Source organism: Lissotriton helveticus, chromosome 6 (assembly GCF_964261635.1).
Source record: "Lissotriton helveticus chromosome 6, aLisHel1.1, whole genome shotgun sequence".
Taxonomy (NCBI): Eukaryota; Metazoa; Chordata; class Amphibia; order Caudata; family Salamandridae; genus Lissotriton; species Lissotriton helveticus.
This window is the reverse complement of record NC_136067.1, coordinates 1,943,151,701-1,943,692,321: the sequence shown is the minus strand read 5'-3', so window position 1 is coordinate 1,943,692,321 and position 540,621 is coordinate 1,943,151,701. Positions and strand designations below refer to the sequence as shown.

The following is a 540,621-nucleotide window of genomic DNA, read 5'->3' as shown; positions in this document are numbered from 1 at the left end:
GCATGTATGGAGAACTGTCTAGGGGAGCAACCATGCTCAATTAGACAGGTCTGTGACAAGAAATATTAAGACTCTGAGTAATGAACATTTCTGCTAGCTAATTGTTCATTTATGCCATGAAAATGTGTAAATTCCTACTGCCTTGTTTACATTTGAGTCGGGGCTGCTGCATGGAATCTACAGGAGTGTTGTACACATTCCCTGCTTAGATTATGAAAAGCCAGATTTTCCCTTAGTTGTGACCGTGCCCTTTTGTTTCTGGAGCTTATCAAAAGATTGCTCAGGAAAGGTCAATGCAAATGTGGCATAAAACATTCTTAACTTCCTATGTATTCACACTTGTTTTGCAAGACAATTCTCACTTTTGCCGTCATCTCTAACTTAGACCAGAAATGTTCAGGTCCAAGTGTTGTAGTAATAGAGGTTAATTTAAATAATGTACACACAGTAAAGTGAGAGTGTTATGTTAGAAAGATTTATACTGTGCAAGGCTGCCCCGGCTAGGTCTTCCTAGCGCGAACCTGCTATCACTGTAACACAGCATAAAAACATCCTAAGTCGAAGACAGCCAAGTCTTCAACTGCTTCCTAAAGCTGAAATGATTTGCAACTTTGTTTGACTGAATGGATAGTTTATTTCATAGCGACAGCACTGTCACCCTAAAGGAGAATACCCCCTTTCTAGCTAATTAGAAATCTGGTTATCATACAGTGGCAGCTCCTCTGCCATGGAGGAGGAGCGTTGCCCCCCCGCCAGTACTTTAAAAAATGTAAAAATAAAACGATAATCAAATGGGTTTAAAACCCGTTTAACTTAGCTTGTCCTGGGACTTGGGGCGGGGCCAGGGTGATGATAGGGCGATTCTCTTTGTCCTATGATCCAGACTTTGGTGAATCTCTCTTGCTGAGGGTCAGGTACCACAGGAGTGGAAGAGGGCTCTTCCCTGGACTGACTTACCCAACCTCCGCCCCATATCTATTCTCCCATACCTGAGCAAGATAAGGGAAAAGCATATCAACATCCATCTGTCGAATTTCATCGAGCTAACTGGAGGTTTAGATCATTTCCAGTCCGGATTCAGACCCAACTATAGCACGGAATCGGCGCCCCTCTCTGTGACTGATACCATCAGAATGTCACAGGATAAGGGGAGCTCTATGATTCTGGTGCTGTTGGACCTGTCCGCAGCTTTCGACACGATATCGCATGAAATCTTGCTCAGTCGTCTGCAGGAGGTAGGGGTCAGGGCAATGGCCTTGTCCTGTCTGAAGAGTTTTCTATCTAGTCGCTCGCAGAGTGTCAGTTTGGGTTCCTTCCATTCGGCACCTGTGGAGCTCACCAAGGGGGTGCCACCGTGTCTGAGTCCCACGCTTTTTAGTGTGTATGTGGCACCCCTGGCTGATCTTATGAGATTGTATGGATTTATTCCTGTGTCGTACGCCGACGACACTCAGCTGCTTTTTCCTTTCCAGACTCTGACTGCTGCAGTTAAGCACTCCTTTTCTGAAGGTATGAGGGCTGTGTCTCGATGGATGGCCTCAAATTTTCTGCAATGTAATGTAGGGAAAACCGAGGTTAGGCTGTTTGGGGAGGCCCCACTATTGTGGTCACCGGACTGGGGCCATTAGATCTGGGCCCCGTCCCCAGTCCTAAGCAGGCAGTAAAGAACCTGGGTGTTCGGTTGGACCAAGGGCTGTCTTTAAAGGAGCATGTCAATCAAACAGCTGGGTCCTGTTTCCACATAATTGGACTCCTTAGACGAGTGTTTCCTTTACTGCCAGACGCTTGTCCAGGCTCTAGTGCTTAGCCGCCTAGACTACTGTAATGGGCTATTAATATCAGCAAATGACAACTAGCTAAGTAGACTCCAGGTGGCTCAGAACACCGCTGCAAGGCTAGTTCTTAATGCCCCGCCCAGAACCCCTTCTCGTCCTCTTCTGGAAAAGCTTCTTTGGTTACCGATCCGACAACGGGTTAAATTCAAAACCTGTTGTATTATCCATAAGAGTATTTATGGCTCAGGCCCTCTGTACCTGGCTGAGAAGTTTATCCCCTACAATCCTGTACGCACCCTCCGCTCTAGCAACCAATATCTTCTACAAATTCCTTCTATTAGAAGGGCGAGACTGGGTGGAAGGGCTCTCTCATTTTTGGGTCCTAGTCTTTGGAACAAACTGCCTGCTACCCTCAGGCTCTGCACTAATTATTTAGCCTACAGGAAACTGTTGAAGACTTTCTTGTTTTAAATATAGCGTCTCCTTCTCTTTAAGATCTTGAGAGCATTGCTCCATCTGCCTGTAGGGTGAACTAAGCGCAGAGATAGTCGAGTCTAGTGCTATATAAGCCTATAAATAAATAAATAAATAATTAGGCTGGATGGGAAGTGGTGGGCTTTACCTACACTGCGCATGTGGATTTTGGCCAGCCGTCTCAGGCCGGCCACAAACCACGTGCGCAGTGAAGCTCTCTCCAACCCCAGCTGCATTGCTGGGTTTAGAGAGAGCAAAAACAGACTGCGAGTCTCTCCTGGAGCGTGCATCATCAGAGCTCAGGCCAATCCTGAAGCTGCTGTCATGCATGAGAGCAGCTTCAGGATTGGCTGCAGGCCAGTCTGAGAGCCTGTGCCTGCCTGCAGCAGAGAGGAGCAGAAGAGCATGACACGATGCTGGAGGGCAGCAGGGAAGTGTTATATTTGAATTTGTTTGTCTCAGGTGCCCCACCCCCATCTCCTCCCCGCCTCTTTTTCCCAATACAAGTCGCTCCTGGTATAGTAGTCTGCTGATCTTAATGCCCCACGGTAATAGTGCTGGAGCAGGGAAAACAAGCTAGGTGCACGCAGTTTATTCATGATATGACAAGTTCTTTACATTGCTTACACTTATCCACAGGGATCCAATGCAGAGTGTGAAGTTGCTTAGACACTGAACAGAATCTTGGGAGCTGACATAGAAGTTCGCAGCTGCATTCTGAATGATCCCTAATCTATTTTTCATATACCTGGTGGTACCCAGATACATGATATTGCAGTAATCAAGGCGTAAGATGATTAAACCCTGAATGATCATCCGCTGCACCTGTGGGCTAGACAAGACTCTATGTTTTTTAAGACTTCTTGGAAGGCCAAAACAGCCAGAGGTCAGAGTTTCTACTTGTGGCTCAAAAGATAAGAAGTCATCCATCCACATACCCACATTTTTAACAATTACTTTGGGCTCTGGAGGTGACACCATCAAGTTGGACCACCACTGGCCACCCCATTGTTGTGAATGTTTTCCCAACAGGAGTATTTCAGTTTTTGTAGCATTCAACTTCAGACATTATGGATGCATTTATTTTGTAACGGAAGACATACAATTCTTAAAGTTGGCAGGACCCTCCTTTTTCCCGAAAGGCAGTGATAAAATTAGCTGGGTGTCATCCGCTTATGAAACTAGGGATATCCCAAAATATTTCCCTACGTCCGCTGGTGGTCTCACATAGATGTGAGGCTTAAGGCCAAACCAAGTGGAACAACAAACTCCAACATCTGCTTGCTGGATATAAAAGGTGGAGAGATCCCCTGTAAGGACCGATCCTTTAAAATGGAGGTGATGCAGCCCAATGCCTTACCCTGAATCCCAATCTCATGCAGCCTATCCAGAAGCTCTTCATGAGACAGTGTTGAAGGCCGCACTGAGATCAAATGAAATGAGTGCCGCAGCGCCTCCCGCATCCACCACCTGCTGGAGGTCTTCCATCACTTTAAGAAAGCAATCTCTGTACTGTGGGCTGTTTTGAAGCCATTCTATGAGAGATCCAACACCTGGGGCAGTGCCTGCGTGATAACTTTTGCATGTTTCCAAGCAGTTGGCACCACAGCAGTAGAAATAACAAGATTGGTCAGACTTTAAAAAAGTAAGGAGAGGGGGGGAGTCTCAGCAGCTTTCTTCAAATGGTTTGGCAATTCAAACTCATTAAGACTGCCACTTTGTGGCGATTTGCTTGCTCTAAATGCGAGCACCTGGAGCTGGGGCCATAATTGTCGTTGAAAAGTGGGACTATATGTCTTTAACTTTCTTAATAAATGTAATAAGGTTGCAGATTATTTTATCATCAGAGGCTTCAAAAACATTGATTTTCAGACCTAAGCAAGCTTTGGACAATAGCATAGATCTCTTTAACCCCTTGGACGCTCATGACGAGCTCAGCTCGTCATGAAGTACACCTCTTGTACGCTGATGACGAGCTGAGCTCGTCATGAACCGCGGGATTTTGAAATGTTTAGCGCACAGCGGGAAAATGAGCCGCAGCGATGCGGTTAAAAAGGCTACCACTCCTCTCAGTGTTATGTGCATAGAAGTCAACACATGCTTTATTTAAACATGTTGTGGTATACTTTAATGGAATTCATGAAATTCTTTTTTGCCTCATATGTTTTTCTCCACTTGTGTTCCAGCGTCTTACACCTATTTTTCTGCTCAATTAGTTGTGAGTCAGACCAGGGGGCAGATTACTTTTGTTCTGCTTACAAGTTCTTTCAGGGATCAGAGCATCCAGAGCTGAGACTAGCTAAGACTTCATCTCCTGTACTGCCATAGTGATATTTAAGTCATACGTAGGAGGAGTGCTCTCCTGTAGCAGATTTCAGAAGTTATTAATATCTAGCTTATACCATTGTCTGTTTATGTATGTTTTATCAACTTCCATCCACACACAAATGGTACTACCAAACTTATGGGCACCACATAGTGGTCCAACTGTTGTGGGGCTCATTATGGCCCATACACAAAAGCTTACATTTTTACAAGTTCACATTTAAACTTTACATCTTTTTAGACAATGACTTTTATCATACTTTTGCTCAGACATGATAACTTACTCTGAAATTATTCTGCTTGCATCACACATTTCTTTGTAAGCATTTTATCACAACTGGCAGAATACACATCTTACTATGCTCTCTATAGTATAGCTAGTGATAGGATGAGTTATCATTGTGATATATATTCATATAATCATTGCAACATTATAATGGTTGAATTATTTAACTTCACCATTCTTGTAATACTGGTAATAACGTTTTGTTCCCTCCTACTAATAATTGCAGCTCATGTATTTTACAGAAGGAGTCAATTGTTTCAAAAAATGTTTGAAATGCCAATTTGTGTATTTCTTGTGTCTTCCTTTGGGCATGCCGAAGGTAACCATGTAAGGGTAGATCTGTTTCGGTGATCGTGTTCTAGGGTTGCAGACACCATCTGGTACGCTGTCAGGTTTAGGAGGCCCGATGGCTCACTGTGAGCTAGCCAGGAACTGGGCCAAAATTTTCTGAATGTATGCATGGACTCAATCCCCATATTTTGAAGCAGATGTTGTCCAAACGCACCGTCTTATGAACCATACCAAATGACAATACTACTGGAATTCTCGTGGGCACCTGTAAATTTGGAAAATACAGGATTCAACAGATGGCACGCAACATGTGTTGGATCAGTTACTAGTTGAGTCAGCTAGATCAACTCCAAACCAAGGGTGGGCGGAATTTGCGTAGTCACGATATGCTAAGCTCAGCGAAACTGTAAAAAATCTCTGCGAACGCGTTCAGTTCCGCAAACATGTGGAATTGCTTGTTCTGCCCGTTTGCAATGCTTTTTTCCTGTTCGGGAACTCTATTTGCATGCTCAGGGGGAAATATCTCACAAACACGCATTTCGAAAGTGCGAACACGCAAAAAATTCCACGAAGCCGCGGATCGCTGAATTTTTGGCAATTCCGCGTTCTCTGCGGAACGTGAAATTACCCGAATTCTGCAAATTCCGTGAGTGGAACGGAATTTGCCACCCATGCCTACTCCAAACCCCTGATTAAATTCAGTATTTGGTTGGAGTTGTCCACCTCTAGATAAATAATAAGATCACCAAGTGACCTGTAAATTAGTCCGATTTTTATAGTGAGTAGGGATCTTCGTTCCCTTCATGGTCCTGCCTGCTATAGCACAACAACTCCAATATAGAACGGCACAGCCATGATGGCAGAAAGGTATGTTTACCTCCGCCAATAACCACGGAAGGAGAGAACAAACACCACCAGCACACAAGCAATGAAACTTCATTTTCCTCCCAAGTACCCCCAACAGTTAAAACAAGCAGAATTCATCAAGCGGATGCAAAACATTGAAAAAGTATTCAAAAGAGCGAAGGATTGGACTAACTTTGCATTACAAATATGGAATAGGAAATGTTAGAATAGCAAACTTCACAAGGAAAGTGTTATTTATCGCAAAAAACTGAATGAAATGTAAATGTAAAGTTCCATCTTTTTCTTAACTTTGGGCAAGTTGCGGTTTCCTGCAGTTAGAGTGTGCATACATGTATGCATATATTACCCCCAAATCGGAAACGTTTGAAAATGAGTCATTGATTTATAATTTATGATCACGCATAGGAAATTCCCAAAAGAGCAGGGGCGGTGGGTGACATTTAAAAGTGGTGCCGGCGCAAAGTGATTTGCATACAGCACCGTAGCGAGCGAGCGCAGCGAGCGAGCCCGAACCCCCCAAGAAAATTTTGGGAAAAAAAGAAGAAAAATCGTGCATTTTCAAGCAAATTTGAGAAAGCAGGAAGGTTAATAAAGCAATTGTGAAAGTGCAGTTATTACATTAATAGATGGCATAACATAGGTAGCTGCTTATTCAGTATAACCACAGAGCTTCATACATTTCGTCCTATTACGCTCAGGTGCTGAATTCAGACTTTAAGACTTTCATGAAAATCTCAGCTCTAAGAGTAGAAGAAGTTGCACAGCAGTTGGGAAACAGCCTTCACAAAGCATTGGGAACCACAGCCCCTACAGCTCTCACAGCCCGCACAGCTCTCACAGCCCACACAGCTCTCACAGCCCACACAGCTCTCACAGCCCACACAGCTCTCACAGCCCACACAGCTCTCTCAGCCCACACAGCTCTCTCAGCCCACACAGCTCTCTCAGCCCACACAGCTCTCAGCCCACACAGCTCTCTCAGCCCACACTGCTCTCACAGCCCACACTGCTCTCACAGCCCACACTGCTCTCACAGCCCACACTGCTCTCACAGCCCACACAGCTCTCACAGCCCACACAGCGCTCACAGCCCACACAGCTCTCACAGCCCTCACAGCCCACACAGCTCACAGCCCAAACAGCTCTCACAGCCCACACAGCTCTCTAAGCCCACACAACTCTCACAGCCCACACAGCTCTCACAGCCCACACTGCTCTCACAGCCCACACTGCTCTCACAGCCCACACTGCTCTCACAGCCCACACTGCTCTCACAGCCCACACTGCTCACAGCCCACACTGCTCTCTCAGCCCACACAGCTCTCTCAGCCCACACAGCCCACACAGCCCTCACAGCCCACACAGCCCACACAGCCCTCACAGCCCACACAGCCCTCACAGCTGTCTCGATTTTGAATAGAAGTCATTACAGATTACAGAGAAAATCACAATGGGGTGCGTTTAAGAGGCATCTTTTCTCACATGCCTTTTATGACACCTAACTAAATTAAGGTATTTTAACATCATACATCTGGCATTGCTAACGTCAATTGAACCATGGTGCTGTGACCCCACTTCTGCCTTGTGCTTCCCGAGTTTCTGTGTTAATGCTATTAAACCTTTAAGTAAGGGTAGAGCCAGTGGGGATCTGAATATCTATCTAACAAAGGCCATGCAATATCACAGGCCTATTTGGGCATATCACAGGCAAAGCAGTCTATTCTCTCCAGACTCCTACCGATAAGTATTTATCTCCAGTCTGACAGTACTATTAAAGCACATACTACAGCGCGCCTTGAAACAACACTTCGCTCACTACTCAACAGGGAGAGAGATGACTGACCAGTCCTAACAGGGGATTTTAACCTTAACTTGAAATACAATTTGATGGATCATCCATGTCTTACATGCACTGACAATTTCTGGGGTATTCCCAGCACAATAGTTGCACCTCAAAGGCATGAACCCAGGGGTCTTAGACTTCTCAAGACATTACCTTCATTAAATTTTCCTTCTCTGAATGGAAGGTTCCCTGGCAACAGGCCGCTGAAACAGACACATTTCTTGGCACATTATCGAAATGCGGTGTTTGACTATACTTTTCTCCCAGCAGGGTTCTTTGACATTGTTGATTCATTTGAAATTACACATCTTCTAGAAGAGTGGCTTCCGCAAACAACTTGTGACACTGTTTGTCCTGATCTTACAAAGTTCATGTTAACACTAGGCCCCAACATAGCCTGAAATGTACCTATGCGTAGACCTCTTACCAGTAAAATATGGTACATGCAAAAATTGGAACAGCAGAAAATAGAGCTAAACAGGTTCTTGGGCCACACGAAGAAGTCACTATTGAATGCAAGTACGTCAAATTCAAATGTGCCGCCAGGGGTGCTCAAAGGCATTCTGGCAATTTATAAATAACCTTAATTGCCAGCATTAAAAGGAACCAGGTAACTCAATCTCTGGTATAAACTGGATTGCCCGCATCACTAGGAGATTGGGCTTCCCCACAGATGCTGAATTATCTTGTAGCCATGGTTCACATTATATTCTAAAAACTTCAAGACCAGACAGTTCACCAGGCCCCAATGGCCTCCCCACCGCCCTCTTCAAGTCTAATGTTGATTAATGGGTTCCTACCCTCTCACACTCTATAGCAGTGCATTTGAAACTCAAACAGTCCCTGTATTATGGCGATGATCAATTTTACATCCGATTTATTAAAAGAAAAGAAAAAGGTGATGTTGGACTGGTCCCAAACTATAGACTGTTTAACAAGAGCTTAAAAAAGAGAAAAACATATGAAAGTTTCCACGTCACAGATAAACAAAGCTGCAAGGTATTTCTCCACAACTGTCATTACGTTTTATTAAAGCTTTGCTAGTTGTCTGACGTTGAAGAAGACTGTAAAGATATGTTTTACAGAAAGTAGGTTCATGGGAAACAACTCCCACAAAGTCTCACATTTAGTGGAAAAAGTTGCTTGCAAAAAAGCTTTTGTGGGAAAATTGTTCTGCAAAGAATGCTTGATGCAATGCTTTGTAACGCTGACAAGCTTCAAAGTGTGCACTTTCTGTCGACCTCATAAAAGTGTGGGGAAACATTCAGTTTTACACTGCCATGATTTTAAAGGGGATATGTCCAACATAGTCCCAGGAACGCCAGATCCGTGCCAGATTTTCAGGATAACCGCAGACGATGTAAATGAGTTTGGTTTAGATTCACTGAATGTAAGCTATTTTAAAGCAATATCTGGGAATCTGACATGGACCCAACCCTCCTTGAACTTCGTTTTACATGTGTGACTTTTCCTGTTTTGCATTGAAAATAAGTCTACTCTTTAAAGGTAGTTTTTTTTATTGAGGTATTTCTTTTTGGGAAATCATGCGTCTAACCTTCTAACCTTTGCACCAAACCGAAGTGACTTGCGACACATGTCAAAATAACACCAACGTACTAATTAGCGGCTTTTAAAACATGCGGACGTATTATTATATGCAATGGCCAGCCTAAGGGTATATACATTAGGTATGCGCTGTAGTGTCCCAGAGATCAGCGCTTTCACAGATCCCCAATGGACACACCGCTACTGGATCCAGCTATATGCAAATCAGTCTTGACCCTGAGCCTCATGAGAACAGTCCAGCCAGAACTGCAAAGCCAGGTCTTCCCTGAACTGGTAATAAGCATCCTGATACCGGTTTTGGGCTAACAGACTCCGCACTTGCAAAGATACTACACGTAAATCCCTTTGTGAATAGCAAGCAGTCGTAAACCTAACAAAAAAGTTTTCCTTTGTGAACCAGGCCTAGAGTATTCTGCTTATCAGAACATAGAAATGAAAGCTGTATTATAATGATAACTTCAATTCCCATGCAGAACTTGGAACGGGCAATCATAGATGCAGTATTGGTATTCATTGGGAGTGGTACTATCACATAAAACAGCAGCCTGGGCCCTGGAATAGAGTCATATGTATCCACTAGGAATACAGAAGTGATGCCTAGACTTCTGTGCCCTTTGCACCACATTACAGTACGCTTTGAATGCCAGCCTCTGCGCATGAATTTGCAGGATTCATGCACCATCTCCCTGCCAAGGATCCAAGGTCTGCTTGGAGTATTTAGATGTCCATTAATGCCTCTGCATGCATGCTCGATGTTATATTGAAAATAGATTTATGTCAAGAAATGCTGCCCGAGCAGAGATTAAACTGTAGCCGCCGCTCCCACAAACGCCCGTCCCGTACTAAATAACGTGACCGAGGCGGCCCAGCTTTCCATACAATAAATTGCAACGCAGAACAAGCAGCAGAGAAAGAAAAAAACACACACAAAGAAGCTGAAAGTTAATTAAACTGTACCACAGCTGAGCAAAGAACTGCTTAAAATTTATTTTGTCCTTTAAAGTACCAATAATGCCACCTGTTTTTTTGTTTTTTGTAAACCTTGGGGAAACCGTACTGTAGCAAAGAGGGAATTATGCAAAAATCATGACTGAAGAGCAAGTAATTAATAATTCAAAATCAATTATGTGGTGCAATTCATGCTAAAAAGGCTCGATTGGTGTGTGGCCTAGTCAATTGTCGCACACTTGTGTTAGGTTCTTGAGGAAAATGTATGGAGCTACGGGGCGACTATGTATAGGGATGTGCAACGTTTTTAGTACATAAGGGTTAATTTTTCGTTGTTGGCAATTATTCTCCTTTCAGTAGTTGCAGGTTCCTGCTTCCCCTTCACACATACGTACCCCAAGAAGAGCATAACCTTTTCTTCCACACTTTCGTGTCCTAGGGCGGTATCATGACCGTGTGTGCTGGCAGCGAGCAGGGCTGTGGGCAATATTTTGATTTCGAGTAATGCATATCAGGCCGAGGGCACTCACCGTCTTTCTTCGGCAATCAGGAATCGGCATCTTGGAAACTTTTACCACGACGTCTGCCAGCGGCTCCTGCTGATCCTCTCGCAGCCCCTCCAGGCCAGGGATGACTGCTCGCACAGAGAGGCTGGTGATGCTCACACGACCACTGACTCCACACACCACCACGAGGAGGGCCCAGAACCGGATCCTACGTCACCAGCGCGGCATCCAATAATGGATTGCCCTGCCCTGCTGCACGGTGACCGGCCAATCCTGGCGATGCATGCAGCGCCAGGATTGGCTCGGGGGGGCACACTAGCTGCTCGCCCTGTCGCCAGCGTAAACGCCGGGGCTCCTGCCTGGTTTAACCAGCACCCCCCTGTCACTAATATCATGGGGGAACTATCATTGCGCATGCGCGGGCAAGTTTCAGCCCCACCGCAGCATATGCGCATTAGGTATGCCTGCAAGCCCTGACTCTGACGTAGACCTGGTCTGGACTGTCACTCACAGACCAGCCCTGCCGCCTGGCCCAGCCCCCTGCGCATCCCGTTTCAGTCGGGTGCTGCCCGGGCCGGATAATCGCTGTAAATTAATTTAAAAAGTACACGACTGAGTTCAGTTCTGTTTTGACAATTATTAATATACTTGCAGCCGCGGCGGGTCCATGGGCTGGTGGGGCTACGCCCCTACGCCCCAATGGACGCACCGCTGCTGCAAAAGAGGTGGCACTATGTGATAGTATCTGCTACTTTCAACCTAGAAGGATAGAAAAACATAAAGAAACGAGTCATTATTATCACCCTTAACATGTCTTACCTTATAAATGGATTATGCATTGGGGTTGTTACCCTTGTTAGGTTCATGGCTACCTTCTAGGCTGTAAAAAAGTGAGATGAGGTATTCCTCGGGTGCCTGGGGCTGCTTTTACAGTATAGTTCTGTCAAAATGCCACCTTGACAGAATGTATACTAAAACCGGGTAGTTGCATGAGCCCAGCCTCTAATCATGATATTACAGCAGATTGAGCATAAATATAAATGGTGTTTCTATACGTTCATAAGTAAAGTTAATGCCCCAGTTTCTTGTGCATGAAGATAATTTCCGCAACTGTAATGTGTGAAAAGCAGGTCACCTTTTATAAGAAAATCATGTTAACTGCAGAAATCTGCCGAGCCCACCACATTCAATATGATTCTTTTTACACTACTCCATATTCTCATAGGGCAGATTCAGGAACGGTGCAACGTTTTTCAGCACTCAAGGCAACTAGCATTTTGCCTTTGAGTGCTCCATGTTCTGAAAATAACACTCTTCTGTACATTTCCTATAATGTGCATCCATCACTGCTGCCTTGGGGTGCTGCCACACCTCACCTTATGGGACAGCTGGCCCACTGTAGGGTGACGTATTGAGTTATTGTAGTAAATTACGTGGGTGATAGCGGCATGAAGTCCAGGACCCCTCTCACCAGGCTCTTGCCACACCTCTGCTTATATGTGCAGGCTCGAGGCGGCCCGGCCATGCCGTGATCCAGACATGAATGCTTGGCTGTTCTCTTCCCCTTCCTCCACCTGCAGCCGTATTGCGTGCAGGGAACGGGACGGGTTATGTATATTAGTCATTATTTGAGGCGCCTCGAACACATCCTCGTAGGCGCTACACCTTGGGTCGCACTATGAAAGGATCGAGGTGTTTTGGCAGATATATTTCTTTGCAGACAGAACGTGTGTTATACCACTGCCATGAGCAAAGTGTTTGGCAGACTTCTGGCAGGTATGTGACGTGTCGAGTGGAAAATAGCTCTCAGGTTCAATGTAAAAAGGCAGATTTAACAGCCACGCGCTGATGTTTGAAGTTAGTTTTTTGGCCCCTGGCCACCACCATGTTGTAGTAAAAAAAAAAAAAGGGTTAATATTATTGCAGGTGCCCGGTTTCCACGCTTTCGTCACTAATGTAGTGCTATTTCGAGCTGCCTGAACCGGTGCGATGAGGTAGTGTTTAATGCAGCAATAAATGCATGCCTAATGATGGCAATTAAGGACCAGCAGCCCCACGAGGCTCCATATTACAGGCTCTACTGTCACACCGTACAGTCTACATGCATGCAACTATACATACATGTAGACATACATGTATGCAGTAGATTTTTTGAAGATATGCAAGTATAGTACATACTCATCTGCAACATCGGGTAAAACCCTGACCCATGTCCTGGATCAGGGCTGGAGAGACCAGGTGATATTGGGCAGGTAGAGTCAGAGGGTACAAGGTGGGGGCTGCAGGGCGCGGTACTTGGGCTCTGCTCCTCAGTTTCAGAGTTGCTGCGCTGCACACTTCCTAAAACCCACCTCACCTCTCTGCAATTTAACAGATTTAAAGTGCTCCCACTTGTGCTGCTAAATAGAAGGGAAAAGATAAAATACTGATCCATGACTCCTTTATGTAACCCTTTTGATATACACATTTCAGAAAGTATATACTCTCGTTAATCTCAGTTATATGTTTTCAACACATACTTCCATATCCTTAACTTCCTTACCTCTTTTCTAATGATTTCATTGTGTGATCATTTCCGCGTCTATGGAATTCTCTTTGGCTTCTCTGTTTCTATTTCTCTTAGGCTTCTGTCTGTGGCCACCATTGCCTGCATTGTCCATCCTCTCATACATTTCATGCTGATTATGTAACGTTCCGCCTCAGTCCTCATGCCATAGTATTTCATCTTTCTTCATTGTAGTTCCTTCAAATTTAGTAATTCATTTTCTATACCAAAATTGTCTTTCATGATCTCCACCTGGATGCAAAGTTCCCTAATAACCTATTCACCAACTTTCTCTTGTAAGGATTAATGAGTATACCACATGTTCTTAATGGTGTTTTCATTTATCTAGCTCTGTAGTTGTGACCCATTCTGGAATTGTTTTATGAAATATTTAGACACTGTGAATTTCATGTCTTTATTTCATATTTTTGATAATGTTCATTCATCCTCCGTTTGTACCGTCTTGATGTCTGTCAAATATGCCTCTCTTGTCACATTGGGTATTTCAACATGCAAATCACAAATTTTTAGTAACATCATATGCTGTATTGACATATTTGAATATTATTAGACCTGTCAACCTTAGGGCGGTCTTACCCTCAAACATTTTGCAATTTTTGCTGATCATGTTTTAGTTGGTCTTAGGACTCTGTGCACTTTACCACTACTAACTAGTGCTCAAGTGTGTGGGCTCACTCCCTAAAACACGTTAACATTGTCTTGCACCTAACTAGGACATTTACTTTACCTGTAAGTCCCTAGTAAAGAGGTACGACATGCTCCCAGGGTCTGTAAATTAAATGCTACTAGTGGGCTTGCAGTACTCATTGTGCCAACCACTTACATAGCCTTTTAAACAGATCTCGTGCCTGCCATTGTAGCCTGTGTGTGCATGTTTAAACTGCAATTTCGACCGGCATAATAAACCTTTTGGTGATAGCTGGTCACCAATTGTAAACCAGACTCAGAGTACACAAACTTAAGGCCCGTCAGCTTCCTATGTAAACAAAATCAACAATAATAAGGCCATGAATTGAAAAGGTGTTGATGCCCCTCAGTACTTCAGGTATTTTATTGAATACGTTGATGATGCAAGTGTCAACAGTTCAAACAAAATGTTGCTCCCCATTTGCAAAAACAGAGTCTGACAATGCAAGATTCTTCTTGTTTAAATTGTAATGTCCAAAACCCAATGCATTTTGAGAAAACCCTTCCTCAGGGGTAACTGAAAAGGATAAATGGGAGACAGAAAGGACTAATCAGAACAGTTTTATAGGAAACTGGAAGAAAAGCTGAGACAACACAGTTTTGGCGTGCAGCCCTTAAATGCGGCTGCTGGTTCTCCATGTTGGGATGAGGTCCTTGATGTGCGGCCTCGGTGGCAGGTATGTTTGTGGTGAAATTTTATGCAACGTGCACACCCAGGAAGTGACCAATCACTCAACCACATTACACCATGAAAATGCAATGCGTGGTCATGATGGCTCATGAGTAACCCATTATGAGCAATCACCAGTAAGGAATTAGGTGCAACACCAAAACCATTCAACTACTCAAAACTGGAGAAATGCCACCATGTGTCCAGAAATTAAAGGTAAAACAAATGCCAAAATTCTGAATTTATAACATGCGTGGCGGGAATGACAATAAAGGAATTGTTTTGACGATCTTAATTTGTGTCACTTCTTACCTTTTACATCGATCTGCTCTCACTCACTGCACGTTAACGCGAAGATTCTCCAGCCGATTTAGAAGGCGGAGGGGGTCTCACGCACTACGTGGACAGCCATCTTGGGGGTGGCAGCGCGGTTAGCGCGCTAGTGGCTGCCACGGGGGCAGGATAAAAAGAGGAGGCGAACGGGGGCGCATAACTCTATAATAGCCGTATCTCCTGAGGCGGAAGCCGGGAGCTCTTAGGCAAGCAAATTTTAAAAAGATAATTTTAACATTGTGTTGACGATCTTAATTTGTGTCACGTCTTACCTTTTACATCGATCTGCTCTCACTCACTGCACGTTAACGCGACGATTCTCCAGCCGATTTAGAAGGCGGAGGTGGTCTCACGTGCTACACGGGCAGCCATCTTGGGGGTGACAGCGCGGTTAGCGCACTAGTGGCTGACACGGGGGCAGGATAAAAAGGTATGCATACGCGGACGGCAGCGGACGCACGCCGTGGGCGCGCTGACAGTCCGCCAAAGGCAAGCCCGTCTGTGCCCGTCCGCGCCACAACGCGCCCAGCGGCCAGGGATGCTGCCTCTGTCACGATGGCTCCTCGACTCTGACAGCCCTTAAGTTACTCGGCAGACACGCTGCTGGAAATACAAGCACATGCAACGAAAGGGCTGCCGGGAAACTGTACCCAGAAGTTAGTACACGCTCTGGAGGGACAAGTAAGTTGTAGGGCTTGTCAATTTCAAATGGCAGCTCCAGTTGAGGGTTTTACAAAATGGGAGGAAACACCAGAACTACACACTAGGAAACAGAATTTTCAGAATTTCCTGATATGTAATGTTAGATCCCTTGCGAAACATCTGTATGAGATATGGGATATGCTCGGCACATACGATTCTGACATGTGCTTCTTTACGGAGACATGGCTAAGTCTGGCGAACCAACCTGCAATAACACTGGCCATCCCTGAGAACTACAAGTTCATACATTTGGACAGAGAAATAAAAACATGAGGAGGGATTGCCATCGCTTTTAAAAACCAACCGGTGGTGAACTGGATATCAACAATCAGTAATGACTGTCTGGAAGTAGGGATCTTTAAAGTTACAGTGTCTGCATAGGACTGTTGGTATGGTGCTCTAATCTATCGGCCCCCAGGCCCAAGGTTAAGTTCACTTACCTTTTGACAGAACGTATTGCTTTACATGTGCTGGCGACAAACAAATTTATTCTGTTGGGAGACTTACATTTTCATGGGGAAAATTTGATAGATCCGGAGGTGAATAAACTCCTATCCTCCCTTGAAATGATGGGCCTAACTCAAAGAGCAGAAGGCGCTACACACATAGCTGGTCTCCAACTGGATCTGGTCTTTTCTAATATTGACCAGCTTAAGTGTAATGTGCCGGAACCCCTCCCTTGGGCGGATCATTTTTTGTTTGAGATTAGTGTGCAGCAACAAGATCCATACTTAGCCCACCACCCTGTCTTATCAAGCTTTAAGCAGGGTAGGAAATGGCATAAGCTCACAGTAGAATCCTTTGATGAGGTTTTCTCCCCGGGTCCCATCACACACATCGAAGAGGTGGGCGCTAAATTGGAGGTTTTTAATTCCGCCTTAGAAACAGCACTGGATGCGATTATTCCTACACAGAAACAGAGTGGTACGGCTAGGCGGGCATCTGCCCCTTGGTATACGATGGAATTAAAAAAAGAAAGAGCTAGCTGCAGAGGCCTGGAAAGAAGGTGGCGCCTAAATAAGACAAATGAAAACAAAGTACCTTATAGACAGGCTCTAGCCAAATACCACCTGAACTTAAAAGGGGCTAGGCGGCAGTTTATAACTACTCAGATTGAAAGCGCCAGTAACTCTGCCAAAGCATTGTTTGGGATAGTGCAGGAGTTTGTATCCCCTAAAGTGTGCAGTCAAGCCCCAGTGGTGTTACAGGAATTATGTTACTCACTAGCACACTTTTTTCATAATAAAATCTAAAAAATGTATGAGAATTTTCCCCCACCAGCCCTACACAACGTAGGAGTACCTAATATGTTAGAGAAGCAGGATGGAACTGTAGCAGTTTTACAGTAATTACGACAGAGGAGGTCATGAAAGGCTTGGCTACGGCCAAGTCTGGGTCACCTTTGGATATCTATCCTCCAAGGATAATGACACTCCTGGCAACCAGTTGTGTTCAATCGATCACAGACCTCTTTAATCGGTCAATACTTACTGGTTCTATTCTATCAATATGGAAGGAGGCTTTTGTGCGCCCTATTTTGAAAAAGCCTGCGGCGGACCCCTCTACACTTGGAAATTATAGACCTATTTCCCTTTTACCACTCTTGAGTAAAATCCTGGAAGGGATTATTAATCGAAAACTCAGTACCTACCTTGAAGAAAACCAGCTCCTGGATCCTTCGCAATCAGGATTCAGGCCAGGGTTTAGTACTGAGATCACGATTCTGGCAGTGACAGACTCGCTTGGACTAACTGTCGATGCAGGGGGTTCAGCAATTCTAGTCTTACTCGATCTCTCCGCGGCCTTCGATACCATCTCGCACTCTAGGCTGGCGGAGAGATTCATTGCCTCGGGAATAAATGGGGTGGCACTTAAGTGGCTAAATGACTTCCTGGCAGGGAGATTCCAAACAGTGATTTTGGGTCCTTACACATCCAAAAGAAGGTATCTGTGCAGAGGCGTCCCGCAGGGCTCTTGTCTGAGCCCTACCCTTTTTAACATGTATATGGCCCCATTGGCCAGGATTGCGGGGCAACTGGGCTTTGCAATCGTCTCTTATGCAGACGATACAAAGCTTATCTTTAACATCGTATCGAACCCCACTCTTGATAAAGCTCGTTTTGCCATAGGTATGCTTACCATCGCGGACTGGATGACAGCAAATTGTCTCCAGTTGAACCTGGATAAAACCGAGCTAATGTTGTTGGGAAAAGCAACAGATGACTGGTCAGAGGATTGGTGGCCACAGGAGCTAGGATCCGCACCATCGCCCAAAGGATCAGTAAAAAGTTTGGGGTTAAAGCTTGATCGAGCCCTGAACATGAAAGACCAAGTCTCCACAACGATAAGCTCATGCTACTATGCCCTCCGACTTGTGAGGAAAATATTACCCTACATTCCCGTCCCCTATCGGAGAACTCTAGTACAAGCAATAGTCACCACTCGCTTGGACTACGGTAATGCTTTACTGGCGGAAGTTGGAGAGACTCTGCTGGCCAAACTTCAGGTGGTGCAGAATACTGCAGCAAGAATGATCCCTAACCAACCGGCAGGTTCATCTTCAGCTCCGCTTTTGAAGGAGTTGGATTGGTTGACAGTAAAAAAAGATAATTTTTTAAGTTCTGTTGCCTAACGTACAAGGCAGTTAACGAAACTGGCCCTCTGTATTTACGGAATAAATTACGTAAATACATTCCAAATAGGAACCTCAGATCAAGGGCTCATGACCTGCTTCAGATTCCTCGTATTCGGCTGGTCTGGACGGGAGGCAGAGCCTTCTCGTTCTTGGCAACAAAGTACTGGAAACAACTTCCGCTGGAACTACGGAAAACTACAAGCTACAATGTTTTTAGGAAACAGTTGAAAGCGTATCTGCTTTAACTATTGGTTAGTCTACTTTTTCCCTTTCTTCCTTCAGGTGGCACGACTATCTGGACAGCGCCGCGATGCCCCAGGGTAATGTGAGCTCTCTATAAACTATTAAACTAAACTAAACTAAACTCACGAACATAACCGATGATGAACTTCCAAGCTGTGAGGCTATGAAATACTGTCCAGGCACATCCTGTGGGCAGTACTGAGGCAGCTCGAGGCATCACCACCATTGCGCAAGTCATTCCCACATATGACTTTATATTGCAAGCCAGGATTGCGGGGCAACTGGGCTTTGCAATCGTCTCTTATGCAGACGATACAAAGCTTATCTTTAACATCGGATCGAACCCCACTCTTGATAAAGCTCGTTTTGCCGTAGGTATGCTTGCCATCGTGGACTGGATGACAGCAAATTGTCTCCAGTTGAACCCGGATAAAACCGAGCTAATGTTGTTGGGAAAAGCAACAGATGACTGGTCAGAGGATTGGTGGCCACAGGAGCTAGGATCCGCGTACCATCGCGGACTGGATGACAGCAAATTGTCTCCAGTTGAACCCGGATAAAACCGAGCTAATGTTGTTGGGAAAAGCAACAGATGACTGGTCAGAGGATTGGTGGCCACAGGAGCTAGGATCCGCACCATCGCCCAAAGGATCAGTAAAAGGTTTGGGGTTAAAGCTTGATCGAGCCCTGAACATGAAAGACCAAGTCTCCACAACGATAAGCTCATGCTACTATGCCCTCCGACTTGTGAGGAAAATATTACCCTACATTTCCGTCCCCTATCGGAGAACTCTAGTACAAACAATAGTCACCACTCGCTTGGACTACGGTAATGCTTTACTGACGGAAGTTGGAGAGACTCTGCTGGCCAAACTTCAGGTGGTGCAGAATACTGCAGCAAGAATGATCCTTAACCAACCGGCAGGTTCATCTTCAGCTCCGCTTTTGAAGGAGTTGGATTGGTTGACAGTAAAAAAAGATAATTTTTTAAGTTCTGTTGCCTAACGTACAAGGCAGTTAACGAAACTGGCCCTCTGTATTTACGGAATAAATCATGTAAATACATTCTGTTGTAACTTTACTTGTTGTGGACTTTCCCTCCTTTCACCCCCTCCCCTCTCCCTCCTTGGTACGGTCCGTTCTGCCTCCGGGAGCGCGAGTTAGAATGTTGGTGGTGAGATTAAGCCGCCAAGCTGGGAGCACCTGTTTACTTATGTACTAATAAAATTGTTCCTGGAACCCTTTATGTGTAGTGATTCATTACTACATTTTTTGGCGACGAGGACGTGGAGCTGAGCCAGGGTCAGCGTGGTGCCTTCCCCCTGGAGCAACTTGATGCTTGAGCGGAGAATTGAGTTGAAACTGATGACTTACCCAGTTGATGATTGAAGATCACAGGAACAGCGGACATATCGGTGTAATAAGCTGTACTCATCGAGGTGTTCCCTTGGGGGACGTGAGGTTCTCGCATCCGGAACGCTGAAGGAAGTCGGGTGTGTGGCCTCGGTGAAGGTGAGCTTGTGCCGTGTGGAGGAGAGGAATCTTGTCTTTCCGTTTGAAGTCTGACTGGCGTCGGTGGATCTATGTAATGACTGTCCCTTTGGAGTGCCCTGCTGTGGTGTAAGCAACAGATGTGGTGAAGCAGCAGCAGGTAGAGCCGGTGCAGTCGGGCATAACGTGACCGTGTGAGAGTTGTCCCAGAGCTGTGGTCGGATCCGTTACAACAGAGAGAGAAGACGCCGAGGTGGAGCGCGTGAGGAGGAACGACTGCTGTTGGCGTTTGTGAGGAGGAGCTGAGCTAGACTGTCGGTGCAGTGCCGTATTGGCACATTCTCCCATCAGTCTCCGTTGTGTCGAAGACGGGATCCGTCAGTAACAGTGTACTCTATTTCTACCGTCTTCGTGACAAGTATTTGGGCAGTCTTCAACCAGACTGGTTGCTGATAGGGAGCAGGGGCTGATTTGAGAAGCTGTCAATGTGAACTAAGTAGTGAATAAGCATGGGCGGATTTTGCGGATCCCCGATTCACGGATTTGCGTATTCACGGATCGTGGATCCGCAAAATCCGCGGATTTTGCGGAGCGGTGGATTTGGGGCGGGGCTTCCATGCCAGGACCATCGTGCCAGATTGAACCCTGCCCTTCATATTTATTCAAGAAGACGCCACCGTTTTGTGCCATACCTCTACTCAACTGGAGTACTTTCTGCTGGATAATCAGTAAGTGCTACCTCGTTGGGTAAATGTATAGTGCTTTTACTACACTACAGCTACCTAAAGTGCCAGAGAGTTGTCTACAGCGACCAGGTGTGTGTTACTATGCAATCGCGCCGAAGGGCGCAGGGGTCCCTTGAGTGAGCTATCATAGTGGGTAAATGGCGGGAAGACGGTGCACACCACAAGTGTGTGGGCGGGGCCAAACGGACGGGGCTTCCATGCGAGTGCACATGCCTGTTGTGTGTATAAAAGGTCAGAGACCGATCAGAGCAGCAGATGAAGATACAGAAGCTCCTGGCCACAGGAACAGCACGAGGATTGCGCTCGTGAAAGTCAAGGATGCAAAGGCCTCTGTCCAGCATCACAGCTGATTTTCGATGGTATATTTGGGAAGACGGCACATCTGCCCAGCCTTGACAACGCTCACGATTGTTTTTTGGGCCGATGAATGAGTCACTGAATTTAAGCTTCAACTAGGGCACATGCTTAATTGATATCTGTAAGTGCTTGCGGTTGAGGTTTAATTTTTGTGCCAGGACCGTCGTGCCAGAATGAACCCTGCCCTTCATATTTATTCAAGAAGACGCCACCGTTTTGTGCCTGTTGTAACTATTTTACGATGGCGCCGGCAAGCTGCCAGCGCCATCCTAAAATAGTTACTAAATTAGCTTCAACAGGAAGCTCTAATAGATAAAATAAAGCAGGCGCTCGAGCACCTGCTTTATCTTATCTATTAGAGCTTCCTGTTGAAGCTAATTTAGTAACTATTTTAGGATGGCGCTGGCAGCTTGCCGGCGCCATCGTAAATTAGTTACAACAGGCCAGCAAGGCTTGAACTTTTGCCCCCGGAATCCGCCGCTCGCGGATTTGCGAATTCACGGTAAATTCGCGGATCGCGAATTTACCGAAAATTCGCAAAATCCGCGAGCGTAACGGATTTTGCGCTCATACTTAGCAGTGAACCACCCTGCTGGATAACTTACCACTGAAGAAATTGAAGGGTGACATCGTGATGTGTTTTTTTTTTACACAAGGTGAATATATGAGTTGAGGAAAAAAGGAGCCTCCGTGAAGTCCGTTAAATGTGAAATTTGAGTGAGTTAAATAACAAATTTCTTTGAACTGTAAGCTGACTTAATGTGTCCAGTAATTTGCTGCATAACCTGGGGTGTACTGGTGATTTGAAATATTGGAGAAAAGTAATACCCAAGTGGTAGCAGATTGATATCTACGTGAGTTCAAGAGGTGTGCACTTTAAATTAACTTGAGGAGAAGTTGAGCGAGGCAAAGGATTAAGCGTTCTCTGCTACCGCAGTTATGAAATTAATGTGAATCGGCGCGCAATCTGTTTTCTAAAGTTATTCTCCTCAGAACTCTGTTTTTTTTTTTTTTCGAATAAACCACCCTCTACAGCACATGATTATAGCGGGCGTTATATTGCACTGCCACCTGGTGGGCCATATACCACTTACCCTCATTACAATATTTCGGAAAAGAAGGGATTAAGACTGTAACAATTTAAAGGCAAGCGGTAGTACAAAACGTGATAGTGATTACTAATAAGCATATTTAATTCATGCGTTGAGAGATTTAGCCGCATTGGATAATCGGCGTGACTGTAAGTGGCAATATCGTCGGTAATTGAAGACAACGTTCACTGAACTGGGTTATTTGGAACATTTCGAGTAGGGTGAATTCTCCACAACGTCAAGCTTGAATGGGAATATCTACCTAGTATAAAGCAGCGCAGTAAAAATTTTATGCATTAAAGAGGAAGTGTGACGCATTTTAGCGGCGGAATTCATCGGATGTGTAGGCTGTTTGTATAATTGAAACTCTATTTCCCTCGTTGTTAGCGAAGGAACTGGACTCATCCTTACCAGTAAACCAGCAACTGCCAGCTTCTAGTGTCCGTGTAACATTTCTCATTAACATTTCTAAAGGAAGATTCCTACCTTAGATTAAAGAAGTTTTTTTTTTCTTTTTTTCCCCTTCATTAATCTGACGTAGGCATTTTTGATTATCCTTGAGGCGCATTGCTTGCGCATCACTTTTATCAGTTTTGGCGCGCAAGAGCTTCCAACGTCCTTCACTCGTGGCGCCATCTTTCTGTAGGAGGTGGATATTACATCTTCACGAGAATTCCTGGATACAATAGCGTACGTAACATGGAGTGGGGCCGAATGTATAATTTTCCGCCACCTGAGCCGTTTATGGAAGAGGATGGAAAAAATATTGCAGAATGGGGAGAGTGGAAAGAGTATTTTGAGAATTATATATCAGTTTTTGAGGAAGAGGAAGAACCTCTAATACCTGAGGAAAAGGCTGAAATATTACTTCACAGTTTAGGAACCGGTGGACGGAAAATGTACCATAAAATGAAAAAGGTAATCAATAAAGGATCTGACAGAAATATGTTTGAGAACATCTTGAATGTGTTGGATGAACATTATATGCAAGCCTCGTTTGTTAATTTACAAAGGTGTGAAGTTTTCAAGGAAAAAATGGATAGCAAAGAGGAAGTTTATACTAGTAAAATAAACACTGTGTGTACCATCTTCATAGGCGGAGTAGAAATAGAAATAATCACAGACTCAGGATCACGTTATAGTGTTGTAAGCAAGAGTGTATGGAATAGAAAATTAGCTAAAAAACATGAAAATGAATTAAGAGAGGCCAACATATCCCTAAAAACGTACACTGGGGAGGACATAAACGTAATAGGATACAATGTAATGGATTTAAGTTACAAGGGAAAAAATACTAGGAGTACCATATATATATCAGAAAGTGGACCCTCCATGCTAGGGTGGAAGGATCAAAAGAAATTGAGAATATCACTAAATGGAAAAAGAAAAGAACACAGGAGTGAGCTGGCGCAGAACAAAAGTGTGCATATAACAAAGTGTGAACCGTTAAATGCTAGAACGCCACCATAGAGAAGGTGTGGTAGTCAATGAAGGAGCTGCAAGAAATAAAAAAATGTGAAAAAGAAGCAGCTAAGGACAAATTTAATGAAAAACAAGAAACTGACCAAGGTTTGGTGGACGAATGGAAAATATGCAAGAAATACGAGAGAAAAGGCAGTGAAGGAAAAGTTGAAAAAAATGGAGAATTTGAGAGAATGGGAGAGCGCATAGTTACTAAACCAAAAGATCGTGAAATAAAAAAATGTAAGAGTAACCATTTAAATAGCAAGGTGGTGCGGCATAGAAATGCATTGGCCGAGCTCAGGACCAAAACGAGGGAAGAGTGTGTGGATAATTATGAACAGGAAAGAGAAGAGGGTCTACGTTTTTTTTAGTTGAAGGGTGAAAATAAAGGAAAATATTTTCAAATGTTTTATAGTGATAAGTTGGAGAGTGAGAGTATAGAAGCGCAGGAAATACTAAAAGGTCCCCCATTTAAAGTTCTGTCAGGGAAGAAGGGTCTGCTCGATGATTATAGGAGAAAGCATAAGTGTTGCGGCCTAGAAAACCCTACGGAGTCCTCCTACGGTAGTCACTTGATGGAACAGGAGGACAGACTTATTTCAGATGAGGCTCGTGCTAATGTTCTGGAGCTGTTTGAAATGGAATTTGATAGTGGTTTTGATACTGGTCACGGCCAAGGAAATGAAGGTAGAAGATGGCCAAGACCTGTCACCGAGGATGACATTGAAAGGGAGACTTGTTGTATCAGAGGGAGTTGTCGCGGTGTGGCCTGGCCCAGGAAACTGCCTAAGAAAAAGAACGTTAATGCTATGATCACTCTTCCGGAGGGAGATGAAAATACTAGAAAGAGGAGTGTGGAACACGATGGTGAAATAGACTGCTGGGTATGTTCAGACAAGGTGGAGCCAGTGGTGGAAAGTGAAGTGGCACACAAACCAGTTTTTTACCTATGTCATGATGCAAATCTAAGAGCTTATAGGAAGCGTAATGGTGTGGCGGGAGAAGAGGTGTTCAAGGGATCAGAAGAATCTGCTACACCCACTTGCAAAAGTTGGTCATCCAAGTGGGAGAAAGGTCAGGACATTGCGTGGGACCTTGCGGAACTAATGAACCTCTTATTCTAGAACACTACCAGTGAGTTCGATACTGAAGTTAACTAGAAGGCTTTATAGTTTACTTCTAAAGTTGTCCATGATAAAGTTCCATTCTACTGCCCCAATATTACCTCCTTGGACAGTCACAGCGGTCACTTGGTTGGGGGATTTTCCATTCCCTTTCAGGTTGTCCTATTTTTGAAACTTTAAGGGGGTCTTCTTCATAAGACGCAGTTTATCCACGTTGCGGTATTTTTTCCTGTTTTGTGATAGTCTTCCCCCCCAGCTCCCTTTTCTTTTTCTTCTCTCTTTCTCTCTCTCTCTCTCTCTCTCCCCCTCTCTTTCCCGCTATCACTTTTCCGCTTTCCTTACCCCTCCTCTTCTTTATTCTCCTCTTGTCAGCTTTCCCTCTCCCCTGTTGGGGGCCCTGCTTTTCCCTCCCCTTTGCTCTCCCTAGGGGGTAAGGTGTGTTGTAACTTTACTTGTTGTGGACTTTCCCTCCTTTCACCCCCTCCCCTCTCCCTCCTTGGTACGGTCCGTTCTGCCTCCGGGAGCGCGAGTTAGAAGGTTGGTGGTGAGATTAAGCCGCCAAGCTGGGAGCACCTGTTTACTTATGTACTAATAAAATTGTTCCTGGAACCCTTTATGTGTAGTGATTCATTACTACACATTCCAAATAGGAACCTCAGATCAAGGGCTCATGACCTGCTTCAGATTCCTCGTATTCGGCTGGTCTGGACGGGAGGCAGAGCCTTCTCGTTCTTGGCAACAAAGTACTGGAACCAACTTCCGCTGGAACTACGGAAAACTACAAGCTACAATGTTTTGAGGAAACAGTTGAAAGCGTATCTGTTTTAACTATTGGCTAGTCTACTTTTTACCTTTCTCTATAAACTAATAAACTAAACTAAACTAAACTAAACTCACAAACATAACCGATGATGAACTTCCAAGCTGTGAGGCTATGAAATACTGTCCAGGCACATCCTGTGGGCAGTACTGAGGCAGCTCGAGGCATCACCGCCATTGCGCAAGTCATTCCCACATATGACTTTATATTGCAAGCCCCTTGTTGACAGCATCCCCAACAATAATACAGGACTTTCCATTGCAGCACCGCAGCTTCCTTCGAACCATCCCCGCACAATGCATCCTCAACGCGGGAGCTTGCAATGATCCGCAACCTGGATTTAGGACCCTTTTTTCAGCTGTCTTAACTTGGCCCTTGTATCCAGCCCGTGCTCCATCGTGGTCAGCCTGAACTTGACTTTGTCCCAGTACGGGCCGACCAGATAACCACAGCTGGCACTTTGTGCTTCTAGGCACCTTTTCAGTTAAATCTTTAAAATTGCATATCTCCAGTTCTACTGATTGGATTTTTGTCGTTTTGCTGTGTGTAACGGGGCCACCCTGGCGCACCCCGCCATAGGGCGCGAACTGATCAACTGTGCCCCCCCCTTTTCTTTCCACAGCCCTCGCAATATTCCGAGTGGAACAGCCCAGACACTTACAGCTGTGATGAGGAAGACGCCTGGCCCTTTAACCCGTCCGGAGGTGGAGAAGAGGAGGAGCCCCGCAGGTGGATAAAGACAGAGGACTCCCATCACCAGGTGTGTCTATACACCGGAGGAGAGGTCAGAGCGGAGAGGTGCGGAGAGGCGGGAAGCAGCGAGGAGGAGCGGAGAGAAGAAGGACGGGAGAGCAGAGAAGAGGAGCGGAGGAGAGGAGGAAGCCGAGAAAGCGTGGCCAAGCAGAGCGGCGGTGTCAAGTGGAGCGGCGAGACTCGTATCACGGAAGGAGAACAGCCGGATTGGGAGCGGAGCTGGGAGCAGATCTCCGAGAGCTGCGGGGACCGCGCACTGACAGAGGGAGAAGACGCCGAGAGAGCGGAGAAGGAAAGGGGAACGCCTGGAGGCCAACACCACGCGCCGCCCAGCCGTACGCCTGGAGGGGTACGGCTCACTGAGGTGCGTGATCGCTTCCTGGGGTGGTTCAGCAATAAGGCTAGAGGGTTAACTGGAAGGGGGGGGAGGAATCTGAGGGACGACGCACGGGAGACTTGCACGAGCACACGCCCTTCTCCTTGAAGTATCATAACGGGCTAGGAGCTTTGCACTGGGTGTTTCCCCTCACTACCCTTTCCTGGGGTTGCTAACTGCCGCCCCGTTATACAGATCTGATACGTGCCTCTCTTTTCTTTTCTTTCCCTTCGGCGTCGGCGTGGGTGGCCAGCACGGAGTCTCCAGAGCCCCCTAGACGGAGGAGCCCGATTCTGAGGAAAGAAGAGGGTGCTCGCAGAAAACCACGCAAGGAGAGAAGCAGATCTCCGCGGAGGACAGTAGTACGAAAAACCTGTACAGATGCTCTGTATGACCAATTAAAATCACGAGTCACAAAAACACGTCTCCTGCCCTTTTCTGGTCCCGCGGTTACACTGTCAAATAATGTATTCAACTTTACTCTTTTTATACATTGGTGGGGGAGTTTTCTTGTTTGGTATTTTCACTTTATTACTGTTTGAAGTGCTGCATAAATACTTTCCACACTGCCTCTAAGCTAAGCCTGAATACTTTTGTGCCAAACTGCCAGAGGGGTGAACATAGGTTAAACTGGGAATTGCTTGTGTTTCACCCTGACAAGTATGGTGATCACTGCTTGAGTAGGACTTCACCCCCCAATATTCAACACATCTTTTACTGGTTTTGGGGGATTCTAACTTCATCTTGTAATTACATTATTGCAGTTCAAACACCCTAAACTGGGATGTGATTGTTGTTTTTTGTCAGTGTCTGCTATGGCTACATGACTAAAGTCTTCTGCGTTTAACACATTCCTAGAATGCTTTTTCCTTGTGCATATCGATAACATATATTTTTATATAGGCCTTGCAATGAATGCCATTGCTAATTCACTGAATGGAAACATTTAAAATAACTATTTAGTTTCAAAACTTGGAGTAAATAGTTCCTACTTGTTTATTTTGCACATACATCTATTTCAAAATGGTCAACCATTGCCATAATAGTGTCTAATTATGGTTGTGTCCCAAAAATATAATTATTTTCATATTTAATAGGTATTTTGCTTCCCATTGTTACTTCGATGGTTAATAAATACAATTCTTCTGCAAATCAAAAACAATTTAGAACAAAATAAATTTCAACGTCATTTATTTTGAGAGCTTCAGCATAAGTCAATACAGGAATAATAGCATAGGAGTCAAATGTAAAAACACTGTGCAGTGAACAATTATTAAAATGAAAGTCTCCCTAAGAACATAAAGAAATTCTTTTACCAAGGGAGCGTGCACAGGAATTTGCTTTGTGACTTTTTGCACCGGAGTTTTCCTTGTGACTTTTTGCCCACATCTCGCGGCCCCCGCTTCGCGGGGGCCGCTCATGACAAAAACCGTGAAGGGAGTGCAGTTTCCACCTGGGCACATGGAGTGGCGTTGAACCCTGCACCTTGACTCTGCATATCCTCAGGTCGAGGCGGGACTGCAAGGACCAGCGTTCTGTGCGGCGCTGATCGGCCGCAGCTGGTCCTCTTCCCGCCCCCTCCCTCACCACTGACTATTTTTGCAATTGACCTCCACGCGCACGTGGGACGCGCGCGGGCGAAGCCCGGGCCAAGGGCGGGCCTGTTGTAGCCCGTTCGAGCACGGTCGAGACCGGACCGGGCCATTCCCCTTGGCTCTTCCCTTTTACCGCCTTTTTCCCTATTTTGATCCCGTTTAAAGGATTATGGCTACAAGAGAGACGAGAAGCAAAACCTTACAGGCTGGTGGTCATCCAACAGGTACTCAGGACAATTACTTTGTCAAAGCTGGTTCACTTTTAATCGATGAGATTACTATATTGGAAAGGCGTATATCTCAAGAGATCGAATGGGTTAGAAGATCCTCCATGGGTACAATAGCCCATGCCATATCTCCCATGAATGCACACGACCAAACGGACAATGAAAGACGGACCAACGGGCGATGGGTTCATCTGCTGCATCCATTGCGACCTCGTTGTATAGGGAGAATGAACCCCTAGGCACTGAACACATACGACCATTAACCCCACCCCCCGCCCAATTGCACCTTACTTCTCCCTCCCACGTACCAACTACTCCAATTAATGAAACTCCCAGCGTTAGAGAGAGTCAGCTAAAACGTGGAGTTAGGTAAGGAGCAGTACCTAAAAGGAAGAGAGGGGCCCAAAATCCTGGGGGTCGCAAGGCAAAAGTCCCTAAGCATAACACCCTAGGAGTGGCTAACACCTTGGAACACTGTAAAATTGCACCCTTACCCTCTAATGACACTATGACAGTATCTCTAACCACTCCACCCATGCGAGTCTCCGAGCAGGTAAATTCTAGTCCCATAACCATGGAAGGAGGTGCTATTACCATCGCCAATATTGGCGCCCTCCTGAGTTCACTTCTTAGCCCCTTAGAAGCCCGTTTAACCAGGATCGAAGCTAGGCTGTCAACTATTGAAAAAACATCAGCACTAATTGTTGACGGTCTTAAAACAGATAACAAGGCTGGCAGGGGGGGGGGCATATCCAATAACATGAGGGGGCTAACAACTGTAAGTTCTACCAAGGATGCCATAATAGCCCCAAACACCTCACATCCACAGTCGTCTACCACTCACCCTGTAACCTCCCTCTTGAAGGAAGGTGCAACTACAATTATCCCCCCTGAGTCTAACACTAAATCTAAGCAGGGGGTGGTTGACAAAACAAACAAGATCATGTCTATCGACCTCCCCCCCGAGGCAAGCCCATTTGTAGTTATTCTTGCAGGCATACCGGAATTAAAACCAGACATTAAAGAATCCATCGCCTCACTAAAAAACAAGGCGGTTAATTGGCTCACCCTAAACAGACCCCTTCCCCTAGGAGTAGTGAGTGAGGTACTTATGGTAGGAAGAGTCCCCTGGCTAGGTAACACAAAGAAATCTATTAAAGGGGATTGTGTCCTAATAAATTTCAGGGAACCTAGGACCGTATCTCACATATGTGGGTGGCCATACCGTGACCTGGGAACATCTATCCAATCCTTACCCCTATCCTTCTTTTACCCACCTTGGAGTAACACTCGGGAGGAGGAGGGCTGGGACTCGGTCCCCAGGAGAGGAAGAGGTCTTGGAAGCCGGGAGAGAGGAGTATTCCACCGTCCGATAGCGCAGGAGACCACCTATCCCACACTGTATAATAGGTTTAGCTGTCTGGACATGATTGATTGACTCTATCCATTAAGGAGGGGGCCGATCCATCACCCACATAGTGCAGAACAGGTGGGCAAGATCACGTCTCCTAGTCGTAGCATCGCTCGCACCCCAGGGACAAAGTCTCGTGTAGTGTTACAGCACGACAAGGAAAGTCAAGATCCTATACTTGGGCCACCATTCAGAGATATGCAATTCCCAGCTAGACAGGGGGATTTAATTCGTAATGTAACGTCGCCAGCTAGCACAATCGGCCAGTGGGGCTCCCCATGTTCCCCCTCTAACCTCGAACAACTTGGGCCATTACCTCGAAATATACAATCCCCAGCTAGAATGGGGGTACTAAATCAAACTCCATCAACGCCGGTTAGCCTACTTGGCCAGGGGGCTAATTCAAGTCCCATTTCTAATTCCAAACCAGCTCCAGTAAAGATACTGTCTTGGAATCTGGCCGGTCAGGGAAACAAGCTCGATTCAACAGACTGGAGTACATTCATAGACTCGAAAGATGTATGTATGTATCAAGAAACCTGGGCAAGAGGGGAACACACTCGCCCTGGTTTTGCAGTATTTTCCATCCCAGCTCGATGGGGGGGCAAGGGGCGTCCCTCTGGTGGCCTCGCTACCTGGGTGGCAACCCACCTGGGCTGCAAGGTAACATCTTACCCCACAGCTTCTGAGGACGTGCAATGCATCCTCTTGGAATGGCCCAATTCCATTAAACTTGCAGTAGTAAATGTCTACTCCAGGCCGGTAAACATCACCAGAGAGTCAAGTACCATTGAGGAACTTTCCACTTTCCTCAATGATATCACCAAGGATGTGCCTTTTGTGGTGGGGGGCGATTTGAACTGCCACTTTGAGCCACTCTCAGGATTACTAGATGGACCGATAATGGAGGAGGATGCGCTGTGGCTAGTGCCCCCCACGGCGACCCCTCCCCCCAGAGCCTGGACACCTTTGGCAGTCCGGATCACCGCCCTAACCCTCAAACACGCTATTAGGGCTTGTAATGGGTGTTTGAATTCAGACATCCCCCCCAAATGTACATACAACAAAGTTGGGATGGAGTCGAGATTGGACTATATTCTAGTCCAATTGTCCTCCTGGTCCAAAATTAAGGATTTCAGGGTGATACCAAGGGACGATAGCGACCACAATGCGCTTGAATTAGAATATTCTCTCCCTGGTCTAGCCAATGAACAAAGGGCTGGTGAAGATGTGGGCGCTATAGGGTTGTCCCTGACAAACAACAGGCGTAGAGTGAGGTGGGAAAAAATAGCCGCTAACCCTGAAAAGGTCTCAAAGTTGTATGGTTATGCTATCCCCATACTAGAAAAGGTGAGTGCACTTGTGGTTCAATCTAATGTCCATGAGATGCACAAAAAACTCCGGTCTGCTCACGAGGACCTTATTAAGAATACTGCTGAAGTCCTCTTTGCCCCAGTAAAAACTGGGGGCAGCATGCGCCACTGTTCAAAGTGGTACAATGCCGCCTGCCGAAAGGCTAAAGCAGATCTATTGACTTCCCTAAAGCAGGGTAACAATAGATCCGTAATACAGGCAAGGAGAATGGACTATAAGCGTTTGACCACCCATGCCAAAGCAGAGTGGGACCAGGAGAAATGGGAGAATCTCACTGTTACATTAGCAGGCAGGGACTCCCGAAAATTCTGGTGAATTGTAAACACTGGGTCTGGTGAGCCACCCTCGGCTATCGAACCTAACATCTCAGCCAAGGTCTGGCAAGAACACTTTCAAGCCCTCTACACGGGAGCTGAGGTGGATATAGTTGGGGCCTCAACTAATCTACTCTTAAACAGTGGCCCGCAACTAGAGGGGGACCTCTTTGTAGAGAAAGAGGTTCGGGCTGCTATTTCAGGGCTGGCATCTGGCAAAGCTCCAGGCCTGGATGGGCTCCCGGGTGACCTTTTTAAACAAGAGCCAGACGTATGGGCTCCCTATCTCCTGACGATCTTTAATGCCGTACTAAGGGGCATGGAGGTGCCCTGTACTTGGCTGGGCGCAGAGATTGTCCCTATATATAAGAAGGGTTCACCTCTGCTCCCAGCCAACTACAGGCCCATCAGTCTCATCGATGTGCCACAAGAGCTATTCGGGAGACTGATACCTGATCGCCTCCAAGATTGGATCAAAGAGTTTTCTATTCTGAGCCCTTACCAGGCAGGATTCAGAAAGAAAACCTCAACAACGGATCAGATCTTCCGTCTCAATCTTCTATTCTGGAAGACTGCCACAATCGAAGGCGATAGCTTATATACGGTCTTTGTAGACCTGCGGGCCGCCTTCGATTTGGTGCCAAGACACAAACTGTGGTCCGTGCTAGCGGAGATGGGTATTCCATTCGACATCCTGAACATCTTGATAAGACTCCATCAAGAAAACTTTGTAAGGGTTAGGTGTGGCAGGAATGGGATACTCTCAGCAAGATTCCCCATTGACAGAGGGGTGAGACAGGGCTGTGTGCTTGCACCTACTCTGTTCTGCCTCTTTGTCAACGGGGTGATCGCCCATCTAACTCGGATCAAGGACATCGACGCCCCAAGGCTCGATGGCAGCAGGGTGCCCGCAATTATGTTTGCGGACGACACCCTGCTGTTGTCTAAATCCCCGACGGGGATACAACGAGTTCTGGATGGTTTCGTGGCATTTTGTGGGGAGAGATGGGCTGGAGATCAATGCTTTGAAAACCAAGTACATGATCTTTAGCCCCCCATCCTCAACTCGCCCCAACCCAACTAACGGCACATCGAGACTAGAGAGGGTCCACACATTTGAGTATCTAGGGGTGACCCTCAATCAAAACATGACCTGGGACACTCACCGAACAAAGGCCAATCTTAAATTGGCGCAGCTTATAGCTGGTATCACCAGGATATCAAATAGATCGACTTACAAAACCCTCGGCCCAGTGCTCGAAATATATAAAATGCAGGCGAGGGGGGCAGTCACACATGGCGGAGAATTGTGGGGGCACACACCGGTATTAAATCTGATGATCACAGAAAATAAGTTCATCAGGCAGCTGGCAGCTTTACCTTCCAGGTCCCCGCTCCTCCCCCTTAGACTCGATTTGGGCCTTAGATCAATAGAGGAAGAATTGGGTCTAAAACCATTATCATTCAGGCGACGACTTTGGATTACGCCAGAGCTCTTGACATATAGGATGGAGTTGAAGGAGATTTTAAGCTTGCCAAATGCAAAAAAACTCCATGGTTAAAATATATAAAAACTACATGTCAGAACCTAGGAAGGCCAGAGTTATGGTTAGACCCTGAAAATGCTTGTAGTAAGGTTACACCCAAACATTTATCCAGGGAATATTATGATCTAAAATTAAATACTTCACTAGGGAACGTGCGGTTGGGGTCCTTGACTAGGTCATTTATTCAATTCAAAGACTCCTACCTTTTTGAACAGGTCCTAGATGACATTTGCCCAGCCTTAACTAGGAAATTGTTTTTACAGTGGAGGCATGGCACTCTTCCCCTCAGAGCATTTACAAGTACGTGGTCTCCCTCTCCCTCCGCTGAGCAATATCCGTATGTCCATCCCAGGTAGAAAATGAAATACACGTTGCATTCTTTTGTAAAGCTTACCAAAAACCGAGAAAGTATTGGCTTCTTCCTCTTCTTAAAAACCTAGGTTTTAGGCAATGTATCCCAGCCTACAGAATACTAAAGACGGACTTATCATCCCCCAACTGTGTTTGCGATAGCCAAATTCTTAACTGCTATGTGGCATATGCACACTCGCTACATCCAGAACTCTGATATAGACTTGGTACTGGCCTTATAATCACTTTTTGTACTGACCAGGTCAAATTGGAATGATCCGTAATGGTTTTCACCATTTGCTAGAAATTTGATTTTCCATAGTATGTAGCTGTTGGATTTGCATCCCGCATTAGCACTTTTGAACTTGTATAATAAGATGACAATTGTAATTATCTTTTTCTACTTCTGTTTTAAGAATATGTATCAAATCATGAATGTTTTTAATCTATGATGTATATCTTTTATGATCCAAGTGATCGAAATAAAGATAGAAATGAATGAATTCTTTATAAATGCACAAGATCTGAGCAAAGCATAACCAGAGGATGATAGGATGTAGATATTAAGCCCCAGAAAAGGAAGGTATATAGAGAAAGTAGGAGGGAGAGAAAAAGTTGAATAATAGTATGCGCCGACGGAAAAAGGGAAATTAAAGCTTCTGAGCTTCTTGTGGATAGTGTTCTAAGGGTTTAATTCTTTTCGAAGTACAGGTCCAGTTTGAACCATAACGGATGAGAAGATTTATTGTTAAAGTTAAAGTTTATTGGAAAAAGCCCTTTTTGTATGGTCCCCTAAACACACTTTTTGCTCTAATGTTGGTGGGCATGATTCTGAAAGTTCACTGGAGCCTGCTGTCCAGGCCCCAGTGACAGCACTCTCTCCCTAAAACTGTTATGTGTATATTGGTATCCCCAATTGACAAGGACTTTACCACCTTATAACTCTCTAGTATATGGTGCCAGTGGTACCCAGGGCATGGGTGGTCAAAGGGTCCTCAGGGCTTGCAGCACGGTTTATGTCACCCTGAGTGACCCAAGTAAACTGACAGCAGGCCAACCTTTGCACATCGCAGGAACATCGTAAACTGCTCCAATTCAACTTCGCCCTCACCATGTGTAGCAAAGTCAGTGCACTGCTTTTAATATGCCAGTCAGCCCTGGGGAAGGCCTCCTAAAACCCAGGAGGCAGGCTGCATTATATTAATGTGTGTGTATGTATGTGCAAGGTTATGTGTGCCTATAGTGGCCTTTACCATAAAAGGACACTATAAGTGATAGGCTGTCACTAGGATAACATGGACTGGCACCCGGGCAAACCTGAGGTTGGCAGCTCCATTATGGGAATGCCTAAATGCACCCAGGGACCTACCTTAGATTTTGCCCACCTGGTTGCACCAGATTCTCTGTGCTCTGGCTGGCAGCCCACGTTTGCTGTTACAAAGACAGGATTCTGACCACCTGCCAGGCCGTGTGAACACTCCCAGGAGTCTGGAACAAAACCTTCCTCCCTTCCAGCAAGGCAAGTGAAGTGGAATATCAAGGCGGTTAGCTTGTAAGGCTACATCGCCTCTGATACACAGCAGGGATGACTCCCAAAGGAGCAAAGTGTCCTCTCCCATACCAGCATATTTGCACCCAGGCAGGTGGGAAATTAGGTATGATTGAGGTGTACACCCCCCAAAAGACTAGCCAAAGCTCTAGGGTGATGGTCTGTACAACTAAGGCAGACTACCATTTTGTTTTAAAGTCATAGAAATGGTGACCTACACACCCGGATGTTGTGTTGTAACCTCAGCAGTGGATTAACCACTGGGCCAGGCAGCCTATTGACCACTTACACACATACCCCTAATGCCAGGATTTAAAGGCCATTCCTGATGCCAGAACCTCAGTGTTGAACATCCTGCATAGAGGAGGACGAAGAAGAGACCCATGTCTGTGACAACAGGACTTGTACAAACCAAAAAGGGGTATTCTGCAGCTGTAGCAATGCTCCTGTAACTGCCTGATGGAGACTCGTCCTAGGCTAACTCTCAGTTCCCCCAGACAGAGGAACTCCTTTGAGAACCTGAAGCACCCTCAGACTCTCATGGACCAGTCCCCTGCAAACTGCAGGAAAAACAATGCTTCAGATCCGTAGAGTCTCTGGCCATTGGGACCTCCGAGGTATCACCTAAATCAGATCTAATGCATAGTGGGAGCTGTAGTCCTGCCTTCCACAAAGTTACAGGCAGCTACCATGTTCCCTGGGACCACCAGACGTCAAAACATTTTCCAAAGTTTTCCGCTGCCAAGGCTTGTTGATCGCCAATCCAGCAATCAACCCCTGCACTCAATGCTGCACCCAGAAGCAGCTCCATCCAACCTTCGACTGACATCAGCAACCACCCCGTTGTTGTGTTTTTTCATCTTGTTTTCCGCAGCTCCATGTACACAGTAAAAGCTGATCTCCTGCATGTACAGTTCAGCACCTGGTAGAGACAGGACCACTCTGCACCTGGGCTCCACAGGCCAGATAACATTGAACTGACCGTTGTGGAGTGGTCCTGCAACCTGCATCACCTTTACCCTCTGTGGGTTCCACACAACTCGACCTGCAAGTGACCGATTGCCACTACCACTTTTTCCCATTGACCGCAATGTAAAGGTACTGCAGTATTGAATTGCTGTGATTTATGTTTTCTTCTAAAATCCATAACTGGTTCTATATATCTGATCACGTTCATTTTGGTGCCTAAATTAAGATAAAAAGACACTTTATTTTTTTTAATTGGTGTCTGATTTCTATTGAGTCCTGTCAACTACTTATCGTCCATGTTGGTACTCTGAAATGCTTAACATATGTTACTCTAGTAAAGCCTAACTGCTCTTTGCCACTCTTCAGAGGCTGAGCTAAGGATTTAATATTGTGAATCACAGGACCATCTTTGGGGGTCTTGGAGAAGCATGACCAGTAGCACCAAATAATACTCCACCTTCCTACAAAGGAGCAATTGCGTAGGTTGTTTTGTGCGCTTCTTGTGAAACATACCCCGGCCCACCATATATGATGAGAGATGCTTTGTTATAGTTTTTTCAATTTATTAGGATGGTTTTTAAACCAATAGAGAGTAATATATCTATCAGGACTCATGTTTAGGGAGTCTAAGGGGTCCATTAGGATGGCGGGAGGATCGCCCTCGCCAGGCCGGCGGTAGCCACCACCGGACTGGTGGGGGCAATCTGCCCCCCATCCTAGCAGGAATGACCCCCCGCCATATTATTATGGCTGGAGGTCCGCAGCGGATGGAAAGATTGTCCGCCGCACTTCCTCCCCGGTCGCCTTGCGACCGGGGCAGAAAAGGCTGCAATATTACAATGTGCGCTGGGAAATGCCTTTCCGTGGCGGCATTGCTGCCACGGAAAGGCATGTGGAGTCTACCTGCGGTTGCCCATTGCGGGCCCCCAGGGACTCCAGGGGGGGTGGGGGATGCACATGGGGGGTACCTATGGTACCCCCTGCATTTCAAAGAACAACGTGGCAGGCACCACGCGGTGCCTGTCACGTTGTTCTTTGAAATGCACAACATGTATTTTTAGCTTTGCGGCAGGCGGTGCTTTCAGCACCACCCGCCACAATGTTAAAAATACAGGATGCGCCCGCCACTGTGGCGGGCGCATCCTAATTTCCCCCACGGGACCCCCGCCCCTATTGGCAGGCGGTCCCTTTCTATGATGGGATGGCGAGCGGACAAAGTCCCCCCGTCATCCTAATGGGCCCCTAAGAGTGGGGCATCTGAACAATCCAGGAGTCCTAGGGAAACAATGATTTGATTTTGTGTATATTTGATGCCAAAAATATTATTGACGGTCTCCTTGATTTCTTTCCATAAAAGGACTAACATGTTTTCAATAAAAGAGTAGATAATCAAGCTCACCGGAGGGGAAGCCTCAATGCCAGCCATCCCCGGATTCTGATAAGCCATGTTTAAGCAGTCGTGCAGGAGACCAGAAATATCTCATCATCATCATCAAAGTACTTTATTTCAATTACACACCATACAAGCAGTAGATAAAATACATACAAATTCCATAAAACAGTGCATGTAGGTAACACAAATTAGAAAATACCAAATCTAAGCACACAGTGGCGTTTATGTGCATCATAAAACTGTGAGAAGACACATGAAAAATGCACGTGAGCATTTGTAAATTTTCATATAAAAAATAATGGACCTGGGTACGAGTCAGCAAAAGTTAACAGAGGACCATGTAGGTCATAGCAAACTTAACAGAGCACGCTAGTACTCACAGGTAGACCGTTGCATGGGTTATCAGCTAGCTAGTTTGAGGTCATTACACACAAAATCTGTTCAAAAGCAAAACATGGCAAAAAAGATATTCTGTAAAAATGGAGTGCACCGTAAAACGTCAAATCAGATAGAAGCACATAGCGATTAGATAGAACCTAGCCATAAGTGGTCTATATAAAAACATAAGTGTGCAAATTAAAACAGGTTTGCGTAGGGGCGTTCAACCAAGGCAGAATGTAGTAGCATGTGTATGTGATATACATTTAAGTCCAGTGAAAGTTATTCGAGGCATTGGGGCCATATATAAGACATAGCTTCAGGGTATACAGCTCTGAATGTCAACCTCAATCACTAGGTGCATCAGGCTACTGTGGGCCCGTTCAGCCAAATGCATCAAGCTAAAAAACGGTCGCAAACGGGCAGATTCTCAGAATCTACCCCTTTGCGACCGGTATTTTTTTTTTCATTTGGGATGCATCATCCCAAATCCAAAAATCGCAATTTAAGGAATCTCTAAATTGAGATTCCTTAAATTGCGATTACATTTAAGGAATCCCAAATTGAGATTCCCTAAATGCAATGCATCAAAGTAAAAAAATTAGCGATTTCGCTAATAGGAGTAGCAAATTACCATGAAGTTCAGCTTCATGGTAATTTGCAAAAACTTTGAAAAATGCACTTTTGTGCATTTTTCAAAGTTTCATGTTGCGCACACACATGCCCTAAGGGCATGTGTGTGCGCAACATATGTGCACCGAACAATTTCAGGGGTGCAACAGGGTGTCCTTTGGACACCCTGCACCCTTGAAATTGCATTCTCAATTTGCGATTCGCAAATTAAGAATGTCTTCCAATTCATTCCTATGGGCCTCTAGGCCCATAGGAATGAATTGGGAGGTATTCCTTAATTGGGACTCGCAATTTGCGAATCGCAATTAAGGAATATTAAGAAATTGCAATGTTTTCAGTGATTTCTTCATGCATTGCCTTTTGCTATTCCTTATTAGCGAATCCTTATTTTTCGCTAATAAGGAATCGCAAATGGCATTGTTGATGCATGTGGGCCATAGTGCTCAAGCGAATGGACCAGATCCAATGAAGGAACTTGGCAACTGCACACTCTGTTGCCTCATTTGTTTCATCGTGCAGTAACCTAAGGGCAGTGTAACCTCCCAGCAGCAGCGAAGATGGTGGTGGCAGGGGCAGTGATGCTTGTTGCAGGGGTGAGCTCACGGGCTCAGCTGGCTCCCCGTGGTGCAGGCAAAGACAGGCTCCCTGGGCAGTTTTATGCGCCTCCTGGTGCGTCCCTGGTGTCGGCGTGGCGTCCCTGGCGCAAGGCTTGCTGGGAGGTGTAGTCACCTACCTCCCAGCAGCAGCAAAGATGGTGGTGGCAGGGACAATGATGCTCGTTGCAGGGGTGAGCTCACGGGCTCAGAAGGCTCCCCTGTGGTGCAGGCAAAGACGGGTGTAGAGCAGATTTTAAGGGATGTTTTTTGTTTTTTCTCTTGAGTTCCACATATGCATGAACGCACAAGATATGGTACATTCAGGCTTTTAAAGTGCTGGGGGAAGCCATCTGCTGCACTCACTAGGCTGCGGTCTGAGGTTTTGAAAATGAAAGTGTACATCTCCTGGAGGTCCATACATCTGCTATCTGGGTTGCTACAGAGGAACAATTGGCTGATTCCTGTGGAAAGCAAATTAGGCCTTGGCAAGTGTTTCCTTTTACATTCACAAACACCCTTATTCTTTCTAAATTCTGTTCAGTTTCCTGATTGAAAAGTATTCGAAAAATAAACCATGATTTTAATAAAGTCCAAAAATATTGAATTCCATGTACAGTTTTGAGATACCGTAGATATAAATGTTTGTTTTTCCTGTAGTATTTTGATCTTTTTTTTTCTTTTACTGTTTTTAAACAATATTTGACAGACCAACATTGGCAAAGCTAACAGCTTGGCACTCGCAGTATAAACGCGACACCTATTGGCTTTGTCAATGCTTGTTACAATTCCTGTCCATGTTTTCCAGTTTCTAACCTCGAGATTATATATTGCAAACCGTTCGTCTTTGCTGCATCGTTGTCCGTTATTTGTAATTAGGTATGTGTGTGACTGTCACTTATTACATTCTTTTTTGAGAATTAGTTTTGTGCATCACAAGCAATTGCCGCTTTCTTATGTGCTGTCTTTCGCATCCTCAACACAAGGGATTGGATGCTTTGTATACATGCCCCTTGGCTCACTATTTGTAGGTTTCATACCTTATGACGAAGAGTGACCGGTTCGAAATTCCATATGATTCTGATGATGAAACCAGGCTAAGTAGTCTGCAATTTTGGAGAAAATTTAGGATTATTTTCTATGTACACTTTGAATTTTAAGGTATCATACATCACTCAAATTCATTGTTTTGCTTTTTTTTCTCCTTCGACAAAATGAATCATTAAGTGGAAAGCGTTATTAATTTATTTTTAATATCACAGACTGCCATGCGTTAATGTGTTTTGTAATTGTGTGCGTGACATCTTTATTTATTGTACAAAATGCATCTGAATGACCAGTGGCTGTCGCGTTGCAACCCCTCCTTCAAATAGCGTCTATGTAATAATGGGTTCTGTTCTTTTCCCTTCTATAACTCCTGAAAAATATCAGCTGCATCGTGCTTTAAAATCCCCTCCGAGCTATATTTTCACTTTACAAATGAGCCCCTTTATTATTTCCGTCATTGCCGCGTGCACATGGCTGATAAGTGCAGCAGTGGTGAGTGTACTGCGCTGCCTGCCGCATTGTCTCGGAGATAACGAGTGCACGCGCCGGTGATACATCAGCGCTGGCGAGCCGAGCTGACCTGCTATGTATCTCAGCAGCAACAACAGAGCGCCCGCTTCCCAGAACCTGCTGTCCTAGTTCCCAATCCAATTACAGAAGATAATGTACCTGTGGACGGAGGCCGTGTCCAAAAGCAATGACAAACTGAAGTGTGCTTTTTAGGCTGTTTTTCTGTTATTTTTTTCCCACACGTATGCTCCATTTCATTTTCTTTGCAGGGTTTTAATCCCCAGGCTCAGCAGGTCATGTCCACGGTACAGCTGTGTCAGATCAATGCCATTTGAGACATCCACACCACCCACTGCATGAAGCACTTGATTCATCATCCCAGGAAAGTTGCAGGTTTAACTCCGAGCACTATTTCATGAAAGCAATTCAAGCTACCTCATTCATGCATAGGAGCAAATAACAGCAAATACCACCAGCGCCAATAAGTGCTGGTAATTGCACACAAAGCGCATCCATGTGTAAACCATAGGATAACATGTTCAAATGCTGAGAAAAGGATTTTTTTCTGCATGGTACTACTGATTGTTTGAAGGTTTTCACTGCATCTTTATAATGTACTAGCAGCCCGTCCCGACGTTGTCCGGGTATGAATTGCTGCTTGCCAGTAGTATATTGTTTTGTAGGATTTCGTTTAGATAGCATTTCTTATCTGTGACAGGCCTGTGAAACGCTCCGATTCACCGTGCACTGCTGATGCACTTAAGAGTGCGCGTTCAGTAGTGTGTGAACTCGAGTTTCCCTACTTTATTTTTCCTTGCAATATTATATAGCGCGAACTCGACAACATGGCATGAGCACAATTTACATTACAGAAGAACACATTCATTTGTGGTAGGCACGGGGAGACAAAGTGATTTGCCTGGAATCACAGGATGTTGAGCTGATGCCGAGATTCGAACGTAGCTCCCCAGCTCTAAAGTTCGCAATTCTAGAACTTGTGGCGGGAGGTGTGTCTAAAAGTGTATGTCGGTGCTGGCCATCAATGAGAGGGACCTGTGCATTTTTCAAATCGGTGGTGAAAAATATGAGTATGTTGCTGGGGATGTGGGCCGCCGTGCCACCAATGTACTTACCGGTGGAGGGTAAACACCCATTATTCCGCAACAAAGTACCATGACTCCGCAATGCTATTATAACGCATTGCATTACATTTTATATGCTTTTACCACGCATACATTTACAACGAAATTCGTTGTAAATGCATGAATGGTAAAAGCATGTTTTTTTTTAATGTTTGGATATGGTAAGTATGGGTATAGGAGTATATGTTTTGGGGTATTGAGGTATATGTTTTGGGGTGTTTTGGTATTTTAAGGATTCAGATATAGTTTTGGGTTATGGGGTACAGGGGTAATTTTAGGGTTCAGGGATAGGTATGGGTTTTGGGGTACAGGGGTATTTTTAGGGTTCAGGGCTAGGTTTGGGTTTTGGGGGATAGGGGTATTTTTAGGGTTCAGGGCTAGGTTTGGGTATTGGGGTACAGGGGTATTTAAGGGTTCAGGGCTAGGTTTGTGTTTTGGGGTACAGGGGTATGTTTAGGGTTCAGGGCTAGGTTTGGGTTTTGGGGTGCAGGGGTATTTTAGGGTTCAGGGGTAGGTTTGGGTTTTGGGGTACAGGGGTATTTTTAGGGTTCAGGGCTAGGTTTGGGTTTTGGGGTACAGGGATATTTTGAGGGTTCAGGGGTAGGTTTGGGTTTTGAGGTACAGGGGTATTTATAGGGTTCAGGGCTAGGTTCGGGTTTTGGGGTACAGGGGTATTTTTAGGGTTTAGGGCTAGGTTTGGGGTACAGGGTATATTTATAGGGTTAAGATGGGTTAGTGATTAAGGGTGTTGGGGTATTTTAGGGAGTAAGGGTGGGTAATGATTATGGGGTGCAGGGGTATTTAAAGGGAGCAGGGTGGACACCCGGAGCTGGAATGTACAGAACCTGGGAAGAAAAAACAATGAACTAATGGGCACAGCGCTCGCTTTTTTTTTCCGTAATCACGCGCCCCGCACACGCCCCCAGCACACGCCCACAGCACACGATATGAGACATCGCATGAAGGGCGGAACGTACCACAAGCCCCCAGCGTTTGTCACGCCCCCAGCACACGCCCACAGCACAACACAGATACACCCACAAGGGACTACTTTGCTGGCACGGTTCTTTTACCTTTTAAATGTATATGGTGGGCGTCTGCATAGCCTATGTCCTTCTGCTGCAACTGCCCTTTCCAACGCTGTATTGGGTGTTGTGATTGGTGCTGTGGTTACTGAGATTACCCGCCTCAAAAGTTTGGGCTCTCTCTTTATTATATTAGTATAGATAACCTGGCGGTGACTGCCCATGGAAACATACGCGTTGGTTTGGCCTTAATTTCGACTCTGCAGAAATACGAACACATGCAGATGGTGTTTGCCAAAACTGTCGGTGTCAAAGCTTGGAAATCTCATATGCAAATTGTCTTGGCACCATTGTGGCATGCTGCTGTGTGAGTGTCCCTTTCTATCTCACATTAAATGCTTACATTGACCTAGGTTGTGTTTTGCACTCTCCTCCATCTTGCAATCAATGTCACAATCCATCACGTGGTGACTATTGCTGTTCCTCTTGTTCTGAATAATCACAAAATGTAAACAGAGAGTGTTCTCTGAGGTTTTCTCTCACTGTATCTCACCAAGGACATTTCAACTGTTTATGGCTATTTAGAAACAGTGTATCAACTGAAATGCAGGAACTATCTGTGTGATGCCTGAAAATCCAATGTGTTTTTATTTTGAGAGAATCTTCAAATGTATTCTTAGTAAAATGTTACTTCATGCTCATTCCCTATTGGTGCATATCCTGAGAACTATGTATCCGTGCAGAATGTATGAATGTCTTTGTATAAAGGTCTATAAAAGGCCATGTGGATTTTTGTATTCAGGTGACCCTTATCCCCCCCACCCCCTCCCCCCACACCTTTAGAAGGTGAATCTATGCTGGGTCTCACTTAGAGCTATACTGAGTTCTCTGTACTTTTGAACTATATACGTTGCTATTATGTGCTCATGGCATCACTTATGAAATCGCCTACTAATTCTTTACATAAAGCTTTGAAAAGACAACTCTTGTCTGACATTCTTATAAGAATGTTGCAGCATCCTTTATTGAAGTCAACCTATTTGTAATAGCGATGGATCCAATCGAGGAGCACCAAAGTTCGTCATAGGGACTACACCGGTCCTAGCCGTTGGGGTGCACCCTTGAGCTGAATTTCAGGATATGATTGCGTGCCGACATTACAAACATTTTTACCATGGTCTGACAAAGAAGTTACCACCCGGTAAAAGCTGGTGCTGAATGCACATGTAAACACTAGCAGTGGGCAGTTTGCAAGTAACTCATAATCTGTATTAGAACATTGGAATGTTGGGAGCTCAATTGAAAACAATGGAATGCTCCGGGCTTAGTATAAGCCTGGAGTTCCAACATTCCAATGTTTCTTTGTTCACAGCTCTGACTGAACAAAAGCTTCAGGGAGCCTGAGGGGATTCCAATCCCCTTGCGCCCCCTTAAGGCTTTTTTTATTTGTTAGAACATTCTACCCTCTAGTGGCATAATGTTCTAATAGCCTTACAGCCCTTCGTAGCAGATTGTTATGGATATGCTTTACCAGGTCACAGTGCTGGACATTCTGAGGATTGTGTATTAGTACCTTGAATCCAAAATGCTGTTGCAGCAACAAATAAAGTAATTTATTATTTTTATTAAAAAAACTTGCTGTCACATTCAGGGAAACACAAAGCTTTGCAAATAGCAGTCCTCAACAGCCATTCACAAAAAGCCTAACATTTGTAAATAGAAGATGTTCTATGCAACAGATTCCTACAAAGAACAGACATTTTCAAATAAGCATTAGTAAAGCCAAAAGGTCTGGTCGTGGCACGCTGGTGTGATTTTATTTTACAACAAACGTATACCACAAAATCAAAGGAGGGTGAAAATAAAACATGTACAACATTTCTAACTTATTAGAAATGTAACTATAGCATATCATTTTAAAAGATATGGTTGCTTCCCAGCAGACCGGCGTATTTAGAGCAGCTATGGGAATTTGTTTTATTGATAACCCACAACAGGATACATTTATTCTTGCTGGTGCAAAGAAAATATACTATTGTCTTTGAAGATACATAAGGACGACAAACTTACAACGGGTAAAGAATGTAAAGGACAAAGCATTGCAAAGTATTGGCTCATCAGCCCTGCTACCGAAATTCAATTCTATTTACGCAGATGTGCACTTAAAGCAAACATAATGCTATCACTCTAGGTGCATGCACCCCAATGGCTGAAGGGACTGACCCATTGCCTGGATGCTGTATGATGTGGTAGCCAGAAGCAAATTGTAAATCATAGTTAAACAGTCCAGTGGATGAAGAGGGCTAAATCCCCCTCTTTATGTGTGCAAAAATGCATTATCTTTTGTTAAATATTTCGATATCTTAAGGCTGATGTGAAAGCTCGAGCTGCCTCTAGACTACACCTAAAAAGGGGAGATGGTCAAGGAATAGGATTAAAAGGGGAGCAAAGGGAAAATGTTTGCTAGAGTAGTGAGAATGGAAATAATTCTTGTTCTCCTGAATTAAAGACTGCATGCTTTCTAGATCTTCTGCTGTGACAGTATGTTAAGAGTTACTTTATCTGGGTAAGATACTCTAAGAAGGATTATACAACTCTCCAGAAGGCCAGGGAAGGATGTTAGTTATGTTAAAGTGGTGGGATTTATTCCAGATGCCTGAGATTGATTCTTTGAGTTTGTAGTTTGGCTATAATGTGGCCATTTCTAAATTTTGATAGGTTCAGCTTCCTAAATTTCATAAGCCTCCAAAACATAGAATAGTTTAACAAGGCCTCAAATTTAGCAAATGTTGACCTTTCTATAAGGGGAATAAATAATCCTAAATGTAATACCTGCTTCTCCAGGTTGAGAGTTTACCCCTTTAGTAATGGATTGGTGTGGCCAGGAGTTCTGGAGACAAATGCCAGGTGTCCAGCAGCCTTCAGAGGCACCATGGGGGTGCCAGTCCACTTTCCCAAACTGAATATATAATAATTAAGTATGAACACATTATAAAAGAATAAACCTTCTTGAGAGGTTGGAGGTGCTCCGTCCACTTTAATTGGTTGATTTAGTAGATGCAGCTATCGCTGTATTTTTTCAATGTGGTCAATAGCATGTGGCAATAAAATAGATTATGCAGGGGTCATTAACAGAGAGCTCAAACAGCTAGGCACAGTGGGATATATTTGATATTTAGTGATATAATTAAAAATATGACTTTTGGATTTCAGTGTAAGAAATGTTTAGACCCTATGTAATAAACATTCCTACAGGCAGGATTTTGAAAGGAAGTCAAATGTCTGATGCATAATAAAAATGAATTCTACCACAAAGATTTCCAAAAGCTCTGTGCACAGGCTGAAAGTAGAGAGAAAAATACATAACTCTAGGCACTGCTTTATGGTTTCTCAGCAGTTCTGGAGCTTCCTTTAGAATTATGAAAATATACCCCCTCAATTTCAGGAAATAAGCAGCTCAGTCTAGGATCTCACCGCAAAATCTATAGCGTTAGATACATCTGTAGCAACCTCTTGTAGTCAATGGTATCACAATCTGTGGAGCAGTCAAGATTGCTGAGGAGAGAGGATCCACTCCAATGCACAATTTGGTGAGAGATGCCCAGGACCATTCAATGTAAGGACCTGACCCAAAGCTCGACAGATAAGGTGTAACACTGGTTCTTGGATGACATCGCCCAAGGCCATACCTGTGTCAATTGAGAAAGAATACCTTGTAAACTGAGCAGCCCAAAAATACTGGGTAAACTGAATTTGATTTTGCATTCCAAATATGATTTATCATGGTGGAAAACGGTGGTGTAACGTAAGCGACTGATAACTGTATTAAAGGCCTAAAAAGCATCTTTGAAACAGTTATGTCCAATGTCTGATTAACAAATTGACACTCACCTAAGAATTTACCATGTTTGGAAAGCCCATACAAAAAAGAAAATCCACAATTCCAATCATCTATATACTGATCAACACACAAGAACTTCAATAGATGTTTCAAGAAGGTTTGGAGAACCTTTTTTATTAGTACAGTTACCGCTCTCTAAACAATTGTGATTTAAAATACTCTTTAGTGGGGGTGGAACCATCTAGAAAACCTCTAATTATTCAAAACTAGCACCAAGGATAAATAGTGGACCTTCAGACCTAACTCTTCAGTCCACCTCTGAACCTGTGGAAGACTTAGAAGGAATGTTGGGCTGCTCTGCTGCAAAAAAACTGCCACTCTGCTGCCTGAGTGGGAGCTGCACCTTAAACTGAAGATCACCAGAGTGAATCCAAGGGCTAGCTGACTAGCTCCTGCTCGGAGCCTCAAGAACAGAAGAGGCATCAACCACCCTGGACCTGGACTCTGCCTGCTGTGAGTCCTGCCCCCAAGTGGTGCCACCCTAGTCCTGGATCCTTGGAAGTGGGCCTGACGGTATTGTGCCAACCCAGCTGTGGTCCTAGCAGAAGTGACGCAGCACGTGACATAATGCCATACAGCTCCAACCGCCGATGCTCAATGCATCCCCAATGCAGGATCGTGCAGCTCCTCAGAACCGTAGCTGCGCAATGTATCTTTGATGCAGGAACTCGCATCATAGCCCCGCAGCTCCTCAGTCACACTGCTACACGAAGCATCCTCGGCACAGGACCTCGCATCGCCGGCTCTGGTGACTCTTTGGACTAATGCATCCACTACACGGGCCTGTGTTTGATCTCATGGTCTCAGGTTCATCCAGCTGAGGTCGATAAAATGAATACCATTGAGTTGGGTAACAAACATCTGTTATTCTTGGCAAAGATGCCTAAGGGTGAACGTGCACTTTACAAATACACGTTATTTTATCGCAGTTCCTCAGAACTGCGATATACAGCACATCTTTGATGTGGGACCTTGCATTGCAGCCCAGCAACTCCTCAGACCGCTGCTGCGAAATGCTTCCTCGATGCCAGACCTCACAAAGCAGACCTGCAACTTCTCAGGACCGCCGGTACATGACGCATCATTGGCACGGAATCTCTCAACACTCTGTAACCAGGATTTAAGACACTTTGTTCCGTGGGCCTAACTTTGTCCCTGTTTTCGGCCCACACTCCATTGTGGTCGGTCTGAACTTGTGACTTTGTTCGACTCTGGTCCATCCAGGCAACCACAGTTTCGCTCTGTGCTTTTAAACACGATAATTAACAAAAAAAATGTAATTGCATATCTCCGATTCTACTAGTTGGATGCTTGTCATTTTGGTTTCAAAACATTTATTAAACTCCACTCTATTTTTCAAAATTTGTGTGAGATTTTTCTTGTGTTGTGTTGTTTCTTTGTGTACTGTTCGAAGTGCTGCATGACTAATTTACACATTGCCTCTGAGTTAAACCTGACTTCTTTGTGCCAAGCTACCAGTGGCTTGAGCACAGGTTAATTTGGGGTTTGCTTGTGTTTAACCCTGACAAGAACTGTGGTTGCTGCTTGAGTATGATTTATTCCCCTGGCCAGTAACTAGATGTCCTACAATAACATATAAAAGTAATGAAGGATGGATAAGAATAATAGTAGCAGTTACCTTGGCTCCTGAAGAAGAGGAATACCAGAAGAAAATGAGACAAAAATACCAGCCCACAATCAGCAACAGAGGATAATATGGAGCGTATCCTAAACGTCAAAATTGTGCCTCAAAGAACTCCAAAGCTGTCAGTATAGGGGAAAAACTATTCAACTCACAAGGGAATGCACAAGGGAATAATACACTGAAGGGAGACCCCATAAAACCTTCATATCTAGTACTAGATGTGAATGAAAACTGCTGTACTGTCATAGAACATGGCAGTGATCACTTACAAATGTGACAACTCTGACCTATGACTTTAAAATAATGCCCCCTTCTGATAAAACATGAACAGTATCCAAAAGTAATCTCAGATATGGAGTCATATACGCTTGTCCATTCTCTACTTCCATCTCTTCATCTACCATCATATCCCTTTCAATGGCATAAGCAGTTAAGCACCGGAGATGGTAGAAAAAAGATGCAATAAAGGGATAACTTTGACTCAGGAAAAAAATGGAAAATATCTTTCTGAATATATACTGAATGTAGACAGTGGTTGTATGGTTAAGCGTTATATGGGTTTTGAAAGTCACTGAGGAGTTACCTGACCATAAAGAAGAATGAGGTCAAAGACCAAGCTCCTTTATAAAGTCTTAAAACACCAAGGCGATTTCCAGTAGCTTTTTAAATGTCAGACACAAGGCCTTATAATTCATGGTCACACTATCGCTCTTCACACATCCTTGGTATCTTGTTCTTTTTTATGGACGCAATAGTATGGCTGCAGACATAAAGAATAAAAGCAAAATCTGTAGTGCAAAATTAAACACCCCAAACCACAATTACTAATTGGTTAAAAAAAATATCCAAATCACTTTAATATACGTTATACTAAAAAAAATGCTGTAGCTCAGAATGAGTAGAAATGTAGCACGGGCCTATCTTGCCTGTAATGACCTATAGCATGAATAAAAAAACACACTACCATAGTCATAGACCTGACATCCTTAGAGTTGTCTTCCCCCAAACCTTTTGCCGGATTGCTCCATAATTTGACGATTCCTACTTATTGACTTTAGGACTCTGAGCACTTCACCACTGCTAACCAGTGCTAAAGTTTGTGTGCTCTCTCCCCTATACATGATTTGATTGAGATATACAACATTGGCATATCTAATTTACTTATAAGACCCCATTAAAGTGTACTACATATGCCCAGGGCCTGTATAATAAATACTACTAGTGAGTACGCAGCACTGATTGTGCCACCCACTTAAGTAGCCCTTTAAACATGTCTCATTTCAGAGAATATGTGGGCAGTTTACAGTGCAGTTTCAACTTGGCCGTTAAAACCCCTTGCCAAGCTTTAAACTCCCCTTCTATTTTCTATAAGTCACACCTAGTGGGTGTAATTAAAAGCTAGGACATGTACTTTTAAGTTTTACATGTTCTGGTAGTAAAAACTCCCAAACGTGTTTTTCCCTACTGTGATAGTATAACATTGGAGATTCATTGATACATTGGTAAGCTGTAATTTCTAACAGAGAGAAATTAGATCTCTCATGTTAGTACCTATGTAATGATAATAATACATCCTCTTAAATGGCAACATTGGATTTATGGATGCTATTTTGAAAATGCCACTTTTAAAAATGTAGGCATTATTCTGCTCTTTGCTATTTGGTACTCGCTGCCTGTCTCTGATCACTGACTGGGATTGGTCCCGGCTGGACTTTGTGTACTCCCACTAGACAGCCACACCCAAAGAGAACTTGGGTGTGACTTGATGGATCATTCTGGGGGGACTGGAGAAAGGAGCTGGGCCCATCCTCACACTTACACCAGAGTAGGCAGAGTCCTGTCTGCACATAAAGGTCTGCATGCCCCCCTGTGGTGAGTCTGGAGCCAGAGCAGGAAGGGAGGACCTATGTGCACTTTAAAGGCCCTTCTTTGAAGTCACCCCCACTTCAAAGGCACAATTGGGTATAAGTATTGAATAACTGACACCACCAAGATGGTGGACTTCTGGACCTGAAACCACTCTTCAAGGAAGAAAAACGGATGTGCTAAAGGACTGCTGCTCTGCTGGATTGCTGCTCTGAAGACTGCTGCCTTTCTCTGTTGCCCTACTGCTTGCTGGTCTCTGACTGGATAAAAACTGGACCTTCACTTGAACCCAAAGTGACTCCAAGTGCTAGATGACTAGCCTTCTCATCTGAAGTCTCAGGGACATAACAGACTCCCAATCCTGCTCCTGGGCCATTGGAAGTGGGCCCACAGTGCTTGATTTAGCAAACTGATGTATCTTCTGCTGCAAGAGCAGAATTGACACATCACCACTGTTGCGGGAACAGGACTGGTGCATTGCACTCAGAAACAGCACTTCGCCATCGGAACCACCACATTGCTGCCACTGCAGAGAGGAGCTTGGCTCATCCCCTCGACTGTGTGGAGAAACTCGGCACAGCGGTACCATTGCATCTCGAAACCAGCGCATCACCATCGATGCACGGAGAAAATCGATGCTTCACCTCGACTGCCTGATCAACACCGATTAACCACTTGGCTGCAAGTTGCATCTTTGCTATTGTGAACAGGATTGACGTACTTTTGTTCAGTGGGCATTGCGGGGTCCCTGTATCCAGCCCACGCTCCTTCACGGTTGACATAAACTTTTCAAATTGTCCCGGTCCAGCATGACCAGATTGCTTCTAAGCGCTATTTTCATATTTATTCCTTAAAAATTAATATCTCTGCTTCTATTATTGGATTTTACTTGTTTAGATCAAGTTTTATTTATTTCCCTAGTGTGGAATCTTTTTATGCAGTGTTTTCACTGTCTTACTGTTTGTAGTGTTGCACAAATGCTTTACAAATTGCCTCTTAAGTTAAACCAAATTGCTCTGTGCCAGGCAAAAAGAGGGTGAGCACAGGTTAATTTAGGGTGTGTTTGTGACTTACCCTGACTAGGTTTGTTGTTACTTTTTGGCCAGGGCTTACACCCCAGTCAGCCAGAGACCCAATTTCTAACACTTATATCTCCTTTATGTTGATCACTCTACATGTTAGAAAAATGCATTAGGAGGGAAAGCAACCAATGCTCTTCATTATTGAAACTGCTGCTCTAATTATTCTCTGTGACTTGCCTTTTAGCTTGGCTGCTGGTTCTGGCAGCAGACGTTATTAGATCACAACTCAGCTGTAATAAATTATTAGAACATTTGAATGTTGACAGCTCCATTGAAGACAATGGATATTCAGCAAGCTATAAACCCCAGTATAAGCCAATTGCTGTCAACATTTCAATGTCCTAATCAGCAACCTCTGACTCTCCTGGTACCATGCCTCTCCAGGATGTGTGGATTGTGCAGGGAAATGACCGACGCAGAGGCTATGGATGAGGGCACACAGCTAGCCTTCCCATCCCCTTCCTCCCGTAGCTCAGAACATCACTGGAGCATCGGAAGGAGAAAGGTGGGACTTCTCTGAGCTCATGAATCTCCCTCACCTCTGCAAATTGAGGGAAAACAGTTTGGCTCTGAAAATTGAGGGAAAACAGTTTGGTCAAACCAAGGGATATTAGCGCTGACTTTTGCCTCTTTTCGTAGCTCGTGGTGTAAGTGTTTGATGTTTATTTTTGGGGCTGTGCACGCACAGCAAGGGCTGTGAAATACACTTGCACTTCAGAGGTGTGAGGGGCCATTCATGCCTCCTCGCTCCCTATTATAGGCCCTCACATTCAATTCTGGCCTACAACACTGCAACTTGTTTTTAAATGTCAATATTACCAGCTACGGTTGGCTGTACAGCTATATTACAATTGAGCAATTATGTAATGTCATTACTACAGGTGACTAGCAACATAACATCTCGACTATATTAAGGAAATTGGAGTCCTTTTTACTGGGTTGTAGGTTTTGCATTTATGTATTACACGTATATATACTATATAGGCAAGTATTAAATTACTGTTCTTAACTCTCCATGAAGATGTACATATTGATGAAGTACATATAAGTGGAGTTACTTATAGTAAACTGGTTCATACTAACATCATTCATATTTTGGTAGTCAATATTCTGGCTATGATATTTAGCAATCAGTTTTCTGGCACTATTACCCAGACCATAGAAAAACACATCTTTGAAATCAAATGGAAAACTTCCAAGCATAAGGAGAGACAATTTAGAATGCACAATTCAAGTTCAGATATTTAGTCTTAAAGTCCAGTCTGGACAGCCTAACAACAGATCTGGAAGATCGAAAGCGCAGCTACAACCTGCCATTCTGGAGCCACCATTATGTCTCGAAATGTGTTACCATCTAGGTCAATACAGTCATCAGGAAGACTCTGAGAGGCAGGGGGTCAGGTGATGCAGAGTTTTTGAACTTCAGAAAGATTTGCATAGTTGTTGGCATAAGAAAACACTTGGAAACTTACTTTTGATCCACTCTCCCAACATGCATGTTGAAAAGTATTGCTAAGAGTGAGGAACCTTGCACCACTGTACACTACATCCTTTGGATCGGCATGGTGACATAAGCCTATTCAGCTACCTGCAGCCCTATTTGTATTATAGTTTTCAGCAATCACATGATACAGAGGAATGGTTTTTATAACTTTATTTAAAATATATATCTCCTTGAGATCCCACATTGCTTGGGAGAGAGCTCAAGCACAGAGATAGCTCACAGACAAAGATCATGTTCTTAACATTTTGGCACTTGTTGATGCTGGCATAAAACAGTGAATGACAGTGTGAGTTCATGAGTTAAATAAGCCAAGACACATCAAAGCAGTTATTAAAGTTCCACAAATGTACCTGATCAATATAGACATTAAGGAAGTTGGAGCAATTATTCTCACTACACAGCGGGCATAAACAGTCTATGCCCAACATGTCTTCCGACCACAGCCTGTGATTGTTTAATATGTCTGGCTTCACTTTCAGTGAAGAGTGATAGAGTGTTGAATGGTATGTTTGGCACATCACTCCTTCTAAACTGAGATTCAAAAGGAATGACCCTGCATACATATTTGATGCATTTATATAAGTTGCAGATTTTTCTCTTTGGCTGACAACATGAGCATTTTTTCACAGTGCATTTGAGGACAATTCTAAAATGTTAGAAGTTACCTATGAACAAAGAACCCTGACATAAAGCATTGATGTGTTCAAATGATATGAAAATGCAGCGAACAAAAATAATATCAATCAGGGTTGGTAGTCTCAAGGCGCTGGGGGGGGGGGGCGGCCCTCCCCTATTAGGCAAGAACTTTGTGGGAGGATAGTGCTTGTAATATTTTAAGACATACACATTTGCCATTGGACTACTTTCAAACTTAATGAAAACTTTTGATGACATTTTTGTTTTTGTTGGAGGTTACAATGTTTTCTTCTAGGTGCTGTATATTGTGTCAAGGGATTGTCAAAGATTTAAAATAGCATAGACAAACATATTGAAAATCCTCTTCAGGTGAATATTACACATTGAGAAAGAATACAAAAAGCACACATAAAAAATGGCAGGAGAGGCTCTACAAGCTAAATCAATATTAATGGCTATTTCTGGCTACCACGAATGGACATCACTATAACGATAAGGACCATTGGGGAAAGTTCAATGTACTATTCGTCAGCTTTGTCTGTAGGAGGCTTCGTCAGCTCAAACGTTGTGCGAGATGTCTCCAGGACTTTACCAGACTTGTCTATCTGCTGAATGCTCTGCGTCACTGTAATGGTGACCTGCTTCGTAGACATACGATTCGACTGCCACTTTGTCTGTGAATTGTGAAACAAATGGTCAGTAAGTATGACAAATCAGAAAATCAACACAAAAAACAGACATAAGAATGTTAATAAATATTCGGGCTTTAATGTATTTAAAAATCCATCTTACTGTAGGTCTCTTAAACAATTTGCATCCATTTTAATCAAATATTCTGAGAGCTAAGAATTTTCAAAGGATATCTGACCTAGTTTATTTTCAACCTGTAAAACTCATCTCCATAGGAAATTGACAATTTTAAGTAATCTTCTCCCCAGCATTCGTTGGATGGGCGTGATCCAATTTATTAAACTGCAGTTAATTAGAAGGGTGTGGATTTGATGTGTGGTCTATGTGGGAAGTGTTTTGGTGTTGTCTGTAATGGTCAGAGTGGTACTGTCATTATGTAACATGCAGCTCTTCCTCAGCATGTGATGTAGTGAAAGAAATAGACATACCATTTTTTACAGTTGGAAGAGCTTAGTTGCAAGCTTTAACATATCATGTTCCAGTGCTTCTATAGCTGTGTTTATCCATGCAGTGGGTCCATCCATTAAACATTGTTTCTTCTGAAACATTTGTTGAGGAAGTGCCAGTTATTTATCCACTTCCTGATATTTTGGTTGTTTTGGATGCTTATTGACTGTGCCAGGATGGGCTTTCATAGTTTTGCCCTCATTTAATATTTTTTTAATAGATGCATGCCTTCTTGTACGGCATGTTGGCCAGCAAGTGTGGCAGTTTAGGTTACAGGAGCAATTCTGTGAGTATCTTTGAAGTTTTATTTCCACAAAGGATGGACCAATGCCATAGCTGACCCTGAGGGCAACACAGTATACACTGAACGAGGAGTGTCTGTCCATGGGTAGCAAGTGAAGCGCTCGGTTGCTGTTGTCTTATGGTGTAGATGTAGTAGTTATCTAGCTTCTGCAGTTTAATATTGTAAGTCTTTGGAGTAGGAAGAATGGTGCTTTTAAATAATCAATTTTAGTACAGCAGATTAACAGGAGCATCTGTGGGACACCAAGGTATGAGAAGGCAGAAAGGAATTTGCTTGGACTAGATGGTGAGTATTATGACTTGGTTAATTTGGGAGGTGTAACTGGAAGAGGCCCGAGTTGCCTGCAGTTCTTCCATTCTTTGAATGATTTGAGCTCTAGGAGGTTTCTCAGAATCCATTGGTAAACAGCTTGGAGACAGCAGTTTTGTGCCAAAGGGTCTAATTTCAAGATGATCTATGTGTCATTGATATAGTAAGTAACAGAATGTTACGTTGAAGGACTAGATGAGGTCTGGTAGAGGGTTTAGGGTAGGCCCAGGTGGAATTTAGTCCACAAGCAGAATTGGGAAATTTTGGTGACTCAGCAATTCTCTGGATCATCCTAATCCATCAATCACCACTTGGCAGAATTTTTTCCCCATTTGAGCAACGAGATGACCACAGGAACAACGCAAGGCTTCAGAAAGCTAGGTGGTGAGTGCAAGTGATATTTGGCATCCCATAGTGTGATTCCCGGTTGCTGAAGGACTTCCGGCAAGATTTTATGAATGCAGCAGTCACGAATGGTCACAGTAAGAGAGATGCACGCTGAGTAGATTTTCTACTCAAGTGGCACAAAATCAACTATAAACTAGAGTGGTACTCTTCACACTGAAATTTCAGCATGCAAAGTGCTACCGACGCTAAAACCAGGACTCAATCAGTGCGACGTGCTTTGTCCGCCTGTTGGCAGGACTCAACAGAATATTGTGGAGATTTATGTAACTCTGCGTGATTCCGTGGAGTGAAGTTCCACAAGTTCTGCCAGGCCTAGCTTAGGGAGGCACTGAAAAGTGATGGAGAGATGATTAAGCGTGGAGGTACGGCAGAAATGGTATGGAAAGAAGGTGATGGGAAATGTAAGAGTGAGAAGGTGCTTAATCTTTTAGAAGAGCAGTAGGAGATCCAGCTTTAAATGGTCCCTTGAATACCATCTTACTCTAGTTTCAGTTAGGGTTAGGAGGGTTGGACATTGTTGTGGGGAGCATACCAGAAAGGAAGTACAATAACAATGACACAATTTCAGTAGAGGTTGTCCCTGATGATGGAGATCATGGCGGATTCAGTATTTCTGCTAGGGAGAAAGCCAGATTAATGTTGAAGAGCACATTCATTTTTCCATGCACTTAGAGATGTGAGATGGTCAGGTTTGCTTTAAACCTGATGCATTTTCGGTGGACACAGCATTTCATTGAGAATGTAGCCAGCTGGGTGTGTTGTCTCAAGCACAATTAGGGAGAAGCTGAGATCCTTTAGTCAGGTAGGGTTTTGTGTTGTGAGATCTGGCGAGTCAAGCAGAATAATACAATGGCCTACAATACAGAGATTTTTGCTGTTTACACTGATGGTGGTGGCTGGCTTTAGGACGTTATCTGTAAATGCTCAGCTGTAAACAGGAGTTCTATGTAGGAAAGTGCCTTTTTTTGCATAGTTGCCCCCACTTTTTGCCTAATGTTAATGTATTTTGACTGTGTGTGCCCATTGATCCTGCCAATGAATTACCCAGGGCTATGTTCTTTCCCTAAACTTTACTGTTGCAAAACCCAATTGGCAACTCTCTGGCCACATGTAAGTCCCTTGTAAAAGGTACCATAGGTACCAAGGGCACTGTGACCAGGGAAGGCCTCTAAGGGCTGCAACACTTATTGTGTCACCCTTAGAGACTCTGTACCTTTACACACACACATACTGCTATCGCAGTCTGCATGTTTTGGTGTAGAACAAAGTGAAGAGTCGACATGGCACACATCCCTGTGTGCCATGCCTACAATCCACTGCCCTGGCATAGGTAAGCCACCCCCTAGCTTGGTGCACAATACCAGTAGTGAGGGTACAGGTGCATGAGCCCTGTACCCCTACGGTGTCTAAGCCAATTCCTAAGACATTGTAAGTGCAGTAATGCCATAAAGAGTATTATGGTCTGGGAGTTTGTCATTACTAACTCCACAGCACCATAATGACTTTACTGAAAACTGGGAAGTTTGGTATCAAACTTCTCAGCACATTAAACCCACCCTGATGCCATTGTGGGGTTTAATGAAAAATGCACTCAGAGGGCATCTTAGAGATGCCCCTTGAAAAACGACCTAACTCTAGTGTCCTGGCTGGGTGACTGCTCACCAACTGCCACCACCAGACATGTTTCTGGACCCCTGGGTTGAGAGCCTGCCACTCTCTGGGTCCTGAAACAAAGCACATCCTGGGATGAGGTGCCAAGCCTCCTCCCCCAGGATGGACAGGGTCCACGAAGGAGAAGCTTCAAAGGCTTGCCGTCTTTGTGAGCTACCCCAGCCATTTGCTGCTCCCAGCAACTGGCCGCCACCGGTTATGATCCCCACCCCTTTGGGCGGGAGAATCGTCAGGAAAACCAAGTTAGGAGGAGAGGTGTACCCACCTTTGCCAACCCCACCCCTCAGGTGGGGGAGGCAAGGTGAAGCACAACTCTCAGTCCTCGCCATCTTGCAGATGGGGAGATCCAGCCAATCAGAGTGAGGCTTATGCCCCCTCCCACTGGAGGGTGACATAACAGGGGGTGTGCCCACTACAAGGGAGGGACCCATTGGTCCTGACCTGTGTCTACCTGTAATGCCCCTAAATGTAGTATTTAGCGGCAACCCTGAACCTTGCCTCCTCAGACAAGAAGAATCAAGAAGAAAGGCCAGAGCCAGGAAGAAGAAGGACCGAACATCCATGCGGAGAAAGGAAGCGGAGTACACCAACTAACTTGGCCCAAGCCCTACTGGCCTGTCCCAACCTCAGACACCTCCAACAGAACCTCATTGTGTCCTGCAGCCAGCAGTCCTTGAAAACCTGGAGAGCCTGCCCTGCCTTTGTGACTCACACAAATGTTGTCTCCTGTGAGCACGAGACTTGCTCAAAGGTAACAACTCTGACTCCGGCTGAGTCTGTGAGTCGCCAACAATCAGCTCTGATGGCGACCCAACGCCATCAGGAGGTCTCCCCAGTGAACCTAGCTTGGCTCCCAATGACCCCTGATCCTCAACAAGCTTCCAAAACACACCTGCAGCCAACAACAGGAAGGTCCCCTCAACCACGACCGAAGGCGATCCCCAGACTGACTCCGTAACCAATCCGGTCCAAGAAACCAACCGTGACCGTCTGACCGACTTTGTCCCAGAACGCTTGCGCTCACAGGACGCCGACCACCACATTCCCTATTCACCTGATCAGCCACTGACCGACTTTGAGGGATCCCCGACCAACTCTGCAGCTTCAGCCAAGACCGCACCCTACACCCGGCCACAACTGAGCCGCTGGAGGTTTAGTTCTTTTTGACCATTGGGCCCTAAAGTGCTGACCTTGACTCCAGGACCTTTTTGGTCTCCAAGCTGGTGGCCTGCTTTCCCGCAGTCCCAGAGCCCACGACCGTGCATTGCCCTTTGGTTAATGTGTGGTCCCTGCAATCTGCACCCAGCCACCTCTGTGCCGCTGGTGGTACAACTCGAGGGCCCATCTCACTGAAGCCTACTCACGGACCCGTAACCCTTGTTTTGTTCACTCAAGACTAAAATATGTATCGTGAGTAATACTGCAAAACAATAACTATACAATAAAATGTATGATATATTTTCCTTTCCCTTAGGAAAATGCCCCAGCCTAGTATCTAGAGATACCTGCCTGTGTAAGAAAAGCAATTCTAAAGTAATTCTGACTGACTGAAAATACAAAGTAAATCTATTGTAACAAAGTCATTGCATACCAACTGTATTTAAACTGCATATGCTTGCAAAGCATTTTTGTTATGCTGACCTGTACCTGGCCTGGCTGGTTCTAGAAAATAAATATAACTAAACTTTATTTTTATACAAACCAATTAGTCAGAGTTCAGTCCTTGAGTGTTTGAAATCATTTCTTGCCTCAGTAGTACAATAAATGCTTAGTACTACCATCTGATAAGGCCTTACTGCTCACCCACACTACCACAAATAGAGAGTAAGGCACTATCTACTTTTGCCTCTGCCTACCTTTGGGGTTCCACTGGACTCTGCGCATATACCTTAGTTTGGTATAGTATATACAACGCCAGCTTCCTACAGTCTGTATATCAGCAAGAAACATTATGAAAAAAATGCAGCAGATGAGACATGAGTCACAATTCACTGTGTCTGTAAGGTTGGATGATTTCTGGTGAAGGTTTTTTACATGGTGTAAGAAATTGGGAGTGTTAGTAGTATTAGATGAAGTGCGTAAGTATCCACCTCAAATAATAATCACTATCCTTGACTGTGTGAATCTGTATAATCATTACATTAACCTGAGCTCCACTCCGTGGTAGAAATGGCAAGGATCAGATAGGCTTAACATCGAAGCAATGTGTAGAGTATTTATGGAGTGCCAAAACAGTAACAAAGTTGAAACACAACACAATAAACCCCTCCCCATACAATTTAGAAGACTAGTGTGAATTTTAATAAATAAAATGACACCAAAAAGGCAGAAATCCAATAACCGCAAGTTAAAGCCAACCTCGATGGAGTGCAGGTCAGATCCAGAAACCAGGTTCGATCTGGTTGAAAGTTTTACCTTCAGCTTAGTCTCTGAAATGTAAGTCAGAAACCCTCAGTGGATCAATGCAGTAGGCTGTGACAGAAGAGAGTTCAACGTCATTGGATAGCCACTGGATGAGCTCTCGGTGAAGCCACTGTCTTTTGGCGGGAATCCTTTGAGCTGGAGAAATTAGAATTTTGTACCAAAAGAAGGTCTGTCACAGGTCAGATACTTTTTGTATCTTTAAACCGTGAAACATTCTATCTTCTTACTTAGTCCCAGGTTCCAAGTAAAGTTAGTAGAAACACACTTTGACACCATCTAAGGGTCCAGGACCTTGCGGACAGCACTTGCTGATCAAGACTCGCTCCAGCAGAGGCAAGCAGCAGGATCCAGTTGGAACTGATCTGCTAGGCAGTTGCAGAAAAGGCATTTTGGTACTTGCTGTCTCTCTGTGGCTTGAACCGGAAGTCAGCCTTATGACCCTTGGAGTCCACTTATTTGTCTGGGTACAAGAGGGAGAGTAGGTCCTGTATTCTAGGCTCTTCTCAGATCACAAACAGGAGGTCCAGCCCTCTTCGGCTTTTCCACCGGTCCAGAAGGTGTTCGGAGGAGAGTACTTTGGGTGGCACATTCATGCATAGCATCAACCAGTGACTTTGTGTGACTCCTTACCCCTCCTTAACCAAAAGGGTAAAGGTTCCCAGGGGCAACTCTACCCACTTTTGCAGCACTTCCTTTGTGTTCTACTGCATACAATCCCAAAATAGCCCTCTTTGCCTAAATATAAGATTGTGAAACCCTCTTTTCCATATGCATAGCCTGTGTGGCCAAAGAAATGAGTAACTTCTTCTACGGGGTCACTCTAAACCAGGTCTGGAAGAAGCCCCTCTCCCACTGAGATTGGTGCCTGCCTGACTAGGGCAGCAAAGGTGGAGGCCGGCCCAGGTGTTAGCTATGTCTGCCTGTAACAGGTTGTGCCTCTTTGAAGTTACTCAAGCTCAAAGGCTCTGCCCACAGGGCATGCTTTCAAGTGAAAACAAACCTCCCCACGCAAAAGGCATTTTTTCACTCTTATGGAAGCAAGCTCACACCTCATCAAGTGAGTTATTTAGCAGCCAGGTGACAGTTGGGGTTCATCCAAATGGGCATCCAGAGGCGTTAGGCAGAGAAAAGGTAATTTTCTAAAAGTACTTTTTGTCTGGATTTTTAATACAAATCCAACTTCTCCAATGAATTGGCTTGTAATAAACATTTCAAAAAGTCCAAGAATTAAATTTGTAGCTGCTGTCTGCCTTATGGGCAATAAGGCCTATTTAGGCATGGCATATTAATATTTAAAAGGAATGTTTAGGCTTTTCACAGATTGAATTTGCAGTTTCAAACTACACACCCAAGCCACCCATAGTAAACCTGCAGTAGTGGATGGCACAATAGATCCACTTGTGACTTTTAACTTACAATCCCTGTGTATACCTTTGTATAGTACATTAGCATTAAATAGGTAAGTTAAATATGCCCATCAGAAGTATGCCAATGTCCTCATGTTGAAAGAGGGAGAACAGGCACTTTACCATACATTATCAGGGACTAGCAGCCTGATTCATGAAGCGAAATAGCGCCCGCAATGGCTGCGAAAACGCAATTGCGGGTGCAAAACACGGAATCGGCATTCAAGTACGAAATAGCGAAATCGCAAAAAAATAATAGCGAGCGGAATAGCGATTACGCTGTAAAAGTCGCAGACTCCGGGAAGTCGAGCATTAGCGATAATGAAATAGCGACCAACCACGGAATCTGCGAATTGAATAGCGAAACGCAATATTGTCTCAATCGGCATTCATGAAAGAAATACATTAGCGAAAAATCGCTAAATCGCACATTAGCGCGGCGCAATTTAAGGACAACTCAAAGCAGGTGGTAACCATAAAAGCCATGATTAACCAAAATTTGAAAAACTGTTAGCCAATCACCAACAGGTCCAGGCCTGACCAATCACACATAAGGACATTCAGCAGCAGCAATAGGCGTTCCACAATGCCTGGGATGTACATGGTGGTGAGGCGGCGAAGGCTACAGCGAGCAGCACGGAGGAGACGCATGAGGCAGGCAAGGATTTACCGGCAGCGGGTCACCTTGCTGGGGCAAACCAGAGAACAGATTTATGCCAAATACAGGCTGAATAGGGAAATGATCACCTGGCTGATACAAGAACTCGACCCCATCATGCAGCACCCAACAAGGCGAAACAATTCTGTGCCCACACATGTGCAGGTATTGTGCAGCCTGCACCTCCTGGCATCCGGCAGTTTCCAGGGCATAGTAGCCGCTGCTGGGGGGATTTCCCAGCCCACCATGTCACGCTGCCTCCACACTTTTGTTGACGCCATGCTCACCCAGCTCCACCGGCACATCACATTTCCCACGAGCCAACAGGATTTGGACCTCACAAAACTACAATTTTATAATGTTGCCCATTTTCCCCATGTCCTTGGCTGCATTGACTGTACCCACGTCGCCATCTGCCCACCAGCTGGCACGGAGTATATGTACCGCAACAGGAAGTCGTACCACTCCCTCAACATACAGATGGTCTGCAATGCCAAGACCATCATCACTGACATTGTGGCCCAGTACCCAGGGAGTACCCATGACTCCTTTATCTTCAGGCACAGCGGACTCCACACACGACTGATCAGGGGAGAGTTTGGGGAAGGACACCTACTTGGTAAGTACACTTTGTCGACAATGTCACATTGCTATGAAGTAACTGCGCTGCACAGGCAATCAACATCTGCTCCTCTCATTCAGGTGACAGTGGCTACGCCCTACGGGAATACCTCCTGACCCCTTACCTCAACCCTGCCACACCTCAGCAACGCCGCTACAATGTTGCGCACATCCGGACAAGGAACTGTATTGAAAGGACATTTGGCCTGCTCAAGAGCAGGTTCCGTATACTGCACAAGACAGGTGGGGCCATGTATTACAGTCCTGCAGCGTGCTGCCGCATTGTGGCTGTCTGTGCAATGCTTCATAACATTGCAACCAAGCGCCGGATACCAGTTGACATCTCAGGCAGTGAATCTGAGGGGGACGACCGGCCAGCAGCACATGCGCACCATGCACGCGGGGAGAACCCAGCTGAAGGCCACAGACGTCGCAACCACATCACAGCTAACAATTTCTAGCCCGCCCCCTTCCCCCACCCCACATATCACAATTGCATGCAAACTGTAATGATTACACAAGGCGTATGTGTGCACCAAAATAAATGTATTTGTTTGAATCACAAAAATAATAAATGGGTCTTCGTAACAACTATTTACAAAATGCAGTATTCATGCATACTGCATGAGACGCTCCATGGCAGGCTTAAGTTCAGCCTGCGCCTGTGTCCCTGACACAATGTCATTGGCGCCTCCGGCGCACAATTCCCAGACGCCTGGGAGCCTCTTCCTCTTCCTGGGCAGCCGGAGCTGGGGCAGCCCTTGTGCTGCGCCTAGGTGGGGGGGCCTGCGTGGCAGAGTGGCTGCTGACACTAGAGGCACCCTCACTAGCATCATCACCCCCCACAATTGCCGGAATCACAGGTGCGTGCAGTGCGGTGACGGCGGTTGTCAAATGCTCCAGCACCCGGGTAATATCCTCGCAGCACTGGACGAGTTGGTGCTGCTGGGTTAACGAGCGCCGCGCAAGCAGGGTGGTGGCATTTGCCGAGGCATAATTGGAGCGGCTATAGGTGGACAGCCGGCTCAGCAACTGGTGGTGGCGCCTGCTAGCAACACTTCGGTGCTTCACCAGCGCAGCAGTGTTGTGTTCCATAGCCGTCGCCATGCGGTCAATGGCCGCCGTCATGCGGTCCACCCTCTCGCCCACTCCCGCCACATTGCGGCCGATCTTCTGCAGCTGGAGCTGGATGGCTCCTTGCTGCTGCGACTGGCGCTGGTGTAAACGCAGCATGCGTCACTCCACACTCATGCAGGCGTGGAAATGGCCATTGCCCCTCCTGGTGGTCGGCCGCTGTGTAGCGGATGTGGCTGGCCCAGATGGTGGTGGACGAGCTGCAGGTCTTGCAGCAGCTGGTGTTGCAGGTGCGGCAGGTGTGGTGGGTGGCCTGGCCTTGGCAGCCGGTGGGCCTGAGGCGGATGCAGAAGGCAAGGTGGGTGGCCTGGCCTTGGCAGCCGGTGGGCCTGAGGCGGATGCAGCAGGCAAGGTGGGTGGCCTGGCCTTGGCAGCCGGTGGGCCTGAGGCGGATGCAGAAGGCAAGGTGGGTGGCCTGGCCTTGGCAGCCGGTGGGCCTGAGGCGGATGCAGCAGGCAAGGTGGGTGGCCTGGCCTTGGCAGCCGGTGGGCCTGAGGCGGATGCAGCAGGCAAGGTGGGTGGCCTGGCTGCTGGTGGTGGCGCTGCCGCAGGGGCTGGTGGCTGGGTGGCAGGTAGGGATTCCTCCTCCTGGGCCTCCTCGTCGATCAGCAGCCTCTCACTGTCGCTGCTATCTCCCGCACCTGTGAGGGTAAGTGGATACTCATTAGGTGCATGTGACTGTCAGACGTGCAGATGTTACATGCATGCTGGGTGTCATTCCCTGGGTGGCTGTGTATTTGCGCACTTTGGAACCTTTCGGGCCGCATTGTGGTACTACTACATTGTGGACATACTACGTCTCCCACAATGCTTCAGGGCATTTCCTGATGCACGGCATGACTAAGGGCCAATGAGTGAGCCTATTTGGTCAGGGGCGGTCATAGGGGACAGGGTCGCAGTCGCATGCCACTTACCTTGGGTGTCTTGGGTGGGGCGGGAGGAGTCCAGAGGGGTCACGCCAACACACGCCTCCCTCTCCAACGTGTCCTCTACCCGGTCCTCCAGGGGGGTGTTGGGTGGGACAGTCGGTCCACCACCTCCGGTGCCTGATGCCTCACCAAGGCGCTCCGCCACCCTCTCCTTGGCACGCCCTCGGAGGTCGTACCACCGCTTTTTTAATTCCTCCAGGGACCTGTCCGCAACGCCCACAGAGTTCACGCTTGCGGCAATCCCCACCCAGATCCTCCTCTTCTCCTGCTCTGGGACCCTCCGGGAGTTTGCACCAAACAGCTGGTCGTGGTTGGCCACCACACCCTCTATGAGGTTCTCCAGCTCCTGTTCGGAAAATTTCAATTTGCGCTTTCGGCCAGCGCTGTTGCTGGGTCCGGGCTGCGGGTCGTCTGACATAGCGGTCGCTATTTCGGCGGGGTCGGGATGCGCAAACGGCGGGTTGGTGGCAGCTTTCCGTCGTGGACAGTCGACTGATAGCGTCACTGTGGTGTTTGGGGGTGGGATTTGGCTGCTTCCTGGTTGTGATGTCATCAGGGTGCTCGGAATGCGTCTTCCCGTTTTCCAGATCCCGCGAGAATGCAACTCGCAATCCCGTGCAATCGGGATTGCGAGCGCAATCTCGTGCGATCGGGATTGCGAGTCGCAATCCCGATCGCAGGTAGCCGGAAATAGAGATTATTCTGCGTTTTTTGTGGGTCGCTAACGGCTTTAGCGCCCGCATGCGAGTCGCTATTTTTTCTCCGAAAAGTACATGAATGCCGTTTTGCGTTTCCTCAATAGCGAGTCGCTATTGATCGCTATTAGGGACACGCAAAACGGCCCGTACATGAATCAGGCTGTAGGTGCACAGAGTTGTACAGCCACTGAATCTGGGTTGGCCCCATGCAAAAGATTGACATTGCCAATATATGGGGGAAGACAATGCCCTTTTGAATGATAGGGCTTGCATCCTTCCGGCCTGGTTTAGGTGATTAACTTTTTGTACGTAGCCACATTTGAGAAAAGTATGTGGATAGAGTGCAGTTTAACTTTCCACTTCAAGACAATTTGAATGATATTTTCCTGTATATGAGTCTGGAAACTCTTTTATGCCTAAGCTCCTTGTTATAAACCATAGAACATTGATGTTTACTGCAATGCTGTCTACTCTCCATGGTCCTTTGATTAATCTCCTTTGTACACCCCCAACATGCATGGAAGCACCCAGCGATTTTGAGGACTGCTCCTGAAAATGATTTTCTCACTAACAAGGCTCTTCTAAACCCATAATCTCAGTACCCTAAAGTATCTGCCTATTACTGGGCCATACTAACATTAGTTTTTGGTAAAGGCTTGCCTCAGGACCTAATGATTGCAAAATATAATTTGCAACAGGATAATTTTCTCACTGTTTTTGAATACCAAATCTGGTACTTTGATCTTAGAAAATACAGAATTATCTGCTTTATTGAATTTTGACAGCATTTCACAATGTCTCTGTTGGCTAACCACAAGAAAGCTTTCTGTTGAGATGTGTTTAGACAGAAGGCTTTTTTTAAGTTAGCTGTGAAGTCCGACAGGCACAGAGTCCTATCGGTTTTCCTCCAAAGTTGGTGAAGGTGATTTCCATTCTCCAAACACTCGTCCAGGTATGTTAAAACATGCATTGATTTTTACTGCAGATGAAAGTCTATCAACAATAAACATTTAGTGACAGTATTAGTGCAGAATTCTTGCCTAAGAGCTGTATTAAGGACTGATGATATTTCCCACCATCGTCAAAGCAACGGTATGCTGCTTCTGATATATGTCTATGTTCTGTTTAGGGAAATTTCTGGTACTTATTTTTGTTGTAACCTTATTTTTTAGGGTTTTTTGTTCTCTCCCTGTTTCAAGAGGTGAATAACACCATGCAAAGTCTGTAGTCCATAATTAGGAATTGAATCATCTCAGGTCTAGCATTCATACTATTGCCATCCTTTTGGTAATGTATACTCTCTGTTCCACACACACAATAGCTCCTTTGAGGAAATTCTAAACCCTCTCCCAGCCTGGACATGTTGTCTTTCTTCCTTTGAGTTACTCTTGGTTTGTGAATATGGTATCTTTACAAATACAATGCAATAGCTATACATGCTGTATGTAGGTCCAGATTACCTGAGGTTATATTCTGCCACCTACAGTACAAAATCTTCCAACAACAAGGCTTGGAGGATCAGCAGAAATGAATCCCTGTGCATCGCAGGTAAAAAGCCTCCTAAGTCTTGCATTGGACTTATCCTTTTAGTGGAAAGGACATTCTCTGGGTCATAGCACTGTGCTGAGTTTAGCCATAGTGAGGATGCACATGCTGTTGACTGACCAAGGTGCCCTTGTAAAGAGTACCTGGCATCCATCACACTGATGGCGGCTTTCTGATTTGTATCCCCTTCACTAGTCTTGGGAATATACACCTCTTAACCACAAAAGATAATCCCCACAGTAGGAAAAGTCAAAAATCCACAGCCAAGAGTGAAGTCTTAATACGAACCCTATTGGCATTTGCTGCATGGCTGAACTTTATTTTATTTATTTTTTATTTAGAAGGTTTTATAGAACGCGAACAAGATCCTTGCGGATATCAGAGCGCTTTAAAATTAACAAAGTTGATTATACCAAACGAACAGCAAGACACAATATAGAAAACAAGCACAGGATAAATAAAATAAAACACAAAAGAAAAAGTCATAAGATGCCAAAGCATGGGATCATAGTTTTTCCAAGAACATAAACAGCGAGTCTCTGATGGAAAAAGTTCAGGGACGGGTACAGTGGTCAAGTAAATTTTGCCATGAGAATCGCTTTTACTTCCTTTTTGAAAGATACGAAAGAAGAATTCAATCTGGTTTCAGGGGGAAGAGAATTCCAAATCCTAGGTGCCTTCCCAGAGAAGGTTTGTTTATGGGTTTTTTAATTGAATCTTTGAGATTTCAGTAGAAACTTATTGCATCAATAGGTGCCTTAAAGAATGTACTAGAAAGCACCTGGACTTTTTGCTCTATGACAGTTCTTTTTTTCTTTTGTTGATTATGCACATCTCATAGAAGGTCCTCAGAGTCATCCAGTTGTTGGAGGACATGCACCTAAATCTCTGGTGGTTGTCTTGGAGAATGTCCTGCCTTTTTCTACGCTATAATTATTAATCAAGCAATGCATGAATCTTGGTGCACGTTCCAGCATGACACCTAAAGGTGTTTCTGTATTGCGGGTACCGAGCACGGGCATCGTGAACCCCCTGCTTTAGCAGCTACAGCAGTGGTGGGTTCTTTGTGGGCCTCTTCTGTCTGGACCTCCGCAGACAAAACCTCCTAATAAAACATACAAAGAAATACAGCACAATAGAAGAGCATGCAGGAGCAAGGATGAACAAAAGATGAGTAAATAGAAAAGGTAAAGAAGCAAGGAAGAAGGGATGAATTAGCTGGTGGATAAATGAGTGGGTTACTGAATGAGCAGGTAGACGGATGAGTGAGTGAAAGGATGAGTGAATAAATAGGTAGGTGGACAGATGAAAAGATGGCATAATAATTGGATGGGTGGGTGAGCAGGTGAAAGGATGGCAAAGTAAACGGATGGATGGATGAGTGAGTGAGTGAAGGAACAAGTGGATAAACAGGTAAAAGGCTGACAAAATAAAGGCGGCAGTGGATGGACATGTGAAAGAATGGCAGAGTAAAGGGATGAACGGATGGATGGCAGAGTAAAGGGATGGATGGCAGAGCAAATGGATGGAAGGATAGGTGAATAGACAGGTGAAAGAATGTCAGAGTAAAGGGATGTATGGTTGAGTGGGTGAAAAGATGAGTGAATGGAGAGTAGAGTGGATGGATGAGTGAATAGATGGCAGATTGGATGGATGGGTATATGGCAGAGATTGGCTTGATAATAGATTTCAGGTTGGATGAATGGATTCATGGACTCATGGATGAATGCATAGATGGAAGGAAGAATGGATGGATGAATAGGTGCATGGACAGGTGAAAGAATGGCAGTGTAAAGGTATGGATGAGTGGGTGAAACGATAAGTGAATGGATGGTAGAGTGGATGGGAGTGGCAGCTCGCAAAGGTAACACTGTGCGGCGGGCTGGGCTGGGTGGGGGGGTAGTGGAGTCCAACATACGACAGCAGATATTTATTTATTTAGTTATGTTTACTTTTGCCGTCATATGTCAGACTCCATTACCCACCCAACCCATCCCCGCCCGCCTCGCTTCACCACAGCTTTACCTCTGTGAGCCGCCACTGGTGGATAGATGAGTGTAGAGATTGCAGAGGATGGATCGATGGATGGGTAGGTGGCATTGTGGATGGCTTGATAATGGATTACAGGTTAAATGAATGTATGCATAGGTGGGTGGTAAAGTGGATGGATGGAATGATAAATGGATGATGGATGGAAAAGTGAATTGATGGATGATTGATGGATGGATGGATAGATGCAGGGGCTGGTGAAATAATGGCAGAGTAAAGGGATGGATAGGTGGACAAGTTGATGTACTGTTAATAAAGATGGCAGTGTAAAGGGCTAGATGAGTTGGTGAATGGATAGTATAGTGGATGGATAAGTGAACAGATGGCAGAATGGATGGATGGTTAGATGGCACAGTGGATTGATCATTGATGGCAAGGTGGACAGATGGATGCATGTATGGATCAATGGATGGATTGATGGACAGCAGAGTGTATGGATGGATGGATAGAAAAGTGGTTGCATGGATGAAAGGCACAGTCAATAGATAAACGGATGAATAGATGGCAGATTGGATGGATGGAAATGATGTAGCATGGATGCCAGAGAGGATGGGTGTATGGCAGAATGGACTGCAGAGTGGATTGATGGAATGGGAAAAGATTGATGGATTAAAGCATGAATAGATGACAGAATATAAAGGTGAAGTAATGGATAGCGCGAGTAAATGGAAGTGTGAAAGGATGAATGGATAAATGCTTGGATGGACCAGACGAGGAATTTCTTCTATTGAGGATTGAGCTCACTGGCTTTACTTGCTTGGTGCCATCAGAGCTTTAATTCAAAGTGGGGGGTATTTAATTTTTTTAGCTACTTCCCTGGTACTAAGTCACATGCCTTCCTCCAGAGCATTGGTGTGGAGGGTAGTGCATCTTTTTTCCCATTTTTTCGTCTCTGCCCAGTCTGTTAACACTCTTTAGCTGCTAGAAGTATGGACTTAAGACCTTTGTTACTGAAAAATGTCTGTGCACCTGTTTTATGCATACAGAATATGTTTTTGCACACTATTTTTTATCGAAATCGGAGTGTTTAGCTTCGGACAGACGCGGCGGCTGGACCCTGTTGTGCTGTTTCGAAAAAGGGAGTGCTTGTGCCCTGGTTTTGATGCCATTGAATAAATCAAAATTACCAAATATAGAATAGGTTAAGGTTGCAAAACATTTAATTAAAAGTTGTTCTGGTGTACGTAGGTCTAGTGTGTCAAAGTACGGCTGAGTAGTCTGCATTTAGTGGTATAGTCACAAGAACGTGCGATAACTATCGGCAATGTCAGTCATTGCCAGAAAAGTTAACGCCCCCTAACCCTGTATTTCATCGCCATTTTAGCGTGGCATTATCAAGCCCATGCTACATGGCGATAAAAACATGGACAGACGATAATATTATCGAGATGGCAATAGTAATTCCGGCGTTAGCCGGCAATACCTGGGGATTGGCACAGCAGCGTCAGAAAAGTACCATCTTCACTCCAGGCGATGTTGCCATGAGAACAGGCCCCTCACTATTTCCAATAACATTCTAGGCTTGCGACCTTTCCATGTACCGCCATCTGACTTCATATTCAGTTTGCATCAAGTGTTGGCATCAGAGTGGATCTTTGCAGACATGCGGCAGGGAAAGGGCAGGAGGGCAGGATCTCTGCTCTGGGTCCGGTGGGAATGGACTTCCCCTGAAAGCAGCACAGAGGTCCTTTGAGGAAATGGGTAGGAATGTCGGTCACAAAAAGCAAGCCCGGTTCCGGCTCAGTGATGCCTGCTTGCTCTTTAATGGTAGGAGCGTTATTATTCCCACATTTCCAGCCTGCTCAAGTTTCACCTGAAATGCTATACACAGGGATATTCTCTGATTTCCATGTTATGCAGTGGAGGTCCGTGTTCTAGCTTCGGCCTCAATCAGTGCTGCTATGTGTATGTCCGGGAGGGGAGTGGGGGGTTGGGGGTTGTGCCGGTGGGTGTTGTGGCCATCATGGGTGTCGGAGCTGCATGATCATTGTCTCCATGGCATCCGTGGGTCCTCAGATGTGGCTCTTGGCTGGGCTCCCTTTCATGCTTTGGGTAGTCGTACTGCTTAGCACCAGCAAAAGGCAGGTATAAAATCCCTGGTGCTATCGCGGCTTATCACCTGTTTTTGGTTTGCTTCACAGATCTGGCAGTTCATTGTGAATGTGGTGTTGTGGTTTTTTTTGTGTGTTTTTTCACGGGAACGCCTACTCTGCATCTCATTAGTGTTAGTTGGTGGTGTCCACCATGCAGAGACATTTTGGTACAGTTATCGCGGGAATACTGGCGATGTCTGCAGTTTGCACCGGCTTGTGAATGGGGTGTTAAATCTATCTCCACTTTTGGTGAGTTAATGTGGAGATAAATCAGAGATAAGTCCTTGTGAATATGGCCCCTAGTGTTAATTTCTAAACACAAAGCACCATGCTGATCATAGAGGTTGCACTCACTTTATGGTACAGATCACAACATTTCCTCACAGTGGAATAGAATATTATAGGTTACGCAAAGCAATCAAGGCAGTTCTAGAGACCTTTGTTACTCACTCATCTACCCAAGTTCAAAATAAGGAGGGAGGGGTCCCACTTCCCATAGGACAGGACACCAAAATAAGACACTTCTGTCAAGAACAGGATGCCCCTGGACTCCTTTTAAAGCATACAAGCACCTTTCATTGTCATACATGCACCATCCAAATCATCAACATTCATGCGAAACCAACAAAGTAATATAAAAAAGAGATTTTATACTATTATATTTTATTCTATACTCTCCTCTTCGGATTCAGAATATACAAATAAAAACACATTCATTAAAAATATACATATCATCAACTGTACATCAAATGATCAATGAAGACTAAAACAATTTTAAAATGACACAATCAAAAAGACAGTGACAAATCTTGGAGACAAAAAAACTAATTTCATCAATTTGGCACACCAAGTCTTACAACTAGATACCCAAGGTCAACACTTTTTCATGTTATCCTTTCTTCTTAGTGACCCCTGGGGCTGTTTGGGTGCTTAAAGAATACAAAGCTATGCGTTTCGGTGGCCCAAGATTTGCCACCTTCTTCAGGCTTAACGTGACAAATCAGTGTCTCCTCATGCAATAAACAGGGAGAACTGTAATTCCCTTTGGTATAGTTGTTTCTCGACTCCAAACCACACTAAGCAATCAAGGGAGCTGTGGCATACAAATCCTCCCTTAGTAGTATTTCTTCTAGTTATTTATATTGAGCGAGGGCAAGAATGCGAGATACAAACAACCTTTGCACGTTCCCTTTTTAGGACTACTGTCACCCACCGCCACTGGAGCCGCGGCGACTAGATTCCTATATGGTCAGTTCACCTCCACAAGGGGTCTGCCAAGTCTCTTATGATCAAACCAACTGCCGGGACATAAGAAGTCTCCTAGCCTGCTCCAAACACCCTCGTTTCTGCTCAATGATGGCTCCAGTGGCGGTGGGTGACAGTTGTCCTAATAAGGGAACTACCTGCTCAATATAAATAACCAGAAGAAATACTATAAAAGTGAGGATTTGTATGCCACAGCCCCCTTGATTGCTTGGTGTGGTACAGTTGATGATATATATATATATTTTTTTAATAATTCTTTTTATTAAACAAGGCATCAACAAAAGACACAATACGGAAGAATCCCATTATATATAGCGTTACTTTTACAGTTGGGGGGAAGTGAGAAGCACAAGTACATAGTTGTCAAGAAACTTCAGGGGGATGAGGGAACATCAATAACAGAGTCTCTAGGGGGTACACAAATAACCCCTCTGTACTCGTTCCACTCACCCCAGATTAACGCTCATTTTCGAGGATGTGCCCTTGCCACATACACTGTTTTTTCCCGAAACATACTCCAATCCATATCCGTCTTCCATTCCACCAAGGTGGGTGGCAAGATTGAGCCCCACTTTTGTGCGATATTTCTTGTAGCCACCATACAGCCCAATGTGACCCATTGTGTTTGCGCGGTAGTAAGATCAGTGGGTTCCCCTATATTAAGGAGACATCTACGCGCCTCGGGCAGCAAGGCTACACCCGTGACTTCATGAATGATATTGTGAATTTCCCCCCAATACTGGGCTATTTCTCGGCACTCCCAAATAATATGAGAAAATGTCCCCATAAGACCGCACTTGCGTCTACACAATCCCTCATCCGCCATCCCATCCGAACTAATCGGGGGCCGGTGACATAAACCCTGTGTAAAATCTTCAACCGTACAAGTCGTAATCTTGCAGGAATAGCGACAACCTTCGGGGAAGAGATGGCCGATTGCCAGTCTTCATCATCTAATTCTATTCCATCTCTCATCCACTTATCTCTCAAATCCTTGAGCAAATCAGTTCTATTATTAATACATTTTGTGTAAATCAGTGAAATCGTTCCCTCCGGAAGATGACCGTCTAGGATTCTATCTTCAAGGGGTGATGCCTCCGGCAACTCTACCTCCGGAGGCAGGGCCCTCTGCAGTGAGTGTCGAACTTGCGCGTAACGGAAATATTCTGAGCTGGATAGTTCAAATTCATCCTGCATTTCCGTGAATGTTTTAATCCGCCCCCTGTTCCATACATCCCTGATAGTCGAGATTCCTATCAGTTCCCACTTGTCAAAGCCCTTTGTGTTCCTCAGCTTGCCCAATTTTTCTGAGTCAAACAGAGGGGTAGCCAGTGTCAGCCTGTCCCTCCATCCCAAGGAGTTCGCTGCATCATGCCAGATCTTCACCGCATGCTTGGTTGGCCCTGTTAAATTTAGCTTTCTTGGCTTGGAGTAGAGCACCCTATTGTAACTGCCCCCCGGAATAATCCACCTATCCATTGCATAGCCTGGATCAGCTGCGGGCCCATATGTTGCATGATTAATTGCAGCCAGCTGGGAGGACCAATAATACCGTTTGATATCTGGGAGGGTGATACCTCCATCGTACCACGGGAGGGTCAGCTTGGCCAAAGCAATACGAGGTTTCCCTTCCCATAACAGGCTACGCTGCAATGCCTCTATCTCGCAGAAATAACTGGCAGGCACTGCATCCAGGGTATTCTGAATGGCATAAAGAGAGCGGGGTAGGGCCATCATCTTAAAGAGGGCCGCGCGGCCCACAAAGAGATCGGAAGACTTCGCCAATGAGCGGAATCACTTCTGAGCCTTTGCAAGGGAGGAAGGAGATTTTCACTATATCTAGCTGCCGGATCGAGTGATAAAAAAATACCCAAATATCTAAATCCGGTCGTATTGATCTGAATAGGCCAATTATTGGGGGGAACTGGCATTTCCTCTCTAAGGACATATTACAAACATTTTCCCCAGTTTATGGAGAGGCCGGAGTTTTTACCAAAGGAGGCCAGGACATCGCACACCATCATGAGAGATTTTCGCGGAGAGGTCAGATAAAGCAGGATATCATCTGTATATAAGGATATCCTGTCTTCCCACTCAGGGGACCACCGTATTCCCCGAATCGATGGTTCCAAGCGAATCCAAGCCGCCAAGGGCTCCAGTGCAAGTGAAAATAGAAGGGGGGCGAGGGGGCAACCCTGTCGAATGCCCCGACTCAAACAAAATTAAGCATCGGCGAAATTTGCAAGTTCGAGTTCCGCGAATTCGTGCGAAAGTGTATTCGCGATTCGCATAAACCGCGAATTCGTGTGAATTCGCGTTTGTTTTTTTGCCAATTCGCAAGGGTTTGTGCCAGTTCGCGAGGGTTTTTTACAAGTTCGGGAACGCGAGCTTACTTGTGTGGTTGCAACAGTCGCGACCATGTTGTTTCCACGTGTCCAGCCTGTTTGCGACCCTGTGGTTTATCGCGGCCACCCTCCGGTTCATCAGTGCCACCCTCTGGTTCATCACTGTCACCCTCTGGTTCATCACTGTCACCCTCTGGTTCACCACTGCCACCCTCTGGTTCATCACTGTCACCCTCTGGTTCATCACTGTCACCCTCTGGTTCACCACTGCCACCCTCCGGTTCATATCTGCCACTCTCTGGTTCACCACTGCCACCCTCTGATTCATCACAGCACCCTCTGGTTCATCACAGCACCCGCTGGTTCACCACTGCCACCCTCTGGTTCATCACAGCACCCTCCTGTTCATCACATCACCCTCTGGTTCACCACTGCCACCCTCTGGTTCACCACTGCCACCCTCTGGTTCACCACTGTCACCCTCTGGTTCACCACTGCCACCCTCTGGTTCATCACTGCCACCCTCTGGTTCACCACTGCCACCCCTGCCACCCTCTGGTTCACCACTGCCACCCTCTGGTTCACCACTGCCACCCTCTGGTTCACCACTGCCACCCTCTGGTTCATCACTGCCACCCCTGGTTCATCACTGCCACCCTCTGGTTCATCACAGCACCCTCTGGTTCATCACAGCACCCTCTGGTTCACCACTGCCACCCTCTGGTTCATCACTGTCACCCTCTGGTTCATCACTGTCACCCTCTGTTTCACCACTGCCACCCTCTGGTTCACCACTGCCACACTCTGGTTCACCACTGCCACCCTCTGGTTCACCACTGCCACCCTCTGGTTCATCACTGCCACCCCCTGGTTCATCACTGCCACCCTCTGGTTCATCACAGCACCCTCTGGTTAATCACAGCACACTCTGGTTCACCACTGCCACCCTTTGGTTCATCACTGTCACCCTCTGGTTCGTCACCGTCACCCTCTGGTTCACCACTGCCACCCTCTGGTTCACCACTGCCACCCTCTGGTTCATCACAGCACCCTCTGTTTCATCACAGCACCCTCTGGTTCACCACTGCCACTCTCTGGTTCATCACAGCACCCTCTGGTTCACCACTGCCACCCTCTGATTCACCACTGCCACCCTCTGGTTCACCACTGTCACCCTCTGGTTCACCACTGCCACCCTCTGGTTCATCACTGTTACCCTCTGGTTCATCACTGTCACCCTCTGGTTCACCACTGTCATCCTCTGGTTCATCACTGTCACCCTCTGGTTCACCACTGCCACCCTCTGGTTCACCGCTGCCACCCTCTGGTTCAGCACTGTCACCCTCTGGTTTACCACTGCCACCCTCTGGTTCACCACTGCCACTCTCTGGTTCAGCACTGCCACCCTCTGGTTCATCACAGCACCCTCTGGTTCACCACTGCCACCCTCTGGTTCACCCCTGCCACCCTCTGGTTCATCACTGCCACCCTCTGGTTCAGCACTGCCACCCTCTGGTTCATCACAGCACCCTCTGGTTCACCACTGTAGATTATGGGGGGAAAGCACACCTGCCCAGCCTCAACTGAGATGAATCAATTTGGGGCTGGTTAATGTGTCACTGAATTTGAACTTCAAGTCTGGCACCTGCTTCCTTAGCTGTAAGTGCTTCCTGTTGCAGTTTAATTTTTTTTACAGGGGCATTGTGCCATACTTGTAACTATTCTCTGACCCTGCTTTGAGGATCAGAGCAGGGTCAGAGAATAGTTGCAGGTAGGCAACTGAACTCTGGAGGGGCCCCTCAGGAAGCACTACAGAGAATGGCTACAAATTAGCTTGAAATGTTGCACCTGCTAAGTGCTTTCAGTTTTGCAAAATTCGTTCCGCGCGATTTCGCGGATTTTTCTGCAATTTCGCGAGATTCGCGGATCGCGAAATTGCAGAAAATCCGCAAATTCCGCGAGCGGAACGAATTTTACGCCCATACTTAAACAAAATGGCGCCGATACCCGGCCATTAACCACTACCTGAGCGAGTGGTTCAGTGTATAATAGACGTATCCATCTGATAAAATCAGATCTGAATCCGAATTCCGCTGGCACCGCCCATAAATAGGGCCATTCCACGGTATCAAAGGCCATGGTCGCGTCAAGAGAGGCGACCACAGCTGGTTCATGCAAAGTATGTATTTTTGCTATTACGCCATGCAGTCTGCGTAGATTCAGGGCCGTATTTCTATGGGGAATAAAGCCCGATTGGTCCGGGTGGACGAGTCCACCAATCACTTTTACCAACCTATTTGAGAGAACCTTAGCCAATATTTTAGGTTCAGCATTTAATAAGGAAATAGGCCTATATGAGGCACATTTAGTCTTTGGCTTACCCTCCTTATGAGTTACTACTACCGACGCCACTCTCTGATCCTTGGGTAGAATTCCTTTTTACCGGGCTTCTTCAAACATGTTCTTAAGGTGCCGAGCTAATGTATCCGGTCTGAGCTTATAAAGCTCGATCGGAAGTCCGTTGGGACCCAGCGCCTTACCCGAGTTCAAAGTACGGGTGGCTTGGGCTATTTCATCGACTGTCAAGTCGCTATTCATGAAATCACAATCTTCTTTAGACAAACAGAGGAGTTGTATATCTCGGAGCAACAAATTGGAGTCTTCCTCAGGCATATCTGAGGCCGAGGCATAGAACGTTTGAAAATACCCTGCGAAGGCATCAACATTATTCTGGTGGTCGGTAATCAACTCTCCTTCCTCTGAAACAAGTTCTGGAACGATACGCCCGGCCCCCTCTCTTTTGTCCAACCAAGCAAGAAGCTTCCCTGTCTTATCACTAAGCATGGGCGGATTTTGCGTATTGGCAATCCGCGAACTTGCGTATTTACGGATTCGCAATCCGCGAAGATCCGCGAACTCTAGCGGATTTGCGGATTTTTCCGTTTTTTGTGTTGGCGCGTGTTCGCGCCGATTTTGGGACAAGTTCGCAATTGCGAACTTACTTTTCGGCTTGCAACGGCCGCGACTATGTTGTTTCTACGTCTGGTTTATCATCACAGGTTCACAGCACCCTCTGTTTCACCACTGCCACCCTCTGGGACACCCATGCCACCCTCTAGTACATCCTCACTGGCACCTATTAGGTTTATTTATCACTGTAGATTATGGTGGTTGAAAAAAGCAAGCACAGCTGCCCTTCTTCAACTGCCATCAATTAATTTGTGTTTCATTAATGTGTCAGTAATTTTGAAAGTTCCAGTCTGGCTGGCACCTGCTTCCTTCCTTATCTGTAATTTGCTTTTTGTTGCAGTGAAATTTTTTTTTCACAGGACCTTTATGGTGCTATTCTATGAGCCTGCTGTTTGGGTCATAGCAGGGTCATAGAATAGTTGCAAACTCTGGAGGGGCCCATCAGGAAGCACTACCTTGAATGTTACTAATGTTAAGTTTGAACTTTTGCACCTGCTCATTGCTTTCATTTTAGCTAAAATCGTTTTTTCTGCAATTTCGCGCGTTTTTTGGGGCGCGAATCCGTGCGAGATCGATTTCGGAAGCCGCGAATACGTGCGAATACAAAATTGTTTTTGTTGCGACGTGTATGTTCGCGTGATCTTGCGCGTGTTCGCGAGGCGCTTCTAGCTATTCGTTTGCCAAGTTACCCTATCGGTCGTACACGGGCGCGGCCATCTTGTTGGCGTGACGTAATTCCGTTTCCGCCCGCTATGTGTAATCTCGCAAAGTGTGCTGCTCGCTAGTACAATTTCGCGCGTACTCGCAAGGAAAATCTCGCGCGAACTTACCCACGCGGTCGTGAACGGGCGCGGCCATCTTGTTTCTCATTCATTGCTATGGTTCTGGGCATGCTTTCTCTATCCTCTCTCAATCTCTGCCATCCTTTGCTTGTTTGAAGTTTTTTTGATCTAATTTTACTTATTATCTAACCCTCTATTTTTCTAGCTCTATATTTTTGTGTTTTCTGCAGCTTTTAGTTACTTTTAAACTACTTTTTTAAACTCTTTTCTTTTCTTCTTCACTATTCTATTTCTTCTTTATCATTTAAGTTTATTTCTGCCCAGACCATGGTAAAGGGAGCCGGGAAGCACCCTGAGAAGGGGAAGGGTCCCGCACCCCGTGCCCGGCTCCCGTGCGGGCGTTTAAGGGGGGAGCAAGTGGTCCCGAGGGAGATCTTCAGCGCGGAGGAAGTGGCGGCACTGATCTTCCACGTCCAGCGCCGCCTCCCCAAGACGATCCTGGGAGGCGGCAAGATCGCGACCGGCTATGGCATCCGGGAGCGCCGCCAGCGGTGGGAGAAGGTGTGCCGGGCCATGTACAAGATCTCTGGGGTCCGGCGCACATATAACCAGGCCACCCACCGCTGGACCGATGTCATGGACCGGGAGCGGGACTTGCTGGACGCGCTCGGCGTAGAGGTCCCCGGGCTTGGTGAGTAGTAGTAGTAGTACATTTACTACTCTGTTTTATCCTGCTCTGTTATTTGCAAATCTTTGTTCTTTACCAAGAGCAATAATGCTGCCGATTACATTGAGGTAAATTATATTTCAAAATCTTCTATGCATTTCATTTTCAGGTGCACTGCTCTCCTTCTCAGTAGCCTTGCTTGCTACTATGCTTCTTTGTTTTGTATGTTGTGTTCAGAAGCATTTCATTGGCCTGAGAAATTATGTATGAGTGTACTGTAAAGAAAAGAACTGCGTAATGCTAGACAGTAAGGGTCATATTTTCAATTACCGGCGCATCCCTGCAAAGTAGCAGGGATGCGGCAGTAATTGTGTGCCATGCCACCACCACCCATTGGCCCAAAACGTCACAGAAGCCTTACGCATCTGTGCCGTAAAGGCAGCGCATTGCTGGAGTTGCGTGCCAACGATGGCGCAGCTCCAGCAATGCTCTGGGGTACCCTATCTCCCCAATGCTGCATCAAGCCGTACGTCGGCTTCAAGCGCGCAGGGTTTGAGTCATGCATCATTGTCCTAAAAGTGACTGATTGACATCTTGTAGATTTCCCTCAGCCACTTTTAGGATTCGTTCCTGCGCAGGTACGCCCTCCCTTGCGCCGGAACGCCCCCTGATGGCGCAGGGCTTTACAACGTGATGCATCGCCCATATGCCCATATGTGTTTTTTTTTTTAATATATACGCCGCACCAACACCATGGCGAGTCTTTTGTTCTGCCGCTGCGTCAGAAAAGGCACGCAACAATGGAGGAAAATCAGCCGCAACTTCCGCAAGGGACTTATAAATCAGCCCCAACAGACTGAAGTCCAGTCCTTCCTTTAGACAGTCACATGGCTATCAGAAGAAATAGTGGCGGTGGTGGCGGGTGGATTGATAGTTTGAGTATTCACTGATCTGCAAGCAGGATGGACTTTGTCTGTCACGTGTTGCGCACTGCTGCCTGCAGTGCCAGGCCTAGGCAAACCTCTTTAGTAGTCTGTTTATTGAGTTACATAAGAACTTTCTAAGTCAACGTTCCGCAAATCAGGCAATACGAATAACGTAGTATACCACATGAGATAGATCCCGTGGAATAGTTGTCTATCTATTTGCTATTTTTCCAAAATATGTTGTTATTGTTCTTTTGAAATGTTTGATTTGGTTGAAAAATCTCATCCATGTTTTCTGGTTTTTCTTTCTTTCATGTTGTACATCAGCTCCCCCCAAGGGCAAGAGGACACAGGAGGAGGGTGCTGAGGATGCAGGCCAGGATCGGGCAGGCGAGGGCTCCTTTGCTGGCCCCAGTAAGTTTACATTTTAATAAACAGTACATATTTTTTCCTAGCGTTCCTCATTCGATTTTTTCTAAATCGTCTTTGATCTTCTTGTAGACTGGATATAAATTCTTATCCTGCCTCGAATATGACTCCCTGTGGTATTACTAGACTATTCTTATTAGTCTGTCTGTGTAGCTAACTAAGATTGGACATTTGGCAATTCCATTGGACTCCCATTATATTCAGCAATACCTCTATGCACTGTCTCCTTACTGACTAGATAGTGTGGCAGAGTCATTCAGCTCCCGAAGTCACCGATTATAGATCCCCAATGATCTCTAGATTATCGTACGCAGGACAAGAGAGTAGTACGGAGTCACAGCACAGTCAAGAAGTGTCAGAGGCACTCATGCTTGCAAAAATTCCAAAACCTTTAGCTCATCCACTCTAGTCTAGAGGAACAAAAACCACAGAGTCTATTTAAGTGTAAAAGCTTTATTAAAAGTAAACACATTTATTAAAATCTACTTTGTCATAAAACTATTTAACTGTAAACGGAAAAGTGGTTAGTGCTGACGATTAATTGGACACATTTCTTGTGGTCGAGCCGAACTCTCACCTAGTTTGAACTTGATCCTGGTCGTGTTCTTAGGACTCAGGAGTCAAGCTTCTGTCTGTTAGGAGAAAAAGTGGTGCGTGTTAAAAATCAAAAGCAAGCATTCATCAGTTGTGCATAAAAGTGCAGCAAGACAACAGCCTTCCCTGGAAAATGGGACATTTTTACTATGGAGTAGACAGTCACAAATTATTACATTGTATTCTGTTTTTTTAACATTTCTCCTAGACCAAATATTATATAGTAGTGAGTGGTGAATTCTAACATTCTTAAATGTACTTTGTAGGTGTAACATCTGGTGACGGGGCCAGCGCGGAGGTGGCTGTGTTGGACTTGGACTCGGAGGCCTCTGGGGAGGAGGCGGCGTTAGAAGAGCTGGTGGCCGTTCCTGTGGGGGATCAAACGGTGGTGGCGGAAACAGGTAAGCTATATATTCCTTACTTATTGAGATTGAAGACTGCATAGTGTGCTTTCTGCACGGGTGTATTACAATTACAAATCAACCAGGTAGTAGCCTCCTCGAAATGTACTTCGACTTAGCTGTGAAGTTTTTGGTGAGAAGAATCCCAATAAGTTCTTAGACGAACGTGATGGATGGGATGAACGAAAAGCGAAAGAAGGGTGTAAGTAAGTGGGACGCGAACTTGTATGATGGCTGGCAAAGAAGAACGATATGTGTTTGCTTGGACCCAGAGGTGGCTGGGAAGGAAAGAATATGGTATGGTGCATGGCTGGGTCAATGATGAAGCAAGGATGGGTGGAAGGACAGCAGCCTGGGTGGGTGAAACAGAAACTGTATGTGTGCGTATACTTTGACTGAATGGATGCCTGGAGCATGGTATTCTCTGACTCTTACATAGCACATGTGTATCTAGAGAGAGTAGATGGTCGCCAGGTGAAGTAAGTGTTACCTTGAAGAGCATGTACCACCGCACCCGCACGTCCGTCCCAGTGCAGGGAAGGCAAGGAAAAGAAATTGTAAATGTGTCCAATACTACCATGAATAGTAGCAGTACTTTGTATTGCGTTTGCATTCACAGCATATATCTGGTTATTACGGTGGACACTCCGTACCTCTCTTAATAACTTTAGTTTACTTGTAGTACGTCATTCATGTGTGGGTGTATCACTGTTCACTCAATATTAAGCAAAGCACCTAAAGTCATCTCATCTGTCATTAAATACGTCCCATGTGAAGTGATAGATAATCAAATTAGTTAGCTTCTTCAGTTTCCTTTTCTAGTACTCATTTGCACTGTAGGGTGAAAGGTAAATTAATTAAGCAGTAGCCCTTGTAACAGAGTATTCTCAGTGCCACCCGTAATAGAAAAGTAATAGCTTCACCACCTGCATGTACTGGACCGGTACAGTAACGCAAGTCTGTCTCCATCATCATGGTGTGCAACTTTTTTTCTCGGGTGCAACTTCACTGTGCTGTGTCCATGTCATTCTGCCGGCTTGCATAAGATAATGTACCCATTTCCCTAAACAAGAGAGAAGAAGAAGAATAAGACTGGTGTACTGTCATAGTCGACTGTAATGGAAGTCCATAGTGGTCGTAGAATTAGTTCATTAAACTACCACTACTGTTAGAGCAAGGATGCAGAAGTGGGAGGTTACATAGATACTGTCCTCAATAGTTATGTACTGTGCTTTCAATTTGCTACTTGTACTCTGTGACCCAACTTTCGGCTCAATCACTTTGTGTTATTAATAAGGAGCATTGGTTACAGACTATGTCTTTCTTTCTTCATATAGTTGCTCCTTCCAAATCAACAACAAGGAGGGAGCAGGCTAGATTGGCCCGGCAACGGAGGCTGGAGGCCACAGTCGCCGAGTATCGGCGGCTGGTGGCCCTGGAGGAGGAGGAGGACACGCAGTCGAGCGGGGCAACATCTTCGACTGTGACCACTGCATCCTCCTCCGTGACTAAGCCAGCGGGACCGAGCCGGGCTAAGAAAGCCGACCGCCACCGCCAAGCAACCGAAATACCAGCTGCCCCCCACAGGAGCTGCAAGGAACGCCAACGCCGCCTACGAGTCCGCATGTCCAACCTGGAGCAGGAGGTCCTGAGGTATAAGACCTTGGTTAAGGGCCTCCGCTCCGAGCTTGCCACCCTCCGCAAGGAGTATGATGCCCATGCCGCATCATGCACCAGCACCAGCACCCTCCAGTAGTGGAGTGTCCCTTGCCCTTTTTTTATAGACTTTTGGGGGGTGGGATTTGGGAGTTGGGATCGTTTTGGGACGTTTCAGAGACAATCGTTGGGGTTAGGGTGGGTGAGGGAGATTATTTTGTTAGGGATAAATAAATATATTTTTCAACTTTATCTGACCATACCTGTTTTTTACTGCTTTTCAGTCTGGTGGGTGGGGGGCGGGGGTGTAACAGTAACTTTGTTTTCCTGAACAGTCGTAGGACTTTAGTAGTACAACCGTCAATCTCTTGTCTACTCCGAAATAATACTCCATTATACTACCTCCCACCAAACGCTTATCTTACCTGTAATTTGTGTTAGAAATTAGGGCTAGGCCCAGGGCTGGCTCCAGGTGAAATGGGGATTAACGTTGTCATTCCTGGGCGGGTGACATTTCCTCATTGCGGTGGTACTAGTGGTGTGACACAGTGGCAGTTGCATGCCTATGGAAAAAAAGAAAACGAAACCTTGTTTGTACTCCTTACTGTAGCATTACAACGGTTACGGTACGATCGAGAAAATAGCAGGTGACAGTACACTAGAACAGTGCCATAATGTAGCCTAACAAATGGTAAAGTATTGCAAGTATAACTAGTACTTGCGTTGAATTTATTTGACATTGGCTACTACTACTAGAAGATATAGTACTGAAGCTGAGTAAGTCTAGAAGATATCCTCGTATTCCTTCACCAGCCTGTTGCTGCTATCACCTTATCCTCCCCAGCAAGTGTGTGGAATTATTGATGTCATTTTAGTCAGACATCAAGCAAAACAACACAGCCCGGGGGAAGAGGGTTAGGGTTTGTAAAATGGATGGGAATGGGGGTTTCTTTTTGGGTAGGTTTTGTTGAGAGAAGAAAAAAAAAGCAGAGCATGGACAAACAATAATTGAAGATACAGAGTTTACAGACAATCTTTGGTTACAAACTAAAGGTAAGCACATGCAGTCACACTCATGGAATAAAAGACAACAATGGATACTGTATCTGTATTGCGTATGTTGTTGGAGTTGTCCTGTTGAAATTGGTAAGTAAGTTGCATGCAGCAAACAATTCCTCTTATTGGCGGCACTCCTCCATTCCAGCTGACGCTTCGTCCATCAATGTGGTGGTGACCACTGACAGAAGAGACACCCTGTCCACTGCCTGCCTGGCGGATGTTGACTGAAACCCGGCCTGTAATTATTGAACGGAAAACAGGAAGTGCTATTACAATACCACTGATAAATAAATAAAAGGTATGTACGCTGTGTGGTTCAAAAAGTGACACTTTGATTTCCCTAATAGACAGTACAATATTTTTGAAATTGCGTGCTCTGTCTGAGTCACCTTTTTAAGGATCAATAAGTATGGCCAAAATATTATAGCGGATCTTTCCCCTCAAGGTGGGTGTACTACTGTGTTTTAGAACAAAATTTGACCTTCCCAGCAATGCTCCCACCAAGACCCTTACTAAAGCCAGTCGCAAAAATGTAGAAGAACCCAATCATATCTCCAAAAACGATGCCTAGCAGAAAAATGGTTACAAAACGTACTTTGAAAGTAACAGTAGACCCAAATACAGACCGTGGATTGTATTCAAACCACTTGCCTGCAAGCAAAAGTATCCATAGCCAGCATCGCTCCAACAGTGCTCTACAACAACAGAACCGCGTTGCAATAGAACCCCCCTAAACACATGCAATCCTGCTGCTAGGGCTAACCCTAACGAACCCTAACTTACAAAAAGTGCCAAAACTGGTGTTTCCTTATGGATTTTGTCCAACAAACTTCTAGCCGGTATTAGACCTTCCCAGGAATGCCCCAGGCAAGACCCGCCAACCCACCCGCAAAAAAACACCCGACACAACACCACCAAACAGCGAAAAAGCTAAATCTCATACTTACAATGTCTCTCGGCCTTCGGTCCAAACGCGGCGCTGTGCAGCTAGGTCGTCATCATCATCAATCATCATAACTCCTGTTTTCCACCACGGATTTCCTGAAAAGCAAATGCAATCAAGATTAGACTGTCGCAGCAGTGCTTCGACAGAGACCCCGGCCGCAACCCACCCACGAACAGCAGGAAGCCCCCCAAAACGCTACATTGAGCAAGATGTCTGAAGAAATGGCAAAAAAAAGGCTTTTCCTTAAGGATTTTGTCCAAAACACTTCTATCCGGCATTAGACCTTCCCAGGAATGCCCCAGCCAAGACCCGCCAACCCACCCGCAAAAAAACACGCGACAACACCCCCAAACAGCGAAAAAGCTAAATCTCATACTTACAATATCTCTCGGCCTTCGGTCCAAAGTAACGCGCTGTGCAGCTAGGTCATCATCAATCATCATAACTCCTGTTTTCCACCACGGATTTCCTGAAAAGCAAATGCAATCAAGATTAGACTGTCGCAGCAGTGCTTCGACAGAGACCCCGGCCGCAACCCACCCACGAACAGCAGGAAGCCCCCCAAAACGCTACATTGAGCAAGATGTCTGAAGAAATGGCAAAAAAAAGGCTGTTCCTTATGGATTTTGTCCAAAACACTTGTATCCGGTATTAGACCTTCCCAGGAATGCCCCAGGCAAGACCCGCCAACCCACCCGCAAAAAAACACCCGACACAACACCCCCAAACAGCGGAAAAGCTAAATCTCATACTTACAATGTCTCTCGGCCTTCGGTCCAAACGCGGCGCTGTGCAGCTAGGTCGTCATCATCATCAATCATCATAACTCCTGTTTTCCACCACGGATTTCCTGAAAAGCAAATGCAATCAAGATTAGACTGTCGCAGCAGTGCTTCGACAGACACCAAAAATTACACACAAACCCCCGGAACCCCGCCAAAGAGCACCTCAAAGGCAAGCAAGTCAGCAAAAACGGCAAGAAATTTCCACCTCATATTTGGTCCAAAACACTTTTGTCCATTATTAGAGCTTCACAGCAATGGGCCCAAAACCGTCAACTCACCCGCAAAGAAGTACAACACCCCCACAAGTGCTGAGTCTTTCTTCATTGTGCGTAATCCAGCACTCTGCTTGGAGGGAAATCGCAGTCTGGAGGAGGAGGATAGAGGAGCATGTTCTTCAGAACTTGTGAACCTGAGGAATGTAGACTGCGGCACCTTCAAATCAATAAGCAAACAAGTGAAGACAGTTCTGATGATGGTCTTGTTTTTGGGATTAGGTGATTAAAGTTTGAATTAAATTAACTGTGCAAAACAAAGAAAGAGAGACACAAAGCACACAGGAATAAAAGTGAATAAGGACGAAAAAGAAAGTTCTTGATTGATTGTCTCATTTTCAGGGCTCGGTGTCAGGGAATAAGAACAAGATTTCGTCATCAAACTCTGCGAATTCAGGCTGGATGAGGTCAGTGGCACCGAACAGAGAAAAAATCCCCTCATCTACGTTGCTGTCCTCCTCGTCTTCATGCGGCGTGCTTTCTCGTACTTTGTAATCTGGTGGTATGAGGTGCTGATTCATCTTGATCATTGTCAGCCGCTCCACATTTTTGGGCGAGAGGCGGCTCCGTTTGGGAGTTACAATGCCACCAGCAGCACTGAAAACACGTTCAGAAGACACACTTGCGAGTGGGCAAGACAAATAGTTTATAGCCAGGTTGAAGAGCTGTGGCCACAATTGTTTTTTGCCATGCCAATACTGCAATGGCTCATCATTAAGGAAGACCTCTGTTGAGTCATTCAGATAGTCCTGCACCATCGACTCAAGGTCATCAACTGTTCCTCCACTTTGCTTACTTTTTGCTGTGCCTGTGACATTTTTTCGAGAACCATACCCCATCAAACTTAGCCAATCCTCCTCCCCAGCCACTGTTAGTGTTGTCATTGTGTGTGGTGCAGATGATCCAGTTGCCGGTGTCTTTAACGGCTGAGAGGTCACTTGTGCCCCAGCCACAGGTGCAGAAGTGGATTCTTGTGACTGCGGATGGCCTGCTGATGCTGATGCTGATGTACTGGCTTCTCCTTCAATAACCTGCCGTTCTTTTTCAAACCTCTTGGCTGACCAGGCTAACCAATGTTTGTACTTTTGAACATCTGCATCAGCGAAAGGAAAGAATGCGTTGTCTGCCAGCGCCTTTTTGTAGTGTGGATCCAGAATAGTAGCACAAATGTAATGCTGATCTGAGTTGATGTTTTTAAGACGTTCATCACCACGTAGGCGATGTAATAATTTCTCAGACAAAATGAAATGTTTTTTTTTTTTTTCATCTTTTTGAAACTCAGAAGAAACCGCCATCAGTTGGTGCTCCAGTATGCACAACAATGGGATAGCTTTTCCCAAATTACAGTCCTCCTGGCTGACTGCACGCGTGAAGAACTCAAAAGGACGAAGCATGTCTGTCAGGCTTTTAACTATGGCCCATTGCGCCTTACTCATCCGCAGGTCCTCCTTCTGAGATGTAGCCTCTGTCAAGAAATAGTGATCGAGTACCGTATACTGCTCATACAGACGCTCAAGCATGTAGAAGGTTGAGTTCCAACGTGTTGCCACCTCCTGGATGAGTGCTTTCACTGGCATTCCACGTTCAAGTAGCAGTCTCCGCAGATGCTTCCGGGCCTTAAAAGAATGGCTGAAATGGTTGCACATTTTGCGGCAGGTGGCCATTACCTCGAACGCTGGACTCTCTTTATCACTCAAGAATTTTTGAACTACCAGGTTGATACAGTGCGCCAAACACGGCACTCTAACATGGTCACCCTTCAACATGGCCTTAACTACATTGGCGCCATTATCCGTGGAAACATAACCAATCTTGCGTTTTAGGGGGGATAGCATTGTCAAGACCTTTTTGTCAAACTCTTCCAAAAGGTTTTCTGCTGTGTGACTTTTCTCCAAGCCAAACATGGCTAGTGTTGCATGTTTCCGAGCAGCTTTGAAAACTTGGTCCGGGTCAACACCTGCGTTTAGCTTTGCTATAACACCTGAAAAAGAGACCCAGTGTGCAGTGATGCACATGTAATCATCGCCTGGGCCACTGGTCCACATGTCTGTTGTCAGATGTATTGTGTGAACAGCACTCTTCTGCAAAGCTGCCCCAATCGCCTGCAGCACATCTTCATGTAGTGCTGGAACCGCAACTCTGGCAAAATAGAACCGGCTCGGAACCTTCCATTTAGGGCAGAGCGTTGCAACTAATTCAAGAAAACCTACCGCTTCTACAAAAGAAAAAGGTAGAAGGTCCACAGCTAGCATTTTAGCCAGCTTAGTGTTATACAGACGCGTCAGTGGGTGGTTGCGTTCATATGGCACGTCTGAAGTAAGCATTGTTCTAATGTTGCCCTGGACCAAGCATTTACGGGCTGATAATGACTTCGTTGACCCAATTTTGCTCGCTGGTGAACTTTTGTGCGTTGGTGTCTCACTCGCTCCAACACTCTTAGTGTGCCTCACATTGGGTGTGCTGCTGACAGGGGTACTGGGTGTAAGGGAAGTGTTTGACACGTCTTCTTCCTGCTCGTCAACATCAGATGAAACATCAACGTTTCCTTGATTTTGGCCTTTCTTGATCGCAGCTAGGTGCGCAAACCATTGGACAGCGTGCTTTCTCTCAAGATGACCACTCTGGCCGCCGGTACCATAGTTGCTACCTGACTTACCACGACTAACTGCAAGCTTACAAAGGGTACAAATGGCAAACTTTGGATTTTTGGGACAAACAGTAAAGAAGTCCCAAACTGGGGACTTGAAGTGTCTGTGGGACCTGGAGGAGGCGGCGATACTGGTGGTGGTGGTCATGAAGCTAATGCCAGATGAAGTGGAGGATCTGGATTGGCCAACTTTTGTACATTTTCCACTTTCACCGCCACTAATTAAGGTCGAGGTTGACGCAGGTCTCTTCTTGCCAGAAAGAAATATGGAAGCGGGACGAGTTGGTGTACTACTTAACTCCAATGATTGTGGTGTTTCCACTGCCTCCTCATCGACAACATCATCATCATCATCATCACGCGCAGCAGCTCTTCGGGCTAGGGTCAAAATGTCTGTTTGCTGCATGCCCGCTGGGGCTGCAGTGACCTTTATGATGACTGGGTCGTCGTTGGCAGAGTCTTCATCAGCAGCAGTATCCGCCACTTCTTGTTGAGCCTCATCACACTCCATAAGTCTGAGACTTTGGACGAGCTTCCTTTTACGCTTAAGTACCTTTGTTGGATCATGGTGTGCCTCACTCTCAGACGGCTGTGGTGCTGGTTCCCAAGTTTGATCCGTATCATCAGAAGGAGGTGTGCTTGAAGAGGATGTAGACACCACCCTTGATCTCTTCCTTGCTAGGGTTGTGGAAGACAATGAAGGATCAGCAGGAGGAGTGGCTTCCTCAAATGATACCTCGCCTTGATTGTCGATTTCCTGATGTGCCCCTACTTCGGGAGGAACAACTATTGTGGGCACTTGTGACCCTCCATGCACCTCTGCTTGCGCATCTCCTTGCGCTGCCTCTCCTTCCACATGTACTTGGGCTTGTACTTGCACATGTGATTGTTGTTGCGGCTGTGGTTGTTCAACACTCGTCAGATGAGCTACAACAACCTGTGTTGATTGAGGGACATTGCTGCTGCTTTCTTGCGATGAGCCAACATCACTGGTCGATGGTGATTGAAGAACTATACTGGCTGCCTCTGCAGCACTCAAGGGCTTGGACTTAAGTTGGCGTGGTGGTGGTGGTGGCACTGAGCCCAATGGAGCGGGGGGGGTGCTGCCAGCTTGGTCCCCAGCAGATCCCGCTGCTGCTGCTGCAGGCATACTTTTTTTTTTACTCCCAAAAAAAGGGGCGGGCGGCACACCAGTCTCCTTGGTAACTTGCTTCTTCTGCTCCTTACTGGCACCTTTCTTGCTAGAGGAGCTACGGGTTACTTTTTTTGGGGCCATCCTCTTCAGAGCAGGTCAGCAGGCAGCAGTTGCACGAGTTGCAGAGGGTTCTGTGTCCAGACGTGACGTCGCGTGACGTTATGCTGCACACACCGCTGCAGGACTTCTTCCTGGCACTGGTGGTTCTCTTGAGTCTTCTTGTGCACCTAAAAGCAATGGAAGACAGAGGAACATCAGTTCAGTTATACACCACAAAAATTCGACAAAACACAGAAAAATGAGCACAATCCCATGCCATCCTTGATGTTTACATTGAAGACACCCCACAGAAAGACTACGGACATGCAAGTATGCAACACTCACTACCCCTGGGCATAATGGATGAAAAGTAGGCAAAATAAGTGCAGGCCTCAGACACTGCCTCTCCTCAAAATGGCCCCTTACACCCCAGGCACATGTTGCCTGTACCAGCCAGCACTCAAGATGGCCACCACCACCACCCACATGGCCAGTCCACATCAACAGTACACCCCCAAAAAACAGAAAAACAGCCAGAAATCACCACAATCCAACGCCATCCATGATGTTTACATTAAAGAGAGTGAGACCACACCACAGGCACACTCAGTCCATGCACCACCCACCACCCCTGGGCAAAGGGCCCCACCAGCAGCCCCCCAAAAACGACAAAAAACAATAAAATAAGCACAATCCCAGCCCATCCATGGCCTCAATTATGTTTAAATTCAAGAAGACACCCCACAGAAAGACTAGGCCCATGCAACACTCACCACCCCTGGGCAAAGGGCCCCACCAGCAGGCCCAAAAAAACGACAAAAAACAATAAAATCAGCACAATCCCAGCCCATCCATGGCCTCAATGGTGTTTAAATTCAAGAAGACACCCCTCAGAAACACTAGGCCCATGCAACACTCACTACCCCTGGGCATAATGGATGAAAAGTAGGCAAAATAAGTGCAGGCCTCAGACACTGCCTCTCCTCAAAATGGCCCCTTACACCCCAGGCACATGTTGCCTGTACCAGCCAGCACTCAAGATGGCCACCACCACCACCCACATGGCCAGTCCACATCAACAGTACACCCCCAAAAAACAGAAAAACAGCCAGAAATCACCACAATCCAACGCCATCCATGATGTTTACATTAAAGAGAGTGAGACCACACCACAGGCACACTCAGTCCATGCACCACCCACCACCCCTGGGCAAAAGGCCACACCAGCAGCCCCCCAAAAACGACAAAAAACAATAAAATAAGCACAATCCCAGCCCATCCATGGCCTCAATTATGTTTAAATTCAAGAAGACACCCCACAGAAAGACTAGGCCCATGCAACACTCACCACCCCTGGGCAAAGGGCCCCACCAGCAGGCCCAAAAAAACGACAAAAAACAATAAAATCAGCACAATCCCAGCCCATCCATGGCCTCAATGGTGTTTAAATTCAAGAAGACACCCCTCAGAAACACTAGGCCCATGCAACACTCACTACCCCTGGGCATAATGGATGAAAAGTAGGCAAAATAAGTGCAGGCCTCAGACACTGCCTCTCCTCAAAATGGCCCCTTACACCCCAGGCACATGTTGCCTGTACCAGCCAGCACTCAAGATGGCCACCACCACCACCCACATGACCAGTCCACATCAACAGTACACCCCCAAAAAACAGAAAAACAGCCAGAAATCACCACAATCCAATGCCATCCATGATGTTTACATTAAAGAGAGTGAGACCACACCACAGGCACACTCAGTCCATGCACCACCACCCCTGGGCAAAAGGCCACACCAGCAGCCCCCCAAAAACGACAAAAAACAATAAAATAAGCACAATCCCAGCCCATCCATGGCCTCTATTATGTTTAAATTCAAGAAGACACCCCACAGAAAGACTAGGCCCATGCAACACTCACCACCCCTGGGCAAAGGGCCCCACCAGCAGGCCCAAAAAAACGACAAAAAACAATAAAATCAGCACAATCCCAGCCCATCCATGGCCTCAATGGTGTTTAAATTCAAGAAGACACCCCTCAAAAACACACTAGGCCCATGCAACACTCACTACCCCTGGGCATAATGGATGAAAAGTAGGCAAAATAAGTGCAGGCCTCAGACACTGCCTCTCCTCAAAATGGCCCCTTACACCCCAAGCACATGTTGCCTGTAGCAGCCAGCACTCAAGATGGCCACCACCACCACCCACATGGCCAGTCCACATCAACAGTACACCCCCAAAAAACAGAAAAACAGCCAGAAATCACCACAATCCAATGCCATCCATGATGTTTACATTAAAGAGAGTGAGACCACACCACAGGCACACTCAGTCCATGCACCACCCACCACCCCTGGGCAAAAGGCCACACCAGCAGCCCCCCAAAAACGACAAAAAACAATAAAATAAGCACAATCCCAGCCCATCCATGGCCTCAATTATGTTTAAATTTAAGAAGACACCCCACAGAAAGACTAGGCCCATGCAACACTCACCACCCCTGGGCAAAGGGCCCCACCAGCAGTCCCAAAAAAAAGACAAAAATCAGCACAATCCCAGCCCATCCATGGCCTAAATGGTGTTTAAATTCAACAAAACAGTTGTATCATGCACCCCTAACCAACCCTGGTCCTACTGGATACTGTGGCTACCCACAATATAATTTATTTAATGTTCTGAAAAAGTTCCAAAATTTTACTTGCAGCAACTGTAATGCCCCAAACAAACTTACTTGTGAAAGTTGATTTCTAATCCAAAAGTGATCCAAAGACAGTCAAAAAGGCCTCAAATCCAAATATCCAGCAGCACCCACAAAAAGTAATCCTTCCAGCTCCAGATCCAAATGAAAGTGACCAGGAGATGGACAAAGCACTGGGAGGAGCCTGCTGGACAGGAACAGGAAGTTGGAGACTGTGGGGCACTTCCTTCCTCCCCCCCCCAAAATGGACTCCTTGCAAAAAAAAAAAGCCATGCAAATGTCAACCTGAGGAGTGATTCTGATAAAAATCATAATTTTCTGAAGGTTTATCCTGTTTGCTGGTGATTTTCTTGTGCGAAATTGCAAAATCTCTATTTCGCAAGTGCGAGATTGTTCCTTTCCGCCGCAACTACGTGTTCGCAATTGCGAACTCTCGCGAGGTGTGCTGTGCAAGGTGGCAAGCCGCGAGTACGTATTCGCGGGCGACAAACTCCCGCGGGAACACGCAGCAAGATCTAAAATGGCGCGTCACTCGCAAAGAAAAACAACTCGGCAAACGCTAAAATGACGGAAAGTGAACGCCGTGCACCACGCCACGCGCCGCAACCAAGCAAAAAATCCGCCGCGAGCGGATTCACGGATTTTCGACAAATTCGCGAGCGTTCGCGGATTGCGGATTTGCCGAAAATCCGAAAAATCCGCTAGCGGAGCGGATTTTACGCCCATGCTTACTTATCACCTAAATCATAAAGCCTTCCCCTCCGCTCCCTTCTAAGAACCTTCGTCAACTCAGTGACCAATGACTTATAGTCATGTTGCTTAAGGTTCAGGATATGTAAGTTAGTCTGCGTCACCCCCTTCTCCAGTTCCTCCTCTAGTCTACTAATCTCCATTTCTGCTTCCACAATTTCTTTATTCCGCTCTTTTTTAATACCAGCTATCAATGATAGGGCTTGACCCCAGATGACTGTTTTAAAGGCTTCCCACAGTGATATCGACGAGGACAGCGATCCCTCGTTATTTGTAAAATAATCATCCAAGGCCTTAATGAGATCTTTTCTGGTTTTGGGACTCTGCATATACCAGGGGTTAATAGGGGTGATCCGACCAACAGAGCCCGGAGCAACATGGAACCGGATCCAAAGTGGGGAATGATCGGAAATACCCCTAGCAAGGTGAACCGCTTCAGTTATATAGAATGCTTTGGCTGCTAGAACCAGACAATAGTCCAGACTGGAGAGGCTACCGTGTGCACCCGAGTGAAATGTGTATTGCTTCTTGTCCGGATGGAACAATCGCCAACTATCTACAAGACCCATTGCATCAAGGAATTCCGGCATCCATTTCTGGGCCCGACCTACTTCTCGGGGGGGATATCTATCTAGAAGTCCCAAAACCACAGCATTAAAATCTCCACCTAGGATTAAAAACCCCTCCGGCAATTCGAGCAACATTTTCCCTAAATCAAAGAATGAGGTAGACTGCATACCCGGGGGGATGTAGGCTGATACAAGAGTAAGTACATGCCCCTCCCAGCGACCTGAGATCCCGACATACCTCCCGCTATCATTGGTCCACGCAAAATCTATGACCGAGGGGAGCATCTTCCGAACCATGATGCCTACCCCTCTGGAGCCTGACGTGAACCCTGCATGAGCCACCAACCTATACCCCATTCTATGCATTGCCATACACGAATTCCTGACCAAACGTGTTTCTTGTAGCATGACTACGTCTGCTGCGTGGCGCTTGAGATACTGGAGCACCACACTGCGTTTAACCTTGTCCCCCAATCCGTTTAAATACCAGCTTAAAACTTTGAGCTCACTACCCCCCATCCTCATAGAAATGAAAAATGTGTTCCTCCTGTGTCTATTGCATGCTAATCAAATACAGTGTACTGATGCCGTCAAACATACAAAATCTTAAAATATATAAAGAAATCATCAATAATGGATGATATGTATATTTTTAATAAATGTATTCTTATTTGTATATTCTGAATCTGAAAAGGAACGTACAGAATAAAATATCATAGTATAAAATCTCTTTTTTTATATTACTTTGTTGGTTTCACATGAATGTTGATGATTTGGATGGTGCATGTATGACAACGGAAGGTCATTGTATGCTTTAAAGGAGTCCAAGGGGATCCTGTTCTTGACAGAAGTGACTTACTCATGTACCTACATAAATACATTATAAGTAATCGTCTTCACCGGCCTAGAAATGTGTTGAATCAATTATGAATTCAATCATATACTTTTCCAGAGAATTTAAGGTTTGTCCCATTGACCCATTTAGGTAAATTTGTCGCACTTGGTATTCACCCCTAGCTGCAAACAGGTCCCTTAATGTGGTATTCAAGTTGTAGGAAGAGTGAACCCACTAAATCTTGATTTAGATCCCACTTATGTGAGAACAGAATGTATGTGATGGATTGAGCTACGACCACAGACCTTATATATTTTATTTTTTAAGCTTCTAAGTGTATTGCCCATAAAGACACATGGGACTAAGCAAAGGCATTGGGCACACCATTAGCACTCCAAACTGACACTTCACTGAGGTGCTCTTTAATACTGCTAGTAGTGTAGGAGTCAGGCACCCTCTAAAGTCCGTGTTTTTTCCAATGACATTACTCCTTTGTATACCCATCTACTTTCCGTCTAGTCCAATTGTGAATTTCTTAGACAAGCTTGACATGGTGCCTCGTTTCATGCCTTCTGTCCACCTTACTCTTACTAAGCAATTACATCAACCTTGATACCAGTCAAACATAATTTATTCTTCTCAAATTGTTCTGATTATTAGAACATGCAGTTGGGCTTGCAGCAACAGTCTCTATACACTTTGAGACTGACCTGAGGAAGCAGCCTATGGTTGGGAAAGACATGAGGACAATCCAGGATAAGTAGGACACCTCACCTCTTCCGTCCGCAAGATGCGCTTCTGCAGAGTGGTACCCCCTGCTGCGACCGCCAGCTGCTTCTTGCTGGGGGCGGGACTTCCGCTGGCGGGCTTCTTCTCATTCAACGCTGGATCTGCGATCACGGAACACACCTTGATATACGCCTCGGCTGGATTACGGAATCCATCGTCAAAGAAATCAGCAACTGGAAAATAAGGAAAAATTGTCTTAATTCGAGGTTTTATCACTCCCAAACCTTTAGATCTTGCACTTAGAACACATGTGTATTCCTCAGCAATGTGAGAGGGTCTTGGGCAATCAAAGGTCTTTAACACCTTGACTGCTACAGCAATTCCCGCTGGGTGCTGACAAGTCAGATTTACCATTGTTCATGACAAGGTCAGCTCGTCATAAGCACACGACCAGTGTACTGCATGACGAGCTGAGCTCGTCATGAGCAGCGAAGGGCTTATTAAATAGTGCAAAAGCTTTCAAGATTGATTGGCACACACCTCAATATTAAACAAAAGGTCTCCGTAGTTATTATTGGAGAATATTGGCCTCCAAGAACGTGTCCAAGTCTATCACAGGGTTGTATAAATTACTAGATAGTATTTGGAGCACATATACTCATTTACGGAAAGCACTCATCTCGAATGCCCATTTTGGGATGCGATAATGATCTTATTTTATAAAGTCTCATACCACAGGGATTGGAGTTTTTAAAAGGAGCGATAAATATTGTCTAGTATGGCCCTCATTACAAGTTTAAGGCTTAATTCTGAGCTCTGTGCAAACGTGTTGACACAGGGATTGGAGTTACGAGTTGTGTGATAGTAATCAATTGCATCCTCGCAGTTTGCCCCTGAAATTTATCTGGGGGAAAAAGGGCCGGAAAAAAATGCAATTGCAGTGTTAAAAAGCAGTTCCATATATGTTATGCCTTGTTTTTCTGTTGAATATGGGCCATTTACTGCATGTGGTGGATACGTTACATAGGGGCAATGATATTTACCATGTGTGGTGAATATATATACCCAGGGCTGGCTTTAGGGGGGTTTGCGACCGGTGCAGCCACACCAGACGCTAACCTAGGAGGAGGGGGCTCTGCACTTAAAAATAACTTATGGCTTTAAAAGCACGAGCTGCTGAGTTCCTTGTGTGTCCAGCAGTTTTCAGAAAACAATAAAATAAATAACTTATGGCGTTAAAAGCATGAGCTGCGGAGTTCTTTGATTGTCCAGCAGTTTTCAGGAAACAACAAAATTGTCAATATAACTCTGGTGATTAATGCTCTTGTGGGAGAGAGATGGAGTTTTGTCAAGTGGCAGATTTAAATTATCATAAAATAGTGCAGAGGGTTAATGCGCCTGCTGCAAAGAACATGTAGCATGCAGTCACAGAACAGAGTCTGAGTTAATCATGAGTAGCACTATAAAAAAATGAAATGTCTGTCATAGAGGGGCACTGTTGGAGGGTGGCAGTGAGGGAATTCATGGAGAAGGAGGTCATGGGGGGAGGTGCCAAAAAAAGACTGCCGCACGGGCGCCACCAGCAACAAAGCTGGTCCTCTAAATACCCCACCCAGTTCAGGCTTGAAATGAGGGCTTACATGTTGTGCCAAAATCCTAAATATTGGTATTTACTGGGCATTTTTCCCATGATGTAATTGAGGGGGATGAGGTAATTACCATATAATATAATTAAAAGGGACTGTAAGCGAACAGGGCACCCGTAATACAGGATTAAAGCATTTCTCTACGTTCACAGTGACAGGTGAGATGTTCTTTAACCTCATTACCTGATCAGCACAGATTTCTATCATTAATCTGGTTCTCTAAAATGAGATTTAAATCGCATTTGGATCCCCATCTGTTCCTCTGTCTTTTCAATTATGTAAAATCTTGTGTTAGTAAGCCCCATGAGCGGAGCACAAGAGTACAGAGATTCAGTACAATGTTTAGATGAGTATCCGAGACACCGTGCACAGGTGCAGGGCAAGTCTGAGCTGGTTCTAGCCAACATGGGCAATATTCCACCACTCCATTTTACCAGTGAAATTTGCAACTACACCCATGTAAAAAAGACCTTTGCACAAATTAAGCACTGAAAAAAACCATTCTGTAATAGTCATTTGATGCAAATGGTGGTTAAAGACTGTTGTAAAATTCCTCGGCACCAGTACAAAATTGCCCATCACCAATGCAAAATTGGCTGACCCTAGTACAAGCCATGTGATCTGGCCCACTTTGAGGTTCTGTAATTCTCGAGTCTGACTCCATTTTGTTCTGTGCTACCATTTTGTGTTGCCCTCACGTAGGCCTGTAAAAGTAGCTTGGCGAACAAAGTGGCCTGGCCTTCTTAGTTCATGTATACATTAACTAGGTTTCTTTTTGACTCTGAAATGAACTGTAAGAAACTGACCTCTTCACCTGAAACTGACCTTGCATAGCCAATTTCCCTGATCGAACTTTGTCTGAAATTGCCAATCAATGTTCAGGACATCGTTAACTTTTTAGTTTCCTTGCACATACCTTATCTTGTTCAGCATCTGTTACTGTTTCTTTTTTATGTTTCTTCATTACATGGGTTATCCTTTCAATTATAGATTTGTCCGGCTTGTGAAGATTGAATTTGGGACATTCCTAATAATTAACTTTTGGGTTGGGATACTGCAAATTGAGTTTTTGCTATGTGATACTTTGTTTGAAAATGTATCTTATTGGCTAGAATTTTGTGCAGTGGGTGTACATTTATAATGTGAATATTGGGTATAAAAGGAGACGTCTCGCCTTAGTAAAATGACCAGTCTCCTGAGAATTTACACCGTGATGTATTTCTAGGATCACTGTTACTAGCTGCAGCTAATCAACTTGGTCTCTGACGCCATCCAGAAGTATTCTGTGTCTTTGAATACCAAGACAGGTGAACTTGAAGATCTTAGGCGTGCCCCTGACGCCTCTGGGTTAAACCCCGGTTCTTCAACTGGCGCCCAATGTGGGACGACTTCAGCGGTACTGGTCTAAGCCCGAAGATTGTGAGGAGCCCCGTGAGGAAATTTTGGAGGACGGCCGCCACTTCATTGACCCCTGCATATCAACGTGGACCGAAGGTTTTTTTCTGTGAGGCTTCCCCTTTCCGACGGCTGCCAAGGACTGCTGCCCTGACTGTCGCCCTGTCTTGAACCCTCTTGTGATGATTTGTAAGGCGAGACGAAAGACGGTCTTCTGGTGGCATGACAGACATTTTGGTTATGTATAAGTGGGTCGCTCCCACAACTTTGTTTTGTTTCTTGGTTTTGATTCGGCCATTGCAATAGTCGAAGCCGAGGGGTTCGTATATTTACGAGTGTATCATTTTTGATAACCCCTTGAAGTTTGAAGCAAGACTAGTGAGCTAAAGATGCCTGGTTTTGGCAAAATTAGGAAATGGTTTTGTTGTAGTTGTAATAAGGATTCCCGATTGGAGGACTCGTGTCCGATACCTCCGGTTGGAACTCCAACTTATGAGCTCTATTCAAAGCATGGTGTGGGTCCCATTACCTGTAATGAAGTATGGGTCCGATATACAAGGAAAGATGGTGTTTTACGATGGCCCCAACATGGTAGTTTTGAATCAGATGTTTTAGATAACCTAGAAGTTGTGCTATTTAAGAAGAAAGCCCGGTTGGCGATGTTTGACTCTTTCCGCCTTTGGCGTAAGAAAGTCAAACAGCGAGAAATTAAGCAAGCTAAGAGAGATAGGAATGAAAGGAATATGTCAGTAATGCAAGCTGCTAGGCAGTTTAAGGAAGATGAAGAAGATCGTGCGATTGAAGTGTCAGATATACAACATTGCATGGCCATTGACAAATGATACCCGGCTTTGCCACCTCCCCTTTCAAATGTGACTGAAGACCCTGAAAAGGATCCTTTGATGTCACAGTTACTGAGATTACCACCCCCTTATGTGCAGGGTGCTACTGCACCTCCGTTACCTCCAGTTGTTGCACCCCTTTTTGTCGTTCAACCCCCTGTTGTTGTTCAGCCACCTGTTGCTTCACAGGTGGTTCTTCCTCCCGCGGCACAGCCCCCTCCAGGGCCGCCAGCTTTGCCACCAGCCTTGCCTCAAACTCCTTTGCCTTACACTCCTTTATCTACGACTTCTCTTATTTCTGTCCCTACGTCTCTCTTTCCTCAAAACACTTTGTCTCCTGTCCTCATGTCAACTTCTTCTCCTTCTGCTCGGTAACGAATGACTGAGACTGTCACTAGTCTTTTGTCTCCTTTCTTTGGGTCACTGAATATGTCCCCTGTTTCTGAACGTAAGCAGAGACGTAGTCAGCTTCCTGGTCCCGAAGAGCGGGCAGTGTTAGATCTCCTTGCTCGTAGATGGGTTTCGAATGCCTCCAAGTACGGTCCACAAGTGGTTATGGATATCTTCCAAGAGTGAGAGGCACCAAAACAAAGGTATGTTTTTGAGGTCATGTGTACCTTCCTTCATCAGGAGTGGGAAGATAATGAGTTGGGTTCAATTCCACTGGAATTGCTTAATGTTCAGTCTGAATTTTCAAAAGGAATGATAGTGGGTTCTGTTGTTGAGGAAGCGGTAGAGGCACTACTCACTTTTAGGTCTAGACTTCCACCTCAGTCATTGTTCGAACCTGACCCTTCTGTTATGAGAAAAGTGAAGCAGTATCCTATGAGAGAGCTTCCCCCTGTATGGAGAGAGGCAATTGTGGCTGATGCCGCTCATGGTATTGCGGCTGCACCGGCTCATTTTCAGCGAGTGTGGGTGCATGTCCCTTGGAAGAGAGCTGAGGTCCTGGCTCTTAAGCAGACCTTGCCTGACCCCTGTAAAAAATCCTGCTGGTTATTACAAGGAGTTGTCCCAGACAGTTGATGCATGTGTTATGAATTTAGCTGACATAGATATGTTGATGGATAATGTAGTTCCTCAACCCTTGTGGGCCAAGATCCGTCACGAGGATCATGCGCCAGAGTTAGGAGATACGTGGGTTAATATTACTGCTGCAGATGGTCGGCAGGTAGGAGGTGCCAAACCTGAACCCTTAGTTGCAGAACTACCTGGTAGGATTATTAATTTAATGAAAACTATGATGCCTCCTTTGCGAGTGAATTGGGACAAGTTAGCAGCATGCAAACAAAAGAAAGATGAGAGTGTGTTTGATTTCTTCACTAGGTTTGAGGAAACATTCATTGATCATAGTGGTCAGGACATGAGTACTGAAGGTGGTCAGAGGTTGTTTGTAGATAAGTTTGTTTTTAATTTACTTCCTGAACTTTCTAATAAATTAAAGGACTCTGAGAGTTCATGGGCTGTTTCTTCTTCGGCCCAGATATTGGCTACTGCACAATACTATGAGAATAGAGATAAAGATGAGAAGGATAAAGTAGAGAAGAAGACTAGAGAAATAAAAACTAAAGTTCTTCTGCAGCAGGCTTATCCGCCTCGCCCTAATCAGCGTCAGTTTCAGCAACCCCCACAGTTTCAGAAACTGTTGCAGAAGCCTGAGTCTTTTGCTTCGCGACTCCCGCTAGGCCCTAATCAGTGTGCTTATTGTAAAGAGGAAGGTCACTTCAAGAATAGTTGCCCGATCTTGCTACAGCGTGCGAATGGTATGTCTGGTCTGAGAGGTCGTGGTGGTTTCCAACAAGTACCTAGGGGTAGGGGACGTGGTACGCATCCCCAGAATGAACGTTCCTTTTCCCCTCAGCATTCTATAGATTATTTTGACCAACAGAATGTTCCGACCATCCAGTCTGCTCAGTACTACACTGATGATTATTATGTTGAAAGTGAGAGTGCTGGTTTTAATGATAGTTAGGACAGCCTTGGACAAAGGGAGGGAGTAGTGTCAGTTCCAGTAGACCAGAGTGGACCTTATGTTGAAGTGATTACATCAGGTGTGGCAGAACCTTTTCTTTTGTATACTGGTGCAGCAAAGAGTTCTATCATGCACTCTAAACTCCCTGGCGCACCCTTGTCTGGCTTGACTAATGTTTCGGTAGGCTTTTCTGGCGCCCCAGTTCGTAACCCGGTTTCTTGTCCTTTGCCCCTTTCTATTGGTCCTTGTTAATTGGAGGCTCCCCTTATTCTAACGACTGGCTGTGGCGAGAATTTGTTGGGTTTGGACTTGTTGAAAAGATTGCATGCAACATTACATTGTTCTCCTTTGGGAGTACATCTTACGGTGGGTAAGTAAGTGATTTCCCCGATGTATCCTAATGATATTGGTCTCTTGGAGAGTCCACCCTACGTTGTTACCCTTAAGTCGAATGCTAAATTACCTCGCATTCCTCAGTACAAAATTTACAGAGATGGTGAAAGAGCTCTTTTAGCGATTATCTATTATTTGGTTGAGAAAGGTGTGGTTGAAGAAACGAGAGGTAATGTGTGTAATAGTCCTGTTCTGCCTGTCCTTAAGCGTACTGACTCTTCCCAGCCACCTGTGTATCGGTTTGTGATTGACCTTCGAGAGGTCAATAAGATTGTTGTGCCACAGTTTCCTGTTGTCCCAGACATTACTGATGTATTGACTATGATCCCTGCCTCAGCTGCTTGGTTTTCTGTTATTGATTTGAAGAACGCTTTCTTCAGAATTCCGATTGCTGAGGAAAGTAGAGATATTTTTGGCTTCTCTTTAGGAGGCCGCAGTTTCCGGTTTAAACGCGCTCCTCAGGGTTAATGTGAGAGCCCCTCCATTTATAGTCAGGCTTTGAAAACTCAGCTTGATACTTTTGCATTGCCTTCTGGTGCTACTTTTATCCAGTATGTTGATGATCTGTTGGTTGTTGCTGATGATGAAGAGATTTGTAAAGAAGTTACTCTTTCTTTGTTGCGACACCTGTCTGACCTGCATCATAAAGTGTCACCTTCGAAGTTGCAGTATTGCCGACAAGAGGTGACCTACTTAGGTCATCTCTTGTCGAAGGAGGGAAGACGATTGACCCCAGAGCGTATTCAAGCGATTGCCCAAATGACTGTGCCATGCACACAGAGAGAGGTGCGTGCCTTCTTAGGTATCACCTCGTATTGTAGACAGTGGATTCTGAATTTTTCTTTGCTAGCGAAACCTTTGTTGGCACTTACTCTTAAGGACACACCCCACCCTCTTCCTTGGTCTGACGAATGTCAGAAGAGTTTTTCTGAATTGCGTGATGCATTGTGTTCTGCTCCGGTGTTGGGTACCCCCGACTACAGTAAACCTTTTACACTTTATGTACACGAGAGAGAAGGTTGTGCGTTGTCAGTGTTGACGCAACAATTTGGAGACAAGCAGCGCCCATGTGCGTATTTTTCAGCTACTTTAGATCCGGTAGCTAGGGCGTTGCCTAGTTGTCTAAGAGCTACAGCGGCAGCGTCTGTTTCTATCCAACAGTCTGCTGGTTTGGTATTGGATAATACATTGATTGTGATGGTCCCACATGCAGTAGATACCCTATTGAATAGAACAAAGACTCAACATCTTACCAGTGCACGTTTGTCAGGTTATGAGTTGACGCTTTTGGCTAGCCATGTGCACATCAAGCGGTGCAACACATTGAATCCAGCTACATTGTTCCCAATTTTTGTAGAGACAGATGCTCAGGAGCAGCATGACTGTTTTCTCTGGACAGAAGAGGAAACGAAGGGTAGAGTTGATCTGAAAGATACTCCTCTTTCGAATCCTGATTGTACCCTATGGGTAGATGGTTCGTGCTTTAAGCTTCCGAATGGAGAGACGACTGCAGCATATGCTGTCACAACTTTACACACGATTGTTGAAACAGCACGTATTGCACAGAATTCAGCGCAGGCAGCAGAGTTGATAGCATTGACTAGAGCGTGTGTGTTGTCAAAAGGAAAGAGAGTGAATGTTTTTACTGATAGACAATACGCATTTGGCGTGGCTCACAGTTCTGGTCGTTTGTGGAAAGAGAGAGGATTTCTTACTTCCCATGGTACAAAAATTCTGCATGGACAATTAGTGAGTGAACTTCTTGAATCACTTACTTTGCTGACCCAAATTGCGATGGTAAAGTGTAGTGTGCATAAGAAGGTTACGGATGATGTGGGCCTAGGGAATGCGTTTGCAGATGAAGTAGCAAGAGAAACAGCGAAAGATGTGACGAGTCGGATGTATGTTGCAGGTCCTGCCAGATTGGTTGTGGAAGGAGGAATGTGTGAAGATACAACAGAAAGTGTGAAGAAGATTCAGGCAGAAGCTACTGAGAGAGAATTGAGTATGTGGAGAGAGAGTACGGGAATGTTGGATTCGACAGGCTGTTGGGTTGAGTTGTCAGAGCACCGGCGATGGTTGTTGCCGGATGCATACCCTCCCCCGGTAGGTACATTGGTGGCACGGCGGCCCACATCTCCAGCAACATACTCATATTTTTTCACCACCGATTTGAAAAATGCACTGGTCTCTCTCATTGATGGCCAGCACCGACATACACTTTTAGACACACCCCCGGCCACAAGTTCTAGAATTGCGAACTTTAGAGCTGGGGAGCTACGTTCGAATCTCGGCATCAGCTCAACATCCTGTGATTCCAGGCAAATCGCTATTGTCTCCCCGTGCCTACCACAAATGAATGTGTTCTTCTGTAATGTAAATTGTGCTCATGCCATATTGTCGAGTTTGCGCTATATAATATTGCAAGGAAAAATAAAGTAGGGAAACTCGAGTTCACACACTACTGAACGCGCACTCTTAAGTGCATCAGCAGTGCACTGTGAATCGGAGCGTTTCACAGGCCTGTCACAGATAAGAAATGCTATCAAAACGAAATCCTACAAAACAATATACTACTGGCCGGCAGCAATTCATACCCGGACAACGTCGGGACGGGCTGCTAGTTGGGTATAAAAGGAGACGTCTCGCCTTAGTAAAATGAGCAGTCTCCTTAGAATTTACACCGTGATGTATTTCTAGGATCACTGTTACTAGCTGCAGCTAATAAACTTGGTCTCTGACACTATCAAGAAGTATTCCGTGTCTTTGAATACCAAGACAGGTGAACTCAAAGATCTTAGGCGTTCCCCTGACGCCACTGGGTTAAACCACGGTTCTTCAACTTGATACATTTGAGAATTGCTCAGGCCCAAAACGACGGATTTCGGGTCACTTTTTGCACCTGATATCCCCACAGGCAGGCGCAGAACACCACATAGTTCACTTACAATAGATGCTACCTGTGTTTGAACTAATCCGTTCTGCCATCAACATACCTGATGCATATGTAAAGCTTTTCGCAGATACACCGTACATGTTTATCAATGGAGCAGCATATGTGCTGCTCACCAGCACCCTTATGACAATGATTCAAGGGGCAATGTCCTAGCCCATTCAGCTGATAAGAATGCCACATTCTCTAAAACTGTTGATGTTGCCATGTATATTGTGAAAACGGATCTATTTCCAGTACCAACTTTAAAAACAAGTGTTAATTAAAGAAGCCAGCCTCCAAAAAACGAAAAAATAATCCTGTGCCAAGTAACAGGGTAAAAGAGACCCTGTAGGGTTGTAAAGAGACAGCACTGGGCAAGGTGGTCACATCAAAATCTCTACTCCCCAAACTCACCAGGATGCATCATGGAGCACTTCATGTTGGTAGGGATGGCATGATATGTGCTGCTGCAACCCATTAGTAAGTACACATTATTTTCTCCCATCACCCAATTATTGCCAATCCTGTGCCACATGCCTTTTATTCAATGCTGTAAAAGTGGTTAAGGCCACACATGCTGCTCACTCTCCTCCTTGGAAGCCCTTTGTGCACCTCAAAATAGACATTGGTCAGCTGCCAAAATGTGCAAATGACTCCTATGCGTGTGCAGATGTCATTGCCATAGCTGAGCAGTTACTCAGAGACGTAACTCCTAGCTTCAAGGTGCTAAGCCTAGTAAGTAGTAACTGAGAGATGCACTTTGTGTGCATACTAGTGTCAGCAGTTTGTAAAGCTCCGGGGGGTTTTCAGCATTTCAATTGTGCCCATCACCCTGAGTCAATGGGCAAGATAGAAGGACTAATGCAACTGTGAGGAATAAGATACATAAGATATGTTCAGAGACACAGTTAAAATGGCCTGATTCGCTACCATTAGCCTTAAGGTCCTTGAGAGCTAGCTCTCTGCTGCAAAGAAGATGGGGCCTCTATCAAATAATCGTGGACTAACCTACAATGCTCCCCTCAAATCCACCTCTCCTCTGACAAGATGGATTTGCAATTAAATCATAATGCTGTTTTACAATATTGCAGAAAGCTTATACTTTGTCTGAACAAAGATATATTGGCACGCGTCAAGGAGCAAATGTCTCTAGTATCTTTGTTGGACACAGTAAATGTGATTTAACAGTGGAGAACATTCCTTATGATTTACTTTTAAGGATTGTCTTCCCCATGGACTGGAGTTTCTCAAATGTCACCCTTTTTCATGCTTTTTTCTTTGGGGATCACACCCATGCTCCTGGCTGCTTCTAGACTGGTTTGGAACTAGCTATCCAGGCTACAACCATCCAGTCATAAGACTCCTTGTTGGTCATCCTTTAGAACCAAAGGCTGCAAGTGGGTTATTTAATCTACCTCTAGGTTATTTCCTGCTCTAATTTCCAAATAGGAAATTACTGTTGCTTTAGATGAGATAGGAGGAATGCATACATTTAGGAAGAAATCGCAAAATCTACCTCAACAGCTTTGGGATTAGTAATGGAACAGTTAGATGCCCAAGCCAAGATGCAGATCCAAAATTGGATGGCTTTAGATGACCTCACAGCATCCAAAGGGGAGAGCGGTCTGTGCAATTCTCTGTGCAAATGAATGTTGTCCTCATTTTTCCAAAATGCCCTTTCGCATATGCAAGCAGATAGATAAAGAGAGTGTAAAGAAATTACATGAGATAGAAAGTGGTCCGTCGTCACTGGATGTATGACGTTACTACGCGGTCAAAACACCGCACTACCATCACAACGCAGCTTTTACAACGCAAGTCGTTACCACGACTTACGCTGTAGGGTGCTGGACTTAGGAATAGTATGATTTACTATTCCAATTTCAGCCTACCTACAGTAGGGAAGGTGTTGGAATAGTAAATCTTACTATTCCTTAGTCTAGAGCGCCCTCCAGTGTAAGCCGTGGTAACGACTTTCGTTGCAAAATCTGTGTTGTGATGGTAGTGCGGTGTTTCGACCGCGTAGTAAAGGTTGTTTCCCCTCCTGACTTGTGTCCCAGCTGAATCTGGATGTTAATGAACATTAACCGCATGCGTGCGGCCGCTATTTTCGCGCTGTGCGGCTTTTTGCGAAAAGCCGCGTTACATGACGAACTGAGCTCGTCATGAGCATGCGAGCGGCGCAACTCATGACGAGCTCAGCTCGTCATGCGTATGGAAGGGGTTAAGAAACCCTTAGAACGAAATCCGTTATCAGTATTGTCCTGATTGTGGTTATTACATATAAAGCTATTCGGCTAATTTTGTGCATCATCCAATGCTCTTGCAAAAATAAAGGCACTGGCAATAAATTTACGCTTTTCAGGATGGCGAGGAAAGTGCTAAGTGGATTACTAAAGAAATGGTGAGACTGTATTCTATTGAACTATTGTAAGCTGAAGTTTTTGCTCTCTGAAAAAGGGGAGGCTGTGAAAAGAAGTTCTAAATCTTGTCCTATTATGCTAATATATTCTTTTAACAGCGCATGTAGCCCTTAATGTATTGACTGCTTAGCTCAAATATGGATGTTTTATATTAGTTTGAGGCTCCCTGTGATACTGAATATGCTTACTAATGTTCATGAATCTAGTGTTCAAGAAGCTATAGGACTAAGCGTTGTACCTTGTATATTTCCTAACAACAAAACCCAATGTTCACGCCTGTCAAGTTTGAGTAGGATTTTGTAAGAATAATGAAGCTAGTATTCTACGAGGGAATGATACTTTCTTCTTAAGGCCTTTCACTGCTTCCTCAGGAGGAAGATCCTGCCACCTGTGCTTTAGATACGTTTTCACTAAGAATAACAACTTTCTGTCAAATGACTAAGATGTGTTAGCATGTATTAAGAGAAACATATAAATACCTGCCTAGATTTAGGCTCCAACTGACTGTTTTCCAGTGAGAGTCCCTGACGTGTTATGACAATTGGTTTTCATTTCTTGGTTTGCTTTCTACTACTTTGCATTAAACATTTGTTGGACTTCAGGGCTTTATGATGTGTTGTGTTTTATTGTTAACACTTGTCAGGCAACAATTAGTACAACCAATCACAAGCATACTAGTGTACCACAGGAGCACATAGATCTACCAGAGAGGTAATTTACAAGGACATTGAACTGAACTGATTGGAGGCCATAATTGAATCATACAGCAAACAAAACTGCAAACCAGATATTATTGTGAACAGAAAAGTCACGTAGCTTTTCCTTTACAAATAGAAATAATACAGCGAAGACTACATGCAATTGCTTTGGAAAATGATAACGAAAAATGTTTCCTGCACTTAATAGAAGCCTGAGGGAAATGATTGTTGAAACTAAGTATACTAATATGGTTCAGAAAGCAATCAATGATGCTAGATATGTTACTTTAATGGTATACTATGAAGTGAAACAAAGAGATTGCTTCTTTGAAATCATCAACGAACAAATATATAAATGTATTTATATATTTATTTCTGAACCAGCAAATTGACATTTCAAATAGAAATATATTTCATTACATATAGAGAGAAACAATACCAACCTAACAGGAAACCTTTCGGTGTCAGTGCGCTATATAAGTCTCCCCTAAGATAAGATAAGATAAGATAAGATAACCATGAAATTCAGAGTTTATAAAGATATACAATTCAGAAGATACAATGGGGAATTTATTGTCATGTTATGCAATGACTTAGCCTGCCTGACCTAATGCATAATAAATAGGAGAACTTAATGGCCTGATTTTAAGTTGTGCAGAATAGATGGTGTTAAACACCTTGTAAATAACATATTCCAAGGTGAGGTATTTACAGGAAGTAAATATCAAATGTGACTTGAAAATTAGATATAACATGTAGAATAGCTATTTACCACACTGTATTACTTATGTTATGAATATTTTCTAGGCCTTTTCCACCAATACATTTCAGCAAGTTTGACCTGTTAAAATCATGAATGCATAATGATGAACAGCGCAGTGGGAGTGAACTGCATGTTGGAAAAATTCATGGCCATAGAGGTTTTTAACTGTGTGATTAGGTAGCAATGAAAGGAATTTCATACAGTATCAAGTAACTGTAATGAGTTACTTAGATAGGGATTGCTAATGTGAATTTTTGGGTCTAAGATAAAGAACGTTATTCACTATACCTACATTTTGAACATGTGCCTAAATGAGTCTAATATTGTCATCATTCATTGTATGTTGATACTTCTTGCAGTGATACAAATACATGTAATGGTGGCGTTATATATACATACAAGAGTTTTGTTACATTAGATGGAGTTGTTGGCTCTTAGTTTGAAAACTTAGTTGCATTTTTGTTTTTCAGAATTGTTATGTTTGTAGAAAGAAATGATATAATGTTTCAATTTATTAAAGATTTTTTTTCTATATAAGCCTTTATAGTCCTCAAACATTTCCTTGGAAAAAAGGAACAAAATGCGTTTGCTGGTTTTTCATCTTTGATGAATGAATGATTAAGGAAACTGTTGAATTTGATGTGCCGGTATTTAGAAAAGAGACTTAGAAAGAACGGTTCTATGACTTTTTTTTTTCAGTTTAGAAAATGTTTATTTAGTTTTAAGAGAAACACAATACAAGATAATAAAATAGTACATGAGAACCGAATGAGGAAGAACACATGGTATAAAAAAAATGACTATAAAATAACGGTTCAGCAGAAAGTGATAGGAGAAAAGGAAGAGAAAAGAGTGGAAAGGAGAAAAGAGAAAAAGAGAGAAAAGGAGAGATGGAAGAGAGGACAGTACAGGAAGAAAGAATAAAGAGAAAGGAGGAGAAAACCTGTATCGGAGGAAGAAGTAGTAAAAGCAATAGGAGAAAAAGGCTCAGCCATCAGACAGGCGAAGTGGAAGAGAGATAAGTAGAAAAAGGGAGCCAGAGAAGGTCAGATTTAATTTTTAAAGAGACAGAAGAGGAGGAAGCAATAGCAATCCTGTGTTCATCACAAATAAAGTTCCACCATGTATGTATAGATAATTTGGAGTTATCCTTCCAACATGAAAGGATCACTTTAAAAGCAATAGCAATGAAAAGATCAAGGAAGCGCGCACTAGGAGGAGCGATATCCATATCATCAGAATCAGAGCCTAAGAATATACTTAAAAATGATAACGGAACGGAATAATGAAACATACGCATGCAAACATTCCAAACAGAGTTCCAGAAGGAAAAAACAGAGTGACAATCATAAAGTTGATGCATGAGTGTACCTGTATGAGAGGAACATGACCAACAGAGGGAATTGGAAGATGGTGAAAATGTAGCAATACTTACAGGGGTGATCACAGCTCTATGATAAATAAAAAATAATGATTGAGTAATACGAGCTGCTACAGAAACTTTAAACAATTTACACCAAATACGATCCCATACATCAACAGGTAGAGAGACGGATAAATCAGTTTCCCAGGCGGTCTCAGAAGCTGATTTAGGTCGCTCAACAATATTTGATAATAATATTTTATAAACAAGGGCGGCTTTGGGTTGATGATGGGAAAATAATGGGTAAAGGGGGGTAGAAGGAGAAAAGGATGGAAGGGCATCAAAGGGAGGAAAGGTTGACAAGTGAGAGGTGATAGCAGTAGAAATAATTGTGTATTCTTTGAGGCAAGATGCAGGCAAGTCGTGCAAAGTTTGCAATTCAAGAAAAGAGAGAATGGAAGCATTGGAAAGAAATTGATTGACAAATATATTATCCTTTTCCTTCCAGTACTTGTAGTAAAAAGATTTGCCTTTGTACTTGAGGAATTTATTATACCATATACAGGAGGATAAAAAACATTGAAGAGGAGATATGTCTTTAGAAAACACATCATGTAGCAAAGATTGTGAATGTTTTAACACCGGGTGTTTGGCCAAAAATGAACAGTTAGACATAAAAACAGTATGTTGAAATGAAAAATCCTATAACAGTGAACGTTCAAAAGCAATCCATTTGGGTAAAGGGGCAGCAATAAAATCAAATGCTAAAGAAAAGGATTGTTTAATGAGGAAGGCAGAGTGGTACAGTTTAAAATTAGGAAAGCGGACCCCACCTTCATTCTTGGGGCGAATGAGTTTGTGAAGGGCAATGCGCGGGTGCTTGTTATTCCATAAAAATTTGGAGCAAACGGAATTGAGACGTGTAAAATATGAATTTGGAATTTTCATGGGAAGCATCGAAACAGTGTAGAGGATATGTGGCGTAATCATCATTTTAATGGTGTCGAGTCTACCCCACCATGAGAGGAATAGGGGAGACCAGAGTTGAAGGAGGGATTGTATCTTTTGGGTAAGGGAAGCAAAGGTACGTTTGAGAGTGTCAATGAGGGAGGAGGAAAACCAAATACCAAGATACTTAATAGTGGAAGGACACCACGCAAAGTCAGTTGAATCAAACATGTATTGATAACAGGAAGAGTTTAGGGGCAAGACTTCCGTTTTGGATAAATTAAGTTTATAGCCTGAGTTCTATGACTTAACAAGGCATACCTTTGACATGCCTGCCTTTATGATGCACATCTTTACCATGCAGATGTTTTTACCCGTCATGCCTTTACCATGCAAGGTAACTATATAATTAAGGAAGCAAAATCAATTAATCTATCTGTCTGTCTATCTATGTAGTATACTTGTAATGTAGTATACTTGTAAAGTGCACAGCTGCCCCAGCAACAGGGCGTCCCGGCGCTGTATAACTCTGGGGAACCCGTCCTGGCTTTCCCTGTGGGATGGTCCCTTGCTGGGAGTCCCCAAGGTGGAGCCAGGCATCCCCGGAATTGGTGGGGCCGTTGTGGAGATTAGGCAAGCTAATGCCCAGAGTTGCCGAGTGGAACCCCTGATTAGAGTAAGCACCGAAGCGAGAATTATCGAGTCCGCTGACCAAGGTCCACGACCCTGCCGCGTCGGGAATTGAACCCTGGTCCCAGGCTGACTTCTGCTCTCAGGCCTGCTGCCTCTAACCAGTGAGCCACACTACTCCACTATCTATCTATCTATCTATCTATCTATCTATCTATCTATCTATCTATCTATCTATCTATCTATCTATCTATCTATCTATCTATCTATCTATCTATCTATCTATCTATCTATCTATCTATCTATCTATCTATCTATCTATCTATCTATCTATCTCTCTCTCTATATATATATATATATATATATATATATATATATATATATATATATATATATATATATATCACAGAGTAGCAGTAGTCATTGCTAGGACTCTGAGAGACAGGAATTCCTCAGATTTTTGAGAATAATGTTGTCACTGTTTGACGCATCTCCATAAAACTTTGCAGATGTATTCCTTTTTCTACATTTTCTGATGATGCAACATTTTGTTGTGATTAGTTAAGCAAGTGCAAAGAAAAAAGGGTGGGTCCCAAAACACGTTTTCCCACCAATGCATAGCGGCAAAACGGCTGAGTAGTATTTCATGAAATTTGGCAGGAATAAAGATTATGGTGTAGAAAGGGTCCTTTTTTTTGTTACTTGATGTAAATTGGTTCAGTAGTTTTTAAGTAATAAGGGGCAAAATCTTAGTGATACATAGTGCTGTGGTACAAAGCAATGTCAAAACAAGGGGTTGGAGGAACTCACTGAGTTTCACTCTGTGGAATTCTGCTGAGTTGCATAAAAACTCTGTGAGATTCTACGGAGTTCCGTAAGCGGATGGAGTTCAATACATAACTCTGCTCCCGCTGAAGTTTAGCCCCAGAAGCTTGTTCTGTGCTATACAATCAGCGTGAATGGCATTACGTGGCGCACCAGAGGGCGCTACTACTTTCTGCCGCTCAAGTAGATTTGCTACTCGAGCAGAAGCTTTTTCAATGAAAATGGCAGCAACCTGCCACGACCACCTGTGTTGAGAAAATCTCGCCAGGCGGCATTCAGCACCCGAAAATCATGCTAGGGTACGCAAAATCTTAATTGCGCTCACCAACTTAATTTTGGCGAGCTGCATGCCAGAAAAACTCCGCCACATGGCAACAGAAAGAGATTTGCCCGAGCTCCACGTAACTAGTGTTGCACAGAGTGGGCAAAACTCCACAAACTATGCCGGCAGAGTAGAATATTTACCCACCCCTAGACGAAATACAATATTGCTAGTTAATGAAAGCTCTTACAAAATAAAAAGGCAGCCCACAGTTTGGATTTGTCCTGGGTTTGAATGTGAAACATAGCGTATTACTGGTTTGGTAAACCATAGGAAGAAATAAGGCACTTTATCAAAGTCTGGTATGGTAATGTATTTTTATTGTTTTAAACACTTAAAAAGAAGTTTACAGAGTACCACGGTACTTCCTCAAAACTATCTAGGCAGTACTAATTTAAACTAAAAAAGCAAAATAACAAATGACAAAAGACACTTTGCCACAGACCACTCCACTCCACTGTACCATAACTCAATGTCTCCCCCCTTTATGCCACTCTACTTACAACATGCAACTTCACTCTAACGTGCCACTCTACTCTACGACACACCACTTCACTTTACTACACTGTACTCCACTCCACTTTATGACATGCCGCTTCACTGTACGGCAGTCCACTCTATGCCTCTTGACTGCATGCCCATACACTCTAATACACTCTCTGTCATGCCATTCCACTCTACTCTACAGTACACCACTACACTCTGTGCCCCTCCACTGTACACCACTCTACTCCACTGTGACTCACCACTCCACTCTGACTTATCACTTCACTCTATGACATGCATTCCACTGTACCACATGCCGTTCCACTATACAAAACACCACTCCACATAACAACATGCCATTCCAGTACACCACATGCCACTCCACTTTATGTCATCCACTCTATGATCTGCCACTCTAAGACACACTATGACAAGTCAGTTCAGTCTACTCTATGACCCACCACTGCACACCATTCCACTCTATAAACTGTACTCCACTCTATGCCGCTCCCTTCTATGCCTCTCTTCTCCACTGTACGGCACTCTACAACATGCCACTCCATTGTATAACACTAAAACACCACTTCAAGCAACTGGAAAGAAGATGGCGCACAAGTAAGGACACCTCGGAAAGAACGACCTTCAAGACCTTCCTCAACCTGTGCCACATGCTACTAAGAGAGCCAAAGAGGAATTCCTTAGCTGACCATATCAAGCCCAGTTCCAACTACAGCAAAGAGCTCTTCAACATTGTCAGAGAGTTTACCAACTCGGCAGCCACAGAAAACATCATCACCCCTCTCAAGAACTATGTGAATGACTCTCCGACTTTTTACATGACAAAATTGGCACTATCTGTGAGACCTTCGTACCCCAGCTCAAGCCCTCAAACTTCTTCCATGCACTGACCAAAACCAACAAGGACCACCGACTGATCACATGGCACCAGCTCACCCACCAGGACACCTTCCAGTACCACATTTTCAATCTCTAAAACCGCAGTATCAGCAACAAGCTCACCACCCTCACCAACTCCTCACTTACCATGGCCACTTTTCCAAATGGCTAGAAACATGAAGAAGTCAATCCACTCCTTAAGAAACCATTGGCTGACCTGCATGAACTCAATAACTACCACCCCATCTCCCTTCTCACCATCCCCGCCAAAGTCCTGGCAAAAAGCCATCAACTGACAACTCATTAAAATATTTGGAGCAGAACCTTCTCCTAGACACCTCCCAATCCAGAATCGGTGCCAACTACAGCAGAGACTGCCTTGATCATGGCACCGATGACATCAGACACTCCACTGCAGGGTGGGAAATAGCGGTTCTGATTTAGGGGTAGGCGGAACTCGCAGAGTTTCACTCCATCGAATTACATGAAGTTACCTAAAACTTCGCCAGATTCTATGGAATTCCGCAAACCGCAGATTTTTCGCATGTCACGCTGCTCGTGCTGATTTTTAGCGCTGGGAGATTGTTTTGCTCTGTAAAATAAGAGCGAACTGCACCATGTGGCATGTACTTTTTTCTGGCACTCGGGTAGGTTTTCTACTCAAGTGGCAGCTGTCTCAACATGTACGGTAGCAACTTGTTGCAACCGCCCATAATGAGAAATCTTGCGGGGAGGTGTTCTAGTGCTTGAAAATCGTGCTAGAGAACGCAAATTCTTGTACATGCTCACCAACTTAACGCTGGCGGGCCAGACACGAGGAAAAACTCCACCACATGGAAGTTGGCAGAGTTTTGCTGAAACATCATGCTCTGAAAAAACTCCCTGAACTCCGCCGGCGAAGTAAAAAAAAATTCCCACCCCATCTCTGATCGTCATTGATCTCTCAGCAGCCTTCTAAACCATATCTCTGTGCACCCTGATAAGAAGACTGAATTTCATCTATATCCAAGGTAACACCTTCAAATGGAAAGCTTCCTTCCTCACCAGAAGAACTCAGTTGCCTGCCTACCTCATTTATCTATGAACCCAAGGACACCATCTGCAGTGTCCCCCAAGGATCCTCTTTCAGCCCAACCCTCTTCAATGCCTACATTACCCCTATGGCCAATATCGTCAGATTTTGTGGACTAAACATCATATCTTATGCAGATGGCACTCTTTCTCTCAGAAAATACCACAAACACAACAACCAACTACCACAGGTGCATGAAGAGCATCGCCAACTAGATGAAGGACAACTGCCTATAGCTCAACAGGAGCAAAACGGAAGTGCTGATATTGGGCAACAACACTAACCATTGGAACGACTCCTGATGGCCCTTGGTACTAGGACAATCACCCAAACCGACCAACCATGCCAGAAACCTCTGCATTTCCTGTAGACCAAACTGCCCATGAAGTCCCAGATAAACGCAATATCCTCTGCCTGCTTTCTCACACTTTGCATGTTTCGAGAAGTCTTCAAATAGCTACCCCACAACACTCAGGTCCTGATCACCAGCCAATTAGACCTTGGCAAAGCACTCTATGCTGAGATCAACCCACACCTTCTGCAGAGACTCCAGACCATACAGATCTCCTCTGCCACTCTTCCATGACCTCCCCAGCCAGACCCTTCACCTCTCTTCTGGAATTTCGGAGAGCACTTAAGAACTGGCTGTTCAATTGACTTACCGGAACCATCATGACCCTCAAGCACCTGGATACCCTCTCAGGTATCCACTGATTGATTAACGTTTATAAAGGCAGTCATTAGCCAATCACCTAATGACCAGTCATTGGTATGTGCCATGGTAGTACCACTGTACTACCACAACAACAGATTTCACTAAGTTGTTTTACCTTATAACTTAACAACCACTAAACAAATGTAGTTACCATGTAAAAGAATTATAGCATACAATACTTTACTGTGAAATGTCATTAAATTCGGGCTGATCGAAATTGTGATACATCCAATACTAAGTCTATGCATAATCCATTGGGTCGCAAATCTGTTTTTGGACCACTCCTTTTTTCTTTGCACCCCCTTCACTAATTACTGCAAAACATTCCATCCTCTGCCAATGTATAGGGGGCAATAGAAATGCAAAGTTTTGTGGAACATCATCAAATGGGTGTAAAGTAACCAAGGGGCAAAACTCTGAAGAACTCCTGTTGCAGTTAACACTAACTATAATTACAAAGTGGCTACAGACCCTCTGTAAAAAAAAAATATATATATATATTCACTGAAAAAACCACAGGATTCAGGGACGTTATAGTTAGGCTGACATTCCACTCGTACAAAACCAGAGAAATTCAGCCGTTATAGTTAGCTGAGCTAACTATAACTCACGCCCCCACATTGCACTGCTGATGATGTCACATATAACATCACTCATGACATGGTCAGTAACATCACTGATGACATCACTAATGACATTTAAAATGACATCATTCATGACATCACTGATGACATCATGCAGTGACTGAGTTTCTAAAAAGGTTAAGAATGTTTTTATATATATGTATATTGTCTGAGTACCTGTATGGGTGCCTGAGTGTCTGTGTGGGTGAGTGTATCTGCAAGGGGCTGTATGGATGAGTGAGTGTGTGTATTGCTGTGTTGGTGAGTGAATGGATATCGCAGTTGTACATGTATGAGTAACAACGTATGTGGTAGGCAGTATATGCGAGTGTTGGAGTATATAAGTTACTACATGTGAGAGTGAGTGATTGTGAGAGTGGCTGTATGGATGAGTGTGTGCTTGTGTCAGTGAGTGTATAAGAGAGTATTAGGATGGCGGGCGGACTTAGTCCGCCAGCCATCCCATCGGTAATCGGGATCGCCCGCCATAAGGGCGGTGGGGTGGAATTAGGATGCGTCCGCCACTGTGGCGGGCGCATCCTATATTTTTTGCATTGTGGCGGGCAGTGCTCTCAGCTCCGCCCGCCACAATGCTAAAAATGCACTTTTACATTTGCATAAACAAAGCGGCAGGCACCGCGCGGTGCCTGCCGCTTTGTTTATGCAAATGCAGGGGGGTACCACAGGTACCCCCCCGTGTGCACCCCCCATCTCTCCTTCACTCGGGAGGCCCGCAGGGGCCCCCCAGAGTGAAGGCCGCATGCCTTTCCATGGCGGCATCGCCGCCACGGAAAGGCACCTCCCTAAGCCCATTGTAATATGGCTGGCGGTGTCTAATAGACACCGCCACCATATTAAAAAGCAGCGGACGGTCTTTCCGTCTGCCGAGGTCCCCCCGCCATACTAATGTAGTGGGGGGAATTCAAATGCGGATGTCGGGTGGATTGCTCCCGCCAGACTGGCGGTAGCCACTGCCAGCCTGGCGGGGGCAATCCGCCCGACATCCTAATGGGCCCCTAAGTATGCGTTAGTATCTGTAGGAATAAGTGAGGCGGTGTGGTGTATAACTGTATAATGAGTTTAATGGCAGAGTTATTGATTCTTTGGGTGACTGACTAGGTGTGTGAGTAACTCTGTGGGTGAGTGGCGGTGTGTGAGTGTCTGTATTGGTGCATGAGTGAATATATCAGTGGCTGTATTGATGAGTGACTGCGTGTATGAGTGACTGTATGGGTGAATGGATGTGTGTGTAGACCTATAAATCAGTGAGTGGTTATGTACTAACTGGTATTGGTGTGTCTATGGTTTCAAGTATAACGGTAGTCTGTATTTCATAGTGAGTGTACGAAAGGTTATATTAGAGTGTGAGGAGGTGTATCACATATTAAGTGGATGATGTCATCAGTGATGTCATTTGAGATGTCATCAGTGATGTCACTGACCATGTCATGAGTGATGTAATATGTGGCGTGCGTTGCGGGGGCGCAAGTTATAGTTAGCTTAGCTAACTGTAAAGACTGAATTTTTCTTGTTTTGTGCGAGTGGAATGTCAGCCTAACTATAACGTCCCTTAAAGCTGTGGTTTTTTTCAGTGAATATCTGAAGTTTTTTAAATGCTATTTCCTATCTATGATGTCCCTGAAAACTGTGTTTTTTTCAGTGAATATATATCTATATGCCCACACATTAAAAAGTGTAAAGTTATAATTAATACTTCAATTTATAATTTATGCACCAAATTACTATTCATTGTATACCTTCGAACAAAGTCTTATCACCTCACTCACCACACTACACTAACTATAACTATTACTCATTACTTTTTCATGCACTGTTTATACCATTGCATTCTACATCACTTATATCATGTGAAATCATAGCATTCATAACAAAACATATAACTTCTGAAATGAGTAAGTAACAAGGTCGACTACCTATAATAATTTGAAGGTGGTGGATAAACTGTAAATGAAAGTTACAACTATAACTTTAGAATTTTTAAAGTTTATGCAGTTTAAACTTGGTTGGTATAGGAAAAATATGTTTTCCTAACTGTGACTAAGTTTTAATTTTAGTTTTTTTCATTGAATTTCAATGTTTTAAAAAAAAACCTTTAATAAAAATGTGTTTCAAATCAGAGATTCCAGTGTTGCAAGTGGAGAGTTGTCATGTGGAGTGTCATACAGTACAGTGGAGGAGAGTATTGTAAAGCCTATTGTCATAGACTGGAGCATTGTAGATTGGAGAATTAAGTAGAGTGTAGTAGATTATCATATAGGGTAGTCAATTCTTAAAAAGTATAGTGGCATGGTGTCTCGTATAGTAGAGTCAAGTACCTTAGACTGGAGCAGCAAGCTGTCCAGTGAAATGGCATGTCAAACATTAAAGTAGGGTGAAGTAGAGTGTCATAGAGTGGAGTATCATCAAGTGGAGTGTCATAGAGTACAGTGGTGAGTGTCATAGAGTGGAGTGGCATGTCATACAGTGAAGTGGCGTACCTTATAGAGAAGTTGAGTGGCGTGCCATTGAATGTCATACAGTGTAGTACAGTGGCCTAGATTGGATGGGCAGGCACGGTCACTAGATTCTTTCTATCCTCGACATCAAGAGGTTCCTAAGAGGCTATTATCCTGGCAGCGACCTACTAATACACATTTGCACCCCCTGCCCTCCGCATGTTTTCATCCAAATCGTTTTGAGGTATTATCCAGCCTCACTGATATAGATTGACTACCCGCCACCCAGAGAAAGTTAGATAAATTGGACATCCCAAGTGAAGAATTAGAGAATGTCCCTAACATAGCAGTTAGCATAGTTGTCCTCCCCAAAACACACGAATTGGAGAATAGTCCACATTCATCAATACTCCTCCCCACTGAGAGCACGGGAAGTGTGGTGTTGGAAAAAAATGTTCATGCCCACAATGCCGGCTACAACTAATAATAGGGAGGTCAAAATGGTAAACGATTATAATACCCGTCCCCCTAGACTAATTTCCTGGAACTTTGCAGGTATTCGCCCGAAATTATCGAACGAGGTCTGGTTGCAATACTTTAAAACATTTGACATCATCTGTGCCCAGGAAACCTTGTACAGGGATTACATTGACATGGATGGTTATTGCTCTTTTAAATGTCCATGCAGCCCCATCATTAGCAGGAAGGGCAAAGGGAGGGTTGGTGACTTTGATTTCAGTGAAATAAGGGTCAATTGAAATAGAGAATTCTTTTTTTATAACTCTTTTTATTAGTGCAGGTGATCTCTGTGGTCGGTACATATATACAAGCAGTATTATCACAATGTTACATCATCAGGAACACACACAAAATACCATTGTCAAGGCATAAGGGTACAAGATGAAAATATTATACACAATGTTAGGGGGTAAGCGGTTCATCAAGGGAAGCCAAGGGGGTTTACATAGATTGGTCGGGGGGTGGTGTATAACTAAACCAGTCACTAAGGGCCAGTAGGGTATGAACGCAAACTAGTGTCGTTGAGAGTTATTGGAAAACAGAGCGCTAGAACAATTCCCATCAGACCACCCATTCGGTGGAATTCACGTCACGTGGGAATTGCTGATCAATCCAGAGCACATCCAGCCATATAGTGCCGGTGTGGAACTAGACGTCAGAAAACTAGCCATGATGTTTTCCATAAAGTGGACTAACATAAATGTGCAGTGCGAAAATGAAAGTAATGGTGAAGAATAAAATTAGCTACACAGATTCCAAGAGAACGTACATATAGAAAGCTGTGTGTCGAAGATTAAAACCACGCCTGGTAGGAAGACTACCTTTTGGCGCTGTGCAAAAATGGTTTTGTGTTTCATGTTCTAACAATAGGGGAGCGAGCAGACAGGTCATTAAATATTCCCCTTGACCCTCCATACCTTTGTTTCTTGGTTTACATAGATTCCCAACGAATTTGTTCCACTTTGACCATATCGCTATCCATTTCCGGGGGCAGCTCCGAGCTACATAGACTGTCTTTTCCTGCAGCAGACACCAGTCCATGTCCTTTTTCCATGCCCCAAGCTTTGGAGGTGCTGCTCCCTCCACATTTGATCTATGTTGCGCTTAGCTATCATCAGGGCAAGCATCACCCAGGTTCTGCCATTCGCTGTCGGGTCTGTGGGCTCTCAGTTGTTTAAGAGGCATCTTTTGATTTCAAGCCAGAGGTCCACCCCCCAGACAGCCCGCATACAGTGATGGACTTGCTTCCAGTAGGCTTGGATCAGAGGACACTCCCATATAATATGCGTGTATAAACCCGCCTCTCCACACGGCCTTCTACATAGCCCTTCCATGCTTCTGCCCATTAATACCAGGCGGGTGCAAGAGATGTAGCTGAGATGCAAAATGAACAATTGTATCAGCCGTAATTTGTCCGATATTGCCACCTCCTTAGGGGAGGAGAGCACTTCTCCCCATTCCTCATCGTCGATCTCTAGACCGTAATTTTCCCATTTCCGCCTCAGTTCGAGTAGGGGGTCAGGTGTGTGGTGTATGAGTTTCTTGTATGTGAGGGAGATGGCCTTGTCCTGTAAGAGCCCATCCAGCAGTATGTCCTCCAGGGGACAGGATTCGGAAAGTGACGTTCCGGGTGGAATGTTTGCAAGGAGCGAGTGTCGTACTTGCGCGTATCGGAAAAACTCTGTTTGTGCTAGTTCATAGGTCTGCTGCAGTGAGTCAAATGATATTATTCCATTTGGTCCCCATAAATCCTTGATGCGGGAGATCCCAATCAGGTCCCAGTTTCTGAACCCTTTAGTGCTACCCAATGTGCCTAGTTTTTATGAAACCCAGAGCGGAGTGGCCAGCATCAATCTGTTTGCCCATCCCAGACTGCGGCTTACAATATGCCAGAGTTGGACCGAGTGTTTTGTGGGCCCAGTGAGGGGGTATTTATTAGGCGTGGAGTAAAGAACTGTCTCAAAATTCCCACCCAGAAGGAGCCATTTATCCATCCCGTAGCCAGAGTAGGGATGTACCGCCGCAGTAAGTGCCCTGGTTGATAGCCGAGTGGTGGACCGCCCAATAATATTTCCTGATAGCAGGAAGTGCTATTCCTCCCTCGTACCACCCCAGTATAAGCTTATGGAGTGAGATACGCGCCGTTCCCTCCCACAATAGATCCCTCTGGGCGGTCTCGATTTCATTGAAGTACTTGTGCGGGACTAGGTCCGGGTAGTTCTGGAGGGCGTAAAAGAAACGCGGCAAGGTCATCATTTTAAAAAGAGCTAGCCGGCCCAATGGGGACAGCGGGAGCTTCTTACAGGTGGCAGTGTCCCTTTTGAAACTCTGTAGAGGGGGTAGGAGATTTCTCTCATATCAAGCCGTCATGTCGGTGGTGATAAAAACACGCAGATATTTAAACCCCTCAGTGACTATTTTGATCGGACAGCCTCGAGGTACCGTAGGGGGAGTGCCATGTAAGACGTAGAGCAATGATTTCCCTCAGTCAATACTGTATCCAGAGTTTCTCCTGAAACTAGTAAAGATATCTAAGACCACCCTGAGTGATTTGTACGGGGAGGCAAGGTAAAGGAGGATGTCATCTGCGTACAGCGAAATCCAGTCCTCCCACCCATCAGCCCACTTAAACCCTTGTATTGAGCGATCCTGTCGAATCTAGGCCACAAGCGGCTCCAGGGAGAGGGCAAATAGCAGAGGAGAGAGGGGGCAACCCTGTTGCATCCCTCTCTCCAACGTGAAGACGTCTAAGATTTTTTTGCTGACTACCACCTGGGCTAATGGCTCTGCGTAGAGGAGTCCCACCCATCCGATGAAATTTGGGCCAAATCCCAGCTTTTTAAGGACCGCCATCATGTATGGCCATTTAAGTGTGTCAAATGCCATCGTGGCATCTAGTGAGACCACCACCGCATCTTCCTGGATCATGTGGGAGCGTCCCAATACCCCATGGAGACGTCGTAGGTTAAGAGCGGTATTGCGGTGTGGCATAAAGCCTGACTGGTCCGGGTGAATCAATTTGGTAAGAACCGGTTGGACCCTATTTGCAAGCAGTTTCACGAGGATCTTGGGTTCGGCATTGAGCAGTGAGATCGGCCTGTAAGAGGCACACAGCCCTTTGGGTTTCCCCTCCTTCAGGATGGCCACTATGGTGGCTATAGCCTGGTCTCTCTGCAGCTTCCCTAGTGCTTTGCTCTCCTCAAACATACGCTTGAGGTGAGACTGTCAGGTTTGACCTTGTACAGCTCAATCGAAAGCCCGCTAGGCCCCAGGGCCTTTCCAGACCGGAGGTTAGTAATCGCCTTGGCCAGCTCTTCCGCAGAGAGCGCACTCTCCAAGGCCCCTCTGATCCGCATCAGAGAGGATAGGCATCTGAATGTCAGACAGGAGAGCTGAGGAGTCCTCCTTTGGGAGTTCCAACCCTCTCTGATACACCTTCTTGAAGTGTGATGAAAATTCTTTCACTATCTCCGGAGGCTCCGTCAGGAGGGCACCCAACTCGTCCCTGAGCTCTGCCACTACCCTCTGCGCTTTCTGTTTTTGTTCAGCCAGGCTATCAATTTACCAGCTTTATCACCCTGATCATACAAACGGCCGTCCATGTCTCTTGTTAGGCTCTTAGCAGCGTCTGTGGCGAATGCCCTGTACTAAGCTGCCTTGAGCTGCATCTGGTACAGAGCCGCTGGTTCATCCGCTACCTGTGCTATCTTCTCCAGTGCGAGAAAGTCACGCCTCGAGAGTGAGCATTTGCTTTTCTTTTCCCTTGCGCTGTAACGCCATTACCTTTGATGTCTATTTGTTACTGGTTGGGATAAGCAATGCGTTATGTTAGCCAGCATTAGATATCTAGTAACGTACAACACGGTGCCCTTTCAATATGGATGCCGTGGATTACCCCAAATCTATGCCTATGTTCTTCTAGAGGTCGCTTGTACGTTTTTTTCTAAGAAATCCAATCGTACTTTTTTAACGAAGACTAGAAGACAAAAATCGGGTATTGAAAAAAGGTCAAACAAGAAAAACACATAAACCTACAGACCATATAAATAGAGTAACAGACAATAAGGACTGTATTCTGCGATAGATATTGGTAGTGATGACCAGGTTACGCTATGGGGCCCTTTTAAAGATGTCTGCCATGTTTTCACAAAAACACGTAGTGAGGCTTAGTTTGATATATGCCTTGTATGTTTAGGAAAACAACGTGCATAAATAGAAAATGTAAATCTATGTTTAGGTTTATGGTTAATGTATAATTGATTATTTTAAATAATTTAGGTTTTTAAAAATTGTTATATCAATTTTGTCCCTTGCTTAGACTTTACCATTTGCCTAAAAACATCAATATTGAATCTATCGTCATATCACTGAAGATCACATTTGTTACACCTAAAAAGAATATAGCAATCGTACTCTATCACATTAGTAGACAATCTGTGTGAATTAGATAGCTTTACATCATTGTGTGAGGATCCCTGTATTATGTAGGGCCTTGAGACACCTATTCTTTGTGAAATCTTTCCTTATTGAACTTTCCAGCTAAAATAGAGGGGTTGGATGGTGGACTCTTTGCCAAATACTATCTGGAAGCGCTACCTGCTAAGGGCTACCAAATATTGCTGTTTCTGTTAGCTGTTTAAGGCTTTTTAATCATAAAAATCGTCATTTTAAAAAAATTGTGTTTTTCATCCTGTGATGCAGACAGCACACCCCTAGGCCTCCTGCACGCATTTTTGCCATCATTCCACGGCTCTAGCGGCCGTTTTTGGGCTTTATTTGGGGTTATTGAAATCATTCCACGGCGGCCATCTTGAGTGTGGCCCAGAGCGGTGAGAGCGCTCTAGTGGATCACATAAAAGGAGCCCTGTGTCAGCACTCGCGAGCGCTACCTGCTAAGGGCTACCAAATATTGCTGTTTCTGTTAGCTGTTTGAGGCTTTTTAATCATAAAAATCGTCATTTTTAAAAAATTGTGTTTTTCACCCTGTGATGCAGACAGCACACCCCTAGGCCTCCTGCATGCATTTTCGCCATCATTCCACGGCTCTAGCGGCCGTTTTTGGGCTTTATTTGGGGTTATTGAAATCATTCCACGGCGGCCATCTTGAGTGTGGCCCAGAGCGGTGAGAGCGCTCTAGTGGATCACATAAAAGGAGCCCTGTGTCAGCACTCGCGAGACTCTTTGCCAAATACTATCTGGAAGCGCTACCTGCTAAGGGCTACCAAATATTGCTGTTTCTGTTAGCTGTTTGAGGCTTTTTAATCATAAAAATCGTCATTTTAAAAACATTTTGTTTTTCACCCTGTGATGCAGACAGCACACCCCTAGGCCTCCTGCACACATTTTCGCCATCATTCCACGGCTCTAGCGGCCGTTTTTGGGCTTTATTTGGGGTTATTGAAATCATTCCACGGCGGCCATCTTGAGTGTGGCCCAGAGCGGTGAGAGCGCTCTAGTGGATCACATAAAAGGAAACGGATGCTCTACCGCGCTAGCGGTCACGTTTGCGGGAGCACCGTCCCTAGCGCCGGAGTCTCGCCTGAGTCAGCCCGTCTGCGCCCGTCAGCGTCTCGGAAGCGCTCGGACGCGAGCCTGGTGGGTTCCACTGAGCACTCGGCCAGATGTACACAAGAGAGGAACTATTGTCTTATAATGTACACACTGCTCCATGTCAGCGAGCTATCCCCTACTCTGCAGGGGTTATTACCAAGTGCCCCACGTGTGGGTGGCTACCTGTCCCTATCAATTCCTTTCCGGGCAAGCTTCCCCTATTAGGTAGTAAATGTGCGTTGTTAAACACCAGGTCCCTTCCTCAGCACGCTCTTGACATTCATAATCTTTTAACACACGATGATATGGACTGTCTCTTTCTCACGGAAACATGGCTTGGTGAGGGATCGGAACCTGATCTGGCTATTGCCATCCCTCCTTCTTTTGCTATTTTCCGTCGAGATAGATGCAAGGGAAGGGGAGGCGGAGTGGCACTTATCATCAAGAGGCACATTCCCTGTACCATCTTGTCGATGGATGATTTACCAGGGTGTGAGACCCTTGCCTTCTCCCTGTCCCTTTCTCCCCATCAATCTTGTTTGGGGCTTTTGCTTTATAGACCGCCTGGCCCTCTTGGCTCCTGAGGATTTGCTATCGATCATCTCCACCCTGAGTCTTAGGACAAATCACTGCCTGATCCTTGGGGACTTTAACATCCACATGGACAAGGGTGAGGATCCTGAAGTGCAAACATTTCTGGACATGACATCCTCGGTGGGACTTCATATGTACCTGCAGTCTCCTACACATGAGAAAGGGCATATTCTAGACCAAATTTTCTCGACCGTTCCGGTGGCCCTCTCCTCCCTTGCCCCAGTTCTTTGGTCAGATCATTTCCTAGCGGATTTCACGATAGTACAGCAGCCAGTAGCCGCTCGCATTTCGCAGCGGCAAACAGCTCGTAACGCTAGAGCCTTCCACAAAGTCACTCCGGCCATGCTCACCCAGGCTTTAGAGACCTACCCTTGTGCTCTCACGGGTAGACTGGAGGACGATGTTAGGTGTTTTCAGTACTGGCTCACTGCACGCCTGGAAGCTTTGGCACCACCTCGCCTAGCTAGATCAGAACTGGCAAGAGCATCAGGCCCGTGGTTTTCTGCTACCCTGGCCACTAAGAGAAGGCACTGTAAGCCGCTGGAGAGAATTTGGAGGAGGCAGTACGATACATCTGCTAAGCAGTCCTACAGAGAAGCAGTGAAAGAATATCACAGGGAGATCACTGCAGAGAAAAAATCCTTCTTAGCTAAAAGGATTGAGGAAGCAGATAGCTCCTGCAAAGAGATCTTTAAGATTGTTAAAGAATTAATCTCTCCTTCCTGTTGAACTCCTACGTCTGCTTTCTCGGAACCATGGATTAAGGAGCTTGCAGTATTTTTTACTAATAAAATACGTACCATCCAGGCAGCCTTGCAAGGAACCTATAACATCTCGATCGCGGGCTCTATGGTCGACGGCTCTTCTTTCCCTTGGTTACATCCATTGGCCTCGCATATGGACTCTTTGGGTCCTACCCTGCACTGTTTCCCCTCCATAGAGCTTCAGGCCTCGCTCAACCTTTTGTCCAGCCTGAAATCTGGCTCTCCACTGGACCCTTGTCCCGCCAAGTGTCTTGCGACCCTGGCACCTGCCCTTAACCCGATTATCAATCCTATCATTAATGCTTCTCTGAATTCGGGCAAAGTCCCCTCGTCGTGGAAACAAGCTCTAGTTCTTCCCCTCATTAAAAAACCGAATGCAGATGCTAAACTGCATTCCAACTACAGGCCAATCTCGTTGCTTCCAGCCCTGGCCAAGATTACGGAAAAGCATGTTCATACGACCCTGACCAACTTTTTAGAGGGAAACTCCTTATTACATCAGTCACAGTCTGGGTTTAGATCTAACCTGAGCATTGAAACCGCTCTACTTGAGGTAACCGAGGCTGTGAAGGAGACTCTCGACAGGGGTGGAAAGGCCCTGCTTATCATGCTTGATCTGTCAGCGGCCTTCGACACCATTCCCCACGGCCTCCTCCTAACAAGACTCTGGGAGATTGGCCTGCGGGGAACGGTGTTCGCATGGTTTCAATCTTTTTTGGCCGACCGGAGACAAACGATCTGGGCCCCCCCTTTTTCCGCCCTGATGCCGCAGCTTGATGTTGGGGTCCCGCAGGGCTCCATCCTCAGTCCCTCCCTTTTTAATATCTTCCTCACTCCTTTAGCGGCACGGGTGGAGGAGCTAGGGGCCCAGATCATATCCTATGCGGATGATACACAGCTCCTGTTCACCTGTGACAGGGGCTGTGACTTTGACGGAGCAGCTATCCGGAAGTGTCTGGAGTTTGTGTTTGATTGGTTCGGGAAAAGTGGCCTCAAATGCAACTCCGACAAATCCGAGATATTGTTCTTTGGTTGTCCTGCAGACCTGAGATGGAAGCAATGGTGGCCTTCGGCTATGTTCCCTCCTGCTAGCGATTCGGTTACAGCAAAGAATCTGGGTATGATGGTTGATAACACTCTTTCCTTCAAAGCCCAGGTGGCTGGCCTGACTGGGAGGTGCTTTGCCATCTTAAGGATGTTGCATACGTTTTTGCCATATCTATCTTTGGAGCACAAGAAGATCACGGTGCAAGCACTAATAGGCTCTCGCCTAGATTACGCTAACATCCTTTACTTAGGTCTTCCTGAATATCTGCTGACCCGTCTGCAGATAGTTCAAAATTCAGCAGCCAGGGCAATCTTTGGTGTAACTATAAGAGCCAGGGCTATTAACCTCCTTGTCTCCCTGCATTGGCTGCCCATTCGTAAGCGCATCTTCTTCAAGACTTTAACTACTGCTTTTAAGGCGCTTCACAATGTCGGCGCTGGATATTTGCAGAGAAGGGTCAACTTCTATCTTCCATCGAGACCTCTGAGGTCTGCTGCCCAGGCAAACGCCATTGTTCCAACAGTGAAGCGTGCTCGCTGTGGAGGTCGTTCCTTCAGTTACCTCGCACCCCGTCTCTGGAACACGCTGCCCCTGGCGCTGCGGACATGCTCCAATCTGTCGGTCTTTAGAAAGGGACTTAAGACCCATCTTTTTGTCCTGTAATGCCATTATGGTTATTTTTGGTGCCGTCACGGAGGTGTGTTAGTTGCTGGTAATTGGTGTGATGATCTTTAGCGCCGGGACGCTCTTCTGAGCAGCTGAGCGCTCTATAAAACTAACAGTAACATAACATAACATAATGTCTAACGTATGGAATATGCAAAGTGTAGTACACGTTTTATTTTCATATACACTAATGAGGACTATTACATTAACAGATTAATAAACAATCAGCGGTATGAACAGTACCTGAACCTGTCTTTGATACGTTCTATCCAGGTATATCACAATCAATCTTTTTCTTTCTCTATGTACTGTTTTTTGGGTTCTTTGATGAACTATTGATTGTACTTAGGAGTGAATAAATGATTTAGACCTTAAGAGAATATATGAAATAGTGTCATCGTGTACTTATTTGACTATACATCTTTGTGAGTATAGATGTCGAAAAAATTATGAAGGTTGGAGTCTACACTGTCATTAATGCAAATCTAGAATGTTTTCTCAAGCGATTTTTAAATATAAGCATAAAACACCTTGTAATGTTCTGGTTCCTGGATTATAGTTAATTTGTTTTTATATGTTTGTAAACAGCACTTTGTAAATATGTATTTTTGTATTTTGCACTTTTGTGAAGCCCTGAAGAAGTCCGGTCACGGACGAAACGTGTTGGCTATCTGGCTTTCTGCAATTTTAAAGAAAACTGAATAAAGAACTGATTTCAAGTGAAGATTTATCGTTTGCTGTCTCTTTGGGAAAACAAATCTAATACTTTGTATTTACTAAGGATTGCTAATATAAAACACTTGTGTATGACTTGTAATAAGGAATTGAATTTTGAAGGGTGCAGACCAAACCTCAGACCTATAAAAGTAAAATTAGTCAGAGGAAGGACGAACTGAAAAGACTAGCTTGGGAAGATCTTGAAAGAGCTAGTATCCTCAGATCCAAATGGTTTACTATCTCAAGAGCAAAGTGACGATGCATCCATTACCTTACACATGGCAACTTAGCTCTTCTCTATCAGCATGTGAGGTTGATGATGCTTTAGCAAAGAACATTTCCTCGAACGCCCCTGAGCTAGATGGGGTACCCTTTGATCTATTTAAACGCAATCCACCTCTATGGGCGCCCCTTCTGGCCAATGTATTTAGAGCAGTAATAGTTGGCCGCATTCCATCATCTTGGAAAGAGGCAGTTGTGGTACCAGTTTATGAAAAAGGTAATAGGAATGACCCTGCATGTTACAGGCCTATTTCTCGAATCGATGCTACATGTAAAGTCCTGGGGAGGGTAATACTCTCAGGCCTGGAATCCTGAGCCAATGCCTCGGGCTTATATCGAATACACAATATGGCTTCAGGAGGGGCATGGGAACAAATAAACAATGCCTCAACTTGTCCCTGATTATGGGTAAGTACTTGAAGGCCAGGAAGGGTTCAATCCACTTGGCCTTCATGGACTTAGCCAGTGCATTCAATACAGTAAATCGGGACAAGTTGTGGGCACTGATGGAAAAAATTGGTCTTTGAGGAAACTCTAATTACATTGCTGTACAGGCTGCACGTGTCTACTACTGTTGCTATTCGTTACGGCCCTGGGGGAGAGAAGACAAGGCCTATTGTCTCCACAGAGGGAGTTTGCCAGGGTTGTATCCTGGCCCCATTTTATTTCTTCTATACACAAATGGTTTGGAGTCATCCTTGATAGAGCAGTCATTAGACTTCCCCAGAATAGGAGGTAAATCGGTTCCGTTGTTGTCATATGCGAACAACACAGTTTTAATGCCCTTAACTGCAAATAGCCTTCAAAAAACCGTGAACGTCTTTACCAATTTCATGACTGCATTTGATTAAAAGTACATTTTTTGCAAATCCTTTATCATGGTATGTGGACCTAATCACATAAAACTCTCTTCGTCTTTGCACGTTGCACTTTTTTGTGGCTTTTCCTAAACAGGCAAGTTGGTGTGAGAGGCTGATTGCCTGCCCCTGTAGTAATTTAGCACAACAAAGCACCCTGCACTTTATGCTGTTTTGCACACTTTATAAAGACCCATGGGAGGGTTTTATTAAACCTATTCTGAGAGGAATTCGCCCCTGCTCTTATCAGGAGGGATTTAATTACCTACGATCCACTGCTGCTATCTGTACTGCTGTGCTTAGCTACATTAGAATTGCTTTTGTAATTAGGAAACGTTATGAACTGTAAGATGGAGATTGAGTTTTTAAGTAATTTTATATATTTTGTCTATTTTTGTATTGATGTGTTGGGAAATGAAAGGACGTATTAAAATTCATCAATCTAGAGTCTGAGCTGGGGAGGCTGTGGCTTGGAGATGCCCATGTCTATTAGGCTTGGCAAAGTACACGTTGTTTTATAATCTTACATTTTGAGCTTATGTTTTTGTTTTTTAAAGTCTAATCATTGTATAAGCCTTCCTATGAAAATATATTTTTCTTATGTATGTATGTCAAACGTTTATGGTTCGATTGAACCGAATACATTTACTTGAATGAATGTTTGGGCATAGAGTTGAGTAGAGTGTCATAGAGTGGCACAGTGTGTAGTACAGTGTTATAGAGTGGAGTTGCATACAGTGGAGTGTCGGAGAGTGGAGCAGCATAGAGCGGAGCATAATACAGTGGCATAGAGAGGGATAAAGTGGAGTATAGTGGAGTGGAGTACACTGGAGTGGAGTAGTGTAGAGTGGAATAAAAGTTCAGAGTGAAGTGGCGTGTCGTAGACTATAGTAGTGTGTAGTGCAGTAGAGTAAAGTGGTAAATAATACAGTCAAATAAGGTGTCATCAATTGGAGTACTGTGTTGTACAGCACAGTGTAGTGTGGTGTCATACAGTATTGGGAAATGATGTCGACTACACTAGAGTAGAGTGACACACAGTCTAGTTTGAATATTACAGTAGGTTAGAGTGGTATACAATACATTGTTGTAGAGTGTGGTAGAGTGGGTTGACATACAGTGTTAATGAGGACAATGGCATTGAGTGGAGTGGCATGCAGTGGAGAAGTGGAGTCCTGTGTAACGGTTGAGTGGAGTAAAGTGGGGTGCAGTGGCAAACAAAGAGTTGCATACAGTGTAGTATAGTGCGTTAGAGTAGCGTAGAGTGTTGTACAATTGCATACAGTATAGGACAGTGTTCTACAGTGCAATGACAGGATTTATACAGGTGTAAAGTAAGGGAGAGTGACATAGTGGAGTAGAGTGTTATAGAGTGAAGTTGCATAGAGTACAGTAGCGTGTAAAACAGCAGAGCTGCGTGGAGCAGATTGTTGCATAGTAGCATGAGAGTGTGGTAAACTCTTGTACAGTGAAGGAGAGTCGAGTCGAGTGGTGTAACAAAGTGTGGAGCACAATAGAGTGCATCGGGGTGCAGTAGAGAAGAGTGGCATGCAGTGGAGTATACAGGCTTAGCGTAGGTAGTAAAATGTTATAAATTGGAGTGGGGTCTGGAACAGTAGAGTGGAGTGCTGTGCAATATAAAAAAGTGTTGTATAGTGGAATAGAGGGCTTTACAAACATATAGTGGAGAATAGAGTTGCAGGGTGGAGTGTAGGGGGACAGAGTGCAGTTGAATGACACAGAGTTCCATGAAGTGTGGTAGGCTTTTATGGAGTAGAGTTTTATAGAGTGGAGGAGAATGCCATATAGTAGAGGAGAGTAGCCTGGAGGAGAGTGGCATAGAGTGGAGTTGCCTAAACTGTAGTTGCATAGAGTGGATTGTGGTAAAGTGGAGTAGCATATAGTGGAATAGCGCCCAGTGGCATGTAGAACAGTGGAATGGTATAGAGTGGAATTGCAGAGAGTTGAGGGGTCTAAGGTGGAAAGGAGCTGGTGTGTGGAGTTCCAGCAAAACTGTGCCAACCACTACGTGGCAGAGGTTTTCCTCACTACTCTACTGTTCGCCACTCCAGTGTATGCCACTCCGCTCTATGCCACTTTATTTTATGCTATTCAATTGGCCAGCCCTCCAATGTACGCCACTTCTCTGTATGCTATTTCCCTCTACCCCATATCACTGTATGCCATCCAGTCTACACCACTCCATTATACCCCACTACACTGTACACTACTCCACAATACATTAATACACTCTAGGGGCGTATTTACAAGGGAAGTGGCGGGGTGAGGCATTAGCCTTCCTGGCTTAAAGCCTCACACCGCCACTCCAGAAACACAAGACTGCACCATATTTACAAGATTAGCAGGAAAACACGGCAAGCATGCTGCCGTTAGATGATGGTTAACACAGATAATAATCACATTTTGAGGATACTCAGTTGGAATATAAATGGGTTGAGAGTGGCAGATAGACAAAGGAGAATCTTGCAATTTCTTAAACAGTCCAAGAGTGATAATATAATGCTGCAAGAATCTCACCTGCGACAAAAAGAATGGGAGCCATAACTTAAAGCCCATAAGTTGATACACCAGTTTGCATGGACTGACCAAAATTGTAATGTTAAAGGGGTCGCCGTTTTGATTAAGAATTCAGCTCATGCAAAAATAATAAAAGTGGTCTCAGATCCCAAAGGAAGATGGGTCATCGTGACAGTGAAGATTCACAGCAGCAATTATTCCAAGATAAATTATTATGGCCCAAACATAGACGACCCGTCATCACTATATGACATATTTCCAAAAATATTGAATGATGACTACCCTATTAAAATGGCGGGGATTTTAATTCTCTGCTGGATCCCGAATTAGATAAATCTATCCCAGGCTGACAGTTAAACCTCTGAAAATGTGAGCTTTTATACAGAATAATATGATGAACTTGGGACTAATAGATCCCTGGAGGCAGAAATTCGGCAGAAAGAAAGAATTCACGCATCAAAATAAAAAATATGGTCATGCATCCCGTATAGAATATTACCTTATCGACTCAAGACTAAGCAATAGCGTTAAGACAGTCTTTAGCCACCCTGCCAACCTATCTGATCACTCAGCAGTTAGCCTTGAGATATTTATACAACACGGGGGTTCATGTACTTCGATGGACTATGGACAGGTCCCTTTTAGGAGAATTGGAAATACAAAAAAAATTTGAAACAAGACACACAAGACTATTTTGATTTTAATACTAGCTCCTCCTCTCTACGGGGTATGTGGGACGCATATGAGGCCTCTATCAGAGGGATAATAATTTGTTATGGCGCACACTGGAAGAAAGAAAATGACAAAAAGATTGAGAGGATAGAGGAAAAAATTATCTCCCGGCAATAAGATCTTTATTTCACAGGTGACTCAGCAGCAGTGAATAGGATACAAGCTCAAATTGATGAGAGGAAGAACAAATTAGCGGAACATCTGGAAAGCAGAGTAAAGAAAAAAGGGTATGCTAGTAAGCTTGCGCACTAAGAGTATGGTGAGGGGTGTGGGAGGTTATTGGCAAGGAAGACCAGGGGAGACCTAGTCAGTAATTCTGTAAAAGAGGTAGTCATAGAGGGGTCAGATGTAAGTTGTATTGATGATAAAGACATTGGGACCGCCTTTAAAGACTTTTTTCAAATTTTATATAAGGAAGAGACTTTTTTGTCAAATGAACAGTTATCTACCTGGCTTCTGGGTGACCCTTTACCAAAACTCTCACCAGACTAGGAATCTTTACTCAATAATCCATTTACAGCTGAAGAGGTATCTCTAGCAATAAAAAATCTGAAATGCCCCCGAACCGGATGGAACCGAATGGAGTCCCAAGGGAACTCTATAAGGTTCTGGGAAAGGAAATAACTCCCTCATTAACTTCATTATTTAATTCAATCTATATAAACGATGAAGCTGTCCCTGAATCAGGGAATGCCGCTACATAAATCCTTATATTGAAACCTTATAAGAGTCCCAAAAAACGCGAGTCTTATCGCCCAATAACTTTACTGAATAATGATTACAAGATATTTACGAGTATACTAGCAAAGAGGTTAGAAAACGTTTTGGGCGACCTCACAGAAGGGTTTTATGAAAGGTAGACAGCTAGACAATCTTATTCACGACCTGGTGTGTGATATTGACTTGTCCACAGACAGAAAACTTCCACTACCTGTGTTGACTGTCAATGCCGCTAAGGGTTAGCTGGCCCTTCCTTTATACTGTGTTGTCCCATAATGGCTTAGAGAGCAATTTTGTGAGTGTAATAAAGAACATTTATACATGTCCTTCTGTAAGGATTCCAATTAATGGCTCACTTACCCAGCAATCAAGAATAGGTAGAGGAACGCAGCAGGGTTGTCCCTTATCCCCTCTGATATTTAGCCTGTATATTGAGCCGTTACCAAGGAAGATTAGGAAAGAGCAGTGGATTCAGCCTTTTGGGCCAAGAAAGAGGCCCTCTATGCTAATGACCTAATACGCAAAACCCTACAGAATCATTTCCAATTATAATGTTTATATTAAAAGATTTTGGCAGGGTATCTGGATACCAGGTAAACAAAGAGAAAACCAAGATACTGGCTTGGACACACAACTTGACCGCAATCTTGAAAAAAACATGAAGAAAGAGATAAGGTACTTAGGAGTTCAGGTAGGTAAAACGTTGGAAGAAATGGCACAGATACATTTCTCAAAACTCATGAAAGATACCAAAAGGCTTTTGCAGACGTGGTCTACCTTACCTTTATCGATCATTGGCAGGGTTAACCTGATAAAAACGTTTAATCTGCCAAAGTTCGTCTGTATATTTTGTGCTTTACTGCTACATTTTGAGACAAAGTTGTTTAAAAAACTACAAGGCAATTTGGCAAGTTATATCTGGGCCAATAAGAACCCAAGAATTGCCTGAAAGAAATATGGGGGACTCGCCCTACCGGATATCCACTTGTTCTGTTGGGCCTTTCAGTTAAAGAACTTCGGAGCATTACTAACTAAACGTGTTCAGCTACTTCAACCTTGCTATGGGGCACTAGTCAATGATCTAGCAGAACAAGGCAGCGACTTCCTGTTCAAATATGGGCACCCCAAATTTTTCCCAAAAATTTGCCTGAAGGTTTTGAGCGCGGCATGTAGACTCTGGACTCAGGTCAGGAGAATAACGAATTTACCTTATTCTAGCCAGCTAGCCCCAATTTGGAAATCTCCCGGGACTCCTTCCTGTTTAGAAGACTCTTTATCTACACCACTAATGGATGCAGAAATTGAGACGTGGGGCCAATTTATGGATGAGCATAATCTAGAGAAAACCAACAATTAATTGTCTAGATTTAAATATTTGCAACTAATAAGCTGGGCCCAAAGCCAACCATCCGTAGGAGCCTCGAGCAAGTGGGAAACAGCTCTTTATGGTGACTCTGTACAGAAAAAGGAGACTGCTAAATGGTACTAGATGTTAGTCGAGGAGGAAGATTCCCATAATCTCCCACTGGAGGAAAAATGGAAAGAGGCCCTACCATACGTCGACTTAGCAAATCTCTGGCAAGTATCTATGAGTACACTACATTCATTCGTCAAATACGCTCCATTAGTGAATGCCTTTTGGCTTGATGTGGGTAAGTTATTAACAGATATTTTGGAAAAGAACATAGAGGTAAGCTTATCTCTAAATATTTTTGGGATTTTAGATAATCATGGTTTCATTGGAAAGAACAGGAAATTGCTTGAGCAGTTGTTATTAATCTTGATTATCATTGCTCGTAGGGAAATATGTATTAATTGGACCTCTAGTAATCCACCCTCCTGCATAGCTTGGTTAACAGCAGCTAGACAATCTGGTAGGTTAGATTGTATAAACACCTCTGAGAAGAAATCCAGCATATGGAACCCCTTGTTTGTTATGTTTCAAACACAGTTAGGCAATAGAGGATTAAAAGTTCCAAGGATTAAGACATTCTAATCCAATTGGAGGTGTGTGGGGGTAACCTTGCCCCCTCGATATAAAGGTTGAAAGTTGGTTGTGAGGAAGAGACCTCTTTTACCCCCATGACAGACTCTCACAGGGACTCGCGGGACGCATCTCCAGCCGTAACATCAAATAGGCAAGGGTTAATTGACCCGACCTACTCTTCCCCACAGGAACGCCCAGGGAAGAACCACGACCAATGGGAGGAGACCTGGGGACGTAGAAAGGCGGATCTGGCCGATGAGGGGGAGTTTCCAGAAGACGCCAGAAGCGAGGAAGACGGAGCACGGTGACCGGGACGGAAGGAGCCCGGAGAATCTTCAACAGAAGACGTCTGGCCCTACCGAAGACCGAAGCGAGGACAGCACCAAACCCGAGGAGGACGAGGACGACAGCCCAGCTGAGGTCGTGGCTTGGACCGAAGATTGGTGGACGCCCCCAGAGGACGCCTGTGTGCCGCCGTAACTCCGGAGAGTTACGGCTTCCACGGTACGTGAATCGGGCAGGGGGGTTGGGGGAGGAAAGACAATTGCTGGGGACTCGGGGCACGGGGATTTCAGTTTGTTTTCTTTCTTGCGTGGTTGGGGAGAGAAGCGGGCACACTTCCGCCTTAGTTTGCTGTTGTTCTTCCTCGTTGCACTAATCCAGGGGTAGAGAGCTTACCTCAGTACCTAAAGTCGTAACCTGAAGTAAGGGGTGTACTGCAATTCTATGCTCAATTTCCCCCTTTTTTTTATATTGAGCACAACCTATGCCCCCCTCCACCTCCTGTAATACCTCAGCCAGAAGGCACCCGGTGATCTTTAATAACTCGGTGAAGGTACTCTATTTCATCTATAAGACCTCGTTACAGTCTTATTTACCGCCCTTTGCCTCTTTTCCTCCTACGGTACCCGGGGAACGTCAACACCTGGAGAGCAAGACACCGAGAGGGATCCCAAGCAACACCCGAATTCTACATCCATGAAGCCTCAGCTGTGGATGCCTCTTGTATTTGCACTGTGTTTTGAATAAATACGCCAACATAGATTTCACGCATAAGACCTCCTAGCTTCTTTTCCGCCCGTCCCTCTCACATCTGTGTATACTGGACAGGGAACACCTGGCAGGATGCGAGTCTATACTCCGTTCCTTGACCCTGAACACACTATAACAAATACCTTATTGGATTGTCGCACATGAGGTCTAAAAAGAAAAAAATATATATATATATGGTGCAGCCATGTGCTTCCCCCTGCACTGGCGCTACACTTGCACCATAGCGTCTGCATGCAGAGGAAGATTGTTTATGTACAGGAAGGTCCCCCTTCCTGCACATAAACAATCTTGAAACACCATTTTGTAGCTCCACAGCACACATGTAAACAACAAAAACAAGGAGAAATGAAACATTTCTCCTTGTTGCGCCAGGGTAAGACCAGGTTATCCCTGGGCTTAATTCTGGTGCTGCCTCCTATTTATGCCTCCCTTGTAAATAGGGGGCAGCGTCAGAATCAATGGGTGTTGCGGTGGAGCACCCACTGCAACACCCATAGCTTGAATGGGGGCCTTATGTTGAAACTAGGTCGGGGACAATCGATATTTGCCCGGCGGTATCGCCTTTTAACCCACGAATTATTAATCAATGAAGAGGCAGGCGCTGGAGACGGGAAGGCAGGAAACAAGGTTTATTCTCTCCGGATGAGAACACATCAGTTAGACAGCAGGTATCGTCATGAGGTGCTCTAACTGCATCTCTGAGGCCTGGCCTCTTATATACAGGTTTACTGCTTTATTACATATAACACATTCTTGGCGATACTTTGATGTACGGAAAGACATTCTCGGAATCCCCGCTCCAAGCCCGTTCCCACACACATTTACAGTTGAAGTCCCCACCCTGGTCACAACAGGTGAGGATTATCGCGCAGCTGGACATTCCGCCGATTCACGGAATGTGGGGGTTTGATCGGATCTCATAGGGTGGGGGCTTTGATCAATTCGGGGGTCCTTTGATGAGGGAAGCTTTCTACTGTACGGGGAGGGGCAATAAACAGTATCGGCAGAGCTAGGTGTCGGCCTGGGAACGAGGAAGACACGCGGGCACAGGAAAGGGGGTTTTTGCATCAAAGGATCTGGGACCATGAAAGGAATGAAGGGAGGTGTCGCGCTGGGGACAGGATGGGGTTCTGAGTCAGGGCTGCGCTGAAGAGGGGTTTATGACCCAAGGCATGTGAGAGCGGGGGGTGGTTGTCAGAGTGCAGGCTTTGTGAGGGAGGAGGGCTATGCCGGGGGCCAGTGGCATGCAAAAAGGGTTGTTCTGATCGAGGCACCTAAAATGGCGGGTGCGCACGACAAAAAGTGTGGCATCAGGGGAAAAGGCAAGATGGCGCAGATAATGTTTACCAAACCGTACTAATTTTCCACAGTCCTCCCTTTAACATATTCAAGACATCTTGCTGGTCTATTTCCTATTCATGTCTATTGTGGTGGTCATAAGTAAAAAGTAGGAACCCAGGTGAAGGAGCTATAAACATTACATTCATCTTAGGAGGCGGGTCTATCGATAAAAACTCGTTTGCAGGAAAGTCATAGTAATGCAGTAACAGACAAAAATGATTTTGTAATGAGAGCGTTGAGTACATTTCATAGCTTCTTATAGTCGTTTGGAATGTGCATTGATAGGTCATTACATAGGTGAGTTCTGTTCATGTTTGGTTGGAGCATAATTAATACAATGGTGGCTGGGAGAGAAATGAGACGTAGCAGAAACGATGATTGAGGGTGTCAATGTTCGAAGTTAATGAGTTCTCAGTATTCTTTGTCGTCTTTTGTTGGCGCTGTGGAGCACCGGCGGTGGAGCTAAGGGTCCAGCTCTATTCTAGGTCCCGCGTGGCAGGGCACGACCTTTTCCTCGTGTTTCTGGTCAAAAAGGTCCTTTTTGCCCTGTGTCCTTTGAGTTGATTGTCAAAAAGGTTCAGATGGAAGAAATGTGCATGTGAGCAGTCCTTTAGGGTAGGTCGGAGAAAAAGGGGGATGGAGCAGGGCCAGATCGGGAACAGACTAGGGGGACGGAAAATTTCAGATAGGCGGGCTCATGACCGAGTTCAGAGAGCGGGGACTTTTCGGCATACACTGGACATCGAGCAGGGGCATCAGGTCAGCCCTTTCTTCTCATTTTGTCGAAAACAGTGCCTCGTCCTGCAGCTCCTTACTGTCGCGGTCTCGCCTTGGCCAATGTCGCAGATGTTCCATAGTCTGTAGTCAGGCCACGTGCTCCCACATCCGGTCCTTCTTTCCTCCGACAGTCGTACCCTTAAATGAGTTTGAAAAGACAGTTTTTAGAGAATTGGCAGAGGAAGGTAATCACATAAGTCTATTTCTCTCCCAGCTCCAGGCAAAAAAATGAAAACGTCCGTTATATTAGGGTTCACAACTAACATATAAATGATCGATGATGGGCCTGCTGGATTTACTATGACTTTCCTTCACAACTATTTCTTTGGTGTTTGTTGGTCGTGGTGCGGGATCTGGTACCTTTTATTGTATTACAGTTACGACAGTTCTTCTGATGGAGACCCACCTTCGTAATACGAGCCTTACAAAGCTATACCGTTCTCTAGGGCTTTATATTTACAAAGGGTGCTGTGAGCTATCAACATGGTCTGATAGGTATCTTGCTGAGGGACGAACATAGGCTAAACATTTTTTATTCTATCAATGCATCCTGCCTTTCAACTAAACATTTTCGCTTTCAACAGGGTTCATTGCAATGATTTTCTTCGCTTCGGTCTAATCTTTAACTTTGTAAAACATCATTCTGGTTCCTACATAGCCTCTTACGGCCTGACTACTTAATTAGAAAAGACAGGGGTCTTATGGGAAACAACTAGGGACATAGGAAACTGTGGTAAGGGCGTAAGTAGACCCATCTCTTATGACCGGGGGTGAGGGACAGTTTTTTATGACTCTCGTCTGGGGCAGCTGATACGAAACAGGGGGCGTTCCTGGAACATGAGGATGTTTCGATCACCTTTACTGTTTGGGTATTGCAATAATTCGGGACGGGGAAGGTCGCGTTTATCTGAGGCATCTTCTTATAACACAGGAGCCGCTGACATTTAGTTCCCTTATTTCGGGTCAGATTAGGGAACCTCAGTCGCTTTACCTGTCCTTTCCCTTAATGGGCACTTCTTGGTTTCATCAATTTTAGCAGAAAGGAGAGGTAATGACACGGTCTCAGGGTGATTTTATTAAAGACAATTTCTGTGCAAATACTGGCGGTATTTGGAGCCAATTGGGTGGTATGCTAGGGGTGGCGGTTTGCCAATTTAGGTGCTAGTCGTTCGGAAGAGCGAGAGAGAGAGAGAGAGAGAAAGAGAGAGAGAGAGAGAGAGAGAGAGAGAGAGAGAGAGAGAGATATGCAACAACAGGCTAAATAGTACCCGTGCGACATAGGGAGCGGCCGGGTATTTAAGATAGACTATTCAGCGCATTACTCGACACGAGACATCGCGGGTCTGTGTTAGTATTTTGAAAGCATGCAGTTTGAGACGGGCGAGCATTAGGTCGGGTACGGGGGACATACATTGAAAAAAAGGAAAAGGGCACCATTGTGTCGCACTTCTTGCATTCTCGGTCCTTTGACCAGTTGAGTCAACGCTTCAGTCATACACAAACATTCTCTCATAGTTTCAGGCATACGTGAGATGTGTCCATTCGCGCAACACGGCACAGGGGTGATCGCTTTCATTATGGCATACAATTTATTGGCTCTTTTGGTAAAAGAGCAGTTTGTGGGTGCGTTTAGGTGCCACCAGGCAGTGTTAGTTCGCTTCGTGTATCAGACATGGCGAGGCTTCAGATCTTCACCATACCTTGGTCGTGATTCCGATGTGGCCTGCAGGGGGGGAAAGGAGGGGAGGGGGACAACATTCGAGCATATCAGAAGCACGGGTACGAAAGTCTTTTACTTACCTCATACTCGTCTTATCTCCTCGGGATAGAATCCCTGAGGTTGTGGTTTCTGGAGCCAAAAAAGGGGGGGGGGGGCAGTGTGTCCTTATAGGCTGTGAGTAGGAAAACGTTAGAGAATCAGAAGCACTTAGCGCGAAGTTTCTAGTTGGTAGGTGTATTTAACTATCGGGGTCCTTAAATCTCTTTCAACGCTGTGATGTTTTAAGGTTTATCAGCTCTTCGGTCAACTCTGTTCCCTAGTACCTTTGAGTGTAGGCATCTTTATAATATTCTATCATTTACATCGTTTCACTTTACCCATCCTTTATATTCCTTTTTTTTTTTTTTTTTTTTACACCATTTCGCTTTTTACCCATCCCCAGAAGTCGAGGTCTTTCTCCATGCGCGAGTCCCTGGGTCAGTCGCATTTTTGACGGCAGAGTGTCGTGTCTCAGATTCGATCCTCCATCCGGGGCTGGGCAACCATCTTCTATTAACCTTAAAGAGAGAGCAGAGTAGGGTGCACAGAAAAGAACTCTCCCGCCGATCCCACATTTTAAATAAAGCATGCAATACCCGTTCATAGTTTCGAAAACCTTTATTTTGCGAAATCATTTCAGTACGTAGATTATGAGGGTGCAGTCGTATTTGGCCGGACACGGCAATGGCTAAAGTGCGTACAGTGGGGGGGTGTTGTTTTGCAGCAATAAAAACATTAGAAAGGTTTATTCATTCATTCGTAGGAAACTAAAACGTCTATCAATTGGTTGGGGGATCGGGGGCATTTGTTTCATAATTTAGAAGCATAGTCAGACTAGTTGCAATCAGATTTCCTATATGCATACCGTGTGCGTGCGTCATAAGCGAGGTTATACATCAGCTATAATAAAAAAATATAATACATCGTACATTTGTAATCAACATTTTTAACGGGATCCTTTTACATGTTCGTCGAGTGAGCTCTCCTTCTTTCTTGTCAAGTGTACAAAGGATCATATATATGTCTCAGAACATCAAGTTTTGTATTAGTAAAAAGGAACACCACGAGGTGTTCGTAAGTTCCTATTGATACCGGCGCCATTTTGGGCGGGGCCGGGTTAGTCCGGAAGTAGCATCAGGGGAAAATGTTTCCTACAACCGGCAGTTGGACCAGAGTCCTTTTCGGCAGTTCAAGAATTCATGCTAACAGAAGGAGTGGCTATGTCATGCTTATTTCGTTAGCGATCAAGGCAGTTGTCCTTTACCGGAAGCCTGCAAGGGCCGAGGGCTCCTCCGGGGACTTTTGTAGAATCTTCGAGGCTGTGGGGGTGCTGTCGGAGGTGGGGGCTCGTGCCCCGGTGGGCAAGCGCCCGAGTTACATTGCTGTTCAAAGTTACTCTAGCGGCAGAGACCCGCCTTCCAGCGGACCCAGACGCCATTTTGAGGCCCTGCAGCAGTCCCCTCTCGTCGAGTCTGCAAGAGTGGAAGAGACCTTTCTGGGGAAAACAAAATGGAACTCTGTGTCGTAGGAGCAGGACATTCAGCTAGGGTGTAGCTGTGGTGCCCTCACCTGGGGGGCGAGGGAGACTCGTTCGCGCCGTCTCCCTCTCCCGGTGCACTCCATGCCGCTCTCTTTCATGGGCATGTACGAAGGTCTCTCCACATCCCGTGCTCCACAAGTCCCATGTTCAGTGCTACGGAAGTACGGCCACCTGCGGCGCACATTCGGTGCTGCACAAGTATCGGTGCAGCCATTGCATATTTGGTGCTGCGAAAATATGGGCACCGTTGCATGTTCGGTGCTGCGCAAGTACTGGGGCGCCACCATGGTATGTTCGGTGCTACGCAGGTATTGGCACCACCGCCTGGCTGGAGGAGTTCGGCGCTGGGCCGGGGGCTGGGAGACCTCCTATTCATGGAGGTGGGAGAGGCCCGTCCGCGTCGCCTCTCCCTCCTGGCCCGACCAGGACTAATTTTCGTGGAGGTATGTACAGGACATCCCGCCGCCCAGAGTTGTCGCAGCCATTGTTCATGACAGAAGTGGCGCCTGGCGTGCTGCTGCGGCTATTATGGGGGAGAAAAGGAAGAAGTGCCTCGTCCTTCTCTGGGCCGGGCTTCCGGTGGATGTCGGCCGGACGCCCCTTGCTCTGGCCCCATGAACGGGTTCCTTGGCTCATCGGCTGCAGCCGGATCCTAGTTGGCCCCAGTCCCTGGCCATTTGTGGCTGGACCGGGGGAACATGTGGCGGGACTACCTGCAACTGTCACGTGCCACCGTGGCCGGACCGCTGGCCCCTGTCTCTCATCTGGCTCCCCCATATGTTAAGATTTCCTGGCCAAGTGTTGGCAGCAGGACCCGCCTTATATGGGTTGCCGCCGGTTGGGCGTAGCCGTAACCCTGCCCTACTTTGGAAGGTTCCAGAATGGGGGGTGTTCTGCTGACTTTTATTTTCTACAGTTTACCGTTCGTGTATTGTTATTGTTTCTTGCTTGTTATGTTAAATAAAAGTTCGTGTTCATCAGTGGCTTACTGATTTCGTTTCCCATTCCTTTCTTTCCAGGTTGTTTCATGCTAAAGTTTCTATTAACAGAGGTTAAGTAACACGGAAACAGGCAGAGGGATGACGTAGATTCATGCCTCGCGTACACATAAACTCAGACGGGGAGACAGTACAAATACGGCACACAAAGACCCAAAGACAAATATAAAACAGTTATTGGCCACAATTATCTCTTTCTGTCTTGTTGATTTAGAGCTAGACTGGGTTCCCGTCTTATCATTGTCCGATCTATGAAAACTCGAGCATGTCACTGAAATCAGTCTGGCGAAATCTGTGCCATCGGGCATAATCAAACGTGGTGGTTCTATCCGGCCTGACCATGCCAGTCTGATTCTTCTTTGTCTCGCGCTTTTTCCCTTTCTTCCGGACTGTTATTCCTGTCGATCCTCTGTTCCTACCCTCGCTCAGTAAAGTCGGGCATTGGGCTTTCCAGTGCCCGACATATTTACAAAAAGCACATTGGTCTTGTCCTAAGTCTGGCCGTCCTGTGCGTAGTGTCGGGGGATAACTTTCGGGTCGTGGTGTCCAGGGGTTGTCCTGTTGATATATTCCTCGACCTGCTCTGTCCTCGTCTCTTTTCTTTCGTTGCATTGCCTCTTTGCGCCACATACCGAGACTGTCGAGCATAATAGGCGTTGTCTTATTATTACGAAGGGCTATTTCTAACGCTTCTATTTTATCAAGGTCGAAGGATCCTACCAGTGGCCACTGTTTGTCTCGACTTTCTTTGGTATACCTGTGCCACAATTTATTATAGGCTATGGTAACTAATCCATAGATTATGAACATGTCTTTATTAGGGGTGCCTTCCAGCGGAGCTAGATGATCCACCTCTAATAAACGGTCCGGGCTGAACCAGCTATCAATCAGTGGGGAGAAGACAGACATGACGGCTCGCAATGAGGGACAAAAAGTCAGCACTGCCTATCTTATCACTGTGTGCAAAGACTAGACAGAATATTTCTATTCTACGTTGTTTGCAGGCAGTGAATACCTCATGAACCAATAACAAAACAATAAATAAATGACCGGTGGGGAGAGTAAGTAGATCCGCAAAAGGTCTGCGTCCTCTACCCTTTCACTATCTGCAAAGGGGAACCTGTTCTTTCCTGTTTGTAGACAGGGAATCTCCAGAAAACAATCTGCGAACGGTAGCTCGGGGTCAAAAAAACCCAGTTAATCAGTGTGGGAGAGGGAATCTCCCGAAAACCGTTAATAAATAATCAATTCAGTGGGGGAGAAAAATAGGCACGACGGCTGCGTTACCTATCCTTCACTGTTTGCAAAAGGGAAAGAGCCTACTGTTTCTCCGTGTGCAGACAGTGAATCTCCAAATAAGTCAACAAAGAGTAATACTAGTATTTTCTGAACAATCAAACAATTATTTTGCAGTTTGTCGTGTTTACACGACCTTACCCGGACCGTATGGACAGTTTCTTGTCTTCCGAATCCAGCGCCCGATCGTCCTCTTTTTTTCGTATTCCTCGCAGCACTCCTAATGGTTCCCAGTCAGGACCGTAGATCACTCGAGAGAGGTCTGTTCGGAACTAGTGAAGTTCGGATGATCGGCTGCCAGACGAGGGTCTATTGGGCAAGAGCTCTCCCGATCGTTGCAGTCGTTCACTCTGTCGTCAGGACCTCTCCCACTGGATCCACGAGTCGCTGATGGGCCCCACGCTTGGGACGCCAATTGTTGAAACTAGGTCGGGGACAATCGATATTTGCCCGGCGGTATCGCCTTTTAACCCACGAATTATTAATCAATGAAGAGGCAGGCGCTGGAGACGGGAAGGCAGGAAACAAGGTTTATTCTCTCCGGAGGAGAACACATCAGTTAGACAGCAGGTATCGTCATGAGGTGCTCTCACTGCATCTCTGAGGCCTGGCCTCTTATATACAGGTTTACTGCTTTATTACATATAACACATTCTTGGCGATACTTTGATGTACGGAAAGACATTCTCGGAATCCCCGCTCCAAGCCTGTTCCCACACACATTTACAGTTGAAGTCCCCACCCTGGTCACAACAGGTGATGATTATCGCGCAGCTGGACATTCCGCCGATTCACGGAATGTGGGGGTTTGATCGGATCTCATAGGGTGGGGGCTTTGATCAATTCGGGGGTCCTTTGATGAGGGAAGCTTTCTACTGTACGGGGAGGGGCAATAAACAGTATCGGCAGAGCTAGGTGTCGGCCTGGGAACGAGGAAGACAAGCGGGCACAGGAAAGGGGGTTTTTGCATCAAAGGATCTGGGACCATGAAAGGAATGAAGGGAGGTGTCGCGCTGGGGACAGGATGGGGTTCTGAGTCAGGGCTGCGCTGAAGAGGGGTTTATGACCCAAGGCATGTGAGAGCAGGGGGTGGTTGTCAGAGTGCAGGCTTTGTGAGGGAGGAGGGCTATGCCGGGGGCCAGTGGCATGCAAAAAGGGTTGTTCTGATCGAGGCACCTAAAATGGCGGGTGCGCACGACAAAAAGTGTGGCATCAGGGGAAAAGGCAAGATGGCGCAGATAATGTTTACCAAACCGTACTAATTTTTCACACTTATTTACAAGACAGCATTAAGCCACATTAAGTGGCCTAATGCTGACTTGTAAATAAGGCGCCGTCCCTATCACCACAGGAACATCGTAAAAAGTGACGTTCCCGTGGTGTTAGGGGCTTGTAAATATGCCCCGCGGTCACTTTACTGTGCAACCCTCAGCTGTACACCACTCCACGCTATTATACTATATGTAACTCCACTCCATGCTGCTTCAGTGTACGCCACCACACTGTATGCCACTCTGCTATTTAATATTCCAGGATATGTTATATCACTCTATACCATTCCACTGTATGCTCCTCCTCTCTATGCTATTCCACTGTATGCCACTCTACTGTATGCTGCTCCCCTCTTCACCACCTCAGAATATGCCCCTTCACTCTACCACACTCTATTCTGCGCTATTCTATTGGACCCCTCTCCATTGAATGCTATTGCACTCTACCCTATGCCAATATATGACACTCCAGTCTACACAACTTCACTGTATGCCACTGCACTTTAAGTTGCTCCACTATACTCTATTCCTGTCTACGCCACTCTAATGTACACCACTCCACTCTATGTTATTCTTCTGTATGCCTCTCCACTTTATGCCACTCCACTGTATGACACTCTCCTCCATTCTTTATAACTCCTTCCTCTAAAAGTTCACCACAATTTATGGCACTCTAAGACATTCTCCTCTACTCTATCTCCGTACACTCCACTGCCCAACCCAATACTACACTCTATCCCCCACATGCATCAACCTATTTAGGAAGTGCAAACGGTGCGAATCGGTAAATTTGGCCGTTTGCACTTCCTAAATACATTTTTGGGATGCATCAAACAGAGTGTCAAAATTCGCTATTTTTTGCATTTCTTAAAAATGCAAATGCAATTAAGGAATCGCATTTGTGCGATTCCTTAAATGCAATGCATCATTTTTTTTAAAAATTGCGAATTTTGAAATTGGAAATGCAAATTAACACGAGGTTGACCCTCGTGTTAATTTGCGAAAATTTAAAAAAAAGCAAAAAAATTCATTTTTTAAACTTGCATGTTACAGACACACATGTCCTTAGGACATGTGTGTGTGAAACATGCACTTGAAAATACATTTCAGGGATGCAGGGGGGGGTCCTTTGGACCCCCCTCTGCACCCTTGCAATGCATCAACAAATTGCGAGTGCAAAAAAAAAAAATGCAAAACGGCATTGATTCCTATGGGCCTATAGGCCCATAGGAATCAATGTAATGCCATTCCTTAATTGCGATTCGCAATTAAGGAATTGCAATTTCCGAAAATTAAGAAATTCTAAAAACTTTTAGGATTTCTTGATGCATAGGATTTAGCATTTCCTAAATAGCGATTCCTTAATTTTTGCTATTTAAGAAATGCTAAATCCTAGATTGATGCATGTGGGGGTATGCCTGTAAACTCCAATGCACAATACACTATTCCTATATACAACACTTTTCCATATGACACAGCATTCCTCTCTACTGTACGAAACCCCACTACAATTTATAACAGTTTACTACCTATGATATGTCAGTACACTCCACTCCATGCCACTCAACTTTAAGATACACAAACACAGTCTATTGCACTTTAATCCACACTACGTTACATCACTTCTCAAGATTGTACTCCATGTATGAGACATTACTTCACTCTGTGCTACTATACAACAATCCACTCCACTCAGCTAAACTGTTTCACACACGATGGTACTCTATGCACCTCCACTCTACAACACTCTAGTACACTATATGCAACTCTGCAACACTTTAATCTTGTCTGAACCCTTTCACTCTGCTGTACAATACTGTACTATATTGTATGCCACTGTACAACGCTCTATTCTACTCTAATCTACAAAATTCAAATCCACTATTAGATTACAAAGAGGCACTGTGCTCATCTCTTTGTATGCCACTGCACCTCACTTTTATTCATGTATTCTGACAGAGTACTTAACTCTACTCCACTCCACAGCATTCCACTCTACGCCACCCAATGCCATTGTACTCTATACCATTGTATGCCAATCAACTCTAATACTCTCTAGAACACTTTACTGTACTGTACACCACTCCTCTGTACAAAAATCAACTAGCCTGTATGTCATTCCACTCTACTGTAGTCTACATTACTTTCCAATACTGCACAACACCCCACTAAACTTTACTGTACAACAGGGTCCTTCAATTTATGACAATTTACTCGACGGCATGCTACGCCATTCTACTCTGCTGTACTCCATGCCCCCATAGACTATGACTCCAGTATGCAACACTTTACTCCACTCTACACTACCTCACTCCAGTGCACTCCATTATACTTATTACGCTTTATCTCACTCTATCCCGCTTTACTGTACTGCGCTCTATGCTGCTCCACTGTTAAACACTCTACTCCACTGTTTGCAACTCCAATTTACAACACTGTACTACATTCTATGCCACTCAATGCTACTCTACCCCACTCTAAGCCCATTTACTCTTTGCCACTGTAGTACACTGTGGGGCATATTTACAAGAAACTGGCAGAGCGCAGTGGTACGTCAAAATTGGTAACGCCGCGCTCCAACAGTTTAAAAACACAGGGATGCGCCTTATGCACAAGAATGCAGTGCACCCCTGTGTTACCCATAGTGCTGGCGTTAAAGAAGCTGCCTAGCGCCAGTGCAGGCACTCTAGTGCCATTTTGCTGTGCAGCAGGGGAAATTGTTTTGTGCAGACATGGCCACCTTCCTGCACATAAACAATCGTCACAGGCAATTTGCTCCAACTATGGGTGCTACAGAATGCAGCATGAGTGGAAAAGCAAAATACAAGGAGAAATAAAACATTTCACCTTGTATTGCCTCCTTAAGACCAGATGTTCTTGGGCAGTATTTTGGGTGCTGTCTCGTACCTTCTAAATATGGGGCATTGTCAAAAAGCAACACGTGTTGCAGTGGATCACCCACTGCATGCCTATTCTACGCTACGTGCTGCATGCATAGGGGTATGATTTACAAGGCAGCAATATGCCACTTTAGGTGACTTAATGCTGCCTTGTGAATAAGGCAAATGAATTAACGCCACCAGAATGTCAGTAAAAGTGACATTCTGGTGGCGTTAACTCCATTAAATATGGTACTCAATGACATGCACTCAACTTATCGCTACAATATGCCACTCCACTATATGACAAGGCACTCCACTCTAAGACACTCTCCTCCACTGTACTCTAGGACACTACACTGGATGATACTCCACTATACTCCGCTCTGCTTCACCCTACTCCACTCTAAAACACCCTACTCCACTCTGACAGTCTACTACACCCTAGTCTACTGTTTGAAATGCCATTCCACTTTACAAATCGCTGCTCCCATCTACGATACTTGACCCCATTATACGAGACACAGTACCACTACACTGTATAACTCTATACTACACTGTACGATACGCTACCCGCACTCTCCTCTACTCAATTTAAATCCAATCTACAGTACTCTAGTCTATGACATGCTCTTGTTGGAAAGAGTTTTATTAGTAGCGATAAGTAGGGAACTACTACTAGTAATAAGGCCACAAACACAATGAAAGACCCAGTCAAGGTCTCAATAAAACACTCAGCCAAGGTCTCATTAATTTTCCCTTGCTCAACCTTTGGTAGCTGGCCACGAGCAGGGAGGCTTAACTTAGGAGACAGCTGTGTAAAGCATTTAAAAAGACCAATATATTAAATAAGTAAGAATGGTTTATATTTTTATAAATAAATAGGCACCAAAAATCCAATGTGGGGAACTAGAGATATCAATTTTTAAATATTATAAGTAAAGCTAGCTCTTAGATGCAAATAGCGCCCAAAGGGTTAAAAAAGGTTGTGCTGGACCGGGGCAAAGTCCAGAGTTCAAGCTATTCAAATTGCAATACTTTTACACTTACTTCCAGAAGTGTTTTTTTATGCAGGAAAGTAGTCCACAGCACCCGCCAAGGGTTCAGAATGCTCTAGTTTGCCTCTTGGGGCCTGGGACTACAACCCCCACCAAGTACCTGCTCATCTTATTGATCGTTTTACAAAAGTTGCTCCAAACTTCTGGAACTTATTCCTGACATTCCTCTTGTGGGTTCAAAGTGTCCAAAACACCAATCCAAGGGTCTAGATGCTCTGAGATAGTTCTTGGAATGTTTAGACTACAATTCCCACAATGCACCCTTCCAAATCCTTAAAAGCCTACTGGGCGTATTTCAGGATGGGGACTTCATGGTGGAGATGATGCAGGTGGGCTCTGTTAAACTGTAGCTTTCAAGGAGTCCACTCCTTAATTCTTGTGAAGGCAGAGCCAGAATCCTCAGGGCTGTAGTACCATATTGTGAAGCAGATGTAGTCCTCTGGGTGCTGTTCAGGGTTCCTGCAGGGCAGTCCTTCTTCTCATTGTTGTTTCAGGCAATAGATCTGAGTTCCCATGCAGCTCTCCCATATTTTTTCAGTATTCCCCAACATCAGGCAGGGGGGCCCCCCTGACCAATGGGATGCAAGGTGCCACCCTCAGGTATGACAACTTCCTCCATAATGTGGCAGATTCTTGTCCCAGAAAGCAAACTTCTTCCAAAATTCTAAATGGAGAAACTCTGTTCTGAAATGTTAGATCTGGCTAAGTCAACCACTGGTATGACTGTTTCCCTAACACTCCTCTTCCAGACCCTTCACTAATCTCATTACTGGGGCTTCTGTCTGGCTGGGGGTTTGGGATTTGGGGGTAAGTGTGTGCTGCCTTAAACTGTCATTTTCCCTTTGAAGACCAGTGTGGCTACTCTACCCCATCCTGCCAAGTGCTCTGCAGCATGCAGTTCTCTTCCCACAGGAAATCCTTTGTCTCCAGTCAGAGTAACTTCACACCTCAGTAAGACAGCTTGGCCCAGTCTGGCAGAGTGCATGGATAAGGCATGATCTATAGTTAATGTAGTGTGGCGAGTGAGGTGACAAGACTGTGTTCCGAGGTGCACGACTTGCAGTGTAACGTAGTAAATATTTAATATATTTGATTTAAGCATTTTTAGGACATATTTTGTGTACATCCTCTACAACCAACCCCGCAAACGTTTTACTCCTCCCACAAATAAACAGCTGGAAAAAGTCTGCAAAAATGTGCAAACATTCTTCAAATGAGTGCAAAGTTAAGGCATATCATTTTTATTTTAAATCCATAGGTTGATAATAAATAGAATTTTCAAAACAAATAAGTAAACCTATTACTATTTCATAAAAGTGGTACTAGGTTGTTAACAATAATAAAGTATAATAATGAACTATATAGAACAGCCTAACCCAGAAGTCAGCGAAACGTACAAAAATGCAACATTGTCATAAAAACGACATCTCTGATTTCTACCTTTGGAAAACACAGCCATCAACCAATCACATCACCAGATCTGATTCACTGTGGTATACCGTCATCTTTGCACGGTAAACCATAGCACACTATATAACTATGTTTTATACAATGTATATGTTTAGAAGTACTTACCCTATTTATATGTAAGGCCAAAAATGTTAAATTTATATATTAAAAGTCTGAGTTTTCAGATATAACATTCACATGTTTTCACATAATTTACAGTAAATTTAATTTTGATTACATACTCCAATTTGCACCACTACAGTATATAACAGTTGACTTTTTGCCATGGCACTCTACTCTATTTACAGTATGACATTCAACTTTATGACACTCCAATATATGCCATTAGATTGTATGCTAATCCACTATATGTTACTCCACCCAACTCCACTGTACGCCACTCCCGTCTACAGCACTCTACTATACGCTATTATACTGTTCACCACTGTGTTCTATTACAAATTTGTGTTTGCCAGTTTACTGATCAAACCTACACTCTACTGCTCACAACTGCATGCAATTCCACTGTACACAACTCTACTTTACCCTAATCCACTATATTCTATTCCACTCTGCCCCACTTTATGATACACTACTGGAGTGTAAGCTATTCCAGTGTATATTATTCCACTCTACAGACCCAATTCTGCTAAAATGTAATATACGCCACTGCAGTGTACCAAAATGTATTAATGATATTTCACTTTACAAAACTACATTTTGGGCCATTTCAGTAAATAACACTTCAGTGTCCACTGCTAGACTCTGCTCTTGTATAATGAACTCTATTAAAATGTACAACACTTTACTGTGCAGTACTCCACTACATGCCACTCCAATGTACGTCTCATGGCTTAACACCAGTAAACTCTACATTATTTTAGTAAGCACCACTTCATTTTATGCTACTCTACTGTGGGCACTGCACTTTAGGCTACTCCAGTATGTGCCAATGCACTGTACCCTATTACATAGTACACCACTGTAGTCTTCCCTATTCCCCTCTGCACCACTGCACTGTACAGCACTCCAATATATGCCACTCCACTTTGCGCAATTGTACTTTACAACACTACACTGTGCAACTTCAATTTACATAAGCCCAATGTACACCACTCAAATGTACCGTACAGTATGGGACTTCACTGTACTCCACTCCAATTTACGCTATTGCAGTTTACGCCACTCTAGTGTACCACACTGGACTGTATGCCACTTCACCCTGCACTATTTTAGTATATGATATTCCAATACATGCCCGTACATTATACAACACTACACTCTATAGCACTGTACTTTGCACCAACACAATCTACAAAAATACACTCTAATTAATGTACAGGACATAACTCCATTTTACCACACTCTTATCTCACTGTATTCCACTGTACTGTACGCCCCCACACTTTACGCCACTGTCCAATACACTGCTCTATGCCACTCCACGTCCGACATAGTACTACACTTAATGCAACCCCGCTCTACAACTCTGTCATACACTCTATAACACTCTGACACACTACTGCACTATATGCCCATCCACTCTAAACCACTGTTACACTGTATGACACTCGACTACACACAACTTAACTTCTCTCTACGATACACCGTTCTACTATATGACACAACACTCCACTCTACGACACACCCTTCCACTGTACTCAAAGACCCTCCACCTGACGATATGTCACTCTATGACACCCTACTTTGCCCTACTCCACTGTAAAACCACTACTCTATGACAGCCTATGACACCCTATGGTTCAACAAGCCAGCCCATTGAATAACTCGCTCATCCATTCTATGATCCTTGACTCCACTATATGAGGCACAATGCCACTACACTGTTTAACACTTAACTACACTGTTCAATATGCCATTCTACTCTACTCCACTTCATTCCAATCTACAATAGTCAACTCTATGACAATAGACCTTACTACACTTTCATGCACTGTACTGTACGACACTCCACAACTTTCTACTCGCAATACTGAACTCTATGATTTAAAACACATTTTTATTATAATTTTTTTTTTTTATTGCAAATTAATGAAAAAAGCCAAAGGTTAAAGCTTAGTTATAGTAAGGGAAACGTTACCAACATAATGGTACACAAACTTTAAACATTCTAAAGTAATACCTTTAATTTACAATTGATCCACCGCTCACAAATTATTATACATAGCGCACCTCATTACACACTCTTTTCAGCTCGCTAACCAGACAACACTAACTATGACTTGCCACTCTGTCATGCACTGTGTTGTGACAGATGATGTAATTTGAGAAGTTATAAGTGTTGTTATAACAATTCCCCCTGCAGGGGTTTGGCTTGAGTGGCAGGATATTGCCTTGATCATGGTAATAAAATATTACTTTATGTTGAAAAAATCCTAGACATTCACTGGAAAGAAAACAAAATTTAAAGTAGCTCAGCCCCTCACCATGCACTGCCAATTACTTGTATAGCCTATAGCAGATAAAGAATGTTGGATACTAGTCGAGAGGGCGTGGAAAGGAACTAGAAATGCACGGTTTCAATTGATGAACTTTTATGTACTACACAGAGCTTACCTTATCCCAGATAAGCTCAATAAATATTTCAATATGCAAACAGCAGCTTGCCCACGATGTCATACAATAGGCACTGACTTCTTGCATATGTTCGGGAGCTGCCCGAACATAGGGAACTTCTAGGAGAAGGTAACCTTAATATTGGCGGAAGTGACTGAGAAAGAAATAGTGAATACTCCTGAATACTGTCTGTTGCATTGGTTCCCCCACACTGCTAAAAACAAGATAATGAGTAAGTTCCAAGATCGAGAACTGACCCTAGTTTCTCTAAGTGAAAAAGAGTTAATTAAGTGGGCTGAATGTGAAAAAATGGTCAGATTGCGAATAGCTAAACGAACAGGAAGTGAGAAATCGCTGGAGGTGGCTAGAGCATGGACAGCATTGCTTGTTATACTTAAAAACCCAGACACTGTGGGAGGAAGTGGCCAAGAGGGAGAAGACTAAGATGAGGCTGTCTGATTCCCCTGCACTAGGCCTATTAAGCGCAATGACCCCATGTAAGATAAACCCCCAAGCTGGGAGGAAATCCCCTGAGCATCTTTTAGCGACCCTCAAAGTCAGAATATGTGGCCTGTCAATTGGCTGGCCAGGTAAAAGAATAAAGAGACATGCCTTGTGGGGTGAAGTTGGGGTAAGTTTAAGAAAATGCGTTTGAGTCGTAAGGTTTAAGGATCGCAATGTCACATAAAATACTGATACTATGAACTAGAACTGTGGCTATGGAAATGGCCGGTAAGCTCTTCCTTCTGGAAGGTTCATTAAGGGATGAGCATATTTTGTTTTAAAAATGCATTGAAAACAGTAAGATGAGAAAGATTTCACGTTATTGTTTGATTTTATTGCTTAACTGAAAAGGTAATAAAAATCTGTTTACAAAAAAATAAAAAATCACTACAACATTGGCACAACTTGTACATACTTGAGATAATTTAAACTGTAGATTTGAGTGACATAGACTAAAGCACAGTGGAGTGGCTAAGAGTGCAGTAGTAGAGTAGAGTGGAGTAGTATTTCAAAGAGTAGAGTGGAGTAAAGCAGCATGGAAGGAGTTGTGTAGAGTAGAGTGTTGTACAGTGGTACAGAGTAAGGTTGAGTGCTGTACGCTGGCGCTGACAGGAGTGCATTGTACACTGTTGTGCAAGAGTGGAGAATAGTCTGATTGAGTGGGGGCAGAGACTGTTGTTAAGTAGAGTACAGTGTTGTTGAGCAGAGTACAATGAGGTAGAGTGGAATGGAGTGGAGTGGGTAAAGTGGAGTGGCGTACACTGCAATAGCATAGAGTGGAGTAGCATACAGTGGAGTGGCATAGAGTTTAGTGGCATACAGTGGAACAGCGTAGAGTGGAGTGGGGTACAGTGGAGTGGCATAGAGTGGAATAGCGTATGGTGAATGGGGTATAGTGGAGTTACGTACAATGGAACAGCATAGCGTACAATGGAATGGTATAGATTGGAGTGGTGTACAGTGAATTGTCGTACAGTGGAGTGGTGTAAAGTGAGGTGGTATAGGGTAGAGTGGGATACAATGGAATGGCATACAGGCAAGTGGCATGCAGTAGAGTGGCATACAGTGACATAGCATACAGTAGAGTATCATAGAGTGAAGTTTCAAACACGTATCGGTGTACACAGGAGTGATGTACAGTACAATAAAAACAGTTACAATGCCATATTTTCCCACTCACAATATGTGGGATCTAAATTTACACTGTTTTTTTCCAGTCCTGGTTCTCAGACCCAATATGGCCTCCAGTTGCACCCTTTCTCATGCAAGAACAATGCACAGGCAGTGGCATTGCCTTTGCTTATCTAAGCTGTAAACAGAAAGGTGAAGGGAATGAAAGTGGAAAGCTGAAACAGGAGACATAGGACTAGAAAGGAAAAAGGACGGAGAAATAACAGATGGGGAGAATGAGTGACACACATCTCACTAGTTTATGGGACAACAATAGCAGCCCCACCACCAGACTGTAGGCAAAACCATGTTCACTTTTAAATCTTTTAAAGCACATAAGAAAATACCTTAACATAGGTGATAGTTACCCCCATTAGTTATATCGCTCATAAATTATATGAAAAATGTTTTTTATGTTAGCAAAAAGTTTCTCTGTATTCTATACGAGTGCTATTGCACACCAGAATGATTAGTTCAATTTTAAGACTAGTCCTTTGCAAGCAATGCAGAAAAGGTAGGGGCTACCCTTACAAGATCAAAATCACTGCAGGATCTTTTAAAACTGGAAAATATGCTTGATAGAAATTAACTTTATTGCAGCATGGCTAAAAAGGAGAAAAATATCTCTGTGACATGACGTCAGAGCTCTTTTTCCCTGCTTTTTACTAATGCTGCTCAGCAGTTGCAATGCTGACCGCAAACCGGACGTCATGCCAGTACGCTTTGGAGCTAACATACTCCATATATTCAATACACGATTGTATCCACACTGGAAAGTACGACTTGGAGAACATGCGGGAAACACCATTTGCATGCTAAGCCTTGAAGAGGACCCAGGGGGACGAAACGCGTCGACTATCAGTTGCATGCTGTGTTGTTAAGAACAACTAATGAATAAAGAATAAATAATATATTTTCTAAGAAAGAACGACTTGTACAATGATTTACTGAGAAGATACCACTTTGCTTTCCCTATTTGTGGAATATGGATTACAATTTATGCCACTTGTTTACCTAACTGTGAAGTTGAGTGCTGAACCACACTGTGTGTTTTGGTTTGGGGTTTCTCTTTCGCCATATAGAGGTGTAGGGGGGTCACATCCCTGGTTCATTGCACATGCTCTAGACAATAATTTCTCACCATGATCACTTGGTATCGTCGAGTGCAGGACTTCTGTGCTTTGGCCCTTCTTTGTGTTGTTGTTCTGTTGAGGTTCTGTGAATTCTGAACCCGTGGGTTCCATTTTGTGTATGGCAGCCATTTTGTGGTTGGATGGATTGGATTGGATGTGCATTTGTATAGCGCGAATTGCTGCCCGGAGGCGTCCAAGCGCTAGGAATACCGCAAATCCGACCAGTGGTAGCCCTCACATAGGCCGATGATTGTGGCTGAGCTAGTCTTTTAAGGACATGTACACCTTAGCTCGAGTTCGTGCTGACTCCTGTTTGACCTGAGTGAACTGACCCTGTTGCCTGAAGCTGACCTTGTTAAACCAGTTCCTGCCCTTTAGCTGATGAAGATTTAGGATCAGAGCACAGGACATTGTAGAGTTTGGTATGCACACACACACACACACCCCTTATCCTGCTTCTTATCTGTTTTCTGTTCCTTCTTTTATGGTCTATTTACGATATGGGTTGTGGTCCTTTTTATTATGGGTTTGTCCGGCCTGTCTAAAGAAGAATGTTGGGTTTGTTCAATGATTGATTATGGGCCGGATAACTGTGAACTGGGTTTGTCGTCATGCGATACCTTGCGTAATAATACCTATGATTGGACAATTGTAAATAGTGGGTGTTTGTCCTATTGGCTAATATTTGGCAGATCTTGCATGTCCATGTTAGGTATTTTGCATGCTTGCAAAAGCTAGGACTGCCCCTTACTTGTATGCTGAATTTGCAACCCTAAGCATATAAAAGACTTCTGTTTTCTGTACTCTTCAGACTGCCTCATTCTGTTGCTACGGCTCCTGTGTGACGTAGTTTCACTTAATAAAGATGTCTTTTCATATTGCAGCTTCTGTGCCAAGTTCTTCTTTCTATTAGTAAGTATTCCCTGAGAATGAAGATTTCATTTCTTCAAATGGCGTGGCCAACGTGGGCTTCATCAGAGAAGTGACTTTCTGTGGGAGTGATCGTGTCAGAAGACTGAAATCTACTGAGGAGAACAGGACGGGACTCTACTACTCTGTGCACAGGAATTCTGGAGATTCTCTGTTTCTGCATCCAGTATATTTCTGCTCTTCCTGATTTTGATCCTCCACATGATGTCACTCCTGACTGAGAACCTTTTTGGCGTGAGTATTATAAAAAAAGACCGTTAGGTCATGTAGAACTTGACAGTTAGAATTTGGATAACCTTTTGATTAGTAAAAATAAGAAGTACAAGTGGGACGCTCCCACGACTTTGTTTGGTTTCTTGGTTTTGATTTGGTTATTGCAATTACCAAAGCCGAGGGGCTGGTTTCTTGGTTTTGATTTGGTTATTGCAATTACCAAAGCCGAGGGGCTCGTATATTTGCGAGTATATCGTTTTTGATAACCCCTTGAAGTTTGAAGCTAGATTAGTGAGCTATAAGATGCCTGGTCTTAGCAAATTTAGGACTGTAGCTTTGGAATTTGGGAATTTATGTTGGCCAACTTTTGATTTGTATAGGTTTGTATATGCAAATTGCAATTTGTGTAGACAGGTAATGAGGAGATTTTTCTCTATTTGGTTTAGTTGAACGGTGCACGTACGAAAAGTACCTTAAGCACTACTTTGATTATAATATTGTATATTCTGCAATATTTTTGGCATGCCTGTTTCAAAGCTCACATGAGAATGTGTTGCTTTATTTGGAAGGTACCATAGTGTGATGTGAAGTAAATTAGCCGGCTTCCCTAGAGGGAATATCTAAATAGGTTTAGATTTACAAACATATTTCTTCCTTGGTGATTTTGTATCCCCAGGGAATTAAAATATGGCATAATACATATAAGGATCCTTTGTTCTGCGCAATGTTATGAAGGAAGATATGCAGAGCAATTTTTTGGTGTTCTGCTAGCCAAAGCTAGTGAATTGAGTGTATTTTCGCTTCTTGGACATACATCAGTCTGTTGGGCTGTTTTTGCAGTCTTTTGAAATACAATTGAGAAGCGTTTCTTGTAAATATGACTTACAACTAGTATTTACAAATGGTTTGGTTTAAGTACAGTCTGTGGGATGTACTTTGTTTTTGTTCTGAGTATTGGTTTGTGGGTTAAATATGTATTTAAATGTCTATGTGGTTTTCCCATTAATGCAATTTCTGTAAGTGAATAGCGTTGGCGCTATTTATGAAATGCATGGCTAAAGCGCGCCGTATTGTGTGTCCTGAGTGTTTCACCCCTTTCTGGTTATGTCTGAAATAAGGGATGCAGCTTGCTTTTATATGTGGTATTATCAAAAATGATTGGGTTTATTAAAAATAATTATTAAATTATGAAAAATAATTATTAAAAATAAGTGCTACAAAATTCGTTTTTTACTATTCATGAAGCTTAATGCTCATACTGTGACCTCCTAGCATTATAATTTAATTTGAGTTGTGTTGCACTGCATAATGAGGACATTAGCATATGACATCTCACTTAGCGCAGGCGTAAAAAACTCATTTTTCTAAGGATTTACATGAGATATGTCTAATGTCTAATATCTGTAATGTGTAAAGAACATTCTGAGGATGATTAATATGTAACATACTTATAGGATATTTATTTTTAAGTGCCCCAAATATCAAAGTCGAATTTGGATATTTTTGCCATTTATAATAGCTTTAAAGTGCTTTTAGGCTTCAGTGAATGCATACATTTAGGTATAATACAAATTTGCAGGCTGTCCTCATTTGGGGTTTGCTTTTAAATGGGCCAGTGAGATTCATTTAAGGTTGATGAAATAAGTACCATTGCAACAAGCATTTGTTCTAAAACTGGTATGTGTGTTATTAGGTTCTGTGAATTATTCACAGTAAATGTTGTTTAATAATCTGGAAACAGAGATAATTTTTTAGCGCCTAAAAAGGAGACATTATTTTTCAAAATAGAGTGAATTATTGCAGGTTAGGAGGAATTAGGAAGGACTTTTGCCTTTGTCAGCCTCAGAATGAGCAGAGGGTGGGGGCTAGTAGAACTGCAGAGGCTTGCTCAAATCGCGCTGAGGTGTTATCTTTAGTTTCCTTGTAAACAATGGAGGGAGGCTGCCATGTCGACATATGTGACCTCGTAAATTAGAGCCTTGTCTCTGTGAAGTGTAGAATGACCTTGCTAAACGGGCCTCTAAAAGGAAGGGTTTCTGGTTTCTCCATAAGAACATCAATAAAATTAAAGAACTTAATTTCAAAGGGACAATATAAAAAAAGGGTTTCTTTGAAAGTTCCAATATCATGCTAAATGCTCAGCAGAACTGATACATTTGTATCTCTGCTCTAAAAAAAATAATGTCTGCTAGTTGCTTTTATTTGACAGAAAACGAAGTATTGCATTAAGTCTTAGACCGAAAATAAGACGAAGCTTTTTATTGAAATGTTGAAGGCTACATGCCTAAGGGAGAACGATTTGCCAATTAAGAATTACTTTTTACAGTGGAGCTTGTGGCACAAGGCTAACATGGAGTGTCAGTGAAAGAATTTTACTTTTGGAAAGTTAAAAGGGATTCATGTTGCAAGCTGACTGACAAGATGGTAACAGTTAAGTAATGGAAATTTATTTTTGTGTCTGTTCATGTGTATTATGTTTTGTCTTCTGATTAAAAGTTATAATTGATGTCTGTTTGTTATGAGAAATGTCTCTCTTTTGTGTGTTGTGTATTTTTTTGCTTCTGCCCACAGATCATTCATGGATTGTTCTGGGTGATTTTAAGGCTGACAAGACACGTGAGTTTGGTTGGTTGAAAAGAGGTGTGTTTTTGCGTAATTTCTTTGAAAAGAAATGTTTGTGCATTTTACATATTCTTGCATTTTATCCTTTTATGAATTGTTCCTGCTGGTCCTGTGTGTCAGAAGTGCCACACAGTAAGTTGCATTTGACAGCCAAATCTCCACTACCTGGTGATCTGCTGTCAAAAAGGAGGGTGAAGATTTTAAGCCTGACAAATTAAGCAATACAGAAAAGGGGGTGGTGATGAACAGAGTGTCTGAATTAAGCAGACCACTCTTACCCAGTCCAAAGATCAGGGCTTGATCCATCACCGTTATTTATCTCACTGCCCCATCCCAGCTCAGAACCTGGCTATATGCAAATTAGTCTGTCCCTGGCCCAGTGCATCATGGGAACAGGGCAGACCAAACTACCAAGCCAATTCTTCACCAGAAAGGAGACAAGCTACCGGGGACCGGTTTCTGGAATTTCAGCCTCTTCGGCCCGGCTTGCTTGAATCCTGATGGAGCAGTGAGAAAGGGACTCATGTCTGAGTATACCCTGCCACACCTATAGTGGCCAAAAACGATACAGAAAAGGGGGGTGGTGATGAACAGAGTGTCTGAATTAAGCAGACCACTCTTACCCAGTCCAAAGATCAGGGCTTGATCCATCACCGTTATTTATCTCACTGCCCCGGTGTTGGATCTAGCCCTGATCTCTTGACTGGGTGAGAGTACTCTGCTTAATTCAGAGACTCTGTCCATCACCACCCCTTGTTGTAAATAATTTTGTCCACCCTAAGCGTGGAAGGGTATACTCAGATGTGAGTCCCTTGCTCATTGCACCATCAGGATTCAAGCAAGCCGGGCCGAAGACGCCTGAAATGGCAGAAACCGGTCCCCGGAAGCTTGTTTCCTTCCCAGTGTAAGAATTGGCTTTTGTAGTCTGGTCTGCCCTGTTCCCATGATGCACTGGGCCAGGGACAGACTAATTTGCATACAGCCAGGTTCTGAAACTGGGATGGTGCAATAAGCTAAAAAACGGTGTTGGATCTAGCCCTGATCTCTTGACTGGGTGAGAGTACTCTGCTTAATTCAGAGACTCTGTCCATCACCACCCCTTGTTGTAAATAATTTTGTCCACCCTAAGCGTGGAAGGGTATACTCAGATGTGAGTCCCTTGCTCATTGCACCATCAGGATTCAAGCAAGCCGGGCCGAAGACGCCTGAAATGGCAGAAACCGGTCCCCGGAAGCTTGTTTCCTTCCCAGTGTAAGAATTGGCTTTTGTAGTCTGGTCTGCCCTGTTCCCATGATGCACTGGGCCAGGGACAGACTAATTTGCATACAGCCAGGTTCTGATACTGGGATGGTGCAATAAGCTAAAAAACGGTGTTGGATCTAGCCCTGTTCTCTTGACTGGGTGAGAGTACTCTGCTTAATTCAGAGACTCTGTCCATCACCACCCCTTGTTGTAAATAATGACAAATTAAGCAGGCCTGAATATTGGTAGTACATGACCTGGTGTTGTGCTTCACCGCTCATTTATATATGCTATTGTTTTGTCTATGCTTTTTGTGCTTGATATACAGCAAGTATATCCGATGGCTTGACATGTGCGTTTTGTACGCTTTTTTTTGCATGTTTTTGTTTTATGTTGCTGCTTTTTATACTATTACAAGTTTACCTATGTTGTGAAGGGATATACATGACGATGTGTATCCTGCACAACCATTGGGTAGATTTGCTAAGACACTAAATTTCACAGATAGACAGACAACACTTCATCAGTGTATGTCAAATTTGGCTTTAATGGTATTTGAAGAAAAATAAAAAAAAAAGAGATATACAGAATCAAAGTGTGTCATCTGCAATTAGTCTCGATACTGTCCTTTTCCCTTAAAGGAATAGGAAGCCCTAAATGTATGTATCCTGATTGGACGTAAGGATAAATTATAGATTTGTGACTCTTGTACATGGTGACCTAATTTCTATATTACATTAGTCAGTTTTGTTCTGCTTCCTAAGTAGTATGGCTTTGTACCATAAAGGAAACAAGGTTTCATTTTTCCCTGAAGAAGGAACTGTAACATTAGCTGTAGAGCTAACATTTCTGAACTATTTTTTGATTTTTGTTCACCCAAGTAATTTCTTGTTCTTCCTATAGATTTTTCTTTTTCTCCCCTGACCGATGTCACATCGTGTCTAGCGTTTGGGGATTTTAGCTGTGACCTAGTCCCATTTCTCTTTTCCATATTCCTTTCACTAGTCAGTCTTTTATTATTGTAGGTGTATTGTTCAGGTTCACACTTCCAGATTGCAGTAATGTACTAGGAACCCCCTATATTATGTATAAATTCCCTTTTGTATGACCAAACTAGTTTTTAAGAATTTTCTTTAGGCCTAACTCAATGTTTTCCAGTCTAACCGTCATGGTAGTGATGGGCTGGTTAACTGACTCAATGCTATTATAAGACAAGTTTCCACATTTTGATTATTAGCCTGTGTATTGCGTAGTGCACTTGATGCACAGTTATTAAAAGGGAGGTATCTACATGTCCCTGATAATCTGTATTATGCGATTTCTCTTTTGAAATGTTTTAGATGAGGAATTTAGGAACACCTATATGTAATTATTGAGAGAAAAAATGTGTTTACCCCATTAGATGATGCCACTATGTGTGAAGACATCCATTTAGAATTCTCATGTAGTTATCTACCCTTAGATGGTAGAGGATATGCTCTCATATGGAAACCCAATTGAAGAGATTAGAGGCACTGTTTTGCTTATTGCCTTTGAGAATGACAGTATACTCTAGAACAGAATTGTCCCATGGCATATGGCCACTCCTTTGAAGATTGCAGGCCATCTGCTTGCAGTCCCCTTGTTATGCAATGAACTGTTTAAACCATCGCACTTGCTCCATCAGACGGCATTGGACATCACAGAACAATAATTTCAGTGCAAAGCGCGAAAGAGAAGGATTTTTGTTGTTTGAGGCTTCAGTTTTCCACCCACCTGTCATGTGCTGGTAACCTCTGACAGTGTGCAGTCCCTTGAGCCCCTTGGCCTGAGTTTTGGCCACACGCCCCCTTTTCCTTTGCTCCAACGGAAGTGCAGTGCACCTGAGGTTTCGAGTTTGGCAAAAGGCACTGCATTCTGGTGCCCATGAAAGGGCAGCCTAAGCGTTCTCTAACACTGAGTAATGAGTGTTGGAGCCTGAGAATGTAGACCCGGATCTGCATAAGATGATCTGTGCCCTTGATCAACGAAGAGCACACTATCTGTAGTGCCTGCCGCAGAGGAGAGATATTGGTGCACTGCCTTGAGACATTGAGACTTTCAAATGAGCTGTGAGTGTTTGCCAGGAGGGCACTCCATCGGATACTGAAAAACACTATTTTTCATGGGAGGCCTGAATCAAGAGGCCCATGCAACAATGGGAGAAGATTTGATGGACGATAGAAGCCTGCCAGAGAGGCTTGAACGGACTCTGGGCATAATTGTTGCACAAAGTGGTTTCCGTGTGATTGCATAAAATGGGGGTTAAGAGACTGATTTTTGTTATTTTGCTGCCATTATTTTAAAGTAGTATTCTGTTTAGTAAAAGCAGAATAAGTCCATTCTCTGTGGAAGAGTATCCCTTTTCACCTCAGAGCATTGATGGGGATCACCACTGTTTCACCTGAACATATAATAAGTTACTGAAATGCATAGGAGCCATAAAAACGTTACTAGATGATTTTAGGATTTGCTTTCAGCTTAGGGTTGTGAAAAATTATAATTTTGTTTGTAATACTGGTCATTACTTTCTCCTGTTGTCTATATGTTCTTAATAACGTGTTTTCTAGTATTTTTAAGCATGACATTGTCTTTTGTGGGTTGGATTGTTTTTGCTACCCAATCGACATCTGTACCCACCTCCCAACCTATGTCTCTTCCTACTACTACTTCTTTGCATTCTTTCCATACTTTACCTGAACATGAACTGGTTAGGAGGTCAGAGTTTACTATTAATTCCTTTGTACAGCTTCTGCATCAACACCAGTTAGTGGTAAACACCACTAATTGTTGGGTGTGTGGTCTTATGCCACATACTACAGATAGAGGTATTCCCTATTTGGTTCTGCCATTTAGTTACAATGGGTCTGAATGGGCATATCAGACGATGTTTATTTATGCCAACGAAGTCTATCCCTTGCGTTCCATGAAAGATAACTCGAGTAATAGTGCCTTAGTGAAGGGAATAACGGATAATATTGATATCGATTCAGACACAGACTGAGTGATTGCATATGTAAGGGCAAAAGGTGGGTCTGAGGTTCTGTGAATTCTGAACCCGTGGGTTCCATTTTGTGTATGGCAGCCATTTTGTGGTTGCCCTTACATAGGCCGATGATTGTGGCTGAACTAGTCTTTTAAGGACATGTACACCTTAGCTCGAGTTCGTGCTGACTCCTGTTTGACCTGAGTGAACTGACCCTGTTGCCTGAAGCTGACCTTGTTAAACCAGTTCCTGCCCTTTAGCTGATCAAGATTAAGGATCAGAGCACAGGACATTGTAGAGTTTGGTATGCACACACACACCCCTTATCCTGCTTCTTATCTGTTTTCTGTTCCTTCTTTTATGGTCTATTTACGATATGGGTTGTGGTCCTTTTTATTATGGGTTTGTCCTCTTGTCTAAAGAAGAATGTTGGGTTTGTTCAATGATTGATTATGGGCCGGATAACTGTAAAATGGGTTTGTCGTCATGCGATACCTTGCGTAATAATACCTATGATTGGACAATTGTAAATAGTGGATGTTTGTCCTATTGGCTAATGTTTGGCAGACCTTGCATGTCCATGTTAGGTATTTTGCATGCTTGCAAAAGCTAGGACTGCCCCTTACTTGTATGCTGAAGTTTGTAACCCTAAGCATATAAAAGGCTTCTGTTTTCTGTACTCTTCAGACTGCCTCATTCAGTTGCTATGGCTCCTGTGTGACATAGTTTCACTTAATAAAGATGTCTTTTCATATTGCAGCTTCTGTGCCAAGTTCTTCTTTCTATTAGTAAGTATTCCCTGAGAATGAAGATTTACATTTCTTCACTGTGAAGAAATAAACCTGGACTGGATGTGCTACTCGCACAAGGACCTTAGAAACTAGGGAGATCTGGTGGTGTGTTAGAGTGGTGCAATGGTAAATAGTTACACTGTATTATTACACTGATTAAATTAAAAAAAAGGCATTGCATTGCTGACCTGAATTTCATTCAAATCTAAGTCTCCATTCATGCTACAGAAAGGAGTGTTGCTAAAGGTTCTAGTGCGACAGAAGTCTGTAACCTAAAGACAAGATGTGCTTCCACGTTATATTTAATATTTTAGTTTCGGCGTTTCTCAAATTTATTCAGCTCTATGTCTTCAGAAACACGAAAAGGTTGAGTATGGGCTGTCACGAAAAGACCTCGGCAACAAGTAATAATCCCCTGAGCTATCTTGCCTTTAGCTAGAATATGTTCCTCGAGTCAAATTTCATCATTAAATCATTTACAGTAAATTTGCAAGTAGTTCAATCAGGAATACACGATGACGCATTTAAAAAAATCTCTCCATGTTTCATAGACCCTTTTTAGAAAAGAGTGAATTTTTTTATTGGGGTGCAGTAGAAAGAAAATAAGGCCAGCGCTCTTACTAGCCTACGGAGGATATTGTCTCCATGGTTCCCGGCTTACTGACAAGCGATTACCATGACAACAAAATGTCTTCGAAAAGTACAGATTTTCAGCAAATAGTTTCAATCCAAGGTCCATTTCCCTTGAAAGTACATTTGCCCTTGTTGTGCGTCTGCTGAACTTAGTTTCTGGAAATGTCCCCAGTGAACCATTTAAAATAGATTTACTGCTAGTTATACAGATGCCCTGATGTTGAAAAACTACATGCGGATCAAGGCGAACCCATCGTTTGTTCAAGGAGTACAAGCCTGCATGATGAGTTTACCCATGAAACACTGCTTCCCCTGACACATTTGGACGCAACATTTGCGTGTCCTGCAATTTCTTTTCAGTATACACCTTCCCCTTTCATAATTGCATGCTAGATTTATCTTCGCAATGAGCCCTTAATTAACCACTTATTCACGGATAATCAGATGATTTAATTATCTGCAAAACTGGATGTCCCCTGGTTACCACAGAGTGTACGTGAATTCAGCACGCGCCTCACTCAGCAGTCAGCGTCATATCACCCTGCACGTGCGGAATGAGAGGCCACACCCCCTGTTCCTCGTGCCCCGTCCATGCACGAGGTCCCAGTCTTAACAACTCAAGCTAATGTTAATATAGGAGTGTCTACACTCTAAGCACAAACCTTATTGAAATGATCAGTTACCATGTGGCATACATCCCAGGCAACAGGATAAAATAACACACTAATCACAGGATTCGGTTCACAGTTATAAACATAAGACAAAAGGAAAATGAAATAAATCGCTTACAAAAAGTCTTACAAAAGTTAATTATTTGCAGCAGTGGGTACAAATACCATGAATGTTATTTTAAATTAGGGGAAGGGCTCACATATGGCAACAGTAAAATATTCACGTTTTAATATTAATTCCATTTGAAGATAGAACAGAAAAATCAGTTGGAAATCTTCTTTCTTTAAGCTTCATATTTATTTTACTCATAAACCTAAAAGATTCATGTATTCCTAATTCAATAAGATTCTAATCTTTTCCACAAAATTATATTGATGTCATTGTCCTACATCACATGCCGAGTTTAATTCGATCCGGTGGTTTCCGGTGCTCAGCACATGCACTTAATTTTCAATGCCAGCACTTGTGACAGTCTGCTACATGATGGCACTGCTTGTCTAATTTAGAAATGAGCACAATAGCAGTTGTTTATGTATTCAATATACATTAAAATTTACTATTACCTCCCGCCCAAGTCATTCTCAGGCCTTAGCGGGAAATTCCACCCTGCTCGCGGAGTTGGCAGAGTTGTTCGTGCACTGCATAGCGCACGGAGTTTCGAAAAACTCAGCAGAGCAGAGTTTTTTCATTGCTCGCTAAAGTTAAGTTGGCGAGCGAGGAAAATACTACCTGCTGGCGAGATTTCTCAATGTGGGCGGTCGCGGAAGGACGCTCCACTTCATGTTGAGAAACATTCACTTGGAGTTGAGGAAGCTGCAGCTCGAATAGAACATCTACTCGAGCGACAGAAAGATGCAGCGCCCTCTTGAACTGCACTTGGTACTGTTGGCACTGATTTTACAGTGCAGGAGAAACACCCGACACTAGAAATCAGGCCAAATGGTGCGACGTAACATACTCAGCCACTTGTGGTACTCCGTATAGTGGGCACAGATTTCTGGTCACTTCAGAGAGTTCCACACAGTGGAATTCCGCAAACTCCGCCCAGGCCTAATTCTTCTAGTTTTGGGGGCCTGAAATAGTTTGAATTGCCAAATTCATAGGAGTGTGATGGTTAGAATTTGTGCTGGTACTATCATTGGCAGCACTGGCAGGGGCAATGTTTTGTGCTAGCTGCAGTTGCCTCCTGACGCGGGCCCTGGCACTTATTTGTTTACAAATTAAGCACTGATCACGTGTCTATTATTTACACCATAATCGTATAATCAACTTTTCTTCGCATCATTCATAATTTACTTTAATTCATGTGTCAAACAAGTGATAGATAATGACAATTGTTGTCATATGTAAGTGGCTTCCCATAATGTAAAGAAGAGTTAAACTTTGGGACATTCGTGGGTAATTGGTAAAGCCATAGGCAGCAACTTCATAGTGCGGGCCATCCTTGAAAACACAATTTACTGAGTGTTTCCTATGTCTCGTGTCCTTCGAGTGATACTGTTGCTGGACTTTGAATTTGCCTTGAAAAAACAAGGACAAGGCATTTGGCAAAACAGGAACAGATGGTTTCATTAAACACTGCGGCTGGGAGTACAGCATACAGAAAAGGGTCTGAGGACTGACTCAAAGTACAATAGTTTTGAGCACTTTTATATACATTTCTTGGAGCATCATGAAACAATACATAGATCCTGTTTAGGGAGAGGAATGTGATTCTAGTCATGGAGCCGTAAATTACTTCCACCTGATGACAAATGCAGATGGATCTTGACCTTGCGTGGACATAATGAGGGTCAGTGGGTAATGTGTCCAGATGTCCCTCATTGGGAGCGCATGATCACTGTGTGTGTTGTGTCTTGATTGGCTGCCTGTTTCTAACTTCATGTAGCATCTAACTTTATGATGTTTTGGGAACTCGTGCCCCTCTGGCCATTTGCGTTTTATTGGGGAAAATCTTCCTAGACCATTGCGGTGTTTCTGCCTATTTGTAGGACTAATATACGTTTTTACTGTTCGCACGTTTGTTCTACTGGTTACCCCACCTGTAATCTGTCATTCAGTTGCCTGAGGCCTAGGTTGCAGTGCCTGCCTCACCACATATTTCTGACTCGGGTTGATGGTAAGGTCATCTTGGGTGATTTAGACAACAGTAATTCGATTTCATTTTTATGCACACATGTTTCGTTGCGTTTATCGACATCAATATTAACTACACTTTGCTTTACAAAACTTGCCATTGGTGACTCATTGACATCTATGGGTTCTCAGGTGACACCCTGGGTAAGAGGACTGGCCTATGAGAAGGTTGGTGTACTGGAATGATAACATAGCTCCTGGCAGAGTTGGTCTCCTATCACCAGTTCCATGTGTTGTATAAAAAGTGCTCTACAGTTTCATATTCTTCTATGAAGTGCACTTAATAGTGTTTATAATAGAATTGATGTCAAACCTGGCCATTGTTTGATACAGGGTGTCCTTCCCCAACACCACTCGTACATTCATAATTGATGTAGTATTTTGGTCAATTATACTCTATTGAAAAATGCATATAACATTATGTTATATTACACACCTTCAAATATACATTTATCCAATCACTCTATATGTGTGATAACTCAGAAACACACATGCAGCAATATTTTTTTCTTTTATCAGTAGCTACCATGATCCAAGTTTACAAACTCCTAAGGACTTGGTAAGCCCAATGCATGTATTCTTACATAAATTCTCTCATTCATCCAGCAATTTATTGCATACATGATTATACTAATATCATGGATGCCAATTCACCAAATTCCTGAGATGGTGGAAGTGGCATCTCAGCGTTGACCCTTTGACCTCGAATAAGAATTAGAGTAGACCCGTTCGTTGCCCTACCCTTCAACCTACAACAGCTTTCTATTTGCTGGAGAGCAGCCAGTGGAAGGGTAATAATTGTAAACCATAGAAAGTAAACAGCAATTCTAGAGGCCTGTTTAGTTTGTCTGCTTTTGCCATCATTAATCTTGAGGTAAAGATTAGCAAGGACAGGTCAAGGGTAGCAACTGTGAAAACCAGAGTTAGCACCTGCTACAGCCAGCTACAACTAAAGGAGGTCTAGGAGTAATACACTCCACTATAAAATAACGCCTCATGGGTTTATTCTTTAACATATTGAAGGATAGAAAAGCAATATGGGATCTTCATTTGTCTGATACATGAGAAACCAAAAGGTCATCACCAGACATCATTTGAAGCAAAAGCAGTGCACCTTATTCAACACCTCCACAAACCTTGAACCATGCAAAGTGAATATGGGTGAAAGGATGCTGTCTTTATTCAATCCATTTTAGATTAATCTACTGAAGCACTTATCCAGGTGTTGCATTCAGTACCTACATGAAATACAGCTGCAGTTTGTCAATATATAACTTAATCACTATCTCCCACAAAGACTGTGATCAACATGATTAAATGCTATTCAATAATCAATGAAGACAATGTGCAGTTTCCAAGGCTTTGGTTACGGGGGAATTATATCATGGTTATTCAGCCAAAGTCTACTTAGGATTTTGAAACTTTTGCCCTCCTCAGGCGAATACCCCAAACTTATCTACAAAGTGGGAGTACATTGTTAGTACCCAAATATCTTTCCTTCCTAGGATGCAGTCTGTGTCTCACTGCTAGGTACACTGTACTAATCTTGTGTGACAGTTCAACACCTTATTACATGGCCATCCTTCACTGTGCTAACTGCCCAAAATGGTGAAAGGTCTGGCACTGCAGGTTGGGTGGCTGCATTGTAACCAAAGTTGGTGGTGTGAGCACCACATCTTTGCAGACTGTTAGCAGAGACAGAAATGCCCGTGCCCACAAAATGTCTGCAGGGCACGGACTGCAAAACTGATGGCTGCCACATAAGAAGCAAAGACAGAAAACTGCCCTTTTTGAGATGACTCTCCGAAATCACCTTCTATAACACAGCCCTTATTAGTAATACATATGTCCTGTTCAATTGAAGCAGTGCACCAGCCTAATGGTTAATCCCGCCCACACTGGGCTGTGTAACATAGATGTTTTATTGTCCCCCTCTCATTGACTCCACCTCTTACTACCACATAGTCTGAATGATTAATATTCCATCTCTCAACACAACCAACAGGCAACGTTTTGTCTCTAAAGGCTTCATCTATCATGATATATGCCCTTTGACTCGGCGGTGTTCAAAAGGGTCATGCAAGGAGTGTTAAAGGATATGTCAAGTGTCCTGGTGTGCCAGGACGACGTGCTAACCTAGGGAAAAAGTGAGGAACAACACAATAAAACACTAAGTGAAGTTTTATGAAAATTGGAGGAGGCTGGACTCACAATAGGGTTGGAGAAATGCAAATTTAACACACAAGAAGTTGATTATTTGGGGCACACCTTATCCTGTGAGGGATAAAACCCAACTGAGTTTGGCCAAAGCTATTTAGAAGGCACCTGCTCAGCAAGGCAAAGACCAATTGAGATCCTTCCGGGTCTTGCCAAGTATTATGCAAAGTTTGCAGTCTTGTGCACCATTTCATGGACATTGTTCATGTTCTGTGTGAATTAATGAAAAAGGGTATGACATTAAATTGGTCAGAAAAGTGTCAGAAGGCTTTTGACAAAGTAAAAAGGCTATTGTTAGTGCGATTACCCTGAAACCTTTTGATCCGAATGACAAAACAATCATAGTTACTGACACTAGCAATTATGGATTGGGTGCTATTTTAATGCAAAGACATGATGGCACGGAAAGAGTAGTGGCATTTGCCTTACGCACCTTGAAGGGTGCAGACAGCACCTATTCTATTGTTGAGAAGGAAGCATTAGCTTGCTGATGGGGGGTGCAACACTTCAGGTTATTTGCGTGAGGAGTGACCTTTGAAGTGAGGACTCAACACAAACCCCTAGTTGATCTGTTTACCGCGGCAGTGGCAGGGAACGCCACACCTTGCATAGCTAAATGGCTGTACCAGCTCCAAAAGTATATGTTTTCTGCAAGATATGTGCCGGGGGTGAAGAATCTCAATGCGGTTTGCTTGTCTAGGTTGCCGATTGAGGACGGAAGGGAGACAGAAGATGATGAATGGATGGTGGCTGACATTTCTGATTTTTGAGAAGCCATTGACAAGCAAGAATGGATAGGACATAACATAACATAAAATATGTATTTGTAAAGCGCACGTTCACCCAGAGGTCTCTTGGTGCTCAATAACAGATGTTCATTGTTACCCATCTCAATGGCACTCATTTTATCAACCTCAGATGGATGAAAGGGTGAGTGGAACCACCAAGATTTGAACATGTGACCATGAGGTCAAACACAGGCCCCTGCAATGGACGCATTAATCCACTGAGCCACGAGACCCGGCCTGGAGCTGTGTCCAAAGAGGCCAGTTTATGTAGAGTGATACCTAATCCCAGGAAATGGAAGTGCGGAGAAGGCCTGAAAATGTTTAAGGATGTGTGGGATGGATTGTCATTCATGGAGGGGACTATGAGGAGGAATGAAAGACTGGTGGTACCTCTCGAAATTGAGAGAGAGATTACTAGTGTTGTTGTGTTGTGTTGTTCCTACTAATCCATAGGATCTGCGCATTGTTTGGACAACATGAACTAAGGGCTTGGTGTCAAGACTGATTCTGTACACCCCGAAGTATATGTCTGCCTATAGACCAGTTAGCTCACAGTGCCACTGTAAGCCCCTCTAACTTACCAGGGAGAAAACAGTTTCTGATAACCACTGAACATGACAATCCTGATTACTCAGGGATTGTGGAAACAGTACATAATCTTTTGCTCACTCACTCGTGCTCACTTATTCTCATAGAATAATACAGAATACACAGTGGAACGTTATCCTTGCATAAAATACGTGTGCTGCAATGATTAGTAGACAGAAGTAAACAAAGGAGATTACAAGCACCACAAGAGTAAACAGTAGATACAATTCTACCATGGTGCTGAAACAATGAATATATGCAGGTATATATGCAATATGGTAATCTATTGTACTCCTACGATGTGGACCCTACTCCTAGTGTACATAAAGTGTGTATGGGTGTAGAACCAAGATTCCCCCTTAGGGACGATCTAACCCCATTTCCTGATGGGAGAGAGTGAAGGACCCTGTCTTGGTCTCGATTTGGACATCCCTTGTGGAATGTCAGACCAGTGCGTGGTGATTTCTCAACATGAAGGGACCTTCGGCATCAACAGAAGTGCCTCCTCTACCAATCTAGTGTGATGCCTATTATTTATAATGAAAAGCAGCCTTCGCGATGTGTATGCTAGATTTGTGATGTATGGATATATAGATAGCGCTGTCGCCCCGTGGATGAAGAGAGGACGACTTTTGTACCTAGTGCGTAGAGAGGCCTAGTACATGATGTTCAAGGCATCGTGATAATGTTGTGCGAAACTGGATGTGTAAACAAAGTTGTGTCAGAAAAACTAATCCAACATTGTCGTCCATGCAAATGTGTGCAAAAGTTCACTGCTGAAACTTTATTTTCTAGGACAATGTAAGGAATAAGCTGCCTCACTACATGGGCCTAACCCGGGAATATAACAGTTGCACAAGAGTCATAGCGGAATGTCAACAATGAAAAGCAAAGACAGAGTTGATTTTTGGTGGCCGGGCATGAATCTTCAGATTGAAATACTTGTACGGGATTGTATTCCATGTACTTGTAGTGACAAGTGGCATATTATGCAAGAGACCCTCATTAATCCTATGGTATGGCCAAATCGGCCATGGGAGAAGGTGATGGACCAATTGATGGTCTTGGAGGAGATGAGAAATTTGCTACTGTTATGATTAATTAATTTTTGAAGTGGCAAGAGATAGCGTTTGTAGGGGAAGTTAAATCCAGCAATAAAATAACTTTTTGTGAGGACATTTTCAGAAGAGAGGGTGCCCGGCTGAAATCTTAACAGACAATAATTCCCAATTTGTATCAGGGGAGTTTAGCTAACTTTTTAAGAAATGGGGTATTAATCATTATAGGGCCCCCGTGTTTCATCCCAGAGGAAGTGGTTTAGTAGAAGGTTCAACTGGGTGCTGGGGATAACATTTAACTAGCCATATCCAGCCATATCCAGCAATAAGTGTTTGTAGGGAGCAGGTGAGGAATATGCTATGGAGCTATCACACCATGCCACATTCTGGAACAGGGGAGACTCAGTTTTGTTTGTTGAAGGGCAGGGTGGCGTGCCATGGGAAACTATTGCCTGCTGATGTGCAACCTTAAGGGTATTGTGGAGATACACTACCTGTATTGGGATATGTCATTACTGAAATGAGGTTTGAGGGCAGATATGCTCAAGGAAAGTTATATGTGGTGGATAAGGGAAGATCGCTGTAGGGCTGGAAAGAACAGCATGCATTGAGGATGGTTTTAAATACCTACCATCTCCAACAAGGGTTATTAACAATTCCACAAAATGCAGAAATGTAGGTCAGAAAATTATTTGGTAGCAAATTAGGGTGTTTTAAGAGATTTGAGCACCGAATTGTGTTGAAGGAAGGGGTGTCATCTAAGGTACACAAGGTGAGAAATGTTCAGTCGGTTCTGGGGGTCATTTTGAAGAATGAATTGAGAAGATTCTGTGATGAAGCGTGATTGGACCAATTGAACCATCAGAATGGCTTGGTCGAACTGTGAAGAGGAAAGGGAGTTCCAAGTTGTCTCCCCCAAGGTTTATCAAATAAGTGAAGGGAAATACTGTCAGATTATCTGGTGGGAAGTGGTGGAACACCCTAAAAGTGACTGTGTGTGGTAAAACAGAAAGAAAAGAGTGGTTGAGATTGTGTGACGATAGCGGTGGTGAGCTGCCGCAGATCAGGAGGGAGTAGAGCTCCCACATCAGAAGAAGACTAAGTGCACTGGAGGATTATGTGTGCAAATAAAGTCACGTTTTATATTTTCGAATTGGTGTTTGTATATAAACGAAGGGAAACGTGTTATGTTTTGATTCTTGTCTCCTGGTTAGCTGAGTGTTCTCTTTGATGGTGGCTGCCTCTGCTGGAATCCTTTGCCTGGATGGTGGAGTGTCATGCAGGCTGTTGGAGAGGCAACATCCGACATGGGGACGTTCTATTAATCTTAATAAAGAAGATATTTATTCATCTTTACTCGTATCCTGTTGACTCAATACCTACACTCTGTTTACCCGGCTCATTGTTATTTCTTTGTTAAATTCATTAATTGCCAATATGGTTAATTGAACATGCCATTTGACTGCAAAATCTTTCTTTTTTTTTTACATTTCTGATGTATATTGTAGTTTGCCCTGGTTCCTTAGGGGGCTTACGAAGCAGCTCCTCTAGGTTTACTCAAGTTTAGGAGTCCAGTATGGGTAATTCTACCTAAAGTTCAATAATTGTTATGACAACTAAAATAAATAATTATCTGCAGAAAACAAAACTGTCTTGCCCAATAGAAGGCTCTGCCTCTGAAGGGAATTATAAGCAAAGGGAATTCCAGCAATCTGCCATGATTGTAGTCCACAGACTCAAACCACACTGGGGAAGCAGGCACGTCAATGCATAGCGCCTTACCTTGGCAGCCTTAGGATACAAGTTGTAATATGGTGGAAGAAAGTCAGTCATCTGACTACCAAATTCTGTGCAAAACTTGAAAGGATGGAATCAGATTGCCATGTATATATGTGTAATGGAGGCATGGAGTGTACTGTAGACCCAAATAATGCATTTACTTTTCTTATAGGTAGCATGGTGTGATATACTATGCAACAGTTTTTCTATATGCAATGCTTTGGTCCACACTTACAATGTAGATACTGCACAGTATCATAAACATGGTAGTTTAGATGTGATGAAGGTGTTTAGCCAGAATGCGCAGCTAGTCAGATGTCCCGCTGTGTGCAGGGCATTGAAGAAGTTATTTGCTGGGTGCAAGGCACAGCATTATGGTGTGTTAGTGAAGTACAGATTGCATCCAGATACAAATCAAAGAACAAGTGACCTCATGGGGAAAAGACACACTTACAGAAGGTGTCTGACAGACGTGAAAAGCAAATCAGCAACATCGAAATAGAGTTTCTCCACCCATAGAATGGAAGCCCACTTGGGTTCACAGTACAGAAGGGAGACAGGAGTTCAAAGGCAGTTCTGCTCAATTGTGCACTCCTCTGGCACTTTGGTATTACATTGATTGTTGTGCTGCACCTTCTGTAATATGGATGGCACTGGTGCACATTTTATGCCCTCATGATTCCAAGGGGACAGTCCCTCGTTTGCTGGAGACATCAGCCAACACTTTTGCCATAGCGTTCGCACCAGATTGCAGACACAGGCACAGGGGAAAGCAGCCTGTCTGGAAGTGGTCTAATTGTGTAGCATGTTGTGATGAATAAACGTAGCCGATGTTTACAGATTATCCTTTATTGATGACATAACCCCGGTTCACAGAGGAGGCACGGACGCAGCCGCTGACCAGCTCTCACCACCCGATCTGCCCCCAACCACCAACATCCCTCAGGAATCTCAAGCACAGTTTGAACAATGACAGGTAAGGCAGAGCGAGGATGCACGAGCCCCAAGAACACAGCTGTGCAGTGCTCAAGCCTAGTACTGTAAAGAAAGGTTCCGGGCTCGAGACACAACACTTCTCCCTCCTTTACAATAACAAACAAACACAACACCTCTCCCTCCTACACAATAACAAAACAAAACTAAAAACAAAAAACAATTATTTTTTTTTTTTAAGTATAACATAAAAAGATTTCTCCAAGGTATGTATATATGATGTTGAAGAGTGCAAAAGACCCGGAAAGGAACAACTCGGATCAATCTTATACAACGTTAACACCCCTATCTAATTCCCTACTATCATGGTTGTCTTCACACTCATTACTTACATAAGAAACCATAACATCACCTATCTCCTGCTCCCTGCTATCATCATCCTCATCACACACATCCACAATACACCTCACACTTTTATTATTTTTACATGCTCTTGCAAAATGACCAGTCATTTTGCAATAGGCACATGTTTGACCTAAGGCGGGACATCTTCTGTCATTGGCAAAATGCGTGGAACTACCACAACGGAAACACTCCCCCTTATTCTCAAAAGCCGTAGCATTGCTAGATCCTCCTGCTACTCCTTTCCCCTTTAAGGCATGCTTACTTTGGTTTTGATTCCATTTAGGTTGAACAGGCGTCCTAACAATCTTAATTATTTCTTCACCGTTCTCACTTTTGGCTTTATTAACCACCGTTTTAGCACACCTAGTGGTTAATTCCGCTTTGCTAATTATCGCTGAGATCTCTCTTAGACTGGCATCACCGTTCACCCACAACTTATCCTGCAAACCACTATTGTTACAATGCATCACAAGTTGATCGCGTATTAAATCCTCCTCGATGGTGCCAAAATTGCAAGACAGAGCAAGTCTTCTGAGCGAAGCGATATAATCCTCTATCTTCTCATTGGACTCTTGCTTCCTATGATAGAAATTAAATCTATGTACTGCCTTACACACAGTAGGTGCAAAATAAGCATTGAGATCATTTATAGCTTGTGTAAAGACGTTACCTTCACTTCCACTGACAATTTTTTTTCAATTCTATTGTAAACCCTTAACCCACCTGCTCCAAGACAATGCAAAAGTATTTTCTTCTTCCTTTCTGGGGTCAACTCCTTACTTTCAAACCTTTCCAAATAATTTATCAAATAATCCCTCCATTCCTCCCATCTCTGACTCGAAACTTCCCCATCTCTTATCAAAAATGCCTGGGGCGCTGGCAAATTCATTGTAGTAGTTGCCATTTTAGTTATCAAAATGAATAAATGCTCCCATTTCTTTTAAAAAGTTAAACCTTGCATCAAAATGCGCTCTATACTTAAATTACTTTATACCTATAAGCAATGACGAGATAACCACACGAAAATAGTCACCCAGCAAGCATCAAGTAAGTCATCGAGTTAAAAATAATCTGAGTTTTATTGACTAAAGGATGTTTTTTCCTTTCACAGTATCCAAATGCGTCTTAATTCTATGGCAGGACAGGAGGCTCAGATTATGCTTTTTCGATTTCTTTACTACAAACAGCAGCCAATAGGAACATAGTAAATAAAAACAGAAACTACAACTCCCATGAGCCCTTAGGCAACCATAGAGACTATAAGCTATATAAGGCACCATAGAGGACAACACTTCCTCTTTCTTTGCTGCTTCGCAGCCAGTTAAGTGCATTTATGTTGCTTGATACTTATATTTGCATTTTGTACTTGACTAATGTCCTTGCTGTGTTTACTCACGCGCTGTTGTGCCGTTTTGCCCCGCTATTGAGCGTTAGCATTGCCGTTTGCGTTGCGTTATTCTTATGACGGTTTTTCTGTTGCCGCTTGTCTCTTGAGAGCGCGTGTTCGCCTCTCCGGTACTGCGGGCGCTCTGTGCCCGTGTGTCCTCTGTTGTGTGGAGCGGGACGGGGCTCGGGAGCTCGCGCACACTTGTCGCGCGTCGCTTCCTTTCCGGACAGCCAGGCACGCCTTCGCGCATGCGCGTTGGCTTTGTTTATGCTCCGTGTGTGTCGCGGAGCCCGGACACGCTCTGAGGCAGCGTTGCTTTTGTCGCCTCCGCCCATTGCCTGCCGGAGAGCCCCACAGGACGCCTTTTTCCCTCAGATAGGGTTCTGGGCTGGATAATCTTTATAGGCGTTGCCTAGGGTGACTTTTTGCAAGCCAGTCCCTCCACTTTCTATTTTCCAGTACTTTTGGTCGGGTTTGCACTCTACCTGTTGGGCTTGCTTGGGGTTGTCACCCCCCCCTGACTGGGTCGCTTGGTCATCGCCTTGACCCCTAATTGGCTTCTTGCTTTGTGGGCTTATTGCACCTTGGTGTTTCTTGCTTGTCCTTCCTTGCACCATGGCTGATTATGAAGATGCTGAAGGCTATTCTTATGATGAGGAGCCCGAGGAGGCTTTCGAGTACGACTTGGTCGAGGCACTTGACCAAGGGGTCAGACATTCCGTTAATACTGCATTGGTCCACGCAATTGGTCCTCTGAAGCGCCATTTGACGGATTACGCTCAGCAACAGGGCTGGATCCTGTCCTCTTCTGCCAAGCACTCCTCTAAGTCTCCTAAAAACCCTCATACATCGGATTTTTTGAAATTGGCTCATTCCTTGTCTTCCCCTTCTGTGTCTAAGAGGTCCCATGCTCCTCCCCCGGACGCTGAGGACACTTCATCCTCTTCCTCCTCTGGTCCCTCTGGTCTTCCACCTGCTAAGAGACCACGCAAAGAACATTTTGTTGATGCCTCCTCCCATCCCCCCGTCCTGACATTTGAACGTTCGGATATCATCCATCCCAATTCCAAAGTTTGGTCCCCTGCGCCGGAGGTTGCTGATTACATTCAGGCTCACATCCGGAGTTCCTTTGATCAGGAGGTGCGCTCTAGGTTGCGTTCTGAGTGCCCTCGGCCGGAGTTGGCAGATAATTTGGCTGACACGCCGGATGTCGATCCCACTATCTTAACTTATCTCAAAAATTTCACCAAAGACCCAAAAAAGGGAATTGATAGGTCTTGGCGCCTGTGTCAGGATAAACTCCTTGACATCTGCCTACCTCAGTGTAATGCTGCTCGGCACTGTGCACTTTAGAAATTTGCGTGTTTGCACACTTCAGGGCACTCCCGCCCTCAGCGCTCGGCCCCAGCGGTTCCCGGAAGTGAGGCGGGACCGCATTGCACCGGGGTTGGCGCTCTAGGTTCCTGAATCGGCCGCCCCTATTTAACGCGTCAATGCGTCGAGCGCGCAGCGGTCGCGCGGTGCGGGCGCGCCGTCTGCGCGCCGAAGGAGCGCCAAAGGAGGGCCCGTCTGTGCCCGTCCGTGTCCCGGACGGGCCCAGGGCCCTGCCACCTCCCTATCTTCCCCGATGTGTTTGTGCTGGCTCTCTGAAGTATACTTCTGAGGAGCTTATCGCCCTCAATACTTTCAGTTGCAATGCCGCCAAACACTGGGAGGTTTTGGAGACTCCGCTGCACTGTTGTCCGGCCTGTGGGTTCCGCTTTACACGGCAATCGTCCCCTGCCATTACATCTAGGACCAACTTAGACAATATTAAAGCCCGACTGATTAATTCAAGATCTATGGTCAGCCATGCGGCCGATATTTTTGAGCTGCTCGATGGCCAGGAGTTCGATCTCCTCTTCATTACTGAAACTTGGCTCAATGAGTCCTGCATGCCGGTGATCGAACTTGCCATTCCACGTGGATTTAGGATCGCGAGGATGGATAGACCATCTGGCAGGGGCGGCGGTGTGGCGGTTATCTATCGTGACCATTGGGTAGTGGTGAGTGAACCGCCAGATTTACTTGGCGACTCAGAAATGCTACACTTTGCTGTGGTCCTTTCCCCCCACTTCACCTTGGGAGGTACCCTTATCTACCGCCCCCCGTCTATGCCGGTAGTTTTATGGGCAATATCGAGGAGGTGATTGTGCCTCGTGCCCTTAATTTTTCTCGATATCTCCTGCTGGGTGACTTTAACATTCATATGGACATTGGGGACCTGCCCGAATCAAGGGGTTTGGCTGATGTCCTTGCGGTGGCGAACTTAACACAATGGGTGAACTTCCCTACTCATCGGGCTGGTCACTGGTTAGATTTAGTCTGTTCCAACTTCGAGATCACCATGTCACCCCCTATGAGGGTCACCTGGTCGGACCATGCCCTTCTTCGGTTCACCTGGCCCTTGGGTCCTAAAGTGTTGAGTGACTTGCCTGCCCCTCAAGCTCACGCCCAGAGAATAAATGTAACCACCTTTTCAGATTCGCTTTTGGCTAATCGGCCAACGTTGCCGTCTAACCTAGAGTCTGCAGTAGATTTATTCAATGCTTGGGTTAATCAAAGTGCCACTGTGCCCACCCATAAAGGGGGCTGCACACGGGTTAGGTCATCACCCTCTAAACCCTGGTTCTCCCACGCTCTCAGGGAACTTAAAGCCGGCTGTAAAAAATTGGAGAGAGCCTGGCGCCGTGAGTTCCGCCCTGATTTGAAGATTGATTTGCGGAGGGCGCAGAAGGTTTACTACGCGGAAATTAAAGCTGCCAAAAGTAGGTACTTCTCTGATAGGATAGAGAAGGCGGACAACAATGGCAAAGAAGTCTTTGCCATTGTTCAGAGTTTCCTCTCTCCTTGTGCTGCCTTCCCAGTTCTTCCGGCTTCTGATCTCTGGTGTGAGGAACTGTCCTGCTGTTTTTTTGATAACAAAATCATCAAAATCCAAGAGGAGCTCCGAAATTCTTGCGGTCTTCTTCAGCCCGCGTTACCCTTTGCCAGTTCTGGGGTGAAGCAATCTACCAGCCAATTTTCCACCTTTGAGCCAGCTGCGCAAGCGGACGTGCTGGCCATCCTGGAGTCTCTTAAGTCGGGCTCACCCTCTGACCCGTGCCCCGCTAGGGTTCTGGGGGGTGCTGTGAGCTTGGTATACCAGGAGGCCACTCATGTGGTCAATCTGTCTCTGGCCTCTGCCTCTGTGCCCCTTTGTTGGAAACAGGCGAAATTGCTTCCCCTCCTTAAGAAGTCCGGCCTGGACCCTCTAGCCACGTCCAGCTATCGGCCAATATCGCTGCTCCCGGCATTGGCGAAGGTCTGTGAAAAGGTGGTCTTTAGGCAGCTGAATAATTTTATTGAGTCCTCTCAGGCCCTGCACCCGGCTCAATCGGGCTTCAGGGCGGCCTTCAGCACCGAGACGGCTCTGGTGGAAGTCTCGGAGGCCATCAGGGAGTGTCTGGACGGAGGCGGCAGAGCGGTCCTGGTTTTGCTGGACCTATCTGCCGCCTTCGATACGGTACCCCATGCTTTGCTGCTGAACCGGCTGGCCTGTCTGGCGCGGTTCTGGCCTGGCTGTCCTCGTTTTTGTCGGAACGGACGCAGCAAGTTTGGATGCCCCCCCACGCCTCGTCTCCCAAGAAGCTCAGTACAGGGGTCCCCCAGGGGTCGACGTTAAGCCCTCTGTTGTTTAACGTTTATATGACCCCGCTGATCCATCTGGCTGAGCAGTGGGGAGCCAAAATAATGGCATATGCCGACGACACACAGCTGTTGTTTACCTGGCCTAAGAATTGTTTAGATGCCAGTGTCGTCCGCTCTTGTCTATCCAACGTCTTTCGGTGGCTCCTTTTAGCCCAACTTAAATGCAACGAGGACAAGACTGAGCTGTTGTTTTATGGCAACTTTCCGGCCAATTTTAAGGATCTCATTTGGCCGTCCGATTTTGCTTGCCCCAGCTCTCTTGGAGGCCTGGCTAAAAACTTGGGGGTCTGGTTTGGACAGGATCTTAAGTTTGAAGCACACCTGAAAAAACTTACGGCGACCTGTTTCTTGACCCTCAAGTCACTAAAAAGATTCCTTCCACTGCTCCACAGGGAAGCAAAAGAGACGGTTCTGCGTGCTCTGATCCTATCAAGGCTGGATTACGCCAATGCTCTCTTTAGTGGTCTCCCTAAATACCTCATTAACCGAATGCAGATTATTCAGAATGCGGCGGTTCGACTTCTCTTCCATCTTCCAAAAAGAACTAGCGCATCTGTTCATCTCCGAAAGCTCCATTGGCTTCCAGTGGCCCAGCGTATTGTGTTTAAATCCTTGGTTCTGGCCTTTCGTGCCCTGCACCAACAGGGACCACAATATTTGCACAAAAGGTTCACCTTCTATACCCCTCGCCGTGCACTTCGATCAGCTAATCTCCTTCTGATGGACATGCCTAAATTCAGATATGTGAGATTGGGTGGTCAGTCTATTTCTGTCCAAACAGCCCGAGCCTGGAACACCCTGCCGCTCTCTCTGCGAGCGTCAGCGACACTGACAGAATTTAAGAAAGGATTGAAAACCCACCTTTTTAAACGCAGTATCTAGCTGCTCTTCCTCTCTCTCTGGTTTGGCTCTGTTTTAGTTCACATATCGCGCTAGGATACTCTGTAGTAGCAGAGCGCGTAATAAAATATTTTATACATACATTTATACATACATTCTTGGCCCCCTAACCAAAATCTTGGATTTGGGTTACCATGCACAGGGGTCGGCGTCTGGCATTGATCCAGATGAGCTCATTGGTTGGGCCCAACGGGCTATATGTTTCCTAGGAAACGCAAACTGTGCCCTGTCCTCCGAACGGCGGCGGTCTATTCTTTTGAAGATGGACCCCCGGTTATCGAATTGGCCACTTCTGAATCTGGTCCCTTGGCCCAAGGTCTCCTGTTTGGACAACCATTTTTGAAGGAATTAACACAATTTGTTGCCACCTTTAGTGGCCTCGACAGGGCGCAGTCTTCCTTGCGCAGGGCATTCCGCCCGGTTTTTGCCAGGGCCGGACGTTCTGGGGGACGTTCGTTCGGCCGTGTTTCTGGCCAACAGCGTGGCCAGCAGTCCCACCAAGGTGGAGGCGGACAGCGTCATCAGCAGCAGTCCTCCTACTCCGGATCTAAGACGACCTTCTACCCCTCCCGCAAAGGTCGTGGTCAAGGCAACAAGGGAGGCTACGGTGGAAACCAGGGAGGTCGACAAGATTTCTCCTCAACAGGTGAGCCTGATTCCTTACAAGAGTGTTGTTCTGGGGGGCAGGGTGCAATTTTTTCTACAGAATTGGCGCGCGATCTCCAACGATGCATGGATCTTGCAGACAGTTCAAGGATATCAGATCGAATTTTACCACCCACCCTTTCAAGGTCCCGTCCCTTTACCCCTTGTTTTTTCCCAACGCGATCGGGAAGTGATCTCCGCGGAAATAGATTCTCTTCTTCTCAAAGGGGCCATTGTGCCCACGACCCTACATCCACAGGGGTTCGTCAGCAATGTGCTTCTGGTGGAGAAGAAAGGGGGAGGGTCTCGCCTTGTGCTCAATCTCAAGGAGTTCAACAACGGAGTGGTCTATCGCCACTTCAAGATGGAGGGCATCCATCTTCTCAGAGATCTTCTTCGCAAGGGCGACTGGATGGTTCGCCTAGATTTGAAGGACGCTTACCTGTCCGTCCCCATCTTTCCGCCTCATCGCCGCTTTTTGCAGTTCCAATGGTCGGGGGAATGGTTCGAGTACACGGTTCTCCCGTTCGGTCTCTCGTCCGCCCCGTGGTGCTTCACGAAGCTCCTGCGGCCGGATATGGAATCGCTGCGCGCGCGAGGTGTGCGGCTGATCGTGTATCTGGATGACATTCTTTTGATGGCTCAGTGCCCGCCGCAACTCCGTTCCCATTTATCTTGGACGATCGATCTGCTTCAGTCTCTCGGATTTCTAGTGAATCCTCAGAAGTCTCATTTGCAACCCACTCAGTCGATAGAGTTTCTGGGTTTCCTGATAGATTCGGTCTCTTGCCAACTTCTTTTGCCTGCCCAGAAGGTCAGGGCTATCAAGAGGGAGTTGAAGTCACTGTTGTCCGCACCGAACGTGTCGTTGCGGTCGATCGCTCGAGTTGTCGGACTTTTAGCCTCTTCCATTCAGGCAATTTTTCCGGGTCCCCTACATTATCGGGCCCTGCAGCGTCTCAAGATCAGACACTTGCAGAAAGGTCTTCGTTATTCCGACCTTGTCCCTCTGTCCCAGGATGCGAAGTCGGAAATGATGTGGTGGCTCCATCACATGGAAGCCTGGAACGGGAAAGCCCTGTTCGGCTCAACTCCGGACTTGATTTTGGAGTCGGATGCGAGTCTATGGGGCTGGGGAGCCCGTTGCGGGGACTTGACGACGGGCGGCCGTTGGTCTCCCGACGAGTTGACACTGCACATCAATTGCCTCGAGCTCCTGGCGGGGTCCTTTGCGATCCGCAGCCTGGCCCCTCAGGCCACCAGCTGTTGCATTTTGCTCCGTATGGACAACATTTCAGCAGTGAGGTATGTGAACAAACTGGGGGGGACACGGTCGAAATTGCTAGCAGAGATTGCGAAGGATTTCTGGCATTTCTGCCTTCAGAGGAAGATCACGCTTATTGCAGAGTATCTCCCAGGTCGCCAGAACCAGGTGGCCGACTGGAACTCTCGCCATCTGCTGGACTTCAGCGACTGGCGCCTTCACCCTCGGGTATTTCGCACCCTGTCTCGCCTTTGGGGTCGCCCGTGGCTCGATCTCTTCGCCTCTCGCCTCAATGCTCAACTGCCCAAGTTTTACAGCTGGCGTCCAGATCCGGAGGCTCTGGCCACGGATGCCTTTCTCCAGACTTGGCCTCCTCAGCTTTGCTATGCTTTTCCGCCGTTCGCGATGATTCCGCGAGTCTTGGCGAGAACGAAACAGTTTCTATCGGAGATCATTCTGATCACTCCTCTTTGGAGAGCTCAACCGTGGTTTCTGGATCTTCTGGAAATGAGTTGCTCGACTCCATTCCTGCTTCCTGCGAAATGGAACTTGCTGTGTGATCCTCTGCTCCATCCGCACCCTCTCATTCTGTCGGGCCAGCTCCGTCTAGTGGCGTGGCGTCTTTCGGGGAACGCTGGAAAGTCCCGGGCTTATCTGGAGACGCTGAGAGATTTCTCAGTGAAGCTTGGGCCCCCAACACGCGCAAGCGTTATGCGTCAGCTTGGCGTCGGTGGTGTGATTGGTGTTCTGAACGACATCTGGATCCCGCTTCAGCAGATGTCTCTCTAGTTGTTAATTTTCTTGCTTCCATCGCTTCTTCTGGTTCTGCTTACAGGACCGTTAATTCTTTTCGCTCCGCTCTCTCTGCGGGCCATACTTTAGTCGATGGTAAGCCTATTGGGGAACATCCTCTCATCTCTACATTACTGCGTGGAGTTCGGTTGGCTAAACCGCCATGTCCGAAATATGTCGCTTTATGGGACGTCTCCGTCGTGTTACGTTTTCTGGAAGCTTGGCCTCCCAACGCTTCTCTGTCTCGTAAGCAATTGTCTGCGAAATTGACCATGCTGTTATGCTTAGTCTCTTGTAAGCGTGTTTCGGATGTCCGCGCCTTGGATCTCGCGGGTCGTTCCTTTTCCCCCGAAAGAGTTACCTTTACGGTTTCCAGACGTACCAAGACTAATCTGTCCACTGTCACTTACCCAGCGTTTCCTCACAATCCGCAATTGTGTGTGGTCCGCTGCATAAAAGCTTATGAGGTGAGTACTGCTCCTTTTCGTCAGGATTTATCTGGACAGTTATTAATTGCTTTGCAAAAGCCTTTTAAGCCTGTTGCACCAGCTACTTTGGCTCGTTGGGTGCGCTGGCTTATGTCTGAGGCTGGAATTGATGTCTCCATTTTTGGAGCTCATTCCGCGAGAGGTGCCATGGCCTCTAAGGCTTTTCATGTTGGTGTGAGTTTGCAAGACATTGTGAAGACGGCTGATTGGTCTTCTGAAACTGTGTTTAAAACATTTTATTTCAAACCTGTAATGAATATTGCCTCTGTTGTGGTGGACCAGCTTTGAACAAGCATAATCTGAGCCTCCTGTCCTGCCATAGAATTAAAAATTTGCAAACATTCGTGACAAGAATTTTCAATTCTATTAAGGACACGGAGGCGAGGATTATCCCACCCATTTGTCTTTTACTGCATTGTTATATTGCTTCTCTGCTCTCATATGATCTGCATTGTTTCTTGCATTGCTTTCTTCCCCACCCTATGTGCTGTTACCTTTTCAGGTTTGGGGATATGTGTTACGGCTCTGTTTTTCTTTCAGGTTCGGACCAGAAGTAATCCTTCCTCTTGGTCTTCTGCACTGTTTCCGCTCCTTGGAGACTGGATTTGTTATTTCTCCAGCTGCATCTTCTTCGCTGTGGATGGTTGCCTGTTTCCTGTTGGCCTCTTGTGCGGTTTACCTTCAGACTTTTCCTTCCGGAGGGTCGGCGGTATTTTCTTCAATGACTTTTGACTGTTTGAATTTCCTGGACAAAGAAAGAGGAAGTGTTGTCCTCTATGGTGCCTTATATAGCTTATAGTCTCTATGGTTGCCTAAGGGCTCATGGGAGTTGTAGTTGCTGTTTTTCTTTACTATGTTCCTATTGGCTGCTGTTTGTAGTAAAGAAATCGAGAAAGCATAATCCTCGCCTCCGTGTCCTTAATAGAATTGAAAATTCTTGTCACGAATGTTTGCAAATTTTTAATTACTTATGTACCACAACGTATTGAAATACACTTATAATACATCAAATTGTACTGAGTATTATCTATCTGAATACTTATTAACTTCAGTTACAGTCTTATCATTACTAGATCGTATTTATAATAACATTCCTAGATCGAGCATAGAATAACTATAATCTGCGATAGTGTGTGATGAATAAATGATACACTCGCAATACCTTTTCCGAAATGACACGCAGTCTGCCTGTCACTGATAAGGGTAATTCAGCTTCGTTTCCGCTTTTATTTATTAATCTTTCAAAGACCAACAATGTGGAGTATGCGATTCCACAAGAGTTCCGATGTGTTCCCTGTATGTTGCTTGGTTACCAGTTCAACAAAATGGAGTCACGTCTCTTGACCCACTGCGTGACCTTACGGCGGTGTCTACTCGCTTGACGTCGTCGATCGTAATGATGTGCTGTGAACCGCGTTCATTCCACACTCCAAAGCAGCTCGAACGGAACGTTCCTGCTTTCAGAACATGCCAGTTCCAACGTCAGGTTATCTTTTTAGGTCTCGGCAACGAGAAATATTGTCGCCGAGTAAGCTCGCAAGGGAGTACAGAGCGGTGCACGAGCCGACCAGGGTCTGTGGACGCGCACACACAAAGGAAGGCAGGCAGGCACACACCAGACACACACCGACACAGAGAGACACACGCACGCGCACACTCTGCCCACTCCCTCTCTACCGCCCCCCCCTCTACCCCCACTGACCGGACTCTTTCCCTCTGCAGGGGGTCAGTCACGGCAGCAGGCAGGCTCGGTGTCTTCTCCGGCGATCTTCAGCTGATGCGCACGCTCACGCTGCGTCTCCTGCGCGCCCACCACGCTGTTTCGCGCCCGTTGATCCTCAGCTTGTGATTACTACTCCTTCTAACCCGGATTATAAATTACTATTTCTTGGTTCTCTAACTCCACTCTGTTGATTCGTAACAAACTGATATTCAGCACATTTCACAGTCTCGCTTTTGCTTCTCATAAATACAATAAGATTATTTTAAGCAATGTCTACCCTTCTTTTGGTTCTGTACCTATTATGCTTCGGACTATAGAATTTTAGAAAGTGTGGTGGAAGATTCCATGATATCAGCGGCGCGCACAGTGCAGAGTGAGTGTGCAGAGTGCAGAGCAGTGAGTGCAGAGTAGTGAGTGCAGAGTAGTGAGTGCAGAGTAGTGAGTGCAGAGTAGTGAGTGCAGAGTAGTGAGTGTGCAGAGAGAGTGTGCAGAGAGAGAGTGTGCAGAGAGTGTGCAGAGTAGTGAGTGCAGAGTAGTGAGTGCAGAGTGAGTGTGCAGAGTAGTGAGTGCAGAGTAGTGAGTGCAGAGTAGTGAGTGCCGAGGAGTGAGTGCAGAGGAGTGAGTGCAGAGGAGTGAGTGCGCAGAGTAGTCAGTGCGCAGAGTAGTGAGTGCGCAGTAGTGAGTGCAGAGTAGTGAGTGCAGAGTAGTGAGTGCAGAGTAGTGAGTGTAGAGTAGTGAGTAGTGAGTAGTGAGTGCAGAGTAGTGAGTAGTGAGTGCAGAGTAGTGAGTGCAGAGTGCAGAGTAGTGAGTGCAGAGTGCAGAGTAGTGAGTAGTGAGTGCAGAGTAGTGAGTAGTGAGTGCAGAGTAGTGAGTGCAGAGTAGTGAGTGCAGAGTAGTAAGTGCAGAGTAGTGAGTGCAGAGTAGTGAGTAGTGAGTGCAGAGTAGTGAGTGCAGAGTAGTGAGTGCAGAGTAGTGAGTAGTGAGTGCAGAGTAGTGAGTAGTGAGTGCAGAGTAGTGAGTGCAGAGTAGTGAGTAGTGAGTGCAGAGTAGTGAGTGCAGAGTAGTGAGTGCAGAGTAGTGAGTGCAGAGTAGTGAGTGCAGAGTAGTGAGTGCAGAGTGCAGAGTAGTGAGTGCAGAGTAGTGAGTAGTGAGTGCAGAGTAGTGAGTAGTGAGTGCAGAGTAGTGAGTAGTGAGTGCAGAGTAGTGAGTAGTGAGTAGTGAGTGCAGAGTAGTGAGTGGTGAGTGCAGAGTAGTGAGTAGTGAGTGCAGAGTAGTGAGTGCAGAGTAGTGAGTAGTGAGTAGTGAGTGCAGAGTAGTGAGTAGTGAGTGCAGAGTAGTGAGTAGTGAGTGCAGAGTAGTGAGTAGTGAGTGCAGAGTAGTGAGTGCAGAGTGCAGAGTAGTGAGTGCAGAGTGCAGAGTAGTGAGTGCTGAGTAGTGAGTGCTGAGTAGTGAGTGCAGAGTAGTGAGTGCAGAGTAGTGAGTGCAGAGTAGTGAGTGCAGAGTAGTGAGTAGTGAGTAGCGAGTGCAGAGTAGTGAGTAGTGAGTGCAGAGTAGTGAGTAGTGAGTAGTGAGTGCAGAGTAGTGAGTAGTGAGTGCAGAGTAGTGAGTGCAGAGTAGTGAGTGCAGAGTAGTGAGTAGTGAGTAGTGAGTGTAGAGTAGTGAGTAGTGAGTAGTGAGTGCAGAGTAGTGAGTAGTGAGTGCAGAGTAGTGAGTAGTGAGTGCAGAGTAGTGAGTGCAGAGTGCAGAGTAGTGAGTGCAGAGTGCAGAGTAGTGAGTGCAGAGTAGTGAGTAGTGAGTGCAGAGTAGTGAGTGCAGAGTAGTGAGTGCAGAGTAGTGAGTGCAGAGTAGTGAGTAGTGAGTAGTGAGTGCAGAGTAGTGAGTGCAGAGTAGTGAGTGCAGAGTAGTGAGTAGTGAGTAGTGGGTGCAGAGTAGTGAGTAGTGAGTGCAGAGTAGTGAGTGCAGAGTGCAGAGTAGTGAGTGCAGAGTAGTGAGTGCAGAGTAGTGAGTGCAGAGTGCAGTGCAGTGCAGGTATTTGCAGTGCAGTGCAGGTGAGTGCAGTGCAGTGCAGGTGAGTGCAGTGCAGGTGAGTGCAGTGCAGTGCAGGTGAGTGCAGTGCAGGTGAGTGCAGTGCAGTGCAGGTGAGTGCAGTGCAGGTGAGTGCAGTGCAGTGCAGGTGAGTGCAGTGCAGGTGAGTGCAGTGCAGTGCAGGTGAGTGCAGTGCAGGTGAGTGCAGTGCAGGTGAGTGCAGTGCAGTGCAGGTGAGTGCAGTGCAGTACAGTGCAGGTGAGTGCAGTGCAGTGGAGTGCAGTGGAGTGCAGGTGAGTGCAGTGCAGTGCAGGCGAGTGCAGTGCAGGTGAGTGCAGTGCAGGTGAGTGCAGTGCAGTGCAGGTGAGTGCAGTGCAGTGCAGGTGAGTGCAGTGCAGGTGAGTGCAGTGCAGGTGAGTGCAGTGCAGGTGAGTGCAGTGCAGGTGAGTGCAGTGCAGTGCAGGTGAGTGCAGTGCACTGCAGTGCAGGTGAGTGCAGTGCCGTGCAGGTGAGTGCAGTGCAGTGCAGGTGAGTGCAGTGCAATGCAGGTGAGTGCAGGTGAGTGCAGTGCAGTGCAGGTGAGTGCAGTGCAGGTGAGTGCAGTGCAGGTGAGTGCAGTGCAGGTGAGTGCAGTGCAGTGCAGGTGAGTGCAGTGCAGGTGAGTGTAGTGCAGTGCAAGTGAGTGCAGTGCAGGTGAGTGCAGTGCAGTGCAGGTGAGTGCAGTGCAGGTGAGTGCAGGTGAGTGCAGTGCAGGTGAGTGCAGTGCAGGTGAGTGCAGTGTGTGCAGTGCAGGTGAGTGCAGTGCAGGTGAGTGCAGTGCAGGTGAGTGCAGTGCAGGTGAGTGCAGTGCAGGTGAGTGCAGTGCAGTGCAGGTGAGTGCAGTGCAGGTGAGTGCAGTGCAGGTGAGTGCAGTGCAGTGGAGTGCAGGTGAGTGCAGTGCAGTGCAGGTGAGTGCAGTGCAGTGCAGTGCAGGTGAGTGCAGTGGCGTGCAGGTGAGTGCAGTGCATGTGAGTGCAGTGCAGTGCAGGTGAGTGCAGTGCAGTGCAGGTGAGTGCAGTGCAGGTGAGTGCAGGTGAGTGCAGTGCAGGTGAGTGCAGTGCAGTGCAGGTGAGTGCAGTGCAGGTGAGTGCAGTGCAGGTGAGTGCAGTGCAGGTGAGTGCAGTGTAGGTGAGTGCAGTGCAGTGCAGGTGAGTGCAGTGCAGGTGAGTGCAGTGCAGTGCATGTGAGTGCAGTGCAGTGCAGGTGAGTGCAGTGCAGTGCAGGTGAGTGCAGTGCAGGTGAGTGCAGTGCAGTGCAGGTGAGTGCAGTGCAGTGCAGTGCATGTGAGTGCAGTGCAGTGCAGGTGAGTGCAGGTGAGTGCAGTGCAGTGCAGGTGAGTGCAGTGCAGTGCAGGTGAGTGCAGTGCAGGTGAGTGCAGTGCAGTGCAGGTGAGTGCAGTGCAGTGCAGGTGAGTGCAGTGCAGGTGAGTGCAGGTGAGTGCAGTGCAGTGCAGGTGAGTGCAGGTGAGTGCAGTGCAGTGCAGGCGAGTGCAGTGCAGGTGAGTGCAGGTGAGTGCAGTGCAGGTGAGTGCAGTGCAGGTGAGTGCAGTGTAGGTGAGTGCAGTGCAGTGCAGGTGAGTGCAGTGCAGTGCAGGTGAGTGCAGTGCAGTGCAGGTGAGTGCAGTGCAGGTGAGTGCAGTGCAGGTGAGTGCAGTGCAGTGCAGTGCAGGTGAGTGCAGTGCAGTGCAGGTGAGTGCAGTGCAGGTGAATGCAGTGCAGTGCAGGTGAGTGCAGAGCAGGTGAGTGCAGTTGAGTGCAGTGCAGTGCAGGTGAGTGCAGTGCAGGTGAGTGCAGTGCAGGTGAGTGCAGTTGAGTGCAGAGTGGTGTGTATTGACAATGTAAATGACAATGCCATTTATTTATGATTTAAAGAAAAAAAAAGAAATGTCATGAGCAATGCCAATAGCTCTACCTTTAATAATGCCGAGACCATTGCATTGTAAATGCTTGTTTTTTAAAAGTATTCCAGCTTCAGTCTCCCAATTATTTCACGTCGTGAACTTTTCCAAAAAAAAACCTTTCATTCCACAAATTTCAACTTAGGATAACTAACTTTATCCTCAAAATTCAGTCTCTACAGTATTTAAATCCTAAATGTATTCCATGACACACTACGGTAACAGGTCCTTTCCACATTCACTTTTAACTGGAAATTCCGTAAGCATCTGTGCCAAATTCTTTCCGACTTTCGGTATCAGGTCCAATAACTTTACGTTAAATCACTCTTTTTTAGGTTGCGGTATCAAATCCACAAACGTAAGCTTTCAATCAGTCTCAGTCTAACTCAATTACGTTAACTTAACTTTCTAATGTAAGATGTAACTTACGTCGGATATTCAATTTGGGTGGTAGTTGAACTCACTTTTCTTTTTGCTTGTTGCTTAATTACTCCTCATATTGTGCTTCTGATCCTTCTTATTTTTTTTATTTTTTTTTAAAGTCACACTTTCCTTAATAAATTGTTTCTTGCGTGGATTCTTCTGGGGTTATGTACCATCGTCGCCTTTGTTGTGATGAATAAACGTAGCCGATGTTTACAGATTATCCTTTATTGATGACATAACCCCGATTCACAGAGGAGGCACGAACGCAGCCGCTGACCAGCTCTCACCACCCGATCTGCCACCAACATCCCTCAGGAATCTCAAGCACAGTTTGAACAATGACAGGTAAGGCAGAGCGAGGGTGCACGAGCCCCAAGAACACAGCTATGCAGTGCTCGAGCCTAGAAATGTAAAGACAGGTTCCGGGCTCGAGACACAACATAGCACATATAAAGTGCTGTGCAATCGGTTTGCCACAGGGATCCCTAAGGCCCCCTTCATCTAAATCCCGCTTAACCTTCAACAGGCGGGTGCCGTGGGGTGCCGGCTCCCTATTGATTCTAAGGCCAAGTAGGGTTGAAAGGTGATTATAGTTTGATATGTTACTTATTAATTACTATGGGATACCGCACACACTCGTGTAGTTCATGCATGTATTTTGACAGGATAGAACTTGGCAGCAACTTTTTAATCCTCATTTTGGCTCAGTGCAGTAGACAATGTCTGTGTAAGGCTTCTGAGGGGCGCTCGCTGAGAGTGGAGGCTGACTGTGGCGTCACGCGCCGCTTTCATTCCTATGTTCGTTTACTTGTCATCGCCGTGGGATAGCACGAAGGATGAAATACTTGGGGGGATATGTGCAAGGAAGTGGAGGAGAGAGGGGTTAGCCTTGATGGCTTAACGCCTCTCTCCTCCACTTCTGAAACGCAAGGGTGCAGCATATTTAAAAGAATATGGTGCAGCCTTTCCTTTCCCCCTCCGATTTCCAACTTAGCCCCAACGCAGGTACCCTTGCACCAGAGCGCAGGGGTGTCTGCATGCAGGGGAGGATTTTTTATGGGTAGGAAGGTCCCCATTCCTGTACATAAACAATCCTAAAATGCCACATGGTCAGCGACTAGCTGCCGCCCCCCCCCCCCCAAACCGGCACCCAGCACCCAGAAATGTGGACACGAGACTTCTTTACTTTTTGGAAGGCGGGCGCTAGTCGCCCGGCCGTATTTATTAAGATATGAAATTAAAAAAGGTTTTAATTGCATGGTCAACAATTATACAAAAATCAGCAGGACATTAGATACAGATTTTGTCAACAAGTTTGAGAGACTGACCTTAACAAAAACTCTAATACATGTTGTTTCCTAACCGAGTCTAACATCCTCATCTTGATTTTTGTACATTTCTGGCCATATGGCAAGGTCACTACCGGTGTCAGGTCCTACAAGCTGCGCCTCCCCTAGAGACGTGCGCATGCGCAGTGGTACCCCGGGAATTGCCCGGTCTACGCCCTGAACTCCATTTACCCACTAAAGGAGGGCCCTTACTCTGCGCCATCCGGTGACGTCATGAGTATACGCGCGCTGGGTGGCTACAAGCCTAAGGAAAGCGTGAACTACTCCTACCCGCGCTCCTTTGCAGCATCAATTACCTTGCCCCTGGAGTTCTAGGAGTGGCCCGCAGGCCCCTCCCCCTGGGCGGGAACCTCCATAGGATGATGCCCGCCCCCTCAGACCTCAAATATGTGCTCACCGATAATGACCTTACCGCATGCCCCATACCTAATAAATACGACGACCTATGGGAAAAATTCTAAAAGGACAGCTACACTGGCTAATAAATAACAGCATCACCGTACAGCTACAAAGGGAAAAAAGGCCTAAAGACACTTGGCATCAAAGAAAAAGTACCTCACACACAGTTTGCTAAAAGGGAAAAAATTCCTAAAACAAAAAACAACGCATCATCAAAATATACCGACAGATCCAGTTCTACTACCATGTAAGACATGTGGACAGTACCTTCGCAAAATTACAATTAAACCAGACATAATGAATGCCACAAGACTTTTGTTCCAAGGGATGGTGGGTGGGAAAACAAAGAAGCCCCGAGCGCGGGGCACACCGTGTTGTGAGGGAGCGTCCAGGAAGAAGGGGTCTCCCGGGCGCTCCCCACCTCTTTATTCTCCAGGGGCCAGGCGGGGGGGCAACGCCCCCACGGCCCGCCCCTCCTGCAGCCCGCCCCCCCCGACCCGGACCTTCTACCTGATATCCGGGTCAGGGGGGCCGCCGGCCAATCGGTGGTGGGTCGCGCCCGCCGCGGCCCGCCCCCACCACCGAGAGACACCAAAGGAGGAAGGGGGGGAACGGTCGCCGCGCCGCCATGCGTGCGGGGGGCCGAGGGCCCCCCCTTTTCACATGGTCAGCGACTAGCTGCCGCCCCTCCCCCAAACCGGCACCCAACACCCAGAAACGTGGACACGAGACTTCTTTACTTTTTGGAAGGCGGGTGCTAGTCGCCCGGCCGTATTTATTAAGATATGAAATTAAAAAAGGTTTTAATTGCATGGTCAACAATTATACAAAAATCAGCAGGACATTAGATACAGATTTTGTCAACAAGTTTGAGAGACTGACCTTAACAAAAACTCTAATACATGTTGTTTCCTAACCGAGTCTAACATCCTCATCTTGATTTTTGTACATTTCTGGCCATATGGCAAGGTCACTACCGGTGTCAGGTCCTACAAGCTGCGCCTCCCCTAGAGACGTGCGCATGCGCAGTGGTACCCCGGGAATTGCCCGGTCTACGCCCTGAACTCCATTTACCCACTAAAGGAGGGCCCTTACTCTGCGCCATCCGGTGACGTCATGAGTATACGCGCGCGGGGTGGCTACCAGCCTAAGGAAAGCGTGAACTACTCCTACCCGCGCTCCTTTGCAGCATCAATTACCTTGCCCCTGGAGTTCTAGGAGTGGCCCGCAGGCCCCTCCCCCTGGGCGGGAACCTCCATAGGATGATGCCCGCCCCCTCAGACCTCAAATATGTGCTCACCGATAATGACCTTACCACCACAGGCCAGCATTGTTAACCGACGATCTGGCCTCCCCCATGGCCTCCCCCCTCTAGCCCCTACCTAAGGAACGCTCCTATTTGCAAATCCCTCCAACCAGGCCCAGATATTGTCAGACCACAAGACATTCCCTGCTTCATTCAAGTGAACTCCATCCCTCAAGTAATACCTGTCGCCCCAGATACACCCATGAGGTATTGACTGCAACAAGGGGGCTCGAAACAACTTATCCAACCGTGTGTTGATCCTCTTTACCGAGTGATTCAACGCCCTGACCGAATCCCCCCCCGCCACTGTAATCGGGGTATGAGTTGTGACCATACTACCGTGCAACCCGGGCAGGTCCTGGCCATCCACCCCGCAGTTGAGATAATCTCCTCGATCAGAATGCGCCTCCCCAGTGTGGCCAAATCATTCTCCCCCAGGTGAAGTATCACCACTGACGGGGGAGATTGCTGGCGCGCTAAAAGCCCTTGGAAGAATCCCCTAAACTGGTTGAGACATAACCCCCCTCTCCCAAAGAACGTGATGTCCAACCCCAGTTGTGCAGCCCTTTTCCCCCTGTCACCTGAAATAAAAACACATTCTGCTCGTCTCACATAGGAGTGACCCACAATCCAAACACTTTTCTTCATTGTTTCCTGGCTGTAGCTCCGCGCTGATGTATGTTGTTGGTGCCCGACGACAAATTCCTCCCCTGCGTAACAGGTCTGAGAAACTGTAAGAAAGCGGAAACAAACCAAGCGTGAGCACCATGTAATCACAACATGTCGATTCGTACATAACGTTTGTAGCATTCTGAGGACCATCTCCCAATTGTCTTCACTCTCTCCACTGGGAGGCCCCCCGCCACCGCCTCAGTTGCTGCCCCAATTCTAAAGGAATGAGAGCCAAACTCTTTAGGGTCAAGACCTGCTTTTCTGACCACCATCTCCAATACCCGCCTGAACTGATACCTGGTCAAGGGGTTACCGTCGGCGTGACAGAGCAGTGCCCTGCCCGCTGTGCCTACCAGCAGCCCGTGCAATAATTCCACGTGCTTCACTGGGCAGCAAGGGTTGGCGGGGGCCCGTTGGAGGACTATGGTGTGACCCCTTGACTCCTGGTCGGTCTTTGACTTCTGAATAGTCACCCACATGGTGTCATCCTTTATCCTTACACCAGCCCTTTGCAAGCCGCCCAGTAGGTCTGACTTGGAACCTGCCACAAGTTCGCTAATTCTCAGTGCCCCATAGAATGCCAAGGAGAATGCTGCTTTAAAAAGAAGCACCTCCCACTCCGAGCTACAAACCGTGTCCAGCGCGCCCAGTAAAGCTGTCAGCCGCGCCAACCCTATGGGCTTTCTCTTATCTTTATGGTGGCCCTGAATACGGCGTCAACCCCTCAAAGCCTTACGCACCATAAAGGTATTAGTGGGATCACGCAAGCCCCTAGCTTGAGCAAAGAATGATACCGCTGCCCTATGCCTGTTTGCAGCTGCCACCGAGCGTCCCTCCCTATGCATCCATTCTAAATAGGCCGCAAAGCCATCCTCCTGCGCCCATAGCACCTCCCATTGCTGCCCCAAAAAAGTACAGTGAGACAAAAACGCCCCTTCATAAGCCGTCTTGGTCCTGGGGGCTAGGCTAGCGACCACGAGGTCCTGTAATCTGGGGCACCAATCTGCCAAAGTACTGCTGGGAAGTGCGCTGGCGAGGGGTCGGCTGTAGGAAGATGCTCCCTGAAAACCTGCATTTTGAAGCGAGAGAGGGAGTCAGCTGCATTGTTCAGAACACCAGGGACATGTTTGGCCTTAAAAACGACATTCCATTTTAGGCACTGTAACACAATTTCTTTTATCAGACGAAGTATGAAAGGACATCGTGCTCCCTGCTGGTTTATACATTCCACTACTGTCATGTTGTCTGACCAAAACACCACTGATTGATTACATAGATGTTTGGGCCAGACCATCAATGCCACCCATATTGGGAAGAGTTCCAGGAAGCCAATATTGGTGGTCAGACCCCATGTTCTCCATACCTCCGGCCACTGTTGAGCGACCCACATGTTCCCTAGGATGGCGCCAAAGCCCACACTACCGGCGGCATCAGTCCACAGGCCCAACTCTGCTGATGTTGTGGGCGGGCCGGGCCAGACCACCCTGCCGTTAAAATCCTCCAGGAATGCCATCCATATAAGCATATCCTGGCGAATTTCAGACGATAGCCGAGTGCGGTGGTGTTTCTCCCTCAGCCCCTTCATTGCTTGGGCAATGGAGCGAGAGAAGGGGCGAGCCATGGGGATGATCCTCAGTGCGAAGTTCAACTGCCCTACCACCTCCTGTAATTGCTGCAGGGTGACCTTATCTTTCCGTAGGCATAAACGTAGCGCTGTTCTGAATTTGTCCACCTTGTCCCTAGGCAATCTAAAACATCCCTCCACTGAATCAATCTCAATGCCGAGGAATTCTAAGCAGGTGGTCGGGCCAACAGTCTTCCCGGGCGCAAGCGGGACACCAAAAGCCCGCATGAGCACGCAAAATTCCTGCAATGCTAGTGCACATTCCTGAGATCCCGCCGTACCCAGGAAGAGGAAATCATCCAAGTAATGCATGACCTGCTGGTGGCCCGTCGTTTGCCTCATGGCCCATTCAAGAAAAGAGCTAAACATCTCAAAGTAAGCACAAGATATAGAACAACCCATGGGCAAGCATTTATCCATGTAGAACCTATCCCCAAAGGTGAAGCCTAAGAGATGTTGATCCGCTGGGCGTACCGGGAGGAGGCGAAAGGCTGATTCTATGTCTGATTTCGCCATCAGCGCCCCGGGCCCCGTGGCCTGTAATAAGTTAACAGCCTGATCAAAAGAGGCGTACTTAACACTACAGATACCCTCGTCAATGGCATCATTCAGTGACGCCCCCCTAGGTGCTGACAAGTTGTGGATCAATCTGAATTGCCCTTTCTCTTTTTTGGGGACGACTCCTAATGGGGAACACACAAAATTGGGCACCGGCACTTCAGTGAAAGGGCCAGCTATCCTGCCTAAAGATAGCTCCTTGTCAATCTTGGCGGCCACCACAGCCGGATTGTGCTTTACTGACAATTGGTTTTTACAATGTGCGCTGCCTGTGTATCCTGCTGCAGGGATCCTAAAGCCTTTAGAGAAACCTTCTTGGAGTAGGGTGGCCGATGTGTGGTCCGGGTATCTGTTCAACCATGGAATCATTGCCAACACATCCACTGGCGTGGGTGGGCCTACCTGGTTTGTCTTACAGTGGCTTTCCCCTTCCCCTCTGTCCCGTGTTCCCTTGCTTGGACCTACAGGCAGTTTCTGGATGCGAGGGGTGACCACAGGAGGAACATGCATGTCTAAACTTACACGCGCCCCTTGTGCAGGTGCGCCTATTAAAGTCCCAGCACACCCCCTTTTTCTCTGCCCCACCGGCCCTAAACTTCCCAGGTACCTCACTTGTTTGGGGGGGCCGACAGGGCTGTTGGGGTCTAGCGGAGAACACCTTGACCGAACCGGAGAACTGAGGGGGGGGAGCATTATCCGAGAACTGTTTATGCCATGACATGGAGTCCACCGTGTCCCATGTTAACGATCTATTAAATTCCAATGCTTTCCTGAAATTCAAATCATACCCTTTCCACGCATCCCCAGAATACTGTTCACTCCACCCCACAATCCTGCTCTGGTAGCATGCCAATGGCGCCTGTAAATCTGGGGGTCGTTCAGCCTTAATAGCCGTGAATACAGCCCAAGCCTTAATCCAGTTGAGCAGTGTTTCCTCAACCCTAAATCCAGCACACTGCACCCTCCATTCACTTGGGTGCATCCACTCCTTTAGTGTTTTCGCATGCTCCATTTCCCTATTATCCAATAACAAGGAATAAATATACACATATTTATCTGCCCAAATCATCTCCTTCACAGCTAGCGACACATGTTGAGCCAAATTCTCACTCCTGGAAGGTAGGACACCGTCCCCCAAGAGCGGCAATGCCACTTCCTTACCATGTGCGGGCACCGGGGCCGGCTGCCCATTAGCTCCATCCGGCTGGGGAAGACTGGGACCTGCAAGGGGAGAAGATACTGGCACTGCAACACTGTCGGCAACCGCTGCCGATTTAATCTTTTCTACAAACCTCGCCGCCTCTGCTGCATGATCTGCCGAAGTTGGGAAAGTTCCCCCTTTTTGGAGCCACGGCATCAAGGCCGTTATCTGAGACAACAATTCGGGGGGCATTGAATCTAAATTCCCGCCTGGGACAACAGGCACCACTGGGGTTATGCCCAATGGTACTGGCGCAGTAGGCAAGGCGGGTGCCGGTTGTGGCAAGCCTGTAGCCGGAATTGTGGCCCCCGGTGGGGGAGCAGACCCTGTGTCTCCTGGCGGCACGACAGGCACCGGCACCACGGGGGCTGGGGATATAGGCGTCGGTATCATAGGGGGTGGGATGACCGCCAGTGGCACGGCAGGTACCGGCTCTACTGGTCCTGGGGCGGGTGCGGCATACCTGGGTTTCTTAGCCTTAGACTTCCTAGGTGGGGTAACAAAATCCCCCCTTGGCAATGGTGCCGCCCTCTGGCGGATAGGCCTACCCGATGGACCAGGGGCATCCTCATGCCTCTCATTAAACCGTGCTTCCAGCTCATCTACCTTCCCTAGCCGCTGTTTAATTTCACCCATCTCCCGCATCATGGCCCGCATCATCGCCTCCATCTTGGACCCACCTTTACCACCCCGCGGACCCGGCATGATAAAGGCCCCAACAACCAGCTACCTACTCTCCTAATCTCACGACAGGCCAACTTTGTGTACCTTTCAGATGGAGGGTCACCAGGGGGCTTTCAGCACCATGCAACGGCGACCGCAACACTAGCGGCTTGTCCGCTTATGTAAGGGGTGAGTAAACCTAATGTAGACCCACCCGGCGGCCACCAGGAGCGATGAATGCCAGCCCCCGTACCCCTCTTACCGACCCGTCCTGCGCACTTGCCGGCGATCTCCCTCTGTAACGACGCCCCACACCAGGGTGCTGACTGTCCTTTCGGCCTTACGCCTCTCCAGATGAATGAATCTGCACGAAATAGCGTCGTTAGATGCCTGGAATAGAAAGATGTATTAACACCGTGTGATAACAGCAGGAGCAGACTTTTAGGACTGACCAATTTAAATACAGTGGAGGCTTGAACCCCCCCCTAACTTTTCTGGTGATGTGCGCCACTAAACTTATGTTGTATCTGCAGACAATAACATAACACTCTTACCCAGCCTGCAAAAGACTGAAAGGAACTTTGAAGTAAATTCTTACCCTCAATTAAATGTAATACAATTATCAGGTTAGTAAATGCAAAGAACACTCATAAAAACAGTTACTGACTATTACTTGTTTTTTCTTCCAAAACAATCCTGCAAAACAGTTATCCAATGACAATTGCACGTTATCCTAGGGGTCTCCCATCCAGGTGCTGCCCTGGTCGACCCTGCTTCGCTTCCTTGTACCGTAGCACGAATGAAACTGCCCTGTGACCATAAGCACGTTAATAAAATATGTGCTAAACTAGCTCCAACTCTCACTAGGCTTATATAAATAAGTTCCCCGGCCTCTTTTGCTGTTAAAATGAGTGCGCACCCAAAAACACAGCTCTTAAATGAACATCAGTACACCGCGCTTATAATAGTACACCACGTTTGTAAAGCGCATAATCACCCATAGTGACACTGTGTGGCGCCCTCACCGAGTACCGGAGCACCCCTCCGACGTGAGCGCGATATGTAGCAGCCGGCCCGCTGCTCGTCACTGCCCCCCCCCGCGCCAACAAATACCTTATCCTTTCGCCGTGCACACAATCAGGTGGCGCGCCGCTTTTGGTACTTCTATTCCGGACCCTTTCTTTCCTTCGTCCCCCTGCGCGAACGCCTCTGCTGCCGCCTCGCGTCCCTCGCCGACGACCCTGAAAAAGAAAGGGAAAATCTACACTGCCGCCTCGCGTCCCTGGCCGACGACGGTCTCCTGGCGATCTCACGACGCGGCTGGCTCCACGCGGCTAGCTTCCGGAACAGCCTGCTACGCCTGAAAAAGAAAGGGGGAAAATTTACTAAAACAAAGAAGCCCCGAGCGCGGGGCACACCGTGTTGTGAGGGAGCGTCCAGGAAGAAGGTGTCTCCCGGGCGCTCCCCACCTCTTTATTCTCCAGGGGCCAGGCGGGGGGGCAACGCCCCCACTGCCCGCCCCTCCTGCAGCCCGCCCCCCCCGACCCGGACCTTCTACCTGATATCCGGGTCAGGGGGGCCGCCGGCCAATCGGTGGTGGGTCGCGCCCGCCGGGGCCCGCCCCCACCACCGAGAGACACCAAAGGAGGAAGGGGGGGGAACGGTCGCCGCGCCGCCATGCGTGCGGGGGGGCCGAGGGCCCCCCCTTTTCATTCTGTCACTTTTGTGAGTGCTGCTTCTTGCAGCACACATGAAAGTGACAAAATGGCATTTAAAAAAAAGTTTTTTTATGTACAGGAAGGGACACCTTCCTGTACAAAACTAACCATGGCATTTTGCTTTTTCTATGTGTGCTTCAGAAGGCAGCACACGTGGAAAAAGCAAAAACAGGAGAAATAATGCATTTCTTCTCATTTTGCCAACTTAAGACCAGTTTTTACCTGGTCTTAATTTTGACGCTGCCGCCTATGTACGCCACCCTTGTACATAGGGGGCAGCGTCAAAATAAATGAGTGTTGCAGTGGAACGCCCACAGCAACACCCACTGCCCACCCCTTTCACGCTAACCATAGCGTGAAAGGGGGCTTATGTGCAAGGCAGCGTTAAGCCACGTTAAGTGGCTTAACGCTGCCTTGTACACAAGGTGCAGCCCCTATCGCCACCACAATGTCAATATAGGTGACTTTGTGGTGGCGATAGGGGCTTGTACATATGCACCTTGGAGTTCCCAAGTGGGAGCAAACTGTGACCCTGCAGTGCATAAAACTTCTTCTGGACATGGATATGGTGTTTGTAAAACCAGAATATTCCCTCTAAAGGTGCACATCCTTCAGAGTAAATCCCATGTGCACAGAAGCAGCCAATCCTTTCCTGCTTCTCTCCCGTCCCATCATTGGCACACACCTGCCAAAAGACATGTAGGCTCCCCCCTCCCCTCCCCCCCCATAGGTTTTGCAGAAATGGTACCCACATGATGTGTTAGCAGGGGAGGCAATCACGCTTCAGTGCCACATCTATTTTTATTGCCTCAGCTGTGCTGATATTGATTCGGCCTTGCAGTATTTTTTGGCTGTTCTTCGCTTTCTGAGAGAGATCCCTGTGGAGTTTCATGTTGTGTTCTGCTGCTGGCAGGAAGGGGGCCTGCTTGCCTGCACTTGCTGACCAGCAGGCAGCCTGATCCCTCCATTAATGAGAGCACAGGAGCTGTCAGATCCCTCTGACTGCCTTCCTCTCAGGGCTGGGAGAGCTAAAGTCCAATTAATTACAGATCCTGGAGAGCTCTGGTCTTACCTGTAAGCAGGCATGTGAACACCACTGCTCGTCAGCAGGCTTCATTTTACATGTATTTAATGAGAGTATTTACATATCTCCCACCCCCATGTCTGAGGGCCATCTTCACTGATTTCCTGTAGAGGAGGGGCGCGTTCCCCCTCTGAGGGAGACACTGTCTGGATTATAGACTCCCCCTGAGTGACAGCAGCATGCTATTAATACTTTCACAGCATGTTCAAATAGCTCAAGAAAATGTAAGAGTAACTGGCAATGCTTTGCCATCTGCAGTGACTAAAAACCACAAAGAATGCCACTTTGCATATAAATGCTGTTTTTCTATTGCTGCATATTTGTGTTCCATATTTATGTAGTTGAGGCACAATTTGCAGAAAGTAAACTGTGCTATTTGAGGTAATGGCATCACAGCTTAAACCAGTTCCAGTGACAGCTCCCAGATGTGGCTGTCGAGTGCATTTTTAGCTCCTTGGGTTATTTTGCAGTGCTCTTTTTGCTTTCACTGGAGGCCCCTGTGTTAGCAAATAGTCTTGTGGGTGATGCTACGTACATTGTCTGACCTGGTAATGTTTGATCTTGTTTTATGTTCAAGTCGCCTACAAACCCGAAAAGGTTAACAGTCTTCAAAAGTGAGAACAGACTTTTCATAACTGGACTTGAAACTTCCACTATGAAATGTAATAATTATTTTTCTGTTCTGTAGATTGTGACAGAAATAGGGTTACTGGTTGTCTCTCTGTCTCCAGTACATTTTTCAGTTCAGTTCAGCTCATAAATCTTTATTCGAACTCCAAGAATTCATAAAAGCACATACACAATTATTATAAAATCCATATAAAAATAATGAAGTCATGGAAACATCAGACAAATTTTACAGATTAATATTCAGAGAAAAACTCAGGCGTTGTCCATCATTTCGCGAGCTCAGTTGGCAATTCTCAAAAAAGTGCTTGTGCGACAAATTATTTCTTCATTATCCAAGGAAAGCAGCAGTTCATAGGATTCCCCCAAAGTAATTGGTCTATATTTTTTTAATTATTATGTACTAGTTGGATTGTCTGTTTGTGTGCCTATCAGGCGCGGCTCCTCCACTAAGGCAGAGGAGAGCCTCCCCACTGATTTCTCGCAGTGCGAGAAGCATAAACATAAAACGTAATATGATAATAACTAAGAAATCCACATTTGTAAAGCGCACAATCACCCGTAAGGGTCTCTACCATTTTATGTTTCTGCTTTTCGTACTGCGAGAAAACAGAAGGGGTTGTTTGCAGGCGGGCAGGTGGGCGGGTCTGCTCTGAGTGCAGGGCTGGGCAGGTGAGGAGTTGTGTGCCCACTCCTGAGTGTGCATGACTGGTTTGGCCGACCAAACCAGTCATGTGCACTCTATCCTTCTCCATGTCGGCTGCAATGCAGCCTACATGGAGAACAGGGGCGGCCACTAGCTCCTGGCTGGTCGGCGTCCCGACCAATCACCACGCTGCTTGCAGCGTGGTGATTATCTTTGGGGTGGAAGCCAGGCTCCCAGCTTCCTGTTCCTGCCGGAGGCAGGAGAGCAGGAGAGGAGCAGAGATGATACGGGACACGGCCGGCGGGAAGGTAAGTTTAATTTTTTTATTATTATTAACTTAAACCAACCCCCTCCATACCGCCCCCGCCCCCTAATTCATGCCGCTTGTGCCTATATAGTAACAGATGCAAAGACGGATAGTAACTACAGTTTCCCATGTTGTAGTATGCAGCACTTGTGCCCTGCTGTGCAATACCTGTGGTTTAATCTTGGTGATTGATGTTGTTTTAAAATTATGTCTTTCGCTTTGCTAGTTAGTAGGTAGGTTGTTGGTGCCTATTATTATATATTGTTTAGTAACCTGCTGCTTCAATGAGCTTTTAATGAAGGTTGAATAAAAGATAAAATTGTCAGTCTGCAGGGTCAAAGTTTGTATGATGATGTTGGACTTGGCCCTTTCTGCTGGGTCATCACCAGTATTTTGCCTTTCCCCTCCAATTTTTGCAAAATGAGTTTTTGTTGGTTTTTGGCCTCTGCATACTTTACCACTGCTAACCAGTACTGCAGTGCTTGTGGTCTCCCTTAAAACATGCTAGATCGGCTTATACACAATTGTCATATTTAATTTACATGAAAGTCCCTAGTTAAGTTGCACTACCTGTGCCCAGCACCAGTAAATTAAATGCTACTTGATGGCCTGCAGCACTAATTGAAGTAGCCTTTTAAACCTGTCTTTAGCCTGCCATTGCACAGCCTGTGTGTGCAGTTTTAAACTGCCACATCGACCTGGCAAACTAAATGTTTTGCCAGGCCCAAACCTTCATTTTTAATACATATGTCTCCCCTAGTGTAGGACTTGAGCAGCCCAGAGGGCAGGGTGCAATTTATTTAAAAAGTTGGACATGTAATTTTATGTTTTACATGTCCTGGTAATGAAAAACTCCTAACTTCGTTTTTTACAACTGCAAGGCCTAACTCTCCAATAGGATAACATTGGAATTGCCTTCTTACAAGTTGTAAGTGCAATTTCCAAATGGCAACGGGTAACCCCTGCATGCTTGAAGTCTCTGGAATTACAACTTTAAATCCTAAATTATGGTGAAGTTGGATTTTAAATTGCAATTCTGAAAATGCCACTTTTAGAAAGTTTACATGTTCTTGCCTCAGCCAATTGGTGTCAGCATCCTGTCTCTGATCAAATGACTAGGTGCAGTTGACAGTTGGGCTTTGTGTATTCCTCCTAGTCAGTCACACACAATGGGGAGCTTAGGTGTGACTCGATGGGCCATCACTGACAGGATGAGTGGGAGGAGTCTAGGCCTTTATTTGTTATGTTTGTGCCATTTTTCGCCCACTATTAGAACCTAATCATTTATTTAAACAGCGGAGGGGTGGTGCTAATTTACATAAGAGGACTATCAGCTTTGACTGAATAATTTATTTTGCTTCTTTGTACTTTCCATTCTTGTACATAAATGGATTTGACTCTTATGTATTTAATTGTTTTTTCAGAAGCTGTATTTTCAAAACCTTTAGGGCCAGATGTAGGTAGCCTAATACCGGTCGGTAACGAACTAAATTACCGAATTTCGACCGTTACCGACCGGTATTAGGCTTTTCAGATGTAGGAGGCCAAGTTGAAGGATTCGGTAATTTAAGGAATCAGTAAATTACCGAATTCTTAAAATACCGATTCGGTAAATTACCGAATTCTTAACGTAGGGAGCACTGAAATGAGTGCTTTTCCCATTTCAGGATTCGTTATTTACCACCAACTACAAGTTGGTGGTAAATATCGAAAACCGTGAAAAAATCACTTTTTTTTGCAATTTTTAACAGTGCCATGTGGCAGACATACATGCCCTTAGGGCATGTATGTGTGCCACATGTGCACCCATTCACTATTCAGGGGTGGAACAGGGTGCCAATGTGACACCCTGCCACCCTTGTGGGTCTTCCCCCTATTACCGATTCCGTATTTACAGAGTCGGGAATTCCCATTCATTCCTATGGGCCTCCAGGCCCATAGGAATGAATGGGACTTACCGATTCGGTAAATACCGATTCTTACCGATTCTGTAAAATATACCGAATCATTAGCTACATCACATTTACCGATTCCTGAATACTGAATCGTTAAAATTCAGTATTTAGGAATCGGTAATATGTGATTACCTACATCTGGCCCTTAATAATCTCATGTATTGTTAATGGTTTCTCTCAAATTAACATCTGTGGTTTGGTAAAGTGAGTCATAGTTGTCTTCTTGTTTATCTGCTTTTTTGGATTTATTTGTAAATCTGAATAACGTTTTATGAATGACAGAGTGGGAGGAGCTCGGAACAGCCCCAATTACGCTTGAATAGGCTAAGTCCTGTCTCCAAACAATGGTATGCATAGCCCCTGTAGTTAGTCTGCAGCCAGGACCAGGAAGGCAGGGCATCTGTGTACTTCAAAACCACTGTCTAGAAGCTTCTCCCCACTTCAAAGGCACAACTGTGTATAATGCTGGATCTCAGACACCAACTCTTCAGTACACTTCTGGACCTGTGGATACACTTCCAGGAAGAAGGACTGCTGTGCAGCTACAAGGACTGCCATTCGGCTGGACTGCTGTTCTGAAGGAGCTACTGCCCTGCTATTTTGACCTGATGCCCTCTTGCATGGGGAAGAAGAACTGGACCTGCAACCTCATCTTGAACCCAGGACCTCTGAGTGACTCCAAGGGCTACTCTGCTGGCCTCCTGATCTGAGGCTCAAGGACATAAAAGGCTCCACAAACCGCTCCTGACCGCCATGTTGCGCCTTTCAGGTTCTGGACCCTTGGTGCTGCTCAATGGTTCTTAAATCAAGCTTTTGAGCTCTTAGTGACTGCAAACATCCCCATTCACACCAAGACTATGCCGCTTGCACTGGAATTCAGCACAAGCTGCCACCAGCCCATATCTCACACTGCAGAATTGACCGTTCACAGGGGACTACAAACGCAAAGCACCAGCCCGCCCATTTGCGATGCCCAGCCTGTTGTTTGTGCCATGCTGACAGCCAGCTGCGACGCACTCCTTGTGACCCTCTCCAATGCAAACAGGACTCTTGGCAGAAAACATGATGGTAAAACTTCAACAGGACCAATCTGGGGTTGTATTCGACCTGTGCTCTATCGCAGTCAGCCTGAACTCTTGACTTTGACAGTTCCAGCTTGACCAGATAGCTGTGGGTGGCACTTTATGCTTTTATGCGCTTTTTCTCACTTTATAAACAAAATCATAACTCTGGTTCTACTGGTTGGAGTTTTGTCAATTTGGTCTTGTTTTATTTATTAAATTCATCTCTAGGTTTCCTACTTGGAGAGGGATTTCTTTGTGTGGTGTTTTCACTGATTTACTGTTTGAGGTGTTGCACAAATACTTCACACTGAGTTAAGCCTGACTGATCTTCGCCAAGCTACCAGGGGGTTTAGTACAGGTCAATTTGGGGTTTGCTTGTGCCTTACCATGATAAGGATTGTGGTTGCAGCTTGACCCGGGCTCACACCTCAGTCAACCAACAACCCAATTTCTTACAGAAGACAACTCATGCAATGGCACAATGAGGGAGAAAGTCAGTGTAATGACTCTATCTCTTATGCATCTCTCTAAGTCACCCACTGAGAGCACTGCATGAGTCTTTGTTTTTACTACCCTCTGTATTTATGTTGATGTGTGTGTGTGTGTGCATGTCTGTGCGGTGTATGCTCAGCTCTGTGTTCTGTCTGTGTTTAAGTATGCTGGAGTGTCTATCTATGCACCTATGAATGTATATTTTTCTGTTCTTGTTTCTAAGCTTTGCCCACAAGCGAAGTCGTGCTGTGTTGAAACCTGCCAAATGCCTTCTGTTGTTTATTGTTTCTAAGTAGATAATGCTGTTGTGGGCACAGGGATTCCCAGATGCATTCCACATTAGTGCGGTGCTGCACTCAAGTGCCAAGCTGCATACAGTATGCTTTTAAGTGTTACTTATATGTTGTTTATTGGTGTGAATGCTCTTTTGAGCTCGGTAATACCCAACTGTAAGAATTATCTAGTTATACGGGATTTGGATTTGCGTGCTGGTTTCTGTTTTATGTGCTGTTCTGTATGTTTGTCTGTTATTGCTTGGAGTAGGGCAATGTTTTGGTTATAATGTACTTAGGCAGTCTTAGCTATGCTGAGACTGCACATTCTAATAATGACAGGGTAAGGTTCTAGTGGGGTGAGGGTTCCAGGTTTCGAGAGTTGGAGCTGAGCTGCGCCTGGCACAAATTTTCAGGTTCTGTGTATTTTGAGGAGTCTAAATGAGAGTGTGATTACAGACAGTTTCCCACTACCCAATATCGGAGAGTTGGTGTCGATGGTGTCTAAAGGAAGGTACTTTTCAAAACTTGACCTGAGGAGTGCATACCATCAGGTTGAACTGAATGCAAACTCATAGCATTATATGCCCTTCATAACTAATGAAGTGACGTTTCAATGTTGCAAGCTCCCAACTAGGTTATGTTCAGCTGCAAGCGTTTTTTAACTGTTATTGACTGGAGTTTTGTCAAGGTTGGATAAAGTGGTGGTTTTTCAGGATGATATTGTGATCTGTGGGGAGGATGTGGCTGAACATAACACAATTCTGAAGGAGGTTTTGTTGCGTATTGGTGGTGCTGTTCTGACTTCGCATTAGGAAAAGTGTGTTTTTCTGGTTCAAGAAGTTGAATATTTAGGTTACTTGATTACTAAGGAGAGGATAAAACCTAAAGCAATTTGGTCAGTGCCATAGTCAACGCCAGAGTCACGATGGACCGGGACACCCTCAGGTCCTTTATGGGGCTGGCAGAATATTATTCAAAATTTGCAAAAGATTTTGCGCACAAGACAGAACATTTAAGAGAACTACTGAGGAAAGGAAAGACATTTATGTAGGGAGTTTCTCAGGAAACAGTCTTTTCGATGGTCAGGAATGAAATTGCCAAGACAGAGGTGTTGGCACCATTTTGAGAAGAGTTAAAAACTATTGTTACAGTGGTTGCAAGTGCTGTGGGAGTAGGAGCTGTTCTGGAAAAGGTGAAAGACAAGGAGGAGAGAACTGTAGCCTTTGCTTCGAGGTCTCTGAATGATGCAGAACAAAACAATTCTGTTATTGAGCATGAAGCACTGGCTGCAGCATGGGCAACAAACTACTTCAGGGTGTTTTTGTGTGGTAAGACATTTTTTTCTTGGAGACAAGATCATAAACCTCTGTTAAAGGTTTTGGGTCCAGGCAGTATAAAGAACTGTTCGGGAAGATTGGCAAGGCTGGCAGTAAGTGTGCAAGAGTTTTATTGTGGGTTGGAATTTGTCCCTGGTTGGAAGAATAGGGAGGCTGATTGCCTATCAAGGTTGCAGGACAGAGCCGTATAAGTCCTGGTATTGGACACTCATGAGGTAGTTGCCACTTTGGAGGATGTTGTGGAGGAGTCAAAGGGTGCTATTTCTGAACTGGATAGGAAGGGCTCCATGGAACAAGATGTGACTCTGGGTGCGGTAATGAAATTGGTCACAACCGGGGAGAAGAGAAAGTGCTGTACCTTTGAGTGTGAGCCCGTTCTTCAAGGTGATAGATGAACTTTCAATGCATAACAAAGGCTTGCTCCTACAGATTGACAAGTTTGTTCTCCCTGGTAAACTCAGGCCTTGATGGATTTAATTGGCTCCTGAGGGGCATGTGGGTAAAACCTAGACCATTTAAAGATTACGTGAAAGATTTTGGTGACCACTCATGGACAGCCAAGTGAGAGATTGGGTTGTGAGGTGTGAAGCCTGCAGAGACTATGAAAAGCGTTTGAAGGTAGGTTTGGGGTGTTTGAAGGAAGAGCAACATGTTGCTTAAGCAGATGAAGTGTGTGAAAAAGTTTGCCTGGATTTTGTTGGACCTTTTTTCATGCAAGAAAGATTTGCGGCTATTTTGGTGGATACTAAATCCAAAGAGTTGTAGGTGATTTTCTTGAGAAATATTAACACGTCCTCGACAATTCAGGTTTTTGGGGAGATTTTTAGGAGAGAAGGCATACCCTCTACTCTGCTTACCGACAATGGAACGCAATTAGTCATTTTGAAACATTTGGTGGTGAAGCATGCTAGGTCTTCTTTTATAACCCCCATGAAAATGGTCTAGTAGAAAGTCTGAACAAAATGGTGAAGGGACCCATGCAACTGTCGTTGTATGCTGGAGTATTTATTCAGGGAGTGGTAAAGGACATGTTGTGGGCCTATCACACTACTGTGAATACAAGCACAGGATTGACTCCTTTCAAAACGATGCGGGCAGGTAAGGGACTGTCCCGATTTAGTGGTCCCTTTAAAGTTGAAACAGTTGGTGGAAATTGGGTCAGGTTACAAAATGGACAGGTGTGGAACCTCAGGTGTGTGGCTTTGTATCAGGGACAAAGTGAGTTTAGTGAAGTCAAAAATGAGCAAATGCTTGAACCTAGTTCACCTTGGTGGAGTCTGTTGAATGAGGATGGGGAGCATAGGTTGCCAGGAGCTCCTGATGTGATTGACAGATTGGAAAGGGGAGATGGGTTTTTAGGGTTTTCACAGTCCACTTCACAGTCTCCCACGCAACAAGGGAGGGTGGCAAGATTGAGGAAGAATCCTGCGTATTTATGAGTACATGTGTGACTGACATGGTTCATATGTTGGGTTTTGGGCACACTTCTTGGGGTTTTCTTTTATTTCAGGGGTCTGGGAGGTGGTCACTGGGGGGTTTCGATGCTGGCAGTTTTAGAAACGTTTGAGAGTAACTGTTCTTTTGGTTGTCAGGTGAGCAGGTGTGTTATAATGTACTTAGGCAGTCTTAGCTAGGCTAAGGCTGCACATTCTATTGATGACAGGGAAAGGTTCTAGTGCTTTGAGGGTTCCAGGTGTTGACAGTCGGAGCCGAGCTGCGCCTGGCACATATTTGGTTGGGTTCCTCTCTCGATAAATAAATACTTCACATACCATAAAGGTGTATCTACATTCATTACAGTTTTGCATTGTACTCTCTGGGTGAGAGGTGCTCTATATAATGTTTTCTGTTAATTACAAGCTCTTGGAGTGAGTGTAACAGTGTCTGTCTGTTTGTCTACCTATCTCGAAATATGTCAGTCTGTGTGTTTGTTTGTCTGCATATCAATCAGCTTCTGTAAATGCTTTGCATCTCCCTATGTTACCTATTTATTTGCCTGTGGTTGATTGGTTGGTATGTCAGACTGTAGCGCACACACATTGAACTCTTGCCAACTGTGAATAATGTGGTCCCTTCACGCGAGCATACACATAAACTTGCGCTAGATGCTGTTTACCCAGATCACCATTTTATCGCACGCTTCTGTGGCAGAATAGGATCTTGATTCTGTGACATACACCATATTTTTCACTAAGAATGGAGTATTTACGTATTTACCTTCTAGATTGCACTTATAGACTACCATTTTAGCACACATTTTTATCCTTAAGCATAGGGAACTGATGGGACCGGTAATATAGAGGAAATTGACTAATTTAACATAATTCACAATGATTAGTATAATTTCTTTATATCTATATTAGTGTATTAACCTGTGTTACCCTCATTCTTATTGGTTATGTAGACATTCTTTAGATTATAATGTAAAATGGTTTCCTATCGACCAGCCTTATGTTCTGTTTTTAATGGTATATGTTGTGAATTGAACACAAAATCAGTTGATCCTGGTTCTGGGGTATTGTAGCAGTATAGTTGTTGCTTGTTTTATCCTCAATACATTTTATTTAGATCTACTATATAAGTATCTGGATGTTATCTAAGGAACTTTCCATTTGGCAACCATCTTGAAGAACCATATAACTGCATCCTACGTAATGTTCTTACCTAAGTCAAAGTTTTTTTTTTATGAAGGACCAGGAAAATGCTCCATGAGGAAAACTCTATTGCTTTATAAAATCTGCTATTTTCTTAATGCTACGGGCCTCGTTCTGAAAAACCAAATTCTGATTTATTCCGCGCTTCATTGACTTTTGGCCCTATGTTGTGTTGCAATGTACGCATCTCCCTCGTGCATTCTATATTGATGGTTGATGAGAGCACGAGCGGCTTCACATGCACATCTTTCGCATACATCACCTACAAGCATTTTACTCACTGCGAGACAGAGATCGAAATGCATTAAAAACGTATGGGAACTGTGATACTGCAAGCGGTGGGGGCACGGTCCGTGAGTGTGGGTGCGGGGTCAAAGGTGTGGCTAAAAAACAAAATATTCTGAACGTATCAGTGGTCTTTCACCGTCAGGTAGCTGCGTATAAAATAACATGCAGCTTAAATGAAAAATTAATCAAAAATATGGTACTTAGTGGGAAATGTACTAAAGTATGTTATGAAACCTTATAGTTAATGCTCTGCAAAGGTCAGTGCATAACCAGAGAGCCACAGAATTAAATCTTGGTTGAGGCAGTGGAGAATAGTATTTTTATTACTATGAGGTCACAGCCAGTGACTAAAAGCACTGTGAATTTATGTTATTATTTTCAACTTGCATTACGCATAGTATAAGATAGACTACTACACACTGTACAAAGAGGTTTAGGATAGAATTGTGCTTTCAAAATAAAGATTTTAGTAATATCGAAACTATACATAATGCCTTTTCTTTGCATAACTGTCCTACAACACCTCGTCACATGTAGTAAGCGCTATGCAAATGCAATTACAACTAAAAGCACAGCTCTGTTCTTAACTCGTTGCCATACCACTGAAAAAATAAGTCTTTGTCATCACAAAGCTTTGAGTGATTCGTTCAATTATAGCCAATATTGCTTCCAAGCATCCTTTATATTTGCATATTATCCTTTACATTTGCAGAATTAACTCATTGTGCACATTTGCATTTCTTTCAGGCAAGCAGGCACCCTAGCAGGAAGGCTTGTTTAGCTCTCTGCCCGGCTTCAGTTTCACTCATAGGAAACTCACTGAATGACACTTCAGGTGAAGCATTTAAACTATCAGAATGAACCATTCTGGGAAGGTTGTCTTTTTACAAAAAAGTAGGGGGACAGTTTTTCCTAAATCAAAGAAGTATGGTCACAGGGAGCGTGGCTTGACGCCCAAGGTGCATGGCGGCGTCCGTGTGACGCTCCCAGGCTCACCTCGGCGAAACTGCGCATTAAGCACCTCTCCACGAAGCCCTTCAGCAAATAAGGACATCGGAAGGTATGCTGTCAGCGATGCGCACAGAACCGTTTCTGTATGCACGCTGAAAAGGAGCTTTTTTATCATTTATGCGTCAATCTCACAGCGGAGCTCCGTAACAGCTGCCATTTTCTTTTTCCGCCGCGTACGGAGCTCCTGAATATTGCAGCTCGTTTTGAATATGTTGTTGCATTTTTACATAAACGGGCAGATAACTGGACTATTACCACAATTTTCATAACCTGCTCCTTTGCCTTAGCCCACATGTCTTATTTTTCACAAGTATTCCTGTCAGATGTGGATGACGACCTTGGCAGCCATTTTAGGGTATATATTTCAGTGTAGTTTTACAAACATCATCGTGCTTTTACGCTGCCTTGCAATTTGGAACTCATATGATACCTCAGCCCAGTAAACATTATTCTTCCCATATTTTGAGCACTACTAATTGTTTTTGTTAATTAATTGCTTAAAGGAGGATACACTGTGATTTTTTTCTGTCCTGCAATTTTGAACTCATGTGCTACCTTAGCCCAATCCAGCATTATTCTCCTCATGTTTTGAGCACTACTAACTGCTTAACCCCTTCCACGCTCATGACGAGCTCAGCTCGTCATGAGGTACGCCAGTCGTACGCTCATGACGAGCTAAGCTCGTCATGTAACGCGGGTTTTAAAAAAACTCAGCGTACGACGGTAAAATGCGCCGCACGCATGAGGTTAAAGGAAGATAGAGATATAGCGGACTCTTTTGACTAATTTTACTCTCTTTGTCACATCTCAAACATCGCTTTCCTCCACAATACCCAAGTTTTTTCATGATATGTTTGATGGGCCGAACTAAGACATTCTCCTCTACATCTTCAAGAGCGAAGCAAACTTTTATCAAAAATTCGAAAATCTTTACAAAATGTTCTGTAGGATTCTTTGTTGTCTTCGTCGCAACTTCTGGAGCCTAGAATGGATCCTTCCTCTGTAGCTTCAGGGAAATCTAACACAAAATGCCTGAAAAAGGATCCTCCTTCTCCGCCCAAATCAGTCTCACCAGTCTCTATGGAGCGCCTATTGGAAGAAATTAGAGCTCGCCGACCTTTTATGGAAGAGACTAACGTTAAGTTGCAAATCCTTATGGATAACTGGTCCCAGTTAGACAGAAGAGTCTCAGCAGTTGAGCAAAGTATCTCATCACTCAAGGATTTATTCGCCAGCGTCTCACAACTTCACTCCCAAGTCTCTGTGCTCTAACGACAAGTCGTAGACCTGGAAAATTTAAATTGGCGCAATAACCTTCGCATTTACGGCTTGGCCGAAGGACTTGAAGGCTCAGATGCTCTTGCCTTTTTCAGATCCTTCCTCCCTAAGTTACTTCTCATGCCAGATGGAACTATGCTTATTATCCAATGAGCACACAGATTGGGTCGTGTTCCTTCCATCACTTCACCTTCACAGAGACCAAGGGGTCTGATCTTATATTTCCTAGAGTACACAGACTTGCTAAAAGTTGTATCAGTGGCTAAATTCACAAAATCACATGGTCCGGTTCTACCCTATTTTTTGCACAGGATTACGCAAAAGCCAATGGTAACAGGCGCAAAGTCTTCCTTGATATGAGATCTGATCTCCGTTCAATGGGAGCTCGCTATGGACTTTTTCATCCTTGTCTCTTTAAGGTCACTTACCATGATAGAACAACTACATATGAAGACCCGGTGAGACTACAAAGCTTCATTACCTCTTGCAAACCGACCAGCATGGATTCCTCCACTTCTTCATCGTCATTTAACATTTAATGTTATACTACTGCTTAATGTTACAGTATCACTTCCAAGGTTATCTATAAGTTTAAAATCCTTCCGGTAAAGACTGCTTACACTAGTATGGATACTTGTTGGTTTTAATAAGGTATTGTTCCATATTAGTTTCAAAATATGTTTAGTCTAATAGACGTGTTTTAATGTTTCTCTTTTTTCTCTTTATTCAATATGCAGTATGTCTTGTTATCCACCTGCCTGACTGTTGTTTTCTGCTTCCATAGTTCCTTGTTCCTCTTGGGGTGGTCTTCCCCTGGGTTCCCGTGTATCAGCCCTCGGATGTTCCGTCGGTCCATGTGGCCTCACCTCCCCCCCTCCACATCTCCCCTTTGTAGGTTTGTTTCTTGTTTTGTCTCTTGTTCTTTGTGTCACAAATCCCTTGTTTGCTCAGTATGTTTCACAATTCGTATTCATTTGCTTTCTTGGTGTCCTTAGTATTCTCCTTTGTTATCCTTTTATCTACTTCCGCTCTAAACTCATCACTGCATGTTCACTTTTCTTCATTTCGCTATATTTCTCTTTCTCAGTTATATTACTCACCTTCTACGTTGTTGGTACAATGTGTCCATTTCTTGATTTTTAATTCCTCTCTTGGCTCTTGCTATACGGCCCTTATATCCTTTTTTATTTTGAAATTGATTCATTCGTCATTTTACTTTCTTCTTACATCCTATATTGTTATTCGATTGAATTGGGCTCCAATTTCACAACTTTAGGTCAATCTGCTTTCCTATATCTATGTCATTAAAATTGGTTACCTGGAAAGTAAGGGGCTTGAACTCTCCCATTAAAAGAAAACGGGTTTTGACCCACTTAGCCAAATTAAATGCCGATATTGCTTTTTTGAAAGAAACTCATATTTCAGAGGTCCAATCACTAAAGTTAAAGAGGGGTTGGGTAGGAGAGGTTTTCTTCTCTCCAGGAGATGGCAAACGTAATGGAGTAATGATACTTTGTCGCAAATCCCTCTCACTTTCATTCTTATCTCAAGAGTCAGATGCTTATGGTAGATGGTTGAATGTTAAGCTGTATTTAAAGGGTGTTCCAGTCTCTCTTTTAAATGTCTATGACCCTACATGTGGAGAACCATCTTTTTGGCCCACACTTGCTATGCAAATTTCTCACTGCATAGAAGATAATTTTATAATGGCTGGTGATTGCAATCAGGCTTTTGACCCATTTATTGACAGAAATTCTAAGATCTCCTTTGTACCCAATAAACCTCACAAATCCTTTGTTCAAGCCATTAATCAGCATAAACTCCTCGACGCCAGGAGACTCTGCAATCCAACTACCAGAGAATTTACTTTTTTTCCCCATCTCACCACTCTCAATCAAGAATAGATTATATTTTTGTCTCCCACAATATTTCGCAAACCCTCACCCACGCAGAAATTGGTCCTATTCTGTTATCAGACCGTGCTCCAGTTTCAATTGGCCTTGACATCTTACCTAAAAACATAGGCCCCAAGAGGTGGAGTTTCAACAACACCCTTCTTTTAGACACAAAATGTACTACCTCTTTTATCACCTTCATCGATCAATTTTTAATGATCAATCAAACTGAATCCATGCCTTTTTCTACTTTATAGGATGCTTTTAAAGCCTCAGCTAGGGATTTCATACTAAACTTTATTGCAAAGAAACATGCTCGTAAACAGACTATAGACCTCCTTCAAGACATTAGGAGATTGAAACACTCTTACTATACCTCACACTCAAAAGATTGTTTAACATCCCTAATCAACGCCAAAATGCAATTTAATAAAAAATCCACGGAGGACACCTCACTATGGGGCATATTGCTAAGGAACAGGGAAAATTAACGCTAAGGGCGCTTAGCGTAAATTTTGATAACGCCCGCTATTGCTGGATAATATCGCCTGGTTATCGCGTTATTAACAACGCTAACCACCTAGGCGATAAAAAATCCAGTGATAGCGGCATTTTGGGAGGTTATCGCTGGTAATGAAGAGATAAAACTACAAGGATAGGGATATCCTTGTTGATAGCCCACGGTAGACCTAGCCATGTAATCCACCTCCCATTGGATTACATGGCTAAATCTGAAAATTAGCAGACATAAAAAAGCAGCGTTAACCGTGGTTAGCGCTGTTTTGTGTCTCTAACAGGGTTAGCGTGAATCTTGATAATAGGAGAAATGTCGCTTAGCGACATTTCTCCTATTACTTTGCTCTGGAACGCCCACTTTGCATCTCATTAGAGATGCAAAGGAAAGCGTAGTGAAAAAGGGTGCTGACATATGATTTTGCATGCTAGCACCCTGTTGTTGATAGGGCGATATTTTTATCTCCGCTTCTTTGGCTTTTAAAGCAAAAAAAGCGGTGATAAAGCCTTTGTTAATATGCCCCTATATTTGTTAAAATCTAGTGCTACATTTTTCGGTGGTAAAAATAAAGCTGGGATAAATCTGTCTAACTATTTGAAAGTTAAACATCATAAATTGAACATTGAATCCATATATGATGAAACTTTAGATCTAAAGTTTAAGGATGATGACATTTTGAATGAATTCTCTCTTTTTTACAAGAACTTATATGCTTCCGAAACACAACCTACTGATCATTCCCTATTACACTATTTCTCTAACATTCATAGACCTCAATCTGCCCTTCCAGACTTATCTTCATTAGAATTAGACTTAACGCAACAAGAGCTGACAAAAGCCCTTCAGTCTCATGACAAAGCACCGGGATCTGAAGGTTTCACGGTTGAGTTTTACTCACACTTCTCCAAACTTTTATTACCTAAACTGTGTATTCTAATAAACTCTTTTAGCACGTTAGGACACCCCTCTGGTTCTTTCTCAGATGCTCATATCTGCATACTTCCCAAAGAAGGTAAAGATTCTAAACATTGTAAGAACTACAGGCCTATATCTTTGGTAAACATCACTTATAAGATTTTTTCCAAAGCATTAGCCACACGATTGGATTCTTATTTACCAGACCTGTTAGGGATAGAACAATCTGGATTTGTCAAAGGTCGATACATAACTGATAATACTCGACTCCTATTTAACGTCTTGTCAAAATCTTCGCGTTTTAAGGACCCCTGGCAGGAATAGCGTTAGAAGCTGAGAAGGCGTTCAATAGAGTTGAATGGCCATACCTATTCTACACCCTCAAATGGTTTGGCTTTGTTCCCAATTTTATCTTCCTGATTTCTCTCCTTTATTCTAATTCCAAAGCGGCTCTTTGTGCTAATGGATTGATATCTCTATCTTTTGATTTTGAAAGAGGTGTGCGTCAAGGATGCCCTCTCTTCCCTTTCCTTTTTAACTTGGCTTTGGAACCATTCCTCTCTAAATTATGTCAGAATCTGCATTTACATGGCTTCCAAACATTGCATTCACATATTAAACTTGCAGCATACGCAGGGAATATTCTGCTCTTTATGTCTCAACCGAGCTACTGAATCCCTGCTTTCTTGGTAGTAGTACAAGCTTACTCCAGCATCTCTGGTTACAAATTAAATAATGATAAATGCGAGATTTTACCTTTAACTAAGTAGGCTTTTAAACATGATTTTATTGCCTCTAATTTTACTTGGAGTCCTAACCACATCAAATACTTAGGCTTACATGTCACATCTTCAATTTCGGACACAGTATCATTGTGCATGAATAAATGTACACAAAAGGTCTCAGATCTAACTACCAAATGGCACCCCTCTACTTATCATCGTGGGGCCGTTTAGGCACTATAAAGATGATGCTGTCACCGATAATCATATATACTATCTTCAATATCACAGTTCTCATTCCAACTGAATTGTTTAGGAAAATCAACTCTATTCTTTCTTACTTCCTTTGGAATAGTAAGAAACTCCGCATGTCTATACTTACATTAATTTGTCCCAAAACTAAGGGCGGAGTCAACTTTACCGATTTTCCGGAACACCAAAAAGCATTCCTTTTACGTCATGCCTCTTTATGGTTACGCAATCCTAAAGAGGACTGTACCTTGTGGACCACAATAGAACGTCTCTTTTTATCCCCCTTTTCATTTGGTGAATACCTTTCTTTCTCGCGTAAACCACAAGCCCTATCTACTCCCATTAATAAATTGACTTCTAAGCTCTTATCACCTTTATTCCCTTTTCCTCACCAGACTATAGATTCCTTTCTCAATTCCACAATTTGGCACAATAAAAACCTGCTTATTCGGAATAAACCATGTTACTGGAAAACAAGGCATCAGAGAGGGCTAATCTGGATTCATCAGCTCTTTTCACACTCAGACTTTTTATCTTTTTCCTCACTTAGCCATTCATTCAATTTACCTGCTTCATTCATCCACAAATACCTTCAACTCAAGAAAGCTGTGATGGATACACACACCCAATTCACAGTGGCTCTTAATGTTTCCACTATTCCAGATTCATCCTCACAAGTGGAGAAGCGTGGCTCAATGGTCAGATCGGCAGACCCTGATGCAGAGGTCTCGCCGGGACCAGGGTTCAATTCCCGCCTCGGCGGCTCTTGGACTCAATCTCCCCGGACCTGATAATTCTCGCCTCGGTGCCTAGTCTAATCATGGGTCCCACTCTGTGACTCTGGGCAAATAGCTTGCTTAATCTCCACAACGGCCCCAGCAGCGCTTGGATGCCTGGCTTCACCTTGGGGGTGCCCAGGAGTGGACATTTCACATGGAAAAGCCAGGAAGGGTTCCACAGCGGTATGAGTGCAGCGCTGGGACACCCCGTCGCGTGGACAGCCATGCGCTTTACAAATACAACACATTTATAATTACAAACCTAGTTAAACACAACACCCAAAGCTTCCATAACATATCATTTCCTACATAGCACTGACAAAGTTCGACAGAAATCTAAAGTTGAAGAATCTATGGGTACTAGACTTGGTAATATCATGGTCAGTGTCTCTATGGAATAAATTGTGGGCCAAGATTCGTAAGTCGTCAAGGCTGATTTGCATATGGCCATGTCTGACCTGGGGTGGTGTGGAATGCAAAAAAACGATGGATTTAGGCCCAGATCTCTGTACTGGGGTGAATGTATGACATTGTTCTGCATTCTGTCCATCAATTGTTGTTTTTGCATTAGTAATATCATGGTCAGTGTCTCTATGGAATAAATTGTGGGCCAAGATTCGTAAGTTCTACAGAGCTGCAAATACAACGCAAATGTTGTTTTTTGTTTATAACAGACTTTTGTTATCACCGACTGCTTTAAGCAAAAATTATACTACTGTACCTGATATTTGTTGGACATGTTCTTCCCCTAAAGCTGATTTGTTCCACGTGTTATTTTCATGTCCTACTGTGCATAATTTTTGGCAACAAGTCTGGTCTCAAATCAATCCGATTTTCGGCACAAAATTTTCTTTTTCCTACACTCATGTTTTTCTAGGAAGTCTATCATATTGCTGGGAGAATATTATGCTTAATGTCAAGATTATTCATTTATTACTAGCAGTCTCATTTCAGCAAATTACAGCAAATTGGAAGGATTTCTCTAAAATCTCTTACAAGGCATGGTGGTATGCTGTTTGCCATAATCATAGGTTGAACACTTCCTTTGTATACCCCATCCGCATGGCGTCGAAACGGTTGGAGTTTCAATTACTTCCAATTCTGAAAGAAGTCTCAAACCCCCTTGAAAATCTCTAACTGTTCCTAAAATATTAGATTTTTAAACATTTTATATGATTGCTTCTGATGTTTTATTACTTTCAATTTTATCTTTTAGCCCGATTCATTAATTACACTGTAGCTCTGTCTTTCGCATGGCATGCATTTCATATGATGTACTGTGTTATGACACCTTGTATTTCCTATTAATAAAAACTTTTTTGAACTAAAAAAGAAGTATGGTCACGTCACGCCCCTCTGATCCAGTTCACTTTGACCTCTGCTGTAAATGAAGCCTCTGTATGCTCTATGATGTTTCAAGTGCACTACTCAGCTTTTCAAATATCATCAGTGTTTTTAATTATCTCTTCTGTCAGCTACATCGGTTTACATTCTAGTATGTACAGTGACACAATGTCACCTACATTCTATTGGGTGTTGTTACATTCATGTCAACTGTGATTGGCACACTTAATAAAAGGTTATTAATTTGGATAAGCTAAAATCAGGGAACTGCATATTTGTTCAGACATGTTAAATATATTTTCACCTTTTGGTAACTTTATCCTAGGTGAAAAGAGTGAGCGGCACACTTAATAAGAGAGGTGTTATCCACCTTTGGTAATCTGCATGCTATGCAGACATTATAACTCTATTTGCTTGTTTGTGTTATGCAAAATCCTTGTGTGTTTGTATATTATATAAAAGTTTTTTTTTCAGGTCAGTCAAACTCTTTTTTTTCTTCTGATGGTCATTCTATAGTGTACTGTTTGTCAACAGGTCGTGTACACTTATTTTCAACATGATGCAGGGTGTGACACCTCCAGGTCCTTATCTACAGGATCCTAGTGAACTTCCACTGAAGTGGCTATTGTCGCTCAGGTCTTTTAACATTTATTTGGGAGCATTAAAGAATATTAATAACAATATCAAGTGCAAACAAGATCACAAGAGAAATTTACTTTACTATTATTTTGGGATTATGGTCAAACTGTATACTCCAGCAGAAAAGGAAGTTATTGATGAGTTCAATTGTGCTGTAAAACAACTGGAGACTCACTTAGAAGGTAACATTAAATTGGTAGTACACTGACACTTTTTTGTTACCAGAGTACAAGGTACAGCGGAGTCAATTGACATATATATTACCAATGAAGGTACTTACATCATATTCTGAATTTGAAAATCTTACTTCTTAACTAATCAAATTTTTTCCAGGTGTTATTCTAAAAATATAAAAAAAAAGGCTGTTAGCCAATAAAAATCCCAGGGCCCGATTCACAGAAGTAATCTGAGATGAAAGTCTAACTTTACAACTTTCAGTATTCACAAAGGGCATTTATGAGTAGTAAAGTTAGACTTTTGGTCAAAGTTTAAACCAAAAGTCTAACTTAGACCAAAAGTCTAACTTTAGTAGTAGAAAAGTTAAACATTTGGCCTTGGTCTAAACTTAGGCCAAAAGTCTAACTTTACTACTAGCTACTCATAAATACCCTTTTGTCTTGTAGTTCCTATAAACCTGTATAGGATCTGCATGTTTAGACAACATACACTGTAGGTTTGTTGTCCAGACTGACTCTGGACACCCCCTCCGGGTATGTTAGCCTGTATACCAGCTAGCTCACATTGCCACTAGAAACCCCTCTTACCAAGTAGAGAATAGTTCTTGGCAACTATCGAACATGTCAAATCTGTCCCATCAGGGATCGTGGAAACAGTGCGATACTTTTTGCTCAGTCACTGGTTCTCACTTTGTCTCAGGGAGATACACAGAGTAAACGGTGGGGACTTTTCTAATAAACATTTATTGAACCAGCGTCATTCTAGTGTAAAATAGGCGTGCTGAAACAATCATAAGCTGAAACAATCATAAGACAGAAATAATATAAATGATTAGAAGCACCAACAGAGTAACAGGATGGAAGATTTCTACCATTGTGCTAAAACAATGAATACAGGGAAGTATATAAAATACATGACATTAATATATACGTACTCCTACGTTGCAACCCTAACTAAATGTACCTAATTATACCAAGCATGTATGTATGTGTAAAGCCAAGAATCCCTCTAGGATAATGTCAACCCCATTACCTGAAGTGAGAGACTGGTAGACCCGTCTTGGTCTTGAGATGGACACCCCACAAGGGATGTCAGACCACTGCGAGCTGGAGTGTCTGCATGCAGAAACCTCAGCAATTTGCGTAAGTTTGTCAGCATGGAAGTCTTTTTCTCCTTTGCCTTACCCCAGCAAGATATGGTGTTTCTATACTCAAAGTAGTACTCTCAGGGGTTCTACCTTGCTGTGTCATGTCGGTCCTAGGATGATGGAAGGAATGACCCTCATACATAGTTATTATGCAGGAGATGGTAGTCCTGCTGAGTTTCCAAGAATCCTCATGCATAATGGATGAGGCTAGTTTCCAGGGAAAACCCTACATCCTGTAAGCAGTACTGTAACTAGGTAAAAGGTCAGTCCCAAGAACTGGTATGTAGTGTAATGGTAGGGGAGAATATAGGTGAAAGGTTAGGTGACTACCTGAACCTATATGAAACATAACGCTTTGTGAATACCAAAAGTCGTAAAGTTAGACTTTCATCTCAGATTACTTCTGTGAATCGGGCCCCCAGTCTTTACAAGGCACTTGATATTGCTAAAAGTATTGAATTTTCACAAGAAGATTCATTACAACCAAAGACTAGTTTTCACCAGGTAGCTGTATTCAGCAGTGCAAAAAGGGGTCCAATCAAGTACTTCATTATCAAACTGCAGCAGAGGCTGAGGCGTGCACAATGACGTTAAAATGCAATGTTCAATATGTGGTTCATTTACTCATATTTCTAATTTCAAAAAACTTCCAGCAATTGGCCAAGAATATTAAAAATGTAGTAAGGTATGCCATTTTGGCAAAGTGTGTAGAGGATGGAAGCGCACCATGGTCAGAATTATACAGGACCACCCCACTACGAAAGAAATTGATGTTACTGAAAGTAACATTTATTAATACTGTCTATAGAAGTGCTGAAAATTGGAAGTGTTACTATAAACATATGTTATAGTAATCCCCATGAGGACATCAACATTGACTCAACAATATTTCCCTTTCACTTGATTCTGGTGCCAGTTTTATTATCATTGACATTGATAACATTAGTGAGAAATGGTCAGAAAAAGTACTTTTGCCACCTGATGTCATTACTATTGCTTTTGAAGGTAGCAGAATTTATCTCAGGGTTATTATTGGGCAGGTATTGCTTTTTGTGACAAAATGATCAAAGGCTAAGTGTATGTGGCTAAAAAAGGCATTAATGTGCTAGGTTGGTGGCTAGGTCCAGGTGAAATTATAATTCTGTGAGCAGAAGTTGAGAATTGTGTCTACTATGTGTCACTCTTGTCATGCGGGTTCCAGCCACAATCTGCCAATCACCACATGGTGGAATTTTTTTTAACCATTCGAGCAACGCAAGGACAACGGGAAAAATGCGAGGCTTGAGAATGAAGATGAAAGCGAGTGAGATTTTTAGTCCCTTAGCATGATTTCTGGTAGCTCAGAGTAATTCCAGCAAGATTTTATGAATGCGGGTGGTCGCAGTCAGAGGGCTGCCTCCCGAGTAGATTTTGTACTCAAGCAGCAGAAAAATCAACTCAAAAATAGAATGCTGCCATTTGCTCTGATTTTTCAGTGTGCAACGTGCTACTGGTGCTAAAATCTGAGCGTAAACTCCACAGAATGGTGCAGAGTTTTTATGTAACTCCACATGTTTCTGCTGAGTTTAATTCCACAAGTTCCGCCCAGGCCTAGTGGTGGCATCAGGGATATTTTGGCATGATAATCAGACCAGGTAGGCCATATCTGGTAACTTTAAAGGAAGATCATTTTATGTGGGATGGGTGGGGCTTCCTCATCCAAACATCAATGGTTTATGAGTTTTGAAAATGTTTTTGTGATTAAAACTAGTAAACTAAAAAATGTTGTACACACTGGGGAATATTCACAAGAAGCTATTGCAGAATTATTGGCACTTTATCGCAGCCAAAGTCATGATATATTTACCTCCCCATTCACACTCTGGTGCTAACAGCTCACAGCACCAGTTTTCCACGATAGCAACTGCAAAAAACATCGCCACAGAGGACTCCCACAACTATCGCTAATGAAATGCAGAGGTGGCGTTCCCGTGCAAAGACTTGCGACAACACCACATCTCAACATTCACAACGACCAGACAGATCAGCGATAAGAACACAAAACATGCAATAAGGCACGTTAGCAGCAGGAAATTTATACTCTCTGCTCTGACCTGGTGTAACTTGTATACAAGCTTGCTCACAATAGGGAGTCCAGCCTAGAGCCTCACCAGAAGAACAACAGATGTCATGGAGCTACAGATTATGCACACCGGACACCCAAGAGGGCCACAACACCCACCGCCACCACACAAAAGACCCTCCCCCGAGGCTCCCCCGAGGCTCCCCCGAGGAAAAGACATGCCACATCAGCTACACCGAAACATGTACCAAATAATCCGCCTGATGTTGCACAATCATACTGGTGACATGTGTGGGTACAGAAATGACCATCACACATTCATTATGGAAGCAAACAATTAAACTTTTTTAAAGCAACACAGGAATCAAATTAAGACACATGGCATGTGTCGGCTCCCCTCGACACATTCCGTAGGTCACAGCCTGCAAGACAAAAAACTTGATGAGAAAGAGTGTCCTGCGCACTTCATAGGACAGACGGAGAGCAAAGGAGAGTGATAAGAAGAGAGGGGGAGAGAGAGAAGAAGAAGAGAGGGGGAGAGAGAGAGAGAAGAAGAGAGGGCGAGAAAGAGAGAGCCGACCATGCGCACTCAGGCCACACTGCTTATCTGCTGCCACTGGTGTGTATCCAACCACTTGCCGGTACGTATAGCACCACACCAGGGCACACATCTGGCATAGCGCCGTCTTCTGAAACAGAGTCCAGAGGCATGACTGTCACAGTACACACACTTGCACAAGACAACATTGTCCACCCGCACATGCACACCCAGTTAGAGGCAACACAGCCCCTCCCGCCACCCATCAGAGCATGCCCACCCATGCACACCCCACCCCTCCCGCCCCCCATTGAAGTATGCCCGCCCATGCACACCCGGGCCTCACTGCTCACCTTCTGCCACTGGCATGTAGACTGCAGGTCCGACCACGTACCGCTGCAAGCAACAAGGCCTAGGCCCGCAGACATGGCACCCTCTGCACCATACATCCAGGCTGCACTGGCCACAAGGTAACACGTCTGGTGCTGGGACTATATTACACCATGGCATGGTATGAACAAGGTCACCCGGCAACATCGCAAGCAGGCAGAGCCGCTCAGCCCAATGGGTGCCACTCACTCTGTGACCCCGGAAGCGGGGCCACGTTGCGGTAGGCCCACACAGAATGGCGTCAAGTTTGGTTGCCATGTTGCTGAAGCCCAACTGCACCTGCTCTTCGGTGTCCCTCTGGCACTCAAGCACACGGCGTTGGAAGGCCATGTGTTGTTCCTGGGTGTCTTTGGGGGGTGCCGGGGCTGTGGGTGGGATCTCCTCGATGCAGCTTGCCTGCCCTGATCCTGGAGGTGAGTGGTGGATGAGGTCCATGATGTCTTGGATTGCTTGGATGTCGATGCTGGTGTTGTCCTTCTCGTCATCAGTGAAAAGTATCTGGGACTGCTCTGCAGGAGGTGTTGACGGTGTGCCTGCGATGTGAAGTGGAGATGGTGTATTACAAATTGTCCACATGTATGTAGCGCATGGTACATGTTGACATTCAGACAGCACGGCATTCTACATTGTGACAGTCTATGGATCTGGGCGAAGACCCAGAGTCATTGTGGGTGTGCACTGTGCTGTGCTTGATTGTGCATGTGTGCCATTGTGCCCATCTCCACCCATCCCCCCAGTACCTGGTGGTCCCTCACCCTGTTGCGGTTGTGTTGTGTCCTGTCGAGCAGTGTCCGATCTCTCAACCCCGGCCACACTGATGACTGTTGACACCAGCTCGTGCATGTCATCCAGCTCGAGCTGTGGCGCTGGGCCCCCACCTCCAGTCTGCGTTGCTGCCTTCCGATGGTGGAGACTTTCTCCTTGGTCCACCGATTGATGTCATTCCATCGCCTCTTGACCTCGTCCGTTGTCCTCTTGTGCTCCCCGATGGCATTTACCTTGCCCACAATGTCCCGCCATATTCCTTGTTTGGTACCCAATGACATGTTGGAGGTGATGAACAGTTGTTGATGGTGTTCCATCACCTCCGTGACTATGATCCTGTTCGCCTGCGGACTGTACTTTGTCTTCCTCTTCTTCTTGTGCTTGCCCTTCCCTGTCCCCGGGGTCCCAGGCAGGTCGTCTGGGGTGCTTGTGGGGTTGTGCTCGTCCTCTGTGTCTGCTCCTGCTGCCTCTATGGTGCTTGGGTGTTGGTCAGTTTGTGTTTGGGTGTTTTTTCTACTTTTATGATGATTTTTCCTGCCTGCCAGTTGTGTGTTGCAGGCCTGGCGCTGCTTATCGCTGGTTTCCTCATCGCGCTTGGGCCCATCGGCGGTTTTTTGGTGTTGTGTTTTGTGTCTTTCTCGTCATCGAGGTGGTTGTATCGCGGACATTGCCCGCGGTTTCGGCAGACTATCTCATGCTGCCGCCGTGTTGTGAATTCCATGTTGACACTGGGTTATTTTACAGCGATAGACTGCAATGTTGAAAGTTGCGTTACGCCACTCTTGCAGTATTTATCACACGTTCTTGTGAATATGTCCCACTGTTAGTTAAATATGGATGTGTTCCATACAAACATAAAATAATGTTATGACCCATTGAGTGATTGAGAGTGAGGGATGAACTAGCTAACATTTTGAAGAAAATGGAAGATGGTGGCATTATTGAGCATGCTAGTGTCACATTGTAGTTCACTACAGTTATATTGGCTAAACAAATCTGGTGAATTACACCTATGCGTAGATTTCAGATGCTGTAATAATGCTATCTGAGTAGAACATTTTGCTCTACACCATATTGAGGGTTTCATTATGGCTGTGAGTCAGTCCAAAAGGTTCACCAAGTTAGATCTCAGAATGACTTATCAGGTGGTTTTAGATGAAGATTCAAACCATCTTTCCGCTTTTGTTAATCTGGGCGACACATTCCATTTTGTAGGATCCCATTTTAATTGGCCTCGGCTGCTTCAGTTATTCAAGAACTAATGATTAGAATGTTTAAAAATGTTAAAAATGTTGCTGTATTTCAGAATGATATTTTGACTTTTTCACACTATTGAAGGTGCATGATATTGTCTTGAAACAGATGTTGAGGGTGTTATCAGAAAATGGAGTTGCTCTGAAAAAGGATGAATGTGTTTTGTTTGTGAAAGAAGTGGAGTATTTGGGGTATGTATTATCTTCTGATGGAGTGAAACCCAAACCAGAAATGGTTGATGGTATAGTGAAAGCACCACACCCATGTGATAAGGAACAGTTACAGTCTTTTCTGGTGTTGTGTGAATTCTATTCAAAATTCATGAAAAATGATTCTCAAATGAAACACTGAATTTGCACGGTCACTGTTATGTCAAGAAACTTTTTGAGCTTATCCAATGTACCATTGTTTCCGCACCAGCTTTACAACCTTGTTCTGAGAAACGCAAAACTTTAGATACAGTGGATGCCAGTGCATATGGTATGCGAGTGAAGTTGTCAAGAGGCCATTGCATTGCAATGTTCTAATTTCAAAAAGAAAACAAAAAAAATGCCAAATACCCGTTTATTAGGTAGTATCCTTTGTGAGGGAAGTGATGGGCGTGCAGGAAGCAGCTTATCTGCATATTTGCAGGTCACAGAAATGTGAAGGCACTGCTTGGATGAGGGTGAACCTGTGGCACTCATCCTGTTAGATCTTAGTGCTGCCTTCAACACAGTGTCCTAAAATATTCTCATGAGGGAACTGCAGACACTGGGTCTGGATGGAGCAGCCTTGGAATGGTTTTGCTCCTTTCTTAAGGGCCGAACCCCCCAGGTCTCCTCTCTATCTTCCAGATCAAACTCTCACACCTTCCCCTGTGGAGTTCCACAGGGCTCGGTGCTAAGTCCTCTGCTATTCAATATATATATATATATCATCTCTTCTCACAATCTGCAAGGGTCTAAAGAACTGGCTTTTTTAACTTGTTCTTAGATTTCTCCCTCTGTGTTCCCTACTTCCGCTCTGCACCGCTCTGCACTGGAAACCCTCTTTGGGAAGCTGCGTGTATTACAAGTTTCGTAATAATAATAATATTGTCGAGAGAACTACAGACACAATAGCGCGATAATTCTAAGAAGTGTAAAAGCGGTCTAATTGCTTGAACAGATTCAAGTCAATGAACTTGCACAAACAAAGCGCGGCGCACCTCAACTGATTTCCCTGAGAATAATGGTAGTTTCTCTACATCGTGCATGTTTTCCTGAGAAGAATTTCTATTGAAGAAATGTTATCTGTGTACCATCCCAAGATGAGCATAGACGTTATTTCAGAAATGGAAAGCAATGTTAATTCATAGCACATGTGCTGTGGAGTTCGTGAGTAGTGTCAAAGACCATTTTGAACTGTAGTTTTTCCAGAAAATTAAGGCAGTGAGCAGGGAGCAGAGAGTCCTCACACAACCTGTCCCCCAAGGAACTGGAGAACAGGAAGGCTGAGAGACAGTTTCAGCTGCAGCTGGCCAAACTGAAGCTAGCTGCAGAGGAGAGAAAAGCTGAGTCTGACACAGACTTAGATGAGAGTAGGTTGGCCATGGAGGGGAAGAAAATGCTGCTGGCTCATGAGATGAGTAAACAGGAGCTGAACCTGAAAGCCAAGCAGATCTTAGAGTCCAGGAACAATGGTGGCAGCAATACCACAGTGCCTATTGGAGACAAGAAGATCTGTCCAGATCCCCAAGTACCTGGTTCCTAACTTTGTTGTGGGGTACGATGATCGAGACAAGTGGTTTGAGGCTCAGGAGGTTTCTTTAGAGATACACTGGGTAGGTGCATTGTATAGAAATAAAGGTTTTCTTTTGTTAAGGTTTTCAAGTCCTGGGAACACTCCTCAGTTAGTTTTGTACTACTGCAAGGCCTATCCCTCCCATTGGATAGCATTATTTTACCTTATTACTTTTAATACAAACTAATATTCAATTACAAACTGTTAGAACTAACAGCCTTAGGGTGGCCTACCCCCCCAACATTTTCCTCCCTCCTCCACTTTTCTCACATCGTCTTTTTTTAGCATTAGGACTCTGTGCACCTTCTCCACTGCTAACCAGTGCTAAAGTGCTTGTTCTCTCTCCCCTAAACATGGTAATATATGTTCATCCCCAAATAGCATATTTAATTTACACAGACGTCCCTAATAAAGTGATAATGCATGTACCCAGGATTTGTAAATTAAATGCTACTAGTGGGACTACAGCACTGATTGTGCCACCCACTTTAGTAGTCCTTGTTAGCAGTTTACACTGCCGTTTCGACCTGGCAAAATAAACCTTTTGCCAGGAACAAATCTTCCCTTTTTATGCATGTAGGTACCCCTAAGGTAGGCCCTAGACAACCCAGAGGAGAGAGTGAAATGAATTTAAAAGGCAGACCATATACTTTTAAGTCCTGGTAGTGAGAAACACTTCAATTTGTTTTCCACTACTGCAAGGCTTATATATCAGGAATGCCTTATTACATTTCACAAGTGAAATTTATGAAACAGGAAAATATAACTGATTCAAGTTTGGTGTCTCTTGAATCTTAATTTAAAATCCTAACTTATAGTGAAGTCGGATTTTAAATTACAATCCTGGAAATGCTACTTTTCTTGCATTAGCCATTTGATGCCTGAAGCCTGTCTGTAACCACATGAGTGGGTGTAGTTGGCAGTTAAGCTTTGTGTATTCCTCTTAGACAGCTACACACAATGGAAGTGTAGGTGTGTTTCAATGGGCCATCTCTGGCAGGATGGGAGGGAAAAGCTTTACTCAGCCTCACACCTGAATAGGATATGTCCTGTCTACACACAAACATCTTCACACTCCCCCGCAGTGAGTCTGGAGCCAGGGCAGAAAGGCAGGACTCATATGTACTTCAAATGCAGTCCTTTGCAATCTCCCCACTTCAAAGGCACCACTGGGTATAAGTACTGGACCTCAAGCACCACCACTTGAGTACACTTCTGGACTTGTGGATACTCAGCCTGCAAGAAGAACTGCTGTACTATTGGAGGACTCCCACTCTGCTGGACTTGCTGTGCTGATCTGCTGCCTGGTGCCCGCTTGCCTGGTAGAGAAGGGCTGGATCTGCATCTATTGACCCAGAGTAACTCCAAGAGCTGGCCTCCTGATCTGAAGCCTTGATTGAGCAGGGGAGAGACACAAATGTTTGTGTACCCCTTGTGAAATCATATTCTCATGACCATAATAATACTAATAAAGTGACGCATGTAAACTAATCAACAAAATGCACATAAAGTCGACACAACACGTGGGAAAACTAATTGCTGCTTTGCTGAAATAAATATACTAATTAAAACAAACGAGTCATACTAAAATATAGCTTTTGTTTTGTAGAATGAACGTGTGTATTTGTGCTTATATTAGAAGATTTTGTGGCAAAAAGAGTGCAGATGGTGAGTAAAATGACACTTATTTGTGTGCTTTTGCTAGGTAACATCAAACCGGGAAAATTAGAATAGTGGGAGGTAAACAGAAGTGTTAAAATTCTATATCTAATTTCTGTTGTGTTTATTTTCGTATTAGTTGCCATTGTGGCCTGCGCGGCCTAGTCTGAAAATGGCTGTTTAAGTGAAACAATGAAAGTGGACTCTGAAAGAAGGCCCCCACGCATGCGCTGTGCACATGAGAAGTGTGAGTGAACGGCATCTGCTCGGAGCGAGAGATGTCAAGGCCAGCTAGGCCTATGAACGGGAGATGTGCCAAAGGATGCCTACATTTAAAAGCCTGGAAAAGGAAGCAGATGAAACTTTATTATGTACTAAAGATACAAAAAGTGAACAACAAGTACAAATGTGAACATTAAGTATTGAGAAAGCCTTGGGTATGACAGGGCAAAATTTCGAACTGGTATGAACAACGAGGAAATGAGGTGATCATCATCCCCTCTCTAATGGACCAATAAGAAATGAATAAGGACTCTAAACGTTTCAAATTTGAGTTAGATAGTTAGAAAAAAGGGTATAAAAGAGCTTGCACGAAGGAGGGTAGGGGTTGGTTCCATGGATTTTATTTCGCACCACGACATGCTGTCGGTTTGAATGATTTTTATGGTGCAAGAGACTTTGAAGTATTTTGAACTTTAACTTTGATGGGGCAGAGAAAATGATTGATTGCAGAGATTTTATATTGGATGGGAGACATTGAGGAGATGAGAAAGACAGTCAGCTTGAGAACCTGTTCAATGCGGTTCTGTCATCTACCTATGACAGATTGGTAATATGCTTTCTAATTTTTACTTACTAAATGTACTAAATGAATGCTTAGAATTGTGCTTGTCTAAAGAATATGCTAATGTCTTTCTGAAATGAAATTAGATAAACTTTTGCAAAATATAATCTTGAGTCTGTTTTTATTAGAATAAAAGTCATGAAAAAATTGAATGCTAAAAAACTACAGGAATATTGTGATTGAGTTGGTCTTAATCGCCATCAACTGACTTCTACTAGTTGGTACATCGACCAAATAGCGTAGTACCTTGATGTTTTGTTCCTTATGACAGTTGAGTAATTACTGAAATGTATCTAATGTACAGAATATAGAATTTAGGTTAATGAGGTATCCCGCTAAATAGCAGCTCGACTTCTTTTTTACTGATTCAGGGGCAGTGTGATGTGTGAATGTGTGACTCGAGGTGCTATGGCCCCACCGATGAGTAGAAATAACTTGCTCCTGAGTTAAGTGGGATGAGTTCGAGGGTTGTTTGGGAGCCGCACTGGATCAGATTTCTTGGTAGCAGAGGTCTGGTTACTATTGGTCAGTTTTGGAGGTTATTGACGTTTTATTTTTAACACTATATGTTGAGATTGTATTACGTTATATGGAGTCGTAATTTAAAGACTTCCGGGAATTAGGAAGTTGGGTGACCTGTATGTAAGCAGGGGTAAACGTGTGGCAAGTGAAGTCCCACAGTCCATTGTCTGATTCCAAAGTAGTAAAATCGTCACGTTTTATCTTTAGGGACATTTTTCCGTGTGAATGTGGTGAATGAATAGCGAAGGCCATCTGTGAAATTTCAGCCTTAAGAACAGGAGTCAATTGTGAGCTCTGAATACGCTTATCCCTGGGAGAGTAACAGGTCTCCCCTAAGCTTGAAAGAAGGGTAAGGTAGAGGGAAGTGCTGCTTTATCGGCAAAAAGAAATACTGTTATAATGTGGATCTGATAAACAGAGACTTTCGGGAAGGAGGAATTCTATTTTGGACTAACTATTTCTGAAAGGGTTGCCCAAAAACCTCCAATGTGTCTGCATTGAACATGGGCTGGGGAGATTTCATCACTGGCAAATCCACCCCAGTGGAGAAGTGTGGCTCAATGGTTAGAGCGGTAGACCCTGATGCAGAGGTCTAGCCCGGGACCAGGGTTCAATTCCCCACCTCGCCGGGTCTTGGGCTCAAAATTCCACGGACCTGATAATTCTCGCCTCGGTGCCTATTCCAATCATGGAGTCCCACTCTGCAACTCTGGGCAATAGCTTGCTTAATCTCCACAACGGCCCCCACAACGCTAAGGATACCTGGCCTCCACCTTGGGGGTGCCCAGGAGTGGACACCTCACAGGGAAAGCCAGGATGGGTTCCACAGCGGTATTCGTACAAGCGCCTTGAGACCCTTGCGGGTGAGTAGTGCGCTACACAAGTATAAATGTACTTACTTACCCATTGATGCATTGTTTGAAGATTCTTGTGGGTCTATCTCTGGTAGAGTTGCCTGATTCATTCATCTACAAAACTCTTCTGAGCCAACTAACCTGTTGCATATGTAAATGAGATGGTTGCAACCTGTTGAAATGGTTCTTTTATTACTACCTACTTTGCTGCCCTATTAGTTGGATATTTAGAGCAGACTGACCAAACCTTTGTTCGCTACATTGCTCTCTCAGTTCATACAGTCATGTTATCACAACATCACCAATGTCGGCACCTTACGTATATACACTCTCTGAGGTATATCGCAGTGTCGCTGGCTGTTGCCAAGATCTGTATCCTATGACGCAGGAGAAAACACTCAGGCCCTTGCTCCACAGGAACGTCACTTTTTGTGATGTTCTGTGGCCCAGGAGCTTGCGCCATATTTACGAGGCAGCAATAAGCCACTTTTTTTTGGCTTACTGCTGCCTCGCAAATGTTGTTCCCGTTAACGTTAGTTTTCTGCATTAAAGTGGCGTACAATTGGTGTTGCTTGGGAGCAAGTTCCCAGCAACATCCAAGGCTTTTGACACTGCCCCAGATTTACGAGAAATCGTAACTCTGAGGCAGCGGCAAAAAAGTACGCCTCCCGGGGGGGGGCGTAAGGGAGGCCCAACGAGGAGAAGTATATTTATATCTCCTCGTTTTTATTTTTCTATGTGTGCTGCTTTCTGCAGCACACACAGAAAGAGGAAACAACCTCTGGTGATTGTTTTTGTGCAAGAAGGTTTCTTTTACTGCACAGAAATAATCATCCCTGCAGCGCAGGCACCCTTTGCCCATGGTGCAAAGTTGCCTGCGTTGGTGCACGGCAGCCCCTTGTGCACCGACACAGGAGAAAAGGACAGGAATGCACCATATCTGATAGATACAGCACATTCATGCCCTTTTCTTTTGCCATAGAGCAGCGCAGCAGGAAGGCCTGTGGCTGTGACCTACGGCAAAAACTCATAAATGAGGCCTTCTGTCACCACACCAGAGAAATGACTCACAGTACTAATGTAGATAACCTTTTATAAGAGCATCTCCTGAAGGCTCAGTGGGCCACTCAATGACAAGATTTCAGCCTTCAATCAAATGCATCACTTCCTGGGTCAATGTGACCCCTATTACATATGTCAGGCACATAAGGCTCATTCTAGAGAAGTTCACTGTTGTTGCTACGTGTCATATTTTCCCTGAGATCTTGTGAGACACCTGTTTTTTATTATTTATGCTCAGCTGCGCTGGTCCAAACTGCACTCAATACAGATCAACAGGTGCTATACCTTGCTGTATATATACACTATGGTATAGTGGGGTGGCACATTGCACACCTTGAAACATAGCAGACTATCAGTGAATTCCATACACGTTGATCGGAAATGTTCAGTTAAACATGCCTGTTTAACCCTATCATCATACCAGTGCACTAATTGAGCACGGACATAAGCTAGAGAGTTATTACAGCCTACATTTTGTTCATACAGAGGTGCTGCACAACAAGAAACGACGTTATGTTGGACAGAGAGGACTGCTGGAGAAGAAGAGATGATGGAAGGCATTGTTTAATTTGCTGATTAGAGACTGTATGCAAAACCCCTTGGTGTTTATTTATAAGCCCCGTGCGTGGGGAGTGCATCACTTTATGTGGCACTCCGATGGCGCAGGAGCTGGCTCAATATTTACCAGGCAGAACTAAGCCACTTTTTTTGGCCTAATGCTGCCTCGTACATATTGTTCCCTTTAACACACTTTTCTGCAATAAAGAGACGTGCAATGGGTGTTGCTGGGGGCGTACCCAGCAACATAATTAATTAATTAATTAATTAATTAATTGTGGGTTTATATAGCGCTAGAATCAACTCCCGGAGGAGTATCTCCGCGCTTCGACCGCTGGGGAACCCATCCTGGCTCACCCTGAGAGATGGTCCCTAATGGGTATCTCTAAGGTGCGACCAAGCATCCCCGGCGATCTGGGGGGCCGTTGTGAAGATGAGGCAAGCTAATGCCCAGAGTTGCCGAGTGTGGTCCCTGACTGGAGTAGGCACCGAGGCGAGAATTATCGAGCCCGCTGACCCTGGTCCACGACCCTGCCGCGTCGGGAATCGAACCCTGGTCCCGGGCCGTCCTCTGCTTACGGGTCTGCCGCCTCTAACCAGTGAGCCACACCACTTCAACATCCATGGCTTTTTGAAACTGCCCCAGATTTACGAGAAATCGTAACTCTGAGGCAGTGCCAAAAACATATGCCTCCCCGAGGGAGGTGTACGGGAGGCACAATGAGGACAAATATCTTTCTTTCTCGTCATTTTCCCTTTTTCTATGTGTGCTACATTTTGCAGTACACAGGAAGGTGTCCCTTCATGAGCAAAAATAATCATCCCCGCAAAGCAGGCACCCTTGCACCATGGAGCAAAGGTGCCAGGATTGGTGCATGACAGCCCATTGTTATGTTATGTTATGTTAATTTCAATTTATATAGCGCCAAATCACCGACAGGTCTCTTAGCGCTTGCTTTGGGAACCCGTCCTGGCTTTCCCTGCAAGATAACCCCTACTGGGCATCCCCAGGGTGAAGACCAGGCATCCCATCATGGTGAGGCCATAGTGGAGATTAAGCAAGCTATTGCCCAGAGTTGCAGAGTGTGAACCCATGATTCGAGTAGGCACCGAGGCGAGAATTATCGAGTCCGTTGACATTTTGAGCTCAAGACCCTGCCGCGTCAGGAATTGAACCCTGGTCCCGGGTCTGACCTCTGCATCAGGGTCTGCCTCCTCTAACCAGTGAGCCACACTTCTCCACTTCTCCACTTGTGATCCATCACAAGGGAAATGTGGACTGGAATGTGCCATATCTGATAGATACAGTGCATTCCTGCCCTTTTCTTTTGCTGTATGGCAGCCCAGCAGGAAGGTCTGTGGCGCTACCCTACGGCAAAAACTCATAAATGTGGCCCTTTGGATAGTGCTGTTATAGCAGATGACTAGGCTAGGGATTGGTCAGTTTGATCTAGCAAACTGGGGCCATTTTAAGGTAATTGTGCATTTTCATTGTTTGTGCCGGGCGCACCTTTAAAAAGGTGAACCAGGGGCAAACAGTGAAATGCTTTACAGCCGCTCCGTGTTTTCACAGTACAGGTGGCACTTTTGGAGGGGATCAGAGACTGCACTTGCCTGCAAGGGGATGACTGAGTGGTCCATGGGACCCTATTTACCCCCCTCCAGAGAGCTATCCTCATGAGGCACACTGACAGTGCCACCTTTTAGATGGCACATTCTCAGTGTACCTCCTGAGGGCTTCTTTGCCTCTGCAACCACATCAGTAATACGGCGCGGGTTCAGAGGCAGAGGGATATCCTTTGTGCGCCAGTGCTATTGGTATTACAGAACGGGCCGAGCGCGCTTCTGCAATACTGAAGTGCCATGGGGGCACGGAAACACCTGTTGCACCCCGGGGCACTCTATGTAATAAAGCCCCTGAATGTCATTCAGACTATGTTTTGTGTTTCCTTTGAGTCTGTCTATGTGTGTTTGCATACTAATATTAGTCTCTGATTATATGTTTCTCGGGGCATTCTTTTGCCTCTATGTTTGGCTGTGACTGCTGCTTATTCCTCAGCTTGTTTAAGTGCCACTCTATTGTCTGTCCTATGTTTGTCTATAATTGTCAGCCTGAATGCCTGCCTGTCAATGTGCTTACTTGTTTGCTTCTACATTTCCCTGTCTGTATCTTGTTACCCATGAATCTGAATTTACATGCACCTGTCTGTCAGCCCAGCTATTTATTTACCAACCTGTCTACCTGGATGTCGGACTCTGTAGCTGTATCTGTTTCTTCATTCTCATCCTCCCTTCCTACATCTGAAAACATTATCTTATAACTTTGTACAAGTGCAATGCTATTGAAGTGAAAATGATTAGTTCACTGGCACTTACTAGCCTACACTTCCTCCAATATACACCAGAAAATATTACAATGAGGAGAGGACAGAGGGAACCAGGTGGTATATCATCTTTCGTCTGAGCCCATTCAGGCAAGGCTTTCTGATTTTCTTAAATTTTCCCTGAATTTGTTCTGTATACACAGAAGAAAGAAGGCAAGGGGCTGCTTCACAATGTCTCCCTTTCAAAGGGATGTTGAAGTTGACCATTGAAAACCCCAGCAATAGTTATTATTTTTCAACCGTTTGATTTTATACACACACGTTCATGATCACAAATAGGACTTGACTCTGATTTCAATACATCTTTCATCGTGACAGCAATTGACACACACACTGGTACGCTTGTAAATTGAATTTTCAAGGCAAGGATGAAGGCATCGGTTTTTGTTCCAAGACATGATCAATAGAAACTGCTGAGAAACCATGAATGTTAATGATAGCAATTGATGCGTAGACCTTTCCTTCGAATCGCATGGAGATCCCTGTAGCTTTAAAACCAATCTGTAAGAATATTTTATCCAAGGACTTGTGAACACATGCACATTTTGTTTCTATATATGCCCCCCCCACTAATGGTTTGAGGGGCATTTGTATGTTTTTGTATTTATTTCACAGTGGCGTAGCTGGGGTAGGTCCGCACTCTTTTTGGGGGCACAGGAGGTGAGCAAGTCGTCTATCGACTACCCACCCCGAGAACAAGTCGTTTGTTGACCGCCGCCTCCCCCTCCCTGAAACAAGTCGCCTGCCGACCGGCACCCGCCCCCAGCTCTTACCTACCTGCACCAGGCGGGAAACTCAGGGACTGCCCCAGGCGGCAACAGGTCTAGCTATGCCACTATTATTTCATGAATGTGAGTTTTCTGTGTTTGACCTCATGGTTTCAGGTTTTAATAATGATGGATTTGTTGGGTGTGAAGGGGTCAGGGTGAGCTGTGAACACAACAATAGCTTGTGTGTATGGTCGTGTATACATTCACAGGGCACTTCAATCTTTTTGGAAATAAATCCTTTCAGGGGTGCAAAACCAGCATTTTAGAATGGCATGAGAGGTCTAGCAATTGTATATACACAAATGGTTTTTAGAATCTGTTTATCTATTCCAGCTAGGAAAAATAATGAAATGTAGAATAGGATATACAACATGGTTTCTGACACAAAGCCCTGCCTATCAATCAATCAATCAGCATTTGTAAAGCAATGGCTAATCACCCCTAGGGTTGTCCAGGCGCTGACTTTTCGGAGGTCTCTAATCAAATGGCCAGGTCTTGAGTGATTTCCTCAGGTCTGTTAGAGAGGGTGCAGTTTGCAGGTGGAGGGGCGGTCGTTCGAAGACTTGGAGGTGAGGTAGGAGAAGAACGACCTCGGCTGTGGCTCTGGCCGATCCAGGGAACATGAGCGAGGTCTAGTGAGGTGGAGCGCAGATGTCAGGCAGGCTGGTGGAAGTTCAGGCAATGGTTGATGTAGACTGGACCCCAGTCGTGTAGGGTTTTGTAGGCATGGGTCAGTATCTTGAACTGGCATCTCTTCTGGAAGGGGAACCTGTGGAGGTCCTTCAAGTGCTGAGTGATGTGGGTCTGTTTGGGGAGCTTGGGGATGAGTCTGACAGCTGCGTTCTGTATTGTCTGGAGACTCTTGATGAGGTGGATGATGGTACGGGCATAGAGTGCCTTTCCGTAGTCTAGACGGCTGGTGACAAGGGCTTGTGTGACCATTTTCCTAGTGTTGATGGGGAGCCATCTGAAGATCTTTTGAAGCACACTGACTTCAATACATCTTTCTTCACGACAGGAAATCACACAAACACTGTTAAGCTTGCAAAGTGAATTTTCAAGTCAAAGATTAAGGCATCAGTTTTTGTTCCAAGACATAATCAATAGAAACTGCTGAGAAAACATGAATATTAATGAAACCCTTTGAAGCACAGACCTTTCCTTCAAATAGCATGGAGCTCCCTGTAGTTTTAGAATCAATCATTAAGAATATTTTATCGAAGCAAACATGTGAGCATGTGAACATTCTGTTTCTATACTCCCTGCCACTAAGGGTTTTTGGGGCATTTGTACGTTTTTATGTTTATTTCATGAATGTTAGTCCGATGGTTCTGTGTGCTGTTGCATCTATGTTTGACTGCGTGGTCTCAGGTGTGAATAATGATGGATTTCAGAGTCAGGGAGAGCTGTAAACACAACAAATGTATATGTTTATGATCGTGTACAGATTCACAGGGCACTTCATCCATTGAGCACCCACTGCTGACTCCAATCTCTTTGCCAATAAATCCTTTCAGGAGTGGAAAACCAACATTTTAGAATTGAATTAGAGGTTCTGCTGTTGTACATGCACAAATTGTTTTCAGAATCTGTTCATATATTCCAGCCAGGAAACAGAACAAAATGTAGAACAGGATATCCAACTTGGTTTCTGACACAAAACCCTGCCTATCAATCAATCAATTAATCAATCAATCAATCAATCAATCAATCAATCAGTATTTGTAAAGCGCGGCTAATCACATCTAGGGGTATCCAGGCGCTGAGGTCTCGGAGGTCTCTAATCGAATAGCCAGGTCTTGAGTCTTTTCCTGAGGTCTGTTAGAGAGGGTACAATTTGAACCTGGAGGAGGAGGTCGTTCCAGGACTTGGTTGTGAGGTAATAATAATGATAATACTGGCATTTGTAAAGCGCACATTTACCTCAGGCGAGGTGTCCGGGCGCTGGGGGCTGTCGGGAAAACTAAGCAAGCTATTGCCCAGAGTCACAAGGTGCTGGGCTAACCTGCCACTGGCGATCGAACCGGAAGCCCCCAGGCTACGGAGTCAGCCGCCCTGGCCACTGCACCACACCTCTTCCCAAAGAAGGAAAATAATTACTTTGGCTGTGGCTTCCCCAGATGCGAGGAATGTGAGCGAGGGCTAGGGAGGTGGAGCGTACTTTTCAGGTGGGCTGTTGGAAGTTCAGGCGAGGGTTGATGTAGACTGGACCCCAGTTGTGTAGGGCTTTCTAGGCATTGTTCAGCATCTTGAACTGGCATCTCTTCTGGACGGGGAGCCAGTGGAGGTCCTTGAGGTGGTGGGTGATGTGGGTTTGTTTGGGGAGTTTGAGGATGAGTCTGGCAACTGTGTTCTGTATGGTCTAAAGTTTCTTGATGAGGTGGGTGGTGGTACTGGCTTAATGTGTGTTTCTGTAATCTAGAAGGCTGGTGACGAGGGCTTGTGCGACCATTTTCCTGGTGTTGATGGGGGATACATCTTAAGATCTTTTGAAGTATGCGGAGGGTGTGGAAGCAGGAGGCGGAGATTGCGTTGACCAGCCATTTCATGGTGTGTTTTTCATCCAGTATGATACCGAGGTTGTGGGCGTGGTTGGTTGGGGGTGATAGCGGGTCCGAGTTCAGGGGGCCACCAAGTGTTGCCCCATGGTGAGGTGATTTTTCCCAAAAATCAGCACTTACATTTTGCCTGTGTTTAGCTTTAGGCAGTTGGTCCTCATCCAGCCGGCGACGCTCTTCATTGCGTTTCGGATGTTTGTTGTGGTCGTGGTGGGTTCTCTGTGAAGAGTGGATAAGCCAAGTCTCATGCGCGAACGACATGATGCTGAGTCAATGGGATCGGTTGATGTCAGCCAGTGGTATCACTTAGGTGTTGAACAGCATGAGGCTGATGGATGAACCTTATGGGATGACACAGATGACGCTCTTGGGGTCGGAGGTGAAGGACGGTAGATGGATTCTCTGGGTGCATTCTGAGTGGAAGGATGTGATTCATTTGAGGGCGTCCCCATGTACGCCAATCTTGTGGAGTTTTCTGATGACGGTGTGGTAGGACAATGTGTCAAACTACACAGAGAGGTCAAGGAGGATTAGGGCTGCAGATTCATCTTGGTCAAGGAGTGCTCTGACATCATCGGTAGCAGTGATCAGGGCGCTCTGAGTGCTGTGCTTGGCACAGAAACCGGATTGGGAGATGTCAAGTAGGTTGTTGGCTTTCTCAAGGACTTTGACAGGAATCAGGAACAGCGAGATGGGCCAGTAGTTTTTGAGTTTGTTGGCGTTGGTGGCTGGTTTCTTCAGGAGGGCTCTGACCTCTGCATGTTTCCATGTGTCGTGGAAGGTGGCTGTGGAAATTGATGTGTTGAGGATGGTGGTGAGTGTGCTGCTGATTTCTTTATGTCCAAAATTGAAGGAGTGATGGGAACAGGGGTCCTATGGTGCCCCTGAGAAAATGTAGGTAATGATGGTTGTGGTCTTCTGCATAGTGAGTTGTAATGGTGGTTGTGGTTGTGGGTGAGGTCCGTTGGTGCTAATAAGTTAATGATGTGGGTGGGTTGTGGATCGAAGTTGCAGTAAATCGTAGCTATCTTGTCATGGAAGTAAGTTGCTAGAGAGTTCCAGAGTTCTTGAGAAAGGCGGACTGTGTTCCCAGTGGCTGATGGGCAGCAGAACTCTGACGATGCTGAAGCGTTCATTGGTGTGGTTAATGCTTGTCTCGATTCGGTCGGTCAGGGCATCTCTCTTAGCTCCCTTGAGGTTTTAGTGGTATTTGCTGAGGGCTGCTTTGAGGGTGGCGAGGTCTGTGGGATTCCTGTTAGAGCACCATTGTCTTTCTAGTTGCTTGTAATAGCATTTGATGGACCAGAGTTCTTGTGTGTACCAGCTGGTGTGTTTAGTGGATCTGATTTTATTCGCCATTTTCAAAGGTAGCAACTCAGTTGGCGCCAGTTGGAGATCCATGTAGTGAAATTCTGGACAGCCTGTTCCAGGTTGCTGGATGTGTTGCGCCGGGTGATGCTGAGGGCGAACATCCCAGGTGAGCTCAGAGATGTGGCTGAACTTGATTCTGTTGCTAGCTGTGAAGATGGGGTCTAATATGTGTTCTGTGCTGTGTGTGGGGCAGGTAACCAGCTGTGTGAGGCCGATGTTGCTCATTCTTTCTAGGAGGTTGGTGGACTTGCCGTCTTTGTAGTTGTTGAGTTAGAAGTTGAGGTTGCTGAGGTACATGTAGTTCTTGGAGTCGATGGCTAGGGTGTTGATGAATTCGGAGATGGCATGGCAGAAGCAAGGGCAGGGCCCAGGTAGCCTGTAGGAGAAATTTTCTCTGATGGTTGTCTGGCTGTTGGTTTGGAGTCAGACATTGAGGTGTTCCATGATTGGTGTGATGTCGTCTTCAGTGGTGGTACATTGGAGGGTTTCCTCATGGATGACGGCGATGCCTCCTCAGTGTTTGTTGGTGCAGTCTTTGTGAATCATCTTGTATGCATCAGGCATTTTGGTGGCGATGTGGAGGGATGAGGAAGGGTTGAGGCAGGTCTCGGGGATGAAGACCATGTCAGGCTGTGGTGGTGATGATATCCCAGATTTCTTTGGCATGTTTGCAGGAGGACCGGGTATTGAGAAGGATGCATTGCAGCTGTTCCTGGTTGTTCGGGGTGTGCTGGGCGGGTATGGTGCAGGTTCCTGTGCAAGTGTGAGGTCCAGCGTTGCATGTGAAATGGTAGCGAGGGAGCTGTTGATCGAGGGGAGGAGATAAACCAGGTGGTGTTGCGGCATCTGGGAGCCGTGGCCTGCAGCTCTGCGGCGGTGTAACAGTGGATGGTCGGAGGTTCCTGGTGCTGGGAGCATACCAGGTGTGGAAGGGTGCAGATGGGCTTGTCTTTGGTGCACCTTTGGCGCACGCTGCACGTCCGTGCTCCGGCCTCCATTAAGCAGGCCCTGGGGTTGGGAGGGGCCTTGGGAGGAAGAATACGATATTGATGTGAATGGCAAGAATGTCAGGAACAAGTGAGAGCAGTGGACTTCTGGGAAATATGCGAGCGGTTAATCTACCCTGGCACAGAAAGAAAAAAAGGCTAGGCTAGCACAATACAATAATACAGTAATTAATAGTAGGGAGCAAGACTAATGACTAGCTAGACAGGAATACAGGCTATGCTGGGCTAAGCAAGCAACACACACTGGTAAGGCAGCAAGACAGGCAGAAGGCTAGGACAGCAAGCGGCGGTGACCTTGAGTGGAACTGTTGGAGGAAGGGCAGTGTCCGTGGTCTAGTCCAATGGCAGGCAGGAGCACACCAGCAGGGGCATTATCAGCGGTTGCAGGAATACCTGCTCAGGGAAACGAGTGGGAGCTGGCACAAGGACCTGCTCCTCCATAACAGTATCAACTCTGCTTAGAGCCAAAAACATGTCCCTCCTGGAGGCAGGCATAAAGTTGAAGAAAATGTTTATTTTCTCTAAACATTTTAAATTACAAGTGTGCTACGTTGCACATCTCACCTAGAAACTTGCAGAAATCCTAAACTATGTCTTAGCATATTATTTTGTACTGGGAGGGTACTCTGGGATAGGGCAGTCTCTAATCCAAATTCTGTTCCCATTGCTCAATTTGCATAGCTAAAGGCCAGGCCAGTTTGGTCAATTTGCATAGCTAAAGGTCAGGCCAGTTTGTTACTAATGATATGAGTGCTTTTATGGCATTGCAGACCTGTGTCATGGGCATAGGGTGAACGAATTACATCCTGTGTTGTAGTGTTTTATCTAGGAAACCTGAATCGATATTCCTATTTTATGCCCTTGTCCGGTTATAATCAATAATATCCATACAACGGCATAATAATCATATCCATAATTCAGTCGTAGCACATGCTGTCACATTAAGCAAGACTACTTCTCCGGCCCCCTAGTAAGCACACCGAGTTCTCTAAACAAAACCAAGCCTCCAGCACCCTGGGAAATCCCCCTTGCTTTTCTTTTGATTTCGTCCTAGAACTCCTGTAAAGCACTGTAAGAACGGCCAGTTCTTAGTGACATCTTTATTGACGTCTTATGTCCAACCTTACGTCAAACCCGGCATCTTTCAGGTATAAATATACCAACGTTGCCTTAAGCAAACACACGGTGGTGATTCTGGAGCAGAGCAGCTATCTACTTGCCCGAAAGCCCAGCTGATGCGAGAGCCAACGGACGCTGCCCCTCCTCCCTGACGCGTTGAGAAAGACGCTGTCTTTTCTCCTGCCAAGAAATCCAGCTCCGGCGTTTCCAGCCTACCCTTGCGGGTTGCTGGGATATCTAGTCCTGAGAGAGAGATACAAGACCTCCTGCTTTCTATTTACCCAGGTACGGAACTGACTAAACCCTTACAGAGAATTCTTGAGTCAGATTCTTGGCAAAACAAACTTAACTTAAACTGCTACTTACTTACTCCTTCCCACGTATTAGGCTTAGGTCAGGTACACCGGGGTAGGCATAGTTAGAAGCACCAGTTGAGTACGATTAGTCAATGTATATATGTATGTATATATTTTATCTATTTTAAAGTATCATATGGCTAAGAAACCATATCAATGCTTTTACAGTATTATTTTATAATCCTCCTTTTACTGTACGCACTTTACTTTACCATGAGTATTACAATCGGTGCAATTCATTTCTCTTGTATGAGGAAGAAGACTGCTCAATAAATAACACTTTTATTGAAAACGCCCGTCTCTCTTTTCTCTGCATTGTGGTGAAAGTAAGTACGCACATTTGACTGAGTGAAATAGCTGTCTTTTGTTTTCACACGACTCTAGAGATACACTCTTATTCAGGGAGAGCAAAGTTGTCATGTTTTATGGTTGTCAGAAGCTAATCCTTCTTGTCTATCCAGGGAGGTTCAACTCCTCCTCGTTTATTCGAGAAAGTTTCTAGTGACCTCTGAGCTAGCTGGCAAACCTTAAGTCTAATATAGTCAGTAGAGACCTAGATAACCTCAGTCCTATGTCTACACTGCTGAATATATTATTCCAATGCGCAGAGCCTATTGGGAATATAGGAACTACACTACATGGCGCCCAACGTTTGGTAAGGCGATAAATCTAACGCAAGACGTTTTTCACACAGACCCTTTTTCCCGTAAATACTCCAAAAGACGTCTGGAGTGGGTAAAAGGTTATAAATCCGCCAGAACTTAGTAGGAAGAGATTTCTATGTATAGTTTTTGGTTTAGTCAACGTTGAAGGATACAGTGTTCCAAAATATTGTGCACCTAATCTTTGTTTCCTTGAAACTTGATCTGCAACAAAAAACCTTTCTGTCAGTAAAATGTCATAAAATGAAGAAGAAAGGGAGACAGAAAGAATAGCAGCTCGACTCCTAGAGGATGACACAAGTCTCCTACAGAGTGACCCGGATGCAATACTCATTCCGGTCAACATAAGAAAAACTATAACTCTTAAACTTATAGAAAATGGACTGACATCGAGAGGTGGTACAGTCATATTCGTAATTGAGGCACATGAATATCGGCAGACAGAGGTATTCTATTCATGGATAAACTTTCCAGCAGCAAACGCTGTCACACACGAGTTCCACTATTACAAAATAGAGGAACCTCCGGAAGAGTACACCCCTTTCGAGGAGGTGGAAATCCCATTAAAATACCAAGAACACCTGCTCTGGTTTAAAGGCGCCCTAAAACTTAATAATCACATCACCAGGCTCGGTCCACTAGGTAGACCAGGAGCAACGTGGCCGGTTCTAGCCAGCTACACACCACATCCAGTCATTGAAAAAATGTCTGTACCAGAACTTTTAGTCCAGCTAAAAATACTGATTAAAATACAAAGACAATTAGTCCAATATGTAATGCGGACTTCAACAGTCCAACCAACTGTTAACATTCCACAGCTGACCCCTCATCAGGGGAACACAAACAAAATTACACCACAGAACATACAATCATGTCTGGGTAAAATACCCATAAAACGGGAACAAATTCCATTCTGGTTAGCACAAAAAATCACTCAAATAGAGGCAGTATTTCCGGATACTACCCCTACTGAGAAACACAGAATTCTGACTATCTGTCTTCCAATGGGGATCGCACCACATGTGGAGGACTGTGACACTTGGGGCACATTCTTTGCTTCCATTTACTCAAAAACACATGGTGTTCCGTCCATGGCAGTAATACCCGATGTGCTAAGACAGATTCAAAATGAATACAGTCCAGAACCTGCTTTAACTCTGGGTATGAAATTACTAAAAGACTTCAAGCAGGTCTCGGCTATATTATTAGCCAACATAAAAGGAGAAGCAGCATCTGTGGCGATCCGCCAGAAATTGAAAGAAACAGATATAGCAGAACAGCCATTTGAACTTGCCAGAATCATAGAAAAATCCTATGAAGAACTAGGAAGAGATAGTTTGGGTGGGAAACCAGTAAAACCCCAACTAACTGAAAATCCTGAAAAGATATTTATTAAAAATAATCTAAACACTCCAAAAAAGAGCTGGGATGGAAATAAACAATCCACTCCCAAAGAAAAAAGATTCCAGTCCAGAGGAAGGTCTCCTCGGTGGAGAGAAAGATCTCCGGACCAAGGACACAAGTCTCCCCAGAGGGAGCCCTCTGAGAAAAGATACAACCTTAGAAATAGGGATAATCTGAAGAAACCTGTTAGATATCAAGAAATTGCTACACGTCCCTCTCGATCTTTTCAGACTTCCTCGCAGAAATCGGAAAGAAGAGGACGGTCAGAACAAAGGGAAGAGCACGTCAAGTCCAAAGACAAGGAACCTGCTCATCAAAGTAAAAAATTACAATTTCCAAGAAAGAAGGTAGCCAGCATTAAAATAGTTAAACATGCCGAGGATAATGAGGACACAGCTGAAAAACGGAGAGTGGGCCCAGACAGTGCTAGACAGCGCAGCAGAAGTGACCATAGCTCGCAAGATCCTGATGAATCATCTGGAGACAGTGGACACGAATGAATACATTCAAGTGGAAACTGCAGACAGCAGAGTTAGCAAACCTCATAAAATATACGAGATAACACTACGTATAGAGGGAGATAAGACTAGGAAAGTAAGGGGTCTATTTTGGGATAACCTTTCCAAAGGCTATGATATTCTTTTAGCTGAGAAAGACTGGCCACCAGAGTTTGTCAGGGAGTGCCCTCATGGCAAAGAAATGATTATGCCTGCCTTCTCAAATCATATTCCAATTCATAAAAAATATACACGTGCAAGAAAGTGGGCAGTAGCCCAAGCTCCTGCATTATATAAAAATCATGTAGGATGGGATGAGGACTCTCCTCCTCACAAAATCCAATTAAAATGTCAACCAACTGCACAAAGGCAGTACATAATTAAGCAAGAAGCTAAAAAACAGGTCAGGGAGATCTTAGATCAACTTGAATACCAGGGGGTGATTTAAACATGCTCCTCACAAATGAACAATCCTTTGTTTCCTGTCTCCAAGCCAGACGATTCATATCGACTAGTTTTGGACTACAGACACCTTAACTCATGTTGCAGGAAATTTGCAGTACAAAACTCACACAGTGCAGCACTAATGAATAACATCGTGCGCAAAAAATACAAAACAACATTAGACATCTCTAATGGATTCTTTTGTCAAAACATTGCACCTGAAAGCAGGTATTTGACCGCTTTCTCAATAATGGGCTCGCAGAAACATTTCTGTCGACTCCCACAGGGGTTCAAGAATAGCCCAGGATTATTCTCAGCAAGAGTAACAGAGTTACTACAAATATATGATGATGAGGCATTATCTTATGTCGATGACATCTATCTAACAGATGATGACTTGGATACTCACTTGAAAAGAGTAAACACCATAATACTTGGGTTTGCTACAGAGGGTTACAAATTCAACTTTAAAAAGTCACGAATTGCCCATCTAACAGTCCTGTTTTTAGGATATGAATTATCAAGTGAAGGCAAAAGCCTAGCAGACAATTTCTTAGAGAAGTGTGCTGTACTCCAAGCACCAAAAACGCTGAAGAACTTACAATCAATACTAGGTTTCCTGAATTTCGGAAGAACTTACATTCTAAATTATGCGGAGAGGGTTAAACCTCTCTATGAATTAATAAAACCTGATTTTAAACCAATCAATTGGACTCAAAAACACACAGAAATTTTGAGATCATTGCAAACAGACATGTTAGCAAAAACAAAATTGCAAATTCGCGATAATACACGCAACCTTGTAATCCGAGTCATCCCAGGAAGATGCGGATTCATGTACCTGACCTCTAATGAGGGAGAAAAGGTACCAATAGCTTACAAATCACACTTGTACACACAAGCTGAAAAAACATTCAGTCTCGCGAAAAATTTTGTAAATGCGGTCCAAACAGCTGTAGCAAAAGAAAGAGCCCAGGCCCAAGGCAGACGGATTACTTTTTTAACAGCAGAATCAGCCTTCGAGGCATTAACAAGCCCGTGTAACTTAACTACCGTGGCATTAGATCCAAAATGGATACAATGGGAAAATTCTCTTGCTACAGACAAAGTGAAATACTATTTTGACACGGAAATGAAAAAAATGAAATATCTAACATATGAAAGAGAATATCCTCTGCCAATCGAAATTCTGCCCATACAACTTTACGCCTGTGTAATATATACAGACGGATATGCACAACCCTCAGTTTGGGGAAAACAAGCTTATAACGCTATGTGCGAGGTTGTTAAATGCCGGTGGCGCGGAGGTAAATTGATGCCACTGGTAACAATATCACAATCTGTAAAAGACAATTCAGGTCAACAAACTGAATTAATAGCTTTAAAAATGGCGCTCGACATTGCCGATCGCGATTTCCCGACACTAATAGTGTGCGATTCGCATTCCTGCGTCAAATCATACAATAATGACTTGCAGAAATGGGTTCAAAACGGTTACAAAGATGACACAGGTGCCACAATAAAGCAAAAATCGCTTTGGGAACAAGTAGTTCTTTTACAGAAAGAACTACAAAAGACTCACGTGATACATACACTGAGTCATCAGCGTGATGGCGTTCACGTTGCAGGGAATTCATTGGCTGAGACAGCCACAGCGGAAGCAACTAATCCGGCTTCCGTAGCCACAAAAAAGCGTTCAGAAAAATACATAGACGGGGAAACCATGCTGGCGGTAAAAACTTCTTCAAAAGGCGACTGTGCCGCATTACCCGTGAACTATCCACTCAATTATACATACATAATCGATGCAAACCGTTCCTTTTGCTCGAATCCCTGGAGTGGGGGATAGAGTAATTCCAAACACGAACAGGAGAATCTTCTTCATACAAGAAGCACATATGGGATTAGGTCTAAGGCATCAGATGATCAAAGAATCTCTGACAGAATTACAATCAGAATACTGGTGGCTGGGAATGAGCTTGGATAATCACAAATTTGCAAAAAATTGTGAAAACTGCAACAGAGATCGCAGTGGCGAACTGGCCGAAATAGTGCCAGAACACCTAATAGAAAGCATAAGGCGATCTATACGCATGATTAAACAGGAAACATGCGTCCCAATGTATATTGTTTAAGACTAGATTCACTTAGAATGTAGACACCAGCACTCGGCTGATGCCAGAACTGTTATAAAAGATTTGCAAGTCTATATCGGCACATACGCAATTGGCATGCTACATTCTGACCATGGTCCTGCTTTTTAGCTCTCGAGCTTATAAGGAGGCCATGACCAGCATGGGCATTGCATTGCGGTACTCTTGTCACTTCCTTCCTGAGGGAAACGGGATTGTGGAAAGAAAAAAACGAGACATAAAGCAATCTATAACGGCGAGGGTATTAGGTACGGGTGATGGGTGGGTCCAACATTTAACAAGTGTCCAACGTAGTCTTAACAATCTGCCAAGAAATTCTCTAAAAGGTTTCAGTCCGTACGAACTATTGTTTGGGACTAGAATGCATATTCAGGACCTTGATAGTCAGACTTCAGTGGTAGAAGAAAAATGCTTTGATATCAAAGATCGTTTGGCTATTTTACAGGACTTAAATGAAACAAGAAAAGACCTGAGCAACATAAAGCTAAAACAGCAGCCAACAGCCACTGAAGAAAAACCACCTGTCCCAGCAAGGCCTGTCTGGATTCCAAAGATTGGGGATCTGGTCAGAGAGAAGATCGCGGTGAAGAAGGAATTTGGGCCTTCTTACAGAAAAGCAGTACCTGTCTTAGCTGTCAACGGAACAAGATCAGTTGTACTACCGCCCCTTGCTGGTAAAAAGGAGAACCGAGTTGTATCCATCGACTTGGTAAAACCACAATCATGTGGGCAATAATAAGTAGTAGGCCCAGTGGACTCCCAAGAAGTAGCAGAACACCAAAGTTTGCTACAATACAAGAGGTTCAAACTGAGAGACTAATCACATTTGATAAACCTGCAGTGAATAAAAAAGGACTATGCAACAATGCCATGGAACTTATGCCTCTTGGAACCCAAATTGCAACAGTTCGTCAAGATACACCTGTCTACAACGATGTAGCCACAGACTATGCTAATGAAACAAAGAAAATTCCAAAAGCAAATAAAAATCCGGAAGCAATTCCAACAATTGACAGAACTGCATCTGGCTACTTCATCAACTTCGATGACTTTTCTGAGGATCCGAGCGAACCTGAAGAACAGCCAACAACAAAATCTTTTAAAGACAAAGCAACAGAACTCTTTCATCAACTCAAAGAAACCTATCTGATTTCTCCATGGATTGAATTTTGGATTGTGTTAGGTGTACTTTTCCTCCTGCTTTGGCTCATCATGGTTCTTTGTTTGGGAAAATTCATTGAGGGAAAATATAGTACAATGGACACAGCAAGTCAGAACATCAACTTGGTCCTAAAGCCACACAAGTCATCTCACATCGAGAAAAGAGAACTATCATCCGTGAATGTCACAGCCAAGCCAATACCCGGTGGGGTAGCTTGGTACAAAACAGATTACGATATTTATGGCCCGGTCGAGCTCTTGAAATATCCACACCAGTTCAAGATTTCATTGAGTGACTTTGTAAAACCGAGCACATTCTCTGATGATTGGGACTTTGAAAGTATTAATGATATGATGTCAGATTTAGTAATGTTGGCAACATTTACAGAACATGATTACTTGCAGGGTTCATCTAATTATGAACAAATGTACTGCTACAACCACTTTGCACATCACTATTTGCATAAATCTGCTCAACCTAGAAATTTTTTAAATTATAATCAATGGGAACATGTTGCTACTACACCCAAAGGTAGTTCAAAAACATTTTATGAGAAATTTCCATACTTCTCAGGGTTTAACACAAGTGAAGCAGAAGCTTTTTATTTCAAAATGTTAAATAAGACAGGAATGAAAATAATGCTGACAAACACTAAATTAATCTATTCAGAAGCATTTTATGAAAAAATGAGTACATTTGGTTTTGATTTTTGGAAAAACAATATTGAAACAATAACCATCTGGGGTACCAAAGATTGGCAGGTCCAAGGTATAGAATCATTATTTAGAGCCTGCATGATCCCAGAACAAATTATATTCTTGAATGATACCATTCAACAGACAACCTGTCTTGGCCTAGCCAAAATTAAAGACTTAAACAAACCGTCTTTTCCAAAGCCAACACCTGACAGTAATAGCACCACAGATGTTGAGATAGACGTATCACATATTTTTAACCAAAACAGAACACATCCTGATTGGAAAAAATGGTTGATCTGGCCCACAGACACAAAGAACTGTCAAGATAGATTCCTGAACAAAATACAGGGGTTCAAATTGACCAGGCCAGACCCTAGATACTCCCAGAGACAACATCCAGGGATAGTTACAACATACAGTGTAGGAAAACTCTGCCTCGAATGGCTACAGAAATCCACACTGGCAGAAATTAGGCAACACTTGACTTTACTTAAAGAAGGTGCTGACTTGCGTGATTTCATAATGAGACCACGCAAACAGCGTCAAAAACGTTTCATAGTGGCCGGTATATACGCAGCTTACAACGAAGCTTGGAAAGAAACGCAAATTAAAACAGCAGAAAAAATACGGGAAATTGACCGTAATAATTTGGAAAAATCACTTTCTGTTGTGGACAATGGGTTAATGACTCTGTCTTCCAGAATATATTCACTGGACAGCATTGTATCATCTGCTATAGATATAATAGAGCAGGACTTACTAATGTTACAACACGGTCAGTCCCAATTACGTTCTATTGTACAGCTTGGCTGGACGTTACAAAATCTGCGTTCAGGCTGTGGAAAAGTAAATTTTGCCATGTTCTGTGTCCCTACGTGTTCCCCATCTTATGTTATATGCGCATGATCAATATGCATATATATTCCCTTATGATCGATTAAAGACGCAATTACAGTTGTGTCCAACTCTAGTATGCTAAGTTTCCAGTTCTCGTGAAAGCTACGAGTATTAGGCCTATGTAAAGCTATGTTGCCACGTTTCACAGTGTGCACGTTAATTCAGTAAAAGTCCCCGTTTCTAGGCCTCAAAAGGGCCCGGACACCAAATTCAGCTCCTGTCTCCTGAACCCTCGCTGAGGAGCGATACAGCCCCCACCTGCATCCCTGACCCTTCACTTACTTCCTGCCTCACAGTGCCCGGCTCGGCCTGGCTCTGCCTCTCTGTCTGCCAAGAGTATGTTATGATTCTAGTTATCAGTCCAGCCCTCCTTCTCTGCATTCCTAAGCTACTGAATCGCATCAATAGTTTCAGTCATCGTCTAGCCTTTACGTCTCCATGTAAGAGAATACTGTATTAATGGTCATTTAATATTCCTCAACACGCACTACATGTAGAATAATGCATGCACCAGTCTTAGAGTCTGTTAGCCTTTGCCCTGATAACTTTTGGATTCTATCAACATGTTCTCTAAACATCAGATACTAGATAGTGTTTAGGTACATGTCGCTCTGACACTCCAGACTTTAGTCTCCTCTTCTAGCACAGAAGTCATAGCCCCCAGTTCTTCCTAGTAACACGTCATTGCCAGCTTGCGCGCACCACTAGGTCAGAGGTCCCGGCTCCTTAGGTAGCCCCCTCCATGTTTCCGCCCCATATATGACATATTCTGTTACGTTTACATCACATGTCTATGTACACGCCTCTTGTTACACCTACTTTCAGCCTTATCTTTCGCGACTGCTACGAACCCCGCCCACTGCTACGCCTACTGTATGTACTGCAATGCAATTGTTTTAACTATATATACTTGTGCACTGTTATTAAAAGTTAGCGCGCTCATCCCAGATCCTGCCCGGCAGCTGTCGGGCCCCCCTGCCGGGCCCTGCCATCCTATTCCCGTGCAGGTTGTCCTGTTGCTGTCCTTTATGCTGTATTAAAACCTGCAAACTCCAGCTACCTCGAATCTTGACTCTTATTTATTGAGCTATCTGTTATCATTGTATCCCGAAAAATAGATCCGGTAATTAATTATTTATTTACCACATAATGGCGCCCGATTAGGGACTTGCCCTTTCCCCACGCGCCGGAGAAGCCACGCCAGCCCCCTGACCCTCTGCAGCCGTGACGGAACCATACCGTGCACGTGCAGATATTTCTGCTTCAAGTATCCCTCAGGCCCACGGAGGAGACGGAGGTTGCGGTCCAGCATCCAGACGAGGCGGTGGAGGAACGCGGCGAGTCCCGACCAGAGCCCAAGCCGAGAGTCCAAGGTCCGAGGTATCCGGAGGCCCACCCGTAACTGAAGTCCGAAGTTCGCAGTCCGTCGTCGTAGCAGTCCAGTCCAGTCCGAGGCTTTCCGTTCTTGCTGCCCGGTGAGTACCGTTGCTGGGGTAGTATCTAGACAGGGTCAATTAATTTGTCTCTGGTCCGTGGGTTTGGGTACGCAAATCCAACACGAAGTGTCCACCTAGGTGGATGCGGGTCCTGACGTGTCTCTTTATGAGACCGGTAAGTTTCATACTGTTTTAGCAGTGCATCCAGTCATTCTAGTTTCTGTTCTAGTCAGTTCTGTTCTCGAGAAAATTCATGTGTTCTGTTCTCAGTATTTCAGGTAGTATCTTGTCCGAACTGTTATTTTTAAATGTCATTTCAATGTGTTTTCAATGTCGTGGTATGAGTGATCAGTCTCAAGTCATTATTGTGTTCATTGTGTATTGTACTGTGTCCAGATCCCAGTTTACGTCATGCCTCTGTTCTCCAAATTACGTCAGTTAAAAACTAGAAAAGGTCTGCTCGAGGAAGCAGTTCCTGTCCCGCCTAGGGACAGTCCAGGTCATTTTATGTATCAGAAGCATGGCATAAGTGCCATATTATATCTAGACTTATGGGTAGAGTACACCAAGGAATTAGAAGAAAAGTATAGATGGCCTGTATCAGGCACATGGGATGCCGAGTGCATCATGCGAGTAGAAGAAGTATTATGGAAAAAGAAAGCCAGACAGTCACAGAAAGATGCCATCGAGTTATGGCGCAAAGAATCTCATAAAAGAACCGAAAAAGAAATCAGAAAGTCAGAATTAAGTAGAGAATCCTCAGAAAGAGCCCAAGAAAGGGAATTAATCGAAATAGGTGAACGAGTTAAAACCGAACAGTCAGACAGACAGAGGAATGCCCTTATTAAGGGTATGTACCCTCTTCTTGCCGAGGGCTTGCCAAAAGCAACCCCGGAGGCATCCAGTAATTTTCCGCCGCCATTAGTTCCGACCAAGCTACGTCACAAACCGACCGCAGCTGATATTTTTCTCTCGTCCTATTTGGACGACACAGTCCCAGAATATGCTAATCCTGCTCCGCCAGCTCCTGTAAATAATGTAATTCTTGCTCCTCCAGCCACCGGGGCACCTGTTACAGCACCCGTTACGGTACCCCCGGTCCAGCCTACATTACAAGTACCCGCTACATCGGTCACTCTGCCAGCACGAAGAGTATCAGTCGATGATTCCAGTTTAGGGGCCGCGGGAGGAGGACCCCCGGGAACCCCACCGCCACACAAACGTGTAACGTCAGTCGAGTTACATGAACGTGCGTTACAGCGCACGCCCAAACATCAGTCCGTTGCAGATATCAGGCGAGCTCTTACCGAATGCCGTTATGATCCAGTCCCAGGTGATGATAGTATGGTTATATATTCATTACGCGTAAGACGGGTGACCGAGTATTTGGACACCCTACCGAATATGAAAGAAGATCTAGACAGAATATATCGTTTCATTCGTACAGGAATAGACTCAGAAAGTATTGGTGAAGTCATGTCTCTAAGGAAAGCTGAGATTCAGCTCATGCTATTAAAGTTTCTAATTAATTGTTTAATAAGGGAACAAGATTATCCGACTAAAGATCCGACTGAAATGAAAGTCCTGACAAGGTGGAGTGATAATATAGCCGAGGGAAGACACAGGACACTCAGTTGTATAGAGAGTATGTACAAGAAAATTCGTAAGGAAATAATAAGGTTACACGAGAAACGCAAAGCAGCACAAGTAAGCGAGAAAGAAGACGACTCCCCTACCGAGGAGGTAGACGACGAGAATACTTCCAGAATAGCGTATGTAGGTAGAACTAGACTTTCCGACCGAAATTCACGTCTAGATTACAAGAAAACTGTTCCTCTTCCAGCACCAGAACAAGGTTCTCTAGAGCAAGTATTTCAAGCTACCGATCACATTCTGAAATCACGAATCGGTTATAGTGAACTTAGTACCATGCATGAACAAGAACTAGCCCGATCAGCAGTCCGATGGGCTACTGATTCTACCACTTTTCCAGACGAAATAGTGGCACAAATGTTTCTGAAACTGCCCCCAGCCGAGCAGCGACTGGTGGGTATGTATATGATCCAGCACCTCATCACATTGTATGAGGGTCAACATTCTGATCCAGGTCCGTTACATGATGTCCTGAACGAGCTACTCCAGTATAGATGGAAAGGTCTAGGTACCGATTTAGTCAGTATCATTCTAGAACAGCGCCACAAATACCGAACGTTTCTGAACCCGCATTTTGTTCATGTCTCACCTCCAGAAAGTAAGCCATTTTACATAGACAGACAGCATCCGTTACGAGAAGTCCACCCAGTTAGAGGAACGGGTGGCGATCTAGAACGAGTATTTGTTTACACCCCGATTACCAAGATGGAACTCTTAGAGATGAAAAAGTTAATTCCCTGTCACGATAAAGATCCAGCAGGGTTCCACCGTGAATTAAAAAACATGCTCCGTATGGGAGAATACACGTATCCAGATATAATTAAAATGTTAAAGGTTCTGTTGCCGGCGGGCACATATGAAAAACTCAAAGAAAAAGAATGGGAGGTGGGCGAGAAAAAGATAGATTGGGCAGCTCTAGAAGCTGAAAAAAATACACGTGTACCAGGTACCGGTCTAGGAGACAAATGTAAAGAATTGCCAGAACTGTTAATACAAGTTTTGCCAAGATTACTAGCCACGAAAAAGGAAGACTGGGATGCAATCTCAGCCTGTAAACAGAAACCAGACGAAGATACTAGTGATTTTTATTCTAGATTCGAGAAATGCTTTAGCATTAACAGTGGTTTGAAGACGAGTAGTGAGTCATACCCTCATCTTTTTGTTACTAAACTAGTCGAGAATTCAAGTCCACAAGTTAAAAACCGAGTTTTGAAAGTCGAAAGTACCTGGCAAGCTAATACTCTGTCCCAAATGCTTCAGATGCTTCAGTATCACCAGAATAGAATCAGGGAAGAGCAAGATCATGAAAGGAAACGTATGAAAGACACGAAAATGAAAGTATTAGTTGCACAATCTGTTCCTCAAGACAGTCAGAAGAGGGGTACGAATCAAGCCAGTCATCCTGCAGTTCCTGTTAAAGGGACCTGTAATTACTGTAAACAGCCAGGTCATTTTATAAACGAGTGTGCAGTTCTGAAACACAACATAGCTACCGGTAAGACTAAAGAAAGACCACGTCCGCCTAGACAAGAACAAGTTTCACAGACTTCCCAGTCACCATAGAATGCACCACAGACAGTTACAGCACCGCAGCCTATAGCTGCAACACAGCATGTTACACAGCAAATGTACCAGTATGCACAGTCCGAGTATCCAGAGTACCAGCAGTATTCATGAAACAGCCTAGAGAGGGAGGTAGGCTTGCCTCTCATCGAGATACCTGTAGATCAAGAGGGTCCCTATGTTCACAGTCAAGTATTAGGGGAAGACAGAAAGTTTCTGATTGATACAGGGGCAAGTAGGACTACTATCAGTCATGACGAGGTTCCAGGGGCTCCGCTCTCAGGCTCTAGAAATGTTTCCCTTGGATTTTCAGGAAAGCCAATAGTTAACGAGATTTCCAAACCAGTTACTCTAGAAGTAGGTCCATTGTCCCGAACTACTGATTTACTACTTACAAAGTCATGTCCAGAAAATTTGTTAGGTATTAAGACATTGAAAGAATTAGGTGCAGTTATTTGTTGCTCCCCAGAAGGAATACGTTTGTTTTTGAGAGACTTTAAAGGTCACTATGTATTACGTGATTTTGATCCAAGATTACTGAATGTTCCGCAGCATCTATGGGCACAAGGTCCAACTGATGTTGGTTTTATGCAAATCACACCCCACCGTGTGACTCTGAAACCAGGTGTAGTGTTACCACGAATCAGACAGTACAGACTGCCACCTGAGGCTGTAGCAGCCTTATCCAAAATTATTGACGAGCTCATTGCTCAAGGAGTGGTTGTAGAAACTGACTCCAATGTATGTAATTCTCCTATCATTTCAGTCATGAAACGTACTGATCCAAATGCACCTCCAGTATATCGATTAGTGATTGACCTTCGAGAACTGAATAAATGTATCATTCCCCAGTACCCAGTTGTTCCAGATATTTCTTCCCTATTGACAGCCATTGATTCCGAAGCTACGTTTTTCACAGTCATAGACCTCAAGAATGCATTTTTCAGTGTCCCCATTCATCCAGATAGCCAGTTCCTTTTCGGATTCTGTTTAAATGGAAGGAGCTATAAATTCACACGAGCTCCTCAAGGTTTCACAGAAAGTCCTAGTATTTACAGTCAAGCACTTAAAAGACAACTAGACAATATTCACATGCCAACTGACACTGCCCTGCTCCAGTATGTCGATGATCTACTGATCACAGCCCGTTCTGAACGTGACTGCGAGCGAGCGTCACTTACAGTTCTGTATTTCCTAGCCGAGATGGGGCCCAAGGTGTCCCCTTCGAAGCTTCAATTCTGTGTCCAGCAAGTGGTCTACTTAGGACACTTACTGTCCAAGAGGGGTAGGCAGTTGACACCTGACCGTATCCAGTTAATAGCGAGTCTTCCTCAGCCCAAGACACAGAAGGAGGTACGAGCTTTTATCGGTCTCACTTCTTACTGCAGACAATGGATTCCCCAGTATGCATTCCTAGCCAAGCCACTGATACAGTTAACGACACAGGAGGCAGCCGTATCGACTGTCCTCCCTTGGACATCCGAACATACACTTGCTTTTAATGAATTAAAGAAAGCCTTATGCCAAGCTCCTGTTCTAGCAACACCGAACTACAGTAAGCCTTTTACACTTTTTGTCACAGAACGTGAAGGTACAGCATTATCTGTTCTCACACAAGATCAAGCAGGACAATACAAGCCTTGTGCTTATTTTTCAAGCACATTAGATCCAGTAGCCCAGGCTCTGCCTGCGTGCCTCAAGTCAGTTGCAGCCACAGCACTAGCTATCAGACAAAGTGATTCCATAGTATTAGGGCATTCCCTGACAGTACAAGTTCCACACTCCGTGGAAGTTCTTTTAAACCGAACTCAGACCCAGCACTTGACAATTGCACGTTTAACAGGTTATGAATTGACACTGTTCCAGCCACACATAGAAATCAGACGCTGCAACGTTCTGAATCCTGCTACACTGTTACCGTCAGTTACTTCAAATCCTGCCACACATGACTGTGTGGAAGTTGTTAACACTATGACAAAGCCAAGACAAGATCTGACAGATATTCCATTACCAGATCCCGACCTGACACTTTATGTGGATGGTTCATGTATGAGAACAAGTACAGGAGAACTAGTAGCCGCGTATGCAGTGACTACTGACACTGAAGTTATAGAGACACACCGTATTGACACCCTGTCCGCTCAAGCAGCAGAGCTAGTTGCTCTGACCCAAGCCTGCATACGTGCCAAGAACCTGAAAGTTAATATATACACAGATTCACGTTATGCATTCGGAGTCGTACACGACTTTGGAGTGCTCTGGCAAGAAAGAGGTTTTATGACTTCTCATGGAACCAAGATTCAGCATGGTCTCCTCATTCAAGCTCTGTTAGATGCAATACATTTACCGACAGCTATCGCTATTATGAAGTGCAAAGCACATACGAAAGTCACTGACATTATTTCCCAAGGTAATGATCTAGCAGACCAAACAGCTAAGCTTACAGCCCAGACTCCAGACATTCCAGTTAACATGACACAGACACACACTCCAGATCCGACTACATGTATGACAGTTAAGGACCCCACGCAAGATGTCATAGATATCCAGTCACATGCTACTCCCGATGAAATCAAGAAATGGTCCGAACAAGGAGGGGTCCAGACAGATCAGGGATGGTTGACGAAGGGAAAAGCCACATGGTTTCTCCCCGACTCAATGGTTCAAGTCATTATTAATACCGCACATAGTCCTGCACACTTAGGAGAAAAAGCCATGTTAGACAGTATCCAGAACATTTGGTTCAACAAGCATTTACGAGCTGCAGCCAAGCAGAAAGTCCGTACCTGTATGATATGTTGCCAGTTCAATCCAGGTAAAAGTGTCCCGGTGGAACAAGGGGGGATTCCAGCCTCCTGACCACCCTTTTGAAGTCCTCCAAATGGATTATATCCAGATGGAGCGATGTCGAGGTTTCAAGTATGTCCTTGTAGTTGTATGCGCTTTGTCCAGGTGGACAGAGGCATATCCAGTTCCAGATTACACAGCCGCGACCACTGCCAAGCAGCTGGTTCGTGAATTTTTCCCCCGTTATGGACTCCCTAGGGTCGTGTATTCAGACAACGGCCAGCCATTCTCATCAGAGTTAATGAAGCATGTTTCCCTTCTTTTAGGGTACCAGTGGAAGTTTCATTGTGTACGCCATCCTGAAGCAGCAGGTCTCGTAGAGAGACATAATCAGACTCTAAAAATCCGCATCGCTAAAGTCTGTAAAGAGAAAGGTGTAGACTGGCTAGTAGCTCTGCCAGTCGCTTTGTTTTATATGCGCATGGTCGCACATTCCAGATCAGGTCTGTCCCCTTATGAGGTCGTATTCGGCCGCCCCCCGAATATGTGGGGTACACCCAGACCCCGAAGTATTACAGATGTTTCCAGTAATATGCTGACAGATTACCTAGCTTCCTTGATGTCTGCCCTCCACTCTTGTCGTTCACAGGTTGCCGCCGCATTTCCAGACAATACCGAGGTGAAACCGCATGAAATCGTTCCAGGAAGTCTGGTTCTTGTCCGGAATTTTGATCGTTCAAGTCCGCTGGAGCCCCGCTGGAAATCACCTCAACTTGTCCTTCTGACCACCCGCACGGCCGTGAAGCTGGAAGGCTGCAAGGGGTGGGTGCACCTGTCTCACGTCAAGAAGTTTCATGGACTCCGAGAAAAGACTTTTGTCAAGAACATTTTTAAAAACTGCCCTATTCTCAAGGACTGTCCCGCTACAAACTTTGATTCCAAGCCTCCCCTGTTAGAGGAAACTCCGCAGCAGGAGTATAAAAAGAAGCTCCGGTCTAGTAAAATAAGTCAGCCAGTTTAATTGTCTAAGTCCCCCTCGGGTGAAACGGTTAGACAGGTTTCTGACATGTATGAGATAGACCCCCATAGTGAGAGAGTTAGTCAAAACTCTATCAGATGTATCGTTATTCTATGTTTTCTTTTGTTTTTGAGTTTGATGGTTACCTGCACAAGTTATGCATTGCATTTATGTTTTCCAATTTCTCATGTAAATAAGTCTTTTAATGCTACAGTAGAGCACACATTTAGTGATCTGCCTCCCCACGAGCTATCCTATCGTCTTGCTATGCGCAATAATACATTTATCAGAATGTTGCACTATTCACACCAGACCAGCAATGCCACTAATTGTTGGGTGTGTGGTCGACTCCCCCCTTTCCAGACACCGAAGGGAGTTCTGCCACTCTTTCCTTATCCGAACAAAAAGAATAACTTTTTAAGCAAACTGGTACACAGCGTTCCCTGAACTCTGAATTCGGCCTTCGGCTTTGTTAAACAAAAGCTACTGAACATATTTGGAACTATATATTTTTCTCTCTCCCCTGAAAGCGAAATTATTTTTTTCCCTGATTCCAAAATATTTACTTTTTTTTGGCACATGTACTCTGCTTAAAGTAGAACTATTCTTAGAGAACAGAGCTTCTATTTTTAGGAACTCTAGAGACAATATATTACCTCAGCCTCTAGCATATTTACAAGTAACTGTATTTATATGTGTGGAATGGTCTCGCACTTCTTTTCTGTATTAAGAGCCATTTCATGTGTAAATTTCGCAAATCATTCATGCTGATATATATATGCATCCTTTTTTAATGAATGATTACACTGCTTGAAAAGCGTACTGTACCTATATTCATTTTCATGTATTTCGCATACACCATTTCAAATGCAAAATGTATTTTGGGGTGGGATGGTATACACATGCACCTTTTAAATGTTTGCTATTGCTTAGTTTTAGTAATGATGGACATTAATTTGTGGAGTGGGTGTAGTGTTTTATCTAGGAAACCCGAATCGATATTCCTATTTTATGCCCTTGTCCGGTTATAATCAATAATATCCATACAACGGCATAATAATCATATCCATAATTCAGTCATCGCACATGCTGTCACAATAAGCAAGACTACTTCTCCGGCCCCCTAGTAAGCACACCGAGTTCTCTAAACAAAACCAAGCCTCCAGCAACCTGGGAAATCCCCCTTGCTTTTGTTTTGATTTCATCCTAGAACTCCTGTAAAGCACTGTAAGAATGGCCAGTTCTTAGTGACATCTTTATTGACGTCTTATGTCCAACCTTACGTCAAACCCGGCACCTTTCAGGTATAAATATACCAACGTTGCCTTAAGCAAACACACAGTGGTGATTCTGGAGCAGAGCAGCTATCTACTTGCCCCAAAGCCCAGCTGATGCGAGAGCCTACGGACGCTGCCCCTCCTCCCTGACGCGCTGAGAAAGACGCTGTCTTTTCTCCTGCCGAGAAATCCAGCTCCGGCGTTTCCAGCCTACCCTTGTGGGTTGCTGGGATATCGAGTCCTGAGAGAGAGATACAAGACCTCCTGCTTTCTATTTACCCAGGTACGGAACTGACTAAACCCTTACAGAGAATTCTTGAGTCAGATTCTTGGCAAAACAAACTTAACTTAAACTGCTACTTACTTACTCCTTCCCACGTATTAGGCTTAGGTCAGGTACACCGGGGTAGGCATAGTTAGAAGCACCAGTTGAGTACGATTATTCAATGTATATATGTATGTATATATTTTATCTATTTTAAAGTATCATATGGCTAAGAAACCATATCAATGCTTCTACAGTATTATTTTATAATCCTCCTTTTACTGTACGCACTTTACTTTACCATGAATATTACAATCGTGGCAATTCATTTCTCTTGTATGAGGAAGAAGACTGCTCAATAAATAACACCTTTTATTGAAAACGCCCGTCTCTCTTTTCTCTGCATTCTGGTGAAACTAAGTACGCACATTTGACTGAGTGAAATAGCTGTCTTTTGTTTTCACACGACTATAGAGATACACTCTTTTTCAGGGAGAGCAAAGTTGTCATGTTTTATGGTTGTCAGAAGCTAATCCCTTCTTGTCTATCCAGGGAGGTTCAACTCCTCCTCGTTTATTCGAGAAAGTTTCTAGTGACCTCTGAGCTAGCTGGCAAACCTTAAGTCTAATATAGTCAGTAGAGACCTAGATAACCTCAGTCCTACGTCTACACTGCTGAATATATTATTCCAATGCGCAGAGCCTATTGGGAATATAGGAACTACACTACAGTGTATACTGAGAATGATCCAAGAATGTACCCACAGGGTCCTGAAAGTGGGTGTGAAGGAGATCATGCCCTGGACATTGGACATGCAGAGTTACTGGACACAAGATGGCTCTATCCACAATCTGGGTCCAGTGCATAACAGCACAGTCCTGCCCAGTCATTACTGAAAGTTTAACAAAAATGGGGTAAACCTGTGTCCCTCAGAACCTGGGTAAGTATAAACTAAACAACGAGTGGTTCTGTCGGGTAGAAAGTACGTTACTTAGTCTTGCTCCTAGTGCAAATAGAAAAATGATCGCAACCAATGGAACACGCCTTTGGATAAAAACATTTGGGTGACATAAACATAAAGACATAAAGATACTGGAGGTACATTTTTCCTTTGTTTCTCTTTTCCTCTGATAATGAGCTGCATGCTCAAGAGGTCATTTACAACTGATGTGTCTTCCAGTTAGGAAGATTACCTTTTCACATGCTTCTTTCAAAACAGCTTGGTGATGCTGGTATGCGTTACTGTGAATTGCTGTATTTCTTATAGAGACATATTAATTGCGCTAATTTTGAGACCTTGTATACCGAACATATACCTGTTCTTTGCGAATACTTTGGGTTTCCACTTCAGGGAAATTTTGGTCTCTGGTTTGTCTGACACTGTCCTGTTCGCTACTTCAGCACAGTGCACTTTTTCTTGAATTTAGGTGGTGCAAGGATAGTTTTTGCATTGGATGAATTTTAGGGTACGATTTCCCAGTGAGGGGGCCATGCCAGCTTCAATATGTGTTGAGTTCACTTACCTGCACATAGGAATTTGTTTCATGGAAGTGTGCTCCTCATTGCTGGAGGTGTTACATCTGGACAGCTCAGGATGTCTTATGTGTATTCATCTGAATATGTACAGTCTTTATTTCCTTCATTTTTACAGGTGATGTTATTGCTATGTTCAATTTTGAAACATGTTTGTCGCCTAAGCTCTTCTTCTGAGTTTTCCTGAGATGCAATGTTGGAATTCTTGCCTGAAGGGTGTTTACGACCATGCCTTACATGGTTGGGAAAAACAGTTCTTTTTTTCTTCTGATCCTTCTTCAGTTAAGAACATCTTGGATATTTCCATATTCTGTGGCTATTGGTAGTCATACATTTCCTTTATGAAGGTTGGATGTTCTCTGCTTCCCCGTGGAGCGTTCTCTTTCTCTATTAAGCATTTGATATTTTCTGAACCGTTAAGCGTTTTAAGGGATCATAGTGGGCTTCATTGTACTTGGAGAACTCAAATATGCCTATATGGGTTCTGGTCTGTCTTATGGTCAGATAGGACATTGGCTCATTTGTTTGATGGTCAACTATGCAACTGGGTTCCTTTTTTGGGTAATTTCCAGGTGCATGGCTCATTTTATTTATATTCACCTTTTGGGTGAAGTGTTGTCGTGGGTGCTTGTTTATAGCAAGGTGTCTTTCTCATGTGGTTTTTCATTACATATTACCAGCCTGTTAAGATGTTTCATAGAGGGTGCAATATTCCTCTTGATGCTATACTGTATCATACTTTTGGGCTGGGTATATGTGTGTATATAAAAGGATACATAAGTGTGTTAAATATGTGGTTACACATGATGGGTTCTGATTCTGCTAAAATTATATATATATATTTTTTTTTTATAGCGAGGCGTCATTGCATCTCTCTTCTCTGTAAGGTTGGATTCGGATCTATATGTATGCCTGGAACGCGGTGACACAGATCTGGACAAATTGTTTCTGACAGATTCATATCTTCTAATTGTTATCTTCTATTTCAATGGGCACTATAAATTGTGAGAGCCTTCGGATGGTCACTTTTGATAAAACATGTATGTGTTTCAAGGATGGACTATGATATTCATCTTCCTTGATATTTGGTTTAGAATTCCACACCTTGCACTGACCGTGGTATTCATTTTTGGCTTTTATTGAGAATGGGTGCTGAAAGCCATTCTTTTCTGGAGTTTTTAGGTTAGGTTCCCTCAGAGATTTATTTACTGTTGTAAAGTACGTGGGTTACATGGCATTTGTTTTGTATTTGGCCCTTGTAGTCTGAAGGTTCTTCTATCCTTTTTGATTGAAGACTATTGTCTGACTGTTGTCAGCTGTTTAACAAGGTTTTTTCCTGTTTCCCTTGAGACGCTGCTTTTTCTGGGCGTGTGGAGTTGTTTCTTATTTACATTGTCTGTCGTCATTGCCACTGTTTCTACAAAGAACCATGCTCTTTTTCATCTAATTCATACGTATGTTTGGTCTGTGGCTAATTTCAACCAGCTAGTTCTCTTTAGGAAATTTTGTAGGATTGGCTCACAGACCCTCCTCCAAGTGGGTATAGCCATGGTGTTTAATTCAAAAGTTAAGGAATCTGTGGCTAGATGCCTCTATCAGATGAACAAGTTACTGATCTTTGGTAATGTATCTGGTAGGGACACAGTCTAGCCGCAAATTCTTTAATGCCCTGCTCATTCTCCCCACTCTGCGAATGATCCATGGTATGAAGTTTATACCAATTTCCAGTACTGGTTTTATATATCAGTGTTCAGTGTTCACTGTTTACCGTTATTGTGTGATTCAACTGTCCGTTGAATCTTATTCCTTTATCTTGAATTGGTATTATCATACATTTGGTTATGGTTGCTATGCCATTGCTTTTGGTCTTTTCTTATGGGCCTTGTCTGGGTATAGTCATACCATTGATTTCCATTTTCTTGTTATGTTTTTAAAGATATATTGATCTTTTTGGCACACTGTTCCCACAGCCAGTTTCTGTAGTAGCCTCATGTTCTGGCGTGGAAGGTTTCACAGAAGAAACTGATGTCTGTGTGCCGGATGGGACTTATATGGCTCCACTGGCGTCACAACAATAGTCGATACGCTGCCGTCCCCCGGCATGCAGAGGCACTGCTGAAAAAGATACAGTGTGTGTTGTGGTTTTTATAGGTGTAATGGGTGGGAATTTATTTATTTTTTAATGATGAATTATTAATTATTTTTTAACTAATTTAAATTAATTATTCAGTAATTAATAATCGTAATTGTGTAATTAATTTTAGGTATGTGTTGTGGATAGTATAGTGTTAAAGAATGTGTACTTAATGAATGTTTATTATCTGTTTTTTATTAATAATATATTTTAAATGTATTATTAATTATGTTAATTATGCAAATACATTTCAATAACAATGTTGATATTTTTTATTGGTGTAGTGTTATAGAGTAGGAAATAAAATAAACACATTTAAGTTTTAAATAAATTGTTTGTGAATACTTGTTCCTTTTAAATAAATAATATTTATAAATGTATTTTTTATATCATATTTGTAGGTTTTTTGCAATTAACATTATATTATGTGTTCTTTTTATATGTTTAATATATTTAATTGTATATTTCTAAAATATTGTATATATATTTTTAATATTTTTTTTAATTGTTTAAATGTTAGTCATGTTTGTCACTGTGGAGGTGCCTGGGGACCCCCTACACTCTTTATTCTAAGCCACAATATTCCTTACAGAGCCCTATCAGGACAGTGCCTGACCTCAAGATGGCATCTGGTTTTTATTCGGACTGCAGTATCTCATTCTCCATCTCCCCTGCTTTATTATGACATTCTTCTGATTGCACCTGATCATTATCCTGACAGCGGAGTCCGAGCTCTATGTCCGATGCACGGTGGAGCTGCTCGGTTCAGCTATAGAGGAGTCCGGCCCGGGTTCATCCCATGGGCCGTCACCTACCCAGCCGGACATTGGGCACAGTTTCTCCCCATCTCCCTGTTTTTCTCACATCCCTCTCCTGACGAATTTCCGTAACTTTGCTTTCTTTTTTCCGATGTTTATTTTTCTCTTGGAACAAATGTAACTTGTAGCCTGAAACTCTGATCCTTATGTAAATACTGCCTGTACCTGCCTAAAATGACGTCCGCAACAAACCCTCCTACGTCTCTTCTTACCCCTCTCAGCTCTACTCTTCTCCACTTTCCTGCTACTGACCTTTGCCCCCACCTGTCCTGGCCCTTAGTCCCCACCCTGTTTATCTGTGAATTGTCACTCGTCAATTGAGATCTAGCTATTTTGTCTGCTGCCCAATGGAGCAACCTGGTTTAGCTATAGGGGAGACAGGCCGGGGATTCCCTCCTTGGACGTCACCTACCCAGTCGGTCTTTAGACAGACTTCCTTTCGTCTCTCCTGTCGTCTCCTCCTGCATCCTCCCTCTATTTATGTCTCACCTTCTCTCCTCTCTCAATGTATTGAGACTGAACTATTTTGTCTGATGCCCGATGGAGATACCTGGTTTAGCAATAGGGGAGATGGGCCGTGGATGCCCTCCTTAGTCGTCACCTACCCAGTCGGTCTTAAGATAGACTTCCTTTCATCTCTCCTTGTTGTCTCTTCCCTTATCCTCCCTTTCTCACCTCCCCTGCCCCTCCACTACTTTTCTCTCTCCTTTCTCTCCTCTCCTAATTGTATTGCCTATTTATTGATGTTATTGTGTAATTGTTGAACTTTTTCTGTTACATTGTTGATTCTCATGTAGAGCGCTCTGATACCTTTGGGTCTAGCCAGCTCTATATAAAACTCTTTAAATAAATACAATAAATAAATGTTGCACTCACTGTTGTGGGAATAGTAATTTTTACCCCTTTGCTATTAAATACTTTCCCTACTGTTGCACTCACTGGAGTGGGAATAGTAATTTTTACCCCTCCGCTATCCATTTCTTTTACTACTGTTGCATTCACTGGATTGGGAATAGTAATTCTTACCTCTTTGCTATCCAACATTTTCCCTACTGTTGCAATCACAGGAGGAATACTAAATTTAATTCTTCTACTATCCAACATTTACCCTACTTTTACAGTCAAAGGAGTTGGAATAGTAAATTGCTATCCAACACTTTCCCTACTGTTGCACTCTTTGGAGTAGGAATAGTAATGTTCACCCCTCTGCTATCCAACACTTTCCCTAATGTTTCACTAATTCCAGTTGGAATAGTACCTTTAATTGTTTCGCTATCCAACATTGAAAGGGAAACATTAAAAGCTATAGTTTCTATAAAAAGCGGTTCTCCCACGGACTCTGTCCCTTTTAAAATTCTAAAACAAGCGGCAGTCGCTGTAGTAGGGCCCATCACGAACCTGATTAATGCCTCCTTCTCTCGTGGTTTGGTGCCACCCACCTGGAAAAAAGCTGTGGTCAAGGCTCTTCTAAAAAAATCTAACCTTGACACGGCTGAACTGGCCAATTTTAGGCCCATCTCTCTGTTGCCAGTTCTCAGCAAAATTGCCGAGAAACTTGCTAACCATCGACTGTCTAACTTTCTTGAGTCGAATGGTCTGCTCCGAGACTCGCAGACCGGCTTCCGTCCCGGCCAGGGTACCGACACGGCCCTCCTGGCAGTCGTTGAGGAATCGAGGCGTATCTTAGATTCAGGAGGATCAGTGGCAGTGATCCTCCTGGATCTGAGTGCGGCATTCGACACCGTTGACCATCAGGTGTTGACCCAACGGCTATCAAAGGTGGGTGTGGCGGGTGTCGCCCTGAAATGGCTTAGTTCATTTCTGGAAGATCGCTCCTATCAGGTCTGGGAAGGAAGCAACAAGTCTCCATCTATTTCTCTCCAGTGGGGGGTGCCGCAGGGCTCGTCCCTGAGCCCCACATTATTTAATGTCTATATGGCCCCCCTGGAGGATGTGGTGACCCCGTATAACATCAAAATCATCAGCTATGCTGATGATACTCAGCTGGTGGTCGCCCTTCCTCAACTGGTGGAGAACCCTGACTTGTTGTCCTCATGTCTGGCGGACGTCCACACCTGGATGAGCAGTTCGGCTTTGAAGCTGAATGGCTCTAAAACAGAGATTATGCTGCTTGGAAACAAAGCGCCGCTATTGTCACCGGCATGTTGGCCAAGCTGTATGGGTGACTTTCCAACCATGAAAGAGGAGATTAAGAGCCTGGGAGTCTGACTGGAGCAAGATCTTTCCCTCAGAACCCACGCCAAAAGAACTGCGGGAGTTTGTTTTGCCCTGCTGCGGGCTGCGCGGAAAATTTTCCCGCTTCTTCCTTTTCCATCAAGGAAGTTGCTGATTCAGGGTTTGATAACATCTCGCCTTGATTACAGCAACAGTCTGTTCCTAGGCGCCCCTGAATCGACTTTTAATAAGCTGCAGCAGGTGCAAAACGCGGCAGCTAGACTCCTTACGGGTATCCCCCGAACAGAATCCGCTAGACCCGCTCTCAAAGCACTGCACTGGTTACCAGTGCGGGAGAGAGTACAGTTCAAGGCACTGTCCATCGCCCATAAAACACTCCAGGGCGGTGGGCCTCCTCTTTTGAGGAGCTTGGTAGTGCCTTATAAAGCGAATAGAGCACTGAGGTCGGACCAGAGGTGTCTCCTCCAGGTCCCGAGAGTAAAAAGATCACGCACGGGCGGGAGACGATTCTCTGTGCAGACAGCAATGCTCTGGAACTCCCTCCCCCTAAAACTCCGTGCTGAGACTTGTACCCTGCGCTTTCGCAGAGGGGTGAAAACACATCTGTTCCCCTTGTGAGTCGCTATTATTATTCCTTGATCCCACGGTTGATGCATTGTTCAGAGCGCCGGGATGCCCCAGGGTAGCTGTGCGCTATATAAGTTTTAATAATAATAATAATAATAATTTTCCCTACTATTGTATTGATTGTGTAGCAAAATGTACTTGTTAATTTTGCTTTAATAGTTTAATGTTTTAATTAAATATTGAATTTTTAATAATGTAAATGATTGATGTATGTATATATTTTGTTTTTGTATATTTTGAAATTTTAATAATTACATAAAGATAGTAGTTAATAAATTATTTAAAAGTAAATATATGTATATGTATACATTATTATGTTTGTGTGTTTATATTTTTTCAAATTAAGTTTAATTTTTATATTTAGTTAAAATGTATATTACATGTAATTTATTTGTTAAAGATAATATTAATATTAGACGTTTTTAAAATATATTAATCAATATTTTTGCACTTACCTGTTTAAGTATGGGGATTCGATATTTTTAATATCTACATATTTTATTCAATATTTTTACCATCAATGTTTTTCCTATCTATATTCTATCAGTGAACTCACAACAAGACCCCACAGGAGCACAGATCCCTGCTACAATCGAGGCCTCTAGTGCAGCACTTCAGGCGAAAATAGAGGCGTGTCACTTGATATTAGTCTGCTGACGGTGGACTTACGGACGGTAGCGGAATGCTTAATGGTCGCAGAACAAACAGTCTCGGAAAAGCAAACTGAGCGGTCAGTCGTAAAAACGGAACTCTCAGACCTCACAATAAAGACCGCAATCTTGTGGCAAAGGGCCGAAGATGCAGAAGGATGCTCGCGGAGATGTAATTTATGATTTGTGGGCTTCTCAGAGGTGGCCGAGTAGAGGGCCCTGCAGCAGTTTTTGGAAAACTGTTTCAAGAAAGTCTTGCCGGAGGCACACCTGTCTGATATGTTTATAATTCAGAGGACGCACAGTGCGTTGGTTTCGGCCCCTCCTGCAGGCGCTCCTCCTCTCACCCTGATAGTAAAGATATTAAACTATAGAGATCAAGACTGCATCCTCAGGGAGGTCAGAAAGCTGGGAAATCCCCAATTTGAGAACCACACCATATGCATATTTCTAGACTGCACAAAATTAGTTCAACAACAGAGGATGTTGTTCACCAGCGTGAAGCTAAAATTGGGGCCATGCAACTGCAATATATGCTGCTATATCCAGCAAAGCTAAAGGTGCTACATGCAGGCAGCTCACATTTCTTTACTTCTCCTGGGGTAGCGTGGGACTGGCTGGAGATACAGGAGGGGAGGTGCCCCATGCCATCGAGGGGGACAAGCTCCACGAATCGGGGTATACCACAATCCCGTAAACCCCAAAAAGCTAGTGGACCAATAAGCAACCCAGCCGTTTGTCTCAGCAGATAGTAGTGAGGCAAGACAGATTGCTCGCCATGGAGAAAATGAAAAGGGGGGGCCCTCGGCCCCCCCGCACGCATGGCGGCGCGGCGACCGCCTCACCCCTTCTCCCCTCGGGTCCTTCGACGGTGGGGGCGTGCCCTGGGGGCGCGGCCCACCGCCGATTGGCCGGCGCCCCTCCTGACCCGGAATCAATGGACTGGTTCCGGGTCGGGGGGGGCGGGCGTGAGGAGGGGCCACCCGGCCCCTCGGGAATAAGAGGTAGGGAGCGCCCAGGAGACTCCCTTGTCCCTGGACGCTCCCTCGCTGAACGTTGTGCCCCGCGTTCGGGGCTTCTTTGTTTTATAATTCTTTTTTGCTTTATTTTGCAGGACTTTTCGAGCGGTGCAGGGGAGACGTCGAGTGGGCAGGAGCGCCTTCGATTGGGTTCATCTCTCCCCTTTTTTCCCTTTAGGCTTCCGAGGTGGCGAGGCAGGAGCGAGGTGGCGAGGAGCGGTGACTGTGGCGCATTTAGCGGAGCCACGTCGGAGCCAACCGCGTCGAGAGGCAGGAGCGTCGCGTACAACTAGTGCGGGTTAGCCGAGGAGCGGCGGAAGGAAAGTGAGGCGGTCGGGCCTCGTGAGGTATTGTGTAGACGGCGGGAAGGGGCAGGGCAAAGACGTGCGGGAGAGCGTCGGCCTCTGAGTAGAGGGTGCAGCTCGGCGAACGGAGGGTTTCTGTGTCCCTGCCCGCCCCACATGAGCTTACTTTAAGACAAAGGATTGTGGCCTAGGGCAAACGAACGGCCGGTGATTGTTGGGCGGTTGAAAGAGCTCTCGCCTCGGGGATTACCCGCTTCGCGCCCTTTTTTCGCTGTGGTTTCACGCTGGTGCGCGTAGGGCAATTTTGTAGGGGGGGCCCCATATAAAGTGTGTGAAAGAGCGAAGAGAGCGAATTTAAGCAAAAAGAGGGTTGTGCAAAAAACGAGGAGGCTATGTGACTATTTGCACGTTACATTCATATATTTGGTGATAATTCATTGTACTGTTTGGGCAACACAGTGTGCAATTTGAAGGAAAACGAAGTGACATTGCTTTGTGCGTTATAAATACATTTTTACAGATTGTTCAACAGTGGGTGCAATTTCAGAAAACGAGGTGGCATTTCTTTAGGGGTTTGTCATTACTGTGTGGTATCAAATTGTGTTGAATTGTTGTCCAAGTATACAGAAGAGGTCACATTGTTTAAAGTGTTTCTACTGTGGTATTACTTATCTCATGACTTGTTGTTCGAGTAATGACACAAAACAGAGAATAATTGCGAGCCTTTTGCAATATAGTGTACCGGCCTTTTGCATTGTTGGCTTTTTAAAGGACGGTATTTAAGTGGGTTTTCCCAAAATTTTCCGGCTTTATGGCACAATAGTAATACCTTTTTTCAATTTCAGGCAACCTTAACAATATTCTCGGCACGTTTTCACTCGCAGACAGGGCACGCAACATTGTGGGAGCTGCGACCGCAGATCATCATCAGCGGCGGAGACGCAGGACTGATCGGTAAGAGGGGTACGGGGGGCTAGCATTCATTGCTCCTGGTGGCCGCCGGGTGGGTTTACATTAGGTCTACTCACCCCTTACATAAGCGGACAAGCCGCTGGTGTTGCGGTCGCCATTGCATGGTGCTGAAAGCCCCCTGGTGACCCTCCATCTGCAAGGTACACACAGTTGACCTGTTGGGAACTAAGTAGGCAGCGGGTGTTTTTGTTTTGAGGGTAAGCGTCATGCCAGGTCCAAGGGGTGGAAAAAGGGGGTCCAACATGGAGGCTATGATGCGGGCTATGATGCGGGAGATGAGCGACATTAAGCAACAGCTAGGACAAATTAAGGAGCGTGAAGCTCGGTTGGAGGATAGAGAGGGCGAGGCACCGGGCCCGTCCGGGAGACCGATCCGCAAGAGGGTGGCACCAGTGCCAAGAGGGGAATTTGTCACCCCGCAAGGGAAACCTAGGTCCAAAAGACCCAAGGAGGCGGTCCCCACCCCAGGCCCAGCAGATCCGTTACCCGCCGCACCGCCCGCGGTGGTCCCACCCCCGCATGTGCCTACACCCATTGCCCCTGTGGTGCCAGTGCCGGCAGGTCAACCAGTCGACGCTGGGTCTGCTCCCGCACCGGTACCCACAATCCCGGGTACAGGCGGGCCACACCCGGCGCCCGCCTTGCCAGCTGTGCCAGGACCACTGGGCATAACCCCAGTGGTACCTGTTGTCCCGGGGGGTAATGTAGATGCAATGCCGCCCGAATTGTTATCTCAGTTAACGGCCATGATGCCATGGCTCCAGAAAGGGGGAGCCTTCCCGAATTCTGCAGACCATGCGGCAGAGGCGGCAAGGTTTGTAGAAAAAATCAGATCGACACCGGTCGCCGACAGTGTTGCATTGCCAATTTCTTCTCCCCTTGCAGGTCTAAGTGTTCCCCAGCTGGATGGAGTAAAAGGGCAGCCGCCCCCGGTGCCCGCACTTGGTAAGGAAGTGGCATTGCCGCTCTTGGGGGACGGTGTGATACCTTCCAGGAGCGAAAATCTAGCTCAGCATGTGTCATTAGCTGTGAAAGAAATGATTTGGGCTGATAAATACGTGTACATTTATTCTTTATTGTTGGATAATAGGGAAATGGAGCAGGCAAAAGCACTAAAAGAGTGGATGCTCCCGAGTGAATGGAGGGCGCAGTGTACTAGGTTCAGGGTTGAGGAAAACCTCAATAATTGGATGCAAGCATGGGCTGTTTTCACTGCAATTAAGGCTGAGCGTCCTCCAGATCTGCAGGCTGCATTGGCTTGCTACTCGAGCAGGATTGTGGGGTGGAGTCAACAGTATTCTGGGGATGCATGGATGGGTTATGATGTCAATTTTAGGAAGGCATTGGAATTCAATAGATCGTTGCCATGGGACTCAGTAGATTCCTTGGCTTGGCACAAACAGTTCTCTGACACTGCACCTCCCCCTCAGTTCGGTGCGGCCAAGGTGTTCACTAGACCGCAGCAGCCCTTTCGGCCCCCCCAAACGAGTGAAGTACCTGGGAAATTTAGGGCAGGTGGGCCAGAGAAGAAAGGGGTGTGCTGGGATTTTAATAGGCGCACCTGCACAAGGGCCGCATGTAAGTTTAGGCATGCATGTGCCTCCTGTGGGCACCCCTCTCATCCAGAAACTACCTGTAGGTCCAAGCAAGGTAACACGGGACAGAGGGGTAGGGGAAAGCCACTATAAATCAGACAGGTCACGCCCCCCCACTCCAGTGGATGTGGTGGCAATGATTCCATTGTTGAACAGATACCCTGACCACAAAGCGGCCACCCTACTCCAGGAAGGTTTTTCTAAAGGTTTTAGGATCCCGGCCAGGGGATACACAGGCAGTGCGCACTGTAGAAATCAATTATCAGTCACACACAATCCGGCTGTTGTGGCCGCCAAAATTGACAAGGAGCTTTCCTTAGGCAGGATATCTGGCCCTTTTTCTGCAGTGCCAGTACCTAATTTTGTGTGTTCCCCACTGGGAGTTGTCCCCAAGAAAGAGAAGGGGCAATTCAGATTGATTCATAACCTGTCAGCGCCAAAGGGGGCCTCACTGAATGATGCCATTGACGAAGGTATCTGTAGTGTTAAGTACGCCTCTTTTGATCAGGCTGTTACCTTATTGCAGGCCACTGGACCCGGGGCGCTGATGGCAAAATCAGACATAGAGTCCGCCTTCCGCCTCCTCCCAGTCCACCCGGCGGACCAGCATCTTTTAGGTTTCACCTTTAGGGATAGGTTCTACATGGACAAATGCATGCCTATGGGTTGTTCTATTTCTTGCGCCTACTTTGAGATGTTTAGTTCATTTCTTGAATGGGCCATGAGACAAGTGACGGGCCATCAAAGGGTCATGCATTACTTAGATGATTTCCTCTTCCTCGGTACAGCGGGTTCTCAGGAGTGCGCACTGGCATTGCAGGAATTTTGCGTGCTCATGCGGGCTTTTGGGGTCCCGCTTGCGCCTGGGAAGACGGTGGGCCCGACCACCTGCTTGGAATTTCTGGGCATCGAGATTGACTCAATGGAGAGATGTTTTAGACTACCTAAGGACAAGGTGTGCAAGTTCAAGACATCGCTACAGTTATGCCTCCGGAAGGAGAAGGTCACTTTGCAGCAATTACAGGAGGTGGTGGGGCAACTGAATTTCGCACTAAGAATCATCCCAATGGCTCGCCCCTTCTCTCGCTCCATCGCGCACGCGATGAAGGGGCTGAGGGAAAAGCACCACCGCACGCGCCTATCGTCTGAAATTCGCCAGGATATGCTTATTTGGATGGCATTCCTGGAGGATTTTAACGGTAGGGTGGTCTGGCCCGACCCGCTCACGACATCAGCGGAGTTGGGACTATGGACCGATGCGGCCGGTAGTGTGGGCTTTGGTGCCATCCTAGGGAATAGATGGGTCGCCCAACAATGGCCAGAAGAATGGAACAAATGGGGTTTGCTCAGCAACATTGGCTTCCTGGAACTTTTTCCAATATGGGTGGCACTGATGGTTTGGCCCGAACACCTATGTAACCAATCAGTGGTGTTTTGGTCAGATAACATGACAGTGGTGGAATGTATCAATCAGCAGGGGGCGCGGTGTCCTTTTATACTTCGTTTGATCAAAGAAATTGTTCTGCGGTGCCTTAAACTGAATGCTAATTTTAGAGCCAAACATGTCCCTGGTGTTTTAAACAATGCTGCTGACGCCCTTTCTCGCTTCAAAATGCAGGTTTTCAGGGAACATCTCCCCACAGCAGACCCCTCGCCAGCACACTTCCCAGCAGTACTTTGGCAGATTGGTGCCCCAGATTACAAGACCTCGTGGTCGCTAGCCTAGCCCCCAGGACCAAGACGGCTTACGAAGGGGCGTTTCTGTCTTATTGTTCTTTTTTGGGGCCACAGTGGGAAGTGCTTTGGGCGAAGGAGGATGGGTTTGCAGCCTATTTAGAATGGATGCACAGAGAGGGGCGCTCAGTAGCAGCGGCAACCAGACATAGGGCAGCAGTGTCATTCTTCGCTCAAGCTAGGGGCTTCCGGGATCCCACTAATACCTTTATGATACGCAAGGCGTTAAGGGGATGGCGCCGTATTCAGGGACACCAGAGGGATAAGAGGAAGCCCATGGGGTTGGCCCGGCTAACAGCCTTACTGGGCGTGCTGGAGAGTGTTTGTAACTCGGAGTGGGAAGTGCTTCTTTTTAGGGCGGCATTCTCCCTGGCATTTTATGGGGCACTGAGAATTAGTGAACTTGTGGCAGGATCCAAGTCTGACATACTAGGTGGCTTGCAGAAGGCTGGGGTGACGATAAGGGGTGACACCATGTGGGTGATTATCCAGAAATCAAAGACCGACCAAGAAGCTAGGGGTCACACCATAGTTCTGCAACGGGCCCCCGCCAACCTGTGCTGCCCGGTGAGGCACGTAGAATCACTCATGGGACTATTGGTCGGTTCAGCGGGCAGGTCGTTGCTCTGTCACGCCGACGGGAGCCCCTTGACCAGGTATCAATTCAGGAGAGTGTTCGAAATAGGGGTTACAAAAGCGGGTCTTGATCCTAGAGATTTTGGATCTCATTCCTTCAGGATTGGGGCAGCAACTGAGGCGGTGGCGGGGGGCCTCCCAGTGGAAAGAGTGAAGACGATTGGGAGGTGGTCGTCAGACTGCTATAAACGTTATGTTCGGATTGACATGCTATGATTACCTGTCACTCACGCTTGGTCTCTTTCCGCTCTCTTACAGTTTCTCAGACCTGTTACGCAGGGGAGGAATTTGTCGTCGGGCACCGCCAATATCCATCGGCACGGAGCGGCGAACAGGAAACAACAAAGAACAATGTCTGGATTGTCGGTCATTCATATGTGAAGCGAGCGGAATGTGTCTTCCTGTCAGGTGACAAGAAGGAAAGGGCGGCACAACTAGGGTTGAATATCACGTTCTTTGGCAGAGGAGGGTTGAGTCTTCACGAGTTCAGGGGATTCTTCCAAGGGCTGTTAGCACGCCAGCGGGCTCCACCGTCAGTGGTGATACTTCACCTTGGGGAGAACGATTTGGCAACACTGGGCAGGCGCATCTTGATTGAGGAGATTATCTCAACAGCGGGTTGGATAGCTAGGACCTGCCCCGGGTGCACACTAGTATGGTCACAACTAATACCTCGACTTCAGTGGCGGGGGGGTCATTCAGTCAGGGCGTTGAATCACTCGGTAAAGAGGGTCAACACACGGTTGGATAGGTTGTTTCGAACCCCCGTGTTACAGTCAATACCTCATGGGTGCATCTGGGGTCAAAAGTATTACTTGAAGGACGGGGTTCATCTGACAGAAGAGGGTAATGTCCTATGGGCTGACAATATCTGGGCTTGGCTAGAGGGCTGGGGTAGGAGGAATGGGTCCTTAACTAGAGGGGGAGGCCAGATCGTCGGTTAACAATACTGGCCTGTGGCGGTAAGGTCATTATCGGTGAGCACATATTTGAGGTCTGAGGGGGCGGGCATCATCCTATGGAGGTTCCCGCCCAGGGGGAGGAGCCTGCGGGCCACTCCCAGTACTCCAGGGGCAAGGTAATATGCAAAGGAGCGCGGGTAGGAGTAGTTCACGCTTTCCTTAGGCTGGTAGCCACCCCGCGCGCGTGGACTCATGACGCCACCGGCGCAGAGTAAGGGCCCTCCTTTAGTGGGTAAATGGAGTTTGGGGCGTAGACCGGGCAATTCCCGGGGTAACACTGCGCATGCGCACTTCTAAGGGGAAGGCGCCGCTTGTAGGACCTGACACCGGTAGTGACCCTGCCATATGGCCAGAAATGTACAAAAATCAAGATAGGATGTTTAGTTAAGCTAGGAACAACTTGTATTAGAGTTTTGTTAAGGTCAGGCTCTCAAACTTGTTGATAACGATTGTATAACTGAATGTCCTGCTGATTTTTGTATTTCATTGTTGATTATGCAATTAAAACCCTTTTTAATTTCATACTTTAATAAATACGGCCGGGCGACTAGCGCCCGCCTTCCAACGAGTAAACACGTCTCGTGTCCACGTTCCTTGGTGTTGGGTGCCGGATTGGGGGGGGGGCGGCAGCTAGTCGCTGACCATGTGAAAAGGGGGGGCCCTCGGCCCCCCCGCACGCATGGCGGCGCGGCGACCGCCTCACCCCTTCTCCCCTCGGGTCCTTCGACGGTGGGGGCGTGCCCTGGGGGCGCGGCCCACCGCCGATTGGCCGGCGCCCCTCCTGACCCGGAATCAATGGACTGGTTCCGGGTCGGGGGGGGCGGGCGTGAGGAGGGGCCACCCGGCCCCTCGGGAATAAGAGGTAGGGAGCGCCCAGGAGACTCCCTTGTCCCTGGACGCTCCCTCGCTGAACGTTGTGCCCCGCGTTCGGGGCTTCTTTGTTTCCCACCCACCATCCCTTGGTACGAAGTTTAAGCAGCGTTATGTCCGGTCTAATGGTAAGTTTCATAGGTATAGACCGCGGGAGAGAGTAGGTTGTTGTGGTATTTTGTGATCTGTTGTCAGGACTTTTTTCCCTTTGTAGGAAAATGATGTGTGAAGTGAACTATATTTGAAGATGTGTGTCTTTAGGCCTTTTTTCCCTTTGTAGATATACGTAGTTATTGTGATTATGTGCAACATGCGTGAACCGAATTGTAATTTATGCCATGTGTCGTTAGGCCTTTTTTCCCCGTTAGCTATGCGTGGATACTGTTCTTTATTAGCCAGTGTAGTTGTCCTTTAGACTTTTTTCCATAGGTCGTCGTATTTATTAGGTATGGGGCATGCGGTAAGGTCATTATCGGTGAGCACATATTTGAGGTCTGAGGGGGCGGGCATCATCCTATGGAGGTTCCCGCCCAGGGGGAGGAGCCTGCGGGCCACTCCCAGTACTCCAGGGGCAAGGTAATATGCAAAGGAGCGCGGGTAGGAGTAGTTCACGCTTTCCTTAGGCTGGTAGCCACCCCGCGCGCGTGGACTCATGACGCCACCGGCGCAGAGTAAGGGCCCTCCTTTAGTGGGTAAATGGAGTTTGGGGCGTAGACCGGGCAATTCCCGGGGTAACACTGCGCATGCGCACTTCTAAGGGGAAGGCGCCGCTTGTAGGACCTGACACCGGTAGTGACCCTGCCATATGGCCAGAAATGTACAAAAATCAAGATAGGATGTTTAGTTAAGCTAGGAACAACTTGTATTAGAGTTTTGTTAAGGTCAGGCTCTCAAACTTGTTGATAACGATTGTATAACTGAATGTCCTGCTGATTTTTGTATTTCATTGTTGATTATGCAATTAAAACCCTTTTTAATTTCATACTTTAATAAATACGGCCGGGCGACTAGCGCCCGCCTTCCAACGAGTAAACACGTCTCGTGTCCACGTTCCTTGGTGTTGGGTGCCGGATTGGGGGGGGGGCGGCAGCTAGTCGCTGACCATGCCGTATCAGGCCCGGAGGAGAGGCCCTCACCTCACATGGACTAGGCACAAATGCAAACAGAACGGGAGGATGCCAAAGCGCTAGTGGATGTTGTGGCTGCGTCTGGCACACGTTCCAGCTCTGGAAATATGGTAAAAGACACACTGCAAACAGATGATCCATGACCCAAAGGCTCCCAGCTCATGGAGCCCGGAACAGACTATTAAGATAAGTGATGGGAGGGGGTCATCTGCCAAAATGGGCAGGAGAGACTGAAATATGGACATATGAGCTAAACCTAGCCATGATGGAACTGGGGTCTCTACAAGGGGTGGTAAGAGGGATGAAATGCTTAGATGTGAGGTGGGCCGGGGAAGTCACCTCACCCCCTACTAGATCTTTTGTTCTTCACATCTTCTTCTATACTGTATACATACACGTGTTTTTCTTGTCTGGTTATCTTATATCTCTTTTCTTTTTAATGTGAGGGGGTGGGATGAGAGTGAGTCTGATTGAGTGGCAAAGGGAATAGGAGCACTGGCGAGGTGGAACTCAGGCTCCTTGTCTAGTCTAGCAAATATTTGAGATTAAACGAGTGGGGTACAATTGAGGAATTCAGGATATAGGAGTGAGAGTACTTGGGAGTGGAACGGGGGAATATTTTTGCATGTGTGATTAGGTATATTTGGTTGTTATGTCAGGATTAGGCATACACCTGGGGAGGCACAAATTGTTCACCTAGTGTTCACCGAGGCGGATGCGATGGGGGGTTATTTTCGTTTCAAGAACAGATATTGGCAGCAAAGGCAGCATAAACGAACTGTTACAACATCACAATATCAATGGATATATGGCCCAGTTTAAAATTGTGTCATGGAGTGCGCGGGGACTCAATTCCTTCACTAAACAGAATAGGGTGCACACTTATCTCCTCCACCAGGGCATACACATAGCACTGCTTCAAGAGACACACCTGACAGAGAGGTAACTAAGCTCCACAAGAATTAGAGAGGTTATATGTCCACTGCAGCATATTCTACCTACTCCCGTGGGTGATTACATTGGTGGCCCCGCAGGTACCGTTCAGGCTTCTCAGTAGCAAAGCAGATATCGAGGGAAGATACATATGAGTGCATGCAGAACTAGATGGTAAGGAAATATGCATATTGAATACCTATGCCCCCCAAATAGACAACCACGATTTGTTTCTGCACTCGGAGACTAGGCTGTTGCCCTTCGCAGGCACCCCTTCAATATGGCCTGGGGCTTTAACTGCATGCTAGATGCCACACTAGATAGACGCCCTTCCGGGGCTATCTCGAAACCGAATATGACGGAGGCCCTGAGAGGTGTTCTGGACAGACTGGGGTACTCAAACACATGGCACATGATGCACCCAGATGATGGGGGTTATACCTGTTACACACTGGCACACACGGTCCTTAGCAGGCTGGATCATTTTGTGCTCTCAGGTGCAACCACAGTATGGGCAGACCAGATGCAGGTGTTAGGACGATATCTATCGGACCATGCCCCAGTACTTCTGGAGTGGGGGCCATGGTGCAGCAGGCCAAGGGTTCCGCTATGGAGGCTGCATCAGCAAATGTTAAAGAACAAACCCCCAGATTCATCAAAGTCATGTTTTGCGAGTCCTTAATAGCGAATTTTAAGGATTCCCTATTAAAGACTCGCAAAACGGGATGCATGTAGAAATCGCAATATTTTTAGCGATTTCTACTGCTTCCTTATTTGCGATTCGCTAATTGCTAATCGCAAATAAGGAATGGCTTTCCCATTCAATCCTATGGGCCTAAAGGCCCATAGGAATGAATAGGGAGTCATTCCTTATTTGCGATTAGCAATTAGCGAATCGCAAATAAGCAAGCAATTTCAAGGGTGCCAGTGTGTCTAAAGGACACCCTGTTGCACCCCTGAAATGGTAATGTACACTGGTGTTGTGCACACACATGTCCCAAGGACATGTGTTTGTGTAACATACAACTTAGAAAAATGTACTTAAGTGCATTTTTCTAAGTTTATGCTATTTACCACGTAGTTAGACTTTGCGTTAAATAGCAGCCCCAGATTGCGAATTCGCAATTTTTAAATGGTTCATGCATTGCATTTAAGGAATCTCAAATTGAGATTCCTTAAATGCAAATAATCGCAATTTAGCGATTTCTAAAATTGCGATTTTTGCATTTGGGATGATGCATCCCAAATGCAAAAATGCCGCTCGCAAAGGGCCAGATTCTCAGAATCTGGCCCTTTGCAAGCAGATTTTGGTTTGATGAATCTGGCTGAAATTCCTTAGGGGGGAGCTCAGGGATGCAATGAACACCTTTTTCAAGATGAACTGGGGATCCACTGATAGAACAGCGACAGAGTGGGAAACATTAAAAATAGCAACACGCAGGGAATGCTGCAAATGGGTGGGGTGATTACGGCGGCAATTAGAAAAAGAATCGATGCAGGCAGACAACGCATTAGCAGGGTTACAGACGATTGTGCCAGATGGACCCAAGGGGGCAGATCATCTTTTAGAAGCCCACCGTTGGGTGGGAGAGGTATAGAACAGACTGGATTGCTTAGCCCGCTGCGAATACCGGCAGTTGCTCCATTAGGAAGGAGATAAGTCAAGTTGACTGTTAGGGTGGTTGCTAAAATGTGAGCATTTATGCTGTTTCTCAAATGGGTATTAATGCTCTCCTGCACACTCACCTGGCATACATATACAAGGAGGGCGCAGAAGTACACCCAGGCACCCTATCGCATTTTCTCAAGGACCTGGAGTTGCCCAGTATCAACGGACGACTGGCGCAGGGGCCTTGATGAGGGGCTCACACTAGAGGACTTGCGGGAGGTACTGACTGCAATGGTCCGGTACAAAGCTCCTGGCCCAGATGGTCTCCCCACGGAATATTATCAAACATACGCCAACATGTTGCTCCCCGGACTCCCGGACACCCTACAGGAGGCCAAGAAAGTAGGGCATCTGCCTCTGTCAATGAAGCCCAGATAGTCATGCTCCCTAAGCCAGGAGGTGATGGGTAGTTTGTGGTTGGTTTTTTTGTAGTTGTTCTTTGTAGAGCTTTTATTATTGAGAATGATTTGCCGCAAGATGATAGTGTCTGGCCATGTGAGGCATATTTAGAGATGTATATTCATGGATGTATTTCACCAGTTTAACAACCTTGTGGCGCTACTTGGGAGCTCTAGGTGAGTTCACCTATGAGACTTCTGATATAGTCATACAAGTATGTTATATGTTGATAATTTATCAGAGCGCTATAAGAGATGCATTGTGCTAACCTAGTTGGTAGTTTTGGTAACACACCAGTGTGAAAGAGTTTGGTGTTTATAGGACAGCCCTATCTGGCTATTCGTGTAGCGTTCTCTGCTGCAATAGATGGCTTAATGTATTTCAAACGGGGCAGGCGATTGAATCTCAAACCACTGCTTGACTCTAGTTGTGGGTTTTGATAGGCTGTCCAAAGGCGACCTGAGATTTTGATAAACAGGTTGACCGTTAAAGATACAGACAAATGTAGGCTAAGCAACATGATCATATAAGCAGGTGTGTGTGTAAATGGGGCAAGATGCTCAGTATTTTGTCCCCAATATGAGATATATGATCAGGAGATATTTGATATTTCCCTCTGACATTTACCATCTTCGACTAGAACGCTATTGGAGCCATACTGCCGGCATGCCAAAGATAAGTCACAAAAGCCTGTAACCAGGCATATGTTTTAATGATGAAGGTCTATTTATAACTGTCACCACAGTGCTGGAAATACAAGCAGGAGAAGCAAGACACTCCCCATAGACCTTTATCGCTTTAGACCAGAAGACTCTTCGAGTATTAATCTGGTGATTTTATAGCTATGGTTGTGTGTGCCATGTGTGCGCCAGACGTGCTTTTTAACAGTAGACAAAATGAGGGTATTAGAGAACAAGGTGAATGTTAGTGGTTCTCTCCTTTGTTTTTTTATAGAGCGGTGCCTCCTTTTCCTGAGACGTTGCCCGGCGAGGTGAGGGCTTAGTCTCGTGCAAAGCGGCTAAGCATGTAGGCATAAGATTTTGTAACAATAGGATCAGAGATGATGGACAAATAGATCACTCTGTACAAATCAGAGGTATGATGTCTACAAGTACCAGTGAAGTTGTGACGATCTTTATATGTGGATTCTTTTTTATTTCTTTCCAGATATCCAGAGAGAACCGCCATTCGCAGAGAATTCGTATATCCCCGTAAACAGGCGACGAGGTTGTATTTGTTACCAACCTCTCTCTTCTTTTTTTCACTTTAGTAATTATTTTCACTAATGCAGTAGCAATATTTGTGGTCCTGAAGAAAGCCTAGGACTATCGTGTCCTTCTCTGGCTGAAACATGTCGACCCTTAATTTCCACTCACAGACAGTTATTTATTAAAAACTGTCTTTGTACTGTTTTTAAGCATGAGCAATGAGAGATACCAATTAAAGTTTTTTCCCTCACTGCTCATTTTTAACTCACTATCAATCACTAACTTGCACTGCACTTATCACTCCTACACAAACTGTTTGCTCACATCTGTAGGATCGTATATAGCAGAAAAATATAAAACATCCGAGAGCTCCCCTTTCCTTCTGGAAGGGTGGCAGCCCTCAGTGACATTAGCGTGTCACTAGGAGGAGACGCAGATTATGAAGCATGTCACCAATGGTGAGTGATGGGAATCCGTCTTTTTTAAAGTTATTTCCCCTGGTCGGCTTAGTGGTGCACAGGTTGCGGTTTCTCTGGGTTCCTTTTAGGCTTCAATGTACGTCTGTATGAGTGAGACCCATGGATATTGTGGTTTGTATACTGTGTCCCCCTGTGTGCCAGGTCCATACCGGCCACCATCGATGCTGGGAGTAGACACAAAAATATTTGCTAAGGCACTTGCGACGCGATTGGGTAGGGTAATCACTCAACGAGTCCACACGGACCAGTGTGGCTTTATGCCAGGCCTTGGCACTCAGATCAATCTACGTAGATTGACACATTTTACACGCCACACCTGATCTTAGGGCTGCGGTATGCGCCTTAGATATCAAAAAGGCCTTTGATACATTTGGATGGGACTACCTCTGGAAGGTATTGGCGAGAATGGGGTTAGGCTAGGAATTTATTGCCTGGATAAGCCTTCTATATCATTTGCCCCAGGCACGGGTGTGCTCCGGTGGGTGATTTCTAAAAAGTTTTCAATTGAGCGGGGCACCCAGCAGGGGTGCCTACTCTCCCCACTCTTATTCACCCGGGTCATGGAGCCTCTCGCAATTAGGTTGAGCAGCGACATGTCGAATTGGGGTATACCAGTGGATGGTCGGGTACACGTGGTGTCTCTGTGTGCATATAATGCCTTCATATATTTGATTCGACCAGAGGAGGAGATACCAAAGCTGCTGGACATATTAATGAATGTTGCCATATTGTCAGGGCTCTAAATTAACATCAGAAAATCTACACTGTTTCCACATCCTACCTTTACAAAAATAGACGCAGTGGCGCTTCCACTCACAGAATTCTCATGGAGGTGTACACACCTCCGCTACTTGGGGATTCAGGTGGCATATACGGCAGAGGAACAGCATGATCTGAAAGTAGGAGCGGTGATTATGGGTTTAAAAACTCCATTGATCTCTGGACCTGTCTCCCTCTCGCGGTCATCGGACGGGCAACACTGGCTCAGATGGTGCTCCTACCGGGATGCCTGCATGTCATACAGAACTCATTCTGTGTTTTAACCAGCTCCAGCTCCACTTTTAAGCCTCCTGTTATTGCTAGTCCAGGCTGGTAAACCTAATAGAGTAAAATTGAAGATACTAAAACTAGACACTGAGCAGGGAGGGCTTGGCCTACCAGATCTCCAGTTGTAGCATATGGCTGCTCTCCTCCACTATCCGGCACTCTGGTGCACAGAGGGCCCCAATGTGGAGAAGGAGCTCTTGGCAGATTGTGGATGGGAAAGTACCCTACCAAAAAGCCTTATGATGTGAGCACGAACACCGCCACACTACCCATTTGTAGTGTGACAGGTGGCAAGGGCCTGAGAGAGGCCGGTCAAGTTGGTACTGCATAAAGCACCGTACTCACGTGGGCTACCCCTGCATTGGTTGCGTGGCTATTGTCAGATCCTGGAAGTTATGGACTTGATGAAATGGACAGAGGGAGATGCACCACGGCAGGGGACCTATACTGTACTGAGACTTTTCTTACATTCGGGGAGGAGCAGGAGTGTTTTGGCCTACCGGCCGGACAGTATGTCCAATATGCGAAGATCTCTCGCACCGCACTGGAGATTTGGAACACCTTCCTGGAGGAACCGACAGAATCTCCCTGGTACCCATAGGGGCTTGATTTCAATCCTGTATCGGCCACTCAAAACAGACCAGAAAGTCGATGTCACACATGTCCGGGAGAGATGGTCCATAGACTTACTGGCCCCGCTCACAGATGCGGAGTGCAAGAGGGCATTTGAGCAGGTGCACAATGTGGCCAACAACTCCCCCTTTAAACTTATACAATTTAACTACCTGCACCACACCTATACCCCAAAGACTGGCACGTATTAACACGGGGCGCTCTGCAGAGTGCCTTCATTGTGGCATGGAACCGGCAATCTTTATACATATAACATGTGACTGCCCCAGGCCTCAGCAAAACTGGAAAGGAGTGCTGGAGACACTCAGAGAAGCAACAGGTATCCATATCAAGAGCACTGTTGAGCACTGCCTGCAAGGGGTCCTGCCGACCCGGAAGACGAATAACAAAATTCACCATAGGTTTGCACACCTAGAATTGGTACTCGCTAAAGGTCGTATTCCGATACATTGGACACAGACTGCACCACTCACAGTATGCAATTGGATGGCAGATTTGCGGGAATGGGGGCGTGGCTGAGGAGAGGCGGTTACGGATAGTGCGCACAGATGAGAACGCAGAACGAGATTTGGAAAAATGACGGCTGTTGCTAACTGAACTACACCACAAAGTCAGTTGGAGGAGGGGGCGGGTTCCCACCCTTACCTTGGTTCCCAATCAGCGAGGACTGGAGGCAGTGCAGCAATCACAGCTGTCCCCATCTCAGGTGTGTGGCATACTACATTGGTACATGGGGGATGACAACACCCGGAAGGCGAAGACAGATATGCCACTCATCCAGGGGGGTCGCCCCAATATCCATAAAATGGCCTTGCAACTTTAGGAGGCTTACCAAGCTTTCAGTCATCTAGAATGATATATACCTGATATACAGAATGACACATTGTCCTTGGACAAACTGCTGTACCGCATCTCCATATGATACCAAGTGATGTATTTAAGTCTTCTACATCTTGGTGCACCTGCACCAGGGCGCAAAAAGCATATAGTTGGATGGATTTTATGTGGCTTTCATTCAATGTTCCCATTTCTATTGCCATTTTTTATGAACTGTACAATACACTTACTTACTTACCCAAGAGTTTGGCATTATGCCAAATCACGTAAAAGAAATGTTATTTAAGAAAAATTCATAATGCGGTGCAAGAGAACAACAAGTGTAAAGAACGCGAGTGGCTGCTGTTCATGTTATGCACTAATATAAAGCTCTTTATTTTAGCACCAAATGCATCCTTGCATCCTTAATGGATGCAAACCTCCATGAACACAAACAAATAGACCAACATTTTGGACCAGAATTCAGCATCTTTTAGCATCAATTTTCCGCATTTTTCATGATTTCTATAAAAAAAAATACTCGAATTTAGCGTACTTTTAGAATTTTTATAATGTTAATAATCTGTCTACTTGAGACAAATGCTCAACTCGAATGATGTACTTTATGGTATTTTTGCACATTTTAAAGACAGACACGAATTCAATTCTTGGGGCATCATTGGGATGGCGGGCGGACTTTGTCCACCCGCCATCCTCATGGTACAAGGGACCACATGCCATAAGGCGGGGGTCCCGTGGGGGCAATTAGGATGCGCCCACCACAGTGGCGGGCGCATCCCGTATTTGTAACATTGAGGCAGGCGGTGCTGAAAGCACCGCCCGCCGCAATGCTAAAAATACATCTTGTGCATTTCAACAACATGACAGGCACTGCGTGGTTCCTGCCACGCTGTTCTTTTACAGGTACCCCCCATGTGGACCCTCCACCCCCCGGAGTCCATGGGGGCCCACAACGGGCCCCGAAAGCAGACTCTGCATGCCTGTCCATGGCGGCAATACCGCCATGGAAAGGCACTGAAACATGCACAATCTAATATGGCTGGCGGTGTCTTTCAGACACCGCCACCCTATAGAACCCTTTTCCGCCTGGTCGACATGTCGACCGAGCGGAAAAGCGGCGGACGGTCTTTCCGTCCGCCGCGGACCCCCCAGCCATTGTAATATGGCGGGGGCCTTTTCTAAGCGGATGGCGGGCGGATTGCCCCCGCCGGGCCGGCGGTGACTACCGCTGGCCCAGCAGGGGCAATCCACCCGCCATCCTAATGGGGCCCCTAGTTCCACTACTGAAGCAAAAAAGCTTCACTCTTGTAGGACAGCCTTTTCAGCATTTGCAAATGTTATCGCTACAAGGGGTCTCTGTGCTGCCAATCTGACCTTCCTTCTAAATGGGTGTCAAAATAACTGCGCTTTTCAAAGGACATAAATAAACGCCAAAGTAAAGAAACAAACACGTAAATAGATAACTGCATAATTACAATAAAAACAGAAAAAAAATAACTTCAATGTGAGCATCTGATGCAACAAGTCTTGTTGCACAGCGGTATCTTTTAAAAATTAAATGGGAACATGTCATCCTTTATTGGAAAGGCGACCGAAAAAAGAACAAAGTGTTTAGTCCCTCGGATGAAAGGCTGCTGCTAAATGAACCTGAGGATGATTACTAGCACATTTCATTAGCCAGCTTGACACAGAAATTAAACATCAAGCACATAAAAACATCAGTCAAATAATTGACGATAGGAACTTGCAACAAGAGTCAGGAAAATCTATAAGATGCTATTGAGAGACCTACTTGCAAAGAGCAATTTAGTACACATTTCTCATAACTTTCAAAAGCCTGTTATAGAAAGATTAACATTAGCTTGATGTTTTATTGTCTGTCTTAGTATTTCCGTTTGAAGATGTGTGAGCTATTTTGTTCACAAACAGGCACAATGAAAGGTTGCCTCCATCCATGAACCACATAGTGTGTTACTTTAGAAAAATCATAGTTTGTGGCTCGGATACTGGCAAAACTAAACATCAGAGATGAACTTTCCTTCTGAACAAACATCTATCTGTTTATTTCATAGGACCTCTTTGGAGTTTTCAGTACAATTATTGTGCCCTCAGCCTAGGAGCCAAGCGGTACAATATGGCCGGATGTATGTCGTTACAACGCATGCTTTTTCCACGCATGCCTTTACAATGCAGGTATTACAACGCAAGTCGTTACAACGACTTGCGTTGGGGGGCGCTGGATAGTGGAATAGTTTAATTTACTATTCCAAATCCAGTCCCCGTGGATAGTAGGGAAGGTTTTGGATAGTAAATGAAACTATTCCCTATCCTACAGCGCCCTCCAGTGCAAGTCGTTGTAACGAATTGCCTTGTAATACCTGCGTTGTAAAGGTACTGCGTGGTAAAAGTTTCGTTGTAAAGGATGTTTCCCATATGGCCCTCATTATGAATTGCATGGAACATAGGAATTAACACTCATATAGGGTAACACGGCACCACTACCATGCAAATATGAGTTAATATTCCCAGAATGGCGAATTAATGTGTAGACCTGGTTCTACCTGTTGGAATTATGCACAGATTCCTCTGTTCTGGGTGAAGGATGAAGGGTAGTAAACACACACATTTTTCACCTACTTTTAGAAGTTGGTAATTGTGAGCTGGGGGCAGCTCCTGGACTGGACTGAGGTGGGGGGAGTAAGGTGTGGGAATGGGAAAGATGCCTTGACTTCCCCTTCCTAAAAAATACATGCAGGATTGGGGGCTGGGGCTTGGCTCTTGTTGCAGCTAAAGCTCATTGTAAATATTGTTGATGGTAATTCAATCAAGGGTTACCGCGCTGTCTGACTCGTGTTGAGGGCCTATGGCCGACAGCTGTGTTCTCAGGCCCCTTCAGTGATGCAATGCAGGGTGCAGATGAGGAATGGGAGTGGGAGTCCTGTAATCCACCTTTATAATGGTTTATAATGTATGTCTGATATTGCACTCTACCACAGCCTTGGGATGTGCCAGAGCTCTGACTTGTGGAAGAACTTTGGTGGCATCTTCCAGATAGCCAGTAAATCTAGAGGAAAGAGACCATTGACTAAGATTCAGAAGCCAGCATACCTACCGGGGCCAGGGAGAGAAGGGACAAGGAATTAATAGGAGGTGTAGACAATGAAGGTTAAAGTCAATAGGTAGTATATCACTGTGCAGAGATAATCACAACTAGAGAAAGGTATAACTAAACCCACCTCAGAATGTCAATATAACAGACATATGTTCACATATGCAGAGTCTGAGACACTGGACTAATAGTTACTGGAAACAAATGCTGAAGTATTCCGGATATAAAGTGGTTCAGCTGTGTGGTGCGAGACAATCAGGATTCAATATGGCCGCTGCCAAATGGTGCCTCTGCAGGCCCGAGCAGAAGAGGAAATTAGACCTCAGATGAGCATCAGAACTTTGCAATAGTATGCGATCCCGCTGAAGCCTGATGTATTCAGATGGGTGCGAGTGAATACAATCTTACAATGTAAATTGTAAATTGATACTTGTATAGCGCACTACTCACCCGCAAGGGTCTCAAGGCGCTTGTACGAATACCGCTGTGGAACCCATCCTGGCTTTCCCTGTGAGGTGTCCACTCCTGGGCACCTCCAAGGTGGAGACCAGGCATCCTTAGCGTTGTGGGGGCCGTTGTGGAGATTAAGCAAGCTATTGCCCAGAGTTGCAGAGTGGGACTCCATGATTGGAATAGGCACCGATGCGAGAATTATCAGGTCCGTGGAATTTTTGAGCTCAAGACCCACCGAGGCGGGGAATTGAAACTGGTCCCGGGCTAGACCTCTGCATCAGGGTCTGCCGCTCTAACCATTGAGCCACACTTCTCCACATCACACCTGATATAAATACCTGTGACCATGCGCAGTGAAGCAGTGAGTGATATTCTATCATCGGTGTAGAGTGTGAGAGGGGAGTCAAATATTAGTTGAACAATGACGCACAAATTCAGTCGAATTACAGGACTTGTTCCTTTGCCTATGTGAGGAGTAAGACAATGCTGGTGTGAGGTGGGCCAGCTTGCAGGGCCTTCTTAGGGGTCATACACTCAAAATAATTGCTGGAAGACCATTGGAGGGAAAATCGTGCATAATGGCACACTACACAGTTTCTGTACGGATACTAAGAATGTGGGAAAAAGAGAACACAAATAGGCAATATTGACCTGTGATCCCATGAGAATAACACGTAAGGCAGGGATAGAGTGGGAAAACACCAGCAAGGTAGGCATTGGATGGAATTAACTAATGATTTGGTGATTACTGTCTGTTGATGAGGGACACGGGATGAGTCATCGATGAGCCTAGGGCAAGTTTAAATGAGATCTCGACAAATGTTTGGAGAGGCAATATAAAGGGGGAGGGGCTTCAGAACATACACGAATTTACTTAATGGTATGGAATGTAAGAAGCTTGAATAATCCTAAGAAGGTGAGACAATGAATTACCATTGAATCAAGAGGGTGCAACCTAGATAGACAGCAGAGCAATCCAGTAATAAAGAGCAGACCCAAAGGCCACTCTATATATTCTTGAAACAACAGGTCTGGCCAACACAAGCTGCCTATTGCAAATGACACATATTTCAATCCACGTTCTGCCCTCCTTGTTTGAAACTTCATAAACTGTAGTGTACTTGACAGATATACTGTGCAACTATCCCAAACTCATGTATATGTTTTAGAAATAGTTGTGTGTTCTCTCTAAAAGTCACACTGATCAGTCGTCACCAAGCTAATGTTCTTTAACCCCTTCATAGCAGGGGTAATTTCCCCGCTGTGCTGGGGAGCAGGGGCGCGCGCACTGCGCCCTGGGGCTCGTGACGAGCTCAGCTCGTCACGCAGCACGGTAGTGCTGTGCTCATGACGAGCTGAGCTCGTCATGACCGCGCCCGTTTTTCAGAACGTTCAGCACAGCGGGGGAATTAGCCCTGCGTGCGAGCGTTGCGCGGCTCATGACCAGCTCAGCTCGTCATGAGCACACGAGCGGAGCTCGTTATGAGCACGGACGAGGTTAAGCAAGCCTATGGTCTGTAAAACATCTGTTTTGCATGCGTTACTTAAACAGTGATTACAAGCAGGCAACATCACTGTTGTGGAAATGTGTAGTTATTTTCCCCACAACATATACTTTGCGATATTTGGTAAAGTTTGGGGTTAGTCATACAGAAAAGATTAAAATGTAGATACAAATAGCAAAGTATGTTAGAGAAAAGCATAGATGAACCAGCATTATTGCAAAACTTGGCAACTGAGTGTTACAAGTGCACATACAATAACATTTCTGCGTCATGTGCAAATAAAGTTTGCAATTAAATAAACAAAAAGTTAAGCTGTTAAATGAATGTATGCATTCAAAATATAACCTCATTGTAGTGTCACATTATGTGGGAGTAAATAGGTGCCCACATTGTTTCGAAGATGGTAGCCTTGCGATAACGATGAACATATACCAAGTGAGTTGTCACAAATATTTGCCAGGCACAACCACGCCCGGGAATCTTTATTTTTTTTGTAACTCTTTTTATTATTAATAAAACATAAACAAACAAGGCAATAAAAAGCAATACAGGTGGATATGCGTTCAGGGAGGAAGGAAAGTGCATTACAATTTAATACAAATCATCAATGCGAGGGGGGCAGAGGGGAAATCAGAGTCATAACACATTGAGGCTTAAACAACACTAGGAATGTCGGGTCAGGGGGAAAGAGGAACATCCGGAATATCAGCGAGGGGAGGTGTACATATATCACCCCGGTAGGAGTTCCATTGGCCCCAGATTTTACCCCACTTCTTAGCTCTACCGCGCGCCACATACACCGTCTTCTCTCTAAACATACACCAGTCCATGTTCTCCTTCCATGCCAAGACCGTGGGCGGTCCCTGGGAACCCCACAACTGCGCAATATCTCTCTTGGCAACCATATTCCCAAGGGTCGCCCATTGAGTCTGCGCCACATCATAATCAGTCGGTCCCCAAACATTCAACAAACAGCGCCTGGCTTCAGGCAACAGCGCAACACCCGGGACCTCCTCCATCAGAGCATGCACTCGACTCCAAAGGACTATCACTTCCGGACACTCCCAAATTATGTGGAGGAAAGTACCAATTAAACCACATCCACGCTTACACAACCCATCCACAGAATAACCCATACGAATCAGGCGAGGGCCGGTCACATAAATCCGATGCAGGATCTTAAGCTGTACGAGCCGGAGACGGGCCGGAATCGCGACCTCCTTAGGTGAGGATATCGTCGATTGCCAGTCCTCATCATCCAACTCTAGACCGTCACTGGTCCAGACCTCTCTGAGGTGCGCCAACAGGTCAACTCGATTGTTAATCAATTTCTTATATATCAAAGAAATAGTGCTGTCGGGAACATATCTGTCAAGCACCCGATCTTCGAGTGGAGATGATTCCGGGATAACAGTACCTTCAGGAAAAACCGAACTTAACGCGTGGCGAATCTGTAAATAACGAAAGAACTGCTTGTCACTCAGCTCGTATTCTACCTTCAACTCCTCAAATGTCTTAATCCTACCCTTGGCCCAGAGATCACTCACCCTGCAAATACCGATCATATCAAAACCTTTCGTCTGCCACAAGCTGCCCAGTCTGTCAGACGCATAGAGCGGAGTCGCCCGGGTCAGTCGATCCCTCCATCCCATTACCGTATTCGCACATTGCCACACTCGCACCTCTATCTTAGTGGGTCCCGAAAGTATCCGTCCAGCAGATTTGGAATAAAGCTCCCTGTTATAATCACCACAGCCACTTATCCATCGCAAACGCAGGATTTAGCGCAGGACCGTACATTGCATGATTAATCGCCCCCAGCTGAGAGGCCCAATAGTATCGCCTAATATCCGGAAGTGCGATACCACCGTCATACCAGAGAAGCGTCAGTTTAGCGAGGGCGATACGCGAACGCCCATCCCATATCAATCGCCTCTGCAGACTCTCCACCTCCCAGAAATAGCTCGCCGGAATGGCATCAAACGTGTTCTGAAGCGCGTATAAAAAACGCGGCAAGGACCTCATTTTGAAAAGAGCTGCACGCCCGAGGGGGGACAGTGGCAGTTAGCGCCAGGCCACAACGTCAGATTTTAACCGTTGGAGCGGAGGAAGCAGATTACGATCATAATGGATCCCGGGGTCTAATGTAATAAAGACCCCCAAATACTTAAATCCCATCTGCGTCACCTGCAAGGGGCAACCGCGCGGCAAAGAGGGAGCGTCACCAACGAGTACGTAGACACAGGACTTGGTCCAATTAATCACAAGGCCGGAGTTCCTCCTGAACGAGTTCAGCACATCAAACAGTACAATCAGCGACTTTCGAGGCGACGTGAGATACAACAAGATGTCGTCTGCTTAGAGTGATATTCGATCCTCTGAATACCCCTCATCGATGGCTCCCACTGCAGCCAGGCCGCAAGAGGTTCCAAGGCGAGGGCAAAAAGAAGCGGGGACAACGGACATCCCTGCCGAGTGCCCCTCCCAAGAACAAAGGACTCAGAAACTCGAACATTCACCACAATCTGAGCCAATGGTTCCGTATACAAAAGTTTCACCCAGCCAATGAAACCAGGACCAAAACCAAACTTTGCAAGGGCAGCCCAAAGATACGGCCATTCCACTGTATCAAAGGCCATTGTAGCATCCAAGGAAGCCAAGATGGCCGGTTCACGCAGTGACGCTGCTCTCGCGAGAACGCCATGCAAGCGCCGCAAGTTCAATGCTGTATTACGATGTGGAATGAAACCAGATTGATCCGGATGGATCAGGTCACTGATTACTTTTATCAAGCGGTTAGCAAGCAACTTTGCGAGGATCTTGGGCTCCGCATTTAGAAGCGAAATAGGCCTATAAGAAGCACAGCGATCCCGCGGCTTCCCTTCCTTATGAATCACCACAATGGTCGCAAGTCGCTGATCACGGGGGAGGGAGCCGATGTCTCGCGATTCCAGAAACATATCACGGAGATACAGCGCCATTTTGTCAGGACGCAGCTTGTAAAGCTCAATGGGGAGACCATTAGGGCCCATAGCTTTTCCCGAATGGACGGAACGAATAGCGAGAGCCACCTCATCAACTGAAAGTGCTGCGTCCATCAGGTCCCTGTCTGAATCCGACAAGCAAGGCGACGCAATGTCTCGTAACAGCTGATGTGAATCTTTCTCTGGTCGATCGGAAACTGGGGAATACACTTTTCGAAAATGTTCAGCAAAACACTCAACAATCTCAACAGGGTCAGTCACTCGCACTCCATCTGTTTCCTCAATCACAGGAACCACACGACTTGCCCTCTCCTTTCTGTCTAACCAAGCAATCAGTTTCCCAGCCTTGTCTCTCACATCATATAGCCGTCCCTGCTGCTCTCTACTCATAACTCTAGCAGCGTCTGTTACCAATGCCCTATAATCAAGCTGTTTGAGACTGAGTACATGAATCCTATCATGAGTGATACCCAACTCCAAATCCCCTTCCAGCTCAGCTATTTCGGTCTCGAAGCGGACCACCGCTTCATTTTTGCTTTTCTTGGCACCAGCGATTAATGATAGCGCCTGTCCACGGATAACCGTCTTGAAAGCCTCCCACAGTGAAACAGATGAGGACACAGATCCCACATTCTCAGTAAAATACTGATCCAGAGACTTGACCAACTCTGCCCGGGTTTTGGGGTTACGGAGATACCAAGGATTAATCGGGGCCACTCGACCCTCAGCCCCCAACCTCGTGTCCATCAAAAGCCACAGTGGGGAGTGATCTTAAATACCCCGAGCCAGGTGTCTAACTTCCCTAACTGACAAGGCCTGTGCTGCTGACATCAAGACATAGTCAAGTCTAGAGTGACTACCGTGAGCACCAGAGTGGAAGGTGTATTGCGCCTGTCCCAGATGCAGCAGCCTCCAACAATCTACCAGTCCCAGCATCTCCAGAAAGCCACTCATCCAAGATTGTGATCTCGTGAGGTCCCTGGGGGGGTAGCGGTCCTCCCTGCCAGAGACGACAGAATTAAAATCTCCACCCATCATCAGAATGCCATCTGGAAGTCCCAGAACTACTCTCCCCAAATCAGCAAAAGTCGTGGTTTGCAGACCAGGTGGGACATATACAGAAAGCAATGAGACAGTCTTCCCCTCCCACCTACCAGTGAGAGCAGCATAGCGCCCCCTGTCGTCGAGGATGATGTCATCTACCTCCAGGGGGAGGGAGCTCCTAACTAGAATACCCACCCCCCTAGAACCAGTAGTGAATCCGGAGTGTGCAACAAGACGATATCCTCGCCGATTCATAGCATGGCATGTGTTTCCAATCAGATGTGTCTCTTGCAGTAACACTATATCAGGGGAGAGGCGTCTCAGTAGTTGCAACACTACCCCACGTTTTATCCTATCCCCCAACCCGTTAACATTCCAACACAGTAACTTCAACCCCCTACCCCCATCCCAGAAGTGAATGCAGAACCCACCCCATAGCGAACACAAAACCCAGATCCAGAAATAGAACAATACGTTGCATTGAGAAAACATGAAACACACCCAAACCCCCTCCCCACCCCCCAACAAGTACCCAATGCAACCCCCCCACCCTGCACCCCTGCGTTAGACTCAAAAGTCACCCCAACTTGCAGTGTGCCTGTCGCCCTAACATTAAACTAGTCTACAAAAAGAAACCCGGAGGAGCAAAGAGTCCCACTCCCCCTGCCACCCCTGGGTATCCCACCATAAATAACGCAAGTGTAAAAGTCATCGAACCACAGCTGCAAGTTATACTCAAAGTACGGAAACCGGAAACCACTTCTCATTCTTGCTCCATCGGGCCACCTTCAGCTCCACCAGATTGTTCCGTGCGATCAAGCTGCGTAGGCAATGTATCAAGCCAGTCACTCACACTCTCAGGGCGATCAAAGAAAAACGTCTGATCCTCGTATTCAACACGTAGCCGAGTTGGGAAAAGCATCGGATATTTCATACCCATGTCCCTCAGGCTTCGCTTCAACCCCTGAAACCCCATCCTTTGCTTCTGAACGAACTGGGTGAAGTCTGGGTAGAAGCTCACCGTAGTGTTTTCGAACTTCGTGGGGCCGCCCACCCGAGATGCCTGCAGGATAGCGTCTCTATCTCTGAAGTTGAAAATTCTGGCGATGATAGGCCGCGGAGGGGCACCCTGCTTTGGCTTCCCACCCGGCACTCTGTGTGCACGTTCCACTGCAAAGAATTTGCTCAGGCCTTTGGGGGCGAGGTGATTTAGGATGAGGTCCTCGACAAGGAGATCCGCAGCTGGTTCTTCCGATTTTTCAGGGACCCCAATAGTACGTACATTATTGCGTCTGGCCCGACTTTCAAAATCCTCCAGCCGACGAGCAAAGAGATCATTGGAGGATCGTAGGTTGCGAACCTCAGTCTGTAAATCGGACGCATCAGTCGTAAGGCTGGAGGTCCTCAAATCTAAGGATTTTACCTTTTCGTCTTTGATAAGTCCACCCTGATCAGATTGACGTTGATTGCCACAGTGTCAAGCTTAAGGGCCAGAGCCTGATATTGCTGGCCAATGGAGGTCTTCATACTAGCAATGGCGCCCATGACATCCTGTAGAGTCAAATCATCCGGCGCAGCTGAGCCGTCACCTGCCACTTCCAGAGACCTACTCGCACCACCGGGGGACCCCTTAGGATGGGTATAACGATCCATAACATTCGATTGAATAGTGCCCCCCCGGTGCATGGTCTTTGTCTTTCGTTTCTTGCTATCGGGTTTGCCCGTCATAGTAGATGTTGCGCCCCGGAGGGGCCTTTGAGACCTGGTAAAAATGGCTCCACACAATTCACCCACCGGGATCTCCAAAAGCAAATTTCAGCAGGATATCACCGCAACCATAAACACTCAGCAGTTGGCCCACGGTGGGGGCTGCGGGGGCCGGCTGTACACCGGGCTACCAGAGCGGTCCTGAGATAGGAGGAGGCCAAGGAACCAAAAACGAAACCGAAAGTTAACTCCAAGGATGTGGACAGAGCCCCGCAGGCCGATGTTATTCAACTACTGCCTGGGCACCATAATGACTCGAGCCCCGGGCCGCTCCATGGAGTGGGCCACAAAAGTTCAAAGTATCGCAGTTGCGGTTCCCGGAGTCCAATTCGATTTCTGAAAGCAGCTATTATATCAGCTGGGTTGCGTCTTCAATAACCCGTCGTCGTAATCAGGATAAAATTCAGGATAGATGCGGGTGGTGGCGAGGGTCTCGGGAGCCCTGTGCTCACGCGGGCATCTCGGATGCGCGCGAAGCTCCTCCCCCCACGCCCGGGAATCTTAACATATTCAGAAATGTACAATTGCCATGAGCAGGACGAAAGGGCATATTTACAAAGAAGTGACGGAGCGCGGTGTTAGCCTTCTTGGCTTTACGCCACACTCTGCCACTTCTGAAACACAAGGCTGCACTGCATTTATAGCAATGCGGTGCAGCCCTGTATTTCCCCCTGCGCTGGTGCTAAATTTAGCTGCCTAATGCCTACGCAGGCGCCCTTGCAAGGGGGCCTGCGTTGTGGGAGTGATTGTTTATGTGCAGGAAGGTGTCCCTTCCTGCACATAAACAATGTGAAATGTCGATTTGTAACTTCTATGTGTGCTGCATTGTGCACCACACATAGAAGTTGCAACTCGTCCTTTTTAGGTTTCGACTGGCAATCCGCTGCGCAGCAGCGGTCGCGCAGGCGAAATCTTATGTTTACCATTATGGGCACTTTGTCCCGCCTTCTCTTCCATTGGCTATCTCCATAAATGGAGGCTAGCCATTGGATGAGAGATCTGTCCGTCATTGCCGGAGCAGATTCGTGGGCGTTCCGGCGATTTTTACTCATCCCGCCCATTTTCGTGCGTCATGCAGCGGTGGGCGTTTTTTTTTTTTTTCCGTATCGGCATGTTTGTTTCATTTCCAACGTGTGCTTTGCAGGGGTGGGCTGCGCGATTTCACTTTCCTTGAGTTTCTAGCAGGTAAGCGGCATATTTTACTACTTTTTATATCCCGTTCCCGCCCCCCTCCCGATATCCGTGAGCCCGTTCCCGCTCCCCCTGTCCGTGTGCCCGTCCCCCCTCCCGCTGTCTGTGTGCCCGTCCCCCCTTCCCGCTGTCCGTGAACCCCTTCCCCTTCCCGCTGTCCGTGAGCCTGTCCCCCTCCCGCTGTCCGTGAGCCCGTCCCCCCTCCCGCTGTCCGTGAGCCTGTCCCCCTCCAGCTGTCCGTGAGCCCGTCCTCCCTCCCGCTGTCCGTGAGCCCGTCCCCCCTCCCGCTGTCCGTGTGCCCGTCCCCCCTCCCGCTGTCTGTGTGCCCGTCCCCCCTTCCCGCTGTCAGTGAACCCCTTCCCCCTTCCCGCTGTCCGTGAGCCTGTCCCCCTCCCGCTGTCCGTGAGCCCGTCCCCCCTCCCGCTGTCCGTGAGCCTGTCCCCCTCCCGCTGTCCGTGAGCCCGTCCTCCCTCCCGTTGTCCGTGAGCCCGTCCCCCCTCCCGCTGTCCGTGAGCCCGTCCCCCCGCCCGCTGTCCGTGTGCCCGTGCTTTCGCTCCCTTAATGGTCCCCTTCTCTGCTGAAGGGATATTTTCGCCAGAAATCAAACTTTTGTGGCTACCAGGATATTCTGGTCCTCAAACTAGATAGTCTGCAAGCTTAGAGAGACAAATGGTGCAGCCATTTTACTATTTGTATTACAACCCTGCAAAAACTTCCAAACACGTGACCTGGATCAAGCAATACCTCCGGCCGGAAGTTAAGGCATCACTCCGTACGCCCACTCGTGAGGATGCAAAGCGCGAGCCCCTTCCTAACCCTCAACATGCATCTGAGAAGTGCGTCTCAGGCAGGTAGGTCGGTCAGCCTTGCCTCAGACCCGACTGACGCACAGCAGGAAGGCACTGGTCCTTGGGCGCTTTTATATCATGTTTGGCCACTGCATTGGTGGCCTCAGCTTGACAAGAATATCATGTTTGGCCACTGCATTGGTGGCCTCAGCTTGACAAGAAAATAGAGAGTTTTTCTACGCATAGTTTTTCTCTTACCTTCTAGGTCACACAACAAGTTAGCCCGACTAATGCACAGAGCAAACTTCATCCAGGCAATCACTTCCTTGCTACTCATAGTGTTGGTACAAAATGTCCTGTAGCAGTGTTGTGAAGGGCACGTACACTCACTTTCAGATGTAAATTGTGCAGGCCGTAAACACCTGCCGATTAAAGCACTGTGTTGAGCCTAAAAAGAGATGCAATTCTCATACCCTGGTACTGTACCGGTTTAGGGCGATGGCCTTTACGTTCTGGGTGGGTGTGTGTGGCTCTGGGTGGGTGTGTGTGGCTCTGGGTGGGTGTGTGTGGCTTAGGGTGTGTGTGTGTGGCTCTGGGTGTGTGTGGCTCTGGGTGTGTGTGTGTGGTAGTAATTGCTGTCTGCTGAGCTCGTCCGTAGGGTACAATAGGTCTCACATTTGCGAGAGATTAAGCTATTGGCAATGTAAATGACAATCCATTTTTTATCTGTTTTCAAAACCAACACATAAATACAAATTTTGTCATTTACAATGCCAATAGCTCTAACTTTTCCAAAGGCGAAACCGTTGCATTGTAAATGCTTGTTAAATGATTGTTTATATGCAGGAAGGGACACCTTCCTACACATAAACAATCATACGTGGCGTTTTGCTGTTCTTATATGTGCTGCACAAGGCAGCACACATAAAAACAGCAAAAGAGAGGAGAAATAAAGCATTTCTCCTTGTTGCGCCCTGTGGTTTTCCCTGGTCTTAATTTTGTCACTGCCCCATATTTATGCCACTCTTGTAAATATGGGGCAGTGTCAAAATCACTGGGTGTTGTGGCGTAAAGCCTACCGCAACACCCACTGTCCACTTCTTTAATGCTAAGTATAGCGTGAAAGGGTGCCTTATTTACAAGGCTATGATTAAAACAGGTGAGCAACCCAATAAACCCTTGCGGGCTTGGGCAAATAATATTTATAATAATAGGCCAGCAAGGGATTTTGTTTCAGAATTATGAATTTAGGCCACCATGGGACATAAATGAATCAGTTACCCACACTAGTGTCAATAAGTGGCTAGGTTTGAATTATTATTGAAACAATGTTATTACCACACTAATAACACAAATAAGTACACAAGCCAGGGTTGTAGTCAAAGAATTATTATTTTCTTTATAGTGAATAAAAGGGTACTAAAAAATGCATTTGGGATAAATGAGGAGCGGACTAAATACTCCTACTATCGATCTCCAAACATAAGTCAAAACTGCTAAACAATATTGATATACTGATTTCAAACCAACGGAATAAGTGAAAATCAATATAATGAATCAAAATCAAGCAGAATTAGACTTTATAGTCGATGTTTCGGTCTTTTAGATGTGATTTCATAAGACCATCATCAGGACTTCTTTGTTGTGCATTTGGGACGATGACCCTACAGAAAGATGCAGAATACACCGCCTAGCGGTCAGTGATGCTGATCGGAATCTGTCGATGAGACCAGTGGAGTCCAGGCCTTCAAAAACTGAATATGGTCACTTGAGGAGATATTGTTTACGCTCCAACTGTGAACTGCAAATTCGAGTTCAAACGGTGCATTTTAATTTTGACACGATTTAGAGCGTTTTTAGGAAGCGACACGGATTGCGCAAACAGCGTCAGGACGACAGCGGTTTTTGAAGCAGCTTCGAAACGTCGACTATAAAGTCTAATTCTGCTTGATTTTGATTCATTATATTGATTTTCACTTATTCCGTTGGTTTGAAATCAGTATATCAATATTGTTTAGCAGTTTTGACTTATGTTTGGAGATCGATAGTAGGAGTATTTAGTCCGCTCCTCATTTATCCCAAATGCATTTTTTAGTACCCTTTTATTCACTATAAAGAAAATAATAATTCTTTGACTACAACCCTGGCTTGTGTACTTATTTGTGTTATTAGTGTGGTAATAACATTGTTTCAATAATAATTCAAACCTAGCCACTTATTGACACTAGTGTGGGTAACTGATTCATTTATTTACAAGGCAGCATCAGCCACATTAAATGCCTTAACACTGCCTTGTAAATAAGGCGAATCCCGTATCGCCACCATAATATTAAAAAAAGTGACGTTTTACTGGTGAAAGGGCTTGTAAATATGCCCCTAAATCTGTTGACAGTGTAGGAATTGGGAGAAAACACCTCAAGTACTGGTCGGACTGCAGGCAAAAGGGCTATGCCTTTGGTACAGTTATTTTCTTTTGTGGAGAAAAAAGTTTGAAATGTGCAGATGCCCCTTTAGTGAGCATTTTTGCATACATAAATGTGCACCATTTACATTTACACATGTGTAAATGTGTATGCTGTATGGTATTAGAATAACATTTCCTACATATAGGCTGATAAAAATATTGCGACCTAAATAAGTTTTACAAAACTAACGACCCACTGCAGTTACTAACGCAAAACAAACTACACCCAATGGAACGATATTTTCAGAAACAATATTTACGCCAGATGTATATTTTTTAACAATATTCTAAAACAATCAGTTATGAAAAATACAATTTTTTTTTTGGGGGGGGGGATGAGACTCTTCAAGCTAACAAGGAATACTACTGGAAAGTTTTTCACGTACCCTAAAGTTGTCAAATTTAGTCCAATAAAAAATATGCTTACATAGGTTTAAAGACAGGCTATTTTTGTTGAAGCCACTATTTTATACTATCGCATTTCACGGTTGATTACATTGTCGCACCAAATTATAATGACTAATTTATTACCAGTTTGCAGAGCCAATTAAAACAAGCATTGGCCATGCCAATTGTTTTTGCCACATTAGTGTATTATAAAAATATGTCCTTGGTGCAGTGCAGAGTTGGAAAAGCAATCCAAAGAGCGCGCCGCTGTCCTCGTTTGCAGGCAGGAGCACTTTAACCCTTAGTCTGCCCCCTGCAGTCTTGTGCCCACAGCAATGAACCCTCTCAGTGCATAGCTACCAAGGATTCAGACTGCTTATGTGTGACATTTCCGTAATGTCAGTGTAATTATGAGTGACATTCGGGGACTATGACTGACACTTTCCAGCAAGCAAAACCAAGAACCCTGTAAATACGAGACATTAAACCCTCATTGCTGCCAAGTTTTCAGTGCACTTATGAGCGACATTGACCTACCAAAGCCGGCAGCAATTATTTAAAAAGGTACTCCTTGACAGGACTTACTGATGGCTAAAATCATTATACCCCGAGAGTTGGGTAAAGATCCCCCCACCCCTGCTGACCAGCAGTAAGTGCCACTTCAGCTATGTAGCACAGCTCCTGAAAAGTAGGGCACCGGCACACTTACTTTTTCTGGCGAGCAGAGTGGCACCAAAGTCGGCAGTCTAGCCGTCAGACTACATCTACTCCCCTGTCTGATGTGACCTTTGTCCCAAAAACCGGGACATGTACTTTAAATTAAAGAAAGCGCCGGGACAGTCATTTCACTACTCGTAATCTCAGAAATACTATGGCGCAAGTCAGTAGTGCTCACTAGGGTCCCACACGCCAGCAGGCCAGAGGCAACCAAAGAACTTCAGGATGTCCTGTGCACTTCGCCCTACGTGTGACAAAAAATCAGGCAACCAGCAGTGTCAATACAAGCCAGGAAAAACTATGCCAGCCCGCAATCGTATTTATGCAGGTATGAAGCAGCTGTATAGTGGTTAGGGGGCAGCTAAGCAATGTAGCAGTGATCCGGGCACACCCGTGTTGACATCAGCAGTTCAAAGTGGTCTGGTTAGTGCCGCAAATACAGACCACTCTTTGGAACACTGCTCAATGATGTCGGGTGCACCGCAGAAATTATCAGGCCCCCGCTCCTCTCTCACCCCGGCCGCCAGCCACAGCTCGCAGGCCGCGGCCCACCCCATGGCCCATACCCACTTCTGCTGCTATAGGCCCAGGCATGGCTGCACCCCACTTACCGCAACCGGCACCAGGTGCGCCAATGGTGCTGTTGGGCCGCCCTGGAACTCACACCAGGCGTGGGCAGTGCCCGTCAGGCCTCCGCACCTCGCCGGACTCCGTCAGCGGCTCCGAATCAGTGTTGAGAGCACTGGCCGCCCTCCCGACAGATCAGGCAGCTCAATGGGCTGCCTAATCTGTCACAAAGCAAGAAGCTGCAAAGCAGTCTATCACACGCCGATCCTGCACAATGCGCTGTGAAGCAATCGCCACCTGCCTCTGGCATCAGTATCGTCAGTGGGTGAGCTCCGTCACAGTGCCTTCGATGTTGGTGCCATTTTGCGAGGTCGCACCCGGGTCCACACCCATCTGGATCTTGGTTGTTGTGGCAGCCCCCAGTAATCCGCGATACCCCCGATAGGAGCAGCGGAAGTTCACACTGCAGGCCAGGCTATTCCGAAGTAGTGATGCAGCAATTGTGGGCAGATATTAGTGGTCATGTAGCAGTCCTTGAGCAGCCAGAGGTGCAGTGACGAGCTAAAGTCATTGTCCGAGGCAGAGTGTCAGGATTAGGATGGCGAGGGGAGCAGGGACCCGGCAACAACACGTACGTCCCGTCTCCATGCACATGCAGTGTCTTCCTGCGGCCCCCTCGAAGCAGCTCCTACCCATAGCCCTGCACAAGAGGCTTCGCACACTCGCGGTCTCACTCTGGAACACGAACCGCGTGCTGTAGACGCTTTGGGGTTTCCACGACAACATTAGAACACACTTACTCCTTCGAACTCATCCGCGGTCAGATTGAAACAAGGAGGCACTACTAGTGAAGCGTGCGTTCCAAGCTTCTCTAACCTCAGATGGGAAGGTACACGTAATGACGTAGGCAAAATAAAGTGCACAGCCAGCCAATCAGAGGGAAAAAGGCATTTACAAATGCAATAGGACTCGTATTTTCGAGAGTCCTATTGCATTGTAAATAAAACTGTGATCGTCCAAAAAGGCAGGAACAGGAGTGGGTGGGGGTGTTGTGGTGGGCAAAGAAGTGAGGGCCTGCGGGAGGGAACAGGGGGGAGGCAGGGAAAAAAACAGTTTTAAAAGTAAAGGGGCTGATAGCTATGGAAGGAGAAAAATGACAACATGGCCGTCTGGAGGCGGGATTAAGTTGCAGAAAACAAATCAGATTGCAGCATTTAGGAATTCGGCCAATCAAAAAGATAGGTGGAAAGTGGGCGGAGCTTCCCCCACTATACTGTATACAGCATCTTTCAACTAGACAGCGCATGCGCTGCCTAGGCGAAACCTAAAAAGATGCCTGTATGGAAACGTGGATCGTTCCCAGGCACCTTAATTAATTTATTACAAGTTAATTGGTTCCAGACAGTGTCCCTCCTCACTGGCCAATTAGTGTCCTGTTTTTCTTCAGTGTGGCATCCACCTAAAAACACAAACAACACACCAACATTCAGCTCATACAGCCCACTCTGTAATCTTAGCACACAGCTCAATGACAGCCCAAACACATACTACAATGAACTACACAGAACTGTGCTACTGTGCTACAAAGCTATTTTTAGGGGTGTATTTGCTTACATTGAGCTGTCCCTGGTCAACAAAAATGAAAATTGAAGTATTGTATGCTTTTGAAGATTACCACAAGGATACAAAATTAGAATTATTGACTCATTTGTCTGATTGACACTATTATTACATTTACGTTTTGTCAAACGTTGTCATGTTCATTAAGGTACAGCTTGTTTTGGAGGGATAGCTGTTTCTTCTATACAACTACAGAAGAAAGTGATAAATTATGATTGTGAATTTTGAAGTGTAAACATTGGTGAGACTTTGTAATTTGTGAAACATTGCACATGATAATATGAAATAATGGATTACTGTTTGTTAGTAAGAAATAGTTTATTTAAGGCATGTGTCTGCACATTTGCTATGTGTATGCAAAAAAGCAACACTAGTTCAAGAGTCAGAGTTTAGAATCATAACTCAGTTGTGTCATGCTGACTGAAATACTTCCTTCTTCTTACAACTGCAATTACAGAACATTGATTGTAAAATCGACAATAGTCTACCCTGACAAGCAGGATTATCTGTAATGCATGCCATTCTGATTTTTGTGGCACATATTTAAATCAGCTTAGTCAGTGAGATTTGGGGGCAGGGTTAATCCTAGATTTTCCAACTAAAAGAGCAGTGGCTGCAGAATGGAGAGATGAGATGGCCAGTGTGAGGGTGGATTGTTTCCATGAGGAACAGCGTCAGTACTGATTTGCATTAGGTGGGCCACTGTTTAGCGTGTCCCAGTGGGTACAAACCCTGGGTTAGAATGCTACCTGAGTGAGTGCCACTAGTTAGAGTATTTGCAAGCATTCATCCCATCACTTTTTGGCTGTCTGATTGACAGCAGGGTGCCTGAAAATCTGAAACCAGCACAGATTTCCAAGCCTTCTAGTGCCAATGTTTGTGAATTCCAAAAAGTAGTCGATTTACACCCATATAAGGGGTACTTGAACAATGAACAAGTTAAAAAGACACAGACATACCAGATCCGGCTCGTGGCCCCCAGACCCAACTACCAAACCAAGAATGCATTTGAAGGGTGTCACACCCCAAACACCCCCACTGAAGACACACCCTTGCCCCTCCCACCGGGGCCCGGTAATCGTCCCTCGGACCTTCAGATTACAGTCGCTTGCAACACAACGGTCTGGCAGTCCTTGCCCTGGGATCACTTTTTTTAAATGCATTTTTACAGCATGCAGTCTTTTTCATCTCTGCTACAAGAAACAATGATGGTAGAGTTGTTAAATTGGTTCATGTGGGCAGGGCTCCATGTTTTTAGTCCTCACCTTACACAAAATAGGTTTTATAAGTGACTGACTGCTCCATGTGCCAAGTCCCAGTCGCAAATAGAGGTAAGCACACATGCAGCAGATTATTAGGATGAGCAGAGACAGAGCTGAGTCATGGGTCTAGAATGGCTCCAAGTGTACAATCAGAGCCAAAAAACCAATTCGTATATATATATATATTGTGAAGCAAATATAATGTAAAAATATAATACAACCTCTTCAAAATAAAAAATAAAGTATATTTCTTTAACATGTGGAAGTGCTTGACATTGGTTTATGTCACTAAAAAGAAAGACATTTATTAAAAGTGATTGTTTTTTGAAAAATGCATGATGCTGCCACTATCAAGGATGCCATTTAGGGAACTAACAGGCAAGTTATTAGCCATGTAAACCTTAAACATGGCTTAGCTTTTTATTATAGATTGAGCAATGTTACGGTCTATTAAATCAAATATATGAGATGCTTGTACAGCACACATCTTGAACTCAAGTATTTAAAAGTGGACTCATTTGTGATAATAAAGAAAAAGGAAGCTCTGTGAAATAAAATATTTGCCTAGGATCACATAGTTTGCAAAAGCAGGGAATCCGGTATTGATTCTACATTATCTGGTTTCACATTTTGAAATTCAGCCATCAGATGGGTATTTCTGTCTCCCTTCTTGCTTCCATTGGCATCAAAGGTCATTGTTTGGTCTTGCATGCTTGGCTAATGAGGAGAAAAACCGGCTCAGAGATAGCAGACCCGACACAGGGACACCAGACCTGAACATAAAGTCAAGAGTGCATTTATTTGGAGGATGCCACATCCCAAACACCCCCCTGAAGCTCGTCCCTGATGTAAATGTATATTCAAGTTTACAAGTATGCTATTTGCTAAGTGTGATGTAGTCACTTTAACTTTGGAAAGGAAAATGTGGCTAATCCAGGAATTAGAAGCAGCATATGATTAACTACTGTGTGTGAGCTAAAACTTGAATTTTTTTCTTAGGTATGAATGGAATGAGCATACCTTGATGTTGAATCACCAAAATTATTTTGTTAAAGGAAATGAAAAAAAACACCCCTTTTGATTCTGAATGACATCACACAGGTGACTTTTTTTATCAATGTTTACCCATCAATACTGCTGAGGAACAAGAAGAGAGGGACAAGGGTTGAAAACTCTAGAAGGCAAAGTGGCCTCTTGTTGAACCTGACATTCTTGGTATGGTTTTACCCCAACGTTTTCCCTTTAATCCTTCTGTTTTTACTTGTCTCAGGATTCCTAATATTTTACCACTTCTAACCAGTGCTAGAGTGCTTGTGCTCTCTCCTTTAAACATGGAAAATCTGGCTTACAACCAATTAAAATATTGTATTTACTTGTAAGCCTGTAGCAATGTGGTACTACATGTACCCAGGCCTGTAAATTAGATGCTATTAGTGGGCCTGCAGCACTTATGGCTCCACCTACTTAAGTAGCCTTTTAAACATGTCTCAGGCCTGCCATTGCAGTGTGTGTATGCAGTTTTAAACCTCCCTTTAAAATACATGTCACCCCTAGGTAAGGCCCTAAACAGCCCATAGAGCATGGCCCATGGTATTAATAAAGCTGGACATGTACTTTTAGGTTTTTCATGTCCGGGTAATGAAAACTACCACATTAGTGTTTTTTCACTACTGTGAAGCCTAGTTCTCTAATAGGATAACATTTGGGTACCTTATTAATTTAATAAATGATAACATTTGTTTGGAAGCAGGTGCAAATGTAATATATGTTATGTAGGGAATTGTCATTTAAAATCCTGTTTAATGGTAAATTGGATTTTAAGTCACAATTCTGGAAATGCTACTTAAAGAAAGTTTCAAAAATATCAATTGATGGACAGAATGCAGTACAATGTCATACATTCACCCCAGTACAGAGATCTGGGCCTAAATCCATCGTTTTCTTGCTCACCATGCTATTCCATTTCGAACCCAGCCATATGCAAATCAGTCTTGACCCTCTGCCCAATGGGAACAGTCCAGCCCGAACTGCCAGGCCAGGTCCTCCCTGGACTGGAAACAAGAATCCTAGGACTGGTTTCGGGTTTTCACCCCTCATCAGCCAGGATAGCTTGACTCCAGTGGCATGGAGAGCACTGGACTCACGTCTGGGCATACCCGTCCCACTCGGGGTAACAAATGCAAAAACAACAATTGATGGACAGAATGCAGAACAATGTGATACATTCACCCCAGTACAGATATCTGGGCCTAAATGCATTGTTTTTTTGCTCACCATGCCATTCCAGTTCGAACCCAGCCAGAAGCAAATCAGTCCCAATGGGAACAGTCCAGCCCGAACGGCCAGGCCAGGACTGGGGGAGAATGTTTGAAGCATTCAGCATTCCGTCCATCATTTGTTGCAGTTACACTTTTCACCCTAAGTGGAATGGGTATGGCCAGACGTGGGTCCCTTGCTCAATGTGCTAAGATGAGACTGGCAGAGATGTTCTGGATGTTCTGTAGTTTCTTTCAGAGTTACTGAGTTGTGCCATAGTCAGGTCTGCTGCTGAGGAGCACATGGGTGACCGTTTTCCTGGCCTTGGTGGGGATCCATTTAAAGATCTTATGAAGCAGATGGAGCATATGGAAGAACCGAGGGAGATGAGATTGTCACATGGGTAGCTCATTTATTTGGGGGGAAAACCCTAAAATAATAGTTGTGAATGTTTTAATGAACAACAATTAGTTATTGTTTAATATTTTTTTTTGTATTGACAAACTTCATGTCATGCTTCAGCCAACAATAAATCCCTTATTAGACTCTGAATAACTCTGACCCAGGGAAGATATACTCATATTCATGCATACAATATTTATGTTTGGTGTACACACAGAAAGTACACTATGTGCACACAATCGTGACTCCAAACAGTGTGAATACAGTATAAAATCTATCCAGCAGTGCAGAAAATGTTAAATTCGAAAAACACCACATTATAAGAAATCTATGAATGAAAAATGGATAAGTCAAGGAAATGGGTAATCACTGCTAAGTAATTTATTCACGAGTGTCTGGGTTAGACCAATGCAAATAAGAAACAAGTGAGTGAGAGTTCCAGAATCAGATCTTTTGAGGGACCCACCTTTTATTGTCGCCATTTAGAAACACTGAAATCTGAAGCAGTAACTCTGAGACCATCCAGCCTTGCGGTAAGTCACATCAGACACAGAAGCTACAGAGTGGTACAGCAAAGGATGTGTCAGAAACTAATACAAGTATTAGGAATCAAGCATAGTTAAAATAGTAGGAAAGGGGAAAACTTCCTGTACATTGGTAGTGAAAAGTAGAATTGTGAGTCAGCAGTCAAAGAAAAGCCACTTTACCACCTAACAGCAAGGCGTTTGTGTCAAAGCACAATTGATTTAATTAACCAATGACATGTTATAGTAGAACTGTTGAATGAAACCAAAGCAACAATTTACTAATACAAGGTATATAACAATGTATATGTTCTACCCTCTTCAATGCACTCATGCCGTTGACTCCCGAAATAGTGTAACACTTTGCAAAGCGCACATACACTTAACACGTATTTAATAATTTAAACACAAGCATTGGCAAAGTAAATTCTTCTGGCCTTGACAAGATGGTGCGATGGTTACATATATATTTAATTTTTTTATGGCAAGAATATGCCACAAAAAAAGAAAAAAAACAGTTCTCACTGCTTCCTAAATGTGGCGCTGGAGTGATCAGTATTTTAAATAAAGTGGAGTATGGAAAAGGGAGGGGAACAGAGAGATGAAGCATAGAGAGAGAACGAGATAACAGTGCCCCTTGCACTCCAGTGAAGGATCCATTCCTGATATGAGCAAGGAAGGATACAACTCATCCGTGAAAATAAAGTGAGACTGAAATACTCTCCTGTGTAAGATAGACACAAAAAGACAGAGAAAAACATGAAATCCGGATCAGAGAACTGAGAAGGAGAAGAAAGAAATTGGATCACAAGCAAGGAGTCGAGCAAAAGCTCAACCTATGTATATTTTATATTACATACAATAGGTCCGAAGAAAGGATAAAGAATGACAAGACAAAATTACTTGCAAATTAAACCTTTGGGGGCTTATTTACAAGTCCCTTGCGCCACCCGTAAGTCACTTTTCCCATGTTAAAAATGACACAAACGTGGGCAAGCGGTTTGTCATTAAGACCCTTGGTCTTTTAGTTCTGACACATAGGTGCACTTCTTTTCAGGTGGATGTGCACATATATTCAAGACAAATGCAGAATGCAGTGGCTTGTGGTGCTGGAGAGATCATGACTTGGAGTGGGATGACTCACTGTCCCATCCTGAGCACTCTGATGGGAGAAAGAAACTATGAATGACAGATGAAAAGACCAGTGGATGAAGAGGGCTCATTGAAACCGCTTCAGAACATTCTGAACCAACCTTAGGCATTTCTAAAATAACAATGATCTTGCTCACGGCTGATGCTGCGATTTCTTCTTCCTTTTGTATTCACCTCAAATGATCTCTGTGAATACAATATAAAGTGGGATAAATGCATCCTTCCCCTAGTTCTTTTTTTTCCTCAAGCATGTCTTATTCTGACTTGTAGTGCCAGAGAGATCACAACTGACGTGGGATGACTGACTGCCCCATTCTGTATACTCTGGTGGGGGGGGGGGAAGGGGGGGGGAATGTGAGAAGCAGCTGAAAAAAACAGTGGTCCATGGAGCATATATATATGCACTGAAAAAAACTAAGGTTTAAGGGACATTATAGTTAGGTGGGAATGTCAGTTAAAACACAGTTTTAAACAACAAAACCACTGAAATTCACCTGTCATAGTTATCTCAAGTAATTATAACCAGTGCTTAATCTGTGCCTCTGGTTTCCGGTGCTTAGCACCAGCACTTATTTTTCACCTGTGTGCCACTGCCAACTCACATCAACGACTCAACTGCATGTGATATGTCGCATCATATATAATTGACTCACTGCAGTGTTGTTCACACTCTACCACAATCTCCTGACTCCCCTGTGAAGAGTACTGCTGTGCTGAGCCGATAATAAATCCATATCCATGGTTCCATGCGAATTTGCCTCAGTTCAGTGTTGCCGGTAGGAGGGTCACTGATTTGGTTGCATTTAGTTCTGTGGGGTAGGGGCGTCGGCAGTGTGCGTACGCGAACCTTTTTTTCACTTTCACCTCCTGCTGCTATATCACTCGTTCCTGGATATATTTCTTTCTATTGCCTGTTACGTTGGTTCTTAATTTGGAGGCAGCCTCGATTCTTACGAACATAACCTCTGACCGTGACCTTGTGCCGATTGATGTGGACTTCCAACTATTACAGCCCCCACAGGCCCTTGGTATATGAACACAGCATTGTATACGGCCCCATTATGAAAGGGGGGAAAAAGGGGGTGAGCAACTGAAGCAGGTGCAATCATGCACAGCAATACCTACTATCAGGACCACTAATGATGTGCTCCTTACTGACCTGCTTGCCATTCTCCAGAAGTTTACCTCCTTTTACAATAACCTCTAGTCCTTGATGGTGCAGGACCATGCTCACATAAAAAGGGTGTGTATGGGGGCGTGGCCAGCAGCCAGCGATGGTGGCAGCTTGAAGGGAGAGCTCCGTGATTGAAGCGGCCTCCTAATCGATCCGGCTATTTATCCGCTCTTAATTGCTCCCAAGCGGGAAGGCATCGAAGCCCAGGACCAAGCGGCAACATCCTGGCCGATCGGCATCTCGATCCGTGGTCGGGATCACGAGTTCAGATCGGCACCGGTGTGGGCCTGTGCATCGGATCCGGACCTGGGGCTGTCCTGGTTTGAAGGACGGACAGGAAGTGCACCATCCCGGGCAGAGGAGAACAGGAAGTGCGCGCCTGAGACGGACAGAGGCGGAGAAAGATTATGTGCACCGCGCAGTGCCGCCGACCTTCCCTGCCTCGGAGCGTCTGCCCGGAAGCCTAGCTGAGCTGCGGAGGTGAGGAGTGGGGAGGTCCGGCTGGCCTGCTGAGTCGGGAGGCAGAGCGGAGAGCGGTGGCTCTGAATGAGAGGCCGCCATCTTGGGGTCGACTACTCGGCACTGCATTGACCGCACCAGCCCGGCCTCACAAGCGTATGGCGGAGCTGTGAAGACGGTCCCCACGCATCGCCGGACGGCGCAAAGCACCTTGCGGGGGGCTTCCCGCTGCACAGACATGGACCATACCGCCGTGCAACAGACCTAATTTGAGACACATCCACACTGGAGTCAGAGGACTGGAGGGCGCTCACAGGGGCCCGACACTTCGGCCGCAGTTCGTCTCCTTGCCATTGCCACTGCCCTGAGCATACACGAGAGTGTGGGCGTAGTGCTCCGAAGGACACGGAAAGGGGAAGTGGTGGGCAGCTTGAGGCGGTTGTGCCCCACACAGCGCAGGGGATCTATTGACACGGCCAGCCTACCGCGGAGCCGGACAAGTTCATTCTCCTGCTCCCACTGTGGTCTATAGAGGGGGAACGGTACGGAGTGGTGCCGAGGAGCCCTGGAAGGACTGACGCTCACCCACGGCGACCTGGGGGGCCCTTGCGTGACAGCCGAGAAGCAGGAATAAAACCGGGCGACGTCTGGTGTAGATAACCATCTCGGGACACGCCGATTTGGAGGATCGAGACGCCGGCAGCGTCTGCGGGAGGCGGACACCACTGTCGTGATGGCTGGCAAGGGCCCAAAACCAGGGGCATCGCAATCGCGCCTTGATCGTTTTGCATACGAGAAGCCCAGTTCACCTTCCCCAGACGCCAGATCACAGCAGGGCAAGGTTGCCGAAGCCGGGGGAGGAAAGAAGGCAACCCTCGACGACGTCATGCGGGCGCTCACGCAAGTGCAGACTACAGTCGGATCCATCTTGGCCGAAATAACGCTGAAAGAGCGGACTTCCACAAGATGTCTGAAAAAGTGAGCAATATGGAAGTGGTGACTAAGTCTCTGGTGGAGGATGTGGCTGAATTGCAGATTGGGATGGAACGCGTCATAAAAGAAAATAAGGTACTGCGTGACAAGCTTGATGATCAGGAAGGGCGCTCGAGACGGAACAACATTCGTATCATAGGTGTGCCGGAGTCGGAAGACACGAGAGCAATGGACTTATACGTGGAGGATTTAATTAAGCAAAAGCTACAGCCTAAGGGCCTCTCGGCATTCTTCACGGTAGAAAGGGCACACAGGGTCCCCGGTGGGCGCCAGAAATCGGGCATGAACCCCAGGCCGATCATAGCGAGACTCTTTAATTTCAGAGATCGGGATGCCATCCTCCAGGCGGCGAGACTTTCACCCCCACTCAAACTCCAGAATTCTACCTTGGCGTTCTTCCCGGACTACACGGCCGAGGTCGCACGTAGGAGGAGGACCTTTTTCAAGGTGAAGAAGGAACTGAGAGCCCGGGAAATACCGTACTCCATGCTTTTTCCGGCCAAACTTCGGGTTGTGGCAGACAATAAGACTTGGTTCTTTGACTCCCCGGAAATGGCGCAGGAATGGCTGGAGGGGTGGAGACAGGTGGATCCCCCGCGTCGCTCTAATCGACAGAACAAGCACCGTAATGCGGGAGGCCGACAGGACTCACAATCCGTAGGGGAGGGAGCGGAGGCCCGTTCCCCATTGTCTGATCTTCGGGAAGAGGGTGCTGATGAGGACTAATATATCGCAACTGATCTTTGGCTGACCTGATTGCATTGTGGACCGGCAATGCCGCTATGGACACTGAGCTGAGGGCCTCCGCGGCAGAAGTTGGGGGCCGCCGATACCGGAGAACCCTTCACCCCGACGAGCAAGTACTGTGTTTTGGGTTGGGTTCAAGCACTCTGCTGAGTTGGGGGTGCGGGCAGTTCTGAGTCCGTTGAGCAGGGGGGCAGGGAGGGGGGGAGTTGGGGGTAGGATGACTTTTTGGTTTTTAAATGCTACACTGGGTCAATCACTGTACAGTATGGAGCGAATGCGTAGAGTAGAGGTACGACTGCGTGAACTGCGATATCACTTCACACGATGTATGATGTGTGACGACAGCCGGCTGGCTTGTTGCTTTATATGCTGTGATGGGGGAGGACAATAGCACGGGGAGGGCATCACCACTGTGCCTACTGTCTTGGAATGTGAGGGGCTTGGGAGATAAAATAAAGCGGGGGTTGGTCTTACAGCACATCAGGAGGTCCAACCCAGCCCTGGTCCTGCTACAGGAAACTCATTTGACTGGGCCCGCCGCACGGGCCATGGATAGGAAGGGCTACAGTATGATAGTGCACTCTGAGTTCACTAAGGGGTCCCGGGGTACTGGGATATTAATGCACCGCTCTACCAGGTTCATTGTACACTCAGTTAAGGCAGACACTCAGGGACGCTTTGCGGCGGTCCATGGACATTGGGAGGGGAGGCCGCTGAACATAGTCTCGGTATACATACCACCAGCTCTGCACACCGTGGCTCTTCCAGACCTGGGGAACTTTCTGTTACACCTCCCGGAAGGGGACCTAATAGTGGGGGGAGATTTCAACGCAGTGGCACACAGCTCTCAGGACCGTTATCCATCGCGCACACGCACTCCGGGGCCTACCAAACTGTTTGAATTCATGGAAGCACAGGGTTTAGTGGATATATGGAGGCAGTTTCACCCGGACGTCCAGCAATACACGTACTACTCTGCAGTTCACGATAGTCTGTCACGAATAGACTACTTCCTCACATTGGGAGGGGGCCTTCTTAATATCACTGACACTAACATCAGGCCACGAGGGATTTCGGATCATTCCCCGTTAACTCTGACTCTATCCAGCCAGGTGCGAACCCACAGACGCCTATTTACCCGGGGTATTTTAAGGAACCTGTAATAACCAAGGCTTTAAAAGCAAGTACGGAATCTTATATCGCCGAAAATGAGGGCTCGGTTGCCTCACATGTAACATTCTGGGAGGCCTACAAAACGGTCCTTTGCGGGCAGGCGATATCGGCTATCGCTCAACATAAACGCACGCAAAGCAGGGAGCTGTCCGACCTGGAAGACCGACTCGCCGATGCGACTCAGGCGCATGAAAGTGACCCGAGTGAGGACACACTTCACACGCTCCGGCTGAGTCAGCAGAGACACACCGATCACCAGCGACGTATCGTGTTGGGTGGGATGGCGGCAACGGCAAGTAGAGTATATGACGTGGGCGATAAGGCAGGCAAACTCTTGGTATGGCTGGAGAGGAAACGTGGAGATCAGAGGGCCATACTACAACTCAGGGACTCGAGGGGGGTGTTGCAGACTAGGCCTGACCGAATAGTGGAACTCCTCGCGGACCACTTTGAATCTGTTTATTCCCCCGAAACTGAAGTTTCGCGCGAATTGGTGGAGGGATCGCTCGTGGGGGTACCGACTCGTACTCTCCTCCCGGACGCCAGGGACGAACTTGAATCGGAACTGACGTCAGATGAAATACGGATAGCCATAGCAGCGTTGCGCCCAGGGAAAGCATTGGGTCCCAACGGCGTGCCGATTGAATGGTACAAAATTATGTCCGAGACACTTTCCACTCCCCTACTCGAAATGTACAGGGAAAGCCGGGAACGGGGGATCTTGCCCTTTGACCAGCGCATGGCCACCATAGTGGCGATTCCGAAGCCTGGCAAACCTCCTGAGGACTGCAGCTCATACCGCCCTATATCCCTCCTCAACGCCGAAAATAAAATTCTGGCGAAATTACTGGCCGCTAGACTGCTGCCGCACCTGCGACACCTAATTCATCCGGATCAGTCTGGCTTTATGCCGCATCGGAGCACGGCGCTGAATCTGAGAAGATTGCACGGAGTGCTGGCACGCGCCCCACGATTGACGGAGCCAGCAGCGGTGCTCTCGTTGGATGCCCGAATGGCGTTCGACTTGGTAGAGTGGCGATATCTTTTCGCAGTCCTGGAACATATGGGATTTGGCCCGGCTTCATCTCATGGATCAGGTTGTTATACACCGAGCCCGTTGCGAGAGTGACGGCCAATGGGTGTATCTCGCGGGAGTGCCCACTAGCAAGAGGCACAAGGCAGGGATGCCCGCTTTCGCCGCTGCTCTTTGCATTAGTGTTGGAGCCCCTGGCCACCATTCTCCGCTCCACTCACTTGCTGAAGGGCATACAGTGGGGCGACGGTTGGGAGGACAGGGTCTCCTTGTATGCGGATGATATGCTGGTCTACCTCATGGACCTAAACGCTGGCATTCCGATCCTGTTGGCCCTCTGTGAGACCCATGGTGCTGCATCAGGATATAAACTAAACTGGTCCAAGTCCGTGCTGTTCATGATCCGGGGTGACCCCCCGGTGTTGCCTGATGGGTGCCAGTTGATCATAGAAACTCGTACCTTCAGATACCTGGGAATCCAAATCGCGCAGGACTCTGAGACATTTTTAGAGCTCAACCTGGTTCCCTTGATGACTAGACTGAGGGCGGATGTGCGCCATTGGAAGGCCCTCCCCCTGACATTACTGGGTAGGGCGGCGCTATTTAAAATGCTGGCACTACCTCGCTTTCTATATGTCCTGGAAAACACCCCGACGGCGGTTTCAGCGTTGTTCTTCCGCCAGGTGATGGCACAACTGACCACGTTGCTTTGGAGTGGCAAGCCGGCCAGGGTGGCACAGCTGAAATTAATCAGAGATTGGTATAGCGGGGGGATAGTGCTCCCGAGCCTTGAACTGTACTATTGGGCGGCGCACCTTAAGGTGATCAACCAATGGATTCATGGTGCCCATGATGACCCGGCGTATATGGCTGATAGAAGGCAATTAGGTACGGCTACCCTCCTAGCACCGCTCTATAATAAGGGATTGGTCGGGAAGCTGGAAGGCCCGACAAAGCACACGGTGACTATCTGGCATAAGGCACAGAGGCGGCTTGGATGGGAGGGGGTGATTACCAGACTCACACCACTATGGGACTCCAGGGCATTCGGTATTTTGCGTAACAGTAAAGGGTTTGATCGGTGGGACACCATCGGGATATCCACGGTGGGTGATCTCTGGTCGGGAGGCGCAGTACTCTCTTTCGACTCGCTGAGGACACAGTATGACCTGGGAGTGACTGAAACGTACAGATATGTACAAATTAGACACGCACTCATGTCTGTGTTGGAAGTCGGGGCGCTGATCCCGGAGTCGGCTCCGTTAGAGGACCGACTGCTAACGGACTATATGGAGACGAGAGCTACCTCCCTCACGTATCGTAAACTGTTGAACAATTTGCCAGATCCGCTGGGGCGCCTGAAGGAAAAGTCGATGGAGGAGCTGGGGGATCTGGATGAGTCGGAGTGGAACGAGGCGCTGGCGTCACCCAGAGAGGCAGGCATATCCATGCGATTTCGATTGGTCCAATTCAAAATTTTACACAGAGTTTACTACACCCGCACAACACTCTACAACATACACAGGGCGGACCATCCCTATTGCTTGCGCAACTGTGGGGAGGAGGGTACACTGTTCCATACATTATGGGAATGTCCCACTTTACAAACTTACTGGAGACGCGTAGCGCGCACAATCAGCCAGACGCTGGACACCCCTTTCACACCTACCCCTCGGGTATGCATACTACATGTGTGGGGCCCGACAGATCTATCACTACATGGGAAGCGTTGGGTGGTAATTGGTATGATGCTGGCAAAGCGTGATATAGCACAGAACTGGGGTGCGCCGACCACTCCGACGCTGTCGCAGTGGTGCAAGAACATGGATATGCTTATGTTGAGGGAACGGGAGGTCTATAAACAGAGAATCAACCCGCGCAAGTGGAATAAAATATGGACGCCATGGAACTCATATAGAGGGGATATTTGTGAGCCGTTACCGGAAGATGAGGATGCTGATAGCTCTGGGGAGGAGGATGAATTGGACTAATGTGACAACATCTGGGGTGGACGTTGATGGGGGGGGTGCATGGGAAATAGAATCGGGTCTCATGAGCGGACTAGCTATGGTACAAACCTACAGTAATGTACGCATAAGCTCTACTCACACTGATAATATGACTGTCAGATGATACGGTTGTTATGCTTGACCCTTTTATGTAGTATGTTCAGAGTTGGGGTGAAAAGAAAATTTGAAAAGTTGCTCCACTGAATGAATGCAGCTGAATGTTGAAGCTGCGATGTTATGATGATGCTTATTACTGCTAATTTGTGAAGGCAACAATAAAAACAAATTTCCAAAAAAAAAAAAAAAAGGGTGTGTATGGCCAGCTTTGCACTATCGCCATTGACGCACAACCAGGAGCAACTGCTTTGTGTGAACATCAGTGATGAGGAAATAGCCCCAGCCAGAGATGAGATGGCAACCATGAAGGCCCCTGGAGACTAAGGTCTCTCAACTGAATTAAAAAAAAAATAACCAAACCCCTAATAGTGCTGCTATTTGGCATGATATTCAGGGAGATATCCACTACTACAGCCACCCTGGCAGAATTTAATAAATTAAATTAAATAATGTTCATCCGATAACAATGAAGCCTACACTCTCTGCCTCAAAGGATATAAAGTTTAATTAAACATGCAAAAGCTGTATTATTTTCCAATCAAATATAAAATTCAGTGGATAAGTCAAAGGAAATCTTTAACATAGTCTTTGTATTTATCGAATTCCGACAGGATGACTATACCTTTTCTTCCTACACAGAATTTATGTGACACTCTTAACTCTTTCTTCACTGCAAAGATTAATACAATAAAGGACAGCATACCGGCAAGCTCTTCCCCCAAATTTGCAACCCCTGCTATAAGGAACCTGCTTACTCTATCTGAATTTCCCGCCATCCCCAAATGACGTCTGTCCCCCAAAAACACTAAAAGTAGTTTTTTCATACATTTCCCTCCTCAACCTGTCCCTTAGTCAAAGCACGGTCCCTGACACCTTCAAGGAGGTGATAGCGGTCTAACTCCAAAAGAAACCCAGTGAAGATGCACTAATTTTGAAAAATGATCGACCAATCTCCTTGCTGCCATACCTGGAAAATGTGCTTGAAGAACATCTTGCCAGACATCTCTCCTCGTTTTAACCCCTTCAGTGCTGCGCGAATTTCGCTGCAGTGCTGAAGGGTCATAAATCACATTGACTCATGACGGAAATGTTCCGTCATCAGCACCGGAGCACCGACGCTGATGACGGAACCGTTCCGTCATGAGCATGGAAGGGGTTAAAGGAGTCTAAGGGGTTCATTACGATGGCGGAACACCATCGTTATGTGGGATGGTATGGCCAGAGGGCTGACTGCAGTGGTCAAAGTGATCTGGGTACTATGGGGATGAAGAAAAGAGCGGGAGGAGGGACAACAAATGTGATTGAAAGAATGGGTGCAATGTAGGCAGTTCAAATATATACAAAATTATTGGCATAAGGTCTAGCAAACACCACAGTGATGAAGCCATGTGGAGTACAAACCCTGATGCTCAATTTCTCTCTCTGTTATCACCCAAGTCTGACACTGTGGGTACCACATGTGAGAAAAGTCTATATACTGTAAAGATCCAAAGAAAAAGATGTTAAGAGTCAATTCACTACGGCCTGTGTGTCAGGGCCAGACTTAGGAATCAAAAGCATCCCTGGGAAAAATGCTCAAATGAGCTGGATCCCTTCCTGTCCACACTCTCTCTTTTCGTTCATCCATCACTCTTTCTCTTTTCATCCATCCATTCTCTGTTTCCTTACTCTTCTCCATCTAAGATATCTTGCTCTCTCTCCATTTCTCTTTTCCCTTCACGCCTTTGTCTCGCTCTAATTCTTGAAGGCTTCTAGGCCTGCTGCAATTAATGTCAGAGATTTGGGGAAAGGACTCTCTAAGGTGGCCACCAATGACGCTAGTCTACACGGTAAATGCCCGGTGGAATAAAAGGCCTGTCCAGCCCTGATGTGTGAAAATAAGCTATAGAGAATATGGAACAGTTTTGATTTCAAGCTGTTTGTGTACCAAAATATGTTGGGCTCTGTTCTACTACTGAGATTCAGAGTACTGGGTCCTGGGGCCTAAGGTTTCTTTCCACCACAAAATGTTATCCTTTTGGAGTGTGTTCGGGTAACATACCATGCATTTGTAAAGCACACATTCACCCCCAACAGGGTGTCTTGGCGTTGAATAACAGATGTTTATTGTTACCCAACTCAATGGTACTCAATTTGTCGACCTCAGAAAAGTTGAGAGGCTGAATGGACCGCCCAGGATTTGAATCTGTAACCATGAGGTCAAACATAGGCCCATGTAGTAGATGCATTAGTCCACTATGCCACCAGACCTGGGTAAACAACAGTGTAGTGGGTGTGAGTCGCTATATTTGTGGTATCTAAATATAGGATGCTTTTTAAAATCGGATCCATCCTGTACCTCTACCATTAAATGGTTGACATCTTTCACCAGGTGCTTTTAAATCTGGCATCGTTGACAGGACTCTGATTTTAACTTTAGAAGGTATAGCAATGTGATCCTGTTGCTGTGGGGATGTGCCCGAGGAGCAACAGAATAGTAAAATCCAGTTAGATTTTGAGGTTATCCAAAATAATTATGTATGAAGCCAATTTACATACACAAAAACAACAGTTGATGGACAGAATGCAGAACAATATCATAAATTCACCCCAGTACAGAGATCTGGGCCTAAATCCATTGTTTTGTTGCTCACCATGCCATTCCAGTTTGAACCCAGCCATATGCAAATCAGTCTTGACACTGTGCCCCATGGGACCAGTCCAGCCCAACTGCCAAGCCAGGTCCTCTCTGGACTGGAAACAAGCATCCTAGGACCCGTTTCGGCCTTTCAGCTCTCATCAGCCAGGATAGCTTGATTCCAGTGGCATGGAGAGCACGGGACTCATGACTGAGCATACCCATCCCACTCGGGGTAACAAATGCCAAAACAACAGTTGATGGACAGAATGCAGAACAATGTCATACATTCACCCCAGAACAGAGAGCTGGGCCTAAATCCATCATTACAGCACATTACGTTACATACAGCACGCCAGTGGTGATTCCCGGGTCGAGATCCGATTAGGTTTTCAAGCCCACTGTGCTGTACTCTTTGAAGGGGACTCTTTTATTTTTTTTTCAATTTAAAAGCAATCCAAATTGAGTACAATGAAAAAGGAATTACTAGGGTATGGGGGCATCCCCTGATGGAGGCAGCAGGTATGTTATTTGGAGGCGGATATTAGTCATTGAGCTGTCCTGGGCCTGGCAGATGAAAGTCATCAAATGTTAATGCTCTGCTAAGAATGAATATTTAATGTCCACAGTTAAGCTATCCCTCCAGCGTATATTCATGTCAGCGTGATTCCTTCCCTTGCCACGTCCTGCTTCAGCTTACATCTATGTGTGTTATTGTAAGAGATCAGTGAAAGATGAGCATCCCTGTGTGGAATGTAGCCTGTTATCCTGCATTGCTCTGTCTACCTCTGCAGATGGACGGCCTGATGAGGTCATTTGCCTTGTAGCTACTTACCTGGACTTGTTGTCATGTTGCCCAGCTGACCTTTAAAGGTGCACAGCCATTTACTACTCGAGGATTTCAGAATCCAGACTTTGATTTAGTTCAGAGGATATTTTGTGCTTCTTTAATAAATGTTAGATGATTCCTAACAAATGTTGCTAATGCAGTGGCTAATGGCTGGATTATTTACTGGTAATCTCCAATACACCCTCATACTCTTGCTCGTCAGAGACCTTAATAATGAGGTTTTGGGGATGTATGTCATTACCACGCATGCTTTTACAACGCATGCCTTTACCACGCAACTTTTACAAGGCAAGTCGTTACAACGACTTGCGTTGGGGGGTGCTGGATAGTGAATAGTTTAATTTACTATTCCATCTCCAGTCCCCGTGGATAGTAGGGAAGGTTTTGGATAGTAAATTAACTATTCCCTATCCTAGAGCGCACCCCAGCGCAAGTCGTTGTAAAGACTTTCGTTGTAAAAGTTGCGTGGTAAAGGTACTGCGTTGTAAAAGTTGCGTTGTAAACGCTGTTTACCAGGTTTTGGCCTCCACTAAGACCCCAGGCCACCAGATTCATCAGGCAGGGTGGGAGAGGTGATGGAATGAGACAGGGAAGAGTAGGCTTAGATGTAATGAAAATATCAGTACATGAACCTAGTGTAACACCCCACGAACCACACATTCCTTAATAATGAGGATGTAACAAGCATCCATTGGGTGCCCAACTGAACACATCATACAGAGGACGGGCATTTGCATCAACATAACAGGTTTCATGCAAGGACCAGCACAACATCAGACAGGAACTCTGAAAAGCAAAACATTTTCTGAACAGAGGTGATGAAGCACAGGAAACAGCCACATTCAGCAGGGCAGCCTCAATAGGAGCTATAGAGATATGTACATGATAATGTGACACAAAGGTGTTGGCGGAATCTATTATGATGATGAATGGAGGTCCACTTGTAGATATAGGTTAAATAAAATATTAAAGTAAGGTGCATGCAATAGCACCCGACTAGGAATGTGTTGCCACCAGCTCAGCACGAGCCCTAACGCGCTCTTCTAGATGATGTCGGAATCCACTGTGCACTGAGATTCAACAATACCTCACTAGCACCATAGACACAGGCAGCAGACTTTAGATACACAGCATACAAGTCAGGACATAACAGAATTCCAAGTGGCAGACCTAGGAATGTCAGGAATACGAACCCTTTACATTCTTCAAGGCTACACCCACTGCCCTTTGCTGACCTCCACAATACAGTAAAGGGAAAAGAAAGTTTGGATCCTCTATACTCCTAAAACTCACTCCTGGGACGGGCCTGTCACAATTGCCTTCATAAGATTATCGTCCACCCCCTTGTGAAGGTCTGCTGCCTTGTGCAGATCCAAGGCCAGTGAGTCAAATACACCCAGATCTCAGAATACTATTACAAAAATCTAAAATAAAGCTTCCTTAAACCACTCCCAACACCCGGAAGTATTACAGTTATAAAGAACGTCCCAAAAACTGCTCCTAAAAAGGTTGCTCCCGTTCTTTAACCTGGCGAGAGAGGACCTGGCTTGGCAGTTCGGTATGGACTGTTCCATGAGGCACAGGGTCAAGACTGATTTGCTTATGGCTGGGTCTAAACTGGGTTGGCATGGTGAGCAACAGCACAGTGAATTTAACCCAGATCTCTTGACTGGGGGTGAATGTATGATTTATTCAACATTCCGTCCATCATTTGTTGCGTAGCACTTTTCACCCTAAGTGGGATGGGTATGCACAGACGTGGGTGCCTTGCTCACTGTGCCACTGGATTCAAGCTAGCCTGGCTGATGAAGGGTAATGCCCAGAAACCAGTCTCAGGATGCTTGTTTCTGGTCTATGGAGGAACTGGCTTGGCATTTCGGTCTGGACTGTTCCCATGGGGCACAGGGTCAAGGCTGATTTGCAAATGGCTGGGTCTAAACTGGGGTGGCATGGTGAGCAAAGGAACGATGGCTTTAACCCAGATCTCTTGACTGGGGGTGAATGTATGATTTAGTCAGCATTCCGTCCATCCTTTTCACCCTAAGTAGGATGGGTATGCCCAGACATGGGTCCCTTGCACACTGTGCTACTGGATTCAAGCTAGCCTGACTGATGAAGGGTAATCCTGAGAAACCGGTCCCAGGATGCTTGTTTCTGGTCCAGGGAGGACCTGGCTTGGCAGCTCGGGCTGGACGGTTCCCATGAGGAGCTGGGTCAAGACTGATTTGCACATGGGTGGGTCTAAACTGGGGTGGCATGGTGAGCAAAAGAACAATGGATTTAACCCGGATCTCTTGACTGGGGGTTAATGTATGACTTATGCAGCATTGTTTTGCATTGTTTTGCGTGGCCATTCAAATGCAAGGCCCTGTCCGGACTATCCTGCACCTTGGCTTTGTTGCCCCACAAGTGCCCGTCAGCGTTCTTCGTCGTCTGTAGGCCACAGAGCGTGGACAAGTCTCGCTGCATAGCACAGTGGCTACTTCAATTCTCTTCCAAGGCACTGAGGTGATATTCCTTCTTCTCCTTGCAGAAGGAGGGTTGTATGCTAACTCAGGGCCATGCACCCTTATTTAACCCCCTGGCCGCTCGCCAACTTGCCCCCTGATTGAGGAGGCTGTTGGCTATTGGTCGCCCCTTCTTTCATGGGCTTTCTCAATGGGGGGGGGGATTCCCTCCTCCGGGTGGCGTTTGCCCCGGGCCCCCATCGGGTCCGGCTTTGCCTTCCCTGGTCTGGGTTTTGAAGCAGCCACCCTGAGAGGGAATAAGCATCTTGGATATACGACAAACACGAGTTACACCACTCAGGCGCCCATCAATTGAAAAGGAGTTGGGCATCCTCAAATGTGAACTTAACCACAAGTTTGAGCCCCCATACATCCACTATTGAATGGCTATGCATGGGGTACAAGAGGTAATCATGACTACTACTCATTTTCCAAACGCTTCGGTATAAAATCCGCCCTCATTCTCAAAGCTGAGTAGCTGGCCATATTGGAACAGAGTCATGCTCCTCAAATGGGGACCTAGAACTGGTTCAATCCTTCACATACCTTCCTTAAAGTGTCTTAACAAAAGGAATAATAATCCCTAGTACATGAAAATACACAATAAATTAACATTGCAGTTTTTCTTAAAAATGTGCATGCGAGACCAAGTAGCATGAAATCCACAAAGGGAGAGTCGCATATTAAAATGTATGACGTGCAGTGTCAGATTCAAAACTCTGATAACCCACTTATCATGCCTCCTGTCACACGAGCACTGATGCTTACAATTTGTAGTCACTGGAATCCCACAGGCTTTGGACTCTCAGAAGGCAGAAGGAGCTCCTGCCTGCAGCCACTGTATTGAGCAAGTAGATGGAGCTCATGATGGCTATGATTTCATGAAAAATATGAAGAATGGAGTGGAACTGAATAACTGTGGGAAACAATGAATAAATCAATATGTAGGAGTGCTGATTTTGAATACATTTGTAAGACAGAATATATGGAATTGTTTTAAAAGGGTTAGATGAAAGCGCTGAGCATGAGTGTGTGCACAGAAATTGAGTAAATGTAAATGTAAATGTGTTGGACTTGTAAAGCGCACGGCTGCCCGTAAGCGTCCCGGCGCTGGAGACCGCTGGGGAACCCGTCCTGGCTTTCCCTGTGAGATGGTCTCTTCTGGGTATCTCCAAGGTGAAACCAGGCATCCCCGGCGTCTGTGGGGGGCCGTTGTAGAGATGAGGCAAGCTTAATGCCCAGAGTTGCCGAGTGTGATCCCTGGTTAGAGTAGGCACCGAGGCGAGAATTGTCGAGTCCGCTGACCCTGGTCCACGACCCTGCCGCGTCGGGAATTGAGCGCTGGTCCCAGGCTGTTCTCTGCTTCTGGGCCTGCCACCTCTCACCATCATATATAATTGACTCACTGCAGTGTTGTTCACACTCTACCACAATCTCCTGACTCCCCTGTGAAGAGTACTGCTGTGCTGAGCCGATAATAAATCCATATCCATGGTTCCATGCGAATTTGCCTCAGTTCAGTGTTGCCGGTAGGAGGGTCACTGATTTGGTTGCATTTAGTTCTGTGGGGTAGGGGCGTCGGCAGTGTGCGTACGCGAACCTTTTTTTCACTTTCACCTCCTGCTGCTATATCACTCGTTCCTGGATATATTTCTTTCTATTGCCTGTTACGTTGGTTCTTAATTTGGAGGCAGCCTCGATTCTTACGAACATAACCTCTGACCGTGACCTTGTGCCGATTGATGTGGACTTCCAACTATTACAGCCCCCACAGGCCCTTGGTATATGAACACAGCATTGTATACGGCCCCATTATGAAAGGGGGGAAAAAGGGGGTGAGCAACTGAAGCAGGTGCAATCATGCACAGCAATACCTACTATCAGGACCACTAATGATGTGCTCCTTACTGACCTGCTTGCCATTCTCCAGAAGTTTACCTCCTTTTACAATAACCTCTAGTCCTTGATGGTGCAGGACCATGCTCACATAAAAAGGGTGTGTATGGGGGCGTGGCCAGCAGCCAGCGATGGTGGCAGCTTGAAGGGAGAGCTCCGTGATTGAAGCGGCCTCCTAATCGATCCGGCTATTTATCCGCTCTTAATTGCTCCCAAGCGGGAAGGCATCGAAGCCCAGGACCAAGCGGCAACATCCTGGCCGATCAGCATCTCGATCCGTGGTCGGGATCACGAGTTCAGATCGGCACCGGTGTGGGCCTGTGCATCGGATCCGGACCTGGGGCTGTCCTGGTTTGAAGGACGGACAGGAAGTGCACCATCCCGGGCAGAGGAGAACAGGAAGTGCGCGCCTGAGACGGACAGAGGCGGAGAAAGATTATGTGCACCGCACAGTGCCGCCGACCTTCCCTGCCTCGGAGCGTCTGCCCGGAAGCCTAGCTGAGCTGCGGAGGTGAGGAGTGGGGAGGTCCGGCTGGCCTGCTGAGTCGGGAGGCAGAGCGGAGAGCGGTGGCTCTGAATGAGAGGCCGCCATCTTGGGGTCGACTACTCGGCACTGCATTGACCGCACCAGCCCGGCCTCACAAGCGTATGGCGGAGCTGTGAAGACGGTCCCCACGCATCGCCGGACGGCGCAAAGCACCTTGCGGGGGGCTTCCCGCTGCACAGACATGGACCATACCGCCGTGCAACAGACCTAATTTGAGACACATCCACACTGGAGTCAGAGGACTGGAGGGCGCTCACAGGGGCCCGACACTTCGGCCGCAGTTCGTCTCCTTGCCATTGCCACTGCCCTGAGCATACACGAGAGTGTGGGCGTAGTGCTCCGAAGGACACGGAAAGGGGAAGTGGTGGGCAGCTTGAGGCGGTTGTGCCCCACACAGCGCAGGGGATCTATTGACACGGCCAGCCTACCGCGGAGCCGGACAAGTTCATTCTCCTGCTCCCACTGTGGTCTATAGAGGGGGAACGGTACGGAGTGGTGCCGAGGAGCCCTGGAAGGACTGACGCTCACCCACGGCGACCTGGGGGGCCCTTGCGTGACAGCCGAGAAGCAGGAATAAAACCGGGCGACGTCTGGTGTAGATAACCATCTCGGGACACGCCGATTTGGAGGATCGAGACGCCGGCAGCGTCTGCGGGAGGCGGACACCACTGTCGTGATGGCTGGCAAGGGCCCAAAACCAGGGGCATCGCAATCGCGCCTTGATCGTTTTGCATACGAGAAGCCCAGTTCACCTTCCCCAGACGCCAGATCACAGCAGGGCAAGGTTGCCGAAGCCGGGGGAGGAAAGAAGGCAACCCTCGACGACGTCATGCGGGCGCTCACGCAAGTGCAGACTACAGTCGGATCCATCTTGGCCGAAATAACGCTGAAAGAGCGGACTTCCACAAGATGTCTGAAAAAGTGAGCAATATGGAAGTGGTGACTAAGTCTCTGGTGGAGGATGTGGCTGAATTGCAGATTGGGATGGAACGCGTCATAAAAGAAAATAAGGTACTGCGTGACAAGCTTGATGATCAGGAAGGGCGCTCGAGACGGAACAACATTCGTATCATAGGTGTGCCGGAGTCGGAAGACACGAGAGCAATGGACTTATACGTGGAGGATTTAATTAAGCAAAAGCTACAGCCTAAGGGCCTCTCGGCATTCTTCACGGTAGAAAGGGCACACAGGGTCCCCGGTGGGCGCCAGAAATCGGGCATGAACCCCAGGCCGATCATAGCGAGACTCTTTAATTTCAGAGATCGGGATGCCATCCTCCAGGCGGCGAGACTTTCACCCCCACTCAAACTCCAGAATTCTACCTTGGCGTTCTTCCCGGACTACACGGCCGAGGTCGCACGTAGGAGGAGGACCTTTTTCAAGGTGAAGAAGGAACTGAGAGCCCGGGAAATACCGTACTCCATGCTTTTTCCGGCCAAACTTCGGGTTGTGGCAGACAATAAGACTTGGTTCTTTGACTCCCCGGAAATGGCGCAGGAATGGCTGGAGGGGTGGAGACAGGTGGATCCCCCGCGTCGCTCTAATCGACAGAACAAGCACCGTAATGCGGGAGGCCGACAGGACTCACAATCCGTAGGGGAGGGAGCGGAGGCCCGTTCCCCATTGTCTGATCTTCGGGAAGAGGGTGCTGATGAGGACTAATATATCGCAACTGATCTTTGGCTGACCTGATTGCATTGTGGACCGGCAATGCCGCTATGGACACTGAGCTGAGGGCCTCCGCGGCAGAAGTTGGGGGCCGCCGATACCGGAGAACCCTTCACCCCGACGAGCAAGTACTGTGTTTTGGGTTGGGTTCAAGCACTCTGCTGAGTTGGGGGTGCGGGCAGTTCTGAGTCCGTTGAGCAGGGGGGCAGGGAGGGGGGGAGTTGGGGGTAGGATGACTTTTTGGTTTTTAAATGCTACACTGGGTCAATCACTGTACAGTATGGAGCGAATGCGTAGAGTAGAGGTACGACTGCGTGAACTGCGATATCACTTCACACGATGTATGATGTGTGACGACAGCCGGCTGGCTTGTTGCTTTATATGCTGTGATGGGGGAGGACAATAGCACGGGGAGGGCATCACCACTGTGCCTACTGTCTTGGAATGTGAGGGGCTTGGGAGATAAAATAAAGCGGGGGTTGGTCTTACAGCACATCAGGAGGTCCAACCCAGCCCTGGTCCTGCTACAGGAAACTCATTTGACTGGGCCCGCCGCACGGGCCATGGATAGGAAGGGCTACAGTATGATAGTGCACTCTGAGTTCACTAAGGGGTCCCGGGGTACTGGGATATTAATGCACCGCTCTACCAGGTTCATTGTACACTCAGTTAAGGCAGACACTCAGGGACGCTTTGCGGCGGTCCATGGACATTGGGAGGGGAGGCCGCTGAACATAGTCTCGGTATACATACCACCAGCTCTGCACACCGTGGCTCTTCCAGACCTGGGGAACTTTCTGTTACACCTCCCGGAAGGGGACCTAATAGTGGGGGGAGATTTCAACGCAGTGGCACACAGCTCTCAGGACCGTTATCCATCGCGCACACGCACTCCGGGGCCTACCAAACTGTTTGAATTCATGGAAGCACAGGGTTTAGTGGATATATGGAGGCAGTTTCACCCGGACGTCCAGCAATACACGTACTACTCTGCAGTTCACGATAGTCTGTCACGAATAGACTACTTCCTCACATTGGGAGGGGGCCTTCTTAATATCACTGACACTAACATCAGGCCACGAGGGATTTCGGATCATTCCCCGTTAACTCTGACTCTATCCAGCCAGGTGCGAACCCACAGACGCCTATTTACCCGGGGTATTTTAAGGAACCTGTAATAACCAAGGCTTTAAAAGCAAGTACGGAATCTTATATCGCCGAAAATGAGGGCTCGGTTGCCTCACATGTAACATTCTGGGAGGCCTACAAAACGGTCCTTTGCGGGCAGGCGATATCGGCTATCGCTCAACATAAACGCACGCAAAGCAGGGAGCTGTCCGACCTGGAAGACCGACTCGCCGATGCGACTCAGGCGCATGAAAGTGACCCGAGTGAGGACACACTTCACACGCTCCGGCTGAGTCAGCAGAGACACACCGATCACCAGCGACGTATCGTGTTGGGTGGGATGGCGGCAACGGCAAGTAGAGTATATGACGTGGGCGATAAGGCAGGCAAACTCTTGGTATGGCTGGAGAGGAAACGTGGAGATCAGAGGGCCATACTACAACTCAGGGACTCGAGGGGGGTGTTGCAGACTAGGCCTGACCGAATAGTGGAACTCCTCGCGGACCACTTTGAATCTGTTTATTCCCCCGAAACTGAAGTTTCGCGCGAATTGGTGGAGGGATCGCTCGTGGGGGTACCGACTCGTACTCTCCTCCCGGACGCCAGGGACGAACTTGAATCGGAACTGACGTCAGATGAAATACGGATAGCCATAGCAGCGTTGCGCCCAGGGAAAGCATTGGGTCCCAACGGCGTGCCGATTGAATGGTACAAAATTATGTCCGAGACACTTTCCACTCCCCTACTCGAAATGTACAGGGAAAGCCGGGAACGGGGGATCTTGCCCTTTGACCAGCGCATGGCCACCATAGTGGCGATTCCGAAGCCTGGCAAACCTCCTGAGGACTGCAGCTCATACCGCCCTATATCCCTCCTCAACGCCGAAAATAAAATTCTGGCGAAATTACTGGCCGCTAGACTGCTGCCGCACCTGCGACACCTAATTCATCCGGATCAGTCTGGCTTTATGCCGCATCGGAGCACGGCGCTGAATCTGAGAAGATTGCACGGAGTGCTGGCACGCGCCCCACGATTGACGGAGCCAGCAGCGGTGCTCTCGTTGGATGCCCGAATGGCGTTCGACTTGGTAGAGTGGCGATATCTTTTCGCAGTCCTGGAACATATGGGATTTGGCCCCGGCTTCATCTCATGGATCAGGTTGTTATACACCGAGCCCGTTGCGAGAGTGACGGCCAATGGGTGTATCTCGCGGGAGTGCCCACTAGCAAGAGGCACAAGGCAGGGATGCCCGCTTTCGCCGCTGCTCTTTGCATTAGTGTTGGAGCCCCTGGCCACCATTCTCCGCTCCACTCACTTGCTGAAGGGCATACAGTGGGGCGACGGTTGGGAGGACAGGGTCTCCTTGTATGCGGATGATATGCTGGTCTACCTCATGGACCTAAACGCTGGCATTCCGATCCTGTTGGCCCTCTGTGAGACCCATGGTGCTGCATCAGGATATAAACTAAACTGGTCCAAGTCCGTGCTGTTCATGATCCGGGGTGACCCCCCGGTGTTGCCTGATGGGTGCCAGTTGATCATAGAAACTCGTACCTTCAGATACCTGGGAATCCAAATCGCGCAGGACTCTGAGACATTTTTAGAGCTCAACCTGGTTCCCTTGATGACTAGACTGAGGGCGGATGTGCGCCATTGGAAGGCCCTCCCCCTGACATTACTGGGTAGGGCGGCGCTATTTAAAATGCTGGCACTACCTCGCTTTCTATATGTCCTGGAAAACACCCCGACGGCGGTTCCAGCGTTGTTCTTCCGCCAGGTGATGGCACAACTGACCACGTTGCTTTGGAGTGGCAAGCCGGCCAGGGTGGCACAGCTGAAATTAATCAGAGATTGGTATAGCGGGGGGATAGTGCTCCCGAGCCTTGAACTGTACTATTGGGCGGCGCACCTTAAGGTGATCAACCAATGGATTCATGGTGCCCATGATGACCCGGCGTATATGGCTGATAGAAGGCAATTAGGTACGGCTACCCTCCTAGCACCGCTCTATAATAAGGGATTGGTCGGGAAGCTGGAAGGCCCGACAAAGCACACGGTGACTATCTGGCATAAGGCACAGAGGCGGCTTGGATGGGAGGGGGTGATTACCAGACTCACACCACTATGGGACTCCAGGGCATTCGGTATTTTGCGTAACAGTAAAGGGTTTGATCGGTGGGACACCATCGGGATATCCACGGTGGGTGATCTCTGGTCGGGAGGCGCAGTACTCTCTTTCGACTCGCTGAGGACACAGTATGACCTGGGAGTGACTGAAACGTACAGATATGTACAAATTAGACACGCACTCATGTCTGTGTTGGAAGTCGGGGCGCTGATCCCGGAGTCGGCTCCGTTAGAGGACCGACTGCTAACGGACTATATGGAGACGAGAGCTACCTCCCTCACGTATCGTAAACTGTTGAACAATTTGCCAGATCCGCTGGGGCGCCTGAAGGAAAAGTCGATGGAGGAGCTGGGGGATCTGGATGAGTCGGAGTGGAACGAGGCGCTGGCGTCACCCAGAGAGGCAGGCATATCCATGCGATTTCGATTGGTCCAATTCAAAATTTTACACAGAGTTTACTACACCCGCACAACACTCTACAACATACACAGGGCGGACCATCCCTATTGCTTGCGCAACTGTGGGGAGGAGGGTACACTGTTCCATACATTATGGGAATGTCCCACTTTACAAACTTACTGGAGACGCGTAGCGCGCACAATCAGCCAGACGCTGGACACCCCTTTCACACCTACCCCTCGGGTATGCATACTACATGTGTGGGGCCCGACAGATCTATCACTACATGGGAAGCGTTGGGTGGTAATTGGTATGATGCTGGCGAAGCGTGATATAGCACAGAACTGGGGTGCGCCGACCACTCCGACGCTGTCGCAGTGGTGCAAGAACATGGATATGCTTATGTTGAGGGAACGGGAGGTCTATAAACAGAGAATCAACCCGCGCAAGTGGAATAAAATATGGACGCCATGGAACTCATATAGAGGGGATATTTGTGAGCCGTTACCGGAAGATGAGGATGCTGATAGCTCTGGGGAGGAGGATGAATTGGACTAATGTGACAACATCTGGGGTGGACGTTGATGGGGGGGGTGCATGGGAAATAGAATCGGGTCTCATGAGCGGACTAGCTATGGTACAAACCTACAGTAATGTACGCATAAGCTCTACTCACACTGATAATATGACTGTCAGATGATACGGTTGTTATGCTTGACCCTTTTATGTAGTATGTTCAGAGTTGGGGTGAAAAGAAAATTTGAAAAGTTGCTCCACTGAATGAATGCAGCTGAATGTTGAAGCTGCGATGTTATGATGATGCTTATTACTGCTAATTTGTGAAGGCAACAATAAAAACAAATTTCCAAAAAAAAAAAAAAAAGGGTGTGTATGGCCAGCTTTGCACTATCGCCATTGACGCACAACCAGGAGCAACTGCTTTGTGTGAACATCAGTGATGAGGAAATAGCCCCAGCCAGAGATGAGATGGCAACCATGAAGGCCCCTGGAGACTAAGGTCTCTCAACTGAATTAAAAAAAAAATAACCAAACCCCTAATAGTGCTGCTATTTGGCATGATATTCAGGGAGATATCCACTACTACAGCCACCCTGGCAGAATTTAATAAATTAAATTAAATAATGTTCATCCGATAACAATGAAGCCTACACTCTCTGCCTCAAAGGATATAAAGTTTAATTAAACATGCAAAAGCTGTATTATTTTCCAATCAAATATAAAATTCAGTGGATAAGTCAAAGGAAATCTTTAACATAGTCTTTGTATTTATCGAATTCCGACAGGATGACTATACCTTTTCTTCCTACACAGAATTTATGTGACACTCTTAACTCTTTCTTCACTGCAAAGATTAATACAATAAAGGACAGCATACCGGCAAGCTCTTCCCCCAAATTTGCAACCCCTGCTATAAGGAACCTGCTTACTCTATCTGAATTTCTCGCCATCCCCAAATGACGTCTGTCCCCCAAAAACACTAAAAGTAGTTTTTTCATACATTTCCCTCCTCAACCTGTCCCTTAGTCAAAGCACGGTCCCTGACACCTTCAAGGAGGTGATAGCGGTCTAACTCCAAAAGAAACCCAGTGAAGATGCACTAATTTTGAAAAATGATCGACCAATCTCCTTGCTGCCATACCTGGAAAATGTGCTTGAAGAACATCTTGCCAGACATCTCTCCTCGTTTTAACCCCTTCAGTGCTGCGCGAATTTCGCTGCAGTGCTGAAGGGTCATAAATCACATTGACTCATGACGGAAATGTTCCGTCATCAGCACCGGAGCACCGACGCTGATGACGGAACCGTTCCGTCATGAGCATGGAAGGGGTTAAAGGAGTCTAAGGGGTTCATTACGATGGCGGAACACCATCGTTATGTGGGATGGTATGGCCAGAGGGCTGACTGCAGTGGTCAAAGTGATCTGGGTACTATGGGGATGAAGAAAAGAGCGGGAGGAGGGACAACAAATGTGATTGAAAGAATGGGTGCAATGTAGGCAGTTCAAATATATACAAAATTATTGGCATAAGGTCTAGCAAACACCACAGTGATGAAGCCATGTGGAGTACAAACCCTGATGCTCAATTTCTCTCTCTGTTATCACCCAAGTCTGACACTGTGGGTACCACATGTGAGAAAAGTCTATATACTGTAAAGATCCAAAGAAAAAGATGTTAAGAGTCAATTCACTACGGCCTGTGTGTCAGGGCCAGACTTAGGAATCAAAAGCATCCCTGGGAAAAATGCTCAAATGAGCTGGATCCCTTCCTGTCCACACTCTCTCTTTTCGTTCATCCATCACTCTTTCTCTTTTCATCCATCCATTCTCTGTTTCCTTACTCTTCTCCATCTAAGATATCTTGCTCTCTCTCCATTTCTCTTTTCCCTTCACGCCTTTGTCTCGCTCTAATTCTTGAAGGCTTCTAGGCCTGCTGCAATTAATGTCAGAGATTTGGGGAAAGGACTCTCTAAGGTGGCCACCAATGACGCTAGTCTACACGGTAAATGCCCGGTGGAATAAAAGGCCTGTCCAGCCCTGATGTGTGAAAATAAGCTATAGAGAATATGGAACAGTTTTGATTTCAAGCTGTTTGTGTACCAAAATATGTTGGGCTCTGTTCTACTACTGAGATTCAGAGTACTGGGTCCTGGGGCCTAAGGTTTCTTTCCACCACAAAATGTTATCCTTTTGGAGTGTGTTCGGGTAACATACCATGCATTTGTAAAGCACACATTCACCCCCAACAGGGTGTCTTGGCGTTGAATAACAGATGTTTATTGTTACCCAACTCAATGGTACTCAATTTGTCGACCTCAGAAAAGTTGAGAGGCTGAATGGACCGCCCAGGATTTGAATCTGTAACCATGAGGTCAAACATAGGCCCATGTAGTAGATGCATTAGTCCACTATGCCACCAGACCTGGGTAAACAACAGTGTAGTGGGTGTGAGTCGCTATATTTGTGGTATCTAAATATAGGATGCTTTTTAAAATCGGATCCATCCTGTACCTCTACCATTAAATGGTTGACATCTTTCACCAGGTGCTTTTAAATCTGGCATCGTTGACAGGACTCTGATTTTAACTTTAGAAGGTATAGCAATGTGATCCTGTTGCTGTGGGGATGTGCCCGAGGAGCAACAGAATAGTAAAATCCAGTTAGATTTTGAGGTTATCCAAAATAATTATGTATGAAGCCAATTTACATACACAAAAACAACAGTTGATGGACAGAATGCAGAACAATATCATAAATTCACCCCAGTACAGAGATCTGGGCCTAAATCCATTGTTTTGTTGCTCACCATGCCATTCCAGTTTGAACCCAGCCATATGCAAATCAGTCTTGACACTGTGCCCCATGGGACCAGTCCAGCCCAACTGCCAAGCCAGGTCCTCTCTGGACTGGAAACAAGCATCCTAGGACCCGTTTCGGCCTTTCAGCTCTCATCAGCCAGGATAGCTTGATTCCAGTGGCATGGAGAGCACGGGACTCACGACTGAGCATACCCATCCCACTCGGGGTAACAAATGCCAAAACAACAGTTGATGGACAGAATGCAGAACAATGTCATACATTCACCCCAGAACAGAGAGCTGGGCCTAAATCCATCATTACAGCACATTACGTTACATACAGCACGCCAGTGGTGATTCCCGGGTCGAGATCCGATTAGGTTTTCAAGCCCACTGTGCTGTACTCTTTGAAGGGGACTCTTTTATTTTTTTTTCAATTTAAAAGCAATCCAAATTGAGTACAATGAAAAAGGAATTACTAGGGTATGGGGGCATCCCCTGATGGAGGCAGCAGGTATGTTATTTGGAGGCGGATATTAGTCATTGAGCTGTCCTGGGCCTGGCAGATGAAAGTCATCAAATGTTAATGCTCTGCTAAGAATGAATATTTAATGTCCACAGTTAAGCTATCCCTCCAGCGTATATTCATGTCAGCGTGATTCCTTCCCTTGCCACGTCCTGCTTCAGCTTACATCTATGTGTGTTATTGTAAGAGATCAGTGAAAGATGAGCATCCCTGTGTGGAATGTAGCCTGTTATCCTGCATTGCTCTGTCTACCTCTGCAGATGGACGGCCTGATGAGGTCATTTGCCTTGTAGCTACTTACCTGGACTTGTTGTCATGTTGCCCAGCTGACCTTTAAAGGTGCACAGCCATTTACTACTCGAGGATTTCAGAATCCAGACTTTGATTTAGTTCAGAGGATATTTTGTGCTTCTTTAATAAATGTTAGATGATTCCTAACAAATGTTGCTAATGCAGTGGCTAATGGCTGGATTATTTACTGGTAATCTCCAATACACCCTCATACTCTTGCTCGTCAGAGACCTTAATAATGAGGTTTTGGGGATGTATGTCATTACCACGCATGCTTTTACAACGCATGCCTTTACCACGCAACTTTTACAAGGCAAGTCGTTACAACGACTTGCGTTGGGGGGTGCTGGATAGTGAATAGTTTAATTTACTATTCCATCTCCAGTCCCCGTGGATAGTAGGGAAGGTTTTGGATAGTAAATTAACTATTCCCTATCCTAGAGCGCACCCCAGCGCAAGTCGTTGTAAAGACTTTCGTTGTAAAAGTTGCGTGGTAAAGGTACTGCGTTGTAAAAGTTGCGTTGTAAACGCTGTTTACCAGGTTTTGGCCTCCACTAAGACCCCAGGCCACCAGATTCATCAGGCAGGGTGGGAGAGGTGATGGAATGAGACAGGGAAGAGTAGGCTTAGATGTAATGAAAATATCAGTACATGAACCTAGTGTAACACCCCACGAACCACACATTCCTTAATAATGAGGATGTAACAAGCATCCATTGGGTGCCCAACTGAACACATCATACAGAGGACGGGCATTTGCATCAACATAACAGGTTTCATGCAAGGACCAGCACAACATCAGACAGGAACTCTGAAAAGCAAAACATTTTCTGAACAGAGGTGATGAAGCACAGGAAACAGCCACATTCAGCAGGGCAGCCTCAATAGGAGCTATAGAGATATGTACATGATAATGTGACACAAAGGTGTTGGCGGAATCTATTATGATGATGAATGGAGGTCCACTTGTAGATATAGGTTAAATAAAATATTAAAGTAAGGTGCATGCAATAGCACCCGACTAGGAATGTGTTGCCACCAGCTCAGCACGAGCCCTAACGCGCTCTTCTAGATGATGTCGGAATCCACTGTGCACTGAGATTCAACAATACCTCACTAGCACCATAGACACAGGCAGCAGACTTTAGATACACAGCATACAAGTCAGGACATAACAGAATTCCAAGTGGCAGACCTAGGAATGTCAGGAATACGAACCCTTTACATTCTTCAAGGCTACACCCACTGCCCTTTGCTGACCTCCACAATACAGTAAAGGGAAAAGAAAGTTTGGATCCTCTATACTCCTAAAACTCACTCCTGGGACGGGCCTGTCACAATTGCCTTCATAAGATTATCGTCCACCCCCTTGTGAAGGTCTGCTGCCTTGTGCAGATCCAAGGCCAGTGAGTCAAATACACCCAGATCTCAGAATACTATTACAAAAATCTAAAATAAAGCTTCCTTAAACCACTCCCAACACCCGGAAGTATTACAGTTATAAAGAACGTCCCAAAAACTGCTCCTAAAAAGGTTGCTCCCGTTCTTTAACCTGGCGAGAGAGGACCTGGCTTGGCAGTTCGGTATGGACTGTTCCATGAGGCACAGGGTCAAGACTGATTTGCTTATGGCTGGGTCTAAACTGGGTTGGCATGGTGAGCAACAGCACAGTGAATTTAACCCAGATCTCTTGACTGGGGGTGAATGTATGATTTATTCAACATTCCGTCCATCATTTGTTGCGTAGCACTTTTCACCCTAAGTGGGATGGGTATGCACAGACGTGGGTGCCTTGCTCACTGTGCCACTGGATTCAAGCTAGCCTGGCTGATGAAGGGTAATGCCCAGAAACCAGTCTCAGGATGCTTGTTTCTGGTCTATGGAGGAACTGGCTTGGCATTTCGGTCTGGACTGTTCCCATGGGGCACAGGGTCAAGGCTGATTTGCAAATGGCTGGGTCTAAACTGGGGTGGCATGGTGAGCAAAGGAACGATGGCTTTAACCCAGATCTCTTGACTGGGGGTGAATGTATGATTTAGTCAGCATTCCGTCCATCCTTTTCACCCTAAGTAGGATGGGTATGCCCAGACATGGGTCCCTTGCACACTGTGCTACTGGATTCAAGCTAGCCTGACTGATGAAGGGTAATCCTGAGAAACCGGTCCCAGGATGCTTGTTTCTGGTCCAGGGAGGACCTGGCTTGGCAGCTCGGGCTGGACGGTTCCCATGAGGAGCTGGGTCAAGACTGATTTGCACATGGGTGGGTCTAAACTGGGGTGGCATGGTGAGCAAAAGAACAATGGATTTAACCCGGATCTCTTGACTGGGGGTTAATGTATGACTTATGCAGCATTGTTTTGCATTGTTTTGCGTGGCCATTCAAATGCAAGGCCCTGTCCGGACTATCCTGCACCTTGGCTTTGTTGCCCCACAAGTGCCCGTCAGCGTTCTTCGTCGTCTGTAGGCCACAGAGCGTGGACAAGTCTCGCTGCATAGCACAGTGGCTACTTCAATTCTCTTCCAAGGCACTGAGGTGATATTCCTTCTTCTCCTTGCAGAAGGAGGGTTGTATGCTAACTCAGGGCCATGCACCCTTATTTAACCCCCTGGCCGCTCGCCAACTTGCCCCCTGATTGAGGAGGCTGTTGGCTATTGGTCGCCCCTTCTTTCATGGGCTTTCTCAATGGGGGGGGGGATTCCCTCCTCCGGGTGGCGTTTGCCCCGGGCCCCCATCGGGTCCGGCTTTGCCTTCCCTGGTCTGGGTTTTGAAGCAGCCACCCTGAGAGGGAATAAGCATCTTGGATATACGACAAACACGAGTTACACCACTCAGGCGCCCATCAATTGAAAAGGAGTTGGGCATCCTCAAATGTGAACTTAACCACAAGTTTGAGCCCCCATACATCCACTATTGAATGGCTATGCATGGGGTACAAGAGGTAATCATGACTACTACTCATTTTCCAAACGCTTCGGTATAAAATCCGCCCTCATTCTCAAAGCTGAGTAGCTGGCCATATTGGAACAGAGTCATGCTCCTCAAATGGGGACCTAGAACTGGTTCAATCCTTCACATACCTTCCTTAAAGTGTCTTAACAAAAGGAATAATAATCCCTAGTACATGAAAATACACAATAAATTAACATTGCAGTTTTTCTTAAAAATGTGCATGCGAGACCAAGTAGCATGAAATCCACAAAGGGAGAGTCGCATATTAAAATGTATGACGTGCAGTGTCAGATTCAAAACTCTGATAACCCACTTATCATGCCTCCTGTCACACGAGCACTGATGCTTACAATTTGTAGTCACTGGAATCCCACAGGCTTTGGACTCTCAGAAGGCAGAAGGAGCTCCTGCCTGCAGCCACTGTATTGAGCAAGTAGATGGAGCTCATGATGGCTATGATTTCATGAAAAATATGAAGAATGGAGTGGAACTGAATAACTGTGGGAAACAATGAATAAATCAATATGTAGGAGTGCTGATTTTGAATACATTTGTAAGACAGAATATATGGAATTGTTTTAAAAGGGTTAGATGAAAGCGCTGAGCATGAGTGTGTGCACAGAAATTGAGTAAATGTAAATGTAAATGTGTTGGACTTGTAAAGCGCACGGCTGCCCGTAAGCGTCCCGGCGCTGGAGACCGCTGGGGAACCCGTCCTGGCTTTCCCTGTGAGATGGTCTCTTCTGGGTATCTCCAAGGTGAAACCAGGCATCCCCGGCGTCTGTGGGGGGCCGTTGTAGAGATGAGGCAAGCTTAATGCCCAGAGTTGCCGAGTGTGATCCCTGGTTAGAGTAGGCACCGAGGCGAGAATTGTCGAGTCCGCTGACCCTGGTCCACGACCCTGCCGCGTCGGGAATTGAGCGCTGGTCCCAGGCTGTTCTCTGCTTCTGGGCCTGCCACCTCTAACCAGTGAGCCACACCACTCCACTGAGTAGTTGACCGCATTTTGGGATTGAAAATTGAATAAAAGTCACCACTATACACAGTAACCAGTACTGACTGAGCGAGTGATATTCTCACAATGGACTCAGAAACAATGTTGAGACTTTCCATAGATTATACTTTTTTGCATCGAAACATGTGCAAAGCTGCTTGCGAACGCAAAGCGGCATTTTGATGTGTACGAAACCCAAATAGCAATTAGGTAACCCGTAACCGAATTGCAATTTGGGTTGCGATTCAGTATTAGGAAGGGGCATGCTCAGGGCCTGCCTTCCTATTTGCTACCCACTGCAAATCACAACTGAAACTCAAAAGAGTTTTATACATTTTAAATAGCAATTTCCAAATGGTGATTTGCAGGAAATCTCAATAAGGAACTCGCTATTTCAAACCTTCGTACATTTGGCCCTTAGAATCCCTTCCAGTGTATGCTGTGTGATAATTGGGAACAATCCAAGGCTGTTGCAACTCCTGTAATATAGCATGGGCCACAGACACCTCTTCAAAAGGAGTCATTAATTATAAATACACATACAGAGGAAAACACATTTTGGAATTATTAATATATGATAATATTTAGTAATGCAAATGCTGCCGTGTCCTCAACCTAGATAAGTCCTCTTTAATTGATAAATATAACAGCTATTTTCAATAGCATTGGGGATTCTGTGGATTTAGCATACCTAGTTGCTATTTTTGCTACTGTAAGTACTTTGAAGCACAGGATGAGTGGGTGCAATTGAACCTTTAATGTGTTTGTCTCACTAATAGAGACATACCCAAATGATTGCATAATTAGAATACATTGCACAAGCCTATTTCAACGTCCACAAAGTCATTAGAAATTTCAATACAATTGATGAAATAGAGAGCACAGGGGCAATTTGATTAAATTGTACCTCAGATGTATGAATCATTTTCTGGCTAGCTTCAAGGAAGGTTAAGATTCTCTTCGGGACATAAAGGCAAGGATTATACATTATAGACTTTATTCACCACAAGAGCTGCCAATAAGAAATTATAAAATTAGACTTCATTTCCTATGAACAGATGAGTGTATGGGCAAAAGCTCAGCCATTCAGCATCCTCCACACAATCCCCAAAGGCCATGAGAAGATCAAGCACCTCCTCTTTCTTTGCTGCTTAGCAGCTACTTAAGTGCTTCTCCTTCTCATGCCTCATGTCAGTTTGTCAATTATATAATGCAAAATATGATCCTTTTAAACAGCAGTATCTGTGTAGGAGGCTACTGTCATGGGAGATGCTATAGTACCAGAAACTTAAAGAAAACCAATGGAAAAACATAGAAAAATATGGATTTCCTTATGTAATTAACCCCTTCCATGCTCATGACGAGCTCAGCTCGTCATGCAGTACACTGCTCGAGTGCTCATGACGAGCTGAGCTCGTCAAGCTCAATGGGGATCTGCAGAGTTCAGCACCAGGGGGGAATTGCTGTAGCATTGAAGGTGTTAAAAGGGTTACACCCATTTAATCCACCCAGATTTTGAGTCTCACTCCCTGAATCATATGCTAATTTCATGGTCATTTGATCGAGCATATTTACAGCCCATATTTACTGTCCATGTCAGCCTTTTAAGATAAGGCTGCTTCAGCTTAGCTAGGGTAAGTGGCACAGCGCTGGTTACACATGAAAATGTGTGCACACACGTGTGTGCATTTGCATAGACTGTATGTGTAAGAATGCCATGGTGCACATTATGGTAATTGTATTAATAAAACAAAGTTACATGGAAGAACAGATATCCAAAGCATTCACAATAGGGTATATTTAATTACTCCTATGCATAGGATCATTATCACGTCAGATTGATATATATTTCTCAGTAAATCGCATTTGTTATTCATTCCTGGTCAGAACCATATTTTATTTCTTATTTTATATCTGGTTAGGGCCAATAGTCTTTTTTTTGGCAATATTAAGAGAGACAATTAAACAAAACAAATACATAAAAATATATACACCATACATATAAAACACATACAAAATTACAAAAGATCAAAAATAATAATTATTTCCTTGGCCCCAAATTTTATACAGCAAGTGTCTGTTCCTAAAATATGTTGCAGTCCACTGTGAGGTAACCCTATACACATTAGAGGTATCTTCTCCACCTCAAAGATTTTTTTTATGTGCAATTCAGTTATCATATATCAATTTAATATTCAACGGATTTCTCCTTTTCCAGTTGTCGACCCGTTTCAGCCCTACTACTTGGGCCTCATCAGGACAGGGGTGCGAGAAACAACTTAAAGTGTTGAGTAATTACCAATTTAAAGGAAAAAGGCAACTCCTGGCATCAAAAAGCATTGTCACACTGGTTTTAATCCAGTCTCAATTCTGTAACAGTCCTCAAATGTGACTAGTATCCATGAATGGGTTATTTTTAAACCACAATATATTCCCGAGAGTATGACGCTATTCATAACTTTCTCCACTTTCACTCGAATCTCCGCATGCGCCTGATGTGCTGCAACGCCAAGTCCAACAGCTATTGCTGTATTTCAGAAACAAATATGGGATCTTTACACAGGTGTTAAGAAAACAACTCAAATGCTTCATTTTCTTTATATACTATAACACAAGTGAAATCAAATGTCACGATATGTCCAAAAATGCTAAAACTGTAGTAGAATCATTTTATAACTGGTCAACTGGATTTTATTACCAGGTCACATGGCTCATATGCTCTTCTACAACATCTCTGACAAAACCATTTGATGGTATTCTACATAATATCATTTTTTAAATATTTGAATATTGACAGCTGCCATATTGTGAAGGTTAGTATATATAGGTGAGCACTATATATAGCTCTGAATATACATTAAGTTACGTACTGTGATACACACACACGCACACACACACACATATATATGCAAAGTTGGGGAGGTAAGAATACTAAACCTAAAGCCATACATATTTACCTTGACAATACTGTAATATAATTTTTTTTCTACTGCATAGTCTAATATACCACTCCATTTGATGGGGGCATTGTTTGTACAGCTGATACAAAATATGAAACCAAATATTTCACACAGTTTATTTCACAATTGGACCTGTGACCCAAATTTGCTAGGATTCCCTATGCAAGCATCCCTCTTCTGTAGTTTACAAAGTTTGTTTAACTTCTCATACAGAATTCATCCATCACCATTGTCTTTTCCATTACTCCTTGGGATTATCAGGACTGCAGATATTGGCAACTCTGGTTGGGTGAGCAGAATTATTCCACATTATGAGTTTTTGAAGAATTGTGAATGCATTTGTGTTTTCATCTCTGTTCCCAGTATTTTATCAGGACATTTAATTTGCTTTCAGCCAACATAAAGGGTCATTGGGATGACGGGCGGACTTTGTCCGCCCGCCATCCTATCGGATAACGGGACCGGCCGCCATAAGGGCGGGGGTCCCATGGGAGAAATTAGGATGCGCCCGCCACTGTGGCCGGGGCGGAAAAGTGGCGGACGGTGTTTCCGTCCGCCGCGGACCCCCCCGCCATAGTAATATGGCCAGGGGGAAATGGGTGGCGGGCGGTCAAGGCCGTGGGGATCCGCCCGACACCCTAACCCACAACAAGACAGAAATACCATTTCTTGACCTCACGGTCTACCATGAAGCAGGCGAACTACTTACACGTTTATACAGGAAACCCACTGAACGCAATACTCTCCTTAATTACGAGAGCAACCACCCGAGAGCCCTGAAGGACTCCTTGCCTTACTCACAATTCCTTAGGATTAGGCATAATTGCTCTACGAAAAAAGACTATTTCAGGGAAGCAAACAACTTAGCAATGAAACTTAAAGCGTGTGGCTACCCCAGAAAATTAGTGAAGAACGCATCCAAGAGAGCGTGGTACTGCCCACGGGAGGTACTCCTCGAACCAAAGGTGAGGGACAAGATAGAGAGGATCGCTTGTGTCACCACTTTCTCCCCGATTTCAAATAAGATTCGCAAATCAATTTTGAGACATTGGCCCACGCTAAATGCGGGTCAACTTAATCTAGAAAAACCTTTATTTGCCTTCAAAAAGAGCCAGAACTTGAGGGACCACCTGGTACGAGCGGCTCTTCCCAGTTCCAATCTCACTACCACCATTGAATCCACGTGGGGTCTCCCACCCATTGTAGGACATGTTAAATGCGGTCAATGTATTGTATGTGAATTCACAATCGAAGCACGTAATTTTAGCCACAATGATGTAACTGTTGACATGAAAAGCCTCACTAATTGTAATAGTAGTAACGTAATTTACGCAATCCTTTGCCCTTGCCCAAAAATGTACATTGGACAAACCACCCAAAAGGCGAAGACACGAATATGCCAACACAGAAGCCGCATCAGGTGCGGGACCCTCAATGCTCCTCTGGTGAAACACTTTACTGAACTCAAGCATACGGCTGATGACCTGAAATGGACAATCTTAAAGACTGTCAAGTTGCCACAAAGAGGAGGGAACCTGAGTCAGCTACTGAACCGAGAGGAACTCAAGTCCATAATTCAGTTTGATACCATCCGCACAGGACTTAACAGGAGTGAAGACTGGACAACGCTCCTCTAACAGAACATTCACCACGAATAATGACTTGATAAAGTTATGCCCTGGAGTTCTTAACAACTGTGTTGCTTTAATGTAACTTTGCATCTACAGTGTCACTTGACTCTGGAATTTTGTTCGCATGAAATCTTTGCATGTTCCTACCCTCCGCCCCCCACCTATTTTCTCACTTAACAGGAGTGAAGACTGAACATTCACCACGAATAATGACTTGTGATAGTTATGCCCTGAAGTTCTTAACAACTGTGTTGCTTTACTGTAACTTTGCATCTACAGTGTCACTTGACTCTGGAATTTTGTTCGCATTAAATCCTTGCATGTTCCTACCCCCTACCCCCTACCTATTTTCCGGCCCCTCTCACCCTTCTTCAATGCAGCTGCAATAGTGTTCACTATCATATTGATCAGTCAATCCCCCTGCAGACTCAACCAACAGAATGCCCTGAGTAATAGGTTTTACACCACTCCAAGATGGCGCCCGCCTTGTGGTTGAAGCCATACAGGACCATGTCACATGACCTTGTCCCACGATCCAATAATAGCGTGTCCGCCCCCTTCCACCATCGTGCAGATTGAAGCATTGATGCAGTGCACCGCGCCCGGCACCGCCCGGTTTCAGGTAAGGCTCTACGCCGCTTAAATGTACCGGGGCTATTAGCTATCTTCCATTCCGCTTCCTAAATGGTGGACCGCTGCCAAATTGGACGGCACCCCTCTCACGTCCACCCAAACCCCGTAGTAACGTTATACCTTTTTCCCTTAGCGGATCGTGTAATTCACCGACCGCATTTTGCCTCCGGCCATCGTGCCGCTTCACAAGCGAGGCTCCGCCATATCGGTATGTATTGCAATGTGCCCACATGCCTCGGAACCGATGCCACCCTAAGAGGCATCTAATCATGTCCGGTTTTATGGTTGCAGAAATCCTACAATCACCAACCCACAGAACCCGTCGACTGCCCTGTCGAACCCTCGGAGGGCGGATCAACCCTCATAATCAAACCGACGCGCTCGCACTCTCTGAACTTTGAGCACGCGATAGGTCTCCTCTCCCGTTAACCCCTATTTTTTCCCGCCCGGCCAAACTGTACCCTAACTGTTATTCTTAAACCAACAGTTACGTCCCCTGTACGCCAGCCTGCAATTGAATTCAGGAATCATCTTGAATTCATTAGAGCCCACTGATCCTTGCAGGAAGACTCCCTCCCGCCCATCCTCATAGGAGAGGTATGCAGTACCCAGTATGATCTTTTTCCCTTTCGAGTAATCCCAATAGAAATTACAACTATATTGCACCTTGCCCCCCTCGCCACACAACACAGAGGGTGGGTCAAGTTTCATAGTCATCACCAGCACACGGTTGATGTCCAATTCTGGCTCACCTTTCCCACTGCGATTCCGAGGACAATGTATGTTCATGTTGCCATATTTTTTCATTCCAACAGCTTTTATTCCGGCACTATTTAGAACACTTGGTTCATAAGGACGCGTGCATGTAACACTCAATGCGAATCCGATTTTTCCAGTTTTGCAAATGTATATCTGACCTCTCTCCATAGTCATATTGAGGTTCCGTGACGATTTTACTCGTGTTTGTAACATTGTCGTAAATACATAATTTTGGTATCAGTGAACCGCAAATGATCCATTTAGTATATCCCGGTGTTTTCGCTATGCTACGAGCAAGAGCACTCCAGTTACAAACACATTTCTGTTCTACCCGTGGCATCCATCTTAGAACACGGAAGCCATTTTGTATTCCTTGCCCTCACATAGTCAATGGACACGCAATGACCCCTTTTTCATTAAAGGACACGTAGGCTTTAACCGGCGATTCACCTTGCTAGTGACACGTGCACCTTAGGCCAGCAACGCTGTAGCAGCATGACTCGGCAAGAACTGCCTCCCCAGCCTGAGGCCAGTCCTGCTATACTGGTTCTTGTGTTCGTTGGCCTGATCATGATTAGGCGGCCGAAACTGGTAACCGTGCCCATTTACGACCCACAAACATTTCTTATCCTGTCTTTCTATCTTCTGCACCTGGCTCTGCTCCTTTCCTTCTGGGCCTTTATTAGGGGGAGGTAACGAAATTTACGATGAGGCGGTCCGGGTCTTGAATGAAGAATTGACATGGGATTATGATGGACTAGTGGGAACCCCTCATTTGTAATGTTTTGACATCAGATACTGTTGACGATCCCTGTGCAACGCCAAATATTTATTGTTTAAGACACGAATGTTTAGAACTGTGGTAACATGTAAAGAATTTGCCTGAAGCCCAATATTTAGTATATAAGGAACAACCCTCTTTGTACAAATCGAACAGGCTCCTAGATACTGCCCATGTGTAGTTTCTGTGACTTCTGTGTCCCTGCAGTAATAAACCTTTGGTCTTTGACGCCACCATCGAGAAGCCCGTGTTTCTGTTTGTTTGTGCACCGAGACAGGTGGAACTCCGGGGTCTTCGGGTGTTATCCCTGACACCTCTGGACGGAACCAAAAAGTCCAGAACTCCAATTGGCGCCCAACGTGGGGCGACGTCATTCGGTACCGGTCCAAAAGCCTGAAGAGTTCGAGGAGCTTCGTGTGAAGATTTCAGAGGGAGGCGCCCCACTTCATCGATCCCGGCATATCGCAAAAGTGGCCCCGACGTTCTCTTCCACGAGGGTTCCCGTTCAGACGGCTGCAGTGGTCCGTTGCCTTGACCGTCGCCCTGTCTTGGACCCGAGGTGCAGTCCTCAGTACGGCGAAACGTGACGGGTTTCTCCTTGGTGACGTCTTCAGTGCCTCAGTTAAGTATTCAGTGGTTGCTAGTTGGTTATTTTGTAAGGGTTGCTCCTATTTGGATAAATCCTTTTAGTTCTCAGTTCAGTTCAGTTCTGTAAGGTTATCACTGGTTATTCTGGTTACGATAATCATTCTGTTCAGTTCAGGTATCGATACATTTGTCAGTTCTGGTAGGCCTAAGTTCTTGGTTCAAGTGCGCATCTTTTCTGTTTGTGTCTTGTTTGTTTTGTGTTCCGGATTATAAAATGGTAAGTCGGAAAAATTGTATGTTGTCTTGTTTTAGTTGCAACAGTGATTCCCAGTTGGAGGACTCGTGTTTGGTTCCTCCGATTGGAACTCCCCTTTATGATCTTTATTGCAAGTTTGGTGTGGGCCCTATCTCTTATAACGAGATATGGATCCACTACACAGAGAAAGATGGTGTCCTTAGTTGGCCACTACATGGTAGTTTTGAACCTGAAATTCTCGATAATCTAGAAAGAAGGTTGTTTAAGAAGAAAGCCCGGCCGGCAATGTTTGATTCTTTCCGTTATTGGCGAAAAGAATCTAAACAGAGAGAAATTAAAAAGTTGAAGAAAGAACAGAAAGAGCAAGAGTTGACTTTAGAACAGTCTGCTAGGCAGCTGCAACTCAACGAGTCTGAGAAAGCGATGGAGGTGGCCGATAGAGAGCGTAATTTAGCGATAGACAAGTGCTATCCTGCATTACCATCGAGTACGGCTAAGGTAGTAGAGGACCCTGAAAAGGATCCCCTGTTGTCTTACTTGTTACGATCACCCCCACCGTATGCACAGGGTGCTACGGCTCCACCTATACCGAATGTTCAATTACCGGTTGCTGGACAACCTGGTGTCCCTGTTCCCGCTCCCCTGAATCAAGTTCCTGTACCTCCTGTGGTCAATATTAATGTTCCTTCGACAACCCCTCTTCTAGGGTTGCCGGCTTCTTTACCTATGCCTGTGTCGCTCACACCTGCTACTTCACAAGCTATTTTTCCTGCTACTCCTACTGTTCCTGATCTATCTGTTCCAACTGCTACTCTATTCACTGCCTCTGTTAATATTATGACTCCGCTTTCTGTTCGTCGAAGAATCACTGATTCTGTCTCTAATATTCTATCTCCCTTCTATAAAACTCTGATTAAGACTCCTACCTCTGACTCTGTGCAGAGGCGTAGCCAGCTTCCCAGTATTGAAGAAAAAGGAATACTAGATTCCACTGCTCTTAGATGGGTTTCGAAAGTTGGAAGATATAATGTACAAAATGTATTAGATACATTTATGCAATGGAACGAACCGACACAACGATATGTGTTCGATGAAATGTGTTTCCTTCTACGTGAGGAATTGGATGAGGATGACCCTGAATCAAATCTAGGAGAATTAATTAATGTTCAGAAAGAGTTTGCTGCAGGTATGATAGTTGGACAAAATATAAAAGAAGCGATGGAACTGATTTTAAGTTATAGGAATGACTCATCCCTTCGTTCACCGAGAGAATTAGAGAAACGTAGTACGAAACGAAATCGTCAATATCCAATGAGAGAGGTTCCACCAATTTGGCGTGAAGCTGTGCAAGCTAATGCAAACCTTGGTATTGCAGCCGCTCCGGCCCAATTCCAGAGAGTCTGGATACATATTCCATGGAAGCGAGCTGAAGTATTAGCAGTGAAACAGGCCTTGCCAGATCCGCGTAAAAATCCTGCAGGGTACTACAAAGAGTTGGCTCAAACAGTTGACGCTTGTGTATTGAATCTTGCTGACATAGATCTGCTATTTGGTAATGTAGTACCGCAACCAATTTGGGCTAAAATTCGTAAAGAGAATCATCCAGTTGCCCTAGGTGGTGACTGGGCAGCTATAATTGCAGCGGATGGTCAACAAATAGGTGGTTCCAAACCTGAACCTTTAATTGCTAATTTGCCTGGTAGAATAATCGATTTAATGAAAACCTTGATGCCAGCATTGCGCGTTAACTGGGACAAATTGTCCGCGTGCAAACAAAAGAAAGACGAAAGCGTCTCCGACTTTTTCACAAGATTCGAAGAGACTTTCGTGGATCATAGTGGCCAGGATATGAGCACAGAAGGAGGCCAGAGATTATTTGTTGATAAATTTGTGCACAATCTGTTGCCAGAACTTAGTGGTAAATTAAAGAATTCTGAAAGTGCGTGGGCTGTCTCTACGACTGCGCAAATACTTGCGACTGCTCAGTACTATGAAAATAGGGATAAAGAAGAGAAGGAAAAATCAGATAAAAAGACGAAAGATTTAAAAACTAAAGTACTTTTACAACAAGCTTATCCGCCTCGCATGAATCAGACGAATATGCAGCAAGGGTCATATCAAAGAACGGATTATAATTTTCAAAGGCCACAATATCAATGGAATCAATGTGCTTATTGCAAAAAGGAAGGTCATTACAAAAGTGAATGTCCAGTTCGAACGCAAAATAATGCTGTGGCAGCTCAGAGAGGTCGTGGTAGTTCTATACAAAACTCTAGAGGTCGAGGACGAGGTGCTATGCCTCCGCAGACGAGTGATCGCCCCTCTAATTATTTCGACCAGCGAAATGGACAATCTGCCCAACAGAATAGGTCTCCACAGTATCATGTCGAAGACTATTATGAAACTAGTGAGGAAGTTCAGCAAAGTGAGTACTAGGACAGCCATGGACAAAGAGAGGGAGTAGTATCAGTTCCAGTAGATCAGAGTGGGCCTTATGTCGCAGTAGCAACATCAGGTATAGTCGAACCGTTTCTGTTGGATACTGGTGCAGCAAAAAGTTCTATCATACATGCGAAACTCCCTGGCGCACCTTTGTCTGGCTCAACAAACGTTTCAGTAGGTTTTTCGGGCGCCCCTGTTCACAACCCTGTTTCTGGTCCTTTGTCTATTTCTGTTGGACCACGTCAATTGAAAGCACCCCTGATTTTGACGACAGGTTGTAACGAAAATCTGCTTGGTTTAGACTTGTTAAAACGACTGTACGCGACATTGTACTGTTCTCCAGCAGGAGTACAACTTACGTTGGGTAAAAGAATAATCTCTCCGATGTACTTGTCGATGGATGTGCTCCCACCAGAGCTGCGTTCACTCCCTGATACTCTTTGGGCGACTGGTCCTAATGATGTAGGTCTATTGGAAATTCCACCCTATGTAGTAACTTTGAAAGCAAATGTTAAACTTCCACGAATTCCACAATACAGAATCTCTAATGAAGGTGAGCGTGCGCTCCTACTGATAGTACAAGACCTGATCAAGAAAGACGTTATAGAAGAGACTAGAGGTAATGTCTGTAATAGTCCTGTACTGCCTATTTTGAAACGAACTGACCCTACAAAGCCTCCAGTATATAGGTTTGTAATTGATCTTAGAGAGGTTAATAAAATTGTGATCCCACAGTTTCCTGTGGTTCCAGACATTACTGCATTGTTAACGTTGATTCCTGCTACAGCAGCATGGTTTTCAGTTGTCGACTTGAAAAATGCCTTTTTCAGCATTCCGATAGCCGAGGAAAGCAGAGATATCTTCGGTTTCTCTCTAGGAGGACGAAGTTTTAGATTTAAACGCGCTCCACAAGGTTATTGTGAAAGCCCATCCATTTACAGTCAAGCATTAAAAAGCCAGTTAGATTCCTTCGTACTTCCTCATGGTTCTGCTTTAGTACAGTATGTCGATGATCTCCTAGTGGCTGCCGATGACAAGGAAACTTGCAAAACAGCTACGATTTCTTTATTGCATCACTTGTCAGATTTGAATCACAAGGTGTCACCTTCAAAAATGCAATACTGCTGCCAAGAAGTGACCTACCTAGGTCATCTCTTGTCAAAGGAGGGAAGAAAGTTGACCCCAGAGAGAATAAAAGCAATTACACAGATGAACGTTCCTAGCACGCAGAGAGAAGTACGTGCCTTTTTGGGTATTACCTCATATTGTAGGCAATGGATCCCAAATTTTTCTCTTCTAGCAAAACCATTGGTAGCCTTGACTGGGAAAGGTGTTCCGAGTCCGGTACCATGGTCTGCTGAATGTCAGCAGAGTTTTTCTGAGTTACGAAATGCACTGTGTTCAGCACCTGTATTGGGTACACCCGACTACAGTAAGCCATTCACGCTCTATGTCCACGAGAGAGAAGGTTGTGCATTGAGTGTTTTGACGCAGAAATTTGGTGATAAACAATGCCCTTGTGCGTATTTTTCATCAACATTAGATCCAGTAGCTAGAGCATTGCCTAGTTGCTTGAGAGCTACAGCCGCAGCTGCAGCTTCCATTCGACAATCTGCTGGTTTAGTAATGAACAACATGCTAGTAGTTATGGTTCCTCATGCTGTGGATACACTCATGAACCGAACCAAGACGCAACACCTTACCAGTGCTAGATTATCAGGTTATGAACTGACACTGTTAGCTAGTCATATTCAGATCAAAAGATGCAATGTATTGAATCCAGCAACGTTGTTGCCGACTAGCGAAGAGTCGAGTGATTCCGAACCACACGACTGTTGTTTCAAAACTGAGGAAGAAACAAAAGGACGAATCGATCTAAAAGACACTCCGTTGTCAGATCCAGATGGCACGTTGTATGTTGACGGGTCTTGCTTCAAATTGGAGAATGGTGATGTGACTGCTGCTTATGCAGTAACAACTTTGAGTACGATTGTGGAGACTGCAAGAGTGAGTCAAAATTCTGCCCAGGCTGCAGAATTGATCGCGCTAACAAGAGCGTGCGTTTTAGCTAAGGGAAAGAGAGTGAATGTGTTCACAGATAGTCAGTACGCGTTCGGCGTGGCCCATAGTTTTGGCCGTTTGTGGAAAGAAAGAGGTTTTATTACGTCCCATGGGACTAAGATTCAACATGGTCAGCTAGTTAATGACTTGTTGGAATCTCTAACCTTGCCGACTGAAGTTGCGATTGTGAAATGCAGTGCTCATAAAGCAATCACGGATGATGTTGGTCGTGGGAATGCTTTTGCTGATGAGATTGCAAAACAGACAGCTAGAAATATGATGAGTAGAATGTATGTTGCAACGTCTGCAAGATGGATTTCTGAGTCTGGAATGTGTGAGAACACAGTGGAAAGCGTGAAGGAAATTCAGAAAGAGGCGACTGAGGAGGAAAAACTTGCATGGAGAGAGAGCACGGGTAAATTGGACTCGAGTGGGTGTTGGATTGACTTGTCGGAACAACAGCGTTGGATGTTGCCTGATGCGTATGTGCTTGCAGTAGTAACGATGGCACATGGAACAGCGCACATCAGTTCAAAAGGGATTTGTAAGATGTTGGCTCCGGTCTGGAAGAATGACGGGATTAGTAAGTGTGCAGAGAGAGTGGTGAAAAATTGTATGGTATGCTTGATGCATAATCCTGGCAAGGGAATCCCCACACCTGCAGGTCACTTCGCTCCTCCTTCCTGCCCCTTTGAGGTGATCCAGCTAGACTTCATTCACATGGATCGTTGCAATAATCTGAAATACGTCCTAGTGGTAGTTTGTGCTTTCTCCAGATGGATCGAAGCATACCCACTGAAGGACAATACTGCCTTATCCACTGCCAAAATTCTTCTTAAAGAGTACTTCCCCAGATACGGAATGCCACGGATTGTATGGTCAGACAACGGAAGTGAGTTCGTAGGGAAAGTTATGCAGAGTGTGTGTGCCGGCCCAGGGATTAGACAGAAATTTCATAGTGCGAATCATCCCCAGTCCGCGGGTTTAGTCGAGGGTTACAATGGCACCCTTAAACTGAAACTTGCTAAGATACAAGCATCCACGGGTTTGTCCTGGCCAGACGCATTGCCTTTGGCTTTGCTATCAACAAGAGCAACTGTACATTCTAGAGTAGGGCTTAGTCCTTACGAAATAGTTTTTGGCCGTCCTGCAAATGTTTGGGGGGTACCTAGACCGAAAGAATTTAAGCAGCTGGAATACCCAATGTTAATTGATTACCTTTTCGACTTGACTGCTAAATTGAGTCTTATTCACCAACAGGTTTTCGATGCATTGCCAAAGCCACCGGAGAGTCCAGGCCATCAGCTGAAACCGGGTGATCAGGTGGTCATCAGAAATTTTGCAAGAACAAAAAATCTTCAGCCCAGATTCATTGGCCCTTTCCAAGTCCTGCTAGCAACGAGAACTGCTATTCGTGTGGCCGGAAGGAAAAATTGGATCCATACGACACATGCTAAACGTGTGCCTCTGCCACTTCCTTACGACAACTGGATAAAGAAAGGAATCGGTGCCTCTGAAACGGAACAAGTCCCCAGGTTCATACCTTTCAGCGATGCAGAACTGATCACGGATTCACCAAATTCTGACTCCCCTCCTGAAACTGCTCTTTTGAACCCTGAACATTTGTCATCCACACCCAAAGAACATTTGCCATCTGCGAACGTGAACATTGCAACGTCAGCTGAAAATACATTGTTTCCAGATCAGACAGCTCCTGCAAAACTGAGATACAACTTACGTTCTCGCAATATGGACAAATAAAGCAGGAAACTGCCTATTTACAGATTTGAATTTGCTATACATTGCCTCCAGCCAGGAAGTTTGCTAATACTTTGTATTGTTTCTTTTTGTTTTAAAGTTGCCTTGCCGTCTGGGTAGCCGTAGGGTCGTGGCTGTGTGCCTAGTTGAATCTGCGGGGGTCAGACACAAGGTCGATCTTTCTGTTAGTTCTGGGAACTCCCAGGGCTGATAGAGGCATTTTCATCTACGTACACATCATCAGTGGTCGCGAACGGCCGTAGAAGATGGAGCTTCCTGAGCTACAACAAGAAAATGTAATTTATGTTCGCAGAAATAGACTGTACAGAATACTACACAGCAAATGCTTTCTAATGCAATGTGCAGTTACATTTTTAATTGTTTTGATAACGTTGGTGGGTGGAATCGTCTTTGGTGTACATTTGATTTTTATGCCAGTAACTACAGTACCTCCCCTTGACCCTACTACTTCTACGGTTTTGCATTCTTTTCACTCATTTCCTGAACACGAACAAGCTCGACGCCCAGAATTTATTAACAATACATTTGTACAGCTCTTGCATCAACACCAACTGATAGTTAATACTACAGACTGCTGGGTGTGTGGCTTGATACCTCACACTATGGATAAAGGCATTCCCTATCTAGTCTTGCCTTTCAGCTATAATGGATCATTTCAGGCCTTTCAGACCATTTTTTCATATGCCCTTGAGACCTATCCTTCGCGTCCACCACGGTCCACTAAATACAACTCAGCCAACAAAGCTTTAGTCCAGGGAATTATTGATATGATTAAAGACGTCAATAATACTCCATCTTATCCTAGAGATGAATTACTGGTGTATTTGAGCTGGAACTCTACAGAGTATCGCCTTAGTTTGGGAGAAAGCAAGCGTAAAAGCTCCACTTCAGTTTGGGTCGTGCCTCACCGAGGTCAGGTCTGTTTGCAAGGAAATGGGAGAAATGCGAGAGCTCAGCTAGGGAGGAGTGAGTGCGTTGAGACTTACGTATTTCCGTCTAACTCCTCCCCTGCCTTTCTGACTGCTAGGGGTACCTACTTCATCTGTCAGGACAGAGCATATACATGGCTGCCTGCTGACTTTTCAGGTTCATGTTATATTGCTCGATTATTACCCCCGACATACACTGCTTCTTCAGATTATCACAAAACCAGAGTAGCAAGAGGTGTCTTCAGCAAGGAAGATACCGCTGGTCAAGAAGCTGGAGACTTCTTCAAAGGTTTTCTTCCGTTTTGGGGGCCTATGGCCAACAGTAGAAATCTACGTCAACTAACACGGGTAGTTGAATCTACTATTACAGAAACTGCAGGTGCCCTTAGTAACTTAACAGCTGAGCTTCAGGCGGATCGTCTCATGACATTGCAGAACCGAATGGTTCTAGATGTAATACTTGCAGATCGAGGTGGGGTATGCAGAATGATCCAATCAAGCTGCTGTGTCTTTATTCCAAATAATGCTCCAACAGTCTATGAAGCAATCTCTAAGCTACATAAGATTTCCGACTCTATACACGTAGATAAGGGAAACTGGTCCTTCATGGAGTGGTTTTGGACTTTGGTATCAGCGTGGGGATGGAAGGTTCTGATGGTTATTGGTGTCATCCTAGTATTTCTGTTCTCGTGCTGTCTTATTATCCAATGTGGTCCCGCTCTGTGTAGCCTCTGTGCTGCAACCTGTTTCAGAAAACCACCTGCATTAGGAGAAAAGGCACGAGACAGGATGATGATACAACAACATGTCACTAACCTAATGAGCATAGAATTAGACTCTGACTCTGATATAGACTGAGTAATTGCCTATGTAAGGGCAAAAGGAGGGTCTGAGGTTCCGTGACGATTTTACTCGTGTTTGTAACATTGTCGTAAATACATAATTTTGGTATCAGTGAACCGCAAATGATCCATTTAGTATATCCCGGTGTTTTCGCTATGCTACGAGCAAGAGCACTCCAGTTACAAACACATTTCTGTTCTACCCGTGGCATCCATCTTAGAACACGGAAGCCATTTTGTATTCCTTGCCCTCACATAGTCAATGGACACGCAATGACCCCTTTTTCATTAAAGGACACGTAGGCTTTAACCGGCGATTCACCTTGCTAGTGACACGTGCACCTTAGGCCAGCAACGCTGTAGCAGCATGACTCGGCAAGAACTGCCTCCCCAGCCTGAGGCCAGTCCTGCTATACTGGTTCTTGTGTTCGTTGGCCTGATCATGATTAGGCGGCCGAAACTGGTAACCGTGCCCATTTACGACCCACAAACATTTCTTATCCTGTCTTTCTATCTTCTGCACCTGGCTCTGCTCCTTTCCTTCTGGGCCTTTATTAGGGGGAGGTAACGAAATTTACGATGAGGCGGTCCGGGTCTTGAATGAAGAATTGACATGGGATTATGATGGACTAGTGGGAACCCCTCATTTGTAATGTTTTGACATCAGATACTGTTGACGATCCCTGTGCAACGCCAAATATTTATTGTTTAAGACACGAATGTTTAGAACTGTGGTAACATGTAAAGAATTTGCCTGAAGCCCAATATTTAGTATATAAGGAACAACCCTCTTTGTACAAATCGAACAGGCTCCTAGATACTGCCCATGTGTAGTTTCTGTGACTTCTGTGTCCCTGCAGTAATAAACCTTTGGTCTTTGACGCCACCATCGAGAAGCCCGTGTTTCTGTTTGTTTGTGCACCGAGACAGGTGGAACTCCGGGGTCTTCGGGTGTTATCCCTGACACCTCTGGACGGAACCAAAAAGTCCAGAACTCCAATATATTTACAACCCCCTTTTTATTTCCCTGTTTTTCCTTTCTCACCAGGCTTGTCTTTATTTTACAAACCAGGCAAAATAATTAATTTGGTCCTGAAGATGATCCCTTGTTAAATCCGAGCCCGGGATCGAAACGTCGACTCCTTTGAGTGGGCATACAGTGATTCATTATATATTTGTATATGTATGTACCACTTCAGGCGATACTGGTAACCTGTGAATCTAAACAGTACCCTGCCTGCTCCTTTCCTTTGCCTGAAACACCCTTTTTCGCCTCTATTCTTTCTTCCACAGTACAGCACAGGAGTGTGCTTCACGACAATGTTGTGTTGTTGTTCCAAGACATTTGAAATATGATTCTAAGTATTCTGATTAATAAATTCCCTGTCCGGCTGGACAAGGATTAGAAATATATAGAGCCTATTGTGGTCTATAGATCATTGTCTAACTATACCTAATTCGCTTTGGACCTTTGTCTTTTTGAACCAACATCCTAATGGGCCACAAAGCGTTCAAAAAGAAAGTACCAGACCTGTGGAGTTACCACAGATTTTGTATTCTGGATAATGCTCAAAACTGCTTTACCGCGACCAACAAAGAATCACCAGGGCATTGGTAATAAGATATTTAGTGGGGTTAAATCTGTTCAAAGTGATAAAAGTCAACTGGCCCCATGCCAGTATGGGAAGAACTATCAGCGAGTACTGTTTTTTTTCAAGCACTGAGCATGATGGCACATTCACGATGAAAGATGCCAGGATGCAATTCAAAACATGTTAAGTTACATTTTGTTTAATTTTTAAGAAATACTCTTTCTGTCATTTCACACAACGGAGAACGGTTTTTTGTGTGGAATAAAATAATTAACTCTTTAAAAACGCGTGTGCCAGTTAGACAGGCCACTAACAATTCCATCCTCCAATATTTAAAAAAAAACAAATCAAATCCATGTCAACTTTCTGGAGAACATCTTTAATTCCAAATTCAGTTTGTCTCTGCAAGAGCACTCTGTAATGATGAAGAATTATTTCCTTAGTTACTATATAAAACCTATACTCTCATTGATTCAAAATAACAGCGTGTTCTTTTTCTGAAGTAGTAATTGCTACAATTAGAGAGTAGGCAGCCAAACAGATGTGTGAATCATACCGTGTCTAATGTTTTCAAGGAGAATAATGGTGGTAAGCGTGACTAATGCATGTGGTGCCCGGCACAAAGCAACATGTCAACAAGGTAGACTCTGGTTTATACAATGTGAAATCCATATAACATTTAGTGAATGAAATGTGGGCATTAGTGACACAATGAGGAAAAATAACTTAGCAAAGTTTTCAGTGTTAGTAGCTGAGCCTAGAAAACAGACCCCACGTAATCACTTCCTTGTGACATCTGAGTGCTCGGCAGGTTTGGAGATCCTTAGTCTTCGATCCATTTAAGGTTGAGAAAGGGAGTGTATAGCCTGTATTAGCTGTGCTCCTGAACAACCAAATGGCTGCAGCAGGCACCACAGGAAAACAAGATACAAGAGATGTATGAGGGTTGGAGTAGAGTTAGATCACATGCTATGGACATGCCCAATCTTAGAACCTTATTGGAAGGAGTTGGGAGACACTCTGAATGCGGTAACGGAGAGGGGCTTGGTATTTGACATGGCCGTGGGAGTTCTACACTGGTTCCCTCATACCCCTAAAAATAAGATCACGAGTAAATTTATAGATATGGGGCTCATACTAGCAAAACGAGAAATCACACGGCATTGGAAAGCAGTGGTGGGACCTACTGGCACTAGGTGGCGGAACGAGTTTATTAAGTGGGCTGATGGGGAAAGTGTGCTGAGATTTCAAACAGAACGACGACAGCAGAATGACAAGGCAACAAGGAAACAGCACAGGCAGGGGACGCATTAGTGCAATCATTGCGTGACTATGGCACACAAGATGAAACAGCGGACTAACAGCACGATTAGAGTGCATCCCCGAACCATGACAGGCACATCACACAGAACATTACCTGATAACTCCTGTGCATACAGATCATCATGACTGAAACCAACTATACACACCGATGATGGGGATCCGGGGAGGAGGGAGGGTTCATAGGGGAGTTTATTAAGAAACTGGGTAGAGCACACTGGGGCCAACCTTTAATGGGATTTTCTATACAAGATCCTGCCCACCTCTGGGTCCATCACCTGAGACTGTAGCTGAGAGGGTCACTATCAGGAGCTTAGGAAGTCATAAGAAATGTAATTGACGCTGTATGATGTATGAAACAAAACCCAATAAAATTTGTTAAAAAAAAAAAATGAAAACAAGATATAAGGCATAGCCTGTTACTAACCTAGCTTCAACACCAGTATCGGTAGAACCTTCACACATGTGACCTACTGAGGGCCAGTGTGTGGTTATCCTCTAACACAGGGATAAAGGTCAAATTGGGGAACGGCACACACATTTCAAGGAAAATCTCAACAAATCTGGGCCTGAATCAAGGCTGTGTTCTTGCCCTTAAGCTCTTCAATCTATATATCGCCGACATATTCGAGGTTCTAGATAAAGCATACTCCCAAGCTGGAAGCTCAGCGTATGACACATCCGCTTTATATGGATGACCTCATGCTGTTAAGTCAAACCAGAATCGCCTTCAGCACCAGCTCTCCAGCATCCGCAATTACACCATCAGAAATAGTCTTGAAATAAACTACAAGCAAACGATGATGGTCATCCATGGAAAAACATTGGCTGGTTGCGGCAGAAGGCACCTAAACGGGGAACGGCTTTTGCACAGCACTGAGGCAAATACTTGGCCACCCTTATGGACAGTCAGGAGTGGTTTAAATCACACCTTCACATCCTGAAGAAGAAAGGCACCAGCCACATGCTTGCCCTTATGACACCCTTACTGGGTGATAAAAGCAAGGGTCATCCCTGCCCTGTTTTATAAAAGTGAAATTACTCTGGGCAATGAGGCTCTCCTGCTGATCAAGATTACCGCCAAGATCTGCAAAGCTCCACTGAATTTGCCAAAGCGAGCAACACCTGCACAAGTAAGGCTAGAGTTTAACACCTTCGCTGCGGTGGCTATTTCGCCGCAGCGCTAAGGGGGCAGGGGGGCCGCGCGCCCATACTGGTGACGGAACCGCTCCGTCACCAGCCTCGGTTGAGCTGTGCTCATGACGGAGCGGTTTGGTCATGGCCCCACCCGCTCAATAGAACGCGCCGCGCAGGCGCGAAATCAGTGCCGCCCAGGCGCGTCGGGCGGGCCATGACGGAACCGCTCCTTCATCAGCACAGCGCCACCGCGGCTGATGACGGAGCGGTTCCGTCATCAGCATGGAAAAGGTTAATCTAACAACGCAGCCCTGGGCTAGAAGCAGTGCCTTTTTCAGGATCAGACTCGCCCCACTAGATTTTATGAACGTCCTACTTTGGTAAGACTTAGATATCTCAGGATCCTCCTTAGGGTGACAGATTAAAGACAAGCTAAAAGTACCCTCACTCACAGAAGCCTGGGAAACACATCCTCAAGAATATGCATGCAAAAAACTAGCAGCGTCTACAGCAAAAAGGATATCAAGGCTGGACGACCTGGCAGCGCTGAGCACGCTTGAGCAGTAATTATGCATGGATCCAGCAGATATTCATTGCCTGCGCATATCCGCTGTGGGTCAAAGCCAGATTTGCAGCTCTCAGACTGGGGGAATGGAACATGGGTGAGCCCCGCCCGGCATTTCGGACATCGACATCTCAAAGCACAGAAACCATCCTTCACATTCTCTGCATCTGGCCCTCATTACTTCATCTGAGAAGAAGCTTCCTCCATTAAGAGTTTGTAAGCTTGGGAGTTCGCATGTGCCGTCAGACTGTAATTGCCTGCATGAATCCAATGCACACCATCTTAAATGTTAAAACAATCAAATTCCTCCAGGCGGCAGTGACACAATTGGGGCCCGCTTCTACCACCAGCGATCTGGAGTCAGGGCAGTAAACTTGATTCAAGATGTTGCAGTTGCCATCGAACATCTGTTATGTTACAGATTTTGTATGGTGTACACCTGCCCCAGCAAAGGGGTGTCCCAGCGCTAATTAGCAGAAACTGGGGGGCTACTAAAAGAAGGCAGGACCTAAAGCAAAGGGAAAGGGTGTGTTGTAATGGCCTTGTGAAATGGCAGGTAGTTGTTAATGCTACGGATGCGCACAGGAAGAGAATTCCAAAGTTTTGCAGCCAGGCCGCAGAAGGAGCGTCCTCCGGCTCGCACCTTCCTCACCCAAGGGACGACTCCCAGATGCTGGCCCATGGAACGTAGTTGGCGAGTAGGTGTATAAGGTGAAAGCAGGTTCACCAGGATATCTGGGGAGGAGAGATTCATGATTTTATAGTTAATGCAGAGGGACTTGAACTCAGTGCACCTCGCTACTGGCAGCCAATGTACTCGGCGGATGGCGTTGGTTGTAGGACAAGTTCTAGGGAGGCCAAGAAGAGTTTTAGCAGCCGCATTTCGAACCCTTTGTAGACGTAGGATTTCATCCTTGTTAACCCCGAGGTAAAGTGAACTGGCATAATCCAGCCTAGACATAATGGAGGCCTGGATGATGATCTGACGGACTGTGGGATGAAAAAAACTCAACAGTGGTTTGAGCCCTCGCAAGAGTCTAAAGCAGGGCCCAGCAACTTTTTTGGCTTGGACCTGGAAGCTGAGAGCCGAGTCAACCCATACACCCAGGTTTTTGACCATCTGTTTGGGGGTAGCTGCGCAACCTAAGGTCGCAGGCCACCAGCTCTCACTCCGCAGCTCACTATCTCTCCCTACTAGCAGAATCTCAGATTTGCTAGCGTTAAGCTGGAGGCAGTAGACAGTCATCCACCCTGCAACAGCTGCAAGATCGCTCCTAAACTTAAGAGCATCCTGCGTGGAGTCATCAGTGAGTGTTACTACCAACTGAGTATCATCAGCATATGATACCAGCGTTAATCCTATACTCGTGGCCACCACTGCTAGAGGTTGGACATACAGACTAAAAAGCGTATGGCTCAACGCTGAGCCTTGTGGAAACTCCTTGTTTGATAGTGTGTATCACGGAGGCGAAAAGGGGGCCGACACCTGGAAGGTTCTCTCAGATAGAAAAGAAGTGGACCATCCCAGGCCCGGGCCCTCGATGCCAGCCTCCTCTAACCCCTGCATCTGGATCTGATGGGATACCGTGTGAAACTCTGCACTGAGATCTAATAATATCAGCGCCGAGGTACGTCTGGAATCTAAGGCCTCCCTCAGGTGTTCGGGCACAGCTAGAAGAGCAGTCTCTGCACTGTGACCCAAGCGAAAACCATTCTGGGAGGAGTCAAGTGTGCTGTTGCTTTCCAGGAATCCTGTCAGAATGGAGGAAATGTAGGCCTCAGCGATCTTGGACACCCATGGCAGGAGAGAGATGGGGTGAAAGTTCTCCGATCTGGCAGTGTCCATTGTAGGTTTCTTTAACAGAGGGACCACCATGGCTCATTTCCAAGCCCTAGGGTCAACCGCCATAGACAGGACATATTATTCAGCTGACAAAGGGGTGGAAGGAGCAGAGGTTGCTCAGGCTTGAAAGGCTCTGCAGTGAACCCTGATTTAACCCTACTACCTAGCGTATGCATCTCATCTTGAGAGATCGAAGGGAAGACAGAGTGTGTGGGGGTGAAGAGGGGTCTGTGAACAGGCCCTGATCTAATAGAGTTAGGAGGGAAGGTCCTATAGATGTTCTCCAACTTCTTAATAAAGAAGGCGGCAAGAACCTCACATTGCTGGTCGGACAAAATCAGAGGCCCTGTAGATGACCCTGCCGCTTTAAGATCTTTAAGTATTGAGAAAATACTTTTAGCAGGATTGCTGCTAATTCTGATTTCATCAGCAAAGTAGGCCGCCCTTTCCTTCTGAATGGCCCTGGGATAATTCTTAATGGCTGACTGATAATGTCCCTTCAGAACTGGATCATAATCCCGTCTCCATGCTCGTTCCAACTTTTTGCATGCTTTCGGAATAGTGGCAAGCTTACTGTTATACTATGGGCTGGATTTATTGTTGCGACACTTAGACCACTTAACAGGAATGAGTGTATCAAGAGGCCGCTGGATTCAGTCAGATAAAGCTTTATCGGCTGCATCAGGGTCGTCCGGCATGCTAGGGGTGTGCGTAGAGACGAGGGCATGAAATTGATTGGTTGTTTGTGCCAGGGACGTTTAAGGGTTGACTTCTGGACCACCCTCTGAAAGGGCTCAACCGCCATAGGTGTCATAGGGACCAGATAGTGATCAGACCAGCTCATCGGGATAAGAGTATTGAGTGTGAGGGCCGGAAGATTAGAAAATACTGGGTCCAGCAAATGGCCGGCGGAATGGGTACAACCAGGAACAAGTTGACTCATCTGAAGGGCGGCAAGATCTGCTAAGAATTTACCCATTTCAGAGTCATGTATATTATCCAGATGCAGTTTCAAATCATCAATAATGCTAAAGTTGGCAGATCTTATAGCCAAAGAACTTACTGCATCAGTCAGTGCCGCCCTGAACTCTTTGAAGGGGCCCGGCGGGCGATAGACCAGTAACCCGGACATTGTATAGCTGGCGTTGAAGGAGATACTAAAACGCGGGCACTCACAGCCAGCCAAGACCTCTTTGGCGAAGGTGCAGGTGTAGCTAGATTTAAAAATAACTGCAATACCGCCCCTCTCATTTCTCTATTGAGAGTCACAATGCTGAACCCCCGAGGAAACGCCAGACATGGCTCAGCCACCATGTCAGTCGAGAGCCAAGTCTCTGTCAGAAAGAGAACGTCAGGTGACTCGCCCTGCAACAGATCATAGATCTCAGCAAAATGCTTTGCTTAGGAGCGGCAGTTTAGGCTCAGGAGTTTAATGGTGTGCCTGGGTGGGTGGGGAAGGAAGTAGGAGGGGATGTAATCACCCATGAAGTGAAGCCACAGCTTCTACCACAGAACGGGCCCTCAAGTAAATTACTTGGAGGATGATCACATGAGCTGGCCATTTTCCTGATGGCCTGTAGGTCTCCACGGGAGTAGGTCTGGTTTTTACCGGGCAGACAGGCAGCATGTCTGGCCTATGGCGACTTCCAGGTGCCGATGAGCCCAGACGGGATTGCCTTAGACGCGCCTTTGGCGTGCCAGCGGGGCACCCGCTGCGAGCATCCGCTGTCCCATCCTGATTAAATGGAAGAGAGAGCGGCAAAACTAGACCTCCCCCTCCAGCACCCGGAAGTCTGTCACCAGCAGGGCAGGGCAGGGCAGAGAGGCTTTCATAGACACTAAATAGCTGCAACATGCACAAGCTGCAATCAGCAGCGTAAATCCAGTGATTTGTTGCCTGCTTCCTTTATCCTATCCTTAAGGTGTAATTTCCTAGCTTTTCTGACTTCTGCATACTATTTCTTTTAAAGGTTTCTTCTAAATGACTTTGTCATTAGCATTGTAATATTTCCGCCGTTGTCTCTCGAAGACTTTACAGTGTTTCTTCTCATTCCTGTAAACCAGGAGTCAGACTGCTTTTTTCTGCAGGCTGTGCGAAAAGAGACTAGTGCAAGCTTATTGGTTGTGTTCCAGATCCAGCTGACAAGCAGGCTGGCATCTTTCTCAACTAAGCCACAGAGAGAGCGGGTACTCTCTTCCAAAGAGTCAATATATTCCAGTGGTTGGACTTTATGAAATGCTCTTGAGGCACATGAACCTTCGACTGTCGAGGTTTGCATTTTTACTAAGACAGGCCAGCCAAACTTGATCCTTCCAGACTAGCAGAACAGGCTCCTCTAAATGCAGTGAGAGATTGGAGAAAATGTGGTCTAATATGACCTGCTTGATGTGTAGGGCTGAACACTTGTTGGGTAAACTCTAAGGACGACATTGTTTCTCTCAGTGCGGCCACCTCAATGTCTTCTACTTCATCTAAATGTAAGTTGAGATCCACAGATATCATAAAATGTGAATAACTCAGGGCCCAATCACCAAGGGTATTGCCCAAAGTAAAGGTCCTGCAGGGCCCAGGAGTCTGTAAATTAATATCCCAGCCACCAATTGAAGGGGTGAGAGCGAGAGGCGGAAACCCAACACCTCGGCTCCTTTAAGATCATCAATAGGGATTGGCATACAGTTGTATCTTCCTTATACACTAAAGCTACCCCGCCTCCCCTTCCACTTAGTTGTTCCTTTTTGTGTATTTTATCGCCTTTAGGAATGGCTGCGGCTATTGTGGGGTTGGATGACTCAGATACTCCTGTTTCAGTCATAAACTACATGTACACATGTTCTTCACTCAGGAAGTAAAAAATGCTGTCAGCATGTTTTTGCAGTGAATGGACATTAGTCAAGACTGCAGGAAACTGCAGATTCCTGTACAGACACTGTGTTGAGCATCTTGAAACCCTATGCAGAGCAGCAGTGCTGCTTGTTGATCACATCTCTAGCTAAATACTTCATTGGGTATTGACCCTCTTTAAGAACTGCAAAGGGCAAAAGCACTAAGGGCTAAATCCCATAAAGTGACCACAGGGAGTGCTAAACTAAGACACAGCCGCTGCCCCAGATTTGGGCTGACTTATCTTAAGTAGTAGGAGATCTGGAACAGTGCTATTTTGCCAACTCCGACAGTCGTAAATGTCTGCTTGTCATAGGAAATTGGAAGTCATGTGCTGTTTTTGGCTCGAAATGTAACAGCATTTGGTGACATATTTAACAGCAGAATACCAAAGACAAAGCACTACAGGAATACAGTTAAAACATAGCATGACATATCACAAGAAATAGTCATTCCCGCGCTTCGGAGGAAGCCACTCTGGCTGCTGTGCCATACCTCTTCGAACTTCCTACATAGGACACGACACAGAGCCAGTCAAAACCATTTGTGTGATTTGGCCCTCCTTGTCTTGAGTTTCTTTAAACATTATGCAGAGCAACAGAGCTAGTCGTTCTCCACAAACTTTGTACAATTCTCTGGGGAGGATTTGTTCTCTAACCATCTTTATTGCATTTTCATCTGTGATGGCACTTGCGACTTTCTCTTCAATTATTTTATTTTTACAAAGTAAGTTTTCCATTATTAATGTAGGTAGTCTGACACTGGATAAAAAAGTGCAGCTCATTAAAATTTCAGTTCCATATTCAGAATTCTATGGTTTTCCAAAGAAAGTTGCAGACTCATGTGTCATATTCACTGGCTGCATAAGGGCCTTTCCTGGTTTCTTGGTGCAGGCGTTCAGTACATTGTGTTTTTTCTTTTTCAAGAAATATACTTAAGCTATAAGTCATTCTACCATCTTTGCTTGTTTGTATTGTTTTCACTTGAATCAAATCACCAAGTATTATGCTTGTAATCAACTAATGTGGGAAATTCGCAAAAACATTTACTTACAGGCACATGCATCATTATTGCATTTTGCGATTCCTTAATTGCGAAAAATAAGGAATTGCAATTAAGGAATTGCAAAATGCAATGCATCAAGAAATTGCATAAAAATTTGCAATTTCTTATTATTCCTTAATTGCGACTCGCAATTTGCGTGTCGCAATGAAGGAATACCTCACCATTCATTCCTATGGGCCTAAAGGCCCATAGGAATGAATGGGAAGAAATTCTCAATTTGCGATTTGCAATTAGTGAATCGCAAATTGAAAATGCGATTTCAAGGGTTCAGGGGTGTCCAAAGGACACCCTGTTACACCCCTGAAATCAATCTGTGCACATATGTTGTGCCCACACATGCCCTTTGGGCATGTGTGGGCACAACATGAAACTTTGAAAAATGCACAAAAGTGCATTTTTCAAAGTTTTCGCAAATTACCATGAGGTTCAACCTCATGGTAATTTGCTCACCTTAATTGCGAATTCGCAATTTTTAAATGTTTCACGCATTGCATTTAAGGAATCGCAAAATGCGATTCCTTAAATGCAATCGCAATTTGAGAATACGCAAATATTTGCGAATTCTTAAATTGCGAGGGCCTTGAACCTTCATGCATTCTAAAAGAGGATTTTGCGATCGCAGACGGCTGATTTTTGTGATTTGCACCGTTTGCGATCGCAAAATCCTTTGATGCATGTGCCTGAATATTCTTAACACTCCTCCTGCAGTACTAATTCACATAATCATAGATACAATTCACACAGGTATCACATGGATGTATACCTATGTCTGTCCTATATCTTGTGTGTGGACCTGTCACTAAGACGGTGGGAGTGCCAAAGGGGGACCTAGAAAGTGTGGAACATCTGCTATGCAGTTTGAGATGGAAAGGGGACATTAAATAGGCGACTATGAGGGACATGAAAATACAAAAACACTACCATGTGTAAATAATTTGTAAGGCACAAAAGTTACACCTGTGTCTACTCCAGTCATTTTACAGCCATGACAGTCTCTCAACTAGTCCAGTCCCACATAAAAAATGAGCACTCGCAGATACTGCAAGGGAATCAATATAAATGGAACAATACAGGTAATAACACTACCATCACAAATCCGTGAACATAAAACAATTAAAAGAAAATGAAAGAAAAAGGTACAAATACCTTTACACATTCCAACACCCACTGAAAGCAAGTTGTAAAAATTATTTTAAAAATTGTTAAACACAAAGCAAATACAATTACTGTAAAACAATGGTCAGGTAACTTTGCAGATTTCTGACACCTAAATAAATAACATTGTAGTAATGTTGAAAAAAATCTATTAATGTAAAAAGTTGTCATATAGCTTTAGACAATGATTAATCAGCCATTCTCTTTTCCTTTGAGTTTTCTTTGGTTTTTTCCTATTCTTTGTTGTACATTCATGCACGGTTGTGGTTTAGACTGTCTTTATTTCATAGTTCTTATTTCAGTAAGTAAACATGTTTTGAATATCAAACTTCAAACGTGCCCATGCATAGAGTTTGTTATAACGACAGGGGGCGTAGGCCCAGTTGCGCTGCTGCCCTGATTAAGTGAGAGATCAACTCGCTCTTCCATATAGAATGCGATGGAGATAAAGCTTCCCTGAGCAAATATTGATAGCCAGAGCGAGGCATAGAGTAGAGAAGACTGGGATATGGAGGGAACTGCTTGACTTGTGATCTCGAGGACACCAAATAGCATATAGACGCGGTTATTAAGGGGATGCTACTTTCATTTACATATTACCTTCCTTATTATTTACATGTATCCGTAACCCCCCTTGGGCTCATTTGCACCTCCCCCCCTTTTTTTGGTTTCCTCTCCTGATGAATATGTACGTATCTGCACGACCGATTGACGATTGCTATATGTTAAATCACGACGCCGCAGGGAACTGTTGTTGCTAATGCATGTTATTTTGTGCAATCCTGAGTTCTTATTCACTGTCACCTCTTACGATATAGGCACAGTGTACGGTTATGAACATGTTGTGTACTGTAAATGACAAAATGCAATACAAGATATTCAAACAACAAAAAAAATAGCTTTAGACAATGACACTCGAACAATTCACATGGAAAAAAAGTAAATATAACAGATGTACATAGTTAAAAAATTACACTTATATGAATTGTGAATGAATTATAAAGAACACCTCTTCTCACATCTAACACCACAAAGATACATCATAGCACTTTACATCTCCCACACACACACACACAACATACATAGCTGATTCACGACCCTTCAGTCCGTTCATCTTGGTTTTCGGTGCAAGGTTACAAGAGCTGAACGCGGCTCAGACCTGTATTAAATACGTCTCTCAGGGAGTTCTTGACATCTATACAAGCATTCACTGGATATTTACAATGGCTCACGCTCTTGGACACATCACCCCTGCTACTATGCTAACTTGAACCGATTTAATGACGGTTCATGACGGACTGATCTAAGACTACAATCTCGGAATCTGAGATTAATACGCTACACCCCAAGAATCGCCTGGTGGTGTTCCCAGGGCCCTGATGAAGCTCTGTTTAGGGAGAAACGGGTTGGCTGCACGTGTACTTGACTGAAGCTAATAAAGAAGAATTTTGTACATTATCTGAAGACTCAAGAACATTTCTGTTGTCATTTGACTGTATAAAGCTGTTGCCTCTCTTTCTTTTGTGTTTTGTGCTACCAAAAGGTGGTGCATTGTCAGTGCGTCCCCTGTGGGAAGCCCTTTGGGATGTGGGGGACCCCTCAGGCATCCTCCTACAGGTGGGTGCAGTCACTCAATTCACTCGCCTGCAGGTGGATCTCTAACCACTCTTTAACCCCTTCCATGCTTGTGACGGAGCCACGCCGTCATGAGCCACGGGTGGCGTGTGCTCATGATGGCGTGGTTCTGACATGCTGCGGCCGCTCCGCCCACACAGCACTGATTCCCCGCCTGTGCCGGCGCATTAGTGAGTGGGCGGAGCCGTGACGGAACCACGCCGTCATAAGCACAGCCCGCCTGTGGCTCATGACGGCGTGGTTCCGTCACAAGCATGGCAGCACCGGCCAACCCCCCCCCCCCAGCGCCGCAGCGGAATTAACGCTGTGTCCTAGGGGTTAAAGTGCACAGACAAATACAGAGCAGCTTTGAAGCCGCTGCTCCATATTTTACTGAATGCACTGCCCCAGTGCAGCATATGTTTGTTGCTGCCCTGAGGACAGTGCATTTATTGTAATAGGGCATGCTGTCCCGTTTGTGCCTGGTGCATCTGCTTATAGGGGCTCTCCACGGTGGAAAGAAGGACATTGGGCCCTATGTGAAATATGGGCTCTGGTGTTATTTGTTAGTTACTATTTATAACGCGCACAGCTACTACAAGAGTGTTCCAGCGCAGACCTTGAGAGAGTGGAGAGGAGCAAAGAGCCGAGATTAGGGATGGTGTCCCAGGATGCATGCAGTGAGAAATATCAAAGTGGAAGCAATGTACCTTTTTAGATTTTGACTCACTAGATAGTGAGGGGGAGCAATCCAAGGCTTACGCAGGGATGCACTGTGGTCTAACAACTCAGAACTCAGCAGCACAACAAATAACATAGAATAAATCAAAGTCCTGTTAGTGCTTTTTCTTTAAAAAAAAAAGATTCTACTTTAAAACATACAAAAATAACATAATTACAAATACACACACAATCGTAGGTGGAGAAACCAATTGAAACTCCTCTCTGTATGGCTTCCCAAACGACAGGGGATGTACATTAAGGAAAGATCACAGAAGGCAAACAGCCCTCTAAATGCAGACTAGATCCAACAGATCTGAGGTCCCTTTAAAGGTCACAGGGGCATATTACCAAGGGTGGCGATAGGCAATTATCGCCGGGTTAGCGGCCGTTTTCGGCCATTAAGCGGCGATCATTCTTCGCTCTATTAGCAAGCTGTCGCTAAAAACAGCTTTTAGGCGATAGTGAGCGGTTTGGGGCCCGCTTTGCATGTCAGTGATATTTATCGCTAATGACATGCAAAGTGGGCGTACCCAACCTGTTAGCGACTGAAAGCAGTCGCTAACATCGCTATCGCCTATTAACAAGGCAGGCGTAGCGATGGAAATATTCCCGCTATTGCCAAAAACCAACGCCTGCTCAGACCAGTTCTGAGCCATGTTATCCAATGGGAGGTGGATAACATGGCTAAGAGCATTTCGTCGCTAATGCGTGAATATCGCTGTATTCTCAGCGATATTCACGCATTTCGCCGCTATCGCTGGATATTTTAGCACAATGGAGAAAAACGTTGCAAATAGCATGTTTTCTCCGCTAACATATCCAGCGATAGGCAGCGATAAAAAATCATCGCTAAGCCTATTTAGCAATAATTATCGCTACTTGTTGGTAATATGCCCCACAGACCCTGACAACTAAACCCACAACCCCCTCATCTATGCCTACAGCAAACGTGCAAAGCACTTATGCTGGCTTTTTCAAAGGGTATTTACCATACATTTCAAGACTGTCTCACAAATATGGGCACCGTTTGCCTTTAAGCTTTGGAAGATCATACCAATTGGGTCTAGCATACTCTCAGGAGCAAACTATGCTTGTGATCACTCAGGACCCAGAAACTCAATGAGTGCCATGTATAGCAGTGCTTGATTTTTAGCTTCAACCTCTACTAGGGCCATTGACCTCTCACCCTCGCAGACTTATTGTACCGATATGTGCTTCCTTGGTGGGGCATTGCAGGAGGCCCAGCTGCTCCTGGCTCCACCACCGAGTACTAATACACTCTTTCGGGAGTTGCCCTGCTATTCTGAGGCACCACCGCAGCACATATGCAACACTACCCCATCCCCCACCCTTTCCCACCCCCACTACCACAGGCCTTATAGGGCCCACTTTTGCCCAGGGGCTTCAGTTGAAAAAAAAAACTTTTTTCTTTTTTTTTTAATTTGTAGATGTTTCGCCGTTTCTCATATCTCACAAGTGGTTGCCCTGGAAATGGCAAATCCTCCACTTTCTCGAGAGAGCACTTGTCTCTAAATAATCTACCAGTGGAATTTCCTCCATTACAGTGTGGATGAAATTATGCTGTTTGTTTTTTCCCTGCATTTATCATCCCCTCTAGAAATTGGCAGAATTTCATTTATTTAGCCAACTCTAGGATATTTTAAGAGAGCTTTTATCTCCCTCTATCGAGCCTTCAGGAGGGGATGTTGTCGAGGTTCATCTGTAATATATTCTAGCAATTTATATAGCTGCCCTTATCCCTCAAGGGACATTGCTCACCTCCTCTGTTTCTTATTTTTGCCAAGCAAGCCATTACACATCTTTTGCTTACCTTGAGAAAAAGACTGACCCCATCTGATTTACTTGCAGATTTACTTAAGCCATTGCATCTGATCAGTCCTAAATAAACCTGCAAAAATTCATTCATTTCACCTTGACCTAAGCAGGTCAAATGAACGAATCCATATTTCATCAAGTTGCATATATTTGCCATTGAGATCTAGGCATGTGACGGTGCAAGGCTTTTTTATAAGTAATACGCATTGCACGTTGGGTTCACGTGTATATTGACCTTGAATATCACATGTTCTTCAATAAATGAATAATTCACTCTTACGGGTAGCTGAAGAAGATGTCTGAAGGAGTTTGAAAGCTTACACATTGTGCTATAATATGTATTAATTTTCATGTAGTCGAATTAAAAGGTATCTATACACCGGTAATTCTGGATCCGGTGTTTGTAAACCGAGACCTAAAACTGGAAACATTTATTTCCACCATTCATTCTTTACTTTGTCAGCACGTTGCTGGTTTAGAACAAGAGGCCAGCCTTAAGATGCTTTCTGACAATTAATTCATCTTTTTAAATAATGTGATGCTGGTTTTGTATTCCTCTTTGCATGTTCCTTGGATAATAGAGCACACGGGTATCGATTTAAATATAGCAATATGGATGGAAAATAGAAAATCATATTAGAGAAAGAATAAGGTTCATGAATTTGGGGGCATATGCATCATGATGTGCAGTGAGCCACTTTGCTTTTCTGTGTGATAGAAAAGGGCAGGAATGCACCATATTTAACATAATTCCGCATATTCCTGCCTTTAGGAGTGCTGGCACACAATGTGCCGCCTAGCCCCAAAGCAGGCGCTCTTTCACCATGGTGCAAGGGGGCCTTCGTTGTAAGCAGGATTGTTTTTATGCAGGAAGGGGGCCTACCTTCACAAAAATGTTTCACTGAGGTATTTTGCTCTTTCAAGAACAGACAAGGAAAAAAAACTATCTCCTTGTTACGCCTCACCTAGGGATACTTAGCAACTTTGGCGCATTCCCAGGTCTACCATTTCTGGAAAATCAGGCAATGAATCAAACTCCATGGGTGTTGCTTGGAACACCCACGTTCCACCGATGGAACGCCTCTCTGAGTCAGAGTAACTCAATGCACCGATCTGCACTGCGTTGCATGGCTCAGGATTTATCAAGTGACTCAGGCCCAGGCAAGGTTGCTTTGCGTGGCTTGATAAATTTCACTTAAGCATTGCATTGTACTTGCACTTTGTTGTGTGATGCAAAAGCGAAGCAGCACTTTGATAAATATGGCCCTAAATTGGTGTAAATAACAGAATCCTTCGGTTGGTCTATGCTAACACAGACAGGGAAATAGACAGGTTCCAAACATGAAAATTCACAAAGTAAACTGGAATCTGCACAAAAATGAAATGGACATGTGCAAACTGGTTGGCACACACACATCTTGTCCCTGCACACATTTTGTGTTCCAGAGGTTTACAAAGCCATGTTATTGAGCCTGTCCCGCATTCTGTTGCTCTGACCCTATGCAGGGCTGGCACTAGTAAGTATGCAATGGAGGCGAATATTCGCTTTCAGTATTGCAGAGCCCATTCTCCACTGTTTCTAAAATACATAAGTGGTAAAGAGCCAGTTTAGATTTCAACACCCAGATTAAGTGTTTACATGTTAATACCTGCTGGAACGGTAAGTACCAAAAATGTGTACCCGCTTATGAGTATAGCATTGACATGTGGCAGAACTTTTCATGATAACAGACATATTACATACAAAACAGGCTTTGTGCAAAAATGATAATATTAACTCTTTGGAGTTCGTGTGTATAGGCTTGGGGCCTAGAAAACTGATGCATTGAATGGTAAAGTTAACAATGTGCGAAATCACATATTATTTTCAGATATTATTTTCAGAGATGTAGGTTGACATAAGTCGCACTAACAAAATCGAAACTGAAATTTACCTTTCGCTGAAAAGTTGCAGAACTGTGTGCAACCATTAGAGATGCATGCTATCCAGCCTTGGATAGAAATAAAATGGCAACATTTGCCTGTCTTCAATGTGCTTCTGCTAAATAAAGCCATGTTAGTGTTCTGGGGGGATGGTGTGAAACACTGCACATGAGTTCTCCCTTCTTCATAGAGAACTGAGGATTTGGGTGGGCCAGACATGATGATGGATTGTTAAAGGGACATGCCATATGAATGCTATTCAACTGCAGACCCAATGGCTTTCTGAAGTGGCAGAGAAAATACTGTGGCTTTACTTAAAGTTAGAATTCTAATAACCATTCAATACAATAAGCAAGAGGGTAAAAACATATACAGAGATATTGGGTGGGAACTATTATAATCTAATGGAGAGGATAGGATTGTATGATGTAAAATGTTTGAGGCATTTTTGTTATTCATCTTGTTTTACATTATGACTACTGAGATTGCTGAGAAAATTACCACCATTAGGATACATATAATGTGTGTATAAATTGCGCATAACACATAACGTTTACCATACCATACCATACCAAAGAGTTTATAAAGCGCACGACTACCACCCACGGCAGTGTCCCGGTGCTACAAGGTCAGAAAAGGAGGAGAAAGACCACGCTAAGGCAAGTCAAACAGCCATGTTTTCAACGCCTTCCTAAAAGTAGGTTTTGAATCTGCTTTCTGCAGATGGAGAGGCATAGCATTCCAGAGAGTGGCCGTTCTCACTGCAAAGGCTCCCCCGCCCGGTTCCATGATGAAATATCGATTACAAAAACACCGACCAACAAAAATATCGTCACAAAATCATCGTCTACATATCGATAATTTTTTATCGACTACATTAATATCGTTTACTATTATATCGAGTACATAAATATCGACTACTACATTATCGACAATCCTTGAAATAACATTACCATCTACACTAATATCGATAACACAAATATCGAGTAACTTAGTACCTAATTAAATATACTAAAAATATTGCCTTCCTCTCTATAACATTAAATACACAATACCTTCAACTAATTTTCTTTTTTATTATTATTTAAATGATAAAAAAGCCTTTCAAACATATATGTATATACTATATATTTTAAATATTAATATATAATATTTAAATAAACATTACTAATATAAACGTAACCAAACATTATTATACACTCATTTTTGATTAGTTTTATTAAGATTTAACATATATTAACATTTTTAACATTATTAACTATTATAATAAAACACATACAAAACATTTTCTAATATAAAGTAGAACAAAATAATTATTACTACAGGCTCATTACAAAATAACGGTTTTCAAATTCAAACTAAGGTTCTCATCCAATGATTTTAAAATACATGTAATTGAACCAATCAAAATGAACAATTACTTAACTCACTACTATAAAAACAATTACATAGTTAACGAAAATTACCATTTTTGGCCCAAACTTGGAGAAAAATGGTTACTTTGCTGAAGAGAAGAGAATACACCCCTACAACAACGACTACAACACAGTCTACTACAACTCAAGTAAGTGAACTCCCATTTTATGTAGCATAAAAAGATCACGAAAAGTAGCTAAACTCCCTGAACTAAAGAAATGCTCTCTTTTTTGTAAAATATAACTAAAACATCCTATCAAGAACAGCCACAATAAATTAATAAACGAAAATATGAAAAGCCTTATCAACTTCTACTTAGAAAATATTTAATTAACTAAGAATATAACTAACAGAAGTTCCAAATGACTTGATATGGTATAATCTACAAATATCTCCAATTATAATAAATAACTAATATTAACTTTTTTTTCCAGACTATACAAACTTCATCTACCAATCTACAACTACACAAACAACATCTTCTACTAAATTAAGTAAGTATACCCACTGTGTCTATTAATAATCAGAAAGTAGAAACAAACAAGTATAAAACTATATCATTAATCACTACTATTCTCTACCACAACTACAGGACATTAAACAGTGAAACTCTGAATATAAGAACAGAAAACATCTGATTAGCAGAAAAACAACATTGTGGGGCCGATTCCGATCCGGTAAAATCCCCGTCCGTACGAATCGTATCCGGAGCCGTTTCCGTACGACTCGTACGGACGCCGTACGACCGGACGATTCCGATCGTCCGACCAGGACGCGATTCGTATGGAACACGTCGATTCGTACGGAAAAGCGCATGATCACCTACACACCGTACGGCACGTACCCCCCATGATCGCAGGGGTACGCGCCGTACCCCTGCGATCATGCGGGGTACGTGCCGTACACCCAGCGCACATGGGGTACGTGCCGTACACCCACCGTACATGGGGTACGGCGCGTACCCCATGTACGCTGGGTGTACGGCACGTACCCCGCATGATCACAGGGGTACGGCGCGTACCCCTGCGATCATGCGGGGTACGTGCCGTACCCGGGGGGGGGCGTCCCGTACCTTTTTCGGCGCGAACTCTGCGTTTACGACTGTTTTGAGCTCCCGTAGGAAAAGGGTCGTACGGTGCGTACCCGACACGAATCGTACTTGCTGGGTCGTAAAAACCAGCCGCGAACCGTAGTGATGTCGCGTACAGCGGGTTCCGAGTGAGACTCGTACGGAGATTCGATTCGTACGGAGTCCTGTACGACTCGTACGGAGTTCGGCTCCTGGTACGGATCGTACTTCGTCGCACGTACGGGACGTTTACGGGTACGATTCGTACGGGCAAAAAACGCTCCGTACGACGATTCGGAGCGCATTTTACCGGATCGGAATCGACCCCTGTAAGTACATTTTTAAATTTCTCATTTTTGCCTAGACATTTAAATAAATGTTTATCACTTTTACTAAATACACATATATATGTCTTCACAGATCTACCTTAGACATGGCAGAAGGAGCTACTTTTATAACTTCTCAAAAGGGGAAAATAATGCTCAGCTACATGGGTTATACCTACACCCAAGAAAGAGTCAAAGATAATAAAACCCATTGGAAATGTTGTAAATATTATTCAACTGCATGCTATGGTAGAGCAACTATTGTTGATAACAATGTTGTAAATGTACGTGAGCATAACCACCCACCCAATGTAACAGAAGTCGAAGTAAGAGAAGCACTAGAGACATTGAGAGAAGCTAGTACAGGCTCCCAAGAAACAAGCACCACTATTTTGAAAAATGTTTTAAGCAAAGTCCCAGAACATGTAACAGGACAGTTACCTTCAATCCCCAACTTGAAAAGATTAATAGCTAAAACTAAACGAGCTTCTGATCCAACTCCACCAGCCCCTGAAACTTTTAAAGAGATTAAAATATATCCAGAATATACTATCACCCACAATGAAGATAAATTCTTAATGTATGATAATCAAAGTCATGATAAAAGAATTTTACTTTTGGCAACAAATAGCAATTTGCAAAAACTAAAATCATGTGAAACATGGATGATGGACGGAACTTTTAAAGTTTGTCCCAAACCTTTCTATCAACTTTACACCATCCACGGTGAATACCAGGAAACTGATATCCCTTTAATTTATACACTGCTGCCAAATAAAACAAATGCAACCTACGTAGACATTTTAACAACTATCAACGATTTTACTGATAATTACTATCCACAAATAATCATAATAGACTTTGAAATAGCTATGATTCAAGCTATACTTAAAATATATCCACACACTTCAATACAAGGGTGTTATTATCACTACAACCAAAGTATATGGAGACACTTACAAAAATCTACTTTAAGCATTGAATATTCTACTAACAGTAACTTTGCTTACCAGATTAAAAAGTTAATAGCACTGGCATATGTGCCAAACAGAAGTCACTAATCATTACAATTTATTGCTTGACAGCCCTTTCTACCGCAGTAATGAGAAAAAATTAATACCCTTCTTACACTATTTTGAAGACACATGGGTGGGAAGATTACATCGTTCTGGTCACCGCAGACAACCTAAATTCCAAATTCCATGGTGGAATGTGTATGCTAGTACTATAGCACAGAAAGCCAAAACCAACAACGCGGTAGAAGGATGGCATAATGCCTTCCAAGCCACAATAGAAAGAACACAACCAACACTTCATAAACTAATCCAAAGCATCAAAAAAGAGCAAAGCTACCAAGAACTAAGAATCGAGCAATCTCTATCAAAAATCGGACCAAAACTAAGTAAACAAACATTAAATATGTACGAATACCTCCAACAAAAAACCAGAATGTACCCAAGTATCCAAGGTCTAGAATACTTAGACCTAATTGCAAAATCTATCCTTTAACAAAATACAAATAAGAACGCATCAAACAATAAATAAAACAGACCATTTTTTTTTAAACTTAGTTAAATTATGTGATGTAAAAATAAATGTAATTTATTATTACAAGACATAATGGAACACAATTTTAAAAAATTAACTATTTTGCATAATCCACCCCAAAATAAAAAATATTATTAACTTACGGTTCTGCAGCTGTAGAATGTGTTGCAAGTATATGGTTTCAACACGAATACAACCAAAAGCAATCCACATCGTAAAAAATATCCCCACAAAATGCTAAAAATACAACTGTATAATAAGGGTCCAACGTTGCAATCCTCTGGATAACGGAACCATAAAAAACCCGAAAATAAATCACGAGAAAAAACGGTCCAAAATCCCAAAAAACAAGGAAATGTATTTAAACATTTCCCTGTATGTAAAAAAAAAAAGAGATGAAATCCATCTGGTCACCAAAACGAACACCTGTAAATAAAGTACAAACAAAACCCACCCGCAATCAATACGAAACCCACAAAGCCTAAAAATAACATATAAAATACAGTAAGATACATAAAGTAATACTTTAATACAATAGATTAACATGACATCCATATTAAATATCAATCAAAGTACGCTATCACTAACGTCCTTAAATAACACGTACTTTTCACATAAACAGTAAAATAAAACACATAACAACACGTACACACTAAAACTAGCTCAATAATTTCTTAAATTTTACTTAAAAGTAATGAAAATTAAACTTACATTCACCAACACGAAGCAGCTCCCAACCGCGAGGTTCCGTTTTCTGAAATGACCCAAACAACGATGTAGATAGACTAAAAAGTGAAGTACACCAAACAAAATGGCAGCATAATAAAAACAAAAATAGGACTTAATCCCCATTATAATAAAGAAAAAATGTGTTATAAAGTGCAAATTATTTTCCATAAATTGTAATAATTTTCTAAATGTTTACAATAAACATATGAATAATGGTAAATATACAATAAGTTGTTTTAATATAATTATATAATAATAAATTATTGTATATTTAAAATGTGTTTATTATTGTAAAATATTTATTTTAATTATATGAAAATGTGAACTATTTCATGTATATACTTTTGAAAATGGCAATTATATGTAAATTAATTAACATATTAATTTTTAAATAAAAAAATTAAACTTTAATATGCTAATTAATATAATATTACAATGTATATGTTACAAATACTGCAATGTAAAATGTGAAGATATAACAAAAGTGTTTAAAAAAATGTTTAAATATTTCCATCTACAAAAGAAAGTAATAAAAATTGTTTTTTCACAAAACTATATTACTATTGTACTTAATAAATTGTTTAACTTGTGATTAAAATGTTAAAATGTATAAAAAATATATTTGTTTCTTTATAAAATTAATATGAAAAATGTATATGTAATAATAATTACAAATATAAAGAATATTTTTTTTTAGTTATATATATATATATATATATATATATTGACAATGCTTTGTCTCACAATTCACCACGCTCTCAGACACCAAGTAAACGCCAGAGATCAGCAAGGTCCAAGGGTGTTTATTGACACCTTACGACATGTTTCGGCTTGCGAGAAGCCTTGTTCACGTAAGTTTGTGCATCGCATCTGTACAGCGTAAATACTGAACAACAACAGAAACAAAGGACTCAGGTCGCAAGTCAGATGACAAAAAATAGGTCGGCCATATTGGAACGGTCAAATTATGCTGTTAATACGTCTTAACCAACATAAAAATGCACATATATGAAAATTCAAATCAAATCATAAAGTCATGGTCATGACATAATCAGATTAATACATATTATTCATATGTGCCCACAAACGAGACAAGTGCAGTCTGTGCTGATGCTCGCGTTTGATGGCCGAGTTAGATCGTGAATGATATATTGGAAGTGACCAACATGCATGGCACAAAATAGAAAACTGTCCAAATGGATCACAGTGTCTAAGCCAGTTACTAGGTGAAATACCTGGGTTCCCATAGTGCCTACAGAGTGATACAGTAGGCGGCAAAGTGCCAAAGTTCTAACAGGCGGCCTGGTCATAAAAGTCAATATCTGTGAAGTGAAGCCAATGAAGGCGTGCTCTTATCTTATATCAGGAACGTGCAGGGAAGATGACTGGTGCAGGTGCAGTGAAGGGTCTCAATCCCGGTGATGTTCCTGTGAATTTAAAATAGCAGATGTTAAAATCTAACATGAAAAACAGCGTATGCATCCTGTCAATAAACATGATGGTAGGCGCTGGGAAGGGAAGAAAAGACATGGAAAGCATGTAGTATCATAGTACATTCAATGAGACAACGACAGGATGATTAAACATAATCGTTCTTTAGATGAATTGCCAGTTCTTCATCTTGGTTGAGCCCCCCCGGGGCCTTAGTTTGGAAATTGATTATGTATCTGGATTCCCTCTGTCTCATTTTGAGGACACGGTTCCCACCCCTGGGATTTCTCTCTATTTGTTCCAGAATGAAAAATCTCATAAGGGTGGGGTCAGAGAAGTGAAATTCACTAAAGTGGCGTGCCACAGGGTATTTCGCATCCTTGTGGATGATAGCACGGTAGTGCTCTAGGATGCGTTTCTTGGCATGGGAGATGGTACTGCCAATATACCAGAGTTCGCATGGACAGACAATCACATATATAACAAACATGGTGTTACATGTCAAGAATTGGGTGATCTCTTTCTTTAAGCCATTATATTCTACTCTTTTGACCAGAATGCTACTCTTGCATGCTTTGCAGTGCCCGCATGGGAAGTATCCCTTGAGGCCAATGCCTTTGTTCTTGGAATAATCAGTAATGTCACTGCGGACACATATGTCTCTCAGATTTTGGCTCTTTCTGTAGGTGATGCTAGGTCTATCGGGGATCAGATTACCGATAATGCTGTCACTTTGTAGAATATGCCAGTTTTTAGTGATGATTTTTTGGATCTGCTTGGATTCCTTATTAAAAGTTAGAATAAGGCGTGTGATACCATCACTGGGTGAGATATCCTCCTTGACAATGTTGTTGAGGGTGTCACAGCGTTTAACGGTGTCAGCTTTTTGTTTGGCCTTTTTAAGCACCCAGGCAGGGTAGTCACGCTGTTTGAATCTTTCTAGCATGTCCCTAGCCACCAATTGGTAGCTGGCATCAGTGTTGCAATTTCTCCTTGCCCTCAGCAACTCCCCATAGGGGATGCTCCACTTCAGTGGTTCAGGGTGGCCGCTGAGGGCATGGAGAATGCTGTTGCCTGCGGTCTCTTTTCTGAAAAGAGATGTGAGGATCTGATTGCTGACAATGTCAATTCTGACATCGAGATATTCAGCCATGTCTTTGCTTATATTGCTCGTCAATCTAATGTTCTTGTGATTAAGATTGAGACGATCAACAAAGCCAGAAGCCTGTTCTTCTGTCCCCTGCCATACCAGGAAGAGATCGTCAATGTATCTCCACCAGGTGATGACATGGCTGATATCATCTGTGTATGATGGATCCGCAAATATCTCTTGCTCCCATTGTCCCATAAAGAGGTTCGCAAAGCTTGGAGCAAAGCTTGAACCCATCGCCGTCCCCGTCTCTTGCCTGTAGATCTTACCATCAAATAGGAAAAAGTTGTTTGCGAGACAGAATGCCAACATTTCAAGGAGCATTTTGTTATGCTCTCTGAAGCGCAATGGACGGTTCTTAAGGAAGTAATCACAGGCCTCTACACCCTGTTGATGGTTAATTATGGTGTAGAGAGCCTGGACATCCATGGTAATGAGTAGATAGTCCTCATTCCATGTAAGGGTGTTAAGTTTTGTCAAAAAATCTTTGGTGTCTTTTATATGGCTGTTGAGACCCTGTACCCATTCTTGAAGATAATGGTCAATGTACTTTGACACATGTTCTGTCACACTGCCTCTGGAAGAGACAATCGGTCTTCCTGGAGGATTTTCTCTACACTTGTGAACCTTGGGAAGGAGGTATAAGACGGGCAGGGTCGGGTTGTTGTTCCTCAGATATTTGTATTCCTCCCACTCAATTATTCCCTTATCCTTCCAACATTCCAACTTTTCCCACATAGAAGTTATACTGTTGTTATATGCTCCAAAATCACTTAAAGCATAATATTTTGCATCAGATAATTGTCTTAGGGCTTCCATGGTATATTGTTCCCTATCTAGAATGACAATATTACCCCCTTTATCTGCGGGGCGTATGACGATGGACTGGTCATCTGTGAGAGAGTTAAGGGCTTCTCTTTGGCTCTTAGACAAATTGTCCCGTTTCCAGATCCGTTTCTTATTCTTAGACCTGTGGGTGCTGAGCTGTTTACTGACACATTCATGGAATGTGTCGATGGCGTCATGTGCCATGATGGGAATAAAGGTGGACTTGGGCTTGAACAATGAAGCTGAGCTGCTGTCAATAGTGAAACCTGCTTCACAGAGGAGCTGTGTGTGGGTCATCTCTGGTCTAGCAGATTCTTCTTGAACAGACTCGCTGTTAGGCAGGACAGAGCTGTGTTCTAATTCAGCAATGTTGACAATGGCATCGATATCACTTATAAGAAAGGTATCTGTATCACCTTTCTCGTTCACAGTATCATTGGTGCCTGGACGGTGACTTAATCTGTGCCATTTTTTTAATTTCAACTTGCGAATATATTTAAATAGATCAATTCTTGTTTCACAAAAATTAAAAGGATTTGAGGGGCAAAAAGATAAGCCAAGACTCAACACAGTTTTTTCAATGTCAGTTATGGTTCTTTTTGAAAGATTAATGATAGTCTTATTTACCATTGATGCTTCCATCATTGTCCTCTTCCAGAGCGGGTTTTCATGTGTCCCACGTTGCCCTTTGAACTGCCTCTTCTTCCACCTCTGGAAGATCCTCTTCCCCCGGTTCCTGCGCCTCTTCGTCCTCGTGGACGTCCTCTTCCCCTGGTTGCGTTCACTGGTGTTGCCGGAGTCTCCTTGCTCGTCCGCCTGCTCCGGCGCAGGTGACGATACTCCTCTAAAAAATTCGTTTTGCGTGTAGATTTCTTTGCCTTGTTGGTCTCTTCGATGGAGATGTTTGAGACATCAGATTCCGGTTCGCTCAGTGTGAGAGAATTCTCTTCCGCTCCTTGTACTGTGGGTTGGGCGGCTTTCTCATCAATTTCATATAAGTAATCGTATTTCCGGCTGAAAGTTAGGATACGACCTGTTTCATAGTCTTTATAATCACGGTCTAATTTCCTCTCTTTGCGAGCTTTAATATCCTCCTCATATTTCTTGAGGCGGTCTTTCATTTCATCCACCAATTTGGTTACTGTGTTATCATCAGCATGTTTCTTGATATCTTCCATCAATTCCGTTATTTCTTTCAGTAACACATCCCTGTCAATCCAGGCGTACTTTACTAAAATTTCTAACATCCTCCTGGAGCTATTTGCCGAGTTCTCCGACCATTCAGCAAGCATCTCAGGGTTCGGGGCTTCATAGGTGGGGGTTGTAAAGATTCTTAGTCCTCTAGGGACCATCTCTTGGTCAATGTAGTTCTGCAGTGATATTGCCTCCCACCACTTCGATATCTCCCCTCTTTTAAGTTTTTCAAGTTTGCCAATCTTTTCTTTGATTGTTTGTGGAAGATCGGCTTTGGTTGTGGTGGGAACACCGGTAATAGTCTTTTTCCTTTTAAACAAAAGTTGAGCAGCCGCTCTTCTCTCATCTTCCTCTTCCATTTTTTTGGCGCCCCCTTGGAGTTCCAATATACCTGCTGCTGGGCGTAAAACTGGGTGTCCCTTCTCTGCAATGAGAAGTTCTTCCTGCTGACAAACGCTGGAGCGCCGAGTGATTGACTTTAGACTGACTCGGACTGGGGAGAGACACACGTGGTGCAGCCGTGCACCCGTTTAGCAAGTTGCGCGTTGGGGGTAAGACATCAGTATGTGAAGTGCGCATGCAGATGGCACTATGCCGTTAACCCCAGGTGCTGGCAAATCGCGTAAGCAGAGCCACCCGACACGCCTGCCCCCAAAGGACGGACACAGAACGCCGCTGCAGCGCGCTTACCCCGTCTTGTAGTCCAATGTTCACTCGATCCCTTCTCCAAACACTACGTAGCTCCGATAATTTGGATTGTGTCGCCAGCCGGGCCGCGTGCAACCGCGTCAATATCACAGTTCCTGGGTTGCTCCAAAGGGTTGCGGTCGGCCCCGTGGGAAGTGGCGTGAACGCCGGCAGAGCACGCCGGTAACTTCAATTGACAATGCTTTGTCTCACAATTCACCACGCTCTCAGACACCAAGTAAACGCCAGAGATCAGGCGTTTACTTGGTGTCTGAGAGCGTGGTGAATTGTGAGACAAAGCATTGTCAATTGAAGTTACCGGCGTGCTCTGCCGGCGTTCACGCCACTTCCCACGGGGCCGACCGCAACCCTTTGGAGCAACCCAGGAACTGTGATATTGACGCGGTTGCACGCGGCCCGGCTGGCGACACAATCCAAATTATCGGAGCTACGTAGTGTTTGGAGAAGGGATCGAGTGAACATTGGACTACAAGACGGGGTAAGCGCGCTGCAGCGGCGTTCTGTGTCCGTCCTTTGGGGGCAGGCGTGTCGGGTGGCTCTGCTTACGCGATTTGCCAGCACCTGGGGTTAACGGCATAGTGCCATCTGCATGCGCACATCACATACTGATGTCTTACCCCCAACGCACAACTTGCTAAACGGGTGCACGGCTGCACCACGTGTGTCTCTCCCCAGTCCGAGTCAGTCTAAAGCCAATCACTCGGCGCTCCAGCGTTTGTCAGCAGGAAGAACTTCTCATTGCAGAGAAGGGACACCCAGTTTTACGCCCAGCAGCAGGTATATTGGAACTCCAAGGGGGCGCCAAAAAAATGGAAGAGGAAGATGAGAGAAGAGCGGCTGCTCAACTTTTGTTTAAAAGGAAAAAGACTATTACCGGTGTTCCCACCACAACCAAAGCCGATCTTCCACAAACAATCAAAGAAAAGATTGGCAAACTTGAAAAACTTAAAAGAGGGGAGATATCGAAGTGGTGGGAGGCAATCTCACTGCAGAACTACATTGACCAAGAGATGGTCCCTAGAGGACTAAGAATCTTTACAACCCCCACCTATGAAGCCCCGAACCCTGAGATGCTTGCTGAATGGTCGGAGAACTCGGCAAATAGCTCCAGGAGGATGTTAGAAATTTTAGTAAAGTACGCCTGGATTGACAGGGATGTGTTACTGAAAGAAATAACGGAATTGATGGAAGATATCAAGAAACATGCTGATGATAACACAGTAACCAAATTGGTGGATGAAATGAAAGACCGCCTCAAGAAATATGAGGAGGATATTAAAGCTCGCAAAGAGAGGAAATTAGACCGTGATTATAAAGGCTATGAAACAGGTCGTATCCTAACTTTCAGCCGGAAATACGATTACTTATATGAAATTGATGAGAAAGCCGCCCAACCCACAGTACAAGGAGCGGAAGAGAATTCTCTCACACTGAGCGAACCGGAATCTGATGTCTCAAACATCTCCATCGAAGAGACCAACAAGGCAAAGAAATCTACACGCAAAACGAATTTTTTAGAGGAGTATCGTCACCTGCGCCGGAGCAGGCGGACGAGCAAGGAGACTCCGGCAACACCAGTGAACCCAACCAGGGGAAGAGGACGTCCACGAGGACGAAGAGGCGCAGGAACCGGGGGAAGAGGATCTTCCAGAGGTGGAAGAAGAGGCAGTTCAAAGGGCAACGTGGGACACATGAAAACCCGCTTTGGAAGAGGACAATGATGGAAGCATCAATGGTAAATAAGACTATCATTAATCTTTCAAAAAGAACCATAACTGACATTGAAAAAACTGTGTTGAGTCTTGGCTTATCTTTTTGCCCCTCAAATCCTTTTAATTTTTGTGAAACAAGAATTGATCTATTTAAATATATTCGCAAGTTGAAATTAAAAAAATGGCACAGATTAAGACACCGTCCAGGCACCAATGATACTGTGAACGAGAAAGGTGATACAGATACCTTTCTTATAAGTGATATCGATGCCATTGTCAACATTGCTGAATTAGAACACAGCTCTGTCCTGCCTAACAGCGAGTCTGTTCAAGAAGAATCTGCTAGACCAGAGATGACCCACACACAGCTCCTCTGTGAAGCAGGTTTCACTATTGACAGCAGCTCAGCTTCATTGTTCAAGCCCAAGTCCACCTTTATTCCCATCATGGCACATGACGCCATCGACACATTCCATGAATGTGTCAGTAAACAGCTCAGCACCCACAGGTCTAAGAATAAGAAACGGATCTGGAAACGGGACAATTTGTCTAAGAGCCAAAGAGAAGCCCTTAACTCTCTCACAGATGACCAGTCCATCGTCATACGCCCCGCAGATAAAGGGGGTAATATTGTCATTCTAGATAGGGAACAATATACCATGGAAGCCCTAAGACAATTATCTGATGCAAAATATTATGCTTTAAGTGATTTTGGAGCATATAACAACAGTATAACTTCTATGTGGGAAAAGTTGGAATGTTGGAAGGATAAGGGAATAATTGAGTGGGAGGAATACAAATATCTGAGGAACAACAACCCGACCCTGCCCGTCTTATACCTCCTTCCCAAGGTTCACAAGTGTAGAGTAAATCCTCCAGGAAGACCGATTGTCTCTTCCAGAGGCAGTGTGACAGAACATGTGTCAAAGTACATTGACCATTATCTTCAAGAATGGGTACAGGGTCTCAACAGCCATATAAAAGACACCAAAGATTTTTTGACAAAACTTAACACCCTTACATGGAATGAGGACTATCTACTCATTACCATGGATGTCCAGGCTCTCTACACCATAATTAACCATCAACAGGGTGTAGAGGCCTGTGATTACTTCCTTAAGAACCGTCCATTGCGCTTCAGAGAGCATAACAAAATGCTCCTTGAAATGTTGGCATTCTGTCTCGCAAACAACTTTTTCCTATTTGATGGTAAGATCTACAGGCAAGAGACGGGGACGGCGATGGGTTCAAGCTTTGCTCCAAGCTTTGCGAACCTCTTTATGGGACAATGGGAGCAAGAGATATTTGCGGATCCATCATACACAGATGATATCAGCCATGTCATCACCTGGTGGAGATACATTGACGATCTCTCCCTGGTATGGCAGGGGACAGAAGAACAGGCTTCTGGCTTTGTTGATCGTCTCAATCTTAATCACAAGAACATTAGATTGACGAGCAATATAAGCAAAGACATGGCTGAATATCTCGATGTCAGAATTGACATTGTCAGCAATCAGATCCTCACATCTCTTTTCAGAAAAGAGACCGCAGGCAACAGCATTCTCCATGCCCTCAGCGGCCACCCTGAACCACTGAAGTGGAGCATCCCCTATGGGGAGTTGCTGAGGGCAAGGAGAAATTGCAACACTGATGCCAGCTACCAATTGGTGGCTAGGGACATGCTAGAAAGATTCAAACAGCGTGACTACCCTGCCTGGGTGCTTAAAAAGGCCAAACAAAAAGCTGACACCGTTAAACGCTGTGACACCCTCAACAACATTGTCAAGGAGGATATCTCACCCAGTGATGGTATCACACGCCTTATTCTAACTTTTAATAAGGAATCCAAGCAGATCCAAAAAATCATCACTAAAAACTGGCATATTCTACAAAGTGACAGCATTATCGGTAATCTGATCCCCGATAGACCTAGCATCACCTACAGAAAGAGCCAAAATCTGAGAGACATATGTGTCCGCAGTGACATTACTGATTATTCCAAGAACAAAGGCATTGGCCTCAAGGGATACTTCCCATGCGGGCACTGCAAAGCATGCAAGAGTAGCATTCTGGTCAAAAGAGTAGAATATAATGGCTTAAAGAAAGAGATCACCCAATTCTTGACATGTAACACCATGTTTGTTATATATGTGATTGTCTGTCCATGCGAACTCTGGTATATTGGCAGTACCATCTCCCATGCCAAGAAACGCATCCTAGAGCACTACCGTGCTATCATCCACAAGGATGCGAAATACCCTGTGGCACGCCACTTTAGTGAATTTCACTTCTCTGACCCCACCCTTATGAGATTTTTCATTCTGGAACAAATAGAGAGAAATCCCAGGGGTGGGAACCGTGTCCTCAAAATGAGACAGAGGGAATCCAGATACATAATCAATTTCCAAACTAAGGCCCCGGGGGGGCTCAACCAAGATGAAGAACTGGCAATTCATCTAAAGAACGATTATGTTTAATCATCCTGTCGTTGTCTCATTGAATGTACTATGATACTACATGCTTTCCATGTCTTTTCTTCCCTTCCCAGCGCCTACCATCATGTTTATTGACAGGATGCATACGCTGTTTTTCATGTTAGATTTTAACATCTGCTATTTTAAATTCACAGGAACATCACCGGGATTGAGACCCTTCACTGCACCTGCACCAGTCATCTTCCCTGCACGTTCCTGATATAAGATAAGAGCACGCCTTCATTGGCTTCACTTCACAGATATTGACTTTTATGACCAGGCCGCCTGTTAGAACTTTGGCACTTTGCCGCCTACTGTATCACTCTGTAGGCACTATGGGAACCCAGGTATTTCACCTAGTAACTGGCTTAGACACTGTGATCCATTTGGACAGTTTTCTATTTTGTGCCATGCATGTTGGTCACTTCCAATATATCATTCACGATCTAACTCGGCCATCAAACGCGAGCGTCAGCACAGACTGCACTTGTCAAGTTTGTGGGCACATATGAATAATATGTATTAATCTGATTATGTCATGACCATGACTTTATGATTTGATTTGAATTTTCATATATGTGCATTTTTATGTTGGTTAAGACGTATTAACAGCATAATTTGACCGTTCCAATATGGCCGACCTATTTTTTGTCATCTGACTTGCGACCTGAGTCCTTTGTTTCTGTTGTTGTTCAGTATTTACGCTGTACAGATGCGATGCACAAACTTACGTGAACAAGGCTTCTCGCAAGCCGAAACATGTCGTAAGGTGTCAATAAACACCCTTGGACCTTGCTGATCTCTGGCGTTTACTTGGTGTCTGAGAGCGTGGTGAATTGTGAGACAAAGCATTGTCAATTGAAGTTACCGGCGTGCTCTGCCGGCGTTCACGCCACTTCCCACGGGGCCGACCGCAACCCTTTGGAGCAACCCAGGAACTGTGATATATATATATATATATATATATATATTTTTTTTTTAATTAACAATTTTTAATAATGTTACTCCAAATCCAACATAACTCATTGAAAATGTTGCACAGTAAACCACAATAATTTACTATTCTAACTCCAAATCCAACATAACTCAGAGAAAGTGCTGGACAGAAAACCATAATAATTTACTATTCTAACTCCAATCCAACATAACTCAGGGAAAGTGCTGGACAGTAAACCATAATAATCTACTATTCTAACTCCAATCCAACATAACTCAGGGAAAGTGCTGGATAGTAAACCATAATAATTTACTATTCTAACTCCAATCCAACATAACTCAGTGAAAGTGCTGGACAGTAAACCATAATAATTTACTATTCTAACTCCAATCCAACAAAACTCAGGGAAAGTTCTGGACAGTAAATCATAATAATTTACTATTCTAACTCCAAATCTAACATAACTCAGGGAAAGTGCTGGACAGTAAACCATAATAATTTACTATTCTAACTCCACATCTAACATAACTCAAGGAAAGTGCTGGACAGTAAACCATAAAAATTTACTATTCTAACTCCAATCCAACAAAACTCAGGGAAAGTGCTGGACAGTGAACCATAATAATTTACTATTCTAACTCCAAATCCAACATAATTTTGGGAAAGTGCTGGACAGTAAACCATAATAATTTACTATTCTAACTCCACTCCAACAAAACTCAGGGAAAGTGCTGGACAGTAAATCATAATAATTTACTATTCTAACTCCAAATCTAACATAACTCAGGGAAAGTGCTGGACAGTAAACCATAATAATTTACTATTCTAACTCCAATCCAACATAACTCAGAGAAAGTGCTCGACATTAAACCATAATAATTTACTATTCTAACTCCAATCCAACATAACTCAGGGAAAGTGCTGGACAGTAAACCATAATAATTTACTATTCTAACTTCACATCTAACATAACTCAAGGAAAGTGCTGGACAGTAAACCATAATAATTTACTAATCTAACTCCAATCCAACAAAACTCAGGGAAAGTGCTGGTCAGTGAACCATAATAATTTACTATTCTAACTCCAAATTCAAGATAACTCTGGGAAAGTGCTGGACTGTAAACCATAATAATTTACTATTCTAACTCCAATCCAACATAACTCAGGGAAAATGCTGGACAGTAAACCATAATAATTTACTATTCAAACTCCAAATCCAACATAACTCAGGGAAATTTTTGGATAGTAAACCCTAACAATTTACTATTCTAACTCCGATCCAACATAAGTCAGGGAAAGTGCTGGACAGTAAACCATAATAATTTACTATTATAACTTCAATCCAACATAAGTCAGGGAAAGTGCTGGACAGTAAAACATAATAATTTACTATTCTAACTCCAATCCAACATAACTCAGGGAAAGTGCTGGACAGTAAACCATAATAATTTACTATTCTAACTCCAATCCAACATAACTCATGGAAAGTGCTGAACAGTAAACCATAATAATTTACTATTCTAACTCCAATCCAACAAAACTCAGGGAAAGTGCTGGCCAGTGAACCATAATAATTTACTATTCTAACTCCAAATCCAACATAACTCTGGGAAAATGCTGGACAGTAAACCATAATAATTTACTATTCAAACTCCAAATCCAACATAACTCAGGGAAATTGTTGGATAGTAACCCCTAACAATTTAATATTCTAAATCCAATCCAACATAAGTCAGGGAAAGTGCTGGACAGTAAACCATAATAATTTACTATTCTAACTCCAATCCAACATAACTCAGAGAAAGTGCTGGACAGTAAACCATAATAATTTACTATTCTAACTCCAAATCCAACATAACTCAGGGAAAGTGTTGGACAGTAAACCATAACAATTTACTGTTCTAACTCCAATACAACATAAGTCTGGGAAAGTGCTGAACACTAAATCATAATAATTTTCTATTCTAAGTACAAGTCCAACATAACTCAGGGAAATTGCTGGACAGTAAACCATAACAATTTACTATTCTAACTCCAATCCAACATAACTCAGGGAAATTGCTGGACAGTAAACCAAACTAATTTACTACTCTAACTCCAATCCTACATTACTCAAGGAAAGTACTGGATAGTAAAGCACAATTATTTATAAATCCTTCTCGCCCTTCACCCTATACAATCAACTAATAAATACTAAAACTTAATATTTTATTTGTATATATTTTTTTTAAATATTAAAACTTTGATCTTAAAAAATCTAATTTTGTTAATTTTGAAAATTTATTTTTGGTCAAAATTTAGTTATTATGACAGATTAACACAAATTTTTCAATATTACTACCCACTCTTATCCATCATAATGCAAATTACCCACTGATAAAAAATTCACACACTAATTTTTTATTAAATAATCATTTTACAGAATTTATTTCACATTTAAATTTCGCATTTAAATATTTTTTTTAATTTAACAACAATTTCACTTTTTTGTAAACATTCACACACATTATTATTATTTACTACCCAACCTTAGCATCTATATAACATACAACACACTAATAAAATATAACACACTTAACTTCATGTAAATTAAAATAGAAATTTAATTTCTATTTTCAAATTTCAAATTTCGAATTTCACATTTCGAATTTCACATTTTATATTATGAATTTTTTATATAAATAAACACTATAAATAAAGATTCACACACTTAATTTAATGTTAAAATATATTATATTATTTTCAAATTTTAAATTTCGAAATTCTAAAAACGAAATGTTATTTTAATTTAAAATTTATAAAAATTAAATTAACAAAATTTAAATTACTACACACCCTTATCCCCTATATAACCAACAACCCGCTACTAAATCTTTTACATACTTCATTAAAAAATTACATTTTTAATATCTAAATTATTTAAAATTTCTATTTTCTAATGTAAATATTCTTTTTCTATTTTTTTTTTACAATTCTAAAATAATATTTACCCAACTTTTTTTAAATTACTACCCACCCTTATCCCCTATAAAACCGATAACCCGCTCCTAAAGATTTTACTAATATTTTATATTTTTTTATATTTTTTTCAATTAATAATGACAATACACATAAAATTACAAAAAATTTAAAATAAAACATAAATTTTTCAACATTTATACAACACATCTAATTATAATAGCGATATTATGTACAACGATATTTCTCTCAACTATATTCTATACAACGATATTTTTATTTGTCGATATTTATGTTATTCTACAAAATCGATATTTACAACAACAATATTTTGTTGGCGATATTTTACAAAGTCGATATTCTTACCTCGATATTTATGCTAGTCGATATTATCACGTCGATATTCCTGCTGTATACCCCCCCCCCCGCCCATCCTGGCTTTAAAGAAGCGAGGGATAAGGAAAAACATCTGAGAGTTGAAACGCAGGTTCCTGGACTGATGGTATTTCTGAAATCTTTGTTTCAGATATCCTGGACATCTATCTCTTGAGGCTCTAAAAGCAAGAGACAATGCATTAAAATCAATTCTCCCATTCACAGGGAGCCAATGAAGGCTCTGCAGATGAGGGGAGATGTGGTGGCGAAGTGGCACATTTCTGATGAACCTGGCTGTGGCATTCTGGACTGTCTGCAGCCTACAAATAAGATTAGCTGGCAAACCTAAATATAAACTGTTAGCATAGTCCAGCTGAGATATAATAAGGGCATGGACTATAGTGGCTCGACAGTCCATCGGCATCAGATGAAGAAATCATCGCAAGGTTTTGAGTTTCCAGAAGCATGCTCTGGAAACTTGACTATCTGCGCCTTGGCCGACAGTTTTGAATCAAATTTAAAGCCTAAATCCCAAACTGCAGAGACAGGTGTGGTAGGGGGATTCAACTGCGATGGCCACCAGAGATCAGCCGGTAGGGATGCAGGTTGTTTAAAAAACATCACCTCTGTTTTATCAGTATTTAATTTCAAGCAGTTGTCCGTCATCCAAGAGGAGATCTCAGTTAGACAATGCCTGAAGCTGTCAAACGCCGCCTTGGCAGTGTCTTTAAAGGAAAACACAAGCTGAGTATCATCATCATAAGAAATAATTTTCACTCCACAGTGTTCCACAATCGATGCCAAAGGAGCCAAATAAATATTAAACAGGGTAGGGCTAAATGCCAAACCCTGCTGGACTCTGCATTCCATTCTGAACTCCCAGGTCGCCTCATCGCAGGCATGAACCGCCATTTGGCATAATCCTTCTCTTCTAATATCGACCCTCAATTGGGATCCCCCAACCAACTCAACATCACCACGATCGTCTCCCAAATTCAATCATAGCGGCAACTGCTACAGCGTTATCCTGCGCCTATTAGGCACCAGAGACCGGACCTTCTGCGCTCTTCTACTTAGAATCACTTCCGTGGTCCCCCTAGGATACTAGACCTTGTCTTCCTCGGACCTTCACTTATAGGCTTGCATATTCAGGCAATACATTGGTTGTCCTGATGATGTTCCTTTATTTTAACAGGATCGAAACGCTGTCGACAGTTATGTAGTCTAAACACTAGTTCACTAGTATGTGCCTTAATTGCGTTTTTTCTACATGAGCTAAGCTAATTTGATTCAGTCTAATTCTTCTAGCTGCTCACAAATTGTAAATTGCCTGAGAAACTTCCTACCCTGTGTATATTGTCATTTGTTTTTTTAGCCTGGTTGGATACAGGATTGTGTCCCACTGTAAATATGTCACTTTGATATTCCTTTTATTGCATTATCAATTAAATTTTGGGGCCCGTCTGGACTTCCTGTTCATTATAGCGCAGACTGTGGCCTATAATTATCCTAAAGTATACCTCCCTTTTGTCAAGGACCGTTGTTGCTTAAGTATACTAATACCCTTGGTGCTTGCTTACCAAGTGGGTTCCCTTGTTCTTCTCAATAGTATTATTTCTTTTGGGGCTCAAAAGAACTAAGCTGGTGTGGCCCCTTCCCCCGAGATATATGCTTCATGACATTATCCTTCTAGCAGTAGCAGGTTCCCATCAACATCACCATGTGCCTGGTTGGGAGCTTATGCATAAAAGACCATTGTGCTTGTACCCCGGGTTTGTTATGCAGGAATGGTCAGGATGAAAATGGAGATAGCACTGTCCTCTGCATTAGAGGGGCGTCCCCCAATTCGCACAATTGGGGGATGCCCCTCTATTGCAGAGGACAGCGCTATCTGCATATTTTTTATCCTCGCTCTCAGGAGGATTAACCCACTCGCACCACCTACCACTGTACATGAGCTCATCCATCATAACAAAGAACGAGTGTGTGTGACTGTCATAACCATTTCAGGATGAAAATGGAAGCACATCTGAACTTGCTGCCTGGCCCTCCTACTGTGACCACTGGTTTATTTTAATATGAACAGCAAGGCTCAGTACTTCAGCTGTGTGAGACCAGTTAGTAAATCAGGAGCGAATAAGGAATTCCCTTGCACATTTGCCACTCAACCTCTTGCTTATTGGATCAATTTCTATCTGTGTAGAATCGCACGTGTTTTCTGCACAGTCAGCAGTGGGATTCAGTGAAAGCAAGTATGAAAATATTTAGCAAATTGAGTAATCTTTATGGATAATTAAGTCACCATGGACAAGTTGATTCAAAATGCCAGTAAGAGTTGGTAATTGCTGCAGCTTTACCAGATATTTATGTTTGCACTTACATGTGTATGTTCAAAAGCAACACGCAGGACTCATTTAGACTATTGTGGTAATAGAAATGTAGGGCAAATATATGTGGAAACAAGATTTCTACATATTTTGGCTCTTAGGCATTTCTTGTAAATATTCATTACAGTTGCTTTAAGCCCTATCCTCTAACTGAAACAATGTGGTTTGGGTCTGGTGTTAGCCGGTACCTCTTGTTTTGAATAAAAATACATGTACTGTTGCAGGGATTCTGCACATATACAGAACTATGCGCCGGAAACCAGGACCTCGGTGTATAGTGGTGTACCAACAACCCACCTCAGTGCTCGTAACCCCAGTCCGACTAGCTACAATGTCAAGCTACTACATCTAGCTGATTCTGCATAGTATAACACCAGCTGCATCATGTCTAGCAATATCCAGGAATTCTGTGTTTGGCGCATCTGTCAACACGCAATGGGGCACTGCCATCTAGATGGAATCCATTACTAATCCCTTGATTATTCCATCGGCTTCCACTTGTTATGATGAAACTAAATATGCTTATTCCACAAGCGAGTCACTGCCTGGTTTGCAACTAACTACGCTTAATTAGTCAGGTTTCTCCTTTGATTCTACCTCCACACCATCAATTAGCCCTAAAAAATTCCATTTTTTGTCTCCTGGTTTAAGCAGACTTATTTGGTCTCTCCTTGGACATACATCTGGTTGGTGCAGATCTTGATTTTCCTATTCGAGTCCATTGGGTTTGTGACAGTTTATTTCCTTCTCCTTAATGGACACTACCTCCCAGAATGCTCTGCTGTTAAATTGGTTGATGGAACTTTGGTTCTGCACTCATCTTCTCATATCATGAAGAGAGACCTGACCTTTGTTAACATCTCCACCTGTCCAGTCGCTAATGGCATAGTTTTGGATGCTGTGGATTTCCAAATTCATGGTCCTACAGAGATTATTAATGTACCAAATGTACTTCGGTTTTCTATGCGTGGTGTAGTGAAACATAACATTTGTTCAGATTATTGGGATGTACAGGCCATACAATCTTTATTTTCAAATTTGAAATATTAGGCTGCATTTGATGCTGAAGATTTATATTCAAATACTGCAAATTATGCTGATTTGTATTGTTACCAGCATTATGGACATCATTTTCTGCATAGAGCTAATGCATTTAGAAATATCGTTAATTATACACAGTGGGAACATTGCCCAACTCCAATGGAAGGCAACTCAAAAACCCTGTTGAATAAATGTACATATTTTACCGATTTTGATAGGTCCAACCCAGAATCATTCTATTTCAAATTGAACGTTTCATCTGATCCCAAGGTAATGTTAACCCATACTAAATTATTATACTCCAATTCCTTTATCGATAAATTGTCGGCTGGTGGCTATGAGCAGTGGAAAGCCACAACTGATTTGAAATCAGTTTGGGGTTCTAGACCCTGGCTGGTACAGGGCACAGAAGCTTTACATTGCGCGTGACTTATACCTTCACAAATTCTTTTTTTAACAAATCTATTTATCAAACTACTTGTTTTGGCTTGGCTACTGCAAAACAGATGAATTTCCCCACCATTCCTGCTCTGGCAACATATCCTAACTAGAGCATGCATGTCAATTTTTGCATCGATGTATTGCAAGCATTGTTTGAAAACATTATGTTTAATATCTCTAGTTTAGAACCACTAGGATGGTAGATTTGGCAATTACGCTTCCATAGCATGGCCCCTGGCTACACACAGTATAGACCTGATCCATATTTTTCTAACACATATTCGGTTACCAGCTATTCTGTTGGAAAGTTATGTCAAAATTGGTTACATCACTCCTCTCTATGGTCTGTAAAACAACATTTGTCTTTTTTATCCAGTAACGTTGATTTAACCGACTTTATAAAAGGCCCCAGAGGTCCTAGATCGAAAAGATTTATTTACGCAGCCTACAATGAAATATGGAAGCTATCTCAAATTGAAGCTGCTTCACGTTTAAGGGAAATAGATCAGGCAAATCTAGAAAAAGTACCTGGTGTTATTGACAATAGTATTAACACTCTGTCTTTCTGCATTTACACATTAGATAATATTGTTTCTTCTGTTGTGGATATTGTACAAGATGATGTGTCTGTATTGTATCATGGTCAAAATCAATTGCGTTCGGTGATGCCGTTTGCATGGAATTTTGCAGATTTTGGAAATAGGGAGAGTGCCATGGGATTATTTAAACGCATCTGAATTGTTTTTGCCTTTTATTTTGACAGACAAACAGCAATTTATGTCCATGAAAGATCCAACATACACTCTTTTACATATTGAAAAGATAGAACCTTTACCATTCTCCGTGGCTGAAACAGATTCGGCTGTCTGGTTCATCCACGGTGTAATCACTTTACTATTCTCTTTGTTTAAATTTCACTTCTGCACGAAACATTACCCACTAGGTCGCTATGAACTCTTAGGCAGCGCTTTTCTGCATGAAGTGTGGTCTTTATCTTTCACATACAGATGCTTGAGTGTTGACAAGGAGGTCTACCTCACTGGGGAATCCTGTGATTCGTCAATAGGTTGGTCGCTTGTTTATAAGAACATACAGTTACATTGGGCTTGCAACCTTACAGCCCAAAATCTTGCAAGTATTTTAAAAGGTATTCCAGCGCCAGATATAACACCTATTTTCACTCTGCTGACAAATGGTAGTTATCTACTGTTAAATAAAGAGGAATGCTGTGGCATGCTGACAGGTATACCCTACATCATAACTGTCTCACAACGCGTAGTTTGCTGTAAAAATGTGCTTTTCACCCCACCACATGGAAGGCTTGATAACTCGGTCTGGTCTTCCGTTCCAACCTTAGAGGCAGACTTCAATAAGTTGAGCAAAATAAGAGCCCTATTGTCCCAAAACAAGGTTTCTCTCACTTCTTCGTGCTAGACCTTCGTGCTCCAGGTGGCAAACACCCGGACGGGGGTACAAGCCCTTCTTAATACTGACCTCCCACTACATTTCGGTGAATTCATTCATACAATTTTCAATGCTTCTCGTACTAAAAGCAGACAATTCTTATGTGAAAACGCACAAGCAGAGTATTCTCGAAAACAAAGTCATGTGTGTGCAAAAAGCGGCAGCATGGCCGCCAAGCTTATACTAACTAATGCTAACTTAGCAATGTCCTCAGTTAAACCCATGTTCTCACTTCAGTACCAAACACACCTACAAGTGCTTTCAGTCACCCTCTTCATCCATTGGTGTGCTGTAGTGTCATTCACATTTTTGCTTACACCCACCACTGCATGCAACCTGGGTCACTGAGTCAGCCCAATTTGGCCTATGGCTTTCATGATTTTGAGTGATCGCATTCAGCTCTTGCACAATTTGCTCAGTCACACAGTAAGTAGTCCTCTAAATAATATGTGTTTTTCCATAAAAACAAATGCATTATGGCTTTTAGATTGTGCTTATTTTTATACACTTTGGATTTTTATGCAAAGGCTACTCACAAACAAAATAAGTGCTGCAAAAGGCAAAAAATCAATAAGCAAGTCCAGACATAATGGCTTTGCCAATGCATGTTTTAAATGTTATATTTTGTAAATGAATTAATCAAAAGCAAACCTTTTCCCGTTTTATGGAAGTCATTTTAAATGCATTCACCTTCTTTTTCATCACCTTTTCACTAGGTCAAAGTTGGTACTAAACCGCCACTGCTCAATTCACAAAGGAATATGCCTGTGTAAGTTTGATGTGCGCATGCCAAGAACATTCTTATATTTGCCAGGCCACATTTTGAATTCACAAACGTTAGGTTTGCATTCTTACGAGGAATTAATCACACAAATATGGGAAAGTAAATCTATTTACTAGTGCAGGGAAATGTGCATTCCAGGGTTGTAGTATCCTGTGAGTCTGAACACCCTCCAAAATTCACAAACCTCTTCAATTCCTGAATCGTCCTGGAAAACGTCAGAAGATTACTTCTGACAAGGCAGGAGTAAACCCCCTTTCAGATTTAGATTGTGATTGGGACACCTCAAAATCTGCAGAGCATGCAGGAATGGGTTTCTTTGTAAGAAACAATATTTTGTCTGTAGAGGAAAAAGCTAAAGATAATTTTCACAGAAGCAAGCATACATCTGCATATTGTTCACTTGAAAATGTAATGCATTAATGTTTTGCACAAGAACGCCTGGAAACCTGTGACTTTTGCAAGTTCTGATGTGTAATCCTGGATATATTTGTTTAGTTCCTGATACATGTAAATCTTCACCCATGCAAGGAAATTGATCTGTGGTTGCAGATTTAAGGTACCCCACCCTAAATGGCTAGAAAAGATAACAGTTGTTCCAAATGACTCATTTAGTAATCAGTTACCTGTTTGATATGTTATATGATACTCCATAGTCAGTTATATCAATAAAGTGGTCACATTGTTTTCGTTTCCAATGAAACATACTTGCATACAGATTCTGTATATGAGCGTGAATCAAAAACATTCCAGGGAAAAAGTAAAAATAAAGGCAGTTGTATTATAATGTAGGCTCTTTTTTGCATTAGGAACACTAATTTTGTAGAAAATACATTTTCATAAGTGAGGCCGAGCACAGTGCACAGATAAGGTCTAAGTGGGTAAGATAATGCACAATACACAATGTGCAAAGGCAAAAAATGCAAAGTAATCTAACGTTTGGATTGCACAACTTCTTCTCAATAGTGATGAATTGATGCAAAAGCAATTAAAACGACTAGGCTGAAAAAGTTGCACTCTGGCAAAGAAAATACATTCTTCTTGAATGAGGCACTCAGTGTCTGCGCTATTCGTAAAATATTGAACAATGCAACACTGTAAATTCTGGATCCTACCGCTGAACACCAAAGTATTAGATTTGATTATTCCTTAAGGTTTCAATAACTTGAATTTGAGCTTAAAACCTAGTAGCTATGGCACAGATCAGGCAAGCTTAATTTAGAGAAAATGTGTAAAGCATTGAAAAGTTCCAAAACAGTTAAAAGTCAAAAACACAACATAATTAAAATCATAAAATACCACTTTTTATAAACAGAGTAAAATTTCGAACAAAATATTTGATGCAAATCTAACTAAAGGGAACTGGAAACATGATTTTTAGAAGATTTAAGAAAAAAAGGTAGCAAAGCATCACTAAACGCCAAATATAGTCAATGGTTGTGGTAGACCGGAACCCAGGAACATTCTAGGCCAAACATGATAGAGTGACACAGCCAGGTTTTTCCCATCAGGTTTGTCTAGGTTGGAAATTTTATCTTGGGACTTTGAAACAGAAGTTGCAATACTCCAGCAGGGAAGGTTGCAGGCTGTATCCAAGAAGAGTTCCACTTGTCTGAATAGCAATTGAATGATGGTTGGCTGCACCTGTTGGTTTGGGTGGGAAAAGCTCTGAGTGTGAAAATTCAAACTTTGCATCCAGGGAGTCCTCGATCTATTGAGTTCTTTTGGTTTCGTCACCCAATCAAGATTTTTGCATTCACACTTAGTCTATTTTTCAGAGATCAGAATCCTCCAACGGGGCACGATTGCAGACTGTATCCAATGAAGAGTTGCATAGGGCCATGCACTTTCTAATAGAGGACCTGATGAAATGGACTTGCTGCTGAGTAGAAGCTTCTAGCAGGAGAAACCTGATTTTTCAGGGCAGCAAAGTCCAAACTTTTCATAGGTGTTAAGATAAGTCAAGTTAGACACAGTCATAGGTTACAGAACCTAATGAACATCACTTAGGGGTCAAGACTCCTTCCAGCAGATGCCACCATTAGTGTCTAGTCCAGATCCATTTGCAATTGGTCAGCCGAGCACTTCAGGGACAAGGGCTCTTGCAGCTTGCTGTGTCCCTGTAGCCACACAGGAGGTCAGCCAACTGACCCTTGGCGTCCACTACTTAGTCTTGGGTACAAGTGAAAACAGGTCCTGCCCTGCAGGTCTCTTCACAGGTCCCAAACAGCAGGTGCAGTCCTTCTTCTGTTCTTCCACAGGTCTACAGAGTGCCTGAGGAGGAATCCTTGATGTGCCACATTTATATCTGGCACAAGTTAGTTGGTGGTGTGACTCATGCCTCGTCTTTGACCATTTAGGTATAAGTTCCCTGGGGCAACCGATTTTTACAGCAATTCCCATGTGTACCAGTGCCAACAATCATACAGTGAATCTTACTTCCAAAATGGGAGAGCCCTTTCACCCCTTAGCAGATCCTTTGACCCCACTGAAGGAAAAGAGCATTCGCATCCTCTGTAGTCACCAGTTCTGGCAGGTGGCTTTCCTTTTATTGGGCTTGGTGCCAACCTCACTTTGAGACTAAAGCTATTTCTCTTCAGGTGTCCCCTGACAATCACCTGTGGCAGAGGTGGCCTCTTTGAAGTTAATTAAGTTCTTAGGACCACCTCAACTGGTCTTCCTGCCAGGGGAAGAAAAACACTTGCCCATACTCAGCCCATCATTTCTGATATGGGAGTAGTTTTCACACCTCTTTAAGGTCACGTACTTGCTGGACATCCGCTAGAAATCTAAATGTAAATTTGACTCCAGGAGCTTCAAGCGGGGAAGGGTAACTTTCTTAAAGTTACTTTTCCTAAATATGTTTTAGAAATCCAACTTCACTATTAAAATGGGTTCAAAATAAATAATAAAAGGAGTGTTTTGATTATTTTTCTAGCTGGTCCCAAACCTGAGATAGAAGAAGTCAGATTTTAACCTATACTCTAGCGTTCTCATAAGACAGACCCGGCCTTCCACAGTAAAAATAGTATTTGGAGGCTTGCCATTTTAGTGACATGGCAACATTACATTTCCACAGGTTCCACTTTTAAATACTATGCACCCTAACATGTGGGTGCATAGTAGCAAAGGACGGTTCGTTCCCCTGACAAGAGGGCTATTTTGACAAGCTGGACTGCAGGTTTAAACTGCAGCAGCAAGGCTTTAATGATAGGCCTGAAGCCATATTTTACTTGTCTCATTACTGGCTGGCACAATGAGTGCTGCAGTCTACAGGTGAAATGCAAATTTCCATGCCATGGATCTGGTTTCTATGCACCATACTGTAACCTTATAGGAAAGTTAAACATGCCAGCACATTTCAAAAATTATTTGGGGTCAGACCACAGATACTGTGCACAGAACAGCAATGCCTTGGTGTGAAGTCTAAAACCCAGCTCTAAAATTCAGCAAAAAATAGGGATGACCATGCAAAAATTGGCACATCCTCATAAACAATATGATCTGTCTTAGGATCTAGAAAGTACCACAAACGAATACAACGTTGACTAATAGCCTTAGCCTTTCCAGTAATATGCTAAAAAAGATTTACAAGAAGGGAATGTAGGGAAAAGGAACCAAATTTACATTCCCAAAACCACATAGGCCCTTATTATAAGGCTTCTTAATTCTGATGGTGCCGGTGAATGACTGCTGATTTACTGCCCGTTCTGCCAACTGAAATGAAATGAAATGATTATGCACTTGTATAGCGCACGACTACCCGTAGGCATTTCAGCGCTTGTACGAATACCACCGAGGAACCCTTCCTGGCCTTTCCCTGTGAGGAGCCTACTCCTGGGCACCCCCAAGGTGAAGTCAGGCATCCTCAGCGTTGTTGGGACCGTTGTAGAGATTAAGCAAGCTATTGCCCAGAGGTGCAGAGTGGGACTCATAATTAGACTAGGCACCGAGGCGAGAAATATCAGGTCCGAGGAAATTGAGCCCGAGACCCGCCGAGGCGGGAATTGAACCCTGGTCCCGGCCAGACTACTGCATCAGGGTCTGACGCTCTAACCATTGAGCCACACTTCTCTACATGGCAGAACTGGCATGTAGGGCAGCGACAAAGGACCTCCATTTCTGTCTATCTTGGGCAATTTTCTTTATGTTGCCACAACTGTGGTTCAGGGTCTTCATTTCTGTTTCCATAGTTTCAGCTCCAAGGGTTCTTTGCCCTGCATCTCTTCAATGTGCCTTCTGGGGTGCTGATGGTGGCTCCATCTTTTTCTCACAATGATGGTGTCCATTCTCTCTTGCCAGTATCTGATGAGCTGCTGCTGATTGGAGATGGTTTGTGGCATGACAATGTGCAAGATTCCTCTCAGGTTGCTGGTGGAGAAGGCTGATAGTTTGGTGATATCACTTTTCTTCACCAGCCAGGATTGTGATCCATAGAACACATACACCGCTCTTGAAATAGCCTCAGCTTGGTGTTGGTGCTGTACTGAGATGACCTGCAGACATTGTTCAGCATCCGGAAGGCAATTCTGATCTTGTTCAGTCTGCTCTTGATGTCACTGCCTGCCCCTCCATCATGTCTGGTAGTGCTACATAAGCAGGTGAACTCTTCAGTCAGGGCCTGTGACAACACTTGCATATGGAGATTTACCTGGGTTAAAGTCTGACCGAAATGAGGAATTACCGGGGATATTGGACCCTGATAATTCATTATTTCTTAGAGTGCCCAAAGGATCCAACTCTTAAGAATCTGGATTTTCCCCACCAACAGAGAGGTACTAGTTAATGTGGGATTGGGGAAAATCCAGCCAATTTACAAGGTCACACATAATGGGTAATTATTCAAATAATTCAACTTTGGCCATGATTCTAATCAATTGCGTTAATTGTGACCCCTTTGTAAGGGGTGGGAATAACACTCATATAGAAATAGCAACCCTGCAATAGAAATGGCTGCACTAAACCCTACCCTTGCTTTCACATATATTATGGAAGTATTCTTAACAGCTGCTGGGATGCAGTTCTTTACCTAGATAATGACTGGGTCAAGAAGGTGATGCCTCTTTCACATCCCCTCCTAATTGTGTTTCAGAATGGAACAGCCTTTCTGATATACAAAATGTGTTTAGTAAATAGAAAGAAAAATTGTGTTGCAAAAACTGATTTTTCAAACGGCAAAGTTTGCAATCGCTCGAAGAAGATATTCCCAAAAAATAGATTAACTTGTTAGGACACAAAACCAGGCTACGGTTAAAAAACTCAATAAATATGATAGCACTGCCACATACAATCATAAAATGTATTTGGTCACCAGTAGAACATTGGATCTAGCTACAAACGCTCACAGCACTTGTAATAGAAACTCTAAGTTAGGATCGGAGGGCATACATAACTGAACAAATTGCAAGATATTTACAGATGAGGGGGATCCTTCTGTTGCACAAGATACTAGCCATAGTATAGAAAGTTCAAGCAACCACATGAGTACACTACATGAATACCAAGTTTCAAATATTGTGCTTCAAATAATCAAAGCCAGCTTATTGACTATAAACATTTAAAGAAGGTCTATAGATAGATATATATTTACTATACTTACCACCACATGCATGTACCTTAATTATATAGATATCTTCACGATACATAGCTGTGGAGTTAAGAATAGTAAATCTATACGTATCTGTATATGCTTACCTTCACTGTATTTTGGTGATCCATGTTCTGGATACAATATTTTTGCATCATAATATTTATGTTCTCTGTATTATATAAACATATTACATATACATATGTATAATAGTTCACCATAAGGTCACAATCACACCAAGGAAAGCTTAAAACTGACTTGTTCAAACAAGCTTCCAGCTTATCCCTAAAGAAGCAACATTAACCCATGTCCTAAGTATGGACTCAAATTATGGTGGGCCTTTGAAGTTGTATTTCATGTGTCTCCCTCTTGTGTATTCACCTTATCCCAGACTCTCTTAAGTCATTATCTCTTGCATTTGGTTTCTTTCCACTCAGACACATACATAACATCGAATACCACCAATCTTGCTTGCTCTTGCTGGTTAAGACAGATTCTAGTCCTAGAGGTCTTCATAATCTGAGCACACGTGTGTTACGCATTCATGATACAATGCTGGTTGGCGGTCTTGCAGAGAGTCCTTCTCTGAAGGCTACTTTTCAAAAGCACACGTATGAACAACACAACCTTCCCTTACCTGCGTTCAAGGTGTTTTTCTCCGCCCTGAAACCAGACTCTGAGCTGTTCTCCGAAGGGATGTTCTGGATGGAGGAGAGCGGGATATCCGCATCGGTGCTCGTCAACCAGGTGGACTCCGTCTCCTTGGTCCAGCTCTCCAGATACCTGGGCTCCAGGGCATCTGTCCGACTGCCTCCACAGCCCATTTTTGTTTAAAACTTTGTCAATGAGGCTAGGAAACTAAACTAGAACTGAACACATTTCAATTTCTCACAGAATCCCATCCTGGCCGCATGTGTCTTCATATTTAGGAACTTTAGAGTCCAGGTGACATCTTCTGAAGTTGCCCACGTCAAACAATTTTTCACATATAGAAGGGGATTATCTACTTATGAAGACCCTTTAAAGTCTGTGGCACAGCTTCAGCCTTGTCTCTGGTTCGGGCTGGGTCAGGGATGTACAAGTGGCATGCTATGTCAAGCTGTCCTCTGCTCCAAGCAGCACCCCTTCCCCTTCTGTTCTCTTCACAGGCTGAGAGATGAGACAGGATGAGTCAGATGCTCAGGACGGTGGATCAAGACTCTGCAGGGCTGAGAATCAAAATGCTCTTTTTCAACGAGCAGCATCTTTCAGAAATAAGAAGGGCCCATTAGGAGGAGTGCTGGGCTTTCATTATGCTCATTATCTGGAAAGAAGAGATAAAATGCAAGCTTATTGTTCGGAGTTTCTTTCAAAGCCCTTCTTTGTCCATCATTTCAATTGGCCCCTCCCCCCACTCTTTCTACATTTTCACATCCTCATGCCAGGTATTTCTGAGCCAATCCATCAGTATAATTTCAACTCCAGTTACAATTATTGCGTCCATTGTACCTTCTGCATATAATCATAAACTCATAGCTCCCTACATCTTATAGAATGGCCTTTAGCCAAAGTAATGCGTAGAGCTGCGCTAAAACTCCATTATTAATTTGTTGTTTGAACTTTGGTCCTATTGAACTAAGTAATTGCTACTTATTTCTCTTCTAAGTCACAGATGCACCCATTTGTACGGGTGTCAGTTAAAGACTAGCAAAGTAGAGGGGTGAAGACTTTGTCGTACACCATGGATATAATTTAGGGGTCGGCAGGGATTGCAGCTGCAACCCCTCGCTTGTTTCTTTCGACCCCTGGCACTGGCTGCGCGACCCCTGGCCTCATGAGTTGAACACCACACTCAAGAACACAAAGGCAGCTCCGCATTCCCACTTTTCTGCTTGCTTTTCATTATACTAATATAGTCACTATTAGTGAAATAAAAAACTGGAGCACACTTAGCTGGAGCTAGATCTTTGGTGGCCCGCCCCTGTGATAAGTAAAAATGTATTTAAATGGCTGTTATGTGCGTGCTTGGGTATGAGAATGTGTCTATAAGAGATAGAGCATCTGTATGTGTGTGCATGTGTTTGTGTGTGTGAGGGATAGGACTGAGAATCAGTGACAAGTGAGTGAAACTGTTTGTGATTCAGGCCCAGGTTTAATATTTGTTGTGTGCACCAAAGTTGCTGTCCCTCCTTGCGTCAAAGAGAGGGAGAAAAATGTATCATAGCTACTAAGATCTGGTGTATTTTTTCTCTCACTGAGCGCTGGTGGACTTTTGGCAGCCATACAGCACACAGTCATGCACCATAACGCAAGGTTGTGTGAAATCTCTGAAGCATAGGTTTTGTACTGAAAAGCCTAATTTCAATAAAAAAAGACTATGATTCAGGTCTTTTCCCACTTAGTATATGTGCTGTACAGTGCAGCACACATGCAAGGCTGGGAAAATGAGGAGGAATTTTTACTTGTTATGCCTGCCTTGAGAAGTTGTAATATTTTGCGGCAAATTCCTGTCCACCAATGTTTGTAGATAGCGATTTGCATGAAAACTCATGGGTGGCTGCATGGAAGGCCCATGCTCCTCCCATGGTTTGCCCCCTTGACACAAAATTCCACAGAGTATAGCTTAATTTTGCATTGCTTTGTGCTACTATCCAACTAAAATATGCAGTTGCGTTAGATAGTAAATCCCACTCTATCCATTTGCACCAGGTTTGCACCACAAAAGTAATGCAAACACAGTGCAACGCGTTAGTAATCCTGGTCTACAGTGTAAGTAAGTATGAGGGTAGGAAAGTGTAGTATTATGTAGTGAAGTTGGGTAAGCTTCACTGTGTAATACCGTCATGTTACCCCAAATATGTCCTTTGGATTCATACTAATAAATCCCAAGATCAGTCCTTTTAGTGTGGCACAGAGCAGTCAGGCTTTACTAGAGGAACATTTGTTAACCATTCCAGAGTACCAACATGAACAATAAGTAATTGACAAGACTCGAAAGAAACCTGACACCAATTTATGAAAATAAAGCAGATATTTTTTTAATTTTAGACTCGCAATCAAAGACAATCGGATCAGTATAACAGGAGTATTGGATTTCAAAATGAAAAATAAATCAGTGCATTTTGCTCTTGCCAAACAATAACGTTGCGGTCCATGGGAAAACACACTTGTGACATTCAGTCACTTGCAGGTGGAGTCCAGTGGAAACCACTGGGGGGTAAGGTGATGCGGGTCTCAGGACCAGGCTCTGACAGTCAGTTGAATTTTACCTGGCTCGTAGGGCCCGGGTGCAGAGCTGTCCTGGCTGTCCCTGGTGCTGAATGCGGTAGCCGCATGTTTTTTTGCTTGAACAGTGCGGTTGAAGAAAAGGTTGAACAAACGTAGTGATAGCCCCAACAAGGCTTGGAGGTAGCAAACACAGCTTATGGTTACATTGATATCTAAGAGGGAGGGGGGAAACAGTAGCCGGCTGCAACTTGGAGGTCAGGACAATGTTTCCCACAATGCACTAGACCATTTACTTTTGGGGGATTCCCTAGGTGGTCCGATGCCCAGTGATTCTTTGGTTCCAGAGCATTCTTTAACTGCGGGCTGCAGGGGACCAGTACCTCTAGTTCAGAGGAGTTCTGGAGTTTCCTTTGGCATGTAGATTGGCTCTCCTTTCTTTTGGAAGTGGTCTCTGGGTCTGGTATGAGTCGCAGTCATGCAATTGCAGGGTGGTTGCCACAGTGCAGATTATAACGCCTTTGCTTTGTGCAGGTCCTGTAGTGGCAGACTCGGTCTCATCTTTGTCCTTGGTTGCAGTTCAAGTAGATCTGAGGATCTGGCACCAAGGGTGCCAACTAAATCCTAGATTTAGGGGTGTAAGGAGTGTGGGTGGAAGCTTTGATGCTCACCGCCTTGATGTGCCACATCACTAGCCAACTTGTCACGAAGGGTGGTGATACTTCGTTCCCAGGCAGGCCTTTGTTTTGAACTCCTGGGAGTGTTGACATCTTCTGGCAGGGGATCAGATTCCTGTCTTGGTGGCAGCAGCTGTAGGCTGTTAGCCAGGACAGCGGAAAGGCTTTGGCAACCAGGTGTGTAACCTTTAAGGTTGCCACCTGGATGCATGTCATATTAAATCTGACTTTGGTAAAAAGTTGTATTTGATGAGACAAGTTGTTTGATCCAAACATGACCCTTTTCAGTGGGACCATAATGGAGCTGGGATTCTCAGGGGCCCAGGTGCCAGCTCATGTTATCCTAGAGCCCCTGAACACTTATAGTAGCCCTTAATAGAAAGAGCACTTATATGTCCACAACTTTCATATAATGCACCCTGCCTCCTGGGTTCAGGACACCTACCTTAGGGTTGACTGCCATATATTGAGAATAGTGCTTTGACCTTGCCACTCATGGTGACGGCAAAGTCGAGTTGGAACAGTTTGCACTGCTCCTGCAGTGTGCAATGGCAGTCCTGCTGTCACCTCTTTACTTGAGTCACTCAGGGTTGCACAATCAGTGCTGCAGGCCCTGGTGACCCCTTTAACTCCCATGCCCTAAGTACCACTGGTACCCTTGATGGGCAATTATAGGGAGTTAAAGTCCTTGCCTATTGGGGATACCAATTCACATATATCATATTTAGGGAGAAAACACTGGCACTGGAACTGGGACCAGGATAGCAGGCTCCAGTACACTTTCAGAGTCATAATCATCGGCATTAGGGAAAAAAGTGTCGGGTGACCATAAAAAAGGGCACTTTCACTTTAAAACAGTAACAGTGAGGTTTAGGCCCAATGCATGTGAGTGAGTGCGAATGAATGTTAAGGGTTAAAAGCAATGAGAGTGCCCATCACACATTTCCCTGTCCAAGTATTATACATTGTTTGAGTGCAGGCAGAGTTGAAGCTACCGTTTCCTGCTGCAGGTGACCCCTCACAATTCACAGTCTCCCTCCACCCATCATACCATTCCCTGCCCAAGATAGCCCAAGCTTTCTACATCGTTTAAGTGCAGGTAGAGTTGCTGCTACAGTTTCCTGCTGCACTCGATTCCACACACTCTACCTATCACCCCACCACCCATCAGATTGTTCCCTGATGTAAACTCTGGTACTACAGGACTTTTCTTGGCTTCACAAGGATTAAGAAGTGGAATCAATGAAAGCTGCAAGTTAACAGAGCCCACCTACATCATCTCCACCAAGAAGTCTCCATCCTGGAGTGCGTCTATTGTACTTATAAGGATTTGGCTAGGTGTTGTAGTGTGTTTTATCTAGGTACCTGTATCAATATTCTATTCTTTGCCCTTGTCCGGTTATAAATCAATAATATCCCTACAACGGCATAGAAACCTTTTTCATAATTCGGTCATAGCGCATGCTGTCACATTAAGCAAGCCTATTCCTCCAGCCCCCTAGAAAGCACACCGAGTTCTGAAACAAATCCAAGCCTCCAGCAACCTGGGAATTCCCCGCTGCTATTGTTTTGATTTCGTCCGAGAACTCCTGTAAAGCACTGTAAGAACGACCAGTTCTTAGTGACATCTTTATTGACGTCTTTTGTCCATCCTTACGTCAACCCCGGCACCTTTCAGGTATAAATATACCGATGCTGCCTTAAGCAAACACACGATGATAATCCTGGAGCAGAGCAGCTACTACTTCCGAAGAGCCCAGCTGATGCGAGAGCCGACGGACGCTGCCACTCCCTTTTGACGCGCTGAGAAAGACGCTGTCTTTTCTCTTGCCGAGAAATCCAGCCTCCGGCGTTTCCACCTTACCCTTGCGGGTGACTGGGATACCGAGTCCTGGGAGAGAGATACCAGCCCTCCTGCCTTCTAATACCCAGGTACTGAACTGACTAAACCCTTAAAGAGAATTCTTGAGTCAGATTCTAGGCAAAACAAACTTAACTTAAACTGCTACTTACTTACTCCCTCCCATGTATTAGGCTTAGGTCAGGTACACCGGGGTAGGCGTAGTTAGAAGCATCAGTTGAGTACGATTAGTCAATGTATATATGTATGTATCTATTTTATCCATTTTAAAGTATCATATGGCTAAGAAACCATATCAATGCTTTTATAGTATTATTTTATAATCCTGCTTTTACTGTATGCACTTTACTTAACTATAAGTATTGCAATTGTAGCAATTCATTTCTCTTGTATGAGGAAAGAGACTGCTCAATAAATAACACCTTTTATTGAAAACGCCCGTCTCTCTTTTTCTCTGCAATCTGGTGAAACTAAGTATGCACCTTTGACTGAGTGAAATAGCTGTCTTTTGTTTTCACACAACTCTAGAGATATACTCTTAATCAGGGAGAGCAAAGTTGTCATGTTTTATGGTTGTCAGAAACTAAATCCCTTCTTGTCTACCCAGGGAGGTTAAACTCCTCCTCGCTTATTCAAGAAAGTTTCTAGTGATCTCTGAGCTAGCTGGCAAAAACTTAAGTCTAATATAGTCAGTAAAGACCTAGATAACCTCAGTCCCACCTCTACACTACTGTATATATTATTCCAATGCGCAGAGCCTATTGGGACTATAGGAACTACACTACATGGCGCCCAACGTTTGGTAAGGCGATAAATCTAACGCAAGACATTAGAGTAACTCAGTCGTGCTTTTTCACACAGACCCTTTCTCCCGTAAATACTCCAAAGACGTCTGGAGTGGGTCAAAGGTAAAAATCCACCAGAACTTAGTAGGAAGAGATTTCTATGTATAGTTTTTGGTTTATTCAACGCTGAAGGATACAGTGTTCCAAAATATTGTGCACCTAATCTTTGTTTCGTTGAAAACCTGATCTGCAACAAAAACCTTTCTGTCAGTAAAATGTCAGAAACTGAAGAAGAGAGGGAGGCAGCTAGAATAGCAGCTCGACTCCTAGAGGATGACAATAGTCTCCTACAGACTGACCCGGATGCAATACTCATCCCGGTCAACAGAAGAAAAACTATAACTATTAAACTTATAGAAAATGGACTAACATCGAGAGGTGGTACAGTCATATTCGTAATTGAGGCACATGAATATCGGCAGACAGAGGTATTCTATTCATGGATAAACTTTCCAGCAGCAAACGCTGTCACACATGAATTCCACTATTACAAAATAGAGGAACCACCGGATGATTACACTCCTTTCGAGAAGGTGGAAATCCCATTAAAATACCAAGAGCACCTGCTCTGGTTTAAACGCGCCCTAAAACATAATAATCACATCACCAGGCTCGGTCCACTAGGTAAACCAGGAGCAACGTGGCCGGTTCTAGCCAGCTACCCACACCACAACCTGACATTAATAAAATGTCTAGCGAAGAACTCTTAGTTAAAATAAAAGAATTAACAAAGGCATATAAAGAGTTGGTTCAATTGGCAACAGAGGATATAACTTTCCTCCAGAAATTAAAAGAAACAGATATAGCAGAACAGCCATTTGAACTTGCCAGAATCATAGAAAAATCCTATGAAGAGCTAGGAAGAGATAGTTTGGGTGGGAAACCAGTAAAACCCCAACTAACTGAAAATCCTGAAAAATATTTATTAAAAATAATTTAAACACTCCAAAAAAGAGCTGGGATGGAAATAAACAATCCACTCCCAAAGAAAAAAGATTCCAGTCCAAAGGAAGGTCTCCTCGGCGGAGAGAAAGATCTCCGGACCAAGGACACAAGTCTCCCCAGAGGGAGCCCTCTGAGAAAAGATACAACCTTAGAAATAGGGATAATTTGAAGAAACCTGATAGATATCAAGATATTGATACACGTCCCTCTCGATATTTTCAGACTTCCTCGCAGAAATCGGAAAGAAGAGGACGGTCAGAACACAGGGAAGAGCACGTCAAGTCCAAAGACAAGGAACCTGCTCATCAAAGTAAAAAACTACAATTTCCAAAAAAGAAGTTAGCCAGTATTAAAATAATCAAACATGCCGAGGATCCTGAGGACACAACTGAAAAACGGAGAGTGGGCTCAGACAATGCTAGATAGCGCAGCAGAAGTGAGCATAGCTCGCAAGATCCTGATGAATCATCTGGAGATAGTGGACACGAATGAATACATTCAGGTGGAAACTGCAGACACCAGAGTTAGCAAACCTCATAAAATATACGAAATAACATTACGTATAGAGGGAGATAAGACTAGGAAAATAAGGGGTCTATTTTGGGATAACCTCTCCAAAGGCTATGACATCCTTTTAGCTGAAAAACACTGGCCACTGGAGTTTGTCAGGGAGTGCCCTCATGGCGAAGAAATGATTATTCCTGCCTTCTCAAATCACATTCCAATTCATAAAAAATATAAACTTGCAAGAAAGTGGGCAGTAGCCCAAGCTCCTGCATTATATAAAAACCATGTTGGATGGGATGAGGACTATCCTCCTCACAAAATCCAGTTAAAATGTCAACCAACTGCACAGAGGCAGTACCCAATTAAGCAAGAAGCTAAAAAACAGGTCAGGGAGATCTTAGATCAACTTGAATACCAGGGGGTGATTGAAACTTGCACCTCACAAATGAACAATCCTTTGTTTCCTGTCTCCAAGCCAGACGATTCATATCGTCTAGTTTTGGATTACAGACATCTAAACTCATGTTGCAAAGCTTTCGCAGTACAAAACTCACATAGTGCAGCACTAATGAATAACATCGTGCGCAAAAAATACAAAACAACATTAGACATCTCTAATGGATTCTTTTGTCAAAACATAGCACCTGAAAGCAGGTATTTGACCGCTTTCTCAATAATGGGCTCGCAGAAAAAAATTCTGTCGACTCCCACAGGGGTTCAAGAACAGCCCAGGATTATTCTCAGCAAGAGTAGCAGAGTTACTACAAATGTATGATGATGAGGCATTATCTTATGTCGATGACATCTATCTAACAGATGATGACTTGGATACTCACTTGAAAAGAGTGAACACCATAATACTTGGGTTCGCAGCAGAGGGTTACAAATTCAACTTTAAAAAGTCACGAATTGCCCATCTAACTGTCCTGTTTTTATGAATTATCAAGTGCAGGCAAAAGCCTGGCAGACAATTTCTTAGAGAAATGTGTTGTAATCCAAGCACCAAGAACGCTGAAAAACTTACAATCAATTCTAGGTTTCCTGAATTTCGGAAGAACTTACATTCTAAATTATGCAGAGAGGGTTAAACCTCTCTATGAACTAATAAAACCAGATTTTAAAAGAATCAATTGGACTCAAAAACACACAGAAATTTTGAGATCATTACAAACAGACATGTTAACTAAAACAAAATTGCAAACACACGATAACACACGCAACCTTGTGATCCGAGTCATCCCAGGAAGATGCGGATTCACATACCTGACCTCTAATGAGGGGGAAAAGGTACCAATAGCATACAAATCACATTTGAACACAGAAGCTGAAAAAACATTCAGCATTAAGGAAAACATTGTTCATGCGGTTCAAACAGCTGTAGCAAAAGAAAGAGACCAAGCCGAAGGCAGACGGATTACTGTTAGAACAGCAGAATCAGCCTTTGAGACATTAACAAGCCCATGTAATTTACCTACTGTGGCATTAAATCCAAAATGGATACAATGGGAAAATTCTCTTGCTACAGACAAAGTGAAATACTATTTTGACCCGGAAATGAAAAAATTAAAAAATCTAGAATATGAAAGAGAATATCCTCTGCCAATCGACATTCTGCCCATACAACAGTACGCCTGTGTAATATACACAGACGGACATGCACAACCCTCAGTTTGGGGAAAACAAGCCTATAACGCCACATGCGAGATTGTTAAATATGTGTGGCGCGGAGGTAAATTAAGATCTCTGGTAACAAAATCACACTCTGTAGAAAATAATTCAGATAAACAAACTGAAATAATAGCGTTAAAAATGGCGCTAGATAATGCGGATCGCGAATTCCCGACACTAATAGTGTGCGATTCGTATTACTGCGTCAAATCATACAATAACGACTTGCAGAACTGGGTTCAAAACGGTTACAAAGATGACATAGGTGCCACAATAAAGCAAAAATCGCTTTGGGAACAAGTAGTTCTTTTACAGAAAGAACTACCAAAGACTCACGTGATACATTCATTGAGTCATGAACGTGATGGCGTTCACGTTTCAGGGAATTCATTGGCTGAGACAGCCACAGCGGAAGCAAGTAAGCTGGCTTCCGTAGCTACGAAAAAGAGTTCAGGAAAATACGTAGACGGGGAAACGATGCTGGCGGTAAAAACGTCATCAAAAGGCGACTGTTCAGCGCTACCCGTCAACTATCCACTCAATTATACATACGTAATCGATGCAAACTCCGTTCCTTTTGCTCAAATCCCTGGAGTGGGGGATAGAGTGATTCCAAACACGAACAGGAGAAACTTATTAGTGGCAGACGCACATATGGGTGAGGGTCTAAGACACCTTAAGATTAAGGAATCTCTGAAAGAATTACAATCAATATACTGGTGACCGGGAATGAGCCTGCAAAACTACAAATTTGCATTTTACTGTAAAAACTGCAACAGAGACCGCATTGGCGAAATGCCCGGAGCACTACCAATGCCCTTCTTTTAGAGATCACATAAATTCCCATAAAAATGCGTTCCATTAATAATATCATCTCAGACTAGTTTCACTTAAAATGTAGACCCCAGCTCTCGGCTGACGTCTGAACTGTTATAAAAGATTTGCGAGTCTGTAGTAGGCATAGACTCAATTGGCATGCTACATTCTGACCATGGTCCTGCTTTTAGCTCTCGAGCTTACGAGGAGGACATGACCAGCATGGGCATTGCATTGCGGGAATCTTATCACTTCCTTCCTGAGGGAAATAGGATGGTGGAAAGAAAAAACCGAGACATAAAGCAATCTATAACGGCAAAGGTATTAGGTTCGGGTGTTGGGTGGGTCAAACATTTAATAAGTGTCCAACGTAGTCTTAATAATCTGCCAAGAAATTCTCTAAAAGGTTTCAGTCCGTACGAACTGTTGTTCGGGACTAGAATGCATATCCAGGACCTCGATATTCAAACTTCAGTGGTATAAAGAAAATGCTTTGATATCAAAGATCGTTTGGCTATTTTACAGGACTTAAATGAAACAAGAAAAGACCTGAGCAACATAAAGTTGAAACAACAGCCAACAGCCACTGAAGAGAAACCACCTGTCCCAGCAAGGCCTGTCTGGATTCCAAAGATTGGGGATCTGGTCAGAGAGAAAATCGCGGTGAAGAAGGAATTTGGGACTTCTTACAGAAAAGTTGTATCCATCGACCTGGTTAAACCACAATCATGTGGCCAATAATAAGTAGTAGGCCAAGTGGACTCCCAAGAAGTAGCAGAACACCAAAGTTTGCTACAAATCAAGAGGTTCAAACTGAGAGACTAATCACATTTGATAAACCTACAGTGAATCAACAAGGACTATGCAACAAAGCCATGGAACCTATGCCTCTTGAAACCCAAATTACAACAATTCGTCAAGAAACACCTGTCTACAACGATGTAGCCACAGACTATGCTAATAAAACAAGGAAAAATCCAGAAGCAATTCCAATAATTGACAGAACTGCGTCAGGCTACTTCATCGACTTCGATGACTTTTCTGAGGATCCGAGCGAACCTGAAGAACAGCCAACAACAAAATCTTTTAAAGACAAAGCTAAAGAACTCTTTCATCAACTAAAAGAAACCTATCTGATTTCTCCATGGATTGAATTTTGGGTGGTGCTAGGTGTACTTTTCCTCCTGCTTTGGCTCATCATGGTGCTATGCTTGGGACACTTCATTGAGAGAAAATATGTTACAATGGACACAGCAAGCCAGAACATCAACCTAGTCCTAAAGCCACACAAGTCTTCACACATCGAGAAAAGAGAACTTTCTTCAGTAAACTTCACAGCCAATCCATTACCCGATGGGGTAGCATGGGACAAAACAGAGTACGATATATATGGCCCGGTCGAGCTCTTGAAGTATCCTCATCAATTCAAGGTTTCATTAAGTGACTTTGTAAAACCGAGTACATTCTCTGATGATTGGGACTTTGAAAGTATTAATGATATGATGTCAGACTTAGTTATGTCAGCAAAATTTACAGAACATGATTATTTACAGGGTTCTTCAAATTATGATCAGATGTACTGCTACAACCACTATGGTAACCATTATTTGCATAAATCTGCTCAGCCTAGAAATGTTTTAAATTATAATCAATGGGAACATTGTGAAACTCCACCAAAAGATAGTTCAAAAACATTCTATGAGAAATTCCCATACTTCTCAGGGTTTAACACAAGTGAAGCAGAAACATTTTATTTCAAATTGTTAAATAAGACAGGAATGAAAACCATGCTAACAAATACAAAATTAATCTATTCAGAATCATTTTATGAAAAAATGAATACATTTGGTTTTGATTTCTGGAATAATAACATTGAAACAAAAACGATCTGGGGTACTAAAGATTGGCAAGTCCAAGGTATAGAATCGTTATTCAGAGCCTGCATGATCCCAGAACAAATTATATTTTTGAATTACACAATTCAACAAACAACCTGTCTTGGCCTAGCCAAAATTAAAAACTTAAACAAACCGTCTATTCCAAAGCCATCACCTGATAGTAATAGCACTACAGATGTTGAGATAGACGTAGCCCATATTTTTAACCAAAACAGAACACATCCTGATTGGAAGAAATGGTTGATCTGGCCCACAGACACAAATAACTGTCAAGATAGATTCCTGAACAAAATACAGGGGTTCAAATTGACCAGGCCAGACCCTAGATACTCCCAGCGACAACATCCAGGGATTGTAACAACATACAGTGTGGGTAAACTATACCTCGAATGGCTACATACATCCACACTGGCAGAAATTAAGCAACACTTAACTTTACTTAAAGAAGGTGCTGACTTGCGTGATTTCCTTATAGGACCACGCAAACAGCGTCAAAAACGTTTCATAGCGGCCTCTATATATGCAGCTTATAACGAAGCTTGGAAAGTAACTCAAATTAAAACAGCAGAGAAAATACGGGAAATTGACCGTATTAATTTGGAAAAATCACTTTCTGTTGTGGACAATGGGTTAATGACTCTGTCTTCCAGAATATATTCACTGGACAGTATTGTATCATCTGCATTCGATTTAATAGAACAGGACATGCTAATGTTACAACATGGTCAGTCCCAATTGCGTTCTATTGTACAGCTTGGCTGGACGTTACAAAATCTGCGTTCAGGCTACGTGCCTTGGCGTTTAATCAACACAACGATATTATTATCTATATTTAACCTTACTGATATACAAATCAGCTTGGCACAAAAGGGAGCAGAATACACAATTCTGAGCATTGAAAAACTTGAGAGATTACCATTGACAATGTCAGAACGACCTGTCATTGAATGGATAGTACACGGGATAATAACTATTCCGATAACAACTTTCCAATTTCGATACTGCCAACAGTATATACAGGCAGGCCAGTATGAAAGGTTGGGTAAAGGATACATCAAGTCATCATGGAAATTACCTTACACTCACACATGTTATAGTGAAAAAGGACAGAATGTATTTCTTAGAGGTGATAATTGTGAAAAGTCACTCAGTGGTACACTTTTGTGTCAGGGTATAAATCTGCATGGGGCCTGTGAGGGGACTTCAAATAACCTTTCATGTCACCAGCTTGGCACACCTACAACTCGAATAGAGCCATTCTTTAGACGGCTTTCAAACGGGAGCTACATTCTAATAGTGGACCACAAATGTTGTGGCCTGGTGCCAGGAAAAGCTTATCTCGTAAGCGTAACGTCCAGGGTCACTTGCTGTGAGCAAGTATTGTATCCCAACGACACTCCAGACAGGGAGGGAAAAATTTGGCCAAGTCTGAAAATCTCTTTTATTCAAATTGATACTTTAAGCAGAATGAAGTCTGTTCTTCTACAGACGCCAGTGCACTTGACGTCATCAAAAGAAACGTATGATCTCCAAGTTGCAAGGACAACGGCAGAGATTCATAATCTTTTATCAACAAATTGCCCCCTACACTTCGCAGAAATGCTAAATGAAATCTTAAACTTTTCTGATACGAATGGTATCGCGAGTGTATTTAAGTCAATTTTTTCGGGACTGTTGACACCTCTCAAAGCAGTCCTGGGCATCTTTCCTAATTTTGTCCATTCACTCTTTGGCGGCCTTCCACTCCTGTTGGGACTCGTAGCAGGCATTTTATTTTTGATTCTCCTGCTTCGTTATGGCAAGCCATGTCACAGACAAGACTGCAGCAACAATGGAAGAAACGATCCTAGCTATACGCTATCGGGAACGCATAACTAAAGTCCTTGGATTAGCCAGGCTAAGAGATCTGAATATGACCTGGTTTCTTTCATTCAGACCCATCTGGCAAAACTGTATCTTACCTGTGTTAAGATGTATGCTGTGCGGAGAAGAATGCGTGTTAGACGTCTGTCTTACACTACAATCAGAAGTACCATTGGATACAGATACTTTGCTCAGTCCAGTAAAGACTCATGCATCGTGTTGTCCCCAGCGGTTACCAATCCTGATGACGGCATTCGTTGAGACTTCACCACTGCGATTGAAGGGTAGTGAAGTGCAAGATGAGAACAGCATCAACCAGGTACGACCCTCTGTGAGCACTGCTGATCCTGTCATCGATGATAGCAATCATGCTCACGATTGCACAGTTGCGGCATTTTCCAACTTGGTCGAACTTTCACCTGAAGCGGTAAACTGCTTTTTTGAAAGTCTGTCTGAAATGATGTTCTCCCCCGAACAGAAAGAATAAACTCTTAAGCAAATGAGCACTCAGCGTTCCCTGAAGTCTGAATTTGGCCTTCAGCTTTGAAAAACAAAAGCTTCTGAAAATATTTGGAACTGTTTTGACTTCTTCCCTTGAAAACGAAACTATTTTTCCCCGATTCCAAAATATTTACTTTTTTTTTGGCACTCATCATCTGCTTAAAGTAGAACTATTCTTAGAGAACAGAGCTTCTATTTTTAGGAACTCTAGAGACAATATATTAACTCAGCCTCTAGCATATTTACAAAAAAATTTATTTATATGTGATGGAATGGTCTCGCACTTTTCTTTTCTGTATTAAGTGCCATTTCATATGTAATTTTCGCAAATCATTCATGCTGATATATATGTGCATCCTTTTTAATGAATGATTACACTGCTTGAAAGCATACAGTACCTATACTCATTTTCGTGTATTTCGCATATACCATTTCAGATGCAAAATAATGTATTTTGGGGTGGATCGGTATACACATGCACCGTTAGATATGTTTACTATTGCTTAGTTTAGTAATTATGGACATGAATTCGTGGAGTGGGTGTAGTGTGTTTTATCTAGGTACCTGTATCAATATTCTATTCTTTGCCCTTGTCCGGTTATAAATCAATAATATCCCTACAACGGCATAGAAACCTTTTTCATAATTCGGTCATAGCGCATGCTGTCACATTAAGCAAGCCTATTCCTCCAGCCCCCTAGAAAGCACACCGAGTTCTTAAACAAATCCAAGCCTCCAGCAACCTGGGAAATCCCCGCTGCTATTGTTTTGATTTCGTCCGAGAACTCCTGTAAAGCACTGTAAGAACGACTAGTTCTTAGTGACATCTTTATTGACGTCTTATGTCCATCCTTACATCAACCCCGGCACCTTTCAGATATAAATATACCGATGCTGCCTTAAGCAAACACACGGTGGTAATCCTGGAGCAGAGCAGCTACTACTTCCGAAGAGCCCAGCTGATGCGAGAGCCCACGGACGCTGCCCCTCCCTTTTGACGCGCTGAGAAAGACGCTGTCTTTTCTCTTGCCGAGAAATCCAGCCTCCGGCGTTTCCAGCTTACCCTTGCGGGTGACTGGGATACCGAGTCCTGAGAGAGAGATACCAGCCCTCCTGCCTTCTAATACCCAGGTACTGAACTGACTAAACCCTTACAGAGAATTCTTGAGTCAGATTCTTGGCAAAACAAACTTAACTTAAACTGCTACTTACTTACTCCCTCCCATGTATTAGGCTTAGGTCAGGTACACCGGGGTAGGCGTAGTTAGAAGCATCAGTTGAGTACGATTAGTCAATGTATATATGTATGTATCTATTTTATCCATTTTAAAGTATCATATGGCTAAGAAACCATATCAATGCTTTTACAGTCTTATTTTATAATCCTGCTTTTACTGTATGCACTTTACTTAACTATAAGTATTGCAATTGTAGCAATTCATTTTTCTTGTATGAGGAAAGAGACTGCTCAATAAATAACACCTTTTATTGAAAACGGCCGTCTCTCTTTTTCTCTGCAATCTGGTGAAACTAAGTACGCACCTTTGACTGAGTGAAATAGCTGTCTTTTGTTTTCACACGACTCTAGAGATATACTCTTAATCAGGGAGAGCAAAGTTGTCATGTTTTATGGTTGTCAGAAACTAAATCCCTTCTTGTCTACCCAGGGAGGTTAAACTCCTCCTCGCTTATTCAAGAAAGTTTCTAGTGAACTCTGAGCTAGCTGGCAAAAACTTAAGTCTAATATAGTCAGCAAAGACCTAGATAACCTCAGTCCTACGTCTACACTACTGAATATATTATTCCAATGCGCAGAGCCTATTGGGACTATAGGAACTACACTACAGTGCATTGTAGGAATTTTAGCCCTAACATCACAAGGATCATCTCAGAGCTTCTAGACCCTTAGATTGGTGTTCTGGACACTTTGAACCCACACAAATAACTTCAGGAACAAGTTCCAGAAGTCTGGAGAAATTTGGAGCTCCTTTTGGAAAAAGGTTTCATAAGGTGACCAACTTGTCAACGAGAGTCAAGCCACAAACATAAAATTGCGACCTGCCCTGGATTTCAGGTTTGTCCTTCTGAAAGCTCCGGCGCTCCAGCCATCGACAAGACTTCCAGGAGTTGACCAGGGCCTCATGCAGAATCAAGCCGACTACGTCTATGCGGATCCGGCTTGAAAAAGAGCCCCGCTCGACTTCAAGAGAAAAGCCTCCAGAAAAGTCTCTAAGTGCAAAGGTAACATTTTGACTTTGTCTCAGTCAAGTGCGACCAAATGTCCCAATTTGGCTCTACTGTTTTTTAAGTACTAGAAAGTGTTTATTCTTTAAAAATTCATAACTCTATTTCCCTACATTGGATTTTTGTTGTCTTTATGTCTATTTGTTCATAAAATATAACCTAGTATTTTTCAATTGGTGTTTGAATTTTATTGTGTAGCATGTCTTGCTTAATTTATTGTTTTTTTTTAAACACTTAACACACTTGTCTCTCAAGTTCAGCCTGCCTGCTTGTTGCCAGACACCAATGGTTGAGCAAGGGAATAATTTATTGAGACCTTGACTGAAACCTTTATTGTGTTTGTGGCCTTATTACTAGTGGTAGGTCCCTACTTATCACTACTAATAAACCACTTTCCAAAAAGGGTTTGTTAGGGTTCAGGGATGAATGGAAATTAGGGGTGTGAGGTCTTTTTAGGGTTCAGGGATGGGTGGTGTATAGAGTTGTTGCCAGGTTTTATCGTTCAGTGATGTGTAGAGGATAGGGTTTGGGAAAAGTTTTTAGGGTTTATGATTGGGTGGAGATTATGGTGGTGAGGGGTTTTAAAGATTAAGAAATAATCGGAGTTTAGATGTAGAAAAGGGTTTTTAGAGTTATGAGATGGGTAAAGTTTAGGGGTGGTGAGGTGTTTTTTAGGGGTCATATATGGGTCGTGTTTAAGGGCGGTCAAGATTTTTTTCAGCGTTCACGGAGGGGTGGAGTTTGGATGTGGTGTGGGATTTTAAGGGGTCATTTAGGTTAAGAAAGGTTTTTTGTTTAGGAGTGGGTGAATTTTCGGGGTAGTGAAAGGTTTTGCAGTTCAGGGATAAGTGAAGTGCAGGGGTACAAAGAGCTTTTAAGATTTAGGGATGGGTGCAGTTTAGGGGTCCTGGTTGGGTGTAGTTTAGGCTTCTTGGATGGGTGGATATAAGGGGTGGATAGGGCTTTTGGAGTTCAGGAATGTGTGCAGTTTCGGTGCAGTAAAGGGCTTTTTTATTTATTTATAAAGTTTTGTATAGCTCGAACACACAGGGACTGATGGTATATGATGGTATTTAGGGATTGTGAGGGGACAGGGATGGCTGGTGTTTAGGCATGGTAAGGGGTCAGCGAATTAAAAGCTTCCAAGGTAACTGACAATGTCAAAGCTATAAATCGGAAATAATATTCCCTGAAGTAAAGCACTGAAATAAATACCACAGACAAATCTTTTTCTGAAAGTATATCTTGCAACCATTGTATTTACACCTTACAAAATTAGAATGCAAAAGCCAATTTCAGACAAAAAGACCTTCATTGAATTGGTTTCTATGAAATATTTAATGCAATTCACCCTGCAAATTTCCAATAAATAGTTTAGGTTAAATTGTTTCTCAGTAATGGTATTCCATGAAATCGTTTTTCTGAAAATAGGCGACTACTGTTGTGTGCAGTCCGTTAACTTCACACAGGTAGCCTGATGCAAAAGCGACTCTACAGGATTGGATATTGACCTAAGGTAGACCTTATAATGTTAGTGTGCACTCATATGAGTAAGTGTGGTTTACTGTCTTGTCTCCAATGACACTTCATTGTATACCCATTTGAAGGGCTGCCTTGGAGTGCAGTTCTGCTTCCCCCTGGCCTACAGACACCAGAGTCATACCAACTTAGGGCAAAGCCTGTATTAGAAAATCAGTTCTGCAAATTCCACAATCATATCTGTACAGCTTATGGGTCATCTAGGAATGTCCTATTTCTTTGGCTCAGCTCAGGATCCGAGCCTAAGACTTTTATCGCCCTGCTGTGTCAAGTTAATTACATTTCTCTCCAGCAGCAGGAACAAATCCCTCCCTAAACAAAGGGAGCAATAACAGTCCTTCACTCAGCTCCTGCGGAGGAAAGAGGGAGACAGAATGCTCTGCATCAATCAACCAGCGGTCACATTGTACCAGGGATGGGCCTGCCCAAGTCCGCTAAACAAAAGAGTGAGCCAAGACCTCTGGCGCGAACCCAATAGGGGTTTTCCTTTGAGATTTTCTAGGGACAGCCCTGGCAGTGGTGACAGCAAGGGATGGAGCTGAGACCCCCAGAGCAGATGTGGCAAGTGAATCTTGAGTCATCCCATTTTGAAATATCCCAGCAGACTTTGCAGGAAGATTGGGACAGGGGCAGAGAGGTGATGTGGCACCCCAAGATATGCCAGAGGTGTATCCCTGCACAACCTCCTGACCCCACTTAATTTGTCCTGTGTAGGGGGAAGGGCGTTCTTTTGGATGTGCTTTTCTGCTGAACACTTGAACTGGAGGCTGCCGCCATGGACAATTGGAAGAAATGAGGGTGGTTGAAGACGGCTGGAATGCCAGAAACCGGTACTAGGAAGCTTGTTTCCGGTCCAGGGAAGGCATGGCTTGGCAGTTTAGGCCATATATGAACTGGGGTGACAGAGTGGGCTAAAGAACGGTGATGGATTAAACCCAGATCTTTTGACTGGGTGTGAGTGTTTGATTGGTTCAGATGCTCCATCCATCACCACCCCCTTATGGACAATTGGAAGGCAGAACCCCCTGATACCCATCTGTACTAAGGACTTTTACTCTAATTGACCACAGGATGAGTGGGACTCTCCTCAAGACCAGGGAAGCTGGTCCCCTTACACCTCCTGAGGACTAGTTGGGGAAAGACCGGGCTTCAGAGCCAAGAAGAAGAGAGGCCCAGAGGTAAAACAAGGAGAAAGTCTAGTGCGGGGAGCCAGTGAAACCAACACCCTGTAAAGTTCATCGACTTTAAGGCAAAGATGCCTAAAGAAAGAGCAACACCACCGCCCTGCTGGAAAACCTCGCCAACCTCGGACTCAAGCAACTGGTCAACACCCCCACCCACTACGCCAGCCACACGCTTGATCCCGTCTTCTCTTCCAGCAAGTACATCACCTTCAGCCACGCCACCGGACTCCACTGGACCGACCACAGCTGCGTCCACTTCAGCTTCAAAAGATCCACGACCCACCACCACCCGCAACAGGTACCTCACAGGAATTGGAGCAAGATCACCGCAGACCAGCTCACCACCTCCCTCAGCCAGAGCCCACCCGCCAACACAACGGACCCCAACGAAGCAGCCCGCAACTTCACACAGTGGCTGACCGCCTGCGCCGACGACCTCGTGCCACTAAAGAACCCTCCCAGCAGACCCAGAAGCAAGAAGGCATCCTGGTTCACCGATGACCTCAAGGACTCCAAGAAGACCTGCCGCACCCTCGAGAAAGCCTGGCTCCTCGACCGGACCACCGACAACATGACCGCCCTCAAACACGCTACCCGCAAGCACCACCAGCTCATCCGCACCACCAAGAAGAAATCTCTGAAGGAACGACTGGACAACAACACCCACGACAGCAAAGAGCTCTTCACTATTGTCAAGGAGTTCTCCAACCCCAGCACCGGCACCAACGACATCACTCCGTCACAAGACCTCTGCGACTCCCTCGCCTCGTTCTTCCACCGCAAGATCGCCGACATCCACAACAGCTTTGGCGCCCCACCCATGCACCCAACCGTCGAACCAACGCCCCCCACCGCCACCCTTCGCACCTGGACCACGGTGACCACCGAAGACACAGCCACATCCACTCCGGATCACCGACCGACCCCTGCCCACACCACGTCTTCAACAAGGCCGACTCCACCATCGCACCCCAACTCCGGAACATCATCAACGCCTCCTTCAACACCGCCACCTTCCCGGAGAGCTGGAAGCACGCCGAGATCAGCGCCCTCCTGAAGAAACCTACAGCGGACCCCACCGATCTCAAAAACTTCCGCCCCATCTCGCTCATGCCTTTTCCTGCTAAAGTCATTGAGAAGATCGTCAACAGACAGCTGACCGCCTTCCTCGAGACGAACGGATCCCTCGACCCCTCGCAGTCCGGCTTCAGAGCCAACCACAGCACTGAGACCGCCCCCATCGCAGCCACCGACGACATCTGGACCCTGCTCGACAAGGGGGAAACAGTGGCCCTCATCCTCCTGGACCTCTCCGCTGCGTTCGACACGGTCTGCCACTGCACCCTAGTCCAGCGCCTCAGCAACATCGGTATCCAAGAGAAGGCACTGGAGTGGATCATCTCGTTCCTCGCCGGAAGAACACAAAGAGTCCGCCTCCCCCCATTTCGCTCCGAGGCCACCGAAGTCATCTGCGGCGTCCCGCAAGGATCTTCACTCAGCCCCACCCTCTTCAACATCTACATGAAACCTCTCGCAGCCATCGCACGCCAGCACAACCTCAACATCATCTCTTACGCCGACGACACCCAGCTGATCCTCTCCCTCACCAGAGACCCCGACACTGCCAGAACCTGCCTACACGAAGGGATGAAAGACGTCGCCGAGTGGATGAAGGACAGCCGCCTGAAACTGAACTCGGACAAGACGGAAGTCCTCATCCTGGGATCTTCGCCCTCCGCCTGGGACGACTCCTGGTGGCCCCCAGCCCTGGGCACCGCACCCAAGCCAACCGACCACGCACGCAACCTGGGCTTCATCCTGGACCCCTCCCTCTCGATGACCAGACAAGTCAACGCCGTCTCCTCATCATGCTTCAACACCCTGCATATGCTTCGCAAGATCTTCCGCTGGATCCCGACCGAGACCAGGAAGACTGTCACCCAGGCACTCGTCACCAGCCGACTGGACTACGTAAACACCCTCTACGCCGGAACCACAGCCAAGCTACAGAAAAGACTCCAGCGCATCCAGAACGCCTCTGCCCGACTCATCCTGGATGTCCCCCGATGCAGCCACATCTCCGGCCACCTGAGGAACCTGCACTGGCTCCCCGTCGACAAGAGGATCACGTTCCGGCTCCTCACCCACGCACACAAGTCTCTCCACGACCTGGGCCCCAAGTACCTCAACGACCGCCTGACCTTCTACACGCCCACCCGCCAGCTACGGTCCACCAGCCTCGCCCTCGCAGCCGTACCACGCATCCGAAGAGCCACCGCCGGAGGAAGATCCTTCTCTTACCTGGCTGCCAAGACTTGGAACTCCCTCCCCATCCACCTTCGGCTGACCCAGGACCATCTCGCCTTCAGGAAACAACTCAAGACCTGGCTGTTCGAGTAGTAGCATACCCCTCCCCCCAAGCGCCTTGAGACCCTCCTGGGTGAGTAGTGCGCTATACAAATGGCATGATTGATTGATTGATTGATTGATTGGTTAGGGCCCGCTACCAGGAGCAAAACATGACCAAAACCAAGCAAAACGGCCCAACGTGGCCTGAAATATCAGCCTGAGAACGATTCTGACCTTTGATCATCAGCGCAAACCCGGAGCACATGCAGCCCTGGAGTGGGCCAGAGCTCAGGGATCGCCACAAGGAAAGGTCCTAAAAGAGATGGAGCCAGGAGAGGCCATGCATAGGGCTCCCTCCCTAACACTCCTGAGGGCCTGGAGAACCCAACCCCGGTCCGATTTTATACTTTGGGGTCACTGGACCCTATCTCTGAGTCCCTGATGGCTACAAACGTGGGGAAACACAGTTGCACTTTTCCAGCACTTCCAGTGCAAGAATGGGCCTAGGACCCTAACCCTGGGCCCAGAGGATATGTGACAGTGGAGGAACGATGTCGACAGTGGGGGAGCACCATCACGCCCACCCCTTCGAGTGATGAAAGGCCCAGAAGAAAGAGGAAGAAGGGGTATCACCACTATGCTCCCCCCAACATGGCTGGTGTACTCTGCTCCCTGTGCCTGTAATTGGAGGAGCGGGAGGCTACCACGAGTGCCACACCTTGCCTGCAGATGGGGCAGAGGAGACCTGCCGGTTCCGTCACCAGCGACAGCCAGATATAGGCTACCTGAGCTGTCCCCTAACAAATGGGCAGTGTGGGGTGTCAGGGTGGAACCGGGCACCCCTGGACAAAGAAAAATGGATTTGCTGCTCTTCCTGATGCAGCAGGAGATCCGCTAATTAAAAAGTCTCGAAGCTCAGAAGCACCCTGTAATGCACTGAGTCACTTTCTTGTTTTGTTAAACAAACCTGTTCATTTTCACTCTGTAGTGCCCCCAGGAGGACTGGGTCACCACCAACAGGATTGTAAGGAGTGGGGGAGTTGCAGAAGCAGCACAGTATTCCCCCGAGAGGATTTCAGGAGTCCCCACCCTAAGTTGGCTGGGACTCCAAAATAATAAGCATCAGGAGTTTCTTAAGTATTTGAAGTACTACCAAGGCTGGAACATGTTCACTTTAGCTGAAAGTATAGCACCCTCTAGGGATAAACTTTAGGGCCTCAGTCTCTGTGGCCTGAAGGTGGTAAACATGATGCATAATGCCCTCTAGGGGCAAAAGTCCCCAATTAGAATTGGTATGATCAGAAACATAATGCCCTATAGGGGCTTTGTTTTTATTGCCTTTTTTCTTGCTCAAAGTTACTATGCATACACATAATGATGCTGACAGCAACTCGTGGTAAAGTATACATTCGAAAAAAGTGTTCATACATTGTCACCAAGGGGTATTTCCATGGGCCCATTGTATGTTTCTAAGTTACTGCGTAGCATTCAGTAGTGTGTGTGTGTGTGTGTAATAAATGTACTTTTCCTTTTTCAAAACTGGATAATCAGTTATTGAGTATTATTACTCAGTGCCCGCCAATGATGATTACTAGCCCACACCACCTCCCTTGAGTAGGTCTTGGACTGTTCTGCTGCACTACACTAACAGAGTCAAGCGCGTTTGGTTCTCAGTGGAGGACACATGTTGACCCATTACTTGTGCTGGCGACACAACTAATGGCCTGTTTTCTTATACATAGTATGTTAATAAGTCACTGTTTCTAAATAATATACAAAGATATATCTGCCTATTCAATTTGTTTTAAAAAATAAAATCAGATATGTATCATTGTTTTATTTACTTTTTTAATTGTTTTATCTCATACATTTCATCACTGGAATTGTGAACAAATTGAAATATTTTTGTTACAAAAATATTTATCAAAAGATGGTAGGAAACTGTTAATTAAGATCTCATACAGGTTTCTCTCAAGGTTGTCTCTTTCATTTTCATTCAGGCCTGGTATTATTGTTGAGCATAGCAAGTACCATGTATCATCTTTTACGTTTAATGAAGGTATCTTCATACATAATTCCACAATTTTGCTCTACAACTGATGTTCCTTAAGTTTGTCATCCTTCCAAAAGACTCAAAGTATACATTATATTTTAAAATGTATTGAATTTATCTAATATGTGATTATGCAAAATGTATTGCTGTCCTACAAATAAAGCATTGTCCACTTTGAGAACTGCAGCCAAAACATTCTGAATCCCAGCTCTAGTCCATTTACAGCACTTAGCACAACCCCACTTGCTACCTGTACTCGAATACTCAAACGGATGGTTAGGGTGGACTAATCTAATTAACTACTGGGCAATACATTGCTGAATATACACACTCATTTAAGTTGCTTTTTAATAAGACCCACGGGCTATAAAGAGTAAAGATGAACGCTTTGAATGGCCAGGATCGAGTGCTCAGAGTATCTCCTTGGAGAAAACATATGGTGCTGTTCTGCTCGATTTTCCCGGCCCTCTTTTGAGGAAAGGTGATTGAAGGTGACTTCAGTCTCTTATCATTCCAGTGCAAGGGCTAGAGTAGCGAATAGAGCCTATTTACAAGGCACTTTGATATAATTCTGTACTCTCCTCCTTAGATTAGGGCTTATACACATAGGCTAGGGGATAGATTCGTTAGTATTAGGGATAATCCGTCCTTTAGTGAGGGTATTATTATACTTTCCATGGAGTTATGCTGAATTCGGGCCTGGTAGGCCTCAAACGGGAGAGACTCCATCTTTCTTTCTGCTCCGGCAGCTTGGGATGCTTCTAGGTCAAGAGTAATGTTTTAGTTATGAGGTGTTGTTCGCTTGGAGAGAACCGGTTCAGGCCAGCCCTTGTCGAAGGATTGTATTTTTCTTCATGCCGAAGACACAACATCAGGCCGGCCGGCTGGGAACGTGTCCTTGGTACGGGGAGGTACAAGAATTTGGTGGGCGGCAGGGTACTGGCCGGAATTTTCCATGAGGAGACACGCTTCTATATTAGTGAAAGCCCGAGACAGTTAGTTAGTTAGTCCGTAGGCGGCATCTAGCCGTTAGCAACAAAGCTATTACTTATTCCAGGGAAGACAAGCGCCATTCCAAAGGCGGAGAAGAATCGAGAAACAGATACTCTCTTAGTAGAACAGCCAGGGAAGAGAGAGTAGCCGATGAGAGGAAGGTTCCAGTGACTTGGAGAAAGGTGAAGGGAACAGCGCATAGCGGTGCAGACGTGTTCCCGTGATTGCGGAGGTGTGACTTCAAGACGAGCCAAGCCACACACGAGAAGGGAACCTAGATGACTGCTGAGCGCAGACTTCATATTAATAAGGTGATGTCGACCCTTTCTTACTAGAGTGCACAGCCTAATCTTTCACTTTTCTTTGCAGTTTATGTGTTGTAGTGTGGTGTTATATGATTGTTTATTGTAATGAGAAATAAAGTACCCCAGTTCTTTGTGAACCGACATGTGCTTCGTATTCTTGTATGAGAGGGTAACCTATTCTTCTAGTCAGATGCAACTATGTGAACAGATGCTAACCCTGATCAGGTAAGTGGTAACTGAATAAGGGAGAGAGGAGCCCCTTAAATTAGAGAATGAGTTGTACATTATCTAAATTGGCAACCGTTGTGTGATCGGTAATACTATAGTTCTATACCCCTGATGAATAGTGAGATTGATCCCTTTATGTAATGGTAATCATAGGATAAGCTGCTGCCGTCTGGGTAGGTTGTCTGGGTTCGTCGGGGACCGCGAGATCACCGATATTGCTGCTGCCGTCTGGGTAGGTTGTCTGGGTTCGTCTGGGACCGCGAGATCGCCGATATTGCTGCTGCCGTCTGGGTAGGTTGTCTGGGTTCGTATGGGACCGCGAGATCGCCGCTGATGCTGCCGTCTGGGTAGGTTGTCTGGGTTCGTATGGGACCGCGAGATCGCCGCTGATGCTGCCGTCTGGGTAGGTTGTCTGGGTTCGTATGGGACCGCGAGATCGCCGCTGATGCTGCCGTCTGGGTAGGTTGTCTGGGTTCGTCTGGGACCGCGAGATCGCCGATATTGCTGCTGCCGTCTGGGTAGGTTGTCTGGGTTCGTCTGGGACCGCGAGATCGTCGATATTGCTGCTGCCGTCTGGGTAGGTTGTCTGGGTTCATATGGGACCTGAGATCGCCGATATTGCTACTGCCGTCCGGGTAGGTTGTCTGGGTTCGTCTGGGACCGCGAGATCGCCGTTGCTGCTGCCTTCTGGGTAGGTTGTCTGGGTTCATATGGGACCGCGAGATCGCCGCTGATGCTGCCGTCTGGGTAGGTTGTCTGGGTTCGTCTGGGACCGCGAGATCGCCGATATTGCTGCTGCCGTCTGGGTAGGTTGTCTGGGTTCGTCTGGGACCGCGAGATCGCCGATATTGCTGCTGCCGTCTGGGTAGGTTGTCTGGGTTCGTCTGGGACCGCGAGATCGCCGATATTGCTGCTGCCATCTGGGTAGGTTGTCTGGGTTCGTCTGGGACCGCGAGATCGCCGATATTGCTGCTGCCGTCTGGGTAGGTTGTCTGGGTTCGTCTGGGACCGCGAGATCGCCGATATTGCTGCTGCCGTCTGGGTAGGTTGTCTGGGTTCGTATGGGACCGCGAGATCGCCGATATTGCTGCTGCCGTCCGGGTAGGTTGTCTGGGTTCGTCTGGGACCGCGAGATCGCCGTTGCTGCTGCCGTCTGGGTAGGTTGTCTGGGTTCGTATGGGACCGCGAGGCCGTCGATTGCTGATATTATAAGAGGTCTGGGTATGTATCTTAGGAATTCCCTGTCCTTAGGTGGTAGATATATGTTGTTACCTATTGTAAATAGGCCCTAGGGAGGGGGAGGTGGTAACGTTCTGGCTGAGTTGGTGATGCTCTGATGAGCTGGTCCTATCTAATCTGGAAAACCAGGCAGAAGAGGTGCTGAATTGCTAACATCTAAAATTCTACAATAAAATGCTGAAGAAACACAACTGCTTGCTACAACAAGCCAAGAAGAAAATTGATAGCCTCACCCTCCTGCTTACAATCTGCTAAATTAACTTGTGGAAGTACAGGATTGGTACCTCTCACAAGTTAATTTAGCAGCATAAGCACACACTTAGTACTCCTTTAGAATATAAAAGGGACTGATGCTGTAATTCTGACCTTTAACCACCCAGACAGCTAGAGTATGAGAAATAATTTGGAAATAATTGTGAATCAGCATTTGTCATCACATCCTAAAACCATCAGTCTTTTTAGTATGCACCGAGGCAGCAACGTATCCCTGCTAAGCATAAGCAATTCTTTCGTTTTTACGCACGTAGGCCAGTCTGGATTCATCGACATCAGCAACCCCATATTGGTTCTAGAGTGCTTGCCAGAGATTTCAGAGGTCAGTGACATTACTGTGAAGCTGTACCCACCGGACAATGTCATAATATTTGTTCTCTAAACTCACAGCCATCAGCTGTGGTGTTCTCCAAGGATGGCAAAATTCCTGCACATTGATGATGTTGGTTCACATTTTTGCTGGCAATACCCAGAGAGAAAACAGCCAACTTTGGCACTTCAATGAATGCATCATTACCACATGTTCCTTTATCACACAAGTCATTACAATAACTTGCTTTAGGAGATGCGTTGTTGGACTCATGTTGGATTATAAATCCAACTCCTTTCCTACTGTTGCACAGACTGGAGATGGGATAGTAAATTATACAATTCCAAAGTACAGTGCTTCCCTGAGTTAAGTCATTGTTGTGACATTGCGTGGTAAAGGAACGCGTGGTAAAGTTGTGTTTGTTGTATTGCTTGCATTGTAAAGGCATGCATAATAAAACCAAGCATGGTGGCGTCATACAACCTACCAAGAGCCAACTCAGAATCTGGTAGGGGGTATTAGCTGTGACACGTCTGTGGCTGGCTGGCATAAGTCCAGGACTCAATGCATCAGAACAAGCTTTACCTAAATGGGTGCAAAACTGAGATCATGGTGAGAGGTAAAGTTTCTGGCTGATCCCATACATCATTATACCGTTACTCATGTTTAGTAACCACGACTAGTCAAGCAGACCCATCTAAGTCACTCCACCACCTGAGGACACCCAGTGGGTGTGCTTGGCTCTCAAATGAATCTCAGAAGAAATCAATGTACACATTCTAAATATGTCATCAGCTGTAATTACTCCACCCTAGGCCACTTACTTCATATACTCAGCCAGCAATCTATTTATAGATGGAAACCAATACTTAGAAATCATGAGTTTGGCAATCAGTAGCCCCCTCCACCCACCATGAAAAAAGATGTACTAATATCTAGGCCCAGATTCTCAAAGGTTTAGTGTTAGCATTACATTTTTAATGCTAACCTGACACTAAATATATATTTCATTTGGTTTGTATGATAAAGTAACGCAAAGCAGCGCAAAACACTGCTTTGCATTACTTTGTGCTAAGGGGATGTTATATGAGTGGTACACATGTGTTCCAATGCAACCACTCATGCTTTTTGACACTAAAGCCCATTCACTAACATTAGTGGAAAGGATTCAGCACCAAAAAGCAGGCGATAAACAGAGAAATGTTGACTGCTCTCTCCCTGTCACGCAACGCAGCACAGCCTCAGTAGAGGCTGAAATGCATTGCACAACTGTTCAGAATCTGTGCCCTATTGTCTCCAGCATTCCCATGCAACCAGCCAGGCTTTTTGATGCTAAAACCCCATTCACTAACATTTTTATTTTTTTTATTTTTATTGAAGTTCTTGGTAACAACTTAATCAAAGCATAAAGAACATATTTCCGAAAAAAGATACAGACAGGCCTTCACATTCTTATCAAACTGAAAATAGAAATAAGAAAATTTGTTATTCACAGATTAGTCAAAATACGATCCCCAAATGTTTTCAGTAACATTAGTGGAAAAGATTGAGCACCAAAATTTAACGCAGCTGAAAAGCAGGTGTTAAACGAAGAAATGTTTAGTGCTCACTCCTTGTCACGCAAAGCAGCACAGCCTCATAGGAGGTTGCGCTGCGTTGCGTGACAGTGATCAGAATCTGGGCCTGAGTGTCTCAAGTATAATATCTCTGCCATGTGACAGCAACCTTACATTTCGGTACTGTTAACGCAGTTGTATGTTTTCGCCTCCACGGCTTTGAACAAATCATGATGATTATTTTGCATGAGAGGGTCAATCTTTTTTCAAGAAAACACAGATACAATTGCTCTTTTGAAGTGATGATACTATGAAGGAAATCAGTAAACCTTTCACTGTTGGGGTGTTTATGCATCAAAAAATTGGTGCTGGTTGTTCAAAAACATGTAACTTTTTGGTCTCTTTGTACACCTATATACTCCTTTTCTTTGGCACTTTCAGGCCTTTATTAGTATCTCATGAAAGCAAGATGAAACGATGAAACATATGGAGCTGTTTTTGTGTTCCTAACAAATTTTCTCAATATTATGTTACTTCTCTAACGGTCAATCATAAATCCTGGAACACTAACAAAGGAAATGTTCCCATTTCTAGATTCTGGCAATACCAAATATATGTGGTTTTTCCTGGAAATTTATTATTTATTATTTATTAAAGGGGCTTATAAAGCGCATGGTGACGCCAGCAGGCGTATCCCCGCGCTGTGGAGAAGAATCAGGGTGTCAGAAGGAGAGATCTACAGGGTGAATAAATGGGTTTTTAGAAGTTTTCTAAAAGTGAGCTCATTATTAGCTAGTCTAATGTTGGAAGGGAGGGAGTTCCATTTGTTGGCTGCCAGCGAGCGGAACGATCGACCTCCCATTCTCGCTTTTTTTATGCGAGGGATCTTGAGCAAACACATTCCCATGGAACGAAGGGATCTGTTAGGCTCATAGGGAACGGCGAGGTCAGTCAAGTAGGACGGAGCTTTATTAGAGATAATCCTATAGCACCAGAGAAGTGCTTTAAATAAGATTCTTATCCTAATTGGCAACCAATGAAGGGTAGCTAAGGTAGGTTTAGAGGGCACTCTTCTAGGCAGTCTCAACACTAGTCGTGCTGCAGAGTTTTGTAGCACGACTAGTGCACTAGTTTGCACAATAAATTATTTAAAATTAGTGCTGAAGAGTAAATTGTAGCAGAACGATAAGGAAACTACAGAAATTATATATTTTATGATTATGTACAACCAAAGGAATCTTTGTAAACCAGATCTCTCATGTCCTGACTATGAACATGTCTTGAAAATGATTTTTTTCTGATTGTGTGCACTGTTTTTCCGAACAATGTAATTATCTCAAGAGTCCCTCATGCAGGAACATTTCCTTGCGAAGGTTTGACCCCCCATTTATGTGTCCCTGGATGTCCTGAGTATGGATGTATCAGACATGCATGGATTTGTTATGAGTTTGGATTCTCATAGGTAATACATTTGGTGCACTGCATTCAGGAAATTTGGGGGCATATTAACAAGGGCTTTATAAAAATATCGCCCTATCAACAACAGGGTGCTAACATGCAAAGTTGCATGTTAGCACCCTTTTTCACTACGCTTCCCTTTGCATCTCTAATGAGATGCAAAGTGGGCGTTCCAGAGCACAATAATAGGAGAAATGTCGCTAAGCGACATTTCTCCTATTATCAAGCTTCACGCTAACCCTGTCAGAGACAATAAAAAGCAGCGCTAACCACAGTTAACACTGCTTTTTTACGTCTGCTAATTTTCAGACTTAGCCATGTAAACCAATGGGAGGTGGATTACATTGCTAAGTCCACCATGGGCTATCAACAAGGATATCCCTATCCTTGTAGTTTTATCGCTGCATTACCAGCGATAACCCCCCAAAATGCCGCTATAGCTGGATTTTTTTATCGCCTAGGCAGTTAGCATTGTTAATAACACGATAACCAGGCGATAATATCAAGCGATAGCGGGCGTTAAAAAAATGAACGCTAAGCGCCCTTAGCGTTAATTTTTCCTGTTCCTTGTTGATATGCCCCTTGGAAAGCAACTGAAAGTGAAAAGGCAGTTTAGGGAGGCTGTTTTTTTGGTTGCAAGTATAACCCCTGAACCTTGTGGAAACCTATCCTAACAATGTATTCAGAAACTCTATGCATCCTAAGGTTTCTATTACTTGGTGTCATACCTCCGTGGCTGTGATTGGCTGGCTAAGAGAACATTTTGAGCATGACATTAATCAATATTTTCCAAACTGCAGTGATTATTCCATTCTCACACACCCAGAAACTGACCCCTGCCAAGGCTGGATCAGCATCTGTTTTCGTCTGGGTCTCCTTATTGTCTGTGGGTGGGAGGGGTGCTAGAATTGCATGGATTTGTAATGGATTTGGGGTGCACAAACTGGATAAATTGCATTGGAACAATGTAAACTGAAAGTGAAATGTCCATTTATGGTACTTGTCTTTGGTTCTTTGGAAATCTACCATAACTAAATATTTTCAATATCCTAAGGTTCTAATACTGAGTGGTGAATCTCCCTCTCCCAGCTTAACTGGCAAGGAGAATGCTTTGAAAATTATGTTGTCAGAATTAATTATCTGTGGGAAGGTCGCGGTCTTGAGGGAGAGATTGATGACGTTGCGCAGGTGGGGTGCAATGGAGCTGCTTGCTCTGTTGAAGATGTGGTGCGGGAATGGGTCTGATGGAGAGCCGGAGTGGATTGTGCGCATGGTCTTGACGGTGTCATCGATGCTGTGGTACTGAAAATTCTGGACCCGTGTCATAAACATCGTCGTATCATGACGATTTTGGTATCAGCAGACCGAGAATGACGAATATACTATATACAAGCATTTTCGCCGTATTCGAGTGACGAGATCGCACTGAAATCAGGGGTTCCGTTCTGAACCCTCGGGTTCCATTTTGTATATGGGAGCCATTTTGTGCTTGCCCTCACATAGGCCGATGACTAAGGCCAAAAACGAGTCTGAAGGACACGTACACCTTTGCTGACTTCTCTGTGACCTGGGCAAGCTGACTCCACTGCCTGAAGCCAAACGTGTTTGGTCAGTTCCTTTTCCCAGTGGCCGATTAAGATTAGATCAAGGCACGACATACCATAAACCCTTCATCGCACACAAACCACGCCTAATATTACACACACCTGTCTCTGTTGCTTTACGAGGAGGAAGTGCCCGATTTTATTAGGGGTCCGTCGATATCTGATGAAAAATGTTGGGCCTTGCCGGGTAATTGATTGTGGGCTGGACAAACTGAAAATAGGCTTGTCATCATGATTCTGCTTTTTCTTTGTAGTGAAAATATGTGAATGGTCAACTGTAAAATAAGGAATGTTTGCCTAAAGCATAATATTTTGTATAAAAGAGATGGCTAGCTTTGTAAGTTTGAGCAGTCTCCTGAGAACATACACCGTGTTGTACTTCCAGGATACCTGTTACTGGCTGCAGCCAATAAATTCGATCTTTGACTTCACCAAGAAGACTCTGTGTTTCTGTAGTCTGGGACAGGAAGGACTCGAAGTCTTAGGGTGTGTTCCCTGGCACCGCTGGGTTCTTAAAAACCCAGTACTTCAGTTGGCGCCCAACGTTGGGTGATTTCAGCGGTACCGGTCCAAGCCTGAGGTTCGTGAGGAGCTTCGTGTGAAATTCTGGAGGAAGGCCAACCACTTCATCGACCCCTGTATGTTGTTCGTGGTCCGAAAGTCTTTGCTGCGAGGTTCCCCGCTTCCCGACGGCTACGAAGGACTGCTGCCCTGACTATCGCCCTGTCTTGGACCCTTTGATGATTTGTAGAGCGAAACGATAGACGAGTCTTCTGGTGACGTCATCGATACCTCAGTTAAGTATAAGTGGAGCGTCTCCCAGTCCTTAGTTTGGTTCTTAGTTTGGGTATCCCCTTGGGATCTTTGATTTGGAACTTGCAAGTACCAAAGCCGAGGGACTCGTGTATTCACGAGACTATCGTATTTCGATAATCCTTTAAAGTTTGAAGCTAGACTAGAGAGCGAAGATGCCTGTTCTTAGCAGACTTGGAAATTTGTTTTGTCTTGGTTGTAATAGGGATTCCCGATTGGAGGACTTGTGTCCGGTTCCTCCGATTGGAACTCCAACTTATGAACTCTATGTGAAGCACGGCGTGGGCCCCATCACGTATAATGAAGTATGGATTCGATACACCAGGAAGGATGGTGTTTTAAAATGGCCCCAATATGGTAGTTTTGACACAGAGCTATTAGATAATCTAGAGGTTAGATTTTTAAGAAGAAAGCCCGACCGGCGATGTTTGACTCTTTCCGCCTATGGCGAAAGGAAGCCAAACAGAAAGAAATTAAATTAGCTAAAAAGAATAAAAGTGAAAAGGGTATTTCGATAATGCAAGCTGCTATACAGTATAAAGATGATGAAGAAGAACAAGCGAGTGAACAGTTGCACAGGCAACGTAAAATGGCGATTGATAAATGTTATCCAGTTTTGCCACTTCTCCAGCAGGATACAGCAAAGGAACTTGAGAATGATCCTTTAATGTCTCACTTATTGAATTCGCCACCCCCCTATGCGCAGAGTGCTACTGCACCTCCGCAACCTTTAGTTGTGCAACCTCCGGTTGTTGTGCCTCAGGTTCTTCCACAACCGCCAGCTCCTTTTCAGTTGGCTCCTACTGCTACGGCTCAGCCTCCTCAAGGGCCGCTGACTTTGCTACCTGCTCCCTCTGTACTTCCTACAACTTTGCCTACTGCATCAACTACCTCTTCTGATGTTCCTCCTGTTACTGCCTCTGCGTCTGCATCTGCATCTGTTTTGCCTCACTCTGCTTTTCCCCCTGTTCTTTCGTCGACTTCTCCTTCTGTTCGACAGAGAATGACTGACACCGTTGCTAGCCTCCTATCTCCCCTTTTTGGGGCAGCAAGTATGACCCCTGTTTCAACGCACAAACAGTTGCGTAGTCAACTGCCCGACTCTAAAGAGCGGGAAACATTGGATTATTTGGCACATAAATGGGTTACAGACCCCACAGGATATGAGCTAGAGTCTGTTATGGATGTCTTCCATCAGTGGGAAGCACCGAAGCAAAGATACGTTTTTGATAAAATGTGTACTTTTCTTTGTGAGGGTTTGGAGGATAATGATTTGGAGCCCAATCCACCTGAGTTGTGCCGTGTACGGTTCGAGTTTGCAAAAGGAACGATTGTGGGTTCTGATGTTGAAAGAGCAGTTGCGACCTTGTTGTCATTTAGGAGGGAGACTGTCTCTCGGTCGTTGTTTGAACCTGATCCCTCTGTTAGGAGGAAAGCGAGACAGTACCCAATGAGAGAAGTTCCTCCGGTATGGAAGGAAGCAGTTCAGGCTGATGCCGCTCATAATATCGATGCTGTGCCAGCACATTTTCAGCGTGTTTTCGTACATGTTCCTTGGAAGCGAGCTGAAGTTTTGGCCCTTAAACAGACTTTGCCTGACCCCCGTAAAAATCCTGCAGGATATTATAAGGAACTATCTCAGACTGCAGACTCATGCATTATGAATTTAGCCGATATCGACATGTTGTTTGGAAATGTTGTTCCACAGCCTTTATGGGGTTTGATTCGTCACACAGATCATGCGCAGGAGTTAGGTGATACCTGGGCTAATATTGCTACTGCAGATGGCCGACAAGTTGGTGGTGCTAAACCTGAGCCTTTAGTTGCAGAACTCCCTGGTAAAATCGTTACTTACATGAAGACTTTAATGCCTGCTATGCGAGTGAATTGGGACAAATTGTCTGCATGTAAGCAGTAGAAAGAGGAAACCGTGTCTGATTTCTTCACTAGGTTTGAGGAGACTTTTATCGAGCACAGTGGTCAAGATATGAGTACAGAAGGTGGTCAACAGTTGTTCGTTGACAAGTTCGTACATAATTTGCTTCCTGAGTTGTGTAATAAATTGAAAGATTCAGAGAGTTCTTGGGCCGTTTCCTCATCAGCCCAGATATTGGCTACTGCACAGTATTACGAAAATAGAGATAAGGACAAGAAAGATAGAGTAGAAAAGAAAACTAAAGAGTTAAAAACGAAGGTTCTTCTACAGCAAGCTTATCCGCCTCGTGGTGGCCAGCGCGATTATCAGCAACCTCAGCAATTTCAGAGAAACTCGCAAAGGTTCGAGTTTTCTCAACCACGTTTTCCTGTAGGCCCTAATCATTGTGCATATTGCAAAGAAGAAGGTCATTTTAAAAGTAGTTGCCCTGCTTTGTTACAGCGTATGAATGGTGTTTCTAGCGCACGAGGTCGAGGTGCTCCACAAGCGCCTAGAGTTGGAAGACGTGGAAATTTCCCCCAGAACGCGCGTTCTTTTCCGCCTCAGAATTCAATGAATAATTTTGATCAACAGAATAACGCGTCTGGTAGGACACCTCAATACTATGCTGATGACTACTATGCAGAAGATGAGAGTATGGAAGGTAATGATTGCTAGGACAGCCATAGACAAAGAGAGGGAGTTGTTTCAGTTCCAGTGGATCAGAGTGGACCTTATGTTGAGGTGATTACATCAGGTGTGTCAGAGCCTTTTCTGTTGGATACTGGTGCTACAAAGAGTTATATTATGCACTCTAAACTCCCTGGCGCACCTTTGTCTGCCGAAATGAATGTTTCAGTAGGTTTATCTGGCGCCCCGGTTAGGAACCCGATTTCTAGTCCTATGTCCCTTTCTGTTGGACCTTGTGAATTAGAAGCACCCCTTATCTTGACAACAGGTTGTGGTTAAAACTTGTTAGGATTGAACCTGTTGAAAAGATTGTATGCAACCTTGTATTGTTCTCCTTCAGGAGTACAGCTTACACTGGGTAAGAAAGTGGTCTCCCCAATGTATTTGTCGAAGAATAAACTTCCGGCAGAATTGTTATCTCTTCCTGATATTCTTTGGGCTACTGGCCCTAATGATGTGGGTCTTTTGGAAATACCGCCATATGTTGTGACATTGAAAGCGAATGTTAAAATGCCACGCATTCCCCAATACAAGATCTCTAATGAAGGTGAGAAAGCGTTGCTAGCGATCATTTATGATTTGATTGAAAAAGATGTAATTGAAGAGACAAGAGGCAACGTTTGCAATAGTCCTGTTTTGCCTGTTTTGAAGCGCACTGACCCTTCCCAGCCACCTGTTTACAGATTTGTAATTCATCTTAGAGAGGTGAATAAAATAGTTGTGCCACAGTTTCCAGTTGTCCCTGATATCACTGCCTTATTAACGATGATTCCAGCTTCCGCCACTTGGTTCTCAGTGATTGACCTGAAAAATGCCTTTTTCAGCATCCCAATTGCCGAGGAGAGTAGGGATATTTTTGGCTTCTGTTTAGGAGGACAAAGCTTCTGGTTCAAACGCGCTCCCCAGGGCTATTGTGAGAGTCCATCGATATATAGTCAGGCTTTAAAAACACAGCTTGATACAATTGTTCTACCTGATGGCGCTACCCTTATTCAGTACGTTGACGATTTATTAGTCGCTGCGGATACTGAGGAAATTTGTAAAGAAGCAACATTGTCATTGTTGCGTCATTTGTCCGATTTGCATCACAAAGTGACCCTTTCGAAATTGCAATATTGTCGACAAGAAGTGACCTACTTAGGTCATCTCTTATCGAAGGAGGGAAGGAAACTGACCCCAGAAAGAATTCAGGCAATTACAAAATTGAGTGTGCCAAGGACACAGAGAGAAGTGCGTGCTTTCTTGGGTATCACGTCATATTGCAGGCAATGGATACCGAATTTTTCTTTACTGGCCAAACCTTTGGTGGCATTGACCTGTAAAGATACACCGAATCCCCTTCCATGGTCTGAGGATTGTCAGAAAAGTTTTACCGAATTGCGTGATGCATTGTGTTCGGCTCCTGTGTTGGGTACCCCCGACTACAGTAAACCTTTTACACTGTATGTCCATGAGAAAGAAGGTTGTGCATTGTCAGTGTTGACACAGTCTTTTGGGGACAAGCAACGTCCATGCGTGTATTTTTTGTCGACTTTGGATCCGGTAGCTAGAGCGTTGCCGAGTTGTTTGAGAGCCACAGAGGCAGCAGCTGTTTCTATTCAGCAGTCTGCTGGGTTAGTGATGAATAATATGTTAATTGTAATGGTTCCACATACAGTGGACATTTTGTTAAACAGGACCAAGACACAGCACTTAACTAGTGCTCGATTGTCAGGTTACGAGTTGACACTTTTAGCGAGTCATGTGCACATAAAAAGATGCAACACGTTGAATCCAGCCACGTTGTTGCCGATTGTAGCAGAAACAGATTTTTCTGAACAACATGATTGTTTTCTTAAAACAGAGAAAGAAACGAAAGGGAGAGTAGATCTTAGGGACACTCCTCTTGTGAAGTGTGATGGTACCTTATGGGTGGATGGTTCATGCTTCAAGCTTCCGAATGGTGATACGACTTTGCATATGCTGTTACGACTTTGCATACGATTGTTGAAGCTGCACGTATCCCACATAATTCAGCTCAAGCAGCAGAGTTGATTGCACTTACAAGAGCGTGTGTGTTGTCAAAAGGAATGAAAGTGACTATATATACTGACAGCCAGTATGCATTTGGTGTGGCCCATAGTTTTGGACGATTGTGGAAAGAGCGTGGGTTCCTGACTTCGCATGGAGCCAAGATACAGCATGGTCAGTTGGTGAATGAGCTTCTTGAGTCACTTACCTTGCCGTTGCAAGTCGCGATTGTGAAATGCAGTGCACATAAGAAGGTTACTGATGATGTTGGTCGTGGCAATACATTTGCTGATGAAGTCGCGAAAGAAACAGCAAGAGATGTGATGAGTCGAATGTATGATGCAGGCCCTGCGAGATGGGTTGGTGACATTGGAATGTTTGAAGATACGATAGAGAGTGTAAAGTCTATTCAAGCTGAAGCTACAGAGATAGAGTTGAGTGTGTGGAGAGAGAGTACGGGTAAATTGGATGCAAATGGTTGTTGGGTTGAATTGTCAGAACATCAGCGATGGTTGTTACCCGATGCATATGTGCTTGCAGTGGTTACAATGGCCCATGGAATGGCTCACATCAGTGTGAAAGGGATTTGTAAGTTGTTGGCTCCAGTAAGGCAAAATGCTAGAATCCCAAAATGCACAGAGAATGTGGTCAAGAATTGCATGGTGTGCTTGAAATACAATCCTGGTAGGGGAACCCAACTCCAGCTGGTCATTTTGCGCCTCCAACGTACCCGTTCGAGGTTTTGCAGCTAGATTTCATCCACATGGAAAGGTGCAACAATCTGAAATACGTACTCGTTGTTGTTTCTGCCTTTTCGAGATGGGTAAAAGCATATCCCTTGAAAGACAACACTGCCATGTCCACAGCTAAAGCCCTTGTCAAAGAATTCTTCCCCAGATTTGGGTTACCAAGAATGGTCTGGAGTGATAATGGGAGTGAGTTTGTGGGTCGAGTGATGAAGAAAGTATGTGAAGGGTTAGGAATCCAGCAAAAATTCCACGCTGCAAATCACCCCCAATCAGCTGGACTAGTAGAGTGCTACAATGGCACGTTAAAACTGAAACTGGCCAAGATACAAGCAAGCTCTGGCCTTAAATGGCCCGATGCCTTACCATTAGCACTTCTATCGACAAGAATGACTGTGCATTCACGAGTGGGACTTAGTCCATATGAAATCGTGTTCGGCCGCCCGGCCAACATATGGGGAGTGCCTAGACCGACAAAATTCAGTGAAATTGAACACCCTGTACTGCTTGATTATTTGTATGATCTGACGGCTAAATTGCGTGTTTTACACCAACAGGTTCACGATTCTCTGCCTCAGGTTTCTGAAGATCCAGGCCACACTATCAATCCTGGTTCGTGGATTTTGGTGAAAAATTTCCAGCGGACAAAGAACGATCAGCCCCGCTGGACAGGCCCCTACCTAGTCCTGCTATCAACAAGATCCGCCGTGCGAGTGGAAGGGAAAAAGAACTGGATCCACGGCGTACACTGCAAGAGGGTTCCTTTGCCTCTGCCGTACGACCGATGGGTCCAGGAGGGTATTGCTGACTCTGAGACTGAGACTTTGCCCCGCTTTCTGCCTTTCAGCGATGCACGTGTAAAAGGAACAATTTCTGAACGTGAAAGTGACAATCTTTTGCAGGAAGCTGTGCCACCGTCAATTCGATTGGACACTACCGAGCCTGAACTCTTGTTCCTAGACCAGACATTACCTGAAAAGAGACGCTATAATCTGAGGCCGAGAACTATGGACTAATACATTTTTTCTTTCCTCTGCTATTTTTAAAAATGCAGCTCTCTCATCTGAGAAACTTTTTTATTTTTGTTTTTCGAACCACCATCCGGGTTTAGCTGTAGGGTCGCGGTTGCTGAAGTCTTTGGAGTGCAGCCGAAGACGTTAGGTCGACGGTTCTGGTTGGTCTAAGGGAGTTGCCCTGGACTGACAGAAGCATTCCTTAGCATAGAACACCCTACCATCGCGAGCAGCAATTAGAGAGGATGGAGTTTTTCAAGATGGAGAGACCTGCCAAAGAGAGGAGCCTTAAAGCTAAAATTTGTAGAATGATGACCAAGAAACGTTTTTTGATATTATGCATTTTCATGTTGTTTAGTGTAATGATATTTTTAATAGGATATGTTTTATTCTCTTTTCAAGTGACATTTGCACCCACAGCACAGCCCATGCCTCCTTCTACTGTTTCCTCACATTCTTTTCACCCTTTACCTGAACATGAGTCTGCTAGGAGATTAGAGTTTATCAATAACTCCTTCGTTCAGCTTTTGCACCAACACCAATTAGTAGTGAACACAACTAACTGTTGGGTGTGTGGTCTTATGCCTCACACTACTGATAAAGGTATCCCTTACCTGGTCTTGCCTTTCAGCCATAATGGTTCTGTGTGGGCATACAGAACGATGTTCATTTATGCACACGAAGTCCACCCCCTACGTTCTGAAAAAGATAATCCAAAGAATAGTGCTCTGGTTAAGGGTATAGTAGATATGATTAGGGAAGATACTTCCTATGAGACTATCCCGAGAGATGAGACACTAGCATATATTGGATGGAACGTGACCGGATACGGAGTTACTCTGAGTGGGAAACAGCGAGCTAATAGATCCTCCCCGATTTGGATTGTACCCCATCAGGGTCACCTATATCTGCAAGGTAATGGCAAGAATCCCAGAGCTCAGTTAGGAAAGAGTATCTGCACGGAAACATATGTCTTTGCATCTCAGACTTCCCCTTCGTTCCTAGCAGCTAAGGGTACCTATTTCATCTGTCATGATAGAGCCTACACATGGTTGCCCCCTGACTTCTCGGGCACATGTTTTGTTTCATTCCTGTTGCCTCCCACCTACACAACTGCGGCAGTTTACCATAAGACAAGGATAGTTAGAGGTGTCTTCAGTAAAGAAGACACTGCAGGACAAGAATTTGGAGACTTCTTTAAGGGTTTTCTGCCGTTTTGGGGACCTATGGTTAACAGCAGGAACATAAGGAAATTGACGAGGGTGGTTGAATCCACCGTAGTTGAAACTGCCGGTGCCCTTAGTAACTTGACTGCTGAGCTCCAGTCGGATCGCCTTATGACCCTTCAGAACAGGGTTGCGCTAGATGTCATACTTGCAGACCGAGGTGGGGTATGTAAAGTGATCCAATCGAGTTGCTGTGTTTTCATTCCAGATAACGCTCCAACAGTGTACCAGGCCATCTCTAAACTACACAAGATCTCTGAATCTATCCATGTGGATAAAGGAGATTGGTCGTTGATGGGATGGTTCTGGGAACTGTTATCCGCCTGGGGATGGAAGATTCTGATGGTCATTGGGATGATCTTAGCCATTCTTTTCCTGTTCTGTCTGTGCATACAGTGTGCTCCTGCTATATGTGGCCTCTGTGTTACATCGTGTGTAGGGAAACCTGTATCGAGGGACTAGCTAAGTAATAGGATGATGCTACAGCAACATCTCAATGATTTTAGGAATATAGACCTGGACTCAGATTAGCGTGAGTATAGGTTGATTGCCTATGTAAGGGCAAAAGGAGGGTCTGTGGTACTGAAAATTCTGGACCCGTGTCATAAACATCGTCGTATCATGACGATTTTGGTATCAGCAGACCGAGAATGACGAGTATACTATATACAAGCATTTTCGCCGTTTTCGAGTGACGAGATCGCACTGAAATCAGGGGTTCTGTTCTGAACCCTCGGGTTCCATTTTGTATATGGGAGCCATTTTGTGGTTGCCCTCACATAGGCCGATGACTAAGGCCAAAAACGAGTCTGAAGGACACGTACACCTTTGCTGACTTCTCTGTGACCTGGACAAGCTGACTCCACTGCCTGAAGCCAAACCTGTTTGGTCAGTTCCTTTTCCCAGTGGCCGATCAAGATTAGATCAAGGCACGACATACCATAAACCCTTCATCGTACACAAACCACGCCTAATCTTACACACACCTGTCTCTGTTTCTTACTTTATGACCTGCTTTACGAGGAGGAGGTGCCCGATTTTATTAGGGGTCCGTCGATATCTGATGAAAAATGTTGGGCCTTGCCGGGTAATTGATTGTGGGCTGGACAAACTAAAAATAAGCTTGTCATCATGATTCTGCTTGTTCTTTGTAGTGAAAATATGTGAATGGTCAACTGTAAAATAAGGAATGTTTGCCTAAAGCATAATATTTTGTATAAAAGGGATGGCTAGCTTTGTAAGTTTGAGCAGTCTCCTGAGAACATACACCGCGTTGTACTTCTAGGATACCTGTTACTGGCTGCAGCCAATAAATTCGATCTTTGACTTCACCAAGAAGACTCTGTGTTTCTGTAGTCTGGGATAGGAAGGACTCAAAGTCTTAGGGTGTGTTCCCTGGCACCGCTGGGATCTTAAAAACCCAGTACTTCAATGCTCACGCTGGCCCAGGCTAGCAGGGGGTCGTGGTCAATGATGTGCGGAGGGTCTGTTGTGTTGCTGTCTGTTGGAGCTGTCTGGGTGTTGTAGCTGTCATGGATGTCTGCTATATTGCGGTGGAAGAAGGTGGCGAGGGAGTTGCACAGGGCTTGCGACGGCGGGATGTCGTTGGTGTTGGAGCTGGGGTTGGAGAGTTCCTTCACAATGTTGAAGAGCTCCTAGATTTTGTATGCATTGTTGTCATGGCTGTCTTTGAAGGAGGTCCTCTTGGCCGCCCTGATGAGGTGGTGGTGGTTGCGGATGGCGTCCTTGTGTTCTGCGTGGGTGTCCGGAGTTTGTTCACTGTGCCATTTCTTCTCTAGTTTCCGGCAGGCTTGCTTGGAGGCTGGGAGTTCTGGGGTGAACCAGCTGGCCCTCTTGCTGGTTTCTCTGTGGGGGGGTTTCTTCAGCGGGGCGAGGGTGTTGGCGCAGTCCTCGATCCAGCATCTGAGGCTGTGGGTAGCATCATCGGTGTTGGAGGGTTTGGTGGGTGGGCTGAGAGCAAGGTTTGGGTGTTGTTGGTCTTTGGTGATTTTGCTCCAGCAGCAGCGGGGGATCTGTTGGGTGCGTGGGTGTGTGGTGGGGTTCTGGAAGGCGAAGTGGATGCAGTGGTGGTCGGTCCAGAGGAGTTTGTGGTGTGGCTGACGGAGACGTGCAGGCTTGAGAAGACGGGGTCGAGCGTGTGGCCGACGGAGTGGGTGGCGTTGTGACCAGTTGCTTAAGTCCGAGGTTGGCGAGGTTGGCGATCAGGGTTGTGGTTGTTGTTCTCAAGGTGAAAGTTCAGGTCTCCGAGGAGGATGTAGTCGGTGGAGTTCAGGGCGTGCGTGTTGATCAAGTCGGCGATGGAGTCGCTGAACTGGGGGCGGGGTCTGGGGGGGTCGGTAGACGAGGGTGCCTCTGAGGGTGGAGTTAGGGTCAGTGTGGATCTGGAAATGCATGTGTTCGGCTGTGCTGAGCGCGTCGTCGGTGCTAGTCGAGGCCCTGATGCTGTTCTTGTGGACGAAGGCGATTCCTCCTCCGACTCCGTAGGCGCGGTCTCAGAGGGTGGTCTTGTAGCCATCTTGGATGCGGAGGAGTCGTTAAACCAGGTCTCTGTCAGGAAGGCGGCGTCCAGGCATGTTGTTTCGAGCAGGTCCAAGAGCTCCATGGCATGCTTGCATGCGGAGCGGGTGATCAGTAGTATGCATTGGAGGTGGTTGGGGTCTTTCTTGGCAGGTGGTTCGTCGGCTCTGAGGCTGATGTAGCTGCAGTTCTAGCAGGTGAAGGGGCCGTGTGTGCGTTTCGGGGTGGCCTTGAAGCAAGTGTGTCTCCGTCCGGAGTTGAAAGCATGCAGAGTGCTGGCGTCGTAGTGGTGGCGGTTGTCGTTGCAGGTGCGGGGGCCAGGGGTTCTGGTGCTGGGCGCGGTCCAGGCGCAGACGGGCACAGACGGGTGCAGGGGGGCTTGACTTAGGCGCGCCAGCGGCGAGCCCGCTGTGCGCGGCCGGCATATATTTGGAGGTGGGAGGGAGGAGCAGCTGTGAGGTATGAGGCGGGGGCAGTGAATGGGCAGTGGGCAGTCAGGGGGCGGGGCCGCAGGGCGGTGAGGGACAACAAAGGTAACAGAAGGAAAAAGGGGCTCAGAAACGATGGAAAAAACAAGTGGCACAGAGGGCAGAGGGGCACAAAAAAACAAGTGGAACAGAGGGCAGAAGGGCACAAAAAACGTGTGGAACAGAGGGCAGAAGGGTACAGAAAACGAGTGGAACAAAAGGCAGAAGGGCACAAAAATGAGGGAAAAACGAGTGGAACAGAGGGCAGAAGGGCACAAAAAAAGAGTGGAACAGAGGGCAGAAGGGCGCAAAAAACAAGTGGAACAGAAGGCAAAAGAGGCACAAAAACGAGGGAAAAACGAGTGGCACAGAAGGCAGACGGGCACAAAAAACGAGTGGAACAGAAGCAAAAGGGGCACAAAAACGACGGAAAAACGAGTGGCACAGAAATACCGGAAAAACGAGTGGCACAGAGGCATCATACAGAATACAGAAATACAGGGGCAGCTAAGAACAGAAGGCGGAACAGGCAGAGAGGCACGGGGACAGGGAGGGGAACAGAAGAGAAAACCGGGCAGGGACATGGGGGCAGCGAGGGGTACAGAAGGAAAGACTGGGCAGAGAGAGCACGGGGACAACGAGGGCAACAGAGGGAAGAAAAAGGGGCACGGACCACGTACAGGCAGCGGGGAAGACAGACAACAGCAGTCACAGACACAACAATGAAAATACAGGCAATACAATATAAGCAATAAAGCGGAGGATGAACAACCCGACCTACGGCCTACCACTGGCCACCAGGGATGAGGTGCAGGTGTCAGCCTGCGGGTGGTGGAGGGCCTCGAACTTCCTCGTCAGCGGCAGCTGGGGCAGGGAGACACAGGCGGTACTGTGCAGAGGGGGAGCAACCTACCTGGTAGGGTCAAGGGTCGCTCTTGAGTCTCATCTGTGTCCCACTGGGTCTTTTGAATGATGGCTTGTCACTGGGGAATGAGCAAGGATCCACACACAAGATGCCACAGAATCTTTATGATGTGATTTGCTTCTATGGTGTTAGACCTGTCACCCTTTGTGTGGTCTTCAGCTTCACTTTTTTTGCCCGATTACCTCTGTTTTGCTGATTTTTTGGGGGGGATTCGTAGCATTTTACAACTACTGATCAGTGCTAAAGTGCATGTGCTTCCCCCTAAACATGGTCACATTGGTGTATACACAATTGGCATATTTAATTTACTTGTAAGTCCATTGTAAAGTGGAATAGCATATACCCAGAGCCTATAACTTAAATGCTACTAGTGGTCCTGCAGCCCTGATTTTTCCACCCACGCAAGTAGCCATTTAAACATGTGTCAGACATGCCACTGCAGAGCCCGATTGTGCAATTTTACTGAAACTCAGACTTGGCATTTAAACAGTTTGCTAAGCCCTAAGCCACCCTTTTATTACACGTCACCCCTAAGGTAGGCCCTAGGTAGCCCAATCCTGGGGACGATGGAAAGGAGGAGCCAGCACATACACTTGAATAAGCAGTGTCCTGTCCACACACAGTGGACTGAATACCCATTACTGTTAGTCTGAAGTCAAGGCCAGGAAGGAAGGGCTCTATGCACTTCAAAGACCCTTCTTTGAAGTCACCCCCACTTCAAAGGCATAACTGGGTATAAGTTCCGGTTCTCTGACCCTACCAAATCAGACACTTCTGGACCTGTAAAGAACCTTTGTTAGAAAACTGCTGTGCTGCTACAAGGACTGACACACTGTTGGTTATCTTTTGGTTTGTGTCTGACTTACCCTGCCTAGGACTGTGGTTCCAGCTTAGACAGGGTGCATACCCTTGCCAACCAGAATCCCAATGTCTAGCACATGGAAATGACTGCAGCATTTGGTTCTAGGGCTGCCTGGCACCTAGGGAACCTAACATAAGAATACAAGGCAATGGGTCTTGTATGTATTGCATTACCCAGAATGCCCTACAACCATCAAATTATGGATAGAAAATCACAACTTCATACCCCGCGTGTGTTGGTGGACCTAATACCCAAGTCAGAAATAGGCGAAACCTTCCCATGCTAACACCTCGTTGATGGTACATTGACTTCATATGGTCACATTTTTGGCCTATTTCCGTTCATTATAATAGTCCCACCCACATAGGTATGGTATTATATTTATTGGTAAAAGTGCAGAAACAATTTGCCATTCTCAAATGCTGGAACTTTCAGTCAAAGCAATATTAGGAATTCAGTTTTAACCTAACATTTGAAGCCTGCAGAACATTCTCAGTAAAAGAAATTGGTGGCATCCATGCAAGCCACACCATCTATGAATACCCAAATGACTAGTTTTCAGAAATAGCTCCGGTTGATAGGTTTCCCTAGGTGCCAACTTTCCAGAGCAAAACTTGTTTTGAGTTGGAAAGTTACCTATCAGCAAATCTGAGTGTTACTTGGCATCAAGGAAGCATGGGTGGTGGATGGGCATTGCAATAAAAAATTATGCCTCCTTGAGGCAGACACAAAAGTTTATAAGTTTTCAGTTCAGCTGTACTGTATAGCTTACATTAAAAGTGGTAAAGGTTTAAAAGTAAATCCAAGCATAGTATTTTGTACTGGAAGGGTACTCCTGCAGCATAACGCCAATGTTGACTTGAAGGTGAGTGCATGGCGCTAGGCAGTAAGAAAGTGTGCCAGCACTGGAAAGACAGCTGCAGCATCATATCTTTGTGGAGGTATGCTCTTGCCCTTTCATGCAACGCAGCCCAGCAACTTTGATTACTTTGTAATTTATCCAGTAAACTACAACATGCAAAAACAGAATTGATTTAATCAGAGCTGTATAGGTCTGGTCAGCAGGAAATGCAATGCATGGATATTAAATAGTTGATAATTGATAAAGCCCCTGCAGCTAATGTCTCATCAAAGTCTTCATGGCATGCATCCCATTTTTTATGAAAACGTGTGGTATTCCCTGCCTTCCACCCACCATCCAACAAAGAGTTAAAGGTACTACAGGCATGGGAAAATCGTGGGGAAAAATGCTCATGATTGCTGGTTTTTGAGAAAAGAATATGGAAAACAGGCTTTCCACAGACGCTACCAAGTTTTCCCCTTTCCTGACGCATTTTCTCCACTCCCTTGTTTTTAGCAAACAAGGGGGCATATAAACAAACCCCTATTGCCACCAGAGAATCATTTTTATGAAGCTTTGGTGGCCTAGTGCTATTTCCCAAATGTTCAAGGTGATGCTAAGCCCCTTACAGTGGCTTAACGCCACCTTGTAAATATGCCCCTTTCTGCTGCAGTTCTCTGTGGCAAAGGGGCATGCAATGGGTGGGAAAAATGATTAATCTCTCCTCATTTCTTGCTCTTTCTATGTATGCTGCAGGATGCAGCACACGTAGAAAGAGCAAGTCGCAATTATTGATTGTTTATGTGTAGGAAGGTGTTCCTTCGTGCACATAATCAGTCAACCACGCAGCGCAGACACCCTTGCAACATGGCGGCAGGGTGCCAGCTTTTTTTGTGCCAGCACCAGGGGACGCGCAGGGGTGAGCCTTGCTCTTGTGAATGGCAGAGCTCAGCGTTGACAAATTTCATGTAGCACCGCCCTCCAACATTTTTGGGGAAATATACCCCAAGGTTTCCTGATAAAAAACTCCACAACCTCAGTTTGCCCACACTCCTTGTAGATCAATGGGGCCGGTAACTCCAAGCAAAACCTTTAATCTGAGGGTTAACCATAAATACGATTACTGTAATGATTTTACCCAGTGAGCCAGGGCACCCTAAATTCACCCTACAGATGAGCATTTCCGTTTCTCACTATACAATGGCTTTTGTCAATACGATTTCACGTTTTAAACCACTCAGGGGCATATTACCAACGTTAAGCGATATTTATCGCTAACGATGCTTAGCAACGACTTTTTTACCGCTAAGCATCGTCAGAAATTATCGCAGATAAACCTTGCTATTATCAAGGTTTATCGCAAATGCGATAAAAAACGGCCGCAACGCATGAATATCGCTGAAAAGTCAGCGATATTCATGCATTACCGAGCTAATGATCTTAGCCATGTTATCCACCTCCCATTGGATAACATGGCTAAGAACTGCTCAGGGCAGGTGTTAGTTTTTGGAGATATTCGCGCTTAGCGCGAATATCTCCAAAAGTTGGTAATATGAGATAGCGATGTTAGCGACTGTTTCCAGTCGCTAACATTTTGGCACGCCCACTTTGCATGTCATTAGTGATAAATATCACTGACATGCAAAGTGGGGCCCAAGATGGTCGCTATCTCCTACTAGCTGTCGCTAACTGGTGTTAGCGACAGCTAGGTAATAGGGAGATAATTTTATCTCCGCTTTCTTGGCTTTTAAAGCCAAAAAAGCGGAGATAAACCCCCTTGATAATATGCCCCTTAATTCCTTGTAGCACACATGATTGTGTAAGTACCTGTATGATTAGGGTTGTCAGATCTCAGTGAATATCCATCTTCCCACCTCATCTTCCTGTATTGATTTGTTTTACTAGACTTAGGTTTGCACTGCGTGTTGTCTCCTACTTGTTCTCTGTAAAGCCCACAAATATCCACCTGGTGCATTATTCCTAAAGTAATCCATTGAAATAAATATATAAATCGTCCAAACCACTCAAGTTGTCAATATTTTCCATAATGGCAGTCTTTACATCAGCCACACAAGCTGAAATCCTGAGTCAGCCAAGGTTCATTTGAACCTGAAACCTGCTGGCAGACCCAACATGGATTTCTGGAATAGGTATGACAAACTGTGAGTTATCATTAATTCCATGTTGTTTTGTGCAAATCTTTATGTGAGCTAGAGCTTAACACAGTCAAGGGAAGGTTATGAGAAATGTCAATGCAATTGCACAAAATAGAGCTGTCTCCTTACAGGCGAAACTGGAACTTAATATTCTAGACACATTTATGCCTTGGGTTCTCTGCTATGAAACATGAGCCCAACCAGCAGCAATAAGCTGTTCAAGAAAACTAATCTAATTATGGAAGATTGGATTTTGTTTCACGCACCGGCTGCCCTGGCACATTTCTTCCTAAGTAATAACTGAGGCTCAAGATGTCATTTGTGAGTGAAAATGAACCATTCAATCACTTTGCAGCTGAAACCTACACTGTGATTCAGGCAGAATGAAATGGGCTCTGCCCACAGTCACCAGGGCGTCTCCTCTCCTCTAAAGCTTTTTGCAGTGGAACACCCCCCCCTGCATACATTATACCTGGCGCAGGTATAATGTAGCGCAGGGGTTTACAAAGTGACGCATCTGCTTAGATGCGTCACTTTGTAAATAGTGCGCAACAGGAGGTATGTTTTACGCCGCCAATGCGTCACAAAAAGTGACGCATCAGGAGTGCAAAACTGACGCAAGGTTATGAGGCCCTGTATCTTTACGATGAGGTGAATAATGCTCTCCTACCTGCTTCTCATGTGCATGGCATATCCTTTTTTATTCCCTCCCTCTTCTCTCCTTTTTGTTTCTCGCTTTCTTTCCACGCAATTCAGTTCTTTGCAACACTTATCATTACTCCTTCCTTTTGCTCTTCCACCTTAGTTATCTAATGCCTTCTGCCTCCCATTACACTGTCCGTCTGTATTACTTCTCTTGTCAGGGAGTGGACGCAGATAAGGTATTTTCAGTTCCCTTCTTGATTGACAGCAGCCACGGTGTCCCTTTCCATAGAACAGCATATGAGAAAGGTGTTGAGGGTCTCCCAAAAAAGGTCCCAGTTTGGAGCTCCTGACTAGAGATGACCATAACACTGAACTGATGTAAAAGGCACTACATCTCCTGACATCAGACAGGAGAAAAGAGCCAGGCATGATATCAGAAGTAGAATCCAGAAGAAGATCAAATTGCTGGAGCCAAAAGTTTCCTATCCTCACACCTATCTCTTCTAGTCTTTTTCTTCTTTTTTCTTTCTCCTCTCTTCTCCTCTCCTCTCCTCTCCTGTCCTCTCCTCTCCTCTCCTCTCTCCTCTCCTCTCCTCTCCTCTCCTCTCCTCTCCTCTCCTCTCTTCTCTTCTCCTCTCCTCTACTCTCCTCTCCTCTACTCTCCTCTCCTCTCCTCTCCTCTCCTCTCCTCTCCTCTCCTCTCCTCTCCTCTCTTCTCTTCTCCTCTCCTCTACTCTCCTCTCCTCTCCTCTTCCCTCCACTGTGTGGTATGGGAGGCGATTTCCATGTACCTAAGACTCATTCAATTCAAGTACTTCCATAGGTACTACGACAACTCAGAGAAGCTGTGGCGCATGGGTAGGGCGGCCAGTCCAGTTAGCTTGAGGTGTGTGGAGTCACCTGGTATGTTTAACCTTGTAATCTGGCAATGCCCGGATATCCAAAGGTATTAGCGCTCCATGGCCGGTATATTGATGGGTGAGGGAGTAATAGCCAGGCCCCTGGATTCGGACTTGAAAGTTGTCTTATTGGGCCTTGTAGATGACTTTTCTGGCACATGTAGCATTCACTCCCTTGCGGCACTGGGGTACATAGTGGCCAAGCATGATATAGTCCGACACTGAGGTGAGGTTGACCCCCCTCCCACAGTTGGTGAGTGAATGGTAGGAAGGATAACTGTGCAAGGAACTGGTTTATAAAAACACAGGTGTCAGTAGGAAGCGGATTACGAGTAGGGGTGGGTGATAAATTCCACCCCGCCAGCAGAGTTTGCAGGGTTTTGGCCACTCCGTGTTACACTTGTTACATGGACTTCTGGCAAAACTCCGCCAACCTGAGCGTGGCTGAGTTTTTTCCCACGCAAGGCTCACCAAGGGTAAGTTAGCGAGCATGAGCAAGAATTGACATCCCCCAGTGTGAATTTTGGGTGCTTGGATGCCAACCAGTTGGATTTTCTCAGCATGGGTGGTCATGGGTGGTCGAGATAATTTGCAATGAGAAAGCTGCCACTCAAGCAGAAAATCCACTCGAGTGGCAGCAAAGAAACAGTGCTCTCTGGTGCACCACATGGTGCTAATTGTGCTGATTTTGCAGCGCAGAAGCTCCGGGTGTTAAAAATCAGTGCGACATGCTGATTCCGTCCACTCTCTGAACGTCGCAGAATCTTGTGGAGTTTTCATGTGTTCCGCGGAATTCACTGTGAAACTTCACAAGTTCGGTCCACCCCTAATTACGATTTGGAAACTATGGTGCTGCTTACTACACGAGGAGAATTGAAACAGCAGACAACTCATCTAGGGAATTATTTGGCATCTTTAAAGAACTTTCCTCACTGGAAAGAACAGTAGCACCAGCCCCTTGTTCAGAAGAATTATGCAACAAAATTGCAGATTTCTTTGCTGAAAAGGTATCCAAGATTTATAACACTTTTCTGGTCAATGCTCGAAATGGACACATAAGCCACAAGGAACAAAAGAGGGAGTGGGGGGAAAAAGCATTTCCCATTTCTCTCCTCCTTCTCTAGAAGAGCTGGGGAAGATAGCTCGGAGCATAAAATCAGGCTCTCTGAAAGACCATCTACACCTAAGGTCATCTGTGCAGGACTAAGGACGATATTACCCTACATCCAACAGCTGTTAGAGACCTCCTTCAGAGAAGGGAAGGTACCTGATATGTGGAAGCGAGCTACAGTCCGCCCACTGAAGAAAAAAACGACAACTGGCGGGAATGTAATGGAAAATCTGCGACCGGTCTCACTGCTCCCTCACATTTAAAAAATAGCTGAAAAAGTGGTCAATATACTGCTAGGGTCACACATTACGAAACATGACCTACTTCATCCCACTCAATCCGGCTTTAGATCAACCTACTCAACTGAGACAGCATTGCTTTATGCTACTGAGTCAATACGTAAGAGAGTGGATGAAGGCCTGGCTCTCTTAGACCTCAGCGCAGCATTTGACACGGTGTCACATGAGCTGTTAGTGCACCGACTCAGAAGAGGTGGTGTGGACGGGGTTGCCCTGAACTGGCTGGCCTCTTATCTGCACGGTTGCAGTTTTCAGGTGTCACAATCTAGTAAACCTCCAAAGATATTAAGTTAACTCAGGGGGCGCCACAGGGTTCTATCTTGAGCCCTACACTGTTTAATCTATATGTCGACCCCTTGGCCGAAATTGTGGAGGAACACGGTGTCACGATAGTGTCGTACGCAGATGACACACAGCTTGTGGTCACCTTAGCTCAGAATTCAGCACTAGCTGCCAGTAGCTTTGCAGAATGCCTGAAAGAATCACCCGGGTGGATGACAGATAACTGCCTGAGACTAAACGGCAGTAAGACAGAAATATTGATAGTCGGGAACACCCCATCCATCTGGTCATCGGCATGGTGGCCAGCAAGCTGAAGAAAGGTCCCCACCCCTAAGATTGAGGTAAAGAATTTGGGGGTATGGATAGACTCTAGACTATCCTTGGAAACTCAGATCAAGAGAGTTGCTGGCAGGTGTTTCAGAATCCTCAGAGTATTAAGGAAAACCATAGATATTTTACCTCTGGCGGCAAGAAAAACCCTGACCCATGCGCTTGTTACATCAAGATTAGATTATTGAAATCTGTTGTATCTAGGTGCTAACAAAAAAGGACTCCAGAAGCTACAATTCATTCAGAATGCAGCAGCCCGCCTGGTTCTGAATCTGCCAAGAAGAGCACCTTTGAAGAATGCACTAAAGACACTACATTGGTTGCCTATCCAGTAACGATTTACATTCAAGACACTCTGCATCGGGCATCGCATCTTGCAGGGCAGATGCCCAATGTACCTCAGTGATCTTATGACTCCATATAAAACAGTAAGGTAACTGAGATCCACGGGGACCCATTTGGTGAAAGTCCCGAGGATTAGGAAGGCACAAATGAAATGAAATGAAATGAAAAGAAATTTCTAAAGCGCACTGTGGCCAAGCGGCTTCCTGGCGCTAGGGGACACATCAGTATCTGCAAAGGAGCCCAATGGGATTAGCCGGGGAAAGCCTGAAGGAAAAGAAAAGTTTTGAGGGCTTTACGAAAATGGGAGAAGATCGGGATAGAGCGAATGGAAGGAGGGAGATTGTTCCAAATCTGGGGGGCCCTAACAGAGAAACGGGTGCCCCCGGTACGGGATTTACGGAAGCGGGGGACGTGAAGGAGAGAAAGAGAAGAAGAGCGGAGGGAGCGGCTGGGGGCATGGGAAGAGATTAAAGAGTTCATAAAAAGCGGGGCAGAGCGAGCGTGCGCCCGGAAGGCCAGACAGGCTAATTTGAACTGGGACCTAAAATGAACAGGAAGCCAGTGAAGGGTTTTGAGGGCCGGGGTGATGTGGTAGGATTTGGGAAGATGGAGGATAAGACGGGCCGCCTGGTTCTGGATGGCCTGGAGACGGCGAGTTTCGTAGGCCGGAATGCCTACGTACAAGCCATTTCCATAATCCAGGCGGGATGTAATGAGGGCCGTGATAATGGTTTTAAGAGCGTCAACAGAAAAAAACCGGGAGATTTTGCGGATAAGGCGGAGGGAAAGAAAACACGAGGACACAACGGAACTAATTTGGGCATGCATAGATAAATCATTACTGATCTTGATGCCCAAAGTCCGGACAGAGGAGACTGGGGAAGGGGGAGGGCCAAAAGAAAGGGGCCAGTGAACGGAGGACCAGGGATTAGACGGGCCACCAGTGAGGACAAGCTCTGTCTTGTCAGGGTTGAGCTTCAAATGATTGAAGCTCATCCACTGGGAAATAAAGACAAGAGTGGTGCAAAACTTGGGAAGAGAGTCAGTTGGGGAAGAGAGATCAAAGACGAGCTGGAGGTCATCTGCGTAGTTATACACAGAGACCCCCAGCTCGAGAAGGGAGGAGATAAGGGGGCGGATATAAAGGTTGAAGAGAAGGGGAGAAAGGGAAGAACCTTGAGGGACCCCACAAGTGACAGGAAGTGAAGGGGCAGAGAAGTCAGAAAGGTGGACTGCCTGTGATCTGCCTTGAAGAAAGGACGCGATCCAGGAGAAGGCAGTGCCTTGGATGCCCGCTGCGCTGACCCGGTCGAGAAGGATGGCATGGTCGACCGTATCAAACGCAGCGGACAGATCCAAAAGGACCAAGGCCTGGGGGAGGTTGCTGTCGGCCTTCCCCTTAAGTTCATCCAGGGCTGCGAGGACCACCCCCTCAGTGGAGTGGCCGGGACGAAAGCCAGCCTGATGGGAGGCCAGGAGATTGTTCGCTTCAATGTAGGAGGAAAGGCAGGATGTTACGTAGCTTTCGAGAATCTTCCCTAAATAGGGAAGAAGAGAGATCGGCCTGAAGTTCGATGGAAGAGAGGGGTCCAGACCGGCTTTCTTCAAGATAGGAAAAACAATAGCAGATTTAAAGGAAGAGGGAACACAGCCCGAAGCCAGGGAAGAGTTGAGAAGAGTAAGAGGAGGGATAGGGCAACTAGTGTAGAGAGTTCTGAGGATCCGTGCAGGAGCACAGTCCGCAGGGGAGCCGGACTTGACCTTGACAAGCAGGTCAAGGAAGAGATCAGATGAAATTGGTTCAAAATGATCCAAAGCAGAGGGGGACGGGTGAAAATGATCCGGCAGATCAGGTTGAGGCACAATAGGAATATTGGCCTTGATAGTGATGATTTTGTTGATGAAATAATCATTCAAAGAGTGACAGAGAGATTGAGAGGGGGCAGGGGAGAGACATGCGCGGTCAGAGCTGGCAAGACTATGAACCAGTGAGAAGATCTCGCGAGATTTGTTGGCCGAAAGGGCCACTCGCTCAGTAAAGTATTTAGATTTGGCCACTAAGATGGCTTTTTTATAGTTGTTGAGGAGGGCTTTATATTTGAGGCGGAGGGTAGGACAGTAGTTGCGGCGCCAACGGCGCTCCGAGCGTCTGAGTTCTAATTTCAGGGATTTAAGGTCGCTAGAGAACCACTTGTGGGCGTCGTGTAGACGAGCTGATTTAATCTTTTTAAGTGGGGCGACCTGGTCACAAGCAGCAGAGAGCCAGATGTTAATGGCATCCGCCTGACTTTCCACAGACGGGTCGGTCAGGGTAGGAGCCGATGAAGACAATAGGAAAGAAAGATCGTTAAGATCAGTCTTGTTCCAACTCCGGGCCAAGATGTTTTTTGGCAGGGGGGCTTTCTCGGCTTGGCCCAAGTGGATAGAGAAGGAGATCATGGAGTGATCCGACCAGACACAGGGGAGAATGGAGGTAGCCGAGAGGTTACAGCGTAGGGACCAGATTTGGTCCAGGATGTGACCATGGGTGTGGGTAGGGACCAAGACGTGGCGTAAGAAATTGAGACACCGAAGTGTGGCAGAGAAATGCGTGCCCACTCTTTTGGCTACTTGGCTGCAAAAGGCTCAAACGCCCTACCTGTGTCCCGTCGGGAAAAACCATCAGAGAAATTCTTCAGAAAAAAAATTAAAACGTGGCTCTTCATCCAAAAAGGACAAATTGTTCATGAATCTGTAAGGTACCATTCCCGAAGTCGCAGTAATTTCTAAATAGCATAGGGACTCACCAGTGGGTGTAACCAAGCGCTCTATAAATGCAGAAATATTAAATAAATATGGTCTGTGTCCACTTATTGATTATTGGCCTGTGGCGGGGGAGGGCTGGGTCTCTCCTTATCCCAACTATCCTTGTTGATACACTGCTATGTACCTTGATCTATGCTACTATGAGATGGACTGCACCTGACATGAGATTTGTACTTGATTGTTTTGTACTTGTGAAAATCAATAAAAATAAAAAAAATAAAAATAAATAAACTTGTCCTCATTACCATCGCTCCGATAAACAATCTTTTATCTCACATTTTTTCATGTTGCTCATGTCCTTCTTTTTGGCTTTCATTATCTATATTCATTCACCTTTACATTGAGACTACATATTACGCCTGTCCCATTTGTGTCTCTTCTCTTGGTCTTCCATTCTCTAAACCTTAATTCTCTTTCATTCATTTTACATACGTTCTTGATCACTTGGTTCATTCTTTGCATCCCCTCCCCTCCCTTCCTTTGTCCTCTGTTCCTAACTCCATTATTGCATTTTCTTCTTTAATTTAATTTTAACTGAAAAGATGTTCCTCTCCTCTCATTAGTCCAGTGCGTCCTGGCTTTCTGATTCGTGGGATTTTTGACGACACCCACATTTTAAGCACATGCACCATGCACCATGCTTTTGCTCCTGATCACTGATAAGTGCTCTATATGCATTGTACTCATTAGGCCCATGTGTACACTTCTATTCTCTAAATTACTGTAATTCCCACACCTGCAGGTCAATAATGCCTGTGGCACGCTACTTAGGCAGCTGCCTAAAGGAGAACGAAAGAAGTGCTAGTAAAGGACAAGTTGATGTAAGTGCGGATTATGTTGCATATTTGCATATTCTCTTGGTGTCTTAGAGTACCAACACATCCACTGCTTTGTGCAATTCTTTTTTAAATTATTGATGCCCAGATATCAAGCTATTTATAGTCTACGTATAGATTGTTTAACATGGTAATGTGCATATTGTTAACCTTAGTAGAAGGGAAGAAGAGTAAACCTTTACTTACCTATATACATTTACGATATAGTAGTAGTCAATATTCTTAGGACAACATTATTGGAACAAAACTTGATATAAAGGTAGAACACCGCAATAATGCAAGCACAGGTATATTTTTCTTCTGATGGCTTTTCCCTGTCGTAGATTTAAGATACAAGTTGGCTGGGCATATGGTATTTCTTGTATTCATTTAATTATTTATAGGTAATTTTGTCGAGCACCAGATTTCCCCTTTTAGTTAGCGCAGGGTGCGAAAGGCCTTTAGTAGCAATGGCTTTCCTGCTTAATCAGTTGCAGGCAAGTTTGAAATGTTCAGTTTTTAATTGTTTTTTTTATTTTTATCTACATGCATTTTCTTTCAACTCCATGAATTACTTCTGGTCCTGGTCCTCTCAAGATCTGCCTCCATGCTGCAGCCATTTGGATGTTGCTATGGTGATGAGGTCTTCCATTATCGTGTGAAGATTCCAGGTTGGTGCATAGTTGGGGCTGAGAGTGAAGGTATTTAGGGCCAGATGCAGTGGCGGCTAGTGCACGTAAGCACAGTGGGGTGGTAGGGCGGGGGAAGTGACAGACGACGGAATAGATAAAATAAATAAATAAAACCACTTACCTTGCCCTCGCCGCATCACCAAGTTGGCCATGTGGCGAGAGCGAGGTCCTCACCGTGCATAATCCACTGCAGAAAAGAAACTGCTTAGAGTAGAAGAAGAAAAGAAGATTCCTATGCTTGCTCCTCCAAACAAATAATAAATGACTGCCAGAGACCTTGAAGAGAGTAGCCTCCCACTCTGATTCTGAAGCCAATGCCGAGCCCATCTCATGAACTAGCCCTGCCTACTGGAGGAACTTGTTTCAAGAAGGTTGTATACAGTGTGTTAGACCTGTCAGCCTTAGATTGGTCTTCGCCCAAATATTTTGCCTTCACCCTCCTATGTATCTGACTTTGTTTTTGTTGGCCTTAGGACTCGGTGCTCTGGAAAAAGTTATGAAATGTCTTATATTTATTAGATTTATAATACCAATCATTGGTTAGTAAACCATGTTGCCATGTAGAAGTAGGTGAGGACACACTCTTTAGAACTGGTTAGCAGTGTTAAAGTGCACAGAATCTCAAAACCAACAAAAACAAGATCAGAAAAATATGGAGGAGTAATGCAAAAAGTTCGAGGGAAGACCACCCTAAGGCTGACAGGTGTAAGGATCCTTGGTTAGACTTTGTAGCATTGTAGGTTTAAGAAGTAGGGTCTGTAATCAAGCTACATCATTAATTTACCTTTTTTTAAGCTGGCATGAACTGTAATTTTTCATGTGTTTATTTATCTGCTACAAGGAACTAAAATGTAATAGACACATCTCCACTGCTAGCCAGTGCTAAAGTACTTGTGCTCCCTCACTAAAAAATTGGTTTGCACCTGATTGGCATATTTAATTTACTTAAAAGTCTCAGGTAAAATAGTATACCATATAGTTGTAGTTCAATGCAACAGGATTTCCACAGAGAAAATGTGTGGGAAATATATTTTTATTAGGTAATGGTAAAACACATTTTAATTTGATTTTTCCATATTAATTCTGTCATAATAAAATCTTAATTATATACAATCAATTTTTACAGCTAATCCTTAAAAACTTTAGCATATGAATGTGACAAATGTGAACAGCGAGAAATAAGTCCCCTTCCTTGACATTAACTTTTGACACCAATTATTAAATCATCCTATTAGATTACAGTTTCTCACATTCTAATTGGAGGGCTGGCCTTAGCTTCACTTCCACGGTAAGGTGTGATAATTCATTTCACAGTACTGCACTTTAATATAGATTTTTTTATTTTACAGAGTTTTATATAGCGCGAATTAGACCCAAATCAGGTATTAGCGCGCTTTACATAACACCAGTTGCATTACATGAGGAGACATTCTTTTTTTTTGTTAGGCACGGGGAGATTAACAGGCACATGCATCAAGGTAGGATTTTGCGAGTCCTTAATTGCGATTGTTAAGGAATCGCAATTAAGGACTCGCAAAAGACTATGCATGTAGGAATCGCTATAAAAGTAGAGATTCCTACACATCCCTTATTTGAGACTCGAACATTGCGAGTCGCAAATAAGGAATAGCTCCCCATTCATTCCTATAGGCCTGGAGACCCATAGGACTGATTGGGAAATTGCATGCGCAATTTGGGAGTACCAATTTCAGGGGGCAAGGGTGTCAAAAGGACACCCTGTTGCACCCCTTGAAATTGATCTGTGCACATATATTGAGCACACACATGCCCTAAGGACATATGTGTGCGCAACATGATACTTTGCACAAATGTACATTTTTCAAAGTTTTTGCAAATAACCATGAAGTTCTACTTCATGGTAATTTGCGCCCCCTATTTGTGAAATCACTATTCTCAAGTGGTTCTTGCATTGCATTTAAGGAATCGCAAATTGTGATTCCTTAAATGCAAACGCAATTTGAAAACTCACAAATAATTGCGATGTTTTAAAGTGCGAGTGGCAAGTTGTTTCATGCACCGCAAAAGATAATTTTGCGATTGCAAACCAACGATTTTTTCAATTCGCACCGTTTGCGATCGCAAAATGCTTTGATGCATGTGCCTGTAAGTGATTTGCCCAGAACCACAGTATGTTCAGCGTCATTGCCAAGGCTCGAACCCAGTTCCCCAGATTCGAGGTCAACCGCCCTAGCCGTTAGGCCAACTCCTCTTCCCAATGATGAACTCTTTACATAAATTGAATGCTTTAGAGCATGTTCTTATTTTTCTTTCAAACAAAAATGTTCTTGGGCACCTGCGACAAAGATCCTAAAGTGTTTTAATTATGGCAAGAACTTACCAGAACTTGTGAGTTTCAAGAAGAAAATGGTGTGTGTACAGAGCAGTCAGAGAGCATGTTGCTGCAATTGGAAGATCTTCAGCCAAAGCCCCTTTTAATCTGAGGAAATGTAGTTGTGTTTCAGCAAGCAATATATTTTTATTCCTAGTATGGAACTATAGTTGGATCTAATGAAGATCTGTCCTGACTGACATTTCTGGTCATAAAAGAGTTAACACTGCGTTGTATTTAGTTCAATGACCTTTTTGTTGATCGGCTGTTAATTAGGCCTGGGCGAAATTTATATCACAGAGAAATCGTACATTTTATTCAGGACTAAGTTTGTTAGCTTGAAATTAACAAAATGATGCCATTCTTTGCATAATTGCATGTCATTTATGGATCATTCATTTACTGTAAGACCACAGGGCAATAGATAATTACATGCAATTTAGGGTAAGAATTTAGCATAAAAGCACGGGAAAACAAAATGCAAGCGACTATCGTGTGTGGTGCTTTTATTTTGTTGCACAATTTTTTAGTGCAGAATGCGTCCTCATATCTAGAATGAATACAGGAATGCATTTCTCGCAAAAATATAGTACGCAAAGATGGATTCACATTTTACATAATTGTGTATAATTTCAGGTAATTATGTGAAAGAAAATGATGTACATTTTTTCACACACTTACTGTTCATTCAGATGTTCAATAATATCTTTTTGCCTGTCCAACAAAATTCATTCAATTTTAGGCTCTGTGGCAAGGTTCTGCTATTACCTCTGACTCCTATACCTTGGCACCTGATTTCTACAGGTTTTCCAGTTACAGAAGGACATTGAGTAACAATGTTAATTTTTTACATCTTTTCAAAGATAGCTAATATGCCTGGTTGTTTTCAAGTTTCCACCAGAAGTGGCCCTCACAGATATTTTAAATTTTCTGGGATGACCTCATATTATCAGTTCAGACACATATACCCAATATCTTTCACGTTTTTGGAGAGCTCTGTGAAAGACATTAGGAGTTGTACCATATCCTTCTTCTGGTTACCTTCAACCAGATGACAGGGATCCTTCAATTTTCGAGGCACCCTGTACTGAATGGACTTGCGGACCCAGCAGAAGACCTACAGCTGAAGGAGAAGAGCGGGCCCTCTGTGTTGCCCATTGAGTACAGTACACAGGTGAGGTGCCCGTTAGGGGGGTGGAGGGTACTCCTGCCTGCAGAGGCAGTTGGGCAAGGCCCCAGTGCGGCCTGTGGGTGGTGGTTCCCCACCAGGCCTCTATCAAACTACATGGAGGTTGTGGCAATCACCCCTTCTTCCTCCTGCGCATAAGAAGAAGCCACACTGCCTTTAATTAGGCAACCTTCACTCAGACCAAGACTGCTATTATTTACGCAGAGTAAGACAGCCGATACCTGGCGGGGCTGGCAGCTACAGCTAGCGGGCCTGTTCACAATGACCCGAGACAAACCATCCAGCACAGCCTCTAAGCAGAGCACCGTAGACCGCTACACGGGGCAGGTACCCTGGCCACGGACCCTGGGAGTCCAGCTGTTTCCAGGCCGGAAAACACAACTTTACTGGAAGCCATTACTCAATTCAGGGACATGCGGGAAGGCAAAATAGGTGTGGTAGGCTCCGATGTGATGCTACTGGGACAAGATATATGCAATGTGGTGTAGAGACTTACAGAGACTGAGATGAGGCTGTCCAGTATAGAGGACACCGTGACCACCATCCAGAAAAAGGTAAACACCCTTGAGACCCTTACTAAAGGCCTTGCAACATGGGCAGAGGATGCTGAGGAGATAACCCACAAGAACAACCTCCGATGTGTGGGTTTTCCTGAGGGATGTGAGGGTGAAGACATTGGGAAGTTCCTCGCTACCTGGCTGCAGGGCTGGATACCGGCTGGCTCTCTTTCTCCCTATTTTATTATCGAGAGGGCTCACCGGACTCAATCAAGATAATTTCCTTAGAATGGCCAGGCTCAAGTGCTCCCTTTCTTTTGACTTGCAGCTCTTCATGATATTACCAGGCTACACTAGGTTGGTCCAGCAGCGTCGTAAATCCTTCATGGAAGCAAATGCTCGGTTAACAAGCCTTAATATCTCCTATGCTCTACTATTTCCAACCCGCCTAAAAGTTACATACAATTCTCTTACCCGCTTCTTTGATGCCCCCGAGGAGGTGTTTGCATGGACAGATGAAGAAATTCATGTAAAGCTCCTCTGGCGACTTTCTACTCCACAATACAAAGTCAAGGGAAAACGCATGCACAGATAAGGGTTATTGTGGCGATCTAGGCCTCGCAGTGGAGACCAGTCCGTACCTCTTTAGGTCTGCAGTGACTATGCACAATGTGAGATACTCAGCTGAATACCCTGATGAAGATGGGCTTCCTTGTCAAATTTACATACCTCTATGATGGCAACCTAGATGGCCTGCACACCTAGAGAGACACTGCCCGAACTCTAGGAGAGACGCTATGTTAATGGGATGGTTTTTGGGGATCCATTGGAGAGGCCTAGTCTCCGGCCTTTGTTGAGGCTGGACTGACACCTCCTCCGAGGTGATCCTTCAATGGTTATGAGGTATTGGGGTGGGCGGGTGGGGGGGTTGTTGGGAATGTTCATTTGTTGCTTGTGCTTTGTCTACTATGATTGATCTTTATGCTCCCCATACGGTGACCCCATGATGATTTAATCCCTTGTATATCTGCCACTTGCCCAGACGACAAAAGTAGATACTAGTATTCAACAGGGTAAGCACCAAATCATTAGCTGGAATGTTGCAGGTGTCTTAGACAAAGTGAAGTATTGGGTGGTGCTTCAGCAGGTCAAGCGTCTCAGCAAAGACATTCTGCTACTCCCAGAAACTCACCTTCGGGGCACTAAAACCCCATGCCTGTCCTTATTTGGCTACAACTATGTCTTTCACTCTGGGTTTACTAGAGGCTCCCATGCCAATCCCGATACACCGTAGAGTCACATGCTCATGGATAGACACACAGGGCAGATACGTCATAATGGAAGGCTCCATTCACGGAGAGCAGTTGGTCCTGGGTAGTATATACGGCCCCATCCCCTCACTCAGGCCCTTGAAGAATAATTAATGGCTATTTAGCTTGACATACCTGAGGGGCTAGCAGTATTGGAAGGTGACTGAAACAACATTTTACACCCACACCAGGACAGTTGGTCTGCAACCTGGGGGCTAGAGTGCTTGCGTTAATCGCGACTGCGACCCCAGTTGAAGGATGGAACAGGTAGACGTCTGGATGATGCTTCATCCAACTGAGAGGGCTTCACCTACTACTCACATGCCCATAAGTCATAAGCCTAGACTACTTGCTTGTGGCCACAACTATGTTTAAAGCGTCTCAGATGCCCAGGAGTCTGTCAGGCCACTCTCCGGTGTCGCTTGGACTCCGAGTGGACCCTGGTCGCCCCCCCTTCTTATTGCACCTATCTCCCTGGCACTTACAGGAGCAGCAGTACTGGACACACATGCACAAGGCTCTGGCAGGGTACTTCACCCTGAATAATGGGACAGTTGCCTTGGCTCTGACTCTATGGGAGGCCATGAAACTGATTCTTTGTGGATTCTATATCTCGTTTTACACTATAAGGCATACACAGCATCGTGAGAAGCTCTAAAAAATGGAAGCCTGCGCCCTGACCATAGAACGGTAGGGAAGGGGGTAGAGAGGGGTCCTGGTGCATCGTCATTTGGTCCTGGCGCAACAATCGTACCAGGGAGAACTGTTAGAAGCAGTGCAGACATTGTGGCTAGTATCCCATAGAAAAATATATCAGTAGGGAGATAAGTCCAGTAGGTTACTGCATCGGCTATGTCAACACACGTTACAGCCGGTTCACATTCAAGCACTAGTGATTCTGAGGGAGGTATCCTTACTGATCCCTTGGCAATTGTGAATAGTTTTGCTGATTGCTACATGGCACTCTTTGCAAAACAGCATATGCTTCCAGAGACCTCTGTACAGAAATGTATTCATGACTTACCCCCAAAGGCCCTCTCTAATTTTGCACGAACACAGCTCGAAACCCCCCCTCATGGTTGAAGAATTTGCAATCTCCCTAGCTGACCCACACCCAGGCAAAGTGGCGGGCCCCAATGGCTTTCCCTGCAAATTCTTCTAAACATGCATCCCACGGTTAGGCGCCCATTACTTGAAGGCACTGCAAGCCGCATTACGGGGGGCGACTTCCCCCGGACTGGAGGCATGCCAAAGTGGTGGTTTTCCTCAAGCCGGGCCTGCCCCCTTAGTGCCACTGTTCATACCACCCAATCTCCTTCATGAACACTGAAGCCAAACTACTCGCTAAAACCTAAGCTAACTGGCTCATACCAAATAAAACTGAAGTTTTCACCCAGATCAGGCATGATTCATGCCTTGCAGTGCTTCCTATCACAATATTCGTCGGGGTCACAATGCCATAGCTGCTGCTCAGTCTCCCTTTGATTTCCTATACTCAGAGGTCCCCATCAGGCTTGTCCCCTGCCGACCTATCACTTTGTTCTAGCTATGGAGCCTTTGGTGGCCTGGGTCAGCATGGACGCCCAGCTCCGAGGCTTCGAATGGTCACATGAGGTATCAGACCGATCACTTTATACACTGATGACTTCTTATTTTTCCTTACTGACCCCCATAAATCAGGCCCAATACTCTTCCACATCATGCAAGGTTTTGGAGAGACGTTCGGATTACTTATGAATGCCAACAAATCAGTTCTGTGGTCGATATGAGGGACATATGACCTCGGCACTTGGTCGCCTGATCTGACCATTGCCACAGAGGGATTAAAAAACCTTGACGTCTTCTTATCTGCCTCACAACCCATTGCGTGGGAGCGCAACCTCACTCTCTTGATGGAACACACTAAGGTGGAGGTGAAATCGTGATTCCACTTACCCCTCCCACTTTATGGCCAATCTACCATCTTCAAGATGGTATCCCTTTCCTGTCTCTTATACCAATTGCAGACCCACCCGTATCCAATCCCAGCCGCTTGGTTTCAACAAATCAATGCACTTCTGGGCCAATTCTTATGGGTTGGGGGTGCAATCTGCGTAACCATACAAACTTATTATCAGAACGTATTGTGGCAGCATTGCAGCTGCAGATATTCAGTCCTACTATGCAACAGCTCACTTACAAGTCTTTAAGGAATGGTGGTACAGCGATAGGGACGATCCAGCATATGCAGTGGAATGATGGACGATGGGTGACACTTCTATCCACACATTCTTGTATAGAATGGTGGAATCTCGAGCCTTACGGCCTGAGACGAGAGTAGAATTCTGGGGTCTGGAGTCAATTGTTGCGTCGGATGGGGCCGCTTAATATGAGAAACTCCTTTATGGCACAACGGTCTCCTCCCTCAGATGGCCGCTATGTCTGGGTCCTGAGGTTGGGACAATATTGGCATATTAACCTCATTGGGTCTGGTCATGCATGGGTGGACTCTTAAATCCTTCCAGGAGCTCTAAAAAAATGTTACCATGCCACACATCCAACTTTACAAATATCTACAATTATGCCATGCTCTGACCCCACTATATTAAGGACTTGGAGGCGCTCCCATAATTCAATCAGCTGAATGGTAAATTACTCATAGGAGAATTGGGAAATCACTAAATTACTAAGATACACCAAATTCTAATTACCAACATCCCGACCAGTCTAGATGCCCTCCGTGCAATATGGCAGAATGACGTAAGTCCAATAGAGGACGACCCACAGCTTCAATTAATACAAATTTTAATTAACTATGAGAAAGTATTCAAACATGGCTAGTGGCCATGCACAACAGCACTTTAGAGACTATGGCCTGTGTCTCCTTTTCATCATCCTATGTATTGCATAATTTATCTGCTCTGTATACCCTGTGTATTTATGGCCCACCGATTAACTGTCATTCAGTAAAATCTTTATTTTTAGATACAAGGAAACATCATAACATGGTTATTGGAGAAGCACAATGGCACTTTAGAGACTAAGTCTCACATCCTTTTTTCCGTTATCGTATGCATTGCTCACCTACTGAATGTTTATGGTATTGCCACAACAAGAAACTTTTAAAACGCACATTTTAATGTACATTTTAATGGTGTTATGTATTTAGATTTATTGGTATATTTGTATGGTTTTAATTAACTAAACTATAGATTTTTTTTTTTAAAACTCTTTATTCATGACTGGAACAGGTATTACATTTTACACTTATGTTTATCGGTCTTCAGCAGTCTTTTCACATTTCCTCCCTGTAACTTCCGGCTATTGTACAAGTAACTCTCCCTCCTTCAATATGAATGTAGATTATCCCAGTGTGGGTATAACAAGAAATACAGTACATTTATATTACATTATCGCCTCGTAACAAAACTCTGTCCCTCCCCCTCCCCCCACACTCTCCGTCCCCTAGCTTTTCCTTCAGTTAGGCACTGCAACACCTGTCATGACAGCCGTATTCTATCCAGCACTGCAGTTCTAAGTGGCTGTCTATCCCGTACTTCCGGCGATTCTATCCTTGTTTAGTGGTCCGCCCTCCCCCCATCTCGTATTTCTGGTCACAGGGTAGGCTTCTGCGACATCTCTAGGTCCACCTCCTCTACCTCCATCAGCATCCGCTCCCAGTCCTGTGCGATTGGATCGGAAACCTTTCTCCTCCTCCCTGCGCAGAACCACACTTTCTGTCCTGCCTCACTTTAGCAGGTCGGACCGCCACACCCCCACACTCGGGGGTCTGGCTGATTTCCACCTAATAGTCATGACCCTAGCTGCTAACAGAAGTGCTAAGTCCAGGAACTTCAGCTGCGCTTTGTAATCCTTGGTCTTTTTCCTGTGACCTATCAGGCAAGGCAGTGCCCCTTCCGGGATCTGCAGGGTTGTGACAGTGTGTAGGGTGTGACGGACCGACCCCCAATAACTGCGTATTCTCGGGCACCCCCACAGCATATGGAGAAGGTCGGCCTCTTCCCCCTGACACCGGGGACATCTATGGGAGGAAGCAGGGAACATCCTATGAAGTCTTTGCGGGGTAAGATATGCTCTATGCAGTATCATAGCCTGAATGAATTTGAATTTTACGTTCCTGGATACCCTTTTGGGATGTTCTAGGACAATCTTCCAGCTCCGTCTGTCATAGCCTCTCCCGTGTCCAATGTCCAGGTGTCCCTGAGTGTATTGAGAGACAGAGCAGCGTGTTCCCTAATTCCCACATAGAGCCATTTCACTAAGTGTCCCCCTGCCCCCATATAATAGAGGAGATGCACCAGTTCATGTTGTGCTGGTTTGCTACGTTGTGGGGCCCATGTACGGCGTACGTAGTGCGTCACTGTGGCATGCAGGAAGTACAGTCTCGTTGGGGCTCCCGTTGTCTGTGTGAAGGAGATGTGGTCTAGCATAGAGTCATCTCCAAAGAGGTCTCCCACTCTGTCCACTCCCGCCTCCGCCCAGGGCTGTAATCTGCGTTGTGTCAGACGTCCTTGCGGTGTTGGAATCCCCAATAGGGGAATGTTATCTGCATATGGTGTGGTCCCTGCCGTGTATGTCAATGCCTTCCTCCAGCACATTAAGGCAGTGTGTAGCAGGGGGTGGCAGTCTCGGGGGAATCTTGGCTTTGGGTAACAGAAGGGAATGCAATTCTCCCCGCGCTAGTTGTTCTTGAGTGAAATCAATCTCATGTAGATTTTTGCCCGCCACCCATCGTGATAGCCACTGCAATTGACTTGTGTAGTAGTAGCTTCGTAGGTCCGGTACACCTAGGCCCCCCTGTCTAGTACTCAGTTGTAGTTTTATGAGGCTTATTCGCCGTCTCCCAGGGCCCCATATGAGAGTGATTAGGATCGTGTTCAGTGTAGTGAATATGTGCTGCAGGAGGAGGACCGGTAGGTTAACAAAGTAATACAGTATACGAGGGAGCATGACCATTTTGGAGACTGCTATCCGACCCATGACAGATAGTGGTAGGGATGTCCAAAAGTTTACACTACTTCGGAGGCCAGTAATGGCCCTCTTCAAGTTGCCTTCAATCTGATCGTCCTGCCGTCTATATACATTTATACCTAGGTATTTAAATGTAGTCGGCTCTATGTCAATCCGCCAGTCGCCGAATTGTATGTAGGGGGGTCGTTGCCCCTCACGGAAATAGAAGCCCAGGGATTTCGTCCGGTTAATGGCTAGGCCAGATATGGTCTTAAATTGGGCAAAGATAGTCGCTAGGTGTGAGTGGTTCCCGTTCAGATCCCGTAGATATACTAAGATGTCATCGGCATATATTGATATCAAATTATGTGTTCCCCCTATGGAGATTCCCACCTCACCCGCTCGGGTCCGGAGCGCTAAAGGCTCGAGTGTCAGAACAAATAGTAGAGGCGATAGTGGGCAGCCCTGCCGGGTGCCTCTATAGATGTCGAAGCTATCTGAAATGTATCTGCCTGTGCACGCTCTGGCCGTCGGGTTCGTGTACAGTAGACAAATCCATTTGATCAGGGAGTCCGGGAAGCCAAACCGGCGTATGACCTCGAACATAAAGTTCCATGTCAGGGAATCAAACGCCTGCCTGAGATCTAAGGCGTTGCAACCGGCCTGGGGAAAGTCTGCTGGCGTGGCCGTCATAAGGGCGTGGAGCCTCCTCGTGTTCTGGGAAGTGCTCCTCTCCGGGAGGAAGCCGCATTGGTCTGGGTGTATTAGGGCAGCGAGACGGGGCTGTAGGCGCATAGCAATAGCTTTGCTAAGCATTTTATACTCTGTGGAGAGCATTGAGAGGGGCCTGTAATTACTTAGTTCAAGGGTATCCCTACCGGGTTTTGGTATGGAGATCACTGCGGCCTGCATCGTCGTGGCAGGCAGGTGACCCACTTCATAAGCTGTCTTATAAATTTTCTCCAAAATGGGTACTAGCGTTGCAGAGTAAGTCTGATAAAATTGTACTGGTAGGCCATCCATGCCAGGGGTCTTGCCCCGGTTAAGAGAGCCAATAGCCATTTTAATTTCCTGCTGCGTAATGGGTCCGCCCAGTTCAGTCTGTTCGTTCCGGGTCAGGGTTGGGATCGGGAGGTCTCTCAGAAATTCCGTCGTTTCATCCTCACCACCCTATGGGGGAGGGGCGTATAGCCTCTCCAGGTGAGCCCTAAATGCAGTATTAATTCCCAATTGTGAGGACACCTCTCTACCTTCTCCGTCCCGAACTTTCGTAATCACTGGGGTTTCGGGGTTGTCACAGACCAGGCGAGCCAGCAAGGTTCCAGATCTGTCTGCCTCCGCCTGCTGGCGCCTCAGATAGTCCTTGTGATCAATAACTCTCAGTGTCTCTAGTGTTTCCGCGTGTTCTATGTTACATAACTGTAAGTCCCCCTTGCGTTCGGGGTCTACTCCCGCCGCCGGCTCTAGAATCTTCAGGCGGTCTTCAATCTCACAGAGTTTCCTGTGGATTTCCTGTCTGGCCCCTACCATCCTTCCAATAGCACCTCCCCTTATCACAACTTTCATGGCGTCCCACACCAGTAGGTTCAAGGACGCAGTGTCCCAGTTTTCCCTAAAGTAGTTATTTAGAGTATCCAACAGGTGCTCGCAGAATGGGCCATCCTTCAATACCAGTGGATTAAGCCTCCAGGTGGGCACCGGTGGTGGTACCCTCTCCCAGTGTAGGTCGAGTATTAGTGGTCTGTGGTTCGAGAAGGTTTTGGCTAGGTAGTCTGAGGACATTCATTTGGTCAATAGGGATTTGGTACACAAAATTCTATCCAAGCGGGTATGTAGGGCGTGTACTGTGGAGTAGTAAGAATATTCCTTGTGTGTTGGGTGTAGAGTGCGCCATACGTCCTCCAGTCCCCATCCCCGTGCCCAGGTTCTAAAGGAGTCGGCCATCTTGTGTATTCCTGTCGTCTGGAGGGGGGGATGTGATCTGTCCAGGTCGACATTTAGGATCATGTTCCAGTCCCCACCTAGAACCCAGGGGATGTCTATCCAATCAGCTAAGACCCGGCCCACGTTTGCTAGGAATTTGTCCTGGTCGAAGTTCGGGGCGTAGATGCTGCCCAGGACCAGCATTGTACCGTCTAGTGTGCCTTTCACCAGTATATAATGCCCTTGGTCGTCTACCCTCCTCTCCAGTTCTACAAATGGGGTGCCGTGTCGTACCCATATGGTGGCCCCTCTGGAAAAGGCAGAGTACGTTGTAGAGAAAACAGTACCTCTCCACTTTTTCCGTAATGAGTGTGCTTCAGTCTGTGTTAGGTGCAATTCTTGTAGGCATACTATTTGGGGTGTTGGCGAAGTAAAAAGGCATGTATTCTGTGTCGCTTTTGTACTGCCCCTAGTCCCCGTACATTCCAGGTAGCCAGCCTATATTGTCCTTTGGTGTCATCCATACTGGAGTACAGCTGTCATAATTGCCAGTGTCGTGCAGTGTCGTGTGTGTGTTATCAGTGCTAGCCAGGAGACGTTATCACTCCCACCCCAAAGTCGAACTTTATAGGCGCAGCATAGGAACGTTGCTGTGCCGAACCAAAAAATGCAGAACATAACTAAACAATTTGCGGTGCATACGCCTTTGGGGGTGCGACTATGCATGTGCCTTGTTTATAGAGTCTCACAGCTCTGCGCCACCGGCTCTACGGTGCCGCCAGGGAAGTCATTTCTAAGAGTGTCTATTACCGGTAACCTTCGAGGGGGTTGTCTTCCCGCCTCCGTGTCTCTGTGTCTCACCTTTCTGCAGGAGTGTGGGTCGTGAGATCCACCACCGTAAATTTCCATTAGTAAGTACTACACTTAGTAAGCTGGACCTCAGCATACAAACGGCACAACAAGGGTCAATGGTCCTGCTTCAGGTTCCCTCCTCCCCCCTCCCCCCCTCCCCAGCACTTCAATCAATACAACTTAGAAAGGATATTAGTAGGCCCCAGGGCCTCAGGCCCTTTCGTCCATGCAGTTACTCCAGGGCAGCGTCCAGGATTTCATCCGCTGCTCTTGGCGTCACAGTCGGGAACAGTACCATACTGTGTTCTGAGTCCGAGTGTATTGTACTATCTTCAGTGTCAGTATTGATGATTTCCTGCTCTACCCGAAAGGATCCTACCATTGCGACTGCATCTTTCTGACCTTCTTTCTGTTGGGATTTAGTGGGTGTTCGCCGCTTCGGTCTCGTAGTCTGCGTGGTGGAAGTGCCTCCAGTATGGTCCGCGCCGTCCCTGGAGCCGTCCGCCGATGATCCCCGAGTTGAACTCTGATTCTCCTCAATGTCCATCACCTCCGGCCATTCCTCCGCGTCAGTGGGACTCTCAAAAAAGTGGGTTTATTGTCGTGTATCACCTTGAGGCGGGCTGGAAACAGGGCATATCGAAGGTTAGCATTTTGAAGCCTCTTTTTAATCTCAAAATAGGATGACTGTTGCTTTTGCACTAAGTTAGTGTAGTCCGGGTGGAGTGAGATGCGCCTATTTTCATATTCAATGAGGGACTTCTCCCGGGCCTTTTGCAACAGTATGTCTCTGTCCCGGTAGTTGAGGATTTTGACAATCAGTGGTCATGGCGGTTGTCCCGGTCTCGGCCGTCCAGTGGGGATTCGGTGTGCTCTCTCCACACAGAAGAACGGCAACAGGTCTTCCGAGGTCACGTTGTTTCGGAACCATTGTTCCATGAATTCCGTTGCGTGGGGTCCCTCCCTTCGCTCCGGAAGCCCAATGACGCGGATGTTGTTGCGTCGATTGCGGCCTTTTGCATCCTCCACGCGTTCCATTAGGGTCTTCACCTGCTGTTGTATTTGTTGGATAGAGGTGGTGTGTTCTGCCACCGTCGGGGCGAGGTCCGTTAGTGTTACCCCTTGGTCCTTGACTCTGTCCACCAACTTGTCATGGTCAGCCTTTAGGAGCGAGAGATTCGTGGAAAGGGTTCCCACCTGTGCTTCTATTGCGGTTCTGGAGTCTCTGATTTCTTGCAGAATCAGGTCTAGTTTGTCCGTTTGCTGGTCTCCAGGCAAGGCTGAGTTCAATATCGTTTGTGTGGATCCGCCGGGACCAGACTCTAGTGCATGTCCAGCCAATGTTCCGTCTTTGCCATCTAGCGCTTTCACCCCCTTCCGGACCATGGTGTCTGCACTCCGGGGTTGAGTCGAGTCTGAGAAATAGGTCCGGTTCGGGGTGTCTTCCACCCTCAGCATCCGTCCCGCTCGGGCCCTCGCTACTGTCCCGTATTCTCAGACACCCCCTGTGATTAGGCTTCTCCCCGGTGTAAAAACTGGTCGGCTCCTCTCTCTGTGGGCCGCCGCTAGCGTCCTGTGTCTTTCCCCTCGAGTGACCGTGAGGGCCTCCCCCACTGTGTTCGTGCAGCCTTCACTCAACCCTGCACCGCAGCACGGCGGCACTTTAGGCCTGAGACGTCAGGCATCGGTGTCCATTTCCCGTGCTCCGGAGTCCGACACGCGGGCCCGTCCCATCAGTCCCAGCTGCCCGCTGTGGCCCCCGCCCCCGGGGGGGTAGGGGGAAGAAAGGAGGGAAATGGGGGGGGCGGGAGAATCAGTCTCACCCCCGCGGTCCACCCCCCGGTGCTGCACCAGGTCGATCACCGCGGCCGCCGATCCCCGGCCAGTTCCGCCCAGGCCGCACCGGTGTTACCCACTGCGTCTCCCGGCACCAAATTTCGTCCGTCGCTCCTCCCGGCCCCTCCGCCCCCACTCGGGCGATCTCCGCTGTACCGGACGTTGCATTCCACACTGGGGAGGGACGTGTCCCGGGCTGCTCCTCTGCGTCGCTTCAATCAGGATCGGCGGGCGGCGTCTCGCAGTCCGGGCATGGCCGCCACTCCAGGTCCCGGCTCGTAGCCTGGCTTTAGGCCGCAGGCTCCTCCCTCTCTGTCGCTCAGTGGCCCCGGCTCCCAGGACCTCCAAAGTTTCGCCGAGTCTGCAGGGGGCCCCACGGGGCCAGCGTCTCTACTCTGAGGCGGTATTCTGTCCCCCAGGAGCGTCTCTCAGGATTTCGGCTTCCAGGCAGCACCGGAGTTCTAGCAGACTCCGTCCGCCATCATGGCTTGCTAGCCACGCCCCCCCAACTAAACTATAGATATATTCTGATTCTGATTCTGACTCTGGTGAGCTGGCCTAGTGACCGCCCCACATGCTTGTGATGTAGCACTGAGGAGGGTACTTTCCTTCACACAACATGGTTCTGTTGTGTGCTCGCGAGGTTCTGGCATGCCTCTCTGGAACTGATTTTCCTACATGCTACCGATGGAAATGGGGCCAGCAAGTGCCAACAGAACCTATTGTTTTTGGGCCTTACCCTAGCAAAACGTGATCTAGCTAGATTGTGGAAGACTACCTCCCTTCCTTTACTAGGTGTTTGGAAATTAGGCATGGATGTTTGTATGGGTCTGGGACTACCAATATTCATAGCCAGGGGGTGTCCACAGAAACATTCCAAGATTTGGCACCAGTGGGCATAATACCAAGGCATTCCGCTGACACCTCTGACCTGCGTGACATCAGATATGCACCCAGGAAGGGATACTGGTTTACTACACTCCTATATGATCTACATACGTCAGAAGACATCTGGGCACAGGAAGGTGGTACAGGGGGTGTAAGATATTGACACTGCACACATGGTTCTTTTTTTAGCTTTTGTTTTATTCCTGAGTTGTACTAACATAGACAACAATGCCACGTTCGTGTGCATCAATCTGTACATGTGTGGCTTAGGCCCTGTGGGCCACATAGTGCCCTGAACTTATGCTCACAAATGTCCCTCACTAGATGGTTTCCAACTTTGCATCCTCTTTCATAACATATGCAGAAATCTAGCCTTGAAAATCCTGCAATTGGTTTTCTAAAGTGGGAGAAGAATGCTTTATATGCAGGCACCGCTAAGGTCACCAATAGAAAAACAATTCAGTGTGGTCCTTTCTATCTGATATCTCCCTTTGTGAAAGGTGCAAATGTGTCAATGGGAAGGCCAGCTACTAGGGAGGTTCATACCATATGTCCCTTTAAAATACACATGAGAATATATCTTCAATGGGTCAGTTTGTATCAGCTACTTTCTTCCACCTGACAATCTTCTAACAAGTGAAAAAAAGTGTTTCCTGGGTATGTGAGGAACGGTAATTATATTTTCCTTGTCCTGATTATAGAAATTTCCCAGCAGTGTAGGTGCCACAGAAGACTCATTTTGTTCTCCAGGCAGAGCCTAATTAAACTTTTCACACCTTTTCTTAGCCTTTAGAATATCTAATTACAGTCACTGCAGAAGATGAGAGACTAAGGGGAATATTTACAATCCCCCATCGTCACCACAATGTCACTTTCAGCGACGTAGTGATGGTGATAGGGACCTCGCCTTATTTACAAGGCAGCGTTAACCGGGGCGCGGGGCGGGTATCTCTGGTCCTATCACGCCTATTAACCCTACAGGTACACACTGCAATAATTTTCACTACTACTCTAAGCAGGATCTGCTTTCTTTACGCCACAGTCCAATTAATAGTTGCCACCATACTTTTCGGGCTGATACACTGCCCCTTTACTGTGAGACGTGTAACCAGACTCTACCGTCTCTGCAAAGGGACGTGACAGAAGAAACTAAATTAAATATGATATTACTAAACTGTAGATCCATGGCTAAGCATAAAATTGAGATTTATGAGTTGCTAAGAGATAGAAGTCCGGAAGCAATGTTTCTCACAGAGACATGGATGGATGATGTCTCATCTCCAGATGCCCTCGAAGCTATTCCCCCTGGATACAGTCTACTTAGGCTGGATAGAGAAAAACAACGTGGAGGGGGGTTAGCCCTTATCTACAAATTACATTTGGCATGCACCCTAGTTAAGACCTCACTACTTAATAGTGAGAGTGGTTTCTTCACTATAAGAGTTGGACCTAAGAATATCATTAATGGACTATTGATATACCGCCCGCCAGGAAGTGCTGATAACTTTGGGAACCAACTTCTGGAACTAACAACTCAATCAGTGCTAAGATATAAAAAGTTTCTCATCTTGGGTGATTTAAACATCCACTTCGATGATATAGAATGTAGAGAGGCGCAAGATGTGGTTATGGCATTGAAACCCCTGGGGGTTAATTTGGTATCCACAGCCCCTACACATCAACTTGGCCATCTTTTGGACCCTATCTTCGCCAACTGGGAGGATATTAGAGTCCTACCCCCAATTGAAACGACTTGGTCGGACCATAGCATCGTCCCATTTGAAATTAAGAACGTGCCCCTAGAAATTAAACCTAAGATACTACTTTCTCAGAAACGCAGGGAATGGAAGAAATTTACCCCAGAAACGTTTGGAAATGCCCTATCAGAACATCCCCTACCATCAGGTGATACCCTACACGAGGTATGGAGCAACTATGAAAGTTGGATGTCCAATGCCTTGGACAAAGTAGCACCCTGGACTACCAAACCCCCGGCAAGGCAATCCAAAACTGCACCATGGTTCTCAGAAAAACTGAAATTGGCTAAAACTAAACGTAAAACCATGGAACGGAGCTGGAGAAAAAACTATGCTCCAGAACATAAAGCTCTTTATAAGTTGGAATAAAAAAAAAAAAATATCAAAAACTTGTAAGATCTGAGAAAAGTACTTATCCCAAAAACAGGATTGAGCTGGCAGACAATCCCACTAAAGAACTTTTTGTTATTTATAAGGAGCTTACGGTTCCTACTAGACTGGAAGCTCAAGATACATTTTCTGATGAGATATGCGATTCTGTTGCGGATTTCTTTTTGGAAAAAGTTGATAAAATCCATGCCACTTTTATACCCAGTGTCGATCCTTTAGGCCTACAAAGAGGCACGAGAGACAGTTCTAGTTCCATCAAGAAATCCCATCTTACATGCTTCACAACACCTGAAAGACATGACTTACTAGTTATCATCAATAACATACAATCCGGCTCTCCCAGCGACGTATGCCCTCCGGCACGTTGCAAAGAGGTTATGGAAAGTATGCTAATTGACCATATTAGCCATATGGTGACACTGTCCTTTCAGGAATGTCATGTACTCGAAGCATGGAAAACTGCTCAGGTGATCCCTCTTAAAAAGAAACCAAATATTCATATCTCTCAACTCCAAAATCTCCGCCCCATCTCCCTCCTTCCTTTCTGCTCCAAAGTTGTAGAGAAGGTTGTGAATAAGCAGTTATGGCATATCTTGAGGAGGAAGTCCTCCTCCACCCCTCACAATCAGGATTTAGACCTGGCTACTCCACGGAATCGCCCGTTCTTTATTCCACCGAGTGCCTCAGAAAGCTAGTAGATGAAGGTGAGACAGCAGCGTTGGTGTTATTAGATCTCAGTGCAGCGTTTGACACCGTGCTGCACACAACGCTGCTGTCCCGACTCTCTGAGATGGGGGTGGAAGGATCAGCACTGGAGTGGTTACGTCACTTCCTGGCCAATAGGAGTTTCCAAATTCACTGCCCACCCTTCAGGTCATCCATTAGAAAGGTGAGCCATGGGGTTCCTCAGGGCTCAAGCTTGAGCCCTACTTTGTTCAACATCTATATGGAACCCCTGGCTCATGTGGTGGAGGCATTTGGGGTGGCCATTGTCAGTTACGCTGATGACACCCAACTAATACTCAAGCTTACGCCCGACCACAGTGATGATGCCACTAATTTTTCCAACTGTTTGTCATCAGTGACATCATGGATGAACAACAACTGTCTGCGCCTTAATGGCGAAAAAACAGAATTGTTAGTGGTGGGGAAAACAGTATCTGCCTGGTCTCATAGGTGGTGGCCTACTGAACTGGGTAGCCCGCCCACTCCTGTGGATTCGGTAAGAAATCTCGGCGTTATGCTTGATTCGGACCTTTCTTCTAAGTCACACGTCAACAAGGTGACAGGTAGGTGTCTCAAAGTACTAAGGGTCCTTCGGAAGGTTTTAGATCTCCTTCCTATAGGTGCCAGAAAAACTATTGTCCATGCCTTGGTGACCCCCCACCTGGATTATGGAAATGCCCTGCTAGTAGGCCTGAGTGTGAAAGGCCTCCACCAACTTCAGTGTGTCCAGAACGCTGCCGCACGCCTTGTGCTTGGGCTTCCTCGAAGAGCCTCTGGGAAGAACGCGCTGGCTAAGCTTCATTGGCTCCCCGTCAGGGAACGGATTAAGTTTAAAGTCCTTTGTTTTGCACATCGCATCGCACAAGGTAAAGGCCCAGATTATCTTAAGAATCTTCTTAGTATACACCGTCCTACCCGGAATTTAAGATCTTCCGGCACGATGTTGTTCAAACTTCCTCGAGTCAAGAGGGCCAGGATGGGCGGCCGCTCATTCAGATATTTGGCCCCTAAACAGTGGAATGAACTCCCGCTACATCTTCGCATGGAACCTTCGGAAACTAGTTTCCGGGGTAAACTTAAGACTTTCTTGTTTCCCATTATGTAACTCTCCCCTTCTATGGCTCTAGTATCATCTGCCTCTGGAAATTGTAGCAGCAATTAGCGCGGGGACACACTGTCTTATGTGTAACCAGGCGCTTAATAAATGGCTTATTATTATTATTGTTAAGCCACTTAACACGGCTTAATGCTTCCGTTTAAATAAGGCACCCTTTCCCTCTGTATTTTAGCGTGAAAGGGGAGGGAAAAGGGTGTTGCAGTGGGCGTGCCACCTCAACACCCATTGATTTGAAAATGCCTCCTATTTACAAGGGACCAAAAATAGGAGTCAGCGCCAAAATTAAGACCAATGAAAACCAGGTCTTTAACCGCATGCGTGCGGGCGGAATTCCGCTCGTACGCGGAGTTTTGCGAAACCGCATTTTACGTGACGAGCTGGGCTCGTCATCAGCGTAGCAGGAGGCTACCTCATGACGAGCCCAGCTCGTCATCAGCGTGGAAGGGGTTAACAGGCGAAATGAGGTGAAATGCTGTATTTGCTGTTTCCATGTGTGCTGCCTTGTGCAGCACACACAGAAGCAGCAAATTGCCTATGATTGTTTATGTGCAAGAAGGTCCCACTTTCTGCACATAAATAATCATAAAAAGTGCAGTTTTGCAACTTCTATGTATGCTGCATTAAGCAGCACACATAGAAGTTACAAAACAGCATTTAAAGATTGTTTATGTGAAGGAAGGAGGGACTTCCTGCACATAAACAATCTTCCCCTCAACACTATGTTGCAAGTGTGCCTGTGTTGGCGCCAGGCAGCTAAAGTTAGCACCAGCGCAGGGGAAAACTCAGGGCTGCACCATATTCATGTAAATATGATGCAGCCCGAGTTCCTAAAGTGACAAAGTGTATGTTAGCCTTCTTGGCTTAACGACACGCTTAGCCATCTTATTGTAAATATTCCCCTGAATATACCCACTGTGGGGCTGTCAGGACATACGCAAATATAGACACCTTTTCCAAATAACATATTTGCGTAATTTATACTAAAATTCTCAGTTCACAAATTAATGAATTTTTTATAATGAGCAAAATTTCTAATAATGTATTGACAGAGAACAAGCATTTGCAAAGACTTCTTAACCCCTTCGCTGCGGGGGTAATTCCCCCGCTGTGCTGGGGGAGAGGGGGGCGCGCACAGCGCCCGCATGCTCATGACGAGCTCAGCTCGTCACAGATGCACCAGCTCCCGTGGAACGCTCAGCACAGCCGGGGATTTCTCCCCGCACCTGAGCATTCCACGGCTCATGACGAGCTGAGCTCGTCATGAGCACTGGAGCACCGTGCCTCATGACGAGCTCAGCTCGTCATGAGCATGCAAAAGGTTAAGATGTTTAGCATGTCTTTCTTTTCTGCAAATATTCCCTTTATACATGATTTGGATATCTTTCCCTTTTCTCTCTTTTCCTTTTCCTCCCTCCTCTTCCTTCTCCTTTTTCCTTCTTTATTTTCCTATCCCTTTCTTTCTCTTCCAACTAATTATATATTTTTCATATGTCATATGCCTGATGTTTTATTATATTTAAGTTAAACAAATGTTCTCATATGGCTTCTGTATTGTATTTGCAAAATCCTAATAAGAATTTCTTAAACAAACAAAAAAAATAGCTGACACAAATTAAAATTATTATTATTATTTCTTTATTTCGGCCGATTGGCCATAAAAGACACATATATATGCATAGTAAAACAGAGGATCATAACAATAAACATACACCAATACTTTAAAACATTCAATTTGTTAAAATACGGTACAAAATTAATTTTCAGCATCCTCATTTAAACACATTTCATTTAACAGCTGGAGTTTTGGGCTTATACAAAGGTCCTACTCAAAGCAACTGACCAAGTTTCCTGCGAACAATATACACAGAATAAAGGAACCTACTGATACTGAATACAATAAACTGGGCTGTATTAGTTTTTATAATCCTATATGCTGTAAAACAGGATCTAGTTCCTAGGAGAGTGCACATGGGTTTAAGCCATCTCATTCGAGCCTTCGAATACGCTTTACATATAAATAGCATGTGAACCTCATTCTCTATACAGGAATCTGAGCACATAGAACATTTCCCATTTTTGCCATTCAGGCATCCCAATTTTTTCTTTGACCAGCGTTCTATATTGGAGTTCAACATAAGGATTCCATACCTAAATTTCAAAAAAAGAGACTTCGCAATAGGTGGCTCTATTTCATCCAAAAAGGATTCAAAACGGGGTTCATCTTTGAAGGATAAAAAATCTTGAATTAAGGACCCAGTTCTACTTTCATATACAAGCCTATTAGTCATATAAGACCAAAATGCTCGTTTTACTATGGACTTAGCAAAGGCCGGTAGATTATCTGGATTCTCCCACAGCGAGTACAAGCCCAGAATTGAGAACCACTTTTTAATGTGCACAAGCCATTGGATAGAGTGGAAAGAATCAAGATCCAGTAATTCTCTAAGACCATTTCTATATTCGAGCAATTCTGGAGTAGACCATACCCTAATCCAAAAGATTAATGGTCTTATAATGGTAAAGTAATCAGTTCTTTTGAAACTCAAATCAAGCTGGAGGGGAATTAAGGGTGTACTGTTAGGGACCCTTACAATAGCTCTCATAAATTTATTGTCCAGGCCCTGGAAACTATCCCTGGCCCAAGGTCCCCATATCTCAGCCCCGTACAAGGCGGCAGATTGAATTTTAAATTTAAAAAGTTCGAGAACAGGGGTTACACTCTTGCTTGTACTAGCATTCAGTCTGCTGATAATTGGTTTGACGTTGTGAGCATATGACACCTTACTTTTCTCGATTTGGGCCTTCCATGCTAATTTAGAATCGAGTACTACCCCCAGATAGGAAAAGTTTTCCACAGTTCCTAATGTCTGGCCATTCAGAGTCAAATTCCCTCTGTCCGGTTTACTGGGGTTCAGTGCCATACACTTAGTTTTATCAGCGTTTATTTCTAATCCCTTGGTCACACAATAACAGCTAAAGGAGTTTAAGAGTGCCTGGAGGCCCTTCTTGGTTTGGGATATTAAGATGGTATCATCCGCGAAGAGCAACGCAGGCACCCTCTCTCCATTAAGCTGTGGGGAATCATTAATACAACCGTTCAAATAATCAGGCACATCATTGACAAATAAGGAAAATAGGGTGGGGGCCAAGACGCATCCTTGCCGAACACCACGCTCAATGGGAATGTTACGCGTCAGTTCACCATTTGGACCCCACCTGATGTTAGCGTGGTTTCTAGCATGTAACTCAATTATTTGAACCAAAAGACACCCTGGCAGACCAGCTTCACTCAAGGCCCTCCAGAGCAGGTTGCGGGGGACAAGGTCGAATGCCGCTCTCAGATCTACGAAAGCTACATACAAATGACCTTTCCTAATGTGCACATATTTCCAAATTATACAGCAGAATCTAAAGATCTGATCTATGGTACTGGTCTTACTCCTAAAGCCTGCTTGAAATTTAGAGAGTATTGCTGATTCCTCCAGCCAATCATTAATCCGAAATAGTAAATGTTTGGCATAGAGTTTTTGCAGGGTGTCCATTAAGCTGATTGGTCTGTAATTTGAAGGTACAGATCTATTCCCCTTTTTAAAAATTAAAACAACTTCTGCTGCACGCCAACTATCTGGAAATTTACAATTTTTCGACAAAACATTGAACAAGCGATTTATATAAGGAGCCCAAACTTCAATATCATGTTTATATAAATCTCCCGGTATTTTATCAGGGCCAGGAGCTTTACTGTTTTTTAGTTCATTAATTGCCCTTTTTGTTTCCTCCAGTGTAAAGTCAAGACATTCAATAGGTGGAGGGAGCCATGGTATCTCGTCGACACCACTATTATATTGTTTATAAAGTGATGTGAAGTGTGTCACCCAAGTCAATTCATCTAAAAACGTGTCCTTCACAGCTCTACCTGCATGCCCCTCATTTGCAACCAGCCTCCAAAAGCCAACATTGTCATTTAGTTTTGCAGCAACTAACATCTCAGCCCAGATCAATTCTTCCCATAGTTTTTTTGCAGTTTTTTGGGCACGCTTATACTCCTCCCTTGCTGATTTGACTTCTTCCTTTGATTTACTTTTAATAGCAAACAAAAGCTGCCTCTTAGCCAACCTACATGAGTGATCATACCATAGTTTTCCATGGCATCCTACTCGTACATTTTGTTGCTTTTTCTTAGGCATTTTTGACAAACAAGTTTTTAGTTCATTGAAAAAGGTCCAAACATTGTCCCAAAGAGCGAATATACCGATGCTAAGGCCTTACCATCAGACAAGATATAGGGCCATTTTAGTGCACGTCTATTATTATTAATGTGTACCTGCTCACACGGATTACCAGTGACAATCTCAGTCGATGTAATAGTTGAGTTGGCAGGGATGTCACTAATCAGTTGCGCATCGATTTAAAGTTCTAAGGGATAGTGATCACTTTCCTCCCTACTTGCCACTTTTAGGTCAACCAAATAATGCCAAATACTCAGTGAAACAAGTATAAAGTCTAAGTTACTTTTTGATTTTGCAAAAGTTTTTTTTTTTGTCAGGTCGGATGGGAGGCGGCCGTTGCATGCTCTGAGACCATGATCTGCAGTTAGCCTCAATAGTTGGACAGCCAGAGTAGAGCATTTAACGCAATTTGAAGTCTCAAGCTGGGGAATTTTATACGCTTGATCTTCATCCTCAAAGACATCAATAATCCCAAGAACCGGTTCAAAGTTGCAGTTTAAGTCGCCTCCCAAGATTACCGGAGCATCACCAACCACCTTTTTCAAGAAGTGGTCCAATGTTTCCAGAGTAGGTGAGACCTTGGAGTGGCCAAGGGGTCTGTTATAGACATTAACAATGTAGCATTCATTCCCCTTTAAGGTTACAAGTTTTAAAGCCAGAATATCAGGAGTTCCTGTGTCAATGGTTTCAACCCTTACTGTCAGGGTAACTTTAAGCCATGTGATCAATCCCCCTGACGGCCTCCCCCTGTCGGGCCTTACTGCCTCAATACCAAAGGTTTTATATTCGATCCTATGCGGAATATCCATTGCCCATGTTTCTTGCAATAGACAAAAATCACTGGAGTCAACATAATCAGCCCATTCTGGGTCTTTCAGATTTTTGCCGACACCAGCAATGTTCCATGACAAAATAAGCAACTGTGGGATTGGTCCACTACTAGAACAGGTGTAGTCATCAATGGGCGGCCAAGGTTCCGACTGTGAATTTACACTATCTAGCTGTATGTCAGCAGTTTCGTTCTCCGCTTCGGTGGACACAACCCTTACTACAATGTTAGTTTCATCATCAAGACAGCCCTCATCCAGGGATGGTAAGTTCGCTACTGAGAGTCTTTCCTTAATCTGATGGTCACATATTCTGCTATTACTCTTGACTCCCGCTTCCTTGCTCTGTGATAACTTACTTTTATTAGTTCTGGGATAGTTATTCCCATCACCAAGTATACAGTAAGTGTCATATAGCTTAGGGATACAGTTTGGCATAGACTCAAGTCAGTCAACAGCATCTAAGCAACAGAACCTATTAAAGGTGGGAATACCATTCCACATATTTTGGTCAGCCTGTCTGGCCAGATTTGGTACATAACCTTGGTGCTGTTTAACAGTATTCCAGTTGAACCCATAGTTTAAAGGCCTAGGTGGTGGATAAAAAAACGATAAAGGCCTAGCTTCAATAGGTGATGTATCTCCATATGATTTCCATGTGCAAATCTGATCGGCACTATGGGGTTCCTAAAATGAAATAACTATACAGTCACCCGGAATTGATTTAGCTATAGGTCCTACCCATGGAACCCTGCGAACCATAAGGATTTTACTTTTCATATGGTTTGGAATCGGTTTATTTGAATTTAACCAATAGACCACCTTGTTTTTTAGAGATTGAAAGTTCTCTTCATATTGGTTTCCCAATTCAGGTACCCCGGTGAGAACAATTACAAAAGGACTGGCATCAGGAGGCAGATCAATATACCCTCCTTTAAAGTTGTTGTAAGCATGGCCTGATTGAAAATTAGACGTGTTTGTTCTGTTGGAAAAGGATCTATCAGCCAGGGATTTGTTAAGGCCAAGAGTAGTATGAGTATTGGCAAGTATATTGGATGAGGATTTCTGCGGAACGGGAGTATTGGGGACAGAGGAATGGGTAACACCAACATTAGCCAACTGTGACTTTTTACTTTGTACAGGACCCTTCAACGAGGGTTTGCTAGTGATGTTTACAGATGGCGGGTTCAAAGGTGTAGAATTAGATTTTATTAAGGTACTTATTGCCAATTTTGCACTTGTGTTTTTTACTGCTCCCTCTTTTTGCTGCTGTACACTAGATGGATTTAAATTCAGGTGTACCACAGGGGCTGAAGTTGAAGCCTGCATGGGAATTGCAGGTGTATCACTACAATTAAGACTTAGGCTAGATAAGGTTATAACACTTTTCTCCACCTCAAGTAGCTGATTCTCAATGCCAGTTAACCTGACTTCTAACGGCCTGAGAAGTTTCTTAAGCGTCTCCCATACTAGTTTTAAAAACTCTTCCCTTTCCCCTTCTTGGTCAACCATGGATATGGAAGTTTTCTCGCCCTCATTAACAGAGTGGTCAACCCTTAAATCCGAGTTTAGTGCCTCTATATTGTCATTACTACTTTGTATAATTGGAAGCATGTGATCAGACCCAATCATAGGAATAGTTGCAATAGTTGTTTGTGGAACCCCCCCTGTGACGCATTGGCTTGAAGCTACCTTTCCCTTTTTCCTGGCGTACACGGATAGATGTTTCCGTTTTCTCTTTTGTTTGGGTATTGCCTTGACGACTCCCTGAATCTTATTCGAATCCGCTTCCCCCAACACCTTATCATCCTCAACATTTTTCACACCCTCAACATTCTCTATCAGTGGATCCGAAGATGGAATACTTTCAGATACAACACTGACAGATAGCTTCGAGGGGACTAAGTCATGATCAGCAGAGGGAGCTGTTTCCTCAGAGATAGAATGAACCTCGGCCAAGGTGATGATTGGTGTGGGACCAGTAGTGCGCTCTGGAATTTTTGAGAAGGCAATGTTACCTAGCGAAGATTTTTTCCTTAGTGCTAATTCAGTTGAGAGCCTTCTTGCAGACTCTAGCTCCATGGACACTCTATGTTGGAGTTTGGTGATTTCACTATCAATCGACAAGTTGGTCCGTGTAATGAAATCGTCCAGTGTCCCAGTAGCCTTTTTCACAGACTTAGTGGCCTTACTCCGAGTTTCGCGAACAGACATTATTTAAATGGTAGGTAGGGGTCTATAAGACACAGGTGAATCTGGATACCGTGATAAATACAGCCAAGAGAGATGGCCCTGTCCGGTCTTACGCGGTCTGGAACGGCCTGAAACAGCCCGGTCTTTGCCCAGTCTTCGCCCGGGCTGCGTCCCGCGCTGCGGGAGTTTGAGGTTATAATATAGGGGGCGGGCCAGCAGGGAGAGCGGACCGGAAGCTGGTGGTCGGTCTTGCAGGGACTTCTGGGTATTGAAGTCCCCGCACGCTCGCAGCCCCGCTGAAGCCTCACACGCGGTGCTGCCTTGCCGCCTTGGTCAGAGCTCCTTCGGTGTTGTGCCCCGTGACCTGGAAGGCGAAGCGGCACCCGCGGAGCGGGTGCGGCGAGGAGTGGGCTGGTGCGTTAATGCGCTGTTGAAAGTGCTGTTATGCCTCTGCGCTTCAAACAGGAACCTCCGTAATGCAAACGAGTAAGTGTCCCACACGTGGTTTGTCTAGATCGCTTTTTAAGAGTCCTCAGTATGGCGGGGGGCGGGCCAGCAGGGAGAGCGGACCGGAAGCTGGTGGTCGGTCTTGCAGGGACTTCTGGGTATTGAAGTCCCCGCACGCTCGCAGCCCCGCTGAAGCCTCACACCCGGTGCTGCCTTGCCGCCTTGGTCAGAGCTCCTTCGGTGTTGTGCCCCGTGACCTGAAAGGCGAGGAGTGGGCTGGTGCGCTAATGCGCTGTTGAAAGTGCTGTTATACCTCTGCGCTTCAAACAGGAACCTCCGTAATGCAAACGAGTAAGTGTCCCACACGTGGTTTGTCTAGATCGCTTTTTAAGAGTCCTCAGTATGGCGGGGGCGGGCCAGCAGGGAGAGCGGACCGGAAGCTGGTGGTCGGTCTTGCAGGGACTTCTGGGTATTGAAGTCCCCGCACGCTCGCAGCCCCGCTGAAGCCTCACACCCGGTGCTGCCTTGCCGCCTTGGTCAGAGCTCCTTCGGTGTTGTGCCCCGTGACCTGGAAGGCGAAGCGGCACCCGCGGAGCGGGTGCGGCGAGGAGTGGGCTGGTGCCCTAATGCGCTGTTGAAAGTGCTGTTATGCCTCTGCGCTTCAAACAGGAACCTCCGTAATGCAAACGAGTAAGTATCCCACCAAAATTAATAAACTGCGGAGGTGGATTTGTGATGTTTAATACGGATGTACTTTGCTATTTCTTCCAATAGTCTCTAATAAACCGAAATAAACTATAAAAAAAAAGATGTTTAGCATGTAGCACTTTCAATCCAGAGACATACCAGTTACATAATTGGCATGTCTCACTTCTTTCTATGCATTACTCACCTATCCCCAAAGGATAGTGGGTTCCAAAGCACATTTTATATGTGAATTGATTAAAGTTGAATGCATATTTTTTAAACGTGACACAACTATTTATTCTGATGGGTAGGTGCTCCACCTTGTCTTGAAGTAGTTAAAGTCTGCTTGGGCATCCCATATGCCATCTTTTAACATGTCTCATATGGTTGGTGCAAAGCTACAATTTTCACCAACTTGGGACACCTGGTTGCACTTGACCGAAATAAGGTCAAAGTTTGAGAGAGACTGCAATGGAGCCCTGGTCATATACACTAAGCGGGAGTACTCGGTCAAAATTTTACCTCGCCACTTAGAAACTTTTCTTGAGGATTTTCCCTCGACGTCGAGCAGGCCACTCCAGCAGGCTGGATTCGCAGCGGCTTTATCTACTTGGCCCAGCGCAAGCCCTCAGTCTACTCCTGAAGTCTTGAGCTCTGTAGCTTTCAGAGGGATGAACCTTAAAAATACGCTGGGTCACAGCTTGGCTGTCAACCTTGGGTCGGTCATCTTATGGAGCTTTTTCCAAAAGCTGCTCCAAACTTCCCCAAACATCAGGAACATCTTCCTGAGGTTCCTCTTGTGGGTTCAAAATGTCTAAAACATCAATACAAGGGTCTAAAAGCTCTGAGATGGTGCTGGGAATGTCAGGACTACAATTGCCACAATTCACCTGGCAAGATTCTTAAAAGTCCACTGGACGCACTCCAGGATGAGGACTTCTTGGTGGAGATGATGCAGGTGGGCTCTGTTAACCTGTAGCTTGCATTGATTCCACTCCATAATCTTTATCAAGCCAGGCAATATCTTTAGAGCCGTAGTACCCGATGATGCAGCAGGTGCAGTCCTTCAGAGTGCAGTCCTTTGGGTGCAGATCAGGGTTCTGGCAGGGCAGTCCTTCTTCTCCTTGTTGTTTCAGGTAGTATATCTGAGTTGCTTTGCAACTTTTCCATATTTATTCAGTGTTTTTGGGTGTCAAACAAGGGGGTACCCCTTAAGAATATGCCACTCTTTACAAGAAATGGTCATACTTGAGGGTGGCCCCCTCAGGTATGATCGTTTCCTTGAAAGTGTGGTATATTCTTGTCCCAAAAAACACTATTCTTCCATAATCCAAGATGGAGAAACTCTCCTGGAGGGTTAGATCTGGCTTAGCCAACCCTTCACCAACACTCCCCTTCCAGCCCCTTCTTCACTAATCTAATTACAAGGACTCCTGTGTAACTGGAGGTGCAGAATTTGGGGGTGAATCTGTGCTGTCCTAAAGTGTCATTCTCCCTTTAAAGACCAGTTTGGCCACTTCACTCCCATCCTGCCGTTTGCTACCTCAGCTGCAGTTCTCCACCCACAGGAATGTCTCTCTAGCAGGCCAATGCACACCTCATTAAGACAGCTTGGCTCAGCCTGGCCTAGATTAGCCTATCAGGAAAGGACAGCTGGAAGGCTGGAAACATCTATAACTTCTTTTCTGTCATAGTTATTATAAATCTAACAGTGACACATTGTTGGATGTATCATAACTATCATTTTGAGTCTTTGGATGACATTTCTAGCTTGTTCCTGTCAACATTTATACTTAAATAAAATATTCCCATGTTAACGTAGGGAGCTAGTTTCCTACAATGGTGATAATTCAATGGGCAGTTTTTCCCTCACCAGGACTTATAAAACATATTTTATAATACCCCTGCTTACAGTTACAAGTCACCCTACCCCTGGGTCACCTAGAGGAGACTTTAGGGGTTAGCTATATGTAAAACTAAGTTAGTTTGAGACTTAGTACCTTTAAATCCAAAGTCGAATTTACATATACCTTTACATGTAAAGGCAGCCCTAAAGGCAGGGCTGCCTTTAAAATGACAGCAGGTAACACAGTATTGCACACTTAAGTGCATTAATCTACATGCCCTATTAGATACTGGGGACCTACTGCTAGGCTGTCACTACAAACTGTAATTAAACCTGATAACCATTTAGCTTAAAATCAGAGCACTGGCCCTGGGTCTGGTAAGCAGATCCTGGGGCGCAGTCAGAGTCAGTTACCACCAGTATCCAGCAAAAAGGGGGTGATCAAGGATCTCTTATTCAGGATCCTGCTCTAGGTGGTCTATTGTCCATGGGAAATGTGATGCAGTTAAAAACATACTTGTAAAATGAATTCAGCACATTATATATCCAGCAGAGCCTGCCTATCTTGTGAAGCTTTGCGCAACAGGATATAACAGGGTATAAACGAAAGAGTAAAACACTCATAGTGGCAGTTACCGGCAACAGATTATAGCTTTATTTTATGAAAAATAAGGGAAAGGTCAGCATTATAAGTGTTTAAAACATGAGTGACAGTGACATTGTGGAGAAGGTTCGTGCTGCTTCTGTCCAAAGAAGGAGGTTGGTGAGAGGAAAACTACACTGATGGATTGGCATAGTGTTAGACCTGCCAGCCTTAGAGTGGTCTTCCCCCTAATATTTTGCCTTCCTCCTCCACTTTTCTGACCTCATTTTTGCTGGAATTAGGACTCTGAGCACTTTACCACTACTAACCAGTGCTACAGTGCATGTACATTCTCCGTAAAACATGGTAATATGCATATTTAATTTACCTATAGATCTCTAGTAAAGTGCACTACATGTGCCCAGGGCCTGTTAATTAAATGCTACTAGTGGGCCTGCAGTACCTTATGTGCCACCCACTACAGCAGCCCTTTAAAGCATGTCTGAGGCCTGCCTGTGAAGCCTGTGCACCATTTTAAACTACCATTTCAACCTGGAAAAATTCCCCTTTTGTCACACCTGAACCTTTCTTTTTAATTTATATAAGCTACGCTACCCCTAAGATAGGCCCTAAACTGCAGATAGGGTAGAACGCAATGTTTTTTTTAAAAATGGACATGTTTTTAGGTTTTACATGTCCTGGTATTGAAAAACTCTGAAATTTGTTTTCCACTGCAATAAGGTCTACCTCTCCCACATGATAATATTGGGTTACCTTTTTATACTTAATAATTGCTACTTTTTGATTGGTAACAGGTAGAATTATTATGTTTGGTCTCAAATTAATTTAATGTAAAATCTTTTTTAATGGTAAAGTCGGATTTATGTCACAATTCTGTAAATGGCACTGTTGGAAAGTTGGTATTTTTTTGTCCTAACCAAGCACAAAATAAACCCTTGGGTCTATATAGTGTAAGCTTGTCTGAAGAAAGCACATTTACCTAGAAGGCATTCTTTTAAAGGACGGTTTCCCTTACCCACCAGAGGTAGTATCCTTCATCATTGAGGAACCTCCTCATATCATGATGCCTAGTCATGACACTGGCTACAAACCCCTCACTGAGAGGGAGAAACTCAGGGATGTTTTGATGCTAATGAAGGTATACACTGAATACCCAATGAAAGAGCTGAAGTGGTGGTGGGGGATGCAGTGCAATAAGGGGTGAAGTGATTAAAACGAACTACAGCGTTCACTGCATATCTTTATTCTGGTGACCCTGGGCTAGGATGAAAACACAGAAAGGCACAGCAGGAAACATTGGAACCGCTCAAGTGTCACAAGGTTCAAAATGTTTCAGCCCGTGACCTCAAAGGTGTTGTGGCCCTCTTGAGGACCTAAGGGTGCTACTGCTAAAAAGTGCTCAGAACCCAAAAAATATTTTATATATTCAAATGAACAGATATACAAAACCAGTGATTCCTTGGACGGTTCAGGGGTGAAGGATTCACCGATGGTACCTTTGAGGAAACATGAATGGAAAGGGTAAAATTAAAAAAGTACTAGGAAATAACAGTTAATCTTCTGACAGTGATAGCATTAGATAAACATGAGACAATTTCAAGAAATCAGTGGTTCCTTTATATCAGTATGTGTTTATACACTGTTTAAGCACCTCATTACAGCCCTCGCTGATAAAGCATTTAACTATACCAGATTTAATCACGGGCCAGCCCTCCTCTTATGGGTCACACGGCAGCCCTGCTTGGGTTTTAATCAGAGAGCACTGTCAATGCACTGTCATCAAAAAGAAGCAGGGTGGGACAGGCACCTGTGAGATGCAGCTCATGCCCTGTTTCATTTCCATTTTTTAATTATGAAATCATTTGATTCACTTTGTTCAACGACTATTTTAAGAATATGACTCCTGGAGTTATTCGAACACAATCACATAATCAAGGTCTCTTACCTAGCTCATTGGATTCTTTCTCTTTCTTTCTCCTTGTAATGGCTGTGTCCATTGATTGTTACACATGACAGAGACCCCTCTGCCCCTTGAGCCCCCCCCATGCCAAGGACAGCTGAGATTTGACCCCCGACATTTGTGGGTAACCTCTTTTGCCTAAACTAGAAATTATTCTGATGTTGGCACTGAACATATGACACCACTAGTGAAGCGGATTTCATTGGTGGTAAAGACACCAATTAACCGAATAGTGACCAAGGTCCAGATGATTGCTGATTTGTCCAATTTAAGATTATTTGAAATTGTCTCATGTTTATTTCACATTACCATTGCCTGAAGAATAACCACTGTTTCCTAGTATCTTTTGAATTGTACCCTTTCCTTTCATGTTTCCTCATGGGTATCAACAGTGAATCCATCACCCCTAAACATTCCAAGGGATCACTGGTTTTGTATATCTGTACATTTGAATATATGCAAAATTCTTTTTGGTTCTGAGCACCCTTAGGTCCAGAAGAGGGCCGCAACACCTTCGGGGTCACAAGCTGAAATATGTTGACCTTTGTGACACTTGAGTGGGTCTTATGTTTCCCACCATGCCTTTCCTTTTTTTAATCCTAGCCCAGCGACACCCGAATAAAGATATGCAGCGAACCTTGTAGTTAGTTTTAATCACTTCACCCCTTATTGCGTTGCATTACCCACCACCACTTTAGCTCATTCATTGGGTATTTAGTGTATACCTCCATTAGCATCACAACATTCTTGAGCTCCACCCTCTCAGTGAAGGGGGTTGTAGCCCGTATCATGACTAGGTATCATGATATGAGGAGGTTCCCCAATGATGAAGCATGCCCCCTCTGGTGGGTGAATACACCCTCCTTTTAAAGGATGCCTTCTAGGTAGGTGTGTTTAATTCAGCCACGCTTACACTATACAGACCCAAGGGTTCATTGTGTGGTTGGTTGTATGAATTAGGAGAGCAAACTCTTGATGATCCTTAAACCTCCTCTAGCCCTCTCTCCTTGTGAATCATGTTTTCTTGTCCTAACCATTTGGTGCCTGAAGCCTGTGTTCTGGGCCACATGACTGTGATGAGCCTTTGTGTATTCCTCCCAGACATAAAGACAAATGGGGACTAGCTGTTGGCAGAATGAGTCATCAAGCCAGAATGGATGGGGTGGAACTGTACAGTTACCCACATACATTTCAAAGGGTTGCCTGCAGCACACTCACAAACTTTCCAGAAGTGGGCATAGCCTAGAGGTTTCCTCCACATCAAAGACTGGCACAGGTATAAATATTGGACCAAATCTCACCTACAGACTCTTGCCGGTGGAGGGTTTTATATTTCTCTCAGTTAGGACATCACTTAGTGTTGTTTAAGATATCCTCACACACCCTATTGGTCTCATGATTCATCATCCAGTCTCATCCTGGTCCCTAACAACCTGGATGGACTCAACCATATTCCAGGGAGTTCTTAGGATAATTTCTCCTGCCAGGGTCCAGTACTAAAAATACCTAGAACGCACTTAAGGTATCTCTTTTATTGGTGGTGTTTCTGGTATGAACAAAAGGATATTATTAGGGAGTCTATGGAAGTAATGATCCTATGCCCTCTCTATGTTAGTCAACATATTTCTGCCCCTGTTCCACCAGGTCACTGGGTCCAGGTCTTTGATCAGAACTATAAAGACATGTTTCAATGCACTGGGAACAGTCTATTCCTATTTATGTCTTGACTTCAGTCACAAACAAGACAAACAACATTGTTGGATAGTGGATTATAAGTAGTGGTAAAGATGCATCTACCACTGGCAATAAGGCCACTAACACAGTCTAGGGCTCAGAATAGGTCTCAGAAAATAATTCCAATGCTCTAAACTTGGTAGCTTGGCTCCGAGCAGGCCGGTTTAACTTAAGAGACAGACATGAAAAGCATTTAAAAACACCAATTCAGTAAATAATTTAGACACAACACCCAATAACAATCCCACACCAAATTATAAAAATAGGAAATATTTGTATCTTTAAAATCACACCAAACGAAAAAATCCAATGTAAAGTACAAGAGATATGAATTTTTTAATATTTAGCACTATATATCACATAGGAACCTATAGCGCCTATTGGGACCTTCTGGTCATGCTAGACGAGGACAAAGTCAAAGTTTCAGGCCGACCACTATGGAGCCCTGCGTGGCTTACCCTTGCAGTAGGCCTTGGTCAAAGTCTTACCTTCAGACTTAAAGACTTTTCTGGAGCTTTTTGTACCAGGGCCCCTCGATGCTCTTCGCCATTCTGGTACAGTGAGGGTTCGTTACCGTGCTTTCCAGGGAGCTTCCAGTCGTGCACTAGAAGTCAGACATCCGGAGCTTTTCAGAGGGACGAACCAGTAGGTTGGCTCGCAGTTGAAGATCGCTGGTTTGGCTCTCACGGTTGAGTCGGTCCTCCTCTGGAACTTTTTTCCAAAGTTGCTCCAAAGTTCTCCAAAACTCTGGAACTTATTTATGAAGTTCCTCTAGGGGTCCCAAAGTGTCCAAAACACACACAATTCAAGGGTGTGGATTTTCCAAGATGATCTTTAAAAGTTTGGGACTTTGTTTCCCACAATCCACTTGGACAAAACCACTAGACTCACTCCAGTCTAGGAATTATTGGTGCTGATGGTCCAGGTGAGCTCTGTTATCCTGTAGCTTGCAGGGAGTCCACTCTTTATTCCTATTATCCAAAATGCAAAATGGCTGAAATCTCAGCACTGGAGCAAGAACAAGTTGAACCAACTTCCAGCGTGGCTCATTTCCATAGCTCTCCTACAGTGACATTTGCAAATTCCTTCCTTAAGCCTGCCATCTGGCTGAGTTCAGAGGGGATAGTGGGTATATGGGCCTAGCATTCCCTGCCTGTCCTATGCTCCTTTGAACCTCCATGGTATACGACCCCTCCCCCCAGCTCTGGCATCCTTGCCCTCTCCTACCAGACAGCATCTCTCCCCGAGTGCCATCTATCACTTCATCAAAGCAGCCTGGCTAATGCTGTTAACTCTGACCAATCAGGGAAGAGGGCAGCAAGGCTGCATTTTGGCTCACAAACAAACAAGCCTTAGAACTTATTTTCTGTATATTTTAGGATAAATTTAACAATAACATATGGTTGGATTTATCAATACCATTCTCCAAAGTCCTTCAATGATATTTCCACTAATATCTAGTGATAGTATGACTTCAAATACTATTTCAATGTTATTCTATGTGGCTGGGGATCTACAATGGGAAAAAAGCAATGTCCAGTTTCTCCAACACCGGGGCCTATAAAACATATTTTATAAGTACCCTGCTTATAGCTACAGGATCCTCACCCCCACCCCTGGGACACCCAGGGGAGACTTTATGGGTCCTGAATATGCAACAGTAATGTAGATCCTCACTCCACAGTGCTCATAGCACAAAAGTTGATTTTGGGAAGCACTTTACTACATTGAGGGGAGTGAAATGGGCAATTTCTCTATCCCCAGGGAAAATAGAAAAAGAATTATAACGACCCTCTATATAAGTAACTGACCCACCCTTCCCTCCCTGGGACACCTAGGGGAGAACCTGGGGGTACCTAATATGCCAATATATTGTAGTTTATCAAGTTGTAAGTGCACCTATCACCAAAGTTGAGTTTGGGCACAATTTACATTTGAAAGCAGTGCTGCAACACAGGACTGCTGTTAAACTGACCTCAGGCTCTCAGCAGTGCACACACGCATGTGCAGAAAGGGCTGCTGGCCTCTATACTGCCATGCCCTATTATATACTTCAGACTTAAAGGTAGTTTTACTCCCTCTGCCCTATTATGTACTAGGGACTTATAGGGTAGGTTATGCCATTCATAGGGGTACCCTATCACATAGCATACCCCAATATCTGTTTGCATTTTCACTGTGTTTTCAACATAGCACTGAGCCTGGGCCCAGTTAGGCAGAGACCAGGCAAAGTTAGAGTCAGTTACCACCGGTACCAGTCAGTTAAAAAATGGGGGTGCCCAGAGTACAGGAGGACTTTGCAATAAACAATACATACATATACCGAAAGGACAGTTTTTGCCTTTATTTAATGCAGGGTTCTCCACTTTGGTTGCCCTTGCTATGTAGCCTACTCGCAACATGGAAGGAGTGCAGGGCATCCCCCAGTAGTCACACATTCTTCAACGGTAACATGCCTCTTCTTAACCTGTTAATGTTCACCTCACCATTGGAAGGGAAACCAAAATGGGGAAACCCTGCACAAAATAAAAGCAAACACTGTCTTTTAAGTACATGCTGTATGTATTACATGTTGTTTGTCTTGTTTGTAACAGGTGCAGCATAGTGTGCCTTAGCAGTGCAAACACCCTTAACTAGTTGATGTGTGTGCTGCAGTATGGTTGTGTGGATTGGTCAGTGTATGGATGGCTGAGAGGGTAAATGGTTGAATATGGATTGCTATTTGGGAGTGGGGGGGGATTGGCTATATCGATCTCTGGCAGGATGGAGGAGTGAGTTGGTGGACAGTTGGGGGAGTCAGAGGTGTGATGGCTCATAAATGTATGCTTGAATGACTGCTGAATTTGTGTGAATTGATGGATGAATCAGTAGATGTTTGTGGATATATAATGTGTGTTAAAAGATGCCTGTGGATTGATGGGTATTTGTGTAAAAGTGGGCAATGGTCAGTTTGTGTGTTTATGGGTGGATAAAATGTCTCTTTGTGTGTGAGGTATATGGTGTGTGGGGTGGATGTACTTGAGGACAGATCATGTGGGTATGCGCTCATGCATGCATTCATGTACCTTGATGCTGCTGCACTTGAAGCTGCTCTCCTTAGCACATAGCAAACTTTAAAAAAAAGGCTTATGACCTTTCAGGGCACTTGCATCTGCCTGCTGGACAGCAACGCTCTGAGAATCACTGTGACTGGACAGAACTGGAGAGAACCTCCATTTTATACCACTGGAAATCCCGATTACTATGATGCTGGTTTTTGCGCACTTATGTGTAACACTCTAGTGTTAAAAAAATCATGAAATAAAGGGGTGACATGCACATTATAAGAAGTGAGTCATCTCAGAATGAGGCATAACCTGATGTAGAACTGGGAATAAAGGACGTGACATACCCATTCCAAGAAGAGAGCAGTCTCAGAAAATGACCTGGGCAACATTTTAATTATGCCAGAGTAATTTCAGTAATTATGCATTACTGTTGTAGTGCAAAATTACTGAAAATATGCAAGTGCACTAGCTTGAGCAATTAAGAGTAATTTCGAGCATAAATTGTACGCCAGGCACACAGGAACAACAAACCAAGAGAAACAAAGCAGCTGCTGGCTTTTGCTGTTCATATTATGCAGCATGAGCGCAATTTTCCGGAGGATGGAATTTTTACTGGGAAAGTAGTGGAAATGCTAGATTATGCTTTGTATACAATTATGCATAATTAAGAGTAATTTTGCAGTAATTATACTCTTGCTTACAAAGAGGTTCAAAATACGGTAGCACTGGTAACAAAGGGGTGTGTCCTACTCATTCCAAGAAGAGAACCATCTCAGAATGAGGTAAAACATGTGGAAGCACTGCTAACAAAGGAGGTGACGTACACTTTCCAGGAAGTGAGCAGTCTCAGAAAGAGGTATAACAGGCAGTAGCATTGGTAACAAAGTGTGATGACATGAACATTCCAAGAAGTAATGCAGTCTCAGAATAAGGTATAACATGCGATAGCACTGGTTACAAGGTGTTGAGATGCACATTCCAAGAAGTGAGCCATTGCAGAATGAGGCTTAACATGTTATAGCACTGGTAACAGTTGGGAGACATGCACATTCCAAGAAGTGAGCAATCTTGGAATGAGGTATAACATGTGGTAGCCTTGACATGAAGTGTTGACGTAGATTCCAAGAAGTGAGCTGTCTCAGAATGAGGTAGAACATGTGGTAGCATTGGTAACAAAGCAGGTAATATACACATTCCAAGGAGTGAGCCATCTCAGAATGAGGCTTAACATGTTAAAGCACTAGTACAAAGTGGGTGGCATGCACATTCCAAGAAGTGTGCCATTGCACACATTTGGTGGCACCACTAACAAAAGTGTTGACATGCACATTCCAGGAAGCAAGCCATCTCAGAATGAGGTATAACATGTTTAGTACAGATAACAAAGGGGGTGACATGGACATTAGAAGAAGTGAGCCGTCCCAAAATGAGAATGAGGTATAACACACAGTAGCACTGAACTATAGGGGTAACATACACATTCTTGGAAGTGAGACATCTTAGAATAAGTTATAAAAAGAGGTAGCACTGGTGACAAAGGAGGTAACATAGACATTCCATGAAGGGAGCAGCTTACAACCCAATTTCTAACAAAAAAGCTTACAATGCCAGTGTCTCTCATCACATAGGAGTACTTTTTGAGAAGATCAACGTAATCTGAAAGCCAGTAGCAGATCACTAGTGAGAGATCTTACATGGTTATAAGAAAAAGAAGTTCCTGTGATCCTATAAGCTTGATGGCACACCTGTTGGAAGTGTCACTGCTGGAGTTGTACCTCTCTGTAAAGGTGCAGGTGAGCATGTTGCTTCCTTTGTCTGTCTGTGAGCAGTGTCCTTGTGGTTGAGAGAAAGAAGTAGCATACTGTTTGGTTTGTTCTTGCATGCAAGAATATTTCTGTCCTTTATACGAGCTCAGACTGACAGTGATATGCAATATCGAATGTGAATTCTGACTGTTTACTGTTCCTGGCAGCAGTGTCGTAACAAAACTTAGAGGGGTCCCCCCTGCAAAATACATGCAAGGAGGCCCCCATGCTATGGACCCAGTCCAGAGCTCCCAGGCCATGGACCTGCCAGTGGGGTGGGGCCCCCGCACTGCGGGGGCTGTGGGGGCTTTTGCCAAGCCAGACAAAGGAGTAGTCTGAGCAAGCAGGCCATTCTGCTCCTTGTGGAACATTTTGCAGACATCTACTTCTTGAACAATTAATAAGCAATCACTATTTTATATCTAATGACGTAAAATAATATTTATCATCAACAATGTTGAGCATTCATTCAAATACCTCATGTTGCTTACTTTGGGGCTTTTACATTTTTGCGTAAGTTTAAATTTGTTTTGGTATCCACAAACTACGAGTTAATAGTAAGTGTATGACTGCGGAGACTCCGCAGTTGGGGCAAAGCATAAAAAGAGAAGACAGGTCTATCTTTTTATGTGTGTAGTGTTCTGCTCCAATTATGCAGTCTCTTGCACAAAAACAATTCTCTAGGGGCTAGATGTAGGTAATTCTCATTTACCGACTCTATAATACCGAATTTTACCGATTCGGTATTCTAGATTCGGTAAATGAGATGTAGTTAAAAATTCTGTATTTTTTACTGAATCTGTAGGGTTCGGTAGTTACCGAATCGGTATTTACCGATTCGGTAATTGTCATTGATTAATATGGGCCTTGAGGCCCATAGGAATCAATGTCAATTACCGAGTCCGTAAATACCGATTCGGTAAAATTACCGAATTTGCAAGGGGGACAGGGTGTCACTTTGACACCCTGTTGCACCCCTGATTCTGGCTTGTGTGCCATGTGACACACCTACATGCCCTTAGGGCAGCACAGGTAGAAAGTGAAAAAACAAGGAGAAATAAAGATATTTTCCTCATTCCGGCTCCCCTAGGAAGGCGTAGCATTCTGATGCTTTCCCAGGTCTATGAGTGTTGGTAAATCTGGGAATGCTTCAGAATCCATGGGTGGATGCGTGAGAACACCCATGCTCCGCCCATGGAACGCCTCCCTGCATCACTCCAGATTTACCAAGCACTGCAGGGCCACACAAGAGGGCCTTGAGTGACTTGGTAAATCTAATCTAGGTTTTGCATCGCCCTTGCGTTACCTTGGTGGCGCAAAGTTGATGCAAAACTTTAATAAATCAGGGGCCTCATTTATGAAAAGTGACGCATCGCTGCGTGAATACAGCGGTGCGTCACTTTTCATTGCGCCCTCCTTGCGACACCAATGATATTTACAGTATGACGCATCATGTCGCAAGGAGTTGCTGATACGTCAGTATTTCTGACGTATCTGTAGGCGCAAAAGTGACGCATTGCTGGAGTGTGTCACAAAAGTGACGCAACTCCAGCAATGCGTCCTTTCACATGGGGCAAGCCCTATGTGAAAGGGCCTGCGTCAGTCTTACACCTGCTGTGAGGCAGGAGCAAGATTTTGACGCAACAGCGTCCTAAAAGTGACGCAGTGAAATCTCATAGATTTCACTGCGTCACTATTATGAGGCTTTTTGCGGGGGAAAACATACATCTGCATACATTATACCTGGCGTAGGTATAATGTGGCGCAGGGGTTTACAAAGTGACGCATCTGCTTAGATGCGTCACTTTGTAAATGGGTGCAACAAGGCACATTTTTTACTCCACTGGTGCGTCACTAAAAGTGACGCACCAGCGGCGTAAAAGTGATGCAAGGGCTCATAAATGAGGCACATGGCGCATAGTTACTAAAACAAAGGGGTAATCAGCAGATTACGACCCCGAAGGCAAACGGCAGGTGAGGTCAGAGGTATTTCATGAAGGTGGCTTGGACAGAACACAGGGGTATATTACCAACAACTAGCGATAATTTTTGTCTCTAACTTGTTTAGAGACAAAAATTATCGCCGCACATCGGCGATTTTTATCGCAGATAAACCTTGCTATTAGCAAGGTTTATCGCAAATGCGATAAAAAACTCCCGCAATGCCTGAATATCGCTGAAAAGTCAGCGATATTCATGCATTATCGAGCAAATGCTCTTAGCCATGTTATCCACCTCCCATTGGATAACATGGCTAAGAACTGCTCAGGGCAGGTGTTAGCTTTTGGAGATATTCGCGCTTAGCGCGAATATCTCCAAAAGTTGGTAATAGGAGATAGCGATGTTAGCGACTGTTTCCAGTCGCTAACATCTTGGCACGCCCACTTTGCATGTCATTAGTGATAAATATCACTGACATGCAAAGCGGGGCCCAAGATGGTCGCTATCTCCTATTAGCTGTCGCTAACTGGTGTTAGCGACAGCTTGGTAATAGGGAGATAATTTTATCTCCGCTTTCTTGGCTTTTAAAGCCAAAAAGCGGAGATAAACCCCCTTCATAATATGCCCCACAGTTCCCATCACTTCATGCTTCCGGGCGCGACAGCCTCAAAATGAAAAGGGACAGACGAACAGGTCACAGTGTGGGAGCTTTGGTTCTTGGTGGGAGAAGGGGGAACATAAACCCCCAAAAAGCGAGTACCCCGGTTGCACTGTCTAGCGGCTGCTGGGTACTTGTAAACCATGAAGAAAAATGTAAAACTAATTTGTTGTGTGGAACTTAATGTACATTTAAAAATGGCCCTCCAACCCCCTGACTGAAGGGAAATACTTTCATGACAGTTGTGCACATAGCACGCATGCCAAATGCTCACAATGAGGTGTGCCTATGGTGGTAGTGGGCTGACCCATAGTATTGCATTAGTATTTGCAACAGAAAATAAGTATATGCCCTCTATGCAAATATTGGGCTATTTGCCTCTTGAAAATATTGTGAAATAGTTCATATATCATTAGTTACTTATTATTGAAGCCATAGCTCAAAATACTGTTAACTCAAAATACTTCAACAGCATTGTTAAACAAAAAAACTCTATAGATATTTTACAGCATTTGCCCTTTATTTATAATATGGCTCTATGTGCTCCATATTTTAACCTGAATGTATTATTCTAGTCACTGTGACAGGGAACACAAACCAGCCTTGGCAATTCAGCAGGACTTACCCCCGGGGGTAATAGTGAGAAGCAGTGCTGTTGTTTTAGCACTACTGCTGGCCGCTATGGCACCACTGCTGCCGCATTTGTTACAGGGGGCCAATGTTGCAGCACTGCTGCAAAACCGGCCTCTAGTACCAAAACTGGTCCCTACTGCTCAAAAAATGGCGCCCACCCTTCCCGCCCACCGGGAAAATGCCCAGGGCCCACTATGGCCAGCCTGGCCCTGCACTGTGCTACCACATAAGTACTTTGTCAGTCAACTAATTCATTCAGCCTATAAATAAATCAATCACACATTTCTGTTAAGAAACATTTATAAAACACAGATACACACACAGACACAGACACACCCAATTACCTTTAAATCAAGCACTGTTGTAACCTATTACCCCATTGCCAGTCTGATACACAAATCTCATTCCATCTCAGCTCTCATACACTGGTTTTGGAATACGTTTGACCCTTTTGTTCACGCATCGCCTCAGTGATGCACTGCTAGATCATTTAAATGGCTTTTCATCTTCCTTGAAAAAGTGACAAGCAAGGCCGGCCACTCTCACCCTTTGCTGTTTTCTGATGTGATTGACTGTTGTTTTCAACTGAAGGACTTGCATCTTTTTCTTCTGGTGATACCCACTACCACATTATTTCAGCTGCAGGATGCGCGCCCATAAAAATAATTAAAAGTCAAAATATGATGTTTTAATGTAAAGCTTCAGTATTATGACAATGGGATTTCAGAGTACTCAGCTCATTCACCATACATCTTACCTAATCTTATACTTATTAGGTCTCCAGGTTGTCATTGCCCTTTCCTTGGATATGTCTAGAGCAAGACAATGATGGATGGGTGGATGGACGGATGGCTGGACGGATTGTTTAGTTCTCATTTAATCTGCCAACTCCCATGCATGCTTGAACACCATATCTATTTAGGGCCCTATTTAGAGTTTGGGGGACGGGATACACAGTCACAAAGGTGGTGGATATCCCGTTTGACATATCACAAGTGAGTTATAGTTGGAGCACTTGAAATATGGAAGACAGGATGTTCGTAATGTTTGTGACACAGTATCCCATCTGCCAAACTCTAACTAAGGCATTTCGTCTTCAGATCGGCATTACACGCAACATGATAACATTTTGTATAAAAGGAAAGTGAGATGCATGTAAGTAGGCATACAAGCAAAATAAGGGCAATAGGACATACTTAGTATGATTATTCCTTCACCTACTGCAACATTTTAGATTACACTCTCACAACTTGATAATATGTTATGAAACAATGTACAGACATGCATATGATTCATGTTTAAGGCATTTAGGGAACACATAACTTACTCTACTCAGTCCCTTTGTAGTGCAAAATGACTAACCCTACTTACTCCTCACTCCATTTCGATCACTAATCCCATTTCGGATGCATCTAGGCTTTGGCACCTGAACCAAGATTATCCCTTGTATCAAAAAGCTGGTCTCTATGGGGGAAGTGTAGCCTTGGACTTCCACAGCAATAGTTACGTAAGAAAATCTTCTACAGATTTATTTCAGTTATGCAATAAGTGCATTTATTTTCTTAATTATATTTAAAAAATGACACAGCACACACCTTTTTCAAAAGATAAGGTGCTCCTACAGTGACTGCAGGGAGAGTGGGTAACATTAATAAGAAGTGCGCTTGTGTTATAGACAAAATATATGCATGTGTCTGATTGTGAGAGTATGCTGTTGGCACTCGCAGTATGAGTGTCAATAGACACAATCAAAATTTAAAAACAGACCAAATAGAATTTTTGTCAACGTTTCGTCCCCTTTGCACAATTATTTAGATCGGGGTCATCATCAGGACAGAATGAGCATGGTAGACGCCAGCTAATCTGGGCAAATAGACCCACTACTGTAGATATGTCACAAACAGCCCGAAGGGAAAATCTCAGCAAACTGCTTTAAAATAACCAAGGACTGTGCCATATTCCTTGTCTCCCTGTACCATTTGAAGGCTCAGAGAATGAATTTCAATTTCATTAGGTACCAAGGTCACCTTATGGTAACATGAAAAATCCCCTGCATGCAATAACATTTGTAATTCTACGCTCTCTTGTGCATAAACCACGGGCAGCAGACCACATGGGTTAGCAGCGAATCAATATATTTTGATTATCTCCCCATGAGTTTAGGAGATAAAAGTAGGCCTTCATGGAAGGAAGCCAAAAAAATATCCACTGCTTATAGAAAATTGGCTTATGAAGTGGCGCTGTTTACAAGCACCAATTATACTTGCTTGTTGCATTTAAAGTAACCTGCCTGTTCCAGATCGAAATAGCCACTGGTTGGGGAGACATTGGATCGGGGGCGTGCCTGCAGCATTTGTTCTTGCAGTTATGCAGGCTTGCAGATACTACATTTAGTAAGTGCTACCTTTTGATTGGGAACACACAGGAGTGTCAAGTTTGGATTCAAATAAATTGTAATTTAAAACTCTTTTTAATGTTAAACTCTGCTTTTAAGTCACATTCTAAAAAAGCCAGTTTTAGAATGTTGATATTTTCTTCTTCTATCCATTTGATGCCTGCTGCCTGTGTCCTGAGTCACATGACAGTGGATAGGCTGGCATTTGGCATTTGTGTATTCTTCCCAGAGAGTGAGACAAAGGGAGACCTAGGGCCATATTATCAAGCATGGGTGATACATTATCGCCGCTTTTATCAGCAGGAAACTGCCGCTAAAGCGGCGATAATAGGCTTGATAATATGTCCTTGTGAATTCCCATAGCAGCCCAGTTTCTGATGTTAACCTGGGTTGCTATGGGAATTCGGAAGGATAGAGTAGCAGGCGCATGGTAGTGAGAAGTCAGAGAATGGAAAGAAAAGTGAGAGGAGAAAAAAAGGGCATGGGCAGGGAAAAATGAAGCACAAGAGAGTGAAAAAGTGTAGGAAAAATTGAGGGAGAGTTCAGGGGTAAGTCACAATCCACCAAATGAAAAAAACAGGATGGGTTGGAATCGTAGAGGGAATAAGGGTGAAGATTAGATCAGGGAGAAATTGTAATGACTCCAGAGTAACTGGAGTAATTTAGGTAATTGCATTTTACTCTTTGACACATAATTACCAATGAATAACTAAGAGCAGGCAGAGAACTTCGTTCTGCCGGCGGATTTTTGCCTACTCCGCGTTCCGCTAAGAACGCAGAGTTTAGTCTAAACTCCGACTCCACAGCGGAGCGGAGTTCAGCCCTGGGCCCCACAGTAAAAGCTTCCCACCTCCACACTTTCCCATAAATATATATCTTTTTTTAAATAAATAAGATTAAAAAAACACAGTTACCTCTATCGCGGCAACTATGCACTGCCCTCCTTCTCCTCATCTTGGTCTCTCCTGCAGAAACCCCTACTGCAGATGTACATCAGGAGTACGTCGTGGTAGGACTGCACATGTGCGCGCAGTCCTACAAGACGTACATCTGACGTAGGGGTTTCGGTTTGTAGAAAAGACCATGGCGAGGAGTCGCAGGGCAGTCTGGAGTACCCAGCGATAGAGGTAAGTGTGATTTTTGTAGCAAATTTTTTTTTAAAGTATTTATTAGGGGGTGTGGAAGTGCGGAGTGAGGCAGAGTTCCACAGAGCGTTTGCCCAACTCCGTGGAACTCTGCGTAGTGCAGCTACGCCAGCTACGCTCGGGCCTGGAATTAACGTAAATATGCCCAGTCATGTAATTAAGACAATTCGGGGTAAAAAATCCTAGCATAAGAGCACATTTATCAAGCTTTTGCTGTTGCTTATGTTCTGTTGCATTTAGCAATATTTTCTTAGTGTAAAATACAGCCTCACATTCATTTTGGGCAAAAGGATGCATTTTGCACTAAGAGACTAGATCTAAATGCCAGGATTAAGTTGGCGGAAAATCCTACCCAAGTGCACCTTTAGCGCTCGCACTTCTTTTCATGTTTTTTTGCATAGCTGTATTTAGCAGTATTTCATATAGCAAAATATGAGTCATTTTGAACATGAGGGGAATTTTTGCACTAGGAAAATAGTGCTAAATGCAGAATATCTGTTCTTGCATAATTCCACAAATCTCCTGGAATTTTAGGTAATTCTGCATGAGTATGCTACACAGAATTATGCGAGGTATATCCCCCCCTAGTAAAGATAAGAGAATGGGATATCAGAGAAGGGAGGATTATTGCAAATTGAAACGGAGAGCACATAGAGGAGGTTGGAACCAAAATGAATAATCATGGGGGATAAGACAAGGAAGAAGGAGAGAAGAATGCGGGTGGGTGAGGCTGAAAAGAAAGGACAAACAAAAAAAATTGAGAGTTAAAAGGGAAGATAAAAAACTCTTATAGCCTCATTACGATGTTGGGTGGAAGGCCATCCTACTGCTTGTCGGTGGAGTCTGCCTGACATCTGAGGGATCTGTTTGACCGCCGTATTACGATACAGAAGGTCTGAGTGATGCCTATGGGAGGAATCAGCTATGCCTCCGACAGGCTCAAGGAGCCCGTCGGGCTGGCGAACGGATTGTAATCCCCGAAATGGAGGCACTGCCTGCTTAGGCCCTTCTGTGGGGACTATGATGCACCTTTTCATGTCGATTCTTCTGCCATGAAAAGGCTGGCAGAAAGAGTCTTTTGGGGCCCCTTGCAGGGCCCCTGTCCCCTGTGGCCCTCAGCTATGGACCCTTGAGTGGACCTGTGGTGTCCCCCGGCCTAAACATCTATGCATTGCGTGGCAGGCACAGCCCACAGCATAAGCCGCAATAGGAGAAATACACTTTTCGACCGCTATGAAGGCAGTTGCATCAAAATCATGGTAGAGGGTCCGCCCTCACCTTGTCGGGCGGTCCTGTTTCCGCTATGATGCTGGTCAGACGCTTGTCCGACCGGCATCGTAATAAGGCCCTAAATGATGACAAGGAGAAAAAGAACTAGGGTATGCAATTTTTCACCATGAAACACATTCACAAATTTGTATTGTTGCTGATGAATGTCATTCAATTTGAACATTCCTAGGAAACCCAGTTATCAGCATGCATTCATCCTTTGATATTTCAATAAGATAAATAGATCACATTCTCCCATCAGGCAATGAACCTCATCTCCAACACTTCATGCAGGTAAACCTATTTAAGAAGTTGGTTCCTGACTCTTGTCCCTCTAACTGGCATAAGTCATCCTCCAATAAGCTGACAAAGAGCTTGCAACAGCTTTTGAGTAAGTGCTGTTCATTCTATTATTAGTAGGTCTAATATTCAGAATTATTAGACCTACTATCCAACCTGAACTTTGCTCGACATATCTCTTCTGCTACTCACATCAAAGGCCACACATTGAACTAAATCTGGTCCACTAACCTCATATTGACAGGACTGACCATCTCTCCTTGCATATGGTCAGATCACCATTTAATACAATTCAATGTCATATCGCTTCCTAAAACCAAGTTACCCACAACCAAGGGTGGAGTGACAAGAAAATAGAGGCCCCTCGACAAACAAACCTTCGCTGAAACACTGGCTGGTTCAGTACCCACCTATAACCCTGATGTTAACCTCATGGAAGTGAGCATCTCCACATGGCTACTGTCGGCCGGTAAAACCCATGCCCCACTTAACAAATGTACCCTCTCTTGCCACTCTGATGCCCATAAATGGTTCTCCACTGAGCTAAAAAAAGAGAAACTCGAGCTCCGCCAAAAAGAAAGAAAATGGAGATCATGTTACTCCCCTGAAGATAAACGCCAGTTCTCACTAGCCCGCAAAGAATATAAAATTGCCATCTTGGGAGCTAAAACAGCTTACTTCTCACACAGAATATCAGACGCCCAGGATAAGTCGAAGGAAATCTTCTCAAAATTCAACGGCCTATGCAACTCCGAGAGGACCCATCCCAAACAGACACGCACTCAAGACTTATGTAACTCCCTGAATGATTTCTTCTTTGTTAAGATCACTATTATCAAAGCCAGCATCGCCACTACATCACATAGGGAACCTTCGGGCAACTTGATAACTAATGCATCCACTTTTGATCACTTCCCCACCATTTGCCCTTCAACTTTCTCAGAATTACTGACGCGCGTCAAATCCGGTTCCCCTAACGATTGCTGCCCCCCCTGTATTATGAGGGACGTCCTTTCTGCCTTACCACACAGCATGCTACCATTTCTCAATGAGGCTCTTATGCAGGGCAGGGTCCCTAGTGCCTTTAAGAACGCAATAGTGGTCCCCCTACTCAAGAAACCGGGGGCTGACCCTGCGAACCCCTCTAATTATTGGCCTATCTCTCTCCTTCCTTTTCTGGCCAAAATCCTTGAGGCTCATGTCACTAAGAGCCTTTCCAACGTAATCGAACAGACAGAACACTTAGAGTCGCATCAGGCAGGCTTTCGGCCTGCCCACTCTACTGAGTCTGTAATTCTGGCTTTGCTCGACACTATCAGAGCTAATGCTGATAAGGGGGGCTCTCAGGCTTTGGTGCTACTGGATTTGTTGGCTGCCTTCGACACGGTCGACCATAAAATTCTGCTTGACCGTGTCGAACAAGCCCACATACAGGGCTCCGCCTAAAACTGGATCAAATCCTTCCTTGAAGGTAGAACCCAAGCAGTCCGTTTTGCTCCTTTCACTGCCCCTAAGATTGCGACTTCTTGCGGAGTCCCACAGGGCTTATCCCTTTCCCCTCTCCTGTTTAATCTATACCTCCGGCCCCTGATCCATTCCTTAAAAGATCTGACGGTAACCACCTTTAACTATGTGGATGACCTCCAGCCCGTCTTTACACTGGACAGTTCTTTTGACTCCATCCATCAATTTCAAACCACCATGCTTCACATCCAGTGCTTGATGGACCTTAACCATTTGAAACTCAACCCAGGCACGACTGAAATTATCTTGCCTGGGAAGAGTGAATTTTCTTGGGGTCCACACTACTGGCCGGCAGAATTGGGTCCCCCCCTGCCCCTTCCTCATCTGTGAAGAGTCTCGGGGTCATTATCAATGCAGTCTTATCACTTAGAGGCCAGATAGGGGCAGTGGTCTCGTCCTGCCTATTTCAGCTACGCAGGATTAGGATAATTACCCACCTGCTTACCCACTCAGCTCTTACACAGGTGGTGATTGCTCTGGTACTTTCTCGCCTCGACTTCTCCAATTCTATTTATCTCAGCCTTCTATCATTTCTACTTAAACACCTCCAAATGGTACAAAACCAGGCCACCAGGCTAATCCACAAGCAACCCAGATGGCGTTCCACCAGACCTCTGTTGGACAAACTTCACTGGCTTCCTATCACCCAACGTGCAGCCTTCAAGTCAGGGTGCATAATCTTCAAAGCTCTTCACGGTAGAAGTCCCAAATTCATTAGCTGCCTGATAGCAAGGCACGTCTCACCCTGCAACTTACGGTCCGCCCATCTTCAGCTTTTGACCACCCCCCACCTTCAAGCTCAAACGCCAGGGAGGGCGCAGGTTCTCTCACCTTGCCCCAAAATTCGGGAATTCTTTGCCACTAGCAATCCGGAAATGTGACAAACTACTGGGGTTAAGAAGGCTGCTTAAGACCTGGCTGTATGAGCAAGCACTTGCGTAACCCGTCTCTGTCCTGACTTTTGCCTGATTAGCGCCATGAAACCTCTGGTTGACCGTGCGCTCTACAAATTCCTATTAACATAACATAACATATTGGCGTATCACACTAGAAAGGGAAGAAACAGCTCTGGCAGCTGAATGGCTTCATGATCCATTAGGAAGAAAATGATGAGTGTTCAGCCCTACCCCAAGGAAATCCGTGCTTGCTTCCAGGCCAAAATACATGCAAAGGGCGAAGTTTCCGTACCCTCCTTTCGCAATCATCAAGGCCAATGCCCCACAGGGCATCTGTGTTGGACCCTTCAGTTGGAAAGTAGCATGGTGTAGAGATGTGGGTTGGTTTTAAAGCAACAATAAATATATATTTATTACAAGAAATAAAAGAAAAACAGGAAACATAGAAATGTTATCTTTAAAATCAGTTAAGACTAAACAATTATGTACAAAACATTTCCAATGTTTTGTACATAACCAAAAATATAATTAATGATACATTACTCAATTAAATATTATTAACAATTAATGTAAGAAATATTACAATATCAACATCTTCCCAGTCTACTCCCCTACAAAACCAACAACCTGTCACTAAAATATACAATACTAAGAGAGATATAAGCACTTACATTTATAATAGAATACCAAATTACTTAATAATATAATTACAAAATGAAACCATTTATAGGATTAGTTTTCAACTACATTATTAACTAAAATAAAATTATTTAGATGTTAAAATAAATTAATTTAAACATTAATGGACTGCTCACTCTATTAACCTACAAAGCCAACATCCCAATACTAAAATATGAACTACCAAGAAAAATAAACACATTTAAATATGCTGTAAAAATTAAAACACCTCCAACAGTCAAAAAATGAAACAATTTACATAAGTGATAACAATCATATAATTAATAAACAATTAAACATGAATTACCATTAATATATTAGTAGTACTAGTAGTAAGATGTACTTGCAAGACATACATCTTACACAAATTCACACATTAAAATAACATCTAAAAAAGAGATAGAAATACACATTGCAATACCATACACCTTATAGAGATATACACCTTCCAATAACAACTCAAAAAGATAGAAAAACACATATTACAATTTTCTCTGTTGAAATACACACAACACACAGCCTTGTCAAGCCCATTGTTCACAAGAATTGTTTTTTAGTTAGGGAACCTAAACCATTCAAGACAAACTGCACCCAATTATTCTTGTGTAGTTGCTCTATCATTGTCAAAAGTTCTTAGGGCATGGCCCAGCAAGCCAGCTTATCTCACAGAAGCCCTCGATTTACTCTGTCAAACACTTCCCTGAGGTCCACAAAAAAGCAACAGAGGATTCTCCCTTTGCCAACTGCCCTCCAAACTGCCCCAGAGAGGGCAGAGCAGTGATCGACTGTGGAATAACTTGGCCGAAACCTGCCTTGCTCTCGTAGAATTTGACCACTCCCACTCCCTTAAAGGCACTCAGTAACATGAGGGCATAAACCTTGAATGAGAAATCAGCTGATAATATGCTGGGCCATCACAGGCTCCGCTGCAATGTATGCGCTTGATTATCGCCCCTCATCAAGAATCCGGGATTACACCATTTCTTGTCACCCATTTGACAAAAGGACTTAGAACACTGGTCCACCACAATGAATTTGCCTTATACAGAATTGCTGACAACCTGTCAGTGCTGCCTGCCTGAGAAGACTGACCCTTTGGCGACCTATTCAAGATTATTACCTCAAACTTAACGACTCGTCAAAAACAGTTTCTTTTTATTGCTACTCTAGTAGCTAAGGGCCATATGTATCATTCAAATGTGTGATCGCAAATGCCGAAATTCGCAGAATTTCGGCGTTTGCGATCGCAATTAGGCTCAATGGTATGTATAAAAGAAAAACTGCCTTGCAAAATAAGGAATCACAAAGTTTGTGATTCCTTATTTTGTGAATGCATTTAAGGAATCGCAATTTGTGATTACTTAAATGGAATGTATGAGGCACCCATGTTGTGCGAAAATGGCATAAGGAATCGCAAATTAGGACCAACTACAGGTTGTTGGTAATTTGCGATTTCTTTCAAAAATACAAATGTTTGCATTTTTCAAAGTGGCATGAGGCGCACACACATGCCTTAGGGCATGTATGTGCCCCACATGTGCACCCATGCTCATTTCAGGGGTGCAACAGGGTATCATTTTGACACCCTGGCACACTTGAAATTGCATTCTCAATTTGCGATTCTCTAATTGAGAATCGCAAAATGAGAATGTCTTCCCATTCATTCCTATGGGCCTCTAGGCCCATAGGAATTAGGCATTCCTCAATTGCGAATTGCAATTTGCGATTCACAATTAAGGAATATGTAGGATTCGCAAAATTTATTTCAAATCCTACATACATAGCGCTTTGCGATTCTCAAATAGCGATTCTCAAAAATTTGCTATTTGAGAATCGCAAAACCTAACATTAATACATATGGCCCTAAATCCCTTATTCTACAAATTCGGAAAAAGGTAGAACCACCAAGATTTGCCCATTGGAAGGCAAAGGTGAGCCAAGTTAAAATTAAAGAAAAACTCTATTCCCTAAGGGTTGGGGCTGCCCGCAAGTTCGCTCAAATTTGAGGGGAAGAATAAACTGTTCTAGAATAACGGTGACGATGGGAAACAGTAGGAACATCCAAGGAGAGTGGTGGGGAGTGAGAAGAAATCTCAGAAATACTATACCAAGATTTTATAGGGCAGAGAAAGTGAATTGGAGAGCTATAGTAAGAACTTGAGATGAGAGTTATTTTTTGCAGTTTTTTTACATGTCCATTTTTTAGAACTTGGGGGCATATTATCAAGGGATTTATCTCCGCTTTTTTGGCTTTAAAAGCCAAGAAAGCGGAGATAAAATTATCTCCCTATTACCTAGCTGTCGCTAACACCAGTTAGCGACAGCTAGTAGGAGATAGCGACCATCTTGGGCCCCGCTTTACATGTCAGTGAAATTTATCACTAATGACATGCAAAGTGGGCGTGCCAAGATGTTAGCGACTGGAAACAGTCGCTAACATCGCTATCACCTATTACCAACTTTGGGAGATATTCGCGCTAAGCGCGATTATCTCCAAAAGCTAACACCTGTCCCTGAGCAGTTCTTAGCCATGTTATCCAATGGGAGGTGGATAACATGGCTAAGAGCATTAGCTCGGTAATGCATGAATATCGATGACTTTACAGCGATATTCATGCATTTCGGACGATTTTTATCGTTTAGGAGATAAACCTTGATAATAGCAAGGCTCCTAAGCGATAAAAATCGCCGCAACACGGCGATAAAATTATTGTCGCTAAGCCAACATAGCGATAATTATCGCTAGTTGTTGGTAATATGCCCCCAGGTTCTTGCTTAACTTTGTAATATCAAATGTTCTTGGGATAAACGTTTTTTAACGTAACAATCAAATCACCTCTTTGAAAATGCTATTTATCGCCCTTGTTTTTTCGTCTTTGTACCATGTACCTGTGATTATATTTATAAATAAAGCTATATAAAAAAGAACTAAAAAAAAGAACAAGATTTGCCACAGCCAATAGGTCTAACATTTTGTTAGGGGAAGTGTGTGATAATCATTCGGCTACATTGTAGGCGCTGCACTCAGCTATCCTAGAAAGAAAATGTCATAATGAAGCAACATCTCAGGGGTACAACAGTATGGACTTTTATAAACAGACTATATAGCTAAATGTAGCTTTATCCTCAAGGAAGAATGTTTTGAAAAGGAGTCAGAAGATGAAGTGTGCATTGCAAGACGGAAGCTTAAAAGACATGCACTGCTAAATATTACACAGTAGATACTTTTGATAATTTGCTAATGCACTGCATTTTTTACAAAAACGTGTATGCACATATTTACTTTGTAAACAACAACAAAATATAAATGAGATGTTATCATGACAGCAAAGTAAAAGATATTATGCAAGGTAATGATTACTGAACAGTACTGTGTCTTTAGTACGGGGTAAGGCGTTCAAACAGCATGAATGCCTTAAACAAATATATATGAAATGATTAGTTAAAATGTCACCACACTTAGGCAATAAATACATAGAATAACACACATTGCTTCTCAAGTACAATCTAATGTCAGGTTTTATCTGCAGTCTAACAAAGGTACTACCTGATGCAACATCACCGAAATCTAATGGGATGGAATGTAACAATTCACACAATTGAATTTGCTTGATGGTCAGCCATTCGAAGAAGTGGTAAACAATGAAGAGTACATGATAGCCAGTGGCAGAAGTGGGCCAGCTGGAAGCCTACTCCGCCTTTGTACTTATTGTGCTTTTTTTGAAGGATTTACAAATGATGTCTTCAAAAGGGATAAAGCTGTCTGTAACCAGACCTAAAAATTGGCATTGTGACATGTTTAATTATCTTCCATAAGGTCCACTTCTGATATGTACATCATTTGATGCGGCACTCTTTCAGTAAACTACAGAATTGCATAAGTGTTCTTCAGCCTGCTATGAGAAAGGTGTACATAATTCATGGTATTATCATGGTAATATAGACCAATAAGTAATACCATCAATGATGCACTCAGCATACAACGCGTATGTTAAAGGCTGAAATTCTGGCTGAGCAACTTCAGTCTTTCAAATTTGTGAGGTCAATTGATGATCTTCTTTGAGTTTCATAGTAGTAATACCTATTGTTTACAGCACAGTGAAATAGCAAGATCTACAGTGACTAGAGCTATACTGATAAAAGCAATATATCATTATGATTATTAATCACAATTGCAACCGTAACACTGGCAGTTATCATGTCATTTTTTTACTATTGCTGCTACTACTACTACTACAGCTACTACTATGACTATAACTATTAATAGTCAAACTAAAAACATAATAACTTATTATAAACCCCTAAACTGCTGGGCCTTCCCCCACCCACCCCAGTGCTGAGGCCTTTTTTGATTATTTGAGATGTTTTGTGCTTAGTACTCTATAACTTTTTACCAAATAAGATGTCCATGCAAATGTATGTCCTTTTTTCAAACATCCTGAGTATTCTAGACATACCCAAAGTTTTTGGATGTTCCTGTTGGGGACCGAAAAAATAGGCAAATTATGACTACATTTTGAGTTTTTGGGGTAAAATAGGTAAAAAGTGCTCTGGGTAGAGCACTTTTTTTCTCCTAAAAATGTCATCAACACATGGTTTGCTGTGCTAAAGTCACCATCTTCCCACCTTTTCAGAACATGCAGAGGTGAAAAAAATATATATTTTTTACAACAGTTTATTTTTCAATGAGTTAGCCCATGTGTTCTATTTTTCATGATCTCAGCTTACTTCCAGCTTGCGGTGGAAACTTATATGAAAGCAATGGATGATCAAGGAAGGCTGTAGCTTTTTGAAAAGTAGACAACATTCTAAATTCAGCAAGGGGTCATATGTGTAGATCCCTCATGGTTTTCCCAAAGAAACTAACTGTTGAAATAAAGAAATATTGAAAGTGAGTCAGAAAAAAGGGTCATTTTTACATTTTCATCTGTACCTTTTTGTCATGATGGTTGATTTACAAAAACAATATACGATACGCCTGCTATACCCTTCTGGTTGCTGGGATATATAGGTTTTGAGAGTTCTCTGACACCCAGAGGTACCCAGACCCAACACCTTAGCTGCACCGTAGATTGGTTTTTCATTGTGTATCAAGTATAGACCAATGCATATGATGAAATATGTAGAGTGAAAAATGGGTATCAAAGGGAACCTATGTATTTCTGAAAGGGGCATCATATTTGGAGTTTAGGAGCTTTAGTTATTTGTACGTCTCTGAATTTGTTGGTACCCGTACTATCATAAATGTTAGAGGGTATTTTTCAAAATGTCTTCTTTGTTGCACACTGGCTTACATTCGAAAGGCAGAAATGCTGAAAAATACAATTGGCAATAACAAATGTTCTACTATTATATGCTCCCACAAGTCTTTCGATACAAATGGCACCTCACTTGCTAGGGTTGGCCTAGTGACCGTAGCAGGAAACTGACTAAAACACACCATGGAGAAAACATGTTATTCAATTCAAAGCTGACCTTTCTTGCAAATGTGGGTAGCTGTAGTTTTTGAGCTCTAGCTCAGATCGCACCTAGGGTATCCTAGCACACCTGAACATATTTTTAAATAAGACACCGAGGGAAAGCTAGAGTGTGGTGACTTGCATGTTCTCACCAGGCTTTATTACTCAACATTTGGTGCAAACCTCAAACTTTGAAGTAAGAAACAAAAAATTTTCACATTCTGTGATGGAAAGTTCTGGAATCTTCAAGGAACCACAACTTTCCTTCTACTCAGCATTCCCAAAGTCTCTAGATAAAAGTACCCAGCCCAGTACCCGCAGAAGGAATTAGCCCAAAATCAAGCATGGATTCATCACATTTTACCCCCTCAAAACAGAGACTTTTTTTAGAAGGTGGATAGCTGTGGATTTTGCTCCTTAACTCAGCTGGCACATAGGGAAACATAGCAAATCTGTACATTTTTGAACTATACACATAGGGGAATTTAGGGTGGGGTGACATGCATGGCTCTGACCAGGTTTTGTTACCCAGAATTCACTGCAATCCTTAAACATTGACTCCCAAAACATATTTTCCTCACATTTCGGTGATGGACAGCTTTGCGGTCTGCAGGGAACCACAGACTTCCTTCAACCTAGCACTTCCCCAAGCCTTTCCAAAAAAAATGGTACCTTTCTTGTGTGAGTAAGCCTAGTACCGGGACAGAAAGCAGTCCTAAACGCAACATGGATACGTAATATTATTCTAATCAAAACTGACCCTTTTTTTAACAAGGTGGTCAGCTGTGGATTTTGGGCACTAACTCAGCCAGCACCTAAGAAAACCCAGCAAATCTGTAATTTTTTTAAAACTAGACACCAAGGGGAATCCAAGCTGAGGTTACATGCATGGCTTTCATCTGGTTTTGTTATCCACAATTCACTGCAAACCTCAAACTTTGACTAAAAATATATATTTTTCTCACATTTCTGTGATGGAGAGTTCTGAAGTTTGTGGAGACCCGCAGATTTCCGCCTAACCAACATTTTCCTAAGTCTTCCAATGAAAATGGTACCTCACGTGTGTGGGTAGGCCTAGTACCCGGTACAGAAAATAGACCAAAATGCAACACTGGCACATCACATTTTTCCACTCACCACTAACCTTTTTTTTACCAGGTGGTTAGCTGGACATCTACAGGAATCCAGGGTGGAGTGACTTGTGTGACTCTTATCTGGTTGTGTTACCCAGAATTCCATGCAAACCTCAAATTTAGACTAAAAACATATTTTCCTCACATTTCCCTGTTGGAATGCTCTAAAATCCGTGGGGAGACACAAATGCTACTTGTGTGGCTGGGCCTAGTGCCGGCGGCTGGAACGGATCAAACCAAGGTCAACGGGAGCCCTTGCGAGGTGATTCTCATTGACCTTTGTTTGATCTGTTCCTGTCGTTGGCAATAGGCTCAACCTCACTTGCCATTGGGATGGGATGTTTTAGTCCCTAGTGGAGTAGAAAGACTGTTGAGGTTTTAGGGGTGAGGGTGGCCCTGATGTAAGGATGGGCAACATCCACCCCATTATTTTATTAAAAAATATATATTCCTGTCATACAGTGGGCTTTCTGCCCCCCCCCCCCAGGGGTCAGTTGAGGATACACCTTCTGTCAGCCCCTGGCCGGGGGAAGACTGGTTTGTCCCTTTTAGAGAAGAATATGGCCAATACAGAGTGCAACACTCACACTAATTTATTTTGCCCCAAAGGCAAAATCTCTGGTGTCAGGTGGGGTTTTTCCCCCAGCTGCAAGTTTGGGGCAACCTCCCTAATTGGAACAAGCCCCTTATCTGCTCCCAGGGGGATAGATAAGACACTATTGACCCCACTGGGCAGGAGCATGGCTCGAGGCCAGAATAAGACACACTTATTATTTTATATATTTTAGTGCCATTTTCAAATCCCAGGTTTCTAGTGGGGTTTCTGTCACCCAAGAGAGGGGTTGCAGATTGGGTGAACATTTTATCCACCCCCCAGGAGGAGCAGAGAGTCTATTTAGCCTGAGGTGAAAGGGAGCATAGGATCAAGCCCAAGGGGGTTCACTCCCCTCAAAATATATTGCATGAATTCAGTCCCTAGGGTCTACAGCACTTTCTGACCACCAGGAGGAGATCAGGGACAATTACCATCATCTGCCCCCAGGGGGGCAGAACGATTTTTGCCCCTTTTAGTTGGGTTAGGTGAGTAGCCATGCCTACTATGGACAGACTCACCCACTATATTGTTTTTTTTTTAATCTTTCCCTGGTGTCTAGTGGACTTTCTGACCCTCTGGGCAGCAGATGAGGCTAATTACCCCATCTGCTGTCCAGGAGGGGCAGAAAGATTGTTTCCCCATTTACTTGCTGGTCAGCTCCCACTACTATATTTTTATAAAAAGAGAAATCATTGTTGTCTAGTGGATCTTCTGCCCCCCCCCCCGGAAGGCAGATCGAGGGTAATTAACCCTAATCTCCTCCCCAGGACGAGTAGGAAGAAGGTTAAAATATACAGCTGGGGTGAGGGGATGGCCATGTCTATGGTGGGCAGCCTCCACCCCTATATTTCTATAAAAAGAATAAATCCCCGGTGTCTAGTGGGCTTTCCGGACCCCCAGGGGCACAGATTTGTTTTATTTACCCTCATCTGCACCTGGGTGGGGGGGGCAGAAAGACTGTTGTCATGTGTATTATGGGTGAGGGCATGGCCATGCCCTGGTGAGCAGCACCCACTCCTATATTTTTATTAAATAAAAGGCTTTTTGCCCCCCCGGGGCAGATCATGGGTAATTACAAGGGGGCGGATGGGGGATCACTAGCCCTTGCCGATGGGGCCTCCCTCCCTGAAGTGATCCCGAAGCACAGATCCACTGGGCAGAGGGACCATTAGAAAATTCTAACAATACCTCTCCTGAGAGAATCAGTGCTCTAGTGCTAAGACAGTTTCGAGATACAGCAAGGCTGAGGTGAGAGGTCTTGCATCATCATTGAGGATCCTATTGACAAGGGCCTGTGAACTGAAGTCTGGCATCGGGGATAAATAGCGCAGTTGGGGTGATGCATTGGTTTAAAGAGACCGCGAGGTTGCGATGCAGAGCCTAGTGTCCTCGTGGAGGTTGCCGCCGATGAGGGTTGCGAGAGCCAGCTCCTAGAATGCACCGCGCAGCAGCGGTTCCGAAATGTCCAATGTAATGTGGTCTTTGCAAAATGTTCAATCCATGTAGCAGTGTTGATAAGTAGGTTCTGCTTGGGTTTGTGCTGCACAGCACAGAAGATGTGTTGCTTCCACTAGCTACTGGCCCCACAGAGGCTGGCAGGGGCACCTTAAGCCCACTTCCAAGGGTCCAGGACTGAGTGGCAACATTTGGAAGGGTAGACTCAGAGATGGCCGAGTGAAGGTGCAGGTGCAAGGTTGATGGAAGCCTCTTGTGTCCCTGAGGGAGAAGGTCAACACAGCAGGGCAGCAGTCCTTCAGACCAGCTGTAAAGCAGAGTGGCAGGCCTTTCAGCAGCACATTAGTCCTTCTTCCTAGCAGAGTGCCACAGGTCCAGTAGTGTACTGAACATTTCGTGTCTGAGGTTCAGTATTTAAACCCAGTTGTACTTTTGAAGTGGGGAGAAGCTTCCAGAGGCATGCCTTTGAAGTGCACATGTGCCCTTCCTTCCTGGCCCCAGCTCCAGACTAACTACAGGGGCTATTCAGCCCTATGTGGGGCCAGGACACAGTCTATTCAAGTGTGGGTGGAGCTGAGTCCAGCTCCTCCCTCCCATCCTGCCAGTGATGATCCATTCAGTTTCAGTGGCACTTAAACTCCCTATTGTGTGTTGCTGTTGAGGAAGAATACACAAAGCCCAACTGTCAACTACACCTAGTCATGTGACCCAGCGACAGGCTGCAGGAACCAAATGGCTAAGGCAAACAAATGCCAACTTTCTAAAAGTGCCAATTTTCAAAATTGCAATGAAGTGGTTACCTCTTCTCATTTGGAAATAACATACGTGAGATGTAATAAGGCAACTCTAATGTTATCCTAAGGGGGAGGTAGGTTTTGCAGTAGTGAAATCAAATGTAAGAGTTTTTTTACTATGAGGACAAGCAAAACTTGAAAGTACATATGCTACTTTTTAAATACATTGCACCCTGTCCTCTGGGCTGCCAAGAGCCTACCCAGGGGTGATTTATATGTATTAAACACGATGGTTTGGGCCTGACAAAAGGTTTACTTTGCCAGGTCAAAATGGCAGTTTACGACTGCACACACACACACACAGGCTGCAATGGCAGGCCGCAGACATGTTTAAGGTGCTACTTAGGTGGGTGGTACGATCATTGCTACAGGCCCACTAGTAGCATTTATTTACATGCCCTGGGCACAGGTAGTGCCACAGTACTAGGGATTTTCAAGTAAATTAAATATGACAATGGAGTATAAGCCAATCTAACATGTTTTAAAGAGTGAGCACAAGCACTTTAGTACTTGTTAGTAGTGGTAAAGTGTGTAGGGTCCTAATGCCAGCAAAAACGAAGTCAGCACAAACAGGAGGACTGAAGGCAAAATGATATGGGGAATCCCATGCCAAGGATACCAGGTCTAGCATATATATAATTTAGGTTTAGAAGTGGGTAGTGGTATAGGGTGGGAATTGTATTTTTAGGGTTTAGGGATTGGGGGGGCATAGGGTGATAAGGGGATCATTTTAAAATGTAAGGGTGGGTAAGGATATAGGGTAGCAATGGTATTTTAGGGTTTGGAAGTGGGTAGGCGTATAGGGTAGTAAGGGGTAATTTTAGGGGTTAGGAGTAGGTAAGGGTATAAGATTGCAGGGTATATTTATGGTTTGGGTTGCGTAGCGGCATAGGGTGGTAAGAGCAATTTTAGTATTATGGGGTGGGTAAGGGTATAGAGCGGTAAGGGCATTTTTTGGGTTTAGTAGTCGAAGACGGACATGGGGTAAGGGTAATATAAAGGTTTAGGAATGGGTAGGGTGATACAGTGGTAAGGATATTCTTAGAGTGTAGAGGTGGGTAGGGGATAGAGTAGTAAGCGAATTTTTAAGTTTAGGGGGGAATAGAATAAAGAAAAAAATTACATTCATAATTTTCTTTTAAAAGGAGGAGGTTCCCCCATCAAAAATAAATGTATTGCAGGGTAAAGGTAAGTGTGTGGTAAAGACATATGCATTGTAAAGGCATGCGTTTAAGAATGTATGATAAAGGGATGTATGGTAAGACATGTGCTGTAAAGGCATGTGTGGTAAAGTCATATATTCCGGTTGGCATAGTGGGAAATAGAGACCTGCAGGTATAGTGCTATTAGGTCCCAGCATGTGACACGAAGCACATCCATGAACATGTTGAGATGTGGTACGGAGGGAGCAGGTAGCACTGATGAATATGCAGCAGAAGGAGATGTGGTGCACAGGGAGTAGGTAGTAGCCATGAATATGCTTGATATGGAGATGTGGTACCAGGGAAGCGGGTAGCGACCATGAATATGTATGAGCTAAAGATGTGGTGTCCAGTTAGTGAGTAGTGGCCATGAATGTGTACAATTCAGAGATACTTTATCTAGGTTGTGGGTAGCAGCCATGAATATGTATGAGGTGGAAATACCGCACCTGGGTAGTGGGTATTGGTCATGAGTGGTGTATCAGTTAGAGATGTGGCAGCAGGGAAGTGAGTAGCAGCTATGAATATGTATGAGTTGGAGATGCTGCACCTGGGGAGCGGCCATAATTGTTGTATGAGTTAGAGATGTACAGGATCGGAGGGGGATAGCAGCCATGAGTGTTGTATGAGTTAAAGATGTTCATCCGAGGATGGAGTAGCAACCTTGAATATGTATGAGTTAGAGTTGTACAGGAGGGAATAGCAGCCATGAGCGTAGAATGAGTTAGAGATGCACAGCCGGGAAGGAGGTAGCAGCCATGAATATGTATGAGTTATAGATGTGGCAGCCAGGGTGAGGATAGTAGCCTGGAATATGTATGCGTTAGAGATGTGGCAGCCAAGGTGAGGATAGTAGCCTGGAATATGTATGAGTTAGTTAAGGATGTGGCAGCCAGGGTGAGGATAGTTGCCATGAAAATGTATGAGTTAAGGCTGTGGCAGCCAGGGTGAAGATAGTAGCCATAAATATGTATGAGTTAGAGATGTGGCAGCCAGGGTGAGGATAGTAGCCTGGAATATGTATGAGTTAAAAATGTGGCAGCCAGGGAGAGGACAGTAGCCGTGAAAATGTATGAGTTAAAGATGTGGCAGCCAAGGTGAGGATAGTTGGCATGAATATGTATGAGTTAGAGATGTGGCAGCCAGGGAGTGGATAGTAGCCATGAATATGTATGAGTTAGAGATATGGCAGCCAGGGAGGGGATAGTAGCCATGAATATGTATGGGTTAGAGATATGGCAGCCAGGGTGAGGATAGTAGTCTGGAATATGTATGAGTTAGAGATGTGGCAGCCAGGGAGTGGATAGTAGCCATGAATATGTATGAGGTAGAGATGTGGCAGCCAGGGAGTGGATAGTAGCCATGAATATGTATGAGTTAGAGATGTGGCAGCCAGGGAGTGGATAGTAGCCATGAATATGTATGAGTTAGAGATGTGGCAGCCAGGGAGTGGATAGTAGCCATCAATATGTATGGGTTAGAGATATGGCAGCCAGGGTGAGGATAGTAGCCTTGAATATGTATGAGTTAGAGATGTGGCAGCCAAGGTGAGGATAGTTGCCATGAATATGTATGAGTTAGAGATGTGGCAGCCAGGGAGTGGATAGTAGCCATGAATATGTATGAGGTAGAGATGTGGCAGCCAGGGAGTGGATAGTAGCCATGAATATGTATGGGTTAGAGATATGGCAGCCAGGGTGAGGATAGTAGCCTTGAATATGTATGAGTTAGAGATGTGGCAGCCAGGGAGGGGATAGTAGCCATGAATATGTATGAGGTAGAGATGTGGCAGCCAGGGAGTGGATAGTAGCCATGAATATGTATGAGTTAGAGATGTGGCAGCCAGGGAGTGGATAGTAGCCATGAATATGTATGAGTTAGAGATGTGGCAGCCAGGGTGAGGATAGTAGCCATGAATATGTATGAGTTAGAGATGTGGCAGCCAAGGTGAGGATAGTTGCCATGAATATGTATGAGTTAGAGATGTGGCAGCCAGGGAGTGGATAGTAGCCATGAATATGTATGGGTTAGAGATGTGGCAGCCAGGGTGAGGATAGTAGCCATGAATATGTATGGGTTAGAGATGTGGCAGCCAAGGTGAGGATAGTTGCCATGAATATGTATGAGTTAGAGATGTGGCAGCCAGGGAGTGGATAGTAGCCATGAATATGTATGAGTTAGAGATGTGGCAGCCAGGGAGTGGATAGTAGCCATGAATATGTATGAGTTAGAGATGTGGCAGCCAGGGAGTGGATAGTAGCCATGAATATGTATGGGTTAGAGATATGGCAGCCAGGGTGAGGATAGTAGCCTTGAATATGTATGAGTTAGAGATGTGGCAGCCAAGGTGAGGATAGTTGCCATGAATATGTATGAGTTAGAGATGTGGCAGCCAGGGAGTGGATAGTAGCCATGAATATGTATGAGTTAGAGATGTGGCAGCCAGGGAGTGGATAGTAGCCATGAATATGTATGAGTTAGAGATGTGGCAGCCAGGGAGGGGATAGTAGCCATGAATATGTATGAGGTAGAGATGTGGCAGCCAGGGAGGGGATAGTAGCCATGAATATGTATGAGGTAGAGATGTGGCAGCCAAGGTGAGGATAGTTGCCATGAATATGTATGAGTTAGAGATGTGGCAGCCAGGGAGTGGATAGTAGCCATGAATATGTATGAGTTAGAGATGTGGCAGCCAGGGAGTGGATAGTAGCCATGAATATGTATGAGTTAGAGATGTGGCAGCCAGGGAGTGGATAGTAGCCATGAATATGTATGGGTTAGAGATATGGCAGCCAGGGTGAGGATAGTAGCCTTGAATATGTATGAGTTAGAGATGTGGCAGCCAAGGTGAGGATAGTTGCCATGAATATGTATGAGTTAGAGATGTGGCAGCCAGGGAGTGGATAGTAGTCATGAATATGTATGAGTTAGAGATGTGGCAGCCAGGGAGTGGATAGTAGCCATGAATATGTATGAGTTAGAGATGTGGCAGCCAAGGTGAGGATAGTTGCCATGAATATGTATGAGTTAGAGATGTGGCAGCCAGGGAGTGGATAGTAGCCATGAATATGTATGAGTTAGAGATGTGGCAGCCAGGGAGTGGATAGTAGCCATGAATATGTATGAGTTAGAGATGTGGCAGCCAGGGAGTGGATAGTAGCCATGAATATGTATGAGTTAGAGATGTGGCAGCCAGGGAGTGGATAGTAGCCATGAATATGTATGGGTTAGAGATATGGCAGCCAGGGTGAGGATAGTAGCCTTGAATATGTATGAGTTAGAGATGTGGCAGCCAAGGTGAGGATAGTTGCCATGAATATGTATGAGTTAGAGATGTGGCAGCCAGGGAGTGGATAGTAGTCATGAATATGTATGAGTTAGAGATGTGGCAGCCAGGGAGTGGATAGTAGCCATGAATATGTATGAGTTAGAGATGTGGCAGCCAGGGAGGGGATAGTAGCCATGAATATGTATGAGGTAGAGATGTGGCAGCCAGGGAGGGGATAGTAGCCATGAATATGTATGAGGTAGAGATGTGGCAGCCAGGGAGGGGATAGTAGCCATGAATATGTATGAGGTAGAGATGTGGCAGCGAGGGAGAGGATAGTAGCCATGAATATGTATGAGGTAGAGATGTGGCAGCGAGGGAGAGGATAGTAGCCATGAATATGTACGAGGTAGAGATGTGGCAGCCAGGGAGGGGATAGTAGCCATGAATATGTATGAGGTAGAGATGTGGCAGCCAGAGAGGGGATAGTAGCCATGAATATGTATGAGTTAGAGATGTGGCAGCCAGGGTGAGGATAGTAGTCTGGAATATGTATGAGTTAGAGATGTGGCAGCCAGGGTGAGGATAGTAGTCTGGAATATGTATGAGTTAGAGATGTGGCAGCCAGGGAGTGGATAGTAGCCATGAATATGTATGAGGTAGAGATGTGGCAGCCAGGGAGGGGATAGTAGCCATGAATATGTATGAGGTAGAGATGTGGCAGCCAGGGAGGGGATAGTAGCCATGAATATGTATGAGGTAGAGATGTGGCAGCCAGGGAGGGGATAGTAGCCATGAATATGTATGAGGTAGAGATGTGGCAGCGAGGGAGAGGATAGTAGCCATGAATATGTATGAGGTAGAGATGTGGCAGCGAGGGAGAGGATAGTAGCCATGAATATGTACGAGGTAGAGATGTGGCAGCCAGGGAGGGGATAGTAGCCATGAATATGTATGAGGTAGAGATGTGGCAGCCAGGGAGGGGATAGTAGCCATGAATATGTATGAGTTAGAGATGTGGCAGCCAGGGTGAGGATAGTAGTCTGGAATATGTATGAGTTAGAGAAGTGGCAGCCATGTTGAGGATAACAGCCTGGAATATGGGTGAGTTAAGGATGTGGCAGCCAGGGTGAGGGTATTACCTATGAATATGTATGTGATAGAGATGTGGCAGCCAGGGAGGGGATAGTAGCCATGAATATGTATGAGTTAGAGATGTGGCAGCCAGGGTGAGGATAGTAGTCTGGAATATGTATGAGTTAGAGATGTGGCAGCCAGGGTGAGGATAGTAGTCTGGAATATGTATGAGTTAGAGATGTGGCAGCCAGGGAGTGGATAGTAGCCATGAATATGTATGAGGTAGAGATGTGGCAGCCAGGGAGGGGATAGTAGCCATGAATATGTATGAGGTAGAGATGTGGCAGCCAGGGAGGGGATAGTAGCCATGAATATGTATGAGGTAGAGATGTGGCAGCGAGGGAGAGGATAGTAGCCATGAATATGTATGAGGTAGAGATGTGGCAGCGAGGGAGAGGATAGTAGCCATGAATATGTACGAGGTAGAGATGTGGCAGCCAGGGAGGGGATAGTAGCCATGAATATGTACGAGGTAGAGATGTGGCAGCCAGGGAGGGGATAGTAGCCATGAATATGTATGAGGTAGAGATGTGGCAGCGAGGGAGAGGATAGTAGCCATGAATATGTATGAGGTAGAGATGTGGCAGCGAGGGAGAGGATAGTAGCCATGAATATGTACGAGGTAGAGATGTGGCAGCCAGGGAGGGGATAGTAGCCATGAATATGTACGAGGTAGAGATGTGGCAGCCAGGGAAGGGATAGTAGCCATGAATATGTATGAGTTAGATATGTGGCAGCCAGGGTGAGGATAGTAGCCATGAATATGTATGAGTTAGAGATGTGGCAGCCAGGGTGAGGATAGTAGCCATGAATATGTATGAGTTAGAGATGTGGCAGCCAGGGTGAGGATAGTAGCCATGAATATGTATGAGTTAGAGATGTGGCAGCCAGGGTGAGGATAGTAGCCATGAATATGTATGAGTTAGAGATGTGGCAGCCAGGGTGAGGATAGTAGCCATGAATATGTATGAGTTAGAGATGTGGCAGCCAGGGAGGGGATAGTAGCCATGAATATGTATGAGTTAGAGATGTGGCAGCCAGGGTGAGGATAGTAGCCATGAATATGTATGAGTTAGAGATGTGGCAGCCAAGGTGAGGATAGTTGCCATGAATATGTATGAGTTAGAGATGTGGCAGCCAGGGAGTGGATAGTAGTCATGAATATGTATGAGTTAGAGATGTGGCAGCCAGGGAGTGGATAGTAGCCATGAATATGTATGAGGTAGAGATGTGGCAGCCAGGGAGGGGATAGTAGCCATGAATATGTATGAGTTAGAGATGTGGCAGCCAGGGTGAGGATAGTAGCCATGAATATGTATGAGTTAGAGATGTGGCAGCCAGGGTGAGGATAGTAGCCATGAATATGTATGAGTTAGAGATGTGGCAGCCAGGGTGAGGATAGTAGCCATGAATATGTATGAGTTAGAGATGTGGCGGCCAGGGTGAGGATAGTAGTCTGGAATATGTATGAGTTAGAGATGTGGCAGCCATGTTGAGGATAACAGCCTGGAATATGGGTGAGTTAAGGATGTGGCAGCCAGGGTGAGGGTATTACCTATGAATATGTATGTGATAGAGATGTGGCAGCCAGGGAGGGGATAGTAGCCTTGAATATGCATGAGTTAGACATGTAGAGTCAGTGAGCGGGCAGCAGTCATGAATATGCATGAGCCGGAGTTTGCGCGGCTTAGCGGCTGCTTTTCATTCATACTCCTTAAGGAGCAGATGAAAGGCTCCTTCCCTCTCTTCTTCTTCCAGCACTGTCTGAAAGGATCAGGATGTTTCTTAGTTCTCAACATGTGCTCCTAAACCTACATCCTGAGCTCCGATGCAGAGAGATACCTGCGATGCCTTGTCTTAAACTGAAATGTCAAGTATGAGAAAGAACAGGAAACACTTTTATATCTTCTAAAAAGTGCTTTTAACTCTAAAAGTCTGCAAGTAGGTTGTAGCACAGGGTATCAATGCAGTGCCCAAATGTCTCGTTGTGTAAGGGGAGGGAGTGGGCGAGATAGAGACAGTGGGGTGCAGTACACTGATGCTAGAGTGGCACAAGGGGCACAGGCGTGCCCACCTGAACTTGAGCTGCCGCCTGCATCCTGTGTGCAGGGCTCAGGCGGCACTCGGTGGTGGTCCTTTCTCAGAGCGATGCAGATCAGAGCATCCTTTCAGTGTCCAATGAACGACGTGAAAATCATAGAAAGGCACACAGAAAACTACCCCCAAAACACACATGCCACAGAAACACATCGGCAGCCCCCTCTCACATTTGAGCAATTTAAGGAGGCAGCCTTGAGAGAAGGCTGTATCCAAATTTAATGTTATTTACCTTGTTCAGTTGCGGACGCTGTGGTCAGTTTTCAGGCTCCAGGGGTTAGAGGTCAGCCGGGAGGCAGCTGTCCCTGCCTCTCTCCTCACCTCTCGGGATCGGCTCTGAACACTCTGTCCCCGCGCGGGCAGAGCGATGCTCCCAGCCGGGGTCCCCTCCGCCCCACCACTGGTGCTGATGCTGCTGCTGAAAGGGGAGGAGTCGAGGCGGACCCCGCGTGACGCTGCCATTCCTTTATCTTGCAGGTAGGGATGAGCTGGAGAGTGATCCTCGACCCTCTCCTCCCACATTGTCTTCCAGGAGTGCCTCTTATGTCCTAATTGAGCAGGCTGGCTGTGTGCAGAGCTGGGAGTGTGTATTCAGCCTTTCCCTGGGTGCTCCGGTTTGTTGTTCATGCGCCGCGTTCTCTGCTGATGCTCTGTGTTTATATAAAACACCGCAGAGGAACGAATCCGGCGCGTATGAACCTATAAATCAAACTTGTAAGGGCTGTAAATGTTGTTAGGCAATGAATAGCACTCACTGAAAGCTACACCGCGTTCTAGAAGGTTCCAGCAGGGAAAGGATGGTGAGTAAAGGACATGTGTCTTAAGGTTGTTTAAAATTAAAAGGAGGTTGTGTGCTGTGCTTGTAAATGCGGTCTCATGTGTCAAGACACGGATTAGCATGTTGGGATGTGACTCCATTCAACTGGTTGCCACCACTTTTTTACTGAAAGTGTGAAACAGTCACACAAGGGGGCGCCATGTGTGACCCTACCAAAGGTGCTTTCACATTAGCTTTGCACATATTCGAAATGGCTTTAAAGAGCCCATGAAGATTAGATATTATTATGATCAAGTTAGCAGAATTGAAGAGGTCCTTCTAGTGGGGGTCAAAAAGTTATGGGGATGTCCAAGAGGCAGCAGTTGCAGTACAGGTAGGGGGGCCATACAATGGAGGTGACTGAATGGATGGCTTAAATCATGTGTACACATGAGAAATCATTGGCTGCAGACCTAGTGTGGAAGCATGACCTCCGAAAGCAAGCCCGTGTAGGATACTCTTCTTTGCCTTCCATGTGTGGTCTGTCTTCAGGGAAGTGTGGAACACACGAAAATACAGCACAATGCATGCCTCACTATCATACTGCTCTGAATAAGATCCTACAATCACTGGCCTTTTTGCAGTGCAAGATTCTGGCAGCGAATGGTGGTGAAAGGGCGAGATTTTGATCGATACCTTATATCTATTGATCCAAACCTCGATCTGGTCGACTGAACCTTTATTGCCTGTCTTGGAAGGAAACAGTACACCTATCTGCAAATTAGTTCACCCAAGAAAGGACTCTACTCTTAAAGATCACGGACAACTTCTAGGTTTCAAAAGTTTATTGTAAAGATATAATGAGCTGCAAATACAAGCATCTCAGAATGAGATTCACGAGATACACAGGTCCAATTACATACATGTGCTCTCGAAAAGCCCTCAGACGAGCAACAGAAATCACTAACACAAGTTCTAAAAATAGCAAAGCTATCAGCATAGACGCATATCTCTCCTTCATTTAGGTTGGAGGAAAACAAACACAGGTTAGGCGTCCCTACCCTGTTCTAGATGGTATCCCTACTTAACCAAATCCCAACCTAACAAAGGTGTCAGCAATGAATGACCCCCAAGGGAAGTCACCCACTCTAAGTCTCTTGGTGAAAACCTAAAGTTCTCCAGTCATGACCCCTCACTGCCTACCCATCCGCTCTCTAAAGGGTCCTCAGGTCTCTGCTCTAACTCCACCCAGGGGTGCTGTCCCTAATACAAAACAGTCAACAACATTTGAGACGCCCCTTGCGAAACGCCTCTCACGTGGTGCAACTTCAGGCTTTTTCCATGATGCTTTGTATTGGGCCTCAGACGTTAGAGTTGACCTTGCTTCTCAGTCTCTTCTCCGGCCCGCTGATACCCCTTAAACATTCCAGAACCCTCCTCCATGTCTGGGCCGTCTACTGAACAGGCCTCTATTCATTCACTTATAATTGGATCCCCCCTTTCCTGTTGCAGACAGATATCTGCCGCCAAGAACCCAACTCTCATAGACTTCTAAAAAGGCTTGCAACATTTCTCAGCCCAGACATGTACGTGTAAATCAATGCTAAAACATTTCAGGCCTACAATATTTCACATTATGATTATAGCATTCAATTTCTTCATTTAATTAAAGCATGTTAAAACTCTTATTCTATTATTTAGAAAACATTACTCTAAATCATGGCCCATTAATGCAATGACCAAAAACGTTAAACAATCTGTGTCGTGAAAAGAAACACCTTCCCTTTTAGCTCCAGCTCTGGCCCTGAGGCCTACCACGTTCTGCGTTTTACCACAGACCATCTTATATGTTAACAGCTACACGACATAGATTCAAAATAATCACGTCTAATAAAATCATATAATGTCACACCTTTCTGTATTAGTTCCACTTCTACTTAAATCTCTATATTAGCTATACATTTAGAATATAATTTCAAATACTATTAGCACTCATGGCATTTCTCTTCATGAATTATGCTCTCTATAGGTAAGTGTGATGTACTCATATATTTATATCAGTTTGCGCTCTCTCAGTTCCCCCCTTTGATGACCTCTCGGGGTCATCACTAACATTTAAACTGCAGTTATTGCTGGCATTCTCTGCGCTTCCAGAGCTCTCAGGCTCCTGTACTGATTATCTTGTATGGCAGCCAATCTCTGCAACTGTTCTCTTTGGGCCCTTTCTGACCTTCTTGCTCTGTACCATTTGAATACCCTCACCAATCCCCACAATATTATCCCACAGATCAATATTATGATGATAGGCTTTAGGATATACCAAATAAAGCTTTTGCCTAAGGTGGAAAACCACCCTCCAACTGTACTCATTCCGTGGCCCACCTTTTCCCAGACATTTTCTCTACTCAAGTCTTCGATCTCTTTGTGAATATTAGTTATGTTCTTAATAACTTTCTCAAGGGGTTTTGAAAGGTCTGGAATGTAAGTGCAACATTCCTGAACCTTCAAAGCCTTACAGACTCCGCCCTCTTTTGCCAATAAGACATCTAATGCAAGCCGATTTTGAAGAACCATAGCCCTTATCGATTGCATCTCTCCTTCTACCAGCATTAAGGACTGTGCAGTGCTGGCAGACAACCTGTCGACAACTGTTGCCAGTCGTCTAATTTTAACATCATTAAGGATTATTCCCAAAAGAGGGAACATAGCTCCAAAGACATCTCCAACCATTTCTGCATCGCCTAAGTCTCTCCTTCCCCTCGATGATGTCTGACCCTCAATGATCAATAAGTCTTGTGCATGATATATTTTGGGGAAGACAATTGCCAAGTAACATGATCCATACCAGTTGTCAGGTAGTCTCACGTACGCATTTCTTCCACATACAAAATACACATTTGGAATCACTTGCATTCCCTTCAGGAAATCCTTAGTGTAGTACTCTAAATTAAAAGCATGTTCACAGTCAACTTCACCCACGTATACATTTTCATAATACGTTTTGGCTCGGTGAAGACATAACTTTCCTTTCTGCGCTTTATCTAAAGCTATTGGACCACTACTACCCTTTCTCTTATGTGACTTCTCTTCCTCGGTCCAATCTAATTTCCCTTGTCCTGATTTTTTCAAAATCTTTTGTCTCCTGTAACGATCATCCACCTGCCCTATGAACTTTTTCTCGACTTCTGACACCTTGCATGTCAGATTATTTCTACGGGCATGTGAAGTATCTAAGGTAATCCAAGGAATGAAGAACTTGGCCAATCTGTCTTCACTCTTCCAGTAATCCCATTTATTCATCTGCTTATAATTCGGGACTTCTGGCAACACAGAATCATAATTGGAGAAATAGTATTCAAAACTATCTCTCTCATAAAATATACTAAGCAATAAGCTACATGTAATGCCATATGTCAGAGGGAGGTGATGATATCGAATTCCTTCATCTACAGACGCAGGCAACTGCATGCAGACGTAGCAATCCTTAACCTCCATGGCATCCACGTATTCATACAAAAGTTTAGCATAAGCATTTGACCTAAAGTCTCCTTGGGACTCGTCTACATGTAACCTGCGGGCTTCTGCAGCCAATAACGCTTTCTCTTGAGTGTTTTCCCTTTTCTCACCTGCAACAGTGGGTGTAAGTGTTACTACAGAATTCGCATCAGTTACCTTTACCTCTTCCTCATGTCCCTTTACATAAGAAATTGTTACCACTAAAGCTATTAATATTATCACTCCTACTATTAGTGTACCTATTATACATTTAGCTCTGCGGTTCGGGGTGCCGGCCTCCATTTCGTCAGACAATCTAGCTTTTCCCTTTCTCTTTGCAAAAAAAGTTCTTTTCCTCTCGTTCCTTTACAGTCTCTTTCAATCCTTTTTTGTCTTTAGAATCCACACAGCTGGAGGCTGACAGCCTTTTTCGCAAAAAAAAGTCCTTTCACAGTTCAAAAAGACAACCCTAGCCCTTCTCCATCCACTCAAGGGGTTCCCTAAAATTCTCTGCTTCCTGGGCGCTAGGTAATCTTCTTTTCTTCTGCTTGCTTTATTTACAAAGTCCTTTAACAATCGACTATTAGATTTGTGGTTGCAGCTTCAATAGCATAGTTCAATATTTCCATGCGAAGAGTATGCTCTTCATGTGCTGTTATCGTGGTACCAAAGTCGGGGAATTTCAATTCTGTAAGAAACATGTGTTTTAACTTGCTGAGGCGGGGAGGTCTGGGGAGCACGAATGTTAGTGACCCTTCTTGTTCGACACCGGGTACCAACAGTTGTATTTCCACGGTGATAATGGGCTCAGAACTGGACACCACCACCGCTCGGATCCTCCCTGTCTCCGGTTTCACAGACATTTGTCGCCAGATATGTCCACTCAGGTGTGGAGTATCTTCTGTTAGGCACACGCACTCTTCTTGACCTTCTTCGGTCTGGTGCTTCAGCGCCCTGAGCACCTTCTTCTGGGTCTGAGTCTTCTGATATCGGAGGAAGGGTTGCTTCTGGAGTTGACCTCAGGCTAGAACTTCTTCTTTGCGGCCAATTTGCTTCTCCACGTGCCCTTCTACTCCTTCTCCTTCTGGTCCGTTCTCGCTCTCTTTCAGACCTGTCAGGGTCAGACTCGTACTCCCAGCTGTCTTCTCCTTCTGTAGCGTCTTCTGTTTCGCTGTTATACTGACCGTCCTCAGCTTGGTCAGACTCGTTCCCTGCTTCCACTGGCACCTCTACAGCTTGGCTAGCCCCCTCTATGGCTTCTTGGTCCTCAGCTGGACGTCCATCCGAGAGAGGAGCTGTTTCCAGAGGTGCTGGAACCCTTTTCGTATGCGACGCGTGTATCCAGTTGGGCAGGCCTCCCACCTTTACAGCTGTACTTGTGATCAGGATGACCTGGTAGGGCCCACGCCAACGAATATCCAAGCAGCTTCTTCTCACATGTTTCTTCACCAGGACCCAGTCCCCAGGATACAGGTCATGGCAAGGGCCCTGGCACGCTGGAACCTCTGCAGCCTGCACCTGAAGGGACACAGAACGCATGGCGTCAGACAGCCCCTTACAATAGTCCAGGATCATATCATCTGTGATATTTAACAGTGCAGTAGCTGGAATAGATGGCAGTCTCATTGCTCTCCCCATTAACACCTCATGTGGTGACAACCCTGTTCTTCTGTCTGGGGTACTACGAAGGCTCATGAGTACTAATGGCAGGGCGTCAGGCCAATTCAGGGTCGTTGAGGAGCAAACTTTCGCTATTCTGGACTTGATCGTGCCATTAATTTGTTCCACAATTCCCGAGGCTTCTGGTCGGTAACTGCAATGGAGCTTTTGGTCTATATTCAGTGCAACACAAATCATCTTCACAAGCTCGCTGTTAAAATGTGTTCCCCTATCTGATTCCAAAAAGGCCGGCACCCCGAACCGAGGGATAAGTTCTCTAAGCAGTAACTTAGCCACTGTGAGGGTGTCGCACCTACGTGTAGGGTATGCCTCAACCCATCTGGAGAACACACAAACAACCACCAGGACATAGCGGAGGCGGTTGCATCTTGGCATTTCAATGAAATCTATCTGCATTCTGTTGAATGGACCTCCAGACCTTCCTATGTGACTTAGTGCAACTGGTGTTCTTTTCCCTACATTCAGCTGCTGGCAGGTCACACAACGCTGGCACACTGCTTCTGCTGCTATTCTAAACTTAGGATTGTACCAAGTCTGTCTAAACACTCTCAGCATAGCATCTCTCCCTAAGTGTACTGGACCATGTATGAGTCTAGCCATTGGACTCACCATCTCATTGGGCAACACTGCTCTGCCGTCTGCTGAGACCCAAAAATGAGTCTCACCCATTACACATCCTGCCTTTTCCCATGTTTCTTTCTCAGAATCAGGAGCATTTTCTTGCATGGTTGACAATTCATCCCAAGTATCAACAGTTTCCAGTATCATGGTTAATTCAGTTCTTACATTTATTCCACCCACATCCACCTCTGTGAAAGAGTAACCTTGTTCTGCGCAATACCGCGCAACTTCATCAGCATATCTATTGCCTTTTGAAACAAAGTCCTCATTTTTGGTATGTGCGATGCACTTTACAACTGCGATACTTGCTGGACATTGCAATGCTTCTAACAACAGGCGCACAAACTCTCCATTGCGAATGGGAGAGCCTGAAGAAGTCATGAACCCTCTTTGAGACCATAACTGCCCGTAATCATGAACTACCCCAAACCCGTATTGGCTGTCGGTGTAGATGGTGACTCGAATTTGATTGCCTGCTAAGCAAGCACGTGTTAGGGCAATAATCTCGGCTACCTGAGCGGAGTTTACTCCTTCCAGGCACCCTGCTTCCACAACTCCTTCAATTGTACAAACAGCATAAGCTGCTCTCAACTGCCCAACTTCGTCTCTTACACATGAGCCATCGACAAAGAAAACTTCATCTGGGTCCGTCAGTGGCTCATCTACGATGTCGGGTCTGGGTTTGGTGCATAGTTCAGTCACATCGAGACAGTCATGGTCTGTATATTCATCATCATCATCAATATCATTTGGAAGTGGCATTAAGGTAGCAGGGTTCAAAACAGAGCATCTCTTGAGGGTCACGTTCTCTGCAGCAAGAATAACTTGCTCATAGCGCGTGAGCCTGCTGTTGGTCAGATGCTGTGTCTTGGTCCTGGTCATCAACAGTTCAACAGAATGTGGCACGCACACCTCTAACGGGTGCCCCATGACGATATTTTCACATCTCTCAATGCTGACACCCGCTGCAGCAACGGATTTGAGACATCCGGGCAACGCTGCGGCTACTGGGTCTAAAGTAGCTGAGAAATAAGCAACTGGTCTACGGGCATTCCCATGGATTTGGACCAACACAGACAACGCACAACCTTCTCTCTCACAACAGTAAAGAAAGAATTGTTTATTGTAATCAGGCATTCCCAATGCCGGAGCACGACACAGGTCCTCTCTCAGCTGTAAGAATGCCATCAAACAGTCTTTGTCCCATGGTACCGGATCACTCACCTCTTTGTGCGTCAGTTTTTGCAAGGGCTTTGCTTTCAGTGAAAAGTTCACGATCCACTGTCGGCAATAACCCACCATCCCTAGGAACATCCTGACCTCTCTCTGTGTCTGAGGCGCGTTCATTTTCATGATCGCCTCTATCCTGTCTGGTGACACCTTTCGTTTGCCTTTCTCAATTCTGTGTCCCAAGTACTGCACTTCTGTCAGGCAGTACTGCAATTTTCCCGGGGATACCTTATGCCCATTGGCAGCTAGGTGATTTAACAAAGCAATGGAGTCTTCCCTGCAAGCCTCTTCTGTGTCTGACGCCACAAGGAGGTCGTCTATGTACTGGACCAGAACTGACTTCTGGGGCAGCACTAGACTTTCAAGATTTTTCTTCAGAAGCTGGTTAAAGATCGATGGGCTCTCTGTATACCCCTGAGGGATACGACACCATGTTAGGACGCGATTTTCCAGCTTAAATGCGAAAAGAAAATGGCTATCTTCGTCCAAAGGGATCGAAAAGAAAGCCTGACAAAGATCGATCACAGTGAACCACTCAGCTTGGAATGGAATCTGAAACAGTATCACTGATGGATTCGGTACCACTGGACAACATGAAACGACTATGTTATTAATCTTTCGAAGGTCCTGCACTATCCGGAATTTCCCATTTGGTTTCTGCAGACCCATAATCGGGGAGTTACATGGACTACCCACGATTTCTTTCAGTATTCCCTGTTTAATCATGGACTCGATCACGGGTTTTATGCCTGCAATCGTTTCTGGAGTCAATTTATACTGGGGTGTTCTTGGGAACTCAGCATGCGGTTTCACTACAATTTTCACTGGGTCCACCCCTTTGACCAATCCAATCTCTTCCCCAGTGAAATCCCATACCTCTGATGCCACTGTCTCTCTCAAATCCCAGGGAAGCTCGTCTACTGTCAAAGTAGGGTACAGCTCCACACATATTCTTGAGTTTGCAACTTTGAAATCTGCATCATCATCATTAGTCAATACCTCCACTCCCTGGGGTGTACAATATATAGTACAATTCAATTTGCACAACAGGTCTCTTCCTAGCAGACACACAGGGCTTGAATCGCAAACCACAAATTGGTGCTCATCGCTGTACTTCCCTATTTTCACCTGTACCGGTTCTGTCAATTGGCTGGTTATTCTCCTGTTTGCGACCCCTACCACCTGTATGGTCTCTCCAGACATGGGCAGGTCTGGAACTGCAGCTGATCTGATCGTGGATCTAGTGGCTCCTGTGTCCACCAGAAATGTCGTAGGGCACCCTGCTACTTCTGCTTCCACATAGGGTCCCCTCTGATCTACCTCTAAGGCTGCCCCAAGGGTGCAGTCTTCTCTTTCCACTCTCTGTCCAGTTAATGGGTCCACATAATAGCATTCTTCACCTTCCACAAACAGGGGCATTTGTCTATAGGTCTTACCCATACTCCCTACTCGAGGAGGTTGCGGGAACTGGGCTCGGGGAGGAGCCCCCCCCCCTTTGAGCACCTTTCCTTGGTATGGCGTCGCCCCTCTCATAGGTGCGCTCTGGACCTCTTCCTCCTCTATCTCTTGCTCTCCGATCTCTACATTGTAAGGGCACTCGCGTTTCCAATGCCCCAACTCGTTGCACTGGTGGCACCTAGTCGTTTTCTTCAAGGTAGCTATGTCTACTCTGGGTCTAAAGGTAGTACTCTCCTCATTACCCTTGTTCTGACTGTACTGCTTCTTACCTCCTGTACCTGTCCCTTGCTGCTGTTGTTGCGGTCCCCCCTTTCCTGCTGTCTGCAATTGTACCACCATCAGCTTCTCTTTTAGTTTCTTAGCCTTGGAGTCTACCTCATCACAGCAGTACCTAGCATATCTCAGTATTTCATCTAGGGGTCTACTTTGCCAACAAATCGAGTGTTGCTGAATCATTAAACTAATATCCGGTCTCAGTCCCAGGACGAACTTGGACACAAATTGCCCTATGTCCTTTGGATCCATTACATCCAAGCCGCTATACTGTTTAAACGCCTTCAGCAATCTCTCGTAATATTCATGGACTGTCTCTTTGGGTTCCTGTCTCGTTCTGTCTATTCTGACCCAATCTATGTCTTGCATTGGCACTTTTTCTTTCAGCCAAGTCATCACTCTCTCGAATTTTGCCATCACGATCTCGGACGGCCCATTAGTCCTAGCATCTCTCTCTGGCTCCGTTGTGGGCCACTCAGCGCTAACCTTGCATGCTGTCCACAGATCTCCTGGTACTACAATGTCAAACAGCGTGTTCAGATCTATCCATAGGACTTTTGAGATCTTTACAAACCTCTCGACTTGCTTGTACCACTCCACGGGGCTCTCTCGTAACTTGGGGAAAGATGTGGTAAAAGCAGCTAAATCTCCCCTACTCCAAGGGACATGTACATAGCTCCCATTGGCAACTTCACGCAAAGGGTAAGCTTCTATTCCCTGCTGTCCTGGTGTTATACCAATCATGCTTCTTCTGCCGGTCCCTTTCTTGGACCACCTCTCTTCCCATTTATCTAGTGCCCTCCATGTCCTTATTCCAGTAATCAGTTCCCTTATGTGTGTTTTCAGCCCAATCGTTCTCCTCTCATCTAGATCTCGATCTGAGTAATGTAGCCTGTGGTTACCCTGTAGTGCTTTGGTTCTTGACAAGTCCACCATATATTTGCCTGCTAGTTCGACTAACTTCTCATGGACTGCTCTCGCCTTTCGTGTGATGTCCTTTGCCATATACAGTATTTCATCCTGTTCATACATCTCCATTCTTTCTAAAGGCAGGGTACCATCTACCATGTCATCCAGATCTGACCTTAAGCTGGAGACATCAAGTCTCTTGGCTTTTATCTCAGCTCGCAATATGTCTTTTGAAGGGGGCTCACTGGTCTCCCTACCATCCCAACTTCGAGCTCTGCGTTTGGGCTCAGGAGAATTAATGGGTGGCCTCCCTTGCTCCCATCTCTCCAGGTCCCATGCTCGGCCATCCGATCTTGGAAGGTGATGGAACACGGGCCTTTTATCCCTACTCCCTCTCTGCCCACTCTCGTCTTCTTCTCTCCTCTCACCGCACATCTCTCTGTTATTTTCCCTCTGTTCGCTACACTCCCTTTGCCTCGTATCGCTCAGTATCCGATACGATCCTTCCTGGTTCCCCATATTCCCTGGGCTGCGCTCATTTCTGTCATCACAGGGACTATGGTGCAACCTCTCACAACTCCCATTCTGTTCTCTGGTGGCAGGCACACAGTGTGGACACTTAAAGCTGTTCCTGTACTCTTGCGCTCTCCTCTCCCCTTCACTGAGTATTGGGCACGCCACCCCTCCACTCCCGGGGCCCCCGTTTTCCAGGTCTGTTCTACCTCCATTCCGGGCCCAATGGGTGACTCCCCTACTCCCTCTACAGTCCCACTCCGGGCTACTCTCCCCAGCCCCGCAGTGAGTTCGTGCTCTGCTGTCCTGACTTTCCCTTTCTGCTTCTGCAGCATTGATGCACTTTTGAGCCTTCACTGCCTCATCCCACTGCTTCATGTACTCATTTAGCTCTTGAAAGGATTTTCGTCCAGATCCCCTCAGATCCATTGGCCATCTAGGGCCCCCAGGATCTCCTCCTGGGTCCCCTGCTGTGTGCATCGGGGTACTCCACTCTCTGGGTATCGGCATCTGACTTGGGGAATTAGTGGTATCGTTCCTCCTTGCCTTCTCTGCTCTTTCTTTGTCTTTCCGTACCCGTTCTTCCCCTCTTGCTCTCTCCTGGTCATATATCGATATTATAGGACCTACGGTGACAGGTACCTGTAGTGCATCTGGTAATGGGTAGGATGTGGCGCTTTCCGTTTCCGGC

At 44.9% G+C, this 540,621-nt stretch overlaps 1 protein-coding gene across 1 annotated transcript; it reads right to left on the bottom strand.

The window, feature by feature from the left end:
• Positions 1–53,947: 53,947 nt before the first annotated feature.
• Positions 53,948–529,321, bottom strand: LOC144761973 (brain and acute leukemia cytoplasmic protein-like). The gene is made up of 4 exons (XM_078647142.1): positions 529,227–529,321; positions 405,344–406,009; positions 95,624–95,811; positions 53,948–54,305 (listed from the first exon to the last, which is right to left on the bottom strand). Exons 2-4 carry the CDS (start codon positions 405,528–405,530, stop codon positions 54,153–54,155), a joined length of 528 nt encoding a protein of 175 aa, XP_078503268.1. The 5' UTR covers positions 405,531–406,009; positions 529,227–529,321; the 3' UTR covers positions 53,948–54,152.
• Between the last annotated feature and the right edge of the window lie 11,300 nt (positions 529,322–540,621).

Coding starts and splice junctions, on each gene's coding strand:
- LOC144761973 (XM_078647142.1), bottom strand. CDS start 405,530: ATGGGCTGTGGAGGCAGTCGGACAGATGCCCTGGAGCCCAGGTATCTG. Junction 95,812..405,343: donor GAAAAACACCTTGAACGCAG/GTAAGGGAAGGT, acceptor CTTATTTTCCAG/TTGCTGATTTCTTTGACGAT. Junction 54,306..95,623: donor GCATCTTGCGGACGGAAGAG/GTGAGGTGTCCT, acceptor CACAATTCACAG/ACAAAGTGGCAGTCGAATCG.